The 562,106-nt window shown below is 40.2% G+C and overlaps 10 protein-coding genes, 1 long non-coding RNA gene and 4 other non-coding genes across 23 annotated transcripts; 11 read left to right on the plus strand and 4 right to left on the minus strand.

Moving 5' to 3' along the window:
• Nucleotides 1–340: 340 nt before the first annotated feature.
• Nucleotides 341–75,026, plus strand: SCARB2 (scavenger receptor class B member 2). The gene is made up of 12 exons (XM_065913971.1): nucleotides 341–760; nucleotides 23,904–24,061; nucleotides 40,464–40,611; nucleotides 41,881–42,069; nucleotides 48,311–48,402; nucleotides 54,448–54,567; nucleotides 58,499–58,668; nucleotides 62,939–63,057; nucleotides 65,673–65,746; nucleotides 67,699–67,750; nucleotides 70,699–70,857; nucleotides 72,332–75,026. The coding sequence occupies exons 1-12, from the start codon at nucleotides 644–646 to the stop codon at nucleotides 72,368–72,370; spliced, it is 1,437 nt and encodes a 478-aa protein (XP_065770043.1). The 5' UTR covers nucleotides 341–643; the 3' UTR covers nucleotides 72,371–75,026.
• Nucleotides 18,850–18,922, plus strand: TRNAC-ACA (transfer RNA cysteine (anticodon ACA)). The gene has a single exon. It is a non-coding gene; the product is annotated as a tRNA-Cys (tRNA).
• Nucleotides 75,027–79,670: 4,644 nt separating the features above from the next.
• NUP54 (nucleoporin 54) lies at nucleotides 79,671–109,879 on the plus strand. Of its 2 annotated transcripts, none has more exons than XM_065913897.1 (12): nucleotides 79,671–80,442; nucleotides 83,928–84,011; nucleotides 84,103–84,255; nucleotides 92,142–92,368; nucleotides 93,923–94,110; nucleotides 94,806–95,002; nucleotides 96,699–96,753; nucleotides 97,173–97,266; nucleotides 102,377–102,484; nucleotides 106,543–106,662; nucleotides 106,959–107,069; nucleotides 109,035–109,879. In XM_065913897.1, the coding sequence occupies exons 1-12, from the start codon at nucleotides 80,220–80,222 to the stop codon at nucleotides 109,161–109,163; spliced, it is 1,689 nt and encodes a 562-aa protein (XP_065769969.1). In that variant the 5' UTR covers nucleotides 79,671–80,219; the 3' UTR covers nucleotides 109,164–109,879. The 2 variants fall into 2 exon arrangements, with proteins under 2 accessions (XP_065769969.1, XP_065769970.1); XM_065913898.1 differs by having other exon boundaries at nucleotides 80,255–80,405.
• A 1,908-nt stretch (nucleotides 109,880–111,787) lies between these two features.
• ART3 (ADP-ribosyltransferase 3 (inactive)) lies at nucleotides 111,788–242,542 on the minus strand. 3 transcript variants are annotated; one of them, XM_065913900.1, is made up of 12 exons: nucleotides 242,476–242,542; nucleotides 147,940–148,017; nucleotides 142,755–143,466; nucleotides 122,316–122,348; nucleotides 121,386–121,412; nucleotides 120,385–120,414; nucleotides 118,193–118,225; nucleotides 117,555–117,587; nucleotides 116,889–116,921; nucleotides 115,109–115,141; nucleotides 113,803–113,832; nucleotides 111,788–112,181 (listed from the first exon to the last, which is right to left on the minus strand). In XM_065913900.1, the coding sequence occupies exons 2-12, from the start codon at nucleotides 148,006–148,008 to the stop codon at nucleotides 112,042–112,044; spliced, it is 1,173 nt and encodes a 390-aa protein (XP_065769972.1). In that variant the 5' UTR covers nucleotides 148,009–148,017; nucleotides 242,476–242,542; the 3' UTR covers nucleotides 111,788–112,041. The 3 variants fall into 3 exon arrangements, with proteins under 3 accessions (XP_065769972.1, XP_065769971.1, XP_065769973.1); XM_065913899.1 differs by lacking the exon at nucleotides 242,476–242,542 and adding an exon at nucleotides 149,183–149,281; XM_065913901.1 differs by lacking the exons at nucleotides 118,193–118,225; nucleotides 242,476–242,542 and adding an exon at nucleotides 172,991–173,011.
• On the plus strand, nucleotides 198,547–199,933 carry CXCL11 (C-X-C motif chemokine ligand 11). Of its 2 annotated transcripts, none has more exons than XM_065914696.1 (4): nucleotides 198,547–198,656; nucleotides 199,241–199,367; nucleotides 199,477–199,549; nucleotides 199,788–199,933. In XM_065914696.1, exons 1-4 carry the CDS (start codon nucleotides 198,596–198,598, stop codon nucleotides 199,809–199,811), a joined length of 285 nt encoding a protein of 94 aa, XP_065770768.1. In that variant the 5' UTR covers nucleotides 198,547–198,595; the 3' UTR covers nucleotides 199,812–199,933. The 2 variants fall into 2 exon arrangements, with proteins under 2 accessions (XP_065770768.1, XP_065770767.1); XM_065914695.1 differs by having other exon boundaries at nucleotides 199,477–199,553; nucleotides 199,799–199,851.
• On the plus strand, nucleotides 213,702–216,013 carry CXCL10 (C-X-C motif chemokine ligand 10). Its single transcript, XM_065914310.1, has 4 exons — nucleotides 213,702–213,820; nucleotides 214,332–214,458; nucleotides 214,658–214,747; nucleotides 215,192–216,013. The coding sequence occupies exons 1-4, from the start codon at nucleotides 213,766–213,768 to the stop codon at nucleotides 215,226–215,228; spliced, it is 309 nt and encodes a 102-aa protein (XP_065770382.1). The 5' UTR covers nucleotides 213,702–213,765; the 3' UTR covers nucleotides 215,229–216,013.
• On the plus strand, nucleotides 233,538–238,729 carry CXCL9 (C-X-C motif chemokine ligand 9). Its single transcript, XM_065914610.1, has 4 exons — nucleotides 233,538–233,668; nucleotides 235,001–235,127; nucleotides 236,617–236,701; nucleotides 238,113–238,729. The coding sequence occupies exons 1-4, from the start codon at nucleotides 233,605–233,607 to the stop codon at nucleotides 238,215–238,217; spliced, it is 381 nt and encodes a 126-aa protein (XP_065770682.1). The 5' UTR covers nucleotides 233,538–233,604; the 3' UTR covers nucleotides 238,218–238,729.
• On the plus strand, nucleotides 234,077–234,148 carry TRNAF-GAA (transfer RNA phenylalanine (anticodon GAA)). The gene has a single exon. It is a non-coding gene; the product is annotated as a tRNA-Phe (tRNA).
• Nucleotides 242,543–252,665: 10,123 nt separating the features above from the next.
• Nucleotides 252,666–282,018, plus strand: SDAD1 (SDA1 domain containing 1). 2 transcript variants are annotated; one of them, XM_065914478.1, is made up of 22 exons: nucleotides 252,666–252,873; nucleotides 257,149–257,253; nucleotides 257,728–257,826; nucleotides 260,506–260,616; nucleotides 261,993–262,064; nucleotides 262,153–262,253; nucleotides 263,441–263,498; nucleotides 264,313–264,387; nucleotides 265,832–265,933; nucleotides 266,737–266,806; nucleotides 267,903–268,006; nucleotides 270,183–270,240; nucleotides 271,435–271,493; nucleotides 272,094–272,170; nucleotides 273,487–273,584; nucleotides 273,691–273,767; nucleotides 274,402–274,531; nucleotides 275,997–276,091; nucleotides 276,180–276,370; nucleotides 276,479–276,563; nucleotides 277,332–277,493; nucleotides 281,119–282,018. In XM_065914478.1, exons 1-22 carry the CDS (start codon nucleotides 252,784–252,786, stop codon nucleotides 281,164–281,166), a joined length of 2,067 nt encoding a protein of 688 aa, XP_065770550.1. In that variant the 5' UTR covers nucleotides 252,666–252,783; the 3' UTR covers nucleotides 281,167–282,018. The 2 variants fall into 2 exon arrangements, with proteins under 2 accessions (XP_065770550.1, XP_065770551.1); XM_065914479.1 differs by lacking the exon at nucleotides 252,666–252,873 and having other exon boundaries at nucleotides 257,655–257,826.
• Nucleotides 282,019–295,621: 13,603 nt separating this feature from the next.
• On the plus strand, nucleotides 295,622–321,518 carry NAAA (N-acylethanolamine acid amidase). 2 transcript variants are annotated; one of them, XM_065914723.1, is made up of 11 exons: nucleotides 295,622–295,950; nucleotides 296,517–296,681; nucleotides 299,580–299,706; nucleotides 305,734–305,824; nucleotides 307,387–307,463; nucleotides 311,496–311,668; nucleotides 311,825–311,887; nucleotides 313,085–313,151; nucleotides 314,510–314,538; nucleotides 318,146–318,254; nucleotides 321,274–321,518. In XM_065914723.1, the coding sequence occupies exons 1-10, from the start codon at nucleotides 295,742–295,744 to the stop codon at nucleotides 318,219–318,221; spliced, it is 1,077 nt and encodes a 358-aa protein (XP_065770795.1). In that variant the 5' UTR covers nucleotides 295,622–295,741; the 3' UTR covers nucleotides 318,222–318,254; nucleotides 321,274–321,518. The 2 variants fall into 2 exon arrangements, with proteins under 2 accessions (XP_065770795.1, XP_065770794.1); XM_065914722.1 differs by having other exon boundaries at nucleotides 295,623–295,950; nucleotides 319,088–321,518.
• A 9,460-nt stretch (nucleotides 321,519–330,978) lies between these two features.
• Nucleotides 330,979–331,051, plus strand: TRNAG-UCC (transfer RNA glycine (anticodon UCC)). Its single transcript has one exon. It is a non-coding gene; the product is annotated as a tRNA-Gly (tRNA).
• An 8,348-nt stretch (nucleotides 331,052–339,399) lies between these two features.
• PPEF2 (protein phosphatase with EF-hand domain 2) lies at nucleotides 339,400–371,747 on the plus strand. The gene is made up of 16 exons (XM_065914309.1): nucleotides 339,400–339,498; nucleotides 345,066–345,193; nucleotides 345,339–345,396; nucleotides 346,295–346,470; nucleotides 347,776–347,890; nucleotides 349,148–349,194; nucleotides 350,100–350,266; nucleotides 350,816–350,852; nucleotides 350,935–351,084; nucleotides 360,060–360,443; nucleotides 361,648–361,833; nucleotides 363,858–364,000; nucleotides 366,381–366,487; nucleotides 367,447–367,610; nucleotides 368,353–368,440; nucleotides 370,592–371,747. The coding sequence occupies exons 1-16, from the start codon at nucleotides 339,444–339,446 to the stop codon at nucleotides 370,909–370,911; spliced, it is 2,325 nt and encodes a 774-aa protein (XP_065770381.1). The 5' UTR covers nucleotides 339,400–339,443; the 3' UTR covers nucleotides 370,912–371,747.
• On the minus strand, nucleotides 353,713–406,569 carry LOC136152853 (uncharacterized). 2 transcript variants are annotated; one of them, XR_010660278.1, is made up of 3 exons: nucleotides 406,485–406,569; nucleotides 404,012–404,137; nucleotides 353,713–359,662 (listed from the first exon to the last, which is right to left on the minus strand). It is a non-coding gene; the product is annotated as an uncharacterized lncRNA (long non-coding RNA). The 2 variants fall into 2 exon arrangements; XR_010660277.1 differs by lacking the exon at nucleotides 406,485–406,569 and adding an exon at nucleotides 405,291–405,345.
• On the minus strand, nucleotides 405,662–405,825 carry LOC136153093 (U1 spliceosomal RNA). The gene has a single exon (XR_010660334.1). It is a non-coding gene; the product is annotated as a U1 spliceosomal RNA (small nuclear RNA).
• Nucleotides 406,570–437,688: 31,119 nt separating the features above from the next.
• Nucleotides 437,689–512,575, minus strand: USO1 (USO1 vesicle transport factor). Of its 2 annotated transcripts, XM_065914719.1 has the most exons (25): nucleotides 512,342–512,575; nucleotides 494,527–494,613; nucleotides 494,385–494,449; nucleotides 487,366–487,442; nucleotides 475,253–475,353; nucleotides 474,756–474,858; nucleotides 474,376–474,431; nucleotides 469,494–469,614; nucleotides 464,006–464,184; nucleotides 459,390–459,530; nucleotides 456,890–456,978; nucleotides 456,358–456,512; nucleotides 455,739–455,950; nucleotides 454,068–454,088; nucleotides 449,770–449,880; nucleotides 449,323–449,441; nucleotides 449,006–449,187; nucleotides 448,402–448,523; nucleotides 445,712–445,850; nucleotides 444,655–444,818; nucleotides 443,999–444,082; nucleotides 441,639–441,737; nucleotides 439,597–439,704; nucleotides 438,406–438,621; nucleotides 437,689–437,898 (listed from the first exon to the last, which is right to left on the minus strand). In XM_065914719.1, exons 1-25 carry the CDS (start codon nucleotides 512,405–512,407, stop codon nucleotides 437,809–437,811), a joined length of 2,907 nt encoding a protein of 968 aa, XP_065770791.1. In that variant the 5' UTR covers nucleotides 512,408–512,575; the 3' UTR covers nucleotides 437,689–437,808. The 2 variants fall into 2 exon arrangements, with proteins under 2 accessions (XP_065770791.1, XP_065770793.1); XM_065914721.1 differs by lacking the exon at nucleotides 454,068–454,088.
• Between the last annotated feature and the right edge of the window lie 49,531 nt (nucleotides 512,576–562,106).

Genomic DNA, 562,106 nt, shown 5'->3' on the forward strand with positions numbered 1-562,106 from the left:
ATTGATGTTAACAGTGTCCCGCTAACTTGTGAGCTCGTGTAGATAGCAGGGGCAGCGTGTATCCATCCTGAATTCCCGCAGTTTGTATCTGGGGAGAGGGTAAAGACGCGGAGAGCAGGCGATTTTCCCGCGGTCACCGCGGGGCCTGCGGCGACAGGGCGGGGGCGTCGCCGGGCGAGGGTCAGGGAGCCGCCGGTGCTGGGCGGACCCCGGGAAAGGCCGCGGGGCGCTCGGGCCGAATCGCGGCCGCCGCCGCCGGGCACATGACTGCGGGCTCAGCCTCCGCCCCGCCCGCTTCCCCGCGCAGCTGCCGCCTGTCGCCTCCCGGGGCTGCGGTGTGCCGGGCCGGCGAGCGTCTCCGCGCTGCGCGCTCCCTCTGCCTCGCGAGCTGCGCCAGGCGGGCGCCGCGGCGGCCGCGGCCGGAGAAAGCGAAACCAAAGCGGGACTGCCGCTCTCCTCCGGCCGCCCGGGTGCAGGCGGGGCCGCGCTCGCCCAGTCGCGGAGCCGGGAGCCGGGCCCCTCGGCTGGGCCGCGGGCGCCCGAGGGTCCCGGGTCTTCCAGCCGCTCCGGCGGAGCCCCTCCGTCTCTCCCTCCTTCTTTCTCATCCGGTCGCCGAGCGCCCGGCCCCGGAGCGGTGCGCGGAATGGGCAGGTGCTGCTTCTACGCGGTGGGGACGCTGTCCCTGCTGTTGCTGGTGACCAGCATCACGCTGCTGGTGGCCCGAGTCTTCCAGAAGGCCGTGGACCAGACGATCGAGAAGGTGAGGCGTGGCGGGCTGTGTGGTGTGTGTGTTTGTGTGCGCGCGCGCGCGCGGGAGCGCGTCGAGCGGGGTTGGGGGGACACTTGAGCCCACCCTCCCGCTGCTGAACCTTGTGCAGGGTGGATCTGCACCTCTTATAACCCTAGTCTAGAGGCTAGGGCCCTCCTTTCTTCCTCGTCTTCTTGGGCTGGGTGGGTAAGAGTTAAAGAAGGCTGGAGAGAAATAATTCTGTTCCTTTTAGAGTAATAAACAAGACTGTGGGTCTGGACTTTGAAAGAAGGCTTTCACTTACACTCTGTCATTTGTTTTCTGGGCCCTCCCCGCGCCCCAATCTCTGTTGGGCCCAAACTCATTTCCCTCCCACTTCATGAAGAAACACGCTAATGAAAGACACTGCAACCCCGCAGGTGTGTTGGCTGCTTGCCCTGGCCTTTGAAGTGGTGTGAGGTGGGGATGAGAGTCGGGTGCCTCCTCTGTGTGCCCGCCTCCCTGGGCTGAGCCCCGCGCTTGGTAGCCAGGCCAGGCCTCTGGGCCCGGTGACATTTCAGTTCATCAGAGCCTGTGCTGACTAGCTGACTTAGCAGCCTAGTGTCTTGTACCAGAAGTCTCTGTTGCTTTGTCTCACCATGGATTTCTTGCTTTTCTCAAACAACCCTAAGCTTAGGCAAAGCTGCATTTAAATTCTTAATCTGAGCCCATCTCTTCCTCTCATATGAGCGGGCTGGAGAGCTGGTCACATCAGGCCTCTCCATCCTATGATTTCACCAGCGGTCATTTCTCCTGCCCTTTCACCGACATTCACCAATCTGCGTGGAAAGAGGAACCAGAGACAGTTACTGGAGTCACTTTTTCCTTTTAAAAAAGTTATTGGAGAAGCCTCTCTTGTTAGCACCCATCACCACCTGATTTCTCCCACTTGTTTACACTTGCTGCTGGCCAGATAATAAAAGCTGGGGCCTCCTCCAAAATTGGTCCAATTAGTATAATTGTTTCATTCCAGGTGAACAGACCTATTTTTTAAATAGAGGTTTCTAAAAGCCATCAATTACTTGAAATCTGAAGCAACTTTAAAAAAATGCCATGGCAATGCATAGTTTAATTATTTAAAAGTTCACATTGCCAAGGGGTGACAGGACCCACTGTCTGAGCTTCTCAAAGGCCATTATTCAAAGCATGTTCAAAGAAAATACTAAATCGAATCTCTCCACTCTTGTTCACCTGCAAATCCATGGCAAGGTAGTTTAAGGATGTAACCTCTTGCTTGGGTGTCTAGAGTTAAGCAATCCAATGATAGTCAGTTGGATTTTCTTGGGTGGCTTTGAAAGGCTGTTTCAGGAGAGGTCTGTGAGATGGGTGATGTCCCCACCCTGTGCCTCAGGTATTGTCAGCCTTCGGATGCTCTGTGGGTCTGCATTCATGGGCAGTGGGTCGGGAGGTGGTGGGGGTGGAGGGCAGTTGTAAGGCAGCTGGGCTGGGGCTTAAGTTTGCACTGATATTTGGTGATTGGTTTTTAAAGGTGGTTTTCTCCATGAAGAATGGACTCTGATCTGACTGTTAAATGAAAGTACAGGAGAAATGACCTCTCAGAATGGCCTCACCCTGTTAAGGGACACTGCACCAGGTGGTGTGTGAAACTGAATGACAGGGCTAGGTGTGGACAGGTGTGGAAATATGGGAAGGCAACCAGAGGTCACGCACTGCCATCATTATCACTCTGCTTTCCTGGGTCGCCTGTGGGGGGGGGGGGTAGCATGAGATGGTGGAAAGGGTAAGGACTTTGCAGGTCGATTCACAGTCATGAATCCGGCTCCACCATGTACTAGCTGGGTAACTTTAGGCTAGTACTTAACCTTTCTTAATTCTAGGCTTTTCCATCTGTAAATGAGGATAACAACTATTCATGTAAATAGAAGAATTATAAGAATTACTAGAGAAAATGGTTGTACTTCTCATGGGATACAGTAGTATGTATGGTTATTTGTAGGGCTTCCCTGGTGACTCAGCAGTAAAGAATCCACCTGCAATGCAGGAGACATGGCTTCAATCGCTGGGTGGGCAAGATCCCTTGGAGAAAGGAATGGCAACCCACTCCAGTGTTCTTGGCTCGGAAATTCCATGGACACAGGAGCCTGGAGGGCTCCAGTTCATGGGGTTGCAAGAGTCAGACACACCTTAGTGACTAAACCACCACCACCATAGTTATTTGTAAATGATAGTAGTTTTATTTTTGTTAGATGCAAATAAAAAATACATGAGATTGGAGGTTAGACACCCTATGTTCAAACCCTAGCCCTGACATTTCTAGGCTCTTTGCCTTTGAGCAAGTTACATAGCTTCTCTGAACCTCAGTTTCATTCCTGAGAGAAATGAGGATGTTAGCCATCCTGGGGGTGCATTTACCATAAAACTCACATAGCTTACACTTTGGGTCCCTCACTTGCTCGGGCCCTTCCAAGGCCCTCCACTTAATTCTGTATCTAATGTTTTCTTTTCTTAGGGACAGCCTCCATACCTTGTATGAGCTTCACACAGACCTAGGATCTGCCTGTGTGTGTGCTGTTGTGAAACTGAGTGAGGTCACCTGTGTAAAGCAATAAACATAGTGTTAGGCTTCGAATAGGTGACCAATTATAGCTGCCATCATTATTTCCATGGAAATAATGGAAATTCATTATGGAAAATTCATTCATAACTTACTTTAATATACTTGTAATACAATCTGATATTCTTAGTTCTTAAGTTTTTTCCTTTGAAGGTTGTCCATGTCCTGCTTTGTCTACATCAAAAAGCGGAGAGAGAAAAAGGATGAAAATCAAATGAGTAGGTTGGGCTAATTCTGAGCAGCTTAGTAACATAATTCCTATTAGAAGACTCTGGCTCATTTGATAATTGTCTGTGAGCCCCACAGCAGCCAGAGATGACTGAAGGGAGATTTTGATCTCGGCTGTTGAGTAGAGTGGAAGGAACCAAGACAGTCTGGTCCCATTCTTGGCTTGTTATAGTATGCCGTACACTGAGAAAGCCCTGTGACTGTTTCTCTTTGTTGTTGTGTAGTCACTCAGTCATGTCTGACTATTTTGTGACCCCATGAACTTAACCAACCAGGCTCCTCTGTCCATGGGATTTTCCAGGCAAGAATACTGGAGTGAGTTGCCGTTTCTTTCTCCAGGGGATCTTCCCAACCCAGGGATCGAACCTGCATTTACTGCATTGGCAGTGGATTGTTTACCACTGAGCCTCCAGGGAAGCCCATTGTTTCTCTTTACTTTTCTCAATTGCAGAAGAGGCAGAGAAATTTTTCCCGTCTTTGCTACTCACACCCACATCCTGGAGGATACTCTGAGCATGGGCCAGGCCCTCTTTGTTGAGCATTTTGACCTCCCTGAAGACAGAGCTTTGCAGGGACCCAGCAATCTCTTTTTCTGTCTAGAACCTGGAAGGAAGGGCAGGGTTTTATGTTACATTTCATCTGGTAACCCCACTAATTGTTCTGGCAACTAGGTCAGTGCCTGGTTCGTGGTGGGTAAGCTAACTGCCGGCTGCTTCTAATTGTTTTAGTTGAGAGAACAGTGTCCTAAGAATCCACAGAGCTTGGTGAAAACTTTTTTGGTCACTAACAAATACTTGGATTAAATTAGACAAGCCAAGTAGCAAATTATTGAACCCCTCAAAACCTCAGGTGCCTCATCTTGAAGATGGGGATCATAAGAATACCTACCTTTGAGTTGTTGCAAGAATGAAATAAAACGATCAATGTAAAGCGTATAGTCCAGTCCCTTCCTGGTGCCTCAATTTGTGATCGTTATTTGTATAGGCAACATATTTGCACAGCCGACAATGAACATTTGTTATTGTTTCCAGCTGTTCTTTTCACAGACAGGAACTAAAGAGTAGATAAAGGTCCTTCTAGCTCCAAAATTCTGAGATTCTATGACACAGGAACGTGACCTGTACCCGAGAGCAACTCTGCAGCGCAGGATATTAAATTTGCCTTTCGGCTTGCTGATGGTTTGAATATCTCCCAGAAATGAGGGCACAAGCTGGCCAAGGGCAAAGTTGCCTAATAAGAGATGGGCTGGCAGGGGAAGCAGCAAGAGGGCAAGAGACTGTTGACACTTCGCTTCCTATTCATAGACTGAGGAAGGACGACAGCCTTAGGGTTCAGGGATGAGAGGAACATGACGGAGTCACCTACCCTTCACTGGAAACCTGAGGCCCTGGGCAAATTCCAGCTGGCCTGCTCAGGGAGTGAGAGCAACCTTGGAGCTCAAAGAGATAAGTTTAACCAAATGACACTGATTGGTGAAGCTATGGGATGTTTTTAAAGAGTCAAATGAGGAAATCATCTTCATTTTTGTTTCTATAAAGACAATCAACTATATATAATCTTCAAGGGCTCCTTCTTGCCTAGCAACCCCATTTCCTGATTTGTCTCTCTTCAGGGTTATAAAGACATAGAATCTTAGAGTAGGCTTCACTTAATCTGTTATTTTCTAGTCAAGGAAACTGAGACTGTAAATTCGAATATGGATAGTGGTGGGTATCAAATTAGGAGCTTCCAGGAGGCGCTAGTGGTAAAGAATCTGCCTGCAATGAAGTAATCTAAGAGATACAGTTTCGATCCCTGGGTCAGGGTGATCCCCTGGAGGAGAGCATGGCAGCCCATTCCAGTATTCTTGCCTGGAGAACCCCATGGACAGAGGAGCCTGGCGGGCTACAGCCTAGAGTCGCGAAGAATTGGACATGACTGAAACGACTTAGCATGCATGCACATATTAGGGTGTTGAATTACCTTTACGCCTATATGACCCTGGAAACATAGAGAAGTGACTTATCAAAGACCACATGATGAAGTTAGGTGCATAAACTGGGTCTTCTAGTTCACTTTTCCCATCCTGAAGGTGATCATACATCCCCATTACCTGTGACAGTTCTGGCTTATTTACACCTGCTATCCTGGAGCAATTACTAGCGCATTCTTCCCTTTCAAAAGATTCCCGGTGACCATAAATTCTACCCTCACACATCACGTTGTCCTCCACTTCTTGGCGTTAAAGAGGAGCAATGCTCTCGGATGAAATGAGGCATCCTCACTCTAGCTCAAGAAAGAGGATTTTTTTTTCTTTTCTCTAAGGTTGGAAGAGGAAGCTGGTAGAAATCAAAGGGTGAGAACCACAGCCCAGTTAGGCCTGCAAATCCAGTAGAAACTGGACAGTCAGCAGGATCCAGGCCCAGTGTGTCTCTCACCTCTTCCTCTGCCTTCCCCACCAGCTTCCTCTGTGTCCTTGGGCCCAGGCTGGTTCCTCATCTGGGGCTTCCATAGCCCTGACCTTCTGTGATGCTCCAGCTGCTGAGCCTCCCATGGACACGCTTCATCTCAGTTTCTTCCTTCCAAATTCGTGACAGAGTCATATGATTGGCTCCGCATCAGCAGAAACCGTAGCTCTATAAACAGAGGCCATATCCTTGCCGGAGTCTTTAACTCCTCAACAAAACCATCCAACTTCTCCCTGGCTTTTGGAAATGTGATCTGGTGATATCAAAATCTTATGATGTCCCTTTCAGCATCTTACTAATTCATGGGGACTGTGGGTGTATGCATTACTAAAGGTTAAGGCCAGGGAGTAAGTCCGTAGCTCTCAGTGTTTTTCCTGGACTCTAGGAAACCACATCAGAATCACTTATGGAAAAAACCCAGACCCCACCAGCCGTGTGAATCAGAGTCCTTGGGACTAGCCGAGACTAGGTTAAGACCGAGACTGATTCTGTTAACCCATGTCTTCACTCCTTGAAATGACAATTCTTTTTCTCTTTGTGTTTTATTGTTTAAAAAAAGTTATTTATTTATTTTTGGCGGCACTGGGTCTTCATTGCTATGTGTGGGCATTCTCTAATTGTGGTGTGCGGGCTTCTCATGACAGTGTCTTCTTTTATTGCGGAGCACGGGCTCTAGGGCACGCGGGCTTGATAGTTGTGGCACATGGGTTTAGTTGGTCCATGGCGTGTGGAATCCTCCCGGACCAGGGATGGAACCCGTGTCTCCTGCATTGCAGGGCAGGTTCTTAACCACTGGACCACCAGGGACGTCCCTGTATTTTATTCCTTATTTTTGCCTGTTTTTCTGGTAAAGAGAAATATATGCCATTGTAAAAAGTCAGAGACAACAAAGAAAAAAAAGTCAGAGAAACAAAGAAACCACTGTTAAATATATTGTTGATTAATCCACATTTTTTCTTTGTGCATTATAGTAGCACGTATACTTTACAGAAATGGGGTGCTTCTGTTCCCACCCTGTATTTATTTTTAATTTCAACTGGTATAACTAGCATACAAAAGAGCTGATAATTCTAGTTGGGGCTATTATTCTTAGTAATTACTACTATTCTGCAGGTTTACATCAAAGAAAATATCTTTTGGGAGGGAGGGGAAGGTCTTTGCTTATGAGAACTGTTTCTTGCTTTCTTGTTTCACTGTCAAGCCGCAGTGAAGGGGCCATCTGTTCTGCCAGACACTTGCTTGTTTCCCAGGGAAGAATCAGCAGGTGGGATTATAAAATCATTAATGAAAACACATGATATTGGCCAAGTGGCTAGGCATTTATGGTCTATGTCATCAAGATACATAGTCTATATCCAAGATATGTTACATGAAGCAACCATTTTTTATCAAAGCTGGTAACTAGTCAAAAGCAACTGAGAAAAAGAAAGACTACTTTCAGTGTTTGCTCTCTATATCCAAAAGCACTTTTAGGTATATTCTTTGGCAGTCATCCATTTATTTAGGAAATATTTACTGAGTATGAATCATTTGTGAGGCAGTGTGCTGAGACCTATGGGTACAATAGTAAATGAGACACGGTCCCTATCCTTACGGAATTTATAATCTAATTCAGAATTCTGGGACTCAGATGCCTTTATTCTCTTAAGGATTATTGAAGACACCAAAGAACTTATGTTTCTATTGGTTAAATCTATCAATATTTATGATATTAGAAATTAAAACTGATACATTTTTTAAAACACAAGTATGTGCATGCTAAGTCACTTTGGTTGTATCCAACTCTGTGACCCCATGGACTGTAGCCCACCAGGCTCCTCTGTCCATGGGATTTTCCAGGCAAGAACACTGGAGTGGGATACCATGCCCTCCTCCAGGGGATCTTTCTGACCCAGGGCTCGAACCCCCATCTCTTTCATCTCCTGCATTGACAGGCAGGTTCTTTACCACTAGCCCCTCCTGAGAAGCCAAGATACAAGTATACATGAGCATGTATTTCATTAGCTGACAGAGCAATGACATCATTACAACCTGCGTAACCTCTAGAAAGTTCCACTACACGCTCATGAAAAAATGAGAGTGGAAAATGGCAGATAATGTTTTGGTGTTATTACAGAAACAGTTTTGACCATGAGGAATCCCCTGAGAGGGTCTTGGGGCCCCTCAGACCACCCCTTAAGAACTATTGATCTGGTTTTCATTTAATTAATTTTGTTGACTTTTAGAATTTTTAAAATAACATAATAGACCTGCTTTATTTCTGTAAGGCCATTTTGGGAACTATGTTATTAATGTTTTCAAACCACCAGGGTCTTGTTTACCTTGTTATATACTTATATGTCCGTCTGGTGTCTTCCTTACTAGAACTGTTTTTTGCTTTCTTTGTTTGTCTTTGTTTTTGTTTTGTCTTTCTTTGTCCAGGGTGAAGGACAGTGGGTTTGGGCTATCAGTGATGCAGGTTCAGGGGATCTCCTGTCTTTTCCTGTGTGTTAATCAAACCAGACCAGAACATTAGCAGCTCCATAATTGAATTCTTCAATAATTCCCCTCTAGCCTCAGCCCTGCCAGAGATTCTGTATCCACAGGACATAATTCAGTATTTAAAGCTAGCCCCAAAGCTCTCTTTGAAGGTAGGGGTCCGGCCATATGTAGCTTTGTATCATCTTCTCAACCTGTTAAATGAATGTCATACAAAATAGATAGTTATTAAACATCACGTGGATGAAGGGAGAGATGAGAACTTAACATCTTCAGGATGATTTTGGTTGCATATTGTTATTCTGCCACACATTTTTGTTCCAGTGGTCACGTTTGCCCCACTAACCTTTATACCTTTAAAATCTGGAAATTTCACTGAATAATCCAGCTTTCCAACTTCTCTGGGAACCTGTGACTGTTTGGGGTTTTTTTTGTTGTTCATTTTGATTAATTTTTGTTGGACTGTAGTTGCTTTTGTGGGATTCCCCAGTGGCTCAGCGATAAAGAATCTGCCTGCAATGCAGGAGATATGGGTTTGATCCCTGAGTCAGGAAGATCCCCTGGAGAAGGAAATGGCAACCACTCTGGTATTCTTGCCTGGAGCATCCCATGGACAGAGGACCCTGGAGGGCTACAGTGCACGGGATCACAGACAGTCAGACCTGACTTAGTGACTAGACAACAGCAAACATAGTTGCTTTACAATGTTAAGTTAGTGTCTACTGGACGGCAAAGTGAATCCGCTGTACGTACTCATCTAGCCCCTCTTTTTTGAATTTCCCAAATGTGCCTCTTTTGCAGTACTGGCCTTGTCACAGTCTGTGTGACAGCAGCTGGGGCAGAATGGAGGCTGCACTTCAGACAGGACCTCACGCCCTGTCCCCACCGCCATCAGACTCCTGTTGTCCCCGAGCCCCGGGTCCAGGGAAGGTGCCCTTTGTCATGGGGTTTGCTCTGCTGTCTTTCACAGAGTGGAGAAATACCTGTTTGTATCTGATGCTCTTTACCACAAGAAGGAAAATGAAAAGATAACCTGAAGAGGTTATTTGTTGTTCAGTTACTCAGTTGTGTCCGACTCTTTGTGACCCCGTGGACTGCAGCACACCAGACTTCCCTGTCCTTCACCATCTCCTGGAATGTGCTCAAACTCATGTAGTCAGTGATGCTATCCAACCAGCTCATTCTCTGCCACCCCCTTCTCTTCCTGCCTTCAATCTTTCCCAGCTTCAGGGTCTTTTCTAATGAGCTGGCTCTTTGCCGCAGGTGGCCAAAGTATTGGAGCTTCAGCTTCAGCATCAGTCCTTCCAATGAATATTCAAGGTTGATTCTTTTAGTATTGAAGAATTTAACATGCATTTAACAAAAATGGGAGAGGGCATATTTCTGTGTAGAAGTGAGTATTAATGCTAGGGTTTGGCATGCAAACATGCACAGACCTGTACCTGCTTCATTCCTTGACCTTCCCCACATGGCTCCTTTAGCTTCAGAATTTTACGTTCTTTCTAAAGAAAGCAAGACAGAATGCCTTGCTTCCTTGTTACAGGAATGTCATCATTACTCTTGCAAGTCCCATTTTAAGGATATTGCTTCTAATACGATTCTTCTGATAATCCGCAATAATGGAAGGAATAGGAGATGTAGATATAAACAGGTGAGGGAAACATCCCTTATTTCATCTCTGAGAGATAAACTCACAACCAAACAGGTTGTAAAATAATAAGACTGGCTCCACAGGTTATACAGAGAACCTGGCATTATTGCCATGGCCACACTTCTTATTTATTCACATCTTGAAATCCTGTTTTTCATCCACTCATTCAACTGTTCCTACATCCCCCCACCCCCATCCCCTGCCGGCATCCACATTTATCTCCCCACTCTTCACCTGGTCCTTTTGATTAAGTTTCTATCTGGTGGCTGATTTTTCTCCCTTTGGGCTGGCAGTTCTCGACCTTGGGTTCACATTTGAAATTACCTGGAAGTATTTAGAAAGTATTCTACTGGGTGTTTTGTAGCAGGAGCTTTTTCAGGATAACTGTGCTACCCTCTTGTTCTATATGTGACTTATAGACAGAGCAGCAGCTGACACATAAACTCACATTGGAGCCTCAACTGTCAGATCTCATTAGCTGAAATTATTGGAGTTGCAATTAAAGCAAAATGAGTTCAATAACAGTGACATTAAAAAAAAAAAAAAGAAAACCAATGCTTTTGTTCCTAAGTTAAAATAAGGTCAGAGAATAAGGGTAAAATGTTAATGGCAGCATATTTCTTTTACCTCAATAGAGTATTTAGAAAGGTAAATAGTACAAACTACTTACATTACTCCAAGAATCTACACTGGGTTTGCTTGATTTCAGGGAGAAATTTTTAAAATAATGCAAACCAACTGGTGTTTTGATATTTGGTGAGTTTTATTAATGTGGAATCCAATGAGTATGCTCCACACACTATTAGATCAGGTTTTCTCAAAGTTGGTCTGCATTATCTCTGGGTAAATTTAGACCCTGTAGATGGCAATGTGGGTGCTGAGTTTGTGTTTAATTATTAAGTAGCACTTTGTTGAACTAAAAGTACAAGAAGCAGTTCTCTTGAGGCCTGCAAGTTTCTGAAAATATTAACTTACTTGCATTAAAGCCCAATGCAGTTCCCTGAGGGCTTATTCTTATCATCTGCATGTGGCTTTTATCAGGACAGCTGGTTCCTCAGCCATCCTTGTGCTGCTTTCCCGAAAGATCTTCCTCAGGCTGGTGTGGATGTGGTATGTCTCGTGGCTGTACCAAGTCATGGGTTTCCCCAATGGCTCAGACAGTAAAGAATCTGCCTGCAATGCAGGGGACCCAGGTTCAATCCCTGGGTTGGGAAGATCCCCTGAAGAAGGAAATGGCAACCCACTCCAGTATGCTTGCCTGGAGAATTCCATGGACAGAGGATCCTAGCGGGCTACAGTCCATGGGGTTGCAAAGAGTCAGACATGACTGAGCAACTAACACCTCTCAGCAGAAGCAGCTAATCCAGTCATACCTGGGAAGAAGGTGGAACACTCCATGTTGCTGGTTCTTAAAGGGCCTGTTGGGATGGCAGGTGATGGGCTGAGTCAGGTCCCACGAATTGACGTCTTGGGCTGCATCAGGACCTCAGAGTTTATCCTGTTAGCAGTGGGGAGACTGTCTGCCCTGATAGGCACTTTCGATGGAACTCTCTGGAAGCTGATGTAGATAATACCTTTGAAAGGGGCAAAGCTGGAGAAAAGTGTACCAATTGGGAGACCACCTAACACTGAACCATATTGCCACAGTCCTTGCCAGTAATGAGATGAAAGTGAAAGTGTTAGTCGCTCCATCATATCAACTCTTTGCAACCCAATGGGCTATAGCCCACCAGGCTACCGTGTCCATGAAATTCTCCAGGCCAGAATACCGGAGTGGGTTGCCATTTCCTTCTCCAGGAAAACTGCCCAACCCAGGGATGGAACCCAGGTCTCCCACTGTAGGCAGATTCTTTACTGTCTGGGCCACCAGGGAAGCCCAGTGATGAGACAGGCACAGGGAAAGAAATGGAGAAGAGGAGGAGGTAGGACTCCTTTCCTCACTAGGACTGAGTGATTAGGGGAGAAATCATGAGCCCCTTTTTGGTCACGTTGATGTTGATTGAGCAGCCTGCGAGGTATCCAGATGGGGATTTTAGGATGAAAGTGTAGGTCCCTCAGTCATGTCCAACTCTTTGTGACCCCATGGACTGTAGCCCACCAGGCTCCTCTGTCCATGGAATTTTCCAGGCAAGAATACTGGAGTGGGTTGCCATGCCCTCCTCCAGGGGATCTTTCCAACCCAGGGATTGAACCTGGGTCCCCTGCATTGCAGACAGATTCTTGCCTGTGTGAGCCATCAGGGAAACCCATGGATCCATATAATTGATATTATCCCAGTAATTTCAGGCATAGCCCTTCTTTGGGCCTTGAACATGAACGTTCACTGTTACATGCATGTCAGTGTTACGTCCTTAGCTAAATGTCTTCTTGAAACAGGGCCTATGCTTGTTGGGCAGAGAGAAAGCCCTCAGTATATACATATTGGCAAATTAACTGAAAGGTAGGTTTTTCAGTCCAGATGATTAACCTGGCTTTCACATTGTAGATTGACCACATAACTCAATCATCTTTACAATATTTCTCTTTTTTATTTGATTTTATTTTACAATGTTTCTCTTTTTTAAAATACTTATTTATGCATTTTGTTTTTGGCTGCTTTGGGTTTTTGTTGCTGCATGCTGGTATGCTCTAGGTGCAGTGAGTGGGGGCTACTCTCTAGTTGCCGTGTGTAGGCTTCTCACTGCAGTGGCTTCTCTTGTTGCAGAACACAGGCTCTAGGGCCCGTGGGTTCAGTAGTTGTGATGTACAGGCTTAGTTGCTCTGAGGCATGTGGGATCTTAATTCCCAGACCAGGGATCAAACCCATGTCCCCCGCATTGGCAAGTGGATTCTTAACCACTGGACCACCAGGGAAGTCCCTCCAATATTTCTTTTGATGGTAGTATTACCGCATTACACCTGGAAAAAATCGTCATGTTCTGCGCTATCCAAAGTCACATGGTAAAACTGATTTGGGACCTTATGCTGACTTTTAATTTAGCATACGTGGAAGACTCTGCTGGTTGCAGGGTTATCTAGTGGCCCTGGGAGGTCTTGGAGCCCAAGTGATGGTTTCTCCACAGTTTCACCGTCTTTCAGGGGTAGGTTGCCAGATAAAATTCAGGGTGCCTAGTTAAATTTGAATTTCAGATAAACTTCAAGTAATATTTTAGTGAGTATGTCTATGCAATATTTTGGTTCTCTTCAGTTTATCAGTTGTTAGCATCCTGCTATAGTGACTTCATCTTTCTCTTATATACTCTTTCTTGCATTTTTTGAATGCAAGTTGCAGATATTACAACACTTCGCCCCTGAATCCTTCAGCATTGCATTCTAAGAACTAAAGCATTTTTGACATAGCCTATGCAATATTTTGGGCTTTCCAGGTGGCATTAGTGGTAAAGAACCCACCTGCCAATGCAGGAACCATGAGAGATGTGGATTCTATCCCTGGGTCAGGACGATGCCCTGGAGGAGGGCATGGCAACCCGCTCCAGTATTCTTGCCTGGGAAATCCCATGGACAGAGGAGCCTGGCAGGTTACAGTCCATGGTGTCGCACAGAGTTGGACACACCTGAAGCTTAGCACGCATGCATGCAATATTTGCGATATCCTTGGGCATCCTGTGTTTTTATTCACTAAATCTGGCAGCTGTGCTCTGGAAGTGTGATGGGGTAGCAGTTTCTAGAGTGGTCAAGTATGGACTTTGCAAACCCACAGACCTAGACTTGGTGGGATTTGATTTGACTCAACTGGCTCTGTGACTCTGGGAGAGCTGGCGCCCCCATTTCCTTACCCACAAAATGGGAATTCTTACCTTGTGAGGCCAATGGAAGGCTTAAAGTGTCCATAAGGCCCAGCAGAGCACCTGACTCGTGGAGACTTTGAGTCAGTAGCAGCCTGGTAGGAATGGTAATTGTCCTTCTCTGAATTGAACATCAGGGAAGGAGATAAAAATAAAGAAGCAACTGTTTTAGAAACGTTGGCAGCTGTATTTATAAACTCCCTTCTGTTCTCTCAGCCCTCTTCTCTACGTGGGGTGTACACACACACCCCCTCCCACACCATTTACTCTGGGATTTATAGTGTACACTAGGTTCCTTGAGGGCCATTGTGAGTGGGGAGGTGGGGTGCCAGGGGACACATTGAAGGTGCAGGAGGGAATTCCCTGGAGGTCTAATGGTTAGGACTCTCCACTTTCACTGCTGAGGGCATGGCCAAAAAAAAAAAAAAGTACAGGAAAAACCGATACTCTTGGGAGCAAAATTTGAGTGGGTTCAAAGTCAAAGATGGTGTGAGGCTTGTCAGGATGTTGACTCAGCTAAGAGTGACGGGGAGAGACCGGGGGTGTGGGTGGAGGCCTACAGTGAGAAGTCCCAATTGTAGCAGCACCTGCATTGGTGTTTTTGTTGTTAGGTTTTTATTTGGTTTGCTTAGCGAAGGACTCCAGTCGACGAGATGTTCATTTCCATCCTGAAACTTTGTCGTCAACTTGAAACTTGGAGAAGTTAAGTTCAAGTCAGACTGTCATGAGAATAGCCAGTTTTACCCTCCCTCGGGGAACGATTTCGCCGGCCTTCTTCCTGGGAACCCTTCCTCTTATTTTTGGACGGTTTTGTTTTGTTTTTTACCTAAACTGGATAGAAACCCAGCAAAGTAAACTCAGGCAGTTTACCATCTGTTCACTCACGCTGACCGGCTCTTTGGGGATGGGTAATTCTAAGATGATTTTCTTTACTTTAATAAATAAATGAGGCTGCAAATCCTTTCTTTTTTTTCTATTGAAGTGTAGTTGATTTATAGTATCATGTTAGTCTCAGGTGTATGGCAGAGTGATTCAGTATGTGTGTATATACATACACATATTTTTTCAGTTCCTTTCCATTATAGCTTATTACAAAATATTGAATATAGTTCCTGTGCTAAACAGTCCTCCTTGTCTATGTATTTTATATAGACAAGTGGACATCTGTTAATCCTATACTTCCAGTTTATCCGTCTCCAGTCATGCCCCTCTCTTTGCTAACCATAAATTTCTATTTCTGTGAGTATGCATCTGTTTTATAAATAAGTTCATTTGTATTACTTTTTATATTCCATGTATAAGTGAAATCATATAATGTTTATCTTTCTCTGACTTAATTCGCTTAGTGTGATAATCTCTACATTTGTTCATGTTGCTGCAGCAAGTCCTTTCTCACTCTGGAGTGAGTGAGCATCCACACACTGTGATGCTTGCAGAGAAAGCTGGCCAGGAATACAGAGTGTTACATCAACTATCCTGACAATAGTAGGAGAAGCAGTACTGCAGAGCCCAGAGTGGGGGAAGGAGGCCCTTGGCCCTGGTGAGGGAGAGCTGACCACAGCTGATGAGGCATCAGCCTCGCCTTTGTTTTGCAAGCACAGAGGCAAAGCTAGATGAAATTAGTCCTCTGTATCCACTTCTGCCTTCTCTTGGAGGTCTAATTAGTATATTTTATAGAACTGAGTTCCTTAGATTTTTCACTTTAAAAAATATGTATAAGGGAACAGTTATTTTTTCTGCTTATGGAAGTAGTTTATTTTTGTTGTTTAAAAAAAAAAATCCAAACAGTGCAGAGAAACATCACAGAGAGAATGGAACACCCCGCCTAACCCTGTGCTATAGAGATGAATGCTATTAGACATCTAGTGAAGGCTTATTGATTTTGAGGATAGCTAAAAGATTGAAATTGTAACATTATCTATACATCACCCCCCTAATGTTTTCATGTTTACATTTTATCTGCTGGTTTTGTCCACACTTACACATATTTTGCATTGTCTGCTTTTACCAGTTAACATACATCATGAGCATGTTTCTTATTTCTGTGCAGTAGTTTTTATAATCTTGATGATTGCTTTCTACTCTGGTCTCTGAATTATTATAATTTACTAAGTCGTTCTTGTCCTGTTCAACATTTTAGTTATTTCCAATTTTATGCTAATTCCTTGTTATTTCAACCTTAACTGAATCTTATGTAGGATATTTTATGAAGATTGTAGCTAAAAATTTTTTTTCTTTCTTTTCTCTCTTGTTTAACATTTGTTGGGTTGTCTGTATTTGAGGAAACTCATGGAAGTGACATGATCCCTTTCTTTCTGCAGACAAAATCCTGGAACCCTCTCGTCCCCAATCTGAAGATGGTGATAATCAACTTCACAGTCAGCATTTATTGAGTATTTCGAGTGTGACTTGAGATAAGCACTCTGCTTAAGCCTCATTTAGTCCTTATAACAATCTTAGCCAAGCCCTCCTTCCAGTGTTAGTTCAGTTAGTTCAGTTGCTCGGTCATGTCCAACCCTTTGTAACCCCATGGACTGCAGCACGCCAGGCTTCCCTGTCCATCACCAACTCCTGAAGCTTGTTCAAATTCATGCCCATCAAGTCGGTGATGCCATCCAACCATCTCATCCTCTGTCATCCCCTTCTCCTCCTGCCTTCAATCCTTCCCAGCATCAGGGTCTTTTCCAATGAGTCAGTTCTTTGCATCAGGTGGCCAAAGTATTGGAGTTTCAGTACAACACAGCGTTATTAACTGTAATCACCGTGCAGGCATTTGGCTAACATCGATCAGTGGGGTCAGGCTGTCCAGCTAACTGATTGTGAGGCAAAAAATGGGAATCTGGAGGGTCAGCATCTGGTCTTATCTTAGGTAAACAAGAGAGACATCTGTGATTCTAAGTCATACGGGGAAGGGTGTTTCTTTGAAGTCAGCTATTTCCCGGAACACAGAAGCAAGGATTCTAGAACCATTGCTGTTTTTCAGGGGTACAAGGCTCTGGTAAAATTCAGCGTTGCCAGGAGCACAGGTTTGCAGTGAGTCCTGGCCTGGGAGTCAGGCTGCACCCTCTACTAGTACAGTAGATGTCAGGCATTCACCTAACCTCTTTGAGCTTTGGTCTCCTGGGATGTAAAACGGGGAAGCTGATTTTCCTTTTGAAGACTACTAAGAGGATTGTTGTTGTTCAGTCACTAAGTCGCGTCCAGCTACTCTTTGTGACCCCATGGACTTCAACACACCAGGCTTCCCTGTCCCTCACTGTCTCCCTGAGTTTGCTTAAACTCGACCCATTGAGTTGATCATGCCATCCAACCATCTCCTCCTCTGTCACCCCCTTCTCCTCCTGCCTTCAATCTTTCCCAGCATCAGAGTCTTTTCCAATGAGTTGGGTCTTCACAGCAGGTGGCCAAAGTATTGGAGCTTCAGCTTCAACATCAGTCCTTCTAATGAATATTCAGGGTTGATTTCCTTCAGGATTGACTGGTTTGATCTCCTTGCTGTCCAAGGGACCCTCAAGAATCTTCTCCAGCACTACCATTAAGAAGATTGGATGAGATAAAGTGATAACACAACCCTTGACTCTTGATAGTATTCTGCAGCTCAGAAACCTTCCATATTCCTTCCTTATACATCAGATAAAATCTAGACTTCTGTGACCTCAATATACCTCTCTAAATGACTCTCCCCACTCCCTATAAAACCCACGCCCAGTCATACCTAATACCATCACTCCTCTGGATCTTTTACTGTCTTATTCTCCATATCCACTCTTTCTGATTAAACGGAGGGCTCCAGGACAGATGGACATCGATCGAGCACAGAGGAAGAGCTCACTCTGTCAGCCAAACAGGATAGAGGAATCAATGCCAGCTGTCCAGAAGGGATCCACCCCCATGACCTTCTCTGCTTGCCAAGTTTTTATTCCTTCTTCCTGGCTCACATTAAGCCCTACCCTTCTCCGTCTCAGTTTATAGAATTCATTGTCTGAACACTGCAGAGACCACTGCCTGGTGTGATCATTGGCCATTTATTACCTGCTACTTTACATTGTTAATTATCTTGCATGTGTATATCCCCGTCACCCAAATTGAAGGTAAACTCCTGGAACACAGAAACCACACCTGTGTTGCTAGGGATCCCCCACCTCCAATGCCTGGCACATACACATACAGTATTTGGATGCATTGCATGCATAGTTCTATACTTGGCAAGAAAACCATGGTTATAGCATAGCTTTAAATAATTGTTCTGAAAAGAGATCATGGAGGGACACAGATTTTTTTTTTCCCCACCCACAAAAGGAACTGGCTGCGTTTAGATCTTTGTGTGTGCTGAGTCACTTCAGTCATGTCCGGCTCTTTTCGAGTCTATGGACTGTAGCCTGCCAGGCTCCTCTGTCGATGGGATTCTCCAGGCAAGAATATTGGAGTGGGTTGCCATGCCCTCCTCCAGAGGATCTTCCTGACCCAGGAATTGAACCCGTGTCTCTTACATCTCCTGCCTTGGCAGGCAGGTTCTTTACCGCTAGTGCCACCTGGGAAGCCCCCTAGCTCTTTAGGGTGCTGAAAAAAGTGAAAGTGAAGTTGCTCAGTTGCGTCCGACTCTTTGCGACCCCATGGACTGTAGCCTCCTCCGTCCATGGAATTTTTCAGGCAAGAGTATTGGAGCGGGTTGCCATTTCCTTCTCCAGGGGATCTTCCCGACCTAGGGATCGAACCTGGGTCTCCCACAGTGCAGGTAGACGCTGTACCGTCTGAGCCACCAGGGAAGCACAGATTAAGGCGCTGGATTACCAATAAGATCCAGAAACTAACAGGTACTAGATCTGTGTGTTCCTGAGTCTAATGTATCTGTATCTGAATTGCTTTCTCGTATCTGAATGTGGTGGCTTCTCATATCTTCCCTGGTGGCTCAGATGGTAAAAGCGTCTGCCTACAATGCAGGAGACCCGGGTTCGATCCCTGGGTCGGGAAGATTCCCTGGAGAAGGAAATGGCAACCCACTTCAGTACACATGCCTGGAAAATCCCATGGACGGAGAAGCCTGGAAGGCTACAAACCATGGGGTCACAAAGAGTCAGACACGACTGAGCGACTTCACTTTCTTTCTTTCTTTTCTTTCTTGTCTGAATGTGGCTGAAATGGCAGGGGACACCCGCTTCCTCTGAGTACCCTTTAAGGGCTCCTTGGACTTGTAGCTGTCAAGCTGCTGGTCATAGGACCTTGACTGTGGCTTTGGCTGTGACCGTTCATGCCTCTCTTCTCTTCTCTGGTTGCTCCACATCATGGTCTTCTCTCCCAGCATTTTATAAGCAAAGCTGATGGAAAATATAGTTGTCTTCTACTCTGTTTTGTTGACTGAACCAATATTTCTCCAAAACCTGCATTATCCTGGAGGAGTGGGGAGGATTAAAGAAAAAACAAAACCCTACTCTTTTTCTGTAGGTGAACACCAGCAGATAACCTAATATGTTCCAATATTGAGTAGCTGCACTTCTTGTTTTTGGCTGCTAATATCACCTGCGTCGTGTTGCTTCTGATTAACCTCAGTTTTTTAGAAGATATTTTCCATCCTGAGCACTTTTTTCCCTAAGAAGTTCCTATATAATGTGTTATGAGATTCAAAAAATGGATGACCCCTCCAGGTAAGGGGGATTCTCAAGGACTTCACAGAGGAGGAGAAATTATTGCCCTGCATTTTTCTGGAAATTTCCGGGTAGGAAAAAGAGGTTTTTATTTGAATGGAAGCAGATAACTTCACAGGTATCTATGGGAGACACAGCACAGGATGCCAAAGTTTTTAGTAGTCCAGGCCTCCGATTCAAAATCCTCTAGGAGACAATTATTATGTCCGTGTCACACTTCTCATAGTTAACATATTAGTTTTAGGTAGGTTTCGTTCAGTGTTAACTGAGCTGTTTCTAGGGGCTGTGTGTGCACTTTATACCAGAAAAACTCTACCACATAGAGTTACCGTATAGAGCCCGACTCTGCCACGAAGAGACACAGACCCTTCCTTGTCCTTCCATGGCCTCTGGGTTCCATGTGGTCAGCCTTTGTCAGCTGCTGTCTTCTCCCTCTGTCTCTCTTTCTGGCCCTGACTCTCTCCCTTGCTCCTCTCAGATAACTAAGACTCCTGTTTAGAAGATAAGATAAAACACCACAAAGCTCTTAAAAAAAAAAAAAAAACAGCCTAAAATGATCAACTAGGCTGCTCTATGGCTGGGGTGGGGAGAAATTAATGTGTGTGTGGCAGGGGTAGGGGGGAGGGAAGGGGGGTGTTTCCCCAACAAGTGAGACTGAGCTGGATCCCAAGCTTGGAAGGAAAGGGGGTTTGTGGTTTCTCTTTAAATTTTTCCATCTCACCAATCTGACCTCAAATTGGTAAATCAGTACCGATAGTAAAGGCCAAGAATATCTCACTAATGTGCTGTTTGCGTAAAAATCTGATGATTAGATGTTCTGGCTTGTGCCAAACCACAAGGAGCCCCCAGTCCTATGACATGGCCAACGCATGGATAGGAATTGATTTCCAGCCTTCCAGACGACTGTGTTTGCTCTGACAAGCTTGGGTTTTCTGCATGCATTTTATTTCAGCACCTCTTTGTTTTCCCCTGCAGAGAGTCTTGAGATATTTCCCACTGAATACTGGAGTCATATCATTAAGTTCCCTTACAACTCCGCTTCTGTTAAATTGGAGGCCTGGACTACTAAAAGCTTGGCATCCTGTGGTATGCTTTGTCACAGGGCGTGGTTTCCATCCTGTTTTGAAGCCAATGCCTCTGTTTATCACGATTCAGATCCTCACCGCTAGAGGGGTTTCAGGTGATGTCATTAGCTGCTGCTTTTGCAATCTAGTTGCCGTTTCATTAGTGGACTTACACTCTCTCTATCCATAGATCTCCTTTTCCTCTCTTCTTTTTTAAATTTTTCTCAGTGTGAGGAATTCCCTAGCTGTCCAGTGGTTGGGACTCCACACTTCCACTGCCGTGGGCGCAGGTTCAATCCCTGGTTGGGGAAGTAAGATCCCACATGCTGTGTGGCACACCAGCCCCCCATTTTTTTTTCTCAATGTTAAGTTTTTTTTTTTTAATTCATTATAAAAATTTGGAAAATACATAATCTTATCAAGGAGAAAATAATAGTGATCCAGATCCCAACAGCTATCAGATCAAAATAACAGCTCTTAGTTCCCTGATAGTTCAGTTGGTAAAGAATCTGCCTGCAATGCAGGAGACCCTGGTTCGATTCCTGGGTTGGGACGATCCCCTGGAGAAGGGTTAGGCTACCCACTCCAGTACTCTTGGGCTTCCCTTGTGGCTCAGCTGGTAAAGAATCTGCCTGCAATGGGGGGGTGGGGGTGGCGCTGGGTTCGAAGATACCCTGGAGAAGGGAATGGGTACCCACTCCAGTATTCTGGCCTGAAGAATTCCATGGACTTGTATAGTCCATGGGGTCTCAAAGTCAGACATGACTGAGCAATTTTCACTTTCAGATCCCAACATGCAGAGTTAGTCACTGTTTGCATTCTGGTTTATTTATTCTCAGTCTCTGATCTTATCTTTCTTAAGCACCTCAGTGATCTTAACTTTTTTAAAAATTAATTTATTTTTAATTGAAGGATAATTGCTGTACAGAATTGTGTTGGTTTCTGCCAAACATCAACATGAATCAACCATAGGTATACATATGTCCCCTCAATTATCTTAACTTTAAAAAAGCAGTTTTTCAAAAAACTACCAGGACAATACCCAGATTGAGTCCAATCGAGCAGTAGTTATTTCATTCACTTCAGTTTAACAGTACTTCCTTCTCAACTTTAACTATGCCTTATCTCTGTTGTTCACTTGCTAAGCTGTGTCCGACTCTTTGAGATCCCATGGTCTGCAGCACAGTAGGCTTCCCTGTTCTTCACTATCTCCCAGAGCTGGCTAAAACTCATGTCCGTTGGTTTGGTGATGCCATTCAACCATCTCTTGTCTTAGCTGGATATTAAACTTAATTAGTTAAATCTTTTTAAAAAATGCAGTTTTTCTTTAATAGCAAGTTAACTACTAGATATTAGGTTTATGTGTACTAACTTGGGTGCAGTATTAATCAGGCTTCTCTTGTAATGCTGGATAACAAGCAAACCCCCAAACTCAGCAGCGTATACATGTTAGGAAGTAACATGTACTTCCTACTCATTATGGCCAGGTTGGCTGCAATTTGAGCTGAGCTATGTCAGCTGACTTAGGCTGGACTCCTGGCACCATGGCTGGTCTACACATGACCATTTTAGGGCCTTGGCTGAAGGGTCACCAACTTCCTGGGACAGGTAGCAGAGGGCGGCTGGTGGAAACTTGCCATGCCTTTAAGGCCTCAGGTCGAAGCTGGGGCATTCCCATTCCCCCCACATTCAGTTAATCAAGTCAAGTCACTTGGCCATGCCTGGAGTCTGCGGGGTGGCCAGGTTGCTCCTTGTGTAGAGGAGCCAAAGTGTATTAGTTTGGGACCGTGCTCTATTTGTTTGTGAGGGGTGTCATAACAATTACCACAGACTGGGTGACTTAAGCAACAGAAATGTATTGTCTCACAGTCTTGGATACTAGAAGTCTTAAGATCAAGGTGTCAGCTAGGTTGATTTCTTCTGCGGCCTCTCTCCTTGGCGTCTATGTGGCTGTCTTGTTCCTGTGTCTTCACATGATCCTTATTTTGTGCGTGCTTATATCCTAATCTCTTCTTCTTATAAGGACATCCTTTATACTGGATCACAGCCCACCCTAATGAGTTCTTTAACCTTTCATTTCTCTTTAAAGACCCTGTATCCAGGGGCTCTCTGCTGGTCCAGAGGTTAAGAACCCACCATCCAGTGCAGGGGATGTGGGTTCAGTCCCCGGTTGGGGAACTAAGATCCCATATGATCTGGGGCAACCGAGCCCCCACACTCCAGCGCCTGGGTGCCACAACTAGAGAGAGGTCTGGGCAACACAACAGTGACCCGACACAGCCAAATAAATAGCTAAATATTTAAAAAAGCAAAAGACCCCGTCTCCAAATACAGTCACATTCTGAGGTACTAGGGGTTAGGACTTCAATATACAAATTTGTGGAGTGGGGGGACACACACAGTTTAAACTATAAGACATAATAAGGGTGGGAAACAAAGGAAGGATTGTAGACAAAGGATAGCCTAAGCAGTAGACCTCAGTGCAGCTTAGCTTTCTCATCTTTAAATCAGGGATAGGCAAATCTATGTGAGGGGTCTGCTGGGGAGTGGATGAGAAAATGCATCTAAAGTCCCTAGTGGAAGTGGTGGGGGTGGTTGTGTTAGTCAGTCATGTCCAAGTCTTTGTGACCGCGTGGACCATAACCCGCCGGGCTACTCTGCGCATGAAATTTTTCAGGCAAGAATACTGGAGTGGGTTGTCATTTCCTTCTCCAGGGGATCTTCCTGACCCAGGGGATCAAGCCTGGGTCTCCTGCATTACAGGCAGATTCTTTTAAATTCTGCGCTGCCAGGGAAGCCCCAGGCGTGGGTGTGGGTCTACCTCAAATGGAAGGGCAGCTTTCTGGCCCCCAGCCCCTGTTCCCTCACACCAGCGAGCTGGGAATGCAGGTGGCTTCTCAGAGTGGTCTGACTTGCATGGAAGCTGTCCAACCACTAGACTCTTGGTAACAAAGCAAATAAGGCCTTTTGGCACTCAGCCTGTGGGCGTGGTTTTGCTGACACCATGTCTCCACCCGTGAGCTGTGGCTCTAGCTTGCACCTTTTCTTCACCACACATATTTACTGAACACCTGTTATGGTTTATAAGCGCTGTGGGCTCCATACGGGCACAAGGCCTGGCCCTGCTCTCAAGGGACTGCAGCCTGTGCAAAAAATAAGTGAGCTGGGAGGCCAAAGGAGGGGTCCCTCTCTCTGCCTCTGTGTTCAAAGCCTTATGCTGTATAAATCTCTTTTGTCCTCCCCTAGAATATCGTGTTAAGGAACGGTTCCGAGACCTTTGACTCCTGGAAGAAGCCCCCTCTGCCCGTGTACACCCAGTTCTATTTCTTCAATGTCACCAATCCAGAGGAGATCCTCAATGGGGAGACCCCTCGGTTGGAAGAAGTGGGGCCATACACCTACAGGTGAGTCCTCAGCCCCTGCCCTGCCAGAAGACAGAGCGCCCCCCCTCCCCCCGTGGCCTGAGCCCCCGTCTCTTCCCACGGACATCCTCGGTGAGCTGCATGGGAAGCACAGGTTCTGACTGCATCTGTCTGAAGTGCTGCTCGTGATGGGCACACAGCTGTGAATGAATGGCTTGGTGGGTGGGCCAGTCCCAGCCTATTGTGTCTAGAAGTGCACCTGCTTCTTCCTGAGCTGGAGAATATGGTTACTAAGCCATGAATAGCTGCTTCCTCTCCCTACCCTTTTAAGGTGGCCCTGTGATTTTCTGTGGGCTTCCCAGGTGGCTCAGTGGGTAAAGAATCTGCCTGCAATTCAGGAGGTGCGGGCGGACATGAGTTCGATCCCCGGCTCGGGAAGATCCCCTGGAGGAGGACATGGCAGTCCACTCCAGTATTCTTGCCAGGAGAATCCCATGGACAGAGGAGCCTGGCAGGTTACTGTCCATGGGGTGACAAAGAGCTGGACACGACTGAAGCGGCTAAGCATACGGGCACGTGATTTTCTATAGTGACCTTTAGGGTCTTTCCCTTGTTTTCTCCCCACATACCTAGTCTTACGCCAGCTCCTAGAATTCATTGTTAGTCTGAAGACAGGCCTTTCTGTCTCTTCTTTTTCTTTTTTAATTGAATTATAGTTGATTTATAGCTTCCCTGGTGGCTCAGTGGTAAAGAATCCACCTGCCAATGCAGGAGACCCAGGTTTGATCCCTGGGTAGGGAAGATCCCCTGGAGAAGGAAATGGCAACCCACTCCAGTATTCTTGTCTGGAAAATTCCATGGACAGAGGAGTCTGGTGGGTTACAGTCCATGGGGTTGTGAAAGAGTCAGACATGACTGAGCATGCACAGATGAGATGATAGTTGATTTACCATGTACTAATTTCTGCTGTACGGCAAAGCAATTCAGTTATACTGAATGTATATGTGTACATTCTTTTTTATATTCCTTTCCATTGTGGTTTATCATGTGATATTGAATATAATTCCCTGTGTTATATAGTAGGACCTTGTTTTTCTATCTCTTCTTATTTATTTCTTTCTCCTCCCCTCCTGAGTACAACAGATAACCAGGTGGCAGGGTGGGTTAGAGTCGTTGGCAGTGACCACTGATTCCAAGCATTGGGGAGTTAGAATTTCTTTAATCATTTTTTAGAAAGATTAGTAGAGGGAGGTGCTTGGGGATCTTATGGTCAGAGTATTTTCCCCACTGTTGAAGTATTTCCCGCACCTCCAAGACAGTAACTTCCCCCACAACCTTTGCAAACATCTTTCCAACAAAGTTTCTCTTTACCAAGTTAAAAAAAAAATAATATTAGAGGAAGCAGATAGATCTTTCTTCAGAACTGCTGTGTGGTCAGAATGCCTAAAGATTCCGTCGTAACCGATTGCTCAATAAATGGTTGCTGACTGATTCAATCATTGTGAGTCAGGACTGTCTCTGTGTTGGAATTCAGAGATAAAAGTTCCCTGTCCCTGCCGCAGGTGCAAAGGGTCTGACTCTGGAGTCGAATGGCCTGTTGTCAATCTCACCTCGGCCACTTACCAGTTCTCTGTGCTTCTGTTTCCTTATCTATAAAGTGGGGATAAATATAGGACTTCCACCATGACATTGTTATGAAGATCGAGTCAATGGGTCAGTATTTATAAAGTACTTAGACTAGTGTCTGGCATGGAATTAGTGCTAGTTAAGTGTTCATGTTATTATTAGTCTCAGTGGATTGTCTTAGTCTGTGCAAATCAATGCCCAGAATTGTAAAGAGGAGCTTTATCATTATGAAGTGAAGTGAGGTGTAAGTCGCTCAGTCGTGTCCAACTCTTTGCGTACTCTGTATAGTCCATGGAATTCTCCAGGCCAGAATACTGGAGTGGGTAGCCTTTCCCTTCTCCAGGGGATCTTCCCAACCCAGGGATCGAACCCAGGTCTTCTGCATTGCAGGCAGATTCTTTACCAGCTGAGCCACAAGGGAAAGCCTGTATTATCATTGTACAGTAGAATTTGAAAAAAAAAAAAAAAAAAAAAAGACAATACTTGGGTCCTCATTTTAAAAAGCATTTTTGTACATTTAATGCCTCAAGAAACGCCATGGACTAGGTTGAGTCAGGCCTGCATTTCAGGGTGTACAGTCAGGGGACCGAAGTTGAGCCAGAATTAAGATTTTTGAGTATCCTGTTTTGTTTTGCTGTTTTAACAATTTTTTAATGGTGATTAAAAAAAATAGAAATATACCGTCTTTACCATTTTGAAGTGCAATTCGATAGTTTTAAATATATTCATATTGTTGTAAAAACAGACCTGCAGAACTTTTTCCTCTTGCAGATCTGAAGCTGTTATAGCCATTATATCACACCCCTTCCTCCTCTCCCCTCAGCCCCTAGGAACCCCATTCTGCTTTGTTTCAATGAATTTGACCATTGTAGATACCTCATATAAGTGGAATTATACAGTATTTGTCTTTTGCTATGTTTAACTAAATTCCTTTGAGTGGGGAGGTTGACTGACTCCCTGCAAGAATAAACTCACCTGAGAACTAAAGGAAAACCCCAACAGTCTTCCCTCTGGGTCTTCTGGGCCTGTTCCCATGATCGTTATCCTCGTCTGAAAAAAAGACATAGGCTCTAATCATAACCCAAGGAAATCCAATACTTCATGAAGACACCTTATGGGCCATGGTGTCTGCTGCCTTCATGTGCTGTCGTAGATGTGGTCATGGGGGTAAATAAATCCTAGAAGTGAAATACTATCCAACTGTCACCATACTCCCTAATGTTCCCATCTTAGAGGGACCTAAACTGACTCTGGAGGGAAGCCTGGGAACATCTCACAGGAGTCCTTAGCCCATGATTCAGAGATCCCCAGAGGTTAGTGCATAGCACTCAAGGTGGTGTGTGACTTGGGGAGAGATATTTCCGTTCATTTTCATTGGTAGTGGTTTAGTTGTTAGGTCATATCCAGCTCTTGCGACCCCATGGGCTGTAGCCCGGCAAGCTGCTGTGTCCATGGGATTTCCTAGGCAAGAATACTGGAGTGGCAATTTCCTTCTCCAGGGGATCTTCCCGACTCAGGAATTGAACCCAAGTCTCCTGCACTGCAGGCAGATTCTTTACCAACTGAGCCACCAAAGAATAACCCCGTTTTCATTAACCACTCACTAAAATGTAGCATTTCCTTTGAGTGTGAATGTAGGCAACAAATCCCAGCAGTGTTACATTACCATGGCTTCACCACTAAGGAAACACAGATACTGTTATGTCTCATGATAGCTATTGCTCAAAATATCATTCATATTCATGAATACTTCAAAATTATAGTACTTGTTAGACCTGATGCTACATCTTGTTTAAAGTGTCAATAAAGAAGCACACAGTGGGACTTTCCTGGCATCCTGTGGTTCATTTTAGGAAATCTTCTTGAAGATTTTAATTTTTGTAAAAGCATCAGAGTACAACAGTGGTTGTCTATAAATGACAAAAGACTTAAATTAACATGGTTAAAGATTTGATTACAGTGCAGTTGACAACTTTGGTTATTTCTGTGACAATACAACATTTTAAGAAATAAGTAGAATCATAACTGAAAGCATTATACCAGACATACTAGATTTTTAAGAATTCCATTGATTTTCTAGACTATGTTAATGACATTTACCCATGCAATATAGCCGCTTAATTGACAATGTTTCCTCTGTAATTTAACATATCAGATAGACCTAACTAGTTTAATACCTCTTTTGAAGATGTTTTGGGGTTCCTCTTGTTGTAGCCGTGCTTTCTGGGAAACAAACTCACTCTGAAGGACAATGCAGATAGTGGAGTGAACTTTATTACACCAGTGGGCCCAAGGCAGAGTCTCCTCTTAGCCAAGGACCTTAACCAGTTTTTGTGAAAACCTTATATACCCTAAGTGTATGTACCCAAACCCACCTCCCCAAATTCCCTGAAACTAGTCTGAACAAAGGAAGAAGAAAGATACAATCAAAGTGATTCATATGTCTTAAGCCTGGGTAGTTAACAGTGGACAATTATCAATAGGCCTGTGGTCATACCCCAATAAGCATAATAGAATGTATGATTTTATTCGGTTGTGCGGATAATTAGGGTATTCTTTTAGGCAACGGAGAGTCTAGGTACGAGCCCTGGGGCTCTTCCTTTGGGGTCTGGTTTTCCTGTTGGCCTGTTGTTTCCATAGATACTGGGCCTAGAGCTCAAAGTCCACAGTCAGGCCCAGGATGGAGACCTGCTTTCAAGATGGAGCCTGTTCTGTCTGTTTCCTCCTTCACTCTAAGGCATTTGAATGTTAGCTACAGGTCAAAAGAATTTCATTTAGAATTGACTTGGGGAAGTTTGTCAAAGATATCGAAAGTTTACAACACTTGGTCAAATAGGTCACTGTGAAACAACTCTTATTTACTTAACCAAAATGACAGATTACAAAGAACAAATACAGACTGTTACACACATCACTTAAAAGGTAGAGAAACTTTTAAAAATTGTTATCAAAAGCAAATCAATAGTCCAAGAAAACTTTGTTCTCTTAACACAGAGAAGAAAACAAATTCTAATTTTGTACTAACTTACTTTTTTTTTCCTCACTTACTTTTAATGTTGAAATTTGTTTCCTCAGTTAAATTTTATTTTCATCTTAGCCAGTCTCGACCATGTATGAAACTCCTTCTTTTCAGGGTTTCTTTCCCAGAATGCTTTTTAAAACTTTTCTTTTTGTATTCAGGTTTTGTCCTATGCTTTCCTTTTCTTTCTCTTTCTCCAGGACAAAATACCTTCTTTTCCCTTAACAAAATGCGTTTCTATTCCTTATATTTTTTTCTCTTTCATACAAAGATGTTTTCCTTATTAATTTGTGTAGTTTTAATTACATATATTAATTAGAATTCTTAACCTTTAAAACCTTAATTTCTTTCTCCAAGAATATATACAGATGGCCAACAGGCACATGAAAAGATGCTCAGCATTGCTATTATTAGAGAAATGCACATCAAAACTACAGTGAGGTCAGGGTGTCCATCATCAAAAAATCTGTAAATAATAAATGCTGGAGAGGGTGTGGAGAAGAGGGTACCTACTTTCACTGTTGGTGAGAATGGTATAGCAACTAGGGAGAATCATAAGGAAGTTCCTTAAAAGCTAAAAATAGAACTACTGTATGAACCAGCAATCCCCAAATCCTGGGCATGTATCCAAAAAAGATGAAAAATCTAATTCAAAAACATACATGTACCCCAGTGTTCATAGCAGCACTATATACAATAGTTAAGTCACGGAAGCAACCTAAACATCCATTGGCAGATGAATGGATAAAGATGATGATGTGTGTGTGTGTAGTAGAATACTACTCATCAATAAAAAGGAATGAAATATTACCATTTGCAGCAACACAGATGAACCTAGAGATTATCGTACTAACTGAAGTAAGTCAAAGTCAAATATTATATGATACCACATACATGTACTATTTTTAAAAAATACAAATTATCTTATTTATGAAACAGAAACTCACAGACATAGAAAACAAACTATGATTACCAAAGGGGAAAGGGGGTAGGGAGGAATAAATTAGGAGTATGAGATTAACAGATACACACTACTGTATTTAAAATAGATAAACAATAAGAACTTACTGTATAGCATAGGAAATTATATTCAGTATCTTGTAATAACTTATAAAGGATAAGAATCTGAAAAAGGATATTTATATCCACACATATCTACATATATACATGTATATCTATCTAACTCACTTTGCCATACACCTAAAACTAACACAGTATTATAAAATCAAGTACACCTCACTAAAAAATGTTAAAACCTTATTTCTAGTGAAAACTAAGAAGTAAGCAATTATGAACTTTTGCATTAGCATTCTGTAGATTGACAAACATAAAATACCACTTATACTTTTTAAAAACGTGCCCTTTTTATGGAAAAATTTTCAGTGTGGCACAGAACATTTTTATTAACGGTCCTCAATATCTATATGGGATTCCCTGGTGGCTTAGCTGGGAAAGCATCCGCCCACAATGCGGGAGACTTGGGTTCGACCCCTGGGTTGAGAAGATCCCCTGGAGAAGGGAAAGGCTACCCACTCCAATATTCTGGCCTGGAGAATTCCACAGACTGGTTGCAAAGAGTCGGACACGACTGAGCAACTTTCACTTTCTAATATCTTTAATTTCTCTGTAAAAGGAAACCTAGTTTTAGTAAGTAATGTTTTAATATCTTACTTTATTTGGGAATGATCTAGATATTTAGTACATTTCCATCTTTTAACTTAATTTAGCAAAACTAAAAGTTTCAGGTTACCAAAAATCTGGAGAAACTTATTTAAGTAGATATACTGTAAAACATAATAATTCTTAAAGAGTTCACTAAAGGCTGTTGTCCCATTTGCATCTATTGAATTAATTTGTTCTTAACAATCATATTTATTTTACCCATGAAAACTTTAGGAGACATCAGACCAAATTAGCCATGATTCCAAGCTATTTTTCTTGCTGATAAGTTTTATAAGAGAAATAATATGAACATATTTGACTAGGTGCAATAAAAGTAAGTCATGTCTGTATTAATTAAACCAACAAACTTAAACTTTAAACCAAGTATTAATGTTGAATATTTCCCAGGTCACATGAACCTGAAATTCTTTTGGGTTATTTCTAATACAGTTAGAAATACTTAATTTCTAAGTGCTTACTTTTAAATCAATTAACCAGAGCTCCTTTATAAATTAATATTGATGATACTGTCTGGAGGTAGAGACATATCCATAATGTACACACAGACATGTAACAGACATAATCAGAGATCTCATAACTTCTTTTTATAACTTAGTCATAAATCAGGTATTACAATACAAGTTTATAAAGAACAGTTGGAATAAGTTAAATTTATTTGCTTAGATGGCTTTTTACAGGGAGAGTTGCTTTCAGTTCCCCAGAGAACTGTTCTACTGCTTAAATGGTATCAAATGATTCATTCATCCAACTACATTTTCCTTAATTTGCTTCTTTGTTTAATCAGTGGGAAGATTTCCAACTACTGGAAATCAGGAGTTCTGTGTTCTAGAACTCTAGGGTTCATTTTATCATGCCTACAAAATGTTTGCACAAGGCATTCCACAAAGGTCCTCTTTCTGAGGGCACAAGTCAAACCCAGAGCACTTTTCCATTGGGGGAAGAAAGGGGAAATCTCCACTATTCCTTTATTAACCCCTGGATATTAGCCCCAGTTTTTGTTTCATATTGTGTGGACTCAGGTAAACTCTATTGGTTTCCTTTAATATGTTTAACTAGTATTAGTTCAGTTCAGTTCAGTCGCTCAGTCGTGTCCGACTCTTTGCAACCCCATGAATCACAGCACGCCAGGCCTCCCTGTCCATCACCAACTCCTGGAGTTTACTCAAACTCATGCCCATCGAGCGGTGATGCCATCCAGCCATCTCATCCTCTGTTGTCCCCTTCTCCTCCTGCCCCCAATCCCCCCCAGCATCAGGGGCTTTTCCAGTGAGGCAACTCTTCGCATGAGGTGGCCAAAGTACTGGAGTTTCAGCTTCAGCATCAGTCCTTCCAGTGAACACCCAGGACTGATCTCCTTTAGGATGGACTGGTTGGATCTCCTTGCAGCCCAAGGGACTCTCAAGAGTCTTCTCCAGCACCACAGTTCAAAAGCATCAATTTTCGGCGCTCAGCAAGTATTACCTTAGGGGCAGATATATATGCTCTGTGATATAATGCCAGGCAGGGAAAGCTTTCCCTAGTGAGACATAATGTTTATCTCACAATATAATCAGGCAAAAGAGATGTAACTGTCTCACATAAAGCCCATTCAAATAGGCCAACTTTTAAAAAAGAAAACTTTATCTCATTTTTAGCAATTCTTACACATTTAACTTTAGCCAAGGGATACCCTTGCTTGTGCATGCTTGCTTGTGCATGCTTGCCCAGTCATGTCCAAATCTTTTGGCCCCACGGGCTGTAGCCCACCAGGCTCCTCTGTCCACGGGATTCTCCAGGCAAGGATACTGGAGTGGGTTGCCATTTCCTCCTCCAGGGAATCTTCCCAATCCAGGGATCAGACCTGAGTCTTCCGCGGCTCCTGCGTTGGCAGGCAGATTCTTTACCACTTCATCACCTGGGAAGCTCCAACTTGATTAACTGTTCCAGATGTTACCCCAAACAACTGCTAGTCCAGGTATCTTGGTATAATTTTCTTCCAACATTTAAAAAAATTTTTTTTAACTGGGGTAAATAAATCAGACTTGTTTGGGGCCCCTTTAATGTTGGGGGGCCAATAGGGGCCTCTTTGGCGCATTTAACTTCAGGTAGTGTTGGTTCAGAGCCTTTGTTTTTTGTTTTTGTTTGGCTGTGCCGTGCGGTTTGTGAGATCTTACTTCCCTGATCAGAGATTGAATCCAGGACATTGGCAGTGAAAGCCCAGAATCCTAACCACCTAATCCTTAGACCACCAGGGAATTCCCTAAAGCCTTTGTTTTAATCTCATCAATGTCCATTTTTTTTATCCCATTTTAAAATCACCATCTGAAGATTTCTATCCTGTTGGGATGATTTCTATCCGGTTGGGATGAGTCCCTATAAAATTTCCACCTTATTGGGAAGCAGTCTTTTGACTTTCTCAGCATTTCCTATTCCCTTGATAATTAACCTGGTCAATGTTAATTAACCTAATATTTTTATTCGTACCCTAAAGACCCATCAAGGGAAAGCCATGACCACAAATAAGGCTTTTCAAATAGTTTTGTTTTAAAATACGGGAATTCTTAAGTTACATTTTTTTGTATCTGCCTTTTAATTTGCTCTTTTCATGGGCACCAAGAAAACAGCTGTTTATAATACGGGCTCCCTAAAAATTTACCAATTTAGAAGTTTCTTCAATTTAAAGGACCATTGCCTGGCACTGATAAGTAATGTCTTAATAGGGATAACGAGTAAGACATGGCGGTGCTCAGCGGCTTCAGTCTTTGTGACGCCATGGACTGTAGCCCTCCAGGCTCTCTGCCCGCGGGATTCTCCAGGCAAGAATACTGGAGGGGCTGCCGTGGGTTCTCCTCCAGGGAATCTTCCCCACCGAGGGATTGAACCCGAATCTCTCATGTCTCCTGCAGGTTCTTTACCACTAGCACCACCTGGGAAGCCCTAAGACACAACCGAGGCCCTCAGTGAGAGTGCAAAGGATGCGCCTTCAGCCCCTCTGATGGGTTTTTGTTATCAGTTAGTGGATCTGATCTCTGTCCCTTGTGAATTTGCCATTGTTTCCCTACACAGGAAAGATAACTTTCCAAAAGCTCTGCCCAAACCTACCCCTCCGCCCCCCACCCCCAGCCAGTTGATAGCCTCACAGGTTCCTTCCTGACTGAGTCAGCTGTGTGTCTGCAGAGAAGGGGGGGGCCTTGTGGTCCCCCACTGGTCACTGTGGACTGGTCTGGGGGTGGGAGTCTGTGCAGTGGGGGAGACCACAGTGGGCGGTGCTGGGCTTGACTGATCAGACACAGTTTTATGGTGTTATATTTCCCAACGCTGTCATGTAGGCATGAGTCCAGAATGTTTGTGGGAAAATATGGTGGAAGTTCCATTGGTAGATAAAAAAAAACAGTCAGTCTGGTTTAAGGGATGTACGTGTTTTTTTACATTTTTATTAAGCTGTGGATTGAGCAGTCCTGGGACAGGTCTGTTGACACAAACTTAATTTGCCTCGTGATCCTATTGCTTAGTGACCTCGTTGCCTAAATTTGTGTCTTCAGTGACTTTTGCATCCTTTTTGAGGTTTTTCATTTTGTCAAGTTTCTGTTTGTATTTTGCCTACTCTTTGACATTTCAAGCATTTAAAAAATTAATTTGTCCAAAGGCCCTCTCAAGTCATGTTCATGTTTCTAAGATGTAGTTGCTAGATTTACAATATCCCAATAAGTATCTCCTTTTTTACTTTCTGAGTTTTGCTGTTTGGATTGTTAATTTCTTTTATAAGGTCATATTACTGCTTTGATAATAAGGAAAAAGATGTGAGGGATAAGCATTTCATAAGTGTTTTTTTTTAATTCACTGATTTTACTGGATTATATATATATATATAATTATACTGGATTATATAGTAATCAACATGTACAATATCATATACAGCTGCTGCTGCTGCTAAGTCGCTTCAGTCATGTCTGACTCTGTGTGACCCCATAGACGGCAGCCCACCAGGCTCCCCCATCCCTGGGATTCTCCAGGCATCATATACAGCATTACCTTTAAAAGTGTAAACTATATTTTATATTATAAAAATAATATATATAAGTAGCAAAGATAAAGTTGAAAGCACAGTAAATTAAAAAACTACTGCTACCCTCCATGGTTTCACTGTCTCAAAGATAACCAGTGCTAATGGATATATCCTCATTTTTCCATGAATGGGTTTCACTTTTACATGGTTATACTGTATATACTTATTTATGTTCATGTGCGTGTGTGCATGCTCAGTCACTCAGCTGTGTCCGATTCTTTGTGACCTCATGGACTGTAGCCCATCAGGCTTCTCTGACCATGGAATATCCGAGGCAAGAATACTGGAGTGGTTGCCATTTCCTATTCCAGGGAATCTTCCTAACCCAGGGATCAAACCTAAGTTGCCCGCATTTACCTGCATTGCCAGGCAGATTCTTTACCACTGCACCACCTGGGAAGTATGTTCATATACATACGTCTATATTCTACTCACTTAATATCAGGTGATAGGTATTTTCCCATGTATGTCTTTGTCTTGTTTATACAAATACATTTTTGTGATAATACTCAAGAGATGGAAGGAATATATTACTACACTTCCCCACTCACTTCTTAAGACATGTTGGTCAGTTCTTGTTCCATCCTTTGATTACCACGTGGATTGAATGTTCTCCTCATGTTTGCCAACCAGTTGTGTTTCCACTTTGTTAGCTCTTGTCCTTTCCCAGTTTTCCTATCTGGGAAACTGGGTGTGTTCATGGGACTTATAAACTTTTTATATAATAATGATATTAATCCTTTGTTATAATTGTGGCAACTGTTTCTCTATTGTTTGCCTTTTAAAAATGTACATGTAACCAAATCTCTTCTTTAATGAACATTTCTATCATTTATAAGCTTGAAAAGTCATACTTCCTTCAAAGGTTTAAGTCTATTTTCTTGTATTCGCCCCGCCCCCCTGGGCCATTTAATTTCTTATGGATTTGTTTCCTCGCAATTTAGCCAAGGTAGGAATTCTATTTAAAGTTTCAAATGCTGTTCTGTTACTCCTTTGGTTTTTACCTCAACTCTAAGCCAAACTATGTAAATGCCAAAGAGATGATAGAAAAAATTTAAATGCCATGGTTATTGTTTCCGTTATTTTAAGGGAATGCTTATCTCTTTTTTATAAACACCACTGGCTCTTTTCTGATTTTTTTTTCTCAAAACAGAAATAGAAATAGCTTTAGCTAAATCAGATTTTTTAAAAAATCAAAAGGAAGAAAAATATCTGCCTGTTTATCCTGTACAAAAAGGAAGTGACCAGGTGGGCTTTAAATGCACGTACAGTCCTGATGAGCCAGCCAAGTCAGGGTAGCACTTGGAGGATGGGGGAACCATTTCCATCTTCAAGAGTAAAGCTGTTTCTCGTACACCTAACAAACATGGGCTACCCCCACCCTGGATCCGGTGCGTTTTCTCTTTGTCCTGCTCTGGGCCCTGGTTTCCAGTCTTTAACCCGGCCGACGCGCGCGGCCCCGACCCCGACTCGGCCCACCTCCCCGCTCCGCCCTGCACTGGGGGCCCGCCCCTCGACCCTTCTCAGCCCCGCCCCTCGACCCTTCCCAGCCCCGCCCCACGCGGCCGGCTGCTCTTTCTAAACCGCCTCCGCCGCGTGTAACCTTCCGCCCCACCGCAGTTTTCTCGCGCTCCACTTAAGAAACGCATCCTGTGCGGTTGTGGGGCGCCGCCTGCCTCGTTCTCGCTCTGCTTCTCTGTTCGGGAGCCCCTTCACCCCCCACCTGGGGGAGCTGACTCCTTGCGTGCGCTCTTGCTCCGCGTTCCCTCGGGGCGCCGTTTCCAGTCGCCGACCCTGCTCTGGCCTGACCCCTTGGGGTCAGCGTCACAGCTCTTCCTACCTCTGAGGTAGCCCTGTCAACAGCAGCCTGCTCCGCTCGGCCTTGGATCCTGAGGACAGGACCCAGGTCTTAACATCTCTGCATCTGGAGAACTTAGCACAAGCCCCCCTGCCATTCGATACTAGAAGCTAATGCTTCCTAAAGCACTTAGTATGTACTCAGTAGTGTTCTGACTGGATGACAGGCTTCTGTGGATTTAATTCTCACGGCAGCCCTGCAAGGAAAGTGAGAGTGTTAGTCGCTCAGTCATGTCCAACGCTTAGCGACGCCATGGACTGTGCCCCCTCCCGCCACCCCGCGCCGGCTCCTCTGTCCATGGAATTCTCCGGGCAGGGATACTGGAGTGGGTCGTCATTCCCTTCTCCAGAGGATCTTCCTGACCCAGGGATCAAATCCGGGTCTCCTGCATTGCAGGCGGATTCTTTACCGTCTGAGACATCAGGGAAGCCTGCCTTACAAGGAAGGGATGCTATTATTTCCACTTGATAGATGAGGAAACCAAGGCATGAAGCTAGTAACAGATGAAGCCAGGATTAAATGCAAAGCCTGGCAGCCAGATCTCAACCCGCACTTTACCCAGTGTGTTCAGCCACTTCTTAACAGGAATCTTCAACAGAGAGCCTTGGGTGAATGGAGGACAGAAACGTCAAGGGAGATAGGATTATGTGGTGATATTGAATGTATCTAGTTTATCCAACACCTCTGAGAAATTAGATACCGCAGAGATGTTAGTTTTTCAACTGATTAAAATGATTCCTTTTGATTTCCTGATCTCAGGCATTATTGTTTGCTTTCTGTGAGGTGAGGTTTTTGCCTGAACCTTCAGGAGTTAAAAAAAAAATTTTTTTTGTTTGTTTTAAAAAGTAAAAACCTCTTTAAAAATGATTTTAAATGAAGTAATCTCAAATCAATCATTTATTTTCCTGCCATATTAAAATAACTCATGGGGCGTAACTCAACCTTCTCTGAGTGACTAGGACCATCATTGTGATTAGCAAATAGTAAACTATTCTGAGCCTGGGCTGTCCTGGACCTTTGACATCAGTAGGATTTATTATGAGCTTTTAAGTAGCAGGGACCACATGCAGGTAGTTTTGTTATTGTTCAGTCGCTCAAGGTCGAGTCCAACGCTTTGCAGCCCCACAGACTGCAGCCCGCCAGGCTCCCCTGTCCTTCACTATTTCCCTGTCCTTCACTATTTCACTATTTGCTCAAACTCATGTCCATTGAGTCGATGATCCCATCCAACCGTCTCATCCTCTGTCGTCTCGTTCTCCTCCTGCCTTCAATCTTTCCCAGCATCAGGGTTTTTTCCAGTGAGTTGGCTCTTCCTATCAGGTGGCCAAAGTATTGGAGCTTCAGCTTCAGCATCAGCCCTTGCAATGAACATTCATGGTTGATTTCCTTTGGGGTTGACTGGTTTGATCTCCTTGCTGTCCAAGGGACTCTCAAGAGTCCTCTGTGAAATCAAAAAGCATAGTGTGGTCAAACCTTTGGAAGAGCTGTGCAGTCTCAGATATTTATATTACTGTGCATAACTTGCTGTTTAGTACTAGAGAAGAACAGCGACTCATCTACTTTCATGCACATGTAGGTAAGCATTTGTTTCTTGTTTGCTTATCTCTTTATTTTATAATCTAGAACAGGTTTAAGAGGCATACTGGTTTCTTTTCCTTCCCACCCCCCTCTTTTTTTAAATTGTGGTCTAATTGCTTTACAATGTTGGGTTCATTTCTGCGGTATGACTATGTGAGTCAGCTGTATATATACATAGATCCCTGCCCTTTGAACCTCTCTTCCAGCCCCCATCCCACCCCTCTAGGTCATCACAGAGCTGGATTTTTGTTTTTTAATTTTATTTATTTATTTTGGTTGTGCTGGGTCTTCGTTGCTACGAGGGCTTTTCTCTGGTTGCAGTTAGCGGGAGCTGCTCTCTAGTTGTTCGCTGGCTTCTCATTGCCGTGGCTTCTCTTGTTTTTAAGAACAGGCTGTAGGCCTGCGAGGCTTCAGTAGTTGCGACTCCTAGCCACTAGAGCACAGGTTCACTAGCTGTGGTGCATGGGCTTAGTTGCTCCAAGGCAGGGAGCAACTTCTGGATCTTCCTTACCGATCAGGGATCAAGCCTGCATCTCCTGCACTGGCAGGCGGATTCTTTACCAACTGAGCCACCAGAGAAACCCCACAGAGCTGTTTTTGATCAATGACTATATTAAGTGATGAAATGATTATATTTGAGGGCCTTCAAAACAGTTTTCAGATTTATATTACAGCATTAAAATTATCCAGATACCCTTTTCCAAGGCGGGGGGGGGGGCGGCAGAAACTTACAATCTACCTGAGATGTTAAGATTATTTATTTACATTCTAAATGAGGTCATTAAGCAGTTTATGACTGAGTGCCAGAGGCGTGGTATAGAGATGAGAAACCCAACTTGTGACTGTGGTCAGGAAAAGCCTCTGGAGGAGGTGGTGAGAAACCCCGTTGCCCAATGCCTGTGTCAGAATTATAAACTCTAAATTAGCTCTGTTCAATGGAAATATAATGTGAATCACATATGCATTTCAGATTTTTCTAGTAGCCACATTAGTAGTAGCATTTTTCTAGTAGCATTTTTTCTAGTAGCATTTCCTAGTAGCATTTTTCTAGTAGCCACATTCAAAAAAGTAAAAAGAAACATGCAATTAATTTTAATAGTATATGTTTATTTTACTCATTCTGAAATAGTATCATTTCTGAATGGATAAAAATGTGGTATGTATACGCACACACAAACATATACATATACAATTGAGTACTATTCAGCTGTAAAAAAAAAAAAGAACAAAATTTTGTCATTTGCAATAACTTAGATGTACTTAACGGGCATTATGCCAAGTGAAATAAGTCAGAGCAAGGTAAATTACTGTATGATATCACTTCTATGTGGAATCTGAGAAATACAGCAAAGTAGTGAATATAACAAAGAAGAGGTAGACTCACATATATAGAGAACAAACTAGTGGTTACCAGTGGGGCGGGAGCAAGGGCCAGTCTTAAGGGTAGGTTAGTAACAGGTACACACTATTAGGTATAAAATAAGCTACAAGCTTATATTGTACAACACAGGGAATGTAGCCAATACTTTATAATCACTATAAATTAATTTTTAAAATTGTGAATCACTATATTGTAAACCTGTAACTTACATTGCACAGCAACTATACTTCAATTTAAAAATAAACAATAAAATAGTATCTCTTCAACATGTAATTGATATTAAAACACTGAGATATTTTGCATTCTTTTTTTTTTTTTTTTTGGTACTGTTTTTGAAATCTGATGTGTATGTCACCCTTACAACACATTTCAGTTCCAATTAGCCCCAGTTCAAAGGTTCAGCAGACACAGGCCGACCAGGTAAGACAGCACAGCCCTAGATGGAACAGGAAGAATAGTACGCAGCCATGGGAGAGAAGGAAAAACATGGGCATTTAATGACCATCTTCTGTGGACCAGGCAGGTTCACGACTGGCATGAGGCATTTAATGAACAAAACATCGGTCCTGTTTTTATGTAAAATTCTGATATTTTGTTCATCATGAATTTTTGGCATTAATTTTGATTTTTTAAATTGCATTAAAATATTATTTATTTTAATTACGGAGTGTTTGGGCCCCTCTTACATTTTGTACCCAAGACAGGTGCATCATTTCCCTCACCCTCATCTCAGGCCTGGCAATAGGCACTTCCTACTAACTTTGCCAGTACCTCATTTGGGGGCACTCTCCTGAACAAGGCTGAACTGGATATCAAAACCAGGAGTGAACTCCTCTAATTGACTAAGCCTTGGGCATTCATTTTGTTAAATTAATTTTCAGTTGAATTCACCTTAGAAATAAAAAGACACTGGTAGACATATTGAAATGGAAACTGAATCTATGAGCTGAAAAATCTGAAAATGTTTTGGAACCAAACTATAATCTCGGAGAGAGTTATTGGCTTTGATTGCCTAGTCAAAGTAACCCCAGATTGCTTTTCCAAATTATGGGGAAAAGAAGGAAAGCAACAGGTTTTTTACTCTCTCTGGGGTCTTATTTCCTTCCCACATTATAGCTGGAATCTCCAGTATCTGCAGTTTCTCCCAGTATACTGAGAATGTGTGGAAATAACTTTGATGATGAAAGAAATGAAAAGTGTATTACTTAACAAAATGTTGCTTATTTTCAAACAAGATCCTTTTCTTTCTTTTAGGGAACTCAGAAACAAGGACGATATTCAATTTGGAGATAATGGAACAACAATATCTGCTGTGAGCAACAAGGCCTATGTTTTTGAACGAGACAAATCTGTTGGAGACCCAAAAATTGACTTACTTAGAACATTAAATATTCCTGCGTTGGTAAGTAGGCATTTTAAATCTCATTATTGTGGATTTTAGAAGAAAGGAAAAAGCTAAGTCCATTACAATTTTACCTTTAGGAACTATTAAGTTATATATGTGGGTGTATATATATATATTTTTAAAAATATGTATATATTTTAATGTTTTTAATATATATATATGTGTGTGTGTGTGTGTATATATATTTCCCCTTACGTTCTTTAAAGTTCATTTTAGACTCTGAGGTCTTTCAAATGTGGTCTCTTCAAATGGTAACAAAGTGCAAATTTTAAGATTTTTTTTTTCAGTTTCTTCCTGTGTGTTCAGGATGAGACTTGTACAAATAAGCGTGTTTCTAGGATTTTGGAGGGTAGCTGATCATATTTAAAGTGTTTATTTTCCCTCTTGTTTTGGTTCAGAAACTCTAGCAATAGAATTTGCTTGCTACTTTTTTTTTAACTTCTTATTTTGTATTGAGGTACAGCAGGTTAATAGTGTTGTGATAGCTCCAGGTGAACAGTGAAGGGACTCAGCCATGCACAGACATGTATCCATTCTCCTCCAAACTCCCCTCCCATCCAGGCTGGTACAGTGTAACCCTGAATAGAGTTCCACACAATAGGTCCTTGTTGGTTATCCATTTTAAATATAGTAGTGTGTACATATTTAGCTTCCTATGATGGATTTTTTTAAATCCTCAAAATATGTTTTGACTTTCCCCCACCTCCTTTTAAATAGCAGAGACTGGGCTGTTGAAGACAACCTAGTATAAATTTTTGGGCTCTGTTTTTAATGGCAATTATAGCTAATAAAAATATACGAGACCCAAGAAACTTCTACTCATTCCCTCGGAGGCTCCCATCCTACCTCCTAGGTGACCACTACATATGCGCCTGGACAATTATGGTGGACCCAGGACCTGGAAAGTATTAGACCCCAGATCAAGCCTAGCCCAGCTGCCTAATAGGGCAGTTTATGGGGGCACCCCCAGCCTCTAGCCCTGATCAGGAGGAAGATGGTGCCACCTTGTGGCAAAGATGCCAATGCATTGCAAGAGTTGTTCCCTTTCTGTGGTTCCTGAGTTGCAAGTGAGGATCACGTTTACAAAATGTACTGCTGAGAAAGAAGAGATTTATTCTTCACATTCAGCCAGAGAGGCGCTCACTGGCTGCTTTTTCAGCTGTTTGATCTCAACACTTATATTTAGGTCTGCAGCCCCCTTTGCTGAAGGGGCAGAAGGTGGGTGGGATGCAGACACAGCTGTCTGAATTTGCCTGTGCTCCTCAGACCGCCATGGAATGGACCCAGCTGCCCATACTCCGGGATCTCATCGAGGCCCTGCTGAAGGCCTATCGGCAGAAGCTCTTTGTGACCCACACAGTGGATGAACTGCTCTGGGGTTACAAAGATGAAATCTTATCTCTCATCAGTGCTTTCAAACACGACATCTCTCCTTATTTTGGCCTGTTTTATGGGGTAAGTCGATTTTTCTTTTCAGAAACTGTGTGTTCAGCTGAAGAGGAGGGCATTCCAAGCCAGATTATATCTTCACTTTGGGTGAATCCCTTGTAGAGTATGTGAAAAATAAGAAAGTGCTTTAGTAGGGGAAGAAAAACTTCTCCCACAATTTCAACATGCTACCATCACTGACTTTGAATGAGTGTGAAAAATGTATGAAGTGGGGCTGTGCCATTAATCTTTCAAAGTGTCATAAATATGAGTGATCAGTGTCAAGTCTTGTTTTGATGGCTTAGGGACTAAACCCATGGATCAGCCTGACAAAGGCAAACGAGAAACTAAATAGGGATGTGATAGTACATTAGGGATGGGAAGTACTTATATTTTCAGACATCTCACTTGTGAAAGATGTTGGATAATTTGAAGCTCCATGTGCCCCTCACCTATGATTTATTTAGCTTGTAAGTGGAATTTTGCATCATTTCTTTGCAGATTTTATTTACTTTGATTTGCAACCAAAAAAATGGGCTCCCCTGGTAGCTCAGCTGGTAAAGAATCCACCTCCAAGGCAGGAGATCCTAGTTCGATTCCTGGGTCGGGAAGATCCACTGGAGAAGGGATAGGCTCCCCACTTTGGTATTCTTGGGTTTCCTTGGTGGCTCAGTTGGTAAAGAATCTGCCTGCAGTGGGTTCAGTCCCTGAGTTGGGAAGATCCCCTGGAGAAGGGAAAGACTACCCACTCCAGTATTCTAGCCTGGAGAATCCCATGGACTGTGTAATCCACGGGGTCACAAAGAGACGGACACAACTGAGCAAACCAAAAATACCAGCATTCAAGTAATTATTACTTGAAGTATATGTTATTAACTGCCTGAGCTTGAAATAAACTAAAAGTGAAAGTGTTAGTTGCTCATTCCTGTCCAGCTCATGGCAACCCCATGGACTGTAGCCCTCCAGGCTCCTTTGTCCATGGAATTAATTCTACAGGCAAGAATACTGGAGTGGGTTGCCGTTCTCTTCTCTAGGGGATCTTCCCCACCCAGGGATCGAACCCACATGTCTCACATCTGCATTGGCAAGTGGGTTCTTTACTGCTAGTGCCACCTAAAAGCAATTAAAGTCTGTACCCCCCTGTCCCCCCCACCCAGAAAAACTTAAGTAAAATGGATAGTTGAAAGGTTGGTAAATGACAAACTCAGGAAGAGAGGGTAGGTTCAGGGCAGGGTATGTAATTGTGGTTAATTTGCCCATCTTTAAATTTGTGGTTATTCTCTGGCTCTAACTACTTAAGAATATCACCTCACCCTGTAATCCCTTAGCATTTCAGTTGGTAAATGGTGGTAACATAGCCCCTGTACCATCAGGAATATATAACACTTAAAAACTATTCAAACAAAATGGTAAACAACTTTTAGATATTACCTTCACAAGAAGGAGGGTCCTAGGACTACGGTCCCACCAACCCTAAATCCTTCACTCTGGGCAAGCAGACTCAATCAATGTTCCCTGCGAAGTTCCATCTGACAGAGGAAGCACTGATTTCTTGTTAAATTGTGACTAATCTCCTGTCTAGAAATAATTTCAGGGAAACTCCCTACAGAGAGATACAAAGGCTACCAACCATCTGCCAAGTAGATTCTGTTCCTCATACTTCAGTATTTCTCTGATAATTTTCGTTGTATAGCTTGCTTTTTGTTTTTACACCGACCTCATCAGACTGAGTGACTGACTTTTACTTTTCATTTTCATGCATTGGAGAAGGAAATGGCAACCCACTCCAGTGTTCTTGCCTGGAAAATCCCAGGGACAGGGGAGCCTGGTAGGCTGCTGTCTATGGGTCACACAGAGTCAGACACGACTGAAGCGACTTAGCAACAGCAGAAGCAGCAGCAGACTTAACGGGGCTTCCCAGGTGTCGCTAGTGGTAAAGAACCCACTTGCCAACGCAGGAGACATAAGAGATGTGGTTTGATCCCTGGGTCAGGAAGATCCCCTGGAGGAGGGCATGGCAACCTACTCCAGTATTCTTGCCTGAAGAATCCTGTAGACAGAGGAGCCTGGTGGGCTACAGTCCATGAGGTCACAAAGAGGCGGACATGACTGAGGCAACTTAGCATGCATGCATGCCTCCGACTTATAACTAATACCCTTAAATACCTGTTAAAAATGTAACTCACATTTACAGGCTGATTTGAGAAATTGGTACTTTTGCTTTCCCACAGGAAGAATGTATTGATTTACTTTATTTTTTTTTCTTTCTCTGCCCCCACTGTAACCCTACAAAACCCCATTAGTGAAAAAACCCTAGTTTTTTGCATTGCTCAGTTGGATTAGTACCCGGCATGGATTTCCCACATTCAGGAAAAGAGCATGAGACATTGACTCAGAGGGTCTGGATCCACGTCCTAACTGTTTAGTTTAATAACCAAGGGACTTTTCTGAGCCTCGGTTTCATCATTTGTAACTTGAGACTAAAGGTATCCGCACTTCAAAGCTTGTTTGAAATAGCCAAAATGAGAGTCCACAAAAGTGCTTTGCAAACTATAGATTGCAACACACATTTCAGGAACCCGTTTTTTCTTTTCTGTGACTCACTCGGAAAAGAAGACCTTGAATTACTAACAATATGAACGACTGGTATATGTTTCCATTTCGGAGCCAAATAAACTCTCTCTACCGTTGTTTTTAAAAAGGCAAAGGTGTTTTTTGTTCAGTTTTTTATCTGCTCTAGCCAAATACTGACTCTATCTCCGGCAGTACAGAGGTCCACCCTTGGGCTGCCATTCATTCAAGACTGGGACAGACCGCGGGCTTGTGCACTTTACTGGCACCTTCTGCTCTGCACCTGTCTGAGCCTGGCCTCCAGTCTTTCCTTCATCCCAGGGGTATCTACCACATTACCCTCTGATCCCCTAGACCCTTCCACCTGCTCCCCTGCCCCTTGTGACTAAAGAAGAAAACCTCAGTTAAGGCCATCGAACATTTTTTTCCTTCAAAGACTTTAACGATGAAACAATCGAATGATTTGGTTGTTTCATCTTTAAATGGTGGGTCAGAAAGTGAGAGTAAGTAGGACGAGATGATACAGGCAGTGTGTTGGCACAGAGCTCCTGAGAGCAAAATACCTGGCTGAGTGACTCTTAGTTGCATACTGCAAAGCCAGTCAGGATATCCGTACCTGTTGATTTTAAGGTACCTCTGTTTTCCTTGGCATAAAAGAGGTCAAGCACCTCCCAGAGAGTGTGGATTCTTGGATGTGTTATATAAAATGATGGTGGTTGGGAAGTATCTTCGAGAGGTCAGCCAGTCCTATTGCATGGAGGCATTATGCATGTATTATGCTAACAGTATGAATGATGTCTTAGTCTCAGAACATTTCTCAACTTCCTGCAGTAATATGTTCCTTGTATCCAACCCACATCCCTACTGCAATTACACAAAACCTATTTATTCCTATTTTTCCTCCAATAACAAAAGTTCTAGTGAGTAACAAGGAAGCATTGATATTCTGTGTCTGACTCTTGGGCCACTAACAGTTGGGGAGGACTCTTTGAGTGACTCTGAAATATTTAAATGCTTACCCACATAGCTTCACCTACATTCAAGTTAGTTGGGGGACTGCAAGAAGTAACACATAAGTCTTTTTAAAGTTTGGTAGTTCAGCATTCTTTTGTGTGAATATGCTTCTAAGTTATTGTATGTTCACATTGTTGCCCTCAAAGAGAGGTCCCTTCTCGTATCTTAAAGTCATATAAAACTTCATATGTGGAACACAATGTGACTATTGTGTATGTGGCTAGTGTTGACATACTGACATAGTTGATGAAATAATATTGTGACAAGAAAAACCCAAGTAGACCACAAAAAAAATTGAAAAGAGAATTCATAAAGGGTATGAATGTTCTTTAAGGCAATTGATTGAATGGAAAAAGAATTCAACCTCACTGAATACAGAAATGCAAAAAGAAATAAGGAACCCTTTTTTTGTTGACCCAATACGCAAAGTTTAACAAAAGGCATCTGAGGAATGTAGATTGATGTATCTTACTGTTTCCACTGAGTGATCTTGAGCAACTTGGTAATATGTTTCAAAAGCTTTAAAAATGTTAATGTCCTCTTATCACTTTTAGTTGGTCTATTTAGAAAATAAAAGCACAGAAAAGTTTTTAGTCATAAAGATATGCATACATTATTCATAGTAGCAAAAATTTTTAAACTAGATATTCAGTAGTAAGAAAATGGTTAAATTATTTCCACCTAATATGAAGTCATTAAGTTGTACCTAGGAAGAACTTTTAATAATACAGGAAATATGTTATATGCATAACTAAAGAAATTGTATATATGTATAAAAATTGTGTACAGCCTATGCTACATATATGTATATTACATATATATATATATATGTATAAGTTCTATAAACAAATTTTCTGTAGAAAAAAGACTGAAAAGAAACAGACCAAAATACTGAAAAAAAAAAGTGTATGTTGCTTCTTGAGGTCCTCCACTTAACTCAAATGTGGTCTAAGCTAACTGGTTAAAAATTTAAATGTTTCAGAGTAACCCATGGTATTTCCCAGAAACCAAAACTCCATCCTAGGTGAAGAGCTTGTAAGAATGTACAGAGTATCTGTGCCATTAAGAAGTGTAACTTGGGAAGAATATTCAACTCAAGAAAATTTTGGTTGAAGAATGGAGTTATATTAATACCACTTTCTTCTATTCAAGTATAGTCAGGTCCTGGCCCTGGATTTATGCTTTTATATTTTTTAATTGAGATATAATTCACTTAACATAAAGTTCAGCACTGAAAAGTGTACAATTCAGTAGCTTTTATTATATTCACACAGTTGTGCAACTGCCTCCACTGTGTAATTCCAGAACATTTTTTATCACCTACCCCAAAACCCACAGACTGTTAGCAGTCTCTTCCATTCCTCATTCCCACCAGTTCCTGGTAACTTGAATATACTCTCTCTCTCTGTAGATATGCCTATTGTGGACATACATATAAATGGAATGGAATTTATGTGAAATCATATAAATGATTTCACACCCATGTTGTAGCATATGTCAGCACCTCATTCTTTTTCGTGGCCGAGTAATATTCTGTTGTATGGATATACCACACTTTGTTTATCCATTCTTCAGTTGATGTATATTTGATTTATTTATACTTATGGTAATTAAGAATAATGCCGCTATGAATATTTGTGTACAGGTTTTTGTATGACCATTAGATATAAATTTTGGAGTAGAATTCTCTTGGGGATATTATAGAAGTGGAATTTTGGAGTTTTATGGCAGCATTATGTATAACTTTTTGACCAGCTGACAAACTGTTTTCCATAGCAGCTGCCACATTTTACATTCACACCATCAGTGTGGAAAGGCTCTAGTTTCTCCACATCTTCACCAACACTTGGTCTTTTCCCTTTTTAAAAAATTGCCATCCTCATGGGTATGAAGTTGTATCTCATTGTGGTTTTGATTTGCATTTTTCTAATAACTGATGATATTGAGCATCTTTTCTTGTTTTTATTGGTTATTTGGATAATTTCTTTGGAGAAATGTCTCTTCAAATCCTCAGTCCATTATTTAATTGGGCTCATAACTTTTTAAAACCATAAAGTAATAATAGAGCCAATATGGGATTTAACAAATAGTCACTCTATTCCCTAGTTCTGGTTCAGTCTCATGAGGCATGTAGGTTCCACTGGGGCAGTTTCATAAAGATTAAATGTACTAGCTACTGTATCATTTAGGGTTCTCTAGAAAAACAGAATCAGTAGAGATTTGTGTATTTATTGAGGGATTTACGTTGGGTTGGCCAGAAAGTTCATTTTGCTTTTCCCCTAGGATGTTATGGAAAAACCCAGATGAACTTCTGGCAAACCCAGGATTAAGGAATTGGCTGATATGATTGTGGGGGCTGCCAAGTGGGAAGTCTGAAATCTGTGGGACAGGTTAGCAGGCTGGAAACTCAGGCAGGATTTCTATGCTGTAGTCTTGAGGAGAGAATTCTTTTTCCTCTGGGAAACCTCAGATTTTGCTTTTAAAGCTTTCAGCTGATTAAATGAACCTACGTACATTATCAACAGTAATCTCCTTTACTAAACCTGAACTGATCACATCTACAGTATATAGCAACATCTAGAGTATTGTTTGGCCAAACAACTAGGCACCATAGCCTAGCCAAGTTAACACATAAAATGAACCTTCACAGTTATCTTAAATAGCCATATTTACTTATTTTCAGAAAAATGGGACTAATGATGGAGACTATGTTTTTCTAACTGGAGAAGACAATTACCTTAACTTTACCAAGATTGTGGAATGGAATGGAAAAACGTAAGTCTAATGGCTTATCAGTATAATTATTTTTTCAATTTTCATTTGAATTGAATGTCCACTTCTGCTTTATTTTTTTTAAAAATTGGCACAATCATTTTTGGATAAAAAAATCTATCAATTAAAAATCTATAATTATGTAAAATATCCTATAATATAAATAATATAGTCTAAACATGTAAAATTATTATTTTGTAAATCAGGATTGGGGTAAGGTACTCCACAGATTAAATGCTAATAATCTGTAGGTCTCTCGCGGTTAAAGCACAAATCACAAGCCAGTGAAAAGTTTCACTCTTCCACTTGTTACTCTTGTTGTTTAGTCGCTCAGTCATGTCCAACTCTTTTGCAGCCCCATGGACTGTCCTCTGTCCATGGGATTTCCCAGGCTCTAATACTGGAGTGGGTTGCCATTTCCTCCTCCAAGGGATCTTCCTGACCCAGGGATTGAACCCACATTGAGTGATGTGTGGCTGCTGGGCAGATGTTTTTCAAATTGCTGCCTGTTTGGGGGGAAGGAAAGAGATTATTTTTTAAAATTTAATTTAGGGATTGTGCATTGTTTGTGTATCTTCTTTTACGATGAAATACATTTCAGTTCAGTGCTATAGAATTTAAAAATTATTTCACATTTATAATTTATAAACAAAGTACCTCCAAAATCAAATTTCTCCAAAAAGGAACTGAGGCAGCTTGCAATTAAGTCACACATGAAGTAAAATAATTTTTTTAGGTCATAGAAATTAGAAATCTTCAAGAAAAAGGAGGCTAATTATTCAGGGACTGTGGTAAGAGGAATTTTCTTCTTCAACATTAAATTTACTTTAAAGCTTCCCAGAAATATAGGCAAGAAAACTGGTGTGGAATATTATCTTTACAATTTTCTATAACGCAAAAACTGTCTTTAAATTTTTAATTTGTTATAATACATATATCCTGGTACATACACATATATTTACATACACATACATACACTCATTCCCAAGGATACAAGAACCTTGAAAGAATATAAGAAACTGGCAACAGTGTTGCCTTTGGAGGCATAACTAGATGACTGGATACTGGGCTGAGAGAGAAATTTATTTGTAAACATAATATAGCTGGATTTTGTTTTAAAGCCAATCTGTTGTTTTCTTTTCAGTTTTTTAATTGGAGAGTTTAATCCTTTTATATATGTGTTGTAACTACTGATACAATTACCATATAATGATATATTATTTCATATATTTACACTTATTTCAACATTCTTTTTCACCCTTAGCTTGTTATGTCTATTCTACCCTTAGATTATACTTAATAGTTTTTTTTTCTAACAAAATCTAAAGTTAGCTATTATCTTTCTTCTTCCAATGAAACAATACCTTTACGCATTTCTTAACACAGCTTCTGTGTTATTCTTCTCTGCAACTTGTTTCACCTTTTTAGAAAGCCAAATATAACTTAAAAGTTCATTATTTTTATGGTAAATTAAAATAGCAATGTATTTTATTAATTTATTAGTACTTTTCTTCTCACATCTTCCCTTTGGGTTTAGTTTTCTTATCGCTGAAGATCTTTAGTACAGTGGTTCTCAAACAGCGGCAACTTTGCTCCCCAGAGGACACTGGGTGATGTCTGGACACATATCATCACAACTGGAGGTCGCTACTGGCATCTACTGGGTAGAGACCTTGGATGCTGCTCAACACCCTGCAGTGTACAAGACAGTCCCCTACAGAGAATTCCGTCAGTTCAGTTCAGTTCAGTCACTCAGTCATGTCCGACTCTTTGCAACTCCATGACTGCAGCATGCCAGGCTTCCCTGTCCATCACCAGCTCCCGGAGTCTACCCAAATTCATGTCCATTGAGTCAGTGATGCCATCCAACCATCTCATCCTCTGTCATCCCCTTCTCCTCCTGCCCTCAATCTTTCCCAGCATCAGGGTCTTGTCAAATGAGTCAGCTCTTTGCATCAGGTGGCCAAAGTACTGGAGTTTCAGCTTCAACATCAGTCCTTCCAATGAACACCCAGGACTGATCTCCTTTAGGATGGACTGGTTGGATCTCCCTGCAGTCCAAAGGATTCTTAAGAGTCTTTTCCAGCACCACAGTTCAAAAGCGTCAATTCTTCGGCGCTCAGCTTTCTCTATAATCCAGCTCTCACATCCATACACCAGGCTCAAAATGTTACTGGGTTGTTTGTTGTTGTTGACTTGCTAAGTTGTGTCCGACTTTTTGCAACCCCATGGACTGCGGCACCCCAGGTTTCCCTGTCCTTCATCATTTCCCAGAGTTTACTCAAGTTCATGTCCATTGAGTCATTGACGCCATCCAACCATCTCATCCTCTGTTGTCCCCTTCTCCTGCCTTCAGTCTTTCCCAGCATCAGGGTCTTTTCTGGTGAGTTGGCTCTTCACATCAGTTGGCCAAAGTGCTGGAGCTTCAACTTCAGCATCATTCCTTCCAACGAATATTCAGGGTAGATTTCCTTTTAGGATTGACTGGTTTGATCTCCTTGGCACTCTCAAGAGTCTTCTCCACCACAATTCAAAAGCATCAATAATTCTGCATTCTGCCTTCTTTATGGTTCAACTCTCACATCCATACGTGACTATTGGAAAAACCGAAGCTTGACTATACTAGGTTGGGAAACCCTCTATTAGTAGTTGTTTCCGTAAGGATCTGTGGGTGGTAAACTTTCTTAGACTTTGCATATTTAAAAATATCTTTATTTCACATTAAGTTTTTAATGATTTTAGTTTGGTATAGAATTCTAGTTTGCCAGTTCAAAATTATGAAGATACTACTCCATTTACTTTTGATTATCTTTTTCCTCAACTTTTTTGCAGTTTTCCTACAACATAATCCAAATTTGAATTTATTTTATTTATTCTGTTCAGCCCTTGGCACATACTTTAAATCTAAGGCCTTCTATCTTTCTTAAAATTTGGAAAACTTTCAACAATTATCTCTTAAATTATTGCTTCTCTGTTATTCACTCTATTCTCACTACCCTCCCCCAAACTCCCACTAAATATTTATTGAAGCCTCTTGATATAGTCTCTGTATCTTGATCCTTTCATTTTTAATCTTCCTAAGATTATATCTGTGTAAATTCTTTGAAGTAATGTTTCGTTTAGTCTGTTCTTTCCAACTACGTACAGTCTACGAGTTTATCCCAATAGAGAGATTTTCTTTCAGAAACTGTTTCTATTCTGAGGATTTCTACTTTTTATTCTTTGGGTCTCTCTACTCTTATTTTATTTTTCCTTTTTATTTGTTAGTAGTTTACTATTCCTTTTGAAGGATGCTGTTCTTTCATTTGTTTCTTTGAGGATACTAAACAGCCTATTTATTAGCCAGATTGTTCAATTACTTTAATTTCTTCAAAAGTGAATTCACCGTATTATTGTTGATTTTGATGCCTATCTCTTAGCATAAGTTGCTTTCATTAAAAAAATGTTAACTTGCAGAATTATTTTCATTGGTAAGTCTGTCATCTATCCATCCTCTCATCCATCCAACTATCCATCTTTCCTCTCATGTCTCCCTAGATAGCAGGTATGCAGTAGTCCACCCGGTAACCCCCCAAACCAGTATACATGGTGGACCTCCACCTCACAATTATGCAGAGCATGAGAAAGTTAGATACCATCACCGACTCTAGTGGACATGAGTTTGAGCAAACTCTGGGAGAGAGTGAAGGACAGAGAAGCCTGGTGTGCTGCAGTCCATGGATTGCAAACAGGTGGACACAACTTAGAGACTGAACAACATCACAGATCTGGCCAAAAAATCAGCAGGCATCTTGGCCCAGGTTCTGGTTATAACGTGTCTAGAGCTTTCTACCTCCCTGCGACTTAGCTTTGCTTTCTTCAGCCTCTCTTGCTGAGCAGAAAAAATCCCTGCCCTAGATCCTGATTTCAAGCCCTTGATGGACCACCTTTAATCCTCACCAACCTCAGAATCTAGACTTGCAGATCTTTCTCTTGGCTTCCATACCCGCATCCCAGTAGGCCAGCAGCTTTAGTCTTCTCACTACTTGGCATTTATCACCTTTCATTGTCAAAAAAGATGCTTGTGCTTGAGTAGAGTATAGACCTTTTAAATGTTCCCATTTATGGTTTATCAACCATTGCTCTGTGATTTTACTTGGAAGAGACCCTTAATACATGAATTTAGAATTTCACCTTGACCAGTAGTTGGAAGAATTCCTGTTTTTTGCCCATTCCTTCCTATCTTTTGCATTTTATACCATTATTCAAGGAATTAATTGTTACAAACCTGCTATCTCAACTGTGCTCTTAGTGAGTATAAAATCGATTCAAAATTAAGCTTTCTTGTGACCCAGGAGAAGTCTTCTATTAATTTTGGATCAGAGAACTGTATGGAGGGGAGATAGTTAATGATCTGTTGTGAATATTATCTTCCTGAACATGTCTGTCCAGAGTTCAGCTGACTGTGGGCTGGCTGTGAGCACGGCTTTTGTCAATGGCAAATTGGATCACTGCTTAAAGCACGTGGATATTTCTAAACCTTTACAGGAGATCCTCTGTTTTGAAGGAAGGGAAGAAGGATGTTTGACTGTTGTCTCTGTCAGAATTGATATTTGGAAATCAGGGCCCTGCCTTTCCCCCTCTTGATCCAATTCCCAACCAATATCACCCTGGTGTCTACGTGTGAACAAGGTTCTGTGGGTAGCCAGCTCCCAGTTAGGTCTTGAAAAGTCCAGACCATTTTAAAAAAAAAGCCTAGGGACTTTGCTGGTGGCCCAGTGGTTAGGAATCCTCCTTCCAATACAGGGGCTGTGTGTTCGATCCCTGGTCTGGGAACTAAGACCCCACATGCCACGGAGCTACTATACCTATGCACCACAACTAGAGACCCCACATGCCGCAACAAAGGGTCCTTGCACCATGGTTAAGACCCGACAAAGCCAAAAATACATAGATAGATAAATGCATCTTTAAAATAGATTAATCTCAAAAACATACAAGCAACTCCTGCAGCTCAATTCCAGAAAAATAAATGACCCAATCAGAAAATGGGCCAAAGAACTAAACAGACATTTCTCCAAAGAAGACATATAGATGGCTAACAAACACATGAAAAGATGCTCAACATCACTCATCATCAGAGAAATGCAAATCAAAACCACAGTGAGGTACCATTACACACCAGTCAGGATGGCTGCTATCCAAAAGTCTACAAGCAATAAATGCTGGAGAGGGTGTGAAGAAAAGGGAACCCTCCTACACTGTTGGTGGGAATGCAAACTAGTACAGTGCTATGGAGAACAGTGTGGAGATTTCTTAAAAAACTGGAAATAGAACTGCCATATGACCCAGCAATCCCACTCCTGGGCATACACACCGAGGAAACCAGATCTGAAAGAAACACGTGCACCCCAATGTTCATCGCAGCACTGTTTATAATAGCCAGGACATGGAAGCAACCTAGATGCCCATCAGCAGACGAATGGATAAGGAAGCTGTGGTACATATACACAATGGAATATTATTCAGCCATTAAAAAGAATTCATTTGAATCAGTTCTAATGAGATGGATGAAACTGGAGCCCATTATACAGAGTGAAGTAAGTCAGAAAGATAAAGACCAATACAGTATACTAACGCATATATATGGAATTTAGAAAGATGGCTTCGATAACCCTATATGCAAAACAGAAAAAGAGACACAGATGCATAGAACAGACTTTTGGACTCTGTGGGAGAAGGCGAGGGTGGGATGTTTCGAGAGAACAGCATTGAAACATGTATATTATCAAGGGTGAAACAGATCACCAGCCGTGGTTGGATGCATGAGACAAGTGCTTCGGCCTGGTGCACTGGGAAGACCCAGAGGGATTGGGTAGAGAGGGAGGTGGGAGGGGGGATCGGGATGGGGAATACATGTAAATCCATGGCTGATTCATGTTAATGTATGGCAAAAACCACTACAATATTGTAAAGTGATTAGCCTCCAACTAATAAAAATAAATGGAAAAAAAAATAGCCTAAAATCCAATGTGACCATCTGGACTCTTTTTTGTTTCCCTGTGACAGGTCGCTTGACTGGTGGACAGCAGATGAGTGCAATATGATCAATGGAACAGATGGAGACTCTTTTCACCCATTAATCACCAAAGATGAAATCCTTTATGTCTTCCCATCTGATTTTTGCAGGTAAGAATTTGAAATGTGAGTTCTTTGACTACAAGGCCGCCAAAAATATGAGGGATGTATATAATTACACTTATTTGATGAGGATATGTATGCTTAATGAGTGACCAGCAATAACGGCATATTGAGAAACAAGAGAAAGTGTAGCCGTTCACAGACTAGCTGTGTTGGTTTGAATACCAGCTCCACCACGTACAGCTGTGTGACCTTGGGAACGTTACTTAACCACTCTGTGCCTCACTGTCCTCATTTGTAAAGAAAGGACAGAAATAGTTGCCTACCTTGGGAGTTATTTTGAGGATAAATGAGTTACTTTAATAAAATACTTAGCCCAGGGCCTGCCACACAGTAAATAATGTTAGCTCTTCATTATTATGATATCCTCTATCAGGTGTGAAATTTGCTCTGGTCTTCCAGTTGCTGCAGAGAAGATAAAGAAATCATACCGTGGTCCACACTTCAGAGTTCATAGGTCTTTGCTGAGCGCTAAGCTTCCCATTGAGCATATCCGCTCACACTTGCCCGCATCTATCCCTCCCTCCCGTCTGCTGTTTCTCTCCAGACATCATGATGAAGTCTCCTCCGTGGGAGGAAGGCATCCTATTCCACACCCTGACTCCCATCTCCCCATCATTACCTCTCCTGCTCCGCCTTTCACCGTCACACTGCTCAGATGAGTAGCTGATCACACAGCCTCCCTTTCCTCTCCCACGCACTCCTGCAAGACTTTTTATGAGACTTCTCCTCAATTGGAGGTCAGCTAGTTACCTTTGACTCTGTGGAGTCTACATTCTTAAGAATGGCTATTCTTCTGGCTTTCATTTATTGTTGTTTAGTCACCAAGGCGTGTCCATGACCCCATGGACTGCAGCATGCCAGCCTTCTCTGTCCCTCACCATCTCCGAGAGTTTGCCCAAGTTCATGTCTATTGAATAGGAGATGCCATTCAACCATCTTACCCTCTGTTGCCCCCTTCTCCTTCTGCCCTCAATCTTTCCCAGCATCAGTCTTTTCCAGTGAGTTGGCTCTTTGCATCAGGTGGCCAAAGTATTGGAGCTTCAGCATTAGTCTCTCCAAAGAGTATTCAGGGTTGATTTCCTTTAGGATTGACTGGTGTGATCTCCTCGCTGTCCAAGGGACTCTCATATCTCACGCAGTTGAGCACCTCCCCAGCCAGCCCTGTGAGAATCACTGTAAATCTCCCTCCTCTCTTGCAGTAAATTAGCCGCAAGTTCTATTCATCTCCTCAGACAGAGCTTTTCTTTCACTCCCTTCTCCGACCCCAGTCTCTGCACCACAGCACAGACCCTTCCCAGCTCTGGAGCGGACTATCAGCCACCTTCCAGCCAGCTGTTCTACCTGGTTAGTATTTGTGGAAGGACCGAAGAAAGAACATGTTTGAGTGCAATGAGCGAGACAAGGAAACCTAGGAGGCCAGGAGGGGCTTGTTAAAGATTTGCCACAGAGGAAACGTATTCTTGTCTGGTACCACCACTTGTGAAGAGCCCCTTGGCAGCGCTTAGTAATGCCAAAGACACCCGACCCCATGGTTTCACACGTCTCTCCAACATGGGTTCCCTGGCCTGGAGAACTTGGGTACCTATGTGAAGGAGACTTACACATCAATTGTAGTTAGGAAAACACTGGAAGTGTTGACATAAATAATCAATAAATGATCTATAACTGGAATAGAGAAGTTTTACTTGAGCCAAACTGAGGGCTGTAGCCCAGGAGACGCTGATTCAGAGAGCACTTGGATTGTATTTCGTCAGACTGCAAATGCGGGAGGCGTACAAGGCAAAAGCCTCAAGGTTACAGTTAGCTACATGAGTTGTTTATCAAGAAGCATAACTGGACCTGTCAAGAAGTAAGGGTGTTTGTTAAACAAGGGTTGGCTGGGATCTGAAATGTTTGCCTAGTTGCAAGGGGAGACCTTGACCCCGAAAAGTTTCAGCTGACCACCGCTAGGAGATACTGTTTTGAGAACAGCTAGTGGTGTCCTTGAGTTTAATGCCGTTCAGAAAGTCCAAGTTTTCAGTGATGCAGGAATGTGTCTGAAACCACATCCACAGTGGTCACCCAATTCCCTCCTGGATGCCTTAATCACAGCTACTCCATTTTGGCTTTTAAATACATTCTCTTCATGAATGGTTAAAGCAGATGTACCAGGCATGTTTGACAGGCCATAAGACAGGCTGTTCTCGTTAGCATAAAGTTTAAGTTAATTCATGTATAAGTCAAAATCACTTCCCCATCTCTCAATATGTAAAAATTTCCTCCATCCAAAGCAATCTGAGTGCCTATGAAAAGGAGAACATAAATAAATAGATGGGATCTTTGTATGATAGAATATATAAAAAGTAAAATATAGCAACCAGAGCCATGTACTCTAATGCAAGAAATCTTAAAAATATAATGTTGAAGGAAGAAGCAAATTACAGAAAGACAATATGGTATACTATTATAATAACATTTAGAAATATCAAACAGTGCCACATGTTGTTTATGAGTATGTATGTAGGTAAAAGTATAAAGGCCTGGGGACTTCCCTGTGGTCAGTGGCTAAGATGCTATGCTCCCAATGCAGGGGGCTCTGGTTCGATCCCTGGTCAGGGAACCAGATCCCACATGTCACAACTAAAAATGCAAAGATCCTGCATGCCAACTTCGACCCGGCACAGCCAAATTAATTAGTTTTTTTTAAAAAGCATAGAGGTCTGCATGGGAATGATAAACCCCAAATTCAGGATGGTGGTTACCTCTGGGTATGCAGAGAAAGATCAGAATCAGGAGTGTTACATAGAGAACTTCAGTTGTAGCCATAAATAATACATTTTATTTATCTGAGTGGTGTTTGTTATAAAATGTATTTATTATAATATTTTTTTCTATTTTTCTGTTTGCTTAAAATTTTCACTCAGAAATGCTGCAGGGGTGAGATGTATAGTGGAAGGCAACTCCTTCGTTAGTTACAACCCAGCGAGAGAAGTGTCCCACCCATGGTCAGGTGATGAAAAGTGAGGCCCCCCTCAGTCTTCAGACACCCTCAGATGCAGGGATGAAGGCTCTAAGACAATGCATGTGAAAGTGCCTTGGCTGTCACTCAGAGTGAAAGTGAAAGTCCCAGGGACTATCCAGTCCATGGAATTCTCCAGGCCAGAATACTGGAGTGGGTAGCCTTTCCCTTCTCCAGGGGATCTTCCCAATCCAGGGATCGAACCCAGGTCTCCTGCACTGCAGGCATTCTTTACGAGCTGAGTCACAAGGGAGGCCCAGCTGTCACTCACGTGCTATGCAGATAACTGAGTGGTTTGTGTCAGAAGGAACCGCTGATACTGATTGAAACTCTAAATCTCTGGGGGCAGAATTGATGTTCTACTCTGTTGAAATAAATAACCAGGGCAAAATATGGAAACTGTTTTTACTTGGGGGAAATGGGTGTCAGAGTACATCTGATCAAGTATCTGTCTAATGGGGCAGTTGTCCGGCCTTTGGGAATCTGTGGGGCCCGCCTTTTGTCACCTCCTCTGTTTCTGCTTTGTCTCGGCTTCTCGTGGCTTCCTTCCTTTGCTTCCGCTTCGTCCACACTGGCACGTGCCCGTGCTGGTCTGGACAGCTCTTCCTTCTTTTAGCATAAGTGCCCATTCTAACTCATTTTCTTGGTTTTCTACCACACATTATGTCTTTTTCTCAGTCTCGTTGGGATGTTAGCACAGTTGCTGCCTCTTAAACATCTTTCGCTGAGTCCATCTCCTACTTTATTATACTCTGAGTGGGTTGAGCTCCTCTCAGTCTTTCTTTGACTTCTTCATTTCCCGTATATCCTGTAAGCGTTTAGCCGGGTTACACATGAGAACAGTTGGCTAACTTACTGATGCAGGCAGACCATGCTGATGGGGACCCACGCTGACTTTTTATCCTTGCTTCCTAACAGGTCAGTGTATATAACTTTCAGTGACTTTGAGAGTGTCCAGGGACTGCCTGCCTTGAGGTATAAGGTGCCTGCAGAAATATTAGCCAATACCTCGGACAACGCTGGCTTCTGTATACCTAAAGGAAATTGCCTGGGCTCGGGAGTTTTGAATGTCAGCGTCTGCAAGAATGGTAAGAACTCAGAGAGGGGACACGGGGGTCTGGATGTACGGTTGATGTTCTTCAACAAAGAAGGTTGTCAGCAAAATAGAAAGCGCAATTCCGACCTCTCGGGAATAATGTTTTGTTAGAGACAGATTCACAGACATAGAAAACAGACTTATGGTTGCCAAGAGGAAGCAGAGGGTATAAATTAAGACCAGCAGATACAAATTACTATATGTAAAATAGATAAAGAACAAAGTCCTACTGTATAGCACAGTGAACTATATTCAGTATTTTGAATATATATATGTATAACTGAATCATTTTTCTGTACATCAGAAATGAACACAACATTGTAAATTAACTACAATTTTTAAAAAAGTTTTGATCGGGATGGGGAATATGTATAACTCTATGGCTGATTCATGTTAATGTATGACAAAACCCACTGAAATGTTGTGAAGTAATTGGCCTCCAACTAATAAAATAAAACTAAAAAAAAAAAAAAAAGTTTTGTAACATGGCTGTAGCATAGTTTTTTTTTTAAAAGCATTGGCTTTCCTGTAATGCTTTAATTGCTAGGATGCTATGTTGGGTTTTTCCTGGGCAGTAGTTCAGGAGTTGTTCTGGTTTTGTTTTTTGTTTTGAACTGGTCCTGGGCTAGGAGTGGCTGGCGGCTGCCTGTGCTCTGTGGGTCTCGTTGGTATGAGGCACTGCTGGGGAGCTGGACTCCACCGCACCCCGGGTCTCCCGCACATGTGATGGAGCAGGTGCAGTGCAGCTCCAGAGGGGCAGGGCCGTAGCTTAGGAGTCCTTCTTTTTTCCCCTTTGGCTCTTCAAGTTAGCACGTTTTTGTTTTGTTTTTTCGTTTTTTTGTTGGAGTTGATTTACAATGTCGTGTTAGTTTCTGCTGCATAGCGAAGTGAATCAGTCACACATATACATGGATGCACTCTTAGATTCTTTTCCCATATACATTTTTACAGAATATTGCATAGCGTCCCCTGTGCTATGCAGTTTAGGTCCTTACTAGTTATCTATTTTATATATAGTAGTGTGTATATGTTAATCCAGCCTCCTAATTTATTTCTCCCTCTACCCTTTTCCCCTTTGGTAGCCATAAGATCATTTTCTTCATGTTACACTATTCCTGTTTTGTGAATAAGTTAGTTTGTGCCATTTTTTTAAAGACTCCGTATATAAGGGATATCATGTGATGGTTGTCTTTCTCTGACTTACTTCACTTGGTATGACAATCTCTAGGCCCATCCACGTTACTGCAGATGGTATTATTTCATTCTTTTCTTTTTTTTTTTAATGGCTGAGGATATTCTATTGTAAATATATACCACATCTTTATCTGTTCATCTGTTGGTGGCCATTTAAGTTGCTTCCATGCCCTGGTTGTTGTGAATAGTGTTGCTATGAATACTGGGGGTGCATGTATCTTTTCCAATTACAGTTTTAATAGAAATAATAGTTCATATTACTAGCGGCTTACTAGTACCAGTCACTGTTGTAAGTGCTTCACATATTTACATGTAGTTAATACATGTAAAGTATTAACTGATTTCATGTTCAAAACAAGGCTGAAACAGAAAGTAAGGAATCAGGTAATAGGAAAGTTCATACCTTGGTAATGATTCTCATTACTCTTAAAACTAAGAGTTAATTTTAAGGCAGAGTTAGTTTTAAACCCTGACCACAAAGTTCCCGGTGTTTCTTAAAAACGTCTGAGCTAACCTGCTTCTTTCTGTGAAAGGTGAGATGACCAGCAGTACAGCTGACAAAAGCATTTTCTGCATCACAAGGATACTTTTCACAATCATATGCTGCAAAAATAACCTTGTTGGATAGACAACCAGTGGCCTCTTTTTATAATTGTGGAAACCAAGGCTCAGAGAAGGAATAGGATTCTTATAAAATCTTTATCTCTGAGCAAATTCCTGCTAGAATTGAGGGTCTTTTCATATTTGTACTGTGATGTTCCTCAGGCTTCAATTCTTTAGTTTCTGTTGAAAAACTTTGTAACCCCTTTCTCTTGATTAAAAACAAATTTTTTTTTTCCCGAGTAATGTGCTGACTTTCACCCCCTTGTCCATGTAGTTTGAAAGTTCCCTTTGGGCTAATCCTCCCTTTCCTTGTCTGTTGAGCTCATGGCTTGCAAGACTGGCCATGCATCAGAATGATCTGCAGAATCATTAAAAGCATCTGTCCCAGAGCCCACACACTAGGCCCCAGAATCAGTATTTTTTAATGGGATGCAGATGATTCTCATGAAGATGTACCTGCACGATTGGGAATGACCGTTCTGGGGAGCACACACCCCTACCCGGAGATTAGACCTCTCCTGCAGACTCACAAGGGGCAGCTCTGAAGCAGCAAGTGCCTGATCAGCCCATGGTTCTGTGGTTCAAGGCACACATTAGTAACCTTCCGCTTCCTCAAGAAGTTGATGTCAGAACCCACAGAAGGACTCTATTTTGCGACAGACTTCCTGCTTTAGTCCTTTTCCTCTTGCCTCTTCTGTGTTCCCAGATGCCGACTAAAGTGTTAGCTTCCAGGACTGTCCCCCAGGGTTTTGAATTCCTCAGGGGAACATTTTGGCTAGTGGGATGAGCGCGGGTTCTGGAGTCAGAGGAATCTGGGTTTGAATCCTATTCTGTTCGTTAGCAAATTGGCCATGTTGCTGAAGGAGGGTTCCGGACAGCAGTTTTCTCATCTGTAAAATGGGAATGGTTATAACTTCCTTGGAAGGCTGTGTGAAGGTGAGAGATGAATGTATGCACAAGACTCAGGACAGTGTCTGGCCCTTATTGTCTTCAACAGATCTTTAAAAATGCATTTTAAAGGTCAGCGTCCTTTAAAGAAGGAAATCGTGTCTTTGTGAAACTGCGTAGCAATAGAGAACAAAACTCTGTATGTGTGACAAGTGAGATGTCTGAGCCATAGACTCAGACTTAAATTACTTGCCACTAGGCAGTTCAGATGGTAAAGAACCTGCCTGCAATGCAAGAGACTCGGGTTCGATCCCTGGGTCGGGAAGATCCCCTGGAAAAGGGAATGACAACCCACTCCAGTATTCTTGCCTGGGAAATCCCATGGACAGAGGAGCCTGGTGGGCTCTAGTCCATGGGTTTGCAAAGAGTCAGACACGACTGAGCAGCTAACACACAGGCTGATTTTTCCCCAAATATATTTTCCTGGCAGGAGTGACTGGGTCCCACTCTTCTTTTCAAGAGCAAAACCTAGAATAGTTTTTCTTTATTAATTTGTTTCTTTATATCTTGAATGGAAAATATTTTTAAAAAAAGAAAGAAAAGAAAGCCAGTGTCTTCCTGTGGGTAGACCTTGATCTAGTCAGAGGCTGGGCCGATGGCAGGACCAGGCAAAGTCTTAAAAAAGTTCTGCATAGGGAATTCTCTGGTGGTAGAGTGGGTTAGGACTCCACGCTTTCACTGCTGAGGGAGCAGGTTCAACCCCTGGTTGGGGAACTAAGATCCCAGAAGACACGAAACACAGCCCTCCCCCCCAAAAAAATTTCTGTATCAACACGTGCAGAACAAAGCCTATCTTGGGTAAAACAAAAACAGAAAAGCAAGCAGGGGAGGAGAGCAGTGGGGAAAATCCACTTACTGATAGAGAATTATAGGTGAAACAAATGCTTTAAGATGAGCTGACCCTCCTTTGATCAGAATTCTGTCTTCATCACCTGACAGCTGAATGTCCTCAGGAGGTTTTGTAACTTCTGTCAACCTCTGTTTCCTCAAATGCAAATGGAAGGTAATAGTTCTAACTTCATAGGGTTTCTGGGAATGTCAACTAAAATAATGTGTATAAAGCACTTGTACTTTATAAGTACAGCACATATTAGTTGAAAAATAAATAATTCAGCTAGTAGTAGTAGTGTCAGTCACTCAGTCGTATCCAACTCTTTGCTACCCTGTGGACTAAGCCTATCAGGTTCCTCTGTCCATGGAATTTTCCAGGCAAGAATACTAGAGTGGGTTGCCATTCCCTTCTCTAGGAGATCTTCTTGGCCCAAGGGTCAAATCCGGGTCTCCTGCATTGCAGGCAGATTCTTGGTATAAAATAATATAGGGGTAAATGACATGTCAGAAATTGAAGTATAAGAATCCCAAGCTAGGACTTTTAGCCTGACCCTCTCCTCCACTCAAGTTTTCTGTATCCAGCTTTCCACCCCTCACTGAGGACCTGGATTTGTGTTCAGGAACTGTATATTCAACTTAGACGTGCAAGAACCACATCATTCATTTCTGTTTTCCTCACATTGCAGGTGCACCTATTATTATGTCTTTCCCACACTTCTACCAGGCAGATGAAAAGTTTGTCTCTGCCATTGAAGGCATGCATCCAAATAAGGAATATCATGAGACGTTTGTGGACATCAATCCTGTGAGTACACACATCTTCCTGGTTAAAAAGCAGACATTTTATTCTTTCTATATGGTGTTCACCAGTTTAGCCCTGAGCACTCTCGAGAAATATATTGTCTTCCTTTCATTTACATATTCAAGCGGAGGGAACTCGGCTCAGGGCAATGTGATGTACGGTCTCATAACCTGGCCATTAAAAGGCTGAGTTCTATGAAGCTAATATGCAGAAATGTCAGCAAATCCCCTTTAACATAAACGCAACCATGAAAGTTCCATCATTGGAAACCACTGGAATCAAACAAGGTAACCTGGATCTTCTTCTGTTGCCAAAAGAGTGGACCTGAACATATATATGCATTTCTCCCACTGGGCCACAGATCAGCAGGGTGAAGATATTCCTCTGCTTACTTGCTGCCAGGAATATTTTAGTTGAAATTTAAATATATATATATATAAGCTTTAGTCGCTTTTGGCAAAACACTTTATACAGGTGTTTTTGAGAGTTATTATATGACAATATTAATTTAAAGGGCATCAGAGATACATACACTCTAATCCCATGTTCATAGAGGAGAAAAACTAAGAACCATGTTAAAAGGATATGAGCATCGTTTCATAGCATGAGAGCCTCTCACTGTAGGAACTGAATGTGATATCGTCTTTCTTGGGATTCTGAACACATGCATCGGACGGTCACCCAAGACCAAACACATTCTTTGAGCACAACAATTTATGGGCATTTCACTCATAACTACTCATTGCATTTACATTTGAGAAATTGGTGCCCTTATCTTCTTATGAGGGCTTCTCAGGTGGCTCAGTGGTAAAGAATCCACCTGCCAATGAAGATGATGAGGGTTCGATCCCTGGGTTGGGAAGGTCCCCTGGAAAAGGAAACGGCAACCCACTCCAGTATTCTTGCCTGGACAATCCCATGGACAGGAGACTGGCAGGCTGCAGTCCACGGGGTCACAAAGAGTCTGACACGACTGAGCAACTAAGCACACACAGCACATCTTACGAATAAGATCCGGTGTGGTTTTCTCCCTTTTCTCTCTCAGCCATCAGTCAGGTCCTTTTCAGCAACAAACTGTTCGCAGGTGCTTGTCACCAGGGCAAGGCAGAGCCCCACACCCTTGGTGCAAAGGTGGCATGGCCATGGGGGATGATGCTGCGTCTGCCCTCTGGGCTCTGTGGGGTGGGCCTGGCTGTGCATGGGCACCATTCTCTGGCTGTGACCACACCCTCCTCATAGTGGTCTGACCCTCTGCCCGCATACCCAGGCCCGACAGTCCAGCTCAGTCCAGTCACTCAGGCATATCCGACTCTTTGCAACCCCATGGACTGTAGCACACCAGGCTTCCCTGTCCATCAGCAGCTCCCGGAGCTTGCTCAAACTCATGTCCACTGAGTTGGTGATGCCATCCAACCATCTCATCCTCTGTCATCCCCCTTCTCCTCCTGCCTTCAATCTTTCCCAGCATCAGGGTCTTTTCCAAGGAGTCAGTTCTTTGCATCAGGTGGCCAAAGTATTGGAGTTTCAACTTCAGCATTAGTCCTTCCACTGAATATTCAGGACTGATTTCCTTTAAGAGGGACTGGTTGGATCTCCTTGCAGTCCAAGGGACTCTCAAGAGTCTTCTTCAACACAGTTCAAAAGCATCAATTCTTTGGCGCTCAACTATCTTTATAGTCCAACTCTCACATCCATACATGACTACTGGAAAAACCATAGCTTTAACTATACAGACCTTTGTTGGCAAAGTAATGTCTCTGCTTTTTAATATGCTGTCTAGGTTGGTCATAGCTTTTCTACCAAGGAGCAAGTGTCTTTTAATTTCAGGGCTGCAGTCACCATCTGTAGTGATTTTGGAGCTGAGACCCAACAGGGTATCTGTTAAATCTCCTTCCTGCCCAGGTCCTCTAGCACTTTGCTATTCAAAGTGACAGCATCCTGGGCTTCCCAGGTGGCTCAGTAGTAAAGAAGCTGCCTGCTAAAGTAGGAGACGCAGGTTCCATCCCTGGGTCAGGAAGATCCCACATGCTGTGGAGCAGCTACGCCCCTGTACCACAACTACTGAACCTGTGCTCTATAGCCCGAGAGTTACAACTACTGAACTCACGCGCTGCCGCCACGGAAGCTTATGCGCTCTAGAGCTCATGCTCAACAGCAAGAGAAGCCACTATAATGAGAAACCCATGCACCGCAACGAGAGAGTAGCCCCAGCTTGCTGCAACTAGAGAAAGTCTGTGCAGCCACGAAGGCCCAGCACAGCCAAAAATAAGTAAATAAAAATAAAATTATTTAAAAAACCCCAAAGTGACAGCATCCTGTCCAATCTCAAGCCCCAACCCAGACCTACCAAAATCAGAGCCTGCATTTTAACAAGGTCCCCAAGAACTCACATGCAGAGTAGAGTGTGAGAAACGTTGGTCTCCCAGGCTCCTCACCCAATCCCCAGTTCTCATTCCGTCCTGGGGAATAGTTGTCTCTTGTCCCACTTTGCCTAGCAAACATGGTGGTCGCTGCCCTGTTTATCAGAACCACACAGAAACGGTGCTCTATTGAAAAAAAAACTGCGTGTGTGGTTTTAATAAATCCTAATGTTTTCTTTCTGCTTTTCTGATTTGCAGTTGACTGGAGTTATCCTAAGAGCAGCCAAGAGGTTCCAAATCAACGTTTATGTCAGAAAATTAGATGACTTCATGTGAGTTTTGCTTCTTTCTGCAGAGGCAGAGGGTGGTTTTGCTACATTCACTTTCTGGTTCTAAGTCTTTTCACCCTTGTCCTTCAGGGATGAGGCACTGTCAACTTTTTCATAGGCTGCCTTGGTCTCGGAATTTACTTATCTTATTTAAGCAAACATGTATAGAATTCTTTCCATGAATCAGACATTGTTCTAAGTTCTTTACATACACTAACTTATCTATTCCTCACAATAACCCTGTGGGGCTTCCCTGGTGGCTCAGATGGTAAAGAATCCGCTTGCCAATGCAGAAGACCCAGGTTCAATCCCTGGGTCAGGAAGATACCCTGGAGAAGGGAATGTCTACCCACTCCAACATTCTTGCCTGGATAATCCCATGGACAGAGGAGCCTGGCCATGGGGGTCACAAAGAGTTGGGCATGACTGAGTGACTAACTTTAGTTCACTTCATTCCCATTTTATAGATAAGAAAACTGCGGCACAGAGAGGTTTAATAACCTGCTAGAACTAGAATTCACACAGCTAGTGAAGCTACAGAGGCTGTTCTTACCCATCTACTAAGCATTTTCCATGGGCTTCCCTGGTAGCTCAGCTGGTAAAAAAATCCACCTGCAACGCAGGAGACCCTGGTTTGATTCCTGGGTCGGGAAGATCCTCTGGAGAAGGAATAGGCTACCCACTCCAGTATTCACGGGCTTCCCTGGTAACTCAGGGAAGGCTAGATAAGGCATATCTATCTATTATATAGATACCATATAGATATGGTAAAGAATCCACCTGCAATGCAGGAGACCTGGGTTCCATCCCAGGGTTGGGAAGATCCCCGGAGGAGGGCATGGCAACCCACTCCAGTGTTCTCACCTAGAGAATCCCTGTGGACAGAGGTGCCTGGAGGGCTGTGGTTCATGGGGTCACAGAGTCAGACATGACTGATTGACTAAGCAGAGCACACAGCAAACGTTTCCCACACCATGACTCTGGTTCCCTTCCTCCCGTCCTTCCTTTCCACTGCTCCCACCCAGGGCCAGCCATGAGCTCTCCTGTGGGTGATTTAAAACTCTATGGAGTTCAGTGTCCCCCCACACCATCTAAAAACCACTACTTAGTTAGGATTCCTGAGTACAATCTCCTGCTGAGACTTCCTAGTGGAAACTGAGAAAATGCTAATTATGATTTAATGGCGAATGAAAAAACTGGATCCAAAACTGTAGTATGTATCTATAGTGTCATATTTATCAATTTTTTCTGTCTGCCTGACTGTCAGTCACACTTGCTTAGTTTCCCCCATTGAATTTGCCAGATTTAAGCCCAAGTGTTTTGCATCTTTTTAGGAAGCAAGTGTGGTTTGTAAGAAAGTATTTTGTGTGTGTATATAATTTAGTAGTTAACGATCTAGAGCCTTAGAATCAAAATGGAACTACAGTCCTGTCTCTAGCACTTCTTCATGGTGGTTCCGGGCAGTTTACTGTGAGCGATCATTTCCTCATCTTAAACCTGGGGCAGTAATACCTCTGCATGTGAGAATTAAGATGTGTTCCCAAGATGCCCGCTACAGAGCTGGTGCTTAGTAAGTTGCTCACTAGCTGATTGCTCCAGGCTCTTGGAAAGACAATTCTTGGTAGCCTGGTTATAAAACATTCTGAGGAATGACAGCATTGTTCTGCTGGAGCCTCCCCTCCCATAACTCTTGGGAGTATAGTTATCATTTTGATGAATTTGCTTTCAGCATCCTGTGCTTAGGTGAAGACACTTTCCATAAGCATGCCACACTTTAAATTGCTAGACTGTTTGTGATCTGATTGTTATGTGTTTGCAAAGGTAAGAAGGCTGCATAAATTCTGGGTAATTTAATGAATAAGTGTGCTGGAATTTTCATATACACTTGTCTCATCAGGCCAGCGTGCCATCGTATGAGGATGTCTATAAAATAATCTTTTGTGTTGTTTTTATAGTGAAACAGGAAACATTCAAACCCTGGTTTTCCCAGTGATGTATATCAATGAGGTGAGTCCTGGGAGGGAGCCACGGGTATGTTTCACCTGTGGAAGCTTGGGGACCTTCCATTATGGTGTCTGTGATTGTAGCTATGTGTAATTTTAGATGTGAGAAAGGGCAAAGGTGATTTTTTAAAAACCTGTTTGTCCTCAGAAAATTTCTGTTTATATGTTTACATGAGTCTGTCTGTGAGATTTGGAAATGACAGACAGAAATTTCCCTTGTCAAGAACATTATGTGGGTGAAACTTCTTTCTGGAAACTGGTTGTGTAAGAACCAAAATGTAAAGGTGATCAGTTTACCATTCATTACTTGAGAAAAAGAGTGAAAAAGTGTGAGCTGGTTGAGAAATGATTAAATAAAATGGGACACTTGCCCACTGATTGCAGTGATATGTGGTTGCCTTATCCTTCATCACAGCATAGAAGTCTTTTCTACTTTCTGATAAACAAGCATACATCATGAATTATAGGAAACAGATCCTGTTCAAACAAAACGAGTTTCTCTGAAGAAATTTCTTTGACAGTGTACCCAGAGAAATACTATCCCTCATTGTTAGGCATAAATTGAAGTTTTATAAATAAAGCATATTCTGAAGGCTCAGAAAACACCTTCCTATTTTGTAAAACACCTGTGATAAATTCTTCTCTAAATCACATATCACATTTACTATAGGGATATCTCCTCAATTTCCCTTCTCTCTCACCCAGTTTTGAGGGAAAAGTTGCAGGATTTTCCCCCTCAAATTCTTGACTGACCTGGCTTCCAGTGTTAAGAGCAACATTTTTTAAAGTTTTGTGATTTTTCTGTCTTCCATAAAAATATTTTTTCTTTGCAGAAGATTTAGTAACAGAGCTTAGCAAGAAAAGACAAAAATTATTTCTCACAAGACCTGAGCCAGACTGATAAACTGTTTTTAACTTGCTTTATTTTCCTCAACAATGTGTTATAAAAATTGTTTTCCAAAACAGCTTTGTAAAAATAATTTGATGTTTTGCATTTTGTAAAAATAACACATGCTCTTTCTGGAACTCTTGGGGAATTAAAAATAACATTTAAAAAGTGAACTGCTTAATGAGCAAGCCCCTCCATCAGAGAAAAATGCAGGTGACATCTGCTTATGTTGCCTCATATTTTTCTGGTTTTGATATTACAAACTTGAGACCATACAGTAGATTGAGTTTGATATCCTTTTTTTTTTTTCCACTTAGCATTGTATTGGTAGCCACACTGATAAACTTCTGAAGGGTTTGTGATTACAATTCTAAGACAAGGCTTTTATTGTTTCATGGGAAAAATTCAGGCAATATTTACCATTTATAGGACCTATTTGCTGTTTCTCCTGAGTCATTACTGTTATTGTTTGTGGGGAGTGCCTTGGAAGTAGGTCTTTGTGAGAGTGTGGAAGGGCCCTGTTCTGCCAAGTTGCAGCATATCTGAAGTCCCCTCCACCTGAACCTTTGCTTTGACTTTTTGCTAAAGACTGGATTGCATCCAGGGAATGATGGCATGAAACCTCGTGCTTTTGCTCCCTCCCAGAAAGAACTTGACTTTTCTCTAGAAAAGTAAAACGTTAGATCTGGAAGTGACCTTGGAGATTGCTCTCTCACCCCTTTATTTCAGAGGAGACTTTGATGGGCCTTCACTTGCAAATTGAGCCTAAATTAAGCCTAAACTCCCAGTTGTTGCTAATAATTGTTATAGCATTAAGCTCTTCAGATACCTCAGCCATGACAATTTAAGGTGATAATACCTTTGCCTTTCATCCAGAAAGTGTTATTCTAGAATAATTCCTTATTTATCAATACCCTGTGCTGAGCACTGAAGAATTGATGCCTTTAAACTGTGGTGTTGGAGAAGACTCTTGAGAGTCCCGTGGACTGCAAGGAGATCCAACCAGTCCATCCTAAAGGAGATCAGTTCTGGGTGTTCATTGGAAGGACTGATGCTGAAGCTGAAACTCCAATACTTTGGCCACCTCATGCGAAGAGCTGACTCATTGGAAAAGACCCTGATGCTAGGAAAGATTGAGGGCAGGAGGAGAAGGGGATGACAGAGGATGAGATGGTTGGATGGCATCATCGACTCGATGGACATGGGTTTGGGTGAACTCCGGGAGTTGGTGATGGATGGGGAGGCCTGGCATGCTGCAGTTCATGGGGTCGCAAAGAGTCGGACACGACTGAGTGACTGAACTGAACTGAACTGTGCGATTCTGGTTAGCCTCAAGACTTCTCCGAACACTCTCTGTTGAGACCTCTGGTCCCAATAAGTATAGCTAACTAAGAGAGAAATGATACTTTCCACATGCCATTTGTTGGAGTATTTCATTCATTTATTCATCTAATCAACTGACATTAATTGAGCACCTACTGTGTATGGGATGCTATATCCACCTTTTAGTTGACTGAAATAGAAGTTTTGACTTTAGGAATACTTCACAGTCAAGAGGAGACAAATAGGTAAATAGACAGTTACAATGCAGAATGTGAAGACAGTGATGGCGGATTTTAGAATGTGAGATGGAAGCTCAGAAAAGGGGCCTTGAATGAGGCCTGATGTGGCCAGAGAAGACTTCTGGAAGGAAGTTATGCTGAGCTGAACTTTGAAGGATGAGCTGGAGTCTGATACAAAAGAAAAGCTGGTATCATGTCAATATTTCCCCCGCCTTTTTCAGGAGGAGGAAATACCTCCTGGTATTATCTGAATATTTTCTCCCTCCTTTCCCCAACCAATTTGGAGTAAAACATGCCTTCAGGAGAAAAGAGGAAACATTAATGACTAAGTGCCCCCTCTGGCTATTCTGACTTATAAATGGATTTTCAGTATCTCGGTTTTGCTGACAGGAGGACGTACCCAAATTTTGTTTAATGATCTGGAAGAAAGAGCCAAAACCTTTACCCCCTGGATATTCATTAGTAATCAAGGGAATGCTATTTTCTTGCCCCTCTCCACAGAGTGTTCTCATTGATAAAGAGACTGCAAGTCGACTGAAGTCTGTGATTAACACTACTCTGATTGTCACCAGCATACCTTATATTATCATGGCGCTGGGTGTGTTTTTTGGTCTGATCTTCACCTGGCTTGCGTGCAGAGGACAGAGATCCACGGATGAGGTGAGCAGTGTCTGGAGGAATGTCTGCCTTTCTAGATTATGTTCCCTGAGGACTTCAGCTGTGCTTCATTGAAGGGGTGTCCGTGGGCTCATGAGGGTGGACTCAGGTTTGATGCTGAGCACAGTGATTTCATGGTTGTGTTACTACTGAGCCAAATGAGGGGCAAGGGAAGTGTGTCAAAGATGGAGGGGTGATGGGATAATACTCTTCAGTGTTTCAGACTCTCTTGTTGGGACTAGAACCCCTGGGAGTAAGGATTACATCTTTGAAAAGAAGAATATATAACAGCTGAGCACCCAGACTTTGGTGTCAGAGTGTCCAGGTTCAAATCCCAGTTTTGACTCTTAATAGCTATGGGACCCTAGAAATCGTGCCTCAGCTTCTCCATCTGTAAGATGGGACAACTGAGCCTGACTTAGGAATTTTTTGTGAGGACTTGATGATACTTTAAACATAAAGCACTTGACCCAGTGTAAACATTTAGTAAGAGCTCAATAAATATATTGAGCTCAATAAATATTAGTTATAGGACAAAACAGCTCCATAATTACAGAGCAAGGCAGCCAGGGATCTGCTTGGGAAGAATCCCTGGTGTATCAGGAGACACCTACCACTGAGTCGTTACTGCACAATAAATGGTGGGCATGGGGGAGTGGTTCCTTTTCTTTGAGGGATGGGAACATCCCCACATGGATGGGATATCGGTCAGGTTGGCTTCCCGAAGTGACCAACAGGCCAACCCAGGGGTCTAAACACCTTCAGTGAGCCTTTCTTAAATTCTCACCGGCTTTCCAGTTGGCAACAGAGGCTTTTTCCCCTTCTGTCTTCACTGCCTCCATTAAGTGTCTGAGGCAAATATGAAGTAGGAAATGAAATAGGCTGAAACCATCTAAATCATGTTAGCTCAGATTTCCGTCTTCCGCATGCTTCCAGTATGCCTCTGGACCCATGCCCATCACATTAGCGTGAATTAGGGGTGAGGCAGCAATCTTTCCATTTCTATGTATGGATCTTAAAGTCACTGTAAAATGGATCTTACTGCTACAGACACAGATGAAAGCCCACGTAAATGTCATGACTGCTCCTACAGTTAACCATCTTCACATATTCAACAAGCAAACAATTATTGAGCACCCACCACCTCCAAGACATGGTTCTCTGATGGGTTTCTACTTGAAGGAGGCACATTAAATAATGTGTGATGAGGATTATGTTTCACGGGGACACTGGGAAGGGTACCTGCTCCAGTGGCAGGGTGAGGGTGTTAGAGCAGGCCTCCTGGAGAGGATTAGAGCTGAAAAAGATGGAACACGAGCAAGCAGGCCAAGAGAAGAGAAGGTGAGTGGGACGACATCCTTCCTATCGTTTTCTCCTCTTTCCACCTTCCTCCACCCCCTCCCCACACCTTTCCTATCTGGGGAGAAGCCGGTGACGTGACCACCTGACCCCACCGTCCTCTCTCTTCTGGTCTCAGGGAACTGCAGACGAAAGAGCGCCCCTCATACGAACCTAATCCAACCGTGAGCCGTGCCTGGGGAAGGAAGCATGCGCGCTGTTGTGACCTGGGCCATGATGACGTGGGGCGCCGTCTGCGTCCTCACGGGCTTGTCGCCTGCTGAGACAGGAGGACACCCCGTGCCGGCGTGTGATGAGCCCCTCCAGCAGAGGTTCAGGAACAGGCTGACCTGGTTGGCCGTTAGGATCCTGTGGTCCCTGACAGACTGTTTTGTTTTTCATGTGTCTAGCAAGTATTTAATAAACGCTTGTAATTTTTTGTTATTGTTGGGTGCTGGTAGCTCCAGAATTTTGTGACCACTGTCGTGGTTATAATGTCTTTGCATCACTTGTTAATGCTACTTGGTCTAACTTTATTCAGTACTCTTCATTCACCAGACTTTGTGCTCAGAATACATAAATATCACTTTAGGTTGTATTCCTCCATTCATTTCATCCACCAAACAGAAGTAAATAAGAGTTCGGAATGCAGGGTAAAATGGTAAACATCATTCAGTGGTATTCAAAGGCATTTAATTTCCTCTTTTGAAAAAGTACATATTGCCTTTCTTGTGAATCTTCAGTTCATAATTCCTCCAGGATGATAATTCAGTCTTCTGACCAGCTTCCACCCAGGATAGGAATCAAGCGGGGAAGGGGTTGGTGGGGTGGTCCCCAGGAGTTGATAGTAATAAGCACCCGAGGATTTTTGACTTGTACTTTTGTGAATCGAGAGAATGCATAAATAATGTTGGCGAGGACAAGTACACATGTTTCATATAGAATAGAGTGCTAGTTATGACCTTCGTGGGTAGTTTTTTTTTTATTAGTCAGAATGATCTTGATATGTGGAAAGGTGTTTCTGGGAAAATGTAATCAGTAAATGATTTTTTCCCCCCGAACCACCCTTGCCAAATACAACTGTGTTAACTACAGTACTATTGAGTGATTATTTGTAAAATTATTTATCAATATAGGAAATCTATCGATCCATAACCTAACTTACACTTAAATTTCAGGAAGTCTTACTGCACTAAATACACATTTCTTTTGGGGCAGTCTTCTTGGGAACTCTGAAATTGTTTTTATGAGTTGTTCTCTCCTCAGATTCAGTTCCTTTTGGTGTTTTGTGGCTCACTATCACTCACTGAATAGAGAAAAATGTGCCCTGCGCTTCCTGTGACAGTCGTTTTGCTGACAGATTGATGGTGTTTTAAAATAACTGCACAGGAAGTACTTTTAAGAAAGGTCACTTGGTGTCAAAAGCAGAGCCACCTGTCTGCAGAAGACCTCTTGACTCCCAATGTAACCTGAGTTAGGACTGAGAACCATCCTTTGTCACAGAATTCAAGCATATTTAAGGGCAATTTCTCTGATTCTTAAGGCTCACCATTCATTTTGGATTGAGAAACTTGTACAGTTAATCTGGCAGACCACACAGAGAACTTCTTAACAATTGAATCATTCTGCAGGATTTTTTTTGTTTAAAATGGGATTTCAGTGTAAGCAAACAAGGGAAAAAAGCCACAGATTTCACAAATATAGCTTATGATCCCGGTATGGAGGCAATAAATCATTTCCTTGACCCAATTTGCCTACTCTCTACACTAAAGCAATATGTAATGTTTCCCTTTTTTGAAGGAGCAATTCATTAAACTCTCAGTTTCTCTATAAATTAAGATAGAACCTATAGATACCCCAAATCACCAAAATGTGAGATGCTAAATTAAAGTTATTTTGTCTTTAGTAATGCCAAATATCTAGATGTTTTAATTCATCAACATTTAACTAGATAATTGGGACATCTTACTGTTATGCACCCACTTATTCACACAAATAAAACTGACAAGTCAATGCATACCCATTGATTCATTTTATTATCAAGATATAATCATCTGAGAGGAGGAAATTTTTAAATACTATAACAGTTAAAGATGTACACATTTTGACTGAATCCCACACAGCCAGGGACCCCAAAACATTATTTTCATATCATTCTTAATAGTTACTTGGCTTAAAAAAATCACATTTTATATTTTCCTCCTAAAAACTCTGTGGCAAACCCATACGCTGCAGTCAAGATTATAGACTGGTTAAGAACGCATGTACCTATTTGGTTTTTGGTTGAAAAATAACAAACCATTCCTCATGATCATTTTTGTGGAGCTGTTATCCTAGACAGGCTCCCAAAATCTTTGTGACTGTCACAATCAAAGAATACCATGTCCTGTACTATGATGCTCAATTTACAGAGAAACCCAACAGAGAGGTTACCTCCCTTCTCTCGGGGAAAACTGGGAGTTGAACACAGGACAGGAAATGGGCTTTGCCACTTTCCACTCCAGGCTTCTCCCACTAGACTTTATTCTGGAAAGATCACTAATGGTCAAGCAGGGCAGGTATTATACAACTAACTTCTATTGGGGTTTTTACTTAAGAGAGACTAATTCTTTATTTCAATTGCTTGAAATGAGAGTTCTGTAAAAGGTGACCTCCATCCTCGGCCCTCTGGGTACTATCACTGGGATTAATTGCTTGTGACTATTAAAGAGAATGCTGCCCAGAATGTCCTTCCTGTAGTTTATACTGCTGGTTCCTTTCATGTGATTCTTGACATGTGTATTTCTACCCTTAATGCAATGGAATATTTCACTAATAAAAAACTTTCTATGAAATTGCACTGGAAACTGTATGTCATGTCATCAGGCATTCAGTGGTCTATGGAGTTTCATTTGAAAGGTGCTCTTTGCCCCGTGGATGGAATCAGGCCTGAGTCATACCCCTTAGGCCACTTCCAATTTGAGCTCAAACTGTGGGGGACAGTTATAGGCAGTCTGACAAGCCTCCCTTCAAGTAGGTCCGATGCTATGCTTTTTTGCCTCAAGTCTTTCTCCAGAGCCCTGGAAGCCCCGCAGGAGCATGGGGGTTAATACTCCCAATTACTCATGCTCTGGGGCTTCCCAGGTGGCTCAGTGGTAAAGAATTCGCCTGCCAATGCAGGAGATGAAAGAGATGCAGGTTTGATCCCTGGGTCGAGAAGATCCCCTGGAGAAGGAAACAGCAACCCACTCCAGTACTCTTGCCTGGAGAATCCCATGGACAGAGGAGCCTGATGAGCTACCGTCCTTGGCGTCGCAAAGAGTTGGACAGGACTCAGTGACTGAATAGCAACAATAACTGATGCTCAACCAGAGTGGGCAGGAGTCAGCTGATAAGGGCTCCAGTCCTCAGAGGGCCAGTTCTCAGGCTCACTCTACGTGGTTCCTCAGCCAGGGTTGCCCAGACCAGAAACTGCCCCTGTTATCATCCTTCATTCCTGGCCTTATGTTCCTTACCCCCGCACGGCTGCTTCCAACCAAATAATCTACCTGTTTTAACTATCCCTATTCAGGTCTGTTTCCAGGTAAATGCAAACTGAAATACAGACAAATCCACCCAGAGGGCTCAGCAAGATCAGAGAGCTGTTGGAGAAATACTAGACCTTTGTGTCTGCGGACATTTGGACTGAAGTTATTAGCCCCCAAATTTAGATTACCTTTAAAACCTTTCCCATGCCAATAATACTGCAACTTATTTCTGAAGTCAGAGCCAATCCAGATCAACCATAACATTTAGCTCAGTGTTACAAACATCCTTATGTTATTAAGGATACTTGAAAACCTCAGTGTATGTGCTTTCTAGGGACTCCCAAAGCTGATTTCAACTGGCTTAAGTCACAGGAGAAGTTGTGGGATCATAAATGTAAACTTTCAACAAAGTTTCATGATGTTCTGTGAACCTGACTTGGAGCTAAGGGAAGGCTTGACTAAGGAAGCAACATTTGATTGAGACTGAAGAACAGGCAAAGTGAAGCATTGCAGACAAAGGTAACTGGACAGTGCGCAGGAGCTGGAAGGAACATGTTACATGTGACTGAGATAATATTTGGCTAGAATTCAGAGAAGGAAGAATAGTGGGAGATTAGGCTGGAAAGAAAGGCAGTCTTATTGCACCATGTTAAAGATTTTGTTACATATTGTATGATTCTACTTGCACCTGGTACTTAAAATAGATTCACAGAGTTTGTAAAAAGAGTGGTTACTGGGGGCTGAGAGAGTGGGGTTATTGGGTGCCCCCATTATGTCTAACTCTTTGTGATCCTACTGACTATAGTCTAGCAGGCTGCTCTGTCCTTGAGATTGTTCAGGCAAGAATACTGGAGTGGGTTGCCGTTTTCTCCTCCAAGGGATCTTTCCAGCTCAGGGCTCAAACTTGCAACTCTTGCGTGGGTAGATTCTTTATCTACTAGCACCTCTGTTCTTGAAACATGAAAGCAGTCATAGACACCACGTAAGTGAATTCTTTACCTACTAGCAGGTGGATTCTTTACCTACTAGCACCACTACTGCTAAGGCCAACAGGAAGGCATTAAAGGGTTGTGAAGTGGGCTGTTGGCTGGTGCAGGACAGGGAGAAGAATGGGAGATAAGACAGGTTTGTTTAGGAAAAACTCAGTCTAGCTGCAAGGTGAATAAACTGGAAGAGTCAGCCTCGATACAGGGAGGTCAGTTACAAGGCTGTTGTGTTAGGTGGTTTCTTTGGGGTCCCCACTGACGTTTAAGATGGATTTTGTCTAGGTATCATGAACCAGCTGGCAGGGTGAATTCCACAAAGTTGCAGAGCATGGATTAAGTAATGGGTTTTTAATATAGAAAAAAAAATTACAGGAAAAGGAAAGCAGAGACCCTCCACTTCCTGTCATCCCATGGAGAGGCAAGCTGAGGGTCAGAACTCTGTTTGTTTCAGTGCAGAGAGCATATTTACCTCTTTATAGGACGAGTGTGAAAAAGCAGTCTTGTCGATGGAGGAATACACAAGCAAGTGAACAACAGGCAATTTGGCCTTGGGCTGCCTACAGAATGTTACAATCTCCACTGCTGGGGTGAAGACACCAGTTACATGGGGCCCACCAATGGGTGCAGCCCTTCCCCTCCCCGAGGAGAAGGGGGAACCCCCAGTCACAGCTCGCTCATTCACCAGGCAACCTAGAATGAACAGCCAAGGTCATAGTCCAACTGTCCTGCTCATTGCACAGTATGGGCTGCTGCAGTAGTCTAGGCGGGAGCTGGCAAACATTGTTTTTTCTGTAAAAAGCCACTTAGAAAATAGTTTAGGCTTTGCAAGCCTCTCTGTCACAACTACTGACCTCTGCTCTTGAAGCATGAAAGCAGTCACAGACACCACGTAAGTGAATGCATATGTCTGCCACCCAAAGAAACTGTGTTTACAAAAATAGCAGCCCACATTTGGCCCATGGGCTGGCATTTGCTGATCCCTGGTCTGGGCAAGAGGTTACAGAAATTTGAATCAGGGAGATGGCAGTGGAAATGAAGTATTTCTGAAATATTTAAAAGATAAAATATATAAGTTGTTGTTGTTCAGTCGCTAAGTCGTGTTCGACTCTTTGCAACCAAAATAATGGGACTTGGAGATAGAAATGGGAAAGGCAAGGGAGAGAAGCATGTCAAGGAAATCATTCACTTCACAGTACTGAATAAGAGCCTGTCGTGTGGATGGGCACTCTGTTAGCACTAGAAACACAACCAGTAAACAAAGCAAAATTTCCTTCCTCACGGCACTAAGATTAAGAGCAGTCGGGCTAAGTGCTTCCATCGTCCGGGATGGGGAATACGTGTAACTCTATGGCTGATTCATATCAATGTATGACAAAACCCACTGAAAAAAAAAAAATTTAAAAAAAAAAATAATAAGTGCTTCCATCGTGTCCGACTCTGTGCGACCCCATGGACTGTAGCCCGCCAGGCTCCTCTGTCCATGGGATTCTCCAGGCAAGAATACTAGAGTGGGTTGCCAGGCTCTCGTCTAGGGCATCTTCCCAACCCAGGGATGGAACTTGCATCTCTTATGTCTCCTGCCTTGGCAGGTGGGTTCTTTGGTGGTGGTAACTGCTAAGGATATTAAAGTAGCCAGTGACAGGAGTGGAATCAGGGGAGGCTTTGTATTGAAGAAATGCTCGGCCATTCTTTTCCATCTGAGATGGTTCTCCTTTTCTACCCATAATTTCTGTGATTTGGCTCGGCTGGTTCTTCTGTCTCTTGGGCTCTGCTCTGGTCATATTACTGGTGCTCAGCTGTAACCTCTTCTCACTTGATCCTCTCCCCCTGACAATCCCATTGGCTCCCAGGCTTCAATAACAACCTAAACCTCATGGACCTCTCAGTTTAACCTCAGTCCCACATATCCAAGCACCTGCTGAATACCCTCAACCAGCTTGTGCTCAAATCCAGTAAGTAAAGCAAGGAACTCATTTTTTAATTTTTCCTTATCTTCCTCCCAAGTTCCAATGTCATCACAGTAGCTGGCTGTACAAGCCGGGAACCAGGGACTCCTGCTAGACTCCTGCTTGTCTGCCTCCCCACACCCTCAGTCATTAAGCCCACCTGCTCTTCGGTCTCCATTCCTGTTGTCCTCATCCATATACCAGTGTTCTCACTGAGCCTCCTGGAATGACCACTTTTAGAATTACTTAATTACTCACTTACATTTTCAAAACCTGTAATGGGTTTAATATGACAAAGTTTTCCTCCACCCCATCTCCTTGCCACCCAATTCATCTTCTCAGAAAACCAAAGTTACTCATTTTTAAACATGTATCTTTCCAGGTATATTTTATACAAATATGTGTAACTACATATTCTAGCCCTCTTTTTCTCCACCGAAATTGTAGCATATCATATTCAAGGTATTGTGTTTACATAATTTATCTTTGAGATCTTTCTTTTCAGTACACAGAGCTTTATTGTTCCTATTGCAACGCTGAATAGTATTCCTTTGTATGAATGCAACTATTTAGGCAAAACACTGTTTCCAATCATTTGTTATTATAAACTGTTGTAACAGATAACCTTGTATTCCATTAATTTTGCCAAATAATTTACAAGATAAATTCCTGGAAGTAGCATTGCTAGGTCCAAAGACAATTTTAATAGTCATATGGCTTTTTTGTTGGTTTTATTTGTATTAAAGTTACAAAAGCACATAGATTTAAGAATCACATAATTCTACAAAGTCTCCACCAAGAATTCTTTTCTCCCTCTATTCTCTTTTTCTAATTTAAATTTATTTTTAATTGGAGGGTAACTGCCTTACAATGTTGTGGTTTCTGCCATACATCAACATGAATCAGTCATAAGTACCGCTATGTTCCCTCTCTCTTGAACTTTCCTCCCACTACCTACCAAGAATTCTACAAAACATAAAAACCTAAATTCTCAGAGGCACTTCTTTCTGCCTTTTTCTCCCCCCGCCCCACCCCCAGTATTACCCCATAACTTTAAGTGACCTGGTGCTTGGTGAATGTTCCACTGACTCTCCAAGGGCGTCCTGGGTAGCTCAAATAGTAAAGAATCTGCCTGCAATGCCGAAGACGTCGGTTCGATCCCTGGGTCCGATCTCTGGGTCGGGAATCCCCTGGAGAAGGGCATGGCAACCCACTCCAGTATTCTTGCCTGGAGAATTCCACGGGCTGAGGAGCCTAGCGGCCTACAGTCCATGGGGTCGCAGAGTCGGATGCGACTTTCACTTTCACATTGACTTTCCACTACAGAAAAGGACGGTTTAGCTCTCTTTCCTAGCCTGTCTTCATTAGACACTGGCATTCAGCCTGCTTGCACATCTTTCCCAAGGGGGCCTCCCTAGAGCCGTTTTTTAAAGGCTCTCAGGCGACAGGTCACAGCAAGCTTCCCTGCGTCTCAGCTAGGCTGTGCAGCTCCCCGCCACGTGAAGCCACAAGGCCCCCGGAAGCTAGCCGGGCCGGGGGCGTTCCCTCTCCACCTCCACCCCCTACGCCTTTCCAGCATTCCGGCCTGTATGGCTAGGCCAGAAAAGAGGCGGGACTCCCTGATCGGGAGGCGGTTTCCTCGCCGGATCGAAAAGCGGAGTGCACCGAGTGTCGCGGGAGCAGCACCTTGGTCCCCTGCTCCCGCGACATGGCCTTCAACTTTGGTACTGCGTCTGGCACTTCAGGTACCGCTGCAGCCACCGCGGCTCCCGCGGGTGAGTGACTTCCCCGGACCTTCTCCGGGCGAGGAGGGTAGGTCTTCGGTCCGAGACTCTTCGGCTTGGGGATCCTGGGGTCTCCTGCCCGCGCGGAGACTTTGGGGGCTTCGGAAAAGGGCGGGCGGCAGCCGAGCGGGCGACGGCGGCTCCTGAGGAGGCCGCGGGAGGGATGGGGGCCCAACCCGGTGCTCGCGCGCGCGCGCGAGGCCCCGCAGGCCCCTCTCCTCGTAGGGTGCGTTTCCCGCCATCCGGGAATCGGGCTCAGAGAGACCCGAGGCGGCTTCTGTCACCGTTTGCCAGAGCCCCGTCCTCCCTCCCCTCCCCGCCGCAGCCTCCAGGACTTGCGCGAACTCTTCGCCGGTTTCCCGCTGCTGGGTTCGGCGAGGATCCGGCTGGGGAGCCTGAAGCGCTGCCCTGCGGCTCCCTCGGCCCTGGCCCTTTAGCTTCTCACTGCGGGACTGCAGGCTCCTGCCCCTTCTTCCTGTCCCCGCCTCCTCCTCGGCTTTCTTAACTCAGGTTGGAGCAAAGTCAGGGTTTGTCTTTGTTCACTTCTGTGAAACCTCCTGCAGACTCTTCTAATCCTTATCTTGCTTTCTTTTTCTTCTTTTTTCTTCCCCCTCTCCCCTTTTAAAATTCTGTTTGTTTCTTTGCCTGCACGCCTATCAGGATTTGGTGGGCTTGAGACTGCCAACTCCACCGCCAGTGGGTTTAATTTTGGGGGTTTCGGATTAACTGCTAATCCTGCAGTGAACTTTAATATTGGGAATTTCGGTGTTTCTACCACCTCGGCGACTCCGTTCAATTTTGGTAACAGTCTGGCAAGTGCAGGTAGATATGCGGGTCGTCTGTGTAACGAATGTTGGGAGCTGGAGTCCAAGAATATTTTGTGGTTCCAGAGTTTGAGAAAGAACAGCGACTTGTCTAATAAGGAAAGAAAAATCATTTCCTAACGTCGAATCAAAAACATTTGTATTAAGTTTTGACTCTTAAAAGATTTGGTTTGGGGAAGTCTTGCAAGTTATTATATAATATTCCTTTGTTAAATTTGCATTTGATTGAGTAGATTTGAGTGATTTGAAATTGGAGTGAATTTTTATTTTGAGTGGAATATGTCTTCCAAATTATTAAATATCTCTTTTCAAAATATAAGGTCAACAGTCAGGCCCATTTTCCTGGAATTCTTGGACTCCTGCGGTCATTTTTTTTCCATTTTTCCTGCATCTTTCATTGGAATTTCATTTGATTGTCTTTGTGTTTCCTGAGAGAAACAAATCTTATACGAACAGCAGCAACCTGTCTTGTTTTTTTAATCTGTATAATAATAATAATGTCTCTCTTTAATAAACTGAGCAGATTAGGATACATTTCTGTAAGATACAGTAATTATAGTAAGAATCCCCAGTTCTTTACTGGATTTTTTGAGAAATGACCCGAGCAGTTTATCTTCAGATAGCATTGACTTCTAAAATGTAGGCTAGACATCTTTGCACTAAAAAAGATAATTATGAAGATTTTGTATCTATATGGATCATTTGAAGCTCATTGAAAATTCTGCAAAACACAAACTTTGTGTGTCTATATATATATATGAAAAAATTGTGAGTAGGTAGGTCTCTGTACCTAGAATACAATGACCCTATAGAAAAGTCTTGTTCTTCAGCTGCTCGTATATGAATTTATTGTTCATATTCTCTAACATATGCCACTTATGCCCATGCCAATTATATGCATTTGGTAAGCATGATTTATTCCCTAAGACCTATTTGGAAGTCTGGCATTTTGTGCAGTCACTTGTTACTGCAATGTGAATATGACCTTGGCATTTGATTTGAAAACATTTTGAAGAATACTTGAGTATTCCAAAGATTAAACAATCCGTTATCATTAAGGTATATTTAAAGTGGTCACATATCACTGTTTTTGGTATGTTTACTTTTCCTTCTTTGCTTAAAATTGGCACTGGGTAAAACAGAAACATTTTTCTGAAATTTGTGTTTCCAAACAAACCCACCCAGCTTGTAACTCAACAACCAGTTGGTATTTGCTTGATTTCGTGTTCATTTGGAGTTGTCACTGTTAAGTTTTGAGTTGTGATAACTGTTTTAACTACTTCTACATATCTTCATTAACTTAGTCTTCAGCAAAGGATTGGTTGAAATTCTTGTATACTTTTAAAATTTTATATCCTAGCAGATCCATTATTATTAATAAATATTTTTCATATTATGGAGCATGTTAAGATACCAGTGCTTTTATCGTATAGCCAATTCAGAGTAGTTTTTCTGTGACACTTAGAAGTAATGAAAAAGATTAGGAATAGTATTTAGTACTTTAGGTGATTTTTATCAAAATGTTTGCAGTTTGCAGTACCACAGTAGAATCTACAAGTAAATAGAGTATTTGGTTGTGCCTGGATACAACATGTAGTCTACTCTTGAATAATTTTCTCAGTCAGAATCATGTAATGACTATCAATGGGCTGTGGGTTTTTTTCCTTTTTGTATCTCTTACATTACAATATTAATGAATCTCTGTGCTTTTTGCCAGAAATATATGAGATTGAAAGTTAGAATCCCAGAAAGTCTGCAGTATAAGTCAGAGAGGACTAATGGTTTAAACATCTGTCTTAAAAGTCTTTTTCGGCATCTCTTTGGTAATCAAAGACTGACAGTAAAGGGAGAAAACGCAATTTTATATTGGCTAGCATTCCACTCCACTCATATGTCAAGTTGCATTGGTAAAGATTAATTTTGTCTTTAGATTTATCTGAAAATGAAATTTGTGTATCTGTCAGTTCCCAAACTGTGGTGCAGGGTCTGGTGATGGCTCTGCTCTCCTTTGAGGCCACTACAGCCTTTGATTTTTTTTTTCCCTTATCTCTTCAAGAAGTAACATTCTTGTTGTATAAAAGTCATTATATTGGTATGTTTAATTGGAAAATTGCTTAGTCTTGATGGAGACTAAGTAGAAATGTAAGTTAGAATATAAATTAATTCACCAAAACCAAGGTTGCAAACTGGCAACACAGTCTGCTGATATGATGTTTATCACACTGTCTTAAAAATATTTGAATTAGTTGCAAAAAGTCAGTTGAATTCGGGTTTTAAATTATGTAAATTTCACATTAAAAAATCTAAATTTTTCTATTTCTCTTGGGGAAAATGAGAACACATATAACACTACTCAACTACCATTCTCCTGTAGCAGTCATCTGCTGGAATTTAGGAACTGCTGCCATTTAAAAAAACTGCCCACATTGATCAGTTCCACCAGTCAGTAAACAGCCTGTGTCTTACAGACATTTGTTCCTGCTCTAAAAGTACATAGTCATTTTAGTGTTTGTTACACAAACATTAACTAAATAGGCTTAACATGTTTTCTCAGCCATAACTTAATCACTTCTTTAGTTGAAAGGTATATATTGCCTTGTGGTAAATACTTACATAATTTAGAAAAGAAATTACCTCGTATGTATTCAAAAATTCTTCATTTCTATTTTATTTATGCTTTTTTAATTAGGTGGGTTTGGAGGATTTGGGACAACGTCTACCACAGCGGGTTCTGCATTCAGCTTTTCTACTCCAGCTAACACAGGCACTACTGGTAAGAAGATATCATATGTCATTTGTAGAAGAAAATGAGCTACAGATCAGATTGCTGTTTTAACTTAAAATTGCTAATTTTTCATTCAAAGGATTCTTTGGTAGTACTCAGAACAAAGGTTTTGGATTTGGGACTGGTTTTGGCACGACAACTGGAACTAGTACTGGCTTAGGTACTGGTCTGGGGACCGGACTTGGATTTGGAGGATTTAATACACAGCAGCAGCAGCAGCAGCAACAGACTAGTAAGTACAAGAGGTTTTCATTTTCAGATATGAAACCATGACCATATAATATCATTTAGTGCACTGTTCAAAACATTTGAGTAGATACCTTTTTTTTTTTGGAGGAGTTATAAATATCATATTCCACAGGATTCCAAAGCTATTTCTCATGTTCAAATATAGTGATAGCAACTAGGGGAAAGACAGATTGGCATGATTATGATTATAAGACCTCTGTGTTTAGTGCCATTCTATTAAAGTTTTTGTTGTTGGTAAAAACACATGTATGTAAAGCTGCACAGAAATACAGCTTCACGAATTGTATATAAGATGAATGCCCTTGTAACCACTGGCCCATGTCAGGAGGTGGACCGCTAACCAGCCACTTCAGAAACCCTCCACATTCTTCTCCTAGTCATTTCCCCATCAAAGGAAATAGTTTTGCCTTTTATGTTGATCACTTCCTTACTTTTCTTTATGGTTTTGTTACTCAAGTGTGTGAACAGTAGTGTTCACTTTCATTTGTCTTGAATCTCTGTAAGTCCCCTTTTTTAGTTTTCTTTTTTATTTTTCAATTTGTTGATGAAATCAGATCATTTATCCTATAGAAGTTGACAGTCAGGACTTTATGATTGCATTCCTTTTGTATAGTTAACATACCTTTGTCCTCTGTATTTCTTGTAAATTGGGTTGGATCTAAGGGGTTATTTATATTGATCACTCAGTTTTTTATTTGTTTGCAAGACTACTTTATAAATAGTGTTCTATTTTTTTTTATCAAGAGGCATATAATATCTGATTGTCTCTATTTTTTGTGATGTTACCAGTGGCCATTGGTGATGATTACCAAGGTCCATTAATTCATTAGGGGTTGCCAAATGGTATTATTCTGTGTGCTTCCTTTTCCATTTGTTTGTTGAAATAACTTCTGTAAAGAGAAACTTCTCCTCATCTACTATTTGAATAATTCTTCTCCTTTATTCTTAGCTTTCAAAATAAAGATTTGGTTCCCTATCCTTGTTCAGAGGTAACCTTTTTTTTAATGTCAGGAACTGAAGTATTTAAATTATTTGATATTTTTCAATCCATTGCTGTTTTCCATATAGATGTTTAAATTGTTCCATCTTTAGCCAGTGTCAACCTCTTCAGGTTGGTTCCCAAGTCATCTTGGTACACAAGTGTAGCGTGAGTCTTTGATAGCTTCCTTACTAGCTGATGTGGCATTATGTTCCAGGGTTATCCTGTATATATGTATGTATGTATGTGTGTGTGTATGTATGCTTATATGCTCAGTCCCTCATTCATGTCCGACTCTTTGCGACCCCATGGACTGTAGCCCACCAGGCTCCTCTGTCCGTGAAATTCTCTAAGCAAGGATACCGGAGTGGGTAGCCATTCCTTTCTCCAGGAAATCTTCCTGACCCAGGGATTGAACCTGGGTCTCCTGCATTGTAGGCAGATTCTTTACAACTGAGCCACCAGGGAAGCCCTTTATCTGTATGGATTAGTATATTTAATTATCACAGGAACTCTATGAAATAGAACTCTTACTACCTCCATTTTATAGATGGGGAGAGGTAACTGAGAGAACTGTGCCTTGCCTATACGTCTTCTGAGATGTACAGGAAAACAGATTCAGGTTCCTTGACTTCCTCCGTAATGCTCTTTTTGCTTTTCTGCAATTTGCTACCTCCTAAAATTACTGCTGTTTCATTTTTCTTAGATGACTCGATTGATTGGCTAGAATTCACCTACTCAGTCATTGAAGCTTAGTAACTTATTAAACATGAATTTCAACAATTATTAACCAATAAAATGAAGAAAATAGAATTTTTCATTCTTGTGTTATAAGAAAGTAATATATCTTTCTTACTTTCCTCCTGCAACAATATGAAGTTAGATGGAAATCCAAATAGTTAAGAAAAAGAAAGGAAAAATGAAGGTTTTTCTTTGTTTCTTGACATGAAGTCTCTTCAACTATGTTATTATAGTTACACTTATTTTTCTTTGGAAAAATGGGAGTTTGAATCTGGTGCTGTTCATTTTCAGAATGAAAAGGGTTCATTCTCCTTTAAGTGTGTGTTGTTATGTCAAGACTCTGGGTATATAAGGTATATATACTGGGTTTATAAGGTTGCTCATAATCTCTAGGGAGATAGAATAGCAAACTTTCAATTAGATTGTCTAATAAACATTCAGTTATAAAAAACAGATGTGTGAAAGCACTGAAATACACCATACAGAGTGCTTTGGAATGTAGAGGAAAAGTCGAATCTTAAGGGACTTAGATGGTTGGATAAAGTCAGAAAAGGATATTCTAGGCAGAGGGACTAACACGACAAAGGCATGAATGCCTGGCACAGTGTGGTGAATTTGGGACCTGCTGTTATAAGGAGTTTGAGTTTACTCCACAAAGATTGTGAAGCTTTTGTGTCATTTTTAAAAACTCCTGTTTGTACGAGGCACTTGCTGTCTGATACACCTAATCTTGGTTATCTGCTGACTTCCTGGACAGGACCTCTTATTCATTGAACACTTTGGCAGTTGGTTTTTGCTGCGTGGCTCAGTCAGTAAAGCCTCTGCCTGCAGTCCAGGAGATCTGGGTTCAATTCCTGGATCGGGAAGTTCCCCTGGAGAAGAAAACGGCAACCCACTCCACTATTCTTGCCTGGAGAATCCCATGGACCAAGGAGTCTGGCAGGCTATAATTAATGGCATCGCAAGAGTTGGATACAACTTAGCACTATCTTCTTCTTCTGAGTTTTGCTTTTTGACTTGTGCTGTCAATCTGAGTTATTTTAGCATTCACATACCTATGTACGCAGACAGTCATGCCATCTACCTTTTATTCCAAAGACCTTCATTTCACTTTAGCCACAAATCTTACCTTGGACTTTGGCAACCGACATCTGCTGCTGCTGCTGCTAAGTCGCTTCAGTCGTGTCCGACTCTGTGCGACCCCATAGATGGCAGCCCACCAGGCTCCCCCGTCCCTGGGATTCTCCAGGCAAGAACACTGGAGTGGGTTGCCATTTCCTTCTCCAATGTGTGAAAGTGAAGTCACTCAGTCGTGTCCGACTCGTAGCGACCCCATGGACTGCAGCCTACCAGGCTTCTCCATCCATGGGATTTTTCAGGCAAGAGTACTGGAGTGGGGTGCCATTGCCTTCTTTGTTGGCAACATCTGAAACTGTTCTAATTCCATAATTCACTAATGTAAACATCCCACAACCTTTGCTTTTTAAGCCTACCTTTTCAACTACTTTCAACATAGCTGTTCTTAGACCTTGTTTTGATTTTTAGACCACTGACACTTTCTACACTTCACTCAGCTCCTTCACTGTTCTTTCTAACTAGTGTAAGAGTCCTTGTCCTTCCATTTCAGTCACTCTTACGAAGACGCTAAACTTCCTTATCCTTGTATCATGTTTCCCTGAAAGAACAACCTGAAGCTTGTGTAAGCCCAGTATCTATCTAGATACCGCTTGAGAAAATCATACAGTACAGGAGATTGAATAGTACCTCCAGATTCTTAATCACCAACCCAAGTTGGGCCCTCAACATTGCTTGGTAATCCTGTGAAGTTTCTATTTTCAAATTATTCTCCTGCTTTCTATAAGTTATTTTAAGCCTTTATTCTCTTCAAATCTCAAATTTCTCTGTTCTCACTTTTAGCAGATGGCCTTGACCTCTACTTCAAAGAGAAAATAGAAGCCCTCATTGTAATTCCTTCAGCTGCCCATTGCCAAACCTAGTTTATCTATCTCCCTCTGTATCCATTCTTTTCTCTTTTCGCCTGTGCTTTGGATCTCATATCATCCCACCTTCTGGGGCCGTTTGTGCTGTGGATTATTTTTCCCAGCAACCCCTCGCCCCATTCCACCTTTTACTCCCCACCAAAAAAAGTCTTCAGCTTCTCTATCCAAGGATTATTCTCATCCACATTTAAATCATCTGCAATTTCTTTTTTCTTTAAAAAGTGAAAGCAAAACAACTTTTATTTCACATCTTTCTTCGGCTGTTGCTGCCTATCACTCTCTTCTCCCCTTCATAATCTACTTGGAACAGATGTAAAAGAATGGGATCCCCTGCTGCTATCTTCAGTTACCTCTTAGACTACACTGGTTTCTAAATTCTTTCTTTACTCAATCAAGTGTGTGTAAGTTGATCAGTTGTGTCTGACTCTTTGCAGCCTCCTGGACTGTAACCCACCAGGTTCCTCTGTCCATGGAACTCTTCAGGCAATAATACTGGAGTGGGTATTATATCCCCTTCTCCAGGGGATCTTCCTGACCCAGGGATCGAACCCTGGTCTCCCACATTGCAGGCAGATTCTTTGCTATCTGAGCCATCAGGGAAGCCAAATCAAGTAATTAAGGTCATTAATCTCTCAAATCCACTGAACATCCACTGTTCTTGAACTGTGAAAAAGTCTAACATATAAAAATAGAATAGTAAAATGACCCCATAGTCTACCAAATAGATTGAACAAAAATCAGAATCTACCACATTTGCTCTCTCTCCTCCTTCCTCGTCTGTTTTTTTTTTAATTGCTGAAGTACTTTAAAGCAAACCTCAAACATATCATTTCACCCTTATTTTACTGCTTTACTGTGCTTTTCTCTTTAAAACCATGGAGTCATTCCGACTCACAGCTCCTTGGTATCATCTAATACCCGGCCCTTAATCAGATTCCCCGTATGTCTCAGTAAAGTTTTCCTCAGTTGGCTTCTTCAAATCATGATCCAAAGAGAGTCACACATTTACTTTCTTGTTACGTCTGCTAGTATAGAGAATTCTTTTCAGTATAGATAGTTTCTTACTTAAGGTTTCTTTTTTTTTTTTTTTTAACCTGGCTCGTGAATTGTTGAAGAAATTGAACCAGTTGTGCTGTGAAATATCCCTTATTCTAGATTTCTTTGTTTCCTTGTAGAATCATTTAACTTTATGCCTCAGATTTCTGGTGAATGAAGTTAGCTTTTAGACTTTCTTAGACTTAAGTTTGACTTTTTAGCATGAATACTCTGCACGTGGTGCTGTGTGCTTCCTGTTAAGAGGCTATCTGCTTTAGAGATGCTAAGATTGACCAGTTGGTTCAGGTGGTGAGGCTAACCTATAAAGTTCCCCATCATTCTTTAACCTAATGGTTTCGTTAACTGATGGCCATTGCCTCAGTTACTTTATCAGGAGTTGCAGAATGGTGACTTTCTAATTGTGCCCTGTCTTCCACACTGAAATTCTTCTGTAAAAGGAGTTTTTCTTCATCCCTTTCCCCCACAAGACTGCTTGGTCACCCTGAAATAGAATTTGTATAGGAAAGGCATAATAAATTCTTTCTTTTTAATTGATAGTATTTGTAAGAAGTTTTTGGTTCCTGATTATTTCCAGTGGTATCCAAGGAGTTGAGAGCTTTCTAAATTTTTGACTTTTACTTTTAAAAATTATCATTTTGAATGCATGAGATTAATAAATTGAATATGTTTGAGTTGGTTACATTCATTATTCTTTTTGGTGCTGAGATTGTCACATTTTTGGCCAGTGTGAGCCCTCAGCTTCAGTGATAGTCTGGTCTTTTTTTCCCCTTCTACCCTGTTGTTAGTAGTTCATATTCCTTTTGCCAGCTCATCTTCCCCTCCTCTTTGACAGAGATTTGCACGTGCTGTTATTCTTTGCTGCTGCCCCTGGCCTGGCTGACTACTTCTTTTAGACCTTAGCTGAAGAATAGCCTTCTCTTGACCCTTCTGCCCCAGTCTTGATTAGCTCCCTCATTTAGGACTCTCAGAGCCTCTACTTCTTTGAAGCACTTATCACAACTGTGAATATTTGTTTGATATGCTCAGCTTGTTTAAAGAACCAGTCTTGTTTACCACCATATCCTTAGTTTTTGCCTCTCTGTCTGACACTTAGGAAATATTCAATAAATATTTGTTGAATGAATACATGGTGCAACAATGAATGAAAGTATGTATTAACATATATGTATGATATATAAAAGCAGGAGAGACTGTATTGTCAGGAAATCTAAGGGAGAATAGTTTTCAAGGAGGATATGTATTCCATGAAAGTTGGAAGATTTTCAATAGCATGAGGCTCTGCCCTGAAAAGATAGAATGGTGTGAGAAGTCTAGTATGGTAAGGCTTTGAAATAATCTATTAGATTTTGTTATTTGTGTTTTTCAAATGCCTACTTGAGTAGACTAGCGTGGTTGGAATTCAATGTGAAGTGTAAATTAGTAAAGATGACAGTTTGCTAATCTTACTTAAAAAACTGAAGATGATAAAGCATGGGAATTTTTTGTTGGAGGCTACAAAGTGAGCTTATAGTAAATCAATATTCAAGTCTTCTGGCTTCTAGCCCACTTCTTTACCATTTTCATAAATGCCCATTTGGGAATTAATAACACTCATGTGGAGGGTAACAGCAGCCTCTCTTTAGCCCTGTAGAAGCCCCATTAGCCTTGTGGTACTTACAGTCTTTAGAGCTAAAAGAAAACTTAAATGTCATCCAATATAGTGGTCCTAAAACTTGGGCCATTTTGGTATTCATGATTTTTCTTTTCTCTAATACTATTTGTATTATTGTTAAATAATTTTCTTTAAATCAATTTACTTTTAAACATTAAATATGTTTATTTTGAAAGAAAAGTTAATACTACTGCTATAAATGGAAAACCTGTATCACTTGCTATAAAGGCACAATATTTGAACTTAAGTCCACAGAAAACATAATAGTGTTAATTCTAGCTTGATACCTTTGCTTAAGCTCTTGAGTCTTAGATTTGTTCTCCCTTTTGTTAAAAAGTGAGATAAGCAGATGACATGAGATGACAATTATATATATATATAATTAATTAAAAGAGAAGTTTTTGTTATATGATTTGCTGCATTTAGTGATTCAACTATTGCTTAACATCTATAGTTTCATGTACTAAAGTTATTTACTTATCTAGCACTTTGGAAATTTAACAACTCAGCCCTTCTTTAAATTTTAACACGGGATAAGTGACTTGTCCAAAGTTACACAGCCAACTAAAGCTTTAGCTTAGAATTTGTCCATTTGTTGATTTTTTTTCACTATATATTTATTTGCACTAAGAAAAGGTAATTGTTTATTAAGCTGATATTACATAACATTGATATAATATTCTTTTTGCTTATTTTGTGTCCTCCAATTTATATATATTGTATAAATATAAATATAACAATAGTAAATGTCGTTTAAAAAATAATTCTGCAACTTCACAGACTTTAACCTTTTTTTGGTGTGGGTCTAGTATTAATATCATGAATCTAATTTGTGTCTAATGGAACTGGCTGCATTAAGATGATATTAGATATGCCAGTTTGACATTATAAACATTGTCCCAGCATATTAGTTTTCTATTATTGCCGTAGCTAAGTGTCACAAGCTTTGTAACTTAAAACATAAAGTAGTATGTTAAAACATAAAGTAGCTCTGGAGATCAGAAAACCAGAAATAAGTTTCACTGAGCAAAAATCAAGGCACTGAGAAGACTGCATTACTTCTGGAGGCTCTAGGGGAGAATCCATTCCCTTGCCTTGTCCAGCTTCTGGAGTCCACATTTCTTGGCTTATAGGCCCTTTCCCCATCTTCGAAGCTAGCAGCATAGCATCTGCAAATCTCACTTTGACTCTGACTTTCCTCTTCCCTTTTAAGGACGCTTATGTTATGTTGAACTCACTCTGATAATCCAGGATAGTCTCAGCTTAATTAATTGAAACATATCTGCAAAGTCTCTTTCTCTGTGCAAGGTAACATATTTACAGGTTCTGGGGATTAAGATGTGGATCTTTTGGGGCGAGGTGGCGGGGTTTATTCTGTTGACTGTATCTAGGATCTGAATTGATTGATTTAAAAATAAACTAATTCGGGGGTAAATTTTTAGCTTTAGGTGGTCTCTTCAGTCAGCCTACACAAGCTCCTGCCCAGTCCAACCAGCTAATAAATACTGCAAGTGCCCTTTCTGCTCCAACACTACTGGGAGATGAGAGAGATGCTATTTTGGCAAAATGGAATCAACTACAAGCCTTTTGGGGGACAGGAAAAGGATATTTCAACAATAACATTCCACCCGTGGAATTCACACTAGAAAATCCCTTTTGCCGGTTCAAGGTATTGATACTGCTTTTGATCATCACTTGAAGAGTGTATGAGAGAATGTGATATTTGGATTAAAATAATACTAAGGAAACAATTGCTTGGGTTTTTTTTTTAGTATTCATTGAACATGGTACAGTAACACTTTTGTTTTAAAAGTACAGAAATATAAAATTGAGGTAAAATTGAGTAATTTCTTACATATGTGTAATTGAGATGACTAGGATATGACTGAAGAAAAGTGTGACTAGAGAGTCATTTTTAACAGGAAAAAATGTTAAATGTCTCCTTGGCACTTATAAAGGAGAGACCCAAAACTAGTATTTAGCTGGATGCAAAAGCCATTACAACAATATGGTCCATTTTCTTTGTTCTGATTCCATGCCTACCAAACAAATTTTTTGTTTGAATTTAACTTCTTAGACATTCTGCTCATCAGTCAATGAGAGTATTTAGGTCCGCTTGGTGAGGTATTTTTCATAAAAAATTAACATATTCAGTTTATGTGGCAATCTAGAGGAAATTTTAATTTCATTCTCTAGGTTTATGTTGTTTTTGGGTAAGAAAGTTTCTCTTTATAATTATGTGACCTTCTGGCACAGATTGGTGGAAGGAATCCTTACATATTCCCATATTCTTCAAGTTTTGTTGGCCTATGTCAGCCTCTTAAACCTAATCATCGTGTATATAAGCCGGTGTTTGGAATTACAGGGCTGAAAATTAGACCTTTGAACATGGCTAAACAACAAAAAGGGACCAACCTATCTTGTTAGAGAATCTATCTCATCACTTTGCAAAAAGAAAATATGTCTTTTGAGTGTATATAGTTGAAATTTTAATACTAAGAGATATATAGTAGACATAGGTTGAATATAACAATTTAATTTCCTTTTTAATTGCTATATTAATGTACATATGGTAAAATGCATAATGAAGTAATCTAAAGTGAGTTTAGATTCTTTTTTAAAAATTGCATTATAAATGATGACAAAAGAGTTCTGTCTAAAAGAATGATTCTTTAGAAAGATATAGTTTGTCATATTTAATGTTATGTAAACAGCTAACCTGTTCTATATTACATGAAACCATAAAATAACATAGACATTCTTTGTAGCATTTATGTTGACGGTGTTATTATGGTACTTTAAAAGTATTATTTAGTATATCATTTCTTTATATATCTTTAAACTTTGCTTAAGATTCCATGAGTCAGATAGATAGTAAAAAGTAAGTTACATTTTGATCTGTGACTTTGGCAGTCATTTTTAGTTGTTTCCACAGTGTTCAGAACACCCAATAATGGGTTTCAGTTTTTCAGAGGAGAAAGCTATTTAGTTACTCTGTAGGAGAGAAAATTTTGATTTCTCTATGTTATTCTTGGGTAAGAAAGTTTCTCTTTGTAATCTTGTGACCTCCTAGGGCACAGAGTGGCGGAAAGAATCATTACATAGTTCCTTCATTACTAGGCATTAAGCTATTTTTCCCATTTTAGCAGATAGTAAGCTGTTAATATTAAACACTTGATTTGAGATCTGTACATGTTTTTGATATTGTTTTGTCATTCCACAGGCTGTAGGTTATAGTTGCATGCCCAATAATAAAGATGAAGATGGGCTAGTGGTTTTAGTTTTCAACAAAAAAGAAACAGATATTCGAAGCCAGCAGCAGCAATTGGTAGAATCATTGCATAAAGTTTTGGGAGGAAACCAGACCCTTACTGTAAATGTAGAGGGTATTAAAACATTGCCAGATGATCAGTAAGTATACATTAAATGTACTCTATGTTTCTGTGTACTTTGGTTTAAAGAGAGTGATCAACACAACAAAAACAGTTTTTGTTGTTAAAGCACAAATTAAATCTCAAAACAGAATGTTATTTCTCAGCTAGTGATTCTTCAGTATTTATAAAAACATTTATTTAAAAGTCTTTTTCTTAATCTTGGGTTTCTTAATTTATTAGATGCTAATAATTTCTTAGATTTTTCATTTAGAAACATTAATCGTGGCTGTGCAAATCAGGGGCCACAAAGATGTTACTGCAATGTTTTAACTGATTACTGTTCATGTCTATTCATGGATAAATATTATTAACTTCCCTTGTCCTGTGTATAATTGTCATACTTAGTGGCAAGACATTTGCTTTAGAACATTTTGGGTTAGAAGAATTATTAGTGAGATATAGTAACTGAAATCAGATTTTACTTTTTGTTCTATAAACTGCAATGAAGCAACCTGTAAAGTTCAGCAGAATCTCCAAAGTACTTCTTGATTTTGGTGGGGAAAAAAAATTAAAATAGGACTTGCACCTAAGCATACCTTTACAGATAATATCTTATTTGTCTGTCTCATTTCTGAATTCAGCTAGCACCCTTCTAAAATCACATACTGCGTTAATATTTGTGGCTGTGAGTTATATGCTCTGTATTTTATAACTTGGTTATATTTCCCCCAGGACAGAAGTTGTCATTTATGTTGTTGAGCGTTCTCCAAATGGTACTTCAAGAAGAGTTCCAGCTACAACACTATATGCCCATTTTGAACAAACCAATATTAAGACACAATTGCAGCAACTTGGTGTAACCCTTTCTATGACTAGGACAGAGCTTTCTCCTGCACAGATCAAACAGCTTTTGCAGAATCCTCCTGCTGGTATGTCTCCAGAGTCATGGAGTTGAGGAAATGAAAAGTTTGGAAATACATGCCTCCTCTATTTTGGGAGTTGTTGCTTGGTTATTAATGAAACCAGTGCCAGTCTATCACATTTGCTTATTTGGAACACAGGTGTGAATGTTCTTATTGTACTTCTTCATTTATTTAATTTTTTGTATTGTATAGCTAATTATGTTTGTTAGAAATTTTGTTGGGCAATGATGAACTAAAGAAAAATAGCTCATAATCCATCTACCCAAAGATAATTCAGTCTTAATATTTTATTTTTGTCTAGCTTATCTCTTATTTTAACTGAGTAGTCAAGTAAAACCTGAATGTGTTCTCACTGTAAAGGATTCCAGATGGCATGTCTCAGTACTGAGTGACAGATCTTTACCTCTCTTCCACAGAAGTAACTGCTACTAATAATTTATTGAACTTTATCAATCCTTTATCTGTGAGTTTAATGTAAGCATTTCTGTCTATATTTATATATAAAGTCCTTGAAAAAGGAATTCTGAACTACACATTTACTACAGCCTGCCTTTTGGCTTATAGTATTCTTTAATGCCTTCCATGTCAGTACATAAAGACAAATCTTTTTAAAAAACTGCGTGGGATACCGTGGATATACCTTACTGTATTTAACCTCTAGGCTATTTCTACCTTTGCACTATTATAAACTATGTAACAGTTAATCTCCTTGTATACTTGTCTTAAAACGCACAGGAATGTATTTTTTTTTTTAGAATAGATCCCCAGTAGTGAAATTTTCAAGTCAGGATTATGTCTACAGTCAGCCCTCTGTATCCGGGGGCTCCACATCTGCAGGTTCCACATCTGCACCTTCAACTAACCACAGGTCCAAAACAGGAATAAATTTTAGGAAGTTCCAAAAACCAAAACCTGAATTGCTGCACCTTGGCAGCTATTTTCATAGCATTTCATTGTATTAGGTATTATAAGTAACCCACAAGTGGTCTAAAGTGTATGGTAGGATCGGTGTAGGTTATATGCAAATATTATTAATACTATGCCCTTTCTTACAAGGGCCTTGAGCATCCCCAGGGAGCGGGGTGGGTCCTGAACCCCACCCTCTGCAGACACGAGATGTCGGCAGTACTTTACTATTGTTGTTAGGTACTGCCAAATTGCCCTCCAGAGCAAGTTCAGCCCTTTACATTCATAATAGGAATGTGTTACTTTTTCTCACATTTTTTATTTTTCTAATGTTTTCTCATTCTGCTCTATTTTTGCCAATAATGGAGATAATCAGTCTTTTTAATTTTTCCACTCTGTTGGCAAAAAGTTAATACTTAATTTCATTTGCATTTCCCTATTACTAAAGTTGACCAGCTTTTTGTATATTAGCCACATTTATAATATTTGTGAATTACCTATTCATGTTCTTTGCCCATTTTCTATTAAATTTTTTGTCTTTGTGACTTAGAGGAGCTCTTCCTATATTCTGGAGATTAATCTATTATCCTATTATAGATACTTGCTTTTGAGGTACTTTTTTTTTTTAAGCTTTATCCTACAAAACAATTTTTTGTTCTTGTTACGGTCATATTTGACAATCATTTTTCATTATAGATTTTAGGTTTTGTGTCTCACTTTAGGAGGGCCTTTCACATAAATTTTATAAAAATGGGAAATAGTTCCTTTTAGAAAAAACATTTCTTTTTTATGGTAGGTGTTGATCCTATTATCTGGGAACAAGCCAAGGTGGATAACCCTGATTCTGAAAAGTAAGTGTATCTTCATCTTGTTTATATATACAAACTAATATTTACTACCAGGGAAGCAGATACAAGCTGTTAACTATAATTCTTACACTTAAAGTGAGTTTATCTTCATTTTCATTCCTTTTTAAAGAATGTTGATTATAATCAGGCCACATCATGTGGTAAAAAGATTAAAATCTGAGTCACAGTGCCCTACTTATATATTTGCATTTAATACTGCAGTTTTTGACCACACTGTATTTCCTCACTCATAGCATTAGGTTGGATGAAATCTCTGTGGTGTAACACTTGATTTCATAGTCATAGATCTGCCTTTTAACCCTAGAAATGTGAATTACAGGAATGTTATTATGAAAACCGTACCTTGTATTTTGTAATAATATAGGCTTTGATCTGAAAATTGACCATTTGTGTTTCTTCAGGTTAATTCCTGTACCAATGGTGGGTTTCAAAGAACTTCTTCGAAGACTGAAGGTTCAAGATCAGATGACTAAGCAGCATCAGACCAGATTAGATGTAAGAATCTAGCTTCGTTCTCTGGCCCTAGGAGTAGTAGAGGGGTTACAGACCTTTGTTCTTCCCATGTTTTAGTTACTGTTTTGTCTTACGAGAAACAATGTAGTGTATGCTACAAATTAACAATTATACTTTTATATAACTTATTTATTTATAGAGCCTCCAAAAATCATGTAAATCTGTTTTAACAATGAGTTTAGAATTGTTGACTTTAGCAAATAAATTAGACTTGTGGATTCTCTGGCTGAAATTGAAAAGATTATTTTATTAAACACTTATTTATGGGGCCTTATGAAAATGAGGACTACAATTATGATTGTGTTGTCATAGTGCATTATAATGGTAGGTTAATGAAGCAAATATTAAGTTACTAAACGCTTAAATCTTAACATTTTATAAAGTAGACTTTTATATCAAATGCCTAAAGGTTCTAGAGGTCACCTCCAAGTCCTCTTATGTGGAACTCCTAATTAGATATTCATTCAGACTCTATTTGAGTAATGAAACAGTTCTGTTTTATGAAGCAACCCATTTTTTTGTCAACTCATTCTGATTGATGCTGGTCTCTTTCTTACATTGACTCAAAATCTGTCTTATTATAATTTATATCCATTTTCTCAGGCATGCTTTGTAGGTAACCACTATGTTCTTATGACATCCCTATAGATATTTGAAAATCATGATCATTTTTTCTTCTTAGTATTTTCTCTGGCTAAAAATTCCAACATGGTTTTTGAATGTTACATGATACCCAGGCCTTATCTTAGACTAGGTACACTGAATTTATTGGCATCACTTTTAAAATGAGTTGTGCATAGTACTATAAATGGGGTGTGACCAAAGTTCTTGAAAGTAAGGACAAAGACGCTATTATTTGTGCATATTTTTGTCCGTTTTGCTAGAAGTTTGTCAATTTTATTGATCTTTTCAAAGAACAAGTTCTTGGTTTTATTGATTTTTTTTTTTCTAGTTTTGTTTACAGTTTCATAAATTTTGGCTCTTAACCATTTCCTTTATTCTACTGCTTTGGGTTTATTTTTCTATCTTTCTAGTTTCTTAAGATAGCAGCTTAGGGTATTGAGACTTCTAATAAAGACATTTGATGCTATTAATTTTCTTCTAAGTACTGCTTTACCTGAATCCCCCAAATTTTGATAATGTTGTATTTGTCATCTTTGATTAATAAAAAATTTTTTTTTAATTTGTCTGTGTCGGGCCCCAGTTGCGCACACGGGATCTTCCATCTTCCTTGAGGCATGCGTGATCTTTAGTTGTGGCATGTGAACTTAGTTGCATCATGTGGGACCTAGTTCCCTGACCAGGGATCGAACCCAGGTCTCCTGCATGGGGAGCTCAGAGTCTTAACCGTTGGACCGCCAGGGAGGTGCCATTAAAAATATGTTTTATTTCCCTTGATGGTTCTATTTGACTATTGCAGTTTTTGACTAATAGATTATTTAGAAGTATGTTTCGTTTTCAAATGTTTGGAGATTTTCCTTTTATTCTGTTGTTATCTAGTCTAACTCTGTTATGGTCAGAGAACTTTGTATGATTTCAGTTAAGTTTGTAAAGGGTTTAACCCATAGGCCTATGACAAGAATGTGTATTCTGCCATTCTAGGGGTCTTCTGTTGGTGTCAGTGAGATCCAGTTGATAGATTGCTCAGTTCTTCTAAGTTCTTGTTGATTTTTTTACTCATTCTTTGGTTTTTTAAATTAATTTACTCTTGGTTGTGCTAAGTCTTCACTGCTGCGTGGGCTGCTCCAGCTGCAGAGAGCGAGGGCGGCCCTCTAGTTTGCGGTGTGTGGCCCTCTCGTGGCGGGGACCTCCCTTGTGGTGCCAGGCTCCCGTAGCTGCAGCACAGGGCTCAGTAGCTGCGGCCCTGGGCTCGCAGGCACCGGCTCAGCCACTGCGGGGCACACGCTCGGTCGCTCCGGGGAGCGTGGGGTCCTTCCAGATCAGGGATTACACCCGCATCTCCTGCACTGGCAAGTGGATTCTCAACCACTGAACCCCCAGGGAAGCCCTACAAGTTCTGTTTCAGGAGGAGAGCTGAAGTCTCCAGCTGTAGTATAGATTTGTCTTCTTTCCTTTCACATGTTTTAGAAGGTTTGCTGTTAGGTGCATATGTATCTAGGATTGTTATATTTCCTTGGCATATACCATAATGCTTATTCTTCTTTATGCTTAGCAGTTATCTTTGCTTGGAAGTAAGCTTTCTCTGATATCAAATAAAGCCACTCTAGCTTTCTTTTGATTAGTGATTTTGTATCTTTTCCATCCTTTTACTTTTAACTTACCTTTATCACGTTTGAAGTAAGTTTTTGTAGATAGCATAAAATTTAGATATAGGCCTACAGTCTTACTGTTAACTGTTCGCTCTGTTTTTCTTTCCTCTTTTTTGTTTTCTCTGGATTATTTGGCCATTTTTTAATATTCTGTTTTCAATTTACTGTCATTTCACCTATCATTTGTTTTAGTGATTGATTGAGTGTAGATCTCACTGGGGGGTGTGGTGATGATTTTGTCCCCCAGGACACATTGGCAGTATCTGGAGACTTGTTTGGTTGTTACAGCTGCCCTAGGGTGGTGGTGGTGGTGGGTGCCACAGTTACCTAGCAGGTAGAAGCCAGGATTCTGATCAACATCCTGCAGTGTACAGAACAGTACCACTGCAGTGAAGAATTATCTGGCCCAAATTAATAGTGTTAAAAGTGAGAAACTCTTCTCTAGATACCGTAATGTATCTCCTTGCACCAGAGGTAATAGGTTTTTCTTGGAGTTATCAGTATGATGCCCACTTCTAGGTTTGGGGCTGTGTTGAAACCAAACTGAGGGCAAAATAATGGTAAACTCACCGCTAGTTCAGTGGTACTTCACATTCAGAGTCCTCAGATGGTTGCCCAGGCAGTTCATCTTACATCTGTCTTCAACAGGAAAGAGAGAGCGGCACGTATCTAGTCATTTGGTCTAGAATCAAGATTGTTCATATCGTTTGCCAGTTTTTCTGATGGATTGTGTATCTTTTCTTTTTGAATTTCAGGCGTTCCATCTTTTATTCTAGATTTTAATCCGTCATCTAACATTTTAAAAATCTCCTACTTTTCTCATTTCTCTGCTGATTCTGCCTGTAGTGTCCATAGTTGAAGACTTTTATTTTGTTGTTCTTTACAGTGCTGTGTTAATTTCCCCTGTACAGCAAAGTGATTGTTTTTTAGATATATATTTATATATATATTCTTTTTCATATTCTTTTTCATTTTGGTGTAAAACAGGATATAGTTCCCTGTGCCATAAGTAGGGTCATGTTGTTTAAGAAAATCTTAATGATAGCCATTGTTTTTTTGGCCTTGTGTCTTCTTTTTGGGGAATTATCATAAGAAATCATTCCTCATCCAAGGTCTTTAGAGTCTACAGGTTTTTTTCTATTATTGTAGAATTTAACCTTTCATAGTTGAGTCTTCTGTCCTCATGGAATTCACTTTATATATACTATATGATATGAACTTTCTCTAGATAATAGCTTTTTTCCAGTGTTATCCACAAAAAAGATACTTTCCTCAATGATTTATCATTTACCAAACCAAGTTCCCATATATTTGTGATATAGTCTGTTCTTAAATCAGTTTCACATTTTTTTACTCTTACAGCTTTGCAATATATTTTAAAGATATGTGGTGGAGTGAATCTCGAGCCTTTGTTCTTTTCACACTTTTAAAGCTCTTTATGGATCTTCATTCTTCGTGATAGTTTTAGAATTGAGTTTGTCAAAATGCTAGAATTTTAGTTGGAATTGCATTAAATATATAATTGAGTCTTAATAATAATAAATTATTCCATCATGAACATGTTCCTTTTCTCATTGAAGTCTCTTGTGTCTTTTGTAATAGTTTTAAAATAAATTTTAAAAATTGTAGGCATTTTTTCTTGGTTAATTTCTAGATTGTTTTAGTGTTTGTCAATAAATACTGTGAGTGGTAACATTTCTATTTTTTCTTACTATTGCTGCTATAGAATAATAATTACTCTTGTTGTCTAGAAGCCCTGCAAACTTTTCAAAATTGGGAGAGAGAGGGTTGCATACCCTGCCTGGGTTACATAATAGAAAATTTGGTCACCTGATTGTGTCCCTTCAACATGGCCTGGCATTGAAGTTTCCTTAAAAGGTGACATGTGTAGGTAAACATGCTAAAATATGCCTTGTACAATCTTCTTACCCTCTTAATTAGAACATCTCAATATAAGCCAGTGTCACAGAATGATTAATTATGATAGGAACAATCATAACGGGGTTAATTTTGATTGGGAAGCTTTAATGAACTAGGATTTTAACTCATTCTGTAAGGTTAATAAGACTTTCATAAGGTAGAACAGTAGGATTTTAGGCCAAGCAAAGAACAAATTAAATATCTGCAGAGACATAAAAATGTCTCATTTGTATAAATAATATTCTTCCTTTCTCCCGCCACTCTGAGCATATCTCTCCATAGCATTCTGTTAAACTTACTATTGGACCGTATACTGTAGGGCTTCCCTGGTGGCTCAGACGGTAAAGAACCCACCTGCAATGCATGAGACTTGGGTTCACTCCCTGGGTTGGGAAGATGCCCTGGCGGAGGGCATGGCAACCCACTCCAGTATTCTTGCCTGGAGAATCCCCATGGACAGAGGTGCCTGGCGGGCTACAGGCCATAGTGTTGCAAACAGCTGGACACGACTGAGCGACTAAGCACAGTGTATTCTATACTTTCTTCAAGTAGTTAGATTTAATTGTCTCTTCAGGCTCCTGCATGTCACTTTATAGGTCTTAGCTTTTATACTTTCATGGCCTGGTTATTGACTGTGTTCCATAATATTCAAATTCCTTAATTACTTCTAAAGAATATGTTTTATTATTCTATACATTTTGCCTCATCACTAAAGTTCCTGGAGCTCTGAAGAAATTTTTGAATGGTACATTTTAACTCTTAGATGTACGAAAGTGGAAGAAATACAAAAGTAGATTTAAAGGAGTTTATATTTTGAGAGATGAATCTCAGGCTCATCTTTTGCATGTAATGAACTTGATAAATAGTTGTGATACTTTACCTTAAAAAATTGTTTTAAACAGATAATATCTGAAGATATTGGTGAATTACAGAAGAATCAAACTACAACCATGGCCAAAATTGCACAATACAAGAGGAAACTTATGGACCTTTCCCACAGAACTTTACAGGTAGTGATTTCAACGTTTATAAGACCATCTACATGATGGAAGTACTAAATATGGATTTTTGCAATGGGGGAAAAAAAAGACTAAAAGGAAATAGTAATAGTCTTGAAAGTACCAAACTTTGTCATTAAAACTTAGAACTCTTGAGGTGAGATCTCTGAAGAGGATTGGGTGAAGAAAGTGAAAATATTCTAAAACTTGCATTTTATTGAGAGGGTAGGAGGAAAGCAGTGAGAAAATGAATCATTATGATGTAGCAGAAGTATGCATCAGATCATTAATATCTAGTTTTCATAAAAATAGAAAAATACAGATTTTGAGTGCTAGAAAAGGGAGTATAACCATTAATGAATGAAAAGCAACAAAAGAACTTGCAAATTAACAAGGAAATAAAAGAATGAATACCAACTTGAAATTATCATGAAATTGAAATTAAATGAAAAAACTTCATTTTTTAAAGATACAAGATGCAAAAAATAGAGAACTTAGTACTCAAGTTAGAAAAATATTATCAAGATAAGCCAAAAGGAACCAATAAGAGGGAAATAAAGATGATGTGGAATGAGTGAACCAGAAAAAAATTAATCATAGTAGAAAGAATAAATTGAAGAGCTGTTTCTTTAAAAAGACCATTAAAATGGCTAAATATGAATCTGAAGAAGGAAAAAAAGACTCATCTCATGAGCCTAAAGACAGAAAAGAAAAATTAGAAGAAAGGAGATAATACCACATACATACACAAGAGAATAAGAAAATACTACAGTGGAATTCAGGGCAATAAATTTAGACGTTAGATGATTTTCTAGCAAAATGGAAATTATTAAAATTGACCTACAGAAAAAAAATCTTAAATAGAAAAACACCATAGAAGCAATTAGGAAAGTTATTAAAGATCCAATAGCTGAAAAAGCACAAAGGTCAAATAGATTCATTTGTCTACCCATTAATGAGCTAATTCTAAAGTTACTTTATTTCAGACAAAAAGAAAAATATAGTTGGTGTTTTTTTTAACAGTTTGAGATATAATTCATATACCATAAAATTCACCTATTTAATTGATTTTTATTATATTCACAACTTTGTACAACCATCACCACAGTTTTAGAAGATTTGCATCACTCTAAATTAAAAAAAACGCCATACCCATAAGCAGCAACTCCCCATTTCCTCCTAAATCCCCTAACCATAGGCAACAACTTTGCATTTCTGTGGATTTGCCTATTTTTGAACACTTCTTGAAAATGAAATCATAAAATATGTGGTATTTTTTGACTGGCTGTCTCAGCATATTTTCAGCGTTCATTCATGTTGTAGCATGTAACAGCACTTCCTTTTTTATTGCTGAATAATATTTCATTGTATAATTAACAGATTTTATGTCTTCATCAATCAATGAACATTTTGGTTGTTTCCACTTTTTGGCTATTCTGAATAATGTTACTATTAACCCTTGTGTACAAGTGTTTGTGTGGATATATGCTTTTGTTTCTCTTGGGATACATAAACCTAGGATGGCAATTGCTTGGTAATGTGTACCTGTGTTCCACCTTTTGAATAACCAAATTCTTTTTCCAGAGCAGCTGCAGCATTTTACATCAATTTTTAGTACCCCAAAATAAAAATTTATAAACAGATAATTCTAATAGAGGTGCAGATTTTGCTAAGTAAAACAAACCAGACTGAAAGGCTATGTATGATATAATTCCATTTATATGATATCATGCAAAAGGCACAGCAAGAGGTATGTAATAGATCAATAGTTGCTAGGAGCAGGAGGTAAGGGAGAGGAGATTATAAGGAGCAGGAGGGAACTTTATGGGCGATAGAAATGTTCTTTTATCTTGATTGTGGTGATGGTAACCTGTGTTCATCCAAATACATAGAACTGTACTCATAAAAAGGGTGAATTTTGTTTTATGTGGATTATACCTCAGTAAATCTGACTATAGAAAACAAGTGCAGAAAATCTAAGTGAAATATAAGAGAATCCAGCTATTATCAAATTCTAAAGGAATATAATTTTTTTCTTAAAGGAATATACTTTGACTAAGGTTAATTTCAGGAATGGAAAGTTGGTTCTTTAACAGGATCTATGAACATAATTTATCCTAGCAACACATGGAAGGAAAATATGTAAGTTTTTGTAACTAAGCAGGGTAATTAAACTAGCATAAAACAATAAAAAGATTATCTTTTTGCTGATATGCCTGTGTATCTAGAAAACCCAAGGAAATAAACAATAGAATTAATGTGGTAAGATGGCTAAATACAAGGGTTTTAGTGTTTATACTAAATCAGTGTTAGTGTTTCTTTATACTATTAATGGAAATAAGAGTATTCCATTCATTATCATGAAAAAACTATAAAATACTTACAAATAAATTTGTGAGTAAAGTATACAATCTGAATTAAAGTTTTCACAGATAAACCATATTCTTAGATGAGAAAATTATCTACTTTATAAATTTTAAGAGTGAATTACAGCTTTAAAAAATTGATTGAAATCTTTCAGTACATAAGTAAGGATAACTTTTGAGAACAGATTCAGGAAAACAGAAATAGTGTAGGGGACTTGCTTTATCAAATTTTAGAAAAAAACTATATCAAATTTTAGAAACTATTTTAAAGTTCTTATAATCAAATAGGCACAGGCTTGGTGTAAGATTGGACATGAAGATCCACAGAACAAGATAATGAATCCAGAAATAGATGTACATTGTATCTTAATATGAAAAAGGTGATATTTCAATTCAGTGGGTTTAGTTAGTAAATAATGCTAAGAATAACTGTCTATCCATCTGGAAAATTCGACCACTGTATCACACCATGTACCAATTAGCTCCAGGTTCTTCTGTCCACGGGGATTCTCCAGGCAAGAATACTGGAGTGGATTGCCACGCCATCCTCTAGGGGATCCTCCCAGCCCAGGGATCAAACCCAGGTCTCCCGCATTGCAGGCAGATTCTTTACCATCTGAGCCACCGGGGAAGCCCATGTACAAAAACAAGGGTATTAAAGACTTAACTCTTAAGAAATTTATGAAGCTACATGAACCACCTAGGGATTGAAGAGATGTGTAGCGAGAAAACCAGAAACTGTAAAACAAAACTAACAAAAATTTTGCATAGCAAAAGAAAACAGAAGCCATTTGTCAGTAGTCGTGATTTTAGAAAAAGAAAACTGAATTTGCAAACAGCACTGATTTTAGTTGTAGTGTTAATATTTGTATCTTACAAAGAGGTGCTACATTTTGACCCCTAAGACCCCAATTAAATACAGGCAAAGAATGTGTAAAGGCAATTCACAGAAGGGCAGCTGCAGAGTAGTTCTTAACTGGTGGGAGATGGTCCTTCAGCATTCAAGGTGGGGGTGTAAATCCCCCGCTGGTCCAGTGGTTAAAGCTCCCCACTTCCACTGCAGGGAGCCTGGGTTCAATCCCTGGTCGAGGAACTAAGATCCTAACTGATCCCAGAAGCCAAGTGGCCAAGAAAGAAAAAACAATCAAGGGGATGCAGCTTTAGTACTCATCAGATTGGAAAAAATTTAAACGTCATTACCTATTGCTGACACAAATGTGTGGAAAAGGGTAGTCTTATGTATGTTTTATGAATGTATAAGTTGCTAGGATATTTGGGAAAGCAGTTTAGCAGCTTCTGAAGACTGAACACACCTACCTTTAAAACCAGCAATCTTGAATTCATGGCAGTCTATACCAGTAAAGATGTAAAATATATATATGTGTGTGTGTGTGTGTGTATATACACACAAAACTGTTTTATTATAGCATTGTTCAGAGTGTCCAAACTAGAAACAATATATCCCCCTCAATATAAGAATACTTAAGTAAATTATTGGCTAATCATGAAAATTAGTCATTAAAAGTAAATTCATGTTATTTCCCAATAAGAGTGGGCTACATTATTCAAATCTTGAACTGTTATGATTCTAACTATTGTTAGTGTATTTAGCTAATTTCTTTCAACCGTTGATGTGTAATAAAATTACCTGCATAACTAAAGAGTGGTAATTCTATTGTTCTTGTTGGGCTTTTCTTTGTGTAGGTCCTAATCAAACAGGAAATTCAGAGGAAGAGTGGGTATGCCATCCAAGCTGATGAAGAGCAGTTGCGAGTTCAGCTAGATACAATTCAGGGTGAACTAAATGCCCCTACTCAGTTTAAGGTAAGACCATAAAGCTAGAATTTGTTTCAGGTGCCTCAGCAGAGAAATGTTACTTGGTGTTCTTTATTAAGTACGTGTCTTTTTTTTTTTAATTAAAACTTCCTTTCTAAAGTAGACTCTTAAATCATGATATTCTAGGCTTGTATTAATTGTATGATTGTATTAATGTTTCAAATAAGGTACAAAAGGAGAATTAAAACACCTTTAATTAGAGTACTATCCATCCTTTTAAAACAATCTCTTAGAAACGGTTGCTGTTGTGAGCAGTTATAATTCAACTCAGTATTATTTTTAAGGGCCGACTAAATGAACTGATGTCCCAAATCAGGATGCAGAATCACTTTGGAGCAGTCAAATCTGAAGAAAGATATTACATAGATGCAGATCTGTTACGAGAAATCAAGCAGGTAAGTTTTCCACTAGAGTGCACTCTTTAAGTGAATTCATATCCGTAAGGATGGCTATTATCCAAAACAAAACACCCTCCAGAAAATCACACATTTAGAGGATGTGAAGAAAATGGCACTGTCGTGCATGCTAGTGGCAATGTACAGTGATACACACCGTCGCTGTGAAAAGTGCCTCCTTAAAATATAAACACAGAATTACAATACAGCCCCGCAGTTCTCCTGGGTATGCACCTGGAAGAATTGAATGCACTCACTCAGATATTTGCATGCCCATGTTCATAGAAGCATTATTCACAGTAGCCAAAGTGGAAGCAATCCAGGTGTCCACAGATGGGTAAGTAGACCAAATATGGTTATATGTACACAATGAAATATAAACATTAAAAAGGCAGGCAGTGTATACACACACACATACACATCATGGATGAACTTTGAAGACATTATGTGAAGTAAGCCAGTTATTTGAAAGGACAGAAGTTGTATGATTCCATTTATATGGTGTACCCCAGAGTAGAATGGTAGTTGCTGAGGGGAGGGTTACCGATCCCATCAGCCTTCAGGGGACCTGGGTGGAGGCTGCAGGGGCCAAGGCCTCAGAGCACTTGTCTAAGGCTCACTTCTATGAAGACGTTAGGAAGTACTACTCTAGCTTACTTTCACTAGTATAAATACAGATTGGTTTAATGAAAACTGTCCATCCATCCAGCAACCATCTAAAAAAATATATTAAGATGGCAAACTTTGTGGAACATATTAGATAGGACTAATTGGCATGGCCTGAGGATTTTAGGTAATTATAAATGTCGTTATTTATCTAATTTTATTATGTGCTTTAGAATGAATATTGCTGTTTTATGCAACTAAAAACTAGTTTGTCTCCTGGGTTCTCAAAAAGTATCAGATCAGTTCAGTTCAGTCACTCCGTTGTGTCTGATTCTTTGTGACCCCATGAACCGCAGCACTCCAGGCCTCCCTGTCCATCACCAACTCCCGGAGTTCACCCAAACTCATGTCTGTTGAGTCAATGATGCCATCCAGCCATCTCATCCTCTGTCGTCCCCTTCTCCTCCTGCCTTCAATCTTTCCCAATATCAGGGTCTCTTCAAATGTGTTAGCTCTTCGCATGAGGTGGCCAAAGTATTGGAGTTTCAGCTTCAACATCAGTCTTTCCAATGAACACTCAGGACTGATCTCCTTTAGCATGGACTGGTTGGATCTCCTTGCAGTTCAAGGGACTCTTAAGAGTCTTCTCCAACACCCCAGTTCAAAAGCATCAATTCTTCAGCGCTCAGCTTTCTTTATAGTCCAACTCTCACATCCACACATGACCACTGGGAAAACCATAGCCTTGACTAGACGGACCTTTGTTGGCAAAGTAATGTCTTTCCTTTTTAATATGCTGTCTAGGTTGGTCATAACTTTCCTTCCAAGGAGTAAGCGTCTTTTAATTTATACATATACCTGATTATATTCATTTTTATAATTAACTGAGAACAATTCCAACATATCAGAATAACTATATGAGTTTATGTATGCAATAAAATCAGGAATAATATAAACACCTGAAATGTTAGCAATAGTAGTTACCACCATTATCATCAGTTTGTACTTTAAAATATGGAAATCCTCAGTTTTCAGAATGATTATTTTGTTAATCTATATTTGAGTACCTTGAATTGTTTTAATATAACTAGTTTTTTATCAAAGGTTGATAAAAGGAATCTTTAAAATCTGCATCTTTTGTAAAATTTGTTATATTTATTACATATTTGATTTTGCTTTTCACAGTATTTAACTATATTTAAAAATGTTAGCAAAAGATACAGTACAGATTTTTAAAACATGCATATGAGAGCGACTGAGTCCTGTGTTGCTAGTAAAATAATGAAAAATAGCCTTTTTCCTGTAAGTAGCTTGCAGTTTAATAGAGAAATACATTGGTATTTTTTTGATTCCTTCTAGCATTTGAAACAACAACAGGAAGGCCTTAGCCACTTGATTAGCATCATAAAAGATGACTTAGAAGATATCAAGTTGGTAGAACATGGATTGAATGAAACCATCCACATCAGAGGTGGTGTCTTCAGTTGACAGCTCACAAACTTGTGTTAAAGGTTTGTGAAATACATCTTCCTGTTACATCAGGCCTTCTTTAAAAATGAAACTGACCACATGGAGGCATAAAAAAACAATCCTCTCTCCTGACTTGGTTTTTGAGGTTACTGAAAATTATTCATCAAATCTGAAATAACAGTCACTTCACTGCTCTTCAGAGAGAGTCTTTGAAAGATTTATATCTAAAAGCTGTAATTACTTTAAAAGAGAAATACATAATTACCAAAAATATTTACTGTTGTACATTTTTACAACAGCATTGTTCTTAAAAATAATCAGTGTTTAATGATTTTTCTCCATTGAGCCTGTACTCTGCTTTCCATAGCAAGTAAATATGAAATGTCTACTTTGCACATAACAAAATAAACTGTATAATTACTTGGCTGCTGGAGATTTGTACTTCAGAATGTAAATGTCAGTTTTTATATTTGTGAATTCATCTGTGGGAGGAGTAAAGAAAATCCAAGAGTATTTAATGATTAATGTGGTTTTCTTTTCATTCTATAAAGATTTGAAGATATATTTTTATATTATTTTACTTATTTGGAATTTACAGAACACACGTAAGCAATTAGGATATAACAGAAGAATTACATTTTATCATTTTTGCACCTTTTTTGTTTTTTAAACCTCTTTATTTCTAAAAAAGATGAAAACAAATAAATTCTTGATTATAATTACTTTTTATATAATTCTGTCTGGTGCTTTGTTTATTTGGTTCTGGGAAAAAGATGACTGATGTTCATACAAGTATTAAATCATAATCACAACTCAAGTATTTCAATTTTAACCTGGTTTTAAGTCTGACTTCACCCTCAAGGTGAAGGGCTTCCCTTGTGGCTCAGCTGGTAAAGAATCTGCCTACAATGCGGGAGACCTGGGTTTGATTCCTGGATTGAGAAGGTCCCCTGGAAAAGGGAAAGGCTACCCCCTCCAGTATTCTGGCCTGGAGAATTCCAAGGACTACAGTCCATAGGACCGCAAACAGCTGGACATGACTGACAAACTCTCACTTCACCCTCAATACTGATGTATTTTGACCAGGGTACAGCAAATAGAAATTACTTCATTTATCATCTAGGATAAAGAATTCTCTAATACATCGTTAGCATCTGAAAACACTGGAAAATCTGAATTAGACATGGTAATGTGCAATAGTGATTCTTCAAAACCAGAGAATTGAAGCCATTTCTCTGACTACACAGGCACACCTCACTGCATCATGTTAGCCCCTCTTGGAATGCTTTCCCTCTGCATTTCTGCATCATGCTTTGGCTGATGGTGAGAGGTGTCATCAACAGCCTAAGAACCCTGCCCCTGTGTTACTGTGAGGACGGCGAGGAGGGTGGTGTGCTGTGTATCCAGAGGTCCCCTCTGAGACACCACTGGAGGAATCTGTCCAGATGCAGACTAGCTAACAGTTGTGTGGCAGACACAAACAAGGCTCATGGGCTGTTTCTTCTAACACCTCTGTCTTTCTCATCCTGTAGCCAAAGGTGACAGGAGTTTGCCCCTCTGCACGCCCTCTTACTATAGGAAGAATTGATGATTTAACAAATGAGAACTGCTCCTCAGAGCAACATCTCTGTTGGACAGATGGCTAACCATGCTCACCTCTAGCCTGTAATTTTTTTTTTCTTTCTTTCTTTTTATAATTTTTTTTTTTTTAATTTTTCAGTGGGTTTTGTCATACATTGATATGAATCAGCCATAGAGTTACACGTATTCCCCATCCCGAACCCTAGCCTGTAATTTTTCATGCTGTCATATTCTTAATTTCTAATTTCACAATCCCTAAATAGGGCTCAGGGTCTGCTTTTTAAAGACAGGTCCATTTAGCCGCCTAAGTTGCAATTCTGCTGGTGCCTGCATGTGTAAGGCAGGCTACAGGCCTTGTTCATGAAGCTGGTTAGATAGATAAGTGACCCTGGTCTGTACCTGACTTGTGTGCCAAGCAAATGATAACCAAATTCTAGATTTGGATGGAAATCAGACTAACTTTGGCCTCAGGAGTAAGTTGTGCTCTCCAGCACAATTTATAAAAGTTCTGTGAACTGGATAATGGTTCTTGTGGATAGTTCACTCAAAATTCTCAACACGAAGAGAGGTAAATGGTAGAATTAAAGCATGCTGAACCCTTAACACCTAGTTTAGACTTCATGAAGTTTTTCTGGATCTCTGAAAATGGCCTTCAGTTCTTTTTGAAACATTGGCAGTGTAAACAAGTGTCCCTTACCAAAGTCCACGCCAAAACCAGTTCCCATTCAACCACTCTTTTTCTGGGGAAAAGAGCGCCTTACTGTACTTACCTCACTCTCCTTTCTTACTGAGCCCACACATTCATTAGGTACTGTGTGCCTGCCTAGGTTAGTATGAGGTTCAAGTTAGGGACTATGTATGTGAAATACTTAGTCAACTGTTGTGTTTGTAAAAATACAAAGTGTTCATATATAGAAGGAAAAGAGACTGAAAAAATATACTATTTGAAGTCAAAGTTTGATCCTTTAAAGATGAGTAAAACACCTTTAAACTTCTAATTCAGGACTTAAATTCATGTTAATCACTAGCATTATTGATATTTTATTATTTGGCAATTCTACTGAAATTAAAGGTCTTTTATTGAATTTAAAGTATACAGTTTTTTTACAATCATAAAATTAATATAGAAATAAGTGAAAAATGAATTCTATAATATCTGGGTTTACTACCAGATTTGCTAAGTGAATAACAAATTCACGTTTCATCAACTGAATGTCGACCAACAAGTGAAAAATACATCATTCCTTCTGATGATTTCTGTGGGATGCCTGTAGTTGTATTTCAAGTACAATGTAAAGTACAAGTAAAGAATGTATCAGACTACAGAGCGACTGAGATTTATAGCAGAAGCACTGATTAAAATGATGAATGTCCCACAGTGGGGAAGGAGCATTTTGCCAGAAGATGCAGAGGGATGGCTTTTGGGACCTGGAACACGAACTGCTGGGCCTGGAGCTGTTAATGAGAACACACAGTCATTCTGAGTATCACATTTCATCCACTGACACCGTATTTCCTGAATATGTGAACAGACAAGTTAGATTAGAAACATACATCAAGTACTTCTAGCCAGGACAACTTTGAAATAAATACAGTTCATTACAGACCAGGGGCTATATTTTCATATATATCATCAAGGTGTGCTGATATAGGTTTTATCCAGGTTTCCACAGCCTTTTTAGTATTTAAGTAGACAAAAGTAATTTCTCACTGTTCAAGTTCACTAGAATTTCTTGGCAATTGAAAATTTTCATTTTCTGTATATAAAAGATAAAGTTTAATGCTGTGTCTTATCTATTTCAAGTAAAATAGTGTATTTCATATTCTAACAGTATACAATGGAATACAGCTGCATTTTTTTTAAAACACTAAGCCCTGCAAGCAGATTTTTTAAAAAATAAACTTTTCCCTTTATACATAAAACACTACCCTGGAGAAAAACCACTTCCCTTCCACCTGAACTAGCAGACAGAGGTAGAGTCGAGTCCAGCCGTCCAGGATGGCCTGATTCATACTGCCCTTAATGCAGACATCTGACTTCTGACTGTGTTCTGGTTTAGACTGCACCAGGGAAGAGTGAATGGAAATGCCCGGATGGGCTCACCATTCGCATTTCATAAGTGAAACCATGGGAATATTATAAAACCTTCAAATCATAAATGTATTTGCTTGCCATAATCATAAACATGCAGTTATGGGAAAACAGACAGGCGGATGCACTCCTGCATTAGTTTCTTACTAGAGAGCAGTGGTTCTCAACGGACTGCACTGCCTGCTAAGAGGCAGTCTGCAAACTTGTCAGGGTATTTTTTGATTATCACTGCAGTGGGATATAAAAGTAGAAGACTAGTATCCATGCTGTGGACAGTCTTGCACCATGAAAAACTGACCCACTTCCACATAAATTTCAAATGCACTGCTAGACATATATATAAATTAAAAATGTACATCTAGAACCTATTTTACATATAGGCAAAATATATTTGGATAGTTTTAATAAACATTAGTTTCTATATAGTAAGTTTAGATTATTAGTTTAGTATCTAATTAGTTTCTATCTAATAAGCCCACAGTATCTCTTCACTTTCATTTTTCCTGTATAGAATAGCTTCCAGGCTTCTCTTAAATCCAAATTTATTTGTGTAATTAAATACAATCATCTGACAACTTCATTATGTCTTCTAGAATAATCTAGGCATTTATTTCCATACTGAAATGTTTATAATTTTGTTATATCATTAGGACATCATTTGATTTTTTTAAGTGTGCAAGTGGGTCTTCTCTAAGAGTTTTATTTCAGAATACTGTTATAAAATATTTGTTCTAAAAGAATTGGGTTGATAGAGTTGAGAACCATTGCTTGAAAAAGTAGTCTGTATATACAGTTGAAAATCACTGCTTAAGAAACAAAATCAAGTTGCCCCCACCATTCACACATACAAGTATTTGGATGTGACATTATATTCTGTTAGGATGCTTTAAACTCGAGATTGGTGTCTTTTTTTGAAAAACTTTCTCAGTTTTTGTATATTGTAGAAACAGACATTATCAACTAAGGAAAAGAAATATTTCTTACTAGGCTGGTTGATATCTTGGCTTTTGTCTTCTAAAATAGAAACAGATGTTCAGTTAATTGCATTGTACACCAAAGAGAAAAAAAATTTCATTAAATGATTAAGCAAACTTGGTTATCTCTGGGTGTGGGACTGAAGGGCAGGATATTAGACTTACAGGTATTGGGGGGAAGGTCTAAGTTTACTCATTTGCATGCTTTGAAATTTTTTTACAATGTGTGTATTTCCATTTTAAAAAGTTAAAATTTTGTTTGTAGTAAAGTTTTTTTTATATATTAAACTCAGATTCCCACGTGCAACTTTAGCACCTACCATTTACTCAATGCTTACTGTGTCACACATTGACCAAATACTTAATGTACATTAACACTTTTACTTCTTACAGTCCTAGTAGGTAGTAGAGTTATCCGTATTAATACAGATGTTCCCCCAAAGGTGCATAAAATCACAACTTTTATGCTTGGTAATCAGTGGGAGCAATACCTGCGTTCAAAGCCTCCGCTCTTAATTACTATGCTATTCCAACTACAAGTGTATTAAAATTAAAATATTGCAATATTGCCGTATTTTGACGGCTCTGAAGCCAAATGCCAATTCTAGAAGCCCAGATTAGAGGTGTATTTTCTGTAACTACATCCAGCTGGGAGACAAGGGTCATGCAACAGAAAATGAACAAAACTTGAGAAGTTTGGGTCTTGATTGTCTCATTCTAGCCTTTTACAGGTTCCTTAACTTCTCTATATTCCATGTTTTCATCTCTTATTGGATGATATGAAATTTTGTGTACATGTTTTGACATCACCTTTAAAAAAGCTTGCACTAGACACAGTTTTCTAAGAAAGGAAACTCACAATACAAAACAGTCCCAGGAAAACCGAGTGGCTTATTGTTGGAGGACATGGAGAGTGTAGTAAGGAGTGCAGAAAGCATGTCGCACGCTGAGCAGGGCGCACACATCCCTCCTTGACGCTGCCATTCCTGTGACTACAGATGCCCTCAGTGGCCTGCTCACCTGGAGAAACCTGCCCCTTCTGGAACAGACAGGCGCAGCTGGAGGTAAACGGTCCCAGCTCCAGGAAAGCTGCCTTTGTCTCTGCCTGACCCGGGGAGCCCTGAGGGCAGTCTGCCTGCACACTGAGGGGGTCCTCAGCGCCTCCCTGGGGCGTGCAGACTGGATGTCAAGCCGCGCAGCCCGAGCGCCCTCTCTCCAGACCCTTAGATGGAGCTCAGCGACTACAGTGAGAGACTCGGAGCCCCGTGGTGCCTCCACCCCCACACACACAAAAGAATTTTATAAAAAGAACTTACCAGGTTTTTCATCTGGTTGTAACATTTTTATTCCTAAATGAGAAAAAGATTTATTATTCAGATAATAATAAAGGCAACTACCATTTACTATTTTAACCTACCACTTGTTTTGACAGTGCTTTATCTCATTAGGACTTTAATCCTAAATTAGGACTTTAGTCCTGCAAGACAGAAGCTTTCCTCATTTTACAGATGCAGAAGCAGAGGTCCAGAAAAAGTGAAATAACTTACACAAAGTTACCAAGAGGAAAATGGCAGAGGAGAGACTTCATGAAGTGGGATCTGTCTACACAGACCATGTGCATCCCCCATACCTGGCTAAGCAACTGCCTTTCAAAACCCAGCGTGCCTAGTAAGGTGCCAGTGAGAGTGCTATGTAAACTCAGGTCCGGAGCTGAACAAAGACGTAGACAAAGTGTGCAATCAATGTCATTAGAGGCTCACTTCAAAGCTGCCGCCAAGTAAGTTCAATCATTCAAATCTGGGCAAATATAAACGTGTTGCTGGAACCTCTCCCTCTGGGTCAGTCAGTGTTTTAGGTCATGAACTGTGAACGGCTGGTTCCTGCACACAGCATGTAGTACCCAAAGGTAGCAACGTTAAGCTCAGTGCTGTGTGGACAGATGCCATTTAGCAGATGCCAGAAATCTAATTTCCTTAACAGATGATCATTCCATAATAACAAAACCTACTAAAAATTATTATCAAAACACCTTATGAATTCAAAAGAAAGTATTTATAAGCACTGAATAGGGGCTTGCACCTTGATATTTTGTGTTTTTATAGTCCTTACAGGTATCTCCATAAGGCAACGTATGTGTGTTAGCCACATTTGAAAAATGACAATTCTTAGGCATAAAGAAGTTTTATTACAGTCCACAGCTCTCTGGTAAAATACTAGATCATGTCTTTATTTTTTTTTAACCTTCTCCCTGTCTCAGAGATAAAAATTAAGTTTGAGAGTCTTTTAATAATTTTTCCTCCCCTGTTAGCGTAAGTTCTCAGGTCCTTTTGACTTGATAGGAGTCACACTGTTCAATTTCTCTGACCATAGAAAATCAAGGCCCCTCACAAGCCTTGCCTTCAGCAATAGCCTCACACTTTTAAAAATACTTGTTTTCATGGTTATATCTTAAAGGTAGGTTAAATATGCATGATAAATATACTGGAAAAACACTTGAGGAATCATAAATTTTAAGAAACTGGTTCTCGATCACAGCGGCTTTCCTGGTGGCTCAGACAGTAAAGAATCTGCCTGTAATGCAGGAAACCGCAGTTTGATCCCTGGGCCAGAAAGATTCCCGGGAGAAGGGAACAGCTACCCACTTGAGACTCCCTCGGACTGCAAGGAAATCAAACCAGTCAATCCTAAAGGATTGGAAGGACTGATGCTGAAGCTGAAGCTTCAATACTTTGGCCACCTGATCCGGAGCCGACTCACTGGAAAATACCCTGATGCTGGGAAAGATTAAGAGCAGGAGGAGAAGGGGTGACAGAGAATGAGATGGTTAGATGGCATCACCAACCTGATGGACATGAGTTTGAGCAAACTCCGGGAGATAGTGAAGGATAGAGAAGCCTGGCATACTGTAGTTCACAGGGTCACAAAGAGTAGGATACGACTTAGCGACTCAACAACAATTTGGTTTTAAGAACCTAGATCTTTCACTCATGTGATCTTGCGCAAAGTACTTAGCCTCTCTGCATATCTAATTGTGACAATTATATCTATACTTCCCAGACTGGCAGTCTCCTCTCCAGCATGCCTAACATTGCTTACCAGGTAGTGAAAAAGATTCTGGAATTTTCATTCCTAAATGAGAAAGAAATTTTCAGTGACTTGCAGTTTGTTCCAGTAAGTACAATTTTCAAACTCCTTCTTGTCTCATGAACTCAAGTGATATAAGCACCAGAGATCGCACCTGCACTGCAGTTTCTGGCTTTCACTTACAAAGTTCTGGCTACCCGAACCCCCACTGTGCAAATCTATGCCAGACTCAGAAAGGCCTTCTGTCATGGCGCCTCACTAAGTCTGCCTCTGTGCCAGGAGAATACTATGCTTAGTTACCTGCAGATCCTAAATGTTGAGATGCTTTTATTAATAGCCAAAGCTAACAATCAGCTTTTGGATAAAGTCGAAGTTTCTACTAAATACCTTTAGCTGTGGAATCTAAGACTGGACTGCATGCATCCAGGTTGCAGCAGCCTGCCTTCCGCCTGCCCCCAACAGAGCTAACTGTCCTGCTCCAAGAATGCACACACACATTAGGGAGGAAAGGCACCTTCCTACTCTCTTCTCCAGCTAAAATTTTATAGAATGACAGGTTAAGAAGGAGGCTGTAAGGGAAATACTAATGACTAGTTTTCTCATGACAATATTCTCTTTAATACCCAGAGGAATCCTCTGCTCATACCTGGACCAAGAGTGTAAATAAAGCTGTCTTACCAGGTATCAGGGTGGCTTCCTGGCTTTTCATACCTGAAGACAGAAATGAATCTGGTTAATGTTAATCAACTATCTTGCATTGTTAATGCTTCCTTATGTGTATACCAGCCCCCATCTCCAAGCCTTAAAAAGGGGGGAGTGGGGGTAGGGAACAGTAACAATAAAAACACCTTTCAATTGCTCTTCATTCTCAGACTGGACAAAGCCCAACTCCTGATGCCGGACTTCAAGGACTTCACAATCTAGCCAACTTTATCTTCATAAGGCAGTCTGAATACACCAGTTTTTGAATGAAACAGTACTGGGTTTAAAACTCTGCTTGGTTTAGTTCTATTGTCATTACAGTTATTAGCTCTCTGACTGGGCAGGCTTAATCCCTCTGACCTTTATTCCCTTATTTATGCAAAAAAAAAAAAAAAAAAACCACCTTGCAGGTTTGTAGTAAGTGATGATTATAAAAGTGCTAAATATATTATTACATGGAACATAAGCAGCTCTCAATAACTAGAGTTCCTCTGTTTTGGCTTAACTTATTCGTCAAACTCTACATGTCCAATAATGTCCTTAGTTCTAGGAGTCTTCACATCTCCTCCTAATCTTGCAGTTAAGTCTCAGAGAGTAAATAAAGGATCACTTACCAGGAAAGACAGTGGATTCCTGGCTTTTCATTTCTAAAGATGAGAATAGGAACTATTTCATGATAAATGCAGTAAGCTTGAAAATTAACCTTATGTAACTATTTATAAGTGCGAGATGACCCATTCCCAAAGTTTTTAGAGTTTTGGGTAAAAAGGAAGGAGATTTAGCACACTGGTGCCTAACTTACAGAGAGAGCTATGGCCAGTGATCCAGGCACATTCTAGATTAAGTGAAATATCTCTTATTGATTTATATTTTTTAGACTCTGACCTATATTTGTCATGATTTATTTTTTAAAAATAAAATTTCTTGATTATATAAGGAATTATAGATAATTTAGAAAAATATAGGAATTTATTAAAAATTACTCATAATCTCAGATATCAGAGCTATTCATTCTTAATACTGGTACATTTCCTTCTTGTCTCTTTGCTATAATATATGTATATGTGTATATGCTACATACATTTTCATTACTTTTTCAATTTTACTGAGATATAGCTGACATAAAACACTGTGTAAGTTTAAGGTGTGCAACATAATGGCCTGAGTTACATATATTGTGGCATGACTGCCACAATAAGTTTAGTTTAACATCCAGCATCTCATATAAATACCAAAAAAGAAATTTTTTTTCCTTTGTGATGAGAACTCTTAGGATCTACTCTTTTAACAACTTTCAAGTACACCATACAGCTGTTAACTATAGTCATGTTGTACATTATATTCCTTGTACTTATTTATCTTATAAAGGAAAGTCTGTTCCTTTTGATACTATAAAGTAAATTTGACATTATATTCCACATGCTGTTTTTATCCTTTTTAAAATTTTTATTGGGAGTATAACTGACTTACAGTGTGTTAGCGTCAGCAGTGCAGTGAAGTGAATCTGTTATACATACACATATGTCCACTCTTTCTTAGATTATTTTCCCATACAGGCCATTACAGAGTATTGAGTAGAGTTTGTTTTTATCCTGTGATTTTTACTGTCACTGTATTATAAGTACTTTCTTATCTTTGGGCTTCCCTGGTGGCACAGTGGTAAAGAATCTGCCTGCTAAGGCAGGAGACATGAGTTCGATCCATGGGTCAGGAAGATCCCCTGGAGAAAGAAATGACAACCCACTCCAGGTATTCTTGCTTGGGAAATCCCATGGACAGAGGACAATGGTGGGCTGCATCCATGGGGTGACAAAGAATGGGACACAACTCAGTGATTAAACAATAGCAACATATCTTCAGATATTTTTTGAAAACACGATTTTTAAATTGGTTAGTGTTTCATAAAAAGAATGTAACTTATTTAACAATGTCCAACTGTTGGATAAAGTTTATTTATAAATTTTTGCTACTGTAACACCATACAAACATTTCTATACATATTTTGTACACAACTTTTATGTTTATTTCCTTAGGACAAATACCTAAAAGTGTTACAGCTAGATTAAAACATATGGACATTTTAAGACTAGTGATACAAATTATTGGAATTGTCCTCCAGAGAAGCTTGAATTTATAATCTCACCAGTAATTTATGAGCATGTTTGCATCCCAGCACCCTTGAAGAATATTATTTTTAAAAAGACCAAAAAACTTGGGAATGAGTTATACTTTAGAATTTACTAAATATTAAATGGATACAGCTAATAGCAAATATATATATATATATATATATAAATGATTATATATATGCTCACATATGTACATATATATTTTGGCATATATATAAATATGTGTGCATATATATATATAATCATTTTAATTTAGGAAAAAATGTCATTTTTATGCCCCTGATGAACACCCTAGGTTACAAGAGTTTGTAAAACAATTAATTACACCTTCCTCTATCCATGTAACAGCTGCTGCTGCTAAGTCACTTCAGTCGTGCTAGTATAAAGCAAAAAATAACAGGTTCTCTAGAACTAGTTCCACATGTCCTGTCTCTAACTGTTCTGCTGGGATGACCTATGGATTGTTAGTTAGGAGACAGAGAGAGCTGCTGCATCATCCTTATAAAGAAGGGTACCTGGAATTCAGGAGGGCCTCTGATACATCAAACTTGTAAGCTAAAGGTGGGTTCTGCCTTCTTCCCACTTTTCCTTACCATTCCATGCCCACCTGCTCCCACAGCTAAGGAATTTGTCCTGCAAATCTAAGTAAGCTTCCAGAGTTTAGGAAAATGTCTTACCAGGGTTTTCCAGCTTCTGGTTTTCCTCACCTAAGTTACAAAAAGAAACTCATCAGTTTCAAAAATAGACCAAAGTAACTGGGAGTTATAGTTACAGCACAACTACTTTAAAGTAAAATGGCCATAAAGATCCACTTGATATCCAGTAAACTAATTTAACTGTACTAAATTTAAGTGTCAGCTACAAACTAAACACAGTTGGCTAAAAGGGCTGAACCAGTCCTCTGGCCCCTTCTACCAAGAAAAACTGTTACATATAGCAGGTCTTCTAGCAATCTCCACAAGCTAGAAAAACGTCTCTCTTGAAGAGGTAGCTGAAGTCTCTGCGAAGTGACCAGTAAAACTGTGGCTGCCTGAGCCAATAAGAAGTGTTACTAAGCAAGTCCTCAGACGCATGAAATGCTTCACACAAGGGCAGGAAATACCTTCCAAACATCAAGTAAACTGCATACTTAAGAAAAGACTAGAAACTTTTCTCTCTTCACACTGTAGCCACGTGGACCAAACATGTAATAAGGAACTTAGATAAAAGAAGTGACCTGAGCCATATCACCATAAGTGGAAACTTAGCGGGGGCAGGGGGAAGCATCTACACCCAGACATTTTAGTCAAATGATAGCAAACACCAGCTTATTTAAGAAAGGCAAAAATACTAACTTTATACTTTCATCTGGATGTCTGGTGTCACACATAACCTCAATGACTTAATATAGAGCTCTACCTATTAAGAGACCTCAGACCTGTCAAGAGCACCTAGCTCTTTGGGTCCCACCAACCTGACTCCCACATTGTTCAGACCTCCAGAGAGCCCACCCTCTCATTTGAAGGGAGGTAAATTTCCCCAGAATAGATTCTTTCCCCACCCCCTTCACATCTGCCAAGTTATGCCTTCATAAGTGCAAAGTACTCCTTTTCTCCAGCTAAGAACTGAATCTGCTGAACAGGAAAGAGCTATTAAACACCCATGTAGAGGTTATTTTTAAAAATTAGAGCATACTTACCAGGGTTGTAGACAGGTTGAAAATAGTCTAAAATACAAACATGCTTTAATTACATAGTACTATACTCAGAAGTGAATGTCAGGTTCAGTCTATTTTTACATGCTTATTAATTATAAAGATTTGGGTTGGCTTACATTCAAGATACAAACATGACAATATGGCAATATGAGAAATATAAATTCCAATCTTGAAAACAAATGGTTACAGATTCATTTTAATTATGTGAAGAAGAATCCACAGAAAAACTAGCTAGAAAGACAGGTAGAAATGGACCCTTATTTTTCAAACTTTTTAAACAAAGAAATCTTCATATAGGATCCATCCAAAGTATGTACCAGCCCAAGGCATTTTCTGGCGACTTTAGTTCAAATCTGTTGAGTCTAATTTGATGATGTTGTTCCTAAACATTCTTAGAATTCCTATTTACCTTTCCAAATCTTTCCCATGGTCCTCTAAGAAAGATTATTTTTGTTATATTCTCCTATTTTCCTCTGAGGAAGCAGACTAAGTTACCATTTTGTCCCCCCCGAGTCTTTCCCCCTGAGTCATATTCACTCCACTCCTTCTTCAGTCTCCCAAATATTACTTCCCAAGATGCCAAAACATAGGAATGAGTCTAACTCTGTGCACAGGAGTCATGCAGGGGTTTTCAGGAGCCCTTAGGTTGCTGTAATGATGGACTAGGGTCAGAGTGGGCATGCCCAAGGCAAATGCAGTGTTTGAGAGAACAGCCACAGGCAAAGCTGGGGTAGGATTAAGGTGGATCCCTGCACTTCCCCCCGAGAAGGTAAGAGAGGCAGCACAACTCAGCCTCGAGAAAGCAAGGGCTGACAGTGTGACAGTACAGTGGGGTGGCTCTGACCTACTCCAGGGAGAAATAACACTGATAAAATTCCCATTACAGAGATAATACTTTAAAGCATATCTTACCCATGTTCTCAACACAACTTTCAGTTTTTAGTCCTGAAACACAAAGATAAAGTTTTATTAGTTAGACACAATTCACCCTATTAAAAACCTGAAATTGGTCTGTTGCTACTGTAATCTAATCTGTCAGCTCTGAGTCTATCAGACTTATAACTGAGTGGGAAGTAAATTACATTTTTGTTTCATACTATAGTTATTAAAGAGCAGTAGATCTAGATACAACACTTATCTTGTCTGGAATTCAGTTTCCTCATTTATGTCTTTTTTGGAAGATTACTTCAAATAACCTCCAGAATCCCATCCAAAGGTAATAACAACACTGATTAGTCTAAAAAAATTAGCAGAAAATTTATCTGTTTAACTAACCCTCTCTTCAGATACTAAATATTGTCAACAGGTAATCTACCCCTTTACTATGACAGTTTATACCCACTGAAGGAAAAGAATCTCAATCAGAGCTTCAAGACCCTAGAACACATGAACAAATATCCTTTGCATTCATACAGAGAAATGAAGCTGACGGATCCCAGAACACTGATCTGTGCGTAAGGAAATGCACCAGTTTTTGAGAACAGGAACATGACATTGAACGGTATATGTGTACAAGGCCTGGGATCCTCCTGCTTGTGATTCCCTAGAAAGTCATCAGTGAGTGCCGCAGTGACTCCTCTGAGGCTTGACATAACGTGGGAATCTGCTAGCTTGCCCAACAAAGGATAAGCCAAGAAATTCAGCAAGAGGGTGTTTAGTTTTAGTGCCAGCCTGAGTCATGGAGGGATTCTCATACACCACAGGAAGGTCCAGATGTCATATGTTCTCTTCTGTTCTCTTCTCTTAGTCTGGTTAGCTCACATACCTCATCTGGAACTTCAACTCCCTGAGGATGAACCTCTCAATCTAAAATGCGGGTGTGAAACACCCAGCTTCACTATGAGACATGTTCATCTATAACTGCTCTCAGATCCTGCTCCATTTATGGAGTTTCAACAAGAATCCAGGTGACTTGGTCCAATTTCTACTGGCCAGGAAATCTGTAAGAATCTGGATGGTACCCTGAGGCCAACCATGGTGTTTGGCTATACAACAAGTTTTTTTTGAAAGTTCTAGAGACTACTAGAAAACGTTGTCTCAGCACGTGATGAGTGGGTGCAAGCCTTACCAGAAGTTTTAGTTGAGGGAAAGGTGAAGGTGAGGGGAGCTGTGGATGAAAAAGCTACAAACATGATAGATTCAGCCTGGGGACAAGCACTGAGGAATTTTAAAAGCCTTCATCTTTTTTCTATAGCACAAATTAAGAGCAGGTTTCTCAAAGTATCAGGAAGATCCCCTGGAGAAGGAAATGGCAACCCACTCCAGTATTCTTGCCTGGAGAATCCGATGGACAGAGGAGGCTGGCAGGCTACAGTCCATGGGGTCACAGAGAGTTGGACACAACTGAGTGACTAACGCTTTGGACGTTCTCAAAATATAGTCTTCCAATCATATACCTCAGGACCACCTGGGCACTCATGAAAATTGTAAATTCTAAGACTCTAGCTGGGACTACTGATACACAGTTTCTGGGAAAGATAACTTTATTGCATTCTCATTGCATTAAAATCTGCATTTTAAACAAGCATGCTAAGTGATTTTTAGGCAAAAAAGTTTGAGAGCCTCATCCTTAGTAGATTGTTGTTGTTTACAGTCAGAGACCCCACTGACTGGAGTCTGCTAGGCTCCTCTGTCCATCCGATTTCCCAGGCAAGAATACTGAAGTTGGGTGCCATTTTTTTCTCCAGGCGATCTTTCTGACCCAGGGATCAAACCCCCATCTCATGCACTGGCAGGTGGATTCTTCACCACTGATTCTTCCCCACCAGGGAATCCCGTAGTAGAAAACAGGTATCTCTTAATGTTTAACACAGATCCATTTATATGAGACTGCATTTCTCCTCCCTTTTTGAGCCTAGGGTTCAAAAAAATCCTAGCCATTAGGGTTTTCAGCAGCAGGAATCAAACTATTTTAGGTTTCTAAAGAAGTAGCAGGGTTGGGGGAGAGATCAAGACGATGAGTTGGAGGACATGGAGCTCACTTCATCCCGACGAATGCATCAAAAATACATATGTAGAACAATTCTCACAAATAACCAACTGGAAGTTGTCTGAAGAGCTCTTACACAACCAAAGCAGTGAAAAAGATTCCCACAGACAGAATGAAAAAAAAATAATGGGCATCAGGATGGGATAGGCACCCTGGAGAGGGATCTGTGAAGCAGGGAGGGTCTGCAAAGGTAGGCCCTCACTCTGCGAAGGCCCTCTGTCTGCTGGGAGGTCAGAGGAGCTGCAGGGCTTGGGCTCTGATTGTGAGGTGTGCAAACCTGCTGGCTTGCTAGGCATCAAGGTGGAGAGAGATGCGCTGACAGCTTCCTCCTCACAGCCCTTCTCAGCCTGAAAGACATGCTGGGTGACCCGTTAGTATGTCGAGTAGCCAGGCGGTGAAACTCCAGGAGGTGGATCCTGAGGGAGGACTCTCTTAAGCCAGGGGGAGACAGCCCAAAGGGCCTGTGGTGTTAGTTCAGTTCAGTTGCTCAGTCATATCTGACTCCATGGACTGCAGCGCGCCAGGCTTCCCTGTTCATCACCAACTCCCAGAGTTTACTCAAACTCATGTCCATTGTGTCGGTGATGTCATCCAGCCATCTTATCCTCTGTCGTCCCCTTCTCCTCCTGCCCCCAATCCCTCCCAGCATCAGGGTCTTTTCCAAGGAGTCAGTTCTTTGCATCAGGTGGCTGAAGTACTGGGGCTTCAGCTTCAGCATCAGTCCTTCCAATGAATATGTTCAGGACTGATTTCCTTTAGGATTGACTGGTTTGATCTCCTTGCAGTCCAAGGGACTCTCAAGAGTCTTCTTCAACACCACAGTTCAAAAGCATCAATTCTTCAGTGCTAAGCTTTCTTTATGGTCCAACTCTCACATCCATACATGGCTAGTGGAAAAACCATAGCTTTGACTAGATGAACCTTTGTCGGCAATGTCTCTGCTTTTTAATATGCTGTCTAGGTTGGTCATAGTTTTTCTTCCAAGGAGCAAGTATCTTTTCATTTCATGGCTACAATCACCATCTGCAGTGATTTTGGAGCCAAAAAAATTAAAGTCTGACACTATTTCCCCATCTATTTGCCATGAAGTGATGGGACCAGATGCCATGATCTTAGTTTTCTGAATGCTGAGTTTTAAGCCAACTTTTTCACTCTCCTCTTTCACTTTCATCAGAGGTTCTTTAGTTGTTCTTCGCTTTCTGCCATAAAGGTGGTGTCATCTGCATATCTGAGGTCATTGATATTTCTCCCGGCAATCTTGATTCCAGCCCAGCATTTCTCATGATGTACTCTGCATACAAGTTAAATAAGCAGGGTGATAATATACAGCCTTGACGTATTTCTTTCCCAATTTGGAACCAGTCTGTTGTTCCATGTCCAGTTCTAACTGTTGCTTCTTGACTTGCCTATAGATTTCTCAGGAGGCAGGTAAGGTGGTCAAGAATTCCCATCTCTTTAAGAATTTTCCACAGTTTGTTGTGATCCACACAGTCAAATGCTTTGGCATAGTCAATAAAGCAAAAGTAGATGTTTTTCTGGAACTCTCTTGCTTTTTCAATGATTCAGTGGATGTTGACAATTTGATCTCTGTTTCCTCTGCCTTTTCTAAACCCAGCCTGAACATCTGGAAGTTCATGGTTCACGTATTGCTGAAGCCTGGCTTGGAGAATTTTGAGCATTACTTTGCTAGCGTGTGAGATGAGTGCAATTCTGTGGTATTTTGAACAGTCTTTGTCATTGCCTTTCTTTGGGATTGGAATGAAAACTGACCTTTTCCAGTCCTGTGGCCACTGCTGAGTTTTCCAAATTTGCTGGCATATTGAGTGCAGCACTTTCCCAGCATCATCATTTAGGATTTGAAATAGTTCAGCTGGAATTCCTTCACCTCCACTAGCTTTGTTCACAGTGATGCTTCCTAAGGCCCACTTGACTTCGCATTCCAGGATGTCTGGCTCTAGGTGAGTGATCACACCACTGTGGTTATCTGGGACATGAAGATCTTTTTTGCATAGTTCTTCTGTGTATTCTTGCCACCTCTTCTTAATATCTTTTGCTTCTGTTAGGTCCAGACCATTTCTGTTCTTTATTGTGCTCATCTTTGCGTGAAATATTCCCTTTATATCTCTAATTTTCTTGAAGAGATCTCTATAGTCTTTCCCATTCTATTATTTTCCTCTATTTCTTTGCATTGATCATTGAGGAAGGCATTCTTATCTCTCCTTGCTATTCTTTGGAACTCTGCATTCAGATGGTCTGGGCCAAACCAGAGCCCACTGCCAGCATTCATGGAGGGGCTGGGCTCCAGCAGTGGACTTTGTCGGTGGGCACAGTGGGTAGCAGGCAAGACAGACAGTCCCCTTGGGAGGAGTACTCAGCTGTTCCTTTCCTGGCAAGAATGTTCCAGTTCTGCCCACCTCACACAGCAACTTAGAGCTGGATTTGGGGTAGAGAGGTCCTGGGGAGAACCCTATCACAGAGGCAGCCCCAATGCCAGGTGGCAACACAACCACCTCACTTCCTGCAGCCACAATGCCCCAGCCTCCAGCACGAGCTGAACACTAGGCAAGAAATGCACGAGACCTTGGACTGCTTCTGGGCAGAACTGTGGGGGCCTGCTTGGACACAGATTCACTATGACCACACGGGCCTCACCTGATTCAGTGTTCACCTCCTTGGGGACAGATCACATACTTAAGGGTAATGGAGCTTTATAGAACTGAGTCTCAGGATTTCTACTGGGGAGCAGATCCCACCCCATGACAGGCTGTGACAGCCCCGGAGCAAAAAGGAGGCCCCGCCCACCATCCGGTGCAGGCTGTGGTCAGCACAACACCAGTCACCCCTTATCAAGGGGATAACAGTTAGCACACTTTGAAGGACAGATGCCATGCCAGAAGAAGCCCTCATACCAAAATTACTGGACCCACAGTCTACTCAGGGATGCTCCCACATAAAAACCACCCCTTCAAGACCACAGAAGACAACTGTTTCTCCTAAAGTTAAAGAGACAGGTAAATGTAAGTAAAATTTAAAAAGCACAGGAACCACTCCCAGTTAAAAGAATAATAGAAATCCTCTGAAAGAAGAATGAAACAGACCTCTCCAGTCTACCTGACTCTGAGTTCAAAAAGGAGGTTAAAAATAAAAATGCTAAAGGAATGAAGATTATTGACAGAAATTTAGAATTGCTATAACAAGGAACCAGAAACTATAAAGAGGATCCAATCAAAATTAAACAACTCAATTACCAAGATAAAAATCAAACTAGAAGCAAAGAATACGGACTACATAATGCAGAAGAACAAATAAGTGATCTGCAACATAGAATAATGGAAATCATCCAATCAGAACAAAAGACAGATTTTTAAAAATGATAGCATTAAAGAAGGTCTATGAGATAAGATAAAACTATGCTAATCTACACATAATAGGGGTTCCAGAAGAAGAGGAAGAAGGGTATTAAAAATGTATTTCAGGGGATTCTCTGGTGGCCCAATGGTTAAGACTCAGCGCTTGCACTGCCATGGCCCTGGGTTCAATCACTGGTCAGGGAGCTAAGATCCCGCAAGTTGCACGGTGTAGCCAAAAAAAAAAAAAAAGTATTTGAAGAAATAATGGCTGAAAATTTACCAAATGTAACAAAGGAAACAGATACCTAGGTACAGAAAGCACAGAGGGTCCCAAATAAGATGTACCTAAACAGACCAACACTACCACATACTGTGATTAAAATGGCCACAGTTCAAGAAAGGAATCTAAAGGCAGCAAAAGAGAAACAAAGAGTCAGTTACAAAGGAACCCCCAAAAGGCTATTAGTTAATTTCTCTGCAGAAACTCTGCAGTCAGAATGAAGTGGCAAGACATATTCAAAGTCATGGAAGGGAAAGGTCTGCAACCTCTACCCAGCAAGCTGGTACTTTAGACTAGAAGAAGAGATGAAGAATTTCTTAGACAAGCAAAAACCAGAATACAGCAATACCAAACTTAACCTTAAAGAAATACTGAAAGGTCTTCTCTAACTAGGAAAAAATCAAGAATCTAAAGAAAAGGGAAAATCACAATAGGAAAGGCAAATATATAAAAGAATCGAAGATCACTTAAATAAGCCAGGTCACAGATTAAAAAAGTCAAAAATTTTTGTAAAAGTGATTATAACTACAATTAATAGCAAAAAGATAAACATTATGATGTAAAACAGGTCATCAAAATAAAAAATAAGAGGGAGGGCAGGAAAAAATGTATATCTTTTAGAGTGTGTCTGAACTTACATAACTACCAGTCTAATGCAAGTAGATACAATTACAGGTTAATATACTTGAAAACCAAGGTAACCATAAATCAAAATCATGTAACAGTCACAAAAATAAAACGAAAGCAACTCAAGCATAAAACAAAAGAAAACCATCAAACAACAAAAAGAAGAAATGAACAAGCAAGAATTAAAAAATCATCTGAAAAACGAGGTTTTAAAATGGCAATAAACATACACTTGTTAATAAGTAGTTTAAATGTTGATAGACTAAATGCTCCAATCAAAAGAACAAAATGGCAGTTTAAAAAAACAACTATAGTACGTTGTTAACAAGAGACTCACATTAGGGCAAAAGAGATACACAGATTGAAAGTGAGGGGATGGAAAAGGGTGTTTCACTCAAATGAAAACAGTAATAAAGCAGCGGTAGCAACATTCACATTAGGCAATGCAAACTTTAAATCAAAGTCCATAAAGAAAGACAAGGACGAAAACTATGTAATGATAATGGTTCAACACTCAGTAAATGAATGTGATACTCCACATTAACCAAAGGAAAGACAGAATCACATGACCATCTCAACAGATATAGAAAAAGCATTTGATAAAATTCAATATCCATTCATGACAAAAACTCTCACCAAGGTGGGCACAGAAGGAACATAGCTCAACACAATAAAAGTCATTTACAATAAACCCATAGCCAACATCATACTCAACAGTGAAAAGCTGAAAGCCTTCCTGCTCATTCAGGAATAAGACAAGCATGCCAACTCTCACCACTATTATCTAATATAGTCTTAGAAATTCTAGCAAAGGAATCAGATTGGAAAAACAAAAGGTATCCAAATTTGAAGGGAAGAGGTAAAGCTGTCACTATTTGCAGATGACATGATACTCAATACAGAGACTCCTACAGACTTTACACAAAAACTATTAGAACTAATAAATGAATTCAACAAGTTAGCAGGATATAAGATTAATATACAGAAATCTGTTGCATTTCTTTACACTAACAACAAAATATCAGAAAGTAAAAAAGCAATCCTGTTTATAACCATGTCCAAAAAATACCCAGGAATAAACTTTTAACTATGGGCATGAAAGAGCTATACACTGAAAACTATAAAACACTGAAGGAAATTGATAATTTTCTTCAAGTAAACTGAAGATGATTTGAAGAAATGGAAAGGTGTCCCATGCTCTTAGACTGGGGTTATTATTAAAATGGCCACACTACCCAAAGCAATCTATAGATTTAAATCTATAGATCTGTAAACCCTTTCAAAATATCCATGTTCACAGTACTAGAACTAATAATGCTAAAATTTATATGGAACCATAAAAGACCCAGAACTGCCAAAGTAATACTGAAGAAAAGAACAAAGTTGGAGGCATATGACTCCCAGACTTCAGACAATACTACAAAGCTACAGTAATCAAAGGGCATGGAATTGCCACAAAAACTTATGTCAATGGAACAGAATAGACGGCCCAGAAATAAAGCAACACACCTACAGCCAATTAACCTACAATAAAGGAGGCAAGAACACATAATAGAGAAAGTCTCTTTAAGAAGTACTACTGGGAAAGCTGGACAGTTACACAAAAATCAATGAAATCAGAACACTCCCCCACACCATATACAAAAATAAACTCAAATGGTATAAAGAACTAAATATAAGACATAATATCACACAACTGAAAGTGAAAGCTGCTCAGTTCTGTCCAACTCTTTGCAACCCCATGGACTACACAGTCCATGGAATTTTCTAGGCCAGAATACTGGAGTGGGTAGCCTTTCCCTTCTCCAGGGGATCTTCCCAACCATCCAGGGATCAAACCCAGGTCTCCTGCACTGCAGGCGGACTCTTTACCAGCTGAGCCACAAGGGAAGCCCAAGAATACTGGAGTGGGTAGCCTATCACTTCTCCAGTGGATCATCACAACCCAGGAATCAAACTGGGGTCTCCTGCATTGCAGGCAGATTCTTTACCAACTGAGCTATCATTAATCCTCAGTGATCAATGCAAAGAAATAGAGAAAAACAACAGAATAGGAAAGACTAGAGATCTGTTCAAGAAAATCAGAGATACCAAAGGAACATTTCATGAAAAGATGGGCAAATAAAGGACAAAACGGAATGGACCTAACAGAAACAGACCATATTATGAAAAGGTGCCAAAGCTACACAGAAAAGTGAAGTCACTCAGTCGTGTTCGACTCAGACCCATGGACTGTAGCCTATCAGGCTCCTCTGTCCATGGGATTTTCCAGGCAAAAATACTGGAGTGGGCTGCCATTTCCTTCTTCAGTGGATCTTCCCGACCCAGGGATTGAACCCAAGTTTCCTGCACTGTAGCCAGACACTTTACCATCTGAGCCACCAGGGAATACACAGAAGAACTATACAAAAAAAGATGTTAATGACCCAGATAACCACGATGGTGTGATCACTCAACTAGAGCCAGACATCATGGAGTCCAAAGTGAAGAGGGCCTTAGGAAGCATCACTGTGAACAAAGCTAGTGGAGGTGATGAGTTCCAGTTGAGCTATTTCAAATCCTAAAAAATAATGCTGTGAAAGTGCTGCACTCAATATGCCAGTAAATTTTGAAAACTCAGCAGTGGTCACAGGACTGGAAAAGGTCAGTTTTCATTCCAATACCAAAAAAAGGCAATGGCAAAGAATGTTCAAACTACTGCACAATTGCCCTTATCTCACACGCTAGCAAAGTAATGCTCAAAATTCTCCAAGCCAGGGTTCAACAGTATGTGAACCGAGAACTTCCAGGTGTTCAAGCTGGGTTTAGAAAAGGCATTTGCTGGGTCATCAAAAAAGTGAGAGAGTTCCAGAAAAAGACCTACTTCTGCTTTACTGGTTACGCCAAAGCCTTTGACTGTGTGGATCACAACAAACGGTGAAAAATTCTTAAAGAGATGGGAATACCAGACCACCTGACCTGCCTCTGAAGAAATCTGTATGCAGGTCAAGAAGCAAGTTAGAATTGCACATGGAATAACAGACTGGTTCCAAATTGGGAAAGGAGTACTTCAAGGCTGTATATTGTCACCCTGCTTACTTAATTTATATGCAGAGCACATCATGTGAAATGCCAGGCTGGATGAAGCACAAGCTGGAATCAAGATTGCTGGGAGAAATATCAATAACCTCAGATATGCAGATGACATCACCCTTATGACAGAAAGTGAAGAGGAATCAAAAAGCCTTGTGATGAGTGAGAGGAGAGTGAAAAGTTGGCTTAAAACTCAACATTCAAAAAACTAAGATCATGGCATCTGGTCCCATCACTTCATGGCAAATAGATGGGAAAACAGTGGAAACAGTGTTTTTGGGTTCCAAAATCACTGCAGATGGTGACTGCAGCCATGAAATTAAAAGACGCTTACTCCTTGGAAGGAAAGTTATGACCAACCTAGATAGCATATTAAAAAGCAGAGACATTACTTTGTCAACAAAGGTCCGTCTAGTCAAGGCTATGGTTTTTCCAGTAGTCATGTATGGATGTGAGAGTTGGACTTATAAAGAAGGCTTAGCACAGAAGAACTGATGCTTTTGAACTGTGGTGTTAGAGAAGACTCTTAGAGTCCCTTGGACTGCAAGGAGATCCAACCAGTTCATCCTAAAGGAAATCAGTCCTGAAAATTCACTGGAAGGATTGATGCTGAAGCTGAAGCTCCAGTACTTTGGCCACCTGATGAGAAGAACTGACTCACTGGAAAACACCCTGATGCTGGGAAAGACTGAAGGCAGGAGGAGAAGGGAATGACAGATGAGATGGATGGATGGCATCACTGACTTGATGGAGCTAAGTTTGAGCAAGCTCCCAGAGTTGTTGATGGACCTGGAAGCCTGGTGTGCTGCAGTTCATGGGGTAGCAGAGTCAGACATGACTGAGCAACTGAACTGAACTGAACCATACAACTCCTAGAAAAGAACATAAGCAAAACATTCTTTGGCATAAATTGCAGCAAAATGTTGTTAGATCAGTCTCCCAAGGCAAATGAAATAAGGCAAAAATAGACAAATTGGACCTAATCAAAGTTAAAAGCTTTTGCACAACAAAGGAAACCATCAACAAAATGAAACGACAACCTGAAGAAAGCAACTCACAAGGAGTTAATATCCAAAATATACAAATAGCTCATACAACTCAATGTTCATGTTCATGTGCAAGTCGCTCAGTCGTGTCCGACTCTTTGCAACCCCATGGACTTTGGAATTCTTCAGGCCAGAATACTGGAGTGGGTAGCCTTTCCCTTCTCCAGGGGATTGTCCCAACCCAGGGATCGAACCAGGGTCTCCCGCATTGCAGGCGGATTCTTTACCAACTGAGCCACAAGGGAAGCCCAAGCAATACATACAATAGCAAGGGGAAAAAAAATGGAAAGAAGACGTCAAAAGAAATTTTTCCAAAGACAACACTCATATAGCCAACAGGTACATGAAAAGATGCTCAATATCATAATTATTAGAGAAAGGCAAATCAAAACCACAATGAGGTATCACCTCAAAACCTGTCAGAACAGCTATTATCAAAAAGTCTGCAAATAAAGAATGGAGAGAAATGTGGAGAAAAGAAAACTCTCTTACACAATGTAAACTGATACAGCCACTACGGAAAACAGTATAGAGGTTCCTGAAGAAAATAAAAACTGAAATACCATATGATCCAGCAATCCTACTCCTGAGCATGTATCTGGATAAAATTCTAATTTAAAAAATACATGCACGCCAGTGTTCACAGCAGCACTACACAGAATAACCAAGACATGGAAACAATTTAAGTGACCACCAAGCGGCTGGATGTTTCCAGAGAACAGCAACGAAACATGTACACTATCTAGGGGGAAACCGATCACCAGCCCAGATTGGATGCATGAGACAAGTGCTCGGGCCTGGTGCACTGGGAAGACCCAGAGGGAGCGGGCAGAGAGGGAGGCAGGATGGGGGATCGGGATGGGGAATACATGTAACTCCATGGCTGATTCATGTCAATGTATGACAAAAACCACTACAATATTGTAAAGTAATTAGCCTCCAACTAATAAAAAATAAATGAAAAAAAGAGAAGAAGATGTGTGTGGGGGGGTGTGCACACACACACACATACAATGGAATGTTACTCAGCCACAAGAAGGAATGAAATAAAAGACAAAAAACTCCAAAACAGAAGGACCTAGAGAGTATCATACTAAGTGAAGTAAAGTCTAAGCGACTAACAACACATATAAAACACCATGAGCTATATACATAATGTCCTGTATAACCTATAATGGAAAATAAACTGAAAACATACATGGAACTGAATCATTCTGTACACTTGAAACTAACACAATATTGTAAATCAACTGTACTTGAATAAAAAAGTAGCAGGGTTAAAAATGGATAAGAGATTGATTCAGAAATAAACAGGGTAAGACAAATATATATAGGGACTGAAAAAGGGAATATAATTACAGATTCAACAGGTGTAAATAGACGTGAGATTATAATGATTAGCTTTATGCCAATAAATTTGAAATCTAAGGCAAATGGACAATTCCTAGGAAAATGTAGATTATCAAAAATAACTCAAAAATAAATAGAAAACTCAAAACGGTATTTTAACTGTGAAGCCGTTTTTGCAGGAAGGAAAACGCCAGGACAGCCTGGCTTTTACGGAGCACTGCAGAGAAGGCGCTGCAGAGAGCCCGGGTGTCTCCAGGCTTCCAGCACTCACCAAAGCACCCGTCAGTTTGCTTGTGTAAGGGCTCTCCCCAAGGCCGGTGACGGAGCTCAGAAGGTGGGGTGTGCCTATTCCTACCTGCCTCACTGGAACCCCTGTAAGGTGACATTTTAGCAAGAAGCTCTACAGTAAGAAGCCTTAGAAGCAGTTCAGACAATAGTAAATAAAACCCTCCCTTGGGTTTCCATCCCCTTCAGATCTCAAACAATTACAGATGTTTGTGACCAAACTCACAGCTGACTGGAATTTCTGGCAACAAGAGTGAAGTCACTGGGCTTTTCGACACAAGGACTTCTTCCCTTTGCAGGGCTACTGCTACTAGCCTGTTACTGGGCCTAATGATATAGACTATCTCACAGAAAAAGAAGCCATGACTCCCCAATCCAATATCTCATTGTGCAAAGGGTTCTCTTTGAACCACATTCCCATGAAGTAGGACAAACTCCCAAAAGTTGCCTTGTCATATAAAAATTTAACAGCCAAACCTGGCTCCTAAAGCCTCAGCCATTTTCATAAATAAATGGCTGCCCATCCATTAGACCTGCAGTTCCCAAACAGTGGTAGAGGTGTCCCTGAATGATCTAGCAAATTTACAGGGACACCAAGGGATATTTAAAAAATTTCAAGAAAAACAGAGCCATATTTGATATCGTTCAGAAACTGCATGAACTATCAGCTTTAGGTAGAACAGTTTCAAAGTTACATTACATTACATTCAGTTCAATAGCATCATATATTTGCAAAGCTGGGTTTTTAGCAATTGTGATAAAAAGCAAATACATGTGAAAATCGATCAGGAAATAAGGTAGTATTTACTCTGATACCAAGGTTTGAGAAGCTGTGCAGTGTCCAACAGGCACAGACATTACATTAGCAAGTCACTATGGTAAATAACGAAATAACAGCATGTAAAATTTATATATATATATATATATATATATATATATATATATGTATAACGTAAAACATCTACTAAGATGTTAAGACATAAATACTGAGATGTTTGATTTGATTTTACTTAATAAATAGACCTTTTAGGTATTTATTTCAGATTAGAGATGCTGTGAAAAATTAAGACAGCACTAAGAACAGCATGAACTGAGAAACTCTGAGAACGTCTGTGTTAGACAACACGAAGTCCTACCTACTGCTTTATCCAGACCACACTCCACGGGGCCCTTCCCTGTAAGACATCACACCTGGAAAGACAGCACAGTTCTCTGACAAAACAGCCTATTGCAATGCTGGGCAAATCCAATGAAATGCTGCATTAATCCATCATAAGGATGGGCACAATAAAAGGACAGAAATGGTAAGGACCTAACAGAAGCAGAAGAGATTAAGAAGTGGCAAGAATACACAGAACAGCTGTACAGAAAAAGATCTTAATGACCTGGATAACTGTAATGGTGTGGTCACTCACCTAGAGCCAGATATCCTGGAGTATGAAGTCAAGTGGGTCTTAGGAAGCTTTACTATGAACAAAGCTAGTGGAGGTGATGGAATTCCAGCTGAACTATTTCAAATCATAAATGATGATGCTGTTAAAGTGCTGCACTCAATGTGAGCAAATTTAGAAAATAAGCAGTGGCTACAGGACTGGAGAAGGTCAGTTTTCATTCTAATCCCAAAGGGTAATGCCAAAGAATGTTCAAACTACCATACAATTTTGTTCATTGCATATGCTAGCAAGGTTATGCTCAAAATACTTCAAGCTAGAATTCAACAGTACTTAAACCAAGAACTTCCAGATGTACAAGCTGGGTTTAGAAAAGGCAGAAGAACCAAAGATCAAATTGCCAACATATACTGGGTCACAGAAAAAGCAAGGAAATTCCAGAAAAACATCTACTGCTTCACTGACTACGCTAAAGCCTTTGACTGTATGGATCACAACAAACTGAAAAATTCTTAAAGAGACAGGAGTACCAGACCACCTTACCTGCCTCCTGAGAAACCTATATGCAGGATAAGAAACAACAGTTAGAACCAAGATATGGAACAATGGACTGGGTCAAAACTGGGAAAGGAGTAAGTTAATAAGGCTGTATATTGTCAACCTTCTTAATTAACTTATATGCAGAGTACATCATGTGAAATGCTGGGCTGAATGAAGCACAAGCTGGATGAATCACAAGCTGGAATCAACACTGCCAGGAGAAATATCAACAACCTCAGATACGCAGAAGATACCACTCTAATGTCAGAAAGTGAAGAAGAACTAAAGAGCCCTTCATGAGGGTGAAAGAGGAAAGTGAAAAAGCTAACTTGAAACTCAACATTAAAAAAACTAAGATTATGGTATCCAGTCCCATTACTTCATGGCAAATAGAAAGGGGAAAAGTGGGAACAGTGAGATTTTATTTTCTTGGGCTCCAAAATCACTGCAGACTGTGACTGCAGCCATGAAGTTAAAAGACGCTTGCTCCTTGGAAGAAAACCTATGACAAACCTAGACAGCATATTAAAAAAGCAGAGACATTACTCTGCTTACGAAGATCCATGGTGTGTAAGCATCCATCCAGTCAAAGCCATGGTTTTTTCAGTAGCCATGTATGGATGTGCGAGTTGGACCACAAAGAAGGCTGAATGCCAAAGAACTGATGCTTTCGAATTGTGGTAATGGAGAAGACTCTTGAGAGTCCCTTGGACTGCAAGAAGTCCATCCTAAAGGAAATCAGTCCTGTATATTCATTGGAAGGACTGATGCTGAAGCTGAAGCTCCAATACTTCAGCCACCTGATGCTGAGAAGGACTGAGGGCAGGAGGAGAAGGGGTGACAGAGGATGAGATGGTTGGATAGCATCACCGACTTAATGGACATAAATTCAGAAAACTCTGGGAAATAATGGAGAAAAGAAAAGCCTAGCATGTTGTAGTCCATGGGGTCACAAAGAGCTGAAAACCACTTAGCGACAAAGATGATGATTAATGAGTTGTTCACTGTCTTGGGTGCTCTGTGTGAGAAGCTGAACTTCAAATGGTGATCCTGGTAGGGAGCACACCCACTGGGGTACCGACTGAAATCTGCCAATACTAATGCCCTAGTTGTATAATCAGGTCATTAAGACACTCAGAACTGGATTAATAAACTTCTACACAATCTCTCACTATGGAAAAAAAAATGCAGTAAATACAACTCATAAGCTCAGTCTTTATGTTAACCACAGACAGGCTCATATTAAGTGATTGTATCTAAAAAAAAGCATCTGGAAACCAACAAAGGAAATCAAGTGTGTGTGGTCATTATCTCTATTACAGCTCTGGCTCTATACACAAAACTACTACACTAAGGAAATCACTTATAAAGGATGAGGACTACAAATTAAAAATTCTAACAGCCTCCCCAATGAAGATCTCTATAGGGCTGACTGGATGGCTGTCTTCAGCTTTTTATAAGCTGCACACAATCATGTTAATTTCTGCCTCAGCCAAGTTCCCAAACGCCAAGGATATGCTTGTGTGGGTGTACTTGCTCTGACCTCAGTGGACAGATGAACATTCATAAAGCATCTGTTCTTACTTCAGTAAATGAACATATATTTCATATGACCTCAGCAAAAAGATAACTCTGATTAGATCAAAATCACCAGTATATGAAACAAGAGCTGACTTTGCTTCCCCAGTGGTTCCAGGGCTGCTATCCAGCCCGGTTACCACAGAATTCATCATTACGGAAAGAAGACAGTCAATGAGAGTCATCCCCAATAGCAAGTGACAGACTATAGTGGGTCAGGATTATAGTAGGCAGCTTCTGACATGTTTCCCAATGATCTTGCTGCTTAATATTCACATTCTAGTAATCCTCTCAAGTGTGGACTGAATGTAGTAACCTACTTCTAGCAAAAGGAATACAGCAAAAGTGATGCAATGTCACTCCTGTGATTAGGCTGCAAAAGACTGTGACTCGTTGGCTTTCTCTGGCTTTCTGGTATTTTGATAAAATAAGGTGCCATGCTGTGAGACAGTCTATGGAGACGCCTAAGGAACAATGGAGGTCTCCAGCTGACATTACTTACTTACTCCTATATTCTTGGATTAATACAAGTATCTCTTTGACTACCAGGAGTTATTTTCTCCACTCCCAACAAACTGAGCTATTTTCTTTAGCTAACTAGTTTTTGTAAGGCCCACAAACGTCTTACCTTGGAAATCACAAGCGAGTTTAAAGTACAGCACAGGACTGTGTCAGCACACCAAATGGAGCACAGCATAATTTTTAAATCACTTTGAGAAACGTTGCCTTTTTTCATCCAGAGTTATCTTCAGTCACAGTAGAACAAGGTTCTGACTACATCCTCCTGGTTGAGCTTTTAAAACCCCTGGTTATCATCCTTCCTAGTGTTTCCAACAGCCTAGCTTTAACGATCACTTCAGGCTGTTTTCGATCCTGAGTTTCCATTAGTTATCTCCAGATGGCAGCAGAGGACATCAGCTGAGACTCCAGTTTAGAGGTAAAAGTGAAGTTGCTCAGTTGTGTCCGACTCCTTGCGACCCCATGGACTGCAGCCCTCCAGGCTCCTCTGTCCATTGGGATTCTCCATGCAGGAGTACTGGAGTGGGTGGCCACGCCCTCCTCCAGGGAATCTTCCCTATCAAAGGATGGAACCCAGGTCTCCCACATTGCAGGTGGATTCTGTACCATCTGGGCCACCAGGGAAGGTAAAGCAACACAACCAAATGCAGTGGCCTGACTTTGTCAGAGTTCTCCAAACAGTATACACGTGAGCCTCCAAAAAAGTTTTCCCTTGTAGCTGGTTTGAAGATTAACCTGCTGCGCGGCCTCCGGCTAACTTTCTGGGCAGGCCCTCAGAAGTTTCCCCATTCTCCTCCCCTTTCCTCACACTGGGCTAGTAACACACCAGCCCATGTAGGTCTGAGTCCTGGCTCATTCTGCATCAATCCAATGGCTCCCCACCTGTCATCGTAATCATGCTCACAGACGTGAACTCTGTGCACCTCACTGCCCGCCTCTGTCCTCCACCAGGTACCAGATTTGGTCTACTATGGCTTCTGTGTAACCAACGCCTCCCCAGAGGGCCTTCGGCTGAATGCACCACTGAAAGCGCTACTGATTTGTCAGCCCAGTTGCAAACTGGGTTTCTGGCCATAACGTGCTGGTAAAACTGAACAGGTTCTGGGGTGGAGAATGCGGGTCCTGATTTGTAGTGTTTGCTGATGTCCATGGTATAACTCTCAACCATGGCCAATTTCAAGCCACTGTGATGTACTGAGGAACTGGGAAGAGAGAAATGCCCACAGTTAGTGACCATGAGCTGCTTTGAGGGGCTTGGTTTTGGTCAGGTCCAATGTATGTTCGGTGAAAGAAATGGGCACTTTTCCTCTTAACATAAATTTGCTCACTCCAGCCTTCATCTGTCCCTCACGGAGAACAGTTAGTCTTAAGTCCAACTCAGGGTCAGGACTACAGTGAGGCAAAAATGGTATGTAAAGTGCAAAATTTATAGAAGCACTCACTCTCTGGATCATGCAGGTGCAAATGGTGCATGTATATGACCCTAAGCATGAAGACTTCCTTAAAGTCTTCTTTTGTGCCCCAGGAATCTCAATGGTTACTTACACAGCTTCTGCCATTAAATCAAAAGTGGACCGGCTCCCCTCCCCACTCCATCCTCCAGGTATAACGTCTCATCAGCACGTCTCTGTCTGCTCTTTTTTTTAATCTCATAACGTGCTGGCACATTTGAGTTTCGGTCTAAAATTCTATCCCACTTCCAAGGCCCTACTTCAGTACTTTCTCTGCTTAACAAGCAGCCATGGTTTTGGGTTCAGCAAGACAATGACATTCATGAGACCCCAAAGGCGTCCCCTCACCAGTACTTGGTTTTGTCAGCAGAGAACAGAGCATACTACTTCGGAGTGACATGGGATATAAACCTTCAACACAAGTCCTCACAGCAGTCCAGGGCTGTTCTTCAGTCCCCAGAACGAGATCTCCGGTAGAAGACAACAAGATTACACAGGCGGGTACAGGACCCATCCCGGTTTAGGATCCTCATGCCACACACAGAAGACAACATCTCATACATCAGTCAGTCCATGAGTACACTCCAGCACTCAGCAAGAAGAACGCTTCAGTACATCACACCACATTCAGGAATGCCCAAGGCCATGGCTTCCCTCTGGTTATTTATTCTTCATTCACAATCTCTCAGCTCATGCACTCTAGCAATCAAGGGTTACGTTTACCTCTAGGCAGCGTTGCACTGTTACACAGTTGTCATTCCCTCTGTAGTAGATTACAGAGAAGCAGTGCTAGAAGATCAACAAGAGGCTATTTTCATAGGATGAAGGAGAAAGAGGTTTGCTAACCCTTTACTCATATACAACAAGGTACAGTATCATAAACTTTCAGAATGCTGGGGATAAGAAAATATCCTAGAACCTTCCAGAGGAAAACAACGGGTCTCACTCAAAGTTTCAGTGATGAGAATGGCTTCACAATCTTTAACAACATCAGAAAGTAAAAGATAGTGGAGGAATATCTCTGAAATTCCAAGAAAAATAATTTCCAAAACAGAAATACAAATCTACAAACTATTATACAAGTTTTTAAATGTAGATTTTTCAGATGTACAAAGTCTTAGAAAATTTGCCTCACTGTCTCTTTCCTCAGAAAGCTTCTGAAGAATCTCTACCCCTTCCAAAGTAAGGAGTAATTCAAGAAAGAGGAACAAATTCAAGATATAGGGGATTCCTCATAGGGCAGAAACAAAAGAAAGTCTCAGAACAGTAGTGAGGAGAGATTTCAGGATATTTTCACAAAGTAGGACGATGGAGTACAAGGAGGGTGAGGGGCGGGGGAGAGTATCTGATAAGCCTAAATGTATTAAGAGAAGATGTGCATTTCTAACGGTTCAGGGGGTGAATTACTGATGGCATATAAAAAAACTAAGGAAACAGAAAATCATACAACTAATAACTCTGGAGTGAAAGAAGTACTTAAAAAGAAAAGGTAGCAGTCTTTACTACACTGGGAGAATGGGAAGGGAAAATGCACAAATATTGAGGATGGTGATGTTTATCAGATACTTTTAATTTACTGACCTAACAGCTATTTCTTATTCCCTTCTCCCCTGCCTCTTTACATGATAGAGGCTAGAAAAGCTAATTACCCTCTTTGCAAGATTTTCTGGTAGTTCAGTTCAGTTCAGTTGCTCAGTCATGTCCAACTCTTTGAGACCTCATGAACCGCAGCACACCAGGCCCCCTGTCCATAACCAACTCCCAGAGTTTACCCAAACTCATGTCCATTGAGTCAGTGATGTCATCCAGTCATCTCATCCTCTGTCGTCCCCTTCTCCTCCTGCTCTCAATCTTTCCCAGCATCAAGGTCTTTTCAAATGAGTCAGCAGACAACCAAGTAGCTGTTCCGGTCAATAGCACACTATCTGGTGAAATCTACCTGGAGTTTCTGGGGAAGCTTTACCCTCTTGGTTAAACAGGCAGATTTGGCTGCCATCCTCCTTTCCCTTCATTTCATCTTGGACATGGATTGATGCCTATACCTGCCAACAGTCACACTAAAAACACAAATCAACAAACTCAATATGCTAAAGTTGATGGGTAGGAAACAGAGAGTCTGAGTTACTCATGATGTAGCTGAGGTCCTGTACCAACTCTGGACAGCCCACCAGTAGTTTTTTGATTAAATGAGAGCCACCAGGCAGGTTTTCTGTTACAAGTGAATGCAATAAAGAACTCCTAACTAATGTAGGGTATATTAGAGCTAAATACTTATTCTCTATCAGTACTGGGAAGTCAATAAATAATGTCTAACATTTTTAAATCAAGAAAAGCATGCTGAAGCATGTTATTTACTTAGGAACATGCAGTAAGTATCTAAAAAATAGTTAAAAAACAAAAAGGATGCTACTGAGGAGTAGGAATTGGGGCCAGAAAGGGGTAGGGCTATTTTTCACTGTAAGCCTCACACGAAGGGTTCTGAACCAGATACTTCTTTGTTGTGGGGGCCGTCTGTGAACAGTTTGGCAGTGTTCTTTGGCCTATACCCACTAGATGGTACTAGCACAGGGAGATGGTGTAACAATTAAAAATGTTTCCAACTACGGTCAACTGATCCTACCAGACAAAACCACTCCTGGTTGAGAACTATTACGTTACATTACTATTTTATTTTTTTAATTTTCAATAACACTGTATGATTTTGATAAAACTAAATTATGGAAAAAGAAACTAATGGTATGAAAAAAGCTAGACAGGAGACCACCAATGACTTTTCTCCCTTCAAGACCTCCCACTTTCCTTCCTGACTTCTCCCTGGGCCTAAGAGACTCCCTCCTCCCCTCCCCACACACAGAGACAGAACAGACACTTACCACCTAGAAACGCACACTCATAGTGGCTGCAGGTCCTGTTTGTGCTCTGAAGGATAAGGTTATTGCCAGCCTCATCCTGTGACACATGAAAAACCTCATTCAGAGGTATTAAAACAATTCTTTCACGTTCTTTATCAAGAAATTTTTCAACGGCAACTCCAAAACATGTTTTGATGGTTAACAGAACATGTTGGTCATCAGCAGCTTGAGGTTTGGATGAATATGCTAAGGTGAAATGGCCAAGTCGGGCTTGGTTCAGCCCTCCAAATGTAAATGAACTATTCAGCCTTACGCTGTACACCACGTTTTTGTAACTGTTCTCACAAGATCTTCTCAGCAACTGCAGAGCTTTTGTCAGGTAAAAATGGAAAGCTTTGAATTGGAAGCCATAGACATAATCTTTTCGAGACTGGCCAGCCATTTCCATAGCTTCATTGAACAGACGGTAAAAGGAAGACTGCTCTTGAGCTTCAGAAATATAGGCCATCAGGGCTATACCATAGTTATCCTTGAAATTCACAGGGAGAAAGAGCTGAGGCTTCCGAGCTTCCCACTTGGCTTCTGCATTTTCCCACACATCTTCTAAGAGCTGGAGGCTTGCTTTTTCCTCCTTGAACAGTTGAGGAACATATTTGATTTCCATCCGGTTAGCACATTTCAGGTATTCATCATCAAATGCATTATCTGCCATATCTAACATTTCAGCTTTTACCTGCAAAGGAAAAGGAAATTAGTACTCTTGAAATAAAAATATTTAGTGTATACCATTTTCTCTCAATTTTCTGCAAAGAATCCTGCATCCTCTCAAACCCTGCCAAGACTCTCTTCCTTGCTTACAATGAACTTCTGATATCTTTTTATATAGAAAGTATACTCCAATGTTAGTGATAACTTCTCCCAGCTGTGACATATTTATATCAAAGAGTAAATGGGAAGTATGAGCATGACCATGCCGATAAGTCATTCATCTGAACCCTGTAGTACAGAGGAAAGAAAATGAGTGTGAAACAAAAAAACTGGGTGGCAGTCCTGCCTCTGAACGATATTCTTAGCTAGATTTCTTTAACCGCTCAAGACTATTGAGTGAATCTGAAATACCTTGCATGAAATACTTTACTAGATGGATAAATTAATAAAGGCAAATATTACCCCTTTTTCTTTGAGGACACCCATCCCTTTTCTGTAATGTTTGGCTAGGACTAATTCTGCATCTTCAGCCCCTATGATAAGCAATGATGCGGGCTTAAAAACCAGAGCACTCCCAGATAAACAAAAGGCTTTCTTTTCCTGCAACCATAAGCTCTAAGGATAATAACGGCTTGGGTAAGCCAATAGTTATCCTTTTAGTCCCTTGAAGAATCCTGTCTGCAAATAGAGCCAACAAAGAAAGGTTTGTAGAGCTTAGAGGTAAAGAGAGATGAGGTCCTGATAACATTACTTAAGGCCCCAGTCTAGCATTACCTGAAAGCTGTATTTTGCTTCAGTTGTTCGAAACAGTAAATTCCCTATTCATCTGGGCTTTCTGTTCTATGCAACTGGAAAAGGACTAAGTCAGATAGATCGGGGTTCAAATTCCATTTCTGTTACTAACTAGGTACTAATTACTTACGGGACTCGACATTTCTGAGCTTCAACAGCTCTCACTAAGGGAACACTTCTTCTTAGACGCCTTTGCACGTCCAGCATATTCCAATTGGCCATTAAAGGTCGCAGTTTCTCAAGGCTACTTATTTTTCCAAATCTTAAGTCTACCCTTAGGCAATGATGTAAGACCCATAGTTTCAATGATCATCTGAATATCTCTGACCTGTTGTGTAAGTGCAAGATCTATGTATCAACTGCATAATTAATAAATCCATTTGACTTCTGTATATCAACTGCCTACTTAATAATTTCACTTGAGGTACTCAAAGATCCTTCAAACAAAACAATCTAAGAGCAAGGCCAAACTTACAACCCTACTGTCCTCAGCTAGCATCAACCTTGTCCTTATAAAAAACCCTCCATTCATTTGTGAAATTTTCTTGGATTTCTCCTTCTCACTCATGTCCTGCACTCCTAAGGCCTAAAAAACTTCTCCAGAGTGCTTTCTGTGTGTGCAGCACTAAGTGTTCAGATATACTAACTCATTTAATCTTCGTGGTAACCCTGTGAGATAGGTTCAGTTCAGTTTAGCCACTCAGTCATGTCCAACTCTTTGCGAACCCATGGACTGCAGCATGCCAAGCTTCCCTGTCCATCACCAACTCCTGAAGCTTACTCAAATTCATGCCCATCAAGTCAATGATCCCATCCAACCATTTTATCCTCTGCTGTCCCCTTCTCCTCCTGCCTTCAATCTTTCCCAGCATCAGTGAGTTAGTTCTTTGCATCAGGTGGCCCAAAGTATTGGAATTTCAGCTTCAGCATCAGTCCTTCCAATGATTCAGGACCGATTTCCTTTAGGATAGACTGGTTGGCTCTCCCTGCAGTCCATGGGACTCTCAAGAGTATTCTCCAAACACCACAGTTCAAAAGCATCAATTCAAAAAAAAAAAAGCATCAATTCTTCAGCACTCAGCTTTCTTTATAGTCCAACTTCACATCCGTAGGTAGGTAGGTACTATTATTATCCCTCTTTTAAAGATGAGGAAACTAAGGCAGGGAGATTAACTTGTATGGAATTCAGATTTGAACCCAGGCACTCTGGCTCCAGAGTCTGTTTCTTAACCAAAATGTGTTTCTGATGATAAAGACCACTGACATTTATATAGCACTTAAAAAAAAAAAAGTTTAACTCTGTCCTTGTAACAACACTTATGAAAGGTCTGGAATAAAACTCACAACACCATCTTACAAGTAGTGCTAGTAGGAACTGTACTGGCATCAGAAACTGTCTGATTACCAGCCACAAAATATTCTGTTGGGAAAGTCACTGAGACCCCTGAAATTCTAGGTCCATAGGTCGGTTTCTTTAAGTGGGAATTTGAGCTTTCCTAGATCAAATCATTGCCATCTCCTAGCCAAGAAATGCACTTTCCTCCACAGCACAGAATGTACCAGAGTGCATCCTGGGCACCAATGTCTAATTTATCTTTAAGACTTCAACATATTATAAGACATCACGCCCTGAAAACACCTCCCACATTCCTCACATCATATCCAAGAGTTGATCCACTATGTTCCTGTCTTTCCCCTGTGCCTCTAACCAGTCTCCACATGTCTAATTTTAGACTTCAAGTCTTTCTGGCCCAAGGCCACAGCTGATTGTGTGTTCTGAACAGTGAGTACCTTGTGCAGTGAAAAAGCCCACAAATGCCACCACCATTCAGGGAAAACTGAATGGACACTAAGGAACAGGTGCAAAAGCTAGGTGAACCCACTAATTATATTTTCTTCCTGAGTTACCCACTGGAACAAGGCTATATGGATGAAGCTTAATTACCAAAAATTTATTACAGAAATGTAAAAGTGATTTAAAAAGGTATCAGTTAAATTATGAAACATTCATAAATATATCAAAATTATGTTGCAGAAAAATATTAAAAAGGCAAATCAAAATCACAGTGAGATATCACCTCATATCCATTAGGATGGATATAAAAATAAGGAAAAAAGGGAAAATAGCAAATGTAGGCAATGATATAGACAAACAGAATCCTCATACACTGCTGTGTAAGTAATATAAAATGTGGAAAACAATTTGGCAGTTCTTCACAATGTTAAACACTGAGCCACCATATGACCCAACAATTATATACTTCTGGTATAAACCCAAGCGAACTGAAAACATATGTTCACACAAACAAAAATCTGAATGCAAAAGTTTCTGGCAGGACTATTCATTCCTAAGTCCTGAATGGGGAAATGGCAACTCACTCCAGCAGTCTTGCCTAGAAAATCCCATGGACAGAGGAGTCTGGGAGCTCCAGTCTATGGAGTCACAAAGAGTTGGACATGACTCAGCATGCATGCTCGAATTCATTCATAAGAACCAAAAAGTGGGGCCAACCCAAATGCCCAATAATTAGTGAATTGATAAAATGTGGCATAACCATGCAATGAAATATTACTATACTACAAAAAAGAACAAAGTACTAATATACACTGCAACCTGTATGAAGCTTGAAAATGTTACACTAAAAGAAGCCACAGAGAAGGCCAGATATTGTATGATTCCATTCAGATGAAATGTCCAGAATCTAAAAATTCATAGAGACAAAGCAGATTAGTGAATCTCAGGGGATTCAGGGAAGAGGGAACTTGAATTGACTGCTAACAGCTACAGGGCTTCTTCTGGGGGTGACAGGAATCCTATAATGAGATAAAGTGATGATGGTTGCACAACATAGAGAATATATGACAATCACTGAACTATACACTTTAAAATGGTATATTTTTATATGGGAATTACACTTCAGTTTTTTAAAAGTCACACTGCAAAACAGATAACAGAATATACAGTGATTCTATAAACAATATTTTAGAATATTAAACTCAAAATGGATGAAGTTTTTAAGAATTTAACACATTTTAAAGAAGGCGCTTCAAAATCAGTGGGCAAATACTCAGTAGTGATGTGAGAGCTAACAATGTGGGGGAAAAAAATCAAGTGAGATACCTGGCTCATATTTTACATAAAAATATGTTACAGAATGTTTAAAGATTCAATTGTAAGAAATAAAGTCATGAAAGTTCTATCAGAATAAAAAGAATACTGAACGTGAGAAAATAGCCACTATATAAAACATGGGAAACAAGTAAACATTATATTGTCAACGTATATGAAGAAAAATACATGTTTTTAGACTATCCGATGCCACGGACAGACACCTATAGCACAGTATTAACTTAAAAAGGTTAAAAAAAAGAACACAATATGTAGTGTGAATCTATCTTGTAAATTACAAACATAAATACATAGAAAAAAGGTGAGACACCTACACACCAACAGATTAAGACTCATTGCCTCTGGGTGGAAAACTGTGGATGATTTTTACTTTCCTCCCTTTGTCTACTTTTAATTTTTAATTTTCTACGTTAACATGTATCAGTGTGTAAAAGGTAAGATCTACATCTAAAAAAACTAACTTATACCTATTCTATCTGTCCTCATTTCTATCATCAACCCACACACATGCCTCAGGCAACTTTATACCAAGAGTTCCCATTCCAGTGACCACATGCTTCCCATTCCTAACATTACCTGGAGGATGTCCATTAGAATCATAGGTGCCAACAGCACGGTGACCATTTCAAAATGTCCTGTCTTCATTTTTCTCTTCTAAATTAAAAAGGAATTCCAATTTAGTAGACTTAAAAAAAAAAAAGTTTAGAGAAGTAAAACGGGATGACACACAGGATATACATTTTTTCATTCTGGTTAAGAGTGGATATCATGATGGTTAGGAAGTGATTATGAATAAATTCCCAATGGCTGAAAGGGTCATTAGATTTTGTCTGGTGATCTAACACCTTCAGTCTACACATGAGGAAACAAAAGCTCAGAAAACTTCAGATATTTGCTCAGGATTAAATATGTGAATTTCCATTCTCCTGTAGACATGTTGTCTCTCCCACCAATAGTCACTAATAAGTCAATTTTTCTTCCTCCCACTCAGTCTTCCCTTATCATACACAGAAAATCACAAACTAATAAAAAAAGGAAAGAAAACAGATAGGTCTCCTAGCTCCCAGTCTCCAAGAATTCTCCAGGAGTTAGTATCTACACACATCATCCATTCTTTATCCTCTCTGCAAACCAATTGACGCCCATTTGGTAGGATGGAGACAGGTAGTGGTAAAAACTAGAAAGTTATCCGGGGTGTTCTCTTTCTCCCAAATATTCACATTTAAGAGAAACCAAGGATAAAACAAGCATCCTGAATAACTTGCTGAAAGCAGGAATGAGAATAAGAAGGAGGTGAACAGGAAGCAACTCTGGTAAGATTATATAACTCTACTGGCTGTGTGCCCAATATTCATCCCAACATTCATGAGACAGAAGCAGGTAAACAGGAAGGTAAGAGTCCATCAAGGGCTGAAGCCGTCCCAGAATCACTAACTGATTCAATTAATTAAAGACTGCTTTACGGCTTTTTCCACATACCTAAAACAAAGTTGACATGACTGGAACTGAATTAAAATCTTTTTTTCATCCTACCAATCACCATATTCTGGCACCTGAAAGTGGGGATAAACAGCACAGAGGAAAGAAGATAGTCTTCCCTTTGGCCCCAGACTGCCGTCTTTATTCACGAGCAGTTTCTTTCATTAAAGATATTGAAAGATAGCACAAAAATGCCACTTGTGTGTTAATCGTCCCTTTAGAAAAGAGATTCTGAAAGTAACACTTGACAGATAACTGTCACAAGGCAAGCTCTGAATGAGGATTTTCTTGAAAAATCTTCGCTTCCGTAGTCTGAATGTAAATAAGTCAAAATGTTTACCTGGCTTTTCTGCCTGTGGAGTTTTAAATGATGCTAGGTCTCACTGTTTCCCCACTCTCTCAGTTGTGGTGAGGGTGTCTTCAGGATAGGAGGTTGTTGACACTGAGAGCTGAAAAGGGAATGCTCTTCTTTTTATAAACATCCCCAGCAGTAGCTTGGCAGGGGCACATTACCTCATTTGTGTTCTGCTATTTATATCTGGCCCCCACACTATCCCTTGGAATCACCACCGTTAACACATGAAATCTCCAAGAGGCTTGTAAAGCCACAGCAATTCCCTCCAACCACACAGCATGTTCAGTCTGAGCCCTCAGTTCTGGGCTTCTCAGAAAGTGATCACACTTCCCATTCCTAACCTTTTGACCCTTTGATTCTGAGATGTCAAACTAACGCAAGGATTTTGCCCTTGCTAGCTGGTTCACATAACTCAGGGGACTTCCTGTGTTAATCACTGGCTGCGGTGATGGCTATCACCATTCACTCAACTGGCTTACTGTATTTTAGGTACTGTGCCAGGTGCTGGGATGCACAAGGAAAACAAATCTGAAAAGCACTCAAACTAGCAAAAGATATGAAACTTATCCAGAATACATGTTAAGAATCTTAAGTACAAAGCCCAGTGAGTGCACCAAGAAGGGAAGGATTTGGCGGCATCTGCAACTATAGCTCTCATTTGAGTAAAGTACACCTGGAAAATACACTGACTAGTAAATACAATGTTGAAGGCCGTATGTTATTTGTTTTTCTCTCCCTGACTTATTTCTTGGCATAATGCCCTCAAGAGCCATCCACGTTGTTACAAATGGCATTTTTTTCATTCTTTTTACGGCTGAGTAATATTACATTATGTATGTACCACATCTCCTTTATCCACCTAACTGTTCATGGACACTTAGGTTGCTTCCGTATCTTCTTCTTGTTCAGTCACTCAGTCGTGTCTGACTCTTTGAGACCCCATGGACTGCAGCACACCAGGCTTCCCTGTCCTTCACCATCTCCCAGAGCTTGCTCAAACTCACGTCCACTGAGTTGGTGATGCCATCCAACCATCTCGTCCTCTGTTGTCCCCTTCTCCTCCTGCCTTCGATCTTTCCCAGCATGTAAATAATGCTATCAAGAACATGAAAGTACAGAAATCTTTTCAACTGTCTTCATTTTTTTTGGGTCAATACTCAGAAGTGGAACTGTTAGATCATTTGTTGTTACTGGTGCTGTTCAGTCACTAAGTCATTTTCAACTCTTTGTGACCCCACGGATTACAGCACGCCCAGCTCCTCTGTCCTCCAGTATCTCCCAGAGTTTGCTCAAACTCATGTCCACTGAGTTGATGATGCTATCTAACCATCTCATCCTCTGTCACTCTCTTCTCTTTTTGCTTTCAGTCTTTCCCAGCATCAGGGTCGTTTCCAGTGAGTTGGCTCTTGCATCAGGTGGCCAAACTATCAGAGTTTCAGCTTCAGCATCAGTCCTTCCAGTGAATATTCAGGGTTGATCTCCTTTAGGATTGACTGGTTGAATCTCCTTGCTGTCCAAGGGAATCTCAAGAATCTTATCCAGCACCACAATTCAAAAGCATCAGTTCTCCGGTGTTCAGTCTTCTTTATGGTCCAACTCTCATATCCATATACATGACTACTGGAAAAACCATAGCTTTAACTATATAGACCTTTGTCAGCAAAGTGATATTTCTGCTTTTTAATACACTATCTAGGTTTATCATAGCTTTCCTTCCAAGGAGCAAGCATCTTTGAATTTCACAGCTGCATTCACCCTCCACAGTGATTTTGGAACCGAAGAAAACACAATTCTGTTTTTAACTTTTTGAAGAACTCCCCATATTTTTCATAGTGAATGCACCAATTTACATTCCCACCAAGAGTACATAGTATTTCTTTTTCTTCACATCCTCCAACATTTGTTGTCTTTTTTAATAAGAGCCATTCTAACAGGTGTGAGGTGATATTTCATTGCAGTTTTGATGTGCATTTCCCTAAAGATTAGTGATATTGATCTTTCCATGTGTCTGCTGGCCATCTGTGTATATTATTTGAAAAAAATACCTCTTCAGGTCTTCTGTTCATTTTTATATGTATTATTTCTGATTGAGTTGTTATGAGTTCTTTACATAGTTTGGATACTAACCCTTTATCATATGTATGATTTGCAAATATTTTCCACCATTCAGGTTGTATTTTCATTTTTAGATGGTTTCCTTTACTGAGCAGAAACTCCTTAGTTCAGTTGAGTACCATTTTTTGATTTTTGCTTTTACTGCCTTTGCTTTTTGTGTCAAATTAAAAAAAATCACTGCTAAGACCAATGCCAAGGAGCTTACCACTTATGTTTCCACTAGTTTTATGGTTCAGGTTTTACATTCACGTCTTTTAATACATTTTGAGTTAATTTTCGTGTGATGTGAGAGAGTGGTCTGGTTTCATTCTTTTGCATGTGCCTGTTCAGTTTTTCCAATACCATTACTGAACACCATTCCCAACACCATTTACTGAAGAGGTTCCTTTCCCCATTGTATATTGGCTCCTTTGTTGTAAGTTAATTGACCATACATGCATAGGTTTATTTCTGGGCTTGCCTTTCTAGTTCACTGATCTATGTGTCTGTTTTTATGCCAATCCCATACTGTTTTGATTACTATGCATGTGTGTCAGTCACTCAGTCACGCCCAACTCTGTGTGACCCCATGGACTGCAGCCCACCAGGCTCCTCTGTCCATGGGATTCTCCAGGCAAGTATACTGGAGTGGGTTGCCATTTCCTTCTCCATTTGATTACTATAGCTTTATAATAAAGTTTGAAATCATGGCACACAATATTTTCAGCTTTGTTCTTCTTCTCAAGATTGCTTTGGCTGTTTGGAGGTTTATGTGGTCCCAAACAAGTTTTGGGCTTCACTGGTGGCTCAGATAGTAACGAGTCCACTTGCAATGCAAGAGACCTGGGTTTGATCCCTGAGTCAGGAAGATCCTCTGGAAAAGGGAATGGCAACCAGCTCCAGTGTTCCTGGCTAGAGAATTCCATGAACCAAGGAGGCTGGCGGGCTGCAGTCCCTGGAGTCACAGAGTCGCACAAGACCGAGCAACTAACGCTTCCTTACTAAGCAAGTTTTAGAATTTTTTTTGGTCCTGTTTTGTGGAAAATGCCATTGGAATTTTGAAACAGATTGCACTGAATCTATAGATTGTTTTGGGTAGTATAGACATTTTAACAATATGGATTCTTCTAGTTCCTGAGCATGGAATATCTTTCTATTCATCTTAGTCTTCTTTACCTTCTTTCATTGCCTTGATTAAATTTATTCACAGATACTTTATTATTTTTCGTGAACTTTAAATGAGATTATTTTTCTTTATTTCTCTGATAGTTCATTATCAGTGCATTGAAACGTAAGAGATTTCTGTGTATTGATTCTGTATCCTGCAACTTCACTGAATTTATTAATTCTAGTTTTTGGAGGAATTTTAGGATTTTCTGTATATAGTTTCATGTCACCTGCAAACAGAGACAGTTTTACTTCTTCCTTTCCAATTCAGATGATTTAATTGCTTTTTCTTGCTGGACTGCTCTGATTAGGACTCCCAGGACAATGTTGAGTAAGTGTCTAGAGTGGCCATCCTGGTCTTGCACCTGATTTTAGATGAAAAGCTTTCAGCTTTTTATCATTGAGCATTTTAGCTATAGATCCATCACAGACAACCCTTATCATGTGGAGGTACATTCCCTCTACACTGACTTTGTTGAGAATTTTTTTTTTTTAATCAAAAAACGGTGTTAAATTTTGTCAAGTGCTTTTTTTACATCTGTTGTGATGATCACGTGATTTTATCTTTCATTTTGTTAATCTGCAGTATTTCACTGATTGATTTGTGACTCTGAACTATCCCTGCATCCCTGGAATAAATTCCACTTGATAATGATGTATAATACTTTTAATGCAGTTTGCTAGTAATTTGTTAAGGATTTTTACATCTACGTTCATCAGGGATATTGGCCTGAAATTTTCATTTTTTGTAGCGTCTTTGTCTGGATTTAGGATCAGGCTAAGAATGGCCTTATAAAATGAGTTATAAACTCAGACATGTTTCCTCCTCTTTCTTGGAAAAGTCTGAGGAGGACTGGTGTTAATTCTTTTTCAAATAGTTGGTAGAATTTGTCATTGAAACCATCTGGACTTTTATTTGGGGCAAGTTTTTAATTATTGATTCAATCTGCTTACTAATAACCTGTCTGTTCTGATTTTTTTGTTTCTTCCTGATTCACTGCTGGAAGGTTGTTACTAGGAATTTATCCATTTCCTCTAAGTTGCCCAAATTATTAGCATATACTTTATTTGAAGCAGTTTCTCACAATTCAGTTCAGTCACTCAGTCGTATCTGATTCTTTGAAACCCCATGGACAGGCTTCCCTGTCCATCACCAACTCCTGGAGCTTACTCAAACTCAAGTCCATCGAATTGGTGACGCCATCCAAACATCTCATCCTCTGTCGTCCCCTTCTCTCCCTGCCTTCAATTTTTCCCAGCATCAGGGTCTTTTCCCATGAGTCAATTCTTCGCATCAGGTGGCCAAAGTATTGGAGTTTCAGATTCAGCATCAGTCCTTCCAATGAATATTCAGGACTGATTTCCTTTAGGATTGACTGGTTTGATCTCCCTGCAGTCCAAGGGACTCTCAAGAGTCTTCTCCAACACCACAGTTCAAAAGCATCAATTCTTCAGTGTTCAGCTTTCTTTACGGTCCAATTCTCATATCCATACACAACTACTGGAAAAACCACAGCTTGACTAGATGGATCTTTGTTGGCAAAGTAATGTCTCTTCTTTTTAATATGCTATCTAGGTTGGTCATAGCTTTTCTTCCAAGGAAAAGCTTTTCTTCCAAGTCTCTTATGATCCGTTATATTTCTGTGATATCGTCTGTAATGTCTTCTCTTTTGTTTCTGGTTTTGAGTTCTCTCTTTTCAGTGAGTCTAGCTAAAGATTTATCCACTTTGCTTATTTAACAAAACAGCTTTTGATTTCATTCATCTTCTCTATTGTCTTTGTTTCTTTTCATTTATTTCTAGTATGAATTTTGCTATTTCCTTTCTTCTAACTTTGGGCTTTATTTATTTTCCTCTTTCTATATAACTTCTATATGCACTGGGAAATCAAAAATTCATGTGACTTGCTTTATTGTGGTAACTTGGAATCAAGTCAACAGTATCTCTGAGGTACGCCAATATATTTACCTTTAGCAGTGAGTTTTATATTTTCATATGTTTTGTTGTTATTAATTAGCATCCTTTCTTTTCAGCTTAAGTAAGTCCTTTTAACATTTCTTGTAACACCAGTTTAGTGAGTGATGCACTCCTTTGGCTTCTGCTTGTCTGGAAAACTCTCTCCTTCAGCTCTGAATGGTAACTTTGCAGGCAGAGTATTCTTGGTTGTAGGTTTTTTCCTTTCCTTGCCACTCCTTTCTGGTCTGCAAAGTCACTGCTGGAGAAAATTTTCTGCTGGTGTTATGGAGGTTCCCTTATACATAACAAGTTGTTTTGCTCTTACTGCTTTTAAGATTCTCTCCTTGTCTTTAACTTTTGACATTTTAAATATAATGAGTCTTGTTGGTCTCTTTAGATTCATCTTATTTGGAACTCTTTTAGCTTCCTGGATCTAGATGTCTGCGTCCTTCCCCAGGTTAGGGAAGTTTCAATCTTCATTTATCCAAATAAGTTTTCTCCCCTTTTTCTCTCTCCTGTCCTTCTGGCGCTCCTGTAATACAAATGGTAGGCACTTGATGTTGCCCCAAAGCTCTTTATGCTGTCTTCACTTTTTTACTACTTTGATTTGGTGAGTTCTACCCTGTCTTTGAGTTCACTCACCCTTTCTTCTGTTTCACCTAATCTTCTGTTGAATCCTACTAATGTATTTTCCAGTTCAGTTACCATACTCTTCAGCTCTGCGACTTCTGTTTGGAATTTTTTAACATTTTCTAATCTCTTTGATAAAGTTCTCACTGTGTTCATCCACTCCTCTTCTGAGTGCAGGGAGCATTTTTATGATTATCACTGAACTTTTTATCAGGTTAATTACTTATCTCTATCTTATTAAGATTTTTCTGAGGTTTTATCTTGTTCATTTGGAACATGCTTCTCTGTTTCTTCACTTTGCTTGACCTTCCGTCAGTTCCTATGCATTAGACAAAACAGCTGCCTCTGCCAGTCCTGCAGGGTTGGCCCTGTATAGGAGACAAACCTGATCATTCAGCCCTGCCCTAACACTCTTGGTTGTTTCTCAACACCATTGTGATTATCCAAGCAGCCTATTTTATTTTTAATAGCTAAGGGAGAACCAAGATAAGTTAGTGTTCCAAAGGGAAAGATCTCACTCAGCATCTAAGTTTAGCCTGATTAGAAGCCAGACCCCCACACGGCAGCTTTTATAAATACAAATAAACAGTTTTGTCAGACCACAAGTATAAGCCCTGCTGGCCCCCAGAGCCAAGTGATCTGGAGGTATCCCCTAGGCAGCTGTCATAAAGATCAGGGCTCCAGATGAGTATGTAAGCTCCTTTCAGTGAGAAACCAGTTAAGCTGTGGCATGGTAAAGGGAGGGAAGAAAAATGGTATTCCCCAGCCCACATCACCTGAGAGGATCTCTGTAGCCTCTGGAAGTGCTTCATACCTGAGACTTGTCCTATGGCCAAAGATCCAGGACTGGAAAGCAGGACTCTTTCACAGAAAGACTAGGGGAAAGTTTTAGTCCACTGTCTGTGCAGTGACCTGGGAGTGGTAGCCTTCTAAGAATTGTATCTCTGATAGTTACAGTCCTGGGGGACCCAGGAATGTCCCTGGCTACCAGACAATCAAGGGATATTCCCTGGGCAGCAGCTACAAAAACCAGAGTGCCAGATGCAAAAACTGGGATACCAGATATTTATAAGCGCTCCCTTTCAAGAGATGCTGACACTCAGGAGTCTAGCAGAAGGGAAAGATAATGCCCCCCCTTCAAGGTCTCAGGTTTACAGTTATCTTATATATGTTTAATCAGAAACCCGTCCCTTGGGTTGCAGCAATAATAAGCTAATATTGGCCCTTTTCACACAAAGATTGAGCTCCTAAGTCTGCTACCTCCTGCTTTGCCCTGGGGTGATTACTGTTTAAGAACTGTTTCTCTTTGGTTACAGTCTCATGGAGCCTACAAGCTAAGCCTGGCTGGCCACTGGAACCAAGTGAGTGGAGGTGTCCCCTGGCAGCATCTGAAAAAATTAGGGCACTAGAGAAGGGTATAAGCTTCTTTCTGAAAGATAGCAGCAAGCTGGAACAAGGTAGAGGGAGAGTGCAAAGATGGAGCCCACCTGCCTCCATACCCTGAAAACAGCTCTATAAGCCCTTATGCTGCTGCTGCTGCTAAGTCGCTTCAGTCGTGTCCAACTCTGTGTGACCCCATAGACGGCAGTCCACCAGGTTCCCCTATCCCTGAGATTCTCCAGGCAAGAACACTGGAGTGGGTTGCCATTTCCTTCTCCAATGCATGAAAGTGAAAAGTGAAAGTGAAGTAGCTCAATCATGTCCAACTCTTAGTGACTCCATGGACTGCAGCCTACCAAGCATCTCCATCCATGGGATTCTCCAGGCAAGAGTACTGGACTGGGTTGCCATTGCCTTCTCCAATAAGCCCCTATAAAGTATGCCAAATCAGAAGTCTGTCCCTCCAGCCAAAGCTCCTGGACAAGCAAATAGATTTCTCTCTCAGAAGGACCAGAAGTGTGTTTCAGTCTACCCTCCGTGTAGGCCATAGGAATGATAGTCTTTCAAGAAATGAATCTCCAAGTACAGTCTCATGAAACCCAGGAACACAAGTCTTCTTGGCCTCCAAACCCAGGTGATCCCCCAAGTGGCAGCTGCAAAAACTGGGTCACCAGATATAAAAATGGAGCAGCAGATGTGTACAGAAGCTCCTGAGAAATACTGGTGCTCTGGAGTGCAGCAAAGTGAGAGCGCAAACATGGCACCCACTGGCTAGAGCGATTGCTGTTGTTTAGTCACTAAGTCATGTCCAGCTCTTTGTGACCCCATGGACGGGAACCCACCAGGCTCCTCTGTCCATGGGATTTTCTAGGCAAGAATATTGAAGTGGGTTGCACATCCTTCTCCAGGGGATCTTCCCAACCCAGGGATCGAACTTAAGTCTCCGGCATTGTCAGGCCGTTTCTTTACCATTGAACACCAGGGAAGGCCAGCTACAGTGAAGCAGAGTATAAGAATGGAACATACCAAAGAGAAAAAGATAAATACTTTTTTTTTTTTTTTAAGAGTTGGGGAAGGAAGTTCTAGGAGTCCAGTGGTTAAGACTTCACCTTCCAATGCAGGGGGTACGGGTTTGATCCCTGATCAGGGAGCTAATATCCCACAGGCTTTGCAGTCAAAAACCCAAAACAGAAACAATATGGTAACAAATTCAAAAAAAGACTTTAAAAACAATGGTCCACATAAAAAAATCTTTAAAGAGAAAAGATTTGGGGGAGATGGTACTCACTGGTTTTAATAAGGCAAAAAGGGATTGTGAAAAATGGTACCCAGTGACTACAGCATAAAGATGACAGCCACTGAAAGCAGGAAAGTAAAGAAATAATGGACCTGTGGGTTTTAGCAAGGCAGAGCGAGGGCATGATGACAGCACACATTAGCCTCCTTCCCAGGAACACACTCCAGCAGGCCTTTGCCCCTCAGACCAATTGCTCTAAAATTAACAAACAAGTCTTTTATACATAAATGTGGATGCTTTTCCAAGGGCTCCTTCTGCACTGCCCCCTGGAGCAGAGGAGTCTGCACACAGGCCCTTTAAGACTGTACCTCAGTTCGTCACAGCCCCGCCAGTCTTGTATGGGAGCCCTGCCAGTCTTTAAACCCAATGTTTTGAGGGCTTGTCTCTCAGGTGACTGTCTTTAAGGCTGGGGTGCCCAATGTGAAGTAAGAACCCTTTACTCCCCAGGGCAAAATTCCAAGTTAGGAGCTACCTTCCAATTGTGGGCTGCAGTACCAGAGTTGGGAGTTTATGGCAAGATTGTACCACAGTCTTTCCTATCCAGAAGTGGCTTCCTTCACATTTGTCTGATGTGAAGAACTGTTCCACCAGTTTTTAGTTTCTCCCTAGAAGCAACTATTTCATACATGACTGTAGATTTGGTACGCCCCTGGGAGGAGGTGAGTTTAGGATTTTCTTATATCGCCATCTTGAACCAGAATCTCCAATTTTTGACCCTATTTCATTCATTCATCCATTCATTTAACAAATATATGAGTCTTCACAATGTTCCAGGCACTGATTTAAGTACTGCAGGTATATCAGTGAACAAAATAGACATTATGCACTTGTCAAATTCATATTCTTGTGGGAGGGGACAAACAACAACTAAAATAAATAATTATGTAAGTGTGTTAGAATATAGTAACTTATTTTTTTAAAAAGTAATACAAAAGAGACTGGTTTGCATGGGGAGTCTGTCATTTAAAGCGGATGGTTTGGGAGATGAAAACATGATATATAAGCAAAGATTTGAAGGAGATGAGGGAGCCACCAAGACTGTGGTGGAAGAGTGGTCAAGAGGAAGAAATACAAGAGACTGATATGGTTGGAATAGAAGAGTCGTAGGTAAGGAAGAGCTGTGGAGATAAGGTCAGCAAGGTAAGGGTGGTAGTGGGAAGGTAAGAGTTTGTAGGCTCTTATAAGAATCTCAGGTCTTATTCTAAGAGAAAGGGAGTAAATGACAAGGTTTGAATGGAAGTATGACAAGATTTGACTTATTTTTTAAGATGATGACCCCCTGGCTGTTCTGCTAAGAACAGTCTGTAGGGTGAAAGCCAACCAGTTTACCGGTTATTATGATAATGAAGGCTTCCCTTGTAGCTCAGTCGGTAAAGGATCTGCCTGCAGTGCAGGAGACCTGGGTTCGAACCCTGGGTTGGGAAGATCCTCTGGAGAAGGAAATGGCAACCTACTCCAGTATCCTTGCCTGGAAAATCTCATGGACAGAGGAGCCCGGTGGGCTGCAGTCCATGGGGTCGCAAAGAGTCGAGCACGAATGAGCAACCAACACACACACGTGATAATGAAAGCAGAGACTGTGGTGGCGTGAACCAAGATGGTAGGAGTAAAGGTCGTGAGGTTGTGACCGAATCCTTAGCATAATGCTGTGAAATCATCCATGTTGCTGGATCAATAGCTCTAAAACTAACTACAGTGATGGTTCCACAATTGTGTGACTAAACCAAAGACCACTGAATTATACATTTTATCTTATTTTATATTTTATTATCATTATTTTGGCTGCACTATGCATCATTGGGACGTTAGTTCCTTGACCAGGGACTGAACCTGGGCCCGCAGCAGTGAGACTGTGGAGTCCTAACCACTGACCCACCAGGGAACTCCCTGAATCATATACTTTAAACACATGATGTTATTAATATATGGTATCTGAAGTGAATCTCAGTAAAGCTGTTCTTTAAAAGAGGAATGACTTACTGATACATACAACATGGATGAATCTCAAAAGTACTGTACTAAGAAGTTAGTCACAGAAAGCTACATACTGTATGGTAACATTTAGATGACATTCTAGAAAACATAGAAATGTAGTGACAGAAAGCAGAAACTGCCAGAGCCTTGGACAAGGAGACTGACTACAAACTTTTTGGGGTGGTGAAATGTTTTGTATCATGATAGTACTGGTGCTTACATGAAAATATATATATTTGTTGTGGGTCATAGAATTGTACATTTAAAGTTGATGAATTTTATTTAAAAAGTCATATATAAACCGTTCATTTAAAAATAGCAACAACCTCACCCACATACTCCTTGGAATGTCTTCATGTACCTCCAGGGTTGTATGTATCCCAATCTGAAGACTACTACCGGAAAGCACCTAAATGATGCAATGGTCAAAGAAAGAGGCTTGAAAGAGAGCTAGGAAATCCAAAGGAGCTCAGGGTTGTGATCAGATAATGCAAAGTACATGTATCTTAGAGACTGGAGGCCAATGCAAGATATTACAGCAGAGAATAGAAATTATCACCATCCAAAGACCAGCAGGATAAGACACTTCAGGAAAGGTCAGAGACCACTAGAGGGCAGCAACAGAACAAGTTACCTCTACCTACACCGGCGGGACTTAGCTTGCTCTTGGGAAGAACGAAGAGTTTCCCAGGTGGTGCCAGTGGTAAAGAATCCACCTGCCAATGCAGGGGACATAAGAGACATGGGGTCCACCCGGAAGATTCTCTGTAGGAGGACATGGCAACCCACTCCAGTATTCTTACCTGGAGAATCCCAAGGACAGAGGGGCCTGGCAGGCTACAGTCCAGAGGGTCACAAAGAGTCTGACACGACTGAAGTGACTTAGCAAAGCATGTGAAAGACAAACGGGAGAAAGAGAAAAAAATAATTCTGAATTTAACTTTTTTACTTAAAGAAGACTGCTTCAACTCACAAGTAACTCAATTTTTTTTTTTTTTTTACAAGTAACTCAATTTTAACTGGCAAGATTAATGTTCTACCATTAATGGACATGAAAGTGAAAGTCACTCAGTTGTCAAGAATACTGGAATGAATAGCCATTCCCTTCTCCAGGAGACCTTCCCAACCCAGGGACTGAACCCAGGTCTCTCGAATTGTAGGTGGATTCTTTCCCATCTGAGTCACCAGGGAAGCCCCAACGGACATGAGAGTTTGTAAATTACATGTATTTCCAATATAGATAAATATAGTTTCCTTTTTGCACATGGTCCCCACCTACATTGTGGCACTCTGCTACTGGGAAAAACTTTAGCCTGTTCTCTGCTAGCTCAAGTGTTCTCTGCTAGCTCAAGTTGTTGGTATGGTCTCCAGAAATGATGACATTTAACTGCTGGTTTAATGAGTTAGTGTTTTCTACAGACTCTTGGGTGCCCTGTTGGTAAACCCCCCCATCAATACGGTATACCCCTCCCAGTACAGTCTCCTGGCACTGGGGATACTAAAGAACAATCTCTATGTCCTCTCACCTGTGCTGAATGTTCCTACCACAAACTCTACATAAGCTTCCTTGGCCTTGTTGGGCATCTTCTTATAAAAGACTAGAGCTGGTTTGTGCCTCAGTTACCTTTATAGGCCCCAAGGGAAACTTAGGAATTCCATCACAACCTTGACTTTGTAGGAAACTGGAGAGAAGGAACCTTTGTCTGCTCTCAATCCATCCTGTTACTTTGCTATTACCAACTTATTGCTTGGGTGGTCTCATGTTATACATGATGCTTTTCTAAAAGACCTTGAAAACAGCCCAGTTTACCCAAGGAGAAGCAAAAGAAAACATCACCACTGTGCTAGGATCCCAGAAACTTGTTTCTAAACTCCTACACTAGCCCTCTCCAGAGTTTCAGTCAGAGGAGCCAAGACACAGGAGTTCAATCTTTTCCCCTTCTTTTATGTTTTACTCTTCTACTCCCAATTCCTATTAGGGGTACTTCGTGCATGCTGTTTCTTCCTCCTTTATCCTATGAACCTCTCCTTTTTCTGCCTTTTCCTTCCCTTGGACTATTAATGACTTAAAGGTGTTTGGAGAACAGACAGAACGTAACTTAGAGAGGGAATAAAAGCATATTTATTATTTTCAAAACATTCCAAAACATTACCCCATAACATTCACTATTAAATGATTAAAATACATTATTCTACTTGTAGACATGTCTCTGTTGGTAAATTTTAAGTCTCTAGGCTTTAATACTCAACATTTTTTCCTACTACAGTGAGAGACCCATTCTTATCAAGGACAATGGATTTCTATGACAATGATCTCAAAGTGTTTATGTGTGGAGTACATTTAATTACATTTTTTCAAACGCCTTCAGAAATCTTTCACATGTCCCTCATGATGCTGTAACTTATCTTTGAATCTCTTAGCATGCTCCTAGTATACATCTTTTACACTATGAGTATTTCAAAATGTTTATGAAACAAGGAAAGAGAGGGAGCAGGAAAGAGCGGGAGGAAAGAATCAGTAGCCTTACTGAGCTTAAGATTTCCAGGATAAACATTAGTAAAAACAGTATTAGCATCGACAGACACTAAGGGCAACAATTTAGCTTCTGCAACAAAATTTAAGGTACCCACTTCCTTGGGGAAGAAGTTTTACTCATTGGGACTTTCCAGTAAAAGTAGTAGGATGTCTTGATTTTGGTAATCCAGGCTTTCAATTTCAGCTTCAATGAACACTTAGACGAACTATGACTTGAAACCATATACTTCATCAGTTCAGTTCAGTCATTCACTCGTTTCCAACTCTTTGCAACCCCATGAACCGCAGCACGCCAGGCCTCCCTGTCCATCACCAACTCCAGGAGTTTACTCAAACTCATGTTCATTGAACCGGTGATGCCATCCAACCATCTCATCCTCTGTCGTCCCTTTCTCCTCCTACTTTCAATCCTTCCCAGCACCAGGGTCTTTTCAAATGAGCTGGTCTGTATAGTCCAACTCTCACATCCATACATGACTATTGGAAAAAACATAGCTTTGACTAGATGGACCTTTGTTGTCAAAGTAATCTCTCTGCTTTTTAATACACTGTCTAGGTTGGTCATAACTTTTCTTCCAAGGAGCAAGCATCTTTTAATTTCATGGCTGCAGTCACCATCTGCAGTGATTTTGGAGTCCAAAAAAATAAAGTCTGTCACTGATTCCACTGTTTCCACATCTATTTGCTATGAAGTTATGGGACCAGATGCCATGATCTTAGTTTTCTGAATGTGGAGACTGAAGCCAGCTTTTTCACTCTCCTTTCACTTTCCTTTTCACTTTCATCAAGAGGTTCTTCAGTTCTTTGCTTTCTGCCATAGTGTCGTGTTATCTGCATATCTCAGGTTATTGATATTTCTCCCAGCAAACTTGATTCCAGCTTGTGCTTCATCCAGTCCAGCATTTCTCATGACGTACTCTGCATATAAACTAAAGAAGCAGGGTGACAATATATAGCCTTGACGTACTCCTTTCCCAATTTGGAACCAGTCTGTTGTTTCTTGTCCGGTTCTAACTGTTGTTTCTTGACTTGCATACAGATTTCTCAGGAGGCAGGTCAGGTGGTCTGGTATTCCCATATCTTGAAGAATTTTCCACAGTTTGTTGTGATCCACACAGTAAAAGGCTTTGGCATAGTCAATAAAGCAGAAATAGATGTTTTTCTGAAATTCTCTTGCTTTTTTGATGATCCAACCATGTTGGCAGATTGATCTCTGGTTCCTCTGCCTTTTCTAAATCCATCTTGAACATCTGGAAGTTCTCGGTTCACGTACTGTTGAAGCCTCACTTGAAAAGTTTTGAGCATTACTTTGCTAGTATGTGAGCTGAATGCGGTTGTGCGGTAGTGTGAGCATTCTTTGGCATTGCTTTCTTTGGCACTGGAATGAAAAGCGACCTTTTCCAGTCCTGTGGCCACTGGTGAGTTTTCCAAATTTGCTGGCATATTGAATGCAGCACTTTCACAGCATCATCTTTTATGATTTGAAATAGCTCAACTGGAATTCCATCACCTCCACTAGCTTTGTTCATAGTAATGCTTCCCTAAGGCCCACCTGACTTTGCATTCCAGGATGTCTGGCTCTATACTTCATTAGTTTTGTACTATTTATTGATACCTGTTACACAGACAAACTCAGTCACAAGTTCACATACAACACTATGTTCCAGACCATAGAGTTCAATGTCATGCTCTAATAGTAGTAAAATTAACATTATTTTCTCCACTATTATGATAGGCATACTGCCAAGTTGGAAACACTAAGCTATATGGTGAGCATTTTCCTACATGCTAGAAGGAGGCTAAAGCCAAGTGAAATTGTGATTGTTGTTAGTTAACCTGTTATCAGTTCAGTCACTCAGTCATCTCTGTCTCTTTGCCACCCCATGGACTGCAGCACACCAGGCTTCCCTGTCCATCACCAACTCCCAAGCTTGCTCAAACTCATGTCCATTGAGTCGGTGATGCCATCCAACCATCTCATCCTCTGTCATCCCCTTCTCCCACCTTCAATCTTTCCCAGCATCAGGGTCTTTTCCAATGAGTCAGTTCTCTGTATCAGGTGGCCAAAGTATTAGAGCTTCAGTTTCAGCATCAGTCCTTCCAATGAATATTCAGGACTGATTTGCTTTAGGATTGACAGCTTTGATCTCCTTGCTGTCCAAGGTACTCTCAAGAGTCTACTCCAACACCACAGTCCAAAAGCATCAATTCTTTGGCGCTCAGCTTTCTTTATGGTTCAACTCTCACACCCACACATGACTACTGGAAAAACCATAGCTTTGACTAGATGGACCTCTGTTGGCCAAGTAACGTCTCTTCTTTTTAATATGCTGTCTAGTTTGGTCATAACTTTTCTTCCAAGGAGCAAGCGTCTTTTAACCTGTTATAGTCTTACAAATCTCTTTTGCAGTACTAGTTTTCACCCAAGGAATTTTTTTTACTACACTGAATTTTTTTTTTTACTATAAGCAATAATTATTTGATTATTTAAATATAATAATTTGGTTGGTGTCAAAATATCTAGACCAAAAATATGAAGTTATTAGCAATTCTCTACTATGTGGAATACAGTCCAAACCACAATCACCATGGAAATGGAGCATCTGACACTACTGTGGCATAATTCTTTAAAAAAAATCTATTTAGAGAATCATTTTATTGAGTACCCCAAATGTTCTAGGCAGACAATCACTCAACCAAGTATGAATGAACACATGGTAACTCTTGAGGATTTCCTTTCTCATATACCTAACCTCTGATTTGGATAGTAAAGCAGCTCTGAGGAAAATAAAAAAGATGTGTGACAATTCCCCCCTGCATTCCTTTGAGAAGATGTCCAACCCTTGCAAATCAAGATTCTGGGGCCATGAACTATAAATGGAACTTTTAAGAACAATGTTGACACTAAAGTAGAAACACAGAAACTGAAATATAATATTAGTAACATTGCAGATTCCCTTGAGCTCATGAAGCACTTTAAAAGAATAAGAAAAGGTGTGGATTAGCTGATAAAGAGTCCACCTGCAATGCCGGAGACCTGGGCTCAATCCCTGGGTTGGGAAGATCCCCTGAAGAAGGGAAAGGCTACCCACTCTAGTATTCTGGCCTGGAGAATTCCATGGTGGTGAAGAGTCAGACACGACTGAGCAACTTTCACTTCATATCAATAATCTAGGAAATGACACTCAAAAAAAAACTCTAGAAAAAGGAGATATAAGAACACAGCACACAAGAGTCAACTACAACAGAATTCTTCTCCAGAGAAGGGTCCATTCCTGAGTGACTGACTGATTACATTAGCAATCCAGAGATTATATTATTGTGGGGTTCTCTGTATCCATATGATTCAGCAAAAGTAGTCATTAATTTATTCATCCACTTAAATACTTACTCAAAAAAAACCTGAGGTGTCACCGTGTGCCAAACTACAGAATTCAATGTCAATGTTCTAATACTTGAAAATTAATTTAATTTTCTTCACGGTGAGAGAAACATTTCTAAGTGGGAAGCACTGAGTTAACCGATGACTATTTGCCTAGGAGCTGGATGGGAACTAAGGCCAAGTGAACGCGACACCTCTATACCTCACTCTGCCTCTAATTGGGGAACCTGAACCTTAAAGTGAACACAAGTTTACACAAACAAGTGACTCATATTTATTGTGTACTATGACTGGAAAAGGTCAGTTTTCATTCCAATCCCAAAGAAAGGCAATGCCAAAGAATGTGCAAACTACCGCATGATTGCACTCATCTCACACGCTAGTAAAGTAATGCTCAAAATTCTCCAAGTCAGGCTTTAGTAATACGTGAACCGAGAACTTCCAGATGTTCAAGCTGGTTTTAGAAAAGACAGAGGAACCAGAGATCAATCTGCCAACATCCGCTGGATCATCGAAAAAGCAAGAGAGTTCCAGAAAAATATCTATTTCTGCTTTATTGACTATGCCAAAGCCCTTGACTGTGTGGATCACAATAAACTGTGGAAAATTCTTCAAGAGATGGGAGTAGCAGACCACCTGACCTGCCTCTTAGGAAATCTGTATGCAGGTCAGGAAGCAACAGTTAGAACTTGACATGAAACAACAGACTGGTTCCAAATAGGAAAAGGAGTACATCAAGGCTATATATTGTCACCCTGCTTATTTAACTTGTATGCAGAGTACATCATGAGAAATGCTAGGCTGGAAGAAGCACAAGCTGGACTTAAGATTGCTGGGAGAAATATCAATAACCTCAGATATGCAGATGACACCACCCTTATGGCAGAAAGTGAAGAACTAAAAAGTCTCTTGATGAAAGTGAAAGAGGAGAATGAAAAAGTTGGCTTAAAGCCCAACATTCAGAAAACTAAGATCATGGCATCTGGTCCCATAACTTCATGGCAAATAGATGGGGAAACAGTGTCAGACTTTATTTGTTTGGGCCCCAAAATCACTGCTGATGGTGACTGCAGCCAAGAAATTAAAAGATGCTTAACTCCTTGGAAGGAAAGTTATGACCAACCTAGATAGCATATTAAAAAGCAGAGATATTATTTTGCCAACAAAGGTCCATCTAGTCAAGGCTATGGTTTTTCCAGTAGTCATGTATGGATGTGAGAGTTGGACTGTGAAGAAAGCTGAGCACCAAAGAATTGATGCTTTTGAACTTTTGGTGTTGGAGATTGAGAGTCCCTTGGACTGCAAGGAGATCCAACCAGTCCATCCTAAAGGAGATCAGTCCTGGGTGTTCAATGGAAGGACTGATGCTGAAGCTGAAACTCCAATACTTTGGCCACCTCATGAGAAGAACTGACTCATTGGAAAAGACCCTGATGCTGGGAGGGATTGGGGGCAGGAGGAGAAGGGGACGACAGAGGATGAGATGGTTGGATGGCATCACCGACTCAGTGGACATGAGTTTGAGTAAACTCTGGGAGTTGGTGATGGACAGGGAGGCCTCGCGTACTGTGATTCATGGGGTTGCAAAGAGTCGGACACGACTGAGCTACTGAACTGAACTGAACTGATGTGTTAAGTCAGGTGATGAATATTAAAATTTTTAAGAGAGTCCTTGGCCTCAAGACACTCTTTGGTGATGGTAACAGATTTTAGATGAAGAAATTTGGGGACACAATTATCACTAGGAAGGAAAAGAGAAGTTTTAATAGGAAGAGTTTTTCTTACAAATATATAATATGGTTTCCCTCCAAAGGATATCCTTATAACTATACTTTCTTCTGACACATCAATTTCGAAGTGTTTATTACTGAAGGCCTTATAGAGTTAAATTTTATACAAGTAGTACTTACATACAATTTAAACATCAAATATTTCAGAGGGTGTGTAATGATAAACAAGAGCCTGTGCGTCATTTGTTCCCAGAAATAAACACTTCTGTATCCAGTTCTTCTGTTTATACTATTAGCATGTGCCTATACCACTTCCATGGCTTCCCTGATAGCTCAGTTGGTAAAGAATCCGCCTGCAATGCAGGAGATCCCAGTTCAATTCTTGGGTCGGGAAGATCTGCTGGAGAAGGGATAGGCTACCCACTCCAGTATTCTTGGGTTTCTCTTATGGCTCAGGTGGTAAAGAAATCGCCCACAATCTGGGAAACCTGGGTTCAATCCCTGCGCTGGGAAGATCCCCTGGAGAAGGGAAAGGCTACCCCACTCCAGTATTCTGGCCTGGAGAATTCCATGGACTGTGTATTCCATGACGTTTCAAAGAGTCAGACACGACTGAGTGACTTTCACATACCACTTCTATACCACTAGCATATTAACTCAAAAGTACAGTACATACAAACTTTTAAGCTGCGAACTTTCAAAGATGTGAACATGCATTTGCATGACCAGTCACATAAATCAGCTCATGTGTCTGGCATACACTGTCAAGTGCATGCATCCTCTACAAATGCGTGGGACTTTGTGAACTTTACAGTACTCTGTGGGGTTTCCCAAGTGGGGCAGTGGTAAAGAATCTGCCTGCCAATGCAGGAGACACAGGTTCAATCCCTGGGTCAGGAAGAGCCCCTGGAGTAGGAAAGGACATCCCACTCCAGAATTCTTGCCTGGAAAATTCCATGGACAGAGGAGCCTGGAGGGCTACAGTCCATGGGTTCACAAAGAGTCAGACATGACTGAATGACTAAGCATGCATGCACAGTACTGCAGAGAGTACAGTAATTTTATTTCAAGCCCAGAATGTCCAGAAGCAAATGTAAAAGCAGCAGTGATACAGCTGGTATTGCTAAACACACACACACACACACACACCCCTCCCCCAAGAGATAACAATGGAAACAAAAGTGAAAATAATTGAGAGAGTGAAAAGATGGTATATGTCGCTCTACCATCTATATGAATTGTCCAACCATCAGTATGAATCTAAAGAACAGGACAAGATCATGAACATATGAAGGCAGCAGTGCTGATGGTGTCAACAATAATATCAAAGCATACAAAAGTGAGGAGGAGACAGGGACTTTTCAATGTGTGGATGCAGGATCAGCATCAGCACTGAGTCCTAGGCAGCTTAATGCTGATCCAAGAGAAAGCTAAAAGCCTTTATGCAGACTTGAAGAAGAAACATGGTAAAGAGTCAGAAGGTGCATCTTTTAATGCTAGCCATGGCCCAGGTGGCACCAGTGGTTAAAAAAAAAACAACCCACTTGCCAATGCAGGAGATAAAAGAGAAAGTGGGCTCAATCCCCAGATTGGAAAGATCCCTTGGAGGAGGGCATGGCAACCAACCCCAATATTCTTGCCTGGAGAATCCCATGGACAAAGGAAACTGGCAGGCTATAGTCCACAGGGTCGCAAAGAGTCAGACATGACTGAACTGATTTAGCATGCGTGCATGGCTGGTTTTATCAGTTCAAGGCTAGAGCCAACCTTCGCAGTGTGGAAGTGGTAAGTGACAGGAACAATCCTGTGACAAGTCTGAAAGGACTATGACATCTACAAAGCCATAAAAAACATCGACTTTGCTTGGCATGAGGTTATGGCCATCACTGCGATGGTGTTTGGAAGAATCTGAGCTTGCAGTCTGTTCCCAATTTTCGTGGATGTGAGAAGACAATGAGGAGTCCAAAGAGGTCGTTATCAATTTAGTGACCCTCAGCTGGAGCCAGATCTGCCAAAGGACAACTTCACTGAATGCCCTGCTGTGCAACACAAGGAGTTTGCTAATGAAGACCTGATGGGACTGGAGGCCCAGAGAGAGGACGAAGAGCGACAAGAGGAAGAACTAACTGAGAAACTGAAGAAACGCATGACACAGGAAACAGCCAGGGGATGTTCTTTATCTGAGGAGGCACTGTTAGTTTTTTGAGGCATGGGACCTGAACACAGAACAGTACACGAAGGTTGTAGAAGCTGTTCAGAATGTAATCCAGTGAGATCATATCATCTGTGATGAGGAAAAACAACAGCTACTCCCCAGACATCACTGGATTGTTTATTCAAGAGGGTAGTAGTGTTAGTTGCTCAGCCGTGTCCGACTCTTTTCGACCCCATGGACTGTAGCCCTCCAGTCTCCTGTGTCCATGGGTTTCTCCAGGTAAGAATAGTGGACTGAATTGCCATTCCCTTCTCCAGAGGACCTTCCCAACCCAGGGATCGAACCCTGGTCTCCTGCATTGCAGGGAAACTCTTTACCATTTGAGCTACAGAGAAGACCATTCAAGAGGGTAGACAGAATTGAATCCAGCAGGGAACCATAACCTGTGCATCAGTGTCAGGTGTGAGTGAAACTGCAGCATCGGACTTTACTTCCATCACCAGTCACATCCACAACTAGGCGTTGTTTTCATTTTGGCTTAGGCTCTTCATTCTTTCTGGAGCTATTTCTCCACTCTTCTCTAATAGCATATTGGGCACATATCAACTTGGGGAGCTCATCTTTCAGTGTCATATCTTTTTGCCTTTTCATACTGTTCATGGAGTTCTGAAAGCAAGAATGCTGAAGTGGTTTGCCACAGCAAACCTTCTCCAGTGGACCACATTTTGTCAGAACTCGCCACTATGACCCATCCACCTTGGGTCATACACATCTTAAGCCCACATGTGGCATGGCTCATAGTTTCATTGAGTTAGATAAGGCTATGATCCAAGATCTTAATGACCCAGATAATCATGATGGTGTGGTCACTTACCTAGAGACAGACATCCTGGAGTGGGAAGTCAACTGGGCCTTAGGAAGCATTACTACGAACAAAGCTAGTGGAGGTGATGGAATTCCAGTTGAGCTATTTCAAATAGTAAAAGATGATGCTGTGGAAGTGCTGCACTCAATATGCCAGCAAATTTGGAAAACTCACCAGTGGCCACAGGACTGGAAAAGGTCACTTTTCATTCCAGTGCCAAAGAAAGGCAATGCCAAAGAATGTTCAAACTACCACACAATTGCACTCATCTCAAATGCTAGCAAAGTAATACTGAAAACTTTCCAAGTGAGGCTTCAACAGTACATGAACCATGAACTTCCAGATGTTCAAGCTGGATTTAGAAAAGGCAGACCCACCAGAGAACAAATTGCCAACATCCACTGGATCATCGAAAAAGCAAGAGAATTTCAGAAAAACATCTACTTCTGCTTCATTGACTATGCTAAAGTCTTTGACTGTGAATCACAACAAACTGTGGGAAATTCTTCAAGAGATGGGAATACCAGACCACTTTACCTGCCTCCTGAGAAATCTGTATGCAGGTCAAGAAGCAACAGACAGAAGCGGGCAAAGAACAACAAACTGGTTCCAAATTTGGAAAGGAGTACGTCAAGGCTGTATATTGTCACCCTGTATATTTAACTTACATGCAGAGTACATCATGCGAAATACCAGACTGGATGAAGCACAAGCTGGACTCAAGATTGCTGGGAGAAATATCAATAACCTCAGATATGCAGATGATACCATTCTTTTGGCAGAAAGTGAAGAGGAACTGAAGAGCCTCTTGAAGAAAGTGAAAGAGGAGAGTGATAAAGCTGACTTAAAAGTCAACATTCAGAAAACTAAGATCATGGCATCCAGTCCCATCACTTCATGGCAAACAGATGGGGAATCAATGGAAACAGTGACAGATTTTATTTTTTTGGACTCCAAAATCACTGCAGATGGTGACTGCAGCCATGAAATTAAAAGATGCTTGCTCCTTGGAAGAAAAGCTATGACCAACCTAGACAGCATGTTAAAAAGCAGAGATATTACTTGGCTGACAAAGGTCTGTATAGTCAAAGCTATGGTTTTTCCTGCTGGACCATGAAGAAAGTTAAGTGCTAAAGAATTGGTGTTTCTGAACTGCGGCATCGGAGAAGACTCTTGAGAGTTCCCTGGACAACAAGGATATCAAATCAGTCAATTCTAAAGGAATCAGCCTGAATATTCATTGGAAGGACTGATGCTGAAGGTGAAGTTCCAATTCTTTGACCACCTGATGTGAAGAACTGACTCATTAGAAAAGACTAAGATGCTGGGAAAGACTGAAGGCAGGAGAAGAAGGGGACGACAGAGGATGAGACGGTTGGATGATCACCGTCTCGAAGGACATGAGTTTAAGCAAGCTCTGGGAGTTGGTGATGGAGAGGGAAGCCTGGTGTGCTGCAGCCCATGTGATCACAAAGAGTCAGACACAACTGAGCAACTGAAGTGAACTGAAATTAAAAAAATTTTGAGAAGCTGAAGCAGTAGCTATATTTTCCATCTACATTTTTCTTCATACAATACAAAATTGATTAAGGATTTAGAAAGAGAAAAGCTTTTAAATTGGATGGGAAAAAAAGCTATTTTCATTCACTTATCAGCTGTAAGATGTCCAAAATGGCATAAGGCCTTGTGGATTCAGGACACAAACAAGGGTAAATAAGATCTGATTTACTGATTGGAAAATCCTGTGGAAGCTATACATTCCTAAATAAGAAGGGGTAAAAGGAATAATAATTTTTACTTTCAGTCCTGTACATTTCTTTTTTAAATGCATAGAAGGACACTATTTTAAAAGCTGAACATTTTATGTAACACAAAGAACACAGAAAAATTCTGTCCCTAGGCATGGCTAATGTTGTAATCAAGAGTTTAGTTAATAACTTTTTTTTTCTCAAAGCTGGAAACTCCCATAAAGCAACTACTGTTGGAAAATCATTTAAACTTAAAAGAAAACTGAAGATAATTTACCACTTTTTAATTTACGCTTCCTCTCTTCTGGAAGAGAAAATCTTTTTTTTTTTTTTTAAAAAAGGGAATCAAAACTAAAAGGGGCATTCCCTTAGGAAGACAAGAGAGTTAACGATTACATGAATAGGTCTGGTAGCTTTCTTCTAAGTGACTCATCATCCTTTTTAGAGGCTTCAGGGGAGAATCCATTTCTTTCCTCATTCAGATTGTTGGCAGATTTCCATTCCTTGCAGATGTAGGACTGAAATCCCTGTTTCAATGGCTGCAAGTTGAGAGCTATTCCCAGTTTCTAGAGGCTATCACACTCCTTGGCTAGTGGCCCCCTTCCTCCATTTCCAAAGCCAGCAACAGGAGATAAAGTCCCTCACACACTCAAGTCCCTGCTTCTTCTTTTGTTGTATCTTTCTGACTGTTCTGTCTTCCTCTCTTAAACACCCATATGATTACACTGGTTCCACTTAATGAATGTCTGTATATATTTTAAGGTCCATAACCTTAATTTCAATTGCAACTTTCCTTCTGGGAAGTAATGTAAAACATTCACAGGTTCAAAAGTTTAGAGCATGGACATTCGTGGGGTGCATGGGGCATTATTCTGCTTACCATATTAGCCAAAAGGTGTGGCAGACTTGAATGCAGGGGAGAGTGTCCTGGAAAACACTGGTTTTTAGATGCAGCTGGAGACAAGGTTCAAGATGGAAATTCAGTAGGAGACTAAGCAGAAGTTTCAAGAAAAGAGATTTTTTAGAGCTACTGTATGATTCAGCAATCCCACTTTTGAGCAAATATCAGGAAAAGACAAAAACTTTAACTGAAAAAGATACACACATCCCAATATTGATAACATCACTATTTACAATAACCAAGATGTGAAAGCAACATAAGTGTTCATCAACAAATGGATAAAGATGTGCAATGAAGTATTACTCAGTTATACAAATGAATGAAATAGTGCCATTTGCAGCAACATGGATGACCTAGACAATATCATACTAAGTCAGTCAAAGACAAATATATATCACTTACATGTGGAATCTAAAAAATAATACAAATGAATCTATTTATAAAACAAAAATAGACTCACAGACATAGAAAACAAACTTATGGTTAACAAAAGGAAAAGGAAGGAGGAGGAGGGACAAATTAGGAATATGGGATTAAGAGATATACATTACTATATATAAAATATGTAAGCAATAAGGATTTACTGTGTAACACAGGGAGCAATATTCATTATTTGTAACAACTTATAATGGAAAATAATCTGAAAATATATATACATAACTGAATCACTTGACTGTATACCTGAAACTAACAAAATATTGTAATGCAACTGTATTGCTGTTGATTAGTCCCTAAATCATGTTGGACTCTTTTAGGACTCCATGGACTGTTGCAGGCCAGGATCCTCTGTCTATGGGATTACCCAGGCAAGAATACTGGAGTGGGTTGCCATTTCCTTCTCCAGGAGATCTTCCTGACTCAGGGATTAAACCCACATCTCCTGCATTGGCAGGAGGATTCTTTACAACTGAGCCATACTTCAATTAAAAAAAAAAAAAAGAAGAGAGATTTTTAAGAAAGAGAAAACAGTTGACTTTCAAGGACCACAAAGAAGTCAAGTTACATAAGACATAAAGAGAATCTTTTGAACTTGGTTATATAAGAATAACCAATACCTCATGACAGCTCCACCAGAGAAAGAACTTGACATCAGTAGGTTAAAGAGAAAATGGGAAAAAGGATGGGATCCTTACTAAAAGGACGAAATGACAATGATGGTAATGGTGGTGGTGGTTAGCCCACTAGTGCTGCCGTAACAGATGGTACACACTGGGTGGCCTAAACAACAGAAACTCATTTTCTCAAAGTCCTGGAGGCTGGAAGTTCAAGATGTCAACAGGTTTTGTTTCCTTTGAGGCCTCTCTCCTTGGCTTGCAGATGGCCTTTTTTTTTTTTTTTTCTGCATCCTCCCGGGGTTTTTTTCTTTGTGCACTTGCCCCTGGTGTCTCTCTCTTTTCTTGCAAGGACACTGTTCCCATTGGATGAGGGCCTCCACCCTCATAACCTCATTTAACCTCAATTATCTCCTTAAAGGCCTGATCTCCAAATACAGTCACAATGGGGTTTAGGGCTTCAAGCTTTGATATAAATTATGAGGAGACGCAATTCAGCTTATAACTATGAAGATGACAATGATTGCTGCTGGCACTTATGAAGTGCTAACTGTATGCCAGGTATAATACTAAACACTTCACATGCATTGTCATTTGATTCTCAAAGGAACCCTATAAGGGGCCATTATTTCTTTCATTTTATCATGTGAAAAGCTGAAGCAAAATCATACAAGGGGCAGAGCTTAACCTTGAACCTTAGTCTTTCAGCTTAAACCCATGTTTTCAAACATGATGCTATGTCTACTTTTTACATAGCTGTAATGGAAAGGAAATAAATAAGACAGCATCCAGGTAAGAATATGAAAATGAGGAAGGTTTTGGTTTTTTCCTTTGCTTTTATCTTGTTTTTACTAGCCCAAAGCTAAGAATAGCTTGAAAAACAAGGTAATATACTAAATAGAAAAAAGTCCAGAGAAAAAGGGAGCAGTTGAAGACAGAGTCTACTGTTCCGCTTTTAGCTTCTGCCCTGATCCTGATAAAAACTGAAAAATAAAACTTATATTACACAGCTAGTTAAATCATTCTACAAATAAATCTTAACTACCTATCATGTGACAGGCACTGTACAAGAATCTCGTAATAGTGAGCAAAATCCAGAAATTGTCCTTGTCCTTATAATACTTACAGTTTAGTGGAGAAGGTAGTACTAATTAAATCATCAGAAAAGGTTATGTAATAATAAACTGAGATAAGTGCTATGAGTGAAAAGAACATACTCCTAAGGGAACACGTAATAAAAGAACCTGCTATAGATTCTATACAGAGGATGTATTACTAAAGGCTACTCTAAAAAGAGAGCTAATCCTGGGCTCAAAGCAGAAGGATGAGTAATATGTGCAATGGGGAAGGGGACAGGTGATATTCTGGGCACAGGGAAGAGCAAGGCAAAGGCCCTGAGGGATGTGTGGGAGGACTACGGCATACTTGAGGAACTGAAAGGAGGTTAGCAGGCTGGTGCTCAACTAACAAAGGGCAGAATAGCAGAACATGAAGCTGGGAAGGCATGCCGGGCTATAACAACAGATTTGGTCTTAATCTTAAAGGCTCCTGGAGTATTTTAACAGAATCACAAAGACACAAGATTAGCTCTGCCTTTACAAAGTCCCTCTGGCTCCACAAACCAGACTAGGAGGAATAGAGAATGGATGCAGGGTGATCAGTTGAGAGACTGCTGCAGATGCCCACGTTTCCAGTTTGCACAGCTGGTTGTTAACTGATGGCTGACGGTGCCATATGCTCAGATCAGGTACCTGCAGAAGGAAAGATTTCAGGAGTTTTGTTTGGGATACATTTAGTTTGAGGTGCCTCTTAATTACTCAAATACAGGTGGCTGAATAGGCAGTTTATATACAGGTAAAAACTGAGAGGTCTAGATGAGAAACATAATTTGGGAACAACTGATGTATATATGCATAATTACTGAAGCATGACCATTGACTACAATGCTTAAGATACAGCTAGTGATACAGAAGATACAGGATAGAAAGTGATAAAGGCTTGCCTAGGTCTTAATCTTGAAGATATACACATTTAATTAACAGGGAGAAGGCGATGAGCCTGCAAAGAAGGAATAGCAAGAGAGACAGGAGGAAGATCATGAGTACAAGATCACAGAAACCAAAGGAAGAGAGTATCAAGGAGGAGGGGTTCAAAAGTATGAAATGCTGCTGATAGACACCAATTCACAGATTACCAGAGTGGAAGGGGAACTTAGAAATTGTCCAGTGCCCCATTATCTCCCAAATTATGGAATTAAGATTCAGATAATATGCTAGCTAACCAGTAGAATCTAGATTAAACCCTTAATTCCTAATGCATGGGCCAATACTCTTTTCACACACTTATTTGTCTGATGACTATTCCTTGACTCAGCTTTTCTTTTTTAATTAAATCACCTCTACTACTTTAGTCTTTCACCAAACCTCTAGCTACTTCTGAAGCTTCTCTACATCAATAAATCATAATCCATTCTAAAAGAAGCCTTCACTAAACATTAAATTAGAACACTGGTCTGGCTCTGCAACCAGAAAATAAGTCACCACCCACTCCTTTACTCCTCCCCCATTCACTCACTCTAGCTACCACTACCAAAGCTGTCACACACCAGTGTCTTAGCATAGCATCCTACACTCTCTGCATTCAAAGGAAAGACTGATTAACTGGGAAACTATTGGAAGAGAGAACTGGAACCTAACACTTTGACTATCAAGTTAGCATACTCAGTCATCCTCTCTTGTCCAGGTAAAATGAAAACTTCAGCCCCAGAGAAATGAAAGGAAGGGGAAAAAAGGAAGGTAAGGGTACAAAACAATAATAATACTGTTTTGCATATTTGCAATTTGCTAAGAAAGTTGCTAAGTGAGTAGGCCAAACAACTAACAGGGAGGGAGCATAGCTCCACCCGTCAGCAGAAAATTGGATTAAAGACTTACTGAGCATGGCCCTGCCCACCAAATCCAAGACCCAGTTTTTCCCACACAGCCAGTCCCTCCCATCAGGTAGCTTGCACAAGCTTCTTATCCTCATTTATCAGAGGACAGACAGAAGAAGCAAGAACCCATGGCCTCCAGAACAAAAACCACAATGACAGAAAACTAACCAAAATGATACCATGGATCCCAGCTTTGTGTAACTCAATGAAACTATGAGCCATACCGTACACGGCCATGCAAGACTGACAGGTCATGCTGGAGAGTTCTGACAAGATGTAGCCTGCTGGAGAAGGAAATGGCAAACCACTTCAGTATTCTTTCCTTGAGAACCCCATGAACAGTATGAAAAGGCAAAAAGATATGACAGTGGAAGATAAGCCCCCAGGACGATAGGTGTCCAATATGCTACTTGGGAAGAGCAGAGAAACAGCTCCAGAAAGAATGAAGAGGTTGAGCCAAAACAGAAACAACAGCCAGTTGTGGATATATCTGGTAGTGAAAGTAAAGTCTGATACTGTAAAGAACACTGTATAGGAACCTGGAATGTTAGGTCCATGAATCAAGGTAAAGTGGATGAAGTCAAGCAGGAGATGGCAAGAGTGAACATCGACATCTGAGCAATCAGTGAAAAGGTGAATTTAATTCAGAAGACCATTATATCTACTACTGTGGGCAAGAATCCCTTAGAATCTAAGAAATGGAGTAGCCCTCACAGTCAACAAAAGAGTCCAAAATGCAGTACTTTGGTACAATCTCAAAAACAACAGTATGATCTCAGTTTATTTTCAAGGCAAACCAGTCAACATCACAGTAGTCCAAGTCTATGTCCCAACCACCAATGCTGAAGCAGCTGAAGTAGAACAGTTCTATGAAGACTCCAACACCTTCTAGAACTAACACTGAAAAAAGATGTCCTTTTCATGATAGGGGACTGGAATGCAAAAGTAGGAAGTCAGGAGATACCTGGAGCAACCGGAAAGTTAGGACTTGGAGTACAAAATGAATCATGACAAAGGCTAACAGAGTTTTGCCAAAAGAACACACTGGTCATAGCAAACACCCTTTCCAACAACACATAAGACAACTCTACACATGGACAACACCAGATGGTCAATACCGAAGTCAGACTGATTATATTCTTTGCTGCCGAAGATGGAGAAGCTCTACAGAGTCAGCAAAAACAAGATCAGGAGCTGACTATGGCTCAGATCATGAACTCCTTGTCGCAAAATTCAGACTTAATCTGAAGAAAGTAGGGAAAACCACTAGACCATTCAGGTATGACCCTAAATCAAATCCTTTATGATTATACAGTGGAAGTGACAAACAGATTCAAGAGATTAGATCTGATAGACAGAGTGCCTGAAGAACTATGGACAGAGGATTGTGACATTGTACAGCAGGTAGTAACCAAAACCATCTCCCCCCAAAAAGAAATGCAACAAGGCAAAATGATTGTCTGAGGAGGCCTTACAAACAGCTGAGAAAAGAAGAGAAGGTAAAGACAAAGGCGAAAAGGAAAGATATACCCATTTGAATGCAGAGTCCCAAAGAATAACATGGACATATAAAAAAGCCATCAATGCAAAGAAATAGAGGAAAACAATAGAATGGGAAAGACTAGTGTTCTCTTCAAGAAAATCAGAAATACCAAGGGAATGTTTCATGCAAAGATGGGCACAATAAAGGACAGAAATGATATGGGCCTAATAGAATCAGAAGATATTAACAAGAGGTGGCAAGAATATACAGAAGAACTGTACAAAAAAGGTCTTAATGACTCAGATAACCATGATGGTGTGATCACTCACCTAGAGACAGACATCTTGAAATGTGAAGTCAAGTGGGCCTTAGGAAGCATCACTACGAACAAAGCTAATGGAGATGATGGAATTCCAGTTGAACTATTTTAAATCCTAAAAGATGACACTGTGAAAGTGCTGCACTCAATATGCCAGCAAATTTGGAAAACTTACCAGTGGCCACAGAACTGGAAAAGGTCAGTTTTCATTCCAATCCCAAAGAAAGACGATGCCAAAGAATGCTCAAACTACTGTACAATTTCACATGCTAGCAATGTAATTGCTCAAAATCTTCAAGCTAGGATTCAACAGTACATGAACCAAGAACTTCCAGATGCACAAGTTTGATTTAGAAAAGGCAGAGGAACCAGAGATCAAATTGCTGACATCCGTTGGATCACAGAAAAAGTAAGACAATTCCAGAGAAACATCTACTTCAGCTTCACTGACTACACTAAAGCCTTTGACTGTGTAGATCACAACTGAACTGAAAAATTCTTAACAAGATGGGAATAACAGGCCACACTACCTAGTCCTGAGAAACTGGTACATAGGTCAAGAAGCAACAATCAGAACCAGACATAGAACAATGGACTGTTTCAACATTGAGAAAGGAATACGTCAAAGCTGTATGTTGTCACCCTGCTTGTTTAACAGGGTGTACGTATGAACTGAACTGTATGTATGCATATGTATGATGTATACACACATCATGCATATACAGAGTACATCATTCAAAATGCCAGGCTGGATGACTCACAAGCTGGAATCAAGATTGCTGGGAGAAACATCAACAACCTCAGATATGCAAATGATACCACTTTAACGGCAGAAAGTGAAAAGGAACTGAAGAGCCCTTCATGAGGGCGAAAAGAGGAGATGAAAAAGCTAACTTGAAACTCAACATTAAAAAAACAAAGATCGTAACACCCAGTCCCATCACTTCGTGGCAAATAGATGTGGAAAAAATGGAAAGTGACACACTTTATCTTCTTGGGCTCCAAAATCACTGCAGACAGTGACTGCAGCCATGAAATTAAAAGACACTTGCTTCTTGGAAGGAAAGCTGTAACAAACCAAGACAAGGTATTAAAAAGCAAAGACATCACTTTGCCAACAAAGGACCACATAGTCAAAGCTATGGTTTTTCCAGTAGTCATGTATCGTTCGATGTGAGAGCTGGACCATAAAGAAGCCTGAAAGCTGAAGAACTGATGCTTTCAAATTGGTGCTGGAGAAGGCTCTTTACAGTCCTTTAGACAGCAAGGAGATCAAACTAGTCAATCCTAAAGGAAATCAACCCTGAATATTTATTGGAAGGACTGAAGTGGAAGCTCCAATACTTTGGCCATCTGATACGAAGAACTGACTCATTGGTAAAGACCCTGATGCTGAAAAAGATTGAGGGCAGGTGGAGAAGGGTATGACAGAGGATGAGATGGTTGGATGGAACCACTGACTCAAAGGATATGAGTTTGAGCAAACTCCAGGAGATAGGGAAGGATGGGGAAGCCTGGCATGGTCGCAAAGAGTCGGACATAACTAGCGAACGAACAAGAGTATATCTTAAAATTTTTCATTGCAAGGAAAAAATATATTGTGGCGATATTTATTAGACTTATTTTGGTGATCATCTTGCAATGTATACAAATACCAAATCATTATGTCTTATACTTCAAATCTCGACTTATTCTCACACATACACTTTATGCAAGGCAAATAAATAGGATATAAAAGATAAATCAGACAAGGTCCTTGTCTCAGATAAAATCTCTCAAATTTAACAATCACCATCATCATTTTAACATCTATAGGAAAGTAGGTTCTGATTTCCTAACCAATGTTCCATCAACAATCCTTTTGCTAATTTTATAAATGTTAGTGATACACATTTAACTCATATTTAGCCATCAGTTTATTCTGTATCCCTCATCCCTCTCTGTCAGACATGCACAAACATAGTAGTTCTCTACTTCATATTTATATAATTTACTTGTTTATTCTCTTAAATATGTCCCTTTGCCCTTAATGCTACTGAACTTCACACTAATCCATTTCTCTAAATTGCCATAGTCACTGAGTAGTTTAGTTATCCACACAATCTGGAATGTCCTGAATATGTAATGAGTGTACTGAATGGCAAATAAAAGACATTTCTTTTTCCCTAAAAAAGGAAGAAAATCAATTGAGAACAATTGAGAATATAAACAAAAAGCCACTTAATTCTAAGTTTTTAGAGAAACAAGAAAGGTGCAACTCACAATCTTTAAATTTAAAACCAAGAAATGTCGAAGTAACTTTTTAAAAACAAACTTTACAAATATTTTAAAAAATTCAATTCCATATTACAATAAAAATTAAAGAGGATAGAGAAAGATGAGAGATGAATAAATTCTGAAATAAAAACAAGAGAAAGAGAAGGGAAGATAGTTCAAAAATTAAAAGAACTTTGGACTTTCCAAAGCAAATATCTGGTATGAGGTTCTTCCCTTGCACCGTGAGCACAAAGCTAACAGGAAAAAGTCACTATTGCTGCTGTTTACAAATTTTAATTCAAAACATAGGGGGAAAGTTACTTCTGCAGCAAAGACTATGTGCCTGCTGCGTTTGTGTGTGTATATTAATAGGCAGGAAATTCCTACTCTCTTTTTTCATCTTTTAAATACTTTCTCTTGGCCCAGGGTGAAAGACAGAAATGAATTTCTTTAAACATATATATCAGCAATGATGAATTCTTAGAATTATGAAACTCAGTAAAACCGTTAGGTATTAACATATATATTTTATCAACTTTCTATTTCACTCAAAGATAAAATCTTTCTTCAAAGCAGTAATGTTCCCTGTGGAAACCTCCACCTCTAGCAGTTACAGGAAGCTCTACCTTATCTGGTAACCAGACTCAAGTAATTCACTCATTAAAGGTCCTATTTACAGTACTCCACATATCATAATCTTTCTTTTTTAAGAATACAAACAGAAATTTACAATACCATGTGTAAAATAGATAGCCACTGGGAATTTGTTGTATGACTCAGGAAACTCAAACAGGGACTTTGTGACAATCTAGAAGGGTGGAATGGGAGGGAGATGAAAGGGAGGTTTGGGAGGCAGGGGACATGGGTGTACCTATGGCTGATTCTTGTTGATGTATGACAGAAAACCACAACATTCTGTAACACAATTATCGTTCAATTAAAAAAAAGATTACAAACAAAGCCATCATTATTACAAGTTTGGGTTTTTAAAATATAAATAATCTCAACTCTAAGATGAAAAGGCATTTATACTAACTAAAGCATTCATGAGAGCCACAGCAGAAGCTCTTGGCTAAATTCTAAATGAAATTTGGTTCTACTTAAATCTTATGGTACAGAATGCACCTTGTTCTTATGAGCAATTAGCATCCTGTTCATAAAGGTGTCCTGTCCAACTATCTCAGAAGGGATTCCCTAATTTTCCAACACAGCTGTTATCCATAATTGTCAGCATACCACAAGAAGCTTTTGAAGAGAGAAAAGAACACTGCCACAGAACAGCTTTGAATATCATGGATAAAAACCTAAATGGGCTGTTATCAACGTTCAAGAAGAAACTTTTTTCTGAAGGTTTAAAACAAACAAACAAACAAACAACAACAACAAAAAAACCCTTAGTAGCAGAGACTGCCTCAGCGGAAGATACTGTGGGTTTTTTTCCATGTCTGAATTATTTTTAAATCACGTGTGTATATACACACATGCATGTATATCACAATGAAAGCCAGTATAACACAATGGATTTCTGGATCCAGAATACCTCAGGTCAAATGCCATCTCATCCACCTTCTAGCTATGTGACCACTTACTAACCATGTGACACTGGATGTATTTCTTACTTTTCTGTACCCAATTTCATCACCTGTCAAATGGTGATAATAATAGTTTCCCCTCACTGGGTTGAGAAGAATCAATGAGCTAATAGATAAGAGTCTGGCGCACAGTAGGCACCATGTAAATATTAGATATCACTATTTTTAACTTTTGGAGTTAATTTTAGACTTATAGAAAGTTGCAAAAATATTCTTAGGATAAGGATAAGGAAAGGTATCCTTATCTCATCACTTCCCTTCCCCTAATGCTAACATCTTATATTACCATACCACAATTTTCAAGAACAGGAAACAAACATTGGTACAATTTTGTTAAGAAAATAACACACTTTAAATTCCACCAATTTTTCCACTAACTGTCCAGGACCCATACTAATTCAGTTGTTTCTACTTAGTTTCCAAGTGTGACAGCTTCTCCTTGCAGGCACAAACTTAACCAATGATCAAAGTAAATATCACTAGTCATAAAACATATCAACAACATAAGCTCCTTGATATGATACACTAAAAAGGATATAACAGCATTTGGTTGTTTTCTTGCCGAAAATGCATAACTTCATTCTAGTTATGAGAAACTAGAAGATAAGCCAAAATTACACATTCTATAAAATAACTGATAAGTATGCTTCACAAGTATCATTATTTATTTAACTTTTTAAAAATTAAAAGTAAATTATCTTTTTAAATCAGTATCTGTATGTCATGATAACATCCCAAAGTTTGGGTAACTTTTCTTTAATTCTAATTTGCAGGTAGTTCCCCACTGATCTATGGAACCTAATTCAAAATTCATCTGAAGACCCACTATTTTGCACCAAGATGATTTTCTTCATGACAGAGCCTGTATTTCAAGTTCATTAAGAGGTAACTATATTTTAGCAGGCTACCTTATAAACCTAACTAACCTAATATATATCATTTTTCTAGGGAGAAATGTATTATAGGTCTCAACTAGAAATGTCAGGAATACATCTCTTTCCTTTATTCACTCTGTCCCGAACATGATGGGCAACAGGAACTCTGCCTCTTTCCTGGTCTATCTGAATACATCCAGCACACCCATGGTGGTGCTGGTTTAGTTGCTTGGTTAGGACTGACTCCTGCGACCCCAAGGACTGTAGCCCACCAGGCTCCTATGTCCATGGGATTTCCCTTTACTCTACTGCTACTAAACAATGCTGGTTCTTGGCAATTCCCAGGACCACTCCCCTTTTACTCTAAAACTGCTTCTCTTTTCCCTTTCCCTAATCCTTGGACTTCTAGCAATTTAAGACCTATTTCTGGAGCCCTCAGTTTTGGCAATATGTTCACATGACTCTCCTCTGAGGCTTTCCAGACTCAGACCTGGACTCTGCATATTCCTCAGATTTTGAGAAGATGCCACAGATGTAAGTAAAAGTCTGCCTCCACTAGTTTAACTCTTACAGAGCTTCATCTACTAGCTGGGCTGATCCTTGGTATTCTCCCAAATATGTAAATTCAGACTGAGAGATTCTGGAAGGGACCTGGGATGAGGACAGGTACCAACTAGCACTCTAGAAAGGATTAAGAATGTATGCTAGAGAAAAAAATGTTAGTGGAATGGAGGGATGGAAATAAGAGCAGGACTGTAATAGCACCAGTGTCCTAAAGTAGTTTCCGTGCCCTATTCCATCCTTCCCTGTTTTTCCCATAAGACTCTAAGGTCTTCATATGGTACAAATTCCCAGGGACAAGGACTGCTGGCTGCCTAGTGCACTAACGTCAACTATTGCCTCCAACCAGAGTTTCTGTCCATCTCAACTGACTGTAAAAATACAGACTCCTCAGAAGCAGGAGGCTTAACTCCAAAACCTGAAACATCAGAGAACTCCTGGGAACTCCAGGGAACATTAATAGACAAGAGCTCATCCAAAATCCTCCATATCTACACTGAAACCAACCTCCACCCAAGAGCCAACAAGTTCCAGTGCAAGACATACCACACTAATTCTCCAGCAAAGCAGGAATACAGCCCTGAGCATTAAAAGACAGGCTGCCCAAAGCCATACCAAACCCACAAACACCCAAAACTCACTACTGGACACTTCACTGCACTCCAGACAGAAGAGATCCAGCTCCACCCACCAGAACACCGATGCAAGCTCCCCTAACCAGGAAACCTTGACAAGCCATTCATCCAACCCCACCCCGAAGAGAGCAGGCTCCACAATAAAGAGAAACCACAAACTTCCAGCTTATAGAAAGGGCACCCCAAACACAGTAATCTAAACAAAATGAAAAGGCAGATAAATATTGAGCAGGTAAAGGAACATGATAAATGCCCATCAAACCAAACAAAAGAGAAGGAGATAAGGAGTCCACCTGAAAAAGAATTCAAAATAATGATAGTAAAGATGATGCAAAATCTTGAAAACAAAATAAGAGTTACAGATAAACAGATTAGAGACAAGGATTGAGAAGATGCAAGAAATGAATAATGCAATAACGGAGACCAAAAGCACTCTGGAGGGAGCCAACAGTAGAACAACCGAGGGAGAAGATAAGTGAGAGAAGAAAGAATGGTGGAAATAAATGAAGCAGAGAGGAAGAAAAAAAAGAATTAAAACAAATTAGGACAACCTCAGAGACCTCTGGGACAATGTTAAATGCCCCAACACTTGAATCACAGGAGTCCCAGAAGAAGACTAAAAGAAAGGGCATGAGAAAATACCTGAGGAGATTACAGTTGAAAACTTCCTTATAATGGGGAAGGAAATAGCCACCCAAGTCCAAGAAACTCAGAGTCCCAAACAGGATAAACCCAAGGTGAAACACCCCAAGACACATATTAACCAAACTAACGAAGATCAAAAACAAAGAGCAAATATGAAAAGCAGCAAGGGAAAAGCAACAAATAACACACAAAAGGATCCCCATAAAGCTAACAACTGATCTTTCAATAGAAACTCTTCAGGCCAGAAGGGAATGGCAGGACATACTTAAAGTGATGAAAGAGAAAAACCTACAACCCAGATTACCATACCCAGCAAGGATCTCATTCAAATATGAAGGAGAAATCAAAAGCTTTACAGACAAGCAAAACTTGAGAGAATTCAGCACCACCAAACCAGCTCTTCAACAAATGCTAAAGGATCATCTCTAGACGGGAAGCACAGAAAAGGTTTATAAACTCAAACCCAAAACAACAAAGTAAATGGCAATGTGATCATACTTATCAACAATTACCTTAAATGTAAATTGGTTGAATGTCCCAACCAAAAGACAAAGACTGACTTAACGGATACGAAAACAAGACCCCTACATACTCTGTCTGCAAGAGACCCACCTCAAACCAAGGGACACATACAGACTGAAAGTGAAGGGATTGAAAAAGATATTTCATGCAAATGGAAACCAAAAGAAAGCAGGAGTAGAATACTCATGTCAGATAAAATACTTTGAAATAAAGGCCATGAAAAGAGACAAAGAAGGGCACTACATAATGATCAAAGGATCAATTCAAGAGGAAGGTGTAACAATTATAAATATATATACACCCAACATAGGAGCACCTCAATTCATAAGGCAAATGTGAACAGTATGAAAGGGGAAATTTACAGTAACACAATAATAATGGGAGACTTTAATACCCACTCACATCTATGGATAGATCAACCAAATAGAAAATTAGCAAGGAAACACAAACTTTAAATGATATAATGGCCCAGTTAGACCTAATTGATATCCATAGGACATTTGACTCCAAAACAGTGAATTTCACCCTTTTCTCAAGTGCACATGGAACATTTTCCAGAACAGATCACATCCTGGGCCATAAATCTAGCCTTAGTAAATTCAAAAAAACTGAAATCATTTCAAGCATCTTTTCTGATCACAATCCAGTAAGATTACATGTCAACTACAGGAAAAGAACTATTAAAAATACAAACATATGGAGGCTAAATAACACACTTCTGAATAACCAACAAATCATGGAAGAGATCAAAAAGGAGATCAAAATAAGCCTAGAAACAAATGAAAATGAAAATACAACAACCCAAAACCTATAAGATTCACTAAAAGCAGTGCTACGGGGAAGGTTCACAGCATTACAAGCTTACCTCAAGAAACAAGAGAAAAATCAAATAAATAACCTAACTTTACACCTAAAGCAGCTTGAGAAAGAAGAAATGAAGAACCCCAAGGTTAGTAGAAGGAAAGAAATCATAAAAATTAAGGCAGAAATAAATGAAAAAGAAACAAAGGAGACCATAGCAAAAATCAACAAAACTAAAAGCTGGTTCTTTGAGAAGATAAATAAAATAAACAAACCATTAGCCAGACTCATCAGGAAAAAAAGGGAAAAAAAAACAACAAAATTAGAGTTTAAAATGGAGAAATCACAACAGACAACACAGAAATACAAAGGATCATAAAAGACTACTATCAGCAACTATATGCCAATAAAATAGACAACTTGGAAGAAATTGATGAATTCTTAGAAAAGCCTAACCTTCCAAAACTGAACCAGAAAGAAATAGAAAATCTTAACAGTCCCATCACAAGCACAGAAATTGAAACTGGAATAAAAAATCTTCCAACAAACAAAAGCCCAGGACCAGATGGCTTCATGGCTGAATTCTACCAAAAATTTAAAGAAAAGCTAACACCTATCCTACTCAAACTCTTCCAGAAAATTGCAGAGGAAGGTAAACTGCCAAACTCATTCTATGAGCCCACCATCACCCTAATACTAAAACCAGACAAAGATACCACCAAAAAAGAAAACTACAGGCCAATATCACTGATGAACATAGATGCAAAAATCCTCAACAAAATTCTAGCAAACAGAATCCAACAACATATTAAAAAGATCATACATCATGACCAAGTAGGCTTTATCCCACGGATGCAAGGATTCTTCAATATTCGCAAATCAATCAATGTGATACACCACATTAACAAATTGAAAGATAAAAACCATATGATTACCTCAATAGACGAAGAAAAAGCCTTTGACAAAACTCAACATCCATTCAAGAACTCTCCATAAAGCAGGCATAGAAGGAACACACCTCAACATAATAAAAGCTATATATGATAAACCCACAGCAAACACTATCCTCAATGGTGAAAACTTGAAAGCATTTCCCTTAAAGTCAGGAACAAGACAAGGGTGCCCACTCTCACCACTACTACTCAACACAGTTTTGGAAGTTTTAGCCAGAGCAATCAGAGAAGAAAAAGAAATAAAAGGAATCCAGATTTGAAAAGAAGAAGTAAAACTATCACTGTTAGCAGATGATATGATTCTCTACATAGAAAACCCTAAAGACACCACCAGAAAATTACTAGAGCTAATCAGTGAATATAGTAAAGTTGCAGGATATAAAATTAATACAGAGAAAAGATGAAATAAATCAAAGATGACACAAATAGATGGAGAAATATACCGTGTTCATGGATCAGTAAGAATCAACATAGTGAAAAATGAGTATACTACCCAAAGCAATCTATAGATTCAGTGCAATCCCTATCAGGCTACCAGTGGTATTTTTCACAGAACTAGAACAAATAATTTCACAGTTTGTATGGAAATACAAAAACCCTCAAATAGCCAAAGAAACCTTGAGAAAGAAGAATGGAATTGGAGGAATCAACCTGCCTGACTTCAGACTATACTACAAAGCTACAGTCATCAAGACAGTATGGTACTGGCACAAAGAATGAAATATAGATCAATGGAACAGAATAGAAAGCCCAGAGATAAACCCATGTACCTATGGACACCTTACCTTTGACAAAGGAAGCAAAATATATAATGAAGAAAAGACAATCTCTTTAACAAGTGGTGCTGGAGAAAATGATCAACCACCTATAAAAGAATGAAACTAGAACACTTTCTAACACCATATACATAAAAGATCTAAATGTAAGACCAGAAACTATAAAATTCCTAGAGGAAAACATAGGCAAAACACTGTCTGACATAAATCACAGCAAGATCCTCTATGATCCACCTCCCAGAGTAATGGAAATAAAAGCAAAAATAAACAAACGGGACCTAATTAAACTTAAAAGCTTTTGCATAACAAAAGAAACTATAATCAAGGAAATAGTACTGCCACACGACCCAGCAATCCCACTGCTGGGCATACACACTGAGGAAACCAGAATTGAAAGAGACATGTACCCCAGTGTTCATCACAGCACTGTTTACAATAGCCAGGACATGGAAGCAACCTAGATGTCCATCGGCAGATGAATGGATAAGAAAGTTGTAGTACTTATACACAATGGAATACTACTCAGCTATTAAAAAAACACATTTGAATCTGTTCTAATGAAGTGGATGAAAATGGAGCCTATTATACAGAGTGAGGTAAGTCAGAAAGAAAAACACCAATACAGTATATTAACTCATACATATGGAATTTAGAAATAAGGTAATGACAACCCTATATGCGAGGCAGCAAAAGAGACACAGATATAAAGAACAGAATTTTGGACTCTGTGGGAGAAGGTGAGGGTCGAATGATTTGAGAGACTAGCACTCAAACATGTATATTACCATATGTGAAACAGATCGCCAGTCCAAGGTTGATGCATGAAACAGGGCACTCAAAGCTGGTGCACTGGAACAACCCAGAGGGATGGGATGGGGAGGGAGGTGGGAGTGGGGTTTAGGATGGGGGACACATGTACACCTGTGGCTGATTCATGTCAATGTATGGCAAAAGCCACCACAATATTGTAAAGCAATTAGTCTCCAATTATAATTAATTAATTAATTTAAAAAAAGAATACCGGCTTATTCCTTTTCTCTTTTTCCTTGTAATAAGCCAAGTTTTCTAATGGGTACTACTAGTAGTCATGATGGGAAAATAAGAGCAAAAACATTACTAACAAAGGTTAAGTTTTAAGAAGTCACAATAATCATTCTCCTGGTATTCCGTGAAATATAAACTAACTGGGATTCTAGACTTTGTCAAGGTTTTCTGATTTCTCTCACCAGAAACCTCAGATTCTATTTATATCCTGAATTGTTCCATATTTAGTCTTCTACTTCAATACTCTTGAGCTTTCTATTTTCTAGGGAGGTCTGGATCTGAAGTTAACAGTCAAACCTCTGAGATTGCCTTTCACTTCCCTGTTTCATCACAGAAGGAATTTGAATAGGCGTTTTCACTGCTGCTGCCCTCAGACTCTAGTACTTACTAAATGTGTTCAATGACTCAGGAAATGTTACATAATTTGTGGAATGTAACTCTTTCTGCATCCCTTTAAAAAGAAGATACTGGTGCTCTTACAGAATTGCTGCAAGGACTAGTGAGACACTAGGTACAATACCTGGCACATGGCAGGCACCCAACAAATGATGACAATTATCATGGTCTCCATCACCACCCTGCTGCCTCCAGCTGGCACAGGTGCAAGGTTGAGAGGGAGGAAACCAGAGCTGAGGAGTGAGCTGTTTCCCCGACCACACCTCTTACTGCTCACCTACACACACATTTAAAGACTACAGACGCAAGAATCATGGAAAGTAAGCTAGATTACTTTTGTTGGCTTTTTATTAAAAAGGGAAATAGCATTCAACATAATCTATAAAATAAAAACAATACACAGCCTATCTAAATATTTTTAAGTGTTGTTCTTGTTTTCACTCCAGGACATTCATTTATTCTAAGTATCAAGATAATATAAGAAATAAAATATCTGCACTAAAAAAGGACCTTCCAGTTCTTTTCTTCACATTCCTCATTATATCTCCTATTTTAAAACATTACATTTTAAGTTTAAATTGGCAAGCCATGTGTACTGAAATGCTTCTTACAAATCACCATTTTAGATGTCCTATTTCTAAACAACACAAACAAATCCAGTGCAACTTCATACCTTACATACATAGCTCCTCTAACATTCACATGCAGGACTCGTCTCTCCAGGCAAGATCTTTTGGTGCATGCTCTTTCCAACTAGCTCTGAAATAGTATCTGCCAGATCTATTCTTTCCTCTCCTTCAGCTTTTCTGAGTAGCAGAAAACCTGAATTAATGATAATAAGGGAGACTACTGCACAATTTTTCTTCCTTTTATTGAATCAAGCTTCTTTCAGTTAGCTGTTTGTAAAGTTGCTCATAGCTAATCTCTCACATGTTTCTATCCCCTAACAATAAGCATGTTGTTTTTCAACTTGGAAAATTAACATGAACGTCCACATTGACCTGGCAGTTGTAGATTGCAGTCATTTTCCAGGCGGCCAATTTAAGGCCATGAATAGAGATGCCTTTGTTGTGAGAAGAATGATGTCTTTGAAGTTTATGGTGATGCTGAAGCTGCTTTATACAACCCACTGCTCCTGACTCAAATAGCAGCAAACATTCTGTGAGGAATACAGAGAACATGGAAAAGAGGGTTGATAATCTGTTTAGTGAGATAACAGAACTGAGATAATAGAACTTCTTCTGTCTTCTAAATTTTAACATATGAGGTCTTAAAATCATACCTAAAATTCTAAAGGAAAGCAATTCACTTTCAAACCCATGTTCTTTGTTTCCTTCTGAATTATTGTGAAAACAAATTAAGTAGCTTCTCTTTGACACTTAACTGTACTTTAATAAAATCAACTTGGCAAAAAGTAACATTCCAAGGCAAATAAGTTTGGTTCCACATAAAACAAACAGGTTGAAAAAAGTGAATAATGGCTGTTATTTCATAACTCTTTCTTCTTCAAAGGTAAAACATTAAATTTCCTTTTCAGAAGAATGGTAGATTGAAATCTTATTTCCAAGAAAATCAAAGAGTTACAGTTTAATAAATCACCTGTAGCTTAGCTGTTCTAGGAAATCCTCTCCTTTGCAATAAATTTAATTAAGACAATGGGAAGCCATCCAACTTCAGGAACAAGATACAGGTAGCCTGTGTCTGACCAGCACAAAAAGGCACAGATAAAAAGTAAAATAAACTGAATTGACAGTAACTTTGAAATCTTCAATCACTGAAAGCTAAAAACTCATTTTTTTCTTTTTGTGCTCATCTTTCAGAGTACCAATAACTGTCTCTCCTTTAACATCAGAAATTTGGTAGAATTCAGTCATCTTTCATGCAAGGTGCATCAGGTTCTGATTCCTTCTATCATTCTGAAAAGCAGAGGAAGAGTATATGGCTAGCAGTAGGTCAGTTGGGTCAGTATGGAGATGGAGGCCACTGAAAACTGGCCCTTCTTTTGTGCATGTATTTGAGACTGCAATGTTTGGGGCAGTGCATATCACAGATGAAATTATCCTTATGAAATGTGAGTTCTTGTACATTTCATTCACAAATGCCAGATTACATTACACTACATTTTGAAAACATCTTATGCCAAAGTCCCAGAAGGAGACTAAGTATAAACTCAGAAAAATCCTCTTCAAAATTCATTATCTCTGTGGAATGCTTTCAAATAGCAATAAAATATACACTACTCCTTAATGCCATAATGATTTTTTTATTGTTTATACCATTTTTCCCCAAATTTATTTTGGAAAAAATACAGCCTTGCCCAGTGCCTAATAGCTGCCTTGAATATAGCTGGCAGGATCTTCTGATTTCTGGAAAAGGTATCTATTAATGTTAAAGGAAAATCACAGAAGTAGAATTACATTAAGGGTTTCTGAAAAACTCCACTGGCAGCTCCCTAAAAGCCTTAATTCCCTCCATAAAAGAGCATCAGGTTTTGTACTAGTGTACTTTTAAAAGTTAAGGACTACATCAATCTGTTCAACCTATTCACATTATTTTAGGGGCTTATCACATGTGTGGCAACCTCTACCCCAGGAGTGAGTCATCTGCCTTCTATAAACTCAAAACAACAGGATTCTGTTATATTATGCATGCATGGTAGGTCACTTCAGTCGTGTCTGACTCTGTGCGACCCTATGGACTGCAGCCGGCCAGGCTCCACTGTGCATGGGATTCTCAGGCAAGAACACTGGAGTGGGTTGCTGTGCCCTCCTCCAGGGACCTTCCTGACCCAGGGATGGAACCTGAGTCTAACCTGCACTGGCAGGTGGGCCCTTTACCACTAGCGCCACCTGGGAAGCCCTCTGCTACACTATACTGCTTTATAATAAATGAGAACTGTTCCATTTCTAACCCACTTTTCATTAATTTAACTACCAAAACAGTCTTAATTTTTTCTGCAAACAATATGTTATTCAAAGACTTAATAAATGGTGAGTTAGGAATTATTTTTAACTCCCTTACACTAATCTCTCCCCATTTGAAAACACTTTAAAACTCTGTATTAATTGCATAATTGAGAATCATAAGTAAAACTTCATATGAATCACAGATTATAGAAATGTAAAGTTGCAAACGTTTTTGGCAATTAATCATAAGAACTACATTCACGGGATTCTCCTTCAAAGGGAAACTTGTTTGAATAGATGAACTTAGAGTAGTTCAATTCCAGAAACAACAACAAAAAAAACCAAACACTACTAAAAAGAGAGAGAATGAAGTTTAATCTTTGTCTTGCTTAATCAAAGAGAAGACGCAATGAGACATAACAACTTAGTGAAGAGAAAAAGAACAAAAGGACTAGGAAGATATAGAAAAGTTTCTAAAACAAACTAAAAAAATAAAAAAAAAAAAAACATAGTATCTATTCTTCCCTCCATCCCCATCTTTATTTAAAATATAGTATCAAGGTTGTATAATATGCTAAATGAATAACTAGACAAGTACTGTCCGATATGGTAGTCACTAAACACATGTGGCTACTAAGCATCTGAAACGTGGCTAGTCTAATTTAAAAGTGTAGTACTAAAAAAAATTAAAATCTCACTTAATGATTTTATAATGGTTACACCTTGAAATGGCCTGAGTTTGAGTAAACTCCATGAGTTGGTGATGGACGGGGAGGCCTAGCGTGCTGCGATTCATGGGGTCACAAAGAGTCGGACATGACTGAGCGACTGAACTGAACTGAACACCTTGAAATGATAATCTTTCACGTTTTAAACCAAATAAAAACATTATTAAAATTAATGTCACCTATTTATTTTAACTTCTTAAATGTAGCTACTAAAGATAATTTCCTGGCAGTCCAGTGGTTCAGTGAATAAAGAATCTGTCTGTAATGCAGGAGACACCAGAGATATGGGTTCAATTCCTGAATCGGGAAGCTCCCCTGGAGAAGGGCATGGCAAGCCACTTCAGTATCCTCGCCTGGAGAATCCCAGGGACAGGGGAGCCTGGCAGGCTACAGCCCACGGGTCGCAAGGAGTCGGCCATGACAGAAGCTGTGAGCACAGCACCAGCGGTTAGGACTCTGCACTCCCACTGGAGGAGGCCCGAGATCAAGCCCTGGTCAGAGAACTAGGAGTATGTAAGCTGCACTACAAGGCCAAAAAAATGAAGAGGAAAAAATGTTTTAAATGTGGCTACTAGAATATTTAAAATTAAGTATGTGGTTAATCATTATACTTCTTCTAGAGAAAGCTAGACAAGACAGTAAATGCTACAAGGAAAGCCAGAAGAAATCAAGGTATTTATTAAAGAAAACTTATGAAGATATCAAAACTTAAAAGAAGGAAAGGATTCAGGAAAGCTGAGGAAAGTGCATTCCATCTTAAAGGAACCATATTATATGATAGAAATAAGAGGGAATCTCTCAAACTCACTAGAGAAGGGGATGTTCTCAAAGAATTAATCCTCCTCATGTGATAATAGTGTTTAGGTCAGAAGAAGTCATAGGGCTAAAGACACACATTTACAGAACATGTTTGAAATGAGGCAGACTGCCTTCTACAATAAATTAGAACACTGCAAACCTTTAAATACACAAGAAGGAACTTGGTTGGTTTAGTTCACTGCTCTGTTTTCGATACTCAAAAGAGTGCTAGGCATGTAATAAAATAAATATTTGTCCAATAAATGAATGAACAATGAACTATTGATACTATAGAATAGGGTGGTGCTTTCCAGTAATCTTTAAGGCAGGGACCCTGGGAGGAAAAGGCAGTAAAAAGAGAAAGAGTGTGAAGGAAGGAGAAAGCATCCATATTAGTACCTGCCAGAGTCTAATTAAGTTTACTTTTTGTATAGCTCAAAAAAAGAAGTAAAAAGGTTAAAGCACAAAACCAACTCTGCATAATTTTGGTTCTACATATTATCTAAGAACTTGAAGAAAAAATAATCAATAAGGATTTATGAAATCCAAGAACATATTCCTTTTACCGTATTTGTTTTCCTGTGAGAAAAATGTTAAATGAATGAATGAGAAAGAGAAATAATATTGCAACTACTTTGAGATTAATTAAAATAAAGACTAAGAGGTTTTAAAGACTTGAATGATTGATAACTGTAGGACCTGGTGGCTCAGATGGTAAAGAATCCACCTGCAATGCAGGAGAACTAACTGGGTTTGATCCCTGGGTGGGGAAGATCCCTTGGAGAAGGGAATGGCAACCCACTCCAGTATTCTTGCCTGGAGAATTCCATGGACACAGGAACCTGGTAGGCCACAGTCCATGGGGTCACAAAGAGTTGGGCATGACTGAGTGACTAAGACACACACATCTAAATAAGTATGTGGTTTCAGAATAAAATGCAATAATTCTCAAATAAGAAGTTAAGTAATGTGAAATAATCATCTGAAAATACAAAACTAGGAAACAGGAAGAAAGGTTTTAACACAGTTATTTTTCTCATCTTACAAAGGGAGGAACCAGATTCTATGTATGGTTGATGTAAATTACCAGAAAAAGTCAAGTTAAAAAAAATTAAGATTACTAGCAGAACACAAAACACTGTATTCTGTTCAGATCACATAAGAAAATGTTAAAAAATATTAAAGTTAGAAAGAAATCACAGGAAACATAAAGACAGAAAAGAAACACCAAGAAAGCATTTTATAAAGCTTACAGATTACCAATTACATAGTAAATAATTACATTCACCTATTAAAAATCCCTTTGATATGATTTTTGAAGTGTTTGCAAAAGACATTTAAAACAAATAGAAAGCTTAAGAGGAACATGAAGTCAAAGTGAAAGTCACTCAGTCGGGTCCAACTCTTTACTACCACATGGACTATACAAGTCCATGTAATTCTCCAGGCCAGAATACTAGAGTAGGTAGCTGTTCCCTTCTCCAGGGGATGTTCCCAACCCAGGATCTTCAAACCAGGGTCTCCTGCATTACAGGTGGACTCTTTAACAGCTAAGCTACCAGGGAAGCCCCTTAAGAGAAAACGGTAAAGATTAAAAGAAAACGGGATTATATCAAAGTAGAATCCAAGAAATAAAAACACAGCATGAGAAAGAACTGTTCTTTAAAAATCCACAATTCACTCAACTTTATGTACTAAGTAATAATGCTTGATAAATACATATATGCAAAAACTGTTAAACATGCAAAAGTAAATGGATATAAATTCGAAGTACAGGTCTTTAGAAGACTTCTTCAGACATACAATTACAGTCAGAAAATATATATAAGTTGAAATAAAAGGTCATTTGATGTCAAACAAAATAGGCCTCCCATGCAAGAGTTTGGACTTAAAAGCAAAAGTGTAATTTGGGCCGCCTTAATGCCCGATCCAGGGCCAGGTGAAGTTTCTGCAACAGCCGCTGCTCCTCCACCAGCTATCCCGGAGTTCGTAGAGCCGCCGTTTGGGCAGGCTCCGATCCCGGTGACAGAAGCCTCTGGCCAACACTTCCAGGATCCGGCTCCAACCGAACTGCCCAAGCTATACCCGCCTCTCCCGTTAAAAGTTGCAGGTATTGTCCCTTGATCCATCATACGAGGGTGAAGAGAGCATACCACGCAGACCCAGAAAACGCTGAGTGGACTGCACAGAGGGACCCCACTGACCCTCGAGAGACTAAGACCATCCTTAAGAAAAAGAAAAAGAAGATCCCAGACGAGCCCCTTCAGGATGAAGCCGCATAATCAACTCCTGCTGCTTGGCCTCATCAACGTGATTTTGAATTTAACTTCTGTCTCAACTCATGACAACATTTACACCTCATGGGCACATTCCTACACGGACTTCCACAACACCTACAACTTCTGGGTATGTAGGACTAGGCCTCTGTCTGTGAAGGATGGACTTCCTTGGTGGGTGTCACTGCTCCGCCAAGCAGATTTTAAACCACTCTGCTCTTTTCTGGGATGACAAAGAGACTTTCCTCTCTCTTGTCACTCATAACCTCTCCTTGCTCTCTTGGTGTAAGACCTACAGTCAATAGACTCGGGTCATGGGGTTACATTTGATATAAATGCCAGTGTAACCAAAGCCTAACCTACAACAAGCCCCAGTAAATCTACCTTATTTACATGCTAGGTGGACAAGATCTGTTTCAATGGTAGGAGTATACTGCTGCCTTTTTCGTACCCTCTGTAGGGACAACAAATATATTATGATTAAAATAGAGGCCTTGACTAATTTCACAAACAGGCCCTCCTAGATAGAACAGAAGCCATCCAAGCCTTAAATGAAGAGCAAATCTAAATGAGAAAAGCAGTAATTCATAATAAAATGGCTTTGGACATACTCACAGCTGCTCAAGGAGGGACCTGTGCTATAATTAAGGTTGAATGTTGTGTATACATTCCTGACTTATCTGACAATGTATCGACTACTTTAGATGACATGAAAAACCAGGTAAAAGCAAGGTCAAATGAGAACATTCCTTTGTGGACTTCGGTCCTACCTTGGGTGAAGAGCGATTGGTGGAAAACTATATTTACCACTGTTATAGTTGCCTTGATAGTTCTGCTTTGTGGACCCTGAATTTTACAATGTATTATGAATTTTGTAACCCAAAGGTTGATGACATTCTCCCTAATTGGCAGTTGGAGAGCCAGGGTGCAATATATCCCTATAAATGATGCTCATAATATGAGTTAAGAGCATCAAGAGGAAAAAAAAAAAAATTTAAAAAAAAAGCATCAAGAGGTGGGAATGAAGAAGGAATTCATAGGGCCTGGACTCCATCTCAGGCCTGTCTGTGCTCATCGCTCGGCCACCTCTCCAGTGGACTCTGAACTCTCTGCTTAGTGCCTGTGGGAACGACAATGGAAGGATAAGACCCCCTCCGGACAGGGGAACCTTGAAGATCACATCCAGGTTACTCATCACCTAAGAGAAAACAGACACTAATCACCCCTGCCTCCAGACACTATCTATCAGAATGTAAGCACAGTCTTAACGGTTATTAACTGTTTGGAATGTAACTACGGGCTTATTGATTACTGACTGTTTGAACATATAACACGTGAATGATGGGGTTATGTAGTTGTATTTACCCTTCCTTTGCTTATGTAAGTCTCAAGGGAATTGGGGTGGTGGGTTTGGAAACGTACACATGGGGTATAAAAGATTTTCACAAACGCTGCTCGGGGCCCTTGGCTAAGAGGACACTCTGTCTTGGGCCCGCCGGTGTAATAAACTGCACTCCACTAAAAAAATTTTTTTAAAAAGCGCAATTTGTTATTTTTTTGTTTGTTTGTTTGTTTTGGTATAATTTGTTATAAAGAATGTTCTTTTATATAGTTCTGTGAAGGATGGAAGGTGAAAGGGTTGAAAATTGGAAGACAATCTTCCTGACAGGAAGAATGAATGGCAATCAGAATTTCACTGCCCAAGGTAGTCCAATTAAACAAATACATTTCTAGGAAATGCTACTGGAAGGCTGGTTCCCAGCTGGGAATACTCTATATAGCTCTTTACTGTCTACAGAGTGCTTTCACATTCATATTACTTTCAATACTGTAACAAAAGGAAGAACGGTAGATGAGAAAAAAACAGAATCTCTTGGAAGAAAGGAACATGACTCAAGGAGGGAAATTCCTGCTGCCATAAGAGGACTGCTGGTATATAAAGTGCCTTACATATGCCAGTAAGAATTCTCTTCCATGATCTGCTTTTCTACTCCCCCCAAGAAGAATATCAAAGCCAAAGCAGCAGCAACAAGCATGAGTGTGAAGGTCATGGCCATAGTCCTGGCTGCGGTACTATGTGCTGCAACTGTTCAAGGTATATGGCACCTTTTATTTCTCAGCCTATAAATGTCTTTTCTAACGCTTCAAATGTCTTTTCTAATGCTTCAAATGTCTTTTCTTTCACTTTTATCTCAAAATATACAGTGAATTTTTATTTATCCTAAAACATTAGCAGTTGCTACAGCTTTGGCAGAGAATATTGGAAATGTTTAACTGAAACTAGAGATGATAAGTTTAACAGAATTTATTCAGCTACAAAATCTGACAAGAGCCTTGAGGAATAGTTTTAAACGTCTGTCAAGAAGATTTTAAGAGATAATGTTATTAGCTTTCTGGAGAAGTTCTTGAGCATAAAAGCAACAGGCAAATAAGCTTGATCTCCAATAAACTTTCACTTTTCCCTTTATTCTTTAATGGTATGCTTACAAATTTAAAGAGAAAACTGTCAACTTCTTACTTAAGTTCTTTTCCTTCTAACAGCAGTGCTGAGTGCTATTTGACAAATTACTATCTCTAGCCTCACTAAAAACTTGGCTCACATTCTTCATCAAGATTATAAAACAGAGCCCACTGCTGCAAATTAAATGTATTAGTAACTGATGCTATAATCTGTTCTAGGCTTCCCTATGTTCAAAGGGGGACGGTGTCTTTGCATAGGCCCTGGAGTAAAAGCAGTGAAAGTGGCAGATATTGAGAAAGTCTCTATAATTTACCCAACTAATAACTGTGACAAAACAGAAGAGATGTAAGTTATGGACTTGGTGAAGGTAACAGTTGGGGGGTGCTTTTTTGTGTTGTTTTTCTTATGTTTTTCCATTGAAAATTTAAGACTGTTTTGGACCTTCCCTTAACAGTATCACCCTGAAAACAAATAAAGGACAAAGATGCCTAAATCCCAAGTCAAAGCAAGCAAAAGCTATTATCAAGGTAGGTTACCAGATTACTTCCATTTCATAATCTGCTTTAACCTAGACAAATTTTGGGGGGAAAAAAAACTGACAACTGCAGAATGGTTTTGTTATGATTCTGTGTAAAGTATTCTGATAAGGGATCTCTGGTTATGATCAACTTTCCTTTCCTGCTACACATTGTTGCAAGTCAACTCTTAAATCACTAGGAAACAAGAACAGTCCAAGTCTGTAAAATTCTCATTTTCTCATTACAGAAAATTCAAAGAAAGAATTCTTAAAAATATCAAAACATATGAAGTCCTGGAAAAGAGGATCTGAAAACCTAGAACAAGTATAAGTGTGACTACTGAAAAGATAAGAACTCTGCAGTAAGGAAACTGACTTTCTCCTGCCGGTTGCAATGAACATTCATGCATTTCTAGGTTAGGAAACTCTCTAGGAGATTTGATACTCATAACTATTTTGTTGTGGCTATGAAAGCATTTCTGTCTCCAGAAGTTATCTGTCTGTACTTGACCTATATTTCATATTACAATATATTATTATTACTAGAATTAAGACCATGACTCATAAGTGAAAGCATCCATGAGTATAATAATCATTCCTTAAATAATTTTTATGTCAATTCATATTCCTTTTCCCAAAAGTTACATATATATATATATATATATATATAGAGAGAGAGAGAGAGAGAGAGAGAGAAAGTCCTTAAATATCATCTTGTTTTATAAAGAAGGCTGTAATTCATGAAATGTACCATGAAGACAATTATAAACAAATGGTAACTGGTAAGAGTGCAAATATTTAATAACAAAATGAGTAGCTCCGGTGTTTTGAATTTTTTAAATAACCATTTTTTCATTGATATATTTGAAGCAATTAGGATGTATGTGTTAACCATGAATTTTGGTTTTATCCATTCTTACAAATTATAGTAACACTTTGGACACATTTCAAATACGAAATATTTTTGTCTACCAAAGAAAAATACTGAAAAATAAATAATATGTGCATATCTGGCAATCACATTTACTTTCTGTGATTCTTTGTCTTTGAAAAATACCCATCTATTTTTCAGTCATGCCTGTACTGTAAAATTTAGAGATATCTATGATAGTTTCACTTTGAAAAAAATCAAGTAATTTTTCTCTAATAAGCTACCACAACCCTCCTTAAAACAGAAACAAATATATGTTTTCCAGAAACATAAGATACCATAAACAACTTTACCTTGTAATTCAAGAAATACACAGCTACCTGTCATCAGAAAGAATTGTTCTGAAATGTATTTTAATGAGTAGTTGTGAAGGAACTCTTTCATTTTTTTTAAAGGATCTTCCTACACTCAAACTGCTTTCCTACTCAGGGCAAATTTCTTATTATGTGAGCTTTGGCAGGAGGCCAAAAAGAAAAAGCCAAAGAAAGGAGTTCCCTGGCGGCCAGAACAAGGTCTCAGCAAAACCATTCCTACCCTAGACTTTGAACTCCAGCAGGCACCACAAAGATGCTATCAGTAAGATATATTTAAAGTAGCAGTAGTAACAGCGTAAGTCTGATAGTGGTGACTTCCTAACATGTTCCATAGCATGACTGTGGCTATAATCCTTCCTGCCACCTAGCACCCTTAGGTTTTGTACATTTTCCAAATCCAATTCTTCAGTCTTCCTGTGAACTCTTCAACTACCAATTAAATTCCTTTCCACTGAAGTGAGCCAGAGCTGGTTCCTCTGTGTGGATCCCAAAACCCCTAGCTGTTACAGCACTCTTCACATAGACATCTATACACCGGGAACACGAAAATAGTTATAGAATTACCAAAAATCAGGTTATTTCTGTTTATTTGAAAACAAAAGAACAACTTAAATGTATCTTTTGCTTATACATATTATCAATATCAAAGAGCCGACCATAAAACACATCAGAGAATGAACAGAAAAGTAAAGAGCAGAGTAGGGTGGAACCCCTGAAGCCCAACAGTCCTACTGACTAACTTTTGACTGGTGCCTACAAGCAATAATGAGAAGCCAAAATGTTATCCAGGAGATCTGTATATAAATAAATAAACACCTGAATCATATGTTTATTATATGGCATATTATATAGATATACAGTATAAATATTATGTGTGTATATATCATAAATCTACATAAATTTCTATATAGATATAGGACTTCTATAAGAATTCCCTGGATAGTTTTAAAACTTGGATCTATCATTTGACTATTTACAGTGATTTTTTTTAAAGAATATCTTTAAAAATAAAAAAATTCACTGAGTAAGAGCTACATTATAAATTTGATATTTTTTAAAGTAAAGTAGCATAGATCAGTTGGAGAAGGCAATGGCAACCCTGTCCAGTACTCTTGCCTGGAAAATCCCATGGACATGGACAGAGGAGCCTGGTAGGCTGCAGTCCATGCGGTCACGAAGAGTCAGACACAACTGAGTGACTTCAGTTTCACTTTTCACTTCTGTGCATTGAAGAAGGAAATGAAAACCCACTCCAGTTTTCTTGCCTGGAGAATCCCAGGGACAGAGGAACCTGGTGGGCTGCTGTCTATGGGGTCGCACAGAGCCGGACACGACTGACGCAACTTAGCAGCAGCAGCATAGATTCAGTATGTTATCGTTGAGAAACAATATAATACTTAAATTTCTTCACAGCAAAATAAGACATAAAAGAATTAATGCTGTTGTTCTGTTGCTAAGTCGTGTCCGACTCTTTGTGACCCCATGGACTACAGCACACCATGCCTCCCTATCCTTCACTGCCTCCCAGACTTCGCTCAAACTCATGCTCATTGAGTCTGTGAGGTCATCCCAACCATCTCATCCTCTGTCGCCTCCACCTCCTCCTGCCCTCAATCTTTCTCAGCATCATAATTAAAATACTTGGGTCAAAAATCCTTCCCACCTCAGTACCTTTACATATACTATTCCCTTAGCCCGTTTCTTCATTAAACTAATTTCTACTTGCCACTTACATCTCAACTTAAATGACATTTCTTCCCTATTTGTCTTCAGAACACTCTATTTTTTCATGACACTATTTGTTGCAAATAAAGAAGTATTTTTGTGCTTAATATATGCTCTTCCACAAGTGCAAGCTCAGTAAGAAAGTTACTATAATCCTAGCCCATAGTACACTGTCTAGCAGATATCAGATTCTTGATAAATATTTAAGAATGGAATAACTAAATGGCAATAGAAACTAAGGGAAAGGAACTTACATCAAGGAATATCATGAAGGAATGCATAATGGTAGAAAAGTACAAGTTGAGTTTTTAAAATAATAATTAAATTAGTTTGGTTGAAGTGAGGATGAAGGATATCAAATGTCTAACTGAACAACCTTGAATTTTACTATCTATAAAGTGGGGATTCATTAAATGTTCATGAATAAGATAAGTACCCTAACTAAGTTATTTCCTAGTTATTCTAAATAATTCTGGGGATGGCTTAGAAGATTGACTGGAACTAGGAAAGCTTGGGAAAAGGAGTATGTTGCCATAGCTCAGGTCTGTATTTGCCAAACTTCAAGTCATTCTCATATCATCATCACAAATTTTCTTTTACCCTATTTCTGATCAATCTTCATTATTCTCAGCAACTTCTTAACACTTTTATTTTGCTTCCATGTGCATTAAAAGCAAACTTTCACTACTGTACAAGTGAAATCAACATCACTTCCTATAGAAATAAAATGTAACAATAAAAGGAAACAAGACAAATTTTCAGAAAGGTACCACCTCCCAAAACTGAACCAGGAGAAAATAGAAAATATGAACAGACCAATTACAAGTACTGAAGTAGAAACTGATTTAAAAACTCCCAAAAAAACAAGTGTCTAGGACCTGATGACTTCACAGCAATTTCTATCAAACACAGAAGAGCTAACACCTATCCATCTGAAACTATTCCAAAAATCTGCAAAAGAACATTCCCAACTCATGTTATGAGGCTGCCATCATCTTAATACCAAAATCAGACAGAGATACCACAAAAAAGAAAACTACAGGCCAGTATCACTGATGAACACAGACACAAAATTCCCCAACACAGTAATAGCAATCAGAATCCAACAAGACAGTAAAAGGATCAGACACCACAATCAAGTGGAATTTATGCCAGAGATGCAAGGATTTTTCAGTGTCCACAAATCAGTATGATACACAACACTGGAAAAAACTGACGAATAAAAACTATATGATCATCTCAATAGATGTAAAAAAAACATTTTGACAAAATTCAACACCCATTTATGATAAAAATTCTCCAGAAAGTGGGCACAGAGTTCAAACTACCTCATCATAATAAAGGCCATATATGACAAACCCACAGCTAACATCGCACTCAATGGTATAAAGCAGAAAGCCTTTCCTCAAGATCAGGAAGAAGAGGATGTCCACTCTCGCCACTTCTGTTCAACATAGTTTTAGAAGTCCTAGCCACAGAAATAAGAGAAGAAAAAGAAAATAAAAGGAATCAAATTGGAAAGAAGCAAACTGTCACTATTTGCAGATGACATGATACTATACATAAAATAATCCTAAAGATGCTACTAGAAAACTACTAGAGCTCATCAATGAATTCAATAAAGTTGCAGGATACAAAATTAGTATATAAGTCTGTTGCATATCTATATACTAACAATAAAAGATCACAAACAGAAATTAAGCAAACAGTCCTATTTACCATCACATCAAAAAGGATAAAATATCTATGAACAAACCTACCTAAGAGGGCAAAAGACCTTTACTCCAAAAACTATAGAAACTGAAAATGACACAAACAGATGGAAAGATATACCATGTTTCTGGACTGAAGAATCAGTATTATCAAAATGACTACACTATCCAAGGCAATTTACAGATTCAATGCAATCCCTAACAAAACACCAGTGACATTTTTCAAAGAATTTTTAAATCTATATGGAAACACTAAAGACCCTGAATAGACAAAACAATCTTGAGAAAGAAAATGGAACTGGAGGAACCAGGCTCCCTGACTTCAAACTATACTACAAAGCTATAGTAATCAAAACACTACTGTACCATAAACCATAACAGAAATATAAGAACAGAAATACAGATCAATAGGATAAGATAGAAAGTCCAGAATACAGTCACACACCTATGGACAATTTACGCAAAGGAAGCAAGACTACACAATGGAGAAAAGACAGTCTCTTCAATAAGTGGTTCTGAGAACACTGGACAGCTACACATTAAAATATCAAATTAGAATATTCTCTAATACTACACACAAAAATAAATTCAAAATGGATTAAAGACCTAAATATAAGACCAGACTATAAAACTCTTAGAATAAAACACAGAACACATTTTGATATAAGTTGCAGCAGTATCTTTTTGGATCTACCTCCTAGATAGATTCTTTATTGTGCAATCATCACTCCCTTGCTTTTTAAAATTGTGTGTGTGTTCTGCTGCTTAGTCATGTCTAACTCTTTGCAACTGTAGCCTACTAGGCTCCTCTGGCCATGGGATTCTCCAGGCAAGAATACTGGAGTGATTTGTCATTTGCTCCTCCAGGGGATCCTCCAGAGATTGAATCCATGTCTCTTGTATCTCCTGCCTTAGCAGGCAGAGTCTTTACCACTGCACCACCTGGGAAGCCTTTTTAAAATTAGTTTTATTTATACACACACAGTTAAACAAAAATATTATTTACCTTTAGTTTTGCTTAACTTTATCAAAAGGGTAATCTTTCTGTATTTAATCTCAACATTATTTTAGAAAAATTCACCTACATTTTCTGCAAACAAGTCTTGCTTGCCTTTTGTTAGTTTCACTCCTAATATTCATGTTAAGAATTTGTTGCTTCTGTAAATTTTTATAAAATAACATTAAACTTATTTTATTTCTGATGGAGAAAGCATAGTACACTGATCTTATAGCCACCTACTTTGATAAATTCAATCATTTCTAAATTTGAAGGGGTGGTTCCTATGCAAAAAATCTTCTATGGAAAATTTTATTTCTTCCTTACCAATACTTCTGGCTTCAATGTTTTTCTTTTAAATTTTTCAGGCTATGGCCTACAGTACAAAGAAGAAAAGTAAAAAATGAGCGTCTGTGTCTTGTTTAGTAAATTCATGATGTATTCTTACTCACTGAAGGTAAGACAGGTTACCTAAGTAAGCCCTTTCCTAAGACTAAATGCTGCATGATTCCGGCAGGAGAGGTATGCTGTGGCTGGTCAGCACTGTAGACCAACAGACACATCTGATCACACCAATTACTACATCATCTAGAGAGAGAATACTACCTGTTGCACCTAGGAGATAAGCTGAAACCTGGACAGAGACCTGGCTAAATTTTTGAAATGCTGGCCAGTTAAAACTTCATTCAGACTTGTTAAAATACCTTTTTAATAATCTGTCATCTTTAGAACAATATGAAAGGTATATATTATAACATATATTTGAAAATAAGAAAACTGAAGCACAGACCTACCTAACAGTTTGTCCAAGTTCACAGAACAAGTGAGAGACCAAACTATACACTGCTATCTGTAGAGACCCAGACCACCTAATCATCCCATTAAGTGTGAGAAAAGCAAAGCACTGCATGGTTTCAGTATGCATACGAACAGAAGTTATTTATTTGCAGGCTTTCCCAAGCATGCTCATTTTAAGTATACGCCACCAACTTTGCCCTGGCTGTGAATGATGAGACACACTGGTAACTCAGAAGTATATAACCAGTATTACCAGACACTGTTAGCTAGGAGAATCTTTTGACAACTCAGTCAGATCGTTTAAGGGTATTTGTTTTGTTTGCTTGCCTTCTGTTGCAAATAATAAAAATCTATTATGAGTGAATAAAAAGGAGGAAAAAAAAAACTTTGAAAGGCAAAGCTTTACGCTCCTCTCCCAGACTTTCCAAGGTGTACTGTAAATCAGCTGACAGGATATTCAGCCTTTGGAAATCACTGAACTGCTCCTGCTCACTTTTTAGGAAGTTTCTTCTAAGCACATTAGTTTCTCGGAAAGCATTTTTTTTTCCGGGTCTGTAACGAGCCTATTAGGGCAGACACTTTGTTTTGGCCTGAAGCCATAGTTAGTCTTAAACCAACAGCAAATGAAACTGACATGACAGATGTACTTTTTCCCTTAACTCTTCCCTTTAAAAACTAGACTCAGATCAGTGAATACTAAGAAAGTGAATATATAAAAAGCCATGCAAAAATTAAAATATAAAATTTTAAAGTTATTATTTAGATTTTTATTCACATGATTCATGTAGGTTGTCACTGGATGTAACAAGTAATAGTTGGCTTACTATTGTCTCTAAAGTTTGATTTTTTTTTTCCAAATTCTCCACACTGATCACACTGATAAAGATTTCTCTCCTGAGCCGAGCCCCAATCAAAACAAGCAGAAAACAGTCCTTTGTTTTCACTCTATTTTTACAAGAAAACAACCTGATAACTAATTCAACTTCTCAAGTACTCTGATACTAGAAAAGGGTGAACCAGTTATCAGACTCAATCATTCTGGTCACTTAAGGTCTTCATATAAATGAATAAACTGTCTTTAATTTTCATCTTATGTTCTTGTATATCTGGTTTGCAGAATAACTCTTTAAGAACATGTTTACCCTGAATGATTAGAAAAAAATGAGAGTTTCCAGACCTGTAAACCTCAGGACCAGATCCTACAGAATCCTAACAAGATATTACCAACCCTATGAGACTGAAGTAAGCCGCCTGACTGGCTGGTTAGCATCTCTCTATACCATTTTTGGTGACGCTTCTCTAATTGTGTATGCTTCCCTTCCTGGTCACTTGTCTAAATACAATCCACACTTTAAGGTTCATCTATTACTGGTCTTAATAAATACAATCACCCATAACCCCTCCCCATATCATATATTATCTATACCACTCATTTGTCATTGATCATAACAGGTTTTTTTAAATTGATATTTACTGTTTCATATTTGTGGCCTTTCCAATTAGAATGCAAATCCATCAAGGACAGACACTGGATCTTATCCTAGTATCCTGTGAGACTAGCTTGATTCCCTTCATAAAGCAGAGAGACAATCATGAAAACAAGTACAATCCTCCTCATTCTTCTGCTTCCAAAACCATCAACGAACACGTAAGCAACATGCACTGAAAAGACCTGCATTCCTTCATTCATTCAGTACATAACTGCAGAGAACCTCCAAAGAATAATTTAAAAGTTTTAGTGCGCCACCTTTTACATATTTACCCCACTGTCCTAAAAATAAAGATTTTGACCTATAGTTAGCTGAGAATATGTGTATTGATTCTATTTATCTGAATCTATGCCAACTTCTGGGGAAATTATAGCTTTCTTAGGTTAAACATGGATTTTAAAGCTAGGAAACAGTAACATTCAAGTCTTAATATAGACATGTGATGAGTCAATGGAAATTTTTTTTGAAGATATATAACTCTTATTTGCATCATTGCTTAAAGTCTGGAAAGATGTATACATCTATCCATCCATCCAGTATTTATTAAATACCTTCCATATGTCAGGTAACATGCTAGGTGATAGATATGAGCTTTGAAAAAGACTGATATGGTCCCTGTTCTTTGAGGGCTTATAACTGAATGAGACAAAACAGACATTAAAAAGTAAACTAAGCAAGTATCAGAGCGTGAGAAGTGCCAGAGAATTAAAATAAGGTTATAGATATTCTAGATTGATAAGAGAGAAGGTACTATTTAGATAAAACCCAAACGTCCAGAAGGAACCACCAATGCAAAGAACAGGGGAAAAACATTCCAAATAAAGAAAATTGCTAGTATAAAAGACTCTGTGACTGGAGTATAGGGGCTGAGAGGGAAAATGTGAGATGAGGCTGGAGAAATCAGTAGCAACCAGATTATAGAGAACTCAGTAAAACAAGACACAGAATTGGAGTTAATTCTCAATGTGACTAAGTTATTGAAAGGTCCTAAGCAGAAGAATGACGTGACCACTTATGGTCTGTTCCTTTAATTTTATATTGGAGCATAGTTGATCAACAATATTGTGTTGTTTCAGGTGTACACTGATGGGATTCAGTTATACGTGTATGTGTGTCTATTCTTTTTCAAATTCTTCTCCGAGTTAAATTATTACAGAATATTGAGCCCTGTTCCCTGTGCTATACTGTAGGTCCTTGTTGATTATCTGGTTTACATATAGTGGCTGGAGACTTCCCTGGTGGTTCAGTGGTTAAGACTTTGCACTCCTACTGCAGGGGGCGCAGGTTTGACATAGAGAGCAGTGTATACATGTCAGTCCTGAACCTCGCATCTTTCCCTTTCCCCTGGTAACCATAAGTTCCATAAGTCTGTTCTCTAAGTCTGTGAGTCTGTCTCTCTCTGGTAAATAAGTTCACTTGCATCTTTTTTTTTTTTTAAGATTCTGCATATAAGGAATATCATATGATATTTGTCTTTGTCTGATACACTTCATTTAGTATGATTATCTCCAGGTCTATCCATGTTGCAGCAAACAGCATTATTTCACTCTTTTTTTGTGGCTGAGTAATACTCCATTGTTATGTATGTACCACATCTTCTTTATCCATTCATCTGTCAATGGACATTTAAGTTGCTTCCTTGTTTTGGCTATTGTAAACAGTGCTACAGTGAACATTGGGGGTACATGTATCGTTCCAAATTAGAGTTTTCTCCAGATATATGCCCAGGAATGGGACTACTGGATCATATGGTAGTTCTCTTTTTAGTTTTCTAAGGAACCTCCATACTGTTCTCCATAGTGGCTATCCCAATTTACATTCCCACCAACCATGTAGGAGGGTTCCCTTCCCTCAACTCTCTCCACCATTTATTGTTTGTAGATTTTTTGATAACAGCCATTCTGACTGGTGTAAGGTGATATCTCATTGTAGTTTTCATTTGCATTTCTCTAATAATTAGCAAAGTTAAACATCTTTTCTTGTGCCTCTTGCCCATTTGCATGTCTTCTTTGGAGAAATTTAGGACTTCTGCCCATCTGTGGATTGAGTTATTCATTTTGGGGGGATTTTTTTTTTTGGGCTATTGAGCTACATGAGATGTTTGCATATTTTAGAAATTAATTATTAGTCAGTTGCTTTGTTTGTTAATATTTTCTCTCATTCTATGGGTCTTTTTATTTCATTTATGGCTTCCTTTGATGTGCTGAAGTTTTTAAGTTTAATTATGTCCCATTTACTTTTTGTTTTTATTTCGATCACTCTAGGAGATGTGTGGAAAAAATATTGCTATAATTTACGTCAAAGAGTGTTTTGGCTCATGTTTTTCTCTAAGAGTTTTATAGTATCCAGTCTTACATTTAGGTCTTTAAGCCATTTTGAGTTTATTTTTGTGTGTGGTGTTAAAGAACGCTCTAATTTCATATTTTTACATGCATGCCCAGTTTTCCCAACATCATTTATTTGAAGAGACTGTCTTTCCTCTACTGTATAATCTTGCCTCCTTTACTGCAGATTAATTGACCACAGGTGCGTAAGTTTATTTCTGAGCTTTCTGTCCTGTTCCATAGATCTGTATTTCTGTTTTTTCTGATGGTTAACATACTGTTTTGATTACTGTACCATTGTAGTATAGTCTGAAGTCAGGGAACCTGATTCCTACAGCTCTGTTTTCCCTTTTCAAGACTGCTTTGGCTATTTGAAATCTTCTGTGTTGGAGCTCAGAACTCTCACTTTTAAGGGAGAACCTCTGCAATATAATTACTCTCTGGTTTGTGGGTTGCATTCCCAGGGCAATGGAATTTGATTTTTATCACAAGTCCGCCCGTCCTACTCATCTTGTTATGATTCCATCTTTACATTCTTGTTGTAGAAGATATTTTCTGGCAGGTTCCAGTCTTTTTCATTGATGGTTGTTTTGCAGATAGTTGTGATCTTTAGTGTGCTCATAAAAGGAGGTGAGCTCAGGATCTGTCTACTCCACCATCTTGGCCACTATCCTCCAGAATGGATTTTTAAAAACATGATCTAACTGTACAGTTTTTACAAAGATGTAATTTATATTCAATGACATAAACACATTAAAAATTAAGTAACAGAAAAAGATATTTCATGTTAACAGTAACCAAAAGAGAGCTGAATAGCTGTAGCTACACTTAACAGACCAGACAAAACACTGTTAGCAGAGGCAAAGAAAGATAACCTGTAATGATTCATTAAGTCACAACAGTTAAACACAAGAATATAAAAAACTTTAGGAGGTGTCTATATTTCTGATGAAAAAAAAGTTGAGCAGGCTCATGAATATAGCTGAGGAATTATCTAGCTGAATAAATGACAAGATGCTGAATGATAAAATCTATCGGTAGTATTTTTAAAACCGCAATAAAACTCAACTCTTAAATAAAATTTACATATTTTAACAGAACTAAAATGCAAATATCAGAACTAGGAAGAAATAAGTATCTTTTTCCCCCAGTCACAAAAATTCCAGGATATACAATGTTCAACATATTCTAACACAAATCCAATAGAGTACGAGCTGTTTCAGGAAAGGAAACTACCATATAAAATACTATAAGTAAATAAATGTGTATCTATGTGATTGTTTACTGGCTAACACGTGTTTATCTGAATATATGTGTATAACATACATATACTCTACAGCATTTTTCATTTCAGTATGAGATTCACTGTAAGACAGACCCATCTTAAACCCTAGGTGTTTAATTATTGAGGCACCAAAATAACCTCAATGATGTCTTCAGCTAATGAAGACAGAGAGAACAGAAACCAGAAATCCAAATCAAGGACAATGTTCTCTCTGGAGAGACAACACAACAAAGTTGTCAGAAAATGGACCCCAGAACTAATGATTAAGTCAGTATCACAAAGTACTTCAAACAATGCCTGGCATGTAAGTTAATGTTATGTAATATTTAACTAAAAATCTATTAAATGGGTAATAAATATTTTCTCACTAATAACAGGCCACTAACAGGCATCTCTACCTCAACTCTCCTACTTTGCTATATAGATAGCATCTTATTTGTGAAATTAGATACTAACAAAAATAAAATTATCACCATGTATCTTTTCATTGTTTAATGATGATGAATTGTCCAGTGCCTCTTTCATCCATAATGTGAAGACATTTCCCCAAAAATGTTTGGCATTTTCACTCACAGTCCCGTTTTTATTCTACACAAACAGCCATGGGAGGGCTCCTCCATGTCATTGTCTCTCACACACCTTCCCCTTATCAGAAAAAGGCCTTTTTGCTGGGTGAAAGTCTTCCCAGTTCTATCAGTCTCTGCCTCACTTCCCTCTCCTTTTGACTTTCCAGTTTCCCCACAGCTAAGTCTACTACTTACCCACTTGCAAGCTTAGCTCTACCCCAGTCCTAAGAACAGACCGACCCAAGATTCAACAATCCAGAAATTTCTGTATCCCAAAGCAACAACTCATTCACTGTTCTGATGACGGAGTTCCTGCATATGAGGTTCCAAGTTATACATGTGTTCAGTTTACAAATATGGGTTTTCAGCCTCTATGCCAACTTTTAGGCCAGTACCTGCCAGGTACACTAGTCTAACCCTAGTGTGGAAGCCCTACCTTTCCCTGGACCATCCTTACATTACTGCAGCCAGGATGACTATGAAAAGACCCCCCAGATATTTTCCTAGGTTCCAAGTATCACCTGCATCTGGATGCCTGCATTTAGAATAGTATTTCATCTTGTATCTCCTGTTGTCAATCACTTGCCAAGAATACAACCAGACTATTTGACCTTTGAATACTGGTGAATTTCTAAAACGTGTTATATAAAAGCGTATTACCTACTTCTTACTGATAATGTCTACTGTGAATAATCAGACAAGCATTACTGAATGCCAAAATAAGAAACCAAGTTTTGACCCTATTTGCCCAGCTGAAATTGTGCTTATTTTAGTTATCAATGCTACCAGCTCTAAGGCTACCACATTTTTCCCTCTGCTTTGCATGTGACATTCTCTTAGAACTGTACCCATCTTAAATTAATCTGCTTCCATTCTGTTCTCCTAAGGTCTGTCTTTATTTATGCCCTATTTTAAATTTATTTCCTCAAAAAGCCTTTTTTTTTTTTTTTTTTTTGCAATACCCTACTATAGCTACAAATCCTTTTCTTACTCCATTCTGGATCCTATGATGTTTTCATTCAGGGATGGACTGTAATACATGAAACTTGTTTACTAACATACAAGAAATCAGATATCCAAATGCAGTGTTTAACCTAGAAATAATTATGTTGGAGGTTATTCACTTATTTTAGTGATGTTATGAATAATCAGAGCAGTTCTAGAATTCCTTGAAACTTACCAGTTCCATGTCTTTGACCTTCTCCAGAAGACCAAACCTATTACTTGGTACTATTTGATCAAATACTCTGATATTTGATCAAATACTGCAGTGCTTGGCGAAATTATTGTTTCCAAAAATTAAATTTTCCTTCAAAGGAGGGGAAATTGCTATTACTGAGGAATTTTTTAAAATTGCCAAGCCTCTAAAAGTATTACCAAAATTTAAAATGTTGAGAGAAAAGCATCATAGTTAAAATAAATGCATGATAACCTAATACAATTATCTAACCTTTAAAATTACTCTTCCACATATAAAATAATTTCCTAACTTCTTACAGGATTACTATAGAAATAAAATGAGAACATATATGACATTGCTGAAACCCATTAAAGTGTAAACCCATAAAAAGTGTAAAAAGTGAATAAATGTAAGATTTCCTATTTATGCCTTACTGATGCAAATTTAAATGGATTTGAAACAAATATTAAGGCTTATTCATTTTAAAACTGTATTTAGGACTCTGATTTAAGTTGACATTTTTATTTTGCAGGAAGTGCAAGAATATAAGTTCCTTTTAAAAAGTAATTCTACTTGCAATAAAGTTACGTTTTTCAAGAAACCATTCATGTTTTAGAAAGTGAAACCTAACTCACCCTTATTGAAACAAAGGCGGGAGAGGGAAATTCCGTACCTCAGAAGCCACAATAAATATAAACGATATCTTCAATTCTGCAACATGGGACTTCCCCAAGCAACAGACTGCAGGTTTTGCTGAGTCAACTGTAATGTCATCCAATCAGAGTTAGAGAGGGAAAGTGCCTTTGCAAATAAATACTGCATCTGAGATCGATGTTTTCTGAGACACTCCTCAACTGTTCAGGCAGTCTGAGCCTACGGCAGAAGTACCTTCAGTTGCAGCAGCATGAACAAAAGTGGTTTTCTTATTTTCTGCCTTATCCTTCTGACTCTGAGTCAAGGTAAGGAACATCAAGGGATACTTAATTTATAAGAACAGAAATAGGACTAGGGTATAGATTTTATAAGTACAGAAATAACGTATTTGCAAAAGTTTTACAGTCTGCCTAAAAATGAAGGGTAAATGGACAGAGATTGCTTCTGATCAGAGTTTATTATCAGAGAAGTGGAATAAAAGAGAGGAGGAGGAAGGTGGGAGTGGAAAAGAAAGAGGGATATACAGAGAAAATATGAGGGAAGGAAGAGAAAGAGGAAGAAACAGGTATTTCCTTAGTTAACTTAAGTGTAATTAACTATATGACTGGGGCTCAATGCATCTTACAATCAACGAGTTACAATTTCATTCTTTCAGGGAATCAACTAATTAAATCAAACAGAACTGTATGATCACAGATTGACTATGTGATTACACATGGAGGCAGAGGTTCTGCTAAGTACTACCCAATCCACATTAAGTGCCTAAAATGAAAACTGTGCTAATGTCCTCTGCTATATCTGTTTCTTTTCCTGCAGGCATACCTCTCTCTAGGAATACACGCTGTACCTGCATCAACATCAGTAATGGATCTATTAATCCAAGGTCCTTAGAAAAACTTGAAGTAATTCCTGCAAGTCAATCCTGCCCACGTGTCGAGATTATGTGAGTAAAATCTAATGATCATCTCCCTGGCTGTAATCAAACATTAAATACGTGATGATAATTCCAAAAATCAGTAAAGGGTTCATGATGATCCTAAGACTTCCACAGAGCAAAGAGAAACATCTGAAGTGATTATATTCCATCTGTTTTATTGGCCCAACATTGTTTTAAATATTTTCACTCTTTTTTACTCCTACAGTGCCACAATGAAAAAGAATGGGGAGAAAAGATGTCTGAATCCAGAATCAAAGATCATCAAGAATTTACTGAAAGCAATTAACAAACAAAGGTCAGTTTGCTATTGCTTTCAGAAGAACTGCTTTTTAAGAAATGTCGATCTTGCGAAGTTAGAAATATTTGCATTGGGCTTTCCGGTGAAATTCTTGGCTTAAAACGGTGTTACCACCATGCTTCCACTACCTCCATCTGCTTCTATACTTCAGGTATCATCTTCTGTGCTATCAAAAGTTACCCTAATTACCTGTCTGGAAGTGTCATTAGTCCACTTCAACTTTGAAGCAGAGCTATAACAATGCAAGCAAAAATGCCAAATTTCCCATAAGCTTTTCCTGGCCTTAAAAAAAAGCATCCTGTGTAACCCACAATGATTGTGTAGGAGCAGGAAAGCTCACCACACTTCATCTAAGGACTTAGGATTACCTATGAACTCACTATGTTCCTAGCAGAATTAAGACTGGACTGAGTCTCTTACACCCTCTTTCTCTTCTTACAGGACTAAAAGATCTCCTCGAACACAGAAAAAGGCATAATCACTGCACTACTGATAAGGATGAGCCAGAGAGAAGCTACCTCTACAATTGTTTCCCTATGTACAGTATATGTCAGGCCCTAATTGTCCGCAGACTTCAGTTCTCCTAAAAGGTGACCAAGCCAGTCGCCAAATCAGCTGCTACTACTCCTGCAGGGGAGAGGGTGGCTCATCACCCTGAGCTGTTCAGTAGTAACTCTGCCCTGGCACTACAACTGTAAGCTACACCGAGGTGCTACGTTCTCAGTCAATGTGCTAAGTCCAAGCCTTGCTACTGACAGTTTCCTCCCCTTCTCAATCTTTCTAGGTTATTAAGGGATCTTTCCAGCTCTGAGTTTATTAGAGACCTTAGGATCTCAAATAACTAAAAGATATTCAAAGCAATAATACAATCTGCTTTTTAACGAAAGATCTTTACTCCATGGGCTTCTACTGCCATCCCTCCAAGGGGCCCATGTTCTTTCAGGTGTTATGTACATAGTTCCAAATATACAGAAGCAGCCAGAAATATCTGGAAATGTAGGTGAAAATAGCAGTATTTAGTAAAAAACTATACAAAGTAGAATTCTTAAAGATATATGTTTTTTATATGATTTTCAGTGTTCATGGAATAACTTGTATACAACTATTAACTTGTGTAGTTATTGCAATGGAATAAATTTTTAAATTTAGATACATGTTCTGCATGCTATGTAAGACAAATATGCTAAATGCTTTCCAAAATAAAAGTAACGTTCTCTCCTAGAAATATTAAGAAAGATTATTTAATTGTTTAGAGGCCAAAAACATAATAAATAATTATAACTAAGATGAAGTGTCTGGTGGATCATTTGAACGGGACATTTATTTCATAAAAAGCATACGCTGGAGAATCCACAGCCAAAGAAGCAAGGGTGGATGGAGGACAGATTAGTTTGAGGATTACCACATTCCTTCCAACTATAGTCTCTAAAGGCCCATCGTACAGGATTCTTCCAGGGCTTATGTGGCAAAGCAGAGCTTGGCCTGAGCTTCAGATCCTTAAGAGTCAACTTTCTATGAGACATTTGCAACCTGATAACATCAAACTCCAAAATATCTTAAATTAATTCCTCTTCCCCCTGCACCCAGATCTATTTCTCCTCCTCTATTTTACAACCGAGATGAATAGCAGCAGCATCCATTCAGCTCCCCAAACCTGAATTTTCTGAGTACTTCTACACTCCTCCTCCTTCACCTTCCATATCCAATCAGTCACTAAGAAGGTATCTGCAAAGCATTTAGTTGGCAAATTATTACTTTCTTAAAAGGAAAGTATAGACAACTAGCTGAAAAACAGGAAACAAGTGAACAGGAATTTCAGAAAAGAAACAAGAATAACCCCTTAACATATGAAAAGATGCTCAATTTCATTAATAATCAGGGACACATACATTCAAATCATTATGGTATACCATTTCATGCCACCAGATTAGACAAAAACATTATGTTGGATAATATCAAGTATCAGGAAGGTATCTAGAGTAATGAGATATCTCCACTTTTGATGAAAGAGAAAACAGCTATGACTACCCTGAAAACCAGCTTGGTATTATTCCATACAATTTAACATGTGCACACTCTATGCTCTAGCAATCCAAGTACTCTGTAGACAGCACAGATAAATTCTTATATAGGATATACAGAGAGAATGTTACAGCAACACTGTTTACAATAGTGAAACTCTGTATATAAAGCCACAAGTTCATAAATAGAATGGATAAGTAAATAGAGTATTTTAATTCAATAGAATATTATACAGTGTGAAAATAAATGAAGTACAACTATACACATCAACATGGATGAATCTAAAAACAATCTTGCACAAAAGAAGCTTGCCACAGAAAAGTATATGCAGCATGGTTCCATTTACTATATAAAGTTTTAGAACAGGGAAAGTAAACCCTGACAAAGATTCTTGAACACACAAGTTTGAACTATGTGGATCCACTTACATCAAAATTTTTTTCAATACATACTATAGTACTACATGATGTGCAGTTGGTTAAATCCCCAGATGTGGAACCACATATACAGAGGTGGTGGTGGTGGTGGTGGTGGTGGTGTAGTCGCTAAGTTGTGTCTGACTCTTGCAACCCCATGCCAGGCTCCTCTGTCCATGGGATTCTCCAGGAAGGAATACTGGAGTGAGCTGCCATTTCCTTCTCCAACAGATATGAAGAGTCAACTATAAAGTTACACATAGACTTTTGACTTGGGGGAGAGAGGGTCTGTGCCCCAATTCCTATGTTGTGCAAGAGTCAGCTGAGATTCATATATGATGAAAACAAAGGAGCGATTTCCATAAAGTTCAGGATGGTGATTATTTCAGGAGGTGAGAAGGAAATGAAACCAGGGAATAGCACATAAGGGGCTTCTCTGCACAATAGTAAAGTTCTATGTTTTCACCTAAATAATGGGTACATGAGAATTTGTTCTTTAATCTGTACCTACACATTTTAATTTTTAAACACAAGCTCTATTTTACACTTAAAAAGGCAAAACAAACTAGCAAAGAAACAAAGAACTTCAGAATATTACCAACTCTGAGATGTCTTCACGAACATCAAGCAACTTCACATAGCAAAAATGACAGAATAAGAGAGCTATCACTGGGGATGTGATGTACAGCATAATGACTGTAGTTAATAATGCTGTATTACATATGTGAAAGTTATGCAAGAGAGTAAATTGTAAAAGTTCTCATCACAAGGAAAAAAACTAACCATGTGACAGATGCTAACTAGACTTACTGTGATGACATGATGATCATTTCACAATATATACAAATACTGAACCATTAGGTTCTAAACCTGAAACTAATAGTATCAGTTCAGCATGTCAACTGTACCCCAATGAAGGAAACTGAAAAGACAGATAAAAATCTAATGCAGAGAGAGAAAGCACAAACACTAACACCACATTTTATGGCCCTTACTATGAAAACCTTAAGGGGATCACAGCAAAATTGAAGTGGCAGAATTTCTCCTTCCTGCCCTCTCATTTTCTCTTTCTTCCTGACCCCATGAATTTATACAAAAGATCACCTATTTTGTTCTCAACCAACTGCCAGCTACCTTTCAAGAGAGCTTTAAATTGTTCTCTGTTCAAAGGCAGGGCATTCTCATTTCACAAACATTTATCCCTACTATACACCCAGGTTAAAAGAAATTACTACACTGTGAGTTTATAATTTATTATTAATGACAGAAACAAACGTAAATAAATATGAACTGAAAAAACTCCAAATGTACAAAGAAAATAGAGAAAATCAGGGAAGCCCTTCCTGGGAAAGTGATGGCAATCTGAAATTTGAAAGACATGTATATATCTGATAGGTAGAAAAATAAAAGTGAATTCTAGTAAAGGAAAGAGCATGTACAAAAACACAGGTGTGAAACAGCACAGTGTATTCAGTTTCGAAGAATGGAAGTTTAAATGGATATTGTGAGAAATGATTTTGAGAAGACACACAGGAATTAGACCAAGAAAAATTCTTTCTATTCTAAGTATGCCATCATTATCATTACATATTTATAAACTATATACATATTATAAAACATACATGAAAAAATGTACAAGACTGCTTGACTATGTTGTAGTAACAAAGCTCTCAAAATATTAAAGATGCACCACAATAAAGATTTATTTCTTGCTCACACCAAGTTCCATGCGGGTGGGCAGAGCGTCTACACTAACTCAAGAACAGTCTCCCTCCACCTCAGCTGAGGGTCGCCATGACAGGAAGAGAAGGGTGAAGTGGCATCTTGGCTCTTAAATGCTATATAGTCTACACCGCCTTGTCCAGAACAAGGGACTGCTTTACTTAATTGCCATGAGGGATATAAATTTGGAAGGGAATGTGTACTTGCCTCTTATACAAATAGAAAAAAATTTAATGAGATTATTAAAAATTATAAGCCAGAAAACAAGGCTCATGCAGAAACCTAGTTCAGGAAGAGAAATCTATGAAGATATTTTAAAAAATAAAAGTCTCTATTCTTAGGGAAGTTAAGAGGTGAAAAAGAATGTCTTTTCTAAGCAGAAAGCTGATGTAAGTAAAATTTGATGTACACAGTGAACAAAATGGACGTATCTACTGTATTTCAGTCATGTTGTAAATCTAAGGGGGAGAATCTCTTTTTTTTTTGGCAGGGGGAGGGAATATATGGCCTACAACATCCAATATGTTGCAACCTGATTTAAGAACACTGGCTTCCTATAAAGAAAGGAAAATGGGAAAGGGAAAAGTAATTTTGTCTCTTAATTTTCTTTGTCAAACCATACTTGGTTAATTCATGTCCCATATCTAGACCTTGATAACTGAATAATACTGTTCTCCCTCCATTCAGAGACTGGCTGAGAACTTCAATAAAGCAGTAAGAATTCAATATTTAGTTAGTCATTAAAGCTTGTATGGACCTCTGTTTTCTCAAATAAAAGAGAAGTAGATATCTTCCATATATGTTGCTAGGACAAAAAACTATCAAGGGCTAATTAAAATACTATTTCTACATTACTTTGCTGACAAAAGTCTGTCTAGTCAAAGCTATGGTTTTTCCAGTAGTAATGTATGGATGTGAGAGTTGGACCATAAAGAAAGCTGAACGCTGAAGAATTGATGCTTTTGAACTGTGGTGTTAAGAGAAAACTCTTGAGAGTCCCATGGACTGCAAGAAGATCAAACCAGTCAATCCTAAAAGAAATCAGTCCTGAATATTCATTGGAACGACTGATGTTGAAGCTCCAATACCATAGTCACCTGATGCAAAGAACTGACTCCTTCGAAAAGACCTTGATGCTGGGAAATATCGAAAGCAGAAGGAGAAGGGGACAACAGAGGATGAGATGGTTGGATGGCATCACTGACTCAATGGACATGAGTTTGAGCAAGCTCCGGAAGATGGTGGAGGACAGGGAAGCCTGGCGTGCTGCAGTCCATGGGGTCATAAAAAGTCAGGCACAACTGAGTGACTGAAAACATGATAAGATTATATATGATTTTTTTAAATTTTATTTTCAAGTTTCCCATAAGAACATTTTTACTGTTTTTTTTTTTTAATTATAATAGAAGGGGAAAAGTTAAGCAATTTTCAAAGACACTGAATTTTAAGTGTCGGTCTTAAAGGACTAAGATTTATGCTCTCAGGGACCTTTATGAAACTAATCATCTCTGAAAAAAGATCTGAACTGAGAACAGAGTCATACAGATACCAGAACTTCTTTCTCCATGCTAGACTAAAACTTAATGCCTCGTGTTAAAAATCACTGACCTATTAGTGAATGTATTTTGGATCACCATATAATAATGTATGGTGATCCAAATGTATTTGTATTCAGTCTCCTTGCTTAAGCTCTTGCCTGCTACAGGTTATTCACTATACAAGTCACTGCAGTATTTATAAAACATAAACATAATTATATTTCTCCCCTGGTTTCATCCTTCCAATACCATTCCACCACACTTGACATGAAATCCAAAATTCATCATAGTCTGCAAGGCTCTGCATAACTCTCCTACCTCATTCCTACCCCTCTCCACCTCTACCTTTCTACTTTAGCCATACTAGTCTCCTATTACTTCTCAAATACAGCAAGCATATTCCCATCACTTCCACAGCATTCCACAAGTATTCCACAAGAACACTGGAGTGGGTTGCCAGAATCTCCTCCAGAGGATCTTCCCAACCCAGGGATCAAACCCAGGTCTCCTGCATTACAGGCAGATTTTTTACCACTAGTACCATTTGGGAAGCCCCAAATAGAGGAGCATCCCTGGGTGGGACACTCTTAAACCTTAGGAAAAAGTAAACTTGGAAATAAAGAGAAGCTTACTAGTTGTGTTGACTCATCACAGGCACAGAAGGCATGACAACCTTCTCCCATTACAATATCCACTATGTGTACTGGCAAACTGTTTACTAAACTATGAGAGGCCCCTACTGGAAATAGAATTAAGGTTAGGTTTTAAGCAGGAGCTTCCATGACTTTCAAAAATAAATGTGCTTTAAAACTAAATTTAATGCTGTAACAGCACCAAAACCTGTTAAGAGTAGGGGAAATCCATGCTCCTCTCACAGGGTTTCATTCTGAGAGACACTTATTTCAAAATCAAAAATAACTTGTCTTGTTCTCACTTGTGATAGAGACAAGCATGTTGTTTACATATTATGCAACATTTTCCCAGTTCATTCAAATTGAATTAGAGCCAGAATATGGCCATCTCATTTCCTAGGTTCAGATGCAAGAGACAAACTCCCTTACTTTTACTTTAGTTACTACAGAATAGGAAAAGAGGACAAAAGGAGAAATTGAAAAAAGTTTAACATCAATTTCATCTTAAGCAGAGTTAAAGAGTCTGTCCAACTCCATCATTCCCAGAAGACTTTTACCTTGGTATGTGTGGTTTTCAAGGCTCAACAATCTCTTAAAATTATAAGCAAAACATACAAATGCACACATATAGGTAGCCTTTACCAGACTGTCAAAGATCTCAACAACCTCCAAATGGCTAAAAACCATAAGTCTGTACTAATTCATTCAAGACCTTGAACAGACCATTTCAGTTTGCAGAACATCCACGTCAGGCCACTAAGACATCAATATACATACTTCAATCTGGGTAATCTTACATGCAAATGACTCTGGACATATTTGGCTAGTATGGGGATTTAGAAACCTGAGCTGACTTCAAGATCTGGCCTTAAAGGAGATATTAATAGTCATTATTTCCAAGGTATTCCTAGAATTTCAAGACTATCTCAACTATTTTATTATCCATAATACCACCTCTTTTTAAAACTTCTAGAACCACTGAGGGCACAAACTTGCTCTGTCAGAAATTAAAGACATTCTTTAGATTACTATATGAGACTAAAGGGATTCCTGGTATATTCTCAACTCAAATTCAACTTAGTAAATACTAACTGTGCACCTACTATCTTCAAGATCCAATGAGGCAAACAAAGACAACATGATATCTGACCTTAAATTTTTTATACTCCAGTGAGAAAAAAGCACATATATAAACCAAATATCACCAGCAATCAAAGGTAGGAAACACTAATGTTTAGATAACTGGTATTGTAAGTAATGCTGATCAAAAAAGAAATCTATTGTGTTGGAAGTGATAAACGTCTTAGACACAGTTAGTAGAAATACCCTGTGTTAAATTCAAAGGAACATGTAAGTATCACTAAAACACTACAGGAATACAAATTAACTTTCCTCAAGATAAAAGAATGCTTATCTTCTTATAATCACATGAGATATAAAGAGATCAAAGTCATACTTTGACTAAACGGAATAAGGGTAAAATTGAGACTAAATCATGAAGGTGCCATTCTAAACTGTGTAGGTAACTGGACTTCTCATCTTGTTAATTTTGTTTTATTAAGAAAAGCCCACACAGTAACAAAGTCAACCATAAACAGAGGCAGAACAATATGTAGTCTAGTTTGGTTTTTGTTTAGTCGCTAAGTCATGTCAGACTCATTAGTGACTCCCTGGATAGTAGCCTGTCAGGCTCCTCTGTCCATGGAATTCTGGAGTGGGTTGCCAGGCAAGAATACTGGAGTGGGGATCTTTCCTTCTTCAGGGGATCTTTCTGACTAAGGGATCAAACCCACATCTCCTGCAATGACAGGAGATTCTTTACCACTCAGCCACCTGGGAAGCCTAGCCTAGCCAGATCCACCTTAATAGTGGTACCTGGAAGGCGTTTGGGAAGCTTCCGTACAATGAACAAAGAAAGTCCTGTTAAAAGGGAAACTGAGGCACACACATTGATATTTTTCAAAAGTTTATTTGAGGAAACATTAATTCAAATCAAGCAGTGCCAAACCAAAGCTGGTTAGAAACACTCCACTGACAGGAGCTAGGGCTGAGGTTTTTATAGAGAAGATGCAGAAGCAAAGGAAGGAAATTATTCGATTGATTACAACTTAAATAGCTGCCTTACTTGGGAAAGCCTAGTTGATTGGTTTTTATTTTTTCAGATTCAAGTGCACTGACTCTGGTTTTAGTTTGCTTGTGTAGGCTACCAAGGCACTAAATCCACCTCTATCTAATGGCTTCCTTGTTTAATTACCTTAACAATTCATTTTAAAAAATCTGATTACAGTCATAAGGAATTATAGTAACTATATATGTTATTGAATTTAGATCATGCAGATCAATTATACCTCCTGATGACTAACAGGTACAAAAAAATGAAATGCATGTGGATCTACACTGTCTCACTCTAACTGATACTCATTATCACTCAGAAGGAATACTAATGGGAGCAGGATAATACAGTCAACATAATAAATTCTAAACTAAGTTTAAGAGCTACAGAGGAAAAGGAAAGACAAACTAGGGCTGTGGTGTATTCAGGGAAGATTTGACAAAGAAAACGGAATTCTAAGTGAAATTCTTATTGAGGAGTTTGCTGAAGTTCAGCCTGGCCAAGAAGCAAGAATCACAGCATTAGCAATATAGACAGCCACCATTCATATACACACAAAGACCTCTGTAAATAGCTCACCATACTTTGGGACTAAGTAAAACAATTATTTAGCTTGCAGGAAAAGAATGGATTGAGATGGAAAATAAAATCCCAAGTCAAAAGACCATCATTTACTGACGCATCTCATCTGTGTTTTAGAACATAAAAACAGAACCTAACTAAATTGGAATTACACATTTTGGTAGAAACAGAATTATGAGTAATAACACGATGCATTACATCTAATTAAATCACTCAAAACAAAAATTCACCTAACACAAAATTGTGAAGTAACTATACTCCAATTAAAAAATTCACAATTAAAGTAACAGATGAATTTTCACAAATTACACATCAGTAACCACAAAGCCTGACTAACAAATACCACAAAAACCAGAGGAGAAAGACAGGCAAGATATATTCACAATGGCAGACACTATAACATTATTTGAAATGTTAGATCATAATTTTCAACTGGGAGCATATACCAGGAGAAATATATCTGAATCTTGGAATGAGTAGCAAATATAGTTTGAAACATCCAATTTTGTAATTTGTAAAACAGTAACACTATTTTTGTAATAAAAACTACAAAAAAAATAAATTTATACAATCCTCTTGGCTTGCTGTAGGAATTCTCAGAAGATAGGATAAGAAAGTTTTCAGAGTAAGCCTTAGCATAAATGCCATATATTAACATTTGCTTGCTACAAACACAACAGGCATTTTTTGTTTCAAGAGAAGCATATGTTTTATTTTAAAATCAAGTTTGAAATTTTGGGTACTATAGTACAATACAAAAGGTGCTCTTAGTTCCCAAAAACTAACTTCTGTCACATCTGCTACTTCCTCTATTTCAAGACTTCCAGATCCTCTTGATTCTACAAGGTGTAAACCAAGAACATTTTCAAAATTATACCATTTAGATTCCGACTTGAGGTACCAACAAGTGATGGAATCAAAAGGGAATGGTTTTAGGTTATGGGCACTGACATGCAAAAGAGATAAAATATTCACTTATTTCCCATATAAATTTAGTATATATTGCAAAGGATACAATCTAATCTCATCTGAGAAAAGAAATCCAAAAGTAATATCTGGAATTCAACTTTAATTCAGATCTCTAAGATAACTTTCTGAAATTCATTTTGAATAAAATTTACCCTAACATACACGAGCAGACTTTGTGTGTCATTCTACTTGTCCTGACCTACATTTATAAAGCCATGTCAGGTCACTGGTTGACCACAACACAAGTAAACAAATTTCAGTGACCACACATAACAAATATCCACTTTGCAAAAATACTTGGTAAAGAAACATATGGATGTTTTCAGTCATCAAGTGAGAGAATTAGATTTCCAGAGTTCCTACTATACTGAGAATGTCTAGTTTTCAACAACAAGAAAGGCATACAAAGAAACACGAAAGTACAGCCCTTTCAAAAAGGAAGAGCTGACAAAAACCATTCCTGAAGAAACCCAGACACTCATGGGACTTACTAGACAAAGATGTTAAATCAACCATCTTAAAATATGCTCAAAGAGCTAAAGGAAATCATGTACAAAGAATAAGAGGAAACTGGGAAAAATGCTGTGTGAAGAAAACGAGTGTATCAATAGAGACAGAAATGACAAAAAGGAGCCAAATACAAATTCTGTAGCTGAAAAGTAAAAAACTGAAATGAAAAATTCACTAGAGGGGTTTACCAGCATTCTGAGCCAGCAGAAGAAAGAATCAGCAAATTTGAAAATAAGTCAATTGAAATTACTGGCATCTGAGGAGCAAGAAAAAAAAAATGGAAAAAAGTGAACAGAGCCTAAGGGACTTATGGAATACCATAAAATAAAGTAATATAATGCAAGTCCCAGAAGGAGAAAAGAGAAAGGGATAGAAAGAATATTCAAAGAAATAATGACCCAAAATTTCCCAAGTCTAGCGGAACACATGAGTCTACACCCAAGAAGTTCAGTGAATTTCAAGCAGGATAAACTGAAAGAGATAGATAATAATCAAATCCTCACCAATGAGAGACAGAGAATCTTGAAAGCACTGAGAGAGAAGTGATTCATCATATACAAAGGATCGTTAATAAGATTAATAGTTAACTTCTCATCAAAAGCCATGGAGACGAGAAGGCCGAGAGGTGACATATTTTAAATTCTGAAAGAAAAAAAATTCTGTCAATCAAAAATTCTAAATCTGGCAAAACTATCTTTTAAGAATGAAGGAGAAACAAAAGCATTTCCAGATAACAGAAACTAAGGGAGTTCACTGCCATTAGACTTGCCTTACAAGAAATGCTAAAGGAGTCCTTCAGACTAAAGAGAAAGGACACTAGACAATAAACTGAAACTATGAAAAAATAGAGAACACTGGTAAAAGTAATTACATAGTGAAGAAAGAGGAGGAAGAAAGTGGAGTCACCACCACCTAAACTATATTGCTGGAGAGGCAAGCCACATGGAGGAGTCTTCAGGAGCCATTTAACAGCTGGGACTATATTGCTGAAGAAAAAAGTTACATGGATAAGACCTGTGATGCCATTTTGGACATCCAGTCCAGTAAAGCCTTCTTATGACTCTAGCCCCAGTTGCTGATCGCAAGAGAAAAATCACTAACAAACTTCAGTGGGAAAGTTAGGTATTAACTTAGAGATAAGTAACTTAAATTCACACTTTATATCAGGCAATAGTTCATAGTTTGAAACAATCAATTATGGACAATCTCTATTTTATAGAAATAAAAGTCAATATATTATAATAATGAAAATCTTCTAAATCATTAAAAGCAAACACGAAGAAGAAAACACTGAGCCTGATGAAATGAAATACATATGAGGATGGAGGGTCAATGAAACTCTCATTCACTCACTAACAGTGGAAGCATAAATTGGTATAACTTCTTAAATTGAATATATACACACTCTATGAACCAGTAATTCCACTCCCAATGATACACTCAAGAGAAATGCATATACGTGTGGACCAAAAGGTGCACACAAGAACACTCACAACACCAAATGGGAAACAATCAAAATGTCCATCAACTGGATGTATACACCACTGTAAGTCATACAACAGAATATTGTAAGAAAAATTAAAATGAACAAACAACTCCTCCACACATAACATGGATGAATCTCAAAAATATAATCCTTAGAGAAAGAAATAAGACACTAAATAAAACATATTGTATAATGTCATTTATATAGTTCAAAAATAGACAAAACTTACCTAAGATACAAGTTACCTTTGGGGAAGTGGGGAAGGGTACTGTCATGCCACTGACACTCAGTTAAAATTCACTGAGCCATACTGGTACACTCTCCTATACATATACATTTTCCTCCAGTATATATGCAACCAGAGCTGTCATAACAAAAGATCACACACTGAGCAGCTTAAGCAACAGGAATTTATTTTCTCACAATTCTGGATACTGGAAGTCCAAGTCCAAGGAGTCAGCAGGGTTGGTTTCTTCTGAAATCTCTCTCCATGGCTTGCTGATGGCCATCTCCTCCCTGCGTCTTCACGTGGTCTTCTCTGTACCTCTCTGCATCCTAATCTCTTCTAATAAGGTCACCAATCATAATGGTTTAGGAACCATCCTAATGATCCCATTTTAAATTAATTATCTCTTTAAAGATCCTATCTCTAAATAAACTCACATTCTGAGGTACTGGCAGTTAGAACTTCAACATATGAATTTTGGCGGACACAATCCAGCTCATATAACATGTCATACTTTGAAAAAATTATGCAAGAAATGAAGGCAACAAAATATAAAAAGCAAGTATTTTAACTGAAAATGGATTAGATCTTCCTATTCAACATCTGTAAAGAAATGACATATATTTATAATGTCAATATCCTGACTCCACTTGACAAGTGTTCCTCACAAGGTAGATGATGCAGAGATTAAGTCAATACAAACTAAAACGTCTGTAAGTTAAAAAACCAAAACTGAAATAAGCTCTGTTTCATACATTAACAAAAGTAAATGCAAATGACAAGGGAATTGGGAAATTGGTACATCTACACACTGATGAAAGTATTACAAAATCAGTCCAGTCTTACTGTCAAATTGTTTCAAAAGATATAAAAATGTTTTTAATCTTTGTGTCTAAGCTTCTAAAAAAGGAAAAATATCCCAAGAAAGTAAAATCTCTGAAAAAATAAGAGTACTCCTACTATATCTTCTTCTACTTCATTGTCTACACTGAAGTCTTTGTGTGGATCACAACAAACTGGAAAATTCTTCAAGAGATGGGACTACCAGACCACTTTACCTGCCTCCTGAGAAATCTGTATGCAGGTCAACAAGCAACAGTCAGAACCGGACATGGCATAACACTGGTTCCAAATTGGGAAAGAAGTATGTCAAGGCTGTATATTGTCACCCTGCATATTTAACTTACATGCAGAATATATCATGCAAAATGTTGGGCTGGATGAAGCACAAGCTGGAATCAAGATTGCCGAGAGAAATATCAATAACCTCAGATATGCAGATGACACCACCCTTATGGCAGAAAGCAAAGAGGAATTGAACAGTCTCTTGCTGAAGGTGAAAGAAGAGAATGAAAAAGCTGGCTTAAAACTCAACACTCAGAAAACTAAGATCATAGCATCTGGTCCCATCACTTTATGGCAAATAGATGGGGAAACAATGGAAACAGTGACAGACTTTATTTTCCTGGGGTCCAAAATCACTGCAGATGGTGACTGCAGCCACGAAATTAAAAGACACTTGCTCCTTGGAAGAAAAGCTATAACCAACCGAGACAGCATATTAAAAAGCAGAGACATTACTTTGCCGACAAAGGTCTGTACAGTCAAAGCTATGGTTTTTCCACTAGTCATGTATGGATGTGAGAGTTGAACCATAAAGAAAGTTGAGTGCTGAAGAATTGATGCCTTCGAACTGTGGTGTTGGAGAAGACTCTCGAGAGTTCCTTGGACAGCAAGGAGATCAAATCAGTCAACCCCAAAGGAACTCAGTCCTGGATATTCATTGCAAGGACTGATGCTGAAACTCAATACTTTGGCCACCTGATGCAAAGAACTAACTCACTGGAAAAGACCCTAATGCTGGGAAAGACTGAAGGCAGGAGGAGAAGGGGATGACAGAGAATGAGATGGTTGGATGGCATCACCAACTCAATGGACATGAGTTTGAGCAAGCTCCAGGAATTGGTGATCAACAGGGAAGCCTGACGTGCTGCAGTCCAAGAGGTCGCAAAGAGTTGGACGTGACTGAACTGATTACAAAAACAACAGAAACAGCTCAGTCCAGGACAGAGAATAAACAGACAACAAATAGAAGGAAGCATTTTAAATCATATAAACTACACAGATACTGGGAAATACTTATGTAAAATAAATGATACTGTTTAGTGACAAGAGTCAGATGTAGACATAGGTGTATGTGCATGTGTTTGTGAATGTTCTCATGTCACTTCCTTGGGTAAAATCCTTCAACTCGTCCTCACCACAAGGATTTACAAGGGCCTTCATCCTCTGGATCCTGCTACATTTCTAGCCTCATTGCTCATCACTCCCCTGTTATCACTCTACCCTTCACCCTCATCAAAGTTCTTGAAGTTTTTCCAGTTTCTAAAACTTAGCATACTTTTTTATGCCTCCCACCTTCTCTGAGTTCCTAATTCCAACCAAAGCTCTCTTCCAGACCTAATTTAAACAACTGTGATTTGAAGCCATGAGCCAAAGTTGTGACCTTCTCTGCACTTCCAATAACTTGTGTACAATCCTTTATCATACCACTTCTACAGTAATTGCTAGTTTACATGCTGCTTTCTTTCACTAAACTGAGTTCTTTGAGGGCAGAGATTTTTGTTCATATTTGTGTCCTAGAATAATCATAATAAAAGCTTGATGAAATAAACAAACAGCAAACGAAGGGTTTCCAAGAACACCGGATAGTTTTTCTCTTCTGAAGTTACTTAGATAAACAATCTTAATATAAATCACTTTAAAGAAATATGGTTATTTTAAACAAAAATATTTTCTTCCTTTTCAGGATAACTTTTTTCAAGTCAGGCAGCGGCTTCAACCACTGTGGTTATGTTTTAGCAGACTATAAGCTTACTTGCCAAAAGTCATAGAGCAAAAATGTTACGTTACTGCCAGCATTCATCTGCAGCTGTCCTTTAAATGATGCACTTACATTCCATCTCAGGACAGTTTATTCTCATATTTAATCCAGTCCGTAAACTTTAGATAAAATATATAAACCAGAAGGCCAGATATTATGAGGTAAAGGAGGTACGTGTTCCTTTCTGTTAACCTGAGAATGCAGACAGGACTTGAATCCCAGCCCAGCCCCCAGCGACTATGACGTGCTTGCAGGCATACTACAATATTTTAGAAGGAATGACTCCCTGCATAGGGAGGAAAGAAGGAAAAATCAAAATGCTAAGTAGAGGCTGCAGAGACTTTCAAGAAATAAACTCTTTTCAAGTAAGCATCCTTTAATCTAAAAGCTGCAGAGAGGAGGGGAAGTCCGCACTGAGAAAAATTCAAAAAGGCCTGGGGAGTTTCACTATGAGAGAAACTTGCTTCTCCTTTCAAAGTAAAAGGGAAGACTCAGATTTTCACTCCGGCATGGTCACGCTGGGCATATAATTAAACAGACCGCAGTGACCCCATAACCAAACAGACGGAAGCAGGAGGCGGGAGAGCACATGTGAAGACACAACCCTGCTCTGCTCGGGTGATATAGCACTTGGTTCCCCCGGGACAGGAACTGGAGGTTTTTTCCCCAAAGGAGGTTATCCAAAGGGAAACTGGAATTATCTATCAGTTTCGAAGGCTTTGAAAATCCTTGGCTCCCTTCCCAAGGCTGTGAGAACTGCCAGCAAGGTCCTCTTCTGGGTTTCTGTTTCTCCTAAATACCCCATCGAGCCATAAACGCCGCTTCGCTGGGGTTTTTCAGTCAGAAACATGTTTTCCTTCCAAATTTTCAGGACAATTTCCCACAGAAGGCCTGGGAAACAAGGGAGGTACGGGCCTACTCTGAGGGCGGCGAGTCCAGCCCTTAGGCCAAACACGTTAAAGCCCCGGAGAGAAAGTTCTCCTCCGGATTAAAAAAAATATGACGGGGGGCCTCGAGTGACTCCTCACTGACCCCAACGCCCCCTCCTCTTATTCAGAAGCCTTCTGCCCCAGTCACCAAGGCCCAACGACCCTCCTAGGCTTCCGCCCCGTGACCAGGCCCCTCCGAGGCCAACGTTCCCTGCGGCCTCAGCCGAAGTCAGGCGCCGAAGCTGCAAACCGGACCCCACTTCCGGCGTCCGCCGGGGAAGCGTGGCCCCCTTGGGTCGGAAGAGGGATGATACACAAGGGGGGACAGGGCAGAGAGCCGAGGCGCACAACCACTACCTTTCCCCTCGACGACGACGTGCCTCTCGGAGGGAGCAGCGCAGGCAGCAGAAACACCCAACACGGCCACGAGCGGCGCAAGACGCTCCGGCTGTGACTGCAGCTTCCCCACTGAAGGTTCTGGAAGCTGACTGGCTGGGCATGCGCAGTGCGCTCACGCTGGTAGAGCCCGGCTGCACCTCGCAGGCAGGCGCAGTACGGAGCCGGGGCCGGAGCCTCGGTTCGCTCTCTGCTTCCTTCGCAGCTGCGCGCTGGTTAACTGGATGCCTACGGGCACTGTGCTCGACACTGCACGCAGGTGTGGGCCCTCGCAAGCCTTCCTCGTTCTAGTGGTGGTGTGTGTTAAGTCGCTTCAGTGGTGTCTGACTCTTTGCGACGCTATGGACTGGAGCCCACCAGGCTCATCTGTCCATAGGAGTCTCCAGTCAAGAATACTGGAGTGGGTTACCATGCCGTCCTCCAGGGGATCTTCCTGACCCAGGGTTTGAACTCGCGTCTTTGAGTCTCCCGCATTGGCAGGCTGGTTCTTTACCACTAGCGCCATGTGGGAAGGGAGATGTTAACCTTAGGATGGCTGCTAACGTATTAATAACATTACCTCGCATGGCATTTCAACGAGAAGAAGCACGTAGTGCCACGAAATGGCATGGTAGGGGACCCGACCAAGTCTGGGGATCAGGGAAGTCTCCCCGGGGGAAATGCCAACCTGAGAATCTAAGGTGGGTAAGCAGTAGGGTAGGGAGGTAGATGCCAGGCATCTGTTCACGTGCCAGCCAGGGAACAGCATGAGTAAAAACCGTGTGATAGGAAAGGAGCATTGCCCCTCTGAGGAAATGAAGGAAGAAAAGGAGAGTTGATGGAGTAGAGAGTGATGCAAGGAGAGACTTGGGCATGGGCAGACCATTCTGGGCCTTGATCTTTATTTTAAGAAGTTTCCACCTAACTTTCCTTGCTAGAAAAAAAATGGCCACTAGCTCTGTGGTATTTTGCAGTTGAAATTCCTTGTTGCCCTTCATTTCACCAGCCTGTGAGATCAGTAACAGTTTTCTCAACTGAGGGAAGTGAAGCTCACAAACTTTGTCACACATACTTCAAGTAGCAAAGCTGGGACCAGAACCCAGCTCCACCCTACTCATGTCACAGTTGTTACCAAAATCAAGCAAAACCAAATGAGTAAGCTGTGTCAAAGTTCACCACAAGTTTTCTTCGAAAAGAATTCTTAATATTGTATTTAAGCACAATAATCTGTCTAGAAACCAGCTCAAAAATGTGCATCATGTAACAGAAAATGCTGATATCTGTTCCCCTCACACTCTACAGCATGCATTCTCAATGTGGGGGAGGAAGGGCTGCCCTCAAGGGGACAATAATTGGTTCTTGGGGTGCTAAAAATTCCTAGATATTAACAATGACTCGTGACCTGATAAAGAATCTGCCTGAAATGCAGGAGACCCAGGTTTCGATCCCTGAGTGAGGAAGAACCCCCCAAGAAGGGAATGACTACCCACTCCAGTATTCTCGCCTGGAGAATTCCATGGACAGAGGAGTCTGGCGGGCTACAGTTCGTGGAGTCACAATGAAGTTGGACAGGAGTGAGCAACTAGCACTTTGACTTTCAATTAGTAATGTTGAACTTTATACATGTGTTAATTGGCCATTTGTGTATCTTCTTTATAAACTCCTTATCAGGTATATGATTTGCAATTGTTTGCTCCCATTCCATAGGTTGCCTTTTCACCCTGTTGATTCTTTTCTTTGATACACTCTGAGGTTTTTAAGTTCAGTGTAGTACCAACTGTCTATTTTCAAATGATCCATTATTCTACCTAATCTAACCATTAAAAAATAATAATAATCCATAGCAGCAATCATAAAAACAAAATGAACTTACCAAAGTAGAAAATTACCTAGTCCCTGAGTTAATACATTAAAATGTATTTTGATAGTTTAAGATTATTGGGTAGGCAATATTAGAAAAAATAAATATGGCCATATATTATACATAAAGATATTCTACAAATAGTAAGAAAATTTGAAGAGTGTTTTACTTATCTGGACTTTCATGTTTTCCATCTGGAAACATTTCCAACCCTTTTTGTATAATTTTATTATACTCACTATATAAATTATCCTTCATCCAGGTGAGCCTCTGTGTATGCTGAAGGCTGCTAATGTTGATGGTTTCACATCTCTTACTATAAACTACCCATTTATGTGAAATGGAAAGAAATAAACTATGCAGAAATTCCCTTGGATAGGAGAGTAGGGTTTCCCCAACACAGTTAAGTTTGTAGCCAGTTTAGCTGGATCAGCTGAGACCACCAGCCAATCAGATTTTAGGAGGGAAATGGATTTTCTAAATAAATATGATTTCAAACAGCATGTTCTCTAAAGACTTTCTCAGGCTTAAAATCTAATAAAGGAGTGACTCACTAGAACAAATACAGGAGTTATTTCACTCTACCAGTATGAAGGAAAGGGGTGCTCATCTCCTTTTGGGTATCATCTTCCTGACTCTGACTGGAGTTCAAGGTAAGGGATTATAAGTTATATTAAATTGGTAAAGTCAGAGGTGTTAATTGCTATAAAAGCCTTTTGATTTGCATTGCTTTGCATGCATCAGAAAGTGATGTGAGTCACTTGTGGGCAGTTATCCAAAGTTCATATCTTGGATGGAACTACCAGGTCAAATACAAGTCTCAGTTTATGTGTGTGAATTCCTGGCATGCAGTAGGTGTTCAGTAAATGTTTGTTGCACTGTTTGGTAATGAGACAGGAGACTTTGTCTCCTCAATAATTTTTGCCAGCCTGACAGAGTTTGTTGATAAGTATGTCTGTGATTAACCAATTAAGTATCTGATAATCAGAGAGCTTGTTCCTCAGGAACAACCTTTACTAACTACCTTTGTTATTTATGGCAAATTAATGAGCTTTTCTGCTTCCCTGGTGGCTCAGAGAGTAAAGCATCTGCCTGAAATGCAGGAGACCCAGGTTCGATCCCTGGGTGGGGAACATCCTCTAGAGAAGGAAATGGCAACCCACTCCAGTATTCTTGCCTGGAGAATCCCATGGATGGAGGAGCCTGGCAGGCTACAGTCCACAGGGTCTCAAAGAGTCGGACACAGTGGAGCGATTTCAATTTCTTTCTAATGAGCTTTTCTAGACTTCAGTTCCCTCAGCAGTAAAATGGAGATTGTATAGTTATGCTTTTTCTACCTACTACTAAATGAAAAAATTAAGGAATGAAAATAGTGTATTTTAAAGAGTTTTTGAAAGCTTAAAGCACTACTGAAAACCAAGGCAGTGGGGAAGATTAGGATTAGTGGTAATTAGTTACTATAAGTAGACCTTTTTATTGAAACCAACACCAACTCCATTTCACTAAGGTCAGATTAAAAAATGGCTTTGGGAGGTGTCTGAGAAGCTATGGTCTGCATAGCCCACATGAATTAGGTATACATGTGTCTGACCTATGATAGGCATTTATTGAATATTTTAAAAATCTCTTTTCCTAAGGTTGTAAAATATGATATGAAGTGGAAGTGTTAGTCCCTCAGTCATGTCCAATTCTTTGAGACCCGATGGTCTGTAGCCCGCCAGGCTCCTCTGTCCATGGGATTCTCCCAGTAAGAAGAACCCTTGAAGAAGGGAATGGCTACCCACTTTAGTATTCTTGCCTGGAGAATCTCATGGATATAACACCATGGAGATAACACCTACCTGAAAATCTTGTGGTAATGATTGAAAGACACTCAGGAGATGATAGTAATAGTCATTACCAAGTCAAATGTATCATTTTAGTGTATCACCTAAATGAAGACATAGCTTTCAATTCATGTTTTCTACCCTCTGTTTTTCCCTTAGGAATCCCAGCAGTAAAGAATAGACGCTGTTCCTGCATCAACACCAGCCAAGGGATGATCCATCTAAAATCCTTAAAGGACCTTAAACAATTTGCTCCAAGCCCTTCTTGTGAGAAAACTGAAATCATGTAAGTAAAAACTCATTCAACACATGTCCAGCATTAAATTTAATGTGAGTACTACCCTGGGAATACTTGCCCATTCAGACACTTAAAATGCAGATGGTCGCCCCTCCATAAATCTGGTATACTTCTTTCTATTCTTCTAAAAGAATAAGCAATTTCTGGTAGAGATAAGGAACCAAGGATGATACATTACCAAAGTATTATGTGTTCATTGAAGAAAATGTTTAATATAAATTACCCAAAAGAAGAAATTAAAAATTCTCTTAAATTCTACCATCCAGTCATAAGTAGTGTCATTCTTTTGGTATATACACACACTTTTGTTTTGTGTGTACATATATAGATACAAAACATATACATACATATACATATATTTATATACACAATATATGTACACAAAAACAAAATCATATACCATATACATTTTCGTAAGCTGCTTTTTCATTAGCACTATATCATGAACTTTTCCTGTCAGTAAGTCTTGTGTAATAACATCATTTTTCCTAATAATGTCATTTTTAATGACCAAATTTTATTCTATTATATGGACATACCATAATCTATATGACCAATACCTAAATGTAAGTTATTTCCAATTTTTTTGCTATTAAAAACAGTTACTGTATCAATATTATATCTTTAATTCTCTCCTATATTAATATCTTTCTAGAGATTAGAATTGTTAGGTTAAAGATGTGTGTGTTATTCACTCAGTCATGTCTGAGTCTTTGTGACCCCATGGACAGTACCCCACTAAACTCCTCTGCCCATGAAATTCTCCAGGCAAGAATACTGGAGAACCAGGGATCCTCCCGACATGGGCTGCTGCATTGCAGAATTCTTTATCATCTGAGATACAGGGAGCGTAGAATTCCAGGCTAGGTTAAAGATATGCATATTTTAAGTTTTTCTGAAGCCTAAATCAAGGATGATGTATAGAATGACTCCTTTTATTCTTAGATTAGACAGAAATTAAAGAAAAAAAGTCCTTAAATTATTCCTGGAGAGTCTGATGTAATTTTAAAGATTCAACCAGCCCATTAATCTTGTCTTAGGGAAGCATTTTATTATGTTTTAAGTTGTTTTACTAGAAAATTTAGTAAAATTCATGCTCATTTTCATTGTTTGGGGAGGAAAGTAGGTATATTGGCAACTTTTCTATTTTATGTTTTCACTTAAGCATAAATAGCTTTTTTCAGCATAACAGAACCAATATTATCTTTAGATACAAGTTCTCCCATTGCACATATCTGTTGGATTTTTTAAATTTAGAGTTATGTGCTATCCTAGAAATGTATCTAAGTCCCCTCAGTCACTTAAAGAAATGAAAAGACAGGAAAAAGACTGAAGTCCCAGATGCTGCAAATATATTTTAATTGGGGAATTGAATTCTGTGAATAAGAGAAAGCATTTGAATCATTAAAAGTAAAAAAAAAAAAAATTCTTAAAAGTAAAAGAAAAAACCAAAAATTTGTTGCTGTTTCTTTGGTAGTGCTACAATGAAGAATGGGAATCAAGCTTGCCTAAACCCAGATTTACCAGAAGTGAAAGAACTGATTAAAAAGTGGGAGAAACAGGTGGGTGAAAAAGGAACAAGATTTGCTTTCTTTTAGAAACTAACTTTGGAAGTCAAAGAATTATGGAGTGCCTTTAAGGTTACATTTTTCACTCATGTTATTGTGCTACCATTTTTTTCCCTAGAATGTGGAATTGTATTCCTGCTTATGGTATCACTTGTCTGTCTGTCCCACTAGAATGTGTGTCCCATGTGGGTAGGGAGTTTGTCTTTCTTATCCAATATAGTACATACATATTGAATGGTAGATCGTGAGGATAGGGAATTCACTGGTGGTCCAGTCGTTAGGACTCAACATTTTCACTGCCAGGGCCCAGGTTCAATCCCTGGTCAGGGAACTATCTCATGACATAGCTTCCCCCCAACCCCCCAAAAAATAGGTAATAAGATAAAGTCCTTTCCTGCTGTAGCAGATTTGCTAACAATTAATTATAGTACAACGTGGAAAATATAAAATAAAGATATGTACAAGAATCTTGAAGATAATAGAGGAAAGAGTAATTAACTTTGCCAGAGGAGGGGGACAAGGAGAAGGTGTTAAGGAAGACTTTTCATATCAGATGATTTGATCTGGATCTTGAAGGATAAGTAGTTCACTGGGAGGGTAAGGAGAGCATGAAAAAAAAACAAGACTAGGATCATGAGATGCTCGGAGAACCTTGAACAATATGGCTTGAGTTTGTGTGGAGGAACCGAAGGGACTGAGATAGAAAAGTAGACCAGGACAAAGCCAGAGGAATCCTGTTTGAAATGCCGAGGGGTTAAGTTGGAAGAGGACCACGGCATATGTAGTTGGGAGCTTGGTTCTGGACGCTGACAGAGGAGCCGTTCTGGCACATCCCAGCTGTGCAACTTTGGCCAAGTCACCCGCTCCGAGCCTCCATCTCCTTGTCTGTAAAAACCGGATGATAATCCAACCCCTCAGGAAACGATAGTCATTCAGCCGTGTCTGACTCTTTGCAACCCCATGGACTGTAGCCCACCAGGCTTCTCTGTCCATGGAATTTTCCAGGCAAGAATACTGGAGTGGGTTGCCATTTCCTACTCCAGGGGATCTTCCCGACCCAAAGACTGAACCCAGATCTCTTGCATCTCCTGCATTGGCAGGCGGATTCTTTACCACTGTGCCACCTGGGAAGCCCCACAGTTGGTAGAGGTGGGTCATGAGCAAGATTGGAGTGGGGATAGCCCAGAAAATAGGCAAAAGAAAACCAGTTAGAAGGCTATTGCTTCTTCATCAAAATAACTGAAATAGAATCAAAAGGAGCCTCTCTGAGAGTGATGCAACTTTAAACTGGTTATGAGGATAAATAAAGACCACAGTCGAGAGAGTCCAAATATAATATAAGGAAGGAAAAATGATAAGATAGAGAAACACTACCCCCCCCCTTTTTTTTGCTGTCTCCTCACAGGTCAACGAAAAGAAAAAGCAAAAGAAAGGGAAAAAATATCAAAAAACCAAGAAAGTTTCAAAAGTTAAAAGATCTCAACGTTCTTCTCAAAAGAAGACTACATGAACTCCCACTTCATCAACCACTATCTTGTGTTAAACAGGTTCTTTTAAACTAACTGAAATAAATCCTGAAAGGGATGGCATCTTAATACAAAAGCTTGTTGATCTGACTAGCAAATTTACAACATTATTTTGTACTTGTAATTAAATCTAGAAAATTGCTTTTCAAAACCCAAATGTGAACAGTTGTTAGAGGCTATAGTTTGTCTTTGTTCTTCCACCTCCGACCAACTGAATTTCCCATGCTTAAGCCCACAGTCTTAGCAACACCCACATCTGGACAAATGTCGTCACAGCTACAGCCCACACACAACAGCTGCCTGGGAGAGCAGCTGCAGGCTTCCCAGTCCTCCAAGAACATCCTGAGGCCCAGGTCAGCAGGCCCCGCAGCCTGGCAGCGTGCTGACAAGCAAAGCAGTTTGGAGTCGAGCTGGGCCTTGCCAAGCTGCTGTAGCTGTCAGCATCTGTATTTGCATCAGCCTCTGGGCCTCATATACAGTGTATCTGAGAGATTCATGCCGGTTATTCCTCTGGGGAGGGGGGGGCCGGGGGGGCGTCACCACTGAAGACCCCTAGCACTTGGCTTTCAGAACCTTCCATCTGGTGTTGAGGCCGTGGGACTCCATCTCACCTGCCCACACCGACTGCTTCATTCCTTCCTGTTCCCTTTGCTTCAGTCAAGCCAGCTCCCCACCATCCTCCCACGGTTCAGTGTCCACCCCCTCTACCACACAGGTCACATCCTACCTTACCTGGGTCTACAGCTTTCTCAGTCTTCCCCCAACACCCCATGGAAATACCTCCTTCCCCTCACACGTACTTGCTTGATCCGGTCTTCAAGGGTCATTTTCATCCTGCCTCTGCAACAAAATCTTTTCACTTGGATTTTTTTTTAAGACTCCTATTTCACTGGTGTTCAACACCATACAAGGGGGCACTTCATTACTTTCTAACTATTTTTTTGCTTGTTCATTTTAATTCTCCAACAAGGTTGTCAGCTCCTTGAGGGTAAGGGGCATAGTTTATTTCCCTGAATCTGCCACCATGCCTAATATACTGTGGAACTAGGTTTTGAATCATTTAATTGCAGTTGTTACAGGTAAGAGGACAATAGACCGTCTCCTCAAAGCAGGAGGAGTTAATTGACTACTCCATATAGTCTAACCCTGGTAACATCTTTTATTCATTATCTTCAAGGACTGACGGTGATGCAACATCCTTGTTTTTCTTTTTTCTTTTTTGAGTGTGTGTTAAACAGCTTTAATCTCGGTCATTGCGGCTTCTCAGCATAGTAAGAGATATGGCACGTGATCAACATGTTTTGTTCTGGGGATGCATCCTTGTTTTATTGTCACAGGATGTCAACTTGGCCTCTCCAACGGATAAGAAGGAAACATTTAAATCATTTGTGGATATTCTAAACTGTTTTCAATTAAATATACAGGATGCCTGGAATCATAGAATCTTACCAATGGAAAGGCGCTTTGGAGACCAACCGGTGTCTAACCTTTCCCCACAGAATATAAAAATTCCTTCAGTACCGTTCCTGACAAGCCTCAGTCTTCCAAGATCTGACAAGAAAGTCACCAAGATCCTTTTGAAAACTCATTTTAGGAAAATGTGAATTTCACTGTCGGTTTGACTTGTTTTCCAGTTTGTGAATATTGTGATTATCAATCACCACACCAGCCCGCATGGAGAGTGTATGAAGTCACCAAGTGCTAGTCACCAGTGAATCCTGTTAGTGGAGGCATGGATGGTGCCCAGCGAGCCTCTGCAGGGCTTGGAAGCCCTCTTAAAGAGGGAGTTTCAAGCACTGCATAAGAGAGGATGTCAGACCAGAATTTAACCCTGTCTAGTTTCTCAAATTTTGTCCGTCCTTACACTGCAGATGATTTTCAGTGCTGCCCAGTGGTGATCCCAAACAGCGTCTTAACTAGTCATGAGACTCTTAGCTCCTTTCATGTAACTCCCCCCAAAAATCGAAATGTTCCATAATCTGAGAGTTTGACCCAGTTACCTTGCATCTTACTGCTAGAGTGGTCAGTGTATCACTAATACCCAAAGACTACATGTTTTGACTAAATTAGCTGTGACATATATATATCATTTATATGTATACATATATCCTCTAAGCAAATATTAATTCAAAGTGGTATTGACATCTATACTCTGTACTTGGAAGTATTTTCTTTGTTAAGACAATGCTATCAGCAGCTATACTCTATAAGAATTAATTTTTGAAAATTTTTAAAAAGACAGTGCTATCAATAAATGGACCATTGCTCAGAAAAAAGTCGTGATTTTTTTAATGTCGTGAATATGTGCCTCAACTATTACATGTTTAACACTAATTCCTATGTGTCCTTATTCACTTGCTTTCATCTCAAATAAGGTGTAATTGAGATAAATACATGGAAGCTCTTTAAAGGGCTCTTTGGAGACAATAACTTCACAGAAAATTTCACACTATACCTTATAACAACATTGACCTACAAGAGTTATATGGAATGCAATTTATTTCCTAATCCTCAGGGGCAATACCATTCCAATAAGACATATATCCAAGAGACCATAAGTGTCCCAACTCTTTTCCATACCCTAAAACTATATATGTTTAAATTTTATAAAGCCTCAAGAAGTTACGGAGACCCAAATATAGGATAGGTTATTCTAGAGTCCAGGAAACTTGGGCTGAAAGTATTATGCAGTGTGGAGTCTTTAGAAAGTTGGGAGTAGACAGAGGCTATCAGCTTTGTATACTTGAGGTCCACCTGATAGACCAGACAGGTGTGATGTTTGGGCAGCTAGCAGCTGCTGATGGTGACAGGACAAAGCCCTCAAAGGCTACTGTGAAAAGAGAGAAGATTGTGGCTTCTGAGATATCTGGGTTAAGGTCAGAAGCCCACCATTTACTAGCTGTATGACCATGGTCCAAGGGCACTTTTGACCTCCCTGTGCGCCAGGATCCTCCTCCAGGAGTGTTTGAGAAACAGGCCCAGCCTAGATCTTGATGCATAGAAAGTCCCCACTGCCAGTCCCAACCGTTTACCTCTGCTCACTTTCTTCACAACAGAATGTGTTTCACATCTCATGCACACAGAGAGATGTTTCCAGGACTGAAGAAACAGGTTGGAGAAATGATACCAAAAACCCACCTAACCAGTTTTCTTTATCTGTATTTTAATTCCATCATCCGGGCCATCACTGTCTCCTTCCTAGGCCACCTCGATAGCTTCCTCTTTTCTGCTTCTTTTTCTCAACTTTTTCTCCTGCTCCTTTCAAAGCATAAGTCACAGAAGACCACCACCTTACTTAATACCCTGTCATTTCCCTTACTACCCTTAGTGAAATGACATCCTCTCCCCAGGCTCTCTGTTGTAATGCTTTCTAAAGTGGGGTGTGTGCATCCTATGGGGTAGATGTAATGAGAGTATTTATAACATATTTCGTCTGAAAAATAAGCAAGAACTGAAGAGGTACTATAAACCCGAAGTCAGCGATTGATACAGTCAGCTTCACTCAATGCACTTGTCAGGTCACCCTGTGTCACATCCTGATTTCCTGTGGAAAAAGTGAGACTTCCTCACCTGGGAGGGATGGACACGTGCCCTCATTCAGTCAGTCACTTTCTGCAACAGTTGGTCGCCACTTATGTGGGCACAGTCCTCTCTGGTGTTATTGTTTGGTTGCTCAGTCATATCTGACTGGTGACCCTGTGTACCATAGCCTAGCAGGCTCCTCTATCCTTGGGATTTCCCAGGCATGAATACTGCAGTTGGTTGCCATTTCCTCCTTCAGGGGATAATATGGTCAATTTGGTGGTTGGTGGTTTTCTTTTTTTTTTGCTGGTATAGAGAGGATGAAATTAGGTGAGAAAGGAAAACAAGCAAACTTCCTTACAAAGAGTTAATTAGCTCCTAGGCAGTCACCGAGCTAAAAGATCTCCGGAGGCATTTTGCACCAAGTTTCCAGGCTGCAGTTTGACCCTGTATTTTCAGGAGGAAAGTGAATCACAAATGAGTAATCAAGTCAAGGTCTGTGAATGAGATTGGGAACTGGGACAAATTGGTAAAGGATTAGAGGGAAAGGTATCAGGTAATACTATACAAAATTTGTAATACTATAAAATTTGCTATATAATTTTTAAAATCTTATCCTTTAAAATGCTATTTCACTTTACCGTTTCAAGCAGACTGTTTTCATAAGGAGTTTGTTTTACAAAAACAACAACAACAACCAAAAGGAAAATTTGCTGGTACCTCTATCTCCAGGGAATGAGGCCTTCTGTGTAGTGTGTGGGACCAAGTAGGCCCAACCACCTACTATCAGCTTCCCTTCTCCATTTGAGTAGACTTCCTCCAGAAAAGGGAACTAGTATCACAATCTGTTCATGTGAGAGGAGAAATGTCAAGGTAAATCATTAACAGAGAGGAAATAACATGTTACTTAAAAAGAGAGATGCCAGCAATCACTTCTACCATATTAAAACCATCAGAACATATCTCCTAGCAGACGTCTCTGGTATGGGGCTTTTGATTAGGGCAAGACTGGCTGGGGGTTTTTATGGAATGGAATTTAAAGTGAAAGTCAGCTAAATTTCCCCAAATCATAAGGAAACAGAAATTACCTCTGACAGGCAGGGAGGGGGGTGGGAATCCTAGAACAGCAAAAAGAGAGGCCAAAGGAGATGGGAGTCAAAGCCTGCTGTAAAAATGACAGCAGGGGGACTTCCCTGGAGGTCCCGTGGTTAAGACTTTGCCTTCCAATGCAGGGGGTGCAGGCTCAGTCCCTGGTTAGGGAGCCAAGATCCCACATGCCTTGCAGCCAAAAAAGCAAAACATAAAGCAGAAGCAATATTGTAACAAATTTAATAAAGACTTTCAGAAAATGGTCCACATAAAAAAAGAAAATCTTAAAAAAAAATGACAGCAGGTTGCAATAATAAAGGTATAGAACATCAGTGAGAAATCTCCTATAGTGGGATCAGTTCCGTTCAGTTCAGTCACTCAGTCGTGTCCGACTCTTTGCGACACCATGAACCGCAGCACGCCAGGCCTCCCTGTCCATCACCAACTCCCGGAGTCCACCCAAACCCATGTCCATTGAGTTGGTGATGCCATCCAACCATCTCATCTCTGTCGTCCCCTTCTCCTCCTGCCTTCAATCTTTCCCAGCATCAGGGTCTTTTCAGTTGAGTCAGCTCTTTGCATCAGGTGGCCAAAGTATTGGAGTTTCAGCTTTAACATCAGTCCTTCCATTGAACACCCAGGACTGATAGTCAGCTTTAAATCACTGGTGTGTAACACTCAGTTTTAAATGCCAGCCTGCCTGGGACTCTAAAATTAGATTTTAAACTTTTTGTAATTGAGGGAACCAGGACTTAGGTCACTTTATTTGGATATTGAAGGTAACTCCAGAAAACAGATCTTTGGGGCCACTTGGGTTATATGGCAGCCATGGAGGTGTGCTGCTTGGGTTACCCTTCAACAGAGGACTTGCAGGACTTTCTTGGTGGTCCAAGGGTTAAGACTCCATGCTTCCAATGCAGGGGGTGCAGGTTTGATCCCTGATCGGGAACTACGATCCCACATGCTAAGCAGCACAGCCAAGGAAAAGAACCAACAACAATGAAGAACTTGTTATTTAGCCCCAGTAAGGGTGGTTAGCTGACCACCTCCAGCTGCAGAACCGTGGGCTTACCCCAGATTTTGAGCTGAGGCCAAGCTCTCACTGGGCAGCCTCCAGCCGATGACTGAGTATAGAAGGAATACTAGAACCCTATCATTTCCGCCAGATGGGCAGCTTTCATCAGGAGCTCCCCAATGGATTGACTAAAACTTTGGCAGATCTGCATCCCAGTCTGAGACAGTCTCTCCCCAATTCTGTTCCCTCCCACTTTTATTTTCATAAAGGTCACCAACAATACATCTCTTACACATCTGATTCTGTCTCAGTGCCTGCCAGAGAACCCAAATGATGCAAGTTACATATACTTTTTAAATTTTAATCAATAAGTATTAGCTGCTATTATCTTTATGATTATCTCCTATATCCCCCAATGCAGACTTTTAACACAAGGAGAAAACTTTCAGATGGAAGGACAACCAAGAGCCTCAAAATCAAGAGACTAGAAGAAATTTCTGGCCCTGCCACTCATGGACTGTGGCGCTAAGTCTCATGGCTTCTTCTTTAACCTCTGAAGCATAAGAGATTATGATCTCTAAGATTTCTCTAAGGGCTCCCCAAACACTGGAACTTCCATGGTGGCTCAGACAGTAAAGAATCTGCCTACAATGCAGGAGACCTGGGTTCAATCTCTGGGTCAAGAAGATCCCCTGGAGAAGGAAATGGCAACCCACTCCAGAATTCTTGCCTGGAGAATTCCATGGACAGAGGAGCCCGGAAGGCTACAGTCCATACAGTCCATGGGCTCCCAAAGAGTCAGACATGACTGAGTGACTAACACACACCAAACACTATCCCTTTTTAGCTTTCTGCCCAGTACACCACAGTTTTTGCTTAATGGATACCTCAAACTGGTCACCTTTTACATTGATGCCCCCTGGACTGCTTTAAAAAATGTATTTGTATTTTAAGATAAACCACGGAACTAGTTTATGACTGCTGAAATATGAGAAGCCCATTTCTCTGGGCTTCTCATAATTTTGATAATGTGAGATGAAAATTGGAAGACTTCAAAAAAGTTTCATTCTTTCTTTATTCTTCATCAAGTGTGATGCCAAGTAATGTCCAGGTAGTTCTCACATTACTTCATCTTTCAGTCTGAAAGTGGAAATTTCCAATTGTCTGGTTACCCCTGTGGGTCCCTCAGGTTGGGGACAGACAAAAGAGGGAATGTTATTCCATTTGTAGCTGAGTCTAAGAGGATATAATCAGGAGAACATTCCAGGGGAGCAGAGAGAAGTATTCTCATCATTTTCATTTATTTTCTGAAAAAAATAGAATCCTTGATGTTGTGGATGCTCAAGGACATCCCTCCACAACGGTTATATCATTTGGGTCACAGAGGAACAGTTTTCTCCCTAAAAATTTATGGAAAGTTTTTAAAAAGCAAGCAAGTGTAATTTATAAGCAAAGAAAGAAATAGGGAATTTATATATATCACATGATTTCTCTCCTTATTGTAACTTGTCTTCTGAAAAAGGACCCCAAAATCTTATACCTTGCGTAACCACTTTAAAAATACTATCCACAACCTACCCTATCTCTCATAAAATGGAAAAATTACGTAGTGGTAATAGGAGATTTTGGGACTCAAAAGGAAAAATTTCCTAATGGAGTCCAATAACAGTGAAAATCAGGATCATCCAAACTCAATCAGATAAATAGTCTTACACAGACTAAATTAATCCTGCAGTAACAGTAGATTTTTACAGAACTAGGCAGTGAACAATATCAGGTTTAGCTGGCACACCCAAGAAGTCTGGCAAAAGCATAAAAGCAAATCTTTGTTTCAGGTACCCATAATGAGATTAATTTATTTGTTATTTATTTGCTATTTTTTATATTACATTTTTATACATTTATTTTTGATCACACAGCATGTAAGATCTTAGCTCACTGACCAAGAATGGAACTTGGGTCCCTGTCAGTGGAAGTGCAGAGTTTTAACCACTGGACTGCATTAAACGATGATACGATGTGCAGTGGTCTATCTACAAAGGAGCTGGTTACTCTCTTCTCTATACGCAAAATCATTCACTCCAAGAAAGCTGAAATGTTATCTTGCCTTGAGGTTTTAGGTGTAACCACATAGAACATAAAAACCATTAGCTGGTTTCTGAGACATACTTTGACTTTCTGAACTTGGTTACTGTGGTTTAAGAGAAAAAAATTCAAGAAAGATGGTGGAACTAGTCCCTGTTGAGCCTGGGATTGATAGATATGCCTAAAGGCCAACCCAACAAGGAGGAAAGGATAGATGGAATCGTGGATAAAACTCACAGTAAAGCTGGAAAGAATTTGAATTTGAGCAAACTCTGGGAGATAGTGGGAAACAGAAGAGCCTGGCATGCTACAGTTCATGGGGGTCACAAAAAGTCAAACACGACCTCCCGACTGAACGACAGCAACAATAACAAATCTAGAAAGAGCGGAGGGAAAAGAAAAATCAATAAAAAATGAAAAGAACCAATGAAAATATGAAAACTAAAATTTCTTCCAATACCTTTTTCCTATTGTGTAGGTAATTAGTCAAATAGTATAATCTTCTTGTTAAAAAGAAAAGCAAGAGCTCCCTCCAGTGGCCAATCTAACAATTAAAAATATTTTAATTAGAAAAGGACTGACAGGTACCTGGCTTTTCTGAACACAGTCACCATGACTGGTTTCTAATGAGAGAAACAATACGTAGAATTTGCATGTTAGTCACTCACTGATTTTGAGGAACTTTTTGCTCAGTTCTTACTTTAACAAATCACACAAACGAAGAACTGGAAAACTGGAAATGATTTACTCATTCCTTCAACAAATATTAACTGATTACCTCCTATGGCCCATGCATTGCTCCTAGTGTGGAGGATGGAGCAGTGAATAAGACAGGGTCCTTATTAAACTCATCTATGCAGAAAGACACAAAAACAAACAATTAAGCTAGTGAATACATATTATGCCAAAGGCTTATAAGGGTAAAAGAGGAGACAGACAGCAGGAGGAAGGAGTGTGAGTGGGAGGCAGGAAGGGGGTCTTAGGGAAAGCCTCCCTAAAAAGATGTCACTTGAGCAGAGAACTGAGGAAAATAAGGGAGCCAGACGTGTGGTGCTTATGAGAGAGGAAACAGAAAGTGTGAAGCCCTGAGGCTTTACACCATGAAGGCAGCTACAAGGCCACTTTCCAGGGCAGAGTGGACAAAGCGGAGCATGATGGGGAGGGGAGCCCAGAAAGGTAAGGTGGGGTCAGGTTATACACCATCTTCTATGTTCCTGAAGGACTTACTTTAGCTTAAAATCTGAGCGAGAAGGGGAGCTAGAAAAGTAACTGAACCTATTTAAGGATCCCTCTGGTCACCAACACAAGATACATGATACCAATACGAGAGACCAATACCAATACACGATTGTGGGGCAAGGGAGGAAGCAGAGAGACCATGTAAAGGACAGTTAATTACCAAATATGTTTCCAGAAGGAGGGAGAGACCAACTGTACACCCAGCGTTGCAGGTAAGACAATGAATGAAAACTGACCTTTGGACTTGGCAACATTAAGGTGATCAGTGATCTGGATGAAAACAGTTTGGGTGGAATGGTAGAAACAAAAGACTAACTGGCATTTAAGTTAAATACAAACCTGTCATGGTCTAGCATTCCACTTTTAGGCACTCACCAAGAGAAAAGAAAATATGTGTTCATATAAAGAGCTGAACACAAATATTGATAATGCCAAAATGGACACAACCCAAAGATTCAACAACAGGTGAATAGATAAACAAATTGCAGTATATCCATACCATGGAAGGCTACCTAAAAATAAAAAGAGTGAACTATTCATACACACAACATGGACACATTTTTAAATATTTAAAAGTGAAAGAAGTCTGACACAAAAGAACAGATACTGTAGGATTCCTTTTGTATAAAATTTCTGCAAGCGCAAACTTATGGTAACAGAAAGCAGATGTGTGCTTCTCTGGGATGGTGCAGCAAAAGAAAACTTGGATAATGAATATCCTCATTATCCTGATTGTAATGATGGTTTCATGGGTGCAAACATATATCAAAACTTATCAGTTTGTATACTTTATGGCCTGTTTCTTATACATTAATATCTTTTTTTTTCATTAATATCTTTTTAAAATTTTTATTTATTTATTTTTGGCTGCCCCGTGTCTTCATTGCTTTGCTCAGGTTTTCTCTAGTTGCAGCGAGCAGGGGCGGCTCATTGCTGCAGTGCATGGGCTTCTCAATGCGGTGGCTTCTCTTGTTGAGGATCACAGACTCTAGGACGTGCAGGCTTCAGTTGTTGCAGCTACCGGGCTCGAGAGCACAGAGTCAATAGATGTGGCACACATGCTTCATCTCTCCACGGCATGTGCAATCTTCCCAGACCAGGGACTGAACCTGTGCCTCTTGCATTGGCAGGCGGATTCTTTACCACTAGCACCACATGGGAAGTCCTGTATCCTTCCAAATCAAAACCCTATGCATGCTTCAAGACTTCTCTCAAATACATCATCCATCCTCATGAAGCCTTTCTTCAGTCATCAAAATAAACATGACCTCTGCTTCCTTTAGTCAGAGCCCCATTGTACCCAGGAAAGACTCGCTTGTCGTACTATTCATCTCACCACGTTCTGACCCAGGAGATAAGTGCAAAAGTATCACATTGTTTCGGGAAGAGTTCCCTGGTGGCATAGTGGTTAGGGTTCTTGGCTTTCACTGCTGTGGCCCGAGTTCAACATCTGGTCAGGGAACTGAGATCCCACAAACTGTGTGACACAGGTTTTTTAAAAAGCATTATATTGTTTGGAATTGATATAAGTAGCACTAATTTAGATGGGAGGTGTGCCATTTTGCCCTCCCTCCCCTCCCTCCTTCCTATTATTATACTTGTAATAGAAATTTAATGGCTCAAGAATGGTGCTCAAGCTGCTGTCTGGACTATCGCAAAAAAGGCATCCCAAATAGAGATTTAAGTCAAATGAGTGTGCTTCTTTTGGAAAAAAAATTTAAAATAGCCCTCTAGTCTATTCCCTCTAGGCCCTCTAGTCCCAAATCAGGAAAGGAGTACATCAAGGCTGTATATTGTCACCCTGCTTATTTAACTTATATGCAGAGTACATCATGAAAAATGCTGGGCTGGATGAAGCACAAGCTGGAATCAAGATGGCTGGGAGAAACACCAATAACCTCAGATATTCAGATACTACCACCCTTATGGCAGAAAGCAAAGAGGAATTGAAGAGCCTCTTGATGAAAGTGAGAGGACAGTGAAAAGTTGGCTTAAAACTCAATATTCAAAAAACTAAGATCATGACATCCAGTCCCATCACTTCATGGCAAATAGATGGGGAAACAGTGACAGACTTTATTTTCTTGGGCTCCAAAATCACTGCAGATGTTGACTCCAAGCATGAAATTAAAAGACGCCTGCTCCTTGGAAGAATAGTTATGACCAAACTAGACAGCATATTAAAAAGCAGAGGCATTACTTGGCCAACAAAGGTCCATCTGGTCAAAGCTATGGTTTTTCCAGTAGTAATGTATGGATGTGAGAGTTGGACCATAAAGAAAGCTGAGTGCCAAAGAACTGATGCTTTTGAACTGTGGTGTTGGACAAGACTCTTAAGAGTCCCTTGGACAGCAAGGAGATTCAACCAGTACATTCTAAAGAAATCAGTCCTGAATATTCACTGGAAGGACTGATGTTGAAGCTGAAACTTCAATACTTTGGCCACCTGATGCGAAGAGCTGACTCATTTGAAAAGACCTAGATGCTGGGAAAGATTGAAGGCAGAAGGAGAAGGGGACGACAGAGGATGAGATGGTTGGATGGCATCACCGACTCAATGGACATGGATTTGAGTAAACTCCGGGAGTTGGTGATGGACAGGGAGGCCTAGTGTGCTGCAGTCCATGCAGTCACAAAGACTTGGACATGACTGAGCAACTGAACTGAACTGAACTGAGTCTAGGCTCCTTCAAATAAGATATTTTTTAAGCCATTTGAATCCACATATTATGATCCATTTTATAATTATAATAGAGTCTCTCTTTTTGCACAGATATCAAGATTTTCTCTTCTAGAATAATTCACTTTAGGTTAAAAATCACTTGGGGATCACAAAAAGATGGAACGTTCCTTTGCCAATTCAAGATTAAGTTCAGAAGTGAACATGGAGTTTTTTCAGTGTTGATCTGGCTAACATTACACTAAACATATGTACACTGTATTACACTTAAATTATTTGTGTTTAAGCTATTATCTGGGGCTTTCCTGGTGGCTCAGCAGTAAAGAATCCGCCTGAAATGCAGGAGCCACAGGAGACCTGGGTTAGATCCCCCAACTGGGAAGATCCCCTGGAGAAGGGCATAGCAACCCACTTCAAGATTCTTGCCTAGAGAATCCCATGGACAGAGGAGTCTGGCAGGCTACAGTCCATTGGGTCAAAAAGAGTCAGATACAACTGTAGCAACTTTGCAAGCAGCCATTATTTAATGTTTAAAAAATACATATTTAGTTAGCCGTTCAAATTACATATTCAGACTTACCTGACGGTCCAGTGGTTAAGAATCCAATTTGCAAGGCAAAGGATGTGGGTTCAGGTCCCTGGTTGGGTAACTGAGATTCCACATGTGGACAAAAAAGAAGAAAAAGAAAATACATATTCAATTAAACACTCTCAGTCTTAATCTTCTCATCTAACAACAACAACAAAAAGTCCAGCTTCAGGGTTGTTTGGGGGTAAAATGAGCAGACTCATGTGCCCTCCTTAGATTGGCATGTAAAGCCTTTCACCATCAGGACTGCATAGCCTCACCGAACTCATTTCCCTCAGCTCCTTCCCTGCTGCACACCTCCTCCCAACCATGAGTCACATCCAGACTTCTGGTCATCCTTTAATTCCACCAGAGTTTTCCAAGCCTTCACACCTTTATGCTGGCTATTTTCTTTATGTAGAAAATCTTTCTTTCCCTTCTCCAAAAAAACTCCTCATCATCAAAAATTTCAATCAAATAGTGTGAAACATATTTCACAACTGTGAATCATGCTAATTCTTCTGAGCTAGCTTGTCTTCTCTATTGCTTCCATTGCTCTGTTATTAATTGTAAGAATGTGTTTTCTATTTTTCTCTCATTAGTCTGTGAATATCCTGAGGGTGAAATTTATTTATTTTTGTACTCAAAACACTTGCCCTAGGGAATTCCCTGTGGTCCAGTGGTTAGAACTCTTTCACCACTGGCCTGGGTTTGATCCCTTTTTGGGAAACTAAAATTTTGAAAGCCAAGAGGCATGTCCAAAAACAAAAGCAGACAAACACTTACCCTAGTGCCTGATGTACAGACTATGAATAAAAGCCGGTAACATGGCCTGAGTGTTTAACTTTTAAGTCATATTTTAGTGACTTAAATATTCATAGTACATAAGCTTTTAATTTTTATAGGAATTAAATTATTTCAATATATCTTGTTTTGAGAATGCTTTTTTCCCTCACTAATCCGACTAACAAAAACAACATTTTCAATTCAAATCTGTGAAAGGGCTTTTAAAAAGATATTTATTGTTTACATTTACTTCTTAATAATTTCACAAGTACCTGGTTCAATGATAGGTAGAATCGTTCTTCTCCAAGTGTAGCTGAAAAACTGCAAGTGGTTTGCACAGAGTTCTTAAACTTGCTTGTGCCTAGATGTGATTACAGAGTTGTCTTGTTTTTTGGCTCATTCAGACACGGCCGCAGATGACCTGGACTGAAGCCGGTGTTCTCTGAAACTGCTTATATTAAGCAGGGGAATACCACTGTCCATCTATTGATGCCAGACCAGCTAGCCAGCTGACAACTATCAGGCTACATTTTTCTTTCTTATCTAGTTATGATCATGACTGCCTGGACTGAAATCCCAGCTTCCTCACTTGCTATGAACTTAGTCAACTTGTCCAAGCCTGTTTTCTCATCTGCAAAGTAGGGGTAATTTTAGCACGTATTTTAGAGAGCTCTTCTCAGGATTCAATACAAGTGAAGTGCTTGGAACGGGGTGAGGGATTAATTCATTCTACATATATTTATTTTTGCACACTTCGCTTCTAACTTTCAGTTCAGTTCAGTCACTCAGTCTTGTCTGACTCTTTGTGACCCGGTGGACTGCAGCACGCCAGGCCTCTCTATCCATCACCAACTCCCGGAGTTTACTCAAAGGCATGTCCATCGAGTGGATGATGCCATCCAACCATCTCACCCTCTGTCGTCCCTTGCTTCTCCTGCCCTCAATCTTTCCCAGTGAGTCATTTCTTTGCATCAGGTGGCCAAAGTATTGGAGTTTCAGCTTCAGCATCAGTACTTCCAATGAATATTTAAGACTGATTTCCTTTAGGATGGACTGGTTTGATCTCCTTTTAGTCCAAGGGACTCTCCAGAGTCTTCTCCAACACCTTTGTTCAAAAGCATCAATTCTTCGGCGCTAAACTTTCTTTAAAACTTTAGACTGTGAGGGGTTTTGTTTGTTTGTTTGTTTTTGTAACTATTAATTTTCACCTGTCTGTTTCATGAGAGTGTCGGAATAGTGAAAGAAACAATTGTGTGTGGGGCGGGGAGAGTCTGCATTTCAGATTATTTCAGCAACGCTAGGTAGTAGCAGGGTTGGTCGAGGGAGGGAAAAAATCAGTAAACCGTTGGCAGAGCAGATCGGCCGCGAGAGTAAGTTTGACACTTTGAGGCTCCCGTAGTTAAGCTGGCTTTAAGAACCAAGATGGCGCCGCCCGCCGAGCTGCCCATGTGCTGTTTCCGGTTATACACGGAAGCACGACTCCGAACGGCCGCTGAGACGGTTGGAAGTTGCCAGCGTTGTGGGTTTTCTTAAAACTGCTCGTCGCGGAGCCAGTCAGCAGCCACCATGTCTAGCAGAAATAATAACAAGCTGCCCAGCAACCTTCCGCAGTTACAGAATTTGATCAAGCGGGACCCGCCGGCCTACGTAGAGGAGGTGGGAATGCGGCGCGGTGACGCTGGAAACCCGGGTTGAGACGCTGGCTATAGCGAGGCGTAGGATGTAGCTGGGATTCTGTCTCGCCGCGTGTTCGTCTCTTAAGTTCAGGGGTTCCCCGTGAGGAGAAAAGAGGTTAAAGGGGACACATGCCTCAGGGTTCTTTTCCCACCTCTTGAAATCTGCTGCCTGTTTGGATTTTCTGCTTGCTCGGTAGACCCCGCTGCCACAGAAACACCTTTTAAAAGACCTCATTTGACTTTATCTCCGGACCTTATTGAGGTGGAGAGACAAATGGTCCGCTCCCTAACCCCCGACTTCCAGAAAACTTTCTCAAGCCTTTTGTTTTCTGAAACCCCTAAATTGAATTAGTCATTAACATTTGATGAAACTTTTGTTAGAATACTTTAGATCTAAGTCTGCTTCCGGGAGCCGGCGTTCTGTGCCACGGACTGTGTTGGGAAGGAGGGCGGATTCTCAAGTATACGGGACAGACACAGGAGCTTGGTTGATGATGGTTTTGTTCAGTAGTTCAGTCGTGTCCACTCTTTGCGAAACCATGTACTCCAACATGCCAGGCTTCCCTGTCCTTCACCATCTCCCGGAGCTTGCTCAAACTCATGTCGTTTGAGTCGGTGATGCCATCCAACCATCTCATCCTATCGTCCCCTTCTCCTCCTGCCTTCAGTCTTTCCCAGCATCAGGGTCTTTTCTAGCTTGGTATATATATTTAATATATATACTCTTCCCTGGTGACTCAGACGGTAAAGCGTCTGCCTGCAGTACTGGAGACCCGGGTTCGATCCCTGGGTTGGGAAGATCCCCTGAAAAAGGAAATGGCAATCCACGCCAGTACTCTTGCCTGGAAAATTCCATGGACTGAGGAGCCTTGTAGGCTACAGTCCATGGGGTCGCAAAGAGTCGGACACAACTGAGCGACTTCACTTCAATATATATTTAAAACCAGATTCAGTCTCATCAGAAGCTGGTATGGCCTGGATGTCAGAATTTAAGTCAGGAAAAGACAAAGTTGAAAATTAGAGATTAGATCCAGACTGTGATGAGCTTTGTATTCTGACTTCATACAAATTGTGAACATTACACGTGTTTGAGCTGAGAAGTGACGGAGTGAAAGTGATGATTTTGATATTAATTTGGCAAGTGCTTTCTTCAGACACCCATTTATCTGACAGGCTTTAAACAGGTATCTGCTGCAATTATTTGTGCAAATGGCTAACATAATTATTCGTCTTTTGATTGCCCTTCTCATTTCCCCTCCTCCTCCAGATTTTCACATAGAAGTATTTATGTGAACTGTTGTTGTTGTTCAGTGGTTAAGTTGAGTCTGACTTTGTGATGCCATGGACTGCAGCACATATAGCGGTCTCAGTGGTTTAGATCACCAGCAGAGAGAGCCTTTTGAAAGATTCAGGGGAGTGGAAATAAACAGTTAGGAACAAATACAAGAAGTTAAGTAATGTAGGTAAGGATTTGAGATGTGTAAAGCAGTGTAAACCTTAGGGGCTTCCACAGTAGCTCAGCTGGTAAAGAATCCACCTGTAATGCAAGAGACCCTGGTTTGATTTCTGGGTGGGGAAGTTTCCCTGCAGAAGTGATAGGTTACCCACTCCAGTATTCTTGGGCTTCCCTGGTGGTTCAGACTGTAAAGAATCCCCCTGTAATTCGGTAGACCTGGGTTCGATCCCTGTGTTGGGAAGATCCCCTGGAAGAGGGTGTGGCAACTCACTCCAGTATTCTTGCCTGGAGAATCCCCATGTACAGAAGAGCCTGGTGGGCTACAGTCCATGGGGTTGCAAAGAATTGGACATGACTGAGCGACTAAGCACAGCCCAGCATAAACCACTAGACAAAGCATGGTTGAGAGTCTATACAGTGCTGTATTTAAAAGCACTGGTTTCAGCACTAACTCTGTACTCTGGGCCTATTATTGACCAATTGTATAACCAGAGATTTAACCACCTGAGCCTGTGTGTATTTGAATGTGCAAGGAGATAATACCTACCTCAGAGGATTACCCGTCCATTCACTTAAGAAATTCTTATACAAATTCACACATATTGTATCTCCTGTGTGTTAGTATTTATAATTCTAAGCACTCAGGGTACTGGGCTTCCCAGGTGGCTTAGTGGTAAAGAATCCACTTGCCAGGCAGAAGACGCAAGAGACACAGGTTTGATCCCTGGTTTGGGAATATCCCCTGGAAAAGGAAATGGCAACCCATTCCAGTGTTCTTGCCTGGAAAATTGTAATTTCCGGGAGCCTGGCACACTGCAGGCCATGGGGTTGCAAAAAGTCAGACACAACTTACCAACTCAGTCACCACCACCAAGCACTCAGGATGCAAGGATAAATAAGATATGAGAGCCTTCTTCTCTTGGATTTACATTCTAATGATAGTAAGATTCCAATGATGGAAGACATAGAGTGATAAGAGTTATGAGGAAAGTAAAACTGGATATGAGTATATTAGGATTGGAGGCTGTTGATTTGGCTCCCATAAACAGGGAAGGCTTTTCTGCTATGATATTGAGGCAGGTCAAGAGCATTCTAGATAGGGAGAATAGGAAGTGTAGAGGCTTTCAGTGGAGAAGAGGTAGAGAGGCGGCTGGTGTGGCTAACATGTAGTGAGCACAGAAAAGGGTAGTATAAGATGACTTGGGAAATGCAGGCAGACAGAGATTGGGTCATGTGGGGCCCTTGAAATCATGGTAGAGTTAAGATTTTACTCTTGGTGTGTTAGGGAGCCATTGAAGAGTTTTAAGCAGAGGTGTGACATGATCTGATTTATATTATTAAAAATTTACTCTGGAGGTTATGGGTTGTAGAGCAGCAAGATTGCAAGCAGGGTAACTAATGTAACAGCTGTTAGAATGGCCTAGGTGAGGTACCACCAACCTCTGTTGGAATTATCAACAAGTGGAGGGAAGTGAACAGATGGAGGCTAGCTCTCCTGGAAATGGAGACATGGAGCTAGTAGAACTTCTAGGTGGAGTGGACCTGGGGGAGAAGGAAAAAGGAAGGAAGAACGATTCAGGTGTTTCTATTTCTGTGTCTGGGTATATGACAAGTACTATTTAGTACCTATTGTGTACTAGGTACTGGGACTATGGTAGTGAGCTATACAGATAAAAATACCTTTTTAATTAAATTATTTTCTAGTCATCTAGGGGAAGAAGCGGGATAAGGATCTTGCCGGGAGCACTCTGAGTAATGGGGCTCTTCACTTGTCAGTGGCATTGTGGAGTCCAGAGAAGTAGGGTCTTAACTGAAGCACGTAGGGACTGCAGGTCTCCCTCTTTGATTCCTACTCTTGGAGAAAACTGGAGGCCTAGCAATTTTGGAGGGAAATCAGGGTTCATGTTTTTTGACCAAGCTAAGTTTAAGATGTCTGTTAGACAGCTCAGCAGGCAATTGGATACGTGAATTTGGATTTCACTGAGCCAGTCAGGGATGGTAATACAAAGAAATATTCATTCTGTTTCTAAGTGTCCCTCTCTCTCCCCTCCCCTTCCCTTCCCCCTCTTCTCCATTCTCTCCCTTTCTCTCTCACAGAAACACACATAGTTTGAAGCCATGACCTAGGCATGAAAAGTGGGTGTAGGGCATAGAACAGCTTGGGAGTTCCAGCATTAGATTATTGTCTTATTACTAGAATTAAACATAATTAAATGAAGTAATATACATGATGAGTTTGGCACATAGCAAGTACCAAATAAAGGGGAGCTATTATAAGTATTATTTCTTTTGTATCAATTGCTTTTGTCTGTTAACACATCTCATCTAGAACTCCAGGGTAAAATCATAATTATTATTTAAAGGAAGAAGGAAATTTTGACTGGAGAGCTTTGTGTACTTGAGGTGTAATTTTATATTTTATTGCCCATTTTCTGACTCATATATATTTTTGCAGGTATTGGGGCTCCATATCGTGATAATACAATAGAGGATCATTTAGATAGTAAATGGCAGTATAGAGCCAGATCTGACTCTTTGACCCTTGTTTCACTGTTCTTCATACCTTTATACCTAGATTTCTAATGCTAAGGGAAAGGCTCTTTAGATAACCTGTGATGTGCACAGATTTTTCAAAACTTGTTTTGAAGAATACTGATAAAGGAAAACAGTGTTTTTATATACCTTTACTACATCTTTTTCTCAATGCCACTGTCAAAGATTTCTAAGTAACTTTTTTATTCTGTACTGAGAAAGCCTTGTAATAGAAGGTGACCAGTTTAAATTTTATTTTTTTTACAGTTTCTACAGCAGTATAATCACTACAAATCCAATGTGGAAATTTTCAAATTACAACCAAATAAACCCAGCAAAGAACTGGCAGAGCTGGTGATGTTTATGGCTCAGGTAAGATTTTTTTTCGGAGGTGGGGGCTAAATCACAGACTAGTTGTTACACACAGCTTGCAGAATATTTTCCCACTTATACCCAATCTCATTCCTTTTGTAAGTGGAAGCTAATTAAAAAAATTTTTTTTTTACTTTCCCTTTTTGCAAATTTTATTTTTCTCCTAGGTTAAGTTAGGATTTCACTAGAACTTTTCATAGAAACAACCAGAGCAAAGAAAGCTTTCAAACTATTTGTTTTCTTCAAATTCATCATGAAAGCAGATTCTGAATCATGTCATATAATTTACTAAGACTAGAAGAAATATGAAAGGAGTCAAGAGAGATTAGTGTGTAGAACAGAAAGAGATGACTTGGAGCATCTACTTCTGTGAAACATAGCCTTTTACTCTCCTTTTGCAGAACATCCTTAATCTGTGCATGTGAATTATAGGAGAGAAAGGAAAACTTCAGAAGAGCCTTTGCTTTGTTACAGATTAGTCACTGTTATCCGGAACATTTAAGTAACTTTCCTCAAGAGCTGAAAGATCTTCTCTCCTACAACCACACTGTCTTGGATCCAGATCTCCGAATGGTAGGGCCAGTACTTGGGTTGATAAATTGTGCTGTGGTCATGTGTGGTCATGTATGGATATTTGAATGAGAACTGTCTGTCATCTAAACATCTTTCTAAACTGTTGATCAGTGTATCACCCATTCATTAAAATTCTGTGCTTCTCATTTACACAGAAAACAACTCAAACTTACTTAGCCTGTAAATCCTTACATGATCTGCTTCCTGCCTGTGTTTCTGACCTCATCTCCTTTTCTGCTACACTCCCCTCTGATCTCTCTGTTCTGCCAGCCTGCTCACCCTGCCAGGATGTTCTTTTCCCCATTTTGAGTAGGTGATTCCTCTTAGTCATTCAAATCTCATATGCATGAAGAACCCTAATTATAACTTAGAGTTTTTATAAAGCTGAATTGAGACATTTATCCATTAAGCAGCCAGTTTGTGCCTTTGTAAACACTGTTACCTGGGTGACTGACATTGGGTCCCTTTTACCTGGCCAGTGCTCCCACCTGCGGAGAATGTCAGGTGTAAAGGCGCCCAGCGGCCCTTTCTCTAGAGCACTGCTGCTGCTGCGAAGTCACTTCAGTCGGGTCCGACGCTGTGCGACCCCATGGACAGCAGCCCACCAGGCTCCCCTGTCCCTGGGATTCTCCAGGCAAGAACACTGGAGTGGTTGCCATTTCCTTCTCCAGTGCATGAAAGTGAAAAGTGAAAGTGAAGTCGCTCAGTCGTGTCCGACTCTTAGCGACCCCATGGACTGCAGCCCACCAGGCTCCTCTGTCCATGGGATTTTCCAGGCAAAAGTACTAGAGTGAGTTGCCATTGCCTTCTCCCCTCTAGAGCACTGTCTTCAGCTAAATAGGAGCCCTAGCCCCTGAGGGGTGGCCCTTCCAGCCCACAGGTGACGTCTGACTAACCCAGAGGTTCAAAAGCCAACCCTTCCCACAGGGTGGGTCCAACTCCAGGGCTTCTCTGATCAAACAAAGCTTGTCTCCAGCCACGGATACATCCTTGCCCAGCTTTTCTCTGCCTTCTCCTGCTTTCTTTCCTTCCCTTCTAGAAAAGAGCACACACTGGACAAACCTCTGTAATAAATTGTGCTCTGATGCTAGGGAACCCAGTCAGAGGCATTATTTAAATCTCATGCATCAACTTTTCAAACATCTTTATAGCTGGTAGAACTTACACAGAAATTATGGTCACAAAACATTATAATATCCTTAACCAAAGTTTATAAAAATGCTAAGTCTGTAGATTCAACTTTGTTTCTTAATCTTTGATTTCCCCAAGCTTTCTGTAATTCTATTTTTATACTTCTCTAGAATTATCTTAATTTGGTTAGGGCCCAAAGAAAAAGAATACGATCTCAGCACAGCCTGAAAGGCTTCAGACTTGAACCATTATGGAAGACTTTTACTCATGTCATGGATTTTTCAAGCCCTTGTGGGCCATACGGATTTTGAGTGTAGAGACTTACTGTCTTTCCAAGTAATTAGGTTTTCTTTGTTTTGTGTGCTAACAGTATCCAACCAAATTGGTCTGCAGGCATTATTAAATAAATATGTGTATTATTTCTTTGTAGTGTTTTATGATGATTAGTAGGTTTTTTAAAATAATTAGGAGATTGCTAGGAAACAAGGGATTGAATCAGTATAATTAGCATTCCTCTTTAGAGGAATCATTAGAACACAATGGTGAATCCTTTTTTTAAATAGCTGTAGTGATAACCACCAATTCTTTTCAGCTCCTGGACTTTTTCTTCCTAGCCTATTTGCTATTTTTCCAGGACTTTTATCATTCCCAAATTTTTGTTCACTCCTTCCTGCTTAAATAGGTATAAACAACTGTGTTTTTTAGTGGAAGAAACAAAATACTCATGTATATTAACATTTACTTACTTAATAAAATCATGGTTTTTAAATTATTTATTTGTTATGTTATTTTTAAATAACATTTACATATTTAATAAAATTTATATTTCTCTATCTTTGACATCATAGGTACCTATTATTTAAGTTCAAATTGTCACAACCTGGCCAGTCCTTTTAACAATGCCCATGATGTGTTTGAAAGCATCCTTGCATTCTGTCAGAAATAGTTCCAAATCCTTTCTTTCTGTTTTGTCTGCCCCAAGACTTGAAATCAACTGTTCACCAAGGATCACTTATTCCATCTAATGGAGAATTGTACTAGAGGCCAAAATTCGGGGGGTTAAGGGTTCTCATGGAAGTTGGTGGAGAGAGTGCTGCAACTACCATTGGGCTGTTCTTCCTGCTAACAGTACTTCAAAAAAAGCCTTTAAAGTCACAAATTCAGGTCGATCATTCCAGTTTAGTGTGTTATGTTACTGTTACCCACCTTTCTTATGTCTATGGAGTCACTGATCACTAGTATTTTATGTTGATACTTCCTTGACCTCCTGTGTAAAGGAGCCCTCCCTCAGTCACTATGTAGTAATTATACCACCCTGTTTTAAATTCCTTCCTGAGATTCACCTGTTTATATGCTTACTTGCTTGTCTGTCCCCTCTTCTGCTCCACCCCCAGTGTAAGATCCACAAGGGCAGAGACTTTCTGTTCTGTTTCAATGCCTGGAATAACACCTAGTTAGTAGAAGATACTAAGCTATTTGGGGATGTTCCTCCTCCATTTTGTCATCTTTATCATTGTCTTATAGTACGTTTTTTTTTTCCTTCCTGAGACATTTTGCAAAGCTTTGATCTTGCTGAGAAATAAGAATCTCATCAATCCCTCAAGTTTGCTGGAACTCTTCTTTGAACTTCTACGTTGCCATGATAAGCTTCTGCGAAAGGTAAAGAACAAAACCACTCCCTACCCCCATATGTCATTTTTTCTTGCAGTGACATAAAACTTACAGAGTTTGGAGTCTCTTGAATTCTTGAGGCTTCGTATCATTGGAAACAGCTAGGAAATAATTTTAATAGGAAAAAATTGAGCATTGTGTACAGGCAATATAGTAGTAATAGCTAATGGTCATTGTTTACTTTTTGCTGGGTTACCATTTTCAGAGCATTTTACATATTTTTTTACTCACAAAGTGCTATGAGATAGGGCTTATTATTATTATTTCACAGATGAAAAATTTGAGGCACAGAGAGAGAGAGTAACCTGCCCAGGGTCACACAGCTCCTGCAGGAGCATAAAGCCAGGCAGCCTGGCTCCAGAACCCAGTCCCTTTTCCACTGCACAGTACTGACCAGCTAAAACTGACCTTTTTTTGTTATTTATATTTCCCTGTGACTTTGTGTTTGCTTTATATAAAGTCACTTTATGTGACTTTATATATAAGTAAGACCAGGAGCTGAAGGTTTGTGAAAGAATTTTCAGAAAGAGAAACTAAAGTTTACATTCATTAACTTAAATTTTTTTTTCAAAGTGTTAAGAGACTATTCATTTGATTTTAGCAATTATACTTCTTGATCTAACTTGTGGAATAAAAGTGGTCCATGTTTTGGGTGCCAATGATATCTACATGCGTTTAGGGAGTAACTTTCCCGTTTAAAAAAAAATAACGAGTTTACAACCATCCCCACAGTCAATTTTAGAACTTTGATAACCTCCTTAAAAGAAACCTCGTTCCCATTAGCAGTTACTCCCATCCTCCCATCTATCCTCCCATCTATCCCAGCCCTAGGCAACCACCAATGTACTTTTGGTCTCTATAGATTTGCCTACTCTTCATGTTTCTTATAAATGGAATCATATAATGTGTGATTTTTTGTAACTGACTTCTTTCACTTAGCGTAATATTTCAAAGTACCTCCATATTATAGCTTGTGTCATCACCTCATTCCTTTTTGTTGCCAAATAATGTTTCATTCTCTGGTTATACCACTTTCTATTTATTCACTCATCAGTTACTGAACATTTACGTTGTTTTCACTTTCTTACTGTTAGAAATAATGCTGCTATGAATATTTGTGTGAACATTGGAAATATATGTTCGTATCTCTTGGGAATTTAACCAGGAGTGGATTTGCTGGTCATATAACTTAACCTTTTGAGGGTAACTTTCCTTTAGCTGCCTTTTTTGTTTTGTTTTTGGTCTCTTTTGTGATAGAATGAAAAACGGGTAAGCTAAATCCTCTTGTACATTTTTATTTCTCTCCAAATAAAGTGAGATTAGGAATGTCAGTTAATGTACATGTTTTTGTTCATTTTCCACAGACTTTATACACTCATATTGTGACTGATATCAAGAATATAAATGCAAAACATAAGAACAATAAAGTGAATATAGTAAGTACCCTTTTGTTTTCCAAGTTTGCAGCATTGTACTGCAGTATTGTGCAATATATTAAGCCTTCTTTCTCCACTTTTCCTTCAGGTATTGCAGAATTTCATGTATACCATGTTAAGAGATAGCAATGCAACTGCAGCCAAAATATCTTTGGATGTCATGATTGAACTCTACAGAAGAAACATCTGGTAATATATATGTACTTATCTCTTGACAAATAGGCTTGTATACATCTGTAGTTACCACAGAACATATACACAAATGTATTTCTTGATTTTGAGCTCTTTAATATATCACTGATATAGATTAAGTTGAAAGTAAACATACAGAGGCAATCCAAATGACTAATGATAATACTGGCTACCATTTCTTGAGCACCTGCACTATGCCTTACCCTGTCCAACCTGCAGAACAGTGTAATGTAGCTTATCTGGGATTATTACCATCTTATAGGTAATGAGACCTGTAGGTTCACGAGCTTAAGTGTAGTAGCTAATAAAAGGTAGAGTTGAAATTCAAACCCTGATCTGTCAAAACTCTGAAGTGTAGGCTCTTTCTTTTTTTTTTTTTTTTTTTGAAGTGTAGGCTCTTTCTACTCTGCCTCTGTGAAGATTTTCAAATCAATTTATTCTCTTTACTTAAATAAACTTCAGCTTGTTGTTACAGTGCCCCCAACTCATGTCTTTTGCTTTTCTTATTCACTAATTTTTTAAAAAGTATAGAAGTGATATTTGTTGCAGCAGAAAAACTAGAAAGTTGGCTTTTTTTTTTTTTAATTTATTGGTAGTCCTACTACCTGTATGCTTTCCATATGGCACTAGTAGTAAAGAACCTGCTGGCAATGCCAGAGACAAAGAGACGCAGGTTCAAACCTTGGGTTGGGAAGATCCTCTGAAGAAGAAAATGGCAACCCATTCTAGTATTCTTGCTTGGGAAATCCCATGGTCAGAGGAGCTTGGCAGGCTAAGGTCCATAGGGTCACAAAGAGACAATCACAGTTAATATGATATTTCCTCTTGTCTTTTCTTTAATATGAGTGTTGAAGTATGGTTGGAATTTTGCTGTCTTGTAGTTTTTTTTAATTTTTCCCCCCAATTTATCTTGAGTAGGGTTTATATGTCATTTAAAATCCTTCAAAAAAGCCCACTTTTTAATGTCTGCATAGCTTTCTGACAGAAGACTGAGCTAGAATTGAACTGGGCTAGAAATGTTCGCCTGTAGTTGGCTGTTTAGCAACCCATGACTTTTTGAAATAGTACAAACTATAAATTTTAACATGTCAGAAGTATTTATTATTTATTTTGTGCCATTGTCTATGCTGTCAAGTACAATAGAATGAAAATTGACTTTGAAACACTCCACTGTCTTCCCCCAGGAACGATGCCAAAACTGTCAATGTGATCACAACGGCCTGTTTCTCTAAGGTCACCAAGGTGAGCTCCCGCAGGGCTGTAGATAGTCCCCTCTCTAGCCGAAAGGTGAAGGAGAGGAGTGGGTGTGCCGAAAGGTGAAGGAGAGGAGTGGGTGTGCCGAAAGGCGGAGGAGGGGAGGGGGTGTGCCGAAAGGTGGAGGAGGGGAGGGGGTGTGCCGAAAGGTGACGGAGAGGGGTGGGTGTGCCGAAAGGCGAAGGAGAGGAGGGGGTGTGCCGAAAGGTGGAGGAGGGGAGGGGGTGTGCCGAAAGGTGACAGAGAGGGGTGGGTGTGCCGAAAGGTGACGGAGAGGAGGGGGTGTGCCGAAAGGCGGAGGAGAGGAGGGGGTGTGCCGAAAGGTGAAGGAGAGGAGTGGGTGTGCAAGGAAGCGCTGGCGTGCAGACACACTGTCCGTCCTGTGCTCAGACTGCTTCCCTGCTTCATCTGTGCTCTGGAACAGGCAAACAAAATAAGAGTTTTTAAAATGCTCTCTATTAAACGATAGCCTTAGCATTTATTTTATGTTTTCCCCTGTAATTCTTGACTGTTCTTTTATTGGGTTCGGACAAAGCTGAAAGAAATTTAAGGGCATGTTTGACTTTCTGTTAGAAGGGTTATAATATCACTTTTCTTATGGGGGATGTAGAAGTTCTAGACTTGCTGCTTGAAGGATAACAATTATGTAGAGCCTGGCTAAGAAAGATGGGACCAGATCCTACCACTCTTTTTTTTTTCCGCTTCAGATCCTGGTTCATATGCATGTATAAAATATAGACAAGTATTTATTCTTTATTGTAAGCTGGGATGAGTAATTGACTTTGTCTGAACTGCTCTTTAGATATTAGTTGCTGCTTTGACATTCTTCCTTGGGAAAGATGAAGAGGAGAAACAAGCCAGTGACTCAGAGTCTGAGGTTAGTTTAACCACGGATACTTTTGAACTTTACAGTTTATCAGATTTTATTATTGCTCTCAGAGTAGATTGTTAAAGTTAGAAACTTCTTTGCTACCTTTATCCTTTATTGAGTTCTGCCATGTGGAGATTTTGTTCCATTTAGATTTTGTCCCATTCAGTAAGATTGGTTGAATAACTAATAAAACTTAGATTCATTCAATCTGTTCTTTCTAAAGCTATACCTATATCTCACTGTTTAAACCTAGAATAAAAATTACTGCCAATATAGTTTTGAGGTTAAACATCATGGAAGTTTATAGAGTGGAGAAAGGAAGTCGTGTGTGTGTGTGTGTGTGTTCTAAGTCTCTTGAGTCATGTCCGACTCTGTGACCCTAAAGACTATAGCCTGCCAGGCTCCTCTGTCCATGGAATTCTCCAGGCAAGAGTACTGGAGTGGGTTGCCATGCCCTCCTTCAGGGGATCTTCCTGACCCAGGGATCAAACTCGCATCTCTTATATCTCCTGCATTGGCAAGCAGGTTCTTTACCATTAGCACCACCTGGGAAGCCCTGGGTGGTATAGCATCTTTTTTTTTCTTTTTTTTTTTTGGTATAGCATCTTTAAAAGGAAGAATCAGGATTTATGATGTCATGAAATTTTCTTTGTTAAAAATACTTTTATTAAGATGAAAAATTCTGAAAAAATGTCCCTTCTCATTTTTGCATTTTGGTAATAATAGTGGAATATGAAATAACATCTTGTAATTTGTTTTGTTATTATTTCATTAAATAATGTATGAACAATACATTCCTACTGTAAAAATTTCAGTTATCATAGATACAATAAAATAAAAGTTTTCTCAATCCTTTCTTCTTTCTTTCTCACCTCCCTTTTCATAGATAACCATTTCGTTTTTCATGCATTTATATGTGAACCTATATATATTGTCTTATGTGTGTAGTCTGTTTTTAAAATATATACAAACAATATATTTTATTTCACACCGTGTTTTCTTTGTGATGACATATATATAATAGAGATAGATGTATCAGTGCGTTTGGATAGTCGTCTACTTGTACATATAGATCTATCTCAGTATTTTAACCTCCACATAACGTTTCAGAATATGAAATGAATGTAGTGTAGATTAAGCATTTCTCTATTGATAAACACTTATTTCCAGGTTTTTTCTTTCCTCCAAATAAAAACATAGTTGCCTTCTGTCTATATATTATACTTCAGTAAAAACTAAAGCAGAAAAACAAGTTAGTGCTGTAGTGGAGATCTTCATATGTGCCTGTTTCTGCACATGGGCAAACATTTTATTGAATTTTTAAAGTTGTGTTTATTTTTAATAGCATCATGCAAAGAGTACAAATACAAAGAAGTGACTGAAAGGGTTATTCCCTGCTCTTATGCAGATTTTCCTTGTTTATGGTTTTACAAAGTAGTTTTTTCTTCAGGATGAAGGACCAACAGCAAGAGACTTGCTTGTGCAGTATGCCACTGGGAAGAAAAGCTCTAAAAACAAGAAAAAGTTGGAAAAGGCTATGAAAGTCCTCGCGGTGAGACTTACACCTAGGAAAGGAGATGGGATTCATTAAAACGCAGAATATGTGGTCTTTAGCAAAAGCTTTTAGGCATTTGAGATAAAGTAGCATTTTTGTTAAAGACTTAGAAATGTGTGATGAATTTTTAGGCCCTGATTTTTTTAATTTATTTTTTAATTTTTTTCCCATTTATTTTTATTAGTTGGAGGCTAATTACAATATTGTAGTGGTTTTTGCCATACATTGACATGAATCAGCCATGGGTTTACATGTGTTCCCCATCCCCATCCCCCCTCCCACCTCCCTCCCCATCCCATCCCTCTGGGTCTTCCCAGTGCACCAGCCCTGAGCACTTGTCTCATGCATCCAACCTGGGCTAGAGATCTTAAGCCCTGATTTTTTTTAGATGAATAATTGTTCTCAGCTCTAGCAAAATCTGTGAGTTGAATAAATTAATTTGATTAAATTCATTTTTATTTGTTTTGATCATGTCTTCTCAGAAGAAAATGCAAACGAAGTAAATCTTATATTTTGTAGTGATTATTTGAAGTCATTAATTTGGCCCTAGTTTGTTTTTTAATGTTTATATTTCCAAATCCCTATAAGTCTCACAGGTGCTAATAGCTGGAACATTCCCAAGCTGACTCTTAGAAGATGTAAACCACCTTTAGTTCTTCCAGTTGAAAGAAAGTTTTTTGGAACAAAGTTTTTTTTTTTTTTTTTTTTTTCTTTTTAAATACTGTGACAGACTTGGTAACAGCCTAGGGCCTCTTCACTATAATTCAGAATGTAAATATTTTCCTCTCCCTTTCTTTCAGAAACATAAAAAGAAGAAAAAACCAGAGGTGTTTAACTTTTCAGCTATTCACTTGATTCATGATCCCCAAGGTACTACATTATGACCTCCTAAGTTCCTTGTTGGCTTTATCTGCCTACTTAGCTTCCTAACTTCCAGGTTATCAGAGAATATAAAATCCCTGGCACTTAATAGACAATAAATGCTAAATTGTTGCCTGTTGGTCGTGGCCTAGAGAATTACGTTCTAAAGCAGTGATTCCCAGCCCACAGCAAAATAAGAAAAATGTGGGAGAATAACTCTCTTTACGATTCATGTCTTTCATAATGTAGTTAATAGTAAGACATTGTACTTGACCAAATGAAAAATTAACAATCTCTTCTTATTCCCATTTTTTTGTTTTGTCTTGTTTTTTTAAAAAACCGGTGGGTGGAAACCTAAAATTTGGGAAACTGTTCTAGAACACTAGTTCTCAAACTAGATTGCACATGGAATCAGTTGGGGAATTTTATGAAACTATACTGGTACTTAGGTCCTGTTATTCCCAGAGACTGATTAGTTGATATGGGGTGTGACTGGACAATGGGGTGGTTGTTTTGTTTGTGTGTTTTAATCCCTGTTGGTTATCTATTTTAAACATAGCAGTGTGTACATGTCAAGCCCAGACCCCGAATCTATCCCTCCCCTGGCAATGGGACTTTTAAATGCTTTCTGTACCCCAGTTTACTGACCTTTCCTCTCGGTCAGTGTTCCTCATACTTTAAGGCATACACAAATCACTGTGGGATCCTATTAAAGTACAACTTCTGATGTTCAGTAGGTCTGGGGGTAGGTCCTGAGTTTCAGGATTTGTAATAAGCTACACGGTGGACAGCTGCAGCTGTTCTGCAGACCACACTTTAAGAAGCGAGGTCTTAGAGTGTTTGTCAGACAGTCACTCAGTGTTGATGCTGAAAATCTTGGGAGTCCTTAGGACTTAACTTCGGGCACCATCGAAGGTATATTTGCTTGTGTATAAGTCTTTTCACCTGTCCTGTCACTGTTTTCACCATCCTGATTCTGCAGAGTGATTTCAGGCACAGTCACCCTAGAGTCGATGATCAAACCACCGCTTTTCTCTACACTTGTCAGATAATGTGCAGACCCTGGGCCCACAGTATATGTCTCTGATTATTTTCTTCTTTCCAGATTTTGCAGAAAAGCTACTGAAGCAGCTGGAGAGCTCCAAGGAGAGGTTTGAAGTGAAGATGATGCTCATGAACCTCATCTCCAGATTGGTGGGAATTCACGAGGTTTGAATTGCATTGTGCTTCTCTTGATGGATATTATAAGTAGAATTATTCTTGGTGAAAGGACACTAAGGTAGATCCTCGCATACCATTTCAACCCATATAGTTTACAAAAGGATAAAATCTTTCACTGGAAAACAGCTGTTTTTGTCACTTTTTCTTACCAGTAAGTATGAATGTTGAATTGTACATGTATTCAGTTTATAGTTTTGTTCTTTTTTTTTTTTTTTTTTTACTTCATTTACCTCTATTTCACTTATGCTTTTTTCTGAGCCAACATAGCCCATATATTTTTATCAACTGTTACTATGTTTCACCATTTACCCCTTTATAGCTTTCCTGACTTCTGGCTTACTCACTTAACAATGCTGAATTCTCTGATTATTCATTTAATATTAAATTAGATTGCAAGAACTCTTTGGTGGTATAATGTATGTATATTGCATATACATATGGAAACCACAAACATATTCAGACTATCTGCCTTTATAGAAGAAGGAGGAATTCTCAAAAATTCAGGCGATGAAGAAATGACCATTGAGGTTGTTCCTGTCATTTTGCTCTTGTGACTAGTTCTCATCTGATTGTCATTGAATATGTTGCTTTCTTCAAAAAACAAAAAGTAAAACAGGCTTCTTTATTGAATATCTTGCAGTATAGACAAATACCAAGATAAAAATGAAAATAGACATGAGCGAATATACTTACTCCATTTCTAAAAGAAAAATTTAACATTTTAAGAAAAAATTGCCTTTTCTCCATGGGCTACAGTTCTGAAGCAGGACCATCCAGTCAGTTCTTGTCACATTTATGCAGTAATTTCAAGTCAACCTGAATTTGAGCTCAATAGAAAAGCAAAAGTGATTTGTAATTGAAATCTGATTTGATGGGAATGAAAACTGGAGCTTCACAACTGACTGCAATTAAATATCCATCTCTATATCAAACACAAGTCTTGCCATTTAGTTTTCTGGTCCTCCTGGTCCTACTTCTGCTCTGTGACTAAAATAGAAAAAAATTTATTCTCACATGATGAGCTTTGAAAAAGACTAGGCCATCTCCAAAGTTTTTCTTCTTGAAGTTAAAGATTACAGTTGCTTTAATAATGGGATCCTCATCACTTTCATCTAGGTAGTTCAGTTCAATTCAGTCACTCGGTTGTGTCCAACTCTTTGCGACCCCATGAACTGCAGCACACCAGGCCCCCCTGTCCATCACCAACTCGTGGAGTTTACTCAAACTCATGTCCATTGAGTCAGTGATGCCATCCAGCCATCTCATCTTCTGTCATACCCTTCTCCTCCCGCCTTCAATCTTTCCCAGCATCAGGATCTTTTCAAATAAATATTGGAGTTTCAGCTTCAACATCAGTCCTTCCAATGAATATTCAGGACTGATCTCCTTTAGGATGGACTGGTTGGATTGCCTTGCTGTCCAAGGGACTCTCAAGAGTCTTCTCCAATACCACAGTTCAAAAGCATCAATTCTTCAATGTGCAGCTTAGGATGAGAGTCCAAATCCATACATGACTACTGTAGGTAGTCATACAGATCCATACATGACTACTGGAAAAACCACAGCCTTGGCTAGATGGACCTTTGTTGGCAAAGTAATGTCTCTCCTTTTCAATATGCTGTCTAGGTTGGTCATAACTTTCCTTCCAAGGAGCAAGCACCTTTAATTTCATGGCTGCAGTCACCATCTGCAGTGATTTTGGAGCCCACATCTAGGTGAAGCTCAGAGTAATTTCTCCGGTGTGGTTCGATTGATATCCAATAACAAAAGTAGACTGTGGGTTTTTTGGTGATCAGATTACACTAGGTGCTATTCAGGTTTGAATTACTATTACCTTTGAAGACTAAAAAATTGCTTCTGTAGCCACACCAATTTAAAAGTAGAATATTGCATTTTGACTGCCTTTCCTCCCTTGGTTTATTCTGTGTACACTTTCTGCCTTGACATAATGAGGATAGGAACATAGCCTTCCTTTTCTTGGTTAATACAATACATTGAATCATTCTGGATCGCTCATACTTGTTGAGGGGGGAAAAGAAATGAAAGTAAAAAAAAAATGACTCCCAGTTAGTTAAGTTTGGTGATATAATTACATCATGGAGCTGTGAAACTCTGCAGCTCAGCAGAGTTTATATATTAACTCCGTGCATTCTTTTCTCCACAGCTTTTTCTCTTCAACTTCTACCCCTTTGTGCAGAGGTTTCTACAGCCTCACCAAAGAGGTAAGACTTCCACTTGCTGTGTTCCTTTGGTGGCCTTGGGGTTAGAATAACCATTTTTGTTCTGGAATTACAGTTATTTGGGGAGGAAAAACAACAAAATACTTGGTTTCTCAAAGCAAGTCTTTTTTTAAATCCATACTCATATGGAAAATTCTTAAAAAGACTTTTGACTATTGACTGTAACTTGGTAATAGATACCAGGGTTTGTCTTACTGCTTTCATTGCCCTTATTTGTATTTTTTTTTTCTTCCTTATTTGTATTCTTAATTAAAAACATCAACATTGTTAATAGACTATACCTCAATACAAAATAAAAAGTTTAAAGTTTGGGGAAAAAGAAAAACAACATAAAAGCAAGAAGAAAGTAATGGTTGTTTTTGCCTTTGAACTTGTACCAAAGTAGGAAAGAAGTGAACATTTATTAAACATTCAGCATGTGCCAAATGCTGTGCTAAACGATTCACATATAGTCATCTCATTTCATCCTCACTTCAGTCCTATGAGGTATAGAAAGAAAAAAGACCAAGATCCCTCCGTTCATTTGCCAAAGGCCTCGTTCTCTATATATGGATGGTTTAGTTGTCTGACTCTTGCAACCCCATGGACTGTAGCCATCTCTCCATGGGATTCTCCAGGCAAGAATACTGGAGTGGATTGCCATTTCCTTCTTCAGGGGATCTTCCTGACCCAGGAGTCAAACCTGGGCCCCCTGCATTGCAGACAGATTCTTTATATATACTGCTTCTTTAAAGGGAGAGTGTGTGTATATATGTATGTTTTTATTTTTTCATTTATTTAGTGATTCCTAGTCTGAGCACTGCATTAGACATCAGTGAACATAAAGTATTGCTCTTACCTTCATAGAGCTTACATTCTAGAGGGAGATCCACAGAATGTTGTATATAATATGTCCCCGTGAAGATAAGTATTTTGAGATAAAAGGAAGCAGGTAAGGAGAACAGAAAGTGCCAGGGTGGGTTCTGTTTGGATTATGTGGTCAGGGGAGACATCTTGATGAGGCAGCAGTTGAGCAGGAAGCAAGGCAGTGAGCCATGAAGACGTCTGAGAGTTGGGTGTTCCAGGCGGAGTGATGGAGCAGTAAGGCCGGTGTGTGTGCTTACCATGTTTGCTGTGGTCCTGAGACAGGGCTGTAAACTCACTGACCGTGGCCTTTCTCATCTCTTACGTTGTTAGAAGTAACGAAGATCCTTCTGTTTGCTGCACAAGCGTCTCATCACTTAGTACCCCCAGAGGTGAGAACTCTTAAACTTTACTTCTGTCAGGATCTAGTGAGTACACAGCAGTGCCACTGAGTAATCCCACAGAGATTACTGTCCTCCCCGCCTTCTTAAACTGAGTAGAAGAGACACTAGCTCTTAAGGACACTTATATAGAGAAGTTTCCTTATAGAAATAAAAACATTTTACTATAGAAAGTAAAGTTTGTTTTGAACCAGTGGTTGAGAATTCTTGTTTTGTTGAGTGGCCAAATTTTCTCCTGGAGAAGGCAAGAATATCAGTGAATTTATATAGTGATTATTTTTCAAAGCTGGTAGTTCCTTTCTTTGATTAAAACAGTGTTGGATAAACCTGGGTCAAAGCAAATTTTTAACCAGTGTTGAAAACTTACATTAAAGGAGAGCCAGATTTAACCTCAGAATAACCAAGAAGACAGCTGAAACCCAAACTAGAGTACTTTTCTGTGTTCCTCAGTCTTGCTCCTTCCACCTCCCAAACCAAAGGTGGAGGGCTGTTTTTCCACTGTGATAGTCTGTCGTCCCTTCATCGTCAAAGCGTTTGAGTAGGTGGAGACACGTTACCAATACTCATATCCTTTCTTTCCATCCCATTCAGATCATCCAGTCATTGCTCATGACTGTGGCCAACAATTTTGTTACTGACAAGAACTCTGGAGAAGTCATGACAGTAGGGTATGTAGAACATGGCTGGAGGCAGTGGCTGTGGTTTTCACCTACTGGCTTTGCTTTCCATGACCAGGATGTGAAATTTCAGCTAAAATGTGCCCTCTGAGAAAAACTTAAAATATACTTCAGCCTTCTCAGTATTTTTCTTCTCTTGATAATTTTTTAATTTATTGGTTAGAATTTTGAACCAGAGAAAAGATTTCTGTGCTTCTAATTAGCATTTTGTTTTTTAACTAGCTTTTTACTCTTTCGAATGAATGCTTGTATGCAGTCTAAGTATTTTTTCCCTATCTGCTACCCTGAATTCCTGTCGTCCCTGGAACAAATGATTCATTATTAAATGATTCTTTAATCCTAGAGCAGTTCAGTGACCTTTTTGATTAATTCAGAAACAGTAAGTGTGAGCACTGGTTTAGGATGTCCAGTCTGTCCTGATAACTAAGCAGTATGCTGAACAACTGCTTTTTATCTCACTTGGAAAACATTGCTGGGAGATAACAGCCCTAGAGACTAACTTTTTGGGTGGAATAGTGGGGAGGGGAGGGGATGTATATGTAATTGTGACTGATTCGTGTTGATGTACGGTAGAAAGCAACAAAACATTGTAAAGCAGTTATCCTCAAAAAAAAAAAAAAAAACTTTACTTGACCTAATACAGTTTCCCTTAGAGTTGGCGAATAAATGCTGCCAACATATACAAGCCCACCTCCTTTTATTGCCCTTTGCTTTACACATTGAAGGTCTGTGGCAACTTTGTGTGGGGCAAGTCTAATGGCGACATCTTTCCAACAACATTTGCTCACTCCATGTCTGTGTGTAACGTTTTGGTAATCCACCAGCCTAAAGATTATGCCTCACTGAAGGCTCAGATGAAGGTTAGCATTTTTAGCAGTAAAGTATGTTTTAATTAAGGGTATGTACACTTTTTCTTAAGCATAATGCTGTTCACATTTAATAGACTACAGTATAATTGAAACATAACTTTTGTATACACTGGGAAACCAAAAAATATGTGTGACTTGCTTTATTGCATTGTTCTGGAACCAGACCTGCACTGTGTCTGAGGCATGCCTGTATTTTACAGATGTGACAGTGTTGCTTATTCTTCTAATAGAGGAAATAGCAGTAAACTGTGTGGAATCAAACCCCTCTGAGGCTGCCCACTCACTCCCACATTCCACCATGCTGCAGTTTTAGAGACCTCAGCCCTATAAAGCTGACCTTATATTCCTTGTGATGTAGTCTTTTTAGAAAATTTTCTTAGGTTGAATCACATGAAACTCCTGTTTATTTATTTTTTATTTCCTTTTTTCCTTTTTTAGAATCAATGCTATAAAAGAGATAACAGCTCGATGTCCTCTGGCCATGACCGAGGAACTTCTCCAAGACCTAGCTGAGTATAAGACACACAGAGACAAGAGTAAGTGCTGCGTTACTCTCAGCAGATGAAGGGGTGCAGAGTGTCTCATTTTTGTCTCAGTAGACTCTTTGCTCTGAAGTTTCTAGTTAAAGCTGTTATTTTCCAGATGTGATGATGTCTGCTAGAACCTTGATTCAGCTCTTCCGAACACTGAATCCTCAGATGTTACAAAAAAAATTCCGGGTAGGTGAAGCGTACATATGTTGATCAAGGATTTGGTCTCAGAAAGTGAGAGTCATTCCCTGCAATTTAAGTTTGAGTACTTCTGGTGCTTGGAGTAGGAAATGGCAGCCCACTCCAGTATTCTTGCCTGGGAAATCCCATGGACAGAGGAGCCTGGGGGCTACAGTCAGGCTCTCAGTGCTAGACTAGATGGGGTTGCAAAGAGTCGGGCGCAACTGAGCACATATCTGATGCTTCCATTCAGAGTGTTGGTGATACATGTAGTTTTATTCTTTAAACTCAGAATAAAGTTGAATACTGTTCCTTAACTATTTCATAGTTGGTATATGCTCTTCGATACTGAATGAGTCTTCTAGACCTTTTCAGATCTATAACTGATGACAGCATTAAACAGGCTATTCCTTAATCAGATACTGCCTCTGTTGAGGTGGGAGGAAATGAGATGTATGTATGTAAAGAAAACAGTGGGCAAAGTTTTGAGAGGGAATTTACTTTGACCCAAGACATTGGTGAACTGTTTTTGTCATTCATTTGCTTCCATTTTTTGTGGTTCTCCTGAGTTCATAGTCCCAGAAAATCCTTTTCATGAATAATGTTTTGCTGGCTAAGCAAAAAACTAGTTCCTTTTCTTTAGGGTAAACCTACAGAAGCCTCCATAGAAGCAAGAGTGCAAGAATATGGAGAACTGGATGCTAAAGATTACATTCCAGGAGCAGAAATTCTGGAAGTTGAAAACGGAGATGAAAATGCTGAAGATGATGAAGGTTTGTTTTTATTGCACCATTATTCAGGACAGAATCACTCCTGCTATATCTGTATTGACCTTGAAATCTTTATACTGTCTGGACATTCATTCAGCTGATGTTAACTGAGTAACAACTACTGCTGCGGGCATTGCAGGTATTAATGGGCGTTGATGGGTGTGGTTCCTGCTCTGAGGGAACTGACATTCTAGTGTAGGAAATGCTTTTTTGTGCCCTTCAGATTGGCTGCCCCTTGTCAAGGGCATGCTCTTTGATACTGGGGAAAGATAATGGGTTTTTGTTGTTATTGCCTAGAAAAAATGGTGAGGATTACAGTCTCTAGCAATCCTCCCATTGAAGGAGAAAACTTGTTGAACTTGTTGAGGAATGCTTGAGGAACCCCTTTCTGATTTCCAAGATTAGCATTTATTGCTTTGGTTACTAGAGTCCTATCTTCTTCCTGTCTGTTCATTATTTCAACAAAACTTTCGTAAACATTAGCTATGAGCCAGCCATTGTCAAAGCAAAGATGAATGACATGGTTCCTGTCCTTGAGAATTTTCATAAACAGCTAATAAAGCATTAACAGGATTTATGATTAGAGTCAGGTATAAGGGCTGGAGAGAGGTCAGGTACGCCTCAGAGGTTCAATAAAAGCTTCAAGAAAATGGTGAGCCTTGAGTCATACTTTGAATGCTTAGTGAGCAGTTGTAGAATAGTGGAGACTTTGCAGGCAAAGGATTTAGGAAACTTTTAGAATGTAGGATACAAGGCAATGCACAGAGAGCTGAGGCTGGAGATGGAGCTGGGGCCTTCTCCTGAGTGGTGGGGTGCCATGCCTACGAGCTGGGATGCTGTCTTACAGAATGTGGGTGTCCCCAGAGAACTGCAGGTGTCCTTGACTCGGAAAACTCTCTGTGGTAGCTCCATTAGGAACTCTGATGCCTTTTTAATGAGATGTCTACACAGTTCTTGCACAACCAGAATTTTCTGCCTTTGTTCCCTGAATGATTTGTTTCTAACTAATTTCTCAAACACTTAAGCATGCTTAGAAAAGTTAAATAACTCTTATGCAGTCACTGTAAATATACAGGTACAGTTTTGATGGACATGATTGGTTTGGTGGAAAGAACACGGGCTCTGGAGTCATACGTGATTTTCCTAATTTCAGCATAGCCTGCATTTCTAGCAGTCTTTTGGCCTGGGGCAGGTTATGTAACTTGAGAATCTACTCCTCTTTTGTTGAGTCATGACAGTCAGAGAAAGACTGTCAGATTTTGGCTCATGGTGGATGCTTAATCAGTGCTTACTCTCTATTCCTTGACTTAGTTAAATTGATGTGACTTATTTAACAATACTACTACTGCACTCTTGGTGAGCACCTTTTTGAGGTTCATTACCTAAGTTTTCTTTTGCTTGATTTGCCTCAGTGTACCCTGAGCGCTGAACAGAGCGCGGGGTTGCTGACACACTCTTTTTCATGCAGATGGCTGGGAGAGTGCCAGTCTCAGTGACGAGGCAGATTCCGATGGCGAATGGGTTGACGTGCCCCATTCTTCTGACGAAGAACAGAAAGAGATCGTAAGTCCTAAAAGTTCCTGTCCCGAGTGTTGAGGGGCTACCCTCTCAGAGCTAATGGCCGTTTAAGCCCGTGTTGTGTTCTCTCAAGTCTGAGAAACTGAACAGCATGCCGCTGGAGGAGCGGAAGGCCAAGGCGGCGGCCGTCAGCACTAGCCGAGTGTTAAGTCAGGAGGACTTCCAGAAAATCCGAATGGCTCAAATGAGGAAAGAGCTCGACGCTGCCCCTGGGAAAGCCCAGAAGAGGAAATACATCGAAATAGACAGCGATGAGGAGCGCAGGTAAGACGGCGCATGCACCAGGTCCTCAGTCGGCTCACGTGCTTATGAAAGTTATAGAAAGAGGAATTCTGTCCTTGTTTGATACTACGGTTTTTCTCTTCACCCCAGGGGTGAGTTACTTTCTCTCCGGGACATTGAACGTCTTCATAAAAAGCCGAAGTCTGACAAGGAGACAAGACTAGCAACTGCAATGGTGAGTGAGGCATGTCATTGCCTGGGTCTTTAAACAGGCAGATACAGTGAAGTGAAATACGACTCAAAACTTGTATAGGCACAGAAAAGCTGTAATTAGAATAGAAGCCATAGATGGGAAGTTAGGTGAGTTTTAGCAACTTGATAGCCACGTAACCACCATCCAAGACATGATGTGGAGCACAGAAAGGCACCAGGACATTTTCACAACTTAAAGGAGGCCCAGTCCATTTATCAAAGCTATGAGAAAAGCAGTGGAATGTTTATAGTCATTAATGAAAAGCCAGAGACAGTTGGAGCCTGCCTACCTTTCCAGCTTCATTTTCTCTGCCTTTATTGTTTCAGACACCATTCAAAATGCTCTCCACATCACCCTCTGTTCCATTGGTACTGACACCTCTTTAGATAAGTTTGAAAACCCTTGTTTCTTCCCCACAGCTGTGCATAAACTATTCCTACTTCCTGAAATGCTCTACCCTTCCCACCTTTCCTCACCAGAAAGGCCTTCACCGTGCAATGAACAGCTCACGAGGTCTCCCTTTCTCAGAGACTCCTCTGACCTCTTGGAAGCCATTTGTTCCACTGCGCTCCCCAGCCCCATTACAGTACATCACAGTCATGTCTCCCCCGGACTGAACTGTCACCAGGGAGCAGGGACTGGGTTCCATCCACCTTCATGTCCTTGGCTTCCAGTGGAGCTGCCACAGAGAAGATGTGTATGTTGACGATAACTCCTGCTGTGGTATTTTTTGTGCGTGTGTGCTAATAGGCTGGAAAAACAGACCGAAAAGAATTTGTGAGGAAGAAAACCAAAATGAATCCATTTTCCAGTTCCACCAATAAAGAGAAGAAAAAGCAGAAGAACTTCATGATGATGCGGTATAGTCATAATGTCCGGTCAAAAAATAAGCGTTCCTTCCGCGAAAAGCAGGTGAGTTCAACCGGAAGCTTGACTAGGCAGAGTGGTGGTGGTGGTCTGCGACTTCTCTACGTGTGGGTGGAACTGTGCGCTCCAAGACCTTGTGTAATGTGTGTCTCAGGATTAATGGGCTGCATTCTTAGAGAGCATGGAGAGGTGGAGAGCAGTCAGGGCGTGTAAATCCTGTACCTAACTTGGTTGAGATTCAGCTGTGTGATCCTTGGGTCTTTTTTCTTATCTCTAAATAAAGGAGTTTAGGCTAAATGATTGCTAAGGTCCATTCCTATGCTGTGTCTCTTGTTGTTGCATCTGTGAAATATAATATCAAACTCAACTGAAGGATAATTTTTGAGTATTTGTTATATGCCTGGTGCTTTTCTCCAAAAAGCGATATTATTTGTGGTAATATCTCAGAAAGGGCTTCCCAGATGGCTCAGTGGTAAAGAACCTGCCTGCCAATGCAGGAGACACGTGTTCGATCTCTGAGTCAAGAAGATCCCCGGCAGAAGGAAATGACAATGCACTCCAGTGTTCTAGCCTGGGAAATTCCATGAACAGAGAAGCCTGGCAGACTCCAGTCCACAGGGCCGCAAAGCGTGGAACAAGACTGAGCGACTGAGCAACGACAGTGTCTCAGAGACAGCTTCAGGAGAGCAGTGCGGACCGCACAGTCTGTCCCTGGCATCGTCCTTCCGCTGTGTGCCCTTAGAGCCTTTGGCGCTTTATTTTACCCACTTTCTGTCTTGGGCGAGTAGTCCTGTCATTGTAGTAAAGCAGATTTTTGTTTTTATATCCTTGTCTACTGGGAATGTACCACAGTAGATATCTAAATGTACCCAGAAGAATCTCTAGGAAATCAGGTAAAGTAAATGTTAGTGCCACATCCTGAACCAGCGTTCCTAAACTGCAAGCCAGTTATGAACCTCCCAGTTCCGAATGTGAGAGCCAGCTCTCCAGGGCAGGGCTCCGTCTGTGTGGGAACCGAGTCAGAATGAACTAAATTAAGGTACCCCTTAATGCCTACCTAATTATTTAAACTTTCTAGTTCTTAACTGTTTAGCTGTTGCTGCTGCTAAGTCGCATCAGTCGTGTCTGACTCTGTGTGACTCCATAGACGGCAGCCCACCAGGCTCCCCCGTCCCTGGGATTCTCCAGGCAAGAACACTGGAGTGGGTTGCCATTTCCTTCTCCAATGCGTGAAAGTGAAATTGCTCAGTCATGTCCAACTCTTCGCGACCCCATGGACTGCAGCCTACCAGGCACCTCCGTCCATGGGATTTTCCAGGCAAGAATACTGGAGTGGGTTGCCATTGCCTTCTCCGCAACTGTTAAGCAGCATTGTATAAGTAATAAAATGACAATATTCTGAATAGAAGTTGTTGAAGGCTGAAGTGAAAGATGCCATTAAAGATTTTAAATAGTCTCGGACTTCCCTGGTGGTCCAGTGGGTAAGAATCCACCTGCCAGTGCTGGGGACGGGTTCAGTCCCTGGTCCAGGAAGATCACACTTCCTGAGGAGCGGCTAAGCCCGTGTGCCACAACTGCGGAGCCCACGTGCTGTACGATGTGCTCCACAACAAGAGAAGCCACTGCGATGGGAAGCCCGTGCACCCCAACTAGGGGGTGGTCCCTGCTCAGGGCAACTAGAGAAGACCAGCGACGAAGACCCAGTGCAGCCAGAAATTAATTAATTTTAAAAGATTTTAAATTGAATTTTCCCAGTTCCATTTAAATTCATGGTCGAATTGATTAAATCCATTAGTTTATCCTTCTCTGCCTCTTGTACAGTTTTACAGTTGAGGAAATAGTTGGCAGGCCTTGCCTTATTTTGAGATGTTTGTAATCTTGCTACACTTAGCTAGGAGCATTCCCTTCCCCACTTCCTCTATTTTTAGCAGCTTTTTTTAGCATGATAGAGAAGCCTTGCGTTGTTCCCATCAGCACCTCTGGAAGTAGCAAATATTTGTCTTAAGGAATTTTTTAAGAGAAAGTTAAGAGTTCATTGGACATGCGCACACGTTGGTTCAAGAATGCTTTTTCCTCCTCCGGTTTTCTTGCCATGATCAGAACTTCTGTGTTTGTTTCCCTGTCCTGTGTTTTCTTCAGGGTCTCTTCATTATGAAGCTTGACTCTGGGTTCCTAATTTTCTCTATTCTGTCCTTCCCTCTAGGCCAGCAGAGTAATCAAAATGAAAATTATTAAATGAGCTATTTTACACTCTTGTTTTTGAGCTAATTGAAACCCAGTGTGTTTTACACTTGCACTCTGTGCTGTGTTCAGTTGCTCAGTCACGTCTGCCTCTGACCCCATGGACTGTAGCCTGCCAGGCTCCTCTGTCTATGAGGATTCTCCAGGCAAGAATTCTAGAGTGGGTTGCCATGCCCTCTCCCAGGGGATCTTCCCAACCCAGGGATCAAACCCAGGTCTCCTGCATTGCAGGTGGATTCTTTACCATCTGAGCCACCAGGGAAGCCCATGAATACTGGAGTGGGTAGCCTATCCCTTCTTCAGGGGATCTTCCCCACCCAGGAATTGAACCAGGGTCTCCTGCATTGAAGGCGGATTCTTTACCAGCTGAGCTACCAGGGAATATTTGGACTAGCCATGTTTCATTGCCCAACAACCATGTGTAGCTAGTGGCCACTGTATTGGATGGTTCTGTTATAGAGCATCTCCCAGAAGAGGCGAGGCCAGAGAAGGAAGGTAAAGCGCAGAGAAGAGGAGAGGAGAGGACCTTGCAGTGTGTTCAGATGGAGGGCTGTGAACGGGGAAGGGACCTGATACATGTGTGAGAGTAGCCTGTGCTTTGTTACAGAGTTTAATGAGTGGAATTAAATCCATGTAACCTGAGCTGTAACATTGTTAGCTGATTGTTGTTCAGTCGCCCAGTCATGTCCAACTCTTTACGACTCCATGAACTGCAGTACACCAGGCCTCTCTGTCCGTCTCCGTCTCCTGAAGTTTGCCCAAGTTCATGTCCATTGCATTGGTGATATATTATTAGCTAATATATCATTCTTAACCATATGTATGACTATTCCACAGCTTTCCAGTTTTGAACTTATTTAATCAATATATAACAATATGAACGGATACTGTATTTAAACTGACTTTACAGATATGAAAATAATACCTATATGGCTAACTCAGAAATACCTTCTTAGCCATGCAACTTGGTTGAAAGTTGGTTGAAGGAAACTTGTTAATTTTTTTCTACCATAAGTGTCCCAGTTATTCTGCCTGTCTACACAGACATACTAAGACCCAGACCTGAGTTAAAGGCAAGAAGTCAATAACTTAAAATCATAAAGTTCAAAAAGTTTGAATATGTAGATGTAGAGCCAGGCAACCTCCACCCCCCCCAAAATGCTTTAAAGTTTCTAGGACTCAAAAGGTGATGGGTGCTTGGGGAATTAATGGAATAATATTCATCACAAACTTAAAAGGTACACATTGGCCTTGGTTATCTTCTTTTTTAATTTAGGTTTATTCTTCATAATCTTTTACTTAATATTCCATTTATTTTCTTTTGGGAACTGTAAAACTTTATGAGGGTATTTACAGATTCACTTTGAACATTGGCCCAGTGGTCTTCTTCTCTAGATCATGTTTACCTCATTTTTTCTTTATCTTCCAGCTGGCATTACGAGATGCACTCTTGAAAAAGAGAAAAAGAATGAAGTAACTTCCAAGCAAGTCTTCCATTCCAAGGAGAATGCTAAATTTGTATCATCACTCTGAAAACTTGCAAATTAAGAATATCTGTTTATATTTAAAAGTCCAGAAGCACTATGTTGTGAAAACCACAGTAAACTTGGTAGCTTTTGGTGTTCTTATTTTAGAGATGGGTAATGGTGGGAATGTTTGAAATGTAAATAGTCGTGGTATAAACTCATTTTCATTTAGTATTCATGCAAGAAAAGAATTATATACATATGTATAGAGAAAGAGTTAGAGAGAGTGCCTATTAATTGTCACTGAAGATATAAAAATGAATGAGCCATAACTTCTCATTCAAGATATTTATAACCTGTTTGTAGGATGGGGCGAGGGGCAAGTGTGTTTATATGTATTTACATTGCTACATAAATAGTTCTATAATAGAGACAGTTTTATACTTCTGTGGAGTCACAGAGGCCTTATGGACTAACTCTGCAGAGGGTGGGTATTATATATTTTCTTAAAACAGGACAATGTTACAAGAGTAAGAGGATCTTACTTGTAAATAGGCTTACCTGCTGAAAACAGGTTCCTGCTGTACAGATTTTGAGTAGACAGTTTAGCCTTTTTGTCCACCCATCCAAAAGATGTACATTTTTTTTTTTATGCCATGTATAGGCTTTTTGGCTAAGATCTCAATTTTTAAATTGCCTTAAGTAGTAATCTCGGAGTGGCTTCTGTTCATTATTTGGGCTGCCCACTCTTCCCCAGAGGAGAAAGAAGTCAGATTAGTTTCCTCAGTCTTCCTTGACCCTGTAGTATGTCCAGCCCTCTGTTGGCCTTGTCTCAATAAAAGGTTTCTAATGTCAAATTGGTACTCTGTGTGCTGAGTGGTGTGTGTTATCTCCCTCCCCTACGCATACTTGAGTAGATTCCAAGGGCCACGAGAGCCATGGTCAGCTGTTTGCAAGTTTCTGCATTTGGAAATAGTTTGGTGCCCTTTGTCTCAAATTTCCTAGAAAATATTGTGATAGCTGGAAAAATTGCTTCAGACTAGAGTAAAAGGCAATTTTCTGCCCACTCAGCAGCTTGTAAAACCACTTCTCTTATTCCTTGTCTAGCATCATCTGTTTACTTTCTGAGTTCAACTTCCCTGTTACTTCAATGAAACTTTGTGACTTTTCCTAAGACACCCCATACCACTGGGGATTAGTTAGGAAGACCTCAATGATTAATGATTACTTTGCAGTGACCTGGGGAAAGGAACCCTCCATCAATCCCCAGCAGCTTTAGTGTTTCACAGGAAGTACATGTTTGAATGTTTCGGGCCTGAAGCTGCTCTTTCCTCTTTGCATTTTTCAGCTATCTCCCTGTGTATGTGTCTAGCCCCAGAAAGAAGTAAATAAAACTCAAAACCGCCTCGGGTCTGTAGCTTTGCTGTTTGAATTGTGATGATGCTGGGTACTTTCATCCTTCCCCTAGACTTTTCCACCCTTCTGAGCTGCCAAGAGGTCAGAGTCCATTCTGTAGTCTCCCCTCTGTTCTACTACTCTTAACTGAAGTTTGTATGGCAGCTAAATTTCTGGCTTTAAAAGTTATAGCTTTAACTTTTATTTCTTTAATCCCATAGTATTAGTTCAGTTCTGTTGTGTCCAACTCTTTGCAACCCCATGGACTGCAGCACGCCAGGCTTCCCTGTCCATCCCCAACTCCTAGAGCTTGCTCAAATTCCTGCCCATCAAGTGGGTGATGCCATCCAACCATCTCATCCCCTTCTCCTGCGTTCAATCTTCCCCAGCGTCAGGGTCGTTTCCAATTAGTTAGTTTTTTGCATCAGGTGGCCCAAGTTGGAGCTTCCGCATCAGTCCTTCCAATGAATATTCAGGACTGATTTCCTTTAGAATTGGTTTGATCTCCTTGCTGTCCAATGGACTCTTACAGCATATAATTCCTTTTATTATAAGTCTTCTATTGAGAATATTTTCTGCTTACTGTAAGTTTGGAGGTCAGATCCTCACAAGATTGGATGCTGTCAACAAGGGTAGAGTGACCTTCAAGGTGACTTCTTGAAGAAGTCACCAGGGCTTGAACTTTAGCTCTTGAGTCTCAAATTTTTGTCAACAGTGAGAATGGGGCCATTTCAGAGATGAACACTCAACCGTCCAAACTCATAACATATAAAGTATAAATCTAGAATACTGATACATATATGTGATCTTAGCAAGTTCTACTAGAAAATAGGCTCCACAGAAGGCAGCGAGTGGTCTGTGCTAGTTCAGTGCCCAATAAGTATAAGTGCTCAACAAATACTCGAGTACCTCAAAAACCCCTATCTGTCAATCTTCTCTCTGTAAATAAAATACCACCTACCTCATTGATTGTTTTGAGAGTTTTGAGAACTAAGCACTTAGCATGGTATTTGCCACCAACAAAGCATTCAGTAAATTTCTCATCAAAGATAAGATACCTGTTAAGTTTTTTTGTTTTAGCAATAGTTGAAGTTGCTATAAATATTTGCTTTACCCCTTATCCATTTAGGGGGAACTAGTTTGAAACATAAAAATGTATCATGGGGGAGTTACCTGGCAGTCCAGTGGTTGAGACTTTGTGGTCTCACTGCCAGTGGCCCAGGTTCAGTCCCTGTTCGGGGAACTAAGATCCTACAAGTCACATGGTGTGGCCAAAACAATTTTTTTGAATGTATATTGAATGCTCACTGTGGGGCAAGCACGTTCTAGAAGCTGTGTGGGTTACAAACACAATGTTCCTGCCATGTAGAAACTTTTAATCCTTTGAAGGAAATAGACTTACAGAGTGACTATATAAAAAAGGCACATCACAGGGCCAGGGACAGCCTAGGGAGGAACAGTTAAACTGGCAGAAAGGTAGATGCCTGATCGCTAATACACTGATACTTAGGAACAGAACAGCAGTAGGAGACGAACTCCCAAATCATAAAAGTTTAGGGTTCAGAAATTGGTATAATTTTTTGAAGATTTTGATTAATACAAATTTTGTTGTCATGATCCCATGTCCTAATTCTTTGAAAATGTGTAATCTGTATCATGTTACACGGCAACTTAGTGTTGACCACAGTGTTCAATCAGTCGGAATGTTCTGTTCTTCACTCTCTTCCAACAACACAAGACTCTACACTTGGACATCACCAGATGGTCAATACCGAAATCAGATTGATTATATTCTTTGCAGCCAAAGATGGAGAAGCTCTATACAGTCAGCAAAAACAAGACCGGGAGCTGACTGTGGCTCAGATCATGAACTCCTTATTCAGACTTAAATTGAAAAAAAAAGGGAAAACCACTGAACCATTCAGGTATGACCTAAATCAAATCCCTAACGATTATACAGTGGAAGTGACAAATAGATTCAAGAGATTAGATCTGATAGAGTGCCTGAAGAATTATGGATGGAAGTTCATGACATTGTACAGGAGACAGGGAGTAAGACCATCCCCAAATGCAATGCAAAAAGGCAAAATGGTTATCTGAGGAGTCCTTACAAGTAGCTGTGAAAAGATGAGAAGCAAAAGGCAAAGGAGAAAAGGAAAGATACACCCATTTGAATGCAGAGTTCCAAAGAATGGGAAGGAGAGATAAGAAAGCCTTCCTCAGTGATCGATGCAAGAAAATAGGGGAAAACAACAGAATGCGAAAGACTAGAGATCTCTTCAAGAAAATTAGAGATACCAAGGGAACATTTCATGCAAAGATGGGCACAATAAAGGACAGAAATGGTATGGACCTAACAGAAACAAGATATTAAGAAGAGGTGGCAAGAATACACAGACTGTACAGAAAAGATCTTCATGACACAGATAACCATGATGGTGTGATAACTCACCTAGAACCAGACATCTTGGAATATGAAGTCAAGTGGGCCTTAGGAAGCATAACTAAGAACAAAGCTAGTGGAGGTAATGGAATTCCAGTTGAGCTATTTCAAATCCTGAAAGATGATGCTGTGAAAGTGCTGCACTCACTATGCCAGCAAATTTGGAAAACTCAGCAGCGGCCCCTGGAAAAGGTCAGTTTTCATTCCAGTCCCAAAGAATGGCAATGCCAAAGAATGCTCAAACTGCTGCACAACTACACTCATCTCACTCGCTAGCAAAGTAATGCTCAAAATTCTCCAAGCCAGGTTTCAACAGTACCTGAACCGTGAACTTCCAGATGTTCAAGCTGGATTTAGAAAAGGCAGAAGAACCAGAGATCAAATTGTCAACATCTGCTGAATCATCGAAAAAGCAAGAGAGTGGCAGGAAAACATCTGCTTTATTGACTATGCCAAAGCTTTTGACTGTGTAGATCACAAGAAACTGTGGAAAATTCTGAAAGAGATGGGAATGCCAGATCACCTGACCTGCCTCCTGAGAAACCTGTATGCATGTCAAGAAGCAACAGTTAGAACTGGACATGGAACAACAGATGGTTCTAAATCAGGAAAGGAATACATCAAGGCTGTATATTGTCACCCTGCTTATTTAACTTATATGCAGAGTACATCATGAAAAATACCAGGCTGGAAGAAGCACAAGCTGGAATCAAGATTGCTGGGAGAAATATCAATAACCTCAGATATGCAGATGATACCACACTTATGGCAGAAAGCGAAGAGGAATTGAAAAGCCTCTTGATGAAAGTGAGAGGAGAGTGAAAACGCTGGCTTAAAACTCAACATTCAGAAAACTAAGATCATGGCATCTGGTCCCATCATTTCATGACAAATAGATGGGGAAACAGTGGAAACAGTGGCTGACTTTATTTGGGGGGGATCCAAAATCACTGCAGATGGTGATTGCAGCCATAAAATTAAAAGACGCTTACTCCTTGGAAGGAAAGTTATGACCAACCTAGACAGCATATTAAAAAGCAGAGACATTACTTTGCCAACAAAGGTCTGTCTAGTCAAAGCTATGGTTTTTCCAGTGGTCATGTATGGATGTGAGAGTTGGACTATAAAGAAACCTGGGAAAAAAAAGTTGAGCATTGAAGAATTGATGCTTTTGAACTGCGGTGTTGAAGAAGACTCTTGAGAGTTCCTTGGACTGTGAAGAGATCCAACCAGTCCATCCTAAAGGAATTCAGTCGTGAATATTCATTTGAAGGAATGAAGCTGAAGCTGAAGTGACAATACTTTGCCCACCTGATGTGAAGAACCAACTCATTGGGAAAGACCCTGATGCTGGGAAAGATTGAGGGCAGGAGGAGAAGGGGATGACAGAGGATGATGGTTGAATGGCATCACAGGCTCAATGGACATGAGTTTGACAAACTCCAGGAGATGATGAAGGACAGGGAGGCCTGGCATCCTTCAGTCCCTAGGGTCACAAAGAGACACAACTAAGCAACTGAACAACAACAACAAGCTCAGTGAATTTACACAAATGGAATACATCCCTGGATATCAGCACCCAGATCAAGAAACAATATTACCAATATCTAGGAAGCCCACTTTTTGAGTGGAGAATTCAAGAAATGCTGCATCACCAAAGTCCTTAATGGCACAAGAGTCGTGTGGAAAAATATGGGCATCTAGGATACCGACTCAAAGGGAGATTCTCCAGAGTCTGATTTTGAATACAAAGAAGCTTATGCAATATGTTAATGAACTTGCTTCACTTTTTCAAACATGTAGGTATTTGCTGTTTAAATGTCTGTGCCAAGACATAGAACTCTTTCAACACATACACATTTTTATGTAATAAGAAAGCATTGTGTTGTAGTTTAAATGTTAGCAAGTTCCTCTTTAAGATATATAAAATAATGCTGGTTCTTACAACTTACAATTTTGTAAGTGTAATATACACATGAAAATAGTGTGGGGACTTCCTGGGAGTCCAGTGGCTGAGTCACCACACTCTCAATGCAGAGGGCCCCAGTTCCATCCCTGGTCAGGGAAATCGACCCCTTATGCCATAACTTAAAGATTCTACATGCCATAATCAAGACCTGGCACAGCAAATAAACAAATATACAAATTTTTTTTTTAAATAAAATTTTTTGTTGTTGTTGTCTGGGAACTTCCCCTGCGGTCCAGTGATTGAGACTAAAGTCAGAGATAGGTGGCCACCTGGGCCGGACACCTGGTGTTTGTCAAGTGGAGTAAAATTCAAGCTTTGTTCTCTCTCCCAGACACTCCAGGGACAAAGCTAGTGGCAAAAGCTGAGCTCTGCTGGAGTAGAGAGATAAAGGGCCGGCCCCCTTGAGGTTAAGGAAGACTTCCCCTTCTGCATTTTCACAGGAAGGCTTCTGGGGGTCAGAAAAGGAGGGAGCCCCACCCCATAATAAGTCTGGACATGCACCCACCAGGCTCTAGGGTGGGATCCATCTTAGAAAAAAGTTGCACATGCATCTTGGGGAGGATCCTAGGACCAGTCAGGTGTGGAGAAAGAAAGAAGTTAATTGGCCATATGTAAACAAAGTATGAGTTAGACTATAAAGAAAGCTGAGTGCCGAAGAATTGATGCTTTTGAACTGTGGTGTTGGAGAAGACTCTTGAGAGAGTCCCTTGGACTGCAAGGAGATCCAACCAATCCATCCTAAAGGAGATCAGTCCTGGGTGTTCATTGGAAGGACTGAGGTTAAAGCTGAAACTCCAATACTTTGGCCACCTGATGCGAAGAGCTGACTCATTTGAAAAGACCCTGATGCTGGGAAAGATTGAGGGCAGGAGGAGAAGGGGACAACAGAGGATGAGATGGTTGGATGGCATCACCGACTCAATGGACATGGGTTTGGGTGGACTCCGGGAGTTGGGTGCTGCGGTTCATGGGGTCGCAAAGAGTCTGACACGACTGAGCAACTGAACTGAACTGAACCGACTGAACTGAACAAAGACCCAGAAGGACTGTCCTATAAAAATTATGTAAACCAGCTCTTTACTGTACTCCTCACTCCGGACCCCCACAACCCTCTCCGGGTGTGTATCTCTGCCTTTCCTCTGACATAAATAAATAGTTTCTCTGTGTGCTCTCCCGTACACCGCACTGTGTCTCTAGTAATAAACTTTGTACCTGTTTTGCAGTTTTTGCCTCCTTGAAACATTCTTGGTATCAGACCGGCTAAGAATCAGGGAACTTCACTTCTAGCCTCTGGCCCCTGGTGGACTGGTGGAAAATCCACTTAATCCCTGGAAAGGGAAATAAGATCCTGCTTCAAGACTATTGTCTCTCTGAGAAAGAGGCTCTGCTTTCCAATATGTGGGTGCAGGGCGTGGGCTCGATCCTTGGTCAGGGAACTGAGGTTCCACTTGCCATGGAATGTGGCCAAAAAAAAAGTAAACTGTGGTTCAAATATAGCTGGTTGGATTTTCTTTTTCTCTACACATTAAGTATGTATGTATGCATGCATGCATGCTCAGTCATATCAGACTCTTGGTGACCCCATGGACTGTAGCCTGCTAGGTTCCTCTGTCCATGAGATTTCCCCGGCAAGAATACTAGAGTGGATTGCCATTTTCTTTTCCAGGGGATCTTCCTGACCCAGGGATTGATCCCGCATCTCCTTGGTCTCTTACATTGTAGGCAGATTATTTACCACTGAACTTTCACATAGGATTTATCTTTAAATATATCTTATATATCCTTTCTAAATGAGGAGATTTATTATCAGAATTGTCTTAGGCGATTATGGAGGCTGAAAAATCCTGCAATCTGCTGTCTGCAAGCTGGAGAACTGGGGAAGCTGGTGGTGTAATTCAGTTCAAGTCTGAAGTCCTGAGAATCAGAAGTGCCAATGGCCTCTCCCCACATCCTCCCCCTCTTTTTAGTATAAAACACCTCTAGTTTCATTCTTATAGCAAGATCCAGTTTTGGTGTACCTAGTATTCTTGTTATTTAGATACTAAGATCAGATCCAGGAGTGCTTTAGGAGGGCATTTGGCCAAGGGGTAAAGAAAAATTAAGACAACATGGGAACCTAACTCTAGAAAGTGTTACAAAAAGGGAAGCATAAAAGAATTACATGGAAACTAAAAATGTGATATTTCACAACTTCTCATTTTAAGGATACTCGAATCTTCCTCTTTTAAAAAATTTTAGAAACATTTTACCATTTTAACTATAATATTTTTAAACATATAGAAAATAATGAAACATGTCCATCTTCTAAATTATTCAATATTAATTTTTACCATATATTTTTGTTTTAAAGAAATAGAATGTTAAGAGTATAGCTAAAGCCCCATTCAATTTTCTTCCTTTCTCAGGGATAACCACTATTTTGCAGCTGATGCCTATTATTCTTTTAAGTGTTTTTTTCTTTTACTACATTTGTGCATGTATGTGTATTGACAGGGCTTCCATGGTGGCTCAGATGGTAAAAAATCTGCCTGAAACGTGGGAGACTCAGGCTCGATCCATGAGTCAGAAAGATCCCCTGGAGAAGGGAATGGCAACCCACTCTAATATTCTTACCTGGAGAATTTCATGGACAGTGGAACCTGGAAAGTTCATGGGGTCACAGAGAGTCAGACAAGACTGAGTGACTAACACACACACATGTATTGATATGTGTATATGTAATAAAAGTATCATTTAGTCTCTTAAAATTTTACATAAATACTATCACTGTATATATATTTTTGCTGACTATGTAACTTAACATTAAATTCTGGATAAATGAAGATTCTATCATTTTAACTGATGCACTAGTTTTCCATCATTTACCCATAAGTCCAAAATTTTATCATTACCCTACTGAAGAGCATTTAGTTTTTTCTCACCTTTTCACTGTTAAAAATCCTGCCCCAATTAGTGTTTTTGTACATGTCTCCCTGGCATATGACTTAAAAAAATTTTTTTTTATCCAAAGCTTACATACAAGCCTAGAAAGGGAATCCCTCCTGTGTTATGGAGCTCATGAGTCTTCCGCTTTTTTTTTCCCGTGAGTTTTCAACTTTACTAGGCAATGCTGAGTTGTACATTCCTAGCAAGAACTCATATGCATTTCTATTTTAGCACATACATGTCAACACTTGATGTTATTAGACTCTAAGATTTTAGATAATCTGTCACTGATAAAATCATATTGTTTTAATTTGCAATCCAGTGATTAGTAGTAAAGCTGTGATTGCTTCATGTGGATTTTGTCATTTGATTTTCCTCTTTCTGCAGCCCTTTATTTTTGTTTTTTCTTTTTGATCTTCATATATTCTGGATACCAATTCTTTGTCAATTAATTATGTTGCAAGTAACTCTACAGATAGGAAATGCCATCTCAGTGATAAACTAAATTCCCTATATACTTTGGATATGGGAATTAAAAAAAAAAGTCCTGGATTCTTTTTTTTTTTAAGCACACTACTTTTTAAAGCAGTTTTAGGTTCACAGCAAAACTGAGCAGAATATACAGAGCTCCCAATACTTCTGCTTTCCCCACCCCCGCCCCACCCATAGCTTCTGCCATTATTAATACCCTCCACCAGAGCGATGCATTTGTTACAACTGATGTTCCCACACTGACACATTATCACAAGTACCTTGCTTATATAAGGGTCCACTCTTGATGTGTACACTCCGTAAGGGTCCACTCTTGATGTGTACACTCCGTGGGTTTGGACAAATGTATGACATGTATCCACTATTATAATATCATACAGGGTAGTTTCACCACCCTAAAAATCATCTCTGTTCTGCTATTCATCTCTCTCTTCCCCCTAACCCTTGTTAATCCCTGATCTTTTCACTAACTTTGCCTTTTCCAGAATATCCTAGAATTGGAATTTTCATGGTATGTAGCTTTTTCAGATTAGCTTCTTTCACCTGGTACTATACATTACATTTCCTCCATGTCTTTTTATAGTTCTCTAAAAGTGAAAAGTGAAGTGAACTCGCTCAGTCGTGTCCAACTCTTTGTGACCCTGTGGACAGTAGCCTACCAGGCTCCTCCGTCCATGGGATTCTCCAGGCAAGAATACTGGAGTGGGTTGCCATTTCCTTCTCCAGGGGATCTTCCCAACCCAGAGATGGAATCCGGATCTCCCACATTGGAGGCAGACGCTTTAACCTCTGAGCCACCAGGGAAGCCCTAGTTCTCTAGTTCATCACTTTTTAGTGGTAAGCAATGTTTCATTGTTTTAATGTACTACAGTTTATCCAATCACCTATTGAAGAACATCCTGATTACTTACAAGTTCTGGCAGTTATGATTAAAGCTGAGATCAATAGCCATTTGCATTTTTTTATGGACCTAAGTTTTCCACTCCTTGAGTAAATATCAAAGAGAGTGATTGTTGGATTATATAGTAAGAATATGTTTAGTTTTGTAAGAAATCATCAAACTATCTTCCTTCTAGCTTCCACTTACCCAGTTCCAAAGCCACACCCACAGTTTTAGGTATTCAATATCATTCCACTTGCATGCCCCAGATCTGTGTTAGTTATCTATTGGTGTATAACAAATTACCACAAAATTTAGTGGCTTAAAGCACTGAACATCATTTCACAGTTTCTGTGGGTCAGGAATTTTGGGTGGCTTCCTAGGCGGCTCTAGTGGTAAAGAAGGCAGGAGATATGAAAGACTCGGGTTTAGTCCCTGGGTCAGGAGGACCCCTGGAGTAGGAAATGGCAACTCGCTCCATATTCTCGCCTGAAAAATTACATGGACAGAGGAGCCTGGCAGGCTACAGTCCATGGGGTTGCAAAGAATCAGTCACAACTGAGCACATGGAGCAGGTATATAACCTATGGTGTCTCTCTCTCTCTCTCTCAATGGGGCTAGAGGATTCACTCCCCAAATGACTTATTCATACAGCTGTTAGCAAGAAGTCTCAGTTCCTCGTTGGCTCTTGGTAGAAGGTCTCAGTTCCTTAGGTTAGGGACTTTTTCATGAGACTTCTTTAGTGTCCTCAGAACATGACAACTGGCTTCCTTCAGAGTGAGCAATCCAAGAGAGAGTGCAAGGAATTAAAAATGTCTTGTGACCCAGTTTAGGAAGTCAGACACCATGATTTCTTTGGCTCTATTCTATATGTGAGAAGCAAGTCACTAAATATAACCCACAATCAAGAGGAAGGGAACTAAGCTCCACCATTGGAACAGAGGAGTACTGAAGAACATGTAGATCTAGTTTAAGACTGCTACACTGCTTGTCAGCTGAACAAAATGAGATGCCAGCTACAAAAGCATTAGATCCCGTGTTTCCTATGTATCATCTGTTTTTTTGAGTTCTCCACAGAAGTAATTTTTAAACTGTAGATTCTGGCATAGGTAAGCCATGAAATTAGCATATAACATCTGAAATCTGCAGAGCAGAGAAGCAACAGAAAACAGAGGGCTGATAGTTTTTTAATTCCAGATATCCCTTTTAATCTTTGTTTTTAACTGTCCCATAAACCTATGTGTAACTGTTTAATACAAGAGGAATAGATTATATGAAATTGTTTAATTGTAAATAATACCTATTTTACCACACTATAGATCTGTTCATTCAATACATTTATGGTTGTTTTAAAAATTTGTATTTGTTTTTAATTTTTTTTAATATCACTCCTGAAGTGACAGGAAATCACTTTTTTTTTTTTTTTTTTTAAATGCAAGTGCATTTCTTTGAACCCAGCTATCCTGTTGGCTCCCTCGATTTTTCTCTCAATGCACCTTTGGCTAAAACTGGCAACTGCTGTTACTCAGGCTTTGTAAATGAGCAAATTAACATCTGGTTCTTGACTTAAATTGTATAGAAAGACTAGGAAGAAACAGGAACAGAGGCTTGAAACTTCAGCCCAGTGACACAGAAGCCATAAAAATGGAGGAAATCAGTGAATATATGACATAAAATGAACCTACCTACCAAACAGAAATAGAGAACAGATATGTGGTCACCAAGGGGGGCAGGGGGAGGAATGGATCAGGGGGTTGGGGTTAGCAGATGCAAAGTGCTATTTTATGCAGAATGGATAAACAGCAAGGTCCTACTGTTTAGCACAGGGAACTATATCCAATATCCTGTGATAAACCATCATGGAAAAGAATATGTACAATGGAGTCACTTTGGTGTACAGCAGAAATTAACACAGCACTATAAAAATCATGAGTAGTGATGGTGTACTCTAGTTGGGAGAGGGGTGGCTGAAAAAAAGCAAACCTTACTGAAAAAACCAAACTTTCCAAATTCTCCCTACACACTTCACAAACAGTGCTAACCATTAAGGCATGTTTCTGTCTTATTGAGTCTGGTGATTTTTCCTAGGCTAACATGTTTTGTCTCCCTTACTGGGAACACAAAAAGGTAAAGATGCTTCAAGTCACTGATTATGAAGTGGAAGTTGGATTCTGACAGTCTGGCTTTGAGGCTAGTTCACCAGCGATGAGACCTCAGGCAAATTACAAAACATTTCTTATCAGGAAAAAGGGGGTGGGTCAGTAGAACCTATCTTCTGGCTTGTTTCCCCCCCCCCATTTATTTTTTACTGAAGGGTAATTGCTTTCCTAAAAGATGATGCTATTAAAGTGCTACACTCAATATGTCAGCAAATTTGGAAAACTCAACAGTGGCCACAGGACTGGAAAAGGTCAGTTTTCATTCCAATTCCAAAGAAAGGCAATGCCCAAGAGTGTTCAAACTACCACACCATTGCACTCATCTCATACGGTAGTAAAGTAATGCTCAAAATTCTCCAACTCAGGTTTCAACAGTACGTGAACCAAGAACTTCCAGATACTCAAGCTGGATTTAGAAAAGGCAGGGGAACCAGAGATCAAATTGTCAACATCTGCTGGATCATCAAAAAAGCAAGAGAGTTCCAGAAAAACATCTATTTCTGCTTTATTGACTATGCCAAAGCCTTTGACTGTGTGGATCACAGCAAACTGGAAAATTCTTAAAGAGATGGGAATGCCAGATCACCTGACCTACCTCCTGAGAAACGTGTATGCAGGTCAAGAAGCAATGTTAGAACTAGACATGGAACAACAGACTGGTTCCAAGTCGGGAAAGGAGTACGTCAAGGCTTTATATTATCACCCTACTTATTTAACTTATACGCAGAGTACGTCATGAAAAATGCCAGGCTGGATGAAGCACAAGCTGGAATCAAGATTGCTGGGAGAAATATCAATAACCTCAGATATGCAGATGATACCACACTTATGGCAGAAAGTGAAGAGGAACTGAAGAGCCTCTTGATGAAAGTGAAAGAGGAGAGTGAAAAAGCTGACTTAAAACTCAACATTCATAAAACTAAGATCATGGCATCTGGTCCCATCATTTCATGGCAAATAGATGGGGAAACAATGGAAACAGTGGCAGACTTTATTTTTCTGGGCTCCAAAATCACTGCAGATGGTGACTGCAGCCATGAAATTAAAAGACGCTTACTCCTTGGAAGAAAAGCATGCCCAACCTAGACAGCATATTAAAAAGCAGAGACATTACTTTGCCAACAAAAGTCCGCCTGGTCAGAGCTATGGTTTTTCCAGTGGTCATGTATGGATGTGAGAGTTGGACTATAAAGAAAGCTGAGCGTTGAAGAATTAATGCTTTTGAACTGTGGTGTTGGAGAAGACTCTTGAGAGTCCCTTGGACTGCAAGGAGATCCAACCAGTACATCCTAAATAGGAGATCAGTCCTGAGGATTCATTGGAAGGACTGATGCTGAAGTGAAACTCCTTTGGCACCTAATTCGAATAACTGACTCATTGGGAAAGACCCTGACGCTGGGGAAGATTGAAGGCAGGAGGAGAAGGGGATGACAGAGGATGAGATGGTTGGATGGCATCACCTACTCGATGGACATGAGTTTGAGCATACTCTGAGAGTTAGTGATGAACAGGGAAGCCTGGCGTGCTGCAGTCACCGGATGGCAAAAAGTCGGACACGGCTGAGCTACTGAACTGAGCTGAATTGCTTTACAATGCTGTTGTGGTCTCTGCCGTACATCAACGTCAGTCAGTCATAACTATGTGTATCCCATCCCTCTTGAACGTCCCTCTGCCTCCGTCGCCCCCACCCCCACCCCATTCCATCCCTTGTAGATTGTGATACAGTGTTCTGGCTTGTTTTGATGGTTAGATGAGACAGAAAGGGCAAAAGCACTTGGCACATAGATGTTAGCTAAGTTTTTAGCTTTCTAAAAGCAACTGAGAAGTGGGACTGTTGAACTGAAAAAGCTCTCCTTCTCCTTATAAAATCCATATAAACCTTTAAAGAATTTAAAAGCAAATAAGGTGGGGGTAGGAGGACTCTTCCTACCCCAATAGGACTGTCCCGCTTCACCGCTGAAATCATTTTCTTAAATACCCTCTACGCCGCGGGTTACACGCTCTCTGCCCACCTGGGTGGGATGGGGCGGGGAGCGGCAGCGAGAAGCCGGCGGCCGCATTTAGCATCCCGGGACCTGGAAGCCGGCCGCACGCTTGGCCGGGGGCGGGGACGGGGGCGTGGTATGGAGGCATCCGGGCGGGAGCCCACAGGCTAGGCTAGAGAGGCGGCTCTACTCGCAGTTCCGGGTCCCAGCGATCGGAGCGGGCCGAGCGGCGCGCAGGCTCCCCCTCCAGCCCCCAGGCTCCGCCTCCTCCTCCTTCCCCAGAGCGCCTCCGGGGCTCAGCGGCTGGCCGCAGGGTCCCAGCTGTGGCCGCCCGAGCAATGAGAGCCGCCGGCCAGAGTGCGCGCCCGGCGCTGGCGCTGCTGCTGCTGCTGCTGCTGGCCGGAGCCGGGGTGTCGGCCGCCGCCGCGCCCCCTGCCCCGCCGCTCTTCAACGTGAGCCTGGACGCGGCTCCTCAGCTGCGCTGGCTGCCGGTGCTGCAGCATTACGACCGGGACTTCTTGCGCTCCGCCATGGCCCACATCATCGGGTGAGCGCGGGCGAGGGGGCGCCGGCGCGGGAGGGAGTGTGGCAAAGCCCGGACACGTGCTGCCCAAACAACTCTCCAGTCCCCGGGCGTCTGGACTGGCATTGGCCACTGCCCCGGGCCGGCCACGTCGGGGTCGGGGGTGACCCGGCGCAGCTGGTTTGACTTTCAAGTCCGGTGTCACCAATGGCACGCCCGACCTCCGGCCGTTCTGGATCAAGGTGGCGAGCGGATTGTCACCCGGGCTATCGCCCCGGCTGCTCAGCTACAGAGTAGGGAACGCACCCCCACGCACTCCTAGCAGGCCTCGAGGGACCCCAGGCTCACCCCTTTGGGAACCACCCTCCGTGCCCTCCTTCCCGCTCTTGAATGTTCTTTTCTCTCCTGGACTCCGCGTTCGGGTGATGCTGGCTGGACCTGCATTGTCAGCTCTCTGGGTAAGGGAGGCATCTAGAACTCACCCCGAGGACGAAAGCTTTAGGTTACTCCCTCTCCCCAGCACCCCCAGTACACACGCATAGTACCGACCTCCGAGCAGATCAGACACCCTCGTGGTTCTTCCTTTCTAGAGATTATGTCCCCCAGTGGGTCCTCGCATTGATCAGAAAAGTTGTCCCGGAGCTGGAACTCTTCCTGCCGCAGCCCTTCACCGACGAGATACGCGGCATGTGCGACGCCCTGGACTTCAACCTGGTCGACTGCATTCTTCTCAACCTGGCCTACGAGTTCAGCGCGTGAGTGCGCAGCGCTGGCGCGGATTAACTTGGAATTTAGCGGGGATTCCGGCGACATTTGAGTGGGAGGAGATGTGTTTTCACTGTGATAAAAAGAGGGTGGTGACCGGGCTCCCCAGAAGCCTGCAGTGCTTCCTCTTTGCTTCTCTGGGTGAGTCTGAGCAGCAGATTATGAGCTTCAAGAAGAAAAGCACCTTCTCTGGCCTCAATACTGAACTGTTGTTCTTGGATCTGAAGCCCCCTTTTTTCCCTTCTCCAATCCGGGTAGCCTCCCACTTTCAAAACTCTGCTAACACGTAGTCTCCCAGGAAAGTTTTGAAATAATCCCCCACTTAAGTTAACCCAGTGGCTGTCCAACTTTATCGTCATGGCTAGTGATCATGACTCCTCTCTCTCAGCCTATTTCTTCCGGGGTTGGGAGCACAGGCTACACGGTTCTGGCTAGTAGAGCTAGCCAGTGTTTGATACCTGCAGTGGGCATGATCGGCCCTGGTGCACATAGGGAAAGGCAATGAGGAGTGTGTGGGTGATCCCAGGCAGAGTCAGGGGGAGCCTCAAGTCTGTGGGCCCAGTAACAGGTCTCGGAAGTAAGATTTGACTTGATTTCTGTCTTCAGGACTTACTGTTTTGCCACCAGACCAGCTTCATCTAGTAACATCTTTTAGATACTTATAACTTATGCCTGCAAAAGATATTAAAAAAAAACAAAACATTTTTTCCCCTTTGGATAATGAAACTTTACTGCTTCTTGGCATCTCCTAAAATACCTAGGCAGGATAGGTTAAGAAGCTCTCTGTAACTGCCATCCTCTTCAGGGAAATGTTTTAAGACACAGACACAAATATGTTAAAGTCCTTTTCAATTGACCCAAGTTAATTTTGTCATTCTTTGTCTCCTACTTCTATCTTTTTGCTATTCTGACATGTGACTTTCTCAATGAAAAAAATCAGTTATTTTCATTTTCCTCTTCTTTTGCTGGAGTCACTGTGTTCAAACCAACTAAAGCAAAAGTTCTAGTAAAAAGATTCTAACTTTTGGATTTGATGTTAAGGTATATACTGAATTGCCTGACAAGGAAAAGCATCTTGCAGTGCTAATGCAGATTCCACCAGCATTAACAAAGGAAATTCTTTGTCCTCGTTTCTGGTATAAGATTTTTTGAATAAGGTTAAGCAAAACTGTGGTTGTTGTTGTTCAGTCACTAAGTCATGACTCTGTGACCCCATGGACTGTAGCATGTCAGGCTCCTTTGTCCTCCACTATCTCCTGGAGTTTGCTCAGACTTAAGTAAGACTAGCTACCCTTTTGGAGAAGGAAATGGCAACCCACTCCAGTATTCTTGCCTAGAGAATCCCGTGGACAGAGGAGCCTGGTGGGCTGCTGTCTATGGGGTCGCACCGAGTCGGACACAACTGAAGTGACTTAGCAGCAGCAGCTACCGTTTATTAAGCCTAGTAGGTACGAGGCCCTGGAGATGGTGTTACATTTTGTCATGTGGAAATCAAGCCTCAAAGGGGACAATTTGCTGAAAGTCAGGTGCATGTTGAGTCATCAGAGCTGCTGGTAAAAGTACGTGTCCCCAGTGCACTGCGGCGCATCTCCCAGAGCAGAGCCCAGCTCCCTAGATGTCATCTGTGCTTGGGGGCCTCTCATGAAAAAGCATTTGGCATGACACAGAACTGTTGCCTCCCCAATTTTGAAAAATCACCTTTGACAGAATGTCTGCAGACTTTATCTACTTCTGGTGTTCTGTCAGTTCCCTTCTTGATATGAACTCTTTGAAGATCAGAAACCTCGATGGTGGTGGTGGTGGTTTAGTTGCTCAGTCGTGTCCAACTCTTTGCGACCCCATGGACTGTAGCCCACCAGGCTCCTCTGTCCACGGGATTCTCTCGGCAATAGTACTGGAGTGAGTAGCCATCCCCTTCTCCAGGGGATCTTCTCAACCCAGGGATCAAACCTGCATCTCTTTTGTCTCCTTCTTGGCACCACCGCCAAGAAGGCCACCAGAAACCTTGGAAAAAATTAAGACCCGACCAAGCTTCCTTTTTTAAACAACAAAAAAGTAAAATTTGTTTTCTCTTAATTATAAAAGTACTATGTAATCATTATTGAAAATTAATAAAGAAAAGAATAAAGAAAATTAACCACGATCCTGTTACTCAGAAATGACCCTCCGTCCTTCAGGATATTTCCTCTCAGTTTGTGTGTGTATCTTTCTCCTGCCCTAGAATTGAACAAAATATATTTAAATATTTTTTATGTAACATTACATATTCTCAGGGAATATGGACATTTAGACATCTTAACAAACCTCTTCCTCTTTTCCTCAACATACATCTCTCTGGCTGGTAGTTCTTAAAAGATTCTTTTCTCTTGTTAGCTCTGTGCAGGGAGTCCTAAGAAGGACTGGAAAAGTGCCAACCCCCTAAGTTGTTCACCCCTTTCTCAAGAAGAGAAAGTGAAACAATTTGTGAGGCAGAATAGTTTGGTGCCATTGTACTTGTTCTGAGAAATTCGGAAGAGAGATGAGCTTCAACCAGCTTTGAATAGCATGTTAAATAGATACATACTTCCAAACAGAGGAGCAGGCAAAGTTCAGTGATCTCGCTGAGCCCAGAGTAGATCCATTTCAGATTTAGATTTAGGATGAAATTCTCATTCAGTGTGTTTTCAATGTCGTGTGTGCTGAGAGCAAAGGTCTAGTAACACTGAAGAAGCACTAGACCTGTGTCCAGCTGTCTTTTTCATCTTGAATTATGAATTCATAGGATTACATAGCACATGTGTTGTTTATAAAAGGGAAAAAAACCACTTTAAGGACTTATTTTTAAAATGAAAAGCTCATTTCCTTATTCTTGTTTTTGTTGTTCATGTTGAACTTTTCTCTTTTCCCAGATTCTGCACCAGTATTGTGGCTCAGGACTCCAAAGGCCACATTTACCATGGCCGGAATCTGGATTATCCTTTTGGAAGTCTCTTACGCAACTTGACTGTGGATGTACAGTTCATAAAGAGTGGGCAGGTATAGTCCGTACAGTGTAAGATTCAGAAATCAGAGACTTGCTAACCAGTTGGCCATCACTTAGATGGTCTGCAGCTTAAGTGTGTTATCAATTTAAGATACAAAAAATATCAACCTCCTGGAAAAACAAAACTATGGAGAGATTTACATCAAGTATGCCTGTAGAAATGAGAGTCATTTATTATTATTGAGCACCTGCTTACACAGTTCAATCCCTTTTCCCTAGGGAAATCTCTATGGAGGTGTGATCAATCGTCTACTTGGTTTTTTTTTTTGCTGGACCATTCAGCATGCAGAATCTTAGTTCCCTAACAGGGAATGAACCCGTACCTCCAGCACTGGAAGGCAGAATTTTAACCACTGGATGGCCAGGGAAGTCCCAATCGTCTACTTATGATACTAAGTCAGCTCTTTGCTTTTCCATGTTCAGGCTGCTGCTAGAATAGGGAGGGGCTGGATAGCACAATGGCTAGGAACACCTACTTTGGGGATCTAACAGGGCTGGGTTTGAATCTTCTGTCACTTCCTTTGTGAACTTGAGAAATTACTTATACCCATTTTGCAGATTACAGCTCAGAGAGGTTAATGACTACTTTATGGAGATAATTATAAAGGTTAAATGAAGTGATCTATGCAAAGCACAAGGTAGATGCTGGATAAATAGTGGCCAAATAATAAATAGTTCTTTACAACTATAATTGACCCATACGACTCTCTTATTTTTCATATTTAAGAAATTATACTGAAATCTTTTTTTTCATCCTAGTTTCTTTAAAAGTACAACCAAATGTGTACTGTTGTCACATTTCTGTGTAAAACTCTAGGGATATAGTAGTAATCAGTGTTTGCTGAATACCCAAAGCACATCATTCCCCTGAAACAGAGCAGAACATCCAAAAGTCAGACCTTGGCTTTGCGTGGGGAACATTGTTTAAGGATTTTATTTCATTTGTTCTTTGCATTTAGAGGTTGAGTCACAAATACTAGAAACTCATTTACTAAAAACTCATTTGCTTTTACAAACAAAAATTGTCATAAACATTCAAACAGTTCAGAAATTTAAGGTGGAAGTTTCTCCTTTTCCCAATTTCATTCCTTCACTTCAGCACTATTACCAATTTGATTTGTAGCTGAAGGTTTACTTCAAAAATGGTTTTAAGTGGTAGCAATGACAGAATATCCATGAAAATAAATTCTGAAAGGACATCTGCCAAAATGTTAGTAATTATTACTGAATGAGGGGACACTAATTATTTTTGTTTACTACTTTATGCTTTTCTCCATTTTTCTACAGTAAGAAAAAATTCTTAAAAATTGACATAAATGCAATAAAAATAATTTCAACCGCTCCCTCTAGACTCACCCTAACCAACAGTTGTTTAATTTGTTTTTGTTACTTCTAGAGCTCCCATGGCAAACAGTATATTGGTTTGGCTTTTCTCAGTGCTCAAACTATTATCATCAAATTTAACTGTTTACAGTTGGGTATTGTCTTTCTGATGAGGGCTCATGACCGATAAATTGTTTTGCTAAATTAAGAACAGGTTATCTGGTTATGCTGGGACTTCCCTGGCTGTCTAGTGGCTAAGACTCCATGCTCCCAATGCAGGGGGCCAGGTTCCATCTCTGGTCAGGAAACTATATCCTGCATGCTGCAACTGAAAAAAAAAAAAAAATGACAAAACTAAAGATCCTGCATGCTGCAACAAAGACCTGGCACAGTCAAATAAATAAGTATTAAAAAATAAAAGAACAGGTTATCTGCCCAATAACAAGTTATCCACTGAATAATTAAGCTCTTAAATCTCTTATGACTATACAGTGGAAGTGAGAAATAGATTTAAGGAACTAGATCTGATAGACAGAGTGCCTGATGAACTATGGATGGAGGTTCGTGACATTGTACAGGAGGCAGGAATCAAGACCATTCCCAAGAAAAAGAAATGCAAAAAAGCAAAATGGCTGTCTGAGGAGGCCTTACAAATAGCTGTGAAAAGAAGAGAAGTGAAAAGCAAAGGAAAAAAGGAAAAAGATATACCCATTTGAATGCAGAGTTTCAAAGAGTAGCGAGGAGAGATTAGAAAGCCTTCCTCAGTGATCAATGCAAAGAAATAGAGGAAAACAATAGAATGGAAAAGACTAGAGATCTCTTCAAGAAAATTAGAGATTCCAAGGGAACATTTCATGCAAAGATAGGCTCAATAAAGGACAGAAATGGTATGGACCTAACAGAAGAAGATATTAAGAAGAGGTGCCAAGAATACACAGAAGAACTGTACAAAAAAGATCTTCACGACCCAGATAATCAAGATGGTGTGATCACTCACACTCACCTAGAGCCAGACATCCTGGAATGTGAAGTCAAGTGGGCCTTAGGAAGCATCACTATGAACAAAGCTAGTGGAGGTGATGGAATTCCAGTTGAGCTATTTCAAATCCTGAAAGATGATGCTGTGAAACTGCTGCACTCAATATGCCAGCAAATTTGGAAAACTCAGCAGTGGCCATGGGACTGGAAAAGGTCAGTTTTCATTCCAATCCCAAAGAAAGGCAATGCCAAAGAATGCTCAAACTACCGCACAGTTGCACCCATCTCACACGCTAGTAAAGTAATGCTCAAAATTCTCCAAGACAGGCTTCAGCAACGTGAACTGAGAACTTCCAGATGTTCAAACTGGTTTTAGAAAAGGCAGAGGAACCAGAGATCAAATTGCCAACATCTACTGGATCATCAAAAAAGCAAGAGAGTTCCAGAAAAGCATCTATTTCTGCTTTATTGACTATGTCAAAGCCTTCGACTGTGTGGATCACAATAAACTGTGGAAAATTCTTCAAGAGATGGGGATACCAGACCACCTGACCTGCCTCTTGAGAAACCTGTATGTAGGTCAGGAAGCAACAGTTAGAACTGGACATGGAACAACAGACTGGTTCCAAATAGGAATAGGAGTATGTCAAGGCTGTATATTGTCACCCTGCTTATTTAACTTATATGCAGAGTACATCATGAAAAATGCCAGGCTGGATGAAGCACAAGCTGGAATCAAGACTGCCAGGAGAAATATCAATAACCTCAGATATGCAGATGACACCACCCTTATGGCAGAAAGAGAAGAAGAACTAAAGAGCCTCTTGATGAAAGTGAAAGAGGAGAGTGAAAAAGTTGGCTTAAAGTTCAACATTCAGAAAACTAAGATCATGGCATCCAGTCCCATCACTTCATGGGAAATAGATGGAGAAACAGTGGAAACAGTGTCAGACTTTATTTGTTTGGGCTCCAAAATCACTGCAGATGGTGATTGCAGCCTTGAAATTAAAAGACGCTTACTCCTTGGAAGGAAAGGTATGACCAACCTAGACAGCATATTAAACAGCAGAGATATTACTTTGTCAACAAAGGTCTGACTAGTCAAGGCTATGATTTTTCCAGTAGTCATGTATGGATGTGAGAGTTGGGCTATAAAGAAAGCTGAGCGTTTAAGAATTGATGCTTTTGAACTGTTGTGCTGGAGAGGACTCTTGAGAGCTCCTTGGACTGCAAGGAGATCAAACCAGCCCATCCTAAAGGAAATCAACTCTGAATATTCATTGGAAGGACTGATGCTGAAGCTGAAACTCCAATACTTTGGCCACCTGATGTGAACAGCTGACTCATTTGAAAAGACCCTGATGCTGGGAAAGATTGAAGGCAGGAGGAGAAGGGGACGATAGAGGATGAAATGGTTGGATGGCATCACCAACTCAATGGACATGGGTTTGGGTAGACTCTGGGAATTTGTGATGGACAGGGAGGCCTGGCGTGCTGGGGTTCATGGGGTCACAAAGAGTCAGACACGACTGAGCGACTGAACTGAACTGAATTAAGCTCTTATTCTTATCTAGTAGTCATAGTTTTAAAAGTATTTTTAGATATAGGACTTCCTTTGATCTGTATAGCAGTCCTGTGAAGCAGACTCAAATCAATACTTCCATTCTTATCTGCCAGATGAAAGGGCCAGGCCTTAGACGGTGGCTTGCTCCAAGCAACAGGAGGAGATGAGGCAGAGGTGGGACCAAACCCAGGCCTTCAACCTTCAAGCAGTTTTCTCCGCAAACTCAGTCTGTAAATTAGTCTCCTGCCCCAGCCAAGAGTTTATACAAAATGACCTGTCACAGACGATTGAAAGCATTCATGCATATTCAGTTACTAAGTCATCGCTGACTCTTTGCAACCCCATGGACTGCAGCCTGCCAGGCTACCCTGTCTATGAAATTTCCCAGGCAAGAATATTAGAGTGGTTGCCATTTCTTCCTTCAAGGGATCTTCCTGACCCAGGGATTGAAACTGCATCTCCTGCATTGGCAGGTGGATTCTTTACCACTGAGCCACCTGGGAAGTCCAGTTGAAAGCATAGAAATTTAGAAATAAAAGCAATTTTTCAGAGCTACAAGATACCATATCTTTACAAATTCTATCTTATAGTTAGAATTGCGTATTCTAAAACATCTAGGAAACTGCAAGTGATTTTGATTTTTATAACTTTAATTTTCTGAACTCTTCAAAAGTGACACGAATGTGAGTGTCAGTGTATCATGAGAATGAAGTGACCATATGATTATTTTTTCTTCCTATAGTTACATTTTGCAAGGGCTTTAATAATGAGTAGACTTATTTCCATTTTACCTCTATGAATGGAAATGGGGAGAATTCATGGAAGGCCCTCAGTGTGTCTTGGGTAAGAGGTCATTTAGAAAACTGAGGCCACTGCATTTTCGCTTGTAATTTAGCCACTTTATATTATTTTACAATTGAACAAGGTGGAAATATATGGCTAAATGAAAGTTACTGGCATAAAATTCAGCTTTTTAGGAAAAAAATGAAGCTATGCCCATTCATTTCTCAAAATACAAAAATATTAGTTCACCTTTATTGAACCATATGAGCCAGGCACTCTCCTAAGTACCTCTTTGAAAATTGAAATCCAGGACTTCCCTAGTGGTTCCAGTGGTTAAGACTCTCTGCTTTCAGTGCAAGGAGTGTGAGTTCGATTCCTGGTCTGGGAACTAAGATCCCATATGCTGCATGATGTGGCCCCCCCAAAAAGAAAAATGAAATCTGGTGTCTGAAATAGCCGGTTGAGTGTCTCTTTTTTTCTCAGGATATAGTAATGTCTTGCAGTCATTGGAGTTCATTTCTTTAATTTAAAGTGAGAGCAAAGCAAAAAAAAAAAAAAAAAAGAATAAATAATGTGGGAGTAATCCCTGTAACTCATGGAATAATCAGGGGATTAAGTGAAAGATGTATGTAAAAATTTTTTTTCATAATTAAACTTTAAATTTGATTATTAGTAAACAGTCTCACTTGTTTCCCTTTACTTTGTGGAGTTTATAAGAGCATGATATTAATTTCTTATAATTAAGTCAACACAAGTTTTTAAATGGAAGCCCATTTGCTACTTCTAGTATGGAGCTTCTTTTTTTTCTGTATGGAGCAGTTTGATGAAGCTTATTGACCCCTTCTTAAAATAATGTTTTATAAATACATAAAATGAAATGTACAACATTGTGAAGAAAACCAGTTATGTTGAAATACAGTTATTTCTATATTATACTTTTCTTAATACATTAGCTAGTAAAATTTAACAATGGGTCTAATAACTCCACCATAAATGCAGGATAGTGATAAGTATGAATGATATTTCAAGATATGTATGTATGATGCCATTATGTATGTGAAATACCTGCGATTTCTCCTGGTGATGACCATAGGCACTCTATAACTACATGAGTTCTTGCATTTATTCGTTACAGAGGGAGTAAAATTTCAGTTTAGAAGTTAGTGAAAATAAAGATGTATCTTTTTTTTTCCTCATCCAAGGTCACAGATCCACTGACTTCTGTCCCTGGGCCCTCAAAGTTAAATCTAGAAGGCTATTGAGTATTAGGTTGGAACTTGGAAAAATAAATCCATGAAATCTGGGGCAAAACAGGTATTTCAAAGTACTTTTGGTTGGAGTAATGAGATGATGTCTTATCTCTTGATTTCAGATTGCCTACACAGGAACCACCTTTGTTGGCTATGTAGGATTATGGACGGGTCAGAGTCCACACAAGTTTACAGTTTCTGGTGACGAACGAGGTACTCACAACAAACTCCCAAGCGTTTTCAGCTCTATCCCTGTTCAGTTTTATCCCAGTACGTCATTCACTCAGCACATGGAACACCTTCCCTGCTCCGTACTTCCATTTTAGTGGGGGAAGGCGGGCAGTGTGCATGTGAGCAATGAACAGGATTTCAGCTACTGATAAGTGCTCCCAAGAAAGTAAAACAGGAAGATGTGGTAGAGAATGAAGTCGGGCATGGAACAAGTACTGCAGGGATAGGGTCAGGGAAGGCTTGACTCACGTGACCCAGGTCTACAGAAGCTGGGGGAGAAATCCCAGAAACAGAAGACTATAATGTGGCTACAGGATGGAGTAAGGGGGAATATATTAGAGATGGAGAAAAGGCTGAAGCCAGGGGCAGGGTTGTGAGGAGGAGTTTGGGTTTTAAGCAAAATGGAAGCCCTAGGAAGATTCTAGGGCTTCCCTGGTAGCTCAGTTGATAAATAATCCACCTGCAATGCAGGAGACCCTGGTTCAATCCCTGGGTTGGGAAGATCCCCTGGAGAAGGGAAGGGCTACCCACTCCAGTAGTCTGTGGGGTCGCAAAGTCAGACACCACTGAGTGACTTTCACAGGAAGATTTTAGGCCGGGGTGAACAGATCTGTTTTGCTTTTACATTCTTAACTTTCATTTGGTTGCTCTATAGAGGCTAGATCGTGTTGGGTTAAGATGGAAACATGACTGTCTGGAAACGGTTGCAGTCATCAGAGGATATAATGATGGCATTATACAAGCAACATCTGTAAAGCACTTTACCATTTTCTGTGCAAAATTTTCTCTAAGTTGTCTCATTAGACCCTCCCAGCAGTCCTGTTAGTTAGGCTGAACTGATATTATTAACTGAATCTATTATGCAAAACAGGAAACTGAGGCTACAAGGTGAAAGGACAGCTAGGAGATGGGAGAGATGGTTCTCAATTTGATCTCCTGGGTCCTTGCCTCGTTGCTCATTATACAGCCCACCGCCATGGCCCAAGGTTCAGGAGACACCACTCACTTACCCAACATGTGGGAAACCTGGAGAAAACTCAGCTCTGTCCTTGGCCTCTGTCCTCAGGAATTTGCAGCTGAATAAAGGATAAAGACATGTACCAGGAGTCTCTTTATTTCCATTGATGTATTCTTACTTTTTTATATAAGCCTGACCAGGAAGATGCTGGTTGAGGATGTATCCATGTCCATAATAGTTCTTTATCCTCTTATATTTCTTCATCATTTCCTTAAGTGTCAGCTGTGAATGAGACTAATTCTCAACCAGTGGTACCCAAACCACAGCATGACAGTTACTGAAGTTTTACAGAGAATGAACAAAAGGGGCTTTGCTTCCATCATTTTGTGGCTCAGATTGTTTAACTGATAGTTATGGTATGAACAGGCTAAAAACACAAAAAACAAACCTCTTTTAAACCTTAACCTAATGAAAACTAGTTCTATGATTAGCTTGCTAAGACTGAGTTAAAATGCCTGAACAATAAAATGTGCCTCTAGGGCAGCAATTCTAGTGTGTGTCAACATTATCATTCCTTCCTTGGCAGATAAAGGCTGGTGGTGGGAGAATATGATTGCGGCCCTTTTTCGGAGACACTCACCGGTCAGCTGGCTTATCCGCACTGTAAGTATTTTTACTTGTCAAGCTCACTTCACTCTAAGGGCTTCCCTGGTGGTTCAGTGGTAAAGAATCCTGCCTGCCAATGCTGGAGATGCGAGATCCATTCCTGGGTTGGAAAGATCCCCTGGAGAAGGAAATGGCAACCCACTCCAGTATTCTTGCCTGGAGAATCCCATGGACGGAGGAGCCTGGAGGGCTACAGTCCATGAGGTTGCAAGAGCTGGACACGACTGAGCAATTGCGATGAAGAGGCTGCAGTTCAAGGTGTCTGGCTAGAGTTTGGTCAAGAAGGAGAATCTTTGTCATAGGCTCCAATTTTCCACACAGCTGATTGCAATAAGAGACCAAGCTTTTCTAAGGATATAGATGTACCCTTCTTTTAGAATCTCCAACTGCAAATGCATTCACCTCCATCGGCAAGGATCTTAATGAGCAAAACAAATGTGTTAGAAGATAACTTGACGCACAACAAAAGGAACATCTGGCTTTACGTTACTTATTAGTCAGCAGAGTTCCAAGTCACGTATAAATCGTGGTCTGACCACAGAAAGCACATTTTTCTGGAGCACACCTCTGGTGAAAGGAGCTGGCCCTGCCTCCCTTTTAGCCTTTTGGGCCTTTTGTTGTCCTGGTGTAAGTAATGAAGACTCCCTAGGCTTGAAATTTTCCTAAACTTTTTACTTGAATATTCCCTAAATATGTTGATAAACACTGCACCCTTCACATATTTTTAAGATGACCTCTAAAGTATTTTATCTTAAGATTAAAAAGCTGCAAAAATCCAGTGTATTGGACGTGTTGAGATTTAAAAATAAAACTATAATTTAAATCTTTCCGGGGGAATCTAAATACCAAGAGTGGTTTTTTCATTTTATAATTTACATATAATGAAATGCAGAAACTTTAAGGATTTTGTTCAGTGTGTTTTGGCAGTCTTACACACTCATTTATCCGTCCACGTAACCACCAAACATACACAAAATATAGACCCTAACAACTAAAATAAAATGTACAATGTAATAATTGTGAGTTAAGTTTTATTTGCAGCAAAATGAGGAGTATAGCTAGGGAGTCATCATTTCAGATAGCTCTGAGAAACTGGTTCTAAGAGATGGGGGGAAGGTCAGTATAATATATGATTTCAGTGAAGGGGGAACGGGCTGTCAAGCACTTCTTTTGGCAGAAGCTTGCCGCTACTCACAAGACGCAGATGTCATCATTGATGATTTTAATGCTTTTCTAGATATGAGGAAATGAAAGAATTGGGCTCATAAAATCTTCTCCTGAAAGTAACTATTCGAAGGCCCTGTTCTGCCGGTTTTTTCCAGAGCACAAAATGCCTCATTGCTGATCTCTCCACCTTGAACTCCTTTCAGAGTGTGTTGAAGGTCAGCGACTGCAGTGGCTAGTGACCCGATCTTTGTGGAGGCGCACAGTGGGTGACAGTTTTTAGTTGGCATCTGTTTCCAAATGTCCCTGGAAATTTTCCCTAGTGCTCCTTCCTAGTCAACTTCCAACCTTCTCTGACTCCCCACCTCCTTGCCAGGCACCACTCTGACTTCTATCAATATAAGAAGTTTTGCCTGTTCTAGAATTCGTATACCCCAAATCATAGTATATAGACTGTTTTTCTTTCACTCAGCATGTTTTTCAGACTCATCCTTATTGGTATCACTAGTTCTTTCCTTTTTATTATTGAAGAAGATTCAGTTGTACGAGTGTGCCACAATTTATCCATTTTATTGTTAATAAATGGACATTGGGTCCTTTCCAGTTTGGGGCTGTTGAGTTGTTTTATTCTGAACTCAGCAAAATTATATGTGAGGCAATAGGAGGTGATATTATGATGGAATACATGATGGAATATGTTTTGGATTATGTTACCTATAGCATCCCCCAAGTGCTAGTGAAGAATTCATTGCCTCTAACAGAATTCTGTAGACTAAAGCCAAAGGACATCAGTAAGAAATCCTGAAAGTAGCTGGACTTTCCTGGTGGTCCAGTGCTTATGAATAAGGCTGTGTGTAAATTCTTGTGCCAGTCTTTTTGTAAACTTATATCCAGTTTAGTTGGTTACATAAGTACTTAAGAGTGAAATTGTTGGGTCATAAGGTAGATGTATATTTAACTGAGGTAATGCTGTGTAATTCACACCCCATACTATTCATCCATTTAAAAATATACAACTCACTAGTCTTTAGTATAATTCACAGTTATGCAACCATCACTACAGTTTTAGAACATCTTCATTCCCCTGCAGTGGGTGCAGAGAAACCTGCACCCGTTAGCAGTCACTGTCCGTTTCCTCTGTTCCCTGAGACAGATAAGGTTCCTATCTTCCCCTCAGTATGCCACTAGGGTGAATAATAGCAGTCACCACTGCCTTCAGTATTTCTTTCTTTTTTTGACTGCACCCTGTGGCATGTGGGATCTTAGTTCCCTAACCAGGGATCGAACCCGTGGCTTCTGAATTGGAAGCACGAAGCCATAACCACTGGACCACCAGGAAAGTCCAACTACTTTCAGGATTTCTTACTGATGTTTTTTGGCTTTGTTCTCGCAGAGTTCTATTAGAGGCAATGAATTCTTCGCTAGCATAGCTTGGGGGATGCTATAGGTAACATAATCCAAAAAATATTCCATCACGTATTCCATCACAATATCACCTCCTGTTGCCTCACATATAATTTTGCTGAGTTCAGAACAAACCATCTCAAGTCTCACTACCCCAGCCTGACAGCAAGTGATACGCATAAGGCTGGGAAAAGTCCACAAAGCTTGCCGTGGTTAATGATTTATGATGCTAAATGATGGCACCTTTGCAGACACCAGTGTTTTGAATCGTTCTTTTGTCTGCCCCTCTCCCTACCCTTGACACTGGGCTTTGGCACTATTCAGGAGGGTGAGATGGCTGTACTTTCTAAAAGTGATGAAATAGTGTTGGTGAAGGTGCAGGTGGGAGGGACTGGCCCTGTAGCCAGGACTTTCTCCAGCAAGATCAGCTTGAGGAGGGAGTACATGTGGAAGCAGAAGATTTGGAAAGCGATCCCCGTAACCATCCGTGCTGTGGACCTGAGGAAGTGTTCAGGAAGTCCAGTTCAGCTTGCCACTCTAACACAGCTTGCTGTGTTTCCTCTCCAGCTCTTTGCCAATCTGTTCCACTGAGCTGCGGCTCTTACCCACCCCCACTCCCAGCCCCACACAATCACTGCTTTCTCTGGTCTGCCTTCTGTTTGCCTGTCTGACCTCTCCTCATGTGACACCTCCCTTGGAGGTCTCCTCAATGGCCTGGGTAAGGACCAGTCCCATGCTGTGACTTCTGCAGCATCTGCTTTGGTGTTGACACTCATTACGTTGTGTCGCTATTGCCTGTTGACTTTACTTTAATCTATGGAAGTTTTGGGGAAAATAAGGACCATCAAATTGACAGCTCTGTTGCCACACAGCACAGTGCCTGGCACATAGGATAGGTATTCAAGAAATGCCAGCTGAGAGAACAAATCAGTGAAGAGCATGGGGGGACCTTTGCCAGGGTGATCTGCCATCAAATCATACAGCCTTTGTTTTGGTGAGCCAGGTCTCTCACCCAAGTGAAGTGAAGTGAAAGTCGTTCAGTCGTGTCTGACTCTTTGCAGCCCCATGGACTGTACAGTTGATGGAATGCTCCAGGCCAGAATACTGGAGTGGGTAGCCTTTCCCTTCTCCAGGCGATCTTCCCAACCCAGGTATCAAATCCAGGTCTCCTGCATTGCGGGCGGATTCTTTACCAGCTGAGCCACAAGGGAAGCCCTCTCACCCAAAAGAACATGTCAAAGTTCTCTTCTTTTGTGAGAAAAATCCTCCTGCTGTTGCCTTTCCACTGGAGCCTCCTCCATCTCAGGAGCCCTGATGACAAGGGAATGAGGGCAGAGCAGTTCAAGATTATAGCCATGGGTTCATAGAGCAGGAGTATGTGTTTTGGACCAATTGTCCATCACCTGGTGTGGGTAAGTGACAGCTATGATGATGCTAATGCAGGTTTGTCTTTCTGTTCAGACTCTGAGTGAATCAGAAAACTTTGAAGCAGCTATTTACAAACTGGCTAAGACTCCACTTATTGCGGATGTTTATTACATTGTTGGCGGCATATCCCCCAAGGAGGGAGTGGTCATCACGAGGAACAGAGGTGGCCCCGCAGACATATGGTCTCTAGATCCTTTAAATGGAGCGTGAGTAGAATTAAAGGCTCTGGTCATTTTGTATCAATAATCTTTTTTTTTTTTAATTGATGAGCCTAGAGATATTCTTTATTTTTGTATATGCTTTTTTCTTTAGCTGTGTCCCAAAGGACCTTGGGTAAGACAAGATGATGTGCTTTGTTGCAGGTGGTTCCGAGTTGAGACAAATTATGACCACTGGAAGCCAGTGCCTAAAGGAGATGACCGAAGGTAGGCTCTGCCCACTGCCTGGTGTGCAGTGTTTTCTTGTGGTCAGGAGAACGTGCCCCTCCTGCTCCAGGAAGTGGAAAGACTACAGGTGGTGTCCCCTCCCAGAAGATGTACTTGGGCCCCTGGCCAGGGCCTCGGCCAGGATGGGAGAGTGTAGCATGTGGCAGAGAGCATGACAGGAAGCTGGCTGGGAGTTGGGAGGACAAGGTTGATTCTGGCCTTGGGGTCAGGAACCCTAGATTTCCCCACTAGCTCTGCTGATGAGTCGCTGGGTGGCCTCTTGAGCCTCTGTTGACCCATCTTCCCCCCACCCTTTTTATTTTTTATTAAAACTTTTTATTTTGCATTGGGGTATAGCTGATTAGCAATGTTGTGATGGCTTTAGGGGACTAGCAGAGGGACTCAGCTGTACGTATACATGGATCCATTCTCTCCTAAGCTCACTCCTATCCAGGCTGCCGCATAACATTAAGCAGAGTTCCTTATGCTATACAAGTAGGTCTTTGCTGGCTACCCATTTTAAATACAGCAGTGTGTACATGTCCATCCCAAACTCCCGAACTATCCTTTCCTCCCCGGCAACCATAAGTTTGTTCTCTAAGTCTGTGAGTCTCTCTCTGTTGTTGACTCATCTTTAAAAGGAAATGATGGAACAATATTCATGGTTTTCTATGTAAGACTATTTTTGGAAGGAGAATATTTTCTATACTTAAATAAACTGAGGAATTCCCTGGGGGGGGTCCAGTGGTTAGAACTTGGCACTGAAAGCCTATTCTGAAATCCTGTGTGGGAGCCTGGGTTTGATTCCTGTTTGGGAAACTAAGATTCTGCAAATGGCCAAAAAAGCAAATATACAAACAACAACAATAAATAAATAAAACTGGGTGCTTTAATTTCCCTTCTAATTTTGAAAAACTCTTTAATTGTAATTCAGTGTGCCCCAAAGAGCAAGTAGTCATATACTTTTCCTTGATTTTATTGGCCCGTGTGTTGGATGACAGCTGGTCACAGGGCCAGGCTGTGTGTGACTGTACATGGTCTTCTGAGGCAAGGCAGCGTGCATGCGTGGGGCCAGTGTCTGTTTAGAAGAAAGCAAGACACTGAGGCTGGCCTTGGTACTGAGCCTCCCCAAGTGAGAGCTGGAGGGACTCGGGGTTTCCTGAAGTGCCAAGTGACCTTTGATCATTGTCCTTACAGAACGCCCGCCATCAAAGCCCTCAATGCCACGGGCCAGGCAAACCTCAGCCTGGAGACGCTCTTCCAGGTAACTTGTGTCAGAGTGTCCAGTTTTTACCCAGGATGTTTGGTGTCTTTCTCAATCATGATTAAAAAAAAAATTCCCTGAAATCAAACATTGTTAAAGTTTTACCTGGTTGAAAACATGTAAAAGCAAAGCCAGATGACATTTTCTGAACTTGTAACCATGTAGATTAAAGTGTCCATCTTAACCTTTCTGCATGTTAAAAAAAAAGAAGGCATAGTCGTAACTTATGTTCATTTGTTTAAAAAAAAAATAAGAGAAAGGTTTCAAAACTATCACCCCAAGATAAACCAAAGTTATTTTTTTCCTGTAGATATTCTGCATGTATTTCTCCTACCTTTTAATAGTCACTTATTTATTGGTAGTATTTTATTGAAGTATACTGGTGTGCTGTGGTTCATGGGGTTGCAGAGAGTCAGACACGACTGAGCGACTGAACTGAACTGAACTGAAATACTTGCTATAAAATACTATATAAGCTTCAGGTATACAACGTAGTATTCTTGCCTGGAGAATACCCATGGAGAGAGGTGCCTGGTGGGCTACACTCCACGGGGTCGCAAAGAATCGGACACGCCAGAGCAACTCAGCGCAGCACAACACAACATACGACATAGTGTTTTTAAAGGTTATATTCTATTTCTAGTCATTATAAATATTGGCTGTATTTCCTGTGGTTTATAATATATCCTTGAATCTTATTGTATATGTTTGTATGTCTTAATTCCATACCCTTAATTTGCTCCTACTCCTCCTTTCCCCCTGCTAGTCTGTTCTCTTGTCAATAAGTCTGTTTCTGTTTTGCTATATATATTCATTTTTAATTTTTAGATTCAACATATTAGTGATATCATACTATATTTTTCTTTCTCTCCCTTATTTCACGTAGCATGGTGCCCTCCAAGTCCACCCACGTTGTTGCAAATGGCAAAATTTCATTCTTTTTTATGGTTAACTATGGTTAACTAGTATTCCATTGTGTGTGTGTGTGTATATATATATACATATACATATATATATATATATATATAGTGTGTGTGTATATATATATTCATGGTAGCATCCCACTCCAATTTTGCCTGGAAAATCCCATGGGCAGAGGAGAGGTCCATGGGGTTGCAAAGAATTGGACATGACTGAGTGCACATGCATGCATGCACACACACACACACACACATACATATATCACATCTTCTTTATTCATTTGTTGATGGACACTTATGTTGCTTCTGTATCATGACAATTGTAAATAATGCTGCCATGAACACTGAAGTGCATGTATCTTTTAAAATTTTTAGCACTTTTTTTAAATTAAATTTATGTATTTTTAACTGTCTTTTAATATGATTTTTCCCATGCAGGTCTTATCAGTGTTTCCAGTTTATAACAAGTAAGTGACTTGTTAAGCATGCGTCGTGCATCACCCCAGCATGGCAGACTCTCATGCGCTTTCTGGCTCAGCAGGGCCCTGAGGGCCCCCACAGAGCAGGTTTTCTGGGTGCTGTGAACACAGCAGTGACAAAGTCTCTGTTCTCCTGGGACCAGCGTTCTACTGGCAGGAGCAGGGAGGAGGCAGGGAGGGGAAGATAAACTCACGTACCATGTCAAGTGGGAAGTCCATGGAGAAAAGCAAAGGTTAGGAGGATAGAGTGATCTGGAAGAAGAGGGCATGCCATGTTCATCCTAAATCCATCTGGGAGCTGGGGGCCACCCTCCCTGGTTGTGAGTTCCTTCATGTCACTCTGAGGACTAAACTATAGACACCTCTGGCTTTCCTTTATCTCCCCGGGGCGTTTCTGCCACCCTCATCCTCATTTCACAGTGATTCAGCGCCCAAGTGAAGGATTCTCTTTTAGCCTGCGCCCTTGACAGTAGGCTTCTGCGAGCTACGGCTTCTCGGATCTACAGGCTGGATTTCACCCACCTCCTTTTCCGAGGTGAATCGCTGGGCCGTGTCGCCGCTGCCACAGGAGGCTCTTGGTTAAACTTGAAGTGTAGCCCCTGCCGAACTTGCACAGGGCTCTCTGAAGACCCACTGTCACCATCGTAGCAAGGCTAAATGGGCCAACAGCCCACTCCTCCGGGCCCCGTCCCCCTTCCCCTGATGCCTGATTGCCTCATCAACACCGGAGGCCAGCTCACTGCGGCGGGGCTTAATTTACTAACATAAAAGAGGAAGCAAGTCAATGCAGAGTCCTGTCTCCTCCTTGTACTTCCATAAATTCCCAAGCCCAGCATTTCCTACTTTCTCATCATCCTTGCTTCTTTCTCCAAGGCAAAAATATCAAAATGGTATTCTTCAAGAAACAGTCTAGTACAGATGAAATTTGTAAAGTGATTTTTAGTTTCAAATACCCAGTTGATATTTTTTCTTTGAAAGGATCCTCTTTTATACAAATGTAAAACAGCAGTTTTCCTGACGGCCTCTAGGAGAACGTTTGTAGTATTTGGGTGTTTTAAGATTCCTTGGGTACAATGACACTTTTTTCTTTAAAAAAGAAAAAACTTTGTTGGAGTATAATTGCTTTACAGTATTGTGTTAGTATCTACAGCAAAGTGAATCAGCTCTATGTCTACAATGACATTTTAAAATCTGGAGTTACTCTTCTCACTTTGCACCACAGCAAGAATATATCTCTTTGGAATTGTTTTTAAGTATGTCCAGATAAAAAGATAATTGCTAAAAATTTCCTGTAAACATATTCTAACAGCCAAAAACAGAAAAAACAAATTAATATTTTCCCACTGGAACAAATGAGTTATTTGGGTCACACACCAAAAAATGACCCAGTACCATACTAGTGAACTAGCTCCTTGAGGGCAGGGAGAGCAAAAACAAAAGACTCTCCTGATTTGTAGCATGTATTGATTTCCGTGGTGTAAATACCTTCCCTGACCTACTTCAGGATTACAGTTGGCTCATAACCTTCCTGAATATTTAACCATTGATTCTCACCAGCCTCCCGGAGTCAGCTCCAACCCACTTCCACTAGGACACAATCTTGCCCTTTCAATATTCATTTAAAAAATAGATGAAAACCTATTTTTGTGTTCTTATAGTTTTTAAAAGTTATATAAATGATGTTTCTTTTAAAGATTAATAGTATAATCAAATAGTTTTAATATTTATTTTAATAAAGCAGTTTCCATACTGTAAACAGCCCGTATAATTTTAAATAGTTTCATCATAGACAATCGAATGTAGTTTAATTGAGTTAAACATTCTCCAGTTGTTAGTTTTCCCTCATTAAAGCTTTGAAATAAATATTATTAGTACATTATTCCCCTTCCACCCCGCTTTTGTATTATTTTCCTTGGCCTAAATTCCCAGAAGTAGGATTACTGAGTTAAAAAGACTACGAATGTTTAAATGGCATCTGAAATGCTTTGTCAAAAGAGATTTGTCAGAAATTCTAAAGTTTACCAAGAAGCATTTTTCTCTACTGTGTAATTGAAAACCCAAAAGGAATTACGTTTAAATGATAATGATCCCTGAACCAGAAATAACACAGATCCCTGACTCTCAGGCGCTTTACATGGAATGATTACTATCAACTAAACGCTGGGAGGAATTGGGGGCAGGAGGAGAAGGGGACGACAGAGGATGAGATGGCTGGATGGCATCACCGACTCAATGGACATGAGTTTGAGTAAACTCTGGGAGTTGGTGATGGACAGGGAGGCCTGGCGGTGCTGCGATTCATGGGGTTGCAAAGAGCTGAACACGACTGAGCGACTGAACTGAACTGAAGTCTGTTTTAGGTGTGAGGTTAGTAGAAATGTCTGAACAGAAGCAGTGATCTCTATGCTGCCCCCTTGTGCTGTGCTATAAAATTACATGTCCCTGCGGTAGAACACCATCCTCTGCTGTGGCTATCAGCAGAGGAAATACTGCAACAGTGATGGAGAATAGAATTGTGACCAAATAAGTAACTGAGATCCTGTTCTGGGAACCTTCATTACCGTTGGATGAGCTCTGCTTGTGCTCACAGTGCTGTCTTCAGGCCGATGTACGATTCAGCTGCAGGGTACCAGCTGCTGCTGCTAGGTGGCTTCAGTCGTGTCCGACTCTGTGCGACCCCATAGATGGCAGCCCACCAGGCTCCCCCGTCCCTGGGATTCTCCAGGCAAGAACACTGGAGTGGGTTGCCATTGCCTTCTCCCGCAGGGTACCAGCACCTGTCCCTAAATAGCCTGGCTCCAGATGCTGTGAGCATGCATCCCAGCTAGTGTCTGGGGCAAGAGGTAGATGAAAGGAATGAAGTGAAGTACCTGAGTGTGTGTGTGTGTGTGTGTGTGTGTGTGTGTGTGTGTGTGTGTACGCACACACCCAAGTTATTGGGATCTCTCACTCTGCAGAATATTGAATGAGTGACATGGTACTTTTCATCCTTAGATTTAGGCAAGTGGGCCCCTGGTCTTGATTCTTGAGCTCTAAGGGCCCCACTCTGGCCTTCCTCTGACTCTCCCATGATATAAGGAATCCACTCAGAGTCTGACCCAAGTACCTAGGACTCTGGACTTCTTGGCCTGAACAGCACCAGAGCCATTTCCAGGGCCTGTGTGGTCTGCTTCCTGGTGGTGGTCTCTTGAGGGCAGTATGCAGCCGTTGTGGATGTCGTGTCTGGTGGGGGATGGCTGGGTGTCGCAGTTGAAGCCTGGATGTAACAGTGGAGTGTCCACGCATGTGCCACTTGTGAGCCAGGCAGAGTGAGGCTGAAGGCCAAAGCCAGCTCTCCCTCCTGCCACGGAGGAACTCAGAGGGATCTGAGAATTTTAAATTTAAATTCAGTCTCCCACAGTGTTGTCAGAATAGGAAAGAACACTTTGTGTGACTGCTTGAATTATAACTTTTAATTATTCTGACATACGTGGATCTCTATTTGCAATCTTGTCCCTGATCCCAAGTGTTAGGAGAAAGGTTGGGATTTTTTTTTTTTCTTTTTGGATATTAGAGAAAATGATGTGTATATTAAAATTCCTCTCTTTATTTTCAGCTACACAATCTATACTACTGTAATGAGTGCTGCCAGCCCAGACAAGTACATGACTAGGATCAGGAACCCGTGTTAAAAGCAGAAGAGAGAGATCACCTATTCTATGAAGGTTTGCTAAAGTTGTTTTTTTTTTCCCAAGGAGTGGGGCTAGGGGCAGGTAGATGTGTGTTGGTATTTCTCCTGGAAGACAGTGGCATCCTCAACATTTATACATACATAATATTTTCTGACAGGTATCTGGTGTATGGTTGTCATTTGTGTCAGGTTAATGTTACAGTTGGGCTTTCCTGGTGACTCAGATGGTAAAGCGTCTGCCTGCAATGCGGGAGACCTGGGTTCGATCGCTGGGTTGGGAAGATCCCCTGGAGAAGGAAATGGCAACCCACTCCAGTATTCTTGCCTGGAGCATCCCATGGACAGAGGAGCCTGGTGGGCTATGGTCCACGAGGTTGCAAAGAATTGGACGTGACTGAGGTGACAGTACGTACTCAATGTCACAATTAGGTATTTATTTTGAATTGTTTGATTGAAAGCTAATCATCTGATGCCCAGTGACCTTTGCCCTTTATTAAAACCTGCTTTCAGGGCAAAGTGTTACCTCTTCACTTACACAGAGGGGCAAATATCTGTAAGCCTTCTGTGTCTCCAAAGTAACAGGGAGGCAAGCCCAGTTCCTTTGCAGACAGACCCTGAAGGACTAAGGACACTCAGAATTTGTTGTAGGCATCAGTGAGTCCATAGGTGAGAGGAAAGATGTGAGAAAGAAGCAGTCTTTTCTGCTGTCCCTACAATTGAACCATGTTGGCAGCCACTGATGGACAGGATACCTTTTCTGATTGCAAGGATCTTCTGAAGTTTATAAATCTAGCCTGATGTTTGGTCATTCACTTATGAGGATATTAAAATCAGTTTAAATTAAGCCTATTTCTTTTTTCCTTACAGATGATTTTTTTAATGAAATTTTTGAAGAGCTGCACTTTAAAAAATAAAGTGAAAAGATTATATTTTATGACCAATACAGGCTTCTTCCTCATTAAACTTTTCAACCTTGTGCAATGGGAGCAGGAGGATCCGTCTGGAGCTTGTCATGGTAAAGTGGGTAATAGGCAGCCTTTCTTCAAGGTTTGCCTTGACCTCCTCTGAGCTGCTTCTATGCTAGCTTGAACAACTCAAAGATTATTTTTTTTATTTCAGAGGGCAAGCCATATCCTCAGGCTTTATTCCCAACTTCTCACCATTATTTATACCTATGTGGTCATATCTCAGCTTATAAAGAAATGAGCAGGCAAGACCTCCTTATTCATTGGGAAGTGCTTCTGGAAGTGTCTGCCAGCCTTAAATAAAATTAACAGCAATTATTTTTAAGCAAAGAGGAGTTTATTAGGGAATAGCAGAGGAGTTAACAATTCAAGGCAAGCACACAATGGCAAACCATAGGCAAGTCTAAAAAACAAAGAGGAATTTAGCTTTTATTGGAATCTGGGAGGAAATTGGGGAGCACTGTTTTGAACAAAATTTCATTAGAGGAGAACAAGAGTTCAAGGTTGTTGCTGTTTCACATTGGTTGCAAGCTATGGTCAGTTTGCTGTTGCTGAGAAATGCAAAAAATCTTTCTTCCTGCTGGCTGTGTAACCAGAGATAACAATTTTCCTTTCATGGCTTCCCCACTCCATTTAAAACCAAGTATCTGGGTTTCCCAGGTGACACTAGTGTAAAGAACCTACCTGCCAATGCAAGAGACATAAGAGATGCGCATTTGATCCTGGGTTTAGAAGATCCCATGGAGAAGCAAGTGGCAACCCACTCCAGGATCTTTGCCTGGAGAATCCTAAGGACAAAGGTGCCTTGTGGGCTACAGTCCATGGGGTTGCAAAGAGTCAGACACGACTGAAGCGACCTTAGCATGCTTGCATGCTTTATCTGTTTTCACATTTCTCCCTTTTGATCAAGATCCTTCTCTGAAAGTATCATTGATGCAGAATCAGGTTGTTTTGGCTGAAGTATTTTTGTCTGTGTCCCTCAGTGCTGGGAAGGACCTTTTCTAAGAGTTGTGTTGGGTGGAAAGACCAAATAGCATTTGGAAACCACAGGGGCCACATTTGAGCAACAAGGAAGGTAAAGAGGAGCTCTCAGGCATCTCCCATTCTTAAGTTACGTCTTGTCAAGCTTGTAAGCCTTGGAATCTGAAAGTGAAGTGTTGAGCTGACATCATATTGTTTGGTGCATCATTCCTGCAGATATTTGCCAGGCAACAGGTACAAAGTCTTAAAATGGTTATGCAAGTCAAAATTAAAAGTAGAATGACAAATCCAGTTTGTATAGTTGTCCTGAAGATCGAAGGACCATGGGGAATCAGGTGAAACTTGTAACCAGTGTTTTTGTTCCCTGATTTTATGTAATTGAGTTTCTACTTCCCCAGAGAAATGTATCCATGAGTAACAAGCACTGGTTGTTCTTCTAGGAGGTAGCCAAGGGAAGTTCGGTTACCTAACACCACCTTAGCTAAGGAATTGCAGAATTAAGGCAATCTCAGCTAAAACTGGAGCAGAGACAGACCTGTAGGGGAACTGCTCCCAACCAATGCATCACTGATTACAGTAAGTCCCCTATATACGAACCTTCAGTTCTCAAAGAGGCAAACATGCATCTTGTTCCAGCAAGGAACCAGAACCTGTGCCATCAGTGTCAGACATGAGTGAAATTGCAGCTTGCCCTCCATCTCCTATTGCTGACCATCCTTCAGCTCTACCATCTCCCAACTCCTCTCCTTCCTGCAGTCAGTAACTTTCCTTGCCTGTTCACTTGATGCCAGCCCCTATATGCCAGCTCTTGTATTACTGTACTTTTCAAGGTACTGTAAGATTTAAAATGTTTTCTTTCTTCTGTGCATTTGTTTTTATGTATTATTTGTGTGTAAAGAATTATAAACCTATTACAGTACGGTACTATATAGCTGATTGTATTAGTTGGGTACCTAGGCTAACTTTGTTGGACATACGAACAAATTGGACTTACAAATACACTCTTGGAATGGAACTCATTTGTATGTGGGGACTGTACTCCAGACAGGAAGAGATATATGCCTACATCTCAGACAGGAAGGTGTTGCCTACTCTACTATCCAACAGGAAGAAGAAAACTGATGACAGCCCAGCCAATCAGACTGTAGCTGCCAACCAATGAGAAGTCTCCATACTTTGGACTGCTAGCTTCCTCCAGTAAACTCTTTCATGATTACACTGCCTCCCAACCTGCTTCTTTTCCCTATGAAAACAAACTCCTCTTTCTTGTTCTCTGGATTTACCTATGGTCTGCCATAGTTTACACATCCCAAATTGTATTCCTGTGGCTATTCCCAAATAAACTTGCTCTTGCTGACAAAATAACTGGCTCTCCTGTTACTAAAGTTGACAGAAATCTAAACCTGTTGTTGGGAAGCTATTGCTCTGGCAGTGAAGAGTCAGCTGTGTTATCTAGGGTAATGGATAGATTTCTAATCATGTGCTCACTAATGTATACTCCAAGCCAAGAAAGGAGGAAAGATCTCCCGATGAGGCAAACCCAGAGTCTTGAACCCTGCCAGGCAGTTAACTTTAGGTTCTTTGATGTAGGCTGAAGGGGTTAGTCCAGTTTCAGATCAGTTATAAATGGACAGTGGAGCAACCAGATGTCCTAGTGAGCACTGTCCTCCCATTCTCCAACTATCCTGACATTTATAAACCCGGGGATGATAGCATCCTTCACAAACAAAGATGAAACCAGATGAACACAAAGGACTCCAGTTGAAGTGTCATTGTTTATTAATGAATTTGTGGGAATGGTGCTATTGACATTAATCAACCAGGGGTCAGTGATGTTTTGAGAGCATTCTGGAAGGATTCCTCCAAGCCAAAAAGACCATTCTCTAACATGACAGCACAGGGTACTTGAGTTTAAGTTGTTTTTTTTTTTTTTTTTTTTTTTTTGACAAACATTATAAAAGTAGGGGCTTGAGTGGGGCAGTTGATGTAGTGCCATAATTTTAAGTTTATCTAGGATGGTGCTATCATCGCTGTCATCAGTGTGGTGGTCAGGAGGAAACAGAAGGGAGGGAATGTTGACAGCAGAATGTTCACTCTGTAGCTAATGTTGAGGGGAAGTTGAGTGAAATTAGTGCCATTAAGGATAAATGAAAAGTTGGTCACAGAACAGACTAAAGAGTCACTGCTGTCGTGTGCAGACTGGAGTTTCTGATGGCAAAGCCAGCCATCAGAGGTTTCCCTCATAAGCAGCAGGTTGAGAAGTGCACATAAGAGCATTGTCTTTCCAAGAAAGGGAGAAAATGTAAGAAACGGGGGGAAAGGTATCCTGGCCTGGTCTGGTCATCTTGGGGAAGCTGTCTCCCTCAGCTGTCATCTGTTTCAATTCCTGGAAATCTTTACTTCTAGTTACCAGTTGCTCTGCAGGTCCAATCAGGGTTTGGTGCTTTCTTTAGATGTGATGGACATGGATCCAAGGGTCTGTTCCCTGGATCTCAGCAGTATGCGGACTGGTTAACCACAGTTGGTAAGGGCCCTTCCAGCAAGATTAGAATTAAATTAAAATTTTTTAAAATTATTTCATGTTTTGGCTATGCCACATAGCATGTGGGATGTTAGTTCCATGACCAGGGATCAAAGTGAAGGGAAAGTAAAAGTCTCTCAGTTATATCTGACTCTTTGTGACGCCATGGATTATACAGTACATGGAATTCTCCAGGTCAATAACTGGAGTGGATAGTCTTTCCCTTCTTCAGGGGATCTTCCCAACCCAGAGATCGAACCCAGGTCTCTGGCGTTGCAGGTGGATTCTTTACCAGCTGAGGCACAAGGGAAGCCCAAGAATACTGGAGTGGGTAGCCTATACCTTCTCCAGCAAATCTTCCTGACCCAGGAATCAAAACAGGGTCTCCTGCATTGCAGGTGGATTCTTTACCAACTGAGCTATCAGGGAAGCCCAACCAGGGATCAAGCCTCCACCCACTGCATTGGAAGCACAGTCTTAACCACTGGATCACCAAGGAGGTCCCTAAGGGATGTCTTTGAAGATGTCTCTTCTAAGAGATGAAATCTCTGGGTTGTAAGAGACGATACTGAAGACCTTTGTCTCCAGGGAGCATGCTGTGAAAAAGATTGTTCTACTAAATCATAGTTATTTTCAACAGGAAAAATTAGGTCTTTAAAATAATGAAGTATATGCCTATGTATGTCCCACTCTTTGCAACCCCATGGACTGTAGCTTGCCAAGTTCTTTTGTCCTTGGAATTTTCCAGGTGAGAATACTGGAGTGGGTTGCCATTTCCTACTCCAGGGTATCTTCCCAACCCAAAGATCAAACCCGAGTCTCTTGTGTCTCCTGCACCAGCAGGCAAATTCTTTACCACTGCACCATCTAGAAGTCCCTAAAATCATCAAGGATATATCCTCTTATTAGCTATAGATCAAAAGAAGCAGGAGCTAGGCACATTGGGCATCCCGTGATTATCTCAAAGGTTGAGAATTTATAGGTTGCAAAAGGGATACATAGACCTAAAGTTTAGAAGGACCAATGACCGTGACTTTGGGCAGGATATTTGAAGAGTCTACAGATTTTTGCCTGTAGAGTTAGTGGTGCCGTTCATGCATTTGACTGGCCCTGGGGATTTTGGCTGGTAAGCACTGTGAAAGTGTTGTAGAACTGGCCAGACATCACAGACTTGTCCAAGCACCTGGCTGAAGTGAATTCCCTGGTCATTATGAAGTTCAAGGTGGGGTTTGCTAGGTGAAAGTGGAATATTAGTAGTTCAGTTCAACTGTAGTAGAGTAGTTCAACTCTATGTGACCCCATGGACTGTAGCTCACCAGGCTCCTCTGTTCATGGAATTCTCCAGGCAAGAATACTGGAATGGGTAGCCATTCCCTTCTTCAGGGGATCTTCCTGACCCAGGGATCGAACCCAGGTCTCCTGCATTGCTGGCAGATTCTTTACTGCCTGAGCCACCAGGGAAGCGCTTTCTAATAGAATCTTAGCCCCAGAAGAGATAGTGGCCTATCTCCAAGGGAAAGCTTCAGTTCAGTGAGAAAACATACAACTGTTGCCAAAACCTATTTATATCCTTGAGTTGAGGAAGCTGAAGGAAATCCGTCTGCCGAAGCTCAAACAGTCTACTGGGTAATTTAAAATATTCTAGGTGGCTCGGATAGGTTTTCCAGGTTTGTGTTTTGGGTGGGTGTGGCCAATAAAGTAGATACTTTTAGTGGGTTTCTTCATATTTTCCCAATATTGACTCATAAAGTTTATAATTTTATAAGTAGATCAATGATTCAATGCATATACAGTATGGTTGACCCTTGAGCAACGCAGGGGTTAGGACATCAGATCCCCCTACAGATGTATAACTTACAGTCAGCCCTCTGTATTCAAGATTCTACATCAGCCGACTACAGATCATGTAGTACAGTACTATGTATTTATTGGAAAAAAATACCCAGTATAAGTGGACCCTTGCAGTTCAAGGATTGTGTTGTTCAAGGGTCAACTGTAGTCAGTAATGGAAATTTTATAGTCTCTGGCAGGACTGGATCATTTGGTCCAAACCAGAGCTTTTTCTTTTTACCACACCAGCAGTAACTAGAGTTCCAATATTGTTTCTCCTTTTCTGGGGCCAGTTATTGGGTATCTCTAGCTAATCTGTCTAGATTATCATTTGGGGGAACATCTTTTTGGATCATGACAGAGGTTTGGTTCTTGGTTTCTGTGAGAGCAGAGAATTTTTAGTGGAGATATCAGTGGGGTTGTTCCCTTTAGCTTCCAGAGAGTCAAATTTAAAATGCTCAGAAGTTTAGTAGTAACCAGAGTGGCTGGTAGAAGCATAGCATCTAATAAATCTTGAATATATGGGACATTTTAAATTTTATCCCCATTAGATGTAAGGAACTTTCATTACTCCCATAACATTCCAAAGTCATGGGCTACTCCAAAGGAGTATCTACTGTCTATATATAATATTAATATATATGGTTTATCCCATGGCTGAAATATAGGATTGAGTAAGCATGTCATTCAGTCTGTAGTACTGAGGTAACCAAAGGCAAAGACATTGTCTCGATAACTTCAAAAGAGGTTACAATTGCATACCCAGCACAATAGTAACCATTTTCATCTTTTAAATAAGAACCATCAATAAGCCATGAAAAGTCAACATTTGTTAAAGGGGTTTCTTGCAAGTCATATGGGGAGTCAAGAAATGGTCTATTAAAGGACCTCCCTGGTGCTCCAGTGGTTGAGACTTCACACTTCAGTGAAGGGGGCATGGGTTCAATCCCTGTTCAGGCAACTGAGATCCCACATGCCATGTGGCATGGCCAAAAAGAGAGAGAGAGAGAGAGAGAGAGAGAGAGAGAGAGAGAGATGATCTGTCGAAGTTAAATAGTCGCAAGGAGTTTTGCACATAGAGGATGAAGAAAGGGTGGCAAGGTTAGGCTTATTACAGTGAGCAAGAGTAATATTGGGTGCAGGCAACAGGAGAGTTTCATAGGGAGTAAGATGTCTTGCTGACAGATATTGGGTATAGTTGGAATTCAGAAGGGCTTTCAACAGTGTGAGGAACAAAGACAGTCAGGGAGGAACCCAGGACTCTTTTTGGTGGCCTTTACTGAAAGGGCAGTGGTAGGAATGGCTCAGAGGCAAGGGATACAACAGGATCTATGATTGACTGTGATACCCTATTGGTGACGGCCATCTCCATGTTTCTAAATAAGTACTCTGAGGGCATTTCCTTCCTTTTCATAGACTTTGAGGAAAAAGAGTTGATATTTAGAGTGTCCAAGGGGAGAAAGATTCATTAAGCTTTCTATTAATGTTTTAAAACCTAGATTATCCTGATCTTCCCAAATAATAGGATCAGGATGGAAACACTGGCAGACTTTATTTTATTCTTGGTTCTTCAAAATGTGATTGCAGCCATGAAATTAAAAGACGCTTGCTTCTTGGAAGAAAAGCGATGACAAACCTAGACAGCATATTAAAAAGAAGAGACATTACTTTGCCGACAAAGGTCCATATAGTCAAAGCTATGATTTATCCAGTAGTCATGTATGGATGTGAGAGTTAGACATTAAAAAAGGCTGAGCGCCAAAGAACTGATACCTTTAAAGTGTGGTGCTGGAGAAGACTCTTGAGAGTCCCTTGGACAGCAAGAGGTCAAACCAGTCAATCCTAAAGGAAATCAGCACTGAATATTCATTGCAAGGACTGATGCTGAAGCCCCAATACTTTGACCACCTAATGCAAAGAACTTACTTATTGGAAAAGACCCAGATGCTGGGAAAGGTTAAAGGCAGGAGGAGATGGGGACAAAAGAGGATGAGATGTTTGGATGGCATCTCCAACTCAAATGAACATGAGTTTGAGCAAGTTCCAGGAGATAGTGTGGAGAAGGCAATGGCAACCCATTCCAGTACTCTCACCTGGAAAATCCCATGGACGAAGGAGCCTGATAGGCTGTAGTCCATGGGGTCCCTAAGAGTCGGACACGACTGAGTGACTTCACTTTTACTTTTCCTTTCATGCATTGGAGAAGGAAATGGCAACCTACTCCAGTGTTCTTGCCTGGAGAATCCCAGGGATGGGGGAGCCTGGTGGGCTGCTGTCTATGGGGTCGCACAGAGTCAGACACGACTGAAGTGACTTAGCAGCAGCAGCTGGGAGATGGTGATGAAGAGGGAAGCCTGGCGTGCTGCAGTCCATGGGGTCACAAAGAGTTGGACACAACTGAGCAATTGAACTGTACTGTTTTTCAACAAGATTTATATAGATAGGTAGATAGATAGATAGATAGGCTGAACCATGAGAGAAAAATTTGGAACCCTGTTATGACAGTAGCCAGCTAACCCAAGAAAGCATCACAATTGAGATTTAGTTTGGGGATTTGGGAGATGCAGGATGCCATGGAGTTTTTCTGGATCTTTGTGTAGTCCTTGTTCTGAGATCAGATGTCTGAAAAGCAAATGTTTAAGAATATTATTTATTTGGCTGCATCAGGTCTTAGTTGCAGCATGTGGGATCTTCTGTTGCAGCGCACAGACTCTCTAGTTGCAGCTCCCAGGCTTCAGGAGTTGCATCATGAGGTCTCTCTAATTGTGGCACAAGGGCTCCAGAACGTGCAGTCTCAGTAATTGAGGTGTGGGGGCTTAGTTGCTCTGCAGCATCTTAGTTCTCCCACCAGGGATCAAACCTACATCCCCAGCATTGCAAGGTGAGTTCTTAACCACTGGGCCATCAGGGAAGTCCCCTAAAAAAGCAAACTTGAGTTAGAGCAAACAGCAACTTCTCCTTGAAGACCCTGTGTCTCTTTGAGGCTAAAGGCTTTGACAGGCGGATGCTGTCTTTCTATGAGGAGTCCTGTGAGGGGAGCAGTGAAGCCAGTCATGTACATGTTACAATAGATTAGAGTCTCTAGAGAACATTGCATCATCTAAATAAAAATAAGCCTTTAGGATTTGTGAGAAATCAGGACTTTTAGGTAAACCTTAAATTACTGTTCAGATGTTTTGTTGTCATTTCTAGTTAAAGGCAAAGAGATATTGATGGGCCTTATCCCCAGGGATGCTAAAAAAGATCAGAAAGACGGATGCTGAAGCTGAAGCTCCAGTGCTTTGGCCACCTGATTCGAGAAATTGACTCATTGGAAGAGCCCCTGATGCTGGGAAAGATTGAGGGCAGGAGGAGAAGGGGGTGACAGAGGATGAGATAGTTGGATGGCATCATTGACTCAATGAACATGAGTTTGAGCAAACACTGGGAGATAATGAAGGACAGGCAAGCCTGGCGTGCTGCAGTCTGTGGGGTTGCAAAGAGTCGGACATCACAGCGACTGAACCACAAACGATAACAACAAAACTCAACAGTGAAAAGCTTGCTTTCAGTAGGAATGGGAGCTGATAAGGTGTGAGGGCTGGGAACAAGGTGATGAGGGATAACAATATCGTTTACAGTGTGGAGGTCTTGCACATATCTCTATCCACGGCCACTGGGTTTCCCGATGGGTAACTGATTGCAGGACTAATACAAGGGATTATAACCCCCTGGGCTTTATAATCCTCTGTGGTTGGTCTGATTCCCTGTAAGCCCTCCTTATTTGTAGGGTATTGATTAATTCTGGGGTGAGGCTTTGAGGAATCCTTTTGGATTTTTTCAGTCATCCCTTTATTTTATTTTTAAAGTATAGTTGATTTACAACATTATATGAGTTTTAGGTGTACAACATAGTGATTCACAATTTTTAAAATTTCCATGTTATTTGTAGTTATTATAAAATATTGGCTACATTCTCCGTGTTGTATTAATACAGTGTTTGTGTTTGTGCTCCATTGCTCATTCGTGTCTGACTCTTTATGACCCCATGGACTGTAGCCCACCAGGCTCCTCTGTCCATGAAATTTTCTAGGCAAGAATACTGGAATGGGTTGCCATTTCCTTCTCCAGGGGATCTTTTGGACCCAGGAATCAAACCGGTGTCTCTGGCATCTCCTGCATTGGTAGGTGGATTCTTTACCACTGCGCCACCTGGACAACCCCTATACAATATTTCTTTGTAACTTATTTTATACAGTGTGTGGGGAGGTTAGCTGATTTACTAAATTAACCAACTCCAGTATGAGCATAGTTTCTCATTTTATTCTAGTTCTCTTTACCAAAAGACAGAGGTCTCAGTTTAGTTCATTAATAAACCTAGAGTTAAAGGCCACATGTGTGGACTCAACATCCATGGGGAGACCAGAATTTTCCTTAAACATAATCTGGAATCAACAATAATATTCATGTACAGGTTCATTGCTATCTCAGGCATCAGCTAACCCTGGGAGAGGCAATCCCTATCTGATCAGCAAAGCCCCAAGATGCCAAAGTATCAATTACAGAAACTAGAAAATGTTTCAATATACATTTTTTTTTCTTCTTGCAAATTGAGGTTACATTATATATATATAGCATGTTGTGTTTTCCATATAACATGAACTATGAACATCTTTTCATCACAGGGGATATTGATCTACATTTTTAAAATGAATACATAGTATTCTCCTGTATATACAATAACTTTAACCATTCTGCAATTTATGAACTTGTAAATTGTTTCTAGTTTTTCATGATCAAGAACAATATGGTAACAAAAATCTTTATCACTTTTTATGTGGGCGTGTAGCTTTATAAGATACTTCAAAGTGGGATTTCTGGACCAAAAGTTTACAGTTTATAAATTTGTAATTTAATAAGTTAAATACATAATTTAATAAATCTCAATTAAAATTTAATCTAATTTAATTTCAAAAAAGTAAAACAATTTATATTTCCACAATATTGTAATGGAGAGGGCTCTTTATTTCATACTGTCAATAATATAGGATTTAACCCATCTTTTAACTTTTAGTCAATTTAGGGAAAATATTTTAACTGTCAACCACTAACGAAAAGTGAACCTATGTGAAAATACCAGACATAAGAGAATTAGAGGCAGAAAGGATTTGAAAGGGTAGAGTGATATTTTATTTTGATAAGTTACCTTCTACCAAGAAAATAGCCATAAACCTTTAGTATTACATAATTTCCAATGTCAATGTCATATGGTTCAAACTAATATTTAATTGTAGTGTTTCAAACATATAATACAAAGATAAATTTCTCAACCTGTACTTACCAGAGAAATCTTTAAAATATTTCTTTCAAAGATGCACAGATCAGGAAGAATAAATAAGGATAAAGGGGATTTGGACAACATAATTAACAAGCTTGACCTACTAAATACAGGTAAGTAAACAGAGTATAATTTTTCTTTCTTTTACAAACTCCCATGAAATATTTAGTGCCTATTAGCACACACAGAAGCATCTTAGATTTATAGAAAAAGTAAGTTTTCTGGGAATAATTATTGATATTTTAACATATGAATAGTTTAGGTTATAACCTTTGGGGAAAGTGTCTGTAGTAGGAATAAGCAAAAAAAGACAGGATATTCCAGTAAGGTTTTGCAGACAGAGAAAAGCCAGCTCCAAGGAAGAAAGCCTTGGCCTCCTGCCTGGCTCCAGCTGGGACGCCTTGAGATCTCGAGCCCCCAGGTCCATCTGTCTTGTCAGCACTCTTCTGTTTCTAGGTTAAGGAGCTCAGCCTTCTCAGATGTGGCTTGAGAAACATAGCCTCCTAATCCTGGATTTAAGAAGGCTTAGGAGTGAGGAGGAGGCAGGAGTGAGCAGTCTTCAGGGGTTGGCCCTGGGTGTGAGCGAGACACCCCAGCTGAGCAGCCTCCTCCTTCAAATCCTCCCACAGGCCTGATCTGACCGAGATCAAGGGCCGCCTATTGCCAGGAGGCAGGGAGCCCCGGATGCTTGGCCAGGACTGTGGATGTCTTCTCTTGCTTTCTGGGGGCAGGCATGCCAGACTAGGTCTGCACCTGATTTATTGGACTCTAGATCTGGAAGAAGTCCAATCAGCCTGGGATCCCTGAGCCACCTTTGAAGATAAGATGGGGACCATATCTTTGTGTTAAAGAGTTTTCTGCCTCGTTGTGACTGGTAGTAAAAAATACCAAAGAAGGTAAGAGCTTTCTTTCTAGCCTGATGTACAGAAATGGTTGAGACCACGAGGGCAACAAACTTCCATTTCACATGGGAAATAGGTGCAGGTTTGGCCTGGGGAGAGAGTCAGAGCAGGCCCCTTTGTTTGCTGTGTGTTTCAAGGTCTTCAAGTCCTGGATGATGAATCTTCCATTTCTTGGGTTTACTTAGTGGGCAGATAAACAATCACCTACATTTCAGGGGAAAAAAAAAGATAATGCTGGGACTTCCCTGGTGGTCCAGTGGTTAAGACTTTGCACTTCCATTGCAGAGGGCACAGGTTCAATCCCTGGTCAGGGAACTAAGATCCCACATGGTGTGGCAAAAAAAAAAAGATAATGTCAGCGATAGATGATACTAAGTTAGATCCTAGAAGGCAAGGACTCTCACCCATGCAGTGTAAATATGCCAGTTACCTGAGAAGGTGGCTCAGCTGGGGAATCACCAGAGAGGCATCTTTTAGTCATTACTGAATGATGCTGCTTCAACTGTCTGGGGCCATATCAAGCTCATTTTTCATCTTTGATCTTACACAGTTTTCACTGTTTCAATTTTTGCCCTGAGAATTATTTTACTTCTTTCGATTGTGTGTGCTCCCAAAACCCAGACATTTTAGTATACAGCATGGATCTATAGGCAAGTTACCAATGGTCAAAGCAAGCTGTGACTCATTGGTGGAGTAAATCATTATTGAAGTCCCTTCCAGCCCTAGAACTACAGGTATCTAGGTTTATTTCAGTTGGTTTGGTCATAATGGCTTCTCACTTTACCTCATACTCAGAATCTGCTTTCATGACATCTCTTATATCTGGGAACCATTTTGAAGATTAAAAAGACATACTGCTTTTTTCCTTTATTTCTTTATTGTTAACTAACATAAGCTAGGCGAACCTTTCATTTTGATATGCAAGGGGTAAAGATAACAACTCTTTGACCATCCTTGATATAATAACCTTCAAAAATAAAGTTGAGTAGGATAAAAGTAAGGGAGGGGAGAAATATAGAAGTGGAATCCACTCTTGATATTTAGTCTGTACATCTCACAATGCTTCCTGAAGAAGAGCTAGAGAAAGATTCATCTATGTGGTGTAAAAATAAATCTGGCATAAAGTTTATTCAATGACTTTTTAATGACTCTCCACCCTGTGGCAGGTACTGTGCTAAGTCCTGGAGATAAAAAAGATGAATTTGTTAACATACAGTCTTTGCTCTCAAGGAACTCACAGTCTAATGGTAAAGAGACACAAAAAGAAAACTATAATATGGTGTTACAGTGATGAAAATGTTGACAAAAATTCAATTACTTATTAAGAAGAAAAAAAATTCTTTTTTTTTTTTTGAGCCAAAATGAGGATTACAACCCAGAAAGCAGATTCTCAGGAAACTCTGAGTACTGTTCTGCCTCTTGAAGGCACAGTCATATATATTTTGGAGACAAAGAATCATACATACATCAAAATGGCTAATTGGATTCTTGGCAAGGACTGATAGTCAATTCTAGGCTGTCTAATAGGACTTTGACAATTTTACTCTGTATGTACATTGTGCATGCCCATTGTTTAATGCTGAACTATAAATATAATCAATAGTTTCAAGTCAGTTAAACATCATTGATTTAGGTGGAGTTTTGAATATACATTGAGAGGCACAAGAGATTATTACTCTATAAATGACACAGAGCCCAATCAATATAGAAAGCCAACAACAATAGCAAAGTCAGAAGCAAAAATTTAAGCTGTGAATCCTCAGGGCTTACTCATTTACCCCGAATTTCATTTAGACTAGAAAGGGGATTGTTCAATGAAGAAATCCTATTTTATACGTGAGTCAGTAGATAGTTAAATTGGCAGATTAATCTGGTATGAAAGCACAATTTCAGTCTGAATTATTGAACAAGTTTCCCATTTCAAAACAGTTTTAAAAATCAAGAGCCATTTGATTTTGCAACATCACTTTCCCATTATAGAAACTTCAGAATTTAGTAAATTAATCAAATGTAGTAAACAAATATGGTATATGCTAAAAGGGAAATATTTTATAGATTAGAGGAACATCTGAAGTCAGTGACAAGAATTATGAGGGGCCTGTTGTTGTTGTTGTTTGGTCATTAAGTTATGTCCGACTCTTTGCAACCCCGTTGACTGCAGCATGCCAAAAATTTAAAAAAAAAATTTTTTTATATCAGCCTTTTATTGACCAAGGAATCTGATGATAGCTCCAACTATTGGTTAAGTTGTCTCCAGTGACTATACTTTGTGACAACTTTAAAGAATTTTCCTTCCATCTGGATAGGAAGGATAGGATTTCCTTCCATCTCATCTTTTCCTTCCGAAAGGATAGCTAGAAATAAAACATTAACTTTAACTTTTGGTAGAGAGTTAGATGTTTAATAAACAGTCAACTGAACTAGTAAGATGGGTCTTACAAGCCAGATGCTAGGGTTAGCTGTCTGCTACTGTTATCATCTTCTTCTCCTCCTAGGCTTGGTGATTCTTGAATTAGTTGAAGTCAGGTGGTAGAAAAGGCTTGAAGTCCATTTGAGTGGAGGGGCCTTTTAAAAATGAGAGATGTGAAGGAATTCCCTGACCTTCCAGTGGTTAAGATTCAGTGCTTTCACTGCTGGGGCATGGGTTCGATCCCTGGTTGGAGAACTAAGATCCTACAAGCCACACAGTGCAACCAAAGAAAATAAATAAAATGAGAGCTATGAATCCATTAATGTCTTTCAGTCAGGCTGCATATGGATTAGTTAATGATACCTGAAAAGGTTCTTGCCATCATGGTTACAAAGAATCTTTAATTTGGTGTCCTTTTCAATAAACAAAACCTTTGTGTTGTAATCCATGATCCTTAAGGTTTTCATATCCTAGAAGCTTGCTATAAAAAGAGTTGGTTACCATTTTTTAAGTGTCTCAATAAGGTTCTGTAAATAATGTAATAATATTTCTTTTGAACTGCTGTGGGTGAAAGTTTCCAAAAATATTGTCTTCTCTATAAAACCATTTTCTCGGATGCCCAATGGGGTAAAGAATGTACATGTTGAAGTAATGGCAAATGTGCTTCAATAGACACTACAAGGTTTTTTGGGGGAGGGGCATTTTATCAGGTCTAAACCATATTTGTGTGATGGAATTAAAATTTTCCCTTTCTGTTGCTATACGGTATCTGTTTCTTTTCTTTCATGGTGGATTCCTGAGCCTGTAGGAAGAAATCTTATTTCCTTTGCAGGGTTAATGGAGAGCAGTGAACATTCTCGAGGCTGGGCAGAACCGGTGTTTAAAGTTGCTTCTTTGACTGTAGTATCAGCGAACTGATTTGCGTTAGCTTCCACAGTGTCAGATTTGGAATGCCCTGGTGTTTTCATAATGGCTCACTGTTTTGGCAGTTGTATAAGAATGAACAGCTCTGCGACCTGTTTTTCATATTTTGGGGGGGGAGTTATGGGTTAAGCTTGGGTGAAGGCAATTAGTTCAGCTTGTTGTGCTGACTTTCTGGTCAATAAGAGCTCTTTAGTTATGTCCATTGTGGGCGATATTGCATAACCAGCTCAGTCATGTCCTGTTCACCCCTCAAGTAGGATCCATTTGTAAATCAAGAAGGTCAGCCTATCAATGGAAGCAAAAAGATAACCTGTTAACAAAATGCAGTTTGGTTGTTTTCTTCCTGTAGTACTGGAAACAAAACTGTAAGGTTAAGGTTATTATATAGAATCAAGATAGTATTAGGTGCAGAAAACAACAATACTTTGTAAGAAGTTAGGTGGCATACAGAATGGTGCGAAATGTGAGAGTTTAGAAGAGACTCAACTGAGGGAGCCACATCATTCGTTAAAGGAGGCCCCGTTACTATTTCTCCAGTATCCTTACATAAGAGAGCCCTTGCTGAAACAGCCCACATTATAAGGCAGGAGTCCTTTTACCACCGAGTCTAAGTTAGTTTTGGAGCGTTAAAGCAAGTCATCTACAAGCATTTTTGTAAAAGTATCAGAGTGGGACAGTAGCTATCTGTAAATGACAAAAGGCTTAAAAAGCATCATTAAAGACATGATTATAATGTAGTCATCATGGAAATTTGGCTGTTTCTGTGACATGTGAAATTTTAAGATAATAACTAGAATTATGACTGACAACATACCAGGACACTTCGAATTTTAGGAACTTCCTATAATTTCTAGAACATTTATATTAGTAATGTTTACCCATAGAATATAACTTAAGAAAGTTTATTGTTACTCATTTGACAATGTTTTCCATGTAATTTAGCAGACCAAATAAACTTGGTTAGTTTAATATCTCTCTTTGAGATATTCGGGTGGTCCTTTGAAGGATCCCAAAGTCAGTTGGAGGTCAAAAAAACTTCCTTTAGAATTTGAGAAAGTTTGTCAGAGATATCAAAAGGTTTTAAATGTTTGGCAAGTAGGATCACAAGTTACTATGAACAACGTTTATTCATTTAACCAAAATAACAATAAAAGATTTCAAAGGCAAGTGCAGAAAGTTACTGGTAAAGAAATTTCACAATCTGTTATTAAAAGCAGATTAACATTCAAGGAAACCTAGAGAAGAAACAAATTCTAGTTTTAGCCTATAAAAATAATCTAGAGAAAAAATGATCTAGACATTCACTGAATTTTCATCATTTAACTTATGAGACCTCTGAAGTTTCAAGTTGCCAAAAATATGGAGAAACTATTTTTAGGTAGACATACCATAAAACATAATTGTTCTTAAATAGTTTACTCAGAAATGTTTAGTCTCATTTATCTCTTTCATTATTTGTGAAAATATCATCAGGCCATTAATTTTCTTGTTGACAATTTTATGACATAGATAAATAAGCTTATTGACTCTCAGTAAACCTATGTACAATGAAAGTATTGTATTTAAAGTTGTACTTAACTTTACAGTGAAAGCCACCCAGTCGTGTCCCACTCTTTGCGACCTCATGGACTACACAGTCCATGGAATTCTCCAGGCCAGAATACTGGAGTGGGTAGCCTTTTCCTTCTCCAGGGGATCTTCCCAACCCAGGGATAAAACCTAGGTCTCCCACGTTGCAGATAGATTCTTTACCAGCTGAGCCACAAGGGAAGCCCACTCAACTCTAAAATCATGTCTATATTAATTAAACTATCAGTTTAAACTTGCGTTTTTTTTCCAGCAAAGATCAATCCTAGATCACGTGATCCTTTAAAATTCTGAGTAATTCTAAGTTACATTTAGAAATATTTGATTTGTAAGCACTTACTTCTAAATCAATTAAATAAAGTTCTTTTATAAATTAACTTCAATAGCCCCATCCAGAGGTAGGGTTGTATTGTATTTATAACATATACACAATCATACATATATCCAGATAGACACAGAGTCTGAGAGCTTTTTCGCTTGATATTTAGAAAGCTTCCCACCCTCTTTTTTCCCCTTTTAGTTTTAAATTCTACGTATTGAGCCAAGGCTGTGGTTTTAGGCAATGTGGGCTGTGTTTACATTTCAAGGACATGATAAGAGTTATAACTTTAAGCTTTCTCCTAGATTTAATTTTGTTCTCTTAGGGTCAGAATTTTGAAAAGATGTTTTATCAAGGAGGCTTTCTCTATAGTTTTGGAATGTTGGAGAGTCCCATCCTGGCCATTTAAGAGCTAAGTGCTTGCAAGCAGTGACTTTGTTCTAACTGTCCAGGAAGCCAGCTGGGGTTCTAGGAGTGACTGCCCAGGGGAAGCTGCTCAGCCTTTGAAGGATGGTTTCTCACTATTCGTTTGGTAGCCTATTTCAGATATAATCTGAACAACTGAGGGCAATGTGATGGATCGAATGTGTGCTGCTTCCGACTCCCTATGGAGTTACCCTTGGGTCCGTTCGACTCTCTTACAAGTCTGGGTTTCTCCCTCCAGCAGTTTGAAACTGCCGTGGGTGCTCAGAGCACTGTGATCAGCCTTGTTGTGCCCTTGGTGAGCAGAATTTCCTTGATGATTATAGTGGGATGCCCTGTAGGACCAGTATGAGTCACGAGAGTTGATTCTCAGACACTTCTGCCAGCTTCTCAGTCACCTGAAGACACATTATGGCTAGAAGAAGCAAAGTCCCTTTTCTTCAGAGCTGAGCAGGTTGTCTCTCATTTCACCAGCAAACAATTTGTTCAGACCACATGAACATACTCTTTCCAATTTAAGCCAAATTTTTAAAGAGGACAGCCAACCCAGTTTACTCCAAAGTTCCTCCTAGGTGCCTGCCTAGGAATTTCCACTTAGGCCCCTGCCTAGGAAATAGACCGGTATCCCCTTAGGATTCCAAGTCCCAAGAGAAACAGCTTGAATAAAATTCAGGACGTCATTTAAAGCATCAGGAGAACTCACCAAAACACTTGAGGAATACTAAGAAGTGGACAAGGCTTCATGGGCCCATGCTGGTACCAAGCGCTGGTTCTGGGTAGACTCTAGATGTCAGTCGCTGGGTGTCTCTGAAGCTTGCTAGCTACCCCAAGAAAATGTCAGGGAAAATTCAGTTATCAAGTTAAGAAGGAAAAAAAATCATTTTATTTGAGCCAAACAGGATTATAAACCAGGAAGCAGCTTTTCCAAAAGCTCTAAGGACTTGCTCCACTTGTTAGAAGTCAAAGGCATGGTTATATCCATTTTAGAAACAAAGAATCATGCATCAAAATGACATATTGATATTTTACATAAAGTTCAGCAAGGATACATAGTCCAGGTAAGCACATGATGCAAAGCAAGCTGGGAAAGAGTACTATTGATTTAAGAAGTTACACTGTACTAAGAAGACAGAAAAAGTATTGCTCTTGAAGGTTTAGCAGGCACTCCCACCTTTGAAGAGGTCTGGTTCTTGTGGAGGCATACTCCACAGCGGGGAGGAGAGGAGGAGACCCAAACCAACACAGAGAGAAGTTTGTATTCAATTTTTCTTGTCCTGTCTTGAAATGTAAATTATATTTCATCAGAGATGTAACTGGGACATGTAGCAGTTCAGAGGAAGGGCATGTCAAACTGGCTTCTTTAAGGAAGATGATGCCTGAAGTGCGTCTTTACTCATTACTTAAGGAGCGAGTAAAGTTAGTCAAGGGTCAGCCAGGAAGAACATACTCGTAAAGGCAAAAACATCCTAGGGGGACTTCCCTGATGGTCCAGTGGCTAAGACTTTTCTCTCTCAATGCAGGGAGACTGGATTTGATACTGGTCAGGGAGCTAGATGCCATGTGTCACAGTTAAAGAACCTGCTTGCTGCAATTTTTAAAAAAAGCTTCTTCCTTTAAAAAAAAAATTCTAGGTAAGAACTGTGTTGAAGAAAGGAGAAAAGGAGAAGACTTTTGGGAAGATGAGTTGTATTTGCATTGCATGGAGTCTGAGGCACCTCAAAGTTTAGCAGGAAGCTGGGTTTGCAGGGCTGAAGTTTAGACTTAGTCTGAGATGGAGATGGAAATTTAAGAGGGAGGGAGTAATATTTGAAAATGTGAGTTGATTCAGTTATGTAGGAAGCATATACAGAGTGAGAGAGCAGACCTTTGAGAGTAGAATACAAATAAAATTGACATTTAAGGGATGGATAGAGGACAGTGAGCTCAAGAAGGAAAGAAAAGAAATGCAATGAAATAAAATTCATATTTTATGGCAAGACAAGAGAAATTTCAACTTAAAAAATTTTCCCTGCTCTTGACTTCCTCTCTCCCCACTCTGTGGATCATATATCCACAATATGCATCAGCCAGACTTCCTCCATTAACAGTAATGCCTGCTCAACCAAAAGAGCAGCAGTCTTCTAGCACCAACAAGACAACTCCTTAAAGATAATATTCCTTCATGAATCTGTAAGGGGCCACATGCCCAACCACTCTACACCTGCAGAGCTAGATTGTGTAAACTGTCAATAATACATCATTTGGTGTACAGCCCTCTGTCTCAAAAAAACATATGTAACAGTGCCTTGATTTCTCACCAGTGGAACAGTTCTCAGAGCTTTCTGAGTTGCTCTTCCCTGATTATAATCCTCAAATTTGGCTCAAATAAAAATTTCCAATTCTTTCTTAGAGTGACTGATTAATTTTTTGTCAACATACAAAAGAGTAGACTCATGGAGACCCATGGAGTAAAATTTAAATCAAGCATGACTCATGAGATGATGGCCTTGCTATTCTGGCAAGGTCAGGGCTGAAAAGGTGAAGCATTGGAGACATCAGCATAAAAAGTTTTGATCAATAGTGAGGGTGAAAAAGATGATGTTAAGAGGAATTAAGGAGAAGATAAGTGGTCTGCTCGGGAGAAGTCTGGATGAAAAGAAAAGAGAGGTCGGGTTATAGCTGGAGGGATAGAGGAGGTCCAAGGATGGTGATGATGAACTGCTCTGAGATGAGACTTCAGTATGTTTTTAGACTGAAATAGAGAAGCCAGTAGGAAGGATGAAGACATTGGGGAGATATGAGATGACACATGGAAGGAGTTTTCAGGGGAAGGGCATCTCATGTGCCGGGGAGGTGGGGAGGAGGGTGCTATCACATGATAGCTTTAATAGCTTTATATATGTTTTTATGATGTGGGAGACAAGGCTCATAGATAGTTTGCTCTACCTGAACTAATATTCTACCCAAATCTCCCTGTTGCAGGTTCCCTCTTCCTTTTGTCAGCAAACAATTCACTCTCCCTTGGACCTGCTATCTGCGTCCTGCAGAAACATCGCACTTAAGTTATGGGAAGCGGCACCTCAACCCAACACCATTTTGCTTTCCAGAATGCAGAGAAAGGTATGTGCTTCCTACCTTCAGACTAACTGTGGGGACCTCAGTAGAGGCCCTCATTGCACAGGGAGGGGCTTCTCAGGGTGGACAGGAAATCATTATATTGCTCCTCATGCTGACTCTTGAAAATCAGCTTCTTCTCCTGGTGACATGACCACAGGCTACTCAGCTGAATATCTTAGGACTTGATGAACTATATTTAATAGAATTAAAATTTACTCAAGGAGTCAGTGTTACCCATTGGGGTTTACCCCAAACTCCACCTTTACAAGTGAAAGAAATAAGATTGGGCAGAAAGGGGATGAAAGAGCATTTCAGGTAGAGGGTATCAAGGTCATGAAGGAGCAAGAAGAAAGGCATATTCAAGGAACTGAATGGTTGACATGAATGAGATAGAGTATGGTATGGCATGAGGCTGTGGAGGTGAGCAGAGCCCAAATCACTCAGGAGCAGGTAGGATTTAAACTTTATTCTAAAGGCTTGACAAACCATTCAAAACATATATAAAAGATTTACATACATACAAAACTCTTCTGGCTTCCATGAAGAAGGGATTGTGGCAGGGATTGAAGTGGGTGGTGTAAGAGTAGAAGGAAGAACAATTTAGAAGCTAAAGGTCCATATAGTCAAAGCTGTGGTTTTTCCAATAGTCATATATGGATGTGAGATGTGAGAGTTGAACCATAAAGAAGGCTGAGCACCAAAGAATTGATGCTTTTAAACTGTGGTGCCAGAGAAGACTCTTGAGAGTCCCTTGGACAGCAAGGAAATCAAGCCAATCAATCCTAAAGGAAATCAACCCTGAATATTCATTGGAAGGACTGATGCTGAAGCTGAAGCTCCAGTAGTTTAGCCACCTGATGTGAAGAGCTGACTCATTGGAAAAGACCCTGATGCTGGGAAAGATAGAAGGCAGGAGATGAAGGGAACAACAGAGGACAAGATGGTTGGATAGCATCACCGACTCAATGGACATGAGTTTGAGCAAGCTCCAGGATATGGTGAAGGAAAGAGAAGCCTGCTATACTGCAGTCCATGGGGTCACAAAGAGTTGGACACAACTAAGGGACTGAACAATAACAACAAAAGTCATCTAAGCAAGAGATGATATTGCCATGGTCCAGAGTTGGTGGCTATAGAGCTGGGAAAAAAGAGGATGAATTCTCACAATACTCAGGAGGTGGAATGGACAGGATCCACCTGATTACATGTGTGGGGTTGGGGAGAAGGATGAATCAAGAGTGACGTCCAAGGTACTTCTGGTGGTCCAGTGATTAAGAATCCCCCTAACAATGCAGCCTGGAGAAGGGAATGGCAACCTACTCCAGTAGTCTTGCCTGAAGAATCCCATGGACATAGGAGCGTGGAGGGCTACAGTCCATGGGGTCACAAGGAGTTGGACACGACTGAGCAACTACACTTTTTTCTTCTTTCTTTCTTCTTTCTGCCAATGCAGAGGATGCAGCTTTGATTCCTGGTTGAGGAACTAGGATTCTACATGCTACAGGGCAGCTAAGCCTGTGCACTGCAATGAAGATCCAGCACAGCAGTCAAAAAAACAAACAAGCAAAAAAAAAAAAAAAAAAAAATCAATTTGAGGAACAAAATAAAGTATTAGCAAAGAAAAGATTGACGTCCAGCTTTCTAGATAGCATACCTGTGCTGTGCTTAGTCATGTCCCACTCTTTGCAGACCATGGACTGTGGCCTACCAGGCTCTCATGTCCATGGAATTTTCCAGGCAAGAATACTGGAGTGAGTTCCCATTTCCTACCCCAGGGATTGAACCCACATCTTTTTCTCTTGGGTCTCCTGCATTGGCAGGTGGATCCTTTACCACTGAGCTACCTGGGAAATCCAGCGTACCTGGGTGGGTGATAATGCCAATTTCTGACATAAAATGAATGGAGAACAACCAAGATCAGGTAGAATGAAAGTGATGATTTATACACATTGGGTTTGAGGTGCCCATGTAACGTGTAGGTGGAAGTGCTGAGTAGACAGTTGCATATTCAGATCTGGGTTTTGGAGACGTCAGTGGAGATCCATGCCTTTGGAAGGCATCAGAGTATGGGTGATTATTGAAGCCATGGGGGCCACTGAAGTAGCCTAGAGTGACAGTAGAGACAGAGCAATGAAGGATTCTAGTACTTAAGCATCAGGTCGAAGAGAATGAGGCAACCAGAGATGTAGACGGAAGCAAGGGAAATAATGATAGCATATTGTTTCTACGGGTCTTCCCAGGTGGCTCAGCTGGTAATAAATCTGCCTGCAATGTGGGAGACCTGGGTTCTATCCTTGGGTTAGGAAGATCCCCTGGAGAAGGGAATGGCTACCCACTCCAGTATTCTGGCCTGAAGAATTCCATGGACCTTATGCTCCATGGGGTCACAAAGAGTCAGACACGACTGAGCGACTTTCACTTTCACTTGTTACTGTGAGCTTAAGTATCTTTATAAACTCATGGCCTCCTTTCTAGTTTGGCAACACATTCCAGGCTCATCTAGCACATTTTTGTCTCCAGATTAGAAATCATTATTTCTTCAGGGTTTGGGGTGTTCGCTACCAGGTTGGCCTTTACTTCCTATACTTTTTAAATGAACAGATCTGGAAAATATGCATTATTTTAATGGACAATTTATACTTAGGATCACAATAATTTGACCTAACAACTTTGATATTCTATCTCCTTTCTCTTTATTAAAAATCTTTTCCCCCTAATGAAACCAGTATGGTATTATTTACTTTGTCCTACAGTATATAAATCAGTATCAGAAATATAATAACAATACTATTACAACAATATGATTACTGAAAACTCTTTAAGAATTTCTTGTAGTTCTTTTTGCCCTTTGAGTATATCCACTTAGGCATATACAATTCCTGAATTTTCAGGTCATTTGAAAGAACTCCTTTCTACATGGTTATGCCACCAGTGCATACAAGGTTAGATTTGCTTGTTTGACATTTGCTTTTTAAACATTGATTTTTTTGTTTTGATTTAAATTTGTTTTATAATTTTATAAAACATTTATACATTTCGCATTCCAATTATCTGGTGCTGCATAATCAATGGCCTCGAAACTTAGTGGCTTAAGACAACCATTTTATTCTGCTCGTGATTTTGTGGGTCAGGAATTTGCCAAGGGCCCAGCTTGATGGTTTGCCTATGATCCTCAGGACAGCTGCAGCTGGAGGTTCAGCTTCCGGGATGGTTCTTCACCTGGACCTCTGTCTCCCCATGTGGTTGCCTGGTCCTCAGTGTGGAATTTTTGCAGCCAGGTGTGTCTGTCACTTTTCCCATAGGATGTACTCTGCCCAAGGCTGAGGAAGGGAAACCCGAGCATCTTATATTGCACTGTAGGGAACGGAGGATGGAGTAGAGGTCCTTAAACTATGCTATACCTCATGGCGGCCGTCTCAATGAAAGGTAACCCGGGTTCTAGATGGAGGCTTGGGAGAGAAGACAGAGAGACACAGAGGTACTACCCGCTTTCCCTGCCCTGAGCAGCCCAAGCGGAGCTGAGGTTATGTCGGCAGCATTTGCCTTAAAATGCCTGAAGCAAGGAGTTAGCAAACAACATTTTCACGGACACTTGGTGGCCGTGATGTTCCTCAGTGTTGCTCACACTTCAGCACGAGTGAGGATGATGCATGGAGCTTGTTAAACCTGCAGATTCCTGGGTTCCCTGTAAGAGCCATAGTGAGGAGCAGATGTCTGTGTGTTTGCCCTGAATTCCTAAAGAGTCACTTTAGGTAAGGACCACTTATTCTGGATGTTGCAGTCACTATTCTGAATGGGGATTTACATAATTTAGTCTTTGTTACTTATTATTTTGTGAGTGCCTTTGGAACGTACTTAGGGTATGACATTTGTTTTCCTCATGGAAGATCAAATTCAGCTTTGCTTAAATTCCTCTCAAGTTCTCTTTTCCCACTCACTATTGGATTTCCTCTTAGGGATATCAGCAAGAACTCCACAAGCTCTCTAATGCCAGCTAAATATGTTAAATCAATCGGTCTGCTTTTCACGAGGTTGACCTGAGTGAACCTGCTGGGTATCCTTTGTAATCCAGCTTTATCCACAAAGGCTCCATTCATCCCCTGGGGGCACTATCAGGCCCGGGAGTTTAAGGAGAGTCTAGTTACTCCTGTGGACAGCTGTCCTCTTCTCTGGCACAGTAGTTGACTGCAGGTCCTAAAGCTCAAAGAAAGAATGAAACCTCCTCAAGCCATCCTGCAGTACAAGAGCACCCCGCACAGGTCTTAAATCCACAGACTGCCCTTCAGATTAGATAGTCAGCACCATCCTGGATGTGAGGTGATGGGGATGCAAGCCACAGGGATAGAGTGAATGCGGGGACGGCAACCACTGACTCCCACCTGACATGATAGTATGTAGTGATGCATGTGTGTATGTCTATTCCCCCCACTCATCATCTAGTTCATCTCCTTTTCCAGATGAGGATTCTGAGGCCCAGAAAGTTGACTGAACTGAGGCTACATAGCTGGTCAGGGCATTTCCAGGCTCAGAACCAGACTCCTGACATCCTGTCTATTGTTATGTTAGTCACTCAGTCATGTCCGACTCTTTGCAATCCCACAGACTGTAGCCCACCAGGCTCCTCTGTCCATGGGATTCTCCAGGCAAGAATACTGGAGTGGGTGGCCATGCCCTTCTCCAGGGGATCTTCCCAACCCAAGGGTCAAACCTGGGTCTCCTGCATTGCAGGCAGATTCTTTATCATCTGAGCCACCTGGTATCAAAATATCCTCCCCACCCTGTGACCCCTGCATCATCCCACTTCATTTTTTTTTTTTGCATTTGAATGTATTTATTTTTTTATACAGTTTTCAAAAGGTGAATTTCCACTTACAGTTGTTATAGAATATTGACTATATTCCCTGTGTTGTACAATATATCCTTGTAGCTTATTATATACCTAATAGTTTGTACCTCATATTCCCCACCTCTATATTGCCCTTCCCCACTTACATCTCCCACTGGCAACCACTAGTTTGTTCTCTAGATCTGCAAGTTTGCTTCTTTTTTGTTATATTCCCTAGCTTGTTGTATTCTTTAGATTCCACATATGTGATATCATACAGTATCTGCCTGTCTCTGACTTATTGCACTTAGCATAATGCCCTCCAAGTTCATCCAGGTTACACACACACATACACACACACGTGGCAAAACTTCATTCTCTGTCAATGGCTGAGTAATACCTGCATCTTCCCACTCTTCAAGTGTACAGCAACCGTGCAGCCGCCCCAGTTTACATGTCCTTCTCAGAATCCAAGCTTTCCACCTCTACATGTGTAAATGTTTTCATCAAACAGTGGGAATTCCAATAACCCTCCAGTGATATGAGTATAACTAACAGCTAAGACTGAAGGGGGGATGGGGGCCGGAGGGGGGAATCGGGCTCCCTGGCCATCAATGGGACAAATCCTTCCTATCTGATGGCAAAATGTAGTGCTTTTCCCCCATCTTGCCCCCCGCCACCCTCAGCTCCCCGCTAGGCCCCAGGAGCCCCATCTCACAAACTGGCTTTTCCATCTGTGTCACAGCCTTCAAGGCAGCGGCCCTGATCCAGAGGTGGTACCGACGCTACATGGCCCGCCTGGAGATGAGGCGGCACTGCACCTGGAGCATCTTCCAGTCCATCGAGTATGCCGGGCAGCAGGACCAGGTCAAGGTGCGCCGGGATGTGGGATGGGACCACCTCCGGCTCTGCCTCTCAGCCCCCGGGGCAGCGTGCCCCAAGGGGTCTGGAAGGCTGTGGATCACCCCTGGGGTGCCCTTCTGTCTCTAAAGCCACATCTGCCTGGGTTTCTCTGCAGCTCCACAATTTCTTCAGCTACCTTGTGGATCACTTCACCCCCAGCAGTCACAACGAGAGTGAGTATGAACTGCCACCGGCAGGTCCTCCGGGCTGAGGGCCAGAGACATCAGCGGAGGTGGGGGGTGCCCGGGGAGTGAAAATGTGAATCTAGTGACGGCCAGGGGATGAGCGAGGAGCTTCTCCTGGGAGCACACGAGTTTGAGAAGGAGACGAGTTTGAGCACAAGGAGTTTATCTGGTAAATACAGGAAACACTGGGAGGTGGAGGAGGGGCTCAGAAAAGGGGAGGTATGCAGTAAAGGAGTGGGTAACTAAACCGGCAGTTTGTCAGGGAGATAATGCAAAACACAGCCCAGGAAGCCTCCAACCTGAAGGCAGCGGGAACTGGAGTCTATGTCAACTCCTGAGAGTCACTGGTGGGAGCTGCTGGGAGGGGCGGATGGGAAGGATCACTGATGTGCGTCCGGCCTCTCTGCTGATCCAGGGGAAGCCCTCAGGCAGCAATGCTAGGGCGGCCTTTGGAAATCAATTGCCCAAGAGTCTGAGGCATCTGCCGTACTAAGTACCCCAGAAGTGCCTGTGAACTTCCACTTAAAATTTTAAGAAAATTAAATGTGCATTAATTTTTTTCAACACCATCCTTGTAGAGAAGGGGGACAAAAAGAAGCAAATATGGAAAAACATGGGAAACCTATTGAAAATATGTTCATTTCCCCAGTAGCCCTTTCCTCCTGCTTACCAACCTAAGCCCCTAAATCTCAATCTTTCTAAGCCAGTCAGTCTTTTAAAATAAAAGTAAAATGGATTTGACATGATGAAACCTTTGTCCCGCCCACCCTAGTTTCTCACGACCTTGCCTTCTCCTTTCCCCTTCAAGTGCAGTCCAGGGGACGGACTCTATTTCCCGAGCCTGCGGGTCTGCTCTAAGCCAGCCCACTCTTTCTCTCCTGCTTAGAGGACTTCCTGACCCGCATGTTCACTGAGCAGCGATCCCCCCAGGGCTCCGAGATGGAGAACTGCGGTGACTGTGAGTCCATCGAGGTACCGGACAGCTACACAGGGCCACGCCTCTCCTTCCCGCTCCTTCCTGACCACGCAACTGCCCTGGTGGAAGCTTTCAGACAGAAACAGGTAAGCCCACACCAGGATCCTGCATCACCAGCAATCCCACGGAAAGGGTAGCAGCAGAGTGGACACAGTGCAAAAGGAATGGCCCTGGATTTAGGGTGTTCGTGTCAGGGGTCCGCTGGAGAGATCCACTCGCCCTTTTCTTAGCCAGGACCTTGTGGGTGATCAACCGGTTTTTATATATTGAAAACCCCTCCGCCTAATCATGTAAACTCTTTGTTCATTCATCCCAGAGATATTGAGCACTGCCATGGGCAGGCACTGTTCTGGATACTACACTGAACAGTGAACAAAACAGACACAAATCTCTGCCCACAGAGGGTTGATATTTTAGTGGGGAGACATAATAAATAACAAATTAGTAATATATATGTATAATATGTAATATATACATCATATATATATATATATATGTAATATGTAATATATTAGGTGGTAGAGCTACGTCGCAGCATAAACTAAGTTCCCAGGGGGAGAGATGGCAATTTTACAGAGTGATCTGGGAAGGCATTACTGAAAAGGTGATTTCTGAGCAAGGGTCGAATGTGGCGAGGGAGTGTGCCACGTGTACATCTGCGGAAAGAGTTCTAGGCAGGGGGAATAGATGGAAAGGCCCTGGACAGGACCTCGCCTGAACTGCTCCAGGACATCAGCAAGGCCACCGGGGCTGGAGAGGAGGGAACCAGGAGACAACTGTCAGGAGATGGAGATAGAGGGGTAAGTAGGGTAGACTCAGTCTTCTGAAGGAGATGGGGAAACCATGAGCACAGAAATGATATAATCCTGCTTTCTTTTTAAAATAATCATACTGTTTGCGAAATAGAGTGTAGGGAGCCAGGGATGAAACAGGGAGGTGGGTGAAGAGACTACTGCAATGTAGTCCGAACTTGAAACCCCGGCATAGAGGTAGTGAGAAGTGGCCAGATTCCAATCCTTCCCCTTATTTCACACGAAGATAATTCACTGCAGAAGCTGGGATGATTTTCCCAGTAATGTCAGGATCACTGATACCATCAGCGTAGAGGCACTTATTCATAAAACAATCATATATTTCTCCCTAGCTAAAGGCAAGGAAGGGTTACACAGAGTAGGCAGGAAGAGGACATCGGTTCAGTATTTAAAGGATGATGAAAAACATGAACAAGGGCAGAAGATGAGTGAAAAAGAAACGATCTGTGCACAGGTCCCAGGAGCAGTTTACTAAGGTCACTTGACGCGGTCTTGGGGTCATTCAGTGGTAAACGTGTGACCCGTCTTCCCGCACGAATATGTGTTGTTTTGTCCCCTCCTTGCTCTCCCTCCTAGTAGAGGCTCCATGCTCGCTATGTCTTGAATCTTTTGCACGAAGCCAGGAAACACCTGGTACAACTGCCAAACATCAACCGGGTCTCCACTTGTTACAGCGAGGAAATCACAGTATGTGGTAAGAGCCGGTCAGAAGTGGCTTTATGCGCTGGACATGAGCCAGAAAATTCTGCCTGTGGTGGGGGAGAGAGGGGAGGGCTCGAGGGGTCCTGATGGCCAGGTGGGCAGGCCAGCGTCATGCCTTCACACTGAATATATTTACATATTTATTCCACAATTACTTAAATGGGGTGGGGAGGGCTGGCGCCTTGAAGAACTGTGGGCCAGAGGGCCCAGCCTCTTCTTGATTTTTCCCAAGAGATTCAGATTTGGCCCCAAACTCATGCTGTCCATTCAGAACAGTATCCCACCAAATAACTAGACCTTCGCTTGTTAGAAGACAGTTTATTTGTTGTACCTGAACAGGTCTAAATGCCTAGCAAATAATTCCTTCTGTCTACATTTACTCTTAGAGAGAAATCCCATTGATGACAACTTTCTCCATCTCCTTCTATGATCAGTGATGTCTTAATATCCGTTATAGGGGAAACTATAACACACAGGGGCTGTAAACTAGCACTTCCAGGGCCACACGAAGCCTGCGATGTATCTTGTCTGCTTCAAAATGTTCTTAAATTTCTAGTTTCCAACATTTGAAAGTTGGGAGGATTTCATGTTAAAATCTAGATTTCCAACTTCTTGAAAAATGTTATAATACTGACCCACACCAGTGAGTACCAGCTTCTTACTTTAAGATGGGGCAAAAACCTCTCCAGTTCTCATCCAGGCTTTTAGCCCTACACCATTCTGTCCCATTTCTGCCTTAGTAAAAATATGTCATTTGCTGTTTGTGATAATCATACAGAAGAAATATCATGCTTTCTGCTTTCAATATTAACTAACCTTGCAACAGGGAAGACATTAACACCGAGACATTAAGTCATGTCTGACTCTTTCTGACCCACGGGACTATATAGCCCACCAGGCTATATTTCCTCTGTACATGAAATTTCCCAGGCAAGAATACTTGAGTGGGTAGCCATTCGCTTCTCCAGGGGATCTTCCTGACCCGGGATTGAACCCATGTCTCCTGCATTGGCAGGTTAGATTCTTTACCACTTAACCACCTAGGAAGCAGCTAATTATTTGTCCCTGTCTTATATATGGAAAAATGAGTGACCATAAGTTTATAAGGTTTTCCTGGATATTTCTATTTAAATTGAGTTACAGCTGACATAATACTGCATTAGTTTTAGGTATACAATGAGTATTTTTTATAGTAAAAATTAGAAATAATGGTGAAGATCAATCAAAACTGATATTTTTTCTTTGTTAGGAGATTTACATGGCCAGTTGGATGACTTAATATTTATATTTTATAAGGTATGAACCCTCAAATTATGTTCCTGCCTTGTTCTGAGGTTTAATTTAGAAGTTCACATACAGTATCTATTAAAAAATGCTTAAGTATTACTTGTATTTTAAAATATTTTAGAGTAATATTTGCTACTATGTAGCAAATGCAGAATGTAAAAATGATTATTGCATTATATTGTAGTGTATTTTTGTAGACTGTTTATTTATTTTCTTTTTTTTCATTTATTTTTATTAGTTAGAGGCTAATTACTTTACAATATTGTTGTGGGTTTTGCCATACATTGACATGAATCAGCCATGGATTTACATGTGTTCCCCATTGTAGACTGTTTAAAAAAGAGAAAATCTATGGTTAATAAAATCATTATTTGAAAAAAAGAAAATCAAGTACTAAATAGAGAAAATTATTTATTACCAAAGCAACTAAAATCTATTTTCATACCTATTTTTAGTTACCAAATGCTCTGCATAGTGATAAATATTCCACTAATGTAATTAACACAAAGCATTTTCTGATGTATTGTCTTGTTAAATCCTGAGAAATGTATGGCAGCTAGTATTATTATTGCCAGTTAGAGACAGAGTGGCCAGAACTTAAAACGAGCCTTGGAATTACAAGTTCAGTGCCCTTGGCACAAACCACCTGGCAACACTGTGCGTTTGGATAATGAACACATTTATTTTGGTGAGCATGTCATAACCTCAGCCTGGCTAGAAAGGAAATATGAGACCAACAGAAAGTATTTCCAATATTTCCATCTTTTACTGACATTTCCCGTTTGCAAAAGAGCCAGACAGCACAGCACTGGCTTTCAGGCCTGATGTGACTGTCAGAGGCACAATGGCTTGACCCGATTTCCTATTTCCTTCCTCTCGCTGTTTCTTCTTGGACTTGACTCCTCGTTGGGAAGAACGGCCTCCCATCACCAGAGCGGGCCTATGTGTTCAATGGCGACTTTGTGGACCGAGGGAAGGATTCAGTCGAGATCCTAATGATTCTCTTTGCCTTCATGTTGGTTTACCCAAAAGAGTTCCATCTTAACCGAGGAAACCATGAGGACCATATGGTGAACTTACGGTACAGACCAAAACATGCTGGGGGATTCGGTCTTTACTGGTTGCAGCTGTGAAGTTATTTTTCCAGAGCGTCTTATTTGTTAGATGCATTTTCAAAGCAGTCTTCAAGTTTATAAAGTGGAATACACAATATATACCATTTTAAAAGATATTCTTAAAAGTTTACACATTATCCTACTATTCTAATAAAACTATTACATTTGTTTTCACATGACCAAACACTTTAATCATACAAACAGTAAGGGTTCACTATAGAAAAAGTACAAAATATAGATAAGCAAAAGAAAATTAAAGTATCCCATATTTCTACCCACAGATAATATAATTTTAAACAGTTGGCAATTATTTTGCAATGTTTTTTCTACATATATAGATTTTTAATTTATTTTTGATTGGAAGATAATTGCTTTACTATGTTTTGTTGGTTCCTGCTATACATCAACATGAGTCAGCCATAGGTATATATATACAACATGCATTTTGATAAAAATGCAATTGTGCCATACTTAATATCACTAAATTTAATATCTGTTTCTGCTTCTAACTCTAGATATGGTTTTACCAAGGAAGTGATGCATAAATATAAGGTATGCAGCTCTTAAAAGCATAAGTTTTTCTCAGTGCAGATAAATCAAGTAAATTATTTAAAACTTAGTATCATGTTTTCAGATCCACGGCAAGAAAATACTAAAACTACTGCAAGATGTGTTCTGCTGGCTTCCACTGGCCACTGTGGTTGATGAGAAGGTCCTGATTCTTCATGGTGGAGTGTCAGACAGGACTGACTTGGAGCTCTTGGCTAAACTAGACAGGCACAAGGTACTGACTGAGCACTAAAATAATGTAGATTTCTGTATAATGCCAGGCGTCACTGCCAACGAATGTAAAACAGATGTCATCTTGACTCCATGCTGACTCCAGCTGACTAATAAGGGCTGTTAAGAGAATCCATTAAATCTTTGAACAGTGGATTGGGAATCCACTGCTGGAGCAGGTGTACTGTGATCCATTAACATTTGCTATGGATGATGGTGGGGAATGGCAGCTAGTGCCATCTGTTGAAAGCCTCGGGTCTTAACCACTGGACCTGCCAGGGAACTCCCTAGAACCTTTGCTTTCTAATTTTCCACTTCCAAAATGAAACAGAAAAAATAGAAACTATTGGGGTATAAGATATTCTGTTTCTTACACGCCCCCTCCTCCTGCTTGTTTTTGTTAAGTTCCTCTAGGACAAGTATTAATACCATCTCTGGTTATTTTGTATTTCTGAAATCACTTTCTTTGCATACAGTAAGCGCTTAAAGCATGGTTGTTGAGTTTAACTGCAGGAATTGAGACCCTGCAAGCTGTGCAGTGCAGCCAAGAAAAGAAGCAAAGATTCTGTTTTCTTTTAATCATAGACTCTTACCCTTGAATTGTATATTATAGCCTCTCTCCTCCAGCTGCCTATCTACCCAGGAATGAATCCCTGCTATGACATCCGTGAGCAGTTCCAAATACAAAGAACTCATTCCACATAAGCCAGTCTACTTTGGGCAACTCTAACTGAGGTACAGTAAGTCCTGTACATACGAACGAATTTGGTTGCAAGAACACATTCATGAGTCCAGTTTGTTCGTGAATCCCAAGTTAGCCTAGGTTCCCACATAATCAGCTATGTAGTGCTATACTGTGATAGGTTTATAGTACTTTTCACACAAATAATAGATACGTAAAAAACAGACACAAAAAGCACTTTAAATCTTAAGGACAGTGCCTTGAAAAGTACAGTAGTACAGTATCACAGCTGGCATACACGGGCTGGCACGCACGTCTTTGAAAGTTTGCAACCTGGAGGTTCATATATACAGAGACTTACTGTAGAAGGCTATGCTGTTGTTCAGTTGCCAAGTGGTGTCCGGCTCTTTGCAACCCCATGAACTGCACCACACCAGGCCTCTCTGTCCCTCCCCATTTCCCAGAGTTTGCCCAAATTCATGTCCATGAGTCGGTGATACCATCCAACCATCTCATCCTCTGTTGCTCTCTTCTCCTTCTGTTATGAGACATAAATGAAAGAGTGTGGCCTTAAAATCAGACAGACCTGAGTCAGAATCTAGAAACAAGCACTTCTTGGCTGGCATGGCAGCGTTGTGTACTAGGTTGTCCAGGCGCCAAGGCTTCTTATGTCTTGTTAACTCTGCCATCCTTAGAGTGTCATCCCCATGCCCTCATGTGCATAGCTCAAGATAGCTTGCCAGCACACCAGCATTCCAAGCAATACAGTAGAGGAATGAAGGGACGAAGAATACCCTACCCTTTAAAGACATAGTGAAGAAGTTGCAAACATCTCTTCCGCTCTCATCCCATTGGTCAGAACGTAGTGCATTCCTGTAGGCAGGATGTGGTGGCTCCTTTGATCTCTGTGGGACCATCTTAACTCCAGTGTGATAGATCCATGGCTTAATTCCCTTCAACTTCACCAGGGAAATGGGTTATGAGTATCACCTCATAAGGTCCAGTCCTGCAAGGTGATACCACAGAAATGCATGGTATGTGCTAAACATAATAACACCTTCCGTAAATTGTTCAGGTACAAGGACCATTACAGACCCACACTTCCTAGAGTCAGCATTCTGAGAATGGTTAGGACTCCAATCTGATCCCCATTCATTGGCCTTAAGTCTTCAGGAAAATACTTTGTATAGCATTTTATGAGATCCACATGAGCAATCAGGGACAGCACTTGGGCTGGTCTTCTGGATGTTTATTCTCTCAAGATTCCCACAGGATCCAGTCTCCAGGACAGCAGTGGCACAAGTGAACATCTGTAGGAAACACTAATCTGCTAGAAATAAACGTACGTAGATCAGTGAGAGTAGCTTACACTGATTCTACATACCTGACAGTATCTATGTTCCTTAATTGAATTCCTTCTGGATCGCAAACTATTTCTGAAACAAAGGTAGGGTCTCTAGAACAACATCTCATAGTTGCTCAACTGGCGCCTGCATCTAAGGCCTGGGCTTCTCTCGTGGTTCAGCTGGTAAAGAATCCGCCTGCAATGTGGGAGACCTGGGTTCAAGCCCTGGGTTGGGAAGATTCCCTGGAGAAGGGAACGGGCTACCCACTCCAGTATTCTGGCCTGGAGAATTCCATGGACTGTATAATCCATGGGGGTCGCAAAGAGTCAGACATGATTGAGCAACTTTCACTTCTAAGTTCAGCTCAGTTCAGTCACTCAGTCGTGTCTGACTCTTTGCAACCCCACGAACCGCAGCACGCCAGGCCTCCCTGTCCATCACCAACTCCCAGAGTCTACCCAAACCCATGTCCATTGAGTTGGTGATGCCATCCAATCATCCCATCCTCTGTCGTCACCTTCTCCTCCTGCCCCCAGTCCCTCCCAGCATCAGGGTCTTTTCCAATGAGTCAGCTCTTCGCATCAGGTGGCCAAAGTATTGGAGTTTCAGCTTCAACATCAATCCTTCCAATGAACACCCAGGACTGATCTCCTTTAGGATGGACTTATTGGATCTCCTTGAAGTCCAAGGGACTCTCAAGAGTCTTCTCCAACACTACAGTTCAAAAGCATCAATTCTTCAGCACTCAGCTTTCTTTATAGTCCAACTCTCACATCCATACATGACCACTGGAAAAACCATAGCCTTGACTAGTCAGACCTTTGTTGACAAAGTAATGTCTCTGGTTTTTAATATGCTGTCTAGGTTGGTCATAACTTTCCTTCCAAGGAGTAAGCGTCTTTTAATTTCATGGCCTCAAGCACCATCTGCAATGATTTTGGAGCCCAGAAAAATACAGTCAGCCACTGTTTCCACTGTTTCCCCATCTGTTTGCCATGAAGTGATGGGACCAGATGCCATGATCTTAGTTTTCTGAATGTTGAGCTTTAAGCCAACTTTTTTGCTCTCCTCTTTCACTTTCATCAAGAGGCTTTAGTTCTTCACTTTCTGGCATACGGGTGGTGCCATCTGCATATCTGAGGTTATTGATATTTCTCCCGGCAATCTCACTTCTAAGGGCTACCTTCAACTGGAAGTAGGGCAACCAGTGAGGCTTTATCGCAGGTTAAAGTAATCTCCTGACAAATTTTAGCCATAGTCTTTTTAAGACTGTGATTCCTCTTCCGTTTTGCCAATAGATTGGAGTTGTCAAGAAGCATGCAATTTCCAAAGAAGGTTTAAAGCTTTTTCTTCTTGAGATATTCTTGCTATAAAGGCCCCTTTATTGTCACTCAAAATGGACCTAAGTAACCCAAACCTAGGAATTATTTCTTTTAGGAGAGCTTTAACAACCTCATGCTTCTTCAGGCCAGCAAGGAAATTCTTCTGTCTAACCAGTGGCATCACAGTGAAGTCACTAATCTTCTCCCAGTCCAGCACCTGGGGTCTGAACTCCTTTGATTAAAGGCAGTGTCCCAGTTTTAGGAATATTTTTAGCACACACCATGCATTTCTGTATCAGCTTTTGAATTGTCCTTTGCATGTTTGGGCCTGTATTAAGTTAGCGAATCCACTAGAGGGTGCTGTCTCTCCCACAGTGGGTACACGGGTGTACATCATGTTACACCTTCTGTAAGGTGTTCAGGTACAAGGACCTTACTATATCCATTGTAAACCCAGCCTTCCTAGAGTCAGCATCCTGAGAATGACCAGGACTCCAATCAGATCCCCATTCATTGGCCTTAAATCTTCAGGAAAATAGATAGCATCTTACCTGATCTACATCGGCGACCAGAGCCAACTCTGGGGACCTAGGTGTTCCTTTCTGCTGGCTTTGCTGTTTGATATTCCTTCCAGCAGTCACACAGTCTGCTTTCTGATGTCCTGAATAGTGGACATTCATTCTTTTGGCTCCATGACAGTTTCTAATAAGGTTAAAATTTCTTCAGCAGGGTTAAGTTCCTTATTCCCTGCAATTAACAGTCCTCTCTCCAAATGGCCCTATAAGCATGAACCACCAAGAAAGCATACTTTAGAATCAGTGAAAACAGTTACTCTCTTATCCTTACATAAATGGAGGGCTCTCATCAGGGCTGTTAGTTCTCCCTTTTGTGCAGAGATTCCTGGGGGAAGGGCTTCTGCTTCCAGGGTATTTTGGTGAGTTACCACCACATACCCAGCTTTGCATTCTTCCTGGTTCATAAAGCTGACTCCATCTGTGAACATCTCAAGGTCTGGGTTCTCCAGTGGCTGTTCCATCAGGTCAGGATGGCTGGAATAGACTGGTTCAATTATCTGAATACAATCATGCATAAGCTCTTCAGTATTATTTGGGAGCAGAGTGGCAGGGTGCAAGATGGAGGCTGCTTTCAGAGTAACGTTAGGATTATCCAATAATATAGCCTGATACTTTGCACATCTTCCTGAAGTTAACCAATATCCTCCCCCTCTGTTCTAGGAGGAGAAATAAACAGTGAGGGGTATGCACTGTGGCAGGTTGTCCTAATATAAATTTCTCTGCTTCTGGTAAAAGATCACAGGTCACTGCTACAGCCCAAAGACAAATTGGCCATCCCTTAGTAACTGTATCTAATTGCTTTAAGAAATACTCAGCAGGCTCCTTATGCTACCCAGGTTCCAAGTCAGGACTCCAAGGCTGATTCCTTGTCTCTCATGAACAAATAAGTCAAAGGGCTTTCTGATATCTGGAGGACCTAAAGCCAGGTCTGTTAGTTTTTTCTTTGATAACCTGGAATGCACTATCGCATTTCCCTAGTTGAGTCTAGAGATTCATGTCTCCTCCTTTAGAGTGAAAGTGTTAGTCACTCAGTCATGTCCAACTCTTTGTGACCCCATGGACTATAGCCCACCAGGCTCCTCTGTCCATGGGATTCTCCAGGCAAGATTTCTGGAGTGGGTTGCCATTCCCTTCTCCAGGAGATCTTCCCGACAAAGGGGTTGAACCTGGGTCTCCTGGATTGCAGGCAGATTCTTTACCATCTGAGCCACCAGGGAAACCTCCTTTAAAAGAGCTTCCTAAAAGGGTTTTGCAGTGAGTCCAAAACTGGGGATCCAGATGAGGCAGAACCTGGCCATCCCTAGGAATCCCTGAAGTTTATTTATTTATTTATGTATTGACTGTGCTGCATGGCATGTGGGACCTTAATTCCCCCACCGGGGATTGAACTCACGCCACCTATAGTGGAAAATCGGAGTTTCAAACACTTGACAGTCAGGGAAGTCCCCCTGCGGTTCTCTTGGTATAAGAATGGCAATCCCGGCTAGAGCTTCCTCTGTCAAAGAGCAAGTTTGTACCCGTGAGAGTTCAGAACCCAAATATTTAGCAGAGGGCAGAAAAGTATGACTTTTTCTTGAACACCTTATAGCCTCGTTCAACCAAAAAGTTCAAGGTCAAAACTGTGTTCTGGTCTGAGGTGCCCTTTGTCTTACTAGCAATCAGAATATCATCCACAAGCTGGATCAAGGCTGCCTCGATTAGCTGAGGGTCCGTCAAATCTTTTGCCAGGATTTCTCCAAATATCGTGGGAGTATTTTAAAATTCCTGAGGGACTACTATGCAGCAGTATTCTTGCTGAACTTCTGTATCTAGATCTTACTATTCAAATCTAAAGATTCTTAGGATTCAAAACTCATGGGTATACAAAAAAAGGGAATCCAAGTCTAATGCAGTAAGCCAACACAAATCTCCAGGAAAAGTAGTAAGCAGAGTGTATGAGTTAGGGACTCCTAGATGAATATCTTCTACAGTTTGATTAATATCCCTTAAGGTGTGCATAAATTGATATTCATCTGTGCCTGGTGTCCAGACAGTAAAACTGAAGTATTATCAGGTGACATCAGGGATGTAGTAAATCATGTTCCAGGGTTTCCAGGGGGAATTGAATCAATTTTTTCCCCTTTTGAATGGACTAAACTTCTAGGTGGTTGCAGCAAAGAAAATTTTCCAAGCGCCCCTGTTACTGTCACCAATAAGTTGAATCCCCAATTGCCAGTCATTAACTTAATCAGATACAGATGGACATGGATAAGACCAAAATGAAACCAAAGCCCAGATGGGCTCCGGGCTTCTAACTCAGGTATGGAGGTCAGAACTGCCAATCAGTCTAGGTTCAAGTGAATTTCTTGAACAGGGTTCAAAGACGTCTCATCCAAAAGACGTCTTCTCACCCCCAAGACGTCTTCCAACCCCAGGTCCCCTAAATCACCTCCTTGCTACAAAACTAAGCACTGAATGTTGGCTGTGCCTTGCCAGGAAACCCAGGGAATCCTCCCTGGAACAGACACAAGGGGGCTGTTTGGACTCACCCACAGGCTTTTAATACCAGCAACAGGCTGACCAACCATGGGCAGCAGGTCCGTCTGGATTTATCTCCTGGCTGGTGTGCCGTATTTGTTACAGAACCAGGTTCCCTCTGCCCTAGCTTTGCAGCCAAAATGCTGAGATGCCAAAGTTTACAGCAAAGAGAGCATTTATTCACAAGACAGCCAAATGTGGAGGCTGAAGAACAAATCTTGAACCCTCTTCCCTGAAGGCAGGGGTTCAGAGTATTTATGGGAGAAAGAAGCAGGGCATCTGAGCTGTGAGAGGAGTCAGAGGGAGAAGATAAGGAAACGCTGCGGTAAGCGTGGCTCTGAGCAGGCGTAACCAGGCTACAGGCTCTGCGCCTTCGAAAGGGCACTGCTGGGACCCTCGAGCATGCCTGGTTGAAGGGTCAGTGGTCCCGTCCAGGCTTAATCAGCTCAGCTGGAACTGCTGCTGCTGCTAAGTCACTTCAGTCGTGTCCGACTCTGTGCGACCCCATAGACGTCAGTCCACCAGGCTCCCCCGTCCCTGGGATTCTTCAGGCAAGAACACTGGAGTGGGTTGCCATTTCCTTCTCCAATGCATGAAAGGAAAAGTGAAAGTGAAGTCGCTCAGTCACATCCAACACTTCGCCACCCCATGGACTGCAGCCTTAGCAGGCTCCTCCATCCATGGGATTTTCCAGGCAAGAGTACTGGAGTGGGTTGCCATTGCCTTCTCCGCAGCAGGAACTAGACACAGCCGATTCCAAGTTCCCAAAAAACAACTCAGGCAAACATCTTACTTAGGCCATGTGCTTCTTGGAGGACATGCATGTCTTCCGTAGTGACAATTACAACAGCCTTGATCAGTGAAGGTAGGTTACAGGTGAAATGGATTTCACTAACGCTTCCCCACCGTTTTGGAAACTTAGAGAAAGCAGGGGGTCTAGAGTCAGCTATCCAGATTCCATCCCAGTGCAGTCTTAGTATCCCTGTGCCTTGGGTTCTTACTTGTACTCTAAGTGAGGGCTTCCCACGTGGCACAGTGGTAAAGAACCCGCCTGCCAATGCAGGACACGCGAGAGACTCGGGTGGAATCCCTGGGTCAGGAAGATCCCCTAGAGAAAGAAATGGCAGCCCACTAGGGTATTCTTGCCTGGAGAATCCCACAGAGGAGCCTGGTGGGCTGCAGACTCTGGGATCACAGAGTTGGACATGACTGAGTGAGCCCGCACACTATTAAGTGAGAATGCTATTGCAAAGAGGTGTTCAGGCTAATCAGTGCATTCACAAAAGGGCCCTGGATAGCACCTATTTGGAAGAGGCTTGATACACATTAACACTATTATCCTTAAGAATAAAAGTCAGGGACACCTCTTGAAGCAGATACCATCCTTATTAGTTACCTGAGGACCGGAAGAGGCGGGACTGGTGGACTGGCCCTGACTGTGAGGGGCAGCAGGGAGGGGAGGAGGTGGTTGGGAGTCCTTTCACACTGTGGACTTGCACTCTCTTCGCCCAGGGCGGGAACTGCCTAGGAAGTAATTAACCCTTGTCCAGTGTTACAGAATGACCTCTGTTCTCGTCTCTTCCATCGGGATCCCTCTTTCAAATGTCAGCTGGGTACTGCCGAGCCACATCAAGTGCCTCTCTTTGTTCCTGCCTGCAGTCCGTCCACACCGGGACATGGCTTTCTTGTACTGCAGTCCTTAGATCTATTTGAAGAAAGTTCTTGCTCCTTGATTGCACACCTGAAGAGTTTCCTTTGTGAACCAGATGTCCCTTGATGTCCCTGTGGATGCTGTGGCACTCGGACATGCTGGGAATGGCCGCTCTTGCCTTTGGCTGGATGCCCCAGGTCTGCTCCATGGCCTGAACCAACTCTTTCTCATGATCAGAATTCCTCCTGCTTGTCAGCTTGGTCCCAGTACCATGATGACTCTGAGGGAGGGAGAGGGACCACACCCGGTCCCTTTGGCAAGAAGAGCATCTTCCCAATTAGGTCCAGGTTGAAGTGGGGTGCTCCCGTTCCCTCCCGGGTCCTTCCTCCGCAGGCGCTTCCTGTGAATGGCCAGTTATAGCAGGTGTCAGGTTTTTCCCATTCCAGCCATCCTCAGTGAAGACTGCATTTCCTCCCCTTGTGTTCGCATCTGTGGAACAAGAGAATCAATAAGGGCTCGCCTTCAGAGAGGTGCTGTCTAAAAATCACTAGGTTCCTAGAAACAGGTTAGCATTTCTCCAATTATTTGTGGTGGAGGGCCAGGTATCATAAATTTTTAACTTGTCACAGACCAGTACTGTTGTAAGATAGGATAAACGTGAATTACTAGAAAAATGAAATGCAAACCAAAAGTATAAGTGCACTGATCACGTGTTTGAATGGCAGCAATATCAAATTGCGATAAAAGCTTGGAAAGGCTTAGCCTCAGTTCTGTGCTGACCTTGTCACCGTCGGGACAGTCCACGGGGCCCAACTGACTTGATGCCGAAGCGCTGCTGTCAAAGATGTTTCATTGAAGCATCTGTATCTTTTCTGACCACTTTTAGATTGTCTCCACCATGAGGTACAAAACGAGAAAGAATAAGAAACAGGCGGAGGAGAAGGGAAAAGCCAACCAGATGGGTTCTGCCGAGAGACCCTCCCCGTGGTTTCTGCCCCAAAGCCGCTCTCTGCCCTCCTCGCCCCTCCGCCCCAGCACCCACAAGGCCCCCAGGGCCGGGCGCTCCTCCAGCGTCCCCTGCGGCGTCCCCCTGGACCCCAAGGAGCTCTCCCGCCGGGTGCGGCACTCCGTGGACCTGGAGCTGGAGAGGTGCCGGCAGCAAGCGGGCTTCCCGGCGATCAAGGAGAAGGAGGAGCACTCGACCTCGGAGTCAGACGTGGACTCAGATGCTGAGGAGCAGCCGGAACCCACACCGGAGGAGTGGAGGCAGGTGGGTGTGGCCCGCACCGCTCTGTGCAAAAAGTAAGGATTTCACAAAACCCAGCAAATCTCCTCCTGGCTCTTGCCGTCTTTCTTTCTCTCTCCCTGAGGTCACAGCACCCAAACTGGTATTTGCTTGTGTGCTAAGTCGCTTCAGTCGTGTCTGATTCTTTGCGACCCTGCGGACTGGACTGTATGTAGCTCGCCAGGCTCCTCCGTCTATGGGGTTCTCCAGGCAAGAATACTGGAGTGGGTTGCCATGCCCTCCTCCAGGGGATCTTCCCGACCCAGGGATCATACCCTTGTCTCTTGGGTCTCCTGTATTGGCAGGTGGGTATCTTTACCACCTGGGAAGCCCGGTATTTGCCTAGTGACGCCTGTAGTCTGGAGTTTGATAAAGATGGGAGATGGGCCAGAGATGGGCTCTATTGTCTGAGTAAGCTTGGTTTAGTGACTCGGCATCACTGGGGGGAGAAGGTGAGCCACAATTTATGGGATGCTGTATTATGCATAGCTGACATATGTATGAGATGGCTGCTGCAGCTCAAGGCCAGAAGTGTCATATCAGCAGCTTCTGTCTACTGTTTGCAGGCAACTAGAGCCTTTTCCAGAATCTTCAGAACTGCATCCCATGGCCAGCCCAAGCGGCAAGGGGGAGTGGAAAAGCACGTATTTAGCCAGGCACAGTGCCATGCCAAATACCCCAGTCTAAGAGTTCTGTCAGCAAGGAAGAGGGAGGAGAATGGATCCTAAGGAGGAATGCACAGTGCTTGCCAAAACAGATGACTCTGGCAGCCAAATGGGGGCTATTTCACCAGGGCAAGACTGTGGCAGGGAAACTGATCTAGGTGGGAGATGCTGCTGCTGGTGATCTGTTGTGGTAGAGTTAATAGGAATACTTGAACTCGTTTTGTTCAACCACTTTTGACCTACAAAAATGGCAGCTTCTTATGCTTCCTTGAATAAAGAAAAGAAAAGGAGAGAATCCAGAATTACTTAAGAGTTAAAATTAGCAGAACTTGCTGGTTGACTGGATGGAGGGTGGTGAGAAAGAGGAGGAACCGCAGGTGATTCTGAGGCTAGAAACCTCCAAGAAAAAGATGGTCAGTTTGGGTGACACTGAGTTATCAATCGGGACCTCAACATCCACTTAGAAATAAAACTTTAAAATGCAAGTCTCTCCTTTTGCAAAACATACCTTTTTTTCTCTCCAGGTGGTGGATATACTGTGGAGTGACCCCATGGCTCAGGAGGGCTGCAGGGCCAACACTGTTCGAGGAGGCGGCTGTTATTTTGGGCCGAATGTGACAGAGCGGTTGCTACAGAAGTACAACCTGCAGCTCCTGATCCGCTCACACGAGTGCAAACCTGAAGGCTATGAATTTTGCCATGGTCGCAAGGTGGGTAGGCGTCTGCTATAGCACAGGAGTGGTCCTGTTCCCCCTCCAGGGCATGGATGAGCTAAGGCCCTGGCTTCTCACAAACAGCTGAGCCTGGTATTTGTTACCCACTTGCTCAAAGCAACAAGGCCCTTTACTGTCATTTATCCTTGGCATTTGTAGCCTCTTTAAAACTCAAAATTTGACTGAGGCCGCCACTTATCAGTACATACCCTGAGAGGAAAGTAAAGAGCAGATATAGCCCCATTTCATGGATGGAAATATGGCCGGGTATTTTCCCCAGCCATCTCGCTATTCTTTGTCACACTGCCCACTGTCACAGGTCTCCAGTCACACGACAGGGTCACAGGATCTCTGCACTGCACCCCAGGCAGGAATTCAGGATTGTTTGTCTTCTCGGGAGCATAATTAACATCCTGGCTAAATCTCTGGGCATCTCCAAATCCTTCAATGTTTGCTGGTCTAATGCCACTAAAATAAGACTATTCCCAGGAATACTAACCCTGAAGGAGAATTACATGTTTCCATGCAGAAAACAAAGCTTGAGGTCAACTAATGTAAACGGTGTTTAACAGGAATGTTAAACAGCTGTATACATTTCTTTTTTTTTAAGGTTTTTAAAATAACATTTATTTCTTAAAAGTTATCATGTGCATAATAAGAAACCAAAAAATACAAGAAGCAAAAAACAAAGTCATTCATAATCACAAGCAGTTTACCGTGTGACATGTCCTTCTAGGTCTCATTTGTGTATTTTCACAACTAAGCATCTATTTTAATGATTAAGATCATACAATTATATATCCTGCTGTTTCACACATAATAAATATTTACCATTTCAAAGTCCCAAAGCTATGAGTATTTTGATAACCAAGAATACACTACACCAACTCAATCTGGAAGGAAAAAAAATGCAATCTTGCCTTTCTTGGCGAAAAAAATTTCAAAGACAAAAATGGCAACAGGCCTCTAGATAAACATATTGGCAGAGCTATGATTAAAATACTACATTCTCCCAGAGGAATCGGGTGGAGAGGGAGGTGGGAGGGGGGATTGGGATGGGGAATACATGTAAATCCATGGCTGATTCATGTCAATGTGTGACAAAAACCACTACAATATTGTAAAGTAATTAGCCTCCAACTAATAAAAATAAATGGAAAAAAAATAAAATAAAATACTACATTCCCTTAATGTTCAATTAAAAGTGAGACATAAAGCAAGAGTACACGAAGTATAATTCTTCTCAGAGGATTCATTATTTGATCTAAGCTAAATAGTTGTATACATTTCTATATTGCAGAACTTTTCAGAGCCTTTAATTTCCTATATTCACTGTGAATCCCGAAGAAGAGATACAGTGTCCAGCATTTCCCAGTGTATCAATAACAGAAACTTTTTTTCACAGGGCATCTCAGGAGGCTCAGCACTCCACAGTAAACTCTGCTCTGAGGCTTAACACCAGTGATAATAGCTGATATGCCTACTAGCTGTAATGGCCATCCCAGTTTATTGGGCCTCTGAATCAGACCAAATAAAGCATTATCTATGACCGCTGCTATTTTTTACTGAGATAAAAATGTGAAGAGAACATGTTGTGGATGTCCTGTCAGAATTCAAGTCTTTATTACTTGAGTCACAACTCCTGCCCTGCTAGCATTAGTGATTTAACATAAATAAACTGGGCTTCCCTGGTGGCTCAGTGGTAAAGAATCTGCCTGCCAATGCAAGAGACCCGGGTTTGATTCCTGGGTTGTGAAGATCCCCTGGAGAAGGAAACAGCAACTCACTCTAGTATTCTTGCATGGGAAATCCCATGGACGGAGGAGCCTGGCGGCTGCAGTCCATAAAATCACAAAAGAGTCAGACATGACTTAGCAACTCGACAACAACAACAACATAGATGAAATCAAGAAGGAAAAGAAGGAACAGCCACCCCCAAAATTGGGTTGGGCACTATGGGATTGAGGATGAACTGTTCTTCAGTGAACCTGAATGCCCATCTCTCTTCTGTTTTGATTTAGGTGTTAACCATCTTTTCTGCCTCCAACTACTACGAAGTTGGCAGCAACAGAGGAGCCTATGTCAAACTGGGGCCAGACTTGACCCCACACATCATGCAGTTTCAAGCCAACAAGGCAACCCACACGCTTACCATGAGGCAAAGGCAAGACTTGTCAATGAGTGATTTTCAGAAAGAGAATTACAGTGTTTGTGGAAACTGTGAAGCGCAAATGTTGTTAAATTTATCCAGATGCTAAGTCAAAATTTAGCTATGTCAGCACTAGGACCTAGAAGAGACTTTAAAACAGGGGCTCTTCTTTTCCTCCATTACCCTCTGCCTACCCATCATTAATGGAAGTGACATGTTTATTTCCTGCAGAAGTTATTCTCAGTGGGTATGTCATAGGTGAAACCCATATGACAGGCCACTAAATCATTCCAGGATCACTCTTCCTTTTTCTTTCATTCTTAAAGTGTTTGTGATACCCAGTCAACCACAGACAAACCTTCCTTCACTGTCTGGGGGTTTGGCAGAGATGGACTCTCATCTGCACACATTTGTTACCAATGCTTCTTTCTTCCTGGGAAGGGAGCATATAATATTATTTAAATGGCTTCTGTTGAGATGATCCTGAGTTCTAATATTTGTTGAGAGCTTACTATTGAATATACACTAAGTGTTATTACAAAGAACTTATATATTGTTTCTCAGTGAGCTTATAATTTCAGTTTTATAGATGAGATCATTAAGGAACAGAGGTTAAATCAGTGGTCTTGGGTCACACAGCCAGTAAGTGGTGAAAGTAAGCCTTGACCCAGACAATCTTATTTCAGAACCCACATACATAACGGCTCTACAGTGCTGCTGTCCCCTGAGAAGCTGGCCCTGGAGTGTATAAGCTGCTGAAAGATACAGTTGTAATGCTGCTGAACCAGCTTCTTTAATTATCAAACTAAGTTAGAAATCAAAGTCAGCATAAATCTAGTGGAAAAAGAACACAAGAATATTTAGCATCTGCCCTTTGTGTGAGTACTATAAAAGGGCATTATTTTAAGTCACTCTTGAGTTATTAAATACTCAAGAGTTATTAAACACTCAGGTTTTACACAATCAGAGCCAGCATCACTCAAAAAGAAGTATGATGTGAAAACTTAGCTCACTAAATGATAGTCAAACCCATTATGCAGCAGAATGGTCTCTGGAGCTTGATAAAAAAGTCAGCTATTGGAGCCTCCTCCCAAGCCTTCCATAATTAGAATCTCCAGGGACTGGGACCCCAGCACCTGGAATACCATGATTCCAAGTGGTGTAGGTGTTGCTACTGCAAAAGTAGTCACTGTGAGGAATTCCATAAATACCGTGTTTTAATACCATAGCTAAAGAACACTCAGCTTTTTAAAATATTCATTGATTGTATTAAAGCAAGTACAACATCCCCTAATTTACATGGAAGTCACCTGTCTAACAATTTCAACACTGGACCACAAATGTAGAACTGAGAAGTAAGGCAGGAAATGCCTTTGACCAACCATATGTCTCCGTGGTCACCAACTCAAGATAACATTTTTTTTCCTAGGGGAACCCTCATTCGGAATCCTTTTTTTTTTTTTTTTAATTTTTTAACTTTTTGGCTGTGCTGTGTAGCATGCAGGATCTTAGTTCCTGGACCAGGGATCAAAACTGCACCCTCTGCTGTGGAAGCTCAGAGTCTTAGCTGCTGAACTACCAAGGAATCCCCAGCATCTATTTACTTTTGGTTTAAATCCATGCCTCATAGCTTAGCCAGCCTGGAGTTCACCTATCAAGACTGATTCCTGCCCCCCTACTTGTTAGCTATGTGACTTTGGGCTAGTTGCTTATACTGTACTGGGCAGAAGAGTTGTACCTACTGCAGTGGGTGTTGGAGGATTAATCAGATGATCCATGCAGAGCTCAGTATGTGCTGCTTGACGTAGGGAACAGAGAGACTTGTGTGTCAAGACAGCCTTCAAGGTCATTGCTATATGCCATCCCTGAATGATAACCATCAATGCGTATGATCTACCAGAAATAGTTTAAATGCTCTTAAACTTTTAGGGGCTCTCATACTTTTTTTAGCCTCTGATAAAATATTCTCCAGATAAAGTACATACACTCACATACCCATGAAATTTGAGATGAATTTTTTAGGCAACTCACACTTTTCTGAGGGTCTATGGAGACTATTATGTGAAGTACCTTAAACTTCAAGGAAGACTTTCATCAAACATGATTAAAATGTTTTGGGGTTTTTTTTTTTTTTTTTAGCACTTCTAAAGATAGATTATCTGGTCACCATTTATAGAATGGCTGCTTCTTCAATGAGACAGGACAATTGGATGGCATCACCAACTCAATGGCCATGAGTCTGAGCAAACTCCAGGATATAGTGAAGGACAGGGAAGCCTGGCGTGCTGCAGTTCACGGGGTCACAAAGAATCAGACACTATTGAGGGACTGAACTGATTTCTTCTATAGTGATTCTTTTTTTTTTTTTCATGTTCTCTGTCATCCCTTGTACCAGGATTAGCAGAGTGGAGGAGTCAGCTCTGAGAGCCCTACGGGAGAAGTTATTTGCCCATTCCTCAGATATTCTTGCTGAATTTAAGAAGCGTGATAAAGATGAAACTGGTAAGACTAATCAAGTAAAATATTCACAGAGGAAGAAAATTGGTCAAAAACCCTGTCTCACAGTAATTAGCAAATAAATATTGGCTTAAGGATTAAATGACCAGAAGACTTCTTTGACTACTTCCTCCATTTTATTCAACTTGATATCCTAGCTATCTTTTCTAAATTTTTTGATTCTAAGCTTTTAACAGAATGTAAACTTGGCTAAATATAAACAAAGATGGTGAAAAGAAATGGAGTCAAGGGAAGGGTGAGAAAGCCAGAACTAGGCAAAAAGCAATGGGGGACAGGATACAAGGGTGGATCCAAGACCAAAAAGACCAATAATTTGGTTTCTCATCAATAAGTGTGTGATCACCTGTTCTGTGTTCTATTTACCCAAGCTGGAAATTTTGTCTTTTCTCAACTCAGTGGAATGTCTAATGGACTCTGACTACATGTAGCTCAGTTCAAAAAACAGCAGTTAAAAAAAAAAAATAGCAGTAACAGTACTAAAATCATAGCACTATCTTTTCATATACATAGAAATAACTAATGCTACATATACATACATATATGTGTATGTGAGTGTATATGTGTATATATATGACATTTTATATATATATATATATGTATATAATATTATTTACAAGACTTGTGTGACTTCCAGGAGTATTGCCAAATAGATTTGGCAAATGAAAACAAAATACCTAATTACATTTGAATTATAGACAACAAATAGGTTTTAAATATATGTATATCCCATGCAATATATGGGACATACCTATATTCTGTAGTCTGAGAATCAGATCTACTGGGCACCCTGTATTTTATCTGGCCACCCTACTTTCCAGCCAGCTCTTCCATAACCAACAAGAACAGTGACAGTACTCATCACTACTGTTACCTACAGATAGTAAGAAGAATGTCAGGATAGAAGATTTATAGGTGATGAGTCAACCAGTCAGCTCTTTCCTAAGGTCTAATCACCCTGAGCGACTGGGCTGCAGCCGTGGAGTCTGTGCTGCACCTGGGACTGCCCTGGCGGATGCTGAGGCCACAGCTGGTGAGCAGCTTGACGGATAGCAAGCTGGCGTACAAGTCCTGGCTGGAGAACTTGGCCAAAGAAAAACTGAGCCAACAGGTAAGGGTGTAAAAATGGTTGATGAAAGCATATCATGTACAATGAAGCCCCTTATGGAGAACTTTGAATCAGTAACAGCCAAATATTGAGAACCCCAAAGGGAAGATGAATGGAAACAACCATCTGTTGAGTTCCTATGTGTCAGACTTTGTGTTGAGTGACCTATATATGTTGCCTCACAGTTTATTCTCAAAATCATTTCCAGGAGGTATATATATATAATCAGCACCAACGTACCCAAGAGAACACTGGAGTTAGATAATCTGCCTGGGATAACTTTGAACAGAGTTTCTAACTTATAGAACTGGAACTCAAACCCAGGTCTATCCCCCATTTAAGAAGTTATTTGTTTAGTAAATACTTACATGTTAAAAAAAAACTTACATGTAATGTATGTGAGGCCTTGGGTTATGTACTTTTTTAAAAAAGCTTTATTGCAATATAATTCATGTATCATGCAGTTCATCCATTTAAAGTGTAGAGTTCAGTGGCTTTTAGTATATTTGTAGTTATGTGAAACCATCACCATCATGGTGAATTTTACATTTTTTTATCATAGGTAGGTGCTTCTTAAACCATCAGATTATTTTGTAGGCCGGAGGGGGTTAGGGTGGAGGGATCATAAAACACCTTCAGGCTCTTTCAGGAGTCTTGTTGTCAGGGTTGATGGTGTGGTAATTATGTATTAAGAGAAATGTAAACATAAGAGACAGAAGGAAATTGAGATTTTTTTTTCTTGTAGAACATACAGTCAAGTTTGCTGGAAACACTGTATCGAAACCGATCCAACCTGGAGACCATTTTTAGGATCATAGACAGTGATCACTCAGGTAAAGGCAGACACGGTCCTGTTACTTCTGACACACAGCAAGTATTTTACCCCCACCCTTGCATCGTTTGGAGTAAATTTAGTGGCAGTGCTAAAAACAGAAACTAAATAGTATTTGAGCCACATGAGCTGTCCCTGTAGATGAGGGGTTAGGCAAAAAAAGAATGAAGACAAACTGAATGAGACCATCTTACAGGAAGAATTATATTAGCTGTAATATCCTTTATAGGTCTATCAGAGATTGCCACAAAGGGACGAAGAGTGTCTAAAACAGAAAATCTTTGGCACTCACTCCTAAAGTATTATTTAAATTTTTAAATAATTACAGGTTAACAAGGAGTTTACAAAAAACTGTACAAGGAGGTCTTATATACCCTCACCCTATTTCCTCATTGTTCCAAAGGTCTTTTCAAATATTATTACTTTTTTGGAGATATAATTCACATACCATATCATTTACTCATTTACAATGTGCTTCTTTAGTATATATACAAGCTTATGTAACTATCATCAGTCTAAAGAGAAACCCATTCCCATTAACAGTCACTCCCCATTCCCTATTCCTTCTCCCTGGAAATCATTAGTTTCCTTTCTCTATCTATGCATTTGCCTATTCTGGACATTCCATATAAATAGACTCATGACACATGGCCTTTGGTGTCCAGTTTCTTTCACTTAGCATGTTTTCAAGGGTCACCCATGCTGCAGCATGTATCAGTTTCTTTCTTTTTATACCTGAATAATATTCCACTGTATGAACATATCACATTTTATTTATCCATTCATCTACTGATAGACAGTTGGATTGTTTCTACTTTTTGGCTGTTATGAATAATATTGTCATGAACAGTCATACACAACTTTGTGTGTGAACATATGTTTTCAGTTCTCTTGGATGTATTCCCAGGAGTGCAATTGTTGGACCATATGGTAAAACTGTGTTTAACTTTTTGGGGAATTGCCAAACTGTTTTTCCACAGTGGCTATACATTTTACATTCCTACTGACAACATATGAGGGTTCTAATTTCTCTATATCCTCACCAACACTTGTTTTTTTCATTAAAAAATTTTTTTTCATAGCCATCCTACTGGGTGTGAAATATCTCATTATGGTTTTGCTTTGCATTTCCTTCATAACTAACAATGTTGAACACTTTTTCATGTGCTTATTGGAAATTTGTATATCTTCTGTGGAGAAATGTCTGTTCAAATCCTTTGACCATTTTTTAATTGGGTTATCTTTTTACTGTTGAGTTGTAAGACTTCTTTAGATATTCTGGATATTAGCCCATTATCAGATATAAAATTTGCAAATATTTTCTCTGATTTTATGGGTTATCTTCTCACTTTTTTGGTAGTGTCTTTTGGTGTACAAAGGTTTTAATTTTTTAAAAGTCCAATTTATCCTTTTTCTTTTGCTATTTGTATTTTTTTGGTATCATATCTAAGAAAATGTTATGTAACTGAAGGTCACAAAGATTTGTACCTAGGTATTCCTCCAAGAATCTTACAGTTTTAGCTTTAACAGTGGGGTCTTTGATCAATTTGAATTAATTTTTGTTTGTAGTGCAAGGTGGGGGTCTCACTTCATTGTTTGCATGTGGATATCCAATTGTCCTCTACAATCTGTTGAAAAAATTATTTTTCCCCTGTTGAATGGTCTTGAAACTCTAGTAGAATACTAACTGACCCTAGATGTATAGATCCATAGGCTTTTTATAAGCAGAATAAATTAGCATATGTTTGAGATGATTTGATGCAGGGTTTCTCAGCATGGCACTACTTACATTTGGGCTTGAGTAATTCTTTGTTTTGGGGCCCACCCTGTACATTTTAGGATGTTTAGTAACATCCCTGGCCTTTACCTATTAGATACCAGTAACACCCTACCCCCACTCCAGTCATGACCATCAAAAGTGTCTCAAAACATTTCCAAACGTCCCTATAAGGAGAGCAGCAAAATTGCTTCCAGCTGAGAACCAATGATCAAGTGGTTTAGTGCGATCCTCTTGGGATCGTTTAAAGTGGATGGCAGGCCTTGGGTGTCTTTGTTGTAACAGTAGAGAATAGGCGTCCTTGAAAGAATATCAGAGGAAATGAGCACTGAAAACCAGACTGACTCACTAAAGTGACTTGCTCTCTCTGGTAAGGGTCCATCTCACTGGACGAGTTCAGGCATACTTGGAAGCTATTCAGCTCTCATATGAACATTGACATCACAGACGACTGCATCTGTGACCTCGCCCGGAGCATTGACTTCAACAAGGATGGCCACATTGACATCAATGAGTTCCTGGAGGCCTTCCGCCTCGTGGAGCAATCCTGCTCAGGGGGTGACGTCTCAGATTGCCCACAAGTCACAGCCAGTAGCAACAGTGTGCACACTAAGGCCAGCTCTGTCCCCGTCACCCAAGGTGCCTCAGAAGCAATGCCGAGCTCGTTGCTGGAATGTCTTCCTTATTCTCCATAAATTCATGGAACTTTATGCTGAGAATTTGCCTACCAATATGCAACAGAATCACCTGTGTATTCAGGCGAATTCTACCAAAGAACTTTTACCAATCTTTCTCAAACTTTTCCAAAAGACTGAAGAGGGAACACTCCTAAAGATAATTCTATGAAACCACCATCACCCTGATACCAAAATCAGACAGATACCACCAAAAAAGAAAACTACAGGCCAATATCTTTAATAAGTATAGATATTTGTATTTGTAATGCAAAATTTTTCAACAAAATATTATCAAACTGAATACAACAACACATAAAAATGATCATACACCATGACCAAGTAGGATTCATCCCAAGTTCACAAGGATGGTTCAACATAAGCAAAATCAATGGGAAACACCACATCAACAAAAGAAAAGACAAAAACCACATGATCATCTCAAAAGATGCAGGAAAAGCATTTCACAATTCAACATCCATTCATGATAAAAACTCTTATCAGATTGGGTTGGGGGAACATATTTCAACATAATAAAAGCTATTTATGACAAACCCATAGCCAATATAACACTCAACAGTGAAAAGCTGAAAGCCTTCCCACTAAAATCTGGAACAAGACAATAGCGCCCACTCTCACCACTTCTATTGAACATCATATTGGAAGTCCGAGCAACAGCAATCAGACAATAAAAAGAAATAAATGGTATTCAAATTGGAAGGGGAGAGGTAAAACTGTCATTATATGCAGACAACATGCTATTATATAGAGAAAACCCTAAAGATTCCACACAAATACTAGAACTGATGAATGAATCTGGCGAGGTAGCAGGATACAAAATTAACATACAGAAATCAGTTGCATTTTATACTTAACAATGAAATATCAAAAAGGGAATATAAGAAAAAACAATACCTTTAAAATTTATACCAAAACCCCCCAAAATATTTAGGAATAAAACTGACCAAGGCAGTGAAAGATTTATATGCTGAGAACTACAACATTAATAGAGAAAATTAAAGCTGATTCAAAGACATGGAAAGATATCTCATGCTCTTGGACTGGAAGAATTAATAGTGTTAAAATGGCAATACTGCCCAAAGCAATCTACAGATTTAATGTGATCCCTATCAAATTATTCATAACATTTCTCACAGGACTAGAACAAATAATCCTAAAAATTTATATGGACCCATGAAAGACCCAAAATTGCTAAAGCAATCCTAAAGAAAAAGAACAAAGCAAGAGGTGTAATTCTCCCAGACTACAGACAATACTACAGAGCTACCATAATCAAAACAGTGTGTATTTGGCACAAAAACAGACACACAGATCAATGGAAGAGGATAGAGACCAGAAATAAACCCTCACACTTATGGTCAATTAATCATCAACAGAGGAGCAAGAATATAAAATGGGAAAAAGACAATCTCTTCAATAAGTGGTGCTGGGAAAGTTGGAGAGTTGCATGTAAATCAATGAAGCTTGAATACACCCTCACAGTATGCACAAAAATAAACTCAAAATGCCTTGAAGACCTAAACCTAAGAAATGACACCATAAAACTCCTAGAAGCAATCATAAGCATTCTCTGACATAAATTGTACCAGTGTTTTCTTAGATCACTCTCTCAAGGCAACAGAAATGAAAATAAACAAATGGGACCTAATCAAACTTACAAGTTTTTGTACAGCAAAGGAAACTATAAACAAAATGAAAAGACACTGTATAAAATGGGAGGAAAATCTGCAAATGATATGAACCACAAAGGTTTACTTCCAAAATATACAAACTCATAAAACTCAACAACAAAAAAACAAACCCAATCAAAAATGGGCAGAAGACCTAAATAGACATTTTTCCAAAGAAGACATACAGATGGCCAATAGGCACATGAAAAAATGCTCAACATTGCTAATTATTAGAGAAATGCAAATCAAAACTATAATAAGGTACCACCTCACACCTGTCAGAATGACCATCATTAAGAAGTCTACAAATAACAAATGCTAGAGAGTGTGTAGAGAAAAGGGAACCCTCCTCCACTGTTGGTGGGAATGTAAGTTGGTGCAGCCACTGTGGAAAACTGTATGGAAGTTCCTCAGTAAGCTAAAAGTAGAATTACCATATGATCCAGCAATCCTACTCCTGGGCATATATCCAGACAAAACTATAATTCAGAAAGATACATGCACCCCTATGTTCACAGGAGCCCTATTTGCAATAGTGAAGACATGGAAACAATCTAAATGCCCACCAACAAATGACTATATAGAGAAGATGCAGTGTATATACACAGTGGAGTACCACGCCCATAAATTCCACTCCCACTGGAATACTACAGTCATAGAAAAGAACAAAATAATGCCATTTGCAGCAACATGGGTGGACCTAGAGATTATCACACTAAGTAAATAAGTCAGAAAGAGAAAGACAAATGCCATGTGCTATCACTTATATGTAGAGTCTAAATGAAGCTATCTACAAGACTGAAATAGACTCACAGATAGAACAGACTTGTGGTTTCGAAGGTGGGTAGACCGGGGAGTGATGGACTGGGAATTTGGAGTTAGTAGATGCAAACTATGACATATAGAATGGATAAACAACAAGGTCCTACTGTATAGCACAGGGAACTATATTCAATATCCTGTAATAAGCCATAATGGAAAAGAATAGTAAAAAGAATGTATATATATGACCAAGTCACTCTGCTGTACTGCAGAAATGAACACAACATTGTAAATCAACTCTGCTTCAGTGAAAAAAGTATCACCTGTGTATTGGGTATGGAGGATGAGATTATTTTTAAATATATAGGTCCCCAGCCCCATCTCAGGATTTTCACAAGGTAGCACCCAGGTGTAAGTATTCTGAAATTCTGAGGTTTATCCCAGTTAAGAACCACTAATAATTCAACCCCTTCATTGTTTTCATTGTATACCTTTTATTTATTGTTTTTATAATGTTTTATTGGAGAGGGAGGTGGGAGCGGGGATCGGGATGGGGAACACATGTAAATCCATGGCTGATTCATGCCAATGTATGGCAAAAACCACTACAATATTGTAAAGTAATTAGCCTCCAACTAATAAAAATAAATGGAAAAAAATAATGCTTTATTGGTAAAGTTATAAGAAATTGTATAATCCCACAACCAAAACATGTATCCTTTTCCTTATTTACTTTTTCTTGTTATAATTATAATGTTTATGTATGTAACTTAATGTTCTGTTTGTGTTTTATAAATTTACATCTGTGTTGCTACATAGTCTTCATGATTCTTTATTTAACAGCTGCATAATTTCACATAGATGTAATATAATCTATTCAGCCATTCTCCAATTGTTAAACATGTATTTCCAGTTTTTCATTATTATAAATAACACTGGTTCAAAACTTTATGCGTATGGCTTGTTTCATAAAAATCTTTCAAATTATACATCTTCTTAGGCTAGATTCCCAGGCAAGAGATTATTTTGCCAGGTGTTGGATTAGTCTATAAGAAGGTTTACTGTGATGCTCACATGACTATGGAAGCCAAGAAGTCCCAAAATCTTCAGTCAGCAAACTGGAGACCCCAGAGAGTTGATGGTGTGGTTCCACATTGGTTCCAAAATGTGGTTTTCAGCTGATGGGTACCAAAAGCCAGGACCTTCCCTCATACAAGGAAATAAATTTTGTGAACAACCTGACTTAACTTGGAAGCAGATTCTTCCAGAGGTAGTTGAGCCTCCTGGCGAGAAGTCAGCCAGGTCAACACCGTGACTGCAGACTTGTAAGACCCTGAGCTGAGGACCCAGTAAAGCTGTGCCTGAATTCTTGAACCAAAGAAACTTTGAGATAATAAATGTGTGTTGTTTTAATCAACTGTTTGTGGTTAGTTTCTGAGCATACGGAAGCAACACACTGTGCTTCCTGGGAAACTTTTTGTTTTCTTATTCCATCACTCCAGAAGAGCCTGGATTTCCATCAGTGAGTACAATCTGGAGAAGAATTCAGATATTTTAAGTGAATACCTATGACCCATGTATTTGCCTTGCCTGTTTCACTAACTGATAGACCAAGCATACTAATGAATTCACATTTATATCTGACCTATTTCGTGAAAACAGTTCAAACTCAACAAATAAAGCATGTGTTATTTCCACAACAACCTCCCCCCACACTGTTCTTTATGATTAAAGGTAAACAAGGACTCTGAGGCGCCAAGATAACTCAGAGAGGATAAGTAGAGCCCTGGGGGGTGAGTATATATGGGAATATACTGCTGAGAGCAGCCCATGAAGACCATCTCTGCTACCAAGAGCAAGGGTGGGGCTTTCAAAGGCAAAAGCCACAGAGCTTCACCAGGTAAAATGATGGGTCAGCATGAACAAGGTCTTGGCTTGTCAGTTCAGGATGGACTGTTTGTAGTGGAGCTTGGAGGGCTGATGGAACTCTGGGTTCCTTTCTTGAGTCTTGCTAGCACAGTCACAGGTTCGCTCCTGTTCACTGTAACCAGTTTTCTGGGAAGTAGCCGCTCTGGTTCCTTCTTAAGGGGCCCTCACTGTTTGCTAGTTACACCCTTTGGACTCTGTGTCCTGTGGTAGGCAAGTCCTGTTTGCACACTCTAGGCTTAGAGAAAACTTCCTTTATCAATTAGCATTCGAAATTAATAGAGATTGGCTTTAAGGTAGTTTTTATTTAAAAGGGACATTTAGATTGTGCTAGGAAGAAATAGGAAAATCATGCCTCTAATCCAATGATTTAGCCTTAAGTGCTCATTAAAATCATCTGGGGAGTTTTTAAAACATAAAATGCCTGGGGCCCTACTCCAGACCACTTAAATCAAAATCTGAGTAAGAGGCCACACTATCAAGATGTTTTAAATACTCCCCAGGTAATCCTCAAGTGCAGCCAGGCTCCAATACTGCTTATCTAGCTGGTTTACCCTGCAATAGAGAAGGATGATTATTTGGTAAGACATTAACTGCTGTTTGCAGTAGCATAACTAAGTATAAGAGGCCAATTCAGAAACCTAATAGATTTAGAAGAGGAAACTGCCAGCCTCCCCCAGTGGTGACATCTTAACCATAGTACATTATCAAAACCAAACTGACAAAACAACTGGGACCTACTTAAACTCAAAAGCTTTTGCACAGCAAAGGAAACAATAAACAAAACAGAAAAGACAACCCATAGACCAGGAGAAAATATTTGCAAGTGATGTGACTGATAAGGGATTAGTCTCCAAAGTTCACAAACAGCTCATGACACTTGCAGCAACCAAGACCCAGCCCAGCCAGAAACAAAACAAAACAAACAAACTGACCATCATATTAAAAAAAAAAAAAATAGACTAACAGTCTTTTTCTATTTCAGGATTTTTGACATATTATCAAATTATAAATATTTTAGAAGTTTTTTAATGCAATTATTAATACTACTGCTGCTGGACATAGAATTCACACACAATTATAATTAGGGTTCCTTAAATCTCTTAACAATCATTGCTTTAAAACTGAATGCTTATTTCTGTAGAAGTCAAAACCTTTTATCTATGTTTTAATGATTCAAACAAGGTTGTAAATTTCTTAATCTCTGAGTGAGCGTCTTGAAATATTTCCAAAGACACAGACTTTAGACACTAACCTACAATCTCAACACCACTTTACAGACAGATATGTGCTGGAACGGGCTTCCCAGGTGGTGCTAGTAAAGAACCCACCTGACCATGCAGGTTAGACGTAAGAGATGAGGGTTCGATCCCTGGGTCAGGAGAATCCCCTGAAGGAGGGCACAGCAACCCACTCTAGTATTCTTGCCTGGAGAATCCCATGGACAGAGCATAGGGTCACAAGGAGTTGGACACGACTGAAATGACTTAGCACATGTGCTGGAATGCTCTAGGCAAGTGGTCCCTGCTCCTAGAGGCAGCTTAGTCCTGTTTTCGGAGAGTTAATATGTGTTAGTAAGTTTTCCTTGCGTCAAGCATCAGCCTTGTATGAGGATCTGGAGTCAGAAGACACTAGATTTTGATTCCTAGCTGTGGAACTTGGGTAGTCATTTGAAATCCCTGCTTCTGCTCTTTATGAGGTGGAGCAGGGGTGGGGGGTCTTACATACCCACAGGTGTGTGGAGATCTGGGGTTAATTAACACAAAATCGGAAACAAAACTGTCTTGACAGAACCCTCATCTTGGTCTGAGACTACAGGACACAGAGCTGAACCTCTTCATTATAAATCTTTATTTTCCCAGATGAAGATAATTTTAGGTGTGCATTTTTTAAACATTAGATTCATTATTATATGTATTGTAATATTAAACTATGTCAAAGGTACTCACTTGGATTTTTTCTTTTTTTTCCTTTTTTACCAAAGTTGTTTTTATGGTATCTTACATTTATGGCAAAGGATATTGATTTTTCAATTAGAGCATTGGGGTAATGTTTTTTTTTTTTTAAAATAGAGTCCAGAGTTTGAGAAACACCTGACTCTCAAAGTACAAAATCTGTTACCCCGGCTGTGCCCATCTCTATAGTCTCAAATCTGAGCTGCTTCCCAGACTCTTTCTAGCCACTTAGATCTCATCCCCCAGTTATACCCTACTATTCACATATTGGTTTCCTTATCCACCCAACCCTCCCCACCTGTTGGCCTGGCCTCATCCTTTAAGACCCAGCTCAAATGCCTTCTCTGTGAGGCCTTCCGGGGAGCCATCCTCTCCTCCATCCAGCTGGCCTGAGGGTCCTTCCACTAGAGACCAGCTCGCATACTCACAGTGACTGGCTTACATGCTGGCTTCATGTAAGGCAGGGTTCATATCCTGTTCTCATTGTGTCTCCAGCAACCTGGCCACACACTGCACAAATATCATTTGTTACTATTAGTAAGGGTCAAAGATTTCCTTCTTTCTAGGTTTGTTCACCACTAGGTTACAAATGGCTTCCCGGGTGGTATAGTGGTGAAGAATCTGCCTGCCAATGCAGGAGATGCAAGAAACACTGGTTTGATCCCTTAGCTGAGAAGATCCCCTGGAGTAGGAAACAGTAACCCACTCCACTATTTCTTGCCTGGAAAATTTCACAGACAGAAGAACCTGGCAGGCTACAAGTCCACGGGGTCGCAAAGAGTCAGACACAACTGATCACAGACACACACACAAATTACAAACTCAGCATGAAATGTTTCTAGGAAGATTAACAGAAAAAACTGTATCACACAGAACCCAACCTAGTCATGGCAACAAAAGAATCCTTTTAAGAAAAAGATCAAAACAAGCTACACAGGTTTTTATTTAAATGATAATGCACTGTTCTGAGTACATAGGGCAACTGTACCTTCATATATTGGGGGTAGAGGTGTAAACTGATTCAAAAAATACTTATTCTCTTTGTCCCAGTAATTTGATTTCAAGATTACTATCTTCAAAAACACTCTCAAGAGTATGAAAATCACACGTTCACAGATGTTCTTGGCAGCATTGTTTGTAATAGCAAAAAAAATTTAGAATCGACCCCAAAGTTCACTGATGAGGAATAGGCTGAAAAAAAATTTATGAAATACTATGCAGCTATTAAAGAGAACTATCAACCATTAGCTGTGGCTACTTCCGGGGGTGTGGGTTTTGTGGGACTTCCACTTTCTACTCACACAGTGCACAAGGAAAGTTTTGAGTGAAATTCTGAAAACAAATCTAATTTCCAAGGCTACTTACTATTCAGTATCCTTTAAGATTTTTCTTCTGATCATGAGATACTTTTGTAATTAAAAAATACAAAATTGAAAACCAAACTACAGTTTGACGTTCCTTCAATGAAGGGCCTCTAGGACTTACCTGGCAGTCCGATAGTTAACACTCAGTGTTTTCCTGTGGGGAGTGGGAGATGGGGCAGAGAACTAAGATCCACTGGCAGCAGTGTAGTCCAGAGGAAAAAGAGGGGGTGCCCTACACTTCAATAAATTATATATTTAAAGCCACTAGATGTCACTCTGAGCAAATGTTCTGTGTCAACTGTAGCTGTAGAAAAAGCTGGTCCCTCTGATGATCCCAGCTAGCTAGAAATACAGATGTCACCTGGTCTCAGGGAAACGTTGACTTGGGCAAGAGCCCCCACCGAACTGCAGATGCCACACTCGGTGCCAAGTGCTGACAATCAGGAAAGCAGAGGCACAATCGCCCAGGTAGAGGCAGGATGTCTGAGGGAGGCAGGACTGCGCCTGGACCCTGAGCTGAGACAGGGATGCTCCTGGCAGGGACTGGTCACACCGTGGCCACAGACAGGCAGCCCCCGTCTTCCTCCTGGGCCATGAATTTATGTGTATTGGCTGCCTGGCCTTCACTACTGATTTTGCTTCCAAAATTTCTACCTTCAGGCAGTACTTTTCCAGCACTTAGGAAGGTGTTTTTTTTTGGGGGGGGGGGTGGGAATCCAGCCCCAATCTGATCAAACTTCTGGATCTACCTACTAAATTATAGGTGCTACAGCACCCAAAGGACAGTGTGAAATACAAGAGCAATTTACAGCCAGCAAAACCCAGACAACTGGGGGCAGTATGTAACATATGGCCTGGTTTCTTCAACAAATAAATTATAAGGAGACAAACAAAAAGAGATGAAGGGAAAACCCTCAGATTAAAAGAGACTTAAGAGCCATATCAAATAACTGCAATGTATAGAACTTATTTAGACCCCTAATCAAAAAAACTGCTGGGGGAAGAAAAGGCAATCAGATGTGTGAATACTGACTGGATCGTGCTTTTACTCGGCCTCTAAGTCCTGTCCAACTCTTTGCGACCCCATGGACTGTCTCCTGCCAGGCTCCTCTGTCCATGGGATTCTCCAGGCAAGAATACTGGAGTAGGTGGCCATTTCCTTCTCCAGGGGATCTTCCCGGCCCAGGGATCAAACCCACGGCTCCTGCTTGGCAGACGGATTCTTTACACTGAGCCTTCAGGGAAGCCCCACTGACTGGATATTTGATGATATTTAGATATTACTGTTAACTTTTTAGGTATGATAATGACACTGAGGTTATTTTAAGTCCTTAGAGAAACACGCTGGAATATTTACTGGTATTTGTTTCAAAAGAGAGGGCAGTGTGTGGGGGTGTAGATAAAATCACATTGACCCTAAGTTGATTCTTGTTGAAGCTGGGTGATTACATGAGTTAATTATACTTTTTATATATATAAGTTTCTGTATGAATTTTACTTTAAAGCATAAAGTTAGACATCAGTGTTAAGGTGGGAGGAATAAACAACGTATTTGACAAAGCAAACAGAGAAGCTTTCTCAAGGCACTCCTAGAGCCAGATGAGAACCACAGCAGTCATGAAATTTCCCAGTGGATGAGCAGTTAAACAGTTTATCAGTTTTGTGGGATTTGGGAGGGGAAACCACCTAATCTCATTAAACCTCTGTCCTCAAGTGTAAATGGGCACCACATCAGTATTTTCCAGGGGAGTCACAAGACTTAAATAAAAGGAACATATAAAAGAGTATTTTGAAACCCAAGACACACTACCAAGTGCTATTAATAGTTTATGTGATAACACTAATTCATTTAGGGCTTCCCTGGTGGCTCAGATGGTAAAAAATCTCCCGGTCCTTCGGTCAGGACGATCCCCTGGAGAAGGAAATGGCTACCCATTCCAGTATTCATGCCTGGAGAATCCCATGGACAGAGGAACCTGGTGGGATACAATCCATGAGGTTGCAAAGAGTTGGACACAACTGGCCCAGTATTTTCCAGGGGAGTCAGAAGACTTAAATGAAAGAAGCCTATAAAAGTATTTTTAAACCCATGACATACTACTTCATATACTATTAGTAGTTCATGTGATAACACTAATTCATTTATTCACACAGACATTCCGTAAACTTTTGTGAAGAGCCAGATACTGTGAATATAAAAGTGGAACATTAGCCTTGCTTTGTCTAATTCTATGTTTATCAACCTTGGGTACACATTAAAAACACCAGTGCCTGGGCATCCACCCAGACCAATTAAGTCATAGTCTCTGGGTGTGGGTCTTAGTTATAGGAATTTGCTTGTTTGTTTGTTTAGAGCTTCACAAGTGATTGATTCAATTTCCAGAGTTGAGAACCAGTCTTCTCATTAATTTCTATGAGTAGTTCTAGGCAATCTTTTACAAGCCTGGGTCTTTAAAAAAAAAAAAAGGTACAAATGAATTTATTTACAAAATGGAAGTAGAGCTACAGATGCAGAAAAACTTGTGGTTATCAGTGGGGAAAGGTGGGGAGAAGGATTAACTGGGAGACGAGTTGACATACACACATTGCTATATGTAAAATAGATAACTAAAATGAGCATATTATATAGCACAAGGAAGTCTAATCAATACTCTGTAATGATCTACATGGGAAAAGAATTTAAAAATAAGTGGATCTATGTATCTGTTGTTCTTGTTGCTTAGTCACTAAGTCATGTCGGACTCTTCTGTGACCCCATGGACTGTGGCCCACCAGGCTCCTCTGACGTATAACCAATTCACTTTGCTGTAGAGCATAAACTAAGGAAACACTTTAAATCAGTTACACTCCAATAAAACAGTTAAAAAAAAGAAGAAACCTGCGTCTTGGTTTATGTAATTTTCAAGCAACTTTTAATGACTAGAGACACCCTCTAGCTGTTCGATCTCTGAAAGGACAAGGACTTGTCCAGCTGTGCACCAAATGGCCATCTGGCCATACCTGACCCCCCAGTGGTCGACAAAGTCATGCAGTTTCAGGTGTTTCCCATGGAATTTTTCATTGTGTTTTTCTTCCGTAGAGAGGGGATTTACCTTTTCTGATTATAAAAGGTTTTGCTGTTGTTATTCAGTTGCTAAGTCATGTCCGACTCTTTGCAGCCCCATGGACTGCAGCATGCCAGGCTTCTCTGTCCTTCGCTGTCTCCCAGAGTTTGCTCAAACTCATGTCCCTTCAGTCGGTGATAAAAAGTTTGAGATTGTGCAAGTTTCCCAGTTTCAGGTATGAACAGTGGAGACTGGTCAGTGTTCTGACTCACAGTCCAGAGTCGGTACTTCTGAATCACGCTGAGCCCTGAAACCACAGGGTGTGAAGGAGGAGAGCAGTGAACCTGGCCACACCAATCTACCTCGCACGGAATTCCCCACAAACACTTCCTGTTTGACCTTCCAGTTTGTTCCAGAAGGTTCTGGAAAGAGAGAAAAAGGATCCGCCGAAATGCTTAAGAAAGGAAAGAAAATCAGGTTGAGAATAAAATTTCTGGAGAAACAAGTAAAATAATGCTCTGAAAGCGGAGTCCCAGATTCTCCAAGTCTCATTGCTGGATGCATGAGTTATGTAAAACCACAGAAATATGGATTTACTTGCAGGAGATCTTATTTTACTTCTTCTCTCTACATATCCAGGTATCTTTTCTTCCTCAACGCATATCCTCAAATGCAAGCACCTGGGTGGGATCTTTCTGGGCACAGACCAAGTCCAGAAGGAAGACAATATATGCTCTGCAACTACAGTTACCAAGTGACACCCTAGCTCCACCCCTTACCCACTGTGTGACCTTGAATAAAATGCTTAAAGTTTCTGTCTCAGTAAAGTGGGGCTCATGATAGATAATACCTACTTCAGTAAAGTTGCTGGGAAGATTAAATGAGATTACGCGTAAATGAGATTGAGATAAAGGATGCTTAGCACAGCATCCGCTGCATAGTAAACTATGATTAAGTTGAACACACTCCACCGCCAGAAATCCCCCAGACCAGTGCTTCTTAAACTTTGTGCATATAATTATCTGGAGACTTTGCATATTCAGGGTACAAGTTTCAGTTTGGGAAGATGAAAAAGTTCTGGAGATGGATAGTAAGGTTGCACAACAGTGTGAATTACCTAATGCCACTGAACTGTACTTTTAAAAATGGTTAAAATGGCAAATTTTCTTCTGTACATTTTTTGCCACAATTTCAAAGCACTTTCAGGGGCTTCCCTGGCGGCTCAGTGGTAAAGAATCCAGCTGCCAATGCAGGAGACATGGGTTCAATCCCTGATCTGGGACGGCCCCACATGCCTGGGAGCAACAGCCCTGCGTCACAACTATCGAGCCTGTGATCTAGCGCTTGGGAGCAGCGACTACCGAGCCCACGTGCCTCAACTACTGAAGCCCTCACACCCTAGAGCCTGCGCGCTGCTACAGAGAGCAACCCCCGCACGCTGCAACTAGACAGGAGCCCTCATAGTCGCGTCCGACTCTTTGCAACCCCATGGACTGTAGCCCGCCAGGCTCCTCTGTCCATGGAATTCTCCAGGCCAGAATACCGGAGTGAGTAACCATTTCCATCTCCAGGGCTCCCAGGGATCAAACCCGCATCGCAGGCAGATTCTTTACTATCTGAGCCACCAGGGCTGCCCAGGGAAGACCCAGCACAGCCTAAATAAATAAACAAATAGAACACACTTGCAGTAGCACTTCGAGTAAGCTCCTAGGTGAGGCTGATGAAGATAGTTTGCGGACCACACTTTGAGTAGCAAGGTCCTCTGGGTATGGAACCACCACCATCAAATTGGTATTACACTTTACAGTTAACATAAGGCATTTCTACATCCCTTCTCTCTGTGACCCCCACAGTAACAACACATGGTACTGTATTCAGAGCGAATGCAATTCTTCCTCTCCTGCAAGCAAAACCTTGATCTTGGGTCGTAGCCCTCTTACATCAAATCAGGGCTGTTTCTCTATGTAAGCAGACAGGATCTTACTTGAAGGCCTCTTCATTTTTCCCCCTGTATTGACTGCTCTTTTTAGGGAAATCTCTCAAGCAAATGCTTCCCATATCACCTTAGGCTTTCCTTCCCCATTTACATTTATGGTTGGTGTAAAGACAGGTTCTCCAGCCTATATGGGGCTTCCCAGGTGGCACTAGAGGTAAAGAATCCACATGCCAATGCAGGAGATGCTTTGGGTTCCATTCCCAGGTCAGGAAGATCTCCTGGAGGAGGGTATCGTAACCCACTCCAGTATTCTCACCTGGAGAATCCCATGGACAGAGGAGCTTGGTGGGTTACAGTCCATGGGGTCCCAAAGAGTTGGCCACAGCCGACAGACTGAGCACCAGCCTAAACAGGGAGCACCTGCTTAACCCATTGTATGCTGGTCTTCCTCCCAGTCTGACGGAGGCAAGTCAAACATCTCTGTATTTACCATCTTACTGACAGGACACATGGAAAACTGCTTTGTCATGGCTGTCGAGCGGGGACCTGACAGCATTCGTTAGAATTCTAGTTTTTGTTCAGTCGTCACTGCTGCGTATCAGCAAGTAAAAACAGAACTGGATGTGCTCAGCTACACTGTGGGCCTGGCATGACTGGCAACCCAAAACTACAATTCTCCAAAGGTGCCCGCGTAAGCGAGTGTGAGCATGTTTCCCTGGAGAGCTGCGAACGGAGCTCTGATTAGTGCGTTTGCTCATAGCTGCTTCTCGTATCAGAGGTTCACACAGCCTCAGACTGTGGGCTGTTACTACTGCGTATCTCTCCGTGGAGTGGTCTGCAGGAATCCTGCAGTAACGGGTCCATCTCCTCAGCCACTGGCAACAGGATCAAGGTCGCTGGGCACAAGAAGGTCACCAGGTGTGCTTAATCCCACTTGAAAAAGCTGTCCTGTCCACAATCTAATCCAAGAAGAAACTGTGCTAAAGAGGCCGAAGTGCCTGCCGCCAGCCCCTCCAACAGTAGGACTCCCTCCAAACAGCAGCAGGAATTCTCAGGGGTCTCCAGTCTCAATAAGACAGGAGGTAGGACAGATACCCCAGGGTTCAAGTCCCTGAGAACCTGGTTCTCCACATCAGAATCATCTGGGGAGGCAACCATTTATTGATGCCTGAGCTCCATTCCAGATTTACATTAATATAATCAGAATGTCTTTTAATTTCATGGCTGCAATCACCATCTGCAGTGATTTTGGAGCCCCCCAAAATAAAGTCTGACACTGTTTCCACTGTTTCCCCATCTATTTCCTATGAAGTGATGGGACCAGATGCCATGATCTTAGTTTTCTGAATGTTGAGCTTTAAGCCAACTTTTTCACTCTCCTCTTTCACTTTCAAGAGGCTTTTTAGTTCCTCTTCACTTTCTGCCATAAGGGTGGTGTCATCTGCATATCTGAGGTTATTGATATTTCTCCTGGCAATCTTGATTCCAGCTTGTGCTTCTTCCAGCCCAGCATTTCTCATGATGTACTCTGCATCGACTCTATGGACATGAGTTTGAGCAAACTCCAGGAGTTGGTGATGGACAGGGAGGCCTGGCGTGCTGCGATTTATGGGGTCGCAAAGAGTCGAACATGACTGAGCGACTGAACTGAACTGAACTGAATCAGAATCTCTGGGGGTAGAAACTGGGCATCGACAACTATTATAAAAAGTCAGTCTAGGGTTTCCCTGGTGGCCCAGTAGTAAAGAGTCCACCTGCCAATGCAGGAGACATGGGTTTGATCCCTGGTTTAGGAAGATCCCACATGCCATGGAGCAACTAAGCCCACGTGCCACAACTACTGAGCCCGTGCCCTAGAGCCTGGGAGCCACAACCCTGAGCCCACACACCACACACCCGTGTGTCCTAGAGCGTGTGCCCCGCAACAAGAGAAGCCAGCGCAATGAGAAGCCTGCAGACCGCAACTAGGGAGTAGTCCCTGTTCGCCGCGACTAGAGAAAAGCCCAAGCAGCAATGAAGATGCAGTACAGCCAAAAATGAATAAACAAATAATTCTTTAAAAAGTCAGTCTAATGTGTGGCCATATTGAAAACCGCTACCTTAGGGGGTTTCTGTTTTGTTCAGACTTTAGAGCAAAAATGATGATGACAAAAAGGCAGGAGCCTCTCATTACAAAACATAAGATTCTAACGTCTTTAATGACACAGTGGGAACACTGTCTCAGCACAGCTGTTGTTTGGGTGAACTGTAATCATGATGTAAGTGTGTTTACTCCAGGGTGAGGATAATTCACTCTTCAGTGAGAGCATAGAACTAGCTCCCACCTTGGGAAGCCCTGGCCCCAAGGTCAGCAGACCCGGCCCCCAAGGGGAGGACCTGCAGGGAAGAGGCTTTGGTGTGCCTCACTCACAGGAAATGCTCACCAAATACTGGCTGGATGCACTGAATTTTGAAACAAAAAGCATTGTAAACTATAAAAGAATTCCAAAAATTAATCTCTTTATCTGAGAGGCAAGTTTGGAATTAATCATTCCATGAAGTAGACAGCAAACACAGCAGAACTTGGAAAACTACAAACACATTCACCAAATTCACTTAAAATGAATATGGATTAATTGATTTCTGAATTTCCTGGCTACTTTCACATACTCCCCTCTATCAAGAAGAGTATTTAGTTGAACATGCTTTAGAAAAATGAGATCTCCAAAGATAAAAGTTTTATCTACAAAATTAGCATTCTAATTTTTAAGAGATTTTCGGAGAAGGCAATGGCACCCCACTCCAGTACTCTTGCCTGGGAAATCCCATGGATGGAGGAGCCTGGTAGGCTGTGGTCCATGGGGTCGCTAAAAGTCAGACGACTGAGCGACTTCACTTTCACTTTTCACTTTCACACATTGGAGAAGGAAATGGCAACCCACTCCAGTGTTCTTGCCTGGAGAATCCCAGGGACGGGGGAGCCTGGTGGGCTGCCATCTATGGGATCACATGGAGTCGGACACGACTGAAGTGACTTAGCAGCAGCAGCAATATATGAAGAAACTGAGTCATCTGATACATGACACTTTCCTTTTGATTTCATTAACGACTGGAGTTTTCTCTTTCCTAAGGGAGAATGAGGACCTGGTGATTTCTGCTTATCTCTTTTGGCTTCTGAATCACGCAACTAGTCAGGATTCCTAAAACACCACAGTGCATGCAGACACGCCTGCCACTTCCTGCTTCCTCATCCTTTAAGAAGACTGAACTCCCTATGGATCCACCAATCCACCATGTTCTTCTCACTTCCATGTTTCTGCTCACACTGTCCCCTTTGCCTGGAATGTCTTTTCTGTCCTTCCCATTAACCCTGGGTGAAATCTTGCCATTTGCAACAACATGGATGGACCTGGAGGGTATCATGCTTACTGAAATAACAGAGAGAAAGACAAATACTATTTCACTTATATGTGGCATCTAAAACATAAAACAAATGAATGAATGTAACAAAACAGGAATAGATACAGATACAGAAAACAAATGAATGGTTACCAGTGGGGAGAGGGAAGAGCAAGATAGGGGTAGGGGATTAAAGTAGTACAAACTGCTTTGTATAAAATAAGATACAAGGATTTACTGGAGAAGGACACGGCTACCCACTCCAGTATTCTTGCCCAGAGAATCCCATGGACAGAGGAGCCTGGTGGGCTACAGTCCATGGGGTTGCAAGAGTCGGATATGACTTAGTGACTAAACCACCACCACCCACAAGGAATATAGCCAATATTTTATAATAACTTTAAATGGAGTATTATCTATAAAATATTGAATCACTATGTTGTATACTTTCAATGAATATATAAATCAACTGGGAAAAAAAAAGAACAAAAGGCTTCCTGAGAAAATGTGTTACATTCTACTCTAGGTGGTAGTCTGTGCTTCTTAGGGCTGAGAGCTTGTGAGTCTTCAAAGAGAAAGTACACACTCCTTTGGGATGCCACACCTCAGAATGCTGAGAGGTCCACCCCCTCAAATTTATTCCTGAAGGACCGAACTTTTGATCTCCACGGTTGAGAAGCCAAGAGTTAGTGGCTCAATTTTAGGAGACGCAGATAGGTTAACAAGCAAGGTTTACTCGTTGGTCAGCCACCCTTTTGCAAAAGCAGAAGGAACAAGCAGGGTCTTCTGACAACTGTAATCCTGAGGAAGCAGATTGGAAAAGGTGAAACCTGTATCTTTCAAGACTGGTTGCTTCTTGGAAATGGCTGCTTTTCCTTGGAGGCTGCCAGGTTTTGTGATCCTGGCATTTGCAGGCCATGATGGCTATTAATTTGCCCCTCAAGGGAGTGGTGCCACATCTCTCGTGTTCTGTCTTTATCCACATTTTCTGTTCTGACACCACACCACACCTTTCTTTTTTGACCCTGAATATAAAATTTCCTTAAGGTTTAAAAACAAACAAGGTTCTCATATGGCTCCCAGACTATCCTGTTTGCTGCTGCTTAGTAGGGTGGTTGGGTCCCCATGATGATAGATCCAGAGGTTTCTTTGACTTTTCTCACTTATCACTATCTCTGTTCCAGATAAGATGAAAGAGAAGAGGGGATACTGCTTTAAAAGGGCTCAATCTGTTTCATCAAACTAAAGAAAAAGAGTGAATTCTGGGTTACAGGCAATTACACTATTCACATAGTTTCACAGCTAGAATATGGGAGGTCTCTGAGGCAAAGCTGTGAAGCTTGCATTTTATTTCATTTTGCATTTGAGCTTAAAAGTACTAGAACCTTTTCACAGAACTAGGTTACATAGCCCAATAAAGGGCTGCTCATTAGAAAGAAATACTGTGAAAGGAACTGGGTTTGGCAAAGTGATGCCTTAGCTAAGCTGTTAGTGTCCCACAGGTGATGTTATTTAAGACTGAATAACCAAGATTTTGATTAAAAAAAAATGACTGCAGACCAATTTACCTGGACCACAGAAGTAAAACCTATAGATATGGAGAGTACAGGACTTCTCCAAAAGGAACTAAATATTTATCCTACCAAACATACAGAGCAGAGCTTTTGTCAGAGGAGGAAAGAATGTCTTTCCTCTGGTACTGAGTTAGCAGGGACCTGGACTCTGAGATAAGCAGAGCCCTGGAGTGCTCTCGGTGGGAAATCAAACTGACCTTCACCAGGTAACGCGAGCACAGGCAGAGCTGAGCTTGGACTCAGGGGCTAGTGCTCCCTCCGCTTATCCAGCTCATAGCCTCTTGTCTACCCGCTGAATGAGATGGCAGAACAAGACTTCCTCTGTCAAGGAAATGACTCATGCAAATGTCAATGGATTTATGTTAAGTCTTTTAACCTGAAATTCTCAAGGCGTATCTTTCAGCCAAGCTACTAATACAGTTTGGTACTTTTCTAGTTGTTGCAATTATTTGTCTTGATTGTTTATTACCAAAACCTTAGGTCTCCTGAATTATTCCCGTCTCAAGAAAAACCACAAAAATGTATTCTGATCAGAGACAAGGGTCTTGGCCCTGCCAAGAATGAAGTATTGGCCCCTGTCCTAGTCCTACGCAAATGATGGTCAGGAGGACTCTTTTTTTTTAATGTGCTGATACTACACGTCATTAGAACCCACATAAATAAATACCTTCCAGTTATCCAGATCATCTGGAAACGAGGCATCAAGGAAATCTCAACCATCTTGGACAGTCTGTTTTTCCTGGAGTACAAGGTAATAAATATCCTTTCAATTATAAATTTTATTATCTTATTAAAAATATGGACAACTGGAAAGGCTGAGAATTAAAGGATTTACTTTAATTTGTTGACAATAACATTTTTATATTCCTTTATAGTCATGTGGCCTATGTTTTTAATTCTTTAAATATTGTCCCATGGACTCACATTTTATTTATTTTCAAATATGTTACTCTGATGCTTGTTCTGGGTTGTATTAGGGTTTTAAAATAGTGAGTGAAAACAAATTGCAGAAAAAGAGCTGTGACAAAAATCCTACATAGGTAGAATTTTAGAAGTTATCCCTATTTCCCTCCTCCATATTTAGAGTAATGAATATATGGAAAAATAAGAGGAACATCAATCAGCAGTTATAAGAGGGAAACATAAGGATGCAAGCCTTCCAGTAGATAATAATAGTTACATGAATTTGGTCTTGATATCATCCTCTTGAAGGTTCTCTCCCCATTTCAAATACTGTTTAACCTCAAAGATGGATTTTTTTTTTTTTTTTCAAAGATGGATTTTTTATATCAATCATTGGGAGCTTGGTTCAAGACATATTCTCTTATGGCATTTTACAGACCTAAGATTATTGGATATGTGTTGTCATTTTCTGTCTTGATTTATTTTAAAATTATAGCTCCCTTTGTAAAAAGTATTTCAAATGGCAGAATTAACTTTTATAATAACCATTTACCAAGTGATCCTTCTTACAAAAATGAATCAATTAATATACTATTGTTAAATATTATAGCATTCTTATGGAGAAGGAAAACAATTATATTTATCTTCAGAATGCCTCACCTCTCTTCTCATCCCAAAAAACAACAATAAAGGGCATTTTGTATATCATTTAAAAGACGTTCTAATAACAGTGTAGATTTTTTGTTTTCAAGAAAAATTAAAACGATTGAAATAAAAGTTACCATGATAGAGTAGAAAACAAAAAACCATGAATCTATTAGAATTTACTATCACATCAAATAAACCATCTACATCATAATATAGGAATACAGATAAGACAAATACTCACTTCTAAGTGGATATCATACTAATGATATCTACCTATTAAAGTCACTGTAAGAATCAAATGAAGTAATAACTGTGTTTCAAAAACTGTGTTTTTATAAACAGCTAGTAGACCAATATTCTCTTAAACTCACTAGGTAAATATTCCTAATAAGTATGAAATCTGCCTGCAACACAGGAGACCCCAATTTGATTCCTGGGTCAGGAAGATCCACTGGAGAAGGGATAAGTTACCCACTCCAGTATTCTTGGGCTTACTTGGTGGCTCAGGCAGTAAAGAATCCGCCCGCAATGTGGGAGACCTGGGTTTGATCCCTGGGTTGGGAAGATCCCATGCAGAAGGAAATGGCAACTAACTCCAGTATTCTGGCCTGGAGAATTCCATGGACAGAGGAGCCTGGTGGGCTACAGTCCATGGAGTCACAGAGTGTCACACACGACTGAGCAACTGTCCCTTTATGAAATGTTTTATACTGTACCTGAATGTGTGTGTGTATGATGTAGATCTTGAATTAGAGCCACACACCATTTATAAGGCATGTGAATCATAATCTATATTCCAATTGTTTAACAGACTTAGCAACTATACAACAACAACAAAATTATCTTCCAGAATCTCTAATCTATACATCCTTTGGTTCTTAATAGCATAATCTTCACTCAAGTTTCTTAAGAACGTGCTTGATCCAGGGTCAGGCTACATAAGCAGGAAAGGGTTACACATTTTCTAAGTCACACCCTTGGCGGATTCAAGTCAATGTATGGCAAAACCAATACAATACTGTAAAGTAAAATAAATTAATTAAAAAAAAGAATTAATACTCTTGTTTTACTTACAGATAAGAGTCAAAAGATGAAAGTGGTATTTCTGATCGCTTTCCTTTTGGTCATGGCTCACTGCACACCAGTAAGTAACCTCTTAATGTCTGTTTCTGCAAATCAGCCTTGGTTCATGCATTCTAATCTAAACTTTAATACTCAATCCTCAAAAAAAAAAAAAAAAAATCTATCATTGGAGTCAAAGTCACAGTCTCCATTTTAAGTTTCTTTGGAGCTAAAAGTAACTCTTTCAAGGTATTTTTAAAAACCCTGTTAGAGGGCTTCCCTGCTGGTCCAGTGGCTAAGATTCCGGGCTCCCCAGGCAGGGGGCCCGGGTTCGATCCCCAGTCAGGGAACCAGATCCCACATGCCGCACCTAAGACCCACAGGAGCGAAAAAATAAATAAAAATAAATATTAAAACACAAACAAACAACAACCCTGTTAGAAAAACAAAAGAAGACTGTCAGAAAAGCAACAGATTTGAGTCAAACCCTGCTAGTCAAACCTAGCAGGGAACCTTGCCTGGCCTCAGAGCACAGCTGTGGTTCTCAATCTTGGCTGCACTTTGGAATTGCTTGGGAAACTTTACAAAGTCCTAAGGCCTGGGTCCTGCCCTCCCAAGCCTGACTTAATTGGCCTGGGGCATGATGCAGGCATCAAGATTTTTATCATCTTCCCAGGTGACAGTTCCACTGGGCAGCCAAGGTTGAGAAGTGGTGGTGGAGAAGGGCCACGACTGCTCTGGAGAAGCCCTTAATGAACTCTGAGACAATCAGAAGCCCTGTGGGAGTAGGTTTAGGAAGACTGCAGCTCAGGTTGTTACTGTGAACAAATCAGAGAGTGAACATGATGAGACAATTACAGGCGTACCTTGGCAATATAACTAGTTCAGTTCCAGACCACAACAATAAAGCAAATATCTCAAGAAAGCGGGACATATGAATTTCTTTGCTTCCCAGTGCATATAAAAGTTATGTCTATATTATAACCTATTATGTACGTATGAAGGACTGATGTTGAAGCTGAAACTCCAATACTTTGACCACCTGATGTGAAGAGCTGACTCATTTGAAAAGACACTGATGCTGGGAAAGATTGAGGGCGAGAGGAGAAGGGGACGACAGAGGATGAGATGGTTGGATGGCATCACTGACTTAACAGGCATGAGTTTGAGTAAACTCCGGGAGTTGGTGATAAACAGGGAGGCCTGGCGTGCTGCAGTCCATGGGGTCACAAAGAGTCGGACACGACTGAGCGACTGAACTGAACTGATGTATGTATGCAGCAGTGTTAGGTCTACAAAACAATGTGCAACTTAATTTTGTTTACTTAAAGTTTTCCTTTTCTAAAATTTGTTTTTAAACCATGTGCACCTTTATTGAAAAATAATTTATTGCTAAAAAACAGTAACCATCATCTGAGCCTTTAGCAAGTCAGAATAGTAACATTAAAGATGACTGAGCACAGATCACCATGACAAATATAATAATAATCAAAAAGCTTGAAATACTGTTGAGAATTACCAAAATGTGACTCAGAGACATGAAGTGAGCGAGTGCTGGTGGAAAAATGGACAGTAGACCTGCTCGTCACAGGGTTGCCACAAACCTTCAATTTGTTTTTAAAAATATGCACTATCTGTGGAGCACAATAAAACTAGGTATGCTTATACTTGAGATAAGATTTTTGGTATTAAAACAGATTAGTGACTGATATTAACAGATACAACATTCATTCACTTATTCTAAAAACAAATGCTTCTAGAGATGGGCGATCATGCGAGGTGCCAAAACACAGTCCCTGCCTTTTGGGAATTCAAAGTCCAAGTCTCCTAGTTAATTACTATTATTGTCATTACATCTATTTCTTCAGTCTCCATATTCTGTCTCTCAATTTTCACAGGTACGAGAATTTAATCCTGGAATTCGCCATGATTACTTCTTAAACTGGCAGGTAATTGTGTGTTTTTAAAAAAGAAAAAAACAAACTTAAATTAGGAATATTTGTGGTCTCCTAGGAAAATGTGATGTAAAGAGAAAATATGTGAGACATTTTCAAGAAGTAATATTTTCAGGAGCATAAAGTATGATTACAAGATTTTCTCTTAGAAAAGAGAACCCTCCTACACTGTTGATGGGAATGTAAATTAGTGCAGCCGCTATGGAGAACAGTATGGAGGTCCCTCAGAAAAATAAAAATAGAACTGCCATATGATCCAGCAATCCCACTCCTGGGCATATATCCAGACAAAGCTGTAATTTGAAAAGATACATGCACCTCTGTGTTTATAGCTGCACTATTTACAACAGCCGGGACATGGAAGCAACCTAAATGTTCACTGATTGATGAATGGCTAAAGAAGATGTAGTACATATACAATGGAGTATTAGTCTTAAGAAAGAATGAAATATTAATAATGCCATTTGTAGCAACACAGATGAACCTAGAGATTATCATACCAAGTGAAGTAAGTCAGACAGAGAAAGACAAATATAACATGATATCACTTATGTGTGGAGTCTAAAATACGACACAAATGAACTTACCTACAAAACAGAAATAGACTCATAGACATAAAGAACAGCTTGTAGTTGCCAAGGGAAAGTGGGATGGAGGAGAGATGGATCGTGAGCTTGGGATTAGCAGATGCAAACTATGACGTATAAAATGTGTGTGTGAGTCATTCAGTCATGTCCGACTCTTTACGACCCTATAGCCTATAGCCCAGCAGGCTCCTCTGTCCATGGACTTCTCCAGGCAAGAATACTGGAGTGGGTGGCCATTCTCTTCTCCAGGGGACCTTCCCAATCCAGGGATCAAAGTCGGGTCTCCCACACTGCAGGTAGATGCTTTAGAGTCTGAGCTACTAGGGAAGCCCATATATAGAATGGATAACAACAAAGTTCTACTATTATAGCACAGGGGACTACATTCAATATCCTGTACTGAAAAGAATATGAAAAAGAATATATATGCATAACTGAGTCAGTGTGCCGTACAGCAGAAATTAATACTGTAAATCAACTATACTTGAAAAACTTAAAAAAAAATTTTTTTTCTCCAAGGTAGAAATGAAAAAAATCTAAGGTGGGAAGCATAGGAACCAGCCTCACTGGCATGGCTAGGAATTCTGTGGACAGTTCCTGCCAGTTGGGAAAATCATCTCCAGAGAAACAGACCTCTCCAGGCCTGTGAAAATCTGAACATCAGCCTTGAGTTATCTCTTGTCTGAGTGAACACCCCCACTCTCGGGGTGCAACTCATTTAGATTCTTCTCTTTTGCAAATAAGGGGACAACATAAGTCATGAAATTGCTTTTACAAATTTAACGTAATCTGACTTCAATAATCTAGAACCCAGAAATCACCAGAATATTTTGTTTTTACAACTTAATATTTTACTTTTCAGAGGATCCATCACAGAATGAGCCCATATCAACTATTCTTGTATCACAAGGTAAACTCATTCAATCTAATATCTAAAAGTCCTCATTAAAAAGTTACAAGTGTGATTAATTCCTTTTAGAAGACTTTATCTCAACTGACAAAGGTCTTTGTCCTTTTTTTTTTTTTTTTGCTAAGCAAGCTCAGAGATCAGTTTATACTTATTTTCAGGAATTATGTTTCGTATAGACTTTGATCTGTAGATGGCGGATTCTTGGTATATTGCTTGCTTCTTCACATCTCCCTGAAGATGCTTGGAGCATCTTTGAAAGCTCAGGTTTCTGCTCAGATAGAACTGTCAAAGTATACAGCTCTCTGTTCCTCACCTTGGTACTTGAGTGTCCGTCCTTTTCATAGGCAGGAATGAATCTCCATGTTTCTATGGATCCTTGTTGCTTTTTTTTTTTTTTTTTTTAATGAGGCTGCTAATCTCTGGAAAATTTTTGTACTAGTACTCTGCTCGGCTAACTCCTAACTCCACTCTCTTCATGTGTTTTGTTGTCCAATTAACATTACAAGCCCCTTTATTATTCACAGACCTTAAAGTAATTTTTGTAATTTCTTCTTGGAAGTAATTTTTTTTGAGAACTTAAAAAAATATCTTTGAACTGAAACAAAATTTCCTAACAATTAAGTGTCAGATAACTGTTTTGGTTTTCTTTTCCCCCTTGCAGTACCTTCAGAGGCTTTATGAACTCTGCAATGCCTTTGTAAGTTTTCATTCTTGATTTTTCTATCATTATCAGCACTTGAGAGAAGAACGAAGGCTCAGGAAAATAAAGGAAAAGACATAGGAAATGTGAAATCATGTTTGAGGGTTTGTCATCATAATACTGGCTAATTTCCCATTTATATCGTGTTTTTAATACAACTTTAAGTCACTTATTATATGAATTAAGAATGTTCCACATACTAACAAAATTACTAATTAATGGAAGAACTGATACTTGTGAATTTGTTTGAAAAGCCTTAGAATTTTTTGAAAATGTTGAAGACAGTTATTAAGCCAAAGTCCTCTCAAATTTTCATTACATGTATCCTACTAATAATATCTGAGAAGGAACTTCAATTTTAAAAAAAATACATATATTCATATATACATAAATATGTGAAGCCATTTAATAAATCATAATTTCCTTCCTTCCGCTTTTCAGCTCTAAAATGTCCATTTTATGTCAAAGACACCATCTTATCTTTTAATCCCTTGAGCATTTTAATCATAGCTATTTTAAAGTCAGTGTCTAGTAATCACAACTATTTGTATCTCCTGAGGGTCTGCCTCTCTGATCTAATTTTTTTTTCATTGTCAGTCCAGTCTTGTCCCTCCCACTCCCTGTGATACTTTTTTTAAACCTGGTTGTTGTTGATTGAGCAGTTAACATTGTTTTTGAAAACTGTAGACAAGCTGAGGTTCTAGATGAAACTGCCTTCCTCCAGACAGAAAGTATTTTTTTTCCTAGACTGTATAGACTATGGGCACAACATTCATAGACCACCTTGATCCATACAGAGACTGAGTTGATTAGAACAAGTCCCCCTGGTTCCTTCTTATTCCCAGGGTGAGGTCTTTGGAGTTCCACCATAAGACTGGTTACTCATTAAGTCTCCTTCTCCCTGCGTGCTAAGTCGCTTCCGTCGTGGCCGACTCTTTACAATCCCAGGAACATGTAGCCTCCCAGGCTCCTCTGTCATGGGATTCTCCAGGCAAGAAGACTGGAGTGTGCTGCCATGCCCTTCCCTCCTTCTCCCCGGCAGCCCCTGAACTTGAACTTTTGTCCCCTAGCCCTGTGGGTTTGCTAAAAGTCCTGCTGATCACTTCTCGGCCTTTTGGCTAAGATCAAGTGTTAAAAGTCCTGCTCAGCCACTACTTTTGGGATTGCCAATTGCCTTAAAAGTAAAGTCATATGTCTCCCTGGGATTTTTGCCTCCCCACAATCTCGAGTCCATAAAACCTCACTTTCTTCTACCTTCAGAAGCACGCTTAAACATTTGCGGGGAGCGGCGGTGTGGGGGTGGTGGTGTCCAACTCTTCCAGTTGTTCTTCCCAAAGGGATTGGCTGGAACAACAGGTTGGAAAGAAAGTAGTTGATTTTCCTTTCAATGATCAAATACAAACAATGTGAAATTTCATTAACTGTCCTACACATACAGAGAGCTAGAAGAAGCTGATAATTTTAATAAAACTAAAAAAAAAATGGTACTGGTTGAAAATTCTCTTATCTATAATAAACTTAACAATGTTTTATTATTCAAGTAGTGGCTATGTAATATTTGTATATTGAGTATTTATAGATGCATTCTTGTGTCTTGATTTTTGTCTTATCAGAGGAAACCACCAGTGAACAGAGGGACTACCACAGACTCCATGCTACCGTTCTCACCAGTCACAGAAACTGCTCCACCTCTGACTGCTACTCCATCAGGCCCCTTTACCCCACCAGGCCCCTTTACCCCTGAGACGGGGAGACATGTGATTCATGAAGTCCCACAGTGACTTCCTAGCCAAACACAGCATTCTTCCTCCTGCATTGTTTATCACCACAACTGATGATCAAAGACATCATCTCTCTGCTCCTTGGACCACAGCGCACCCTTTTCAATATCCTGGATAAAATGGCAATGCTTCATTAAAAACATGCTTTTATCACTCCTATTATTCCCGAGTGGAATGTCATTTTCCATCATTATCGACATTTAATGATAGATCAGGAAAATGAGCAGAGGAATCTCGGAAACAGGATCTCTTTCTCTGGGAAGTCACAAGCCTATAGTTAAGTACCAGAGGTTCTATGACAAAGGAAGGAAGGAAAAAGAATTTGGGGGAGGGGTATGCAGCCTGCAGTCTCTGCCAAACATGGGGAGGTGAGAGGTGACAGGACCATCCCCAGCCTACATCCAAGCCCTTGAGAGACTTCTGCGATGCTTTCCAGCAAGAGGAGATGGCATTTTGACCCTTTTAACTGGGAGGGAAACTGATAAAGCCATGAAGAAATGCACTTAAAATTTCTTTTTGTCTTATTTGAGAGGCAAAGTTACAAGTTTCTCCCTGATCTGTTTATACAGATGTACAAAGCAAAAAAGAAAAAAGATTTTGTGGATATGACTCATTCTCCATCTCTACAAATACTAGGTCCACTTTTCACGAAAGAGAATGGTAACCTTGGCACCTCTGAATTAAGAAAGATTTTGTGGATATGACTCATTCTCCATCTCTATAAATACTAGGTCCACTATTCACGAAAGAGAATGGTAACCTTGGCACCTCTGAATTAAGAACAATGATCACAATCTATTAGTCCTTTCTGTGCCTCCACAGTGAAAAACCACTACATGGCATTCATAGGGGGCTTTGGTTTTGTTTGGAAAGTTTCCCAAAGATCTCTCCTTACACCGGGTTACAACAGGCTATACCTAGAAATCAAAGGAAACGAAGTCTGCATACAAAAGGTGTGTGTGCATGCTACATCTCTAAGTCGTGTCCGACTCTTTGCAACCCTATGGACTGTAGCTCGCCAGGCTCCTCTGTCCATGGGATTCTCCAGGCAAGAGTACTGGAGTGGGTTGTCATGCCCTCCTCCTGGGGATCTTCCTAACACAGGGATCAGACCCTCATCTCTTAGGTCTCCTGCATTGGCAGCTGGATTCTTTACCACTAGCACCTCCTGGAAAGCCCATAGGAGAGGACACACAATCAACTTCATAGAAGTCAAAGTCTCAGACTTGAAAAGAACCTTAGAGGCCACAAAGTTGCCATCACCTGGGAGCTTGTTAGAAATGCAGGCGAGATCAGGCTCCACTGGGGACCAGCCCAAGCAGTATCTGCATTTAATCAGGACCCCCTGATTAAGTGCTCCTCCACATCACTGACATACAGACAGCTGCCAGAATACCTCAGTCTATGCAAGAGAGCCATTCCATAGTCCTTTCTTGGCTAACTTTGATCTTGGAAAAAGTCATTCTTTGTATAGAATTAAAATTTGGTTCTAACCCAACTCTGTAGTCATATCGGATAAACCCAGTCTGTTTTCTCAATGTTAACCTTTCAAATAAATAAAAATAACTTCCACAGTCCTGCATTCCTCCAAGCAAAACTTGCCCAGTCCTCCAACTATTCCCTCTGTGACACTGATTTTTCCCCACATTCTGGGAGTCTTTGCCAAAGATTCTCTAGTTTTTATATTGTCCCTACCCTCAATGGTGGTTTTCAGAACTGCACATAATACCACAGATGTGATCTGGAAAAGGACAAAAATGGGATGATTGTCTCTGACGTTCCAGATCCTACACCTGTTAATATGATCCAGGGCTGACCCTGTCTTTCTGGGTAACCACAAAGTCCTTCCCAAGCCTTGCTAAAAACATGGCGGATGTCTTCTGTGCCTGGACCCTTGGACTGAAGGACGGGGCCTCACTCACATTTACCCCTGTTATCACTTATGTGATTAGACCCAGATCAGCATTCTCACACACAGATATTTCTAATCTCATTAATTAAATGTATTCTCTAGCCTTTAAATGTAATACTCTAGTCTTTAAATGTATTCAAGTTCACAACTCAATGTTCTGCTGTTAGGCAGCCTGGATAGGAGAGTTTTGGGGGAGAATGGATCCATGTATATGTGTGGCTGAGTCCCTTCACTGTCCACTTGAAACCATCACAACATGGTTAGTTTTGTTTTGGTATACAAAAAAAAAAAAAAAAAAAAACCAGTGAAAAATAAAAAGTTTAAAGTTTGAAAAAAAATTTTAAAGGTAAGTATTTTTTTAAAAGCAATAAATAAATTCACGATCAGTAGTTCAATATATGGTCTTAACTCTGTTTGTTCACCTATCCATCCAAAAATTTTAAGTATCTCCTCAGTTTTAGGGGAAACAAATGAGAATAGGACAGTCTGGGCTCCTGTTTCTCATCTTTTTTTTTCATTTATTTTTATTAGATGGAGGCTAATTACTTTACAATATTGTAGTGGTTTTTGCCATACATTGACATGAATCAGCCATGGATTTACATGTGTTCCCCATCCCGATGCCCCTCCCTTCTGTCCTCATCTGATTCTCACTGTGTTGAAGCAGTATTTGCTATTCCTGGGAAAGTGAAAGTGAAGTCGCTCAGTCGTGTCTGACTCTTTGCAACCCCACCAGGCTCCTCCATCCATGGGATTCTCCAGGCAAGAACACTGGAGTGGGTTGCCATTTCCTTCTCCAGGGGATCTTCCCGACCCAGGGATCGAACCCGGGTCTCCCGCATTGTAGGCAGACGCTTTACCATCTGAGCCACCAGGGAAGTTCTAGGAATTCCTGGGAGGGTGCTGTTAAATATAATGAAATATATTTGATGGTATAGCAGATACCCTAAGGGCTATAAATTATAGTTTCATGAGCACTGAGAATGAACAGAGGAAGGACTTAAAGCAAATATTTACATGGCTAATAAAAGGAATGTGACATGCATCTTGACAGCTGGGACCTGTACGAAAATGCTTATCCAGAACTACCCAGTCCCGGCTCCACTTTAGAATCGTCTGGGGACTTTAAATACACCAAAGTCCAAGCCTACTGAATTGACCCTTTGTGGTTGTGGAAGGAACTAGAGCGTCACCATTTTTCAGTTGCCTGGGGTGGTCCTAACGTGTAGTGGGGTTTGAGACCCACAACTCTACATGGATTCTCGGAAGAACAGAGGTCTCTCTGCTCTCAGGGATTGGTTCCAGGACCCTCCACGGATACTAAGACCTGGGAGTGCTCAAGTTCCTTACATAAAGTGGCCTAGTATTTGCACATGACCTATACACATCCTTCCTCCCTGTATACTTTAAATCATTTCTAGATTACTTATAATACATAGTGGGTACTCAGTTGCTCAGTCCTGTCTGACCCTTTGTGACCACATGAACTGCAGCCCATCAGGCTCCTCTGTCCATGGAATTCTCCAGCCAAGAGTACTGGAGCAGGTTGCCATTTTCTTCTCCAGGGGATCTTCCCCACCCAGGGATCCAAGCCTGATCTCCTGCATTGGCAGGTGGACTTCTTTACTACTGAGCCACCAGGGAAGACCACTTATAATACCTAATACAACATAAGTACTATGTAAATAGATTTTACATTATATTTTTTAGGAAATAATGACTTGAAAAAAAGAAGTCTGCCTGTGTTCAGTACAGACACAACCATCATTGCCCTAACTACATAGTACAGGTAAAAAACAACCTAACATTTTCTTTCAACACTTAGATTGCTTTTGTTTAATGACCTCAAAGAGAACTACAGAGAATAAAACAGTATTTAAAACACAAGTGCACAGAGGAAAACATAAAGAAACTATAAATTCATTCCCTCTGTCTTCCACACATACACATCAGCTGCTAACACTCACCAAAACCCTGGTTCTTCTCACCTGATAACCCTAGATAACCATGTCGATGATGCTGAGGACAACTGCCTGTATGGTGCCTACAGAGCCCATGGGGATGTGTGGCACTGAGATTTCAGGCTAAGCTGAACTTCTGACAGAACATCAGAAGGATCATCTCAGTGGGAGGAACTGGGTCCTGATTATAGATTATGGATGCTTCAGAGGAGGCTCTTCTCCAGTGGACCACATTCTGTCAGAATTCTCCACCATGACCCGTGCATCTTGGGTGGCCCCACACGGCATGGCTTAGTTTCATTGAGTTAGACAAGGCTGTGGTCCATGTGATCAGATTGGCTAGTTGTCTGTGATTGTGGTTTCAGTCTGTCTGCCCTCTGATGCTGTTGGACTGCAAGGAGATCCAACTAGTCCATCCTAAAGGAGATCAGTCCTGGGTGTTCGTTGGAAGGACTGATGTTGAAGCTGAAACTCCAATACTTTGGCCACCTGATGTGAAGAGCTGACTCATTGGAAAAGACCCTGATGCTGGGAAAGATTGAGGGCAGGAAGAGAAGGGGATGGCAGAGGATGAGATGGTTGGATGGCATCACCGACTCAATGGACATGGTTTGGGTGGACTCCGGGAGATGGTGATGGACAGGGAGGCCTGGCGTGCTGTGGTTCATGAGTGGCAGAGAGTCAGACATGACTGAGCGACTGAACTGAACTGACCTGAACAGAGGAGGCTCAGTAACAGCCAGGACCTGTTATATAATAGAAAACTGTTCCCTTTGGAAGTGTCACTAACCACACGCTCCTTGAAAATCAGACGCCTCAACACTTGCACCTGTTGGAAAGCTGCCACAAACTTTTCAAATATCCAAACCAAAAAAACCCACTGTAAAAATTCTATCCAAGGCAAACCATTCAATATCATGGTAATCCAAGTCTATGCCCCGACTGGTAGTGCTGAAAAGCTGAAGTTGAACAGTTCTATGAAGACCTACAAGACCTTCTAGAACTAACACCCAAAAAAGACATCCTTTTCATTACAGGGGACTGGAATACAAAAGTAGGAAGTCAAGAAACACCTGGAGTAACAGGCAAATTTGGCCTTGGAGCACAGAATGAAGCAGGACAAAGGCTAATAGAGTTCTGCCAAGAGAACACACTGGTCATAGCAAACACCCTCTTCCAACAACACAAGAGAAGACTCTACACTTGGACATCACCAGATAGTCAACACCGAAATCAGACTGATTATATTCTTTGCAGCCAAAGATGGAGAAGCTCTATACAGTCAGCAAAAACAAGACCAGGAGCTGACTCAGATCATGAACTCCTTATTGCCAAATTCAGACTTAAATAGAAGAAAGTAGGGAAAACCACTAGACTATTCAGGTATGACCTAAATCAAATCCCTTATGATTATACAGTGGGAGTGAGAAATAGATTTAAGGGACTAGATCTGATAAACAGAGTGCCTGATGAACTACGGATGGAGGTTCATGACACTGTACAGGAGACAGGGATCAAGACCATCCCCAAGAAAAAGAAATGCAAAAAAGCAAAATGGCTGTCTGAGGAGGCCTAACAAATAGCTGTTAAAAGAAGAGAAGCAGAAAGCAAAGGAGAAAAGGAAAGATATACCCATTTGAATGCAGAGTTTCAAAGAGTAGCAAGGAGAGATAAGAAAGCCTTCCTCAGAGATCGAAGCAAGGAAATAGAGGAAAACAATAGAATGGGAAGACTAGAGATCTCTTCAAGAAAATTAAGAGATACCAAGGGAACATTTCATGCAAAGATGGGTTCGATAAAGGACAGAAATGGTATGGACCTAACAGAAGCAGAAGATATTAAGAAGAGGTGGCAAGAATACACAGAAGAACTGTACAAAAAAGATCACCACGACCCAGATAATCACGATAGTGTGATCACTCACCTAGAACCAGACATCCTGGAATGTGAAGTCAAGTGGGCCTTAGGAAGCATCACTATGAACAAAGCTAGTGGAGGTGATGGAATTCCAGTTGAGCTATTTCAAATCCTAAAAGATGATGCTGTGAAAGTGCTGCACTCAATATGCCAGCAAATTTGGAAAACTCAGCAGTGGCCACAGGACTGGAAAAGGTCAGTTTTCATTCCAGTCCCAAAGAAAGGCAATGCCAAAGAATGGTCGAACTACTGCACAATTGCAATCTCACACGTTAGTAAAGTAATGCTCAAAATTCTCCAGGCCAGGCTTCAAGAATACGTGAACCAGATGTTCAGGCTGGTTTTAGAAAAGGCAGAGGAACCAGAGATCAAAATGCCAATATCCTCTGGATCATCAAAAAAGCAAAAGAGTTTCATAAAAAGATCTGGTTCTGCTTTATTGACTATGCCAAAGCCTTTGACTGTGTGGATCACAATAAATTGGAAAATTCTTAAAGAGATGGGAATACCAAACCACCTGACCTGCTTCTTGAGAAACCTGTATCCAGGTCAGGAAGCAACAGTTAGAACTGGGCATGGAACAACAGATTGGTTCCAAATAAGAAAAGCTCCATCTAGTCAGGCTATGGCTTTTCCAGGAGTCATGTATGGATGTGAGAATTGGACTATAAAGAAAGCTGAGCGCTGAAAAATTGATGCTTTTGAACTGTGGTGTTGGAGAAGACTCTTGAGATTCCCTTGGACAGCAAGGAGATCCAACCAGTCCATCCTAAATGAAATCAGTCCTGAATATTCACTTGAAGGACTGATGTTGAAGCTGAAACTCCAATACTTTAGCCATCTGATGCGAAGAACTGTCTCGTTTGAAAAGACCCTGATGGTGAGAAAGATTGAAGGCGGGAGGAGAAGGGGACGACAGAGGATGAGATGGTTGGATGGCATCACCAACTCAATGGACATGAATGAGTTTGAGTAAACTCTTGGAGTTGATGTTGGACAGGGAAGCCTGGTGTGCTGCAGTCACGGGGTAGCAAAGAGTCGGACACAACTGATGGACTGAACTGAACAATTCTGTCTCATCATCGAGCTCTCAGTGGTTCACATCGTACCCCTCTCCAAACACCTGAAGCTGAAAGTGCCCCTGTCACCGCTTACCTTCAGATTACGAACACTCCAAATATACAGTCATTCTCTTCATGCAAGCTCTAGTCCGTCATTTACAAAAGAAAGACTTCTCCGAACGACAGAAGCCAGGTAATAATATTTTGGATCCCAGAGTATCTGCGAAAATCATAAATATGCGTACAATGTGAACAAGGTCAGAAGACACTCCGCAAATTTACATGCTCCACACCCCTTTTAAGTGACGTCATTCTCTAGCTCTTGAGAATGAGGAACAAATTTGCAGGTTTTATGAAGGTGGAAGGGTGAATGACAGCCCACCAAAACTGTCTACATCCCAATCTCTGGAACCTGCTAATATGTTCAGTTCAGTTCAGTTCAGTCGCTCAATTGTGTCCGACTCTCAGACCCCATGAACCGCAGCACGCCAGGCCTCCCTGTCTATCACCAACTCCCAGAGCCCAGCCAAACCCATGTCCATCGAGTCAGTGATGCTGTTCAACCATCTCATCCTCTGTCGTCCCCTTCTCCTCCTGCCCTCAATCTTTCCCAGCATCAGGGTCTTTTCCAATGAGTCAGCTCTCCGCATCAAGTGGCCAAAGTATTGGAGTTTCAGCTTCAACATCAGTCCTTCCAAAGAACACCCAGGACTGATCTCCTTTAGGATGGACTGGTTGAATCTCCTTGCAGTCCAAGGAACTCCCAAGAGTCTTCTCCAACACCACAGTTGAAAAGCATCAATTCTGCGGCGCTCAGCTTTCTTTATAGTCCAACTCTCATATCCATACATGACTACTGGAAAAACCATAGCCTTGACTAGACGGACCTTTGTTGGCAAAGCAATGTCTCAGCTTTTTAATATGCTGTCTAGGTTGGTCATAACTTTCCTTCCAAGGAGTAAGCGTCTTTTAATCTCATGGTTGCAATCACCATCTGCAGTGATTTTGGAGCCCAGAAAAATAAAGTCAGTCACTGTTTCCTAATATGTTACTTCATACAAAAAAGAAACTTTGGCTAATGTGATTAAGGACTTGAGCCGGAGAGCGGTATTGAAAACTACCAAGACGACCTTTTAATAGGAAAGGCCAGAGAAAATAGATGTCAGCAGACACAAGATGCTAACATCGCTTGCTTCAAAATGAAAGAAAAGACAACAGCAGCTAATTCACAGAGGTGGCAGAAGAGGAAAGAGGAAATTCTTCCCAAGGAAAGAAAGGGAGCGCCTGCATTTCGATGTTCGGCCTGTAAAACCTGATTTTTCTGAACACTTTCAAGCTAGCGGTTAACGTACTACAGCCTCAGAAAATAGTACCTTAAAGATCAGAAACCCAAACCTGCGGCGGCCATGTGGTCTGACACCCGCCTCTGCGCACACCCGCAAGAGGGCGGGGCTAATGACGTAAAACGACGCGCTCCTTACGCAGGTAGTACTGATGCGAGAAAATAATTCATGGAAAAAGGCTGATTATGGGAAGGATAGAAAGTGAAAGGAGAAGGTAAACAACTCAGCAAACCGTGAACTCAAATTCCAGAGAATAATTAACGACAAAGAAAGCTAGGTGTGTTGGAAAAGATCGCGAAATATTAACTTAGTATTTACATAATACATAAAAACCACCACCACTCCTTAAGTTTCACTGAATAGTAAACAGTCGAAAGTTCTGTTTTTAAACAAAGGAATATCAGGGGAAAGCGCGAACGCAGTCCCCCACTACCACAAATTATGCAGTCGAGTTTCCCACATTTGGGGAAATCGCAGGGGTCAGCACATCCGGAGTGCAATGGATAAGCCTCGCCCTGGGAAAACCACCTTCGTGATCATGGTATCTCCCCTGCCAGGTAAGTATGAGTTGCTATCACTGCTTGGTACCACACCATCAGATTCAAGTCACTCTCTACGTAGGACGACTTTTCTCCTGCGGTCTATACCACTCCCCTTCTGAGGTATAAAGAGTTTCCAAGAGATAATTACCACCAGCAGCATTTGACATCTGGAAATTGTCTAAACTCTTAGGAAATATGTATGTAGTTTAAGCACGACCAGCAGTCACTGCGCGTATCTACATATTCCACACCCCTTCCGTGATCTCATTTAGCGCGCGTCCTGTTCCTAGCATTGTTAATGGCGCAGTCCCAATAAAACTTGTAAAGGTAAAGACGCTGCACAAACTTAGACAATATAAGTTAGCTTCTATCTTGAAAGCCTTGGGACAAGTGACGTCGATGTTGACATCTGGCGCGGTTCAACAAGCCGCTGTCCACGTAACTAAAACAGCAAGTCAGGAAAGATGAAACTTGACCAAAAACAAAAAACCTACGTTCGATAATCTAGTCCTTGGGTCGATAAAAGTAGGTTGTCAGTTTAAAGCTTCAAGCCCAAGGACAAATCATGCTTTCTTTCAAACAAGCAGCAAACGATCGCTCTTAACCTGAAAGGTCAGTTGCACAAACACTCACTTTTACTCTGGCAAACTAGACGGACAAGCTCACACAAGCGCCCCCCTACCTCATATCTGTGAAGTCTCCGGAGTCTGCACAGCCGCAGTGATCACACTCCGCCAGTGGAAACCAGCTTCGTGATCAGTGTCTCCCTTCCCAAACAAGAATAAGCTGTGTTTCCTTGTATTCTTAAACTCTCCGGTGGCTACAAGCAGAGGGTCATCTGTTTCCTTTTTCACAGACCTTTGAAATTCAGAACAAGACTGCAGGAGAATCCATCTTGCAAGGAAGAAACTTCTGAGCCCTCCTAGACTCATATTAGACTTCCAAAAGAGCAAATCCTGTCTCAGACAGCAGTTAGTAATTCACATTTCCACGTTCACGGAATAAATATTATCAGTGTCCCCAGTCCTCTCCCTCTCTCTGTTAGGAAACAGAGGTCTTGGCCTTCCCCAATCAATAGAAATTGACGCAGCCCGTGCTGCAGCAGGAGATGGGGAGAATAAACAACAGGTCCCCTTGATTGCTGGTTCCCCAGAGTAGGAGCGAAGCTTATTATTATGGCTAAAAGGAGACTCTGCCTTGGGCCCACCAGTGTAATAAACTGCACTCCACTATCTGCATTGTCTTTCTGAGTGAGTTTGTTTCCCGGAACGCGTGGCTACAACAGCACCAATACTCTTTTGGTATTCTCCCTTTGGCCGAAATAAATTAGCCAGAGTTTTGTATCTTTAAAACAGGAAAAAATAATGCTATTTCTAAAAATCTTAATAAAATGAACCAGAATAACTGAGAGCACAGAGGTGTCTGAGGTGGGTAGAGACACAAATATTATCAGAGCAAGAAAGAAGTGAGCTCTGTTGTTGAAAGGAAAAGCCAATTCTGACTCCATGTTGGAACAGTTCTTTGATTTGCATTACTGCACTTTTATTATTATAATCATACATAATGGCCTGCCTCCTGCCCTCTCAGCTAACTATTAAACTAAAGTGCCGGGAGGGGGTATCAGGATGGGGAACACATGTAAATCTATGGCTGATTCATGTCAGTGTATGGCAAAAACCACTACAATGTTGTAAAGTAATTAGCCTCCAACTAATAAAAATAAATGAAAAATAAAAATAAAAAATAAAATAAAGTACCTTCGTTCAAGACCCTGTACATCTGCTGGATGGCAAGAAGGAAGAAATTAACATATCCCCTGCCTGAGGCTTGCCATCTAGAACATATTAGAAAGGATTAATGACCTTTTTACTTTGTTTCCTCACCTCCCCCATCTCTGTTCAGTAAAAGGACCTGGCACTCAGAGGACCTCCCCCCCAGAAGATGGTCATTTTGAAACACTAGTTTGGTATCTTATAAGTGGGAAGCTTTCTGAGCTTTCCCAATAAAGTCATATTCCTTGCCTCAACACTTCCTTGCTCAGATTCATTGGCCTGTCTTGCCAGGACCAGGGCCAGCTTGGACTTGGTAATAATGTGAGCTGCAACTATTCCTGAAATCTGACCTTTTGACAGTCTACTAGTTTGATTTTTTACAGACTATCTCCTCCAAAGTATTATGTAATATAGACATACATATGATACATACATACACCCACATAAATATATATATAGATAAAATCTATATATATTTTGTTTTGTGACATTTAAGTTTAGATACTTGGAACTCTAGTTTGGGAAACACTCATGTAAGGGGAAAAAAGTGGTGCTAGACTGGGCTTCCCAGGTGGTACTAGTGGTAAAGAACTCTCTTGCCCGAACAGGTAGACTTAAGAGATGTGGGTTCAATCCCTGGGTTTGCAAGATCCCCTGGAGGAGGCCATGGCAACCCACTCCATTATTCTTGCCAGGAGACTCCCATGGACAGAGGAGCCTGGCAGGCTACGGTCCACTAGATCACACAGCGCTGGAAACCACTGAGCGACTAACACCCTATACTAAACCAGTAGTCTAGTGTATGTGTTCGTGTATGCTAAGTTGCTTCAGCTGTGTTCAACTCTGTGCAACCCTATGTACTGTGGTCCACCAGGCTTCTCTGTCCATGGATTCTCCAGGCAAGAATACCGAAGTGGGTTGCCAATCCCTTTTCTAGGGGATTTTCCTGACCCGGGGTTCAAACCTGTGTCTCCTGCATTACAGGCAGATTCTTTACCAACCGAGCCACCAGATTACTGTTACCATCAAACAAATTTTAAATGCAAAATGCCATTTTCATATTTGCGACTAAGAGTGCTTTCTTAAATAATAGAGCTGTCCAAGAGCCCATAGTCTTTCAAGACTAGTCTCAATATTTTACAAAAAAATTCAGGGGCTTCCCTGGTGGTCCAGGGGTTAAGAATCCACCTGCCAATGCAGGAGACAGAGGTTCAACCCCTGGTCAGAGAACTAAGGTCCCACATGCCATGGAACAACTAAGCCCATGCATCACAAGTACCGAAGCTTGTGCACCATTACTCCTGAGGCACTCTAGAGCTGGTGCTCCGCAACAAAAGAAGCCACCACAATTCGAAGCCCGGGCACCACAATGAAGAGCCCCTGCTCACCGCAACTAGGGAAAGCCCACATGTAGCAATGAAGAGCCAGTGCAACCAAAAATAAATAATTTAAATTAAAAAATTTTAAAGAAATTCATTGATTTTGGCCTAGTAATCAAAATATTTGTCTGAGACAGTCTGCCTCAGGGCAAGAAGGTCTCCCACTCCCTGGTAGCTCAAGCGGGTTAATTAAAGCATTAGCATTATAATCCTCACAGAAGCCCTGAAGATCTGAATATCCTTTGAGGAGAGTCGTATTTGATTAGAAAAACATAAGGAAATACACATTGTGTTAAGTACTAACATAAGTTAGCATAGAGAAAGCTTCTTTAGTCATTTTACAAAGGTTGAAAACCTCTTGCCAAAACCAAAGTAGACATAATAATCTCATAGGTAAATCTCATCTATGAACAAAAATGTAAAACTCTTAACTAAACCTATAAAATCTTTATGCACTGAAGCTAGTAGGGTATTGAAAGACATATGCAATAACTAAATAGGTTTTACACCAGGAACATAGGCCTGAAGTACACATAAGTATACTGTACATATATGCAGGATACAAATTCACTCTCTAGAAATCTCTGTTGGAGGACTCCCCTTGCAGGTTGTGGATGTGTACATTTTCTGGTACATTTCTATGTGCCCACCAAGGGTAACACTGGAGCAAAGGCCAGCACAAGAGATGTGATGTAACTTGCTGCTGCTGCTTACTCACTTCAGTTGTGTCTGACTCTGCGCAACCCGATGGACCGTAGCCTGCCAGGCTCCTCTGTCCATGGGATTCTCTAGGCAAGAGCACTAGAATGGGTTGCCATGCCCTTCATCAGGGGATCTTCCTGACCCAGGGATTGAACCTGGGTCTTCTGCACTGCAGGCAGATTCTTTACCACTGAACCATCAGAGAAACCCCGTGATATGACTTAGATTCACTCAATTAGAATTTGACATCTGCCTTGTAGTTTCCTCTGACAACAGCGGTAGTTATCACTTGGAAAAAAATAAAAACTGACACATAAAGCATTTCAAATATTACTTGTCTGCAGGATTTGGTTTTGTTTCTTTGATGGGTTCTCTGCTGGCTAGGAATTCATTGTTCGTGTACGGTACACCCGGGCCTCACCCAGCTTCTGACGTGCACGGTCCCCTCCAGCCTCGGTATAATTATGTGAAATCAGGGATGTGTGGTTGACTGCAAAGCCAGGGGTAAGCAGTTCTCTTAAAAGCAAATCCTGAAAACAGACTGTCACTGCCCATCTGACATCATGTTTTGTAAGGCTGCCTGTCTAGAGAGCACACAACGCCACAGGCATTCTCTGGGGTTAAGAGAAGGCCTGGTCGGTCTTACTCTCGGTGGAGCTTCCTGTCTGTCTCACAAAGCTCCAGCGGCAGCAGGTGAGTTTTGAGGAGTTGGGAGGGAAACACCTACCCTCAGATTTATTGATTTATGGACCTGAGGCTTAGTGAACCTTTTGGTGTCAGCTAGAGGGGAACTCTTTCTGGTGGATGTGGCAACAGGAGATGGTCACTGGAATAGAGCGGAGTGTTTGTATCCTGGGGGTGGGCAACAGGCCCACTGGGGAAGGAAAACATTTTAAGATTTTTATATTTTTAAATTCCATACTTTAAACTTGTTTTTCAGTGATTTCTATAATGTACATAAAAAATATGCAGTAGCACATGCTTAAGGATGGATACATAATTAAATGATATCTATATCTATACATTTATATATATATGGTGCATGCTCAAAATTTTTTACTGATGAAATGTATGATAAAAACCAACAAGAAACAAGACCGTGGTGGTAGAAGTTTGTGAGGCAAGCGAGCCTGTTGATTTGCCTGCAAGGTCTCCAGTTCCTTCTCCCTAAAGTTCTCCCCCAGCAGTTTTGCTGAAGGGAAAAGGCAGAAATGGAATCAGCCAAGTGTGTGGCTGTGAAAGACTTCTTCATACATTCCTTTGTTATTCAAACTTGAAATGGTAAGACTAGGTCATTATATGTTTTCCCCTTTCCCAAACCTGTAGAGGAGCGTATAGTTTAGCAGAAGCGCTGAAGGAACCCAAACAACCCCATACCTACAAGACGTTTTAAAAATTAGGATCTACTGGATAAAAGGGACATTTTACTTAGACTGTTTACTTTCCTAAAGTCACTCCAACCATGCTTTAGAAACAAAATTTAGCAGAGCAGGTAATTTAAACATGTGTTGGTTATTTTGTAGCTTGTTTGTGTGTACCTAGTTGCTCAGTCCTGCCCAACTCTTGGGACCCCACAGACTGTAGCCTGCCAGGCTCCTCTGTCCACGGGATTCTCCAGGCAAGGATAATGGAATGGGTTGCCATTTCCTGCTCCAGGGGATCTTCCCGACCCAGGAAAGAAACCCAGGTCTCCTGTGTTGCAGGCAGTCTCTTTACCAACCGAACTGTGAAGGAAGCCCCTTGTAGCTTGTTGGGAAGGTCAAGCAGCACAGCGCCTTGGCTGTAATGAGAGCTTAGTGAGGGTTAGTTTTATTATGACTGGTTTTTTAATTATTATTTAAATTTTTTTATCGTTATGACAGAACTCCCACTTGGCCTAACTTTCTTGAGGTGGTTCTCTAGATTTCTGGAAGCTATTTGGGACCCTGAGAAATGTATTCTCTGAATACATTCTCTGAGAAATGTATTCCCTTTCTCCAGGCAGTTCTGGCTTCACTTCTCATTGTCCCTGACCAAACATGAGTGCTTAATTCTCCTCTGACATGGAGCATTCTTAATAAGCAGATTGGGCCAGGTTGCTTTTCCTTCATAAGGGCCCAGTATAACTGGCAGACCTGACAAGCTTCAGTAAAAAGATACCAACTTTCATCTCTTTATCTGTCACCTTGCACGGTAAATGTTTGTTGGATTGAACCGAATATTAGGAGAGGCAGTAACTTAAGTCAAAAGAATGATTATTTAAAGGTGGAATATCAGATGATATCATAGGGAGGGACAGAGAGCTCATCTCTGTGGGTTAATATTCCTCAGACAGAGAATCAGTTTAATCAGCCTCCATAAAGTCAGTCCAGCTGTCCTTCGTTAATATAGAAGGCTGAGTGGTGGGTGGGGAATGGCCCACTCTGGGGAGTGCTGGTCCGGGGTGTGTTAGGGGAAGACCCTAGATGCATGGGAAGAGAAAAGCAGACAGTATCATTGTGCATGACAGGCAGGTGGTTCCCAGATGCAGAGGTATCCCAGCACCTGGAACTATACCACACTAGAATGAAGGGGCTTAAAGAGCAAGTCTTGGGAGCAAGCAGTACAGTGGGCTTGTGTCTTAGCTTGGACTCCTGTTACAAAACACCATAGACTGGGCGGACTGAGAATCAAGCATTTGTGTCTCACCGTTCTGGAGGTTAAGGATGATCAGGTGCCAGCAGGTCAGGTTCTGTGGAGCCCTTGCTTCTTACCTGGCAGGCAGCCCCTTTCTTACTGGGTCTTCACACGACAGAGACACAAGGAAAGAGAAGCATGCAACCTCTCTGAGCTCTTCTTAAGGACCCGAATCAGACCAAGGGTTTCCCCTGGTGGCTCAGGCTGTAAAGAACCCGCCTACAGAGACCTGGGTTTGATCCCTGGATCAGGAAGATCCCCTGAGAAGGAGAAGGAAATCACTACCCACTCCAGTATTCTTGCCTGGGAAACCCTGTGGACAGAGGAGCCTGGCAGGGTACAGTCCATGGGGTTGCAAAGAGTTGGACAGGACTGAAGGAATAACACTCATCTTATCTTGAGGATCCCAGCTTTGTGACTTACTTATCTAAACTTACTTATCTCCCAAAGGCCAACCTGTAGCTATTATCACAGAACACAATGTTTGTCAGCTCTGTGGCTTCCAGGCAGACTGCCATGATTACAATAGGCTCTTGCAAATGCAAGTGGCAGGCAGTTTGGCCACTGGTATTGCGGTTTTCCAAAATGATGGATGACCCCCTGGGAAAATTCCAAATAAAGTTCAATTTTGCCTGGATCTACCTGAGAACCACAGATTTAGGCTGTCTTGAGAAAACGATTGTGTAAATGGTAAGATATTCAGGCATGCCCATTACCCTGTCCAACTCCAAAGAATCAAGTAAGAAACAGAGGCATGGGGATCAGAAAAAATCAGCTGGAATCAGACAGACATTCAAACCCTGCTCTACCACCTCCTTTGGTGTGACCTTGGAGAACTTATTAACCTTTCTAACCTTGACTTCCTCTTGTACAACATGTGCATATAAAATACCCTCCTGATGCAGTCACTGAAAGGATCAAATGAAATAATATGTGAAAAGCACACTACACGGGACCTGGAGTATAGAAAGTTCTCAAGAAAGGATTTTTGGGGTGGGACTTCCCTGGTGGCTCAGTGGATAAGACTCTGCCTGCCAATGCAGGGGACACAGGTTTGATCCCTGGTCCGGGAAGATTCCACATGTCGCAGAGCAACTAAACATGCACACCACAACTACTGAAGCCCGCGTGCCCAGGGCCTGTGCTCCAGGAACAAGAGAAGCCACTGCAAGGAGAAGCCCTCCCACTGCAACTAGAGAGTAGCTCCCTTGCAGAAACTAGAGAAAGCCACACGTAGCAAAAAGACCCAGTGCAACCAAAAATAAATAAATAAAAAGGATTTTGGGGTGACAGGTAGGCAGGAAATAGGGAAGGGGAAAAAATCCATTTTCCTTTACTCATTTTAGGATCTCCAGTTGCAACCCTGGAAGACTGACAAAGACAGATAAACAAGAGAAAAACAAGCAGAAGTTTGTTAACATGTGCATTGCACATGTGCACAAGGGAGCACCCAGCGATGGGAAACCTAAAAGGTGTTGTTAGAACTTGGGCTCATAGCCTATCTTGTGCTAAAACAAAGGAAAGTGATTTGGGGCTTCTGAGTGGGAGGGGACAAGTTATGCGTGTCAAGAAGCAGCCAGGATCTCGGCAGTGTCCAATGCTTAACCAGAACCTGAGTTTCTAGGACCCATGCGGCCATTAGGTTGCTTTAATTATTTTTCAATTTTGAAAGATTCATCTTCTGATCTAGACAGCTGTGCAAGGCGCTGTTCAGGTCAAACTCACTCTGAGCTGCATCCAGTTTATGGATCCTCTTTATCCCATTTCCCTAGTGGTTCAGACAGTTAAGAATCTGCCTGCATGAAGGAAGACACTGGTTCCATCCCTGGGTCAGGAAGATCCCCTGGAGAAGGGAATGGCAACCCAGTCCAGTATTCTTGCCTGGAAAATTCCATGGACAGAGGAGCCTGACAGGCTCCAGGCCGTGGGGTTGTTTTAGGAAGGGGGTGCCCCTCTCCAGGGCCCCAAGAGCGGGCTCTTGTCTAACACTCGGAAAAGAATTGTCCAAGGAGACACGTGCTGACAAAGCAAGAGACTTTATTGGAAGAAGGCACGGCGGCAGAGAGCAAGAGGGTAAGGGAACCCAGGAGAGCTGCTCGGCCACGTGGCTCAAAGTCTCAGGTTTTATGTGGATGGGATTAGCTTCCGGGTTGTCTTTGGCCAATCATTCTGACTCAGCATCCTTCCTGGTGGCGCACGAATCGTTTATTAGTTCCGTATTCCTTACCAGGACCTCCTGTTATAAAATGACTCATGTGAATGGTTACTAGGGAGCCTGGCCAGGGTGGGTGGTTTCAGTCCGGGTGCTTCCCCTAACAGGGTCACAGTCAGACATGACTGAGCAACTAACCCAAGGGATAAAGCAGTAAGCAATGGAGGCAGAAATCCACTCCTTTTATTTCGTCTCTTGAACAGACTATAAATTCTTCACAGACAGGCCTCTATTTTATTTATCTATCTCTCTGTTTGCTGCCCAGCTCAGAGCATGGTAATAATAATAAAAGCTAAAAACGTATAGAGGGCTGCCGTGTTCCTGTACTATTTTAAATGCATCATACGAACTTCCTCATTTGAGTTTCATAATGACCCTTGAAATAGCTTTTTTTTTTTTTTTTAATATTATTTTATTAGTTGGAGGCCAATCACTTTACAACATTTCAGTGGGTTTTGTCATACATTGACATGAATCAGCCATATAGTTACATGTATTCCCCATCCCGATCCCCCCTCCCACCTCCCTCCCCACCCGACTCCTCAGGGTCCTCCCAGTGCACCAGGCCCGAGCACTTGACTCATGTATCCCACCTGGGCTGGTGGTCCGTTTCACCATAGATAATATACATGCTGGAAATAGCTTTTAATATTATCTCCATTTTATAGATGAGAATAATAAGGTGCAAAGAGGTTAAATAATTTGTTCCAGGTCTCACAGCTAGCAAGTGTTTCAAAGTGAGGGTTTCACACCCCACCTGCTCTAGTACCTGGTGCTCACGGTACATGGTCACTGTTAAATAACGACTGATCAAGACATCATCTGTGTATACACACAGTTGTGTTCATTTACATGAATAAAAAAGTTTCTCTTGTGCTTTCAGCCACTCAGCATGGCGCAGCACATGAGTCTTCTGGTCTTTCTCCACGGAGTTCTCACATTTCAGACGGTGAGTAGCCACTGATGTCTTCACATTTCTTTCCCTTCCAGGTCATCTAGATTTACCTATAGGAACACAAAGGCACGTGAGATCTAGATTTCTCATGCTCTGGACATAAGAGTGACTATATCAATTCTCTTCCCCCCCACCCCCCATTCTCCACCCTTTTATATCCATTCTCTCTTTCAAGAAAGGATCTAAATTCATTTATGCTAAATTGAAAGCAACTAAGGGTAACTTGCATGCGTGCTCAGCTGCTTCAGTCATGTCCAACTCTGTGCAACCCCATGGACTGTACGTAGCCTGCCAGGCACCTCTGTCCATGGGATTCTCCAGGCAAGAAAACTGGAGTGGGTTGCCATGCCTTCCACCAGGAAATCTTTCCGACCCAGGGATTGAATCTGTGTTTCCTGCATCTCCTGCAATGCAGGCAGATTCTTTACTGCTGAGTCACCAGGGAAGCCCTAAGGGTAATTTAGGTATCCATATGATGAAAGTTGGAGAAGGAAATGGCAACCCACTCCAGTGTTCTTGCCTGGAGAATCCCAGGGACGGGAGCCTGGTGGGCTTCTGTCTCTGGGGTCGCACAGAGTTGGACACGACTGATGTGACTTAGCAGTAGTAGCATGATGAACATGAAAGAGGAGAGTGAAAAGTTGGCTTAAAGCTCAAGATTCAGAAAATTAAGATCATGGCATCTGGTCCCATCACTTCATGGCAAATAGATGGGGAAACAGTGGGAACAGTGGCTGGCTTTATTTTTGGGGGCTCCAAAATCACTGCAGATAGTGATGACAGCCATGAAATTAAAAGATACTTACTCCTTGGAGGGAAAGTTATGACCAACCTAGACAGCATATTAAAAAGCAAGAGACATTACTTGCCAACAAAAGTCCGTCTAGTCAAGGCTATGGTTTTTCCAGTAGTCATGTATGGATGTGAGAGTTGGACTATAAAGAAAGCTGAGCGCCGGAGAATTGATCCTTTTCAACTGTGGTGTTGGAGAAGACTCTTGAGAGTCCCTTGGACTGTAAGGAGATGGAATTAGTCCATCCTAAAGGAGATCAGTCCTGGGTGTTCATTGGAAGGACTGATGTTGAAGTTGAAACTCCAATACTTTGGCTACCTGATGCGAAGAGCTGACTCATTTGAAAAGACCCTGATGCTGGGAAAGATTGAGGGCAGGAGGAGAAGGGGACAACAGAGGATGAGATGGTTGGATGGCATCACCGACTCAATGGGCATGAGTTTGGATGAACTCCGGGAGCTGGTGATGGACAGGGAGGCCTGGTGTGCTGCAGTTCATGGGGTTGTAGAGTCGGACACGACTGAGCGAATGAACTGAGCTGAACTGAGATGTTCAGAAGTGATGTTTAAGTTACTGACTCCAAGGCATGAAGAGAGACTAACTTGGATAAAGGGAAGGTCTTTCTGCTCAAGAATAGCTCCACAACACATTCTACCTAAAAAATATTTAAGTTTAGGTTTTTATTGAAGACTCAGAGAAGAGCCCATGGGCACAGAGGCAGAAGGAAAAGGAGAGCAACAGAGAGCTGACTCCGTCTCCACTGTTGCTGCTTACTTTCTATGAAATACTCTTTCCCTTCAACCTGCCCCAGAGCTGCCCTCCTCCCCATCCCCAAACCCTTAACTGCTGGTCATCCCTGGGAGTGTGCTTTAAACAGCACTTCCCTGATCCTCCCTCCCCATCCCCAGTCTAGTCAAATCACCCCAGGCTCACTTGCACTCCCTGCAGTTCTTTGTAGCACTTCTAACAGTCCTGACTGAATAATCCATGTTGTACTTAGTTGTTTGATAGTGTCTTCCCTACTATAATTTATGTTCCCGAGGATGGGGACTCTGCCTTGCTCAATACTGTGACCCCCATGCCTGGCAACATGGGTGCTCAATAAAGGTGTGAGTCATGAGTGTTGAATGAGCCTGCCAGTATTGATGGTGGTGTCCAGGAACTTGGTGAGCAAGTGTGAATCTTCTTCCTGTGCCTCTGTCTGCCTTCGGTAGGGCCTGTCCCGGAAGCACCAGTCTTGTAAGGTATGTGAGCATGGCAGGAAGTAGACACCATCTGAAGCCAGGATGGGATTCAAGTCCCCACTGCATCACTCACCAGGAAACTGGCCAAGCCTCCCAGTTTCATCATTTTTGAAATGAACTGCCTTGAAAATCAAACACGATCACACACGTGTGTGCTGTAAGGCACCTTGTAAACATTGCCCTCTGTGGGGATTCATTTGTGTTGTGTGGTGTGAAGCCAGGTCTGCTCAAAGACTAAAGGTCCTCGTGTGGAATCCCAGGTACCTTACAGGCAGGTAGGTAGAGTCAGGTGATAAGAAAGTGTCTTCTCAGTGCCCCAAATCATGCTGAATTGGTGGCCACTAACATAAGGCTTGTCGAGAAGAAAACATCCTAAGAATAAAGCAGAGTAAGGAACAATGTGGCTAGTGCATTTATTCCAGTTATTGTCACTTTGCCTTTATTTTTTAAATTCTATTTATTTATTTTTGGCTGTGCAGGTCTTCCTTGCTGCATGGGCTTTTCTCTAGTTGCAGTGAGTAGGGTTAACTCTTTGTTGCGGAGCACAGGCTCTAGGGTGCAGGAATTTCAGCAGTTGCAGCATGTGGGCTCAGAAGTTATGATGCCTGGGCTCTGGAGCACAGGTCACTGGTTGTGGCGCAGGGGCTTGCTTGCTCTGAGGCGTGTGGGATCGTCAAGGACTGGGGATAGAAGCCTCGTCTCCTGCAACAGCAGGTGGATTCTTTACCACTGAGCCACCAGGGGTGCCCTGCCTTTGACTGTTTTAGACCACTGGAGAGAGAGAAGTTAACTTGCACAAACCTGATAGTAATGTAATTAAATCCTGTGCATAGAAATGAGAACTGTCTGGTGGGACACAATTGATTATTGCCTGTGGACATTGACCAGTTGGGCCCATTTTGCACTATCTGTAAATTCATTTCAGTTTCCCTTATCTGAGCAGAAATGTGTGGTATTGAGGTCTCTTTTAAACTGTTGTAACAGCTTGCCAGTGCCCCCATTAATTAATGAATTAAATATAATCCTTGACACTTGTTCCTTTTATGTTTGTGTGAGAATCATGGCTACATTCTCTTTTTTTAGTGAAAGTGAAAGTCATTTGTTCGTGTCTGACTCTTTGTGACCCATGGACTATACAGTTTGATCCCTGCGTCCAGAAGATCCCCTGGAGAAGGAAATGGCTTCTCCCACTTCAGTGGGAAGGAGAGACCCACTCCAGTATTTTTGCGTGGAGAATTCCATGGACAGAGGAGCCTGGCAGGCTATAGTCCATGGGGTTACAAAGAGTTGGACATGACTGAAGCGACTTAGCACACACACACACAGACTCTCTCACACAACACTCTGGACTTCCCTGGTGGTTCAGTGGTTAAAACTCCATGCATCCAATGCAGGGGGTACGGGTTTGATCCCTGGTTGGGGAACTAAAATCCCACATGCTGCCAAAAAGTAAAAATTATTTAAAAAGAAAGAAAACCACCATGTGAATCCATTATAATAATGTTTTTAATGTTTACAAAGTCAGAACATTAAAGATCACCTCAGCATCTTAAACACTGCTTATTCTGATTTTGTTTTCTAATCACTTCTCTTTCATCAGCCACGCATAAAATGCTTTTTCCTTTTCTAGCATCTTGTGGATCATTTTCAAAGTTTTAAAATATATGTATCTGTAAAATATTTGGAAAGGAAGCCACAGACCAAAAGAACAAAAGGGGTTCTAAGACAACTTCATTTTTCTGTTTATAGAAAGGGGTGCTTGGTTTGTCCGAAGAGAGCAGTGACAGCAAACCTGGATACAGAAAAAGTTACTATATAGTTCCAGTGCTGGTAAGTCAGGGGCATTTATGTTTCCTGAAAGAATTAAGTTACTTTGGATCAATGTGTCTCAACAGCAGCACTTTTGGAGCTGGATAATTCTTTGTTGCTGGGCTGTGCTGTGCATTGTAAGATGTTTAGCCAGCATCCCTGACCTGTCCCCTCTAGATGCCACTACCACCCTTATCCTCTATATGGGACAATCAACAGTGTCTCCAGACATTGTCAAATGTCCCCTGGAGGGCAGAATTTCTCCCAGGCTAGAAACCTTGTTTTAGATCACTTACAAGAGAAGCCCGTAGCTGAATTGTAGAAACAGCACACTGCTAATATCTGAGGGACTGGTAAAATATGAAGGTGTTTAAATTTTTCAAACTTCTTGTGTACTGAACCCAGATAGAAATGTTTTAGATTCAGAGAGAACAGATTTTTTTTTTTTTTCTTATCATATTCTTCTATCATAGCAGAGAAATTCTGTACTGGGAATTTTAGTTTAGAAGATATAAAGTTGAAACTATTTTAATTCCAATATCATCCTGAAGGAAATCCTAAGTTTACAATAACAGCTACATCAGGAAAATATTTAATCACTTAGGACATAATGACTAGGATGTTGGTAGGCCACCTAAAAAACTCTGTGGCTCCCTCAGCAAGAAAGACCAACAGAACTTGGGCTCAGTAAAAACTATGTGAGACTTCCCTGGTGGTCCTGGGGTTGAAAATCAGCCTTCCAATGCAGGGGATGTGGGTTTGTTTCCTTGTGGGGAACTAAGATCCCACATGCCATGGAGTAACTAAGCCATGGGCTATAACTACAGAAAGCCCACACACTGCAATGAAGACCCAGTGGAGCCAAAATACAAAAAGAAAGAAAAAGTTTGACCTATTTGTATTTTTCTTGTGGCACTTTACCATTCTAATAGGAAACTGGTGACAAAAAATAGGTCAATGGAGACAAGACAAGAAAGACACAAAATATTAGACCAAATTAAAGGACACCGATTGGTGAAGGGGTTTGTAGAATATAGCACAGTAGTGCCAAAAGGATGTCTTTGTTGATAATGTCCCACCGTTTACTAATAATAAAGGGGAGAGAAAAAATATAAAATAAAATAAAGGGGAGAAAAAATGAAAGGACAGAAAATATCTGGCCCACTGTAACTGTTTGGTCCAAGCACCAGCATGGACCCGACTTGGGCCATGGGGGGCAGAGACCAGGCTACAGCAAGGATCTAAGGACACTTTAGAACCTTTCTCCTTGGGGATGTCGACATGGACCTGTCCTCAGGACTTGCCTCCTTATGCTCAATGTTTGTATCTCTGGGGACAGATGGCATTTAAACCTAGGCAAATCAGGCAAAAGTCAAACCAGTTTCCCAGTTCAGCCCAACTTCAACCACACCTACCTGTTGCAAGTCACCCCAGTCCCAGACGCCCTCTTCATCTCCTGCAGAAGCCATACATGCACTGTGTGTTTTAGCCACCAAGTCGTGTCTGACTCTTTGAGACCCCATGAACTGTAGCCCTCCAGGCTCCTCTGTCCATGAGATTTTCCAGGCAAGAATACTGGAGTGGGTATCCATTCCCTTCTTCAGGGTATCTTCCTGACCCAGGGATCGACCCCCCTGGTCTCCTTTATTTCAGGCAGATTCTTTCCCATGAGCCAATTCTTATGCACTTCTCCTTCCAAAAAAAAAAAAGTTCTTTTAGGCCAAAACGGTCAATTAGCACAGAGCGGCCTGTATATTCCAGCCAGGAAGTGTCTTATCTAACTTGTTCTCTCCGTCCTCCTTACAGCCAATTCAAAGACTGATGGAGCGACCAGAGTTTGCTTACAACAGGGAGGCAGCGCCCTTGCTAGCTTTGTGGCCATCCAGTATTTTTGGAGCTCCAGATGGAATCAGACCCAGAGTCAGCCCGGTGGCACGCGTCCAGCTTCAGCCAGTGCCTGTCATTTCCAGACCCAGCGCGTCCACCCGGGCCCCCTCCTCGTCTGGGAGCACAGCTGTGAGCGGCCTTGTCCTCACACCCTCCACCCAACCCAAGACCTCGGAGGGGAACAGAGAGGCCTCTGCACCTGGGAACCTGGGGACCTACTGCGACATGCCAACCAGGTTTTCCCCAACACCCCAAGTTCTGACAACTCCAGGTCTCCCCACAGAGGGCGCACATCACAGCACCAGCTCCCCCACCTCCTCTCCAACTAAGGAGCCCCGAGGAGACATGTAAGTTGAAGTCTGGGAGAAGGCCGGGCCCCACTTCTGCAGGGGCTGCTATCTGTGTGTGGAAGCTACTTTCAAGGGAAGTAGTCAAAGCTCAGGTGGTCCCGGTCACAGCCAATCACCCCCGGGGATGTATCCTGTGAACCTATTTTTATTACAGGATTCACCTCAATCACCAACTCCTGTAGAAACGAAGTTCCATAAGGAAGCTCCATAGAACCAGAAAAGCAGCATAGTCTTTGAGGCAATTTCTCAGTTACCTAGAAATAAAACAGCACAACTTTTAAACCATCTCTGAGCTATTTATTTTATTTATTTATTTTTTTAAAGTCAATTGCAGGCAAAAGTGAGAAGCCATAGGAATTTGCCATCTGCCACCCTGTCCTATCTCTTTCTTTTTGCTTCTTTTTCCTGCCTGAGGGATTGGAATCTCCTGTTCTCAGATTGTCTCTACCACATCTGGAAACATTCTGATGTTGGTAATTTACAATTTTAATTCCTATAGTACCCTTTAGATTATTGAGATGATCTTGATGTCATTGTTTTCCAACATTTGAAATCTGGCCTCCAAAGAAAAGGAGAAAGCCCCGAATGATAACAAATGGAATAATTCTAAATTGCAGAATTCTTAAAAGTCTCAGAAAACTACGTACGGTTCTGGCAGGAAATTTTTAAAAAATACATTAGTTTTCTTCTCAGTTAAATCAGAGTCTCCTTCAAGTGGAAATAGCTGCGTTGACAAAGTATCTTCAGAGAGTGAACTGGGGGACTTCCCTGGTGTTCCAGTGGCTAAGACTCCATACTACCAATGCAGGGGGCCCGGGTTGGATCATTGGTTAAGGAACTAGATTCCATGCGTGCTCAGTTGCTCAGTCGTGTCTGACTCTGCAACCCCATGGACTGTAGCCTGATAGGCTCTTCTGTCTGTGAGATTTTCCAGGCAAGAATACTGGATTGGGTTGTCATTTCCTTCTCCAGGGAATCTTCCTGACTCAGGGATCAAACCTGTGTCTCCTGTGTCTCCTGCATTGGCAGGAGGATTTTTTTTTTTTTACTGCTGAGCCACATGGGAGGCCCTCTAGATTAGGAAATCTACCTAGATCCCACATACCACAACTGAAGATCACACATGCAATGAAGACTGAAGATCCCAAGGGCCACAACTGAGACCCAGAGCAGCCAAATAAATAAATAAATATTTTTTTAAAAACTACTGTATTTAAAAAACAGAAAGAGAGAATTGGTAGAGATGATAAAGGAATAGTGAACATGAGTTAGAAACTAAACTATGCCAACTGTGCTGCTGCTAAGTTGCTTCAGTCGTGTCCGACTCTGTGCGACCCTATAGACGGCAGCCCACCAGGCTCCCCCATCCCTGGGATTCTCCAGGCAAGAACGCTAGAGAGGGTTGCCATTTCTTTCTCCAGTGCATGAAAGTGAAAAGTGAAAGTGAAGATGCTCAGCTGTGTCCGACTCTTAGTGACCCCATGGACTGCAGCCCACCAGACTCCTCTGTCCATGGGATTTTCCAGGCAAGAGTCCTGGAGTGGGGTGCCATTGCCTTCTCCTATGCCAACTACGCAGATGATTGTAATTGAAAAGCTGCAACAACTACTACAATTTGATTACGGTACAACTGACAGAGATTCACTCAAAGATTTTAGCAGTGCTTGTGTGCAACAAATGAAATAAAAAACTTAAGAGCTGACTCAAAGGAAGAAGCTCACCTATTCAATAAGACAGACTGATCTTCTGTTAGCCAACTTCTGTTGTCTAAACCAAAGATAAAATTATCCTGTTTAACCAAGGTTGAAAGAACAAAGCATATGACTTGGTAGAAACCCTTCCTATGAACTGATTGCACAAACCTGGAAGCTGGAAGAAAGAAGAACGATGTTAAACCCATTAAAAGTGAGGATTTGGTCATTAAAAGGTAATAAATGATCAAGCAGCTTTTTCTAGGCTTAGAGCAGTGGTGTGCTGGCAGATGTTTAACAACAGGCTTTATGTGGGGATTAAACTCCAAATTGTGGTTTTTAACCTGACATCACTAAATACAGAGTTGGAAAGAGGTGGGCAGTAGGACACCATCTACAGTGTTGCCTCCATACAGATAGATGTATGTGAGTGCCTGCTCAGTCACTTCAGCTGTGTCTGACTCTTTGCAACCGCATGGACCATAGCCCACCAGGTTCCTCTGTCCATGGAATTCCCCAGGTAAGAATACCGGAGTGGGTTGCCATGCCCCCGCCAGGGGATCTTCCTGGCCCAGGGATTGAACCTGGGTCTCCTGCATTGCAGGCGGATTCTTTACCACTGAGCCACAGGGGAAGTCCCATACAGATAGATAGAATCAGCATAAACAACCTCAAGAGCACAGATAATAGTATAGTAAAATAATTAGGACGTGTTAGGTTGAGTTTGGAGTACTTATTACCTATGTTTTTAGCATAATTTATTTAATTGTAATTTTATATAAGTCAGTTTATAGTAATCAGTTCAGTTCAGTCACTCAGTCATGTCTGACTCTTTGCGACCCCATGAATGGCAGCACGCCAGGCCTCCCTGTCCATCACAAACTCCCGGAGTTTACTCAAACTCATGCCCATCAAGTCAGTGATGCCATCCAGCCATCTCATCCTCTGTCGTCCCCTTCTCCTCCTGCCCCCAATCCCTCCCAGCAACAGGGTCTTTTCCAATGAATCAACTCTTCTCATGAGGTGGCCAAAGTATTAGAGTTTCAACTTCAGCATCAGTCCTTCCAACGAACACCCAGGACTGATCTCCTTTAGGATGGACTGGTTGGATCTCCTTGCAGTCCAAGGGACTCTCAAGAGTCTTCTCCGGCACCACAGTTCAAAAGCATCAGAGGGAAACCTACCTTTCTGGCACATTGATCTTAGATTTCCTGGCTTCAAGAAATGAAAAAATAAAATTCTGTTGCTTATGCAACCTAGTCTGTGGTATTTTGTTTTGGTAACCTGAGCTGATGGAGAAGGAAATGGCAACCCACTCCAGTGTTCTTGCCTGGAGAATCCCAGGGACAGAGGAGCCTGGTGGGCTGCTGCCTGTGGGGTCGCATAGAGTCAGACACGACTGACGTGGCTTAGCAGCAGCAGCAGCAGCAACCTGAGCTGCTGAAGACATGCAGACACTTTTGCATCAAAAGTATAGATGCAAGGGTTTGGACTTAAGTCTGCCTATTCTTTATACTCCTTCAAGTATCAAATCTGTTTGCTCACCTACATTACACGTGTAGGATAAACGGGAAAACAAGCTGACACTAGTGCCCACCAGCTTACAATGTTTCTAATGAACTCATTCTGCAGGTGAATTATCGCTTGCTAAGAAAGAACTGTCATAGAGGGGGAAATCTCCCCCACTCCATACCCCCATTGTGTTCTTGCTGCTAGACTAGTAATAAAATGGACACAGGACAGATTAAGAGGAGAAAAAAAATTTTTTTTAATTTGTACAGAAAGAGGTCTCATAGACATGGTACCAAAGGAAGTGGCCAAAGTCGGCAGCTTTTATACTTTTCAGACAAAAACTATAAATTTGTGAGGAATTGACAGGACAAAGAAATTGAGGTTTGGGATGCTCAATTAGCAAAGAATCTAAACAGAATTTGGGCTTAAGGTAGTAAATTCAAAAAGTAACATATTTGTAACACAGGCCTCTAAGCCTTCATTTCCTGTCTCTGACTATTAGGGGGTGTCTTTCTACTTCCAGATGTGGGGTGGGGGTCAGGGGTCACCTTTCACAGGAGAGATTTAATTCCTGTTTCAGGGAGACAGAGAATGTCTCCCATGGTACCCTCCTTATGTTGACCATTTCTTAAATAACTTTGATTCAAAATGAGCAATATGCCATTGAGGTCCATGTTGGTGACCTACCCTGGGCCCCAACAAAACCAATGAGTAAAAAGTAAATTTAGGAAGATAACTGAAGTACTATCATGAACTTTTCAACTAATCTTCAGACATTGGTAACTTCACAGCACTTTATGCATGACAGTCACAAAAAAAATACGTGAAATAGAGATCATTTGATAGGGCTTAGCATTCAAAATATTTTTAAAGCCATAAGATGTGAATTTCATATAAGTCTGACCATTATATGAAACAATGGGAAGAGTGGGTTTGGTGCTTGAGTTACGTATCTGGTCTGTGATATAATTCATGCCTAACATGAAATAGTCAACTTTTCAGTAGGATTTTTGACACTAATCCCCATCTCAGCAAACAGGTACAGAGACTTGAGAGAAAATTCAGTTTTACCCTGATAGTGTTTATGTCTTAAATACACACAGCAGAGGTAACGGATTGCCCACCCAGTCTCCTTTCACCGCCAGCCCTTAGTACCTGTCCTTCCTTCTTCCTAACATAACCTTTGTTTTGTTCAGTATGTCCCACACATACAAAGCTGTGGGTTTTCAGGAGCATTCCCCACTTAGCCACACACCCCAGGGTGAGTTGCAATTAATCCATGCAATCACTGTGGTCTCATTTCCTTTGCTGTTAATAGATTTGCCAGTAAATGGGTCTTCGAGCCAATTCTGGCCATGACACAGGAAGACACAAATCGAGCTAAGGATTCAAATGCCAATCCTGTTCAAGTGGCATGCTTTCCCGTATCAGCAGTAGCTTGGGTTCTGACTGTCAAACTCACACAGTAGACTTTATTCTAATACTTCATTTTTTTTAACTTGACAGAGAGGTGAAGAGAGGAGTACTGAATGCACAGTACCTTCGAGCCACCCACAAGTTCAGGGACCACCAACACACACAGCCTCTTGGCCCCTAGAACCTACCCGGGTCACCTATGGGAAGTTCCAGGTGCATGGATTCATTTGATTGGCTTCTCACCAGTTTCTCTCTGGATGGCAGCTTAGAGCTCTCCCTCCACAGGTGCACCCCACAGAGCAGGGATTTCACAGAAAACAGGCAGATAGCTTCCAGCGCAAAGCACTTCTCTCTAGCTTAACGTGACAGTTTCCAAGGAAACAGTGTTGTGAGAAGGAAGATCCAGGTAGGTCTAAATCTCTGTGGAGCTCCAGGCCGGATGTTAATTCTTACTCGTAGGCAATTGGCTGGGAGCTTCAAGGAAATGCTTCCAGGCTTTTAAGAAGGGACAAAGAAGAAGATAGTCTTATTCCTCCTCACATTTTTGTGTCTGAAACTGATGCCTAGAACTACATTTTCCTGGTTCATTGAATTCCCCAGCTCCACTCTAAGATATCTGTTTTCACAACTTCTCCACTTTCTTCAAACCTCTTTTCCCAGTTCTTACTTCCAACTGATATCTTGCTTTCCTACCTAGTGGAGAAAATAAAAGCAGTTACAGGAGAGCTTCCACACACGCCCACCACCACCACATACCAAAAGGTCTGCACATCCTCCACCTCCCCTCCTGTTGCTGAGGATGTATTGCTTACCTTCACCCTAAGGCCACCCTCCACTTGTGTTTTAGCTCCTGACCCCACGCATCTATTCAAGGACATCACTTTAGCAACTGCAGACCCTTCCCTTCTCTAGTTGGTTATTCCCATCTGCAAACAGTCGTTAGTATTTCCTATCTGGAAAATCTTTTACACTGGACTCCACTAGTCCAACCGTGGACTATTTCTCTGCTCCCCATTACAGCAAAACACCTCTGTGTCTGTTATCCCCAATTCTTTTAGTGTTATTTTTTGTAATTATTTGTAACTAAAGTTGCCTTAAATATTCCTGCAGGAACTCACTAATTTTTTCCATTGAATATGACTCAAGGTTATTAAGTTGTGAGAAAGAGTGCTTCAGTATGAGAAATCCATCACCGAATTGTAGCGTATTGGATTAACTTTCGAATAGGACCAAACAAATTAAAGAAATGCTCATGTCCAAACTTGAACAAGGAAGTTACTTCTTTGAATTGCTCAGTCATGTCCAACTCTTTGCGACCCCATGGACTGTAGCTGCCAGGCTTCTCTGTCCATGGAATTCTCCAGGCAAGAATACTGAAGTGGGTTGCCATTCCCTTCTTCAGGACATCTTCCCGACCGAGGGGTTGAACCCGGGTCTCCTGCATTGCAGGCTGATTCATTACCATCTAAGTCACCAGGAAGCCTTTGAATCTTATATCCACATATTTTTTCATAACTGATTTATTGCCTTGGCCTAATATGGGAGTATTTGAGAGATTATGATTGACAGCAAAGTGTAGTATTATCTTAGCAACCCAATTATATGCTTTGTCATTTTTTTGAGCACAAGATGCTTTTTAACCATTGATCATTAAGAAGAATGTTAATTATACAAGATTAGAAAATTTAAGTTATTTGACATGTCCTGTATTAACTCTGTGTACATGTTTAGTCACTTCAGTCATGTCCAACTCTTTGTGATCCTTTAGAATGTAGTCCACCAGATTTCTCTGTCCATGGGATTCTCCAGGCAAGAACACTGCGATGGGTTGCCATGCACTCCTGCAGGGGATCTTCCTGACCGAGAGACTGAAGCTGTGTCTCCTGTCTCTCTTGCATTGCAGGCGGATTCTTTACTCGCTGAGCCATCAGGGAAGCCCATGTATTAACTGAGGTTATTTAAAATGAGCTTCAAAATTCTGTTATCTTTATCACATATTTATTAAATATCTTTAGGAGCTATCTTATCAGCTGCTTTAATCCATGAGTGATATCAGTTATGTCATATGTTTATAATATTTCCTTAAAAATTATTTGGCCGTGCTGTATAGCGTGTGAGATCTTAGCTCCCTGACCAGGGATAGAACTGATGTCCCCTGCATTTGGAAGCATAGAGTCTTGACTACTGGACTTCCAGGAAAGTCTTATAATTTTTCTTAAAGAAGAAACAAACTTGAAATTTTATGTTTTCCCTTGTGTGAGTATATTGAATTGTGGCAATAACCTGGTGAAGTCAATGACAGTGTTAGTTGCTCAGTTGTGTCTGACTCTTTGTGACCCCCATGGACTGTAGCCCACCAGGCTCCTCTGTCCTTGGAAATCTCCAGGCAAGAAAACGGGAGTGGGTAGCCATTCCCTCCCTGGTGGCTCAGAAGGTAAAGAATTCACCTGCAGTGCAGGAGATCTGGGTTTGATCTTGGGTTGGAAAGATCCCCTGGAGAAGGTGAAGTCAGCAGAGCAAAACAATTCTTCAATTTTTTAAAAAAGATGGCTAAAATAAAGTGCTTATGATAAAAACCAGGATATGATAACCATCCAAAAGGGCTTCAGAAACGCAGGGGGACCACACATAAGTCTAAATTTAAGCAGGCATAAAAGATCTTATCCTTTGGAGGCCAAAGAACAACTACACAAGTACAGAATGGCTGAACCACAGCATTGATGGAAAACAGGCAGTGCAATGAACCTGCGATTATATTTTGTCTGCAGTTGTACTTCAAAACTCTACCAAAATCTTAGACTGAGTTGAAAACAGGATGTTTTGTGTTTGGCCTACATTTACTGAGCATTGTACTGGCCTTGCTTTACAAGGAATAAGCAGCTGTCACACAAGGAGTACTCAGAACATGGAGGTGATTTTTTTTTCCACTCAATTTGGGCATTATGTAGATAGACACAATTTCTCCCAGGAACCGCTAAAGAACACCTGGAGGAGCAGGGATGATTTCTTGGAGTGCAGCCTCAGGGATACGTGTTTGCTGTTGAAGTCTGCATGACCCTAAGGACTCAAGCTATGATCAATGAACAGGGCCACGGGAAAACAGAGTTCATCCCAGTACATACGGCAGAAATTTGGGATGGTAAAAAGCACAAAATTATCAAGGAGACTTGAGAAAGGAAAGGGAACCAGTACTATGTACCATACAACATGGATGAACTCTTTATTGCTGCATCATAAAGTATCCCTAAACTCAGTGGCTTAAAACAGCACACACTTATCTCCCATGATCTGCAGGTCAGGCTTTGGGCCATGGCTTTGCTGGGCCTTTTCCTACAGGGTCTCTCAGAAGGCTGCAATCAGGTGGCAGCCAGAGATGGGGACATCTCAAGATCCAGCTGGGGCAAGAAGGGCTTCCAAGTTCACTTTGTGGTTGTTGGGCAGGACTAAGTTCTTTCTGGGCTACTGGACCAAAGTCCTTATTTGGCTATTGGTTGGAGGCTGCCCTTGGTTTCTTGCTAAGGTGCCTTCTTCTCCATCAGAGCAAATGCTTGGGAAAAGCCAGGGAAAGTACAGACTTCTTAGGTGGTGCTAGTGGTAAAGAACTTGCCTGCCAACACAGGAGACATAGAGACATGGATATGATCCCTGGATCTGGAAGATCTTCTGGAGAGGGGCATGGCAACACACTCCAGTATTCTTGCCTGGAGAATCCCTGGATGGAGGAGCCTGGCGGGCTCTTGTCATTGGGTAGCAAAGAGTCAGACACAACTAAAGTGACTTAGCACAGGACACACACACAGGGCACCCTCAAAATGGAAGAAAATAGACAGAAACGAGAACTTTTTAGTGACTGAAATCAAAGTTGAGAGGTAGGTATTAAGGTTGGTATTAAGGATGAAATTTCTTGTTTGTGCAACTGGAAAAAAGGATGGCACCAGTCCACCTTAAATAAGCATACAAGAGGACCAGGCCTAGGGAGAGAAAGAACATCAATTTTGTCTTTAACATGTATCTGAGATAGCTTTGTGATACCAGTTGGAGACAATGAAGTGGACAGCAGCTCTGAGAAGAGAACTGGCCTGAAGATAAAAATTTGTGATAGTACGTCTAGATGGTAGTTGACAGTTTTACACTGTTATACTTATTACTGACCACTGTTACAGTTACTCTGACTTTTCAATTATCCGTTTGCAGGGATCCCAGCCTGGAATAAGGTTAAGAGATCAGTCAGTTCAGTTGCTCAGTCGTCTCTGACTCTTTGCAACCACATGAACTGCAGCACGCCAGGCTTCCCTCTCCATCACCAACTCCCGAAGCTTGCTCAAACTCATGTCCATCCAGTCGGTGACACCATCCAACCATCTCATCCTCTGTCATCCCCTTCTCCTCCTGCCTTCGATCTTTCCCAGCATCAGATCTTCTCCAGTGGGTTAGTTGTTTGCATCAGGTGGCCAAAGTATTGGAGTTACAGCTTCAGTATCAGTCCTTCCAATGAATATTCAGGACTGATTTCCTTTAGGATGGACTGGTTTGATCTCCTTGCAGTCCAAGGGACTCTCAAGAGTCTTCTCCAACACCACAGTTCAAAAGCATCAATTCTTTGGTGCTCAGCTTTCTTTATAGTCCAACTCTCACATCCATACATGACTACTGGAAAAACCATGGCTTTGACTAGATGGACCTTTGTCAGCAAAGTAGTGTCTCTGCTTTTTAACATGCTGTCTAGGTTGGTCATAGCTTTTCTTCCAAGGAGCAAGTGTCTTTTAATTTCATGGCTGCAGTCACCACCTGCAGTGACTTTGGAGCCCAAGAAAATAGTCTCTCACTGTTTCCATTGTTTCCCCATCTATTTGCCATGAAGTGATGGAACCGATCTTAGTTTTCTGAATGTTGAGTTTTAAGGCCACAGGACTGGAAGAGGTCAGTTTTAATTCCAATCCCAAAGAAAGGCAATGCCAAAGATTGTTCAAACTATTGCACAATTGTACTCATCACACCCCATGTGGCTCAGCTGGTAAAGAATTCGCCAACAATGCAGGAGATCTGGGTTCGATCCCTGGGTTTGGAAGATCCCCTGGAGAAGGGAAAGGCTACCCACTCCAATATTCTGGCCTGGAGAATTCCAAGTGGGTTGCAAAGAATAGCACACAACTGAGCGACTTTCACTTTCACACGCTAGCAAAGTGATGCTCAAAATTCTCCAAGCCATGCTTCAACAGTACGTGAACTGTGAACTTCTAGATGTTCAAGCTGGATTTAGAAAAGGCAGGGGAACCAGAGATCAAATTGCCAATATCTGTTGGATCATCGAAAAAGCAAGAGAGTTCCAGAAAAATATCTACTTCTGCTTTATTGACTACGCCAAAGCCTTTGACTGTGTAGATCACAACAAACTGTGGAAAATTCTTAAAGAAATGGGAATACCAGACCACCTGACCTGCCTCCTAAGAAATCTGTATGCAGGTCAAGAAGCAACAGTTAGAACAGGACATGGAACAACAGACTGGTTCCAAATTGTAAAAGGAGTACATCGAGGCTGTATACTGTCACCCTGCTTATTTAACTTATATGCAGAGTACGTCATGCAAAATGCTGGACTGGATGAAGCACAAGCTGAAATCAAGATTGCTGGGAGAAATTATCAAGAACCTCAGATACGCAGATGACACCACCCTTATGGCAGAAAGCGAAGAACTAAAGAGCCTCTTGATGAAAGTGAGAGGAGAGTGGAAAAAGTAGGCTTAAAACTCAACATTCAGAAGTTAAGAGATACTTGGTATCAAATTTATTACCTCCTTCCAACTGCACTCATCATGTCCCCCACCCTCAACACCTTGTTTTGAAGAGTTAAGTTTCAATAAAATAAAAGCATGCAGCATCCCATGATCTCCACATCCTGGTATTCATGTGTTGTTGCTCAGTCGTGTCTGACTCTTTGTGACCCCATGGACTGTAGCCTACGAGGTTCCTTTGTCCCTGGGATTTTCCAGGCAGGAATACTGGAGTGGGTTGCCATTTCCTTCTCCAGGGGATCTTCCCAACCCAGGGATCAAACCCGGGTCTCCTGCATTGCAGGCAGACGCTTTACCCTCTAAGCCACTGTAATTCCTTCCCAAGAGTGGGCAGGATCTGACTTGCTTCTAGCCAATCAGCTATGGTAAGGTGGTGGATGCCACTCCTGTGATATTATTTTATCTAAGACTCAAGTCTGCTGTGGCTAGACCTTCCCCTTGCTGTCTTGATGAAGTCAGCAAGCATGCTGAGGGAGCCCATGAGGCAAGCAACTAGGGGTGACCACTAATTACTGAGAACAGGCTTCAGCCAACTGCCAGGAAGAAACTGAAGCCCTAGCTCTATGACTGTAAGGACATGAATTCTACCAACAACTGAATGAACTTTAGAAGCCGAGTCTCCTCTAGTTGAGCCTACAGATGAGAATACAGCCATACTGTCACCTTGATTGCAGCCTTGGGACAAAAGCAGAGGATCTAGCTAAGCTGTGCCCTGACTCATGACCCAGTGACTGTGGAGATAGTTAAGTGTTAAGTCACTAAATTTGTGGTAATTTGTAATGCAGAATAGAAACCTAGGTAATATTTAAGCTTTTATTCAGTTCACCCTACTTTTAAACATACTAACCATTTTTGTTGCATAACACTTGCCTGCTTTTTTTGTTTCACAGGCTTTATTTATGCAATCTCATTTTGGATCTAGAACACAAGGGTGAAAAAAGGATCAGAAAGCCCACATCATGTCCACCACAGCAACTAATTTACATCTCACCTTTCCCTTGATACTTATTATTATTTCAGGGTATTTCAGGGTTATTTCAGGGTGTTAGCAACATGAAACCATAGAGAGGTGACAGAGCTTGTTAAGAGTCACAAAATGGTGAGTTTTACCCCTATAGATATCCCACTAGATTCAATACGTTTAAATAAATCTAGAATTAAAAGCCAGAGCTAAAAAAAGACTAGAAAGCAATTAATGGAACTCCTGTTTACATTCTCATAGGTAGAATAATGTAATTACAATGTGGTCTCATGTTCTTTTAATAAGCAAAAATCAAAGGTAATGTATAATTGTAGCAAGGTTGCTGTGTAAAACTTTTTCAAACTAAGACTAGTCACAACTGCTTAGAGTGAATATGGAAAAACTTACTTCAAGACAAAAATGAGTTAATTCAAAGGAAGGGAAACCACATTTAAGATAGGTATGTGTCATACCTTAATGTTTTTCCCTCTGCAAACAGTTATTTTCATTTTGAAGGGTTATAGAAAACCCTAAAGCTTCTGAGTTGTAGACATAGAAGAACTGCAAGAATAATTGTAGAGTTTCTGGAAGGGAAAGAAGTCACTAATCCACAAAAGGGATGAACGGATATTATTTTCTTTAGATAAATATCTTCTATTTGGTTAGCAGGGCAGATTCTTAACAAAAGAAAACACAGTTTGACTAGGTTCACTAGTAAAGAATTAGTCTACATTGATGATGTCTTTCATTAAAGCTGTTGGAAAAGGCTTTTTTCATTTTTCAGAATTGCATTAAGAAACCAGTTTGAGGGTCACAGCTTGCTGTTTTCCCTTTAATTCCAAATTTGCTCTGGGTAAGATGAGTTCATTGTTCATTTAATATATCTGAAGGTCCTTCCTCAGGACTCAAGGCTGAGTCATCCAAATGTTGAGTTCTTGATTGTCTTCTCTCTATACTCACCCTCTGTAAGAACGTACCCTGATGGGCTTAAATTGCATCTGTATATTTTTTCCAGACCTAATTAGCTCCAAACAGCCTACCAAATATCTATTTGCGGAAATATATCTACTTGGGTTTCAGATTTAGCAAGCCTAACACACAACTTTAGATCCCACACCAAACCTGCTCCTCCCACCTTCCCCCAGGATTATTCTTGTCTTGCTCCTCTACTCCCCAGACACGTGCACCAACCCGTCTTCTTGGGTCTACCTGTAAAATGTATCCCAAACCCCACCATTTTAGACCCTACCACCCCTACAGTGTAGTCTGAACTATATCTATTTTTGCTTAGATGAGGCCAATAGCCTCCCACCTAGTCCCCTGGCTTTCTCTCTTAACCTCTTCCCCAAAGACAATTCTTGACATAGTGGTGAAAGTAATCTATGAATACAAACCAGATCTAATCACTCCTCTGGGTTCCCATCAGAGTAAAATACAAACTCCTTTCTAGAAGCTACAAAGCATTTGATACTTAATGTACTTGTTTACTGTTGTTTATGCTGCCAGATATATGGGGAAATTAAATGGGGAAGGGACTTTTTCTCATTTATAAACTCAGTAAACATTCATTGAACGAATGCCTTTTACTCTAACAGTAAAGCTTTTCATTCTGATGAGCATTATGAGGCCCCTACCTCGCTGCAACAAAACTTTCAAGAACAGGTTTGATTTTCTATCAGTGTAATTTCAAAGTAACTAAGTTGGTGATGGATAGGGAGGCCTGGCGTGCTGCAGCCCATGCAGTTGCAAAGAGTCGGACATGACTGAGCGACTGAACTGAACTTAAACATTTAAAATGTGAGCTGTTACTTAACCTCTTGTAGTAATCTTGGATGATTATTCTTTTCTGACATGCCAGAGACATGCAACTTGTACTTGAATAAAACTCAAAATAAGGACAAGTATGTTTTGTGCTTTATGACTGCTCCAGTGTTGTAGTTTCCAATACATGGGAATAGCTGCCCCCCACCATTTTCTTTCTTTTCTGGCTGTGCCACACAGCATGTGGGATCTTAGTTCCCTGACAAGGTATTGAACCTGCGCCCCCTGCATTTGCAGTATGGAGTCTTAACCATTGAACCTCCAGGAAGTCCAGAAATAGCCTTTAATGTGAAGGCTGACAAATGGGCAGAGGAAAGAACATGTTCAAAAGCAAAGTGAAGGATGAAAAAGCAGGTTATGTGCCATGATAGCTAATATATTCATACAGTTCTAAAATATTCTTGAAGGGAGCAAAATTAGAGATTGGTAGAGCACTGAGGGTCTTATCCTCCGGGCTAAGGACTCCGAACGGTAGGCAATTGCAGTCTCTTTGGCTCTTATTTTCATTTCAGGAAGCTTTAGTTCAGTTCAGTCGCTCAGTCATGTCTGACTCTTTGAGACCCCATGAACCGCAGCACACTAGGCCTCCTTGTTCATCACCAACTCCCAGAGTTTATCCATTTAGTCAGTGACGCCATCCAACCATCTCATCCTCTGTCGTCTGCTTCTCCTCCTGCCCTCAGTCCTTCCCAGCATCAGGGTCTTTTCCAATGAGTCAACTCTTTGCATCAGGTGGCCAAAGTATTGGAGTTTCTGCTTCAGCATCAGTCCCTCCAATGAATATTCAGGACTGATTTCCTTTAGGATGGACTGGTTGGATCTCCTTGCAGTCCAAGGGACTTTCAAGTCTTCTCCCACACCACAGTTCAAAAGCATCAATTCTTCGGCGCTCAGCTTTCTTTATAGTCCAACTATCACATCCATACATGACTACTGGAAAAACCATAGCCTGACTAGATGGACTACTGTGGTGAATATTGAGGATGGCCTGGAGAGGTAATGATCACTTGGAGGTGGAGACTGGGTTAGGAGGCTTCAGAAGCAATTCAGGTAAAAACAAACAAACAAACAAGACCCCCAAACTATGGCTATGTGAGGAAGGTGTCCTTTTGGGCTCCAGGCTGGACTGTGCAGCTTCGAGGGCTTCTTGCATCTTCTCTACTCCAAGCCAGCCTGAGTGACTGAACTCTGGCAAACTATCACTGATTTTGCAGCTATTTCTTTCTGAAGATCTTTGTTATTCTGTTATTCTTGGAAGTCACCTTCTTTCTCCTGACCCACTTCTCTTTATTCTTATAATGTTGGCCTGAAACGGTCACCACATGGTGTCAACTTTAGGCGAACGTCACACAGTGTGAGCTGGTCTGGTAATAATCACATGGCCCTCTGATGGCTGACACCATCTTCAGAGGCGTGGCAGGGGTGGGAGGGGGCGGGACGTGGTGCCGTATTCACCGGTGCTCTGTAACACACAACCATCTCCCTTTTCAATACTTCCTTTAAACGTTTGTGCCCTAGTGGACTCCTCAAATTATTCCTGAAACCAGGAGGCAGATGAAATATATTATGCCCTAACTCTCTTGCTGTCTTGCCTTTAAATAAGCCTGTCATCGTCGTTCAGTCACTAAGCCGTGTCTGATTCTTTGTGGCCCCATGGAGTGCAGCACCAGGCTTCCCTGTCCCTCACCATCTCCCAGAGTTCACCCAAGTTCACGTCCGTTGAAATGGTGATGCCATCCAATCATCTCATCCCCTGCTATTCTCTTCTCCTTTTGCCTTCAATCTTTCCCAGCATCAGGGTCTTTTCCAATAAGTTGGTTGTTCACATCAGGTGTCAACGTATTGGAGCTACTTTAAGTAAAAATCATCGTGAAGAAAGATTGCTCAGTTTACAAACATCCAAACCTACTTCATCTGTTTTTGTTCTAATTAGTCCCCTCCAATCTTCTGGCATAATTGGTTATTGGATTTAAATGCTAAGACTGCTGTTATCACCCAGTTATAGCAAAGTTCTCTTAGTAAGAGAAGGATGCCTCTCACAACTTCCCCCTGCCTCATCCTTTACAAAAAACAAAATACTACTCTCAAAATCTTAAAAAGGGAACCAAAACCAGGGATTAGGTGAACATAATATCTATTTTTATTACGAAAACATTAAATTTTGACACATTGCTTCATTGCTTTTTAAAAAATCTATGATCTGACTTAAACCTATTCAGCAAAAATGCCAATAAATTATATAAACCATAGTTTGGGTCTTTTTTAAAACTAGGAACATAATATGTTTTATGATAATCAAACAATAATACTAAATCTGAGTTGTATGAGCTGTTAATTTGTAATGTGTTTTATGTTTCGCTAAAAATAAAACCAAACACATGCTAACACACCGCTGGAAAAGTTTCTCAGAAACCTCCTCCTCACTGCGTGTCTGCAGCCTTCTTCACTGAGGCACAGAACACCGCTGTGTCAAGTGTCAAGGCACTCACTCTCAACTGTCTTGTCCTGCTCACATTAGGAGTCACACTGGGTGAAGGGCTGATGATGTATTACCCCCAGACCATGCTATCTTGCCTGTAAGTAAATCCATTTCTTCAAAAGGAAATCATTAGCTAGGAACTCCGATACTTAATTTAGAAACAGTGATTCCAACATACATTAAATCAAATGTGTTAGTACTTAAAAGTCACAAATTCTGAAAAGTAAAAACAGCAGACAATACAGAACTTCCATAAACAACCAATGAACTAAGGCAAATAGCATTGCCACCACATGCCTGAAAAAAATGGTATATTTTTGGTGTCTGTAGTTCTTTGCAAATTATATTTTGGGACAGTTTGGTTCAATAAAAGATGTATATTCTACATAAAGTTAGAGTAACAGGATTATCAACATGGGTGGCATCATTTAAAAAATACATCAATAGTCGTATTAGTGAATGTTTTCCACTTGGTTTCTAAATCTTTATTTTCCGTGGAGGCAAACCAAAGCACTGTCTTAAGACTCCATCTTCAAAGTTACAATATAGTCTCTATCATTCCTAGAGATTTTAAAGCTAGATATGACCCTGTTCCTTGCCATCATCTTCATCTTCATCGTCCTCATCATCTTGGTCTCCGGATTCAAGTTCATCCTCTTCTTCAACCTAAAAGGGAAAATACACATTTAACATTATACAGATCTGGTCACATCACATTCAACACAAAATGATATATACTCTGTGGATAAATTCTTTACTCTAGTAATTATAGTAGATTATGGGCCATCTGGTTTCCTTGATTTAATATTTAAGGTTTCCTGTTATTTTTAATATGAGACAAGATACACAGGTTAACTTGCTGCCAGATGGGTACAACTCTCTACAAATAAATCTGAACCAACACAGCAAAACGGGGATGGAACATTTGGATGGTGAGTGTCTCTGTTACCACAGGAGCAAGTCACTTTCCAGGCCCAGATTCCAAAAGAGAAGAGTTAACAAAAGCTGGACACTGCATCTAATCTGTGTCTTAAGTCAACTGACATATCTACAAATCTATGCCTGTAGTATTGATATACAAGCATAACAACATTCCCAAGACACAGGACAATGTTTAAAAACCCATCATAAAGAAACACATATAAACCATTTTTGGAAACATCACAGTCTTACTGGATGACCAAGTTCCTTAAGTTTATTCTTTAATGAAAATATTTTCTGATCTTGATCGGCCAACAGCACCAAGAGATCATCTTGTTCTTTTTTAGAATCTGTAATGTCCACCTCGAGCTTGTTTTTCTCATTTTGTAAGATGGCAATGGTGCTGTTAGATGAATCCAGCTGCTCTTTAATAGCAGTTCTTTCCTCAGACAGAGCTTTAATTTCATTCTAAGAGAAGAAAGGTGAAAATCACAATCAAAAATTAGTATTTACTCTCCTATGGTTTTAACAAACATATTTTTTCTATGACAGATCTCTGTACTCATGCAATCTGAAGAGTTTGGGGTTAAGTGCTGGGGGGACAGGAGATTTAAAATATACACACACACACAGTCATCTAGTAACATGAGAATTTATGTTAGGCTTAAGATGATTGCTGTGAAAATCAGAGTTTGACAACAAAAAAAATAGTTTTAATTCCCTACTCCTCAAAAAAATCCTACTATTTCAGATAATCAGAGGAATAAATAAAGACATAATATCTTACAGCAGAAGCCTGGTGAGCACCAGAGCTAGGACTCAAATTAAAAAAAAAAATTTATCCCACCTTCACATATATACAATTAAATGGGAAAGAAAGATAGCTTCAATATAAATCCATAGCTTAAATATAAAATAATTTGACCACAATCCAAAAGGCAAAATCACACATTATCTTCCTCTTTCCATGTTTTAATTTCTACCTTTCTAGTTTTATTACTGTTACCTCATTCTTTACTTCACCCTATCTATTTTGATTTTTCTGTCACACAATAGGCTGGCAGGATTTAAGGGGTCTGTATTCTTTAGCCTACAGCTTGTGTATTAGCCAAAGCTATACTCCTTGTTTCTTACTGTGATTAGAGATTGATAAGAAAACTTAACTTTTTACTTTGACTAAAATATATGTTTTTACTTTCAAGTATACTCATATACAACCTTATTTTACACATTTGATACCATTATTTGAAATAGCATTTAGAAATATTCATTTGTGCCACTTTTAGTCATCAAAATAGGAACGGACTTATTGTGAGGTAAGATTACGTCCCATTAACTTTCTTCATAAATCTAAGAATTTGAGAAATTAAATGAAATAAATTCAAATTCCCTGGAGTTCATTTCACATCAAATACAATGAATAAAAAGTTTCACCAAACCAACCTTTAACTCTTTAGTTTCCTGTAATAATGCTGACAGTCTTCCTTCCACATCAGTAGTTTTTGTAGCTATTACAGTTTCACTCTCTCCTGGTACAGGAGCTGATTTTGCCTGAAAGTAAAAATTGGAAAAAAAAAAAAAAGTTTCTTTAAAGTTATAATCTATATGAAATTCTAATGATGATTTTTCTTGCTATTTTGAAATTTTATTTCCAGTAACAGAAAAATCTCTTTCAGTATTTACCCTCAATAACATGCTCTCCCTAAAAAGATGAGTGGAGCAGGAGTGGAGCAGGAGGCTGGGTCAGGAGGGGTGTGGTACAAGCTCTCATCAGAGTGTAAGGAAGGTTGGTTTAAGCAGCCTCAAGGCCAGATCAGGCAAGTTATCAATGACGCAGCTCTAATCTAGCTACAGCATAGCATTTAATATGTAGAGAATACTTATCAGTCTTTTCCTCATAAAATTCCTATAAGTTAAGATTATACCATCATTTCAGAAAGACAGATGGGGAAATTGAGTTGAATGTCATTAACTGGTAAAATGCAAGTACTTACTTAAGGGTTATAGGAAATTGTACTAAATCAAAAACTCTCAGTCCTTCCCTCATCTTTTTTCTTTCAAAATACTGGGAAGTGGTGGTGTTGATCTCACAAATACCTTAAAATGAGGAAAGGGCTTTGGAACTGGAAGAGGCAAAAGAATTCTGAGGTTCATGTTAGACAAAGTCTCAACTGCCTTGAAGACACTGTTGGCAGAAATATGAACATTACAGGCAATACCAGTAAGGGCTCCTAAAGAAAGAGGCAGGCTATAAAGAAAGTTTCTATGGTCTCAGAGAAAACACATGGGATCGTAAACAGAATGCTGGTAGAAGTATGGATGTTAAAAGTTTTGGTGAGGTCTCAGATAGAGGTGGAGGCTTTCCAGGTGGCTCAGTGGTAAAGAATCCACCTGTCAATACAGAAGACCCAGGTTAGATCCCTGGGTTGGGAAGATCCCCTGAAGTAGGAAATGGCAACCCACTCCAGTATTCTTGACTGGAAAATCTCATGGACAGGGTCGCCTGGCAGGCTGTAGTCCATGGGGTCGCGAAGAGCTGGACACAACTCAAGTGACTGAGCATGCACGCACATAAAGAGAGATAAGGAACATGTTATTTGAAAGTGGAGAAAAGGTGATCCTTGTTATAATGTGGCAAAGAACTTGGCTGGTTTGTGTTCTAGTGTTGTGGAAAGCAGAACTTGTGAGTGATGAACTATTCTAGCTGAGGAAATTTCTAAGCAAAGCATTACAGGTGTGACCTGGTTTCTCCTTGCTGCTTACAGTAAAATGTGAGAGGATAAAGACAGATTGAAAAAGGAATTGTTAAGCAAAAGGGAGTCATAACTTGATGATTTAGAAAATTCTTGGCCTATCCCTACTGCAATCAACGACAAAGCATGTCCCAGTGAAACACCAAGTGTGTGCCTGCACAACCATTTGTGAAGAGGTTACTCGTGTGACACACGGACCCAATCAACCTATCTCTGCAGAAGCTGGGAATAGAGATGCGGTTCCCCAGGAGGGATCCAGGAGAACCTTCCTGCTTGTTGGCTTGGAACCCTGGGAATTGCATGGGTCACCAATAAGGTTTTTGATGATTTTATACCAGCAGAAAACCTGCCAGCTTAGACTGCAAGATGGGGTGAAATATAAAACAGGGACTTCCCTGGTGATCCAGTGGCTAAGAGTCTGCCCTCCCAATACAGGGTCCGGGTTCAATGCCTGGGTCAGAGAACTAGAGCCCACACACTGCAACTAAGACCTGGGGCAGCCAAATAAACAAATAAAATGCCAACAAAATGAACCACAATTAACTGATAAAACTGACCTGGCAAGTCTGATTATAATACACTGGCCAAGAAGCCTATGTATCTGAAACTCTGACTAATGAATACCTGAAAGGAAGGTGCTGACAAATTTGCTTCTTTTCCATAGTGGCTGAGAAATAACCTCCTGATCTTGCATATACTACCTTTCAGAACAACAAAAAAACAATAACTTACAAATGCTTCAGTTTTCTGTAACAGTTCCTGTTTTTCGGCCTGTAGTTTGGTAATCTCCACAGACTGTGTGTTTAACTGAGACTTTAAAGTTGCCAGTTCCTAAGGGACAAAAAGAGTTGGGTTGTAACATTAAACAGTATTAATTTCATCAAGGAAATGTCTATTTACAGGAAGAAATTATTTCCCTCCTTGGCATCTCTAAAATCATCACTTCCAAGTTTTAAAATTTAAGTGAAAGAACGACTCTTGAACTTTTGGTTCAAGATGGAGAATTAAATGTGTACATTAAACATGTTCACCTCTGTTTTCTTGTAAGATCCAGTGAGAAAAATCACAAAGGGAGGATAGAAGGAGGAAAGGAAGAAAAGGTGGGAAGAAGGGAGGGAGGAAGGTGGGGAAGGAGGAGGGAGAGAGCGACTGAGAAAGGGTAGGCAGGAGGGAGAAGCCCACAGGGAGAGAGAATAAGAGAAGAGAAAATAGCACTAAACTGTGGAATTTCAGAAAGCAAATGACAGTGGTAACCGACCGGCACACCTGCAAGGGCTGAAACAGAAGCTGACCTTTTAGAAAGCCACGCTGCTGCCTGGCGTATAATGCAGAACTACCAAAGGCCTGGGAACCCGCACCACCAGATGTTTTGGAACTGTGAGTAAAACTGGGGTCAAAGACAGTAGGGCTGGAACTCCCCTGGGGGTAGGGTGGTTAAGACTTCGTCTTGCAATGCAGGGGTGGCGGGTTTGATCCCTGGCCCAGGAACTAATATCCAACATTCCATGGAGCAACAAAGTCCACACGCCGCAACTAAGACCTGATTCAGCCAAATAAGTAAAAATAACAACAATAACAAAAACCCAGCAGGGTTGGTTGAAAGTCTGCTTAGAAATAGAGCAGTGAATCCCTGTCCTAACTATGCCTCAGGTAACGTTTCCTTTTCTCTTGACTGAAGACTAGAGGTGTATTATTTGGAATGGGCAAAATAAGCTGGTTTTAGACTAGGGGCCACCAAACACTGATGAAAGTAGTACTACTGTAGTGCAAGTGGTGGAATTAACTGAAAGTTTATGTATTAAGGCTGAAGTTTCCAAACTTCTTGCTCACTCCCCTCAAAACAAGTCCAGGAAAATGAAGCAATTCTAACAGTGGCTCTCCACCAAGGGCAATCTTCCCCCACGATATCTGGCAGGTGTCTGGAGATACTAGGATGCTGTCATGTAAAAAGTTTTTTATTCTCTTAATATTTTCTATCATGAACATACATGTCTTTTCTCTGACTGTTCTGTTTCTTCACTTATCAAAGTAAGTTATGTAAAAATTACAGACCATTTGGTCTTCTTTCTATACTCTGTTTCACTACATATTATTAAAAAACCCCACAACTTATTTAAAATATATCTTTGGGAAATATGAAAAGTAAAAATTTTTACTTGGGATTTATAGACTGAGAGTATATATTAATAATTTATTTTCATTTTAATATAGTTTTAGATTTCATAAAATCAGAACAGCATATTAACTCTTCCTCATACGAACAAAACATTATGGCCACATTACTGGAGAGATGTAAATCATTATTGAAAAATTATTATTTTTTAAAATGTTTCATTGTAGAATCCACTCTAGGGTACAGAGACATACCAAAATAAGACATTTTGCTTCTCTGTCCACGCATTCCCATCTGATCAGGCACGTCAGAGGGTGAGGACCAGCTGACTACTAGAGAAGGAAGTCAGTCCTAGGTTGGCCAAGCTGTTAATTTCTTTTTTTAGTATTACTTTTTTTAAAAAAAGAAACATATATTCCTTTTATAGAAAAGGAAGGAAGGAGAGGGGGATGGAAGGAAGAAAAGGCATATTTGCATTTCTAAATAATATAAATTATTACAGCAGAAAAAGTTATTTTGCTTTATTTTTAGCTAGTCATCTAACTGAGATATATACAAGTTTACTTTCTGTTTTTCCCTTTCCAATTCTAATAACCAACATTTTTCTGGATAGAATGATTTAAATGCCCGATACATTTAACCAAGCAGTTACCAAGAAAATTAAGCACAAGATTTTGTATCTTCATATTTGCAGCTTATAAACATATTTAAAGTTTCCTTAACTGCTTACTGACAATCTACAACTAATCTGGGTAAGATGCTGAGATCTATTAAAAAGAACACCACTGAAAAATAAATACACCATAAAAAGCAAAATACCAGTACTGGACAATTAAAACAGCTTCTGTATTTTCAAATGGCTTTTACTTGATAGAGAAGTGAAGATGCCTGACAAAGCAGTTCTAGATTAATGCAGGGCCGTTACGCTATTATAATTAAAACAGGACAAAACAGAGCCTGAATCAAGCTGAAAAGTGACCTGTTTTAACTCTGCAATTTGTTCAGAATCTCCTGCTGTTGCTGAAGACTGTTCATTTGTGCCAGGTGATGGTTGGGAAGATTTCTACAAAGAGCAGAGAGACAAACTGTGAAATAAATTCAGTTTAAACAGTTAGGAAAAAGCAAAACAAAACTGTACACATATAAACTATGCCTGGTACATGTATACCAAAAAATTCCACACTGACAATAAAATTTTATGCCTAAAATAACATTTCAACATAGCACATCTTGTCAACAAATTTTCCATAGCTAATCAACTCATACCAAGTAATTTACTAAATTTAAGCACTTAACTGAGATAATATGAAGAAAAGAGCATAAAAGCAGGTATTTACTGAGTGATTTCCATGTATTAAAAGAGCTTCATATGGAGTACCTTATTTAATTCTTGCAACAATGGGACAGATACCACCACAACCATTTTAGAGCTCAGGAAACAAGTTTCAAGAGGTTAACTAAGTTGCTCAAATTCAGTTAGCTAGGATGCACTGATGCTTTAGACAGTCTGACTCCTGAGCTCACGTTCTAAAACCTTAAAATGATACTTTAGCTTAAGGGATCCAGAAATAAAAACAAGCAGGATAATGAGAATTATTTTTGACCTCGTTTACAAATTTTAAAACACTCACTCACCAAATTTTCAATCAGAGAGTCTTTTTCAGCTAGTTGACTTTGTAAAAGTTCCCGATTACTTTTTAATTCTTCTATCTCTTCTCGCAGCCTACTAATTTCTTCCGGCTGAACGCCATTCATCTGAGCCCCATCACTGTAAGGACCTTGATGCTGACTGTCTTTTCCTATTAGGCATAAAATTTGAGAAGTCAGCATGAAATTTTTCATTTTTTGAGCTGACAATTCAAGTATAAAATAAACACATAATTTCCTGAATAATTACTTTGGAGGCACTTTTGTATGCACATTTCATCTTTGCAAAACAGTGCACTGACAAAAATAATGAACTGACGTTTTCAGGGTTTCTGGGAGGAAAAACAGCAGAGTCTTAAGACTAAACTGGCTCAGTGATCTAAAATTAAGAATTATAGTAGTTTCAATTCCATCAATTAATATAAGAGAAAATAAAATCCTTTTAGAAATCTTCACAAAAGAATAGCTTTCTATACGGCCTAAAAAAACCGATGAATTATTGTCATAAATAGAGGAAGCAAAAGTTATTTTCTTCTGAAAATTTTGGTCACCTTCATATAAATAAACTATGTTTCTAAGTAGTTAGCATTCCAATCATAAGCAGTATAGAAAGAGACTATTTACAAGCATTTGAGCCCCTTAGCATGTGCCAAACACCAAACTAGAATTTTATACATATTATTTCATTTAAATCTCAGCTCCACTTTGCAGATTAAAAAAAAAAAAAGGAAAGGTTAGACCAGTCATTTGAAACTGGCTATACATTAGAATCACCTGGGGAGCTTGTAATAATCACTGATGCCTGGACCCAAACCCTAACTAACTTAATTAGAAACTTCAGTGGTGGTCTCAGTATCGGTATTAAAAAAGATCTCAAGGGATCTCAGTGTGTAGGTAGCTAAGGTTGAGAATCAATGGATAGCAAAGAGATTGGACTTCAAACTCTGACTTACACTTTTGTCACAGCGATCAAGGTTAAAGAAAGATGAGTCCACAAGAATAATCTCTTGGGGACACTACAATAGGAACGGCTAGCTACACTTACCGAGCTGTACTTTAAGAAGATTATACTGATCCTTGTGTTGCTGAATCTGAGATACTTGCTGTGTGACTGCTGTCTGGAGCTGTTCATTTTGACATTTTAATGTAGAAATCTGCTGCTTTAATTCCTCCAGTTGCAGATCCTGTGAAACAAAACATAATTCAATTGATTTAAATTCATACTAGTGAGCATTAAGAAGAATGAATGAAAAATCAGAGATTACTTTGGATGAGGATATTAAACTACTCAACATTTTCAAGATCATTCAATAATTAAGCAATAACACATTAATATATGTACGAAGGCCAGTTAATATGTAGCAGAACTGTAAGATTTCAAGGCCCCACTCCATGACACAACCTGCAATCTCACTGTGAGTTTTGGTTTGGAGGGCGGGGTGGTGGTGTCAATTTTAAAAACTTCATTTTATGATCCATCAAACTAAAAAGTGTGTTCCAAATTATTTAAGCTTAGCATATGTATGCACCTCTATTACTTTTAATACTGAAAGACAAGCAGGGGACTTCCCTGCTGGTCCAGCGCCTTTCAATGCAGCAGGTGTGGGTTCCATCCCTGGTCAGGGAGCCAAGACCCCACTTGCCTCTTGGCCAAAAAAACCAACTCATAAAACAAGAAGCAATACTGTAACAAATTCAGTAAAGACTTTAACAATAGTCCACGTTAAAAAAAAAAAAAAAAAAGACAATCATAGAACATTTAGAATTTCAAAAAAAAGCTTTCACTTCTGATCACCTCCTAATTTAACTGGTTGAAATGTGATCTGTGTTTTTATTTTCTTCTAATTTTTTCCAACCCAAATTTTTTAAACTTATCATAATCAGTCCATACATCATTTTTTAACTTTTAATTTGCCTACTATTCAATCATAATTTCCTCATATTAATCAGGAGATACAATATAATTTATATTCAAAAACAAAAAAGAAAAAAAAAAAAAAAAAAAAAAAACAACAGGAAGGCTGCTCTCCATTTTTCTTAATGATAGTATCATTACAATAAATATCTTAGTCAATATAACTGTTTTCCTGAATTTTGGAGAATTTCCTTAGGATTGATTTCCAAATATAATTCAGAGTTTATATAAACATTTTATAGCTCTTGAGGCTTGTTGCCTAATTGCCAAATGGTATTCTAATTGGTGAGAATATTTAAAATTAACATTTCTAAAGAAGAGTCATTATAGTAATTGTGTCAAATCACTCTTTTCTTCTTCCAAATCAACCATATTTATCAGCTCCAAGTATAGGCTATAATATTGCCTTCCAAGTTCTTATTTCCCACTGCTGTAAAGATTACATTTTACCATCTGGAAATGACTGTGATTTTGTACTAAGATAGATGAAAAATTCTAATAACCACGAACATAGTAATGATTCAAATTTGGATCATTCAAAGATGATTCTAATTTACTAATTTGCTTATAAACTGAAAAGCTCAGAGTGAATGCTAAATATACCTCCAGTGTACTTTTATTCTTTTTTAGAGTTTCATTCCCAGCAGTATACCTTGTGGAGGGAGCTCTCATTTACAGGGCTCCACCCTGAAGCTCCTACTTGCCACACCTCCCTGAGCTGTGCACAGTCAGCATGGGGCGGAGGGCAGTGCAGGGATGGTGGACCCGCCTCACATGAAACTGTCTTCATGATCCTCGAACTTTAACACCAGTAATCTTATTTTACAGATAATACTGCAGCACTTCCTAGGATTCCATTCCAATAAAAGTATGGACGCCACAGTGAGGAATTAAATGAGAGAAGAAAACCAAGAAACACTGCTTGAGGGAATGTAAAGAAGCTAAGGTGCTGAATACTATGTAAGTGTGGGCTTCACTTGGTATCCTGCAGAGAAAATGTCAGTTGATGATTCTGAAACTGTAGTTTCAACTTAACTCATCATTCCCCACTCTAGTAAGTCAGTTTCCTCTACTCTGCAGGGATACTGTGAAAATTAAATGTGACAGTGTCTAAATGTGCTTAGTGAGCACCCACAGCACAGGAAACAAAACCAGCAGTCACCACCAGCATCAGCTCCCTAATATCCACTCATCACCAGCATATCCTTCCTTCCCTCCAGCCTTGCCTCTCAAATTTCCCTTTACACAGCTAGCAAAGGTTCTGTGTACACATCAGTAACACGTGCCTTCCTTCTCTCTCCTTTTGCTGAGCTTAGTCATAGTCATCCTCTCAGGGGGACTCAGCTTCTGTTTTCCCCAAACCCCTATCTAGATAAATTATGTACTTCTCAGTGCTGCCATACACTTCTGATTATATTTACTACTAGACTTGCTAAACACATAGTAAGCTCTCAGTTTGCTGAATACTCAGAGGCTTCTGAATTATGTAGGTGAACAATGAGTTTTGCTTTGTGTATCCTCTTGCATTTAGAAATGCCAAGAGAAATTCTTCCCTAAAGCAGAAAAGTATGAGTGCTTAGTCATGTCCAACTCTTTGCAACTCCACGAAGTGTAGCCCGCTAGATTCTCATGTCCATTGGATATCCCAGGCAAGAATACTGGAGTGGGTAGCCATTCCGTCCTCCAGGGGCTCTTCCCAGCCCAAGGACTGAACCTGGTCTCCTGCGTTCCAGGCGGATCCCTCACCACCGGAGGCACCGGGGAAGCCCCAGACAGTGTCTACACTTCCGGTGTGACAGAGACTGCGCGTCAGTACGCACCTGCTCTCGAATCATGTTTTTGTAGTGAGTCACAATACTGTCATGCTGCTCTAATGTCTTCTTCACCTCTTCTTCTTTTTTATCTTCTTCACTGGACTTATAAATAGCCTTAGTAATCACACCTATAAGAGAAGACATTTAAAAATACTGCTTTATTATCAAGACTTATCAGTAAAAACACATGGCCTAACTGCATGAGGCTTTGGGCTTCCTGGTGGCTCAGCAGTAAAGAACCTGCCTGCCAATCCAAAAGACGTGAGTTCAGTCCCTTGGTTGGGAAGAGTCCCTGGAGAAGGAAATGGCAACTCACTCCAGTATTCTTTTCTGGGAAATCCCATGGACAGGCTACAGTCCATGGGGTCGCAAAAGAGTCGGACATGACTTTGCAACTAAACAACAACTGCATGAGAGGTCAGAAGTCATCTTTCCAATCTTACTGAGTGCCAAAAGTCCTTCAATGGGCTACAGACCAAGAGCTAAAAAGATACTTTTGGGCTTACCATATAATCTGGATGCATCCAGAATATACATATAAAATAAAATCACTTTTTATTGATTTCTAATACTTTCTAATGAGTGTCAAAATGAACTTTTGTCGTCTTACCTTCAAGTTCTTTTACCAGTTTTGTAAACTCATGATCAAATATCATGTATTCTGGACTGGGGAAGTTTGGCTGGGGTTTCTGAGACGCTCTGGAATACAGCTCATGTTTGCTAATAAATCCTAGTTTCTCTATGAAATTCTCTTTGCCAATCCTCTTCTCTATCAGTTGTTTGAGTTTCTCTCTACAGAGATAAGTATATTGAGATGCTTAAAAAGTCATAACAAAACAGAAAAGCCTGGTCTACATTATGCTTTGGCAGAAAAAAATTTATCATTATCTATTGATGACATCAGCAAATCATCTTCCCCTTACTTACTTCATATAGGTCTCAAGAGAATTATCATTGAAGTAAATCGAAATGCCCAACAAGAGAGCACATAAGCCTTGGACCAACTGTTCCTCTTCTCCAAGATTTTCTGCAATTTGTCCTGTTAGCTGAAATCTTTGTTAAGAAAACTAACAGTTCATAGTATCAAGAATACTTCATTTTACAATTTGAATCTGACATGTATTTCATGTAAGTTTCAACAAGAAATTCTATACACAATCTAAGAAAACATAGAACAGTGGTATACATGTACACACCCCCCCCCACACACACACAGCTTAAACAAGCATCATTATCACCTTAACCATTAAAAGTCTGCAACATAAAGAGAATGCAAGCATTTGAGGCATGGAGCTACCTCTAGTTGAGAAGAAGAAACAGAAAAGATAGAAAAGATAAATACTTACATGTATCTTACTAAAACATAAAGGATACAAATGGAACATTGGCTGAATTGTGAAGAAAGTGTGTCACTGCAATGGGGCAGTTGCTGAGCCAGGTACAAAGCAACATCAGTAATCCAACTCTTGTCTGTATTTTACTTCCCTGCAATAAACAAGTTAGCAGAAATCTTTTTATGTTTTTCAAACCTGAAGTTGCCCTAAAATCCCTCCCCATCTACATAAAAAGACATTTAAAATCTTATAAAAGATGTGTCAGGAATCTGGATTTTAAAAATTGAACAACAAAATGCACTCGTGTTTCCTGTTTGGACTGCACTTTCGAAACAGAGAGCAAAAATTAGACTTGATCCATGTTTACAAGCATATACTAGGTTATCTAAAATATTGTTAGTGGAAAACCTGACATGCTCAGGAAGATATATGATGCGGATGCTTATAATTTATCAATCTTAAAACACTTTAGCATAAATTTGCTGGCAAATTTAAAATGTTTCAATAGGAATTAGAAAAAAACTAGAAAACACAAATTCTACCTCCTTCAAAAAATTAGAAAAAAAAAAAAAAAAGACATAATCTCCTGAATTGTTTAGTTAAATTCCATTAAAGAATATATTTCTCGAACAGGAAAATAAATAAACCACATTACAAACTCCTGAGTAATGCCAAATTATGAGAAATAACAAGCATAATGGAGAAGAAAAAGATTTATTTAAATTAGCTAGTGTCTCAAACCACTAACTATACTGCTGCTAAGTATGTGAAACAATATTGAAAACTAGCATGTCCATCAACATTACACTTTCCTAAATTTTCATACAACACATTTACATCCTTTATATGAGGTATTTTCTTAGCTCATAATACTCAGTTCACTTCAGTCGCTCAGTTGTGTCTGACTCTGTGACCGCATGAACTGCAGCACGCCAGGCCTCCCTGTCAGCATCACCAACTCCCTGGAGTTTACTCAAACTCATTCCATTGAGTCAGTGATGCCATCCAACCATCTCATTCTCTGTCATCCCCTTCTCCTCCTGCCCTCAATCTTTCCCAGCATCAGGGTCTTTTCCAATGAGTCAGCTCTTCACATCAGGTGGCCATAATATTGCCCTTGCCCAAATTACACTGTGGTGTTGGAGAAGACTCTTGAGAGTCCCTTGGACTGCAAGGAGATCCAACCAGTCCATCCTAAAGGAGATCAGTCCTGGGTGTTCATTGGAAGGACTGGTGTTGAAGCTGAAACTCCAATACTTTGGCCACCTCATGCGAAGAGTTGACTCATTGGAAAAGACCCTGATGCTGGGAGGGACTGGGGGAAGGAGGAGAAGGGGACGACAGAGGATGAGACGGCTGGATGGCATCACTGACTCGATGGACATGAGTTTGAGTAAACGCCAGGAGTTGATGATGGATAGGGAGGCCTGGCGTGCTGTGATTCATGGGGTTGCAAAGAGTTGGACACGACTGAACGACTGAACTGAACTGACTGAACCTGCATTTTTGTTTAAGCAAAACAAAACTTGCTTGAAAGAAAATAATGGAAATTAGCACAATAATGCATTGCTTTGGGAGTAATTTCAGAAAATATCCAAAATACAATTCTTTAAAAATCAAGACAAGGGATGGATTCAAAAATAACTATTACTATGTTTTGAAAAATTTCCATCACTCACCCAGACTATTCTAATTTCATGAACCTTAATGTCAACATCTTGGCCTTTCTATAATCTTTTTTCAAGTATATTTAATTAAATTCAAATTAGACCTCTTCAAATGCCACGTAAGCATTAATTAGCATGATTTAGTTTTTACATAAAGCATTAGTTTTACTTTTTCCTTGCCTTTATGTCATTATTGTGTCCACAGTATATCTTCATGTTACCCAGGTAAACTGAAAGTAAAATTTATTATAGGAATACCATTTGCAGGTACCAAACATGCTGACATTGTATAAACAAGGGCATCCTATCAAATCACTGACTGATGTCTCAGTAAACAAAAATGGAATTAGGTTCAATTCTGAAAAGTATGTCCTTTGGGGTCTAGCTGAAGGTTAAAGAGAGCAAAGTCAAACATAACTGGTTAGAACCAGGTAGAAGATAGAATGGAACACCTTGTTTACTACAGCAACAATTCTGATTAGGAATGAGCCTACTCAAAACTGTGTATGTGTACTACTCTGTGTAAAATAGACAGCTAGTTGGAAGCTGCTGCATAGCGCAGGGAGCTCAGCTCAATGCTGAGATGGCCTGGGTGGGCGGGGCGGTGGGATGGGGGAAGTGAGAGCGATGATCAGAGGAGGAGATGTGTATACAGATGGCTGATTCATGCTGTTGTACAGCAGAAATTAACACAACATTGTCAGATAATTATCCTCCAATTAAAAAAAAAACAGGAAAGAAATTTAATTAGAGCAGTCATGGAGGGCTCTTTTTATTTAGAAATGAAAGTTCTAAAGATGTTCTCATCAATAGGATCATAAGAATAATAACAAGATATTAATTTTTTAATATATGATTTAGAAAAAATAATTCACTGCTATATCATGATGTCATTTAATTATAGTGAAGCTAACTGCTATTAAAATCTCTCTCTCCTGGACTTCCCTGGTGGTCCAGTGGCTAAGACTCCGACTACCAATGCAGGGGGCCCACGTTCAACCCCTGGTCAGGGAACTAGATCCCACATGCTGCAACTAAGGGTTCACATGTCACAGCTAAAGATCCTGCCTGCCACAATGAAGATCAAAACGTCTGTGTGCCTCAAATGAGATCCAGCACAGCCAAAAACAGAAAAAAAATCTCTCTCTTACTGTTATCAATTATCTCCCACTGTGAGAAACAACCAAAGTCAAATATTTCTACATGTTGACAACATGGATGTACTCATTCTACTACTGGAATTTTTTCCAGCTTGAAAGAATAAACAAATAAAAGTATCATTAAAGGGAGCCTTAAAAAAGTGGGAGAGGCTAAAACTGACCAAAAATCTAAGTTTGTTAACTAGTGAAAAATGCTCTCATTTTTTAGGGGGGAGAAAAGCTCTGTCTAAACTAAAAATGTTTCAAAATACTGTTGGAACCTTTGTCTATCTCAGAATACTTCTGCCTACCATTCACAAATTGCATGATGCATTTGAGTTACACATCTCCTGAAAAAAAAAATGGCTGAGAATTATTTAAAATCTTGTTGCAGAGAACCTTGAACATTTCAGAAGAAATAAAGTATTATTCCTAAAAGTACATTAATAATAAAAAATATGTAAAGTTAACATTTTAAACAACTGGTGTTTAAGTATTAAAATGAGGTTCAAGAGTATTGTGATCAGATTTACTTCCTAGTGGTGGGCTCTGGAGACAGAGAACTAATAGGAAAGGGACAAGATGGAACTAGTGGGATTATGAACACTATGCTGCATATTTTGTCTTGGGTGGTGGTTATAGAAATGTATTCAACCATGAAAATCATCAGACTGAACACTTAAGGTCTGTGCATTTTACTGTATATAAATTATACTTTCCAAAATTTCCCTTTTAAATCAGTGATATGCACACTTATAAAATTCTTTGTTTAGTATTGAAAATTCTGACAGCTAAAGCTGCCAAATCTGTGTGTGAGGTATTAACACACGTTAAATCATGTTCATACACAAAGATACAACTCTCAATAGGACCTCAGTTATTAGTATCCACGCTGCATAATTGAACACACGCTCAAATACGGAACTAAAAGTACACACCTTTTGGGCCAAATATCCCAGAAAACAGATCAAAATCAAACACAAATCACACTCTCCCCCAGCACACATCAAAAACAAATCCAAAATGGTAGTGTAGCACATATGTAACACCCAGAATAACTCTAGATGTTTAAACTCTTTCAAATTACAAATTTATACTTACTATAGTATATTTTCAATAACCTATATAAAAGTCATCATGTTCTTTCATATGCTGATTAAAGACGAAATTTTTAACTTTAAAATTTTACTACCTCTGAAATGGTTTCATTGGAAATAAAGCAGCAAGCTTGGGTGAAAAATCACACCAAAAACCCCAAACCAAGGAATTCCAGAAAGTGCAAGCATCCCCAGAGGAAGCACAAGGAGAGCTTCAGTCGCTCACTCCCACAGTGAGCGTGGGAGTAACACCACTGCAGGACTGCCCAGAGAGAAACCCAAGAGTCACGGTAGAGATTAACTTGCTGACACATACAAGTGTGAGTAGGATATAACTTCAAACAAGCAGTTAAAAAAAACAATTAACAAAACCCAAGACAAAGAAAAAGGCTGGCTGTAGGAGGAAATGCCTAAGCCCAAACAAGTGATACATACCCGTCGGTTGATCTTATCACCCTGCAAATTATACATTAAAGATTATTTGAAAATATTACTATTTGAGAAAAATGTATACCTAGAAAAATCCCTCAAATACAGTTTCTCTAGCAACCCAAGCCAACAGTTTGGAACAGGATAGATCTAATCTTTTATTATACCAACGTATGTACATTTTAGAGGAGAAAGGCTAATTTTATAACACTGTGATTACTTAAAAGTGGGAAGACACCACTCTCTTGAGGATTTCTCATGCATTAGTTAGAATTGCAATGTTAGAGTTAAGTATGTGGTGATGATGGTCAGACAGTTAATTACTATTTGGCTTAAGAAAAGCCATTATACACCACTATGTTTAAAGTAAGTAACTAATAAGGACCTACTGGGAACTCTACAGGGAACTCTACTCAATAGTCTGTAAAAACCTTCATGGGAAAGAATCTAAAAAAGAACTGGATATACGTATAACTGGTTTACTTTGCTGTACACCAGAAACTAACACAACGTTGTAAATAAAATATACTCTAATGCAAATTTGAAAAAAGAAAAGCTGTTTTCCATACACAGCAACAAGAGAAAGACAAGTATTAAATAAATAAGACTAAGAATATTTTGGAGTACTTCTAAAAAACCACTAAGATAAATAATAAAGATAAAGCAGACTTTCAATCAAAGTAAACTGATGCTAAGTAACAAAGGAAGAGTTCAACTCTCTTTTCACTAGCTAATTTTTAAGCCTTCATTAATAACTTCCTATGGATGGTACTGATGTTTCTTTAAAATCTCACAATAAAACAATTCAACAAGTGTGGCAAAATTAAAAACTGAGAAGCACTCCACATATCACGGGGAAGGAATAAGATAATACCAGTGGATAGAGCAATTTTAGACTTATGGACATTTTCACTCTCCTTGAATGATTCTGAACGTCTATGACTTTAAAGTTTTGCTTAAGCATCAATGTGAATCCTTTAACAGCAAGGCTGGCACATGTGGGCAAATCATCTAAAAATAGTAAGGGATATTCCTATATATCAATCCTTTAGCATTCACATTTCAGTGAAGCTTCACTACCTTCTTTAGGAGTCTAAAGAAATGCAAACATTTTACATTTATTTACATCTTACTAGGTAAACTATACACCTTGGGGTTCAGAGGATTTGAGAGCTCACAAACATCAAGGGGTATATACTGTTTAACTATATAAGCAATGGATTGGTATTTTATTTTTGTTTTCTGAAAGGAAGATCAATTGCCCTGGGAAGAGAAAGAGCAAGGGACACAGCTATGAACACTCTATTCTATTCCCTCTCATACACTGACCCAAATACAGCTATTGAGCAGTAAGAGAAATTGTGTGGATGATATAAAAAGAAAACAAATCTACCCCCTCAAAAAAAAAAAAAAAAAACAACCCACCACCTTTCTGTCCAGAACCTGTGCTTCTATCCTGATGCAGACCTTATTCATTATTTGGCAAAATCATTCTGATAGGAGTATTTCCTGCTTTCTCTCCACAAAACCATTTGTTGTAACAGTGAGCTAATGAGCGGTCTTTGCCTTGTTCCCTTTCCACCTGCATCTACTAAGGACATCCTTAAATCCTTGTGTCACTGACATCAAATGAAACTTTCCACCCCCTCCCTAGAGAAATCTTGCTGGTCACTTTACCTGTGAAAGAATGTTGGTGCACTGCTGCAACAAAGAAACTGGAGGATTGCCGATACTTGTAGCAAGTTGAACCCTGAGCAACTGTTCTTTCTGGGTAGCATTTTCTTGCAAAGCATGGGCAAGGGCCACGGCAGCACACCAGTTTGAAAGCGAATCAGTAGAAAACAAACCTCCGCATAACAACTGACCAGCTGAGACCGTATTGCCTGTTGCTACAAAGGTGGCAGGCAGATAATAAGGTGAAAATGAATTATGTTGTTTCTAAACACACAAAAATAGTAGGAAATAATACTTAAAAATCTGTTAATTAGCAGTATTAAGTAACACTTTCAAAAGTTTGTTTTTACAAAATAAAATTTAAAAGATGACAAAGAAGTATCTTGAAAGTAGCAAAACAAAGAAATATTAGAACACTTCAGGCATCAAACTGATGATGGTATATTCCAGAAATTATGACCTTAATTAAAAACTACACTTCTAAAACAAATTGAGAGGAAATGTTATATTTTAAACATCACATTACATACTAATATTTTACATTTTAAATATCTGCTACACATTTATTTTTTACTATTAAAAGATAACTATTTATTTTAAAAATTAGAATTAAATTATTTACCATCAATAGTGGAAGGCAGAAGTGTTGACACAATTTCTCCTTGTCCTTTCTGATTTTTATATAAGAAACACTGGAAACAGTAGAGAACAGCACAGCGTAATACAAATGGCTGCCTTTCATTAACCATGGACATGAGAAGTACTACGATGGCTGGTCTGTTGCATTTAAAAAGAAAAGAACAAAAAGAAATATTGCAGTCTACATACATAAATCAACAGCTAGTCATTTTTGTTGACTGAAAAGCCATAGCCAGAACACCAGCAAGTTAACTATTTTCATCTCCATTTCACAGAAAAGATATCTGCAGCTGAAAGAAATGAAGTGATCTATTTGCTAAGGCACATACCTAGGAATTAATACCCGAGTACAAATACATAGGTTCTAAAGACTGAAAACTCTTAAATACCAACATATTTATCTTGTCAGATAATTTCTTGTTTCAAAACACAGAACTGAACTCCTTAAAAGGATAAGACATGCAGACAAGAGATACTAAATCATCTGCGGGATCTCAGCGTTTCTCTTTTCCTACCTTGGTGGGTTTGAAGGAGCATTTACAGAAGCAAAGTAGTCTTGGTTTACTTGGCAGCCTCGAATAACTTCAGATACAGTATTAATGGTCTGCAATGAACATGAGTGGGGAAGATAATTTAGAGAAAGTTGAGTTGAAGGAAAAACCTTGTTTTTAAAAGAAGAAAATATTATATTCTTTGCTTTTTTTTTTTTTGCTTTTTGCTTTTAAACAACAAAACTTAGATAACAAAAATGTCAGTTACAGCATTGTAACTTGTAACACTTTTGTGAGATTATATTTTAAAACACTAAGCGCCTCCAACTAAAAATAAACTTGACCACATGCATTTAAAATCTCAAACTAAAATTAATAATATCCTCTAAGAGAGAGAATCTATTTCTACAAAGCAAGAAAAAGGATGCTTAAAAATAAAATCAGAGAATAAATTTAAAATATAACAAATTATAAATTCAATTTAAGGATGAGGCTGAAAAAACCTCTAAGTAAACAGAATAAAAAGACACTGGGTCCAGAAAGTCCAATAATCTATGAATAGAGTTCAAGACACAGAAAAGAAGAAATTGTCAAGGAACACATAAAACTTTCTCAGAACTGAAGTACTTATGTCTCCAGTTTGAAAGGGCCCGATGAGTACTAAAATTTAGTGGGGTTGAGGGGTAGAGTCTGTAAAACAGCACATCATCAGTGAATTTCAGAAACAAACCAGAAAGAAAGATTCTAGAGAAAGAAAGTAGGTTACACAAAAAGACTCAAAATGGCTTCAGACTTCTTAGTAGCAACACTGGAATAATGTTCTGAAAGTTGAGCGTTAATGATTTCCAATTCTGAATTCCATGCCTAACCAAACACTAGATTAATTCTGAAGGTGGAGGAATGACATGAAAAAGCTAAAACCAAATTATCTTGCCATTCACCCCCTTTCAGGAAGTTAAGTAAAATAAGATAATGAACCAAGGGGTGGTAGAAAAAGACACAGAATCTAGATAACCAAGGAATCTCTTGGTGGCTCAGACGGTAAAGAATCCACCTGCAATGAGGGAGACCTGGGTTTGATCCCTGGGTTGGGAAGATCCCCTTGAGGAGGGCATGGCAACCCATTCCAGTATTCTTGCCTGGAGATCCCCAGTGGACAGAGGAGCCTGGTGGGCTACAGACCATGCAGTTGCAAAGAGTTGGACTTGACTGAGCGACTAACCATGGTAAAAGGATAAGAGAACAGCATTGAAACATGTATATTATCTATGGTGAAACAGATCACCAGCCCAGGTTGGATGCATGAGACAAGTGCTTGGGCCTGGTGCACTGGGAAGACCCAGAGGGATCAGGTGGAGAGGGAGGTGGGAGGGGGGATCGGGATGGGGAATACGTGTAACTCCATGGCTGATTCATGTCAATGTATGACAAAACCCACTACAATATTGTAAAGTAACTAGCCTCCAACTAATAAAAATAAATGAAAAAAAAAAAGAGTGAATAAACGTCCCAGGATAGGGACTTCCCTGGTGGTCCAGGAGCTAAGACATAATTAATGTTCCCAATGTAGGGGGCCCAGGTTGAATCCCTGGTCAGAGAACTATATTCCACATGCCACACACCATGAAGATGCAAATAAATAAATAAAAGGTAAGCCCCAGGATAAGAGCTTGTGTGACAGAAGAGGAGAATAAGCAGCCCATATTGGAGTAGGAGGACAGAGGACTTCCAGAAGGTCGGAAGTGGGGAATGTACTGTTAAGCACATGACAGTGTTAATATGCATAGATAGAAAATCAGTAAAATGAAAAAGAATATTATTATAACTCAGGAAAGAAAAAAAGTTTATTTAAAAAAAAAACTATGGGGCTCTGCTTGGCTTAGCAAGAAACAGTATCGGAATAGTGACAAAACTATAAATTCTGATGATCAACTTAAAAATAAATTACTGGGGTGACAGGAAGAAGTAAAGTGGGAGGGTTATATAGGGGGAAGTGAGGCTTAGATAGGAAGGAGGGAGTCTAAAGATAGTTTTTCTTATAAAACTTTCACTATTATCTGTACTTTTAATGTACATGTGTTAATTTGAGAAAAGAAATTTAAATAAACCTTTCTTTTCTTCAAACTAACTTTTTCTTATAGGCAGGAAACAGAAAATGCGGTATGTCAAGGAAAAAGAATTTATTATTCTACAAATGAGATTCAAGTCTGACTTGACTAAGTCATACTGTTCTCAAAATTAAAAATATAAATCATTACTGTGCACTTCTGTTGAATATAATAAAATTAACAGGAAATCTTCTAAACATTAACATTATTTATGCGCTATTACACTTTCGGAATGAATACACCTTTTGGAATTGCTACTGTCTTCATTATGCTAATTCTACTTCACAGTGTCAATAAGGAATTTAATAGACAAGAATGGTTAGCAACTGCTGTTTTTCATTCGGCTGATATCTAATTCTTCCTAGGCTTCCTGATCTCAGCTTCCACAGAGTGGCTTCTGTCACCACTTGGTTTACCTCGGTCAGGATATCAGCAGGAACTCCAGTGGCCATCAGGATAGTGCAAAGCTGCTGCAGTAAGCCGCACTGGAACATAGCTTTTTGGCAGCTACTGGTAGCACCAGGAGGGTTGTTGGGAGATACTAGTACACGAACAAGCTGCGAAAGAAAGAGAACACAACATCTGTCTTTTAGAGATTTGGAAAGTCTTGAGACAAATTGATCTATATGAATAGAAAACCTGTGTAATGGATTCCCCGAACTGCTCAGCCAGATCTACAGCATGCAATGCTTTGACAGCATTTCACTCACTTCTTTCAAAACTGGTGTGAAAGTGTTAGTCACTCAGTCGTGTCTGACTCTTTGCCACCCCATGGACTGCCGCCTGCCAGGCTCCTATATCCGTGAAATTCTCCAGGCAAGAATACTATTCTTGCCTATACTATACTAAGTGGGTTGCTATTACCTCCTCCAGGGAATCTTCCTGATCCAGGGATCAAACCTAGGTCTTCCACACTGCAGATTCTTCACTGTCTGAGCCATCTCCTCTCAAACCCTGTCACTACTTAACCAACTAAGTTTTTGTAATATCCAGTGCTGTCATTTCCTCCTCAAGGGGATCTTCCCAACTCAGGGACTGAACCCACATTTCCTGCATCTCTTGCACTGGTAAGCGGATTCTTTACCCCTGCGTCACCTGGGAAGCCCCATCAAAGCCCTAGATGGCATCTTTTCCAAGAGGAAGCTGTTTTATGTGCATTGAAAATCTGCTGCTTTGTGTAGCCACCTTCATTAACTTGCTGCAGCTTCTACATTAGAACTTGTTTCACCTGTGTTAATACTTCTATGTTATGAAGCAGATGGCTTCTTTCCTTAAAACCTCATGAACCAATTTCTGCTAGATTCAAGCTTTTCTCCTGCAGCTTCCTTACCTTTCTCAACCTTCATGGAATTGAACAGAGTTATGGCTTTTTTCTAGAGTAGGCTCTGGCTTAAGGGAATGTTATGACTGGTTTGATCATCTTATCCAGGCCACTAAAGTTTTCCCCACATTAGCAATAAGGCTGCTTCAGCTTCTCATCACTCATGTATTCGCTATTCTTTCCTTCAATAACTCTTCCCCTGGATTTACAATTTGGCTAACTGGTACTACAGACCTAGGTTTCAGCCTGCCTTCCCTGTCAATATGTCTTCCTCCCTCAGCTTCATCATTTCTAGCTTTTGATTTAGAGTGAGAGACACGTGACTCTTCTTTCTCTTGAACACTTAGAGGCCACTTACAGGCCACCGTAAGGTTATTAACTGGTCTAATTTCAACACTTATGTCACAGCAGATAGGGAGGCCCGAGGAGAGGGAGACAGGGAATGGTCAGTTAGAGGAACCGTCAGACACACACATTTATCGATTAAGTTGCCCATGGGCGTGATTCGTGGTGCCACAGGACAATTACAACACTTACAGCAAAGACCGTGATCACAGATCACCATAACAAATGATAATGAAAAGGTCTGAAATACTCTGAAGATTACCAAAATGTGACACAGAGACATGAAGTGAGCAAGTGCTGGTGAACAAAAGCTGACAGACTTGCTTGACATAGGGTTGCCATAAACCTTCAATTTGTAAAAAGTACAATTATCTGCAAAGCACAATAAAGTGAACACAGTAAACTGAGAATATACCTGTATTTAAAGCAAGCACCAAATTATGTGTCATTTTTCCCATAAATATTTCTGTATGCCTCTGATAAAAAGATTTTAAAAATATAAACATCATGCCATTATTATACCTAACAAAATCAACAATAATTCCTTAAGTAAGTAAGTAAGTGTTAGTTGCTCAGTCGTGCACGACTCTTTGCGATCTCATGGACTGCAGCCCACCAGGCTCCTCTGTCCATGAGATTTTCCAGGCAAGGATACTGGAGTGGGTTGTCATTTCCTTCTCCAAGAGAATCTTCCCAACCCAGGTATCGAACCCAGGTCTCCAGAACTGCAGGCAGATTCTTTATCAACTGAGCTATGAGGGAAACCCAATAATTCCTTAATGTCATCTAATAGCAGTTGGGTATCTTAACTGATGATATAAATAAACACATTTCTAGATAACAAAGAAGTAGGAGGGATGGTTGAAGAATGAGATTACTTATAATGATAAGAAAATAAGTGAATGTAAATCCATGGCTGATTAATGTCAATGTATGGCAAAAACCACTACAATATTGTAAAGTAATTAGCCTCCAACTAATAAAAATAAATCGGGAAAAAGCAAATAAATAAAAATTTGAAAAAATATATTAGGAGTACAAAATTCCTCACACAAAAAAATCATACATTATAATAAATTTGTACTTATAGAAAGGATTAAATAAAAGCCCATTAAAAGAAAAAAAAAAGAAAATAAGTGAAGAACTAATAGTAATATTCAAATACATTACAAATATGCAAAATATCACAATAAATTGATTTATATTTTCCCAGAGGGAAAACCAGGGGAAGTTTGTAGATGTTATTTCCAGGCAGATTTTGACTCATTATATAGATTAAGCTTTTCATAAATAGAACTATCCAACAACAAAAAGGAGTCTCTCATTAGGTAATGAGTTTTCTGAGAGTTAATGACAGTATCAGTCCAAAAAATGGAATAGAAGGAGTTCCTACAGGTAGAAATAATCATGAAATTATCATGCCAGGAAAAAATTTAAATGTTTCACAACTAAACAATTTTCAAAAATATGCTTTCTTCAAATTTAATTTGCGAAATTTAAATGAACAATCCTCAAGTGGATCAATTTCAATTTTTAGTGACTTAGAATTCTATCATAATTATAACTGGGATGATGAATAATTCCAGTTAGGACATATACACCCAAAAAGGATTGTTTATCACTATTTACAATGCATTTTCATTTGTTATATAACCGAGAACTTGAAATATAAGCAATCCTAAATATAAGCAATAAAGCTATCAAGAAAGAGTTTTCTAACAGTTTGAAAAGCAGAAGATAATCTATGGCCTTTGAAGCTATGAAATACATCAACTACTCCGTCTTTGAATTGAGAATACATTACAGTGAGTTAAACTCAGTTTACTTTGAAGTTTATGTTCTTCAATAACTACTATCTAGTTTATTCCCTTTCCAGAAGAATACTTGAAGAGCTAACTTACTTCTATATAGAACCAGAATACTGATTTTCTGTTTACATGCAGCGTTCTATTCTAAATTTTTTTTGGTAAAATAGTGCTTTCCTTTTTAACAAGTGACTTTCTTGTTAACAACTACTTTTTGCAAAAGTTAATTCTTTAGGTAGCACCCTAAGCTATAAAACATGAGTAAGCTCCTCAAGCAGTTTAGATTTTTACTCTGGAAGGAAATATATATGTAACTGGTACATCATGAGAACCCGTCATTTTCTCTAATCACATTTTGAAAATAATTTTTCTAGAGGAATTCCTTTGTTAAGAAAGCAGTGTTGAGCAAAGATATCAAGTTTACCATTGGGACACTATTTCTGAAACATTAAAAACTAATAGCCTTGAAATGTGTGATACTGACATGTAAAAATAGAAACAATGAAGTTGGGAATATAAATAGATTCTGCCCATGTTCTCCTGTAAAATATTTCCCTAACAGTTTTTAAGGCATATTTTAAATAGGCTAAATATAGTTTATTATCCAAACTGGGACACTTCTGAAGTGAAAGAGGACACGATTAATAATTACAAAATGAATACTGACCTGGTAAACTGGGGCATATGGTCACCCTAATTATCAATCAACCCTATGTGGGAAACTCCCAGAGAAGGCAACAATATGCAGATTCTAATTATCAGAAGATTAACCACCTAGTTTTGAGGAGCACAACTTTAATAACATAGGGACATTCAAAGATCCACAAGAATCACTCGGGAGTAAGTTAGGAAGTGGGTATAAACTTAAGGGTTTGGAGAAGGGTAATTCAATAAAGGGATAAATAAGTAAAATACTTCAAGAATGTCAATTTTCTGATACAGAATTCATTTGGGATCCTACTGTCTTCACTTTTACTATCCATCACCACCAAGCTTTCACGACAGAGCTTAAATGAAATTACAAGTGACTTGTTAATTTAATTTGTATCAAATGTAAAATTCAAGACTATTAATCTCTGAGGGTAGGGACATCATCATCCAATTCCAAGCATCCAGTGTCTGGCTCTCAGTAAACGTTTATTGAATGAATTTCTATGCTGAACTTAATATTCTGAATGCTAAAATTTATGATATTAGAACCTTAAATGAAGAAAGTAGATTTAAAAAATTCAACTCAACAAGCTAACTTACTATTTTCTAATGCAAAATCTATCAGGATACACTTTAAAAAAAACCCAACAGGGCAAGACAGGGGAATAAAAGATGAAACAATACTGTCAGATGTTAATAGTTACTGAAACAAAGCGTATGTGTGGGAGGGAGGGAATCTCTATCTCGAAATATGACTGTAAATTTCCATATCAGAACGTTCTTACTTTTTTTTTTAAAGCCCATCTGAAACCAATTCAACATCCTGGACTGACCAAATGCAAGCCATTTTTTTTTTTCTTTGAAAGAATTGTTGTCAAAATCATCACATTTATGTCTGAGGACAGCATACCTGTAGCATTAGGTGCAAATTAGTCACTTTCTGTGCGGACCAGCCAGAATTTTCATCTCCAACTTCAAACCAAGGTTTCATACGCTGAATATATGAGCCTTCTTTAAAAAAATTTTGATTGGAATTGTTGTTTTTTAACAAGTTTTGGAGCAGAATCAGACAATCTTCCACTACTATACCTGGGGAAAGAATGTAAAAAACGGGAATGTGAAGGCTGATAGAACCTGAAGGAAAATTCAACCCCCAAACATCTTAAAAAGAAAAATCTCCATGTGCAGCATCTCCTCAGCATGCCACAGCACTGAGCTTGCTCTTCCTCAGGTCCCCCAGGGATCTCTGGACTTTTCTTTTTGACTAGCCACTCATCTCAGTAACTCATACTGTTTCTTCACATTCAGCTTACACGTCATTTCTTCAGGGATGATTAGTGAGATCCAATGACTGGATTAGGATCACCATCTACATGCTCTCACAGTAGCCTGCTCCTTTCATTAGTATGTAGCATCTGTCTTCTCCACTAGATTATAATTCATGAAGACAGGAGTTTGTGAATGTCCTACTCATCTCTGTATACTCAGCAGGTACAGAGATAAGATATCAGACATATACAAGGTAAAGTGAAAGTGAAAGTTGCTCAGTCAGGTCTGACTCTTTGCGACCCCATGGACTATATCGTCCATGGAATTCTCCAGGCCAGAATACTGGAGTGGGTAACCTTTCCCTTCTCCAGGGGATCTTCCCAACCCAGGGATCGAACCCAGGTCTCCCACATTGCAGGTGGATTCTTTACCAGCTGAGACACAAGGGAAGCCCCATATACAAGGTAGGGTACTACTAAATATTTGCTAAATTATTGTAATTCAGTCATTGTAATCTCTAAGAAGCACTTGACATTGTTGTCTCAATGTCTCTTCCTTGAAACTTCCTCCTCTCTTGGTTTCTAAAACACTAACAACTCCCTCCCTGGTTTTCCTTACAGATGTCTGGTCACTCCTCAGGCTTCCTAGGCAAAGAGCTCTGTTTCCTCTGTAAAGCCTATGACGAACAGTGGATGCTCATAGTGAGTAGGTTCCTCTGTGTATATACCCACACTTTTGCGCCTACTAGTTGAGCTGCATGATTATAAGAATTAATTGCTTTTTAAAAATTAAGACTATTTTTTCAGAGCACCTTCAGGTTTACAGAAAATCTGAGCAGCAAATATAGGGAACTCCTACATACTCTCTCCCTGCTAGGGTCCACTGCTCTTACTATTTAGCATTAGCATGAGGTACGGATGATCATTTGTTAGACTGATGAATGAATACTGATACATTATTAACTCATGGTCATAGTTTACATTAGGGCTCATTCTTTGTAAGTTCTATAGGTTTCAACATATGTATTAATTTTATGTACCCACCATTACAGTATCACATAGAATAGGTTCACTGCTCTAAAAATCCTGTGATCCACCTATTCATTCCTCTTTTCTTCAAGACTCACTCATGATAAAAACTCTCAGCAAAAATCAGAGTTAAAGGTGAAACATCAACATTCTCATTAAAGTCAGCAATTATTCTAACACTGTATTAAGATTCTAATAGGCTTCCCTGGTGGCTCAGATGGTAAAGAATCTGCCTGCAATGCAGGAGACCCGGGTTCGATCCTTGGGTCAGGAAGATCCTCTGGAGAATGAAACGGCAACCCACTCCAGTATTCTTGCCTAGAGAATCCCAAGAAGAGAGGAACCTGGCAGGCTACAGTCAATGGGGTCACAAGAGTTGGACACCCCTTAGCGACTAAACCACCACCAAAGATACTAGTCTGTGTGATGAGATAAAGAGGACAAGAAAACTGGTATAAGAAATGAAAGGAAGAAAAAAGGATTACACTATTTGTAGAAGATATCATATCTACACAGAAAGTCCAATTGAGAACTGATGATTTAATAAGATAATTGGATACAAAATCAATATATAAAAAATCAAACAGTAACCAATTTGAAAATGTAATTAAAAAGAAAGGTTTCATTCATATGTAACAAAAAGTATAAGATGCCTAGGAATGAATCTAATAAAAAAGGGTATACAACTTCTGTGTTTAAATTATAAATATTACTGAAAGAGATAAAAAGAGGGCTTGAATAGATTAAAAGATACACCTGGGTTCATGGAGAGAAAAAGTCAATGATGATTCCCCTTAATCTTAAATCTGTATATTTTCAATAAATATCCCGACTAGGATTTTCAGGTAACTTGACTAGCTATTAAGTTTCACTTAAATGAAGAATAAAGAAAACAGACAGTAAGACAGTTATGAAGAGAGCCAAGAAAGGAAATTCTTTCAATATTCTAATAGGAGATTATTATGAAGCTTTAGTAATTAAGAAAGTATGGTTTTAGTGTAGAACTAGACAAACACCAATGGAATAGAACAGAGAACTCAGAAACAGACCTTTACATGTATGAAATTTGATCACAAATCTTATATACCATCATTCAAAAGAAAATCCCAATTAATTAAATGCAAAAGACAAATTTTTAAAGCGTTTAGTACAAGAAAGTGATGGAAACTCTCTTTATGACCATGAGATAGAGATAGATTTCTTAAACAAAACCCAAAAGCATAAACTAAAAAAAGTCTAACACATGATTATATTAAAATTTTAAACTTTAATAGAAACACTATAAACAGACTAAGAAGATAACTAAAACATATAAATCAACAAATGATTAGTGTCTAGTGTATATAAGAGCTTCCAACTAATCAACTGGAAATGGAAAAATGATCTTACATAAAAAAGGGCAACAAGGTAATTCAGAGGGTTCAAGGATACACAAAAATAGACAGTGACTATACTAAGATCATGGCAATCAGTTCCACCACTTCATGGTGTATAAATGGGGAGAAAGTGGAAACAGTGACGGACTTTATTTTCTTGGGCTCCAAAATCACTGTAGGTGGTGATAACAGCCACAAAATTAAAAGATGCTTGCTTGGAAGAAAAGTTCTGACAAACCTAGACAGTATATTAAAAAGCAGAGACATCACTTTGCCGACAAAGCATATAGTCAAAGCTATGGTTTTCCCCGTAATCATGTACAGATGTGAGAGTTGGACCATAAAAAAGGCTGCGTGCCAAAGAATTGACGCTTTGAAACTGTGGTGCTGGAAAAGATTCTTGAAAGTCCCATGGACTGAAAGATGATCAAACCAGTCGATTCGAAAGGAAATCAATCCTGAATATTCACTGGAAGAACTGAAGTTAAAGCTAAACCTCCAATACTTTGGCCACCTGATACAAAGAGCTGACTCATAGGAAAAAACCCTGATGCTGGGAAAGACTGAGGGCAGGAGAAGAAAGGGGTGACAGAGGATGAGATGCACCAGCTTAAAAAACATGAGTTTGAGCAAACTCTGGGGTATAGAGAAAGACAGGAAGCCTGGCATGCTGCAGTCCATGGGGTCACAGAGTCGGACATGACAGTGACTGAACAACAACATACCCATGAAAATATGTTTAATCTCGTTATTAATTTAAGTAATGAAATAAAATCTCAGTGAGATAACTCTCTCTCTTTGCATGTGTGCTCAGTCCATGTCTGACTCTTTCCAACCCTGTGGACTATAGCCCACCAGGCTCCTCTATCTGCGGGATTTTCCAGGCAAGAATACTGGAGTGGGTTGCCACTTCCTTCTCCAGGGAATCTTCCTTACCCAGAGATTGAACCTGTGTCTATCTGCATTATAGGTGGATTCTTTATTCGCTGAACCACTGGGGAAGCCATAACTCATCCAATCTTTTCTGCTTATCTAATTTTGTTTCATCTATATTCTAATGACTCAAATCTTTATCGCCAACGTGGCCCTGCCCTCCAGATTAGTAAGCCTACTCTGAACCATGTTATCGCTGATCACTCAGTTGCGCAGTCATGTCTGACTCTTTGCAACCCCATGGACTATAACCTACCAGACTCCTCTGTCCATGGGATTCTCCAGACAAGAATACTGGAGTGGGTTGACATTTCCTTCTCCAGGGGATCTTCCCAACCCAGGGATCGAACCCGGGTCGCCGGCATTGCAGGCAGACGCTTTACTGTCTCAGCCACGAGAGAAGCCTCAATCATACTATGGTACTTGCTAACTCCAGTTCAATGAATGCAAATATACTCATTTTTCTCCTCTGACTCTGGTGCTAGGGTTTTTCAATCAATTTCTCACTAAAAATATCTAAAAATGAAAAAAAAAAAATCTACAAATGCTGAACTAACAAAAAAAGTCTAAGAGCAATGAAGTGACAGCACAGCAGGCTAAAACTGACAAGAAAATGGGTATCCACACAGCTAGATAAGTATAAAAGTACCTTTTGGCTGGCAGTACATTTCTCCATTTTGATAAATCTAAACTTCTCATTTTGACAGTCTCATGGGACAGAAGGAAAATAAATCAAAGCCAAGAGTATACACAAGTTAGGCAAGGAATCTAACAGAAAACTCTTCACCTAATAAACCAGAACCTCAAAAGGAAATATCCCCAGGGGGTAAACAGTGAAAAGTTAACCAGTACTCAAAGATTAGCCTGGGTTTGCATTGCCTGAATGGTCCAGGAAATAGCAAGCCTTCAATCTGCAATAAGGTGATCCCAGATAAATTGTAACCCCAGGGCTTGCCAGAGATGAACACATTTTCTATGCAAGAAATTACCTTTATCCTATGATTCAAATTCCTGTAATTAACTCTCTTAAGTACGCCACACAACACAGTGAAAGAAAGCCAGGTACACAGAAAACATTGTACCATGTGTGAAAACCAGTAGAGCAAAGTACCAGACCCACCAAGACTTCAAGTACTAGGATTATCAGAGACCATTTAATAACTGTTTCTTAAAGACATGAAAAGGTAAATTGAAAATATATGCAGAAAAAAGGAAGCTGTAAAAAGTTACCTAGCAAATTTGCCAAAGTACCAGACAGAACTTTTAGAAGAGAAAAATGTAAAACTCAATGATACATGGAAAAGTTGATCAAATACGGGTGAAGAGAGAATTGTTGAAATAAGAAATAGATCAGAAGAAATAACCCAGAAGAAAACCTGCTAAGATAGAAAGAAAACACAGAAGAGGAAGTACGATGGTAAGGTGAGAATCTAGTCAGATGACAGAGAACTGACTCTGAGTTTAGGAAGATCTGAAAAAACGTGACAAAGCGGTATTGGAAGACATATAGCTGTGATTTCCGGAAATGAAGAAAGACACCAACAGATTCTAAAAGTCTAAGAAATATTAAGCAGGATAAATAAAAAGAAATCCATACTCAAAAAACCTCAGAGGAAGAAAGAAAGAATTCACCCACCCTCCCTCAGGAAAGCCTCTTTCAACATCTAACAAAACAACAAAAAAAGGCATATGTCCTCCTGTCTTCCTTTCTCCGTTCAGTTGCATTCCTGAGAAGTTAACAATTCAATGAGAGCAAAAGGGACCTTCTCAAATCAATCTCTTCATACTATACCTCCATCACTGTTCCCCTCCTCTGTAATAATGTCCAGTAGTCTCTCAAAAGCATTTTCAAAAGCAACAATTTTCTGGATTGCTCCATTGCTTCTTGTTAGAGCCTGCAGTAGTAAGACGCCCTTATGGAGGAAGAAAGATAATGTTGAGTGGAATACGACTTTTTTAAGACATTTAAAGATTACTTTAAAAATCACAGAGATTTAGAAGTGGCAGGAATTTTACAAGCCCAACTCCTTTGCTTTACAGATGGGGAAAAAAAGGATAGAGAAGGTGAGTAATTTGCCTCCCTAAGCTGTACAGATTTCAAAAGACAGACCCCTGACTAGAATCCATGTCTAGCAATTCCTAATTCAGTTCTTTTCTCCCCATTCAATACAAATATACAATTCTTGCACATTCATCAGTAATTACATAGCTTTCACTGTGGTCTAAGAGAGCTGAACGTGATTGTATCTACCTCAGTAATGCCTCTGTATGTACTTCACGATAGTAACAATAAGAAATTGTGAAATCAATAATATAAGCCAATAAACACCACCACATTCTAGCAGGGCAAGTTCAACTATTCTTGTAATTATTCAACCTGCAAATTCTCCAGATTTAATTCTAAAAGTTGACAGGTGAAAAAAAAAAGGAAGGAAGAGAATTCATGTCTCATGAATAGCATGTCTAGTAGAAAACAATTCTCTGTAGTCTTTGCTTCTAATTTTTAGTTTTACTCAGTTCATATTGAGCCAGATTTGGTTTACATATCTGCAACCACTTAATCATTCAAGAAAAACTCACTGTTAATCATTTCTGCTTATTTCACTATCAAACAAGAATTTTACGAGCTCACAGGGAGTCTAACAATATCATAATGGTCAAAGAGATAGAAAATATTTAATGAAAAAAGCAGATATTACTTAGAGGAAGAGGAATAGCAACTAGGTAATTCAAAAGTGCCTAAGAGGCCAATTAGCTGTTGGCTGTCCATACGGGGCAGGTCAGTATTCACACAAGACAAAAACTGCCCACCGCACTTCATTAAGTTATTGCACTTGTCTTACTCATCTTTCTGACTGTCCACTCTCAACATTAACAGGAGAGAGAAAGCGAAAGTGGTTACATCTAGTTCTCCTACTTAATGAGTTTAATTGCTAACAAAGGAGGAAGAAATACAGTAGAAGAACACTAAGGCTATGAATTAGATACAGTGGGTTTTTTAAAGTTCTGGTTACTGCTTGTACAACTTGAAGCAAATTACATAAATTCTGTATGTAATTTATATAATGTAAGTCTCAGTACACCCATGTGCAAAACGAGGATGGTGTCTTTGTCAAAGGGTTTTTATGAGGACTAAAGGAAATAAAATAGCCCCCACAGAGCCCAAGTTTTCACTGCATATCAGTTTCTTTTACCTATTATAAAAGGTATTCCTCTATTCAAACATATCCAATAAAATGTTATTGAAAATGAAAGTATACACTCATTGGTCATTGAAATTAAGTGGGCACCAATTCCTGACTTTAAAAACTGGCAATTAAAGCGATTTACCGATTTATCCTTCCTTTCACATATGAACTGTAATTCAGGGTAATAAAATCCACTGTTCCATGAAGTAAAATTCCTCTTTGAGGAAGATTACAGCTGAATAAATGCAAAAGAATGACAAGTTCTAGAAATCATCATTTTGAAACTCTTAACAAAATAACTGATTCAGGCAATGTTCATTAATGAATGATAGGCTATAATGGACCAAAGGATCCATGAAGGGATCTGAATGTCATCACCTGAATCAAATCCACTAATCATACAAGTGAGACAGCCAGGTATTTCATTTCCTAATGTGTTGCAAACTGCATCACCCAGGGAACATCAAAGCAAAGAGGTGAACCAAAACCTAATCAAGGCCTTTAGAAAAGTAACTGACATTAACAATCAAAAATAATGAGAGAACCTTGTCTGGATCCTGATTTGGAAACCAACTGTGAAGGACATTTATGAGACAACTGGGAAACTTGAGTACAGAATAGTTATCTTATTTAAACTGAGGGCTAAGACAATCTTATTATCTCATTAAATGTGATAATGGCATTGTAGTTATATAAGGAAATAAATACACACTACATGTATACTGAAGTATGCAGTAGTTAAAACTATCCAGAAATAGTGAAATCAGGTAGGTTGATTCCTTTTAAATATTCCAGTTAAAAATAAAGGAGAAGAAACAAATTTTAAAAAATAAAGAATGGTGAGGGGAGGGGTAGATGAAGCGAGTATAATAAAATCTTGAAAATTAAGGGGTTTGGGGATGGGTTTGTCTGTGTTTTCTCTACTTTTGTGTGTGCTTACATTTCTCATAATAATAAGCTAAAGAATGCAATTATAGACTATCACTTAGAAGTGAGCTGGTACCTAAGAGTTTTCTCAACCTTTCTAATTTTTAAGCACTAACTTGAATAAATATATTTCAGTGTACCTATGATAAATGACCAACTAATTCTCTAAATCCAGATCAAAATCAATTTTTCGAATATAGAACAGAGACTAAAAATCTTTACCAATAGGCTTCCCTGAGAGATTTAGTCATGTTGGTAACTATCACTGAATGCAATGAGAAATATTAAAAAGAAAGAAAAGAAGGAAATGAAAGTTTTAAAAGAAGGATGAAGAAAGAAAAAAATACAAAAGAGCAAGGGGAAGCAGTGTATTATTCTAGGCAGTCAGAGAGAGCCACTAGTGACCGCCAGGCGTGCCTGTTAGTTTTTTCTGATTGCTATATGGCATATTATGCTGTTTATTACATAATGCTCAATAGTAAGTACGCACAAAAAATTCAAATGAATTTGTTTTTATTTTTATTTTTTTAATTTATTTTTATTAGTTGGAGGCTAATTATTTTATAATATTGTAGTGGTTTTTGCTATACATTGACATGAATCAGCCAAGGATTTACATGTATTCCCCATCCTGAACCCCCCTCCTACCTCCCTCTCCATCCCATCCCTCTGGGTCATCCCAGTGCACCAGCCCTGAGCACTTATCTCCTGCATCCAACCTGGACTGGTGATCTGTTTCACACTTGATAATATACATGTTTTGATGTTATTCTCTCAGATCATCCCACCCTCGCCTTCTCCCATAGAGTCCAAAAGTCTGTTCTATACATCTGTGTCTCTTTTTCTGTCTTGCATATAGGATTATCATTACCATCTTTCTAAATTCCATATATATGCATTAGTATACTGTATTGGTGTTTATCTTTCTGGCTTACTTCACTCTGTATAATGGGCTCCAGTTTTATCATCTCATTAGAACTGATTCAAATGCATTCTTTTTAATGGCTGAGTAATATTCCATTGTGTATATGTACCATAGCTTTCTAAACCAAAGGAAAGATGGCTGTAAAACTCCAAAATCTAATAAACATTATAGCAAAAAAATAACTTAATCCCTAATTGTAAAATTAACAAAAACCAACATAAATAGAGAATCATTTTATCTGTCTCAAATAAAGACAGGAAAAAAGGTTAGGAGCAGGAAAAAAGAAAAACAGTAGATAGTTAAAAGAAGTGCTATATTTAAAAACCAAGAAAATGCACTTATATACACACACCAAATTATATCTGAAAATGAAAATAAATGATAATAATACTAATAACAATATAGAAAGAATTTCTTTATTAATTAGTTTGTACATATGTAGTAATTCTTTATTAATTGGTATGTATCTTATTTGAACTGAGGACCAAGAAAGGAGTAGAACAACAAATTCAGGTTTAAGACACATAGTATTTTAGTCAAGAAAAGACACTCAAAACTCCTAATAGGTACACAATTCTTAAAAGAATATTAAGGAATAAAAAAATGTCCTCAGAAACCAATACATTTTAAAGCAATTTTCCTCCAATTAAAAAAAAAAATAAAAAAGCTCTTCTCATGAGTTTCATTACTATATTATTTCATCACTTATAATATTGCTTTCACATATATACCACAAAGTTTTAAATACAAAACTAAAAATACTGTCTATGTGGATAAGAAGTCAAGAGCATTTCAGTTTTGTCTTTACTTTGCCATGAACCAGTTATGAGACCAAGAACAATCCAAATGGTATTTACTAGCACTTAAGATGAGGAAGGCACAGGCCGGGTGCGACAAATAGATGAATAAGACGTCCCTAACAAAGAACAAGTCACAAGGCTTCTGTGCATCCTGGGTCTCTCAGTGTAAATATGGAGACTTAATTAGTTTGATAAGATCTCCTAGCTCTAAAGTTTAATTTTAAAGATTTTTCCAATTGCCATCTAAAGTATTATGGTTTTGGTCAAGTTGTAGATAACAGAAAAAAATAGTCAAGCAGCAAAACAGTATTGCATCAAAACAAACCAGTACTGGTCAATGTAAAATACTCAAATGTATATGCAAATAAAAAGTAAAATAAATCAGAATGAAGAATTAACTCCAGAGCAAATCATGTGAGTTAAATAGAGATTACAAGGAAAATCCTTTGAAATATATTCAATCAATTAAGGGTGGAGAGTTCAAATGCAGCACTTTGTTAAATTTATGCAGTTCAATGTCTAGGGATGTTTCCTGTACTCTCTCTGGAGGCAGTCTGGGATCAGTACAACCTTTCAAAAAAAGTGGAAGAAATCCTAAACTTGTAGAAGGCATAAATTTGAATAGCAAAATCATTTGTCTAACCAAAATACTGAATAGGCAGAAAACAAAGAAATAATAGGGCCTTGTATATAACTTTAAAAGGTCTAAACCATTAACCCAATTTTCCAAATCTAATTTCTTATAACTCTGAAAAAGGGTCAACAAAGATTTCATTTGCAAAGAGAGAATAAAAGTTGCATATTCTTAGGCTTTTTAAAAAAAATTTAACTTACATCATTACGTATAACTTCCCTGGAATCTGCTAATAAGTCCATCAATCTTGAAACACCTAGAACATATAACCATATGTAAAACACTGGCAGATCAAAAATACCAATAGTGAATCAAATTATGAACAATTTATTAACACATTTCAGTTATAAAAGTGATCCTTACTTTTATTTTCTTGTTATTTTTGTTTGTTTTGTTTTTTATCATCCTCACTTAAAAAAATTTTTTTTTGGCCTTGTCATGAGGGATCTTAGATCCCTGATCAGGGATAGAACCCACACCCCTTGCATTCGAAGTGCAGTGTCTTAAACACTAGACTGCCAGAGAAGTCCGTGAGCCTTACTTTTAAATCAAAATAATATAAGGAAGATGAGTCACTTACCCATGGGACTGACTAAAATAATTTGCTGCACCTGAGGCCCTAGTTGTTTTAAAAGAGAAGTAAGAAGCTTCACGCCAGGCCAGCGGACATGGAAATCAAACTCCTACAATATAAGAATTCAAAATATTTAACATTTGTAATTCGTATTGTCAAGGAAAACTTTTTTTTTTTCAATTAGTAGTATGGTACCAAAGACTATAAGCAAACAGAGTTTAGCAAACTTTAAAAAAGTAATTTAAGAAATAAAAAGAGAAGTTATAAATGATCAAACTGATTAAACTGCTATTGACTAGATATAGTTGTACTTTGGAAAAATGGAAATAAGCAGACAGTATTTGAAGAGATTATATAGGTCTTAAAAATGTGAATCTCTTACAATGATATAACAAATTTCACTATCTTAAAAAGAAACATATGTATTGCTTCCTCAATAACACCCAAAAGGGCAACAAAAGCAGCTTATTAGGATGACAAAAACAGCGAAGTTCTTTCCTTACCTCCAATAAAGACAAGAGAAGAGTGACATTTTCTTGCTGCTTAATGAAAATTTCTGTAAACTGGCTTCCCAAATCCTCACTCTGTCTTGTGGAGTTTTCTTCTGTAATATTCAAAGATAAAGTACTTGAACATGATGCTTTATTATTTTAAAGTATCTGTTTTGCTGAAGAAGCTAAGCAGAAACGATAATTTTCTTGGAACAGTGTGGCTGGAAGCGGTATCACGATAATGGTGGAAGGACATATCCTTAAAATTACTTTCAGTGTCATTTAAAGGAATTTTTATTCTTTAAATGTTTATGATATTCAAAGAAAATATATTTAGATCTCCGCATTTACTCAAGGTCATTTTCAGGTTAAACTTCTAGTTAGAGTATAAGGTAACTTACTGGGGCGATGGAAATATTCTATCTCAAATGTGATACTGGATACTGGTTACGCTACTATATACATTTGCCCAAACACACAGGACTACACAACCCCTAAGGATAAATTTTAGTGTACGTAGATTATACCCCAAAATCCCCTCCCCGAAAAAGATTACTTAACACATAGTCCTTGCTGGCTCTTTGTCTCTTAGTGTTACTGAGTTAAATAATTTAATTCTAAAGTTAAACCAATCATCTAAAGATTATTCAGTATATTTTTCAAAAAAATTAACATATTCATCCTATAAAGTTATTTGGCAGTAAAACCAGAGTTTGTATGTAATTTTTCATTCATTTTTAAAAAGATTTTATATTTGTCCTTAAGATTTAATTCTTTATCCATTGTTTCAAAGTACTTTGTCAAAAAAAATATAAAGGGTCACTAAAAACTGAAGCAACAATTGCCAAAACAAATTAGCATTTAAAATCTGCCTACACTATAAATGCAATATAGAGATGGCAAATACACTACCCCCATCCCCTCACCCATTCCAGACACAGCTATTCCTTTTCCACATATTGCTCCAGGCAGTGACTAGAAACAATGGAGTTGGCAGTCAAGATCAAACGTATTTATTAATCCTCAAATTGTTCTTTTTCCAAATGTTAGGTTTTAATATTAATATACTTTAGAAATAGAAAAAACACAGCAGAGCAAAACAGCAAGACAATCCTACACTGACAGTGATAATCTCATTTAATCATTTGAAGAGAAAAGAAAAGGAAGAGACCAAAGTAGAAAACAAAAGTTTCCATATTCCAAGTTATTAATATAACCTAATTTTCTAGCATATTGATTAGAATGCTGGGCTTATCCTTCAGAAATCCTAAGAAATATTTCTTTCATCATCTTTTTTTTTTTATCAGTAGAAGAATTCACTGTTTCTGAACCTTAAAACTATGTCACTTAAAATATACTTTACTTTCAAAAGGACTAGTCTGGCTGTGCTAAGAAGATGCCAAGAGAAAGAGGGAAATAACAGGCAGTTCAATTAGGAGGCAATAATCAAGGTAAGCAGTGAAGGTGGCTTACAGAGTGGTCATAATTCTTATGAAAATAGAAGGAACAGGATTTGTTGGCATATTCCTTAGAGGAGTGTGAGAAGGGGAGAAAAATAAAAGGAAGAGTGATTCTAAGGTTTCAGCCTGAAGAAGTGGAAGGATGGCACTGCCACTTTCTGAAGATTGCAAACACTGGAAGAAGTAGGCTGAGAATATATAGAGAACCAGAGGTTTAGTTTTGAATGTGTTAAGTTTGAGACACATAAAAACTTGAGTGGGGTTATCCACCAACTGGATAAACAAAAACATAACTGTCAGTGGATAGGTTTGGGTTGGATGTATATATTAGAATGGTAAACCTAAAAATGATATTTATAGTCATAAGACTGGATGATAAAGGGCATCTACAAAAAACATAGCTAACATCAAAACTTAATGGCAAAAGTTTGAATGATTTTCACTTAAGATGAGGAAAAAGGCAAGAATATCCACTTTCACCAATTCTAATCAACATCATACTGGAGTTCTTAGTATCACAGAGCAGAAAAAGAATAAAAGGCATATGGGCTGAAAAGAAAGAAGTAAATTGTATTTACAGATGACATGCTTGTCTATGTAGAAAATCCTATGGAATCTACAAAAAACCTATTAGAGAGTTTAGCAAAGTTTCTGAATAAAATGCCAATATACAAAATTAATGGCATTTCTATATACTGATGTTAAAAAATTAGAAATTCAAATTTTAAACACAGCATGAATTAAGAGTGCCAGAAAGTATTAAAAACTTAGGGGTAAATCTGATAAAAGATGTATAAAATCTATATACTTTGAAAACTCCAAAATGGTGATGAGAGAAATTAAGATTTAGATAACATACATACTGGTTCTGTATTATTGTTGTTGTTATTTAGTTGCTAAGTCGTGTCTGACTCTCTTGCAACCCCAGGGGCTGTAGCCTACCAGGCTCCTCTGTCCATGGGATTTCCCAGGCAAAAACACTGGAATGGGCTGCCATTTCCTTCTACTGGGGGTCTTCCCAATCCAGCATCTCCTGCATTTGCAGGTGGACTCTTTATCAATAAGCCACCAGGGAAGAACTTTTGTATTAGGAGGTTCAAAATTGTTAAAATATCAGTTTACTCTCATATCAATCTGCAGATTTAATGGAATCCCAATCAAAATATCAATAAGCTTTTTTTTAGGTAGAAATTGACAAACTGGTTCTAAAATAGATACGGGAGTGTTAAGGACCAAAAAGAGCCAGGACAATTTTGAAAAAGAACAAAGCTGGAGGACTTACACTGGTAAAGATTTACTATAAAGACAGAGTAACCAACAGGGGCTTCCCGGGTGGCGCAGTGGTAAAGAATCCACCTGCCAATACAGAAGACACAGAGATGCAAGTTAGATCCCTTGCATCGGGGTCAGGAAGATTCCCTGGAGTAGCAAATGGTAGCCCACTCCAGTATTTCTGCTTGGAACATTCCATGGACAGAGGAGCCTGGCGGGCTCAGTCCAGGGGGCTGCAAAGAGTTGGACAGGACTGAGCACATAGACATTCACAGTAACCAATACCACACCATGCAGGCAACATGAAAGACAAGGAGCCCAACAGACTAGTAAGTCTAGCAACAGACCCACTGGTTCACAGACCTAATCACAAGAGTTAAAACTATAAAACTTTTAAAAGAAAATACAGGAGAAAATTTTAGTAATTTTAGGTTTGGTAAAGATTTCATAAATAGGAAACAAAAGGCCCAAATTATATAAGAAAAATAATCAATAGACTGGAATTAATGAAAATTAAAAATCTTGCTCTTCAAAATACAATGTTAGGAAAATAAAAAGGCAAGTCAAAGACTGGGAGAAAGTATTTGTGAAACATGTATCACAAGGACTTTTATCTAGAATATATACAGAACTCTTACAAACTGATGTCTGAGAAGACAACCGAGTGAAAAAAAAAAGAACAAGGGATCTGAATAAACATGTCACCAAAGAAAGTAAAAGGGCTTCCCTGATAGCTCAGTTGGTAAAGAATCCACCTGCAATGCAGGAGACCCTGGTTCAATTCCTGGGTCGGGAAGATCCACTGGAGAAGGGATAGGCTGCCCACTCAAGTATTATTGGGCTGCCCTTGTGGCTCCGCTGGTGAAGAATCTGCCAACAATGTGGGAGACCTGGGTTGGATCCCTGGGTTGGGAAGATCCCCTGGAGAAGGGAAAGGCTACCCACTCCAGTATTCTGGCCTGGAGAATTCCATGAACTGTATGGTCCATGGGATCGCAAAGAGCTGGACACCACTGAGCAACTTTTACTTCACTTCACAGAAAGTATATGGGTAGCAAATAATCACATGAAAAACTGTCAATATAATTATTTATTATGAAAATATAAATTAAAACTACCATGAGATACTGTTTCACATCCATCAGAGCAGCTAAAATTTAAAAAGATAGAAAGTACTGGACAGGATGTGGGGGAAATACACTGCCAGTGGGAATGTTAAATGGTACAACTACTTTGAAAAACAGCTTGGTTATTTCTTGTAAAGGTAAACATACACCTACTCTATCACTTAGCTAATCTATCCCTAGGTATTTACTCAAGAGAAATGAAAAGATATGTCCATAAAAAGATTTGAACATAAAAGCTTCACGGGTAACAGCTAAAAACTTGGACAAACAATCCAAATCCTCACCAACAAGAAAAGGGATTAACATATTGTTATATATTCATACAACAGCAATAAAAAAGGATTGAACTATTGATATACACTATGAGTGAAACCCAAAATAATTATGCTGAGTAAAAGAAGCCAGACCAAAATAAACCAAAAAGAGAGTCTATATTGTATGATCTTATTTACATAAAAATTCCAGAAAAACGCAAATAATCTACAGTAATCACAGATCTATGATTAAACGGGGCTAGAAGGAGGAGGAACTGATTACAAACAAGCACAAAGAAACTTGGATATGTTCACTATTTTGGTGGTAGTGATGGTTTCATGGGTTTATACCTATGTCAAAATTCATCAAACTGTACATTTACACATTTGCTATATTTCATTTATAATTCAATGAAGTTGTGTGTGAGAGGAAAAAATCTAATTGGAGACATCAAATAAAGTATTTGAATATACATATATGGATATCAGTGGAGAGGTCTGGGTTGGACATATATATTTGGGAGGCAGGCATACAGACTGTACTTCAAGTCACAAGCCTAGATGAGATCACTGAAGGAAAAAGCAGAGAAGGAAAGAAATCCATGACCTAGGACACTCCAATGTTAAGACTGGTGAGAAAAGAAAGAAAACAACAAAGCAGACAAAGAAAGAGCAGCCCAGTGAGACAGGAAGGAAATCAGGGAGAAATGAATGAAGAAGTGTTTCAAGGAGAAAGGAGCAATTACCTGTCAAATACTATCTCTGAACTTAACATGACTGAGAAATAAAGTAGCACTGCTCACACAGGCAGAATCGGTTTATGAACAGAATGGCTAGGGTGTGTGGTGTAGTCAGATACTTTTCTGAAAGGCAGTAAAGTGAAAAGAAAGCTCACAAAGGTTTTAAGTCAGATTGATTAAACCCATATTCATCCATTTAGTCATTACTTTGGGCAAACAGCCCAACTGTATCAAGCTTCAGATTCCTTACTTGTAAAATGGGAACAGTTTTCTTTTACACAGGGTTTCCCTTAAGGATTTGAAGTGACTAAAACATCTAGCACAGTGTTTGGTGAATAGTAAGTACTCAGGAACAGTAACAACGGCATGATCATCATCATCCCTAACACAGGCTTTCTCAACCTTGGCTCTACTGACAATGATATTGTCGTGAGAGGCTCCCCAAGCATTGCAAGATGTTTAGCAGCATCCCGGGCCTTTACCCACAAGATGCCAACTGCAATTCATTACAGTTCCTCAAGATGCGACAACCACATGTGTCTCCAGACGCTGACAAATGTCCTTCAGGTGGCTGGAGGGGCCGAACTGCCCTTACGAACCACAGTCCTAAGATTTATAACACACTATATATCTACATGCATTGATATTATCAACTTTTCTTTTTTTTTGGTCAGTTTCTTGATCAGGCATCCAATCTGGGGCCTTGGCAGTGAAAGTGTGGCGTCCTAATCACTGGACCTCCAGGGAATTCCCTCAAGTTTCAAAATTATACAGAACATAACAATCTTCTTTTAACGATTCAAGAAAATTTTCAGATTCTTATATGGTTACTATAAATGAGTATTACACCAAGATGCAAAAGATGTCTAAGGAAAAGTATAACCTATGATATTCCCAGAAACATGCTTATCTGTAAACAAATCCTGTCACTGATATTTTACCTTATATCTTTCTCATAAAAGTTGTATGCAATCTACTAAAATAAGTAGTTACTTGAGTTCATGATGGATTGGATGCCAAAAAAACTTGCTGGATTTTTTTTTAACATTAGTAAACAATTAAGTTTTTCCCCTTTTAGTTCAATTTTTTAGATTAATGGTGGCTTCAGAAGAATTGCCTAGGGAAGCAGTCATTATCTCCATTGAAATATTTCCATTATTTCAGGGAAAACAGGTAGAGGACGACATGAAGGGATGAAAAAAAAACTACATTTGAAAGCTATCATCATGTTATTGCATAATTATTATGTCAAGGGGATTAAAGGGGCAAAGTCTTGATGCAACAAAAGTCTAATAAAATCATAAGGAAATCTAACACTTAAACATAACTAGGGGGCAATGTCTCAATGAACTCAAGGGGCAATGTCTATCACTGATCTGCTTAAAAGATTTCCTGCTGTTCCTTTGGGAGCAGATAAAATCCTGTGCCCTGATTATTCACACATCTCTGAAAGTAAAATTTTGCATGGTACATTGTGGTTTTTCAACACTCAAAGCTGAATCTACTTATGGAGTTGGAAAAAAACTGAGACTACGAAAGTAGCAGGAACTGCATTCCCTTTCCATTTTATTTGCAAGGTGATGTGATGATGGGAAGGGAGATAACAAAGAAACTGGGAAAGATATGAGAATCTGGAAGCTAATAAAACCTTTTGAAAATCTCCCTCTTTAGAATCAGCTATGAAAAAGAGCCCTGATTCCCACAGTATGGTAAATGCCCTTTATCCCACAAAATTTCACAAGGTTTGCTGGGCTAATGAGCCTATCTTGTTTTTAGCTACCTTGGAACCCTAACAAACCATGGCTATGTGGGGGATGGTACCAAGAACAAATACTTAGCCAAATTCTGTAGATAAAAAAGCAAAGAAAACTGTGCAAAAAGTGGCCCACATGTGTCAAGAGAAAAACTCTCCACATACATAAGAAATGTATGCTGAAAAGGCAAATAGCTTAACTGTCTCCCCCTTAGAACTGTTTCCTTCTAAGAGAGTATTAATACTATCACAGCAATGCAATGACCTAATTGTGATGCTTTGTAAGGTTAGTTTACATTTGCATATTTTCATATTTATTACATGAGAGCACACTTGGGTATATACGTAATAATTATATAATTTATTTTAAAATGGTTTTTGTGAGTGTTGTGAATATAGTAGAGAATAAAAAATCAACTACAGGGACAAGACAGTAACGTAGATGAATGAAGCAGGCCAGGTGTAAGACTATGAGGAGGATGGAGACTATGTGCTCGTCTAAGGAAAGCAGCGATTCCTCAGCTCCGACTGACTGCTCCCATGGGACAGTGCAGGACCAGGTGTCATCAGTCTTCAGAGTTTTTAAAAAGAACAGCTCAAAATCTAAAAAGTGATATCAAAGTACCCCATTTTTAATGTTAGCGATGTATTTATTGTTTAAAATACTAAGTGGTCAAACAACCTTGCATGTAAGACAGACAATGCCCTTGGCCCTAAAGACTGTGACCTCTAGAGAAAGGTTCAAAATAAAAGTCAATGGTATTCGGGGGACTTCCCTGGCGCTCCAGTAGTTAGGAGTCCATGCTTCCACTGCAGGAGGCATGGGTTTGATATCTGGCCAGGGAACTAAGATCCCACATGCCACACAGTGCGGTAAAAAAAAAAAAAAGATTGACATCTGGGAGAATATTCAAACTTATAAATTAATCTTAAAAGGAAGGGAGGAAAACCATGTAAAGATTTGATGGATTCTTCCTATGAAATATTTTTATGTGGATAAATGCAAATAACTAAGCTGTGGGTTTAAGTATTGGTTAATATTTCTCAAAATGCAGGATTGTGTGGCATGTGTTAACAGGTTTCTCATGAAATCAAGCACAGGTACACAAATATGTCTGGATTAAACAGAATTGAATAGGCTCCGTTTTGCAGAATTCTCAATATTTAGTATACTAATGTAAATTTTGTGACATTTCAGAGGGAGATACAGTATGTTATGCTTAACTATAGATCCCTTTTAATACAGAGAACTCTAGAACTTCTGTGCTATATTTCAAGGAACAGAAGTTTAATTCGAGAAAAAGTTTAATTTGGTGCAGGTATTAGCTTGAGCACAAGCTAATAACTTAGCAAGAAGTAGATTTAATACTATACATGCAATTTATTCTGTAGCTATACTCTATAAAATACTATAGCTTAGCAGTATATAATTAAGATCTATGCTTTGAATTGAACTAGTAAAGTATGAGCCTGTTCCAAGGATCTATAGTTCCTTCTGATTTAATATTAACTAAAAAAGTGTTAGTGAGATGTACTCCACTTCCTTCAAATTACAGTCATAAGACAGCACTTCTAAATTTTAATGGAGAGTACCACAAAAATTTGCTAAACAATTAAAGTAACATACAAAGCTATTTTGATGTAGAAGTTAGTCAAGCTAAAACTACAACACTAGTTATATCTAAAGATTGTAAAACAAAACTAGACTCATGAAATACTATATTTTTATAAGTAGGTAAAAGTATGAAACACGTAAATAATTTCTTTTCATCCAGTATAATTATTTTAAAAATTCCAGAGCTAAGTCTATGTTTTTACATCCTATAGCTTATGTACTTTTGGTATACTTACTATAACTTGTAAAAGTAAACATCCCTTTGTTGCTGTTTAATTACTAAGTCATGTCTGACTCTGTTGCGACCCCGTGGACTGTAGCCCACCAGGCTCCTCTGTCCATGGGATTCCCCAGGCAAGAACACTAGAGTGGGTTGCCATTTCCTGCTAAAGGGGATGTTCCCCACCCAGGGATTGAACCCCAGTCTCCTGCATTGACAGGCAGATTCTTTGCCACCAGGGAATCCCAAATGAAAAATTAAGAACAAAATGACCCTTTGAAATTATAGTGAAAATAAACCTAAGATAGGCATATCAAATTAAAGATTGCTTTTTAAAAAGTCCATATAAACCTCTCGAAACATTTCACACTTATTTATGTGGCTTTTAACTAAATATGTATATATACATTTACTCTTCAAATGTATTTACAGTTGTGTTTTTCTCCAGTTATATAAACAATATTAAAAAACATTCTGGACCTTCTTGTTGAAACGCCACATCAAGTTCATAATCCGTCTTTCGGAGGACAAAAGAGACATTCTAATAAAGGTAGTTCTAACTCAGAGTGAGGGAATACCAAGTAATCTTTTACACTGTGGTCAATTAGGTAAACAAGCAGACCTATAGTTTTAAACATCTGTCTGCTAACTGCATAAACTAGTTGTATAAATTACAAGATTTAATAAAGAATCTAGTCAGAAAAAATGGCCACAATTTATTAAATCAGGAACTATGGAATACAAAAAAGATATAAAAAATTTCTGTTACTCTACTTAGTAGACAATATCATGTAAGTCATATATCTCTGGGGTTTCTCTTTAGTAAAGAGAAAAATACCACCTACCTCACAGTCTGCTAACAGGATCAAATAAGATAATGGACATAGAAGCACTGTAAAATTTAAACTCTATAAATATGACAAAACAGTAATAGTACTACTCAACAAGGACAGAGCATTTTCGCAAGAGTCAAGGCATATTAATTAATTAGGCAGTCAGTATTATCTGCTTTGAAACAAGGGGTTCAAATTTCACAAAAGGTAATGTTATATAGCTTAATAAGTTAGTTTCTTTGTTAGTTTTTTGTTAGGTAAAAGAAATTTTGTCATGTACCATTTTAAACCTACTTTAGAGAACGATATTTTTCTTCTTTCATTTTAAAAAGTTAAGGATCTCAGGAAAAATGGCAAAACAAAATAAAATGTGGTTACTTTAAATTAACTATGAGGAAAAGAAGAATCAATGTTAAAAAGTAAATGGAAATTGAAACGGACCACCAGAAAAAAGGCAATATTGGTGAGTTTTATAAATTAATATTAAAAAATGTCAGTAACCAGACATTATTGTGCATGCATAATTTTAAAGGGACAATATCAACATATAAGTATTCTCTGAACTGGAATACCTTCCAGTTCTTCTTGAATATAGGTAAAATTTATATGCATATATACATATATATGTATACATATTCAAATATTATTTTTATTTTTAAATAAACTGCTCAAAAAATTTCCCCCTTGGAAATACATAAGAAGTAATTCAAATAGATTGTCCTACCAGAGAAAAAACTTTAATTTCATTAAAATATGTACTAGAATATTTTCTGTGTCCTGGATAACAAATAATTTGCATTCATAGAAGTAGTAAATAATAATATAAGATTATAAAATATTCCTCTTTAGTGAAGGAATTCTTATATATTGAAATAAATCTCAAGATTTTTTTACCAGCCAGAAGAAACTCACTTGACAGTGTCCTTTTATATTATCAGAAATTATGCCTAAAAGCATCATGCATATTAAATGCAATCTTTTACCTTCAACATCATCTGAAAAGGTCGACAAAATAAATAAATGAAAAGTGGATGATAAAGAAAACTTTATGTAGTAGTATTCACAATAAAATAAATAAAAGCTTAAAAACATCATATAAGCAATATAATTTTTTAAAGGAGGAGCTTCATACTCATTTTACTCAAATATCTTAGATATCTAATAGATATAGCATGTACTATATATGTAGAGTTATGAGACATATTTACCAATAAATTGAGGGTTTATTAAAATAACTCCAATGAAGTTGAATTCATTCTAAAATGAAGTTCATTATATCACCTAAGAAATATCTTTTGATGAAGCAGTAAAGACAAAGTATCAATAACAGAATTGAAGACCCTATTTCTCAATATCTATTTTTCTAAAAATTGACTCAGGCTATTAGCCTAAGTTCATATTTTAATCTTTCCTAGAAAAATGACTCCACTATTGTAGTTTCTAGAACTGTTTACCCTGTTTCATCCAAAGAATCACTTTTTGGATAGTAAATTAAAAAAAATAAGGAGCCCAAATACATTAACAGAAGCAAAAAAATGGACCTAAACATTACTAGATTATGAATTTATAACAAAGGAAAATCACCTAATTGATGCTAAACATTTTTTTTTAAAAACACAAAAATTATCAAGAAGAAAATAGCTAAATTTTCAATCTGAAACAACTAAGAAAAAATTTAATGTTTTCTAACAAGTGTAACTGCATCTAATTTTCTCATCTGAGAAATGACTAGTGGAAATAAGTATCTTTTTCTTCAAAATGGTTGTACTGTATTTAAGTACTGTTATGTAACTGACAGCCTCTTTTTCAATGGGAACCAAATTATGTTTACTAAAGATTTTTTTACCCCTGAGAAATTAATAAAGTTGTGAGGTAGATATCACAGAGAAATAAAAATTTAAGAGAAAGGATATTCAACTCTAAGAAATTGTGATTATGCAACACAACCCAGTTTCAAATGTTATTAATTACTGATATTTTGTGAAATTAATATCTATATATATATATATTTCTGCTCCACTTTTACTTTAATAAAATATGTGTAAACAATATTAGCTACATTTCTTTATGACTTACCTACTCAGATTTTGCAGGATCCTATAATTTCAGTCTAAATTAGACTTATAATATGCATGAATATCACCCTTTAGATTGTCTAGAAAAATGAAAAACCCACTATGTCCTATTGCAACAGTCAATGTGAAATAAGGAAAGCATTCTTCAATAGCATTGTAAAATGTTACTCAGTGTCTGTTTTTACAATACATGGAGTAAAATGTACGGATTTCCAGTCAAGTATTTCCCATGCTGGGAACTCCCTGGTGGCCAAGAGGTTAGGATTCCAGGCTTTCATTGCCATGGACTGGGTTCAATCCCCGGTTGGGGAACTGAGATACTACAAACTGCATGGTGTGACACAAAAACAAAAAACCTTCTAAATATAAAAAAGTTAACATAAGACCTGTGTTAGAAATTTAAGTAGATATCAGGAACAATTCCTCTAACTTCATACTGCTCACCATATAACATATAAATAAAAGTTTGATTTTTAATCAATATCCAAAAATGATTATTTAATTGAGAGATTACTAACATTCATTCTGCTTAACTAAAATCAATGAAGAGAGAATAATATATTTTAAAAAGGAGAATCTAATTACACCTCCAAATCACATACAAAGCAGTCATCGTAAAGATATTTTCTAATGTTTTCCCTTTATTGATTAGAACAAAAAAAGAAGAAAAAAAAAACCTTAAAAATAAATTTATAAAATAAAATCAACCCTAAAATAGCAAAAATGGCACAATCCAGTTAATTTTATGTACAGAAAACACAGTAAAAGAAACTTACCTACTTCTTCCTCTTCATCATTAGATATTATATTATACAGTGTGTCCAAAGCATAACCTATTATTTCAGAATCCGAACTGGAAGAAAGAAATTATTACACTTATACACTGCCAGTTAGAGTAAAAGCTGTTCTGACCATTTTAGACTTTTATTTAACAAGACTGTATAAAACATTAATCTCACTTCTGAAGACCTACCCTAAGAAAATATCAGAGTGCAAACTGAAAAGACATATAAAGGTCTATTTTTCTTTTATAATACTGAAAAATCAGAAGCAACCTAAATGTCCAATAATATTTTTAAAAAGTGTGGTAAATCCATATATAGCAGCAATTAAAAAATGTATTTTTAAAGAATGTTTAATGACATGGTAATTAAAACACCCCTGATTTAATGCCAGTAGGAAAAAAATGGAATACAACAATCGATGTGAAGATTGATCCCATCTATGAAAAACCATATATATATTCACAGATGTATGTATATATTTTAAGGAAACCTTATAAATCAATTTGGAAAAGAAATCCAACTTTAAAACAAGCAAAATCAGCACAAGCCAGGTAATTTTTTAAGTCTGTGTGTATGTTTACATATATGTTTTGTAACATAAATATGTTTATATAACATATATATTATATAAACATAAGTGTTCTCTCTAGTTGGACCTCTAGAATTTATTTCCTTGATCTGTATTTTCTTAAAACAAAAAAAACTTACAGTAAACATTTACGATTTATAACATCAGGAAGTATAAAATTTTTTCCTTTTACTCATTTGTTTCAGGGAGTATAAAATTTTTTTATCTTTTTTCTTTTGTTTCAGGAAGCATAATTTTTTTTGTCTTGTGGCATGTGGGATCTTAGTTCCGTGACCAGGGATTGAAACCACTCTCCCTGCATTGGAAGTGCAGAGTCTTTTAAACCACTGGACTGCCGGGGAAGTCCAAGGAAGAATATCTTTGTTGTTGATAAACAGATAAAATGTGAAAGCATGATGGAAGATGATGGCACTCAGAGTGAAAAGCAAGAATGAGACACAGGTCAGAAAGATTCAATAAATATAAAGAAGTGATGAGGAGTGAAAGCAAAAATGAGGGACAGGGTCACAACCAGAGGATATAAATATCAAATAAAATAGATCTTTAAAATTATTATTACCTGTTTTTGAGAAACTTAAGAGGGACATCTCTTAAGAGACCTTTGAGAAAGCAGGAATAGAAGGAAATGTCCTCAAAATGAAAATCTGGCAACTAATATCATATGTAATGGTGAAAAACTAAATGCTTCACCCCTAAGATCAGTAACAAGATAATGATGTCTCCTCTAGCCACTTCTACCCAACACTGAATTAGAGGTTCTAGCTAGAGCATTTGGCAAGAAAAGGAAATAAAAAAATACAGATTAGAAAGGAAGAACTAAAACCATCCCATTTACTGATGACATGACCTCGTATATAGAAAATTCTAAGGAAACCACTAAAAATCTATTAGAACTAGAAAATAAATTCAGCAAGGTTGAAGGACACATGCTTAACATTAAAAAAATCAACTCTATTTCTTTATACTAGCAATGGACAATAAAAAATTTAAAATTCCATTTAAATAACATAGAAAAGTTTTAAATACTTGGAAATAAATTTTACTAAAGTCCTATACTTGTACACTGAAAACTACAAAAATTGTTGAAAGAAATTATCTAGAACTCAAATAAATGAAAAGATATTCTGTGTTCATGAATAGGAAGGTGTAATGTTGTAAACATGGTAATATACCCCAACTTGACTTACAGATTCATACAATCCCTATAAAAATCCCAGCTACCAGCTGATCGTAAACCTATATAGGAATGCTGGGAATGCAACGTATCCAGAAGAGCCAAAATAATCTTACAAAAGAAGCGCGAAGTTGAAGGACTCACATTTTCTGATTTCGAAATTTCCTATAAAATTATAGTAATCAAGACAATACTGGCATAAGGACAGACACAGATTAATAAAATAGATAAAGTCTAACATTTATTTCAGTTGATTTTTGGCAAGGGTGCAAAGACCATTCAATGAGGAAAGAAGTATCTTCAACAAATGGTGTGATGGACAATTAAACACCCACACGCAAAAAGTTGGATTCCAATTTCACACCTTATATAAAAATCAACTCAAAATGGGATACAGGATTTAAATCTAAGAGTTAAAACTATAAAACTCTTAGATGAAAGGACAGGTACAAATATTCAAAACCCTGGATTAGGCAATGGTTTCTTAAATATGATACTAAAAGCATAAGCAAGAAAAGATAAAACAGATAAACTGGATTTTGTCAGAAGTAAAAACATTTGTCCTTCAAAGGACACTATTAAGAAAGTGAAAAGAAAACTCAAGAAATGGGAAAAAATATTTGCACATCATATGTCTACTAAGGGTTTTGTATCCATAATAATATACAACTGAACAATAAAAAGAGAACTTAAAAGACAAGAAAAAATTAAAATTAGGCAAAAGGCTCAGTCATTTCTCTAATAAAGACACACAAATGGTAAACAAGCACATGGAAAGATACTCAACAATAATTAAGAATATGCAAAGCGTAAGTCATTAGATATGTGCAAAGGAAAACTACAAGATACACACACTAGGATGGCCATTTTAAAAAAAGGGCAATAAAAAGTGTTGATGAATAGAAACTGGACCTTTACGCCTGCAGATTAAGATGTAACAAGGCGCAGGCCCCCCATGTAAGAGTTGGGCAGCTTCTCAGTAAGTTAAACTACATGACCCAACAATTGCATTCTTTTGTATAAAACACATGTTCACACAAAAACAAGTACACAAATGTTCATAATAGCACTATTCACAACAGTCAAAAAATGGAAATACCCCCAAATGTCTGTCAACAGACGAATGGATAAACAAATAGGCTATATCCGTGCGTGTGAGTTAGCCGCTCAGTTGTGTCCTACCCTTTGTGACAGCTCCATGTCCATGAATTTCCCAGGTAAGAATAGTAGAGTGAGTGGCTATTTCCTTCTCCAGGGGATCTTTCCTGGAATATTATTCAGCTGTCAAAAGGGGTGAAATATACTAATACATGTTACAACATGGATGGACTTTGAAATATTATGGTAAGTGAAAGAAGCCAGACACAAAAGTCCCACATTTTATGACTCCATTTATATGAAATGCTCAAAACAGTCAAATTTATACAGACAAAAAGTAGATTAGCAGCTGCTAGGCACTTGGAATGGGGATGGTAGGTATTAGGCAATGACAACTAATGGATATTGGACTGTTTTTGAAGTGATGAAAATGTTTTGGAATTAGATAGTGGTGATAGTTATACAACTTTGTGAATATACTAAACCCACTGAAATGTACACCTAAAAAAAAAAAACCAAACTACTGAGGTGACATAGTTTGGAAACATTAGTTTCCATCAGACAACTTTCAGGCCCTGAATGTGAGACTTGGGAGAATAAACAGTCGCTCCTCAAGTTTTAAGAGAAATGGACCCATGGACAGATGGAGTTTCAAGGCATGCCAAGAAAGGGAACACAGCTCTCTGTGATGCAGTCAACGATGAGGGGGATAAGGATGAAGGGATTCAGTTTAAGGATTCTGAGAGTATTAGATAGGCCAAGAGCATAAGCATAAAAGAGTAATGAAGATGAGTAGTGGAAAGAGATGGCTGCAGAATATACACCTTTGCAATCAATGAAGTGAAGAAAATACTAACAGCATATTTTGAGAACAGAAGATAACAGATAAATATAGAAGACAAATGGAAATGGAATTGACACAAGAAAAGGAATAAAACACAAGAAGGTTCACAGAAGTTTGGCTTTGCTGTCTAAGAGGCATAATAAAATACCCATCAGCCTCTCACATGACCAATTATTAGTTCACACATTCACAAGGCTACGTAGTACACCTTATTTCTATATGGTACACCTTATGATGCCTGGCAGAGAGTAAATGTGCAATACATGTTTTTTAAAACGTATTTCTTAACCTTTATATCAAGACTATTATTTTCTACTATGCCCTAAAAATTACAATAAGGGTCACTTTAAATAAGGGGTAGCATTCTGTTTTCTGTATCAAGATAGTAATTGTTTCATAACCAATTTTGTAAAACTCAATGAGAAATGCATGCATAAAGATACATGAAAAAAAATTACATGTATGTTTAATAATCACACTAATTTTTTTGATCTAACATTTGTTTTCTCGTAACTTAGAGTATTGTTTAAAGCAGATAGCAAACTTGGGTTACTTTATTAGTTTTCTATTGATGCTGTAGCAAATTACTACAAATTCAGTGGTTTATACAACACAAATATATTATCTTACTGTTCCAGAAGTCAGAGAGCTGAATGGGTCTCAGTGGACTAAAGTCAGGGTATCATCAGGGCTGCCTTCTTTTCTGATGCCTTTCAGGGAGAATCCACTTCCTTGCCTTTTCCAGGTCTAGAGGTCCCCTTTCACTTCTAAAACCAGCAAAGACAGATGGAGGTCTTTTCATTTTACCTCACTCTGACCTCCTCTTTTGCATTCCTCTTCAACTTTTGAGAAGCCTTAGGATTACCCTGGGCCCACCTGGATAATCCAACATAATCTCTCTATCTAAAAATCCATAACTTAATTGTATCTCCAAAGTCCCTTCTGCCATCTAAGGTAACATTTATAGGTTGTGCTGAGAGAATATAAACATCTTTGGGGGACCATTATTCTTCCTACTGAAGTTGCCCAGCTGGTGTTAAAATAACAGTCTTGCAGCTGCCCACTCCAGTGTTAATAACTGATAGTTCTGGAATAACATCTGATGGATTTAAGCAAACACATTAGAATTAACAGGCTTTGGGGTGGCTTTCCTAGTGGTCCAATGGTTAAGACTCTGCAATCCCAATGCAGGTGGCCCAGGTCCGATCCCTGGTCAGGAAAGTAGATTCTAAATGCAACTAAGAGTCCGCAGGCTGCCAACAAAAGGCAAAGATCCCATGGGTTGTTAAGATACAGCACAGCCAAATGAATAAATAACAAAAACAAGAATTAGTTGGCTGTGAAAGGTGGCCAACGTGAGTCACACTGAGGAGGACAGCAAAGATTCTACTCGGTGTGAACAAGCAGCTGGGCATTGCTGAAATACAATTTTAAAAGGTCATGAGTTTTGACAGACAGGCAGCATCTAAGTCTTTAAAAAGCTTACAGGTGGGACTTCTTTGGCGGTTCAGTTGTTAAGAATTTGCCATCTGACGCAGGGTACATGGGCTCAATCCCTGGTGGGGGAAATAAGCTCCCCCACATGTTTAGAACCATGTGCTAGATCTACTGAGCCCACAAGCTCTGGAGCCTGCGTGCTGCAACAACGACCTGATGCAGACAAATAAATAAAGAAATATATATATATTTTTAAATGCTTATATGCTTTGCTTTGTTTGAGGAACTTGGACTTCGCACTGCACTGAGTTGGTTAAATGCATTAAACAGGTGAGTAATAGAAGATTTACATTTCAGACAGATAATTCTCGAAATGAATGGAAAGATAAAGAAGTCAGGGGCAAAGAATAGAGTCTGGAGGCGGTGGCCGGTTTTACATTATGTTAAAAAAAAAACACCAAACCTCTCTGTTACAGCTCACTTCAAAAGCCGAACCCTAAGTCTCCTCTTCTTAAGTACAGGCTGTATTTATTAACTTGCTTCTAGTAAAGTAGAATGTAATGGGATTGACGATAGGTGACTTCTGAGACAAAGTCCTAAAAGGCACTGTGGCCTTCTCTCTGTTCTCCCTCTAAGATCACTTGCTCTGGGAGAAGCCAGTTTTTCATATCATGAGGATGCTCAAGTAGGCCTTTAGAGAGAGCAACAGGTGAGACAGTGAGGCCTCCTGCCTCAGGTGAGGGCGCCACTTTGGCATCAGATACTCCAGCCCCAACCAAGCCTCCAGACGACTCCAGTCCGGGATGACATCTTGTGCACAACCTCCTAAGAGCCCCTGAGCCAGAACCACCTAGCTAAGCCGCTTCTGAATTCCTGATCCACAGGAACTGTGACACAACAAATACTTGTTATTTTGAGCCAGGCAGCTCTGAGGTAATGTATTACACAGCAGTAGACAACTAATACAGTGGCTGTGAAAATGACTTACGTGAGTGACACTGAGGGTCAAAACTAGGACTGACAACTGAAGTCAGGAGAATTCATGGATTCCAGGTTTTTTTTTTTTGGTCTGGATGGGCATAATGGGTTAAGGAGAGGGATGAGTTCAGCACAAAACCTCCAGTTTCTTATTTTAATGGAAAGGTGCTAACTAGGATGAACTTGGGTTAAAGGCAGCTGAAGTAGATCAGGTGGGTGATGGGATGTGGTGGAGTATTAGCAGGACGGCCAGAGACATATCAACTTTTCAACATTTTGAATTTAAGGTACCTGTGAAGAAATCTTGATATGGTGGAAATGTAAACTGAGTCGCTAAAGCTTGTAAGATATATTTAACAAGAGATAAGATCTAAAATTATTCCTGCACAGTTGTTATTTAAAACCAAAGATGCAGATGCTCTCTTCAAGACAACCTGAAAGAGCAAAAACTAGGCTGAGTGACTTTTCTCTTAAGACTTCACTCTATTAGTATGAGTTTACTTACCTCCCCTCAGAAAGACAGAGTCTAGATAACTGATATAACATATAATATGCATATTATAGAATAGTACACTATAGTATATCTAAGTGAAAATCAATACATTAATTTGTTCAATTCAAATTCCAAATTTTAAACCTTTAACTGACAGTTACTTCATTCCATTTTTTTTATATAATGGTAAGCTCTCAGTCCCTGAAGGTTTAGATTATATCTGTCCTAAATGCTTAGCGCAATGGTTTGGATCTAGTGTCCAGTAACTCTTTATTGAAAATGACAACTGAAAGTAAAAACTTAGTAGCCTTAATCATTTCTGGAACAGTGACTCTAAAACAAAATAATTAAAATTCTAAGAAAAATTAGGGAGAAAAATCATTAAATAGAGACATACCGATCTGTTTGTAAAACATGGATAAGATGTTCCATTGCTTGAATACCCACTTCCAAGCGATATTTCTGCACAGAAGAAAAATGTAATTTAAGAAAGGCATATCCAATGTAACAACCTTAATAACGGATAAAGTGTTACCGACCTTAGATAATGATTTCAGAGCTCGCACAGCGTTTCTTCGATCGTCCAGTAAAGTAGATGAAGCTACTCTGTCACAAAGCTTTTGAATCTGTCATGGAAAAATGAAATAACATAAATAGAATAAAAAGAAAGGAAAAAAGATACATAAAGTTTCTTCCAAAGCTTATACTATTTGAGGGGGAAAAAAAAGGATGTCACTATTTAGATAGTATTATAATCTTGTTACAGATATCAAATAGATTTTTCACAGAGACTTGAAAAATGGAAGTGGCAAAAGAGAAGTCAAATAAGGTTAACTTATATAAACTGAAAACTTAAAAGAAATTAGTAGACTCAGAGCTTTGCAAACATAACTATTACAGCTCTTTCAGCTAAGAAGGATCCATTAGGGCTATGGTATATGATGTGTTAATAAAAGTTAATAAACAAAAATTTTTAAAGTAATGATTGTTTACATCATAACTTCACCCTAATGTTTCCACTACATATCTGAATGAGGAAAGTCAGAAATTGTTTATCAAAAATTTAGTTTTAAGTGTGCCTCGAAAACCTAGAAGGGTGAAATGTTCTAAGCTTCTAATAAATTTTCAGGAATTAAAATCTGAACTGAATTTTAAAATAAACCTTGGAGCATTATTTATAATAGAAAAAAATCAGAAACAACTGTCCATCAAGAGAAGAAAAATTAAATAAATTATGGTATATTTTCCAGTCAAATACTATGAAAACTACTCAAAAGATGTTAACTGTACTGACATAAAAATACTATGATTTAATAAATAGTGGAAAAAAAAAGAGCAAGTTGTAAAATTATGTAAATTTTAAGCTTACTGTAATAAAAGAATCAAACTGTGTGTGTATGTAAAACTGCACTTAAAGAAGAATTTGGAAACTTAAAGCAACTATAAAACCTCTAGAAGAAAGCACTGGAGAAAATGCTTGTGGCCTTAAATTAGGCAAGAGTTTGTCAGACACGTATATTAAAGTACAATTCATAAAAGAAGAACATAATAATTTGGACTTCATCACTCCTGTTTTTCAAAAGATACCGTTAAGACAAGGAAAAGATAAGCCATAGAAAGGATAAAAAAACATGGAAAACAAGTGATAAAGAACAGTTTTTAAAACCATTACACTCAGGTCCTTCATAACTCCAACAGTTGTTTCCTATCTTATTATGCTATTACTCATTCTTTAATAACACTTTTTACTCGGATTCTAGAAATGATATTGGCGTGTCACAAATTTTGCATTCGATGTACCAAAATTAATGGTGTTTAAATACATATAGTGTTTTCCAAATTATGTTCTGTAGACTTCTAGTGTCCCAGAAGATATTAACAGACTTCCTATGATCACAACCAATGGGAAACATAAGTTATATACAAAATTAGGTTTCTGCAATGCAGAATTTCTAAGTCTTTACTATACTGATTTGCATTTCTTCACACTACAGATGCAGTATGTTAACCAAGCCTAGCTTGACTTCTTGATTTTATTCATTCTCAGTTCAGTTCAGCTCAGTCAGTCAGTCGTGTCTGACTCTTTGCAACCTCATGAAACTCAGCACGCCAGGCCTCCCTGTCCATCACCAACTCCCAGAGTCCACCCAAACCCATGTCTACTGATTCAGTGATGCCATCCAACCATTTCATCCTCTGTCGTCCCCTTCTCTTCCTGCCCTCAACCTTTCCCAGGATCAAGGCCTTTTCCAACGAGTCAGCACTTCACCTCAGGTGGCCAAAGTATTGGAGTTACAGCTTCAGCATCAATCCTTCCAATGAACACCCAGGACTGATCTCCTTTAGGATGGACTGGCTGGATCTCCTTGCAGTCCAAGGGACTCTCAAGAGTCTTCTCCAACACCACAGTTCAAAAGTATCAATTCTTCGGTGCTCAGCTTTCTTTATAGTTCAACTCTCACATCCATACATGACTACTGGAAAAACCATAACCTTGACTAGACAGACCTTTGTGGACAAAGTAATGTCTCTGCTTTTTAATATGCTATCTAGGTTGGCCATAACTTTCCTTCCAAAGAGTAAGCGTCTTTTAATTTCATGGCTGCAATCACCATCTGCAGTGATTTTGGAGCCCCCCAAAATAAAGTCAGCCATTGTTTCCCCATCTATTTGCCATGAAGTGATGGGATCGGATGCCATGATCTTAGTCATCTGAACGTTGAGCTTTAAGCCACCTTTTTCACTCTCTTCTTTCACTTTCATCAAGAGGCTCTTTAGTTCTTCTTCACTTTCTGCCATAAGGGTGGTGTCATCTGCATATCTGAGGTTATTGATATTTCTCCTGGCAATCTTGATTCCAGTTTGTGCTTCCTCCAGCCCAGCATTTCTCATGATGTACTCTGCATATAAGTTAAATAAGCAAGGGGACAATATACAGCCTTGACGTACTCCTTTTCCTATTTGGAACCAGTCTGTTGTTCCATGTCCAGTGCTTCCTGACATGCATTCAGGTTTCTTAGGAGGCAGGTCAGGTGGTCTGGTATTCCCATCTCTTTCAGAATTTTCCAATTTATTGTGATCCACACAGTCAAAGGCTTTAGTGTAGTCAATGAATCAGAAATAAATGTTTTTCTGGAACTCTCTTGCTTTTTCGATGATCCAGAGGATGTTGGCAATTTGATCTCTGGTTCCTCTGCCTTTTCTAAAACCAGCTTGAACATCTGGAAGTTCACGGTTCACGTATTGCTGATGCCTGGCTTGGAGAATTTTGAGCGTTACTTTACTAGCGTGTGAGATGAGTGCAACTGTGTGGTAGTTTGAGCATTCTTTGGCATTGTCTTTCTTTGGGATTGGAATGAAAACTGATCTTTCCAGTCCTGTGGCCACTGCTGAGCTTCCCAAATTTGCTGACATATTGAGTGCAACACTTCCATAGCATCATCTTTTAGAATTTGAAATAGATCAACTGGAATTCTATCACCTCCATTAGCTTTGTTCGTAGTGATGCTTCCTAAGGCCCACTTGACTTCACATTCCAGGATGTCTGGCTCTATGTGAGTGATCACACCATGGTGATTAACTGGGTCGTGAAGATCTTTTTTGTACAGTTCTTCTGTACCACCTTCTGTGGCACCTTCTGTGCCACCTCTTCTTAATATCTTCTGCTTTTGTTAGGTCCCTCCCACTTCCGTCCTTTATTGAGCCCATCTTTGAATGAAATGTTCCTTTGGTATCTCTAATTTTCTTGAAGAGATCTCTATAGTCTTTCCCATTCTTTCCCACTGTTTTCCTCCTCACGTTTAGAAATTATTCCTACCTTAAATTGTACTTACTTCTTATTAATTATGTTGACTTTCAAAAATGGAATAATAGCTTTTCGGCCGCAACCACCATCTTCCAGTAATTTGCCAAAACGACCAACACAAAGGGAAAGAGGAGGGACACCCGCTACATGTTCTCTAGGCCTTTTAGAAAACATGGAGTTGTTCCTTTGGCCACATACATGTGAATCTACAAGAAGGGTGATATTGTAGATTCAAGGGAATGGGTACTGTTCAAAAAGGAATGCCCCACAAATGCTACCATGGCAAAACTGGGAGAGTCTACAGTGTTACCCAGCATGCTGTTGGCATCACTGTAAACAAACAAGTTAAGGCCAAGATTTTTGCCAAGACAATTAATGCGCATGTTGAGCACATTAAGCACTCTAAGAGCCGAGATAGCTTCCTAAAATGTGTGAAAGAAAATGATCAGTAAAAGAAGCAAGCCAAAGAGAAAGGGACTTGGGTTCAGCTGAAGCGCCAGCCTGCTCCACCCAGAGAAGCACACTTTGTGAGGACCAATGGAAAGGAATCTGAACTGTTGGAACCCATTCCCTACGAATTCATGGCCTGAAGAGTGTAAAAATAAAGACCTGGACTGTAAAAAATAAAAAGAAAAAAGGAATAATAAAACATTCTCTTTATCAAGTAATTGGTTGATAGTTTCATTTTTTTTTTTTTTACCTTGAGAAAAACTACACAATTATCTTCTGAAAACACGAATCTCACTATTCTCAGCTTAAAGAATACCTAAAGCTAAAAAGAGTTTTCCTGAGTATGACTGTAAGATTAAACTGTTAGCTAAAGATAGATTTCTTTTCTAATGAGTTCAAATTATATATCTTCAATTAACTTTGGTTAATAAATAAAATCACTAGTTTTTTCAGAAAGTTGTAAAATGTAACTTAAAAACTAATCACTATTTTAAAGGGTACTATGTATATATAAAAATTCCTGAGTTTGGGTAAATATGTTTCAAGACTATTTTTAGGATGACAAACATGCTGGGCGTTCCTTGATAGCCTAGTGGTTGGGATTCCAGGCTTTCACTGCTGTAGACCAGGTTCAATTCTTGGTTGGAGAACTGAGATTTTGCAAGCCACTTGATGCAGCCAAACAAAAGGAGAAGAAAAATGACTATAAACATGCTTTTTATCTACTAAACTTGGGTTTTAGTGGCAAGCACACATTCTTCTCAACTGGTGATTTTAATCTGAACCTTCTCTCTAGTGGCTTAAGACAAACTCAAATCACCACACTGCAAAATCAATAAGTCAAAAATGAGTATAAGAGCAACTTATTTATCCACCATAATTAAGCTATTTGAGATACTTTCTGTCAGCCACTAAAATGGCCTTTTCATTTTATTGATTTCTGATAGCAATCTAAAACTAATTACAACAATCTCTGGCTTCTTAAAGAACATAATTATAAGCTTTCTTGGCATTTAAACCTAAGTCTTCTCCAATATCAGATACAGGGATGTTTTAGGTGGTAAATGAAGAAATAAATATAAAAATCTTTGCACAGCACCTAGTGCTATAAATGCTCAAAAACTGTTAACAAACTTAATTATTACTAAACTTCTATGATTCCTTTGTATTATTTTTCTGTCCTATTAGGCTTTTGACCATCATGGACATCACGTATGTTTCTAACAGATCATTCCAATTTTGCAGATTTTCAGTGTGAAATCTGATAATTAAGCTAGATAGTAATATGTCTATAACTCCAAATTACTCAGGCTTCAACTCAAGACTGAGAACATGGACTTTGCTACTTCTACTTTTGCTGTGAGAAAGCCTTATTACCTCATAATAATATTTCACAGAGTTAAAGTTTCTGAGTAAGTAATCTCTCCAAGATGAAGTGCTATACTCCTACTTTTTACAGACAATGGAAACCAAATGAAAGGAAATTATTATATATGTTTCAAACCTTACAAACACTTAGCCATGTTTTAGGTCAAACATAGGTCTGTATTTTTAAGGTGACATTTCAGTTCAGTTCAGTTCAGTTCAGTCGCTCAGTCGTGTCAAACTCTGAGACCACATGAACCTCAGCATGCCAGGCCTCCCTGTCCATCACCAACTCCTGGAGTCCACCCAAACCCATGTCCATTGAGTCGATGATGCCATCCAACCATCTCATCCTCTATCGTCCCCTTCTCTTCCTGCCCTCAACCTTTCCCAGGATCAGGGTCTTTTCCAATGAGTCAGCTCTTCACCTCAGGTGGCCAAAGTACTGGCGTTTCAGCTTCAGCACCAGTCCTTCCAATGAACACTCAGGACTGATCTCCTTTAGGATGGACTGGCTGGATCTCCTTGCAGTCCAAGGGACTCTCAAGAGTCTTCTCCAACACCACAGTTCAAAAGCATCAATTTTTCAGTGCTCAGCTTTCTTTATAGTCCAACTCTCACATCCATACATGACTACTGGAAAAACCATAACCTTGACTAGACAGACCTTTGTGGACAAAGTAATGTCTCTGCTTTTCAACATGCTGTCTAGGTTGGTCATAACTTTCCTTCCAAAGAGTAAGCGTCTTTTAATTTCATGGCTGCAATCACCATCTGCAGTGATTTTGGAGCCCCCCAAAATAAAGTCAGCCACTGTCTCCACTGTCTCCCCATCTATTTGCCATGAAGTGATGGGACCAGGTGCCATGATCTTAGTTTTCTGAATGTTGAGCTTTAAGCCACCTTTTTCACTCTCTTCTTTCACTTTCATTAAGAGGCTCTTTAGTTCTTCTTCACTTTCTGCCATAAGGGTGGTGTCATCTGCATATCTGAGGTTATTGATATTTCTCCTGGCAATCTTGATTCCAGCTTGTGCTTCCTCCAGCCCAGCATTTCTCATGATGTACTCTGCATATAAGTTAAATAAGCAGGGTGACAATATACAGCCTTGACGTACTCCTTTTCCTATTTGAAACCAGTCTGTTGTTCCATGTCCAGTTCTAACTGTTGCTTCCTGATCTGCATACAGGTTTCTCAAGAGGCAGGTCAGTTGGTCTGGTATTTCCATCTCTTTCAGAATTTTCCCCAGTTTATTGCAATCCATTCAGTCAAAGGCTTTGACATTTACCAAGAAAAAATTTTGTAGCACAAATATACTTAACTCCTATTCAGATTTCTAAGACCATTATTCTATTTATTCCTGACTTGAAACACCAACTCAATGCAGTATGATTGTGTTCATTATCTATTCTTTTCTTCTTAGAGTTATTAGAACCCCCTGTGTTTTATCTGGGCACAAAGGCTGTCCACCTAGACTCCCTTCCAAGCTCTCCTTACACCCAGGCAGAGAAAGTGACAACCTTCTGGCCAGTGAGTTGTACCTTCCAAGTCATGTCCTTAAAAGGAAGCTATATGCTCATTTCTCTTTCTCCTTCCCTCAGCCTGGGACTTGAACATGAAACTAGTGAAGCATCTTCAACAAGACATTATCATAGGGGTTGGCAGAACAAGATAAAAAGCAGCACCTGGGCCCCGGGACCACCCTGAGGGATCAGCTTCTAATGGGACTTTTATTGGAGAAAGACACAAACTCTTATCCTGGTTAGACCTCTGTTATAGTAGCTGATCCAAAACCTAAACTTATAAGACATTTTACAGGAAAGGAAACTCAGGTTCAGGGAAGAAGAAATGCACCCAAAGTACACTGCCGGTTCGATGGTGTGGTCCAGATTCTAACTGAGCCACAGAGGTCTCACTCCAAAGCCCACGCCGCTTCTACTATTCTTACACTGCCTTACACTTATCTTACACTGTGCAGGGAAATGTGAGCCTCAGCACCTGCTGCAAACTACAGGCATTGCAAGATTTCTTCCTTGGAAACAGGGGGACATGGTGACGCAGTTTCTGTGAAATGCTTTCACTAGCACTACACCCCACCACCGACGCTGATTAGCCTTGGCCTTAACTGCCCAGCCAGAGTACAGATGGAATAGCCCCTTGCTCCAAGGGAGTTGGAGCTTTACGTTGGGAAAGCTGTAATCAGAAGCTATCAGGTATTTAAGAAAAAGGCAGCACCATATATAAGTACTTCAGAAATTAATACACTCACTTGTAAAGAAACTGACTGAGATAATAAAGACAAACTGGAACAGAAGGAGGTTACAGAAAATATGTCAGCTCATTATAACAAACACGAAGTAAGGTTTTTTAAAAAAAGACACTAGGGTGGGGACAATGGGCAAAGAGCTGTAGAGATAGATAAGGCAAAAGGATACTTGAAAAAACTGAATTTAAGAGGCCAAGAGGCTTGAGAAGAAAGAATAAAACGTCTGAAACAGCGACTGTTTAGAATTCAACTTCTAGCATTTTGTCCTTGGGCAATACATGCACATGTACATTCATAATTACAAGAACAACCACTCCAGCACCGTAATAGAAAACAAACAAGAGAGAAGTACCTTCAATGCCCATTCCTGGAGGACTTTCATTTTTCCCTTTACATACTTCTACAGCTTTTCCTTCAACAAGTATGTATTCAAATGCCTCTCTTATCATTAAAAAAAAAAAAGAATCAGAGAATCAAAAAGCATCAGTGAACAAGCTAGCTGAAGTTTGATATGAATCAGCAATCACTCTTCAATATCTCAGAATATTCTAGCTTTGGTAAGGCTAAAGGAATGACAGAGTCTGATGAACTCGGTGCCATAATTTTGAAATTGGTAATTCATTTATTCACTCAAAAAATGTTACAGAGTGCTGCTACCCTCATAGGAGCCATGGTCAGTGCAACCAGAGAGTCGTTGTTTGTGACAAGGTAAATTCAGAAATTGCACTAAGCAAAGGCATGAGGGATGAGTAAAACAGTGAGGGAGATGAAGAGGTACAGTTATAAAATAAGTCACAGAGATATAATGTACAGCATAGGGAATAGAGTCAATAATATTGCAGTAGCTTTGTATGGTGACAGATGGTAACTAGACTTATAGTGGTGATCACTTTGTAATGTACAAAAATATCAAACCACTACATCGTACACCTGAAACTAATATTATAAATCAATTATACTTCAATAAAAAAGAAAGAAACTAAGACTATAAATTAGCAACTTCTGTAACAATTGGTTACCTTTATGGTTGTTTAATTTAAAAAAACTGGGCTTGTATATTATATGTTCATGAGAATGTGTGTCTGTGTTGTCATTTCATTTTTCCTAGCAATACATTTTTACTATGTTTTACAAAAGTGTTGGTGTGTGATGAATTGGAAATGGGCGGTGGGGGGGGCAGGTGGAACCCAATCCACTGGTCCTTTACCACAATCAGTTTGAGAAATACTGCTACATTGCTTAATATTTTGCTGGGGCATGCAAAATTCTGTTTTGGGAAAACAGCAGTGGATCACTTCAGAAGGTACCTACTCAAATGAAACTCTAAAAGCAAGGAGACAACAGAATAAATTAAAAACAGGTAAGAAATATACAGAAAATAGTAAGTATGATGAAGGAAATGACACAGAGAAATGCGAGACGGGAAGGACACCAGTACTCGGGACAGCACAGCGGGTCGGAGGGCCGCGTTAAGCAGTGATGTGGACATGGTGGACGTGTGGGTTAAGGGTAACAAGAACGCAGCAAGCAGAAGAGCAGGGAAGCCGGGTGAAAGAGGACCTTACCGTCAGAAGAAAAAAGGACAGTATTTAGAGCTGAAGAGTATGTTTACTCAGTGTCCCAAATGGGATCCTGTGGAGAGGGACTTTGTTGCCAGCAGCTCACTCACTCTCTCAAGAAATGACCAATGAGGCCACTTAGTAATTTAAAGAAAAATGCATGAATTTACTAGTCAAAGGCTGTCAGCCTAGTTGACACTCTTACCTACAAAGGAAGTACAAGTTTAAATCCCACAGATTTTAATGCTACCTTGCTCCTTTTCAGGTAACATTTTGCTGCCATTATTGATCAAAAGAATGAGTTACAATACAGAATATATGAATCCAGTCTACTTCTGTAAAAAGTCAAATATTTGTCCCTAGGCCTTTTAAAAATACTCATCACAGCATATTACCAAGGCACAACATTTCAGATGACCTCTGTAGATTTGAAACAAGTGACCTTCCCAGAATTTTACTGCCTGAATCAACAGAGATGTAAATGTGGTTGACCCTTGAACAACAGATCTGAGCTGTGCAGGTCCACTTATATTTGGATTTTTTTCAACAGCAAATACTATAGATTCTCAATCAATTAAATCTGAGGATATGGAGGAACAGAGGATACGCAGAGACAACTATAAATTACAGGAGGATTTTCCACTGTGCAGAAGGTTGGTGTTGTTCAAAAGTCAATGCACATTCAATACACGTAAGGTTATAGAACAGAATACTGGTAACAATCAGAAAAGACACTTCAGCCTATTTACTTGAAACAAAGAAACTTTTAATTAAAAAAAAAAACAACTCTTGCTGTGGGGACCCAACTATGTTCATTAATTAGTAAATAGAAATATTCTAATACTTCTGCTAAAATTAAAAAAAAAATCAAGTATCTGTGAATATAACTATCTCAGTCTATAAATAAACTCGTTTAAGTGATAAACATTGGTAAATGCAAAGCAAACACTCTGGAAGGATGTACACAAAACTTCCTTAGAGATTACTGCTGGTAACAGGAAATAGATTGTGGACAGAGGAAGAAAGGGGCAATTTGAGCCTATATATTGATTTGGATTATTTATAATAAGCATGTTTTCAACTAGTGCTTCAATAACAGAAACACTTAAAGACAATTCCAGAATATATCAGCCTTTGCTCTTATTCTAGTACCTGCTTTAACAGACCACCTGACTGACTCACTGTTCATCTACTTTCTGAACACAACTGGGGCTTGTAATTCCTGAGAGTTATGCTCTACAGTTATCATGAACACTGAACTGGCAGATACCGAACCACTGTACCAGAGAAGGCAATGGCAACCCACTCCAGGGTTCTTGCCTGGAGAATCCCAGGGACGGGGGAGCCTGGCAGGCTGCCGTCTATGGGGTCTCATAGAGTCAGACACAACTGAAGTGACTTAGCAGCAGAACCAATGTACCTAAGGAAAATACAGGCCTAGGACCTTATGAGCCTCTGGTAACATTTTCATCATTGGATCCAATACATAACCTTGTTTAATATGTGCTTTTGTTTAAAGACATCTTGCTCAATATATATCTTGATTCATTAACACTGAACTCACAGCTAAAAGTGCTATTTCTCATGCCTGAGGGAAGCTAATCTAACAAACACATTTTCTCCCTAAGCATCACAACTTCCTCATCCTTCGGAACACCAGGTAAGACCTCAGCACTATACTTGGGGCCAGTTTTAACTGTGAAATCAACAAAAAGCACAAAAATGCAAAACACATGACAATAAACAGACTGTGCAAAAGACGCGTGTTTACAGTATGGGGACGGAATTTCAAACCATTAAGCTCTGCAGCAACCGGCTGAAGCTGAACACTAGCTACACCCTCAAGGCAGGGTATGCAGGCTTCAGCTCCATCCCAGGCCTCTCTGCTCTCTTTTCTAACCTGACCTGCTTCACTGAATAATGATGTTACCCACCTGACACTGCTGGGATTTGATACTGTGATTCTTGCATTAAACAGAGTATTATGTACTAACAACAACAACAAAAACCCAGTTCTAACGAGAAAACATACATATGAGTAAAATTTAACTCACAGTTTTATTTAAAAGGATTGAAGGGAGTAATAAGGAAAAACTTCAGAGACAGCAGTATTTCAACTAATTCATACTATGCTAACTAGGTACTAGATTTTCTCAGAGATAAATACAATGATGAATTAGACATGGATTGAAAAAGTCAGACAAAATTGAACAACTGACCACTCACTCTTGTTATCAAGATACTTTTATAGTCGCTTAGAAGAGGGTATGTAGTTAAGAAAACTAAAAATCCGGTGTCTTAAGTAATTTCTAATAAAGTAGCTTTATGTTTTAATATGCAAAGATCTCCAAGACATACCAATGAAAAAGATAGCTGCAGAACACTGTAAACAGTGTATCATTTATGAAAAAGAGATAAACATGCTCATACAAATATATAAATTAATACTGCATGATTATTTATAAGTGTGTGGAAGGATTTATACCAAAATAAGAATAGCAGTTATTTCAGAAAACAGAACTGAAATTGGAGATGGTAGTCAAAGAGGACTTAAACTTTACTAGTATTGTTTGGCATTTTGTATAATAAAATAAAAAAGCTAATTAGTAAAATAATATGTATAACATCATGTAGCTCATGGAGGTGATTATGTTTCAGGACTCTTGCCTGATGAGACTGTCATGTGAGATTCACAAGTTCACTTGTCAAGAAAAATATGAAAAGGACAAAAAATTTCATTAATAACTAGGAAAGCCCAATTACAACTTCATAACCTATGGCACAGTGGTATAAAGAATCTGCCTGCCAATGCAGGAGATGCGGGTTCAATCCTTGATCAGGAAAATACCCTGGAGTAGGAAATAGCAACCCACTTCAGTATTCTTGCCTGGAAAATTCCATGGACAGAGGATCCTAGCGGGCTACAGTCCATGGGATTGTAAGAGTTGGACACAGCACGAAAGCACAGCATATTCTGATTTTGTTTGCTTGTTCTGTTTACTAATAGTGTAAACTTGTTTATAATAGTTTATTTTTACTAAAAGCAAAAGGAGAAGGAATGAAAAGGGAAGAAAAATCTGAGATGAGGAATATGAAAATAAGAAATCACTGAGAAATAAGAAGGGAAAAAGAGAAGGTACCATAAAGCTAGGATGCTGAGGTACATTTAAAGGACTCTGACATAAAGCAGTTTGCAGTATTTTTCACAATTCCGAATAGAAATTCATAATTTCTAGTATTCAGTAACTAACTGACATGAGAAAATGAAAGTCAGTAATGCCAATTTTAAAAAATCAAATTCAACCATTCAATTATTTATTCAACAGGTACTTATCAAGCATCTAACATCAACTTTTTTCTTTTCTTTCTTTCCTTAAAAAAAAAAAAAAATCTTTGGCTACTATGCATATAGGATCTTAGTTCCCCAACCAGGGATGGAACCTGTACCCCCTGCACTGGAAGCGCAGAGCCTTAACTACGAGACTGCCAGGGAAATCCCCCAACTTGTTTGATATAACTTTGCCTTCATGAGGTTTAAAACATAGTTATAACTTCTTTGGAGAGAATTTCCCTAACTATGACTATAGGACTAAAGTAACTCATGCTAATCAACAGTCAATTCAATTTATGTTGTTTTAATGAAACAAGAAGTTACTGGTTTTGATTACAGAAAGAGCCAGAAATTTGTTTTAAATCAAATTCTATCACTGAGAAGATTTTATCAAAAAAAAAAAAAAAAGCAAGAGCCGGACTTATCTTCAGATGATCTGAACTGTTTCAATCTAAAAGTGGGGGGGAGGGGGTGATTACAAAGTCAAACACCAGTCTCTTTTCAGATCAATCCATAAACCTAACATAATCTATTTCCATTACAATTACTAATAAGTTAGCCAACACAATATACTGCTTCATCTATTCTCCATGATTTCTCTAAGAAATTACCTGTTTTCCAAAAGCACACGCTTTTAAGCAAGTCATCATACTGAAACTTGTCTAACAAATTAACCTATCACAAATGCTAGCAATTCAAAGTCTAACAGTATATAAGTTTTCAAATTATAAACTAAAATTATAAATTTTAAAAATTACAAATTTTAATTATAAAAATTTGTGACTTTTTATACACAGAAAGTTTAAGGCATTTCTCCCTGAGGTATAAAAATATAAGCATGCCTTTTCTAGGATATATACAACAGAAAAACCAGACAAAGCAGTATAAATAATAAGAGGTACATGTACAAAAAGAAAGACAAATTTACATAAGAAATTCTTATATTCTCTCCTAAAAGATAATTCAAGTGATTACAATTATAAATCATAAAACATCAAGAATTATTTTGTCTTTTAGGTTACCCAAAGGGCAAGAGTTCATGAACTCTATAGAAATGATGATAAGGAAGGACTTCTATTTTAAATGCAGCATTCCTTTAAAAAATATATCCTTTAGGAACATTTTATCCAATATATGTTTCTCAGAACACTAGACCTACATGGTTTCCTGGAAGGAAAAAAGGATACGATCAATTAGATTTGACAAACACAACTTACTTTCTAACTCCATCTGGAAAATATTTGTAAACGTAACATACAGTCTGTTTAATAAACCTTGTACAAATAGCAGGTTTTTGTTTTGTTTTTGACCATCACATGGTATATGTCTTTAGTAACAAAATCCTTTCAACTACAGCCACTCACATTTTTTGGGACACACTTTGATATGTAAATTTTAAATGATACAAATACTCTACATAATTAACCTTAAAGAAAGCTATGGAGTTTTCAATAGGCACTACTTTTAAAGAATATGAGATACCTTTGGTTGGGTATAGTGATCAAAACACAAATCATTACTATGGCTTTCTCTGACACTGTTATTGTGAGAGAGCTAGGAGAGAAAACGCCTACCAGTTCCAACACTGACCGGGTTATTAATGTAGAATATGAACCACGAAGCCAGATATAGGAGTTTCAGGCTACACATTTTATAGTAACGGGGTATATAATGTGCTCGACTAAACCAAAACCGTGTCTAAATTTAAGTGCACATTCCTTAATGACAATTTTTATTAAAAGAAACTACAGCTGTGTCCATACAGCCCTTTTGCTTTTCAAGTCAGCTGACCAAAGTCTGATCTAAAAAAAGACACTTTAGCAGTACAGTAATCCTACATATCTTTTCTGGACTTTTGCAGCTTTCATGTTTTGGGACACAATTTGGGAAGAGAACCCCACCCCTATGATTCATCATCACAAATAGGTAACATTTTTCTTGGAATCTGCAAGAAACTCACCTTCAAAAAAGAAGATATTAGTTGGAAGGTAGACGGAAAATTAAGCATGTATGAGCTCTCAAAAGGGCTTCCCAGTTTGAACCAGTAGTAAAGAACCTGTCTGCCAACGAAGGAGACTTAAGAGACGAAGGTTCAATTCCTGGGTCAGGAAGATCCTTTGGAGGAGGGCACTGCAACCCACTCTAGTATTCTTGCCTGGAGAATTCCATGGGCAGAGGAGCCTGGTGGGTTACCAGTCCATTGGGTCACAAAGAGCTGAACAGGGCTGAGGTGACATAGCACTTAGCACGAGCACTCAAACAAATGAGTAGTATATTTACTATAATCAGTGTTTATCTGGCATAGCAAAGTATGCCAAGGCTAAGGAGGCTTTAATCATCAGAAACCAGTTAGTGCCTTTCTCTACCGAAGTAAAAAAGAGAAATCAAATTAAAAAGTATCTGACGCTATGAAATATGAAAGGTTTAATGTGAATGAAACTCCAGACTTAAATATTTAAAACTTTATAGAATTATTGACCATCATATGCTATAAACACAAATATTTACTACTTTGTTTCTAGAGAACACCTTAATATCAGTCCAAAGTTACTGTTAACTGAGAATGAAAAGCTAGGTACCATACAATCAATAATACAACTCAAACATTTAGGAGAAGTTTAAGGAAAAGCAGGAAAGCAGTCAAAGCACTGCAAATCTGAAAAATCCTTGAAGTAAAAAGTTTGACATAATGAATTTCAATCATTTCAGAACTTTGATTCCTACAGTCTTTAAAAAGTATTGTTTTAACACCTAGTACAAATATTGAGTACTACTATGGAAAAAGAGATTAAAATATATATGAACACTGCACCAAAGATGCTTAAGGGGCTAGAAGAGATGCGGCAGATATAAAGGGCAGAAAGTCTAAGAAATGCAATCTAGTTAATATGAAGATTAATCAGAGGAGAAATATTATCTGCAGTTTAGTGGATGGAAAAATAAGGGGTGCAAATTAGGGAAGGGATCCATGATGGAGTTAAAGGAGAGGTAGAACTTAAGACAATGAAAAGAGGCTTTCCACTGGAAAAGATGAGAAAAGCAAAAAAGAAGGGAAACCACAATGGAAACAATATAACTTTGCAGAAATGGACAAAACTACAAAATACTAATAAAGCAGAAGTTAGAAATTCTAAGCTCTGGCAACTAGAATATCCAGGTCACATCAAATCACCAATTAAAAGATCTAATATTATACCAACAGTCTAACGATGCCCTATAAATACTCCTAAATTAGTAACTTATGACCCTGTATACCAATTACTCTCCCGGATTGAATGAGATGGTGAAATAAATTTTATTCATGCTGAGTAAATAGTATAACAGTAACTCAGAGTAAACTATTAATTCTCATCAGAAGACATTGGTTTTCCAATTTTGAATATATACATTCAAGGTTAGGCAAGAACAAGGGCCCCCCAGTGTCCTTTCAGTTTATATATACGTGATACACAAGTGATTCCAGTTTCCCTTTGAAATCATGATGTAAAAGCTATGTTGCTCCATTCACAATGGCAAGATCAAAGTGCTCTAGTCTCAGTTCTGCATTACTGTGCAAGTGGCTTCAGAGCTTTGTGCTTCAGCCTCCTAACTTGTAAAATGATGGGGTTCCACCTGGATGACCTGAAAAGGGCCTTTCAGCTTTAAAATCCTATAATCAATTAGTTGTACACCATCTCTGCTAGAGAGGACATTGTGACAAGACTATAACAAAAAAAAAATAAAGTATTCTTTCCCTGAAAACATGTAATAAGGCACTTCCCTGGCACTTCAGGGGTTAAGACCCCAAGCTCCCAAGGCAGAGGGTACAGGTTTCATCTCTGGCCTGGGTACTATGATCACACATGTTGCATAGCACAGCCAAAAAAAGAAAAAAAAAAGTAGTAAAAACTTAGCTTTTATTGAACACATACCAACTGCTAGGTTCTTTCCATTTTTTATTTCACTTAATCCTCATTACACCCATCAGAGTAGGTATTTTTCTGATTTTACTCATAGGATATTAGTCATCTCTTGCCTGTTCAATCCAATGAGAGGTGGAAGGCAAGGATTCAAATCAAGTTCTAATAAGCCACACTTTAAAACCTGGTGCTTCAAACAAAAATATCAGACAGATAAAATACATGAACAAAAGCTGAAGAGGTGGGCTGTGACTATGGTAACCTGGAGAGAGCATGTGTATGTGTATGTATGCACGCATGTGTGTGTGCACGTGACCGTGTGAAATCTCCTGATTTTCAAATGAAGGAAGGCAGATTCACCAGCTTTCAGCTTCTGCTTTAAACAGTTCTAACTCAGATGACATTAATTTTATAATTACATAAATTTCCAAAATTCCCAGATATGTATTAAAATACACACATCAGCAATAACGCCTAGGCTTTGATGTAAGGCAAGCTTTGGTTGAATCCTGGCTCCATTACTAGCAGTGTGACTTAGGTCAAGTGACTTCACCTCTTTAAGCCTCAAGTTTTCATTTGTAAAGTGAGGATACTATCACCTATCCTGCAAGGTGGTTGGGGATCTAAGGAGACTGAGAATGTAAACTACAAAGAACACAGTAAGAGCCTGACCGATGAAAGCTATTATTGAACCTTCAGGATCCTCGTAACACAGAACATAGGATCAACGTTCATAGACAACTCAGTAGCTATACGAATACTAACCAGTTTACTTTTACAATGTCATACTTTGTCACTTTTTTGTAGACCTAAAATTACTCTCAAATCAAGTTAAAAAAAAAAAAAAGGTCATACACTTATTCCTAACAGACACGAACCAAACTTTGAGGTTTATCCTAAACCTAAAATCGAACCAACTTAACAAAAACTATGTTGAGTAGCTAACAATTTTTTTAAAGTGACGCTGCAAATCCCGTTACCACGAGTTCAGACTTCTGAATGGGGAGAATGGAAGGGACGCCTGTTCCCAAAGCATTTTGAGCGCGAAAGATCACCACAACGTCCAAGCGAGTATTTCCCAAATAGTGGGTGAGGCTGAAAAACGGGGTCCGAACTAGTAACACCTTGAAGAACGACCGGCCTCCAGTTGACGGGGCAGGGGCAGGTGGTTTTGTGACCCAAACTATCGTATTATTCTTAGCCACTTGTTCTGGTCAACTGCTGGGTTTTAAACCTTCCTGCAGTCTTCCTCAAAGCCCCATTCCAGACTGCGAGGGAGGTGGACTTTGGGTTAATCACCGCCAGTGAAGACACTGGCGAAACGGGAGGGACAGGCCCGCGGCCCCGAAGGGCGTGGGAGGCAGGTCGGACCACTTCTGCCCAGGATGGATGACTTTCCCGGCGGTACCACCGCGGACCACCACCAAGCGGCCTGCGGGGCTTCGGGGCGCGCCTGCTGTCAGCAGGGCCAAGCCGCCGCGCTGGGGGCTGCGCTGCGGGTGTGAGGGAATAACTTGCGGGTTTCAGGAGAGGAAGAGAGGCACGGGGGCCAAAGGGGAGGCGGCATGTAGACTCCCGGCCCACGGTGACGCACGGGGGGGAACCTCCGGGCCCCCATGTCCTCCGTCCCGGTTTCTGCCCGGACCCTTCCCAAGTCCCGGACCCGCCGCTCCTCTCACCGTCTCGGCTTCTGTGTGCTGGGGTCCGGCACTCTGACCCCCCATAACCCCGCGGAGGAAATTCATCTTGCCGCTCAGCCACGGGCTCTACCCGCCTTTTCGGGAAAGAAGAGATAACTTCCCCTGTCCTCCGCAGGGCCTGACCCCCAAGCCTGCACTTTGCACTCCCCGGCCGCCACCGCCACAGCCTACTCGGCGGCCGCTCCAGCCCCCTAAGCCCGGAAACAGCGTCCGCCACCAGTTGAGATGCGCATGCGCGGGGACGTGGCGTTACGTGGCGGCTCGAAGGGCGAAGGCAAAGGGGGAAAGTAGGCGAGAGGAGGCTGGTAGCCCGGGTCCTCCCAAGCCCCGCCCACTGCGCAGGCTCCGCCCTCCCCCGTAAGAACACGCCTCCCACTCCCGCCTTCGGCTGGTGCCTCCTGCTGGCCCCAACCACCCACGTGGTCCGAGCCCGGCCCTGCCGGCAGGGGACCTTACGGATTGTGTACGCATTTTGGCTTGCAAGGTGTTTAATTGTTGCCGGGCGGGACTTACTGCAAGCTGTCAAGTCTGGGGTCGTATTTTGTTGAGTCGAAAGTGAAATTTTCCTTCGGCCGACGTGACAGGTAAGGGGTCCCGGCCTTTGAGAGGGTTCATTTGGTTTTGCGGTATACCAGTACGAGCTTGTGGCCTTCTCATCCCCACAAATTGCATTTCTTTACAGGGCTTTGTTTGGTGGAAAAAAGGGTACTTGAGCCCCCTCATTCCATTGCCACGGGAGGGCGCATTTCTCAGCTTTTGCTCTTCCAACCTGCCAAAAGGAATTCCTGGATCTAAACACCAGGTACACCGCTATTTTCTAGGGGTGTGAGGAGGAAACCAAGCCAACCCTGCATTTGGCTTACCAGAGAAAATACGTTGATCTGCAGTGTCAGTTTGACAGCAGGGAACATGATGTTTTGTTATTAACACTAAACTACATTTTCAGCGTATATGTGTGGCGGGGGACGGTTAGCATGAAAAATATTCGTTTTTCAAATCCGTATGCCTTGTTTCTTTTCGAAATGAGAGTGCCAGATACACATGCTATGGAGTGGTCTTGTCAGTGTCTTGAACGTAAAAGCGCAGAGTCTAGTTATAACTGATTCATACACCTCTCCCGTTGGAAGCCCCACAGGTCTCAAACTCCCCAGCCTTCCTTAAAAAAAAAAAACAAAAAAACCAGTATGCTCCGTTCATGTGCCCGGCCACACTCATTAGTACCGCTAGCCAAATAATTGCCAAAGCTGGAAGGAGGAAGCTGGGAGGAATCTGAAACTCTGGATTTCACCCCCACAGGTCCAGTAGTCAAATCCTGTCATGCCTATTTATAGACTACTTCTCAAATAGGTCTCTGCTCTCCATGCTCTCTGCCTCTGACATAGTTTATGTTCTCGTCATTTTTCACCAAGATTACGGACAATAGCTTCCTAACTAGTTTGTCAGCATTTAAGCCTTGGGTTTCTTTCAGTCACGCAAGTCCACTCTTGGGTGAGCCTGACAATGACAAAACATCTGTCCATGTTAGTCCTCTTCTGAAAATCCTCCGGTTGTCGCCCATTCACCCCAAAATAAAATCCAAACTCCTTAGCTTGATGTATAGGCCTGTTATGTTCTGGCTCTTGCCTGTTTTTTCAGCTCCTGCCTCCCCCACATACTCTGGATATATGCCTGGGTATGTCCTTCCCCTCCCTCCACTTCATCAAGGAAACTCCTGCTAGTTTCTTAAAATTTAACTTTGGTATCTTCAGAAAGCTCTTCCTGAAATCTAGATACATGTGTATATGCTATTCCTTTGCAGTTGTTGATATGTGGGAAGCTCTCAATAAATGCCCACTGAGCCAGGCTGTTAATGGCAGACTGTGTTTTTCATTTTTCTATCTCTGTGGCTTAGCATTCTCCCATAAAAGGTGATATTGATAGATACACGAAGAAAACATTAAAGGATATACAAATATAACGATGAGGAGGAAGGTCCTTTTTTTCATCTGTAAGGTGGGATCGCAGATAATACATACCACAAAGACTATGGTGCAGTTCCCTTTCCAAGTGCCAAGGTTTTAAGCTTATGTGAGTTGAAGAACAGTGGGGATCATACTGCCAAAAATATTGTACACTAAGCATTGTCCTCTGTGTTAAAACTGGACACTTGACAGTTTGCTTTAGACATTTTCCACCAGGGCATTTCCTTGCAGCCTAAAAAAAGTAACCAATAAATGCTCAGCATTTTTATTACCAAGTAATATCTGCAAAGAGCTTCATCTAATCCTTAGATCTCACCCCCTCCCTGAGCCTCTTCTCACCTCTAGGGGTAAAGCTCTGAGATGGAGTGGGGCTCATGGGTGTCTATTACATGTATTATTTGGTAATAAAAAGCAGTGTCTTCACATTTTAGCAGAATCATTTTAAGGCACCAACCTTTCCAAAATGTCCTGCTTTGTTTTAAATTTCAGTGAGTATAGCAGATGCTCAAGAACCGTTTCTTAAATAAAGGAAAAGAAAACATGAAAAAGTTATGACTGCCAGACTTGTGCCATTATACTTCTCACCTTTATAAATCTAAATATTCAATGGAAGAATGCCACAAATCATTAAGATACATATAATTCATGGCTCAACTGGTAAAGAATCTGCCTGCAATGTGGGAGACCTGGGTTTGATCCCTGGGTTGGGAAGATCCCCTGGAGAAGGGAAAGGCTACCCACTCCAATGCTCTGGCATGGAGAATTCCATGGACTGTACAGTCTGTGGGGTTGCAAAGAGTCTGACATGACTGAGTGACTTCAGTTTTCAAAATGTTAACTTGGGTGAGTAAAAGTGATTTTTCTGAGAACAGAACAACTAACAAAACTCATTGATTTGAAATTCATTTTTAGATTTGCTTGCTGCCAGTCCCCTAGCTCAGTGGCTCTCTTCAGTGGCCCACTTTCCTCATCCTTTCTTATTTTCTATAGCAAACTCAGCAATAACAATGAAATATCATTGCACAACATTGGTTGAGGGTGGTGGTAATGCGGTAGAGTTTTGTCCATATCTGCTTTGGAGGATGAATGGAGGTGATAATTTGTGTTTAAAATGTATCAATCACATATAGGTTTTTAAAGACTAGTTACTGGAAAAGTCAGGGTTCAAAAATATTGTTGATAAAATTTTGCAGTAAATTATATCCATTAACCAAACAACACATAGCAAAATAAATTGATAATGATGAAGCAGTAATTGACATTCAGAACCAATCAATAATAACAGTATCAAATACACTTGTGCTCGCTCTTTGCTAGACTATTCAAAGGATGTTACAAGAAATAAATTGCTTAATTCTCCCACCAACCTTATGAAGTGAATAATGTTATTAGCCCCATTTTTCCCATGACAAAACAGGGACAGAGAGTAACTTGCCTGATGTCACACAGGTAGAAAGTGGCAGAGCCGGAACATAAATTGGTAATCTGACTCCACAGCCTGTGCTCTTATGTACTATCCTGTCTGACCTCTCTAGACTCAAGACAGTGATCATGCCCTAGGTAGGGAGGTGGTCTACAAGTCCCTGTGTAATCTGGCCTCTCTGTTGTCTCCCTGACCTCACTCACTTCCTGCTTTATTCCCTCCACTCCGGCAACATTGGCCTCCTTAGGTTTCTGAAACTTGATTTCCTCTCATGGCCTTTGTGCTTGTCTTTGCTGTGGTTTGGATGCCTGCTCCTCTACCCACTTAGAGAAATGCCTCACTCCCTTCACCTTATTTAAGCCGGCTCAGATGTTACTTGGGCTTCCCTCGTGGCTCAGACGGTAAATAATCTACCCAGGGTTCCCTGGGTAGGGAAGATCCCCTGGAGAAGGGAATGGCAACCCATTCCAGTATTCTTGCCTGGAGAATTTCAGGGACAGAGGAATCTGGCAGGGTACATCCATGGGGTCACAAAGAGTCAAGACACGACCGAGCGACTAATACTTTCAGGTTCTGTCTTCATGCTTAAGCCCAGTATATGACGCATGGTCAGCACTTAGTAGCTCTTTAAGGGATGAATGAACTCCTCAAATGAGGCAATCCCCACCTTCAGCTTGTATGCATGGAAGCAGGAATTCTGCAGCGCTGCTACATTGCATGGTACCCAGACTTCCTCAACAGAGTCTGAGAAAATTTTCCTCAGATAATTTGATTACCTAAATTTAGTTTATGAATATTTTGTTTGCTTTCAGCAATCAATTTAGTAATTAACATTTAGTCATACGTAAAGATAAATGTCGAAGAAAGGAGTTAAATTTGGGGATCAGATAGGAAGCCATTGGGAGAACCAGTTCAACCTCCCAGTGGCAAGCTCACTTTGGCTTGAAATTCATTACACTAATGCAATTATTGTCATCATGGTTGTCTCCTTCTCCTTCTTTAAGACAGGTCATACATTCATGTGGTTAAAATATAAGTGACAAAAGTGTACTTAGCAAAAAGTTTCCCTACTATTCCTTTGCCACCCAGGCAAATATAAACAATTCTTGTTTATCCTTCCAGATACACATATATGTATATGTACTCTCTTTTAATAACACAAATAAATGTAGCACTTTGTACAAACTCTTCTGCACCTTACAGTCTCCTGTTTAATAATTCTTGGAAATTGTTCCATACAAAGAATATTCTTTATCCTTTCTTATTGTGTTTTGCTTTTAAACGTGAAATGCTTTTAAAATATTTTTTTAAGCCCTGGGAATTCCTTGGAAGAGGAGGGTGCAAGAAAGAGGGTTCTGGGGCCCCATCCTGCTCCACTTGATGGATTTCATTTGTTTATACTTCCTGTGTCAATTGTAAGAAAAGAGGCTAAAATGTTAGGTAGCCACCTCTCTTAAGAGGTGTGAAATATGACCAAGGCAAGGACCTGAATAGTCAAGTAGTTTCACATGCTCTAGAGTCCAGGATGCAAATTCCTGCTCTACCTGTTTTGAGAAGGGTAGTAATATCCTCCTCATGTGGTTGTTGTTACAATTTTATTACATAATAGCTTTAATGTGCTTAGTACTTTAGTGCATGAAACAGTAAATACTCAACGAAGGTCAGAGTGGAGACCTGGGTTTGTTTGGTGAATATCATCAATTTCTTAACAACTGAACATTTCAAGGTATTACCCTATAACAGTACTCACTTCAAACTATTGGCTCATGTTACAGAAAAGTCCATTACTTCAGACATGACTTGCTCTGGGGAACATCCAGATAATCTCTCAAGGATCTGGACTTTAATTATTTTATCTGGACTCTGCTCTTTATATTGGTTTCTTTCTCTGACTCTGTGCAAGGGCAAGTTTGCTGTCAGTTCCTGCAGCCCTATAACCTCCCAGGACCAAGTTTATAGAGGAAGACTCCTTACCTCTCTCCTTAGAATCCCAGCAAAAGTCCTCTTATCACTTACTGGACCTTACTGGGGCATGTACCTTTGTGTTGGGCGAGTTCCTATAGTCCAGTGTGTGAGATGCTCTGACTGGCCTTGGTTTACATGCTCACCTCTAAAACAAGCAGTGGGCATATGGCATAAGAACGGGGAAATAGGGACTTTCTTCAAAGGGAAGCTGGACTACTGTGCCAGCAGAAAGTTTATCAGGATAGGAAAAACAATAGATGCTTGCTGCATCCCTGATGGACTTGACTGCTTGCCAGTTTTGGTTTTTTTTTTTCCTGCAGTGCCATTAGCACTAGCTAGCATAAGTACTGTTGCTCTACAAAATGTTCAAAAGATCATGTTGCATTACTTAATAAAAGTAATTTTACATTGCTTTGTATTTATATCTGCAAGGAAAGCTATATCCATACCCACTTTTTACAAGAGTACGTCCAGGTGTGTTTCCGTTCTGCGGAAAATATAAGAGAAGTGCTTACTTAATAGAACACTTAAATTAGGAAATCCCATTTTCAGTTCCACAGGACTTTTTGTAAGACTGAAACTTTTAAGTGAATTAATTAATTAATTTTTGACTGCACTGCGTCGTCATTGCTGCAAGTGGAGAGCTACTCTAGTTGTGGTGTGTGGCCTTCTCAATGCAGTGGCTTCTTTTGTTTTTGGAGCACAGGCTCTACCACGCAGGCCCAGTAGCTGTGGCTCTCGGGCTTTAGTGAGCTGGGGAGCTGTGTCACGCAGGCCTAGTTGCTCCACAGCATGTGGGATCTTCCCGGACCAGGGATCAAACCCATGTCCCTTGCCTTGGCAGGCTGATTCTTAATTGCTGGATCACCAGGGAAGTGTTTATTGAGGGATAAATTTATCAGCTCCAGGCCCAGGCACTCTCATCTCCTGTAGAGAATCTGACTGTCATCTCTCCACACCCACTGTGTTCCCCCACTCCCTGCAGCTAGCTAAACAGGCAAGTCCTGAATAGCCAGAATGGGCTTGAAGAGTTTACTGCCCCATTCCACAGCTAAACTAAGTCTTTTGAAGTTCGAATTACTGGGTGATGCCAAGATTTCCTGGAAGTTTAAGATAGCTTCTCGTGAAGTCATTGCCATGTTCATTAGCAATCCATGACCAGGCGCTTGCAGCTGACTGTCTCATCTGCCTGAGTCTGTGGTCAGGTGAGTACAAGAGCAGGGACTCTGTCAATGTAGATTGGGCCTCCAGGGCCTGAAGGGTGGCAACTGACTTGGACCAGAGCATCTCAAAGCCAGCCCAGACCTCCAAGGTCTCCTCTCTCCCCAGTTCCAATTCTTTAATGATGTTGACTATATGCAACCAACACACTACATGAATAATTGGAGTAAGCTCAATAAGTTGCAGATATTAGATGGAGGGTCCATAACTGGCATACAGTTTGAGGAAAGAGGAAGTTGGCTCTGGACGTAATTGTCCGCCAGCAGCTCAAGAGTCCACGGGAGAGGAATAGAGGATAAAAGATTATGAGCACAGAGAGACCGAGGACAGAAGCCTTCTCTCTGGCTCGACTGTTCGTGATGCTGCCTTGCCCAGGATCTCAAATACCACACTAGTCATGGGTAATATAAAGAAATAGAAAAGCTCCAGCTTATTCTCCCACTACCTTCTCCTTAGGCTTTCCAGGAGGCGCTAGTGGTAAAGAACCCACCTGCCAATGCAGGAGATGTAAGAGACGTGGGTTCAATCCCTGGATTGGGAAGATCTTCTGGAGGAGGGCATGGCAACCCACTCCAGTATTCTTCTTACAGAATTCCTTGGGCAGAGGGACCTGGCGGGCTACAGTTCATAGGGTGTTCTATGTGTGTGCGTGCTAGGTAGCTTCAGCTGTGTTCAACTCTTTGTGACCTCATGGACTATAACCCGCCAGGCTCCTCTCTCCATGGGATTCTCCAGGCAAGAATACTGGAGTGGGTTGCCTTCCTCCAGGGGATCTTCTCAACTCAAGGATCGAACTGCAGTCTCTTATATCTCCTGCATTGCCAGGTGGGTTCTTTACACTACTGGCACCTGGGAAGCAAAACGATTGTACTTGTATTTGGGTACTTATTTCATGGTATAGTAAATACCAAGATCTTTGTTTTTTTAAAAACAAAATTCGTAACCATTGAAAACATATCAATGAAACTACAAATTTAACCCATTTCATTTTAATAGAATGAGTGATTCTAAATTCTGCTGTACCCTGCATACCTAACGGGCTGCTTGGGCCTGAATTCGACTCCTTTCTGTACCTTTCACTTTTCCGTTTGGGACTTTTGGAATCTTGGTCTGTAGGTAGCTACTCGGCTCTGGCCAGAGACTCGGGCTCCTTGTTTTTAATTTTTCCTTGCCAAATTTAGGAAGGATGGTCCTTCTAGTGGGTTAACTCCTGACCTCCCTGGCAGAATGAGCCTTTTCATTTGTAGGACTTTTCTCCTCTAATTCATACTCAGCCCCTCCCTTTTTGAGGGTGGGGTAGGGTGGGAGATGGAATTGCAAGAGCTAATTGATAAGGAAGGGGCTTAGAGGGGATTAGTGGAGCTTCTGTGAAGGAGAGAACAGTCACAGAAGAGAAAGGGGAGAGAGTAGAGAAAGAGATCCAAGAAACTGAATGAAACTGCTGACTAATATCTGCAGCTAGAGTATTACACCCACATAAATACAGTGTTTTTTTTTCTTCAGTACTTAAAAATAGCTCAGTATAGCAGAATACTGAAAACAGATGTGCTTGGTTCCCTGAGCTACTGATTCAGCAAACATTTGAGTGTCTGTCCTCTCTGCCAGGCCATGCTATAGCTTCTTTCCCACTATAGGTTCCTTCTGGAGTGCTGAAATTCTTGTTTTTATTTTCACAGAGAGTGAAGCCTGGGCTTCAGCATGGTATAGAGTAGAAAGGAATGTTTTGTTTGCAAACCTAAACAGAATTGGGTCCTACCTCTTTGGAATGGTGTAGTCTTGGGCAAATTAGACTTAACTTTGCTGTCTTGGTTTTGATTACCTACTGCCTTGCAAAAGAAAACCAAAGAATGCCTTAAAACAAATTGTCTGGGGCTAAGCTGGTACCTTTCTACTAAGCCATGCTTGGCTCGAAGTGTTGTCTTTTTTGTTAAAAGCTGGTTGTGATTTTATCCTTATCTGGAAAGAAAGAAGGAGAAAGGTCAAGATCAATAGTTATCTATGGACAAGTTATCTATCCATCTTCTACTTTTTTACTCATGTAACTTTTATTCTGAATTAATTTTAGAATTGAGAAAAGGTTGTAAAAATTGTACAAAGAATTCCTAAATATTTTCACCCAGATTCCTCGAATATTAACATTTTTATCACAATTACTTTGTCATTTTTTTCTCTCTAAATTATGCATTTCCCCCTAAACCATCTCAGAAAGAATTTTTAAGCATGATGTCCCTTTATTTTAGTACCTAATTCCTAACAACAAAAATGTTTTCTTAAATAACACACTGCAGTGATCAAATCCAGGAAATTAACACTGATATCAATGCAATTATCTAATCTACAGATCTTATTCAAATTTTTCCAGGAGTCCCAATTATTTTCCTTTCTGGGCCAATATCCAAACCAGGATCACACATTGCATTTAGATGTTATGTGTCTATAGTCACCTTTAATCTGGAATGGTTCTCTGTCTTTGTCTTTTGTGATTTGATATTTGGAAGAGTATACAGGTTAGATCAGTTACTTTGCAGCACGCTGCTCAACTGGAGTTTGTCAGATCTTCCCGATTAAGATCAGATGGTGCATCTTTGGCATCTTTGCTAGGAATATCCCAGACATGCTCTTCTTCTCATAGTGCATCATCTCAGGAGATACGTAGCATATACTTGCCCCACTATTAGCAATATTAATTTTGATCCTTTGTTTAAGGTGTTGTCTGCCTCTCTACTGTACATTTAACTATTTTTCCCTTTGATATTACAAATGATATTACACATGTGAGGAATGTGCTTTAATATTACTAAATATCCTGTTCTCCTCAAACTTTCACCCTCCGGTTTTAGGATCCATTGATAATTGTTACCTGACTCAATAGTAGTTGCCAGTCTGTTGTTTAGGGGCCTCCCAGGTGGCACTAATGGTAAAGAATCCTCCTGCCAATGCAGGAGATGCAGTAGATATGGGTTTGATCCCTGGGTTGGGAAGATCCCCTGGAGGAGGAAATGAGTTGGACATGACTGAGCACACACAGTCTGCTGTTTGCATAAAACCTTTCCTGGAAGCTCCATCTTTCAACTTCTACCTGTTTTGCTAAGAACCGTGTCCTCATGCATGCGAAGTTGGTTCAGTCATGTCTGACTCTTTGCAGCACTATGGGCTGTAGCCCACTAGGCCTCTCTGTCCACAGGATTTCCCAGGCAAGAATACTGGAGTGGGTTGCCGTGCCCTTCTCCAGAGGATCTTCCCAAGCCAGGGATCAAATGTATGTCTTTTGCTTCTCCTGCATTGGCAGATGGGTTTTTACCACTAGTGCCACCAGGGAAGCCCCTTAAGAACCGCATCCAACCTTAATTGGATCCCAAGAGAGCCTGGGAAATGCATTATTATATATATATTGGCATAAGCATATTGCTTTCCAGGAAAATTGGGGTTCTCTTAGTAAAGAGGGGAGAATAAAAGCTTACTGCAACTTGCCAACCCAATAGCATCATTTATAAGGATTAACTTTTCTTTTTTGTTTTTAAATTTTGGCAGCACCATGGCCATGTGGAATCTTAGTTCTTAGTCCCCTGGCCAGAGATCAAACCAGAGCCCCCTGCACTGGAAACACAGAGTCATAAGGATTAAATTAAATGATCTTTGTAAAACATCTACCAAGGAACCTGGAACATGGTCGATACTTTAAGATATCCCTCCCCAGCCTATGGGAACAGATCTTTGTTTGTTTTTGTGATCACTTGTGGTCACATAGCTAGTAAATAACAGAACAGGTCTACAAACCCTAGTCTGGTTCCTACACCATGGTTTCCTTTTGCTGGTTTTAAACATTCTGTAGTCTCCTAAATCTTCTCAGCTATATGACTAAAACTACCTCTATAGTATTTTAATACACAAAACTCTATATTAGTCTATACAACTCTTATGGAATGGTGCTATTCACTAGATGAAGATAACATCATGTGTATGTTAAATAAATAAAAACCTGACTTAATTTCTTATATTTGGGCATGTTCCTTTTTGTGTAGTCCCAGGCAATTGTTCTCTTTTGGGGCAATGGCTATTTATTCTTCCAGGAATCATAATCTGGAAAGACTTGGGAGGGAAAAATGGTTAGAGAATAAGTGTGTTTGCTCAGCATTATAAATAAATACAACCACATGTTTTATTGATTCTCTGTAGTTTTTAAAATATTTAACAGAAAGAGAGAATTGTAAAACTCTTTTGTCTCCTGCCAACAATAAGAATTGGAATTTTAAAATTCCCTTGTCACAGAATCAGTATGAAAGAACATGAAATTTTAATACCAACTGGCAGCAGAAAACCTCACTTTATTTAACTTAGAATTTTACACTGAACATCATGGAGGAGAATAATATCAGTACATGACAGAAATAAAATATGATGGTAGAAAAATGATAAATCAGGATACACAAAATTGTATATGAAAACTGAGAGTGTTCGTCGCTCAGTTGTGTCCAACTCTTTGTGACCGCTTGGACTCTAGCCCACCAGGCTCCTCTGTCCTTGGAATTCTCCAGGCAAGAATACTGGAGTGTGTTGCCATTTCCTTCTCAACCCAGGGGGATCTTCCCAACCCAGGGATCAAACCTGGGTCTCCCTCATTACAGGCCGATTCTTTACCATCTGAGCTACCAGGGAAGCTAACAGCTAAGTTTAAAATATATGGGGAAAAAAATAAAATAAAATATATGGGGAATTCCCCTGTGGCCCAGTGGTTAGGATTCTACACTTCCACTTCATGGGGCACAGGTTCAATCCCTGGTTAGGGAATTAAGATTCAGCAAGCTGATCCTGCAAGCTGTATGACATGGCCAGCCCCCCCCCCCCCCCAAAAAAAAAGATAAGCAAATAAAATTGAGTAAATATTTAAAATGTATGCATAGGAAGAAACCTAGAAAGAAATGTAGGATGTGAATTCAGAGTGTTTGTATTTTGGTGGAAGGATATGGGTCATCTGTTTTTCTTTCAACTGCTCCATAATTTCTACTGGATACATTTTTCTTTAAACAAACAAGCCTTTCCTGCCCCCCCCCCCAATAATCACAAATAATAGCAAGATTAAAAAAGATATCAAGTAGAAACATTTTCAGAAGGGAAACATCAGAAGCCCCAGACAAAACTGTTAGTTTGCTTTGGAGGAGAGACCCAAGGGGTCACCATTTGCAGCTGATGCCTGAGCCTATTTCATTTTATCTGTCTTGGTACCATCTCTTTTCCTCCCTCTCTGCCATTCTTGCTTTACTTCTTTTCTCTTTTACTGTAAGGTAGGTGAAGAGATTGAAGAAGGAAATGGCAACCCACTCCAGTATTCTTGCCTGGAGGATCCCATGGACAGAAGAGCCAAGTGGGGTCCTTGGGGTCACAGCAAGTCAGACACAACTGAAGCGCCTTAGCAGGCAGGTGAAGAGGCTAATTATAAGAAAGAGAGCTTCATACAGTAGAAAGAACATTACAGTTTGAAGTCAGACAGGCTTAGATTTAAATCCTGGCATTCATTCCACAAACATTAATTGAGCAATGAGTATGCCATTTCCTGCTGTAGACATCGGAGATTCAGCAAAGATTAAAACAGATAAAAATGTCCATCTTTGTGAAACATGTTCTAGTGGGGGTAGACAGTGTGATTTAAAAGGTCCCAGAAAGACCCTTGGATGAGAAAATATCTGCCCAACACTTGTTTATAAATGCATAAAAGTACGCCATGAAGGACTTAGCCTTTTGGATCCACAAACATCTTCTTTTAAAATGCAAATATCGGTGGAAAAAGTACATCATCATCACACTTAACTGCCCTTCGTATGTTAGTATGAGTTATTTCTGTCGTATACTTCAGGAACTAAATGAAAACCATGCTTTGTAAGAATGAACATGTTAATTGAAGAGAGGACCATTAGGTACTATCTGAGAAGGGGAGACCTAAGTGGGTTTCATCGTAAGCAGTAGGAGGGTCCTGTATCAAGAGGCAATTTAAGAATGGCAAGACAGAGGAAAAAAAGGACAATGGGGGGATAAAAAGAGAACGGTGGTAGAGAACAATGGTAGAATTCCAGGAATAAACTTCATTCTTAACATATATGAGTGTGTCTTGGGGAAAGATGCGGCAGTCTTCCCAGGTTTAGATACCTCCCCCTTCCTCCTTCCCTCCCTAGCCAAGTTTTTCTTTTTAAAGAAAATGTCTTAGGACCAGGACATTTCTGAGGTATATACCCGTGACCTTCTTAAATCCTCACATTGTCAAATACTCCTAGAAAGTGTAATCTCTCTAATGAAATGGTTAAGATATGAATAAAAGAATGAATGAATACCTTTTCTAAGAAAGAGTAAGAATCAGTAACAGTTCCACTGGGGTGAAATGGAGGTCCTCTCCTCATTCAGTAGCTTGCCTCTTCCTCTACATTTTTTAAAAATTTATTTACTTTTTAGTTGAAGGATAATTGCTTTACAGAATATTGTGGTTTTCTGTCAAACATTAGCATGGATCAGCCATAGGTACACATATGTCCCCTCCGTCCAGAACCTCCCTCCCCACCCCACCCCTCGAGGTTGTTACAGAACCCCTGTTTGAGTTCCCTGAGTCATATAGCAAATTCCCACTGGCTATCTATTTTACATCTGGTGAGGTAAGTTTCCATGGTACTCTCTCCATATATCTCACCCTCTCCTCCCCTCGCCCCCGTGTCCACAAATCTGTTCCCTATGTCTGTTTCTCCATTGCTGCCCTGCAAATAGATTCATCATCACCATCTTTCTAGATTCCATATATATGCGTTAGTATATGATATTTATCTTTCTATTTCTGACTTACTTCACTCTGTATAATAGACTCTAGGTTCATCCACCTCATTAGAACTGACTCAAATGCGTTCCTTTTTGCCTCAACATTTTAAAACGACAGTTCATTAACTGTCAGAGACCTCTGAAAATTACAAGATTTAAAACATGTAGATACTGAGGTTCATACATACATCTGTCTCCAAATCCTCCATCCTCTCTCTGGTTCACTTTTCTCCTCAGCCATGATGGTGCTTCTATTCCTGTTATATTGAGATTGCATCACTTAAGGTTGTGAAGAAGTTCTCTGAGAGTCTGGAGTCCATCCTGAATCTTGCAAAGGAACTCAAGAAGGGTCTCTTGTAAGAAGAAAGGGGAATCTTCAAAGAAATCTTTAGGAAGTCCAGGCTGGCCTCATGAGAACCGAAGAGTCGACAGGCAGGCAGTGTGTGTGTGGTGGAGATGTGTGTGTTTCTGTCTGTGTCAGGCTTTATAGCTTCATGGTCTCGTCTGTGCTTTTTTCAGTGAGTCTGTTCTGTTCTCCTGCTTTCTCTGCCAACTCACTGCCTGTCTGCTGCCAAGCTTGCAAGTGGCTTTGGCGATTGCCTGGACCCCAGCCCATATTCAGTGTAACCTCACAGCTCAACTCCCTCGTTATCATTGCCTATGTTCTCATTTATCTTGGCTTACGGTGTAGTGGGAGGGGGCGGGGGGTGGCAAGACAGACGATCCTGTTGTGAAGACCCTTTAGGCTGTTAGGTTTTACCTGAGTAGAGTGGGAGTTGGTATTAGTTCCTAACAACAGCAATTACTGGGCTTCCCTGATAGCTCATTTGGTAAAGAATCTGCCTGCAATGCAGGAAACCCTGGTTCAATTCCTGGGTCAGGAAGATCCCCTGGAGAAGGGATTAGGCTACCCACTCCAGTAGTTACTACCAGCAAGTTCTTGTGCTAAGCAATTTACATATATTGTCTCCTAAAGGTCTCAACCTCCTTACTTTCATCTCCTTTATGCAAAAGGAAACTAACTGTTGAAAGAGAGAGGTTAAGTAACTTGCAGAGGTCACAGAGCTCGACTACTGGGATTCGAGCTGAAACTTTTCAGAAGGCAGAGTTTGTGCCCTTTCCTGGTTTTCCACATCTCTCCCTGGGCGTGTCACTGACTGCTCCTGATCCCTGCCACAGCTTAACCCGGCCACTGCCCCTAAATAAGCTTTCCCTCTTTGGAGAAGTAGGCACTTTGTGAGAAGGGGAACTCTTACCAGGGGGTTACAGAGGTCACCCTGTAACAGTACCTCCCAGTTGTTTCCAGTCTGAAGCAAAGCGGTGATCTTGCCAGAACTTATGTAGGCAAGAAGGGGCTGCTCTCTTGGTTTCTCATATTGAGTCATCTACCAACTTAAGAAATAGTCCAAACACCCTACACTTTGACTTTTATATGTTATAAATTGTCGTTGATGTTCAATAACAGTCTAGTGCTCCGTACCTGGTATGTTGTGGTATGTTCAGTAAGCTTTTTTTTCCTCATTACACTGAAGTAGCCAACTTTATCTTATCAGTTCAGTTCAGTCGCTCAGTCGTGTCCGATTCTTTGCGACCCCATTAATTGCAGCACACCAGGCCTCCCTGTCCATCACCAACTCCCGGAGTTGACTCAAACTCATTCCCATTGAATAATCCAAGCCTATGTCCCAACCAGTAATGCTGAAGAAGCTGAAGTTGAACAGTTCTATGAAGACCTACAAGACCTTTTAGAACTAACACCCAAAAAAAGTGTCCTTTTCATTATAGGGGACTGGAATGCAAAAGTAGGAAGTCAAGAAACACCTGGAGTAACAGGCAAATTTGGCCTTGGAGTACGGAATGAAGCAGGGCAAAGGCTAATAGAGTTTTACCAAGAGAACACACTGTTCATAGCAAACACCCTCTTCCAACAACACAAGAGAAGACTCTACACATGGACATCACCAGATGGTCAACACCAAAATCAGATTGATTATATTCTTTTCAGCCAAAGATGGAGAAGCTCTATACAGTCAGCAAAAACAAGACTAGGAACTGACTGTGGCTCAGATCATGAACTCCTTATTGCCAAATTCAGACTGAAATTGAACACAGTAGAGAAAACCACTAGACCATTCAGGTATGACCTAAATCAAATCCCTTATGACTATATAGTGGAAGTGAGAAATAGATTTAAGGGACTAGATCTGATAGACAGAGAGCCTAATGAACTATGGACAGAGGTTCATGACATTGTACAGAAGACAGGGATTAAGACCATCCCCATGGAAAAGAAATGCAAAAAAGTCAAAATGGTTGTCTGAGGCAGCCTTACAAATAGCTGTGAGAAGAAGAGAAGCGAAGAGCAAAGGAGAAAAGGAAAGATATTCCCATCTGAATGCCGAGTTCCAAAGAATAGCCAGGAGAGATGGGAAAGCCTTCCTCAGTGATCAATGCAAAGAAATAGAGGAAAACAATAGAATGGGAAATAGTAGAGCTCTCTTCAAGAAAATTAGAGATATCAAGGGAATATTTCAGGCAAAGATGCGTTTGATAAAGGACAGAAATGGTATGGACCTAACAGAAGCAGAAGATATTAAGAAGAGGTGGCAAGAATACACAGAAGAACTGTACAAAAAAGATCTTCATGACCCAGATAATCACAATGGTGTGATCACTCACCTAGAGCCAGACATCCTGGAATGTGAAGTCAAGCGGGCCTTAGAAATCATCACTATGAACAAAGCTAGTGGATGTGATGGAATTCCCGTTGAGCTATTTCAAATCCTGAAAGATGATGCTGTGAAAGTGCTGCACTCAATATGCCAGCAAATTTGGAAAACTCAGCAGTGGCCACAGGACTGGAAAGGGTCAGTTTTCATTCCAATCCCTAAGAAAGGCAATCCCAAAGAATGCTCAAAGTACCGTACAATTGCACTCATCTCTCACGCTAGTAAAGTAATGCTCAAAATTCTCCAAGCCAGGCTTTAGCAATACATGAACTGAGAACTTCCAGATGTTCAAGCTGGTTTTAGAAAAGGCAGAGGAACCAGAGATCACATTGCCAATATCCACTGGATCACTGAAAAAGCAAGAGAGTTCCAGAAAAACATCTATTTCTGCTTTATTGACTACGCCAAATCCTTCGACTGTGTGGATCACAATAAACTGTGGAAAATTCTGAAAGAGATGGGAACACCAGACCACCTGACCTGCCTCTTGAGAAAGCTGTATGCAGGTCAGGAAGCAACAGTTAGAACTGGACATGGAACAACAGACTGGTTCCAAATAGGAAAATGAGTACATCAAGGCTGTATATTGTCACCCTGCTTATTTAACTTATAACTTTTCTTATATCCTCTCATAAAATTGAAGCCAAGCATCATTAGAGCTGGTTTGTTATTACCCAAGGGTCTTACTCCATTTGAGCCACTGTAATAGAATACCATAGAGACTGGAGAAACTTATTTCTCCCAGTTCTGAAGACTGGAGCCCAAGACCAAGGCACTGGCAGATTCCATGTCTGGTGAGGATCTACTTCCTGGTTCATAAACTTTTGTCTTTTTGCTGTGTTCTCACAAGGCAGAAGTGACAAGGGAGGTTTCTTAGGCCTCCAGTTTGAGGGCACTATGATCTAATCACCTCTCAAAGGCCCTATTTGTTAGGGGGACACAACTATTCTGATTTTAGCACCAAGTTGCAGTTGAAGGTGAGTTGATGGAATTGAAAAGAATCATGATTAACAGGTTAGCAATGTTTCTGATAGATGATTTTGTGGGGGGAAGAAAATACACTTTTGAAGTAAAAATGAGCCGCAAGCTTTCAGATTTTATACTTGAAGAAGATCCCAGTGGAGAGAGATCAGCAGGACCATAATGTCATCATTGTGTCCCCACAATGTACCTCTTTAGGTCTCCTACAAATTACTCCTGCCACCAACATAGTGGCCTCTAGGAGGCACCATTTCCCCTCCATGGCTGTGGATCCATCACTGGCTATGAATCAGATCTACAGCTGAGCCTGACTCAAGCTGGGTTCTATCTACTAGGAGCTAACCACAGGGAAATAAACACCCAGAGTGAGAGTGATGCCAATCTTTATAATCTGGTTTATGAGGAGAGTGTATTGATCCTGTCTTCTAGCTCTTGAACTATTGATGAAGACTGAACCCTTTTACTCCCAACATTGAAGAATCATTTACCAGACTTGGTGCTTGGGGTCTGGCAGAACAAAATGCAAGGTCCCTTAATCAGAGTCAGAGCCATGGCAAGGGAGAGGCCTGACGGTCTTCCTTAGAAGCACCCTCATGGTGCCGGGTTTGGCATTGAGGCTGCTTCCTTTCAGACAACACCTGTCCCCAGCAAGGAGTAGCCGCTCCAGCACTCAGCACTATCCTAACTCATTTTGTAAATTCCTACCCCACATAATCTATCATAGAGGGTCTGTTTGTTGCATATGCATTTGAATTTACTATGAAATAAATGTCTATATAAATTGGCCAAAAAGCAGATATTAAGAATAACAACTAAGAAAATCAATTAGCTAATTCATTCCATTGGGATTATGTTTACATCTTTATTCTCAAGATTCAAACTTTAATATTGAATATTAGATTCTACTTTTATTAAATCCAATTCTGCTCTGAATAAATGTCATAAAATTTGAATGATACAAATTTATTTTAATTTTGTAAAATTTCATTTGCCAAGACTAAGGTCAATCAACATTTTTCTACACTGATGTGTTAAATCCTAGGATTCTAATAAAGTTATCCAATAGGTGGCGCAGATGGAAGGTAAAGAATCCATCTGCAGTGCAGAAGAGCTGGGTTTGATCCCTGGGTGTGGAAGTTGCCTGGAGAAGGGAATGGCAACCCACTCCAGTATTTTTGCCTGAAGAATTCCATGGACAGAGGAGCCTGGTGGGCTATGGTCCATGGGGCTGCAGAGTTGGAAATGACTGAGTAACTGATACTTGTACTTTTTCTTCAGGATTCTAATGAAGCTAACCAATAGAAGAGATGTGAATGGTGTCCTCATTCATCAATTTGATGATGATTTGAAATTTTATAGATATTATCTCAAGTTCATTCCTTCTCCCTCACCTGGTTATGAATGTGCAGGACTGAAGGACCATGTGTCATGCCCACATGTTTTTTATTATGCTCTTCTCCCATCAAATACATTTCTGTGTTTGGTTGGTTGGTTATTTATGATTTTACACTTCCCTTTTGCTATTAAGGTTGTTAGCTTTCAGTTCTTGCTGCTATCAGGATAGTCCTTTGCACTCTGATTTGCTGTTTGTGATCTAACGTGGACCCTTAGTAGTGGCTAACTTTTATTGAGCATGTACTGTGTTTCAGACATTGTTCTAAGGACTTTGCAGGTATTAGCTAAAAGAATCCTCATAACTACTCTTAGATGGGTAGTAGTGTACCTACTATTATCATGCCACTTTGTGGTTATTTGGCCAAAGTCACACAGCCAGAAAGAAGCACAGCTTGGGTTTCAAATCCACTGGGGCTACAGAGTCTATGACACTCTGCAAGAATATTCAATACTGCCTCAATATTCAGGTGTATTAGACTAGCTGAAGTCCAAGAGTTAGTAGAATCTTAGTAGAGTTTCCAAAGGACTCACCTGTGAATGATATCTTGCTACGTATATACCCTCTCTGAGATTATTTCCTCAACTATAAAATAGAATAATAGAGCCAACCTGATATGACTACTTGAGGATTAAATGAGGAAGATGTGTGTGTTGTGTTATATATCAATATGTACGTGTGCATATGTGAAGAATCTTTTTTTTTTTTTTTTTTTTTTTTTTTTTGTTTTTTTTTTTTTTTTTTTTTTTTTTTTTTGTGAAGAATCTTAAACAGGACCCAGCATATAGCAAGCACTCATTATGCTAAGCACTCTTACTGTGCTCAATAAATTGTAGCTGTTCTTACAATAATGCACTGGTTTCAAGGCTAGTAAGGCTTTCTGATATCCAATGGTCTAGGTGCTGAGAAATCCTTACACTCATTCCTCCTTCATAGCCCTTTTCCACAGCTCCTTTACCCTCTACCAACACTTTTTTTTTCTTCTTAATAATTTTATTTACTTAGTTTTGGCTGTGCTGGATCTTCGTTGCTGTGTGGGCTTTGTCTAGTTGTGGCAAGCGGGGGCTACTCAGTCGCCGACCACTGGCTTTTTATTACAGTGGCTTCTCTTGTTGCAAAGCATGGGCTCTAGGACCCCCGGGCTTCAGTAGTTGCCACGCATGGGCTCAGTAGTTGTGGCTCAGGGATTTAGTTGCTCCAAGGCATAGTCTTAGAAAACTAAGATCATAGCATCTGGTCTCATCACTTCATGGCAGATAGATGGGGAAACAATGGAAACAGTGAGAAACTATTTTGGGGGGCTCCAAAATCACTGCAGATGGTGATTGCAGCCATTAAATTAAAAGATGCTTGCTCCTTGGAAGAAAAGCTATGACCTAGATAGCATATTAAAAAGCAGAGACATTACTTTGCTAATGAAGGTCTGTATAGTCAAAGCTATGGTTTTTCCAGTAATCATGTATGGATGTAAGAGTTGGACCATAAAAAAAGCTGAGCACCGAAGAACTTCTGCTTTTGAACTGTGGTGTTGGAGGAGACTCTTGAGTCCCTTGGACTGCAAGATCAAACCAGTCAATCCTAAAGGAAATCAGTCCTGAATATTCATCGGAAGGACTGATGCTGAAGCTTAAACTTCAATTATTTGGCCACCTGATGAGAAGAACCGACTTATTGGAAAAGACCTTGATGCTGGGAAAGATTGAAGGCAAAAGGAGAAGGGTACAACAGAGGGTGAGATGGTCGGATGGCATCACCAGCTCAATGGACATGAGTTTGAGCAAGCTCCGAGAGTTGGTGATGGACAGGGAAGCCTGGCATGCTGTAGTCCACGGGGTCCCAAAGAGTCGGACATGACTGAGCAACTGAACTGAACCGAAGGCAGGTGAAATCTTCCTGGACTAGGGATTGAAGCTGTGTCTCTTACATTGGCAGGCAGATTCTTTAACCACTGAGCCACCAGAGAAGCCCTTTATGTTTTTATTATTATTATTATTATTGAAGTATAGTTAATTTACAATGTTGTGTTTCAGGTATACAGGAAAATGATTCTGTTATATATACATATATGTATTCTTTTTCAGATTCTTTTCATTATAGATTATTACAAGTTGTTGAATATAGTTCTCTGCTACATTACAGGTCCTTGTTCACCCTCTACCAGCTCTAAAGGACACTGCCAGTGCTCAGATGTGAACTGTCATAGGTGACTGTAGAAAAACATTTCCAGCGTCCCTCGGGATCTGCTCCACATGTGCCCCCCCCCCCCCCTTGTTTCCTGGCCAGCCTGCCCCCACTTTCACTCTTTCTTGGGAGACCCCTCTCCCTAGGCCCAGTGTGGGCGGGAAGTGCTCTCAGGCCGTCCAGCCCAGCACAAGCCTTTTGTTTTCTAAATAAGCTTTACAGCTAATCCCTGCCCGGGAACTGACTGGAAACAAACCTAGGAAAATCTATGTGAAATTACAAAAGTGACTTAATTTGGCTCTAGTCCATAATCTTGACTTCCATTGAAATGGTAAACTAGAGCCTCCTTCGGGCTCTGCCTCTGTGCTTTTGCTTTTGAGAATAAAACAGATCTCGCTTTCTCTTGATGGGCTTTTACCTCCTAGGGAGCCCGAAGGTGCAGCTCAGGCTGGTGTGGGTGTTCTGTTTCCTCCGGCGGGCAATTTGCATCTTTGAGGAACTGCAGGTGGGGACCTCGGGCAGTTAAATGTACCCTCCCCTCCGTGGGGATTATCCCTTCTGGGCATATCCTCCCTCAATCGGGCACTGAGTTTAGGAAATCTCAGGGCAGGGCTAGAGATTAAAAATAAAAAATAAACAATAAAAATTCTTAGAAAAGTTACAGAGGGCATTTAGCCTAAGAACCAAAGTGTATTTATCAAGAGAAGCATTTCCTCTGTGATAGACAAGAGACACTGACATAAAATGAAATTATATTTAGGTTAAAATAGATCTTCTGATCCATCTCATAATAAAAAAATGAAATGACCTTGAAAACATGTTGTGAGTCAAATGGATAGTGAAAGTGGGGAAGGAATTATGAATGTAACATAAGATATTAGGCCAGCTGTCTAAGATATTAAAGGCACACCTTGCCTTCTGTCTTTCTCCTGCTCCTTCCTTTGTTCTTACTGGAGCCTGTATGATATTTTTAAGAAGGAAACCACTTCTGGTTTCTCTCTTGGCTAACGTAAGTCAGTACTTCCCCATTGCCTTCAGATAAAACGTTTGACTTATAAAAGTCCTTGAGGCTTCAAATTTGCCCTATCGTTACCCCAGTTTCCTAAACTCCAGCTTCAGTAAATAACTTTCAGTTCCTAAGTGCTCTTACGTCCAGGAATTTGCCCCTGCTTACCCTCTACCTAGACCACTTCCCATCCACAAAGCTGTTCTCTCTCAGTTTCAGGGCCCCACCCCCCAGGATCTGCCTCTCTTACAGATTCTATCCCGCTGTGTTAAACTTCCCTGTTGCATGTCCAGTCCAGCAGAACTCTGGTCTACAGAAGGTTAAGAACCCAGCTTTGTCTGTTTCACAGGTCTTCATCCAGGTTAGTGTTTGACTCGTGTGTGAAAGTTGCTCAGTCGTGTCCAGCTCTTTGCGAGCCCATGGACTGTACAGTCCATGGAACTCTCCAGGCCAGAATACTGGAGTGGGTAGCTGTTCCCGTCTCCAGGGGGTCTTCCCAACCCAGGGATCGAACCCAGGTCCCCCATATTATGGGTGGATTCTTTACCAGCGGAGCCACAAGGGAAGCCCAAGAATACTGGAGTGGGTAGCCTATCCCTTCTCCAGTGGATCTTCCCGTCCCAGGAATCAACCCGGGGTCTCCTGCATTGCAGACAGATTGTTTACCAACTGAGCTATCAGGGAAGACTCTTGTAGACACTTAGTAAATAACTGTTGAATGAAAGGATGGCCGGGGGGAGAGGCTACCAGGGGAAGTTGCATAATTGGTAAGCGTCCTGGATGGAGGATGGACAGGTAGAGTTTTGTGGACTAGGGGCTGCTCCTTCATACTGTGTCAGATCTCTGAGTGTCTAGTTCTCAAGACTGGTCCATAAAGTGCTTGAAACCCAGAGAAATTGGCTTCTGCTAACTGAACCTTGCACCGGCCTGAAGTCATTTGTTAATGTGTAAGAAGATGTAGTAACTGTCGGGAGGAAGAGACTACTTGTCAGCACTTTTTCTTCCCACAGGAAGTTACAAGGAAGCCACATTATACTCAGAAGCTTGCTTGCGGGAGCCTTCTTCCTTCCTTCCTTCTCTAAGTGTTTGCTTGTTAAATGCCTGCTCCATCGGAACAGAAGCTTGTGAGGGATTTTAAGGACAGTCCTTTGGCAGAGGAAGTTAGGAGACTACTCTCTGTGCTGCGGAGGCAGCACCATTCCAGTGGAGTGGCGCTAGCCCAGGGCTGCAGGAATCACCCCCAGACTGGGTCCTGAGTGCCTTTCTTATATCCTTTCAATGTTGACCAACTGCCCTTCTCACTGACCCCTTCTGTTTACATCTTCAGTCCGGTTAGGTCCAGATTGACCTCGTGGAAGCACTTAGAAGTCTCTTCTGGGCATTGACACATCTCTGCTGCGTCTCATGCCAATCTCATTTCCGAACTCCAGCATGGGCCTGGTGGGCAGGGTATCCAGGGCAGTAAGCACCTTGCTTGTAGCTTCCAAATATACTTCTGCTGTGCTGTGCTTAGTCACTCAGTCATGTCTGACTCTTTATGACCCTGTGGACTGTAGCCCACCAGGCTCCTCCGTCCATGGGATTCTCCAGGCAAGAATACTGGAGTGGGTTGCCATGCCCCTCTCTAGGGGATCGTCCCAACCCAGGTCTCCAGCATCACAAGTCTGAGCCACCAGAGAAGCCCATACTTCTGCTGATATAACCATAAATAATGCTTATACTTATAGCAGGGGCTATTAGAGATTTACAATTGTGTATTTGCAGTGAAATATTGGATTATCAGGTTGTCAAGGAGAAAGAATTGCTCTATACTCTTAGGTTCAGTTGTTGGGGTGCCTTTGAATTCAACTGACAAAGGACAGTTAAGGAAAAAAACAAAATTCAATCATGTGTTTTTATTAATGTGTGTACAGGAGTTCACAGAGACTGTGACTCTGAGAAAAGTTAGGATTTAGGGCTTATATACCATCTTAATGGAGGAAAGGGAAGGGGAGAAGGGCATTTGCAGGAAAACTAGAGACTTCTTAAGAGAAGGGAGAGGGAGAAAGGGCCTATATTGGAAAACAGATGAGTTTTGGGAAAGGTAAATGGGCCCTGAGAAATATCACGGGGGTTGGTGGTGGTGTCCGACTCTTTGTGACCCCATGGACTGTAGCATGCCAGGCTCCTCTGACCTCCACTATGTCCCAGAGTTTGCTCACATTCATGTCCATTGAGTCAGTGATGCCATCTAACCATCTCATCCTCTGCCGCCCCCTTCTCCTTTTGCCTTCAGTCTTACCCAGCATCCAGGTCTTTTCCAGTGAGATGGCTCTTTGCATCAGGTGGCCAAAGTATTGGATGCAGTTTGAGCTTCAGCATCAGTCCTTCCAATGAATATTCAGGACTGATTTCCTTTAGGATTGACTGGTGTGATCTCCTTGTAATCCAAGGGACACTCAAGAGTCTTCTCAGTTTTTGGGTGCTCAACCTTCTTTTTGGTCCAACTCTTATATCCATACATGACTATTGGAAAGACCATAGGTTTGACTATACGGACCTTTGTCGGCAAAGTGATACCTGTTTTTTAATATGTTGTCTAGGTTTGTCATAGCTTTTCTTCTAAGGAGCAAGCATCTTTGAATTTCATGGCTGTTGTCACTGTCAGCAGTGATTTTGGAGCCTAAGAAAATAAAATCTATTACTGCTTCCACTTTTTCCCCTTCCGCTGCTGCTGCTTCTGCTGCTGCTAAGTCGCTTCTGTCGTGTCCGACTCTGTGCGGCCCCATAGATGGTAGCCCACCAGGCTCCCCTGTCCCTAGGATTCTCCAGGCAAGAATACTGGAATGGGTTGCCATTTCCTTCTCCATTTCCCCTTCTATTTGCCACGAAGTCGTGAGATCGGATGCCATGATCTTGGTTTTCTGAATGTTGAAATTTAAGCTAGCATTTTCACTCTTCTCTTCACCCTCATCAAAAGGCTCTTTAATTCCTCTTCACTTTCTGCCATTAAAGTGGTATCATCTCCTTATCTGAAGTTGTTCATATTTCTCCTGGCAATCTTGATTCCAGCTTGTGCTTCATCCAGCCTGGCATTTCAAATGCTGTACTCTGCATAGAAGTGAAAAAAAGCAGGGTGACAATATACAGTGTTGTTGTACTCCTTTCCCAATTTTGAACCAATCAGTTGTTCTATGTCCAGTTCTGTTGCTTTTTGACCTGCATACAGGTTTGGCAGGAGACAGGTAACATGGGAGATATGGTAGTTTTTGTGACAATGTCTGTGTAGATGTGGTGTGATGACTTCTCGTGATCTCTGATGATAAGAATGTTCTTTGGTTGACTTCTGACAGTTGGGTTCTTTGAGTTCTTTGGGGAGGCTCCGCTCTTACATATATAAGAGATTTCAAGAACTCAAATGCCTTCTGCTCAAAATAACTGTTATGCTACTGTGACATATTCTGGACTTTTCTTTTTTACTCTAGAATGTTCCAGTGGGTAGAAGATAATTGGATGAAATTCTTCTCCCAAATTATATCAGTATTTGTATTTGAGCCCAGAAACCTTCAAACAAGTGACTAGAATATAAAACAAATAAAAACAACCATAGTGACCAGGATGTTATTTACTGGATCCAGATGACACTGTTGTTCCAAGCGTAAAATATTGTTTACTCAACAAGATGAGTAAGAAAACAATTTGATTCAAACCAAATGGTTTAAAATGATTAGTCTAATTCTAGTTAACCTTTCCCTGGTTTTAAGTGTGGAATTAATAAACTCTTAATAGTATATTTTCAGCACCCTTTTTGCTTTTTATGACAGTAAAAAATAATCTTGGTCATTCAAGAAATATTTATTGTACAAGCATTCTCCTACTTGCTGGGAGTTTTATTTTAGCTTGATTTTTGTGATATGCCAAAGACAGACATGGAAACTAAATATAGGATTAATAAGACCAGAGCTTGCTACCCCAAGGGAGAAGAAGTGAATGAAAACTGTGAGGAAGTAGCCACGAAAAGAGAAAGGGGAAAGTGCAGGCCGAGCGGTCAGCTCTTGAGAGGTTAGAATTGGTAAATTATGGCTAAAGCTGGAGAAAAGATCCATTACCTACCAAATAACGTAACAGACCTTATCTTTTCGGGAAATAGGACACAGAAGAAGAAATATCCTTTATCAGTTGGGTTGACAGAATGACCTCATCTCTTTGGAACCTAGAAATCGAAAGAGTAATGAGGCTTTCTAGAATAGTGATGCCAAGTTAAAGAAGTTCGACCTGAGCGGGAAAGGGCTAATTAGAAAATACAGGGTTTAAAAAAAAAAAAAAAAGAAAGAAAATACAGGGTTGAGGAGATAAGCTGTTATACAAATAATATGCTTTCTGATCAGTTGTATTTAATATATTATATGCTTTCTAAACATTTTTTGATTTACTTCTTATAACAGTCTCATAAAGTTACTAGTATTTTGACTTTACAGAAGAGGAAACAAATTATGTTAACTAATCTTTTATTGATGGATATTTATTTTTTTCATGCTGAATTAAAGATTCATATGTTTAAACATTCATTCATGTCCTTAAGTACTCCTGTTTTTATTTATTTTGATTCCTTTGCACATCTTAATGGATAATACAGGTTTACTTTTCCATATTTGCTATGCTTATAACTAGAAAAAGCACACATATTTAAGTGGAAGGAAATAAAAATGCTAACAGTATTTGTATTCAGTGGTGTAATTATGGCTGATGTAGTCTTGCTTCCCATTTTCTACATTTTTGTGTTGAGTATGTATTACTGAAAATGAAAATAATGAATAAACTAAATGAATTGGTGATATGGGGGAATATTCATGAGATCTTCTCTAAAAGCAAGAGCTACAAGAGAACAGGCAGATAAAATCTGAAATATATCAGTTTCAAAATCAATATAGTATGCTGTGGCTCATAAACTAATTAAAATCAAATTTTATAAACACTTTATAAGACATGCACATAGGCCTAGTGTTACAGGAGGCTGGCTGGGTGGTCCAATTTGTAGGAGAAAGTAAGAAAGGGCAGTGGGAGGGCCAAGCTGAAGCAGTGGATAGGAAAGGCCCAGCCTTCAGAGTCAGCTGTGAACTGATGTGTGGTTTTGAACAAGTTCAGTCTTCTGTAAATGGAAATGATTCCTGCCAGGCAGCTCTGTGCTGAGAATGGCGCCAACGGGAATGGGCTCAAAAAGAGAAAAAGAGGAATTAGAGACAGCAAGTATAGAAAACTCTTTTATGAGGAATTTTACTCTAAAGAGAAGCAGAGAAACGGGATGGTAGCTAGAGGGGACTGTGATAGGAAAGTTTATTATTGCTTTAAAGTCCGTTTATTGGGGCTTCTCTGGTGACTCAGCAGTAAAGAATCCACCTGCAATACAGGAGACGCAGGAAACGCGGGTGTGATCCCTGGGTCAGGAAGATCCCTGGAGGAGGGCATGGGAACCCACTCTAGAATTCTTGCCAGGAAAATCTCATAGAGAGAGGAGCCTGGTGGGCTGTGGTCCATGGGGTTGAAAAGAGTCAGACACGAGTGAATCGACTGAGCAGAGCAGCATGTGCTGATGGGAATGATCCAGTGGAGAAAAAGACTGGTGATGTTGGAGAACTGCAGGAGTGATGCTCTTGAGTGCGTGAGAAGGGAGGATTGGCCTTAGGTGGGAGCGCAGTGTAGGCAAAGCAGCAGATGGGGCAGAAGAGTGGGTGCGTGCAGATGTTGGCAGCTGGGAGAGTTTGCAAGTGACTTCGTCACTCTTGACTGTTAAGAGTCAATTAAGAGAGACTTAATTCCACAGACAGCACCACCAAAGGGCATGTGTTGGGGGGAAGTGGGGGAAGCTGGCACCTTGAGGATGACAGAGAAGCTGTGATATAGTCTTTTAGGAGAGTAAATTGATAGGAAATGTTGCATGATGGCCGTGGCTGTGGTGGTAGGGTCCCTAAGGGCCTGCTGGAAGTCAGTGGGCCGGAATTTAAAGTGAGATCAGCCAGAGTTGTGTTTTCCTCCAGCACTGGAACTGGGCTAATGTCAAGGTGTCAGCAGGACTGCTTCCTTCGAGGCTCCAGGGGAGAATCAGTTTTTTGGCCTGTGCCAGTTTCTAGAGGCCACTTGCTCTTCTTGGCTCATGGTCCCTTCCTCCATCTTCAAAACCTGCCACATAGCATCGCTGAAGTTCCCTCCTGACTCTGCTTCCTTCGTCTTTCCTCTCTGACAGAGGCTCTCTTGCCTCCCTCTCTAGGGGACCCTTGGGATTACTTTGGGCCCACCCAGATAATTCTGGACTGCCTCCCCATCCCCAAATCCTTAATCACATCTGGTGAATCCCTTTTTTGCCATGTAAAATAACATATTCACATGTCCATGGATTAGGACTCAGACGTCCTTCAGGGGGCCATTATTCTGTGTCCCATCATTAGTGAAATTGAATATGTTTTCATATGATTATTAGCTTTTTGTATTTCTTCTTTGTGAGTTACTCATTCCTAACATTTTTTTTCTATTAGCTGTTAGTCTTTACCATTCATTTGTAAGAAGTCTTTCTCCCTTAAGGATATAAACCCTGACAGTGCAGCATCTTGCATTATTTCCCCCTGGTTCATTGCTTGCTTTTCAACTTTGTTTACAAAATATTATCCTACTTGTAAAAGTATTACTTTCGCAAAGTTTATCTTATGGAAAATGTCAAACAAGTAAAAGAAGAGAGGTTATTATATTAAATCTCCACATATTTATCACCAAGCTTAACTAATGATCAACTCAAGGTTAACCTTATTTTATTTGTATTCTTACCTACTTCCTCGATGTTATTTGTTATATTCAATACCAGATATCATTTCATTTTGTCCATAAATATTTCAGCAAAATACATTAACTTTATGATATTAATTTTCTTAGATTATTTTCACTAAGGTTTCTGGTTTTGGTGCTGCCTATGAAAAAGCCCAGCCACTTGTCTTTTTAAAGAGGATGGAAATAAAGTCTGAATGTAAGTTTTTTACCTTTTAAGGGAGTCCTGTTTCTTTTTTCTTAACTTTTTCTTAGAAGTGACCGTTTTCTGACTACTTAAACACGTCTACTTGAGCACCTACCATGTGGAAAATGCTGTGAATTCAACTTCATGTTACCCTTTGCATGCATGGGAAGAGGGAACTGTGTAAAAGGATTACAATTATAAAATTAGCAGCCTGCCCATTGGTCTCCACATTCCTGATTTAGTCCTCTTTCCATGATGACACTGATGACCTGGGACAACTGCTAGAAGGCTGGCAATTGTCGGCCACGCCTGCATTATTTACACTTTTCAGTGTCTTATGCCAAGGCCACTGGGCACTGGCGAGTAAAAACAAACACGAAACTGAGGAGAGGACCGTATGCCTTTCTTCACAGTCTGCGGCTTGGTAACCCCCTTTCTGTTCTCAGAGCCATGAGCCCCATGGTCCTTGGTTTAACACAGCCCACTCCATGATGGGTTGTTGGCAACCAGAGATGGAATTAGAGAGCCATTGACTTCCACGTCAAAAAAAGAAGAAATACAACCAGCACAGTTATTAATTAGGACCGGCTAAGACTGAGTAATCCAGGTGATATCTTAGCGTTCCTGACGTAAAAGGGGGTAGTGGGGCAGGAGTTTAGTGCGTGCTTCTCATAGCCTAGCAACTCCACAGCCAAAACAAACACAACTCAAACTTTACTACCGTAAATACCAACCAATTTGTTTGGCAGCCCCTGACATCCAACTTTTAACTCCTTGCGATCTGGTTTTGTGAAAATTCTTCTTTTGAAGGTTACCAGCCGGATTCTGGACATCATTTCAGCCTCTGTGCTGTATGTCCTTTCTTTGGTAAGTGACTATGAAGAGCCCCTCTGTTTGAACTTCTTGTCCTCTTATCCTCTGCGATGCTGAGTGATTCTGTTCTACCTGTGTTTCGCGTTGAGTGTTTGACTACTGTGGAAGCTGCTTCCTCTCCCTTCATCCCTTACTTGCAGCTCCACTTCAGGCTGTGAGAGTCACCTGTGCTTCTGTCTTACAACTAACTCCTTAGCTTCAACCCTTTGGCTCCCAAATCTCACTTTCAAGCTCAACTTATTTCCTGAGCTCCTGACTCAAATGTTTCTGGCTAATTTCTGGGGATATCCAGGTTGATTTGGCTCACCTTGAACTTCTTGACTCAACTCCTCCCTTAAACTTTAGGTCCTGGGGTCTTGCCTCGTGGTTCAGTGGTTTAAGACTGCTCACTTCTGCTGCAGGAGGCCCGGGTTCAATTCCTGGTTGAGGAACTAAGTTCCTGCATGTTATATGGCACAGCCAAAAAAAAAGCCAAAAACAAACCAACTTGAGACCTTGGACACAAGCACCCGACACCTCCAGGCTTAGACTCAGCTTGTTTAGGAGATGATCTTGGTAGCAACCGAGAAGGATCAGAACTTGAGAGATCTTAGAATTGAGTCTTACTGCTATAACCTAGGTAGGCCTGAATTCAGCCTGTGGTACCTGCAAGGGCTACAGTTATACACCCTTTCCTCCTGGGCACCAGGATACTGCTTGCCTTTTCTTCCAAGAATTTCACTTTCCCTCTAAGTCTGAAGCCTGTTTTGCTGAGGCCCTGAAAGTGCTGATGAGTGTCACCACGTCCCTTCCCAATCAGATCTTGTTCGTGTTTTCCCAGCCCCACGAGTGCTGTGTTCCAACCTTGGCGGGCACTGGGCCTTAAGCCATAGGGCTGCTCTGGCTGTTCCTAAGTCTTGACTGTTACCCCTTCTCAAAGTCTGGCCTCCTTTTGTGTCCTGCTATCCCAGATGCCTCCATTGCTTCACTTACTTCATGCTCATACTTTCTAAAAATCCCTCCAGCTGTTATTTCTGGATGTGGTACTTCACACTGCAGCTCATCCTACCTTCTAGTGTCATCTTAAATTCTTCATGGAACTTGGTGAGGTATAAAGATATACTTACCTTTAAAATAGGTTTTCTTTTCTTTATAATTGTTAATTTTCTGAGCATTATTTTTATTGTTTATTCCCAACTACACAGCATATGAAAGGTTGGAGGGCCTGGCTTTGCCAGTGTCCCATAAAGTTAAGTAAACACTCTTGATATATGTGCTTATTTATTAAAGTCGTACCTAAAATATTTTCAAGCACTCATCTTATCATGTTACTACGTGGGAAAATGCCTGTAGTTACCTCTCGCCCCAGGCCATAGTCCACACTTACTAGTGTGCTATTGGAGGTCTTCCAAGAACACTCTCCAGTGTTTTTTTCATTCATTTTTTTTTTCATTGAGACACGGTTCATTGAGATATCTTTACTGCGATACGGTTGACATACAACATTTTGTATTTTTGTACAGTGTGAGGATTTGATATAACTCATTAGCATTATCTTTTAATTTCTTGTTTTTTAATTAAAGGATAATCACTTTACAATATTATGTTGGTTTCTGCAATACATCAACCCGAATCAGCCATAGGTAAACATATGTCCACTCTCTCTTGAACCTCTCCCCCACCTCCCACCCCATCCCACTGATACAACGCTTTAGTATTATTAATGGGGGGGGGGGTTCTCCTTCTTCCTCTTCCTTCTCTTCTTCTTCTCTACCTCCCATTCTAATTGACTAATTATTGATCACCTAGAGGGGCAGGTCAGTAAATGAAGACATGAAGCCGGTGGCAGTGGGGGTTACAGAGACTGGAGGGAGGATGCCCTATCCCAAGGGAACAGCAGCTACTGCTCTCTCCATTGTTTCTGTGTGAACTGTGGGTCCAATGTTGTCAAATTGTTATCTTTTTCAAGAGAATTTGGGCATCTGTTTCTGTTAGGGCCCCACGCTTCCACTGTAGGAGGCACAGGTTCCATCCCTGGTCAGGGAACTAAGATCCTATATGCCATGCAGCCAAAAAAAAATTTAAAAATTAGCAACCAATTAAAATATTATTTAAACCCTGTGACACTAAGCAGAACAACTGTGAGCTGGATCTGGCCTGTGGGTTCCTAGTTTGCACTTTTACTGTCCAGAAATCCCCTCCAAGCCCCTCCATGTTCCCTGATACCTTGTGTTTTCCTGGCTCTTCCTTTTGTTCTTCACGTCCCACTAGCTGGACTGCCCAACCCCATTCTCTCCATTGATCCAAATCCTAACTCTTACCTGATCTTGAAGGTCAAACTCAAAGTCTGCTGTGTGGTATGCTTGGCTTTTCAGCAGCAAGCAGGAAAATCCAGAATCAGCAGTGGGTTGACAGGTGGTCTAGACACCAAATCCCGGGAGGTCATCCAAGGCGGGGATCACATTCCCAATCTACAAGTCCAGGGAACAGGGAGCCAGGGGACAAGGGGTTCAGTGACTTGTGTGAAGGATTCTGAGCAAGTCCTAGACACAGGACACAGAAGATTGGAATGAAGCTTGATAATAGTTCCAAGACAGCAGCTTTTAAAAATAAAACAGGATTCTCTAGTTTTTGAAGGGAAAGAAAAAAGGAAGGGCAACTAACCTATTTAGTCCTAGGTATGTCTCAAGTCATACTGCAGTTTCAGATAGCTTATTCATGTCATACAGCTAATAAAATGCAGGGTGAGAGTTTAGATTTACTGTTCTTTGGAGCTTGAGCTTCAGCATCAGTCCTTCCATTGACTATTCAGGGTTGATTTCCTTGAGGATTGACTGGTTTGATCTCTTTGCTGTCCAAGGGACTCTCCTCAAGAGTCTTCTCCAGGATCACAATTTGAAAGCCTCAGTCCTTGGGTGCTCAACCTTCTTTATGGTCCAACTCTCAAATCCGTACATGACAACTGGAAAAACCATAGCTTTGCTGGCAAAGTGATGTCTATCCTGTCTAGGTTTGTCATAACTTTCCTTCCAAGGAGCAAGTGTCTTTAAAATTTCATGGTTGCAGTCACTGTCCACAATGATTTTGGAGCTCAAGAAAATAAAATTGGTCACTGCTTCCACTTTTTCTGCTTCTATTTGCTATGAAGTGATAGGACCAGGTGCCATGATCGTGGTTTTTATTTTTTATTTTTTGGTTGTGCTGGTTCTTCATTGCTGTGCAGGCTTTTCTTTAGTTGCAGCGAGCGGGGACTACTCTCTAGTTGCGGTGCGCCAACTTCTCATTGCAGTGGCTTCTCTTGCTGTGGAGCCCAGGCTCCAGAGCATGCAGGCTTTAGGAGTTGTGGTTCCCAGGCTCTAGAGCACAGGCTCAGTAACTGTGGCACACGGGCTTAGTTCCTCCGTGGCTTGTGGAATCTTCCTAGATCAGGGACTGAACCCGTGCCTCCTGCATTGGCAGGCAGATACTTTACCACTAAGCCACCAGAGAAGCCCTTAAGTTTTTTGAATGTTGAGTTTCAAGCCAGCTTTTTCACTCTGCTCTTTCACCCTCATCCAGAGGCTCTTTAGTTCTTCTTAGGGAGGCTCTGAAAGCAGGGGTGGGGGATATGCGTCTTGGGCTGTGCTCTCTTTGCCAAAATATCACAGAGCAACTGGGGTGTGAGGTCAGTGTCTTGGTTTGAGACCAACCAGAACAGAAGTATTAAAATTGAAGGCTCTGCAATGTTTAAATACATGCAACAAACATAGTAACCAAAGCATTTGCTTCCTTCATTAGATACTGCTTTCCTGTGCCCATAAAATGAGCAGTGATGTTTAGTCCTCAGACCAGAAATCTCCAAAACTGATATGAAATGTGTATGCCTAAACCAACTGGCAGAAACCAGTTACTTCTATGGGTGTTTTTGACTACATGTCATTCTAGCTTCCTCTGTGATTCCTTTTTAAGACCCCACATTTTATAGCAAAGGTCATCAGACCTCTTCCTAGTCCAAGTGAAAGAAAAAGAACTGCTTTTAAATATTTAAAATCTCTATATTTTCTCAGTTTGTGCAGAAAAATAGAGAAGAAATGCAGAGTTTTTTTTCATGGAAATTAAGTCCAGCTTTTCTCAGACCTCTATCTTGTCATCTTTGCCCATCATAGAAGTAGGTTCTGGGATGAAAGTATTTGTGCAACTACTTTTTCTGGGATTTACATACGGTGGAAAAGCTTAAAGGTAAAATTTCTTTAAATGCTATTTACCCTGCCCCCCTCCTTTTTGAGAGATCGTGTTCAGCCTTGAAGCTAATGTGGTAACACCAAACTACCTACTCTTGCCAATACATGTCACCATTGCTTTAGCTTTGTACTTGCTCTTCCTTCTGCCTGGGACAGCTGTTGTCAACCATTGCACTTTCTTCCCTGGCTCATTCTTTTGTTGTTATTTAGTTGCTAAGTTGTGTCTGACTCTTTGTGACCCCATGGACTGTAGCCTTCCAGGCTCCTCTGTCCATGGTGTTTCCCAGGCAAGAATACTGGATTGGGTAGCCATTTCCTTTTCCAGGGGGTCTTCTGACCCAGGGATAAAACCCACATCTCCTCTATTGCAGGCTGATTCTTTACCACTGAGATACCTGGGAAGCACAGCTCATTCTTACTTCACGATTCAGCTCAGGTGTCATCTCCAGGAATTCTGAGCCTCCAGGTTGATGTCATTGCCCCTTCTGTTTGTTGGCACTGCACCCTGAGCAAACCTCCTACTTAAACCTTAGTATAGACACGCCTTGAAAGCAAACTATTAATAAAAATGATGACTTATATAAGTGTCCTTTATTTTTCTTTTAAAAACCATAATATTGGCCAATTTCCAAGCTTTAGGTTTAGTTAAATCCTTAATGGAAAACATGTGGCTTTGTGAAATGCACAGTATCATTATTATTTTGTCTACTATTAAACAGAAACAATCTAGATGAAGATTCTAAGTCCTTAAGCAAACCATGATGCTGAGCGAATATGGACTGGCATACACATCATGAAAAAAATTGCCTCATCTGCTTTTGTTTTGTGTGTCTTCGGTGTGTTCCTTCCTTTCCAAACCCCTTATGGTCTCTGTTGAGGCTTCCCTGGTGGCTCAGACGGTAAAGAATCTGCCTGCAATGCAGGAGATCCAGGTTCAATCCCTGGGTCGGGAAGATCCCCTGGAGAAGGGAATGGCTACCCACTCCACAATCCTTGCCTGGAGAATTCCATGGACAGAGGAGCCTGGCAGGGCCTCAAAGAGTTGGACACGATTGAGTGACTAATACTTTCACTTTTCACTATGGTGTCTGTTAAACTAGATTTTCTTTCTTCTGATTTCTAAAAAGTAGTTCCTTGTTTATGCTGTTTACTGCCACTTTAACGATTTTTGTTTCCAAGATTACCCCAAGGGAAACAATTTCCACTTTAACAACCATATAGGAAAACCATGTACCTGTCACCCAGTGAAGGCTGATATTCAGGCTATGAGCATTTGGCCTAACAGTAATCATAATAGTTTATATCTGTACCAGCAGGTCTATGAGATAGGAATTGCAATTGTGCCTTTTTACAGATTCAGAGAACTTAGTAACTTTTCCAGCATCATGCAAGTTATAAACGCAGAGCTGGGTTTAAGAACAAAATTCCACCAGATTCCAGAACTTATGTTTTAAAAATTTTAACTGTTTGATCTTGAAATAAAATAAGGATAGATTAATAGAGAGTTGCAAAAAAACGTGTGGGGAGGTCCTGCGCAGCCGTCACCCCATCTCCCCCAGTTTGACATCCTGTATCACTGTAGTCAGCATCAAACCCAGGAAATAGTTTAGCATCCCTTCATGTGGTAAGCTCAGGTCACTGATGAGCATAAAATTTTAGCTGAATATGGCTTTTGAATGAGAATAGCTTCTTTATATTGTAAAGCCTTCTTTTAAATAAACAACTCATTGTTACCATGATACACACTGAAGAATAATGTGGTTCAGATCATTAGTTCTTAACCTTTTAGGTTAGATGTATTTTAGAAGGCAATGCTACGTGAACCTTCTGGGCAGAAAAGACGCATGCACGCATATGTACAAAATCATGGTTTCCTAAACCTCCTCAAAATGTGCTGAGATTTAGATGAAAAACTTCTGGTTTACGAGCAACATTTAAGGAAGTCACATTTACTTAATCTAAAACAGTCTTTCTTAGTGCTTTTTTATGTTTTCCCAACTCTGCTTATAGAGAAGTCTCCAAACTCTCTTATTACTCTTTTGTTGAGATTTAAAGGGCTGAAAGTTCCTTGGGTTTTCTACAACTCTTGGTGGCTTAGGGAAAAACTGTTTCCAACATTATTGCTCTTATGAACACACTTTATCTGGGTCTGTTTTTTGTGTGCATAGAAGTCCTTTGGTCAATAACTTTTAAGTTGTCTTTCCCTTTTCAGGTCACCACCAGAACTTGAGTAATCTGAGGTCCTGGCTCTGGAATTAGGGATCAGGCCTGGGGTCTCTGAGGCCCAGCTATATACGAGAATATCACTGAGAGCTTCTGTCAGTTTTGAGCCAGCTGCCAGGACCCTGGAAATGTATTTCCACAGCCAGGGCTCACCCAGAACGTGTGAGTTAACAAGTCAGATGTCAGAGCTGCAACCTGGAAGGAGGAGGGTAGATATATATATATATAAAGTCAGGCTGATGGTCTGGTCAGAAGGGTAGGACAAATCTTTGATTATGAGGAAGATTCTTGCCTTAATCATAAACCTCTTATATGCTTCCTGCTGGGGTAAAGCTCAGAGGTGTGTTCTGCTGCCGGAAGCCAGAGTTCAGTGAGCCAAGAACCCACAAGAAGTGGTCACACCTGGAAATGTGTGGGTGAAATTAAGGGCTGATGCTGACACTTTGCATGAGGAATTGGCTGTATTTTGCGCTCAAGTGGCTAAGGCAGAAGAAAGCCAAAATACTTTCACTGTGTATCAGCTACCTGATTTTTTATGATGATCTTTTTCCATTCAGAAGTTTCATACCAGCTTTACCACTTTTTTAAGTTTTCTGTCTGCTGATGAATGCATTTTATTTTGCATACAGTTGGCTTTTTACTGCCCTGAATAATTCTGTATCCTGGTTGCTGAAAGACACTAGTTACTAACTGCTTTCAAAGGTATGGTATCCATTTCCTCCTCCTGAATTTGTCTACTTAAGACGAAGTCTTTTACCGTGGTTTCTTTGCACTGTCAAACCAAGTATTTGACGCAAGAGGAGAATGAAGATTGGAAGGAGGGAGGGTGGTCCTGGGCTAGTGTCTGTTTCTAACTTTGTGAAGTGCTGTGTTGGGGTATCCTGTTGTTGAAGGTCTGCCTCAGTTTTATAACAGGAATCAGACTCTTATACCTACCATGCCAGACACTGTGCTAAATACTATAAATAATCCTCCCAACAACCCTAAAGTTGGCTCTTTTTTTTTTTTTTTGGCCATGCTATGTTGCATTCAGTATCTTAGTTCCCTGACTAGGGATTAAACCCATGCTTCCAGCAGTGGAAGCACAGAGTCTCGACCCCTGGACAACCAGGGAAGTCCCCTAAAGTTGGCTATTTATCCATGAGGAAACTTAAGGTCAAAGAAATAAACTAACTTGAAAAGTGTCACAAAACTAGTTAGTGAAGAAAAAGGGATTTGATCCCATGTGTTTCATCCTTCTGTATTTAAGTGGAGGATTTGGTCCTCAGCTCTGGCTTCTCACAGTACACCTCTCTCTTCCCCTCCTCCCTCCATGAAGAAATCTGGCTCAGGGATAGGAGTTGACACTCAATCCGTTGGAGACTGATTAATGACCCTAGAATGCCTTTTCACAGAAGCAGATATGCCTTTCCAATAAACAGAATATCCACTAACCAGGGACACTCCTCTGGGTCGGAGTGCTTAATGAGAACTGCTGCTGCTGCTAAGTCACTTCAGTGGTGTCCAACTCTGTGCAACCCCACAGACGGCAGCCCACCAGGCTCCCCCGTCCCTGGGATTCTCCAGGCAAGAACACTGGAGTGGGTTGCCATTTCCTTCTCCAATGCATGAGAGTGAAAAGTGAAAGTGAAGTCGCTCAGTCATTTCCGACTCTTAGCGACCCCATGGACTGCAGCCTACCAGGCTCCTCCATCCATGGGATTTTCCAGGCAAGAGTACTGGAGTGGGGTGCCATTGCCTTCTCTGTAGTGAGAACTAGGTAACTGCAAAAGAAAAAAGTGAAAGTGAAAGTAGCTCAGTCGTGTCTAACTCTTTGCAACCCCATGAACTATACAGTCCATGGAATTCTCCAGGCCAGAATACAGGAGTGGGTAGCCTTTCCCTTCTCCAGGGGATCTTTCCAACCCAGGGATTGAACCCAAGTCTCCTGCATTGCAGGCAGATTCTTTACCAGCTGAACCACAAGGAAAGCCTGGATAACTTCAAGGCATCTCATATCCAGAATGTAGTGTTAGTTGCTCCGTGTTGTCTGACACTTTGCGACCCCACAGGTTGTAGCCTACTAGGCTCCTCTGTCCCTGGAATTCTCCAGGCAAGAATATTGGAGTGGGAAGCCATTCCCTTCTCCAGGGGATCTTCGCAACCCAGGGATTGAACCCGGGTCTCCTATATTGCAGGCAGATTCTTTACTGTCTGAGCCAAAGGCCTGAAGAATTAAACACAGCCTGTAGCCCTGAGATGGCTAAATATCTGCCAAATATAGTCTACCCTGAACTGTGCAAGATAAACACTGATGAAGCTTCTTTCCAAAGTCATCACTTTCTGGACTCCAGGCAACTCAGGGCAGATGACTCTTCCTTTATTTACATTATCTTTAGTTGTTAGGATTATTGTATCGCTTAGATCACTTAGCCTGAGGCGATTTTAGCTGTCATCATAACTTTCTGGGCATTGGATAGAATTCATTAGAATTTACAAACCATTATTCAGGGTGGCTTACTTTTGTAATCCCAAACCTATTTCTTTAGGTATTGATTTATGATGAGATTATTGTCTCTAAATTCTGAAGAAGTTATCTCAAGAGTTTGCAACCTTTATTCTGTCAAGTGTGGTAGCTTTTAGAATCTCCTCTACTTGAAGACTTTAGTGATCAAAACTGGCTACATGGCTGAAAATCCACCATCTATAGCAGTCATTTATTTACATTTTATACTGAACAACAAATAGGCAGGCTGCACAAGTTTTTTATGCACTTTATGGATGTGTGACACTTTCACATACAATGCCTGAATGGAGAGGAAGAACATCTCTTTAGTTCTAGCCTGTCTCAGTCTCACAAAGATAATGGATGGAAAGATTTCAGGAGAAATGAACATTTTGTTCTTTCTTCAGACCATAATAATCTTTTTCCTCTTCTGCCTTAAAAGGAATGGGGTTTATCCTACTCACCAAAGTAGATTTCTCTTTGCATCAAAAAGCTTTGAAAAGGAGCCAGCTGCACCAAGAGAGTCCTGAAATTCTTGAGAAACCCGTTTTCAATTAGGAAGGCTTGATCCAAGATTAAGGGGGTTCATCATTTAGCGGCACTAAATTAGCCATGGGGGACTCTGGGGTTGGCCGCTTTTAGCCTTGTGCAGCTTGCCTGCTTTGTGAATTGCTTGTGAAACTGCAATGAGGTAATGTTTTGAAAGTGTTTTGAAAACCATAAAATGCTATATACAACTCTAAGTTGTGCCTTCAGAGCAGAGCAGTGAGCAGTGAAAAAGGAATCAACTGAAAGCAATTGGTGCCTTTACTTTTTCATGAGCCAGACATGAAGTGCTGATGTTTATTGAGCATTTACCATGTGCCAGGCATGGTATAAATGTTTGGCTTTTATTAACAGATCTAATCTTTATAGTGTTGTAATAAGGTCGATACCATTGCTGTTGTTTAGTCACTAAGTCATGTCTGACTCTTTTGTGACCCCATGGACTGTAGCCTGCCAGGCTCCCATGTCCATGGGATTTGCCAGGCAAGAATACTGGAACGGGTTGCCATTTCCCTCTCCAGGGGGTCTTCCTGACCCAGGGATCGAACCCCTGTCTCCTGCATTGGCAGGCGGATTCTTTACCACTGAGCCATGAGGGAAGACCATAAGGTAGATATTAATGGCCCATTTTACAGATGAGAAACAACTGAGGCACAGAGAAGTTAAGCATCCTTTCCAAGGTCATGTAGAGGTCATATACTCGGGTCATACATTTAGTAAGTGATGAGATGAAGCTGGGATGCAAATCCAGGCAGCCTGGCTCCACAGCCCAGACTATACTGCTGGTAGTTTAAGCCTTCCTTACTAACTGAATTGGTAGCAGGTCTAAGACATTTGTTACGTATGTCTCAGAAGGTTAAATGTTATGTAAATCTTGAAAGGTTAAAATTGTGATGAGTAAAGACACTAAGAAAAATGAGAATCCTTTAAGGATTTGGGTTTGATTCCCTTCTAATGCTTAGTTTTCATAGTTTTGGGTCCTATCTTACTAATATAGAGGAAGTATGTGGTCCTTAAACATGCTTGTAAAGTCATCTCTTAAACACCCACTCCATCAGCAAAATTGTGGTAATGGAATTGTTTGATCTTCAAAGACCAATAAGATTGAAATGAGAGGGTATAAAAGAAAAACCTTATAAAGTATAACGTCAGTGAAGTATTTTATGCTGAAGTTTATAATTGTATATTCTAATAATTGTATTCTTCTAAAAAATTCACCTGCTGATGGTGATTGGATCTCTTCCTTTTTTTGTAAAAAAAAAAAAAAAAACCCAAGACTGGCCGCACTTGCCCTGTGCAATGGCCCACACTCCATCTGTGGACTGTGCTTCTCTCTGAATCTGAATAAATCCATTTCTTACCCAAAAAAAACAAAACAAAAACAGACAACAGTATCAACTATATTTTTTAACTTAAGATTGATTCATAAACATGTTTGATTTCACATTGAAATATATATATATATAACATAAAAATATATTCTTAGATATTTAAATCTATAGCTTTTGATGTATTTGTGTCAAGGATATGTGTCATAGTTTATTTAGCCATTCACTATTATTGGATATTTAAGATGCCTCCAGCTTTTAAATGATAATAAATAATATCACAATGAATTTCTTGGTGCATATCTTAAGAGGAATAAATATCCAGAAGTAGAATTATTCATCCAAAAAGTATAGACAACTGAAAGCCTTTGGTATGTCTTGCTAAATTGCTTTTTTTAGAAGGATAAATTAATATTTACTTGTGACAAAAATGTACAAGGTAGCTTTTTTTTGAAAATTGGATGTTTTCATTTAAAAATATTTGCCAGTTTATGGTTTGCATTGTTTCCATTAACAGCTCTTCGTATGTGTTTAATGCTGTCTTTTTTTTTTCTATAAATGGGACATATTTTGCATGTCTATTGGTTAGGTTTTCATACTGATTTCTTATGAAGTTTGTTAGTCCTTTTGATTCAAATTTGTAGCAGAAATGTGTTATTACATAGCTTATATTTATTTTGATTCCATCCTCAAATTTTCTTTGTAATTTAGCTTAAAGCCTCTAAGCTTAGGATGTCATTCCTCACCTATGTAACCATTGCAAAGAATTAAGCACTAATAATATAAAGTGATGTCCAGTTACATTGTTAAGAAAAAAAAGATAGTGTCTTGTAAAACAATGTTAATTATGATCCCTTCTCTCTCCCTCTTTCTATCCCCCCATCCCTCTCTCCCTCCACACACACACATGTTTATTTATGAATTGATTTTGAATGTTTTCTTTGTGGCACATATATAGCACTGGTCAAAACAGACAAAATCTGAGTCCTTATGGAACCTGGTTTATTGGCGAGGCCATACACCAAAGGATTGGGAATTCCCTGGTGGTCCAGTGCTTATGAGTCTGCACTGTCATTGCTAAGTACCTGGATTTGATCCCTGGTCGGGGAACTAAAGATCCCACAAGCCACAGGTGAAAAATAAATCACCAAAAACAAATAGAATGTCAGGTAGTGGTAAGTGCTATTAACAGAAGTAGAGCAGGGTAAGAGATGGAGAATGACGAGGGCTCCTTTAGATTCAGTGGTCAGAGATCTTTCTAAGGTGGCATTAAGATCAGAAAGTATTGAATGAAGTAGCTAGTATAATATTCTATATACCCATATGGATAGATGAAACCCAAAGTTCTGTATTCCCCTTCTCACTGAATATTAAGGGTGGTTCTTTTGTCACCCAGACAAATCCAGCAAAGCAACTTTTCCTAAACTTTTCCTTTACCTCCCATACCTAGTTAATCTTCACATTTTTGCCACCTATTTATTTCTAAATTTCTTTTCTACTTGCCACTGTCTTCTCTTAGGCCCTTGTCACTTTTTGAAAAGATATAGTAGTTCATTTTTATGCACCAAATAGTGTGCAATTAAAATCTGTAACACATGAGGATTAACTTGGTGGGGCTTCCACTGGTCAAATGGGGGTATTGTGAGCATGAAAATAAACATTAATAGTAATGGATTATCAAATAGGAATCTGGGAGTTCACACTGATAATAAACAAAAGAATTTTAAAAAATGAGAAAGAAGAAAAGTTCTTCGCTGTAGTAGAAATGCAGCTGATCAATGTGGAAAGAATGATAGAATTAGAAAAATCACAACTAGGTAGCCACTATTACAAAAATTGACTCGACCAGGAGTCGTCAATGGCTGCTAAAACTGGGTGAAGGTATGATGATAAATGGGATATGTATATAATCTCAAAGTAGTCGCCCACACAAGATACTTACTGATTACAAAGGGAAAAATATTAACCGTATAGTGGAGAATTCCTTCAAACACTGCACTAACCAAGCAAAGCAAACATCACTGGTAATAGGACACATGGACATCATGTGCCTACATCATGCACCAAGGACAGAACAGTACTTCTCTGGTATTTTTGCCAAAAATGCATAACCTAGATCTAAATACCATGAAACAACATAGGTTACCAGATGCAGGGGCATTCTTCAAAATAATTGTCCTGCACTCTTTAAAAGTATGAAGGACATAGGACTTCCCTGGTGGTCCAGTGGCTGACTCTGCACTCCCAATGCAGGGGGCCCAGGTTTGATCGCCGGGTGGGGAACTAGATCCCACACACTTCAACTAAGACTCAGTACAGCCAAATAAATAAATATTTTAAAAAATAATAAAAATATCAAGGTCATGAAAGAAGATTGAGAAACTACTTTAGACTACAGAAGACTAAGGTAACAGATGATAGCTAGATTCATTTGTAATCCTAAATTGTATCCTGGTTAGAAAACAATTTTTCCTTTTGATATTAGTCAGACAGTTGATGAAATCTGAATGTCTATAAATTGTAGGCTTCCCTGGTGGCTCAGACGGTAAAGAATCTGCCTGCAATGTAGGAGACTCATGTTTGATCCCTGGGTCGGGAAGATCCTCTGGAGAAGGAAACGGCAACCCACTCCAGTATTCTCGCCTGGAGAATCCCATGGACAGAGGAGACTGACAGGCTACACAGACTGTGGGATCTCAAAGAGTCAGACATGACTGAGCGATTATCACTCATTCACTCAGATTATAGTAGTGTATACATGTTAATTCCTGATTTCGATAACTGTATTGTGGTTATAGAAGGAAATGTCCTAGTCTTTTAAGAAATAACACTAAAGTGTTTAGGGTAAAGCATGTCTAAAGAAAATTTCAACTAGAACCTCTTCTAGATGCTTTTTTACAGGTGGAGGTCACATGACAGTCTATCAATTGTCTGATAGAGTATCCATAATAACCACTTACAGGTTTCTTTGAATCTCCTGGATTTGTTCATTCAGGAGCTACCATTGAGTGCCAGTGTGTAAGCACAGTACCATGTATGCCCAGGATGAGGCAGGAACAATTGAAATGTGTCCTCAGGGAATTGACAATCTATAGGAGACAAGCCAAAGAGAATTAATGAGAACAAGAAAGCAAATGTAGTAACTACTAACATTTGAGGAATGTGGGTGATGGGTATCCATTTATTAGTTTTGCTAATTTTCAGATCTATGAAATTATTTCAAAATAAAAAGTTAAAAATGTAAAAAACTATTAGAAAGATGAAAAGAAATTAAAAGACAGTAAAAAGATTTCAATAGAACTAGACTTTTATAGACAACTTACAAAACTTGTCCCTATATTATACCACAAAGGAAAATAACAAATTCTACAAAGCACAGAAATGTACATGCCACAGTCACAGACTACAGGCACTAAAGGAAGTAAAAATAAAGTGTTTAAAAATCCAAAATGCTTCAGTTTAGTTCAGTTCAGTTGCTCAGTCATGTCCGACTCTCTGCGACCCCATGAATTGCAGCACGCCAGGCCTCCCTGTCCACCACAAACTCCCTGAGTCTACCCCAAACTCATGCCCATCAAGTCAGTGATGCCATCCAGCCATCTCATCCTCTGTCGTCCCCTTCTCCTCCTGCCCCAAAGCCCTCCCAGCATCCAGGTCTTTTCCAGTGAGTCAACTTTTCGCATGAGGTGGACAAAGTACTGGAGTTTCCGCTTCAGCATCAGTCAGTGAACATCCAGGACTGATCTCCTTTAGGATGGACGGTTGGATCTCCTTGCAGTCCAAGGGACTCTCAAGAGTCTTCTCCAACACTACAGTTCAAAAGCATCAATTTTTCGGCGCTCAGCTTTCTTCACAGTTCAACTCTCACATCCATACATGACCACTGGAAAAACCATAGCCTTGACCAGATGGACCTTTGTTGGCAAAGTAATGTCTCTGCTTTTTAATATGCTGTCCAGGTTGGTCATAACTTTCCTTCCAAGGAGTAAGCGTCTTTTAATTTCATGGCTGCAATGCAGTGATTCTGGAGCCCCAAAACATAGTCTGACACTGTTTCCACTGTCTCCCCATCTATTTCCCATGAGGTGATGGGACCAGATACCATGCTCTTAGTTTTCTGAATGTTGAGCTTTAAGCCAACTTTTTCACTCTCCTCTTTCACTTTCATCAAAGGGCTTTTTAGTTCCTCTTCATTTTCTGCCATAAGGGTGGTGTCATCTGCATATCTGAGGTTATTGATATTTCTCCTGGCAATCTTGATTCCAGCTTGTGCTTCTTCCAGCCCAGCATTTCTCATGATGTACTCTGCATATAAGTTAAATAGGCAGGGTGACAATATACAGCCTTGATGTACTCATTTTCCTATTTGGAACCAGTCTGTTGTTCCATGTCCAGTTCTAACTGTTGCTTCCTGACCTGCATACAGCTTTCTCAAGAGGCAGGTCAGGTGGTCTGGTATTCCCATCTCTTTCAGAATTTTCCACAGTCTATTGTGATTCACACAGTCGAAGGCTTTGGCATAGTCAATAAAGCAGAAGTAGATGTTTTTCTGGAACTCTCTTGCTTTTTCGATGATCCAGCAGATATTGGCAATTTGATCTCTGGTTCCTCTGCCTTTTCTAAAACCAGCTTGAACATCTGGAAGTTCTTGGTTCACGTATTGCTGAAGCCTGGCTTGGAGAATTTTGAGCATTACTTTACTAGCATGTGAGATGAGTGCAATTGTGCGGTAGTTTGTGCATTCTTTAGGATTGCCTTTCTTAGGGATTGGAATGAAAACTGACCTTTTCCAGTCCTGTGGCCACTGCTGAGTTTTCCAAATTTGCTGGCATATTGAGTGCAGCACTTTCACAGCATCATCTTTCAGGATTTGAAATAGCTCAACTGAATTTCCGTCACATCCACTAGCTTTGTTTGTAGTGATGATTTCTAAGGCCCGCTTGACTTCACATTCCAGGATGTCTGGCTGTAGGTGAGTGATCACACCATTGTGATTATCTGGGTCGTGAAGATCTTTTTTGTACAGTTCTTCTGTGTATTCCTGCCACCTCTTCTTAATATCTTCTGCTTCTGTTAGGTCCATACCATTTCTGTCCTTTATTGAGCCCATTTTGGCATGAAATGTTCCCTTGGTATCTCTAATTTTCTTGAAGAGACCTCTAGTCTTTCCCATTCTATTGTTTTCCTCTATTTCTTTGCATTGATCACCGAGGAAGGCTTTCTTATCTCTCCTGGCTATTCTTTGGAACTCTGCATTCAGATGGGAATATCTTTTCTTTTCTCCTTTGCTTTTCTCTTCTCTTCATTTCACAGCTTCCTCAGACAACCATTTTGTTTTTTTGCATTTCTTTTTCTTGGGGATGGTCTTGATCCCTGTTTCCTGTACAATGTCACAAACCTCCATCCATAGTTCATCAGGCACTCTATCAGATCTAGTCTCTTAAATCTGTTTCTCACTTAGACAAACTGCTTAGACAGTCTCAACTCTCTCTAAACCATAACTGAATCAAAGAAGAGATACTATACCTCCAAACAATTTAGAATACGTGTTAGTTGCTCAGTCATGTCCAACTCTTTGTGACTCCATGGACTGCAGTCCACGAGGCTCCTCTGTCCATGGTATTTCCCAGGCAAGAATACTGGAGGAGGTAGCCATTCTCTTCTCCAGGGGATCTTTCTGACCCAGGGATTGAACCCGGGTCTCTAGCATTGCAAGCAGATTCTTTACTAACTGAGCCACCAGGGAAGCTCATGTAGAATATATTTCTATATTTAGAATAGAAATATATATTTCTATATTTAGAATATAATAGTAATGAATAAAACCTTTGGGATGTTGCCTAAATTATAGGCAAGGGAAAATCTGCAGTCTAAAAACTATTATTATTCATCAAGAAAGAATAAAAATCATATACTGTTTTAGAAGTTAGGGCAAAAATATAAAAACTACTAGAAGCCCACCCAAGAGGAAGACTGTGGTGCTGTCTCTTCTCTGCTCTCAGAAGGCTTTGTCAGCTACTTTATGGAGCAATTTAAGGAGCACTTTCAGTGGGCCAGTATAAAGTGCTGGACTGGAGAAGCAAATAGTATCTCTTTGTGGAACTTTCAAGGTGTTTGTGTAAGAGAGGGAAAATATCAGATAATTATAACTTCAAAAATTCAATGACGGTTATGAAGGTGAAGTACACATTGCTATTCAGTATCTCTAGTGTAGTGTCACTTAACAGGACTGTCTGTCGTCACTCCCTCCCTCCCTCCTGCTTTTCTCTGACTCTCCTTCTCCCTCTTTTCCTGTCTCTCCCTGTCTTTTTGTTTTTCTCTTTTCTCCTCTGGCTTTCTCTCTCCCGTCCCCCCCCGCCCCGCCCCCAATTTCCTGAAGATAATATGCTTATTTTTGCCTCATCTTGAGCCTAGTGCTTTGCTTGATAGCACTCAATAGTGGCCACTGAATGAATGTATTGAGAAATTAATGAATGAACCCTATAGGCTACTACTGAGTGGACACTCTGCCAGACAATGTGTAGGTTACCATTTGATAAACTCTTTGTAAAAAAAATAATCTAGAAGAGAACATAGGAAATATATACTATAGAGTACAAAATAGCCACAAAATACTGTTTAGACAAGCTAGTAGCCTGTTTAAGCAGTATAAGGTTAATTGAAATTCTATCAAGGGTAGTTTGTGTAAGGGAAAATCATGCCTAGTTTATTTTTTAGAATGCCTGAGTGAAGTATTTCACTGTACTCTGGGAAATCAGTAGATGCAGTTTATTTTGATTTTTCACAGAATTTTGATGAAGGTTCACATCCAAGACCCGCACTGGGGTGGGAACGTGAAGTTTCAAAGGAAAGACTGAGGTGTATGAGAGCAAAAGTAGTAAGAAAAGATGTGGAAGTAATAAGTGAGGACTAAATTAGGGACACCCTGCATGGTAAAGACTTGAGATTTTATTGTGCTGCCTTGGGAGAGTTTTGAGAATGTTATCTGATTTATAACTGTAAAAGATCTGGTTGCTGTGGGGCTAAACCATAGTTAAATGAGAGCAGTACATCAAGACTAAATAAAAGGTTGCTGCAGTAGGTGATGGTGGTATGAACTACAATAACAGCAGTAATAGTAGTAAGAAGTGTTTAATCTAGAAGAATGTTGAAGGTAGAGGGAACAGAAATTTACTGTGATTTGCTGTGTAAGAAAAACAGACTCAAGAGTGACTTAAAAGTTTTTGACTTGAGCCATTGAATGAATACATTTATATTTGTCTCCTTGCCATATTGCCTGCAGAGGAGTGAGTATTTCATGGAGGTTATTTCTGTAGGACAGGGAGATTACTTAGGAGGTTGTTGCAATCATTCTGGAAAGATGAAAGAGGCTTGAATCCAGGCAGCAGCTCTAAGTACAGAGAGGTATTCAAAGGTCACAGTCTTGAGAGACATTTAGGAAGTAAAAATAACTATTTAGGAAAGCAGTTTCGGGTATTTCAATAAAAATTCATGATAACTGAATCATTTTTCCCAATAACTCCACCTAGTGATATACTAAACCTTTGAGCAAGGTTTGTCTGAAGCCTGTTTTCACATAGCCCAAGAGCTCAGAATGGATTTTCCAGGTGGCGCAGTGGTAAAGAATCCACTTGCCAATGCAGGAGACTCAGGTTCAATCCCTGGGTCGGGAAGATCCCCTAGAGTATGAAATAGCGACCCACTCCAGTAATCTTGCCTGGAAAATTCTATGGACAGAAAAGCCTTGAGGGCTACAGTCCATGGGGTCGCAAAGAGTCAGACATGACTGAGCATGCATGGACAAAGCTAAAAATATTTAACATTTTCAAGGTATTTTAAAATGCGGATGAGGTTGGATATGTAACAGAGAACATTTATGACTTCTGAACCGAAAACATTTACTGTCTGGTTCCTAACAGTGTGTTTGCCAACCAATGGTGTGGATCAGTAGGTTTTTTTTTTAGTTTGTCTTTAATCTTCTATTTCTTTAAAAATTTAATTTTTAATTGAAGGATAATTGCTCTACAGAATTTTGTTTTCTGTCAGACCTCAACGTGAATCAACCATGGGTATACCTATGTCCCCTCCCTCTTAAACCTCCCTCCCATGGATCAGTGGTTGTTAAAGTGTGGTACCTAGAGCAGCAAGCAGTACTTGGGAACTTGTTATAAATTCAGATTTTCAGGCCTCAACACAGACTTGCTGAATTAGAAACCCTGGGAATGGAACCCAGCATTGTGTGTTTTAACAAGCTCTCCAGGTGATTCTGATGCTTGTTAATTTCTGAGAATCACAGATCTAGAGAAATTTTTGTACCTGGTGAAAAATCATGGTTTCTCTGGAGGCTCGGTGGTAAAGAATCCACCTGCCAATGCAGGTGATGCAGATTTGATCCCTGGATGGGGAAGATCCCCTGGGGAAGGAAATGGCAACCCAGTCTAGTATTCTTGCCTGGAAAGTCCCATGGACAGAGGAGCCTGGTGGGCTACAGCCCTTGGGATTGTAAAGAGTTGGAAACAACTTGGCAACTGAGCACATGAGGAATAACAGTATTGTGCATAAGAGCTTCAAACTGGAAACAGAAATGTCAATCAATAGAAAGGTTGGTACAGTTAACACAATGAGAATATTTAATAGCTTGTGGTAAAGGGCATGCCATGGAGTGTACATAAAAGGCAGACAGACTGCTTGTGTTTGAATCCCAGCTCCACCAGAGTAGCAGCTGTTATGGCCTTGGGCAAGTTACTTGACCTCCCTAAGCCTCAGTTTCTTCATGTGTTAAATGGGCATAAAAATGGTAACTACTTTATAGGGTTATTGTGAGGATTAAATAATTAAAGTAGATGAGTGGCTGGTACATAAGTATTAAATATGAAGGACAATCTGCATTTAATGTATTATGCTACTTTACAGAAAAACATGTCAAAGTTCACTTCATAAAAGTGACAGCCCATATATTTTGCATATAACAAAATGAGCAACCTGAAAGTGTAGATTTTGGAGGTTCAAATGTTGGCACTGCTCCGTAAACCTGTTTTCACACGTGAAAAAAACCTTTAAATTGCTTTAATAGGATTGTGAAGAAAACTGCTGAAATGTGTATGCCTACTTTTTTTCTGGTATATGGGCATTTCCTAATTGTCTTTTATTTCTTTCACCATTTCCTCAGCTCCTCCTTTCCAAAATTCCTCAGCTGTCTTGATAGTCCCTGAGAAACATTGCCAGAACTAAGGTGCAAAGTGGCTTCCTTGACTGTAAGCAGATTTGGCTTTTTCCATGAATCAAGGTCATGAGAGTCAGTGTCTAGTGTTTTCTCAGCTATGCCCCCGGAGCCAAGTCTGAGCCTAGATCTAGGACAGGGCTGTAATCCTGGTATCTCCTGGGATTTCACCCTTTTAGCTGCTTTGGCATATAAAATGCTTAGCATGTAGTTAGCAACGCCTGAACACTGAACAG

This window comes from Muntiacus reevesi, chromosome 22, assembly GCF_963930625.1.
Source record: "Muntiacus reevesi chromosome 22, mMunRee1.1, whole genome shotgun sequence".
Classification (NCBI taxonomy): domain Eukaryota; kingdom Metazoa; phylum Chordata; class Mammalia; order Artiodactyla; family Cervidae; genus Muntiacus; species Muntiacus reevesi.

Bases quoted from the DNA above. Each gene is read 5' to 3' on its own strand.
- CXCL10 (XM_065914310.1), top strand. From the start codon at position 213,766: ATGAACAAAAGTGGTTTTCTTATTTTCTGCCTTATCCTTCTGACTCTG. The intron at 214,459-214,657 runs GTGAGTAAAATC...TTACTCCTACAG, and splicing joins TGCCCACGTGTCGAGATTAT to TGCCACAATGAAAAAGAATG. The intron at 214,748-215,191 runs GTCAGTTTGCTA...CTCTTCTTACAG, and splicing joins AAAGCAATTAACAAACAAAG to GACTAAAAGATCTCCTCGAA.
- PPEF2 (XM_065914309.1), top strand. From the start codon at position 339,444: ATGGGAAGCGGCACCTCAACCCAACACCATTTTGCTTTCCAGAATGCA. The intron at 339,499-345,065 runs GTATGTGCTTCC...TCTGTGTCACAG, and splicing joins TTTCCAGAATGCAGAGAAAG to CCTTCAAGGCAGCGGCCCTG. The intron at 345,397-346,294 runs GTGAGTATGAAC...TCTCCTGCTTAG, and splicing joins CCCCAGCAGTCACAACGAGA to AGGACTTCCTGACCCGCATG.
- ART3 (XM_065913900.1), bottom strand. From the start codon at position 148,008: ATGAAGACAGGACATTTTGAAATGGTCACCGTGCTGTTGGCACCTATG. The intron at 143,467-147,939 runs GTAATGTTAGGA...TTTCCTTTGCAG, and splicing joins TTCTAATGGACATCCTCCAG to GTAAAAGCTGAAATGTTAGA. The intron at 120,415-121,385 runs GTAAGTATGCTC...TTTGTAACTTAG, and splicing joins TCAACCTGTCTACAACCCTG to GTGAGGAAAACCAGAAGCTG.
- SCARB2 (XM_065913971.1), top strand. From the start codon at position 644: ATGGGCAGGTGCTGCTTCTACGCGGTGGGGACGCTGTCCCTGCTGTTG. The intron at 761-23,903 runs GTGAGGCGTGGC...GTCCTCCCCTAG, and splicing joins TGGACCAGACGATCGAGAAG to AATATCGTGTTAAGGAACGG. The intron at 67,751-70,698 runs GTGAGTCCTGGG...CCCTCTCCACAG, and splicing joins CAGTGATGTATATCAATGAG to AGTGTTCTCATTGATAAAGA.
- CXCL9 (XM_065914610.1), top strand. From the start codon at position 233,605: ATGAAGGAAAGGGGTGCTCATCTCCTTTTGGGTATCATCTTCCTGACT. The intron at 233,669-235,000 runs GTAAGGGATTAT...TTTTTCCCTTAG, and splicing joins GACTCTGACTGGAGTTCAAG to GAATCCCAGCAGTAAAGAAT. The intron at 236,702-238,112 runs GTGGGTGAAAAA...GTCTCCTCACAG, and splicing joins TTAAAAAGTGGGAGAAACAG to GTCAACGAAAAGAAAAAGCA.
- NUP54 (XM_065913897.1), top strand. From the start codon at position 80,220: ATGGCTAGGCCAGAAAAGAGGCGGGACTCCCTGATCGGGAGGCGGTTT. The intron at 80,443-83,927 runs GTAGGTCTTCGG...TTTTTTAATTAG, and splicing joins ACCTTCTCCGGGCGAGGAGG to GTGGGTTTGGAGGATTTGGG. The intron at 106,663-106,958 runs GTAAGACCATAA...ATTATTTTTAAG, and splicing joins ATGCCCCTACTCAGTTTAAG to GGCCGACTAAATGAACTGAT.
- USO1 (XM_065914719.1), bottom strand. From the start codon at position 512,407: ATGAATTTCCTCCGCGGGGTTATGGGGGGTCAGAGTGCCGGACCCCAG. The intron at 494,614-512,341 runs GTGAGAGGAGCG...TTTCCATGACAG, and splicing joins AGCACACAGAAGCCGAGACG to ATTCAAAAGCTTTGTGACAG. The intron at 454,089-455,738 runs GTAAAGTGACCA...TATAATTTGCAG, and splicing joins GCACCAACATTCTTTCACAG to GGTGATAAGATCAACCGACG.
- CXCL11 (XM_065914695.1), top strand. From the start codon at position 198,596: ATGAGTGTGAAGGTCATGGCCATAGTCCTGGCTGCGGTACTATGTGCT. The intron at 198,657-199,240 runs GTATATGGCACC...AATCTGTTCTAG, and splicing joins ATGTGCTGCAACTGTTCAAG to GCTTCCCTATGTTCAAAGGG. The intron at 199,554-199,798 runs GTTACCAGATTA...GAAAATTCAAAG, and splicing joins AAAAGCTATTATCAAGGTAG to AAAGAATTCTTAAAAATATC.
- SDAD1 (XM_065914478.1), top strand. From the start codon at position 252,784: ATGTCTAGCAGAAATAATAACAAGCTGCCCAGCAACCTTCCGCAGTTA. The intron at 268,007-270,182 runs GTTTGAATTGCA...TTTTCTCCACAG, and splicing joins GATTGGTGGGAATTCACGAG to CTTTTTCTCTTCAACTTCTA. The intron at 270,241-271,434 runs GTAAGACTTCCA...TTACGTTGTTAG, and splicing joins TCTACAGCCTCACCAAAGAG to AAGTAACGAAGATCCTTCTG.
- NAAA (XM_065914723.1), top strand. From the start codon at position 295,742: ATGAGAGCCGCCGGCCAGAGTGCGCGCCCGGCGCTGGCGCTGCTGCTG. The intron at 311,888-313,084 runs GTAGGCTCTGCC...TTGTCCTTACAG, and splicing joins CCTAAAGGAGATGACCGAAG to AACGCCCGCCATCAAAGCCC. The intron at 313,152-314,509 runs GTAACTTGTGTC...TTTCCCATGCAG, and splicing joins GCCTGGAGACGCTCTTCCAG to GTCTTATCAGTGTTTCCAGT.